Source organism: Anabrus simplex, chromosome 2, assembly GCF_040414725.1.
Source record: "Anabrus simplex isolate iqAnaSimp1 chromosome 2, ASM4041472v1, whole genome shotgun sequence".
Lineage (NCBI taxonomy): Eukaryota > Metazoa > Arthropoda > Insecta > Orthoptera > Tettigoniidae > Anabrus > Anabrus simplex.
The window spans coordinates 1,023,883,695-1,024,460,410 of NC_090266.1; the positions used below are offsets into that span (position 1 = coordinate 1,023,883,695).

A 576,716-nucleotide genomic window follows, 5' to 3' on the forward strand; every position below is an offset into this window, starting at 1 on the left:
TATTCAAAAGTACTGTAGATCAACGTATTCCTCAAAATCGTTACTGAATTAATCACGCTTGGGCCAAGATGCTGTGGTTACATATAGTTATCAGTTCATAATATTTACAAGAGAAGTAGGGGAGACTATTGTACCACGGAACACATTTTACGTTGTACTTTTATTTTTAATTCTGAGTGCTAACTTTCTTACTCTTATAAATGGTAAATATCGAGGATTCCTTCACAGTTTCCTTTTCTGTTTTACAGATCTATTACGGGAATGAAAAGTAGTTTGTAACGAGGTGCAAAGAGTTCCATGGTACAACGTGATCATGTACCATGGAACATACCCTCCTGTACCTCGGAACATACAGAATATGTATGGTAAATAACTGTAAATAAATATTTGAAATCAGTTTTACTTTCAGAAACCATTCATCATGTTCCTTGGAGCAAATGGACGTGGGCAGTCGTTGTTCATTACTTGCCTCGCTCCACTGATGTAAAACGTTTGTCCTGAAAAATTGGCAAGCGACAAATCTACAGTACGAACTGACTGTAGGAAGACTTCGGAGACGAAAATATGGTTCGGTCTAGAGACTCAAGTTTGTGGGAGGTGTGGAGGTGTGGAGGGAAAGGTGATCATTACAATGCCCAAATCAGGTAATATATCGAGAGCTTCTATACCGAGATGTATCCTGTCGTCGTCATCAACATTAGAACACATTATCACTTGGAGGGCTTTACAAATTTCATAAAATTTCTCAATAACCGTGGGAAGTTTTCCTTGTTTGACCACCCAGAGGGAGTAGCAGCACCAATTGACCCTGGCGTTGTGCCATTCAGAATTCTGGGCCTAAAATGAGCACGAGGAAAAACAAAGAGGAAACACAAACTATTCCTTTTGGACCTACTATGTTTCCTGGTGCTTGGATTTCAGATTCTCCAGTCTCGCCGCAGTTCCAAATTCGTTAAGGTGGCGTTAGTTCAAAGCGACAAACGCTTACATTTATTTCGTAAAAATTGGGCACCCTGCTTCAACTTGTAGCTTTTGAGGTTCTTATGGATAAGGTAGAATAAGTTTCATGGATCCTCTCATCCCTTCCTCTTCAGATATTTCTTGTTTATTCCATACCAAACAAAACCTTATTGCGCAACAACCTCGAAGGGCCATGGTCTCCAAGCGATCGCTGCTCAGTCCGAAGGCCTGCTGATAACGAGGTGTCGTGTGATCGTCACGACGAATCCTCTCGGCGGTTATTTCTGGCTTTCTATACCGAGCCCGCTACCTCACCGTCATATAGCTCCTCAATTGAAATCACGTATGCTCAGTGGACCCGATATAGCCCTCAGATCCAGCTAAAACTCCCTGACCTGGCCGAGTATCGAATCCGGGTAGAAACGCTACTCCTACACCACAGGGCCGGCTGTTCATTTCATAACTGAGTTAATTTCCTTCTTTGGCACGAACAAACTTGTAAGCCCTTTCTGACAAAAAACATAGTTCATTCTTGCAATTGTTTTCATTTACTTCTGTAAACAATTCTCTTCGGTCTCATATACTACCGAACTTTTCTGCTAACTAATCATGAGTTATAACAGAAAGTTACAGCTTCAGAGTTTCGAAATTTCAAGTAATGTCTTCATGCAGTAGCTAACTTCACACTGAACACTTTGTAAGCTCCTCTGATAGAAATATTTGTCACTGGAGGAGCCATAGCAGCTTCAACGGCTTTCTTCAAAACATCCAGATCATCTGGAACGCTTTGAATGCTCGACTTACATTTTTGCATATTCCATAAGGAAGGAAAACAAGAAACAACAGAGTCATATACGGTACCACGATCATTTGTCCCAAGGTACATCAGAATGCACATTCCAACAAATTTTGCATCCTAAGTTAGAGGATGATAAGAAACACGCTGCAGGTGGTTACAGTAACAAATACAATTTCTTTTATGCGTTACAAAGCATAAAATTCGAACGAAGTATTTACTTTGTATGCTAAACATTTTCTACAGTCTACAGTATCTACGCCTTTTAACAAAACAAAGAACTACCATCTGTACTACCCATTGGCATTTTTTAATAAATTAGTGGAGTTTCAGCACGCTAGACAGCAGCACAAATTTAAAACTGCCCAATGTACACTATCCTTAAGGTACAATACTCTCCCCTACTGCTACTTAGTTCATTGTGCCCTTTGAAGGTCTATTGTTAGGTTATCCTCACCTTCTACCACAGGTCTGGCGAGTAGGTGCTGTATTATTTTATATTTTCTACAGATCTGTAACCCTCTCTCGCTTTATTTCAGTGTACAAATAAATGTTGAATACTTCAGAACTGTTAGGCCCTTTGAGATAAACTGTCACTGAAGCCTACAAACTTGAACTTAAGCAATTCAAAAAATTATGAGATCACAACGGACAATTACTTATGATATGACATGTGTAATAGAACGAAATGAATTTTCTGTGCAATTTTTAGCTGTTTGTGCTTTCCGTTGTACAATCGACGGAATTTAATTCAAAAGGCGCCAACTGAAGTCCTTGTGCGCAAGGTACAATAAGCATGAGTGAGATGGAAAAACACTGAGAGGCTTGATGAAACTGTAGAATATACACACGCACACATACACACCCACACATGTTCCATCTAGCTCTAATACGACATTTATGAGTTGCAGGTGGGACATGAGCCCCGTTGTGCCTGCTCTCGTACGTAGTCCTGTACGTTGAACTTGTTCTCATCCGGATTTCCGCTTTTTCGAGACTTCAGTTCCCTGAAACATGAAACATATTTTGCATTTCAGGAAACGAAACAGAAGAACCTCATTTTTATATGTTACTCTCTAATTCTATTCCCACGTCAGTATAGTGGGCAAAAGAGCTAATAGCAAAAATCTAGTTCAAAACTTTAATAAGAGTATGGCAGGTTAAAATAACAACTGAGACAAAACTACTGTTGGAAGCAGAGAAGAACGCAAGTGCAAAAGGAAGGGAGCTAGTTCCCACTTTGAAGTTGCTATGATATTGTTGACATAGAAACATCGCTATCTACCGTTTTAATGTCTGGAGGATATTTCGCCCTCTTCACTACTTTTGTCAGACTGAACTATGAGGTCACTATTCCATAGGTTTCCGATCTTCCAAGTTCCCAGCAGTAGGCCTACTACTACATTATTTTCCTCCTGAATCAAACAAAGATGAAAACAAGAACACTAATTTTAAAAAACAAACAACTATTATTTTCAGGAAATTCTTGCGATTTAGTGACATATTCAATCCTAACTTGAACTATGAATATACATTCAGACATTAATATTTTGAAATATTCATACATTTAGTTATAATCTTGTTTCGCAAGCAGTGTACTGTGCCATTCCACTGTTCCAGAAATGTATTTCAGTCGTGTTGGGATGAACGCGATTGCCGATAACGAAATTAAACACAATGCATAAATTCAATAAAATGTCAAGGAAGTTCAGTATAACGCGAAGTCGAAATGTTCAAGATCATAATGGCAGTGGTAAAGACAAAATAAGTACTCGAATGGTTAAAACCAACACTATTAGAAACACACAAATGAAGGGGCAATCATAGGAAGCAGACGCGTTACGATCGACGGGTTAATTAAGTCTCATAAAGATATTAAAAAAGAAGTAAATCCAAGAAAGAAAGAAAGAAAGAAAGAAAGAAAGAAAGAAAGAAAGAAAGAAAGAATATTTCTAGCGTTTAGATATAAAAATAACGCAAATATAAGAAGATATCTATTACTACTTCCTGTAGAGAATATTTGTAAATTTATATCACATGATATCGTTGAGAATGATATTTCCTACATATTTAATTAATTCACATGAGGTCACATACTGATTTTAGACACACTTGAGAATCTAAATGGTAGGTTATGTTCAATGACTGATTTATGTTGGAAAATAAGTTAATATATGACATAATATTGGTCAATATTTTAAGTTCAAATGAATAGCAGCACATGTTTGCTATTGAATAAGAAACTTGTCGTTTTCCAGAAGCTTAACTTGTGATACTCCTAAAGAAGGTGTATAGATCTTGTCCTAAGAAAAACTAAAAGAATATTGACATGGACAAGAACTACGAACATAAATAATAGTAATAACTTTAACATTAATTTCCCATGCAGATATGCATTTATTTTATCGGTATCCTTTATGTATATTGTATGAAAGTAAGATAATAGTTCATTTCAATTGCGATATGTTTTTAAATATGCGACGAATATAACAGTGATCATTATCGATAATTGAAACCTTAAGATCAAGTGGTAATTAATCGATTTCTGAACTTTAACTTCATAATTTCATTTTCCTTTATCCACATTTTTATATTGTTTGAATAAATGATAGCAGTTAAGATGTATATGAGATGTTATTTATAATTTCGATAGTAATGTAAGGTAAATTAGAATCGAGGCGTTGGATTATCAATATTCCTGCAGCCCCACGATACGTCGGATGGAGACGTCCATCATGATTAACGACAGATAAAATGTTAGTTAGCGTATCGCGGTTATCTTGATCCGACGTAAAAATATATATTATGAACCCTGGAGGGACTGGTGGGTATTTCTTTTACGTGACCCAACCTGGACGCAGGAAGGGCGTAGTACGTTATATAGAAACAGAAAATGAAGTTGAATCGGATGTATAGTTGTGTTCCGATTTCATTTTTGAACAGGAGGTAATAGGAATTTTTAAAGGGGGCACACATTACTAGCCACCCATGCTGAGAACATACATGTGATCTGAACTTTGATATACGAAGAACTTCGGACGGATTGTGTTCAACTTCCATTCGTGTATCTTCGACTGGGTGCAGCTGCTAAAAAATCCACACATACAAGGGGAAACGCAATGGCCGTTCATGTGCAGTATATTATGAAGCCCTATTATTTCAGTGGTATGCAATACATATTAATTCTGGAAAACCACTTCCGCTTATATATCAGACCTTTATCTTTTATTTTCCGGCCCTTCGGTATTTTCGAATTTACACTACAGTTATCTCATTACACGCAATTTGTGGCGTTATTTTATTTTGGATTCTTAGTGATCATGAAAAGACCGGCGGATGGACGAAGCCGATATGAACTCCAGTGTTCATTGGCGTCCGTTACTTACTTCGTCTCTCGAATCATGGAGGTCACCGTCCAAAACATGATCACACGCGTGAGATGTAAGACCCCAGTAATAGTTTGCCATTCGTAATGGTTGCGGCCATTTTTACCACATGTGGCACTTCACATCACCGCAAGCTCGAGCAGGTCAGTTGATAAGTTTGATGAACGTCTGTTGAGCAAACTATATCTGAACGAAATTACTGGTACTGATAGGAGATCTCTTGAATTTGGATCATTCAATCGGCATTTTCACATTCGAACGTGCAAATATGGTTCGCAGTAGGAAGGAAATTTATGTTTAGGAACAACCCTACCTTGCTCGACAACATCCAGTATCAATACGACCCAATGGTGCAGTAAGCGCGTGAAGGTCACGCCGCATACTTTGTGTTGTATCGGTCTCCCTGTGACTTTATAGACAAGTATCGACCTGTCAATTTTTGAGCTAAATATATGTTGTACTTACTGGAGAAGACAATATGATTCCTATCGCTGCCTTCACTCAACGTGGAATGTAAACGCCGGTAAAGCATATGATCATCCGAGAGAACTTCATTTTTAGCAGACCTATTACGGGGCGAATCAAACAGTAAGTTACACTTGCAAGTTATGGCCATTTATGAAACCACCTGTATATAAGCAACACGGCTATGATAACATACAATATAAGTTCACTTTTCCACATAGTCCCCAAGAGACTCAACCAAATTTTCGATTCCGGATGCCTAGAAATCACCTCCAGCGCTATGTAACCACTTGTAGGCAGCTGCTTTCACATCTTCGTCGTTTCAGAATCGTCATCCACCGAGATCCTCAGCTTACCTAACTTATGATAATCGCATGGCGCTAAGTCTGGACTCTATGGGGGATGTCGCCATACCTCCACCTTGAATCGCTGCAGCAGTTTGGATATTTGGCGGGCCGTGAGAAGTGTGCAATAAGATCACACCGGGTCTTAATTTTCACCGCCGCTTTTCTTTAATTGCCTTACGCAACCCCTTCAACCTAGAACAGCACGAAGCCGAATTGCTTGTCGTGCCTTTCGGCATAAATTTCACGTGCACCACACTCTCCATGTTACAGAACACTATCGCCGTTACATTTCCTGCTGAAGGTTGGACCTTGGCTTTCTTTGGTGGTGGTGTGTGAACCCATTCCATCGTTGTTTTCTCTTTTTTTGGGCGATGCAATGGTGAACCCACGTTTCATCCGTTGTGATGATTCGCTGCAGAAACTCGCTGCCCTACACAGAATACTGTTAAAAAATAATTCCAGTGACGATTGGAAACGCAGGACCTTTTGAACATCGATGAGCAGGCGTGGGATCCATCCTTGACACAGTCTACAAAATCCAAGGTGCTGGTGAAAAATGGAGAACACACTGCTATACAAAATGTTCATCATGTTGGCTATTTTCTGCAGTAATATGCGCAGATGCTATCCAATTATTTCATCCACACTGTCAACTTTTGCAACGGTACTGGACGTTGCGAGCCTGCCTTCACGATATTCTTCCGTGAGATCCGTGCGTCCGGCGTCAAACTGCTTACACCATTTTACAATACCTGGGTGTCTGGGTGAGAAATTGTACGCTCACCATATACAGCAGTGATTTTAAGATGAATGTCCGTGCAATTGAGCCGTTTAGCCCATAGAAATCTGACTGTTACACGCACCTTCAATTTGGAGTGAACATCAAGTTGACGCGCCATTGAGCCTAGCCCGCTCTGAACACACTATACGACGGGATACCACACCAACCTTCCTATCGGACGTGTCAGCAGTTACTGTAGCTTGCTGCGCATTGACCACGCTCACGACACACAGCGTGCTCTCGCGGTGAGCTAGTGTAACTTACTTTTTGTTTCGCCCTCGTAGAACCGACGTCACCTTCACGTAATCGGTTGCGGACAGTCTGAGAATATCTTGCTAAATTGGTGAACTTCTTCACCTAGATTGGTCTTAAAACGGATTTTCCTCTGAGACAGCAAACAACATGTTATCCTCCTCAGGAAAAGAAATTCCCATTAAACCCGTCGATTAATGTCGACCAGTTTTCCGTGTGAATTGTCACCATTTTATCCATATCTGGCACTGTGTGGTGAAAAATAACATTGACCTTTGCTTAACAAACACTAGAACCACTGTGCTGAATGAGACTGTGTGTAGCAAGGCTTCGTGCCATAAAATGACAATATTTACCATATAACCCTGAGGTGTGTACCAAATCGATGATGTTCGACTCATTTTAACTCCATTCAATCGTTAAGCCATCAGCATGCCATTAAAGATATCTGGGTAAATATATTTTTCCCACAAACGACTCTAACAATCACCAATTTATGCTGATTGTACAGCAGTCAAACACGGACGATGTTGGATTTGCATTAAATTCATTTCCATATTAAACGTGACTCTGTGTAATGGGCAGTGGCGTACTTTGTATTAACGGTTTCTAATTATTTCTTAGAACGATTTTTATTAAGTTTAAAAAATTGCGAACATCTAAGCCAAGCCAAGTACAGCTGTCTCGGCAATCCGCTCTCACTACCGCAGTTCAGCTTCTCCAGCGAGCTAGGTTTCCTTGCCGGCGCGATAGACAGCTACCCCCAAGCGAAATTTAAGGTCGCTTGGGTGACGCATGCATTTGAAGCTTCCTTGTCCTGGGAGCGGTGCTGAGATGGACCCCAACAGCAATTAACGGCAACAAGCCAGCTAGCTTAGGTAAGGTAATGTTAGTTTTAATACCTGACACTCGAAGTCTTCAACACCACACGATAGGAACTGCAAGAAATATATCAACATCTTAACAGTATAGCCACTTGCACATCGTCTTGCTAATAAAAGTAGAGCCAGTATATGAAATCAATTGTAATATACATTGACTTAGCAAATATCATGTGATAGATACCTAATAGCGTGTGGGGCCTCCTCTGGCCCTGCGAACTGCAGTGAGACGCCGTGGAAGTGGGTCGACAAGTCCCTGGTAGTCCTCTGACGCAACTGACACCAGATCGTTTGCAGAGCGGTTGCCAATGCTGGTCTGTTCGTGGATGCAGGAGCCACGGCAAGGAGTCTGTGTTCCAGGACATCCCAGATATGGTCGAGAGGGTTCATATCGGGGCTCCTGGGTGGCCATAGCAGTCGTTAGACCTCCGCTGCATGTTCCTGGAACCATTGCCGGGCGACGTGGGAGCGATGTGACGGCGCGTTATCACATTGAAACACAGCAGAACTGTCTGGGCGCTGGAAGGCCAAAAGTGGGTGGAGATGGTCTCCGAGCAGCTCAACATACCGCGGACCATTCAAAGTCTCTTCCAGAATAACTAGGGGGCCCATTCCATACCAGGAAAATGCACCTCAGACCATAACAGAGACACCAGCGCCCTGGACCACACCTTCGAGGCAGGCGAGATCCATCGCTTGATGTGGTCTGCGCCATACACCGTGCCTCCCATCGGCATGGTGCAGTTGAAATAGTGATTCGTCCGACCATATCACGTTACGCCATTGTTCCAGTGTCCATCCCTGGTGACTGGCGACAAATGCGTGTCGTTGTGCCCAATAACGTTGGGTTAACAGTGGCACCCGTGTGCGGCGCCGGCTCCCAAACCCGATAGAACCCATGTTCCTACGGATTGTCCACTGGGAGACGTGTCTAGCACGTCCTGTGTTGAACTGAGCCGTGATATGCTGCACGGTTGCCCGTCTGTCACTATTGACAATCCGTGTCAGATGTCGCCGGTCACGGTCATCGAGGGTCACTGGACGGCCGGTCGTTCTTCTGTTGTGGACGGTGACACCCGCCTTCAACCATTCACGATACACCCTGGACACAGTTGATCGTGTGAAGCCGAATTCCCACACCAATTCCGAAATCGCACTTCCCATCCGTCGGGCACCGACCACCATACCCCGTTCGAACGGTGTCAGCTCACGACGACGTTCCATGTTACACCTGTCACATGCACAGCCACTGCTCACAAGGTCTCCTATACAACTACCGCTTGCACAGGACGCGTGTGGTGCGCAGACAACACACCTGCGCATCAGTGTTCTGCTATCCCACGACATTTGCTTAGTCAGTGTAGAAGAATATATTTTAGTTTTGGGTTTCGCCATGTACACAGTTTTTTCGAGGAATTAATCGATGGCACGTGTAAAGTATGTGTTCCGATAGCCGCAAAAAATATTTAGGTTGAACAGCATAAACACAGAGTTAAGCGCGAATGGTTGTCTGTGATGGTGGTATATACTGAATTTTTGTAGTGTTCCTCGTGGATTATAGGTGAAGGTTTCGCGAGTTCTATGGCATTCTTCATGAATATACGTGTGTAACACGTCGTGACAAATATTTTCCCCCGTTTGTCGTTGATGCACGTACACTCAGTATGCGAGTGAAACTATAACACTGCAACGACGGTAAAATACCAGTTAAATTTTGCTGATTAGCTTAGATGAGGCTTTTCAAGTAAAAACATACATAGTCAGTCCCAGTGTATTTTTGTGGAAACCATGACTGTACTCTCACGAGGCGTCACCAGATGAAACTGTAAGTACATTGTTTAAAATCTGATATAGATTTAGTTATAATGGTGTCGTCACTAACGTGAATATCAATTGGGAAGTATTTATTTATTTATTTATTTATTTATTTATTTATTTATTTATTTATTTATTTATTTATTTATTTATTTATTTATTTATTTATTTATTTATTTATTTATTTATTTACAATGGGTCTATACAGAGGTTGCCTCCACCTTGGACTCTGTGTTGTTAGTCATGAACCACACAAATATACAGTTAAAATAAACAAACAAGAAATAATAAGTGTAATACCTCCTGCCAGTAGTGCTAACCGCTGGGGCGAGGAAATTCACAATAATAATTATCGGGAATCGCGAAGCTACTCACGATGCTGAAAGGATGAACAAAATAAAATAAGGTGATAGGAATGTCTCCCGCCAGTAGTGATAACCGCTGCCGCAAGGGAATTCAAAATAATATTTATCGGGAATCGCGAGGCTACTCACGATTCTGAAAGGCTGGACAATATAAAATAAAATAAGTAGCACAACATTGTGCAAACTAGTGTCTGGTGCTTGCTCATCTGATCCCTGCATGGGGCCAGCCGACCTAGTGTTACGACATACCACTGTCACCTGACCCCGATAGAACATGCTCTTCTGCTGAGTGTCCAAACCTTTCTTCTGCTGAAACTGGTCTGTCCTCTTTACCATTTAAATTCCGTTCTGTTTTATCACTTACATCATCACTACTTACAACTAAGCAACATTCCGAACTCACTTTCTTTTCACACATATACCTCACGGCACATACGTATTTGTTCAAATTGTTTTCACTGTTCCACTGTTTTACTGTCCAAGCAATAACCCTTGGATTATCAATTTGTTTATGCAAACCTATTTTTCTCACTTGAAAAGTTCTTTCTCAATTTATCAGTTCTGGCGCACTCCCCAATTAGATGTAGATCATCCGTCTTATTTTCGCATAAGATACATAATGAAGTGTCTTTTCTCCTAATCCATCCCTTATTCTTGTGCAGCCCCATTATCCACCAAATGAATCCCCCTTTACGTCTTTTACTCCAAAATCTTATATTAATCTTAGAGACTTGGAGTGCTTTGTAAAATAAACTAAGAGAAGCTCTCTTCCCACATTCTTCTATCAACCTTTTCGTTTGAATGTCCTTAATTCCAGCTATCATAGCTCTCTGGCCCCTATTTCCTATACCCTTCCATGTCTCCATCGAAATGTAATCCAAAACTATCCTCTCCACGTAGGTTTTAATTTTCACCAACCAACTCTCTGCATACATACCCTTTTCCTGCTGCTTGAAGGCTTCCTGGACCACTAGACCACCCTTTCTACTTCTCAGTCACTTCCAATATTTCAGGATCCCACAACGCAATCTACTTATATATCTTCTCCGCATAGTAATGCAACACCCACGTACGCTGTGCATTGAGGTAGCCTCATACATATTTTGCTAAATTTATGTATGATTTGGTTTAACATGTCCCTTTTTTCCATCTCCCATATTTCTGCCCCATATAGTACCTTACTCAAAACTAACGAGTTTAAAACACTAGTCACAATATCCTATAGCTTATCCCCGGGAATTTTGATATTAAGATTTTAACCATAGAAAGTGCTGCAAACCCTCTCCACTTTGCCCTCTTGATATGATCTTCCCATCCCCCTTCTGTTTAATATCACTCCTAAGTATTCTAACTTGTCTACTTCTTCTATGCTTTCTCCCTGTAACTTCCATTTCCTTTTCGCTTTCCGCCTATTGGTCTTGCTTATAGTTAGTACCTGGGATTTGTTGCTGTTAACTCTTAATGCCCACTTCTCTGGGAACTCCGACAGCTCGTCCAAATTCTTTTGTAGACCCCCTCCTGTCAAAGCCATTAATATGACACCATCTGCGAAAATCTAACCCCAGATCTCTAGATTATTCATGACCGGTACTGCCCATTTATCTCTACCGTGCCCTTCCAGAATGTCAACAAGAATAGCAGCGGCGAAAGTTTACATCCTTGTTTTAGCCCCGTCTTGCAGTCTATGGGCTCGCTAATTAAATTGTCTTTTAGTTGATACAGCAATGAACCTTCTTGTACAAGGCCTCTATATCTCGCACCATTTTTCTTGAGACCCCCAACCTACCAATTTTTTCTACCAGTGCTTTTCTGCTAACCGTATCAAAAGCTTTTTAAAAATTAATGACCGCAAGGCACATACAGCCTCTTTCTCTACTTAAATATTTATCCAATATCACCCCGACTGTCATAATATTGTCTGTTGTTCGTCTACCTTTCCGGAATCCTCCTGGGAATATTGATTGACTTTCGGCCCAGATCGTTAACCTAGTAGCCAAAACTCCTGCATAAATCTTGTTCAGCGAGGCCAGTAACGTAATTCCTCGATAATTACTTGGTACGTTTCTGCTCCCTTTCTTTTTGTAGATTGGGCAGATGATTTCGCTTTCCTATTCTTTCGGTATGATGCCGCTATCGAAAATCCTATTGAATAATTTAACCATTCCCTCCCTCATCTGACTGTAATTCGATACTTTTTTCCAGCATAAATTATTTATGCCATTACTTTCCCCCCGCCGATTTATTCTTGAGTTTACCTATTACCTCTCGTACTTCTTCTACAGAGATCTCTTTGTCTAGTTCGTATATACTAATTTCTAAACTTCTCCATCTATTCGTCATTCCGTCTTCACACTTCCAACTATTCCTGATTCCTAACAAGCCACTGAAGTAAATTATCCATCGGTCAAAGTCGATTGCAGCTTTATCAATCCTTTCCCCTCCTTTATTAATTCTGTTTATTCTTTCCCATACTCTCTCCGCTTGGTTTAACTTACGTTACCTGTCAATCGCCTCCGTTTGTTCTATTATCCATAACTTCTTCCTCTCAGCAATTTTCCTTTTGTATTCTTTCCTTAACCTACAGAAAGATTCTCTATCCTCCATATCTTCACTCAATCTATACTTTTTAAAGCCTTCATAACTTGGCTCCTTAATATCTTGCATTCCTTGTTGTACCATTCATCTCTCCCATTCTTCCTCCCTCTCTTTCCTTGCTCCATCCGTGCCGCCCGCCTTATAGGATACTCAATTAGGTCCAATGCTCTATCTATGTTATTCTCATCTAACGCTGCTTCCCACCCACACTTTATTAACTGAAACTCCTGTTTCATAAAGTCATCCATTTCTCTATGTGTACTCTCAGTCCATATATACTTCGAATAACTCTCTTACACACTAATTAAATCCTGTCCTTTCTTCCCCTATATTCCTTTCTATCCACACCCCTATCGGTGCGTGGTGTGACTATCTAATCTATAATTTATATCCTTCTAATTTTCCCTAGAATATCTCCCGAACACAACACTAAGTCAATCACACTGGTTTGGAAGTATGTGCGAGCGTGTAGTTGAAAGTATTCTTGAAAGATCTTTATCAGGTAGACCTTTCTATGAAAAATGAAGCCTTATAAAATGGCAATGTTGACTTTAGAGAGTGTAGTGGGGCTACGATTGTTTATATTTTAAAAACATTTAGCAGTTGGGGTAATGAATATGTTAACCGCACGCCACTGGTAATGGGATGTATCGTAAGTGTAGAAATGCCGGTGTTCACACCTATACGCAACCGAGGGCACATTTAACTCCTCAGGGCATTTAGAATTTTATGTTTTATCGAGTATACTACTACATTTCAAGTTACATGACCGCAGATCTTAAAAGTACAGTCAGTCTAGATCGAATTGAGTGTAGAAGCCTCAGCGAGAAAATAATTTCGGCACCAAAAGTTGATGACTGAACCACATGGAACTGCATTCGCATAAATATCACCATATTTCTGTGAAAACGAGGAAATTAACATCTGCAGGTTATATTTTGGTGGTAAGTTCTCCTGGAACTAGCTTTTAATGAGTATGACCATGACGCCTGCAGGATTTGTTGAATTGAATAGTTTATCACCCATATTTATTTTTCCAAAAATCCAACAGAAGATGACAGGTTTCCGCCCACCGCACATTTGGCCTTAGGTCATCATTTAGAAATATTCTGACCTCTGTTTGAAGCTTGGGGAGTCGCCGGTCATCGATTCAGAACACTAGTTCGCATGGTTCTCCTACCACATCGTGGATAAAAGTAACTGCTGGAACTCAATTATTAGTTCCACTTTTACTACTACGCATGAGTGTACTTGTTCAGCTTCTCTACGAACGTTTGATATTCTCTGAAACCGAGTGCTTGTAAAGTTTAACATCCTTGAACTCTTTTGGGCATAGTGAAATGGCACCGTATCTATATATGATGCATGAATTTAAAATGGACAACTTCTAAATACAACCCGTTTTATACTGTAAATTGTAGCTGGATGTTATCCGGTGACTTCAGCAGTAACAAAATTCCATTCATCTTTATGAGTGGAAAAATCACGTAAGAACGTGTTGTTGTGAAAATAGAGCATGTGACAGTGTGTACTCTTTTCGTTTCTCACCATTCTAAACTCCAAAAGACACACATTTTAATAGTAATTTATCCGTATTAATTTTTCCGAAGAAATAAAATTACTTCGATTATCAATCCAACTGTATTTCCTGAACAAATGCATTTGGTTGTTGCCGAGAGTTGATCTCTTCTCGGGCAGCTTTCTTCAATACCTTGAGAGTCAATTTACAAAACACGATCGTGTATCAGATTTCTAATTTCTTCACCCACGGTACTGATACTTGGAATTTTGTACTATGCGAAAAGTACATCTTGAGCTTGAGAGCCATTACCCAAGTTCGAACTATACGGTCATGACTTATTCTATGCATTCTGATGTCCATATGGTGCAGAGAGACTCCACAGTTTATATACCGTTACAGCTCCTTTATTTCCCTTTTGAGAGACTTTAAGTGCCGTTTCATACTGCATTTGGGCATAAACAGTTAACACTTGATGGGTCGTAAATTGTTCATAACTGTTCTAATATTAAGGCGTTGTCTGTGACTGTCAATTGATTTTCCATGAGTGCAAAGTATCGGAAGATTAGAACTTCGTTTATCGCGTGGCTGCCTGGCCCATAACTTACATACAACTACCACACAACCTTCCGGAAAAACGAAGGAAGCCGTCTTTTTGCGGTAATGTCGTACCACTACTTTCTGTATACTCACTTCACTTTATACATTCAACTGTGTAATGCCGAAGCGTAACACACTCATCGTCACAGAAATCACTACCTTTGTCATCATTGTCAGTGTCACATGCGTTATCTTCTGCAAAGGTTCTGATTTCGTCAACAAGTACTTCGCCTTCTGATATCTATTCTGATCGATTTCCTCTAGGAAATGCATATTTTTTACATCGCACTGTCATGTGTATTGTTTTTAAATTTCCAAAATAAGAGATTGCATGTCTTCGCCAGAGAGTTTTCGTTGTAAGAGACTATCAGCAAAAGTTAAGCTGCTAACACAATTCACATCTAATGGACTCACACTCTGTCAAGTAATGTCGCAGCTAGATGGTCTACGTATAACACGAATAAATAGTAGCCGAGTAGGCGACTGATCAAGTCCGCTCAGTGATTGGAGAGGGAAACTGCACCGTTCAGAGATCCGGGGTTCAAATCTCGGCCCTAAGAGTGACTACCGTACTGTGAGTTCAGCATTGCTCCAGGCATTTCCTCACATTTGATATCCTTCCTTGCTAAGTCTATGCGCTTCCTAGTCTACCCATCAGTTCGCATCACATGCTGTAGCTACACCCGTACCGAGCAAGTGGTCGCGCGGGTTGGATCACGTAGCTATCACCTTGCATTCTTGAGATCTGTAGGGGAAGTATTGGCAACAGTCTTAACTGGCATATCCCACGTCGGGTAGCTGCCGCCATGTTGGTATCCCAGCAGATACAAGAAGTGCTCAAAATGTTCACTATGCGCCTGAATGGACGCCTGAACACGCCGCATCATTGACTGCCGGTCACTTTCGAACACTCCAGCCATTGCATATATTCAATGGTAACCTTGTTTCACAAACTGGCGAAATACTGCACTGATCGTAACGACATGCTTCACTCCAAACTTAATCCTGTTTTGAGGTGTACTACTTACTCCCCGATTTCTTCCCACACGTTTGGGAACAGCCTGTAGTGTTCAACTGGCAGGAAAGTTTTTATGTTCTCATTTCAGTAAGGCTTGTATAAGAAGGTGATGTAGAAAAAGAGCCAGGTCAGACAAAGTGACAGGTTTGATGAAATGCTTGCCTTCAAAATCATAGCAATGTATGTTCATTCTAGGTCTTAGCTGTGATGTTTATAGCTATTAGATTGCGACAAGTGAGGGACCAGAGACATATTTGTCAACAGCACGGAATACATAATATATATATATGTGTGTGTGTGTGTGTGTGTGCAAAGTCTGACTGATAACCTGAGTATATGTGGTGAGTGTATCAGTAATTAACTGGGGCTAGGATTGGCAAGAACGCTGCAATAGTTCGGTATTTGCCAAAAGTTGTTTTGGGAAATCACGGAAAACCACTTCTGATGTGATCATGAGTGGAATTTTAATCAGCCTCTCCTCTCAAATGTGTTACCCAAAATTGTGTGTATTCGATTTCTCTTCCTTAAACAGTTCGTGGAAGTGCTGGGAATGAACATCAGGACATCCGATCAGCTACTATGGTGACCCCAAGGGAAAAACAAAGAATTCCTCAGGGGAAATAATATGACACTCAGATTCTCTATAAACAATTAACATTATCGGGAGTAAACATGCGGTAATGAAGTTATTATAAATTTATGACAGACTCTGATGGAAACATGCTGTTCAACCCGTTGAACTTGGTGAATTGGACTGCGGTACATATTAGGCCAGGTTAGCTGCAAATTAAAAATGCAGAATCAAACTGTAACTAATAAAACATCATGAGTTCTTGGCCGCGATCTGTTATTTTTTTTCAAGAAGGTAATCATTTCTCATACTATGTTACCCTACATTGTCCGTTGTTCAGATCAACATTATCTTACTGGGGAAAAATATTCACCTTCAGGATATCTTATTAATTAACTAGAAAATATACACATGGTGGGATATTCAGGTATGAAAGGGTGATCGCACTTTCGTGTGTGTTCCATAATGAAGATATAAAGCCATATTAGAAAGAAATAGTATTAGGGTGGTGCCGTGATACCAATGGGTAAGAAGCGATTAACAAACAACTGATGTACTCGAGTGTGTGGGGTATGAGAATCAGAGGTAGACGTAAGACGGGAATATTAGATGCGATACTTAAGGATTTCAGGGTGAGGGATTTAGAATCAAAGAAAGCAGCAGCTCCATTTTCGAACAGTACTTAACTCATAACACTGTCGCTGAAAGGTAAAAAAGTTCTGAAATGAAAATGATTGAATGAATGAAAGACAGCAATAGTTTAAAACGATGCAGTTCATTTTGATTTTGGTTAATATAATGCAGGAGTTAACTAGATAGAGCCATGTTGTGTGCCTCTGACCACGTGTAACCCGCAGCAAGTTGTGTACCACATTATGCTATCAGCATGTGAGCTACGGGTGCGTAATGTTGCATAGAGGCCACAATATGATTGTGTGCGAATATTGGTGAAATATCGCTGCTTGGCATTAGGCACCACAACCTGGTCACATGGAGACATCAGTAAATTACAGGTTGTCTCTACCTGATCACGTGTGGACTTCAGAAAGTTACGGATTTTTAGTATTAGTTGTCACTACTTGCTCATGTATGAACTTCAGCAAATTACAGGCGCTTTGTACTAAGTATCGCTAACTGTTTACGTGGGAACTTCAGGAACTTACAGGTGCTTGGCACTAGGTTTTCACTATCTGATCGTATGTGAACTTCGGTAAGCTAGAGCTGCTTGATTCTGGGAGTCACAACCTTATTACGTGTGAACTTTAGTAAGTTGGAGGTGCTTTGTAGGTCTACTTGGCGTTGCTACCTGATCACGTGTGAGCTTCAGTAAGCTAGAGATGCTTAGTGCTAAGCGTCACTACCTGAAAATGTGTGAACTTCAGTAAGCTACAGCTGCTTGGTAATAGGCGTCACTGCCAGATCACGTGAAAAATTCAGTAATCTGCAGCTGCTTGGTAATAGGCGTCACTGCCAGATCACGTGAAAAATTCAGTAAGCTACAGATGCTTGGTAATAGGCGTAACTACCTGAAAACGTGTGAACTTCAGTAAGCTACAGATACTTAGTGCCAGGCGCCACAATTTGATCACGTGTGAACTTCAGTAAGCTACAACTGCTCAGTGCCAGGCGCCACAATGTGATCACGTGTGAACTTGAGTAAGCTACAGCTGCTCAGTGCCAGGCGCCACAATCAGATCACGTGTGAACTTCAGTAAGCTACAGCTGCTTGGTACTGGGCGCCACAATCTGATCACGTGTAAACTTCAGTAAGCTACAGCTGCTTGTTACTGGGCGCCACAATGTGATCACGGGTGAACATCAGTAAGCTACAGCTGCTCGGTACTGGGTGCCACAATCTGAACACGTGTGAACTTCAGTAAGCTACAGCTGCTTGGTACTGGGCGCCACAATCTGATCACGTGTGAACTTCAGTAAGCTACAGCCGCTTGGTACTGGACGCCACAATGTGATAACGTGTGAACTTCAGTAAGCTACAGCTGCTTGGTACTGGGCGCGACAATCTGATCACGTGTGAACATCAGTAAGCTACAGCTGCTCGGTACTGGGTGCCACAATCTGATCACGTGTGAACTTCAGTAAGCTACAGTCGCTTGGTACTGGGCGCCAGAATCTGATCATGTGTGAACTTCACTAAGCTGCAGCTGCTTGGTACTGAGCGCGACAATCTGATCACGTGTGAACTTCAATAAGCTACAGCTGCTTGGTACTGGACGTCACAATCTGATCACGTGTGAACTTCAGTAAGCTACAGCTGCTTAGTCCAAGGCGCCACAATCTGATCACGTGTGAACTTCAGTACGCTACAGCTTCTTGGTACTGGGCGCCACAATCTGATCATGTGTGAACTTCAATTCGCTGCAGCTTCTTGGTACTGGGCGCCACAATCTGATCACGTGTGAACTTCAGTAAACTACAGCTGCTCAGTGCCAAGCACCACAATCTGGTCACGTGTGAACTTCAGTAAGCTACAGCTGCTTAGTGCCAGGCGCCACAATTTGACCACGTGTGAACTTCAGTAAGCTACAGCTGATTGGTACTGGGCGCCACAATCTGATCACCTGTGAACTTCAGTACGCTACAGCTTCTTGGTACTGAGTATCACAATCTGATCACGTGTGAACTTCAGTAAGCTACAGCTTCCTGGTACTAGACGCCACAAACTGATCACGTGTGAACTTCAGTAAGCTAAAGATGCTTAGTGCAAGGCGCCACAATATGTTCACGTGTGAACTTCAGTATGCTGCAGCTTCTTGGTACTGGACGCCGCAATCTGATCACGTGTGAACTTCAGTAAGCTACAGCTGCTTAGTGCCAGGTGCCACAATCTGATCACGTGTAATCTTCAGTAAGCTATAGCAGATTAGAGCAAGGCGCCACAATCTGATCACGTGTGAACTTCAGTAAGCTACAGCTTCTTGGTACTGGACGCCACAATCTGATCACGCGTGAACTTTAGTAAGCTACAGCTGCCTGGTACTGGGCGCCACAATCTGCTCACGTGTGAACTTCAGTACGCTACAGCTTCTTGGTACTGGGCGCCACAGTCTGATCACGTGTGAACTTCAGTAAGCTACAGCTGCCTGGTGCTGGGCGCCACAATCTGATCACGTGTGAACTCCTACAGCTGCTTAGTGCCAGGTCCCACTGCCTACTACAGCCGTCTCCTTTAGAATGCCTTCATTGAAAGAACATATGGGGACACAGAGCTCTCGCTACGTTAACAAAACAAACTTTTAGCTTCTAAGAAATCCACTCTGATCTTCTTTTTTACATGTTCCATTGTCCAGACATTCTTATTTGAAATCAGCCTATATATACTAACTTATAACCTTCCAATGAATGCTGGATTAGAGTTAAAGAGAACATTGGAAGTTTCTAGTAAGTAAAGTCAATGAAATCGTGCGTCCAGTCGTCATACATCCAGTTGTCATACGTCCAAGTACGTCAGTAAGTCAAATAACTCTCTTGACTGAACAAATAACAGATAACGGATTGAAGGTACCGGTGAATTAATAAGCTCAGAACTACGAGGTATCTTATTAAATTACGGTCGGTAATTGAATGTCATGACGAGAAACATCAACGACGGAAATGTGTAGCGGAGGCCATGGAATGAGTTGGGTCAAATGGGCCAAGTTCAGTATATATAAGGTGGTCATACTTTATCTACCTAGTACGATGTAATTCAGAATCGAGACTCATTATGAGATAGTCGACTGGTACGTCAAACTATGAAGGTGACGCATTGTTAAATGAATTCGTTTGCCGATGTCAGTGATTGTAAGCGCATTCTGCATCAAAGAGGTATGTATTTAACGTCAAAAACATCTGGGAGGCTACAGAATTTGGAAGAGTCTTCAAATGCAAACCGACTTTTATTATTGCATTCTAGTATTGGATTTTGTTTCAAAAAGGAACAATGTATAGATAATTGAGAAAGGTTTCTAAAAGCTTGAGAAGTATCGCACACGTTTAGGAAAAAGTAGATAAAAGCTGACCATAATTACGAGATTACTGTACAAGTAATACGAATAACTTATTGTAAAGAGAAATTATATATCTGATTCTCTCCCAAAATATTGAGGCGAGTGTTAACTAAAATATTGTGAATGGTATTCTTGTATGCAACATTGTACTAATCTTACGTTACAAGTTTCACGTTCTACGATGTCGAGCAACACGAAAGGAATTTGTCTAAAGATGTTCAATTACCCAATTATGAGGAACTAATTCATAGGAGTGGTCCTGATGGACCTGGAGAGTGTTGAGATGGAGGCCAATGGATAAAATAAAGATCGAGAAATGAGAGGTGTCGTCTTCCCGAAGTCAACAGCGCGATAAGTACCCAAAATAAAAGTCTTACATGTATCCTGCTATGTAGTGGCTTAAGGTAGAGTAGAATAATTTCGCGGCGTCAAAAATGTGACATGTATAGACAGACAACTTAAATGCTACCTTATGGTCGTCGATCACTATTTCATAATGAGTAGGGAATGTTGATGATCTGGAAATTATGATCTACCGCATACTATATTATAGGATTCTAAGCCATCAATAGTAGATATTATGCAGGAGAATTTTAGGCATGCACGCTGCATTTATTAAGATAATATCATTGTAAACGAACCTCAGTGTGAGATTTATTGGTGAGGTGATTAATATGTGCGTAAATTAGGGTCATCTACGATCGTATTTTCATATCAGGTATTATTCGCGAATGTGATGACAATATTATCGCGTTGGTATTGATTTAATAGATATGCAAGGATGATTAATCTTCGATAAATAATGTGCCTGAGTATTTAAAAGATGAAGTTAGAATTCGTTGAACATGACATGCATGTAAGATGATGGAGGTTTTGTAACAGGATCGTCGAATAATTTGAATGATTAATGTTGTGTGGTTTGATGGAGAACAATTCATTGGGGTTACGCATTTAATAGAATGATACAGTTTTAGGAAGTCCCTGTGATATATTATTTGAAGTAAAGATTGGTGTTTCGTCATGCATATGAATTTAATGATGGCAATGAATGATGAGTACCTAGACATGGATGTGATGTTTGCGATAATGTTTTCGAGAAGTACTGAAATTGCTTGTATGATGATCGTTAAAGATGCCATAATTTGAGATTTAATATAGGTTAATTATGCACAAATATGAAAGGATGAGATAGGGTCTTCGCTAATAGATGACACCATGCAGATGTGAGCCATGTCACAAATTGGATGTATAGATATTATTTGTGAGTAGTGTGTAGATTGATCTTTTTGCTAACTAATATTCTTCTAATAGATTACAGAGTTGGTGCTTAGTGTTGAAAGTAGATTTTCAGGATTCTTTCATGGAGAATGCCAGAGGCCGCAGAATCATCGGAGATTTTAAATTATTGTTATTATTATTGGTGATGACTGTATTTTCAGGAATTTGATGTCTAGGTGCAGCTGTTGCAGGATTTCAAGGGAGGCTGATTCATTTTTATTATGCAACCTTAGAGTTTGGAAGGATCATAACCTAGTCCTATATTTCTTGATCACATGTTAATATGCGGGATAGCGTTACGAACAGGTTATTGGTGCGTTCAATTTGTTTTACTAGGTTTTAATGAATTAGATAATGATTATAAAATAACGGGGTACTGAGACATATATTTTGAGGTCAGTGAACATGAGTGTCAAGAGAACAATTTTTTAATTTTATTTTATTGACCTGAGGACTGATGAAGTGCATAATGTACTTATAATTTGGATTAATCCTTCAGGAACGTGTATGTTGGTTTTCCTTTTATTTATTGGAATTTAGGATTTATGATGCAACCAACATGTTTGATAATATGATAAAAGTTTTGATGTTGTAAAAGTTATAAACAAAAAAGTCAGGAATTTTTGGGTAGTTTGCAATCAATTATAATTCTTCAATTACTACTAGACATCCATTCGTGTTGCTTCTCCAGTTAATTTTGTAATTTATATTTCGAATATGATATTCATTAATCCTTCCAAGAAAATAATTATTTTCGAATTTTTCATTTATGGGATAAGTTTACGTTATAATGGTTTAGTTTAAGTAATTAATTCACATGCATCTTCATACGTCAGTCAGAATCTAAAAGAAATAAACGGTGCGATACTGTGACCATGCTCGACGAACTTGCACGTCCCTTGAGTGGAATCTTTTGCATCTCCGCGTTACACCAGCCGAGGCATAACATTTTCAACTGAACCCTGAAGTAGAGATGCGCGAAAGGTCACAATACATACATACATGCATACATACATACATACATACATACATACATACATACATACATACTGTAACAGGAACGCCCGTACTTCAGTATATCGGAGAGCATGAGGAACGACAAGGCGTGTACGGCCCATGCTAAGAGAGTAAGAGAGAAGGGTAGTGAAAGAAAAATTCATGATTAAGTGGATCCTTCAGTTTATTCAATAAAATAGGCAAATAATTATGTCACCTTTTATAGCTGAATTGTAGATTTGTCCCTGAGGGCGTGAAGAGGACGTTGTCCCGCGGCGGCTGCGTCGTCTTGCGGTCGGCGTCGGCGTTGTCTTCCGTCGTTGGTGTTTGTATTAGTGTTGATGACTCGAACCAGAGGCAGGAACGGGGAAATGTGGAGCTTCCACATTTGACGTCATGGGGTACTGGTGTGACACTTCCCTATGGCGAAGCACGCCGAAATAGTTCCCACAGCAGCAAGGATAAAGTTAGAGTCACAGTTCGTATTTGGAATAATACGCAAATGAAACAATCTAGGACCTTCCGAGGTGCGGTGATCAAGCACTTCATAAAGAAAATCGAGTACAGTCTCTGCACTGTACTCCACCAGCATAATACATTTGTTGAAATAAATGACAGTCCAAGTTCCAGTACGTCGTGATTTTCAGATTATCACTGGCACTTAAGATCATAATGCAACACAGTTCAACGGATAGACACAATTAATGCAAAAACACAGTTTTAAACGAATTCAAAGCTGGCACAGTTTATGTGAGAACACAGTCTTTAAATGAATTCAAGCTGGCGAGAACACAGTCTTTAAACGAATTCAAGGCTGACACAATTAATGCAAGAACACAGTTTTAAATGAATTCAAAGCTGGCACAGTTTATGTGAGAACACAGTCTTTAAATGAATTCAAGCTGGCGAGAACACAGTCTTTAAACGAATTCAAAGCTGACACAATTAATGCAAGAACACAGTTTTAAACGAATTCAAAGCTGGCACAGTTTATGTGAGAACACAGTCTTTAAATGAATTCAAGCTGGCGAGAACACAGTCTTTAAACGAATTCAAGGCTGACACAATTAATGCAAGAACACAGTTTTAAACGAATTCAAAGCTGGCACAGTTTATGTGAGAACACAGTCTTTAAATGAATTCAAGCTGGCGAGAACACAGTCTTTAAACGAATTCAAGGCTGACACAATTAATGCAAGAACACAGTTTTTAAACGAATTCAAAGCTGGCACAGTTTATGTGAGAACACAGTCTTTAAATGAATTCAAGCTGGCGAGAACACAGTCTTTAAACGAATTCAAGGCTGACACAATTAATGCAAGAACACAGTTTTAAACGAATTCAAAGCTGGCACAGTTTATGTGAGAACACAGTCTTTAAATGAATTCAAGCTGGCGAGAACACAGTCTTTAAACGAATTCAAGGCTGACACAATTAATGCAAGAACACAGTTTTAAACGAATTCAAAGCTGGCACAGTTTATGTGAGAACACAGTCTTTAAATGAATTCAAGCTGGCGAGAACACAGTCTTTAAACGAATTCAAGGCTGACACAATTAATGCAAGAACACAGTTTTAAACGAATTCAAAGCTGGCACAGTTTATGTGAGAACACAGTCTTTAAATGAATTCAAGCTGGCGAGAACACAGTCTTTAAACGAATTCAAGGTTGACACAATTAATGCAAGAACACAGTTTTAAACGAATTCAATGCTGGCACAGTTTATGTGAGAACACAGTCTTTAAATGAATTCAAGCTGGCGAGAACACCGTCTTTAAACGAATTCAAGGCTGACACAATTAATGCAAGAACACAGTTTTAAATGAATTCAAATATACAGCTGGACCGAGAGACGAATTATGCTGCGACGTGCTTACTTGCACACACTCGCTGACTCACGGCTTACTGCCGACTCACTCCACTCTCTGCCTTCAGCACACTGCCGTCGCATACCGCACACTCTCTTTCTGCTTTACTGCAGGCTCTCTGCTTACATTCTGCCTTACCCCAGGCTGGCGACTCGCTTATATTTCGTTCATGCAGCAATGGAACACGAAGGAACCTTCTGCGTGACGTCGCTTGTCCTTGGCCGGTGTTCTGGAACGTCGCGAACTTGCTCGCAGTTCCCATTATGCCTGTGCGCTCGGCGCAAGTTTTAAATGCTTACGGCCGGGTGTTAGCGAGCTTCTCTTAATAAAAGAATGAAACGTGAATGCTCGTAGGGTGTTACCGTTTCATCTCCCCCCCTGCTCGGGAAAAAGAAAATTGCTGGGCGATTTTCTTTTCGCTCATCTCCTAGTAAAGTATTTCTAAAACTTGAACAGTCTTCTCACTATAGCCAGAGGATTAATGTAAGGTGTGACGCATTTTGATATGATTCCATCATTCTCCATCTGTTTAATGATGACCCGTGCTTCTTCCAAGTACTTCATGGGTATCGGATAAGGCCGTTTCTTATAAGGTGATGTGTCAGTAACATCTAAGTGGTGCTTGAAACCCTTAATGACTCCAGGTTTCTCAGAAAATACATCTGGAAACTTCTTAAAAAGCTCTTGGATTGCCTTTATTACTTTATCATCATCGTAATCTGGGCTTTCAGCTACATTGGCGTAAAGCGTGAAGTTGTAGTGGTCCTCGTTAAACTCATCATCGATAATGGACGCCATCTGGTCCTCTACGGGTCCCACTTCCTCGGGTCGCCCCTCTTCGTGGACGCTTTCTTCGACAGGCGGAGCCTCGCTCATCTTGCCTTCTACTATGCCCACCGGGGTCTCACATTCCGGATTCTTCACGTCATTATAAGTAACCAACTGTAGCCCTACAGATTCGACGTGGAAAAATTTAATCACATTAGCGGGATAATCAATGATTCCCCCATGTTGAATGAGAAAGTCTGATCCAAGAATTAAGTCAAATTTCATTTGCGTCAAGATCAAAAATAGATGTTGGAACTTAACACCACCAATTTCTAACTCAAGAAACGCTTGGAATTTGCATTTAATAGCTTTGTCAGGAACTATGCCTTTAACCTTAACTTGAGCAACCGGCAAGATGGAGATGTAGGTCGTCTCCTGCGCCACATCTATTAATTTCTGCGAAATTAGTGAGGCTTGCGATCCCGAGTCTACAAGAGAGTGGACAATCATATTGCCTAACTTAATGATAATGATCGGTAAGCCGCGTTGTATCTGAGGCTGTCGTGGTGTTGAATCCTCATATAGTAAATCTGCATCCTCTAAATACCAATGGTTAATGAGTGCGCTACATACTACTTCTCCTCCCTCCGGGTTTTCAGGCAGTCTCTTTATTGCTTCGACAAAGTTTTTTTTTTGTACCCGTAGCTCTTGGATCCATTTCCGTTCTCTCATTTCTTCTCTGTATCTCTGCCTGGTATTCCAAAGAAGCTGCTCCAGGTAAACCATCTTCCCTGTTCTTATTCCTTACATATTCCGTAGTCTCTCTCCAACGTTTCTCTAATTCTTCCCGCTGGGAGTTCCTATTATCATTGGGTTGATTAGCTGCCTGCCTCCATGAAGGTCCAGGTTGAAACTTAGCCCTCCCTTCGTAGGGGCGATTCCTAGATCTTCTATACCGAAACGGAATATCTCGGCGAGTTTCTCTTTCTTCTCGCGGTTCTGGATTTACTTGAACTGGAGTTTTCATTTCCGTAAAGTTGGTTGTAGTTTCTTTGGTTCGACCTGCTTTTGCTGCGCTCTGAGTGTGCGCAGTATCGAGTTTCCTCAGGACATCATCGAGCTGCTCGAAGTCCTGGACGTTTGCTGCCACCAATATTTCCTGAACATTTGGTGGAAATTGCAGCGTTATGACCTGAATAAGTTCTTGCTCCGGTAAAGGAGGGTCGAAAAACTGCATCTTTTTAAGCTGAGATATGAGATAATCTGAATATCGCGAGGAATTGACGGACGTGTTATACTTTCTAGAGTATAATTGAAGTTTTATCAGGTGCTGAGCCTCAGCACTCCAAAATCGTCTAAGTAAGGCTTCCTTAAATTCTTCGTAAGTGTTAATACTGAATTTAAAAGCGGTAAACCACATTAACGCCTTGCCTTCTAACAATCGAGATGCTATTCGTAAACGACGGTCGGTCTTAACGTGATTTTCTTGAAAGAATTCTTCGAGGTTGAGGAGAAACTCCTTAGCAGTATACTCCTCCTTCCCCGAAAATTTGGCTGGTTTTTCCTCAGTTATTTTAAAAACTGTGGAAACATTCATGGATTCTCCACTAGTGTTGTGAAGGCTAGATGATGAAACATCCTGTTCGATTTGCGATACTTTGCTGTTGAGAGCTTCTATATCTCCTTGGAGTTCAAGTTTTAGGGTTTTAATTTTCCCCTGTACGGAATTCTCAATTTCCTTGACCTCCTTCTCTATGTCGGTCTTGACTTCTGCTACATCGCGACAGATACGAGTAATCTGCGTGTGAGCATTATCTAACTGAGTCTTGACACGTTTATCGGCCTCCTCTTGCTGACTTTTCAGAAGAGTAATTTCGTTTCCCAACTTCATGAAATTATTTTTAACAGATTCATGAAGTTTGTCTTGAATAGACGCGATTTTAGTTTGCGCAAGAGATAATTGAGCATGGGACTCTTGAAATTCTTCCTTTAAGCTTTCTACTTCTTTAAGGACTTCCTGAGAAGAAGACGGGAAAGCAAGTTTTAAGTCCTCCGCCACTTGTGATTTTATGTCTTGCTTAATGGTTTCTAAGTCACGTGTTAATCTCTCATTTATTTCCGTAAACTTAGAATCCATTCTTTTGTTAGATTCTTTAAATCTTTTTTCAATTTCGGCACCTGCACTATTGAGCCTACGTTCCAAATTATTATTAACTTCTGCAAATTTTTGATCAACAGATTCTGTCAATTTTACAATGTTGGCATCATTAGCTTCCCTTAGTTGAGTGATACTACGATTAGTTGCTTCATTAGCCTCCCTAAGTTGACCTATACTAGCCTTAGTGGCTTCCAGGGTCGCGTTAGATTCTTTAAGTTGAGCTCCTAAAGTATTGTTAGATTCTGCAATCCTACGCCCGAGATTAGTGTTACTTTCCGTAATCCTGTCATTTAGACTGATTTTTAAAGCCTCAATGGCAGCTAGTATATTTTCCATATTAATGTCGTTATTTTCACAAAATGCAGAAAATACAATCATTCACCTCATACGTAAAATCACCATTATTGTCCAATGGTAAAGTTCAAAATTTCACCAACACAAAATATCAAACACTTGTGCATAAAATTAAATGTCACCATTATTGTCCAATGGTAAAGTTCAAAATTTCACCAACACAAAATATCAAACACTTGTGCATAAAATTAAATATCACCATTATTGTCCAATGGTAAAGTTCAAAATTTCACCAACATAAATATCAAAATTTATATAAGCCTGTGCATGAATATTATGCCTGAAATGTTTTACATAGCAAGAGAAAGAGAAAAATAATCACTTGTGCCATAAACTTAATCAGAGTTCTGTGCCAAAAGTTTAAAATTTCGTCAAAGTCATTGAATTGAACTTCGTAAAATTTTAACATATTCACTGAACTGGAATTAACGTACGTACTATGCACTTTTATTTGAATTGGTAAGTTAAGATATCACTGATTTCAAAGTTAATTTTTATCACTTTACTCTCTTTAATCTGGCCCCAACGTCACGGGTGCCACTATTCACTACCTTCTCTCTGTAACAGGAACGCCCGTACTTCAGTATATCGGAGAGCATGAGGAACGACAAGGCGTGTACGGCCCATGCTAAGAGAGTAAGAGAGAAGGGTAGTGAAAGAAAAATTCATGATTAAGTGGATCCTTCAGTTTATTCAATAAAATAGGCAAATAATTATGTCACCTTTTATAGCTGAATTGTAGATTTGTCCCTGAGGGCGTGAAGAGGACGTTGTCCCGCGGCGGCTGCGTCGTCTTGCGGTCGGCGTCGGCGTTGTCTTCCGTCGTTGGTGTTTGTATTAGTGTTGATGACTCGAACCAGAGGCAGGAACGGGGAAATGTGGAGCTTCCACATTTGACGTCATGGGGTACTGGTGTGACACTTCCCTATGGCGAAGCACGCCGAAATAGTTCCCACAGCAGCAAGGATAAAGTTAGAGTCACAGTTCGTATTTGGAATAATACGCAAATGAAACAATCTAGGACCTTCCGAGGTGCGGTGATCAAGCACTTCATAAAGAAAATCGAGTACAGTCTCTGCACTGTACTCCACCAGCATAATACATTTGTTGAAATAAATGACAGTCCAAGTTCCAGTACGTCGTGATTTTCAGATTATCACTGGCACTTAAGATCATAATGCAACACAGTTCAACGGATAGACACAATTAATGCAAAAACACAGTTTTAAACGAATTCAAAGCTGGCACAGTTTATGTGAGAACACAGTCTTTAAATGAATTCAAGCTGGCGAGAACACAGTCTTTAAACGAATTCAAGGCTGACACAATTAATGCAAGAACACAGTTTTAAATGAATTCAAAGCTGGCACAGTTTATGTGAGAACACAGTCTTTAAATGAATTCAAGCTGGCGAGAACACAGTCTTTAAACGAATTCAAAGCTGACACAATTAATGCAAGAACACAGTTTTAAACGAATTCAAAGCTGGCACAGTTTATGTGAGAACACAGTCTTTAAATGAATTCAAGCTGGCGAGAACACAGTCTTTAAACGAATTCAAGGCTGACACAATTAATGCAAGAACACAGTTTTAAACGAATTCAAAGCTGGCACAGTTTATGTGAGAACACAGTCTTTAAATGAATTCAAGCTGGCGAGAACACAGTCTTTAAACGAATTCAAGGCTGACACAATTAATGCAAGAACACAGTTTTTAAACGAATTCAAAGCTGGCACAGTTTATGTGAGAACACAGTCTTTAAATGAATTCAAGCTGGCGAGAACACAGTCTTTAAACGAATTCAAGGCTGACACAATTAATGCAAGAACACAGTTTTAAACGAATTCAAAGCTGGCGCAGTTTATGTGAGAACACAGTCTTTAAATGAATTCAAGCTGGCGAGAACACAGTCTTTAAACGAATTCAAGGCTGACACAATTAATGCAAGAACACAGTTTTAAACGAATTCAAAGCTGGCACAGTTTATGTGAGAACACAGTCTTTAAATGAATTCAAGCTGGCGAGAACACAGTCTTTAAACGAATTCAAGGTTGACACAATTAATGCAAGAACACAGTTTTAAACGAATTCAAAGCTGGCACAGTTTATGTGAGAACACAGTCTTTAAATGAATTCAAGCTGGCGAGAACACCGTCTTTAAACGAATTCAAGGCTGACACAATTAATGCAAGAACACAGTTTTAAATGAATTCAAATATACAGCCGGACCGAGAGACGAATTATGCTGCGACGTGCTTACTTGCACACACTCGCTGACTCACGGCTTACTGCCGACTCACTCCACTCTCTGCCTTCAGCACACTGCCGTCGCATACCGCACACTCTCTTTCTGCTTTACTGCAGGCTCTCTGCTTACATTCTGCCTTACCCCAGGCTGGCGACTCGCTTATATTTCGTTCATGCAGCAATGGAACACGAAGGAACCTTCTGCGTGACGTCGCTTGTCCTTGGCCGGTGTTCTGGAACGTCGCGAACTTGCTCGCAGTTCCCATTATGCCTGTGCGCTCGGCGCAAGTTTTAAATGCTTACGGCCGGGTGTTAGCGAGCTTCTCTTAATAAAAGAATGAAACGTGAATGCTAGTAGGGTGTTACCGTTTCAATACATACATACATACATACATACATACATACATACATACATACATACATTCATACATACATACTGTACCGGGAACGCCGCTACGAGGGAAGTCCGAAGTATGTTCGTTGAACTTCGCGCGAGGAGGAAGGTAGGCAGCCCGCCGAACGCAGTGACGTACCCAGCGAGTGACGAGTGACATGGCCGCCGTAAGCCAGCTATTCGTGCCATATATGGTAATGTTCCAGCTCACCCTCAAAAGTACATTTTGAGCTACTTTATCGCTATTTTGACACTGCCATCTTAAAAACCTTTACAATGGACGTCATCTGTCAAGATTTCAAGAAAATCCACCGGGTATTATAGAAGTTATAAGGGTAGATAATACCCGGGTTCTAGACACTTCCATGCGAACGTGTATAAAAGGAGGACCGCCCGACCTACGAATTCAGTGTCTGTCACTCCGCCGTCTCTGTGACACGGGTGACAGGAGCAGTATTGTGTGTGTCGAACTTCTGGTTGACAGTCTGCGAAATCCAAGTATTGGAACTTCGGTATTTTCTCTAAGTGTTGTATCGGGACTTTATCATATTCTTGAAGTGCCTGAATGGGACTTTTTTATTTTCTGCGAGCATCGCATTGGAACTTTGTCATATTGACACATTGGAACTTTGTTATTTTTCGTGTGTCGTGATTGGACTTTGATATTTTCTTAGTGCCATATAGGAACTTCGTTATTTTTTCGGAAGCGTTTCATTGGAACTTTGTTATTTTCGCCAAGTGTCGCGATAAGAATTTATTATTTTCTTAAGGTGACATATTGGAACATTGTCATCGGAACTTTATTTTCTTCGAGTGTCGTGTTGGGACTTTAATATTTCGACACGTTGGAACTTTATTTTCTTCGAGTGTCGTGTTGGGACTTTAATATTTTTGACATATTGGAACTTTGTTATTTCTACACATTGGAACTTAATTATTTTTTGAAGTGCCACATAGGGACTTATTTTTTTTTGCTAGGGGCTTTACGTCGCACCGACACAGATAGGTCTTACGGCGACGATGGGAGAGGAAAGGCCTAGGAGTTGGAAGGAAGCGGCCGTGGCCTTAATTAAGGTACAGCCCCAGCATTTGCCTGGTGTGAAAATGGGAAACCACGGAAAACCATCTTCAGGGCAGCCGATAGTGGGATTCGAACCTACTATCTCCCGGATGCAAGCTCACAGCCGCGCGCCTCTATGCGCACGGCCAACTCGCCCGGTACTTACTTATTCGACGACGATTGAAAGGACTTTGAATTTTCACGAGTGTTGTGTACCGCATTGAACTTACGTTTCGAACTTATTCGAACTTGTATTTTTTCAATCAATTTCTGGAACATTGAAATTTTCTGAGCGTGTAGGATGAACTTGTGCCCTACCAACATAAACTTTCGTGTGAACGATATGACTTGTTTTCTCAAGTGCTTCATTGAATTTACGCCTTGTAAAGACTATGAAACTTAGGGGACATTCAACATTACGTCTAATTGTGAAATACGCAATACTTTCCAAGTGCTGCACAGGGACTTATGTTTTGATTCTTAAAGACTGTGACAATTCAGAATACGCATATCGCGTTCCCAGAAAGCCTAGAACTTTCCAGTATTTTGAGTGATCCATAATTTATGAAGTCAGACCTTTCTTTCAAATATTATTTTCTTTAATGGCTATTCACTTCGCCTATTGACGGAACAGGACAGCTTCCGAGTGCTACTTATTCAGTTCATTGCCAATGTGTTTTAAATCTTCAGAACTATGCGTTTAGGATTGCAGTGACAGTAATCCTCTAAAACATTTTGACTTACAGCGAGCTTGCATTATGAACTTGCATTTCTACCAGTACTTGTTCTTCGAGTGATTATTCCAGAACGTTTTGATTTAATATCTAGAGTGCAGTAACCATAATTAAAAGGTCATATCTGTTCAGACAATGCCATGAATGTGTGGAGTGCCGTGAAGGAAATTCAAGTGTGAATTACGTCTCGAATCGAACCCAGGAACGTGTGCCAATCTTCGAGACATTCCAGAACGTCGAGACTTCCAGAACGTCGAGACATTTCCAGAACCTCGAGACATTCCAGAACTCCTCATCCGAGCAGGTGTGGTCCCTGCCCAGTCGATATCCAGCACCATCCCAGGACTTGGAGGTACCAACCAGCCACGACACTTCCACGCTGCTGTACGAAGGTGATATGAACTTGCTTTTGATGATCAATAAACTCAATTTATCAAAAGAATCTCTAAAACTGATAACTATACCTCTCTCTGTACCAGCTCCAATGATAAAGCCACTCCCTAGGTTAAGAATCTTGCTCGTTAATTTAATATCAAGCGCCTTAAAGATTTGAACACATTTTTACGGGTACAATACATACATACATACATAATTATAGACCGTTATGCCTTTCAGCGTTCAGTCTGCAAGCCTGTGTGAATTTACTAAACGTTGACACAATCTTCTATTTGCAACTAGTGCTGTGGCTTCATTTCTTTTTTTTTTTTTTTTTTTGTTATTTGCTTTACGTCGCACCAACACAGAAAGGTCTTACGGCCACGATGGGACAGGAAAAGCCTAGGAATGGGAAGGAAGCGACCGTGGCCTTAATTAAGGTACAGCCCCAGCATTTCCCTGGTGTGCAAATGGGAAACCACGGGAAAACATCTTCAGGGCTGCCGATTGTGGGACTCGAAACCACTATCTCCCGGATGCGAGCTAACAGCTGCGCGCCCCTATCCGCACGGCCAACTCTCCCGGTTTGGCCTCATTTAGTTCTAAACTTCTTATCATTAAATCGTTAGAAACTGAATCTAACCATCGTCGTCTTGGTCTCCTTCTACTTCTCTTACCCTCTATAACAGAGTCCATTATTCTCCTAGGTAACCTATCCTCCTCCATTCGCCTCAGTGACTCCACCACTGAAGACGGTTTATGCATACATCGAGTTCATTCCTAACTTAGCCTTTATCTGCTCACTCCGATTACCCTCCTGTCAATGTTCCCATCAGTTTCTACTAGCAATCATTCTTACCACATTCATATATGTTACTTCTAACTTATGAATAAGATATCACGAGTCCACCCGGCTTTCGTTCCGTTAAGAAGCAAATTTGGTCTGAAAGCAGACCGATGTAAAGATACTTTCGTCCGGGAGCTGACTTCCTTCTTACAGAATACTGTTGACCGCAACTTTGCATTAGCTTTACTACACCTTGATTCAATCTCACTTACAACATTACCATCCTGGGAAAACACACAAACTAATTCCTTGAAATTATCTACCTGTTCCAGCTTTGTATCACCAATCTGACTTTCAATTCTGTTGAATTTCTTACCTACTGACATCAATTTACTCTTCGAAAGTCTAATTTTCATACCATACTCATTGCACCTATTTTCAAGTTCCAAGATATTAGACTGCAGGCTTTTGTCACAATCTGCCATTAAAACCAAGTCATCAGCGTAGGCCAGACTGCTTACTACATTTCCACCTAACTGAATCCCTCCCTGCCACCTTATACCTTTCAGCAAATGATCCATGTACACTACGAACAGCAAAGGTGAAAGATTACAGCCTAGTCTAACCTCTCTAAGTACCCTGAACTAAGAACTCGTTCTACCATCAATTCTCACTGAAGCCCAATTGTCAACATCAATGCGTTTGATTGATTTTAATAATCTGTTCTTAATCTCATAGTCCCCCAGAGTATGGTGAACATCTTTTCACTCGGTACGCTGGCATATGCTTTCTCTAAATCTACGAAACAAAAACACAACCGTCTATTTCTCTCGTAGCGTTTTCAATTACCTGGCGCATACTGAAAATCTGATCCTGACAGCCCCTCTGTGGTCTGAAATCACACTGGTTTTCATCCAACTTCCTCTCAACCACTGATCGCACCCTCCCTTCCAAGATGCCAGTGAATACTTCGCCTTGTATACTAATCAATGAGATACCGCAAAAGTTGTTGCAGTTCTTCCTGTTCCATTGCTTATAGATAGGAGCAATTACTGCTTTTGTTCATTCTGAAGGTACCTTACCACCACTCCATGCTATTCCTACTACTCTATAAAGCTATTCCATCCCTGCCTTCCCACTATACTTCACCATTTCAGGTTTAATTTCATCTATTCCTGCTGCTTTATGACAATGGAGTTTATTTACCATTGTTTCCACTTCCTCAAGAGTAATTTCACCAACATCAGTTTCTTCCTCCCCATGAGGTTGGTTGTTCGCAACACCACCAGGAAGATTTCCTTTTACATTGAGAAGATTCCCTGGGATTTATTATGAGTTCACCTGAATTACCCAAAACACTGTTCATTTCCCTTCTCCCTCCCTTCCTAAGATTCTTTATTACTGTCCAGATAGGTTTCTTTGCTGCTTGACCTAGCGTTTCCAGGTTATTACCAATATCTTCCCACGACTTATTTTTGGATTCAACAACTATTTGTTTCGCTCTGTTTCTTTCGTCTATGTACAATTTCCTGTCTGCATCGGCCCTTGTTTGGAGCCATTTCTGATAAGCCTTCGTTTTATGTTTACAAGCTGCTCTAACTTCATCATTTCACCAAGATGTTCGCTTTTTCCCATCTTTACACACGGTTGTTCATAGGAATTCCCTTGCTGTTTCTACTACAGCATCCCTGTAGCCACCCATTCTCATTCTATATCCTGAACCTGCTTAATGTCTACTGTTTGTAACTTCTCACTAATCATATCCATGTACTTCTGTCTAATTTCCTCGTCCTGGAAATTTTCTACCCTTTTTCGTTTGCAGACAGATTTCACTTTCTCTACCCTAGGCCTAAAGATACTTAGTTCACTAGAGATCAGATAATGGTCCGTATTATCGAAAAATCCCAGGAAAACTCGTACATTCCTAACATACTTCCTGAATTCGAAATCAGTTAAAATATAGTCTATTATGGATCTGGTACCCCTAGCCTCCCATGTGTAGCGGTGAATAGCCTTATGCTTGAAGAATGTATTCGTAACTGCTAAACCCGTATTAGCACAGAAGTCCTGCAAACGTTTCCCATTCCCATTAGCTTCCATATCTTCGCCATATTTACCAGTCACCCTTTCGTACACTTCAGTTCTATTTCCAACTCTCGCATTGAAATCGCCCATTTACACTAACCTATCCTTGCTTTTAACCGTGACTACGATGTCACTTAATGCTTCATACAACTTGTCAACTTCATCCTCATCTGCAACCTCACATGGTGAATACACTGAGACAATTCTACTCCTAATTCCTTCAACTTCCAAATCTACGCACATCATCCGCTCATCTACTTGCCTAACACAAAGTATGTTGCGTGCAATTGTATTCCTGATAAAGAGCCCTTCCCCATACTCTGCCCTTCCCTTTGTAACACCCGTCAAGTACACTTGATAATCTCCTATCTCTTCATCGTTATCTCCCCTTACCCGAATATCACTTACTCCTAGCACATGCAGATGCATCCTCTTTGCTGACTCAGCCAGTTCTACTTCTTCCATAAGCCCCGTTAATATTTATAGCTTCCTATCGAATTCCATTTTGTTCGCCAAGTTGTTTCCAAGGAGTCCCTCACCTATCGAATGGGAGTGGGACTCCGTTACTCCCATAGGTCCGAGTCTTGCTCAAATGGTTCTGAGCTCGATAAATTCATGAAGCAGGATGCTACCATTCTTACTCTTAGTCTAAGTTAGGATCTCTCCTCTAACGGGTTAGGAACCATCGGTGGATTGTGTAGTCCTAGCCGCCTGAGCACAAACAGGGCAACGACTCAAATTATGTCCGAGATGCCCACTCCCATTCCATAGCAACTGGTATCCCGACTCTCAGGTCCACTTACTAGGCCACTCGGCCGTTGCCCATGGTTCACGAACTAGGACGTGATTACTGTAACCCACACCATAAACCATCAGTCTATATCGAAATGAAATAATTAAATACGTTCTTATACGAATGCATATCTTATGAGAGAACTGGGCTACGATGTGCTTGGGTGACGATTCCGCGGGTAGTTTACTCCATACACACTCACACTGTAACATTCATTACTGTACCTGAAAACTTCTGTTTTCTCAATACGTCGCATAGTTTTGTTTTAATATATAATTACAATAATTCTTGTAAGACGTAAGCTTCTGATGACTAGGATTGTAACCTCTTAAAGTAAGAAGGGAGCACGTTTCTGTAACGACACACGGGTGCACAGCTACATGTAATAACGATGACGACCTTAATGATAACGGTTAACATGATAACAATATTAATACTAAAATAATAAACACATATTACACAACTTAATCCATAGAAAGGTATTCCTCAACTGTTATTACATAATGACTTAAAACGTATAGGACAAATTACAATTAAAATGGAAGACCTTATTCTCACTATTTTGATTACCATAGTTAATTTTCGGTATTAATATTAATGTACAAACACGATTAATTGGAACGATGGTCTTATAAAGTAGTTTCTTGTCCATCAAGAATTTCTCATAAAACTAAATAAAACTACGGTCTTGAAAATAAAACTGTCAAAAAATATCACTGAGTCACCTGACGGCTCATTTCTTTCTGGTGTCCCATTCACTTTTATGAAACTTAAAATTCTAACCACCCTAGAATAGTCGTTACGTATGTGTGTCTGTTAAGTCATCAGGACTGATCGTGCTCCTAACCCAGCAGCAACTTCGATATTGTCACAGCCATAGATGAGACTGGGACTTCAGTGGAAGCTACATTTAGCTTTGGCCTGTGCTAGGAGACAGGTGCAGAATTACTGCAGTCATCAAGAAATTGCAGTAGGCGGGGTCGGTTATGTATAGCACGAAAATTTCTTCTATCTTCAGAAACTCAGAATAAATAGACACCTTACCAACTATGAAATAGCTAAGCCATTTTTTAAATGATCTTGCTTCAAATTTGAAAACTGATCGAAGAGAAATGTCTCCTCAACAACAACTCATTTTTCCCTCTGAACAGCAGTCCACTAGGAAATTTTGTGCATTTTTATCCCCTGCAAAATACGGAACTAATCACAATCCAGTGCCCAAATATTGAGTAATATTCGACCTTGATAAAGAGTCCCTATTTAGTATAAAATGATTTGTAAGTCGCATATATGATAAAGAGTACAACAGAGTACTTTATGAAAATAAGAGAGAGTCCAATAGTTCAGGCCCTTAAAAGAGTACATCTGGTAACCATAAATATGTTGTATCATTGTACAACACAAAGGTTTGCATTCTGCATTTTCACTTGATAAGAAAGGTTTCAGAGCACACTTTGCCTTGTTGTGTATCGTACCTGGCGACTGCCATGAAGGCGAGCTCCACGTTGAGCCCCGTCTTGGCCGAAGTCTCCATGAAGGCCACATTGTATTCCCTCGCCAGACGCTCCCCATCCTCCTTACGAACCAGCCTCTCCGAGTTGCAGTCTGATTTGTTTCCTGCAAAACATAGCACGGAAAATAATCTCAGTCTGACGTATTCAAGATGGTCACAAATAATTCCTGCAAGGATAGTGCTCAAAATCTACATGGTCCGGAGACACTTGCACAAAATCCTGAGAGCGCACCTTCTAAATCTCTAGTTTAAAAAAATGCTATTTTTTTCGGGGCGTCGACCTAGAAAGATCTTTTGCCTCTAAATCTCTACTTAGTATACAATAAAGTCCTCGATCCTGTCTGTATGTCTGTGATGGCTGATCTCAAGAATCACTGGATAGATTTTGAGGCGGTTTTCATCATTCTATGCATTTCTCGAGAAATGTTTATTTACAGAAACATTCATCTATGACCAAAGGAAGCCGAGAAGTAACGATTTCAGCGAAGCAAGTCGAAAAAAAAGTCTTTCGTGCGATTTTTTTAGCTTAAGCTTGCTAAAACGTTAAAGATACAGCACATCCTCTGCTATGAGGTAAGAATTGTTCAGCACAACACTTCTACAAGAAGTCCATGAGAGCATGTATAGATTCTTTAAAATACAATTTACAGAATGTTATTTTAATCTATACATGCGGAGATGTCGCCGTTTTGACTTTTTCGCGCAATCTCCATTCTGAAATATGGAAGTGATAGTGACCAGCTTCAGAGCGACTGAATAGATTGCCAGCCAGCGTACAAGCTATCAACGTCTTCGGCCAGCATTCCTTGAACATACTGCGATACAATAATTAATATTTTTCCATTGGTTTTTCGTTGTTATATAGCGAATATAGGTACGTTACATTCGAGTAAAGTGCGTTTATCACGTAACAAACAAACTGACCAACAAAGGAATTCTCGATTGTCACAGGACAGAGAAATAATGACTTAGCAAATATAAAGCGAGTTATCTTTCTCCAAATTCACTGTCCAGGTTCAAATATACTCAGTATACACAGCAGTCGATAGTGGAGAAGTTGTTCATTACCCTAAGGAATTTCTAATTTCCTTACATCATTCCGGTTTGCCACCACACAAGCTAATTTGGAAAGTGGAGTTGCGTATTATATTGTTACGCAATCTACACCCGCCTACGCGATTGGTACTGAAAATTTTGAAAATCTGTTCGATTGAAGCTACTTTTTTTAACAGATTTGCCCTTTGATTTAAAACCAGTCCACTTCCCGGTAAGAGTCTGCTTTGGCAAGATAATAAACAAAGCACAAGGTCAGATATTTAGTGCGGCTAGAGTTGATCTCAGTGGACAACTTTATATGTTCCTTGCGCGCGTTACGTCAAAACAAAATTATGTCATGTTCATTACTTCAGAAAAGAAACGACTAACGTCATATACAAGGAAATCTTATAAGTACTCGGTTAAAAGTAGCCTATCGCCTTAAATTAATACTTACCACCACGCGAAGCGGGGGTGGGTGGCTAGTAAGTAAATAAATGAAATGAAAATCCACTGCCTGTTTCCAGTCATTCGACCGGGTCAGAAATGGAATTAATGAAGCCCCCATCTAGCGGCAAGAATAGGAATTTTGCCTTCTGCCGAAGCCTGTCGCACTCTCCTGGGGCAATAATTAATGAATGACAAATAGAATAAAATGTTATTGAAGAGTGTTGCTGGAATGAATGATGACAGGGAAAACTGGAGTACCCGGAGAAAAACCTGTCTCCAGCACAAATCTCACATGGTGCGACCGCGATATGAACCACGGAACCCAGCGGGGAGAAGCCGGCCCGCTGCCACCTGAGTGACGGAGGATCGAGTAAATAAATAAATAAATAAATAAATAAATAAATAAATAAATAAATAAATAAATAAATAATAAAGGTTAAATAAAACTACATTGATTAAATTTTAATCTACAATGACAACTCTACATGAAATTAAAATTGTATTAGTACGTAAATATTGTATTTATTTTGGTTTCAGGGAACAGGTCAAGTTTAATTCAAAATGGGTTCTTTGGAAAGAAGTCACACGCAGTTCATAGCAGATATACCATCTGTAGTATTCGGGGCTTACTGACATGTTTCTGTCGTTGAAGAATGTGTTGAAGAGCTATGTGTAAAACAGGTCCAAGGAGCGACAAAGAGGGACAATCAGCAAAATGTCACATTCAAGGCTAGCAATATCAGTTTGTATGAGAACGGACTGTCCCGGTGAGGTTACAAGGAATAATAATGGTAATTTGAAGGGAGTGTCACGTGAGTTCCGTAAGCTCCATTTCTGGCGAAAGACCTCCGATCTCTTACAAAGAAGTATTTTTTTTTTTTTGCTAGTGACTTAATGTCGCACCGACACAGACAGGTCTTGTGGCGACGATGGGATAGGAAAGGGCTAGGAGTTGGAAGGAAGGGCCGTGGCCTTAATTAAGGTACAGCCCCAGCATTTGCCTGGTGTGAAAATGGGAAACCACGGAAAACCATCTTCCAGGCTGCCGACAGTGGGATTCGAACCCACGATCTCCCGGATGCAAGCTCACAGCCGCGCGCCGCTAACCGCACGGCCAACTCGCCCGGTAAGAAGTATTCTAATGGTTTAAATCTGATCACAGACAAGTAATTTTCTCTCTCTCTCTCTCTCTCTCTCTCTCTCTCTGAACTTGCTGGTGAATTTGTGTTCTTCATTAGGGGTGAGCAATAGTTAAGAAAAAATATACAGAAGATTTTAGCTCTTAGGCTTTTTCAATCGTGAAATTAGCAGCGTTTCGCCCCAGTGTAGCAGTGAGCTCAACGCCGCGCTTTGTCCTACATAAGAGGCTTGCAGTGGTGCACTAGCCGCCAGCGTCTTGGAAAAGTGTAGCAGTCCAACTGATGAGCCCACTGCTACTCTGGGGCGAAACGCTGCTAATTTCACGATTGAAAAAGCCTAAAGTGCTTAAATGTTCTTAACATTTGCAATCGATGAAATTAAATTATGGTTTCAGTCTATGTACCTTATTTTTTATATATATGTACATTTGTTTGCTACACGGAAAAGCAAAGGATCGTGGCTATGTTTTCGGGCTTAGAGGACGTGGAGCGAAACAGATTCTTTAGTTGTTCCTCTTACGACACGAAGAGGGTACGGATAATGCATCCTGCACTCCAGCCGCTGGGAAGATAAAGAGTTCCGATAAATCAAAAACCATGATCTATATCCAACAATATGGCAGATGATCCAGTACACAAAATTCCCATGCCAGAGCCACTGATTTAGTATACCATCTTATGGTCATAAATATTGGCAACATACGCATTATGAGAATATTTCTGCTGCCTTCCGTGACGTTGCCGTGTGTAAGGGGCTTTGCTGTGACCTAGGCGAAACGCCAACCAAAGACAGTGGAAACTCGTTTAAAACACAGCACCATTTGTGCCTCCTGTACACAGGTTTTCCCAGGAGGAATGGTCAATATTCAGGAATATGGCAGGAACAATCACATGAAGCAAACATTTTTTATGTGGATATATGTCCTATGCCAAATTGTTTTCGAGGTAGAACACATTTAATGTACATTTGTTTTTAGGCTAGTGGAGCGCACGTGTGTGTCCTACCCACCCAACGTCTTTGACGTATTATTCTAGCCCAACCTACCCCGTTGCTCGGGATGTTTTCCTTCCATTAAACTAGCCGTTGAAAGCGCAGTTGTCCGTGGTGTGTTGTGAGCGAAGTAGTGCGAGGGAATGAGAGTGTATCGAGAAGAAGCATCGGTTAATTCTGTTTGGACATGCGCTGGCCACACATCTGCACTCAATAACAATATGCATATAGGTTTATGATTTCTGCAATGGTAGCGCTCCTGCTGATGTCGAGGAATATTGTCGGCGCTTTCCGACTCGTCGAATTTCCGATCGTAGAGTGTTTACTAGAGTTTTCAACACATTGCGTGAAACAGGTATTCTTCCAAGTTCCCATTTTTCTTCTCAACTTGTAGTTCAACAACCTGCGCAGGAACAGCAACACATTGTTGACATGGTGCAGCGCAGTTCTACTGCCAGCACACGGCGACTTTCTGCACGTATCGGTGTCACACGAACACGTGTATGGCGAACAATATATGCGGAAGACTTGTACCCATTTCAAAACGTCCAAGAGGTTGGGTGGGTACGACACACACGGGCGTGCCACTAGCCTAAAAACAAATGTACATGAAATGTGTTCTATCACGGAAATCGTTCGAAATAGGGCTTACTTCCATATGAAGTTTCTTGCTTCAAATGATCGTTCATGCCATATCGCTGGATACTGACCATTCCTCCTGGGAAACCATGTATAGCACACGGTAATAACGTGGGGAAGAAGATAACGAACACTGGTTGCCTGATTACCACAGTATCGATCTACGCTAAAGTCATGACACTAAATCCAGATAGATTTCAGCCCAGAAACATATCCGTATCAAAAGGAATGTTTATTATTGCTTGGGCCATTAGCCTATTCGGTGCTACATTTCATCTGGAAGGTAACTACTGCAGTGCGCTCGAATTGTCGGGAAATGTGAAGAGGGCGGTGGGGGGGGGAGGCTGCTACGGATCATCCTCACTTAGAGAATTTAGTACACCCTAATAAAAAGGTTTCAATTTGTCCCTTCCAGGAACACAACATGTATCCACTTCTGTTTTGTTGCGTAATTTACAGTTTCGGTATTTTATATGTTACCAATGCTAACACAGTACTTAACAACGATTATCGTTTCAATCAATTTTAAAAGAAGTTGAGCGCAACAACAATATGAATATGCCAACACTACTAATTACAATGAACTGCACTTGTATCGACAATGAGTTAGCAACTCTGATGTTCAACAACAGCGTACTGTAGTATCAGCAACACTGTTTAGCAGTCATCCTGTTTAATTTCCAGTGATGTAGTTGACACGTCGACTATGAGTTATAACCTTATCCATTCTTGCAACGTGTTCGTTGTGAATTTATTATTTAATTATATTTCCTATTGTTGTGACGGTTGTACCTTGTAATTCACCGTATATTTTGTAATTATATGTGTTCCGGATGTCTGGCCTCTCCGTACGTTTAAGTCGTCCGCCAACTCTACTGTGGTGCACTTAACAGCAAGTTAATGAACTTTTATCAATAAAGTCTTATTATGGCCACTGGAGTGCTCTACTTATGGCTGTACTTTGATATTAGGATAACAGAGGTCCCTCCCACGTGAGGAAGTTTATTATGTAGGACTTAGTCTCACAAGTATATATTGGTAATACTGTAAATAGTGACATCTTGTTGCCACCCCTTTCCTTATACGGAAGTAACCAATCAGCCTTGAGGATTAAGTCGTTCTAGCCTCGATCTTTCCTACTGTGCCTTTTATAAGACGAGATATTTCGGTTGAGAGGAGGTCTTGTGTTCGGTGGTAGTGCGGCTTGGGGGGGGGGGGTATCAAGACTCGGCGATATGGGATTGGATTCTAAAGGGAGACACTAAAGAAACCCATCGTCATGAAAGGTAAGGAGAGTACCTGATAATTTGGACTTAAACTTGGGGAAGGTTCCTGTGGACTTTAATTGGGGAAGATATCTTCGAGCTTGGAGTTGTGAAGAAGATGGCTAGGAACTTTATTATTTAATTCTGTATTTAGTATATGTTAAAGAAGGTCAGGGCTTCCTTTTAGCATGTGTAATGTTAGATAGGTCTTCGGATTATACCCTGATGGGTTATTAACAGTTTTCGGAGGCACGAGTGCGGTACCTTTGTTGACTTCCATTCAATTTGAATTTCGGATGACTAAAATTTAATTTTTATAACTTTTGTTTTTCCTCATTCTTTGGACTTTCTTAAGTCATCCGTTAGTATGGATTAACCACGGCTTCTACGAGCTTTGCCCACCTAGGACACTGTCTACTTTTGTAAGAAGTGCTGTACTAGCCTCCGGATTTTGCTCATTGATTAGTTTTTACCTGTGGTATTTTATTTCAACTATAATGTGGGCCTTCTTCTCCTCTTTCATTGGATATTTGATCCGTATTTAGTTTCGGCTTGGACAACAAGTGTATCCTGGACACCCTTTAGTGTTGGGTTATCATGAGCCTAGTGGCTCGGAAGATTGTTATTTATTGAGCTTCGGCACCATTTCTATTATACAGGCCGGCCTAAACTTTGGACTTCGTCACTATGATCTATGGATCGTTTAATGTTGCATAGGGAAGACATTAGATGCTATTATGTAAATATTTATATTGAATTTAAGTGCAATATTCAATGTACTGTAGGGATCGTTTAGGGAGTGTTTCGGAGTACTTTCTTACGATTTCCTGTTGAGATAATTGAAAGGGAGCCATGGGCTCTTTATGTAACTTGTAATTATATTGTGAAGTGGAAAAGGGAAAGAAAATATAAACTTTCCGACATTTCAGTTACGTGCTCTGTCTGCCCATTCAACCCTTGCGCTCCCTTTCAATAAATTACTACTGATCTGCATTTACGGCAGTCGCTCGCCCAGGTGACAGATTCTCTATCTGTTGTTTTCCTAGCCTTTTCTTAAATGATTTCAAAGACAATGGAAATTTAATTAACATCTCCCTTGGTAAGATATTCCAGTCCCTAACTTCTCTTCCTATAAACGAATGTTTGACCAAACTTTTCCTCTTGAATTCCAACTTTTTCTTCATATTGTGATCTTTCCTACTTTTGAAGACACCACTCAAATTTATTCGTCTACTAATGTCATTGCACGCCATCTCTCCACTGACAGCTCGGAACATACCACTTATTTGAGCAACTCGTCTCCTTTCACTCAAGTCTTCCCAGCCCAAACTTCGCAACAATTTTGTAACGCCACTCTTTTGTCGGATATCACCCAGAACAAATCTAGCTGCTTTTTTTTATTTTTCCAGTTCTTGAATCAAGTAATCCTGGTGAGGCTCCCATACACTGGATCCATACTCTATTTGGGGTCTTACCAGAGACTTATATAAACTCTCCTTTAAATCTTTACTACAACCCCTAAGCACCATTATAACTATGCGCGGTGATCTGTACCCTTTATTTACAATCCCATTTATGTGATTACCCCAAAGAAGATCTTTCGTTATATTAACACCTAGGTACTTACAATGATACCGAAAAGAAACTTTCACCCCAGCAACGCAGTAGTTAAAACTGAGAGGACATTTCCTGTTTGTGAAACTCACAACCTGACCTCTAACCCCGTTTATCTTCATGCCTGCTGTCCATCTCATAACATTATCGAGGTCATTTTGCAGCTTCTCATAATCTTGTAACTTATTAATTAGTCTGTACAGAGTAACATCAACCGCAAAAAGCCTTATCTCTGATTCCCCTGTTTTACTCATATCATTTATACTGTATATATATAAGAAAATAAAGCTCCAATAATACTACTTTGAGGAATTTCCCCTCTTAATTACTACAGGGGTCAGATAAAGCTTCGCCTAATCTAATTCTCTGAGATCTACTTTCTAGAAATATAGCCAGCCCTTCAGTCACTCTTTTGTCTGGTCCAATTGGACTAATTTTTACCAGTAATCTCCCATGATCCACCCTATCAAATCTCTTAGACAGGTCAATCGCGATACAGTCCATTTGACCTCCTGAATCCAAGTTATCTGCTATATCTTGCTGGAATCCTTCAAGTTGAGCTTCAGTGGAATAACCTTTCCTAAAACCGAACTGCCTTCCATCGAACCAGTTATTAATTTCGCAAACATGTCTAATATAATCAGAAAGAATACCTTCCCAAACCTTACATGCAACGAATGTCAGACTGACTGGTCTGTAATTTTCAGCTTTATGTCTGTCACCCTTTCCTTTATACACAGAGATGGAAATAGGTATTTGAAATCTCCTTTTAAAATAAAGAGGCGTGTTATTGTTTTCTTTCGACTTGAGAGAAGACTGTTTCTCACTTGTACAGTTCTATGTAGCATGGTCATCTTAGCCCCAAAAGACAATACCGCAAACATTGCTTACAAAGAGATTCTGGGATAAATGAAAATCACGTTTTTGGTGAGTTTTTATACTTTAGGAATTTTCAGATAATGTCTTAGTACAGCACCGAGGAACGATTACTTTTATCAAATTACGAAATCCACGCGAGCGAAGCCGCGAGTAACTGCTAGTAATCAAATAAGTACTTCAGATATGGCACCGTATCCCAACCTATTATCTTCAGTATATCCCCTGAAATCTTATAAATTCAGCCTCTTTTCTAGTTTTCAAATTTGTATCTTATTGTAAATGTCCTTGTTATCATAGGTAAATATTAATACTTCTTTAGTACTAGTCACCTCCTCTATCGGGACATTATCCTTGTAACCAACAGTCTTTACATACTGCTGACTGGATATTCCTGCCTTTTGAAGATCCTCACATACACACTCTCCTTGTTCATTAATGATTCCTGGAATGTCCTTCTTGGAACCTGTTTCTGCCTTAAAATACCTATACATACCCTACCATTTTTCACTAAAATTTGTATGACTGCCAATTATGCTTGTCATCATGTTATCCTTAGCTGCCTTCTTTGCTAGATTCAATTTTCTAGTAAGTTCCTTCAATTTCTCCTTACTTCCGCAGCCATTTCTATCTCTATTTCTTTCCAGTCTGCACCTCCTTCTTAATCTCTTTATTTATCTATTATAATGAGGTGGGTCTTTACCATTCCTTACCTCCCTTAAAGGTACAAACCTGTTTTCGCATTCCTCAACAATTTCTTTAAACCCATCCCATCTGTTTACATTTTTATTTACCGTTTTCCACCGATCATAGTTACGTTTTAGAAACTCCCTCATGCCTGTTTTATCAGCCATATGGTACTGCCTAATAGTCGTACTTTCAAGACCTTCCTTTATATCATACTTATTTTTAACTGCAACATAAACAGATTCGTGATCACTAATACCATCTATTATTTCGATTTCTCTATAGAGCTCATCTGGTTTTACCAGCACCACATCCAGATTATTCTTCCCTCTACTTGGTTCGATCATTTTCTGAGTCAGCTGTCCTTCCCATATTAACTTATTTGCCAATTGTAGGTCATGCTTCCTGTCGTTCACATTACCTTCCCAACTGACATTTGGTAAATTGAGATCTCCATCTACAATCATTTTCCTTCGTTTCCCACATAGCTTATTATCTTATCAAATAAATCTGAATCAACGTCTGCGCCACCGCTTCCAGGTCTGTACTCCAAAGACATCAAGTTGCCTATTATCTTTAGAAGTGAGCCTTGCACCTAGAAATTCGTGGTTGTCATCTTCAACATTTTCGTAGCTTACAAGTTCTTCTTTCACTAGAATGAATACTCCCCTCTAACCATTCCTATCCTATCTTTACAATACATGCTCCAGTTCCGTGAGAAAATTTCTGCATCCATTATATCTATTCTCAGCCATGATCCAACTCCTATTACAATATCTGGTCAGTATATATCTATTAAATTACTTAATTCTATTCCTTTCTTTACAATACTTCTACAGTTCAACACACATTTTTATGTCATGCCTACTTGACTTCCAGGTCCCTGTACCAGGACGAATAGAAATGTATAGTGTGACGACTTATGCTGGCTGATATGTTCCTTCACTACGCAACGCGGGTGTAGACAGAGAAGGATCAGCTGTCTCTGAACATGTGTTTCTAAATGGGAATTAATGTGCTTTAATTCGGAATGTATAGTTTAAATAAATTATTTGAAACCGTGTACTCATTACTCTTGTGCTTCAGCACTTTGCATTGTGTTTACTGACTGATGACTGTTTATGTGCTTAGTGTTTCATGTTTTGAAATTAATCTGTGAAAAGTACGTAGGAAGTATTTTACAGCTAATAACAACATAAGGACATTACTTCAGAAATTGGTTCGTCAGTAACATAATATCTCAAACATTTATGCTTAGTTGTGTTAACTGTTCCTTCAGTAATTCGCCACGAAAATGACTGTATATCGAACTCGGTAGCAATTATCAGTTATAACCTTTAAAAAAAGTCAACTGTTTAGTGTACATACTGCGAAATATATCACTGTAAACATATTAAACCTCTGCAGACTTGTCACATTATTGTTATAAATACGTATGTAATACACATGTAATTCCTACGTAACAACTTAATTTATTTGTTAACATGCTCAGCTTAATCATGAATCATATTAGTAACTTATTCTGGAAATGCTTACCGGGCGAGTTGGCCGTGCGGTCAGGGGCACGCGGCTGTGAGCTTGCATCCGGGAGATAGTGGGTTCGGATCTCACTGTCGGCAGCATTGAAGATGGTTTTCCGTGGTTTCCCATTTTCACACTAGGCAAATGCTGGGTCTGTATCTTAATTAAGGCCACGGTCGCTTCCTTCCAATTCCTAGGCCTTTCCTATCCCATCGTCGCCATATGACCTATCTGTGTGGGTGTAACGTCAAGCAACTAGAAAAAACTAGAAATGCTTAATTTTCTTTTTAAGACGAATTCCTGCTGGTTATCAGCACTAACTTTGTGTTATCACCAGCACTAGATCATTAAGAGCTAATATTAGAGGAGTCCAGTATGGAATAATCATGAGTGTAAGAAACACTTGATTTAGTAGATTGGCGTTGATTTGGACATCTTTTTACTATGAAGTTCCAGGATAAATAGAATGGTAGATTTGGAAAGATGTGTGGGACTGCTAAGGGGTCTAGTTTGCGTCTCTGTCCCACTTTTCCACCATTCATAATGAAACTGTCAGAGTTTTGGATAAGTTCGGCGATAAAATGCAGATCCCAGATACGACTTTTATTACTGAAAGGCAGATATTGTCATGGAGTAGCCTTCGACAAGTTGTAGAACAGATGGGGATTCTTTGGGGGTGAAAAATAAATTCATGTGACTGTTTATCGCAATCCGACTTGTAACCCGGAACACAGCAAGTTGATGGCATATTCTCATACGGTAGTAAATTGAAGCATATGCTGAAGTATACGTCCTACTTCGCAAATACTTAACATTTTCACTTTTCAGCTCACAAAACGTTACCACCATATGTTTTTCACGTATAAAACTACCGAAAAAGACCAGAAACTGTATACACACTTCTGCTTCAAGCTGACAGAAAGCGCGCCTTCTTGGACTTCATATCGAGAGCAGCGCTGCAGGTGGCGGAGAACTTGTACACCGTGTCTTTTAACATGTGATTCAGAGGGAGTTGGCATACTATTCATTTCTATTCGTCATGCCTGTACCCCTATCACTGCTCCCTAGACCATCCCGTTTCCCTGAATGTACCTCCCTACAACCCTTCTAAATAAATTTCCTGACTTATACGTACCACTGCGATTTAAGTCAAGGCCATCTGAGCGCAGATCCCTATCTCCTACCCACCGATTACTATCTAGAAATCGCACTCTCAGTTTCACATATACCAACTCCGTAGTCTCATTTAAATCCTCCATCACCTTCCAGTCAGTCCCCTCCCACACAGTATTCCACTGATAACGATCTCCGCTTCCTTAAAGTTCACCCGTGATGCATTAACCAGATCTCGTACATCCCCAATTATGTTGGTACTTATAACTACTTGCCTTACGTTGTTATTACCAACGTGAAATACTACCACCTTCTCCCTACCCTCCTCCTTCTCTTCTACTTTCCTCAACATCTGTCTCAATCTACTTCCTGCATAACACACTCTGCCCTGGTTTCCTTTTCTCCACACACTTTCCCCACATGTCTAACAGTGTGATCCCCCGTGACCAGAGCCAAAACCCTACCCGCCCCATTTGATTCTCTCCCCTCCTTGTCAGCCCTATCTTTCCTGACAGCTGCAGAAGCTACTTCCTTCTCCCTTTTCTCCCTCGTATGACCCTGTTCCACCTGTCTTTTCGTCTGACTCGTTGGCCGAATGGTCAGCGTACTGGCCTTCGGTTCAGAGGGTCCCGGGTTCGATTCCAGGCCGGGTCGGGGATTTTAACCTTCATTGGTTAATTCCAATGGCCCGGGGGCTGGGTGTTTGTGCTGTCCCCAACATCCCTGCAACTCACACACTACACATAACACTAACCTCCACCACAATAACATGCAGTTACTTACATATGGCAGATGCCGCCCACCCTCATCGGAGGGTCTGCTTTACAAGGGCTGCACTCGGCTAGAAATATCCACACGAACTTATTATACCTGTCTTTTCCTGTCATCTACTCTACATTTACCTTCCCTACCTTTTCCCTTCCCCCTACTTCCACACTTCTGAGCAACAGTTCCCTGTCCCTCATCTTCCCTCTGTTATTCTACCTGCAGTGACTCGTACCGATTTCTCACAGACAACTGTCCTGCATTCTGATCCTGAATAGAACCCTTAGCCTGCAATGCCCTTCCCCTTAAAACATTAAATCACCTGTCTTCTACATTTCTCCCCTTTCCATCCCATCTCTCTTTTACACCTACTGTATCCTGTACATTGTTTGAGGGAGGCCTACCTTCCTTCCTGACATCTGAGAGAATCATATTATCTCCCTCAAACTCTCCAACTCCTCCCTCATACTCCTGGACAAGCCCACAGTTCTTACACTTGCACTCCTTTACGAAAAAACTAAAGAAGAGGAAAAATAAAATAGCTTATTATGTGCAAAAAAATCAAAAGAAAGAAATATTGTCTAGGATGGCACACAAAGATCACACGACAATAAGGTAATTGATATAATACTACATTACAGTAATACTTAGTCTTACTATATTTTATCCTACAACGCCGTAACGCGATAAAAACTGCCGTTAATTGCTGAATACCGAAAGAAATACACATGAATTACACAATTCTAAACTGCAGTTAAACCTATCCTAATTACAACAGCAGAATTCTAGTAAGAGAGTTTCTACAGATAATTCTACAATACTGCAGAAATATTTTAAAATAATAGAATAAGCACACTAATTTCTAGTAAGATACTACAGTACACTACAATCATTTTAAACTACCGTCAGACGTATCCTAATTACAACAGGTTATTACTAAGCACAAACAGAAATTAAAATTGCAATTAAAGTTTGAAATTCCTAAGAACAACTCAAAAATTACAGAGAAAGTTAAATGCGTAGACAGATTATTATTAGTACTATTTTGTTCTACTATGTTTTAATAGATACACACGAATATAGCAGGCAAGATACTATCTAATATACCGTATCTATACCACAATTCTCAGCTGAAATGTGGTTATATGATATTTGCAGCTGGTGGATTTCTATTATTTTTCCTTACTACGCGGGATGGAGAATAAAAGTGTCCTTAAATGCTGAAAAATAAGAGGTTGTCTGCAATAACTTCTCATAAAAAAGTCTATCAAAATTACGCCGGGGACTTGAATTGCAATAGTATTGGGATATAGGAATTTGGTTATTAAATTTTACTCGATGAATAAATGAAGGTGCAAAGTTCAAAGTATGCCGGGTACTTAGAACTGAAAATTATCGGAATACAGTAACCAGCCGATTCTTGTATTTGTTTACTCAACTACCGTATACTCTTTGATCTCGTCGGAATGCAGTAAACAATCGTCAGGAGTCCAAAGAATATTGAGTAATTCTCCAGTGAAATACCGTGTATTCTTTTTAACGTCTTTCTTAAATCGAATTTTACAAGCGTATTTTGTAAATTAATTTAATACATTATTACCTTCGTGATAGTTCGAACGGTCATCTATACGAAATTCCGGGTCTGTTGGCTGCACGTGGCTGTCAGCTTTCATCCGGGAGATAGTGGGTTCGAATCCCACTGTCGGCAGCCTTGAAGATGGTTTTCCATGGTTTCCCATTTACACACAAGGCAAATCCTGGGGCTGTACCTTAATTAAGGCCACGGCCGCTTTCTTCCAACTCCCAGGCCGTTCCTATCCCATCGTCGCCATAAAACCTATCTGTGTCGGTGCGACGTGAAGCAAGTAGCAAAAAAAAAAAAAAAAAAAAAAAAAAAAAAGCTCTCTGAATGCCTTGTTAAAAATATGAAAGTGAAGATAGAACAAGGTTCTTACGTTTAGTAGGGTTATGGGCTGCAAAACATAAGTGGTTGCACAAGTAGACCTATATCTCGCTTTGGAAAGTAGGAACAACTTCGTTCATGGTCAAGCAATGATGGAGATAATATTATTATATATGAAGTTTGTAACAGAGTAAACGCCCTGGGTCGGCATAAAAATAATACAGCACATTTTGTAAACGCATTTATCGAATATGTGTTGCCCCCATCTTACAAAGAAAAAGTATATGTTAATGCCAAATGCTGATATCATGCATGATCAGAGTGAAACAAATTCTCACCATTCACAAACGAGTAATTTGAGCGCAGTTTAGATGCTGGGAGCGAAAACTTTACAAAACTTGAAGTAACAATTACTTAGGACACCATTCGTACATCTTGTATCAGAAAGATGGGCGATTTAAACTATTCAAGGATATGTGTAAAGAGGTGGAATCAGAGATAAGGCTTTTTGGAGACGATGTTATTCTGTACAGAGTAATAAATAAGTTACAAGATTGTGAATAACTGCAAGACCTCGATAATGTTGTTAGATGGACAGTAGGCAATGGTATGATGATAAATGAGGTTAAAAGTCAGGTTGTGAGTTTCACAAATAGGAAAAGTCCTCTCAGTTTTAATAACTGCGTTGATGGGGTGAAAATTCCTTTTGGGGATCATTGTAAATACCTAGTTATTAATGTAAAGAAAGATTTTCATATGATTGTAAACAAAGGGTACAGATCTCTGCGCATGGTTATGAGGGTATTGAGGGATTATAGTAAGGATGTAAAGGAGAGGGCATATAAGTCTCTGGTAAGACCCCAAATAGAGTATGGTTCCAGTGCATGGGACCCTCACCAGGATTACTTGATTCAAGAACTGGAAAAAATCCAAAGAAAAGCAGCTCGATTTGTTCTGGGCGATTTCCGAAAAAGGAGTAGCGTTAAAAACTTTTTGCAAAGTTTGGGCTGGGAAGACTTGGGAGAAAGTAGACGAGCTGCTCGACTAAGTGGTATGTTCCGAGCTGTCAGTGGATAGATGGCGTGGAAGGACATCAGTAGATGAACAAGTTTGAGTGGTGTCTTTAAAAGTAGGAAAGATCACAATATGAAGATAAAGTTGGAATTCAAGAGGACAAATTGGGGTAAATATTAGTTTATAGGAAGGGGAATTAGGGATTGGAATAACTTACCAAGTGAGATGTTCAATAAATTTCCAATTTATTTGCAATTATTTAAGAAAAGGCTAGGAAATCTGCCACCTGGGCGACTGCCCTAAATGCAGATCAGTAGTGATTGATTGATTAATTAATTAACTGATTGATTCATTCATTCATTCATTCATTCATTGATTGACAAATGGTACCGATATGGGTAAAGTATTACAGTCAGGCCATACACGTATTAATATAATTGATTTCATTGCAAAACACATGTCAGTACGCTTGGAAAGGCATATTATGCAGTTAAGAATTTCTTTCAGTAGAATTATCGATAGAAGCACCACCGTTCCTAGAAATCATGTCTCATTGCGTACACGGCTTAATCAAGGAATGTGCAATTACTTTCTTGAAATTCTAGATCTTTCATCACTCACTGGATAGTTAACTTCACAAGCTCTAATAAAACCTTTGGCTGAACATAAGATTAATGAAGATATTCTGCAAACTTAGCTGATTACTTTTGTATATGATGCTGATGCACGATTTTAAGGTGCATATAAAGGAGTCACAATTTTAAAGAATGAATTTAATCCAAATTTGGCTGTTATTCATTGTCTGAATCACAAGTCATCAGTTTATGATGTCATTGACAAAGTCTGTTCAATTGTATTTGAAGTCATAGAATCCTTGTGTACGCATTTTCTTTTAAGTCTAAAATTCAGCGTGATATCGAAGCCGTTGCTGCTGGTCGAAGTGGTCAGGTTTCGAAGATACGAAAAGTACTCAATATCAGTTGGCTTTTCCCTTGATATTCAAAAGTTTCTGCAGAAACTGTAACTTATGCAGCACTTTGGAGAGCTCTTAAGATAAAAAATAATGATACTTCATCCAGACGTAGGGCTAAACTTCAAGGCATGATCAAGGATATGACAAGGTGCGAAGGAACTGTCTCTAATTCGAGATCATTTGGATCCACTAAAGCTGTTTTCTTTATTCTTACAGTCAACAGTTAACAGTGAATTTACTGCAAACACAGATAAGTAAACAGTAATTTGAACATTGCTGGCGTTAAAATAATGTTCAGGTGTTAACCTGAAGGAAGTCGAAAAATATGAGCAAAAGAAAACATGCAAAACCATTTCCATTCCTGAAACAACCAATATATATATAAATATGATTTTTATAAGATTGCGTAAACAATTTGTATAAGGTATTATTGATAATATTAGCTCACAAGTTAATGATGCAAGTGAAATTAGTGGTGCTGCTAGAGCGTTAGATGGAACAAACTGGCATGGTGATGAGGAAATTTAAGTTATTTCTGACATGACAAAAATGACACATTATGTGTTCGCACCAGAATATAACGTCGATAAGTATGATAAAGTTGTTTGCCGTATTTTTAAACAGTTTTGTAAATCGAAATTACATTTTTAAATCTTATTGAGAGAAAAATGTCGTTAGGATCTAACATGGAGAATCAGAATCATACAGGGCTCATCCCACAGAGGCCGAGATTGGGTTCAGTATTACCTCCGCTTTGTTCAGCACAAATCTCACATGGAGTGACCGGGATTTTAACCACGGAACCCAGCTGTGAGAGCCTAGCGCGCTGCCGCCTGAGCCATAGAGGCTCAGCTCAAAGTTAACTGAATAAGTGTTGGATATCTCAAGATGTGTCCTTTTTAATCTATCCTTTCTTCTGATCAAATTTCGCCGAAATGTCTCATCTCATCAATGTGATTTAGCATCTCTTCACATGTAATTCGTTCTATATATTTCACTTTCAGACTTTTCCTATCACATTTCAATGACTGCCAATATATTTTGTTTTCAGCATTCAGTATTTTACTTTCATGGAATGCTACACCCGTTCTTCAGGAAAGCCTACCTTGCTAGAGTCCGTCATCAATCCCTACCTTACTACTAAAAAAAGCAACGCCCATCTACATTTCCTAGAACTGCATTTCCTTATCTGACATTTCCCGCAGCACCTGAATTCTACATTTGTTTTATTTAATTTAATTTTGACCTCCTGAAAAATGAATTTACACCATTCGTCTATTTCTCTAGACTGTTTATACCAATTATAGACTCTACAAGCAATAATAACTCACCTAGGAGCATGATGACTACATCGTCTTGCGAGTATTCGCGAATCTCACCAAGCCACGCACGAATGTTATCAAAACTTGTCTTGTTGGTGACATCGTACAGCAAGAGCAGAGCTGCAAGCAGAACATATGGAGTTAAAATGCATTCGAAAATACATACAGCACAAAGAAAATGAAATATGGGAAGTAGTAAAAAAATTGCATTTTTCTTTACAGTATATACTTTCCTCCTTACCCTAGCGAAGACTTGAATTAACTCTACTACTTGAAAATATACTGACTGACAGAGCAAATGCAACACCAAGGAGGAGTGGTTCGAAAGGGATGAAAGTTGGAGAAAAAACAGAGACGGCACGGACGAATAAATGATGTTTATTTCAAACCGATATGCAGGTTACACAATGCGCACGGCATCGACTCAGTAGGATGTAGGACCACCGCGAGCGGCGATGCACGCAGAAACACGTCGAGGTACAGAGTCAATAAGAGTGCGGATGGTGTCCTGAGGGATGGTTCTCCATTCTCTGACAACCATTTGCCACAGTTGGTCGTCCGTACGAGGCTGGGGCAGAGTTTGCAAACGGCGTCCAATGAGATCCCACACGTGTTCGATTGGTGAGAGATCCGGAGAGTACGCTGGCCACGGAAGCATCTGTACACCTCGTAGAGCCTGTTGGGAGATGCGAGCAGTGTGTGGGCGGGGATTATCCTGCTGAAACAGAGCATTGGGCAGCCCCTGAAGGTACGGGAGTGCCACCGGCCGCAGCACATGCTGCACGTAGCGGTGGGCATTTAACGTGCCTTGAATACGCACTAGAGGTGACGTGGAATCATACGCAATAGCGCCCCAAACCATGATGCCGCGTTGTCTAGCGGTAGGGCGCTCCACAGTTACTGCCGGATTTGACCTTTCTCCACGCCGACGCCACACTCGTCTGCGGTGACTATCACTGACAGAACAGAAGCGTGACTCATCGGAGAACACGACGTTCCGCCATTCCCTCATCCAAGTCGCTCTAGCCCGGCACCATGCCAGGCGTGCACGTCTATGCTGTGGAGTCAATGGTAGTCTTCTGAGCGGACGCCGGGAGTGCAGGCCTCCTTCAACCAATCGACGGGAAATTGTTCTGGTCGATATTGGAACAGCCAGGGTGTCTTGCACATGCTGAAGAATGGCGGTTGACGTGGCGTGCGGGGCTGCCACCGCTTGGCGGCGGATGCGCCGATCCTCGCGTGCTGACGTCACTCGGACTGCGCCTGGACCCCTCGCACGTGCCACATGTCCCTGCGCCAACCATCTTCGCCACAGGCGCTGCACCGTGGACACATCCCTATGGGTATCGGCTGCGATTTGACAAAGCGACCAACCTGCCCTTCTCAGCCCGATCACCATACCCCTCGTAAAGTCGTCTGTCTGCTGGAAATGCCTCTGTTGACGGCGGCCTGGCATTCTTAGCTATACACGTGTCCTGTGGCACACGACAACACGTTCTACAATGACTGTCGGCTGAGAAATCACGGTATGAAGTGGTCCATTCGCCCACGCCGTGTCCCATTTATCGTTCGCTACGTGCGCAGCACAGCGGCGCATTTCACATCATAAGCATACCTCAGTGACGTCAGTCTACCCTGCAATTGGCATAAAGTTCTGACCACTCCTTCTTGGTGTTGCATTTGCTCTGTCAGTCAGTGTATATTCTCTAGTTGCCCAATACTGACTTACGTAAAATTTGCGTGCATGTCCATATCTACGCTAAAACAATAAGGAAACAGCACATTGTTGCCAGAACTAATATATTTAAGAATTACGAAATACAGGTTGCATTATGTTGTTGGTAAAGAATAATTCAAAACACCTAAGCGGATCAACTTCTACCTTCGACATAGGTCCTGGTCGATATGAACTATGTTCCTTTTTCTTGGGTATTTTCCTGTGTTTGAATCAGCTGTTTTCCACATCCACCCATCCTTACCAAAGAATTTATCCACTTCACAGTCAATAAAAAGCTGTTCTAGATGTTGAGAGGCTTAAGTTGAGCCGTTTGAAGTAGTCACTTCTGTTATTCTCTTCCTAGTTCCTGTTTGAGATTTCCCTTTCGACGGCCGCTTAATTTACTGAATTCCAACAGAAGCTCGTAAATCTGTATCACAGTCGAGATTATCTTCGGAACCATCCTCACTGGGTCGTCGTCGGAGAGTCTTTGTGCTCAGATACAGTTTTTAAACGGTTGTCTTCCCCGCTCTCATCTTCATCCAGCTCGTCAAGTATACGGCAAATTAACTCCTCCTATTTCACTCTTCGTTTATCCATTGTGTCCTGGAAAGCCACATGCCTAATTACATTCAAGTAGGTGTTACATAATAGATTAATAATACGTGTTTTACGTACCAACGATAATGCGTCAGCACTAAAGAAAGGCGCAGTGACTAACCGAAAATGTACTCTCCCGGCGTTCGCTCCTCACACATGCATCTAAATGATACAGTGCCATCATCCACAGTGATCACTAGAAGCACTGTATGGAGTTGGTCTGCTGGGGTAGCGCGGGAAGGAGCAGTTCGCAGGTATATGACGCATACGCGTTACTTTTAAGAATGTACGTCCTACGTCCCACTCTGTTATATGTGTTTTGTTTATTTTCCGTAACTTTCACTTTTAGGCGTGGTTTTCATAACTCGAAAGCTGTACGTCGCTGAGGAAGCAATACCGCGTATCTGACAATGCACTTCCTACAGATTATTTTCCTTAACACTGATCGCACCTCCCCGCCAAATAATTTTCATTGTGTTCATTTACCTATGCTTATACATTATACTGTAGTAGTGCGTAAATACGTCACGCAAACACACATTCCTTCAGTACGGTACGGTAAGATTCATTGCATTTGAATGGTAGAGTACAAAACGTAATCTATAGACTCTATTCTTTGACAAAAGTACATTTAAAAAATAATGATTAATGTAGAAAAATTAGAAAAATTGATACGAGTGGTGTTGATAAAAAAGTTTTACGAAGGATTATCTGATAGATAATAGAGTATGTTTTTGATGTAAGTCTTTAAATCATTTTGGAAAAGAAATATTCAGTTAATTAAGTTATTTAAAGTGCTGATGTCATTTAACTGCAAAGTATTAATATACAGTACAAATCTAATGAAATTCGTACAGGTAATTACTACTTTCTAAGTCTCTGAACATCATTTCCTCAATGGAAATGAATGTATATTAATAAGCAAGCAAAATTATATTTGATCAGCATAAGGAGTTGATGAGCTATAAAAAGTTGAACACTAGATGTAAATTGAAATAAAATACGAATAAATACGAACAAATAGAATGTACTGTAAGACACTACTATCTCATTTAGTGAACAAAATTGTGAAGTGGTAATAATAACTCAAGACTCTGAAGACTTGTCACCTTTGACAAATATGAATTTTTGTGTGACTTTTGACACACATATAATCCAAATATGAACCCAATTGTTCCTAACATGTACAATATCAGCGGAGTTTGGATTTGTGTCCACATTTTACACGTACAACGAACGAACATAATCAGAATAATTTATATATAGCTGAGCAACTAACTGAAACTTGGTTCATAGAAAACAGGCACATATTAGGCTCCAAGAGTGAAGTCCGTTTCGGATGACATACTAAACGTAATGCCATACTGCCACCTAAGTTGCCAATTGCACCTGACTTGAATATTTTCTGTGTATCTGTATCCAACATTTCTCTTGCTTTAGAGTATGTACAATAAAATCACACATTGCAAATAATCGTAAATTACATTGATATCACTCTGTACTTTTCTTTCTTTTCAAGGATGAGGTACTCAAATCCTAAAGCAGATGTGTATCTTATGCTACAACATTGTGCAACTTTCAACAGTGTTACAACGAGAGAAGACAGAGAGACATGTTCAACCAAATTAACGAAATGCTTGATAACGTAGATGGCGCAGAAGAAACCACAACACTTGGCTACAACGACGTCTATATTCGTAATAAAGATGAGCCTGACAACTTTGGTGATTCTGATGACGATTATGATGAACAGACTCCTTCTCATCGTAAGAAGCAGTCAGCTGACAGACAGAGAATGAAGCACCTCCAAAGGTGCGAACATTTGACGACCGACCATTGATTGAGGAGTATCTGGAAAAAGTTCACATTTATAGGACATATCATGGTACATGAGTGGAAAAAGAATCTCAAAAAGCACGATCTTCTGCCAGTGCTGGATGAAGGTGTTTGTGGGCCCTGGGCTGTTTAAAAATGTGGGGCCCCTTCTTCGTAACATCACGTAAGACTAGCATACTGAAGTCGTTATAGAACTACTTGCACTTAAATTAATGAATAGGCAAGTATTGAAATAGACTACAATTTTTCTCTATTTTTCATGTTAATATTTCATAATGCCAAAACATATTTTACATTTGTCTCATCATCACTATCAAATCGACATACAAAACAGAACTTACGTTTTTTGGCACCACTAGGATATTTTCTATCCATTTTACAAAAACATTACAGTTGTAACTTACGAATGGTTCAATAATGAGAGATGAACTGGAAATTATCTTCCTGATACAAAGATATAGTATAACATGGGCATTCCACCGTGCTTCCCCTGTCCCCTCCCGCACACTTCCTAGACCTCTTCTCCACCTTCCCCCTCTGCCCGTACTTGCAACCAGCCAGATTTACATTTTCATCAACAATAACCTTTACAATAATTACAATGCGTAAGTAGCAAGGATTCGTAGACTTGATTCTAGCAGTGATGAAATACTAAAGCGGACAACTGATAAGAAGGAAGGAAGGAAGAGTGCGTGTTCAGATATTTTGCGAGCGTAAATATTCATATACATGCACGGAGGTGGAGCAGCAGGCCTTTTTATACAATTTTAGGTTCGGCCAAGGGCCGGGGCCCCTTGGCACGCGGGTCCCGGGGCTGCAGCCCCTTTAGCCCCCCTCTTAATCCGGCCTTGTCTTCTGCCATCAATCGATTTAAAGTTCTGAAAAACCGTCAAATGATTAATTGTCGTTGTGTCGACAACAACATACGAACTCTGGCTGGTTTAAAGGAATTCATTGCTGCAAACACTTTTATTCAAAACACTACATAAAGTGTAATGGCATTCAAAGTATGTAATTATATTTTATCTAGAAAAATTACGCATTGTGTGGGTAGTAAATATTCAGCTACACACATCGACCTACAAAGTAATTTTCACCCCGTAGACTTCCCTTGTGAGCCTAGTGCTGTAAGAAATGATGAGTGCAGTCAGAAAATGTGCAAATAATTTGCACGTATGCCTCTCATTTTCTCTCAAAGAACAAACGGGGAAAAATCTAATTTCTTAGGGGTGTGTATCACGCCTACTTCGGCATGAGGTTAGGCAACGAGACAAAATCATTTTATATTTCGTGCAGCTTTGAGAAAATGATACCACGTTTGGAGTATAGTTGATGAGAAGCTTAGCTCCTATATTCGAAGTTGAAGGATCGAATACTAACGCAATCAGCTAGTATTTAAGTGTGGTTAAATATGAGACATCTGTATCAGTAGATATCCTTATCATGTTATAGGACTCCATTTCAGGACAAAGCTCCGGCACACTGGTGTCTCTTAAGGTATATTGAAACTGAGGAGAGTTGCACACATACCTGTATTATTATTATTATTATTATTATTATTATTATTATTATTATTATCATCCGTGGAAAAGGGAAACAGAATTGCTGTACCTAAGCCACCCAAAATCTTGCCGTTATCGTCATCATCACCAGCAGTGAAGAGGGCCACAGAAGGAAGAAACTGGACTTGTATAACCAAGGCAAACTAAGAGACTTGGTGTGAGATATGTCCAGTTCTTTATTTCACGATTGAAGAAAGATAATTTTTCCCTCTTGGTACAAAACTCTACTATCAGAAGTGTTCCTTGTATATTTCAGTGTTATACGGATATTTTCATCAATGTAGGCAGTAAAGTCATTATCACAAAGTTCCAATTGCATATCGTGCTCCTGCATTAGAATGACAAAGTTTTAACTGAATATTTTTCCAACGTGACCCTTGGTAAAGATGTTGATTCCCACAGAGAACTTGAAATATTTGTTCCGAATGAGTAAATTTATAATACCATTATACTTGGTCCATTATTGGACATTATAAATTTTCCAGGTAATTCATTCCTGGTTGCCAGCGTTTCGTCTCAGTGTGCTAAGTTGGGCTCATCAGATGGTACATAGCACACCTACCAAGATGCATGGCTAGTGCATACCGTGGAGGCCACTGCGTAGGATACTTGGAGCCACCGGCAGTGCCAATGCACTATGAGAGTTCGTCTCATTTTCAAAAAATTGATGCCTGCCTGGCCATCAGATGATAAATGTGTTGATTCCGATAGGGAACCTGAAATATACACTGTGGAGAAACGCTGGCAACCAGGAATGAGTTAGCTGGAAAATGTATAATGTCCAATAACGGACCAACTATATTGGTATTATAAATTTACTCATTCGGAACAAATATTTCAGGTTCCCTATGGGAATCAACATCTTTATCATCTGATGGCCAGGCAGGCATCAATTTTTCAAAGTCTCATAGTGCATTGGCACTGCCGGTGGCTCCAAGTAGCCTACGCAGTGGCCTCCACGGTATGCACTAGCCATGCGTCTTGGAGTGTGTGCTATTTACCAACTGATGAGCCCAACTTAGCACACTTGGGCAAAACGCTGGCAACCAGGAATGAGTTAGTTGGAAAATTTATAACGTCCAATAACGGAACAACTATATTGGTATTAACCCTTGGTATACGAAACTCTTTAGATATTGAATTTCAGTAAAAAAAAAATTCTAAATCGAATTGCATTTACGTATAACGTATGACAGCAGAACAGTAATTCAGTACGTCGTCATTAAAATATTGGAATCAAAACTGCGTTAAAATATTCTTGGAGTTGGCTGCTCTGTTAGACAGTGTTTCCTTTGACCTGTTCACTTATAATTCATTGAAGATTGAAGAGTGTATAATTCTTTATCACTACTTGAATTACGGAGAATTTCCAGATTGAGGAGGGCTGTAAAAGAATGTGAGTCCATTTATAATTCTTTAAGGGCACTGAGGAAAACAGTTTTAAATTAGGTTTATTTCTACAGTGTAATTTATAAATAAGTGTATTTTAGGTTGTGTTAATGCACAGATTATTTAACTGGTACAATATTCACCATTCACAAGATCAATATATTGTTGCAGCACAACAATTCCGATTGTAACATCCCCCGGCTTTGAGAACAATACCATTAATGTCGCCGAAAGATCCAACCAGCATAAAGAACTTTTACGGCTAGTTGCATGCTCAGATTCATATGGTGAATCAGAAAATGAGAAAACGCCCACAAAGAAACGTCAAACCAGGACTATGCAACGTCACCCACCTCAGTGGAAAAGTAAGGTAAGGAAAGACTGTAGAAATGGAAATGGCATATGGCTTTCAATGCCGGGAGTGTCCGAGGGATGTTCGGCTCGCCAGGCGCAGGTCATTTGATTTGACTCCCGTAGGCGACCTGCGCGTCGTGATAAAGATGAAATGATGATCAAGACGACACACAAACCCAGTCCCCGTGCCAGCAGAATTAACCAATGATGGTTAAAATTCCCGACCCTGCCGGGAATCGAACCCGGGACCCCTATAACCAAAGCCAAGCACGCTAATCATTTAGCCCTGGAGACGGACAGAAAATACTGTCATTAACACAGAAAGCAGTAAGTCTCCAGAAGAGGTAAGCTAGTGAGAGAAAAAATAAAAATCTTAAAGGCTGTTCAAATGCTTTTAAGTTCCATTCTGCTTCCAACTTGCAGGAGACTTGATATCTTTAATTCTTATCAGTTAAGCCAGAAAGATAAACATTATTGTTCAGTACAAAATGCAGACGATATTGATAGTGAAAGATGTTTGAAAGATTCAGAGCCTGGCTGAGGCGGTAAAGGCGTGCTCGGTTGACCCGGAAGGATGTGGGCTCCGTTTTCCGTCAGGAAGCCGGAAAATTTATGAAACGAGTTTTCCACTTGCGGAGGTGCACATGGGCCTGAGGCTCGCTCAGCCTATACAAAAAATGAGTATCAGGTTAATCATGGGGACAATGGCACCCACTACGATAGCGGAAGCCTGTGCCTACCCCTCAAAGGACCTTCATGGACTGTACGGAGATGACTTTGCTGTTTACCTCTTCTCATCCAATTTGGCATAATGGAAGCTATTTGTATAGGCACTTAACAAAGATGGAGACGGTTCTTACTACTGTACTGGTATCTGTTCTATATTTTCTTCCCTATCATAGGCTAAGCTTAAATACGATATCCTTGTGGGATCATAGATTGGAAATCTGTTGACATTTCAGCACTTTGACATTCTGTTGACTGATAAGTCAGGTTTTATGAATGTGGGAAGTAAGTTCTTAGGAAATAAGTACTTGGACTTCAAAACATTACAAGAAATGTGCAGGAAGCTATGAGGAACCTAGGCTGTAGCGTGAACATAATGCTCTTCTTCCCACTAGCCTTGATTTTCCTTGACAACATGGGAAATTTCAGTGAAGAAGGTAGTGAAATGTTTCACCTAGTTGCCGAAGGGATGGAGGAGCGATATCAAGAGAGATGAGATGAAGTGACGAAGGTGAACACTAAAGTGGTGCCTGTTAATCTCGAAAACGACTCAAAATTAAATGAAGCGTTTCTAGCATGTAACTGTGGTTTGTTACACCTTTATACATATTTGTTTTCCTTTCCTCAGTATTTTATATCTTTTATTGCTTTTTGTTTTCGTTTCTTTCATTTGCTGCATACCTCATTCAACATTAACATGTAAATAAATATCTTTGCTTTTTCTAAGTGGTTGGTACACTCGGACTTCAGATTAATGTACCATCGCCTCTAATTAAATAAGGTCATCGGGCCGATGACCTAGATGTTAGGCCCCTTTAAACAACAAACATCATCATCATCATCATCATCAAATAAGGTCATCCACTAGAAGTAAGAGAGCTAGAAGCTTGTTGTACATCTGTAGAAGTGACTGGAATTCCACCGCTATTTATGAGCAGATCTAAATGAGAGATGTAATACCTTCCTTCGTAGGCGCGGCGAATGACCCTGAGTATGGCTTCTCTTAAGCGTTCCGTCACTAACTATAGTACCATTTCCGGACAGAACATCATTTAAAGTACCGGATCACGTAAACCAATCATACGTGTCAAAAGCCTTCTAAGGAAACACTATTTTGCTCGCCTAATATTTAGCTCTTAGATGGATTTTTCAACTGAATGATGCCGGAATCCTTTGAAAGGTTTTTCTAAATTATTTTACTACAATTTTACCGAATATTATATGAATAATTTTAAATTCTTTTAAAACTCTGTGTGAGGTTACTTTGACTGATATCCTAGCATCCTTTTTTAAACTTTCCGTTTGTTTTTATATTCTTTTCGTTGTAAATAAGTTTTTTTGCCTTGTTTATATTCAGTTATATTGCGAGAATGAAAATGTATAATTTGTTTCTCTAACTATATCCGAGTCATGAGACCAAAAACTCCAATGTCTCACATACACTCTACAAAATGTAAAACATAAACTGTTGTTCAACGTTTACCAGCCTAACGTTTTATTTCTTCGCAAGATCACGGACTTTGCTACAAGAAATCAAAATACTTCGAACTGGAAATGTTCGCTAGACTAACACGCAAGAATTACATAGCTTTTAATTTTCTGATGATAAGTTTTAAAAAGCCCGTAGGAAGTTTAGATTCCATTTTGAAACTATCACCTGCATTCACCGCAACACCTTTTCATGAGACGTGCAGGGCATGGAACAGAGTCATCTCGGTCTGGCCTGTCACGAGTTGCCCGATTATTCTTCCTCCCATAACAGTCATAATAGCAATCAAATGCACGACAGTTTCACGTCAAGTTCACGGTAGTTGAAAGGTCCGTTATGTTCCCTTCCAGCCACATGTGTTGTCCATGATGACGCTTGATCATGTTTGCAGCTTCGATGCTTTAGGAGCCTGAATGTACACGCCCACTAACTTCAGTTTCGCCAATTTACAACCACGCTTATAATATAGTCAAAATGTCGATGAGTCGTGAGAAAACTACTGGGAGGTTTCCAATAGTGTTGAATACATATATAACAGTGGAATGCATAACCTTTGGTATTATACGTAGGAGAGGGATATGTCTGTGAAATTTCCACCACAAGAACTTCATGTTGATGCTCGTGTGCTGTACGTACCGTGTGCGTCCCTGTAGTAGGCATGGGTCACGCTGCGGAAGCGCTCCTGACCCGCAGTGTCCCAAATCTGGAGTTTCACCTTGGTCTGGTCCACAGTAACAACTTTATTCTGAAACATGTCAATTACCCAGTCAGTTAGAGAACAGGCGATGTTCTGCTACCCTGGATCCAAGTTACACCATTTTCTGACCTCTAGAAAAATACCACCATATTTTATTTTTTACGAGAAATTTCTGGCATAGCGTATGGGAAAAATTAAAACTAAATCAATAAAATAAACAAAAACGAAATCACTTATAACATTTTTCACATTATATGAGGAACTGAAGGTAGTGATACAGAGTGTACAATAAATTTCATTGTTTTTATTTCTCAAAATATAGGAACGAAATCAAACTATGTTATGATTCGTAACGATTTACATGATATTAGTGAATATTAACATTTAAATGCAATGTTAAGCATAAACTAGTTTAATGAGAAGTTAGATCTTACATGTTTATCTTCTGAACAATTACAGTTATTTCCATCGTCAAGTCCACAACTTGTATGATGAAGATCGTTACGCAGTTCATCAACACATCCTTTACGGCAGGGTGTTAATGTCGGCCAACATCAACAGATATTGTCCTTGGTTCCTCCCTGTTCAGTAAGAGTACGAATAACCTGTACTTTAATTGTACTGACATACACACTTGGAACTGTTAAGGAATTTACATGTCAAGTTGGTAGACGACCGTTTAACAGATTTAAGAAAGTCAAAGATGCGAAATCCAAAAGTGTTCAACATTTTCAGATCATTTCACTTAACAAAACTATTAAAATGTGTTAATGATATCCAAACTCGATTTTACAACCACCTCATTTCATTAACTAACAAACTAACTTAAATATTTAAATTAACTGTGAATTTGTTACTGCGATTTAATTATTATATTACACTACTCGTAATGGAATATTTTATATTCTAGTACATATTTCGTAAATTTTGAACGAACGTTTGAGTGACTGCGTTGTAATCATGCTATACGTCAATTAAGGAAATATTTTAAGGTATTTTCTGTAAGTTTCGTATGAAGTAATGCTTGTAAGTAATTTTTGTCATTCATTTTTATTTCTTGTTTTATGTATTTCTGTTTTATTCCTCTTCTTTCGACATCATAAACATTGCCACTGGAATACCTCCCGATTGCGATACATATTATTATTATTATTATTATTATTATTATTATTATTATTATTATTATTACCGGCTATTGCATGCGAGGATTGGTCATGATTGTCATCCCAAGAAGAATAATTGAGTAATAGTGATGTACATTAGAGGTGAAGCACATGGAATATTCTTTAGAGCTAAAGTAAACCAGTGTTCGTCTGTTTTAATGGGAAGTTTTTGTCAAATTTGGCATGTGTTTGGAACAATTTAGATGCAATTCATTCTCAAGTTAATTTTAAAAATTATCAAAAACATGTACGGGGCTGACGTCACATAATTTTGATTATTAATCATGAATTAAGAGAAGAAACGACTGCAGTAGAAGGTTGGCGAGTGAACTTCGTGACGTGGTAATGGTAGACCAGCATTTCGTAAGACCAACTGAATGTTTGAAGGCAAATATATTATTAAATGAAATCATTTCGGACTAGTAACACATTCTAATATAATTTTCAATGCATCGAATACCTCGACAACTCAAGACTTCAGTAGATGGGAGTCAGTGATGATATGGCGCATGGCTTCTTGTGGCGGGAGTGTCCGAGGACAAGTTCGGCTCGCCAGATGCAGGTCTTTTGAATTCACGCTCGTAGATGACCTTCGCGTCGTGATGAGGATGAAATAATGATGAAGACGACACATACACCCAGTCCCCGTGCCAGCGAAATTAACCAATTACGGTTAAAATTCCTGACCCTGTCGGGGATCAAACCTGGGACTCCTGTGACCAAAGGCCAGCACGCTAACCATTTAGCCATGGAGCCCGACGTCAGTGATGATGATATGACGTGACAGTAAGTAACGGCGTGTCGCGGGTGGAACGCTTTCGAATGAGACAGAAGAAGACACATTCATTTTTGTACTAGAGACTGCTGGGGAAGCTTGAGCTCATTTGTTGTGTGACTAATACTGCCGCGTCGAGAAGGCAACAATGAATTTCTGTTTAAAATTACATATTTGAGTGAGAACTACGAGAAGTGGAATGAGAATAGACACGTGTTAGTTATCGAGTGGAGATACTGAATTGTATATCTTATGAAATAAGATTTGCGTGGATATATAGGCGAAACATTGTAATAATTGAAGAAAGGGACACGTGCAATTGTGTAGTTATACTGAATATTGATTTTAAGGAAGAAGTTGGCCAATGTAACTTGTAATGGTATAAAAATTTTATTAGATGAAGATGCAAATATGTATTGTAACAGTGAGTGGGCATACTATAAATTTATAATCGATATGGCAAGTATAAATCTGGTATATCAATGAAAGTACAGTCAGATAGATTTGATGTGTGTCTAACCTTAGTTTCAGGTGATGGATTACATGGACAATGCCATGAACCAACTACCCTGGCGTAACAGGGGTAGAGGCGACACTCCCACGTGGCGCGTCTCAGGTGGCGGATAGGCGGGTCCTAACCGGCTTGCCGGCGGACAAGAGGGAAATAAAATACCTCTCGCGCACCAAGCACACAACCCCATGTGGGTGGGGGACGTAGACGAAGAATAAACCCACGGTATACCCTGCCTGTCGTAAGAGGTGACTAAAAGGGGCGACCAAGGGATGATTATATTAGAACCATGAAACTCCTTGTGATTAATACCACCACGCGGGGAATACCATGGGTCGCTTTTCCTTGCGCGTAGTACCACTATGTTGGGTACCAAATAGGTTTGTGATTAGTAGCAAACGAGAGCGCGACGGCTTTTACAGTACCTGTGATCAGTAGCACTATATGAGCGAGCCATGGGATGATGGAACCCATGGTTCTGGCTTGCCTATGATTAGTACCCACTGTATGAGGAATACCACGGGATAGTACGAGTCCCTGTGGTTAGTACACTTATGACCGGGCGAGTTGGCCGTGCGCGTAGAGGCGCGCGGCTGTGAGCTTGCATCCGGGAGATAGTAGGTTCGAATCCCACTATCGGCAGCCCTGAAGATGGTTTTCCGTGGTTTCCCATTTTCACACCAGGCAAATGCTGGGGCTGTACCTTAATTAAGGCCACGGCCGCTTCCTTCCAACTCCTAGGCCTTTCCTATCCCATCGTCGCCATAAGACCTATCTGTGTCGGTGCGACGTAAAGCCCCTAGCAAAAAAAAAAAAAAAAAAGTACACTTATGTGATGAACACCATAGGTTTGCGCTGCCTGTCAATGGCGTCGCAATGTGCGAAACACAGTAGGTCTGTAATACATGTGCGAATTTCATTACCTGTGAGTAGTACCATAATGTGTGCAATACCGCAAGTATACGCTACTCTTGATTAGTACCGCAACATGACAAATACTATGGTTCTACTTTTCTAGCGATAAGTACCATAATGAGGAGCCTCCAGGGTTGGTTTTTCCCTCGGACTCAGTGAGAGATCCGACCTCTACCACCTCAAGGGCAGTGTCGTGAAGCGTGAGATTTTGGGTGGGGGGATACAACTGGGGAAGGATGACCAGTACATCACCCAGGCGCCTCACCTGGTATGCTGAACAAGGGCCTTGTGGTGGGAATGGGAAGATTGGAAGGGAGAGATAAGAGGGAAGGAAGTTGCAGTGGCCTTAAGTTAGGTACCATCCCGGCATTTGCCTGGAGGAGAAATGGGAAACCACGGAAGAACACTTCGAAGATGGCTGAGGTGGGAATCGAACCTACCTCTACTCAGTTGATCTTCCGAGGCTGAGTGGACCCCGTTCCACGCCTCGTACCACTTTTCAAATTTCATGGCAGAGCCGGGAATCGAACCCGGGCCTCCGGGGATGGCAGCCAATCTCTTATACCACGACACCACAGAGGCGGATGAAGTATCCTTTATTCCGCATATGTAGATATTATTTTTGAGTGAAGATCCCTTTTCTCGTGTCAATGGAAATAGTTCACTAATTAGGTCAAACTGAGCCACGATGACTACTTTGAAGGAGCCACAGGATCAACTAACTACGATACATTTAACAAGGCTTATTTCGCAGTTTCATCATGTATTAACCGATGTAATAGTTTTATGGATGCGTTATTTGTAACATTTATCTGAGATGATATGATATCAGTATGCTCATTGTAGTAACAGGGAAGTGAATCTTTGATATGATCCAACGATTGAAGTAGGTTAAACGCCTAATATCGAGTGTATCGTTGTCACAAGACTTATCTGTGTCGCTGCGACTCAAAGCAACTTCTAAGAAAATTTAAAAATACCGAGTGTATGATATATGTATTTGAGTTAAATAATTAGGGATCGTTGAACGTTAATACGTAGAACGAGGGTGTGACCTTCGGCAAGATACCATAAATTACCGTGATTTATAGGTTTGTGTATTATGACACAGTATTTTTGTTTGTCATCAGTCCATAGACTGGTTTGATGCAGCGTGCCACCCTATCCTCTGTTAACTTTTCATTTCTACATAACTGCTGCAGCCTACAAGTGCTCTAATCTGCTTGTCATATTTATACCTTGATCTACTCCTACCGTTCTTACGCCTACACTTCCTTCAAAACCAACTGAAGAAATCCTGGGTGTCTTAATGTATGCCCTATCATACTATCCCTTCTTGTCCGGCTCCATGGCTAAATGGTTAGCGTGCTGGTCTTTGGTGACAGTGATTCCGGGTTCGATTCCCGGCAGGGTCGGGTATTTTAACCATAATTGGTTAATTCCCCTGGCACGGGAACTGGGTTACGTTTCGTCTTCATCATCACTTCATTCTCATCACGACGCGCAGGTCGCCTACGGGTGTCAAATCAAAAACCTGCACCTGGCGAGCCGAAGTCCTCGGACACCTCCCGGCACTAAAAGCCATACGCTATTTCATTTCATGATCTCTTCTTGTAGTCAAATTTAGCCAAATCGATCTCATTTCAACAGTTCGATTCAGTACCTCTTCATTCGTGATTCGAACTATTCATCTCACCTTCAGCATTCTTCTGTAACACCAAGTTTCAAAACCTTCTATTCTCTTTCTTTCTGAGCTAGTTATCGTCCATGTTTCAATTCCATACTATGCCACGCTCCATACGAAAGTCTTTAAAAACATCTTTCTAATTCCTCTGTCAATGTTCGAAGTGAGCAAATTTATTTTGTTAAGAAAGGCCTTCCTTGCTTGTTCTAGTGTGCGTTTTATGTCCTCCTCACTTCTGGCATCGTTAGTTACGTTACTCTTTTCACCTCACTGGTTACTACCCAAGTAACAATATTCATCTATTTCCTAATCAATTTCCGAATATACTGTAATATTACCTGCATCACCAGACTCCGTTTGACTAAACTCCATTATTTCTGTTTTGGATGCATATACTTTCATCTTCAACTCCTTACCCAAAACTCCGTCCACACTATTCAGCAATTTCTCCAGATTTTCTGCAGTCTCAGACAAAATAACATCACAGGCAAATCTCAGAGTTTAAATTTATTTCCTCTCCTTGGACTGTGATTCCCTTTCCAAATTTCCCTTTGATTTCCTTTACTGCCTGTTCTATGTAAACATTGAAAAGAAGGGGGACACACTACCAGGCCCCGATTTCAAGTAGTTAGCGCCCTGGGCAAACAATATTTAGCCGCCCGCCCCTCTGCTTATTTTCCTGTTCCTATAGAAAATAAATGTTTACAAATTAAACATTACAGTTTTCAAGATTACAAGTTTTAAAACAGCACATTATGCAAACACAGTTAATTCTAATAATTAAACTTATCAAGCCAAATAAAGATAACAGCCAAATACGAATGAGGCTGTTTTTATTTTTGATTAAAAAGCCGTTGGGTTCAGTTTGATAGTTTGTATGTAAGTAAATAATTTTAGAAATAAGACGCATTTTCTTCATAAAATTTAAATATATAGGTTAAATTCAGGTTTTAAAGTTAGAATAGTTTAAAGTGTTTTATATAGGCTATATAGTAATGAGGTTTACTTTCTTATGATGGAGTTATAGAACGACATGTTGAGATAGTAATTTGTGTTCAATGAAGCAGTTGATGGAAGGAGAGAATCTTCGATAATGAATAGGATAAATGACGTAACAGCGTCGTATGATATGGATAAGATGATAGTAAAATCTACGTCCTGTAAGCCAAAGGGCATACACATGAATAAGATTAGGAGCCTTCCTAAGATATCAGTGGAAACATGATCATACTAGAGGACCAACGAAGGATTATATAGTTGTGTCTTAAATGAAATTCAAGTAGGAAATCAGTAAATAAATCGCCCGCCCCATATATCTACACATAGTTTTACAGGTTTATGATACGACAGCCGTGAGATTCGCTGAAGGTATTTTTTTGTAAAGCGTAGTAGTAATTATACAGTTGAGCAGAGAAATATTGATCACCTAAATGATTACATTAGTGTGGAGCCATATTTAGCGAGCCGGTAATAAATTCGGAAAGGAATCTTCAAAATAATGCGTGTCTGATAGTGCGTATTTCGTAGTTGTATTGCTCGTTTAGTGGCAAGCATTTCATGTCTTTATTTCAGAACGAGGAGCCTCCGTGGCTCAGACGGCAGCGCGTCGGCCTCTCACCGCTGGATACCGTGGTTCAAATCCCGGTCACTCCATGTGAGATTTGTGCTGGACAAAGCGGAGGCGGGACAGGTTTTTCTCCGGGTACTCCGGTTTTCCCTGTCATCTTTCATTCCAGCAACATTCTCCATTCTCATTTCATAGCATCTATCGTTCATTAATAAATCACTTTGGGAGTGGCGACCCCATCGTACTAACAGCCTATATCTGCTTCATTCATTACATCCCTGAGTCGGTCAATGACTGGAAAACAGGTTGTAGGTTTTCATTATTTCAGAAGGAGCCGAGATCTGTGTACACATGTTTCATGTGGTGGATTTTGGTTGTTTTCATTTCATTGGCGTTATAGGGTCGAGACGACGTTGATGTGTTTATAATTTTGTGTATGTCCACTCCTGATGTCTCGGAATTTAGCATGAACCGCGTTTGTTTACACTGTGATTGCCAATTCTGCTTTAAATTACGTCTTATTTTTCATTGTGAGCATATATCATTATACGTTATTACGATCGCCGAATCTACTCTACATATTCCTACCTTGTTTACTGCTGCTCGCTTCTACGTCCTTCTCGCCGCAGCATGCACCTCACTCACCTGTCGTCTACTTGACTGATTACGTCATCTTCGCTGTGCCTGTTCGCTGTGTAACCAGGTGACATTATGTTTCTAGAACTCACTGGCTTGTAGCATGCGTTCTTTTTCTGGAATCTTCCTTTCTACTATATATTGCTCTCTCCGCCTTTCCACCGTTGATTCGGGCTTCGTGGCGGAGTGTTGGACCACACACTAATACAGTGCTTATTGTAATCATGTCAAATTCATCTGGACTCTATCTACAGCGACTTGGTGAGCAAGACTTATAATATTTATCTGCATTTGGACTCATACTTTCATTCGGGCTATTGCCTGCTGTAAATACTTTCTTCTGTCGAGTGGTTATGCTTTCCTTTAAAAACCCATAACTTAGACTGCTTCTATTCACGCACTGCGCTACGGACGATTCTAAATTATTTTCAGATGTCATCCTAGATCTATGTTATTACTAAACTTCAGCAATACCCGGTGAAGAAAATCCTTTCCCCGTCCTAATACTCATCCTACTTCCCTTCCCCCTCCCTTTCATGCTTTTTCTCTTTCAGGGTTCTGTTTCGATGTATATTGTACACTTCCAATTTGTTCAACAGGCTTTCCTTTCATGTACCATTGGATAATTATTTGTAAATGTGGCACACCTTTTGGATTTTTCTTCTACTTGCAATTATTTATCTTGTTGTTAAATTATGGTTGTTAAATATATATTCTATTTCGCATTGTTATTTTGGTGATCTTCTATTGGGCCTAGCTTCTTCCTTACTGCGCGATTTTCCTTGATTTATACTATTCCTCATCATCATTTATTATTATTATTATTATTATTATTATTATTATTATTATTATTATTATTATTATTATTCTTGTACGCTGAGCTCTCTATTGTATCGCCATATATCTTTGCATATTCCTCTGCGTACTTCTGATTGTTTATCGTTACTTGTACTTTTGTCTAAACACGCTACCACCCCGACTGTTATGGTAGCGCTATATTATAGTACGATAGCAGAGGTCCTTCCCTCACTACAACGTCACTTCGGTGTGATATGAATGCAGAGGAATGGTTTTTAATAAAAGATATTTAACGAAATTTTGTGCGAATCAGAAAAAAATTATGTGCCATATTATGAAGCCAATACCGATTTGCCTAAAATAATGTGTATACTACTTGATATTTGACAATTGATATGATGTTAAATGAATGTAGGAAGTTATCTGTTTTCTTTTTATAAGGTTCCATTAGCGAGGAATATACGGTATTCAGATAGCCGTATGTTTCGTTATTCAAGACGTATTTGTTAAGGGTCGCCGCTGGCCAATCCTATTATTTGAACTTTAATTGTTTCGTCCTTTGATTGATTGAAAAGTCATAGCCCACCCACATATATGAGGGCGAATCGAAAAAATAAGTTACACTAGCTCGCCGCTAGAGCACGCTGTGTGTCGTAACCGTTGCCAATGCGGAGCAAGCTAGAGTAACTGCTGACACGTCCGATAGGAAGGTTGGTGTGGTATCGCGTCGGTGTTGTGTGTGCAGAGCGGGCTACACTCAATGGCGCATCACTGTGGATGTTCACTTCAAATAGGAGATGCGTGCAACGATCAGATTTCTATGGGCTAAACAACTCAATTGCACGGACATTTATCGTGAAATCACGGATGTATGTGGTGAACGTGCAATTACGTGCCCAGGTATTGTAAAATGGTGTAAGCAGTTTGACGCCGGATCTCACGGACGAATATCGCGGAGGCAGGCCCGCAATGTCCAGAACCGTTACAGATGTTGACCGTGTGGATGGGATGATTAGAGAGAATCGGCGCATAACACTGCAGGAAATTGCCAGCATGCTGAACATTTCGTATGGCAGTGTGTTCCCCATTATTCAACAGCACTTCGGATTTTGTAAACTGTATCAAAGATGGATCCAACGTCTGCTCACTGATGTTCACAGAGGTCGTTTCCAATCGTCACTGGCATTTTTGCAACGGTATTCTGTGGAGGGCAACAAGTTTCCGCTGCGAATCACCACAGGGGATGAAACGCGGGTCCACCACTTCACCCCCGAAACAAAGAGAACATAGATGGAATGGGTGCACACCACACCACCACCACGAAAGAAGGCCAAGGTTCAATCTTCAGCAGGAAAGGTAATGGCGACAATGTATTTTTTTACATGGAGGGTGTGGGGCACCTGGAATTTATGCCGAAAAGCATGAAAATCAGCTCGACTTCGTATTGTCAAACGTTGAGCCGGTTGCGTAAGACAAGTAAAGGAAAGCGGCGGGGAATATAGAGCGCCGGTGTGATTTTGTTGCACGATAACGCAACACCTCACATGGCCCGCCAAACGTCCGAACTGCTGCAGCGATTCAAGTGGGAGGTATGATAACAACCTCCATACAGTCCAGACTTAGCGCCATGTGATTATCATGTGTTCGGTAAGCTGAAAAAGGATGTCGGTGGACAACGATTCCGAAACGATGAAGAGATGGAAGCAGCTGTCTCCAGGTGGTTACATAGCGCTGGAGGTGATTTCTACGCATCTGGAATCGGAAACTTGGTTGACCGTTCCGAGAAATGTTTACAGTCACTTGCGGACTATGTGGAAAAGTGAGCATACATTGTATGCCGTCATAGCCGTGTTGCCTATGGGTAGATGGTGTCATAAATGGCCATAATTTGGAAGAGTAACTCACTTTTCGGTTCACCCTCGTATTTACCAGATGGATGCAATACATGGGAGAATCATTTCTCTTAATATTTATTGACTGATCTTCTCATTCAGTACTTAGTGCCGTCCTAGCCTACATGTATGCTAATTAAAAATAGATAATATCCCTTGAAATCCAACATCATGCACGTAGGGATATCATTCTCAGGATGTTCATTTGCCAGCAGTACTTATTCAACGATAGAAATCTACACCTTTGAGATTACAGTGTCAGCTCGTGACGAAGAAAAGAAGAGGACGAAGAAGAGGTCGTATTACATAGAATCATTTATTGTTAAGACACACCATTGAATTAGAACCTACGGATTCGTGTTGAGGTTGTTTCTGGAGAACCGCTGAACAGTCCAGGGCCGTTTTAATGCCATGCACGTCTGCATTAATTAGTATTCGTCGGTTACGTTATATTTAACAAGAATAACAAAACTAACTGACCTGATAAACGAGGTCAGCATTTTATTTCGTACTATGCACGTGCCAATCGATATAGTTCTCTGTTGTTTCTTGTACTGGATTTGAACTTCCAAGAACCATTTCTTGTACTGGATTTGAACTTCCAAGAGCCAAATCCCTGAACTTTGGATTAGAATTGCCCTGATCCAACCATGGGATAATTCTGTTTCCAACTCTATGCTGAACGATAATATATTAAACCCTTCATAATACAGTATCTTGTACTAGTGATCATCTTCCTAAATCCCCGTACTATAGAACACAAGTTCTTTTTCGTTAGAGTTACTTCCTGTCCGCAGATACTTACTGTTGTTCTTCATTTCCACATTACTTTTTAGCACTTTGCAGCATTAGGTTACAACCAATATTTAATCAGAGTCTTTCTAATACAAAGTTATAGGCCTCATACCTGAAACCAATCTTGTACAACGTTTCGCCTGAATTCGGAAGTTTTAAAATTTTGCCTGTCCGAAAACTCACCACTTTCCCCAAAAGCGCTTCCTGTTTAATGCCCTAAAAATTTACCAGGGCATACATCCACTCGTCACACCACACAATTCAACACTGTATTTTTGTCCTATAACTTTATGATCTCCAAACCCATTTTTCACAACGCCAAGTTAATGGCCTTAGAAACATAGAACTGCTGAATATCTGCTACTGTCCGTGCCGTTATATACTTACTTAATGGATGAAAATAAATTATTTCTTGCTCTCTACAGAAATCGGGCACAGGCTGGCACTGATGTGAGTAACCGAACTGGCTCTGTGGCTAAACCTTTTTTCTATTTGTTTTACGTCAAACTAAGCCGCACAGGTTTTAGACAACGATAGGATGAGAAAGGGATAGGACTGGGAAGGATGTGGTCGTCGCCTTCTTCAATGAGACCAAAATACGAAGAAACAACCCAGATGGCGTAATAGGCATCGTGGCCTTCAAACCTCTGACCGTTGGCTGTCCACTTTGGGGTAAAACTGCTGTTAGCATGACGCATCTTATCGTCGTTGAAATCAGTAAACAAAACAGGAGACATGGACACGCATAGAAACCTAAAAATTACAAAACGTCATTTTGGGAGTCTTCGGCCGTAAGTTTTAAATCACATATGCGAATTTTTCAAACGGCACTGTAAATTGGACATTAACATTACTAGTCACATTCGGCGATACAAGCGCTGTCGAGGAAATGAATATTCATAACGTTCTCACATTCCGCTTCATTATGGGAATAATACAGAGCGATCAGATATACTTTACTCCGACGCGCGGTGTTTATGCTATAGACGATCGCACTCGTTTGCCGCGTACAGGTCGAGGTCAGTAACAGGAAGGTAAAGCAAACAGCAGTAATATAACCATTTCAAGACGTTCATCACTTAAGAAATTATAAAAGGATGAGTTGAAACTTCTCGCCTTCATTCTCCATACATTGTTGGCATCTCGTTAGGACATAATTATTATTCACTCGCTGTAATTCACGTTGAGGTAATTTCGAGACGAATGTTATTTTTCAGTTCTTCTGTGGTGTGCGGATTCGTCTTGTACACAGCATTTTTTACCCCAGAGATAATAATTGCTGGCGGATTGATCGGAGGACCGTGGGAAACACAAAACCCCACCAGCAACTCTGTTCTGTGGAAACACATTGTGAATTTCTCTCATGGAATTATTCACAGTGTGTACAGTGGCAGAGTCCTATTGAAAAGATGCAAGATCACTGTCGGTTTATGATCTGGATTGGTACTCACATGAGTAACAAAATCAAACGTATTATTTGAAAAAATGGCCCTATGTTTCTTTCCTTACAAATAGCACACCATACACCGATGCGCCATGTACGAAGTCGAGATTTTCTAGTGGTTCAGCGTCACCCTAACATATCGAAAGTTTTCGGCGACTCAAGGATAGAAAGGCCTAGGATTGGGAAGGTAGTAGCGGTGGACTTAAAGTACAGCCCCAGCATTTTCCTGGTGTGAAAATGGGAAACTATGGAAAACCATCTTCAGGGTTGCCGACACTGGGATTCGAACCCACCTCCTCCCGAGTGTAGGCTCACGGCTACGTGACTCTAACCGTACGGCTAACTCACTCGGTGAAAAATGTCTGGTTTAACATCTCTCGAGTAACGATGGATGTGGAACTTGACCTCATCCGAGCGGAATATTAAATAACTATGGGTACACTTGTATATGATATACATTTTCCACATACCACTCTCAAAATATGGGCCTAAGTACAGGGTCACCTCGTCAAAGAGCATTATTTCATACGACTTCACCATGCAGGTTAAGGTTAGAAAGAGGGTTACCGGTAGGATAAGTCATGCAACTTAACGTGACTTCACCATGCAGGGTAAGGTTAGAAAGAAAGTTAGGATACGTCATGGAACTTAGCGTGACTTCACCATGCAGGGTAAGGTTTGATAGAGGGTTAGGATAAGTCATGGAACTTAGCGTGACTACAATATCTAGGGTAAGTTTAGAAAGAGAGTCAGGGTACGTCATGGAACTTAGCGTGACTTCACTATGCAGGGTAAGGTTAGAAAGAGAGTTAGGATACGTCATGAAAATTAGCGTGACTTCATCATGTAGGGTAAGGTTACAAAGAAAGTTAGGATACGTCATGGAACTTAGCGTGACTACACCATGCAGGCTAAGGTTATAAAGAGAGGATGCATCATGGAACTTAGCGTGACTTCACCATGCAGGGTAACGTTAGAAAGAAAGTTAGGATACGTCATGGAACTTAGCGTGACTACCATGCAGGGTAAGATTAGAAAGAGAGGATACGTCATGGAATATAGCGTGCATTCACCATGCAGCGTAAGGTTAGAAAGCGAGTTAGGATAAGTCATGGAACTTAGCGTGACTTCACCATGCAGGGTAAGGTTAGAAAGAGAGTTAGGATACGTCATGGAACATAGCGTGACTTCACCATGCAGGGTAAGGTTAGAAAGAAAGTTAGGATACGTCATGGAACTTAGCGTGATTTCACCCTGCAGGGTAAGGTTTGAGAGAGGGTTTGGATAAGTCATGGAACTTAGCGTGACTACAATATCCAGGGTAAGTTTAGAAAGAGAGTTAGGACACGCCATGGAACTTAGCGTGATTTCACTATGCAGGGTAAGGTTAGAAAGAAAGTTAGGATACGTCATGGAACTTAGCGTGACTACACCATGCAGCGTAAGGTTAGAAAGAGAGGATACATCATGGAACTTAGCATGACTTCACCATGCAGGGTAAAGTTAGAAAGAAAGTTAGGATACGTCATGGAACTTAGCGTGACTTCACCATGCATATTAAGGTTAGAAAGAAAGTTCGTGACTTCGCCGTGCAGGGTAAGGTTAGAAAGAAGGTTAGGATAAGTCATAGAACTTAGCGTGACTACACCATGCATAGTAAGGTTAGAAAGAGAGGATACGCCAAGGAAATTAGCGTGACTTCGCCATGCAGGTTAAGGTTAGAAAGGGAGTTAGGATAAGTGATGAAACTTTGCGTGACTTCACCATGCAGGGTAAGGTTAGATAGAGAGTTAGGATGCGTCATGGAACTTGGCGTGGAGTCAACGTCTCAAAGCCTGATACTGCATTGGTAGATCACACATAAGTTGTTTGAATACCGGAGTTTAATGCGCGTTTATCTCTCTTATTAGAGCCCGTAAGGAAAAAACTTGTTAGGACTAAAATGATTAGAAATTGTATGTTCATCTTCGATTGTGTAGTATTTTCGATATAACTGCTACTAACGCGATTATACGAGAATGCAATTTTTACTTTCCCGTAAATTACCATCTCAGCTAGCATGAATAAAATACCCTTTAGTGCCTTTTAGTCCTTTATCCCTTTAGTGGTCTTTAGACTTTTAGCGCACTTTAGCCCTTTACATCCTTTTAGCCATTTAGAGCTTTAGTCCTTTAGTGCCCTTTAGCCCTGTAGTGAACTTTAGTGACCTTTAGCCCATTAGTGGCCTTTTGCACTTTACTGAAAGACTTGTTATGCTCCTAAGTTTCAATGTCACCAATGTCTGTCATTCTTAGATAGCCTTTCAGGCTGATGATCATGCAGTTTTCAAGACCGAAAAGGCTAGCGCTTTGTCGCATAGGTACTCAGCATAAGTCTATATAGAATTGTTATGCTACTGTGTTATTAACGCCACCTCTGTCTGTCACTCTTAGATCGGCTCTTTGGGTTGATGACTGTGTAGTTTTCAAGGCTCAAAAGACTAGCACTCTGCCACCAGAGCTACTCAGCCTTAGTCTACTGTACATAGACTTATATGCTGCTAAGTTTCAACGTCATCTCTGTCTGTCATTCTTAGATCAGCATTTAAGGCTGATGACCATGCAGTTTATCAAGACTCAAAAGGCTAGCGCTTTGCCGCCTATGCTACTCAGCCTAAATCAGTCTACATAGACTACATATGCTGCTATGTTTCAACGTCACCTCTTTCTATTCAGCCTAAGTCAATATAGATTTGATGTGTGCTGCTATGATTTTAACGACACCTCTGTCTGTCATTCTTACGTCAGCCCTTTAGGCTGATGACTATGCAGAGATCTGAGCTAAATACCAAACAATCAACTTTGCATTTCATGCCTCAGCAAATTCTTTCAAGGTTAATAAGCCTGTTCGTAGAGTTAGTTGACCTGCTGAGAAGAGAATCTCGCACCTTCCGTGCCTCGCACAGCCTTGTCTCCTGTAAATGATTTTATGAAGTGTACCATAGCAATATCTGTTAGCAGTTCCAGATTCACTTGCATGTATGCTATGTAGCTTACCTGAAGAGCCCTAGTACAGCTCTCTGAGTTAGTACCATAAGAGCCCATGCATAACCACTGGAAGGGCAGCCGGTTACGAGGATGAGGCCACCGAATTAGCCAGTACATTTTAGCCCATAGCACGGCTCCTTAAATTTAGTCTCATAAAACCAATGTATAGCAGTTATCTGCCTCGGGAGCCCTAGCGCAGCTCTACCGAGTTACTTTCATAAGAACCCATGTATCATCCTTATCCCCTGCGCTGGACTTATGTTGGAAAGGGCAGTCGGTTAGGGGGATGAAGCTGCCGAATTAACCCAATACGCAAAGATCCCTAGCACAGCTGTCCCCGAGTTAGTGCCATATGAGCCCATGTATCACGACTAGCCCCTGTGCTGGACTGAGTTTGGGAAAGGCAGCCGGTTAGAAGGATGAGACCACCTAATACACATTAGCCCAGCTCTTTAAACTTATATTACCAATATATATCGGCTATCATGCCCCTGAAGCCCTAATGCAGCTGTCCCCGGGTTAGTCCCACAGGAGCCCATGTATACGCAAGAGCCCTTGCGCCAGTGCGTACAACTCATCACTAGTGACATCCCTTATAATGATGCCTGGTTTTCCATTTTCATACTGGGCAAATGCTGAGGCTGCACCTTAATTGAGGCCACGACCACTACCTTCCCAATCCTTGCCTTTTTCCATCCTTGCGTCACCGAAAACCTTCAGTGAGTTAGTGCGACGTTACAATAACTGTAGAAAAAATATCACGATGCCAAGAAATTTGATGAGTTGCTTGCAGACGAATACATATTGGAGAAATTCGTCCAACGGGTTAAAAATCGGAAACGTACACAACCCTGACCAGGAGGTTTTCTGTAGACGCCATTGTAGGAGTAGAGTATTGTAACATCATGTTAGATGACGTCCAACCGGTTTGCGGCATCAGAAAGATGCTCTTACATTAAGGATATTTTGTCGTATAGTGATGTGTCTGTGTTGTCTAGAGACAAGGAGACTCTGAGGGTTACCGAAAGGAAACGAAGACACGGATCATAAACGAATGCCACTCTATTGCTACTAATTAGGGGCTTCTACAAATATTTCCACATTCCTTTCGTTGCCGTAGAAGGGACATTTTTAGAAAACGGTCCGCACTCGATTATTTGTCAAGACGTTGTGTAAAATGGGTAAGTCCTTCAACCTGTTTCAACACATATTTCGTTTCTTTATTTTTTGAAGATGGAAGCCATTCTTTTCAGTATCGACTTAGTTAATATAACCTTCAAGTTTTTCAGTTTGTCGAACACAAGATACAAATTTATGAAAACACCATAAACATACATGGAAAAGAATAGTTTCTTCATAACAGAATAGCAAGATTCGTTCTTCACGAACATCTTCCTATTTTATCAAATCGCTTTTATTTCATGCGTATATATGTACAAAATTGTTTACGTTGCGTGAACTTGGCTGTGATAATGAATGGGTGATGTTGTGAACAAATGCAAAAAGATTTGATGTTTAAATGAGGTGTTCCAAACCTTAATCAATGCGATTTTTTCGGAGTTTAGAGTGTGAATATTTTCGCATTTATTAAGTGCTGAACATATCTTTTTAGAATTCAATTATTATCTTGTAAGATCTTCCTCCATCTGTCTTTAAAATTCAACCATTGGCACAAACATGTTCTTTCAGCTGGCAATCCCGTACAGGAGATTTTGGTAACTCATCTCCATTATTACAATTATTATTACTAATATCATCTCGTTTTGGCTAAGTGAGGATTGCAACAATTCGACTATTTTCGTCTTCTTACGTGTTCTTTAACGTTTGCTTACGCGTTCGGTGTATTTCCTCCCCCTCAGTCTACGTCATTCCTCCCTTTAGTTTCAATTTTTCTTGAAAATGTTAAATGATTGAAGTTAAGAGGGTTCCGCTTCTGAATATCCTTATCAGTGAAGCTCACTTCCTGCAGGTTCTTCACTTCCTCGGCTAACCAGAAACTCTGGCATGAACTCTATTGGTCTACTCTTGTTCTCTTCTACGTATATTGAAGCGTCTGAAGCTTAGAGAGTTTTTACCTTTATACACTGACTGACAGAGCAAATGCAACACCAAGAAGGAATGGTCAGAACTTTATGCCAATTGCAGGGTAGACTGACGTCACTGAGGTATGCTCATGATGTGAAATGCGCCGCTGTGCTGCGCACGTAGCGAACGATAAATGGGACACGGCGTTGGCGAATGGCCCACTTCGTACCGTGATTTCTCAGCCGACAGTCATTGTAGAACGTGTTGTCGTGTGCCACAGGACACGCGTATAGCTAAGAATGCCAGGCCGCCGTCAACGGAGGCATTTCCAGCAGACAGACGACTTTATGAGGGGTATGGTGATCGGGCTGAGAAGGGCAGGTTGGTCGCTTCGTCAAATCGCAGCCGATACCCATAGGGATGTGTCCACGGTGCAGCGCCTGTGGCGAAGATGGTTGGCGAAGGGACATGTGGCACGTGCGAGGGGTCCAGGCGCAGCCCGAGTGACGTCAGCACGCGAGGATCGGCGCATCCGCCGCCAAGCGGTGGCAGCCCCGCACGCCACGTCAACCGCCATTCTTCAGCATGTGCAAGACACCCTGGCTGTTCCAATATCGACCAGAACAATTTCCCGTCGATTGGTTGAAGGAGGCCTGCACTCCCGGCGTCCACTCAGAAGACTACCATTGACTCCACAGCATAGACGTGCACGCCTGGCATGGTGCCGGGCTAGAGCGACTTGGATGAGGGAATGGCGGAACGTCGTGTTCTCCGATGAGTCACGCTTCTGTTCTGTCAGTGATAGTCACCGCAGACGAGTGTGGCGTCGGCGTGGAGAAAGGTCAAATCCGGCAGTAACTGTGGAGCGCCCTACCGCTAGACAACGCGGCATCATGGTTTGGGGCGCTATTGCGTATGATTCCACGTCACCTCTAGTGCGTATTCAAGGCACGTTAAATGCCCACCGCTACGTGCAGCATGTGCTGCGGCCGGTGGCACTCCCGTACCTTCAGGGACTGCCCAATGCTCTGTTTCAGCAGGATAATGCCCGCCCACACACTGCTCGCATCTCCCAACAGGCTCTACGAGGTGTACAGATGCTTCCGTGGCCAGCGTACTCTCCGGATCTCTCACCAATCGAACACGTGTGGGATCTCATTGGACGCCGTTTGCAAACTCTGCCCCAGCCTCGTACGGACGACCAACTGTGGCAAATGGTTGACAGAGAATGGAGAACCATCCCTCAGGACACCATCCGCACTCTTATTGACTCTGTACCTCGACGTGTTTCTGCGTGCATCGCCGCTCGCGGTGGTCCTACATCCTACTGAGTCGATGCCGTGCGCATTGTGTAACCTGCATATCGGTTTGAAATAAACATCAATTATTCTTCCGTGCCGACTCTGTTTTTTTCCCCAACTTTCATCCCTTTCGAACCACTCCTCCTTGGTGTTGCATTTGCTCTGTCAGTCAGTGTATTTTACCGCTCACTTTACCTTGTGCACTCTCATATCCCTTTACTGATCTCAACCTAGGACAAATGACCTGAATATTAATGCCTCTAAAATTCTAATATCAGTCTGTCTGTACTCTAGGCAAATGCTGGTACTCATCACGTATGATAGATAATTAGTATTAGTCTTTAGAGAAATCGTTTGTAGACAATGTTCTTAAATAATTATTGAGATCGATGTAGGGTCTCAACCAAGACGTTTGGTAGAACTTCAAGAACTCGATATAAAGTATACATAATAAATACAAATAAATAATATAAATTCAGCTAGAGTTCCTAGGTAACAAGCTGTAACAGCCTGAGGATGAGACTAATGTATAGCAACCATCTTACCAATAGCCCTGTACCAGCTATCCTCTTGAGACAATGTATAGCGGCCATCTGGCCCTTTAGTCCCAACACCAGCTCCGCATCAGAAGCGGTTAAAGTCCGTAACCGAAACCCCGTTTCTCTATTCAGAGAAGGTTATACAGGTTAACTAATATAAGTAAAATAAATACATACATAAAAATTAATTAATATAAGTCATGTAAACTCAGCTAGAAGTCCTAGGTTACAAGTTGAAACTGCTGAGGATGAGATCAATGATTTGCAGCCATTTTACCCATTAACCCTGTACCAGCTACCCTTTAAGAGCAATGTATAGCCCCAGCACCACACTCACCGAGTCAGAGAATTTAAAACAGAAGTAGTTAAAATCCGCAACCAAGCCGGGAACCGAACCCAGTCTTCCTATTTAGAGAATGTTGGATAGGAAAAATAAAAAATTAAAATTCCATACTCGGGTACTTGTCCTGGGTAACATGTCGGGAGATCGTGAGGACAATTTGAAATTATCATATACCAGTTTGAGTAGGTGTAGAGGGAATTATGCGTACGGTGGCCATCTTGCGCAAAGGCCCGTGCACCAGATTCCCTTTTTTCTTTCTCCTGATATTATTATTGCTAATAGTAGCAGTAGTAGTAGTGGTAGTAGTAGTAATAGTTGTTGTTGGTATTGTATATGAGCGGAATACGTTACTCCTGAAATAAGAGTCAAGCAAACAAATACGAGGATTTTACAACCTACTGAGCCTCGACCACTGCAAAATCTGAAGGTCTGTAGACTACGAGATGACATGTGCTCAGTGCGACTAATGTTTTCACCATTTTTCTTGGTATTCTCGATAGAGGCCGCTGTTCCACCGTCAGATAGCTCCACAATTGCTCTTACGTAGCCTGAATGGCCCTCGGGCGAGCAATCGGATACAGGTAAAAATCCCTGACCGGAACGGGAATCGAATACTCGGCCTCCTTGTAAGTGGCAGGCTCGATACCCTTAGACCTTAGGGCGAGACCATTCCTCATGAACCTAAATGTGTTTGTAGTTTATTAAAACAAAGAAAATTAAACTAGATGTACAATTAAAAAATATATAACAAAGTTAATATTCGTTGTTCAGTATCTTGTGATGAAATTCCATTCTTAATTATAGAAAAACCTGAGGAAAAGAGACCTTTCCCAAAACCAAAGTACGAAATTCATGTATTCATGCATTCAGCGATACATAATTGCTGCTTCAACTATAAAAATAAGATTAGTTAAGTGATTTTACATGGGAAAAGGGTATGTGTCCGCATACCCGAAAATCGATTCCAACTGTAGAGATGTAGGTTCCAGATAAGAAGAGTCCGTCCCGGAATCGTATGAGCAAACACGTCTTTCCCGTGCCGGAGTCCCCCAGGAGCATCACCTAGAACAAACGACTCTCAAAAACACCATCGAACATCCACATAAGACACTAGGAAGGGAAGGCTTCTACCTGCAGTACAGTCCTTGAACATATTCACAGCGGAGGCGTTTAGTTATGCTATATTGCAGAAAGGGGTAGAAAGGAAGACAACTGATCGAATATGTAAACTTTGAAAGCCAGTGTCTTAACCTTTTCTGTGAATGTACCGCATTTGCCTTCCAGTGTTTATGGAATAACCCTACGTCAAATAGCATAATTACTGTATAATAACAAGCTAATTTAAGGTGTAAAATCCAATATTAAAATTACTATTATAAATCATTAACATTTTAAAAGTTTAGTCAACCTAATGAATACCAACATATAAAATGTGAAACTGACTAATTTATTTTATCTATAAGAAAACAGGAAAGTAATACTTTATTATAACTGAAAATTATATGTGTTTACACGCAGGCTGAGTGGACCTAGATCCAGCCATCAGATACAGGTAAAAATCCCTGTCCTGGCCGGAAATCGAACCCTAGGTGTCCTGGTAACAGACAGGCTCGATACCGTTAGACCGTAGGACGTCAATAATTTATTTTGACCGAGCGAGTTGGCCGTGCAATTAGAGTCGCGTAGCTGTGAGCTTGCATTCGGGAAATAGTGGGTTTAAATTGATGATGCTGAAGCTGCTGCTGCTGAAGCTGCTGTTGCTGCTGCTGCTGCTGATGATGATGATGATGATGATGACGTTTGTTGTTTAAACAGGCCTAACATCTAGGTCACCATCCCGGGTTAGAATTACACCGTCGGCAGCCTTGTAGATAGTTTTCCTTGCTTTTTCCAATGTCAAACCAGACAAAGTGAATTAAATTAATAGTATAAATCACATTTAATATAACAAAGTTAACTTCCGTTGTTCAGTATCTTGCGATGAAATTTCCCTTTTTAGATTAAAGGTAAACCTTAGGAATACAGAGGTTTCTCAAACCAAAGTAGGGAATTATTGATATATTTAACTATACAGAATTGCACCTTAATTAAGGTCACGACCGCTTCCTTCCCGTCCTTGCGTCGCCGAAAACCTTCAATGTGCTTGTTGTAACGAGCACTTTCCTATTTGACTGTGCACGGCCGGCTGTTGCTCCGCACATCGCCTCACTAACTCAACATGCTGCTACATGCTACTGTATTTGCTATTGCTCGTGGCTTACGTCACTCGCCAAGTCACTGTGTGTGTTGTTTCTGGAAGTTTATTATGCTTCGAGAACCTTCCTTCGCCCTATAAATTCTTCACCCCGACCGCTCGGTCTTCATGAGGACGTGCTTGACTGTCGTAGTGGAAGGACGTGTTCCTCTCACTCGCTCTCTCTCTCTCCTCGCCAGGCGACCTGTACTATCCCAGTACTAGCCAGGCAGCTGTACTTGTTGGCACACTTTTGAAAGAGCTTTGTCTGCGCTGTAGCAATTTTCAGTGCTCCCTTTCTCTTTCAGGAGATTTATTTCAGGTGGACTGCGGCGGACGACGACGAGGGCAACCAAATGGAAGGGACCACGCCCGAAGAATGTGCGAGGAAGTTCGGGCTCATGCTCCGAAACCTCTTCAGCCATGTGCCACCGGCGCCGGATAGCAACACGCAGCCGGAGACGCCGCACCCGAGCCGGAACTGCAGCAGGAAGCGCCGGAGATCGAGGTGGAGACGGAGCCGTACAGGGACGGGTGCGACCCCCCTAACGGCTTCTCCTTCTCCGACGGCTACACGGACCCGGAGTACGAGGCGCTGCTCGTATACTACAGGCCAGGGCGCCCTCTATCTTCTGAAAGGGGCATAGTCCTGGACAGAATGCGGCGCCCTCGCCACGGAGGCAGGATCTTCTCGTCGACCATGTACGCCGAGAGCTTCCTACCAGGAGGCCTCGTCATCAGGCATCACGACCAGGAGCGGATGCGCGACGCAGAGAAAGAGCTCTCCACTCTGTTCTAGGTCATCCGCATACCAGGGAGGGACGGCGTGCCAGGGATAAACGCCGGCGCCCTCGGGAAGAGGGTCGAGATGGAGACCAGGGAGGCCATCACCCAGACGCCGAGGAGGCTAAGGCACAGGGCGGTTAATACCTAGCTAGTCCAAGCCAACCACCCGGAGACCAGCGACGCCACCACGGAGGTGGAGCATGCCACCCTCCGGCGCCACAACTGCACGACTCAGGCCGAGCGGCTCGGCTCTGCGAAGTGGACGCAGGCTGCTCTTCCATGTACCACCTTCTCGAAGTGGAAGCAGACCAAGGCCTACCAGGAAGGGCCTATCATTCGGGCGCAAACCAGGAGGGCGCTCCAGACGGCGGACAGCAGCACGGCAGTCGAGGAGGACGCCCCCTGGCGTTCGGAGGCTACTACCCAGGCCCAGCCTGCTAGCGTATATGTCAAACTGCAGACATCGACGTGCGGCCCACAGGACCGGGAACGCAGACGGGTGTCAGCACCGACCGATGCCATCGCCGCCAGCCAGGAGGAGAGAGAAGATGGCGACAAAGCGTGACCACCAGCTACCCCGGGGCCACCAGGACGGGAGGAGGGCCATGAGGACGACGAGGCCTCCTCCCCTGCCGGGAAGAGACCCCCGCGAAGAAGACGCCGCCGCCGGACCAGGAGAAAGAAAAAACGCAAGCCCACCAGGACCGGACCGACCAGCCGCAACCCAGGACAGCAGTCGACCGAGGAGCCAATCAGGAGAGGACTTCAGCGGGTAACGGCAGTCAGGTGAGATCCAAACGTCCCCCTCAACAGCTCTTACAGTGTCTCCGCTGTCTGAGGTGGGGCCACCTGCAGGAGAGATGTGGGCTCTTAGTGAGGTGCAACCGTTGTGGGGGTGATCTCCACTACACGGCCTGTACAGCACTTAAAGAGGCGCCGGTGTGTGCTAACCGCGCGGGGGGCTACCTGGCCTCCCATAGCAGTTGTCCTGTCTACCGGGCTATGGCGCGCGCAGAGAGGAAGGAGGCCCGGCGTTATGACCCCCTCCCCCCCTCCAGGAGAATCCCGCTCAGGCGGGCTTGGCCTCATTTTCCGGGATCGGAGACTGGGTACGAGGGATCACAAGGAGGTGGTGCTGTGCGGCGGACCCTAGTGGCACTTAACGCATGGCTCCGCAACCGGCAAGGCCCGCGCAAGTCACGGCAGTGCCCAGACGGACTGATCCCCTAACGACTGGAATGGCTGTCGCATGGTACCTATTCTCAACTAACACAACTCTGTACTTTTCCAGCCCACATCGTTGCATGTGCTACCAAAATTTGTCAGGTTTTACATCTAGGCCCTTCCTTTTTCGACCTTCCCTGTTTCAGACTTACTTAATTCTTCTGAAACTGTCTTTCCCTTTTTTCTAGGCTAAGACTGGTAAATTCATAAGATATTTTGTTATTTTTATTGTAAAAACCGTTTATAAGTGGTCTTGAACTCTGTACATAAAATCTTATTGTAACTACCCCTTTTTTCTCCAAGTTCATCCGTCGCAATGACGTAATTTCCATTTAAATCTTGTTGTACCTTAGTTTTGACATTTGTAAGCTACTGAGTTCAGTTTTGGTTGTGTTTCAAGTAGAAGGAATACACAAATTTTGTTAAAAATCACACTTATTCTTTCTTGTAGTCTCCACGGATACCTCACTGTTCCCAGCCTGCTTCCAATTCAATTGTCGTTTGCTATCCCTTTGACTGTTCGCAGTTGGCTGCACGTGAAATCCGTTATTTACGAAACCGTTACGAATTAGTATACGAGTGACACACACCAATCCATTGCATAAACGTAACATTGTGCGACGTTAATCCACTAGAAAATAATAAATTAAGAAAATGTAAGGGTGGTTGTGAAAAGTTGATTCAATGGAAATATCGGAGCCTGTTTTGTGGGAGGTCCTACGTATCAATTTATAATATTTAGAAAACACAAAACTAATAGCTCGGCATTGAGCCGGAAGAGTGCACATGTGCAAAGCGGTAGCTGCTGGAGGAAGCATGTTGAAGCTCGTCCGCCAAGGTCGCATTCCCTCACACGCGTTCCTTTCGGTTATTCGCTTGATCATGCAGCAAAGCTTCCTAAAATTCAGATACGCTTCATCGGGCAGGGTAAATACTTTACAAGTGCCTTCAAATTCAGCGTGTGTGCGAATTATCAGTTAATTAACGTTTGACGAAGTTTTTGTTTATCTTATTTTTGTGCGTTTATTGCTTAAATGTGTGATGCTGATTATGAATATATAAGTAGCTTTTCCTAAATTCCAATATTTTGGATGTGATAATTTCAATTTTCTTAGACGCTACTAATATTTCATGCATATTTAATACATCTAGAGTCCTATAGAAGAAATCTAACTTGCAGTACCTCAAGGATTGGTGGGAATAAGTGCAAAAATATTGAATAACACTGGATCTTCATACAATAATGGTGGTATTAAAAATGCACATTAGAACGGCTTTTCCTCTTATGTTCCTTGACCCTTCTGCTCGTACTATACCCCACACACAGTCATCATAGCACAGTCCCAACGTCCCTGATACCTTCTTTCCATGCAGTGAATATCCTGGTGAAAGCGTTCACCGTGTTCTTCCCTTACAGCTCCTAAATTTGGCCTAAGGAAATCAACATGAGAAAACAAATAATGCATTTTCGCCGACATTCTACATCCAAGTACATGATAACTCTGGCATCAAATTTTCTATCTTTCATATATTTCCCACGTCTATTGTTGCCCAAAAACTGTTGCACTACCATTCTAAAAGCATCCCAACCATTTCGTTCATCAAGAGCAATTGCATGTACAAGTTCCTTTGATTTGAACATCACATGAATATGAGGTCCGGTGAAAATTCCAACTTTTACTTTTGTTTCAGATAACTTGGGGAACATTTGTCTGATGAGGCTCAGAGCCTCGTCCTTCCTATCTAAACCTTTGATGAATTGTTTAGCAAGTCCAAGTTTGATATGGAGTGGTGGTACAGAATCATCTCCCTGGGCTAAAGGGCCTCATTTCTTACGTTGCATGCACCTGGAATGAGTTCTTTTCTTGTTGGCCACATCGCAACAAAAACAAGTATTTCCGAATATTTTGTAGAAGCATGCAAAATAACCATGCCTAACCTTATATTTTGTTATTTTGCAATATTTATGGAGCAAGTTATATTGCTTCAGACGGGATGCAAGAAGTTCAGCCTTTGATTAAATTAGTTGCAACTCCCTAACAAGGTCATCCCATTTCGACTGAGTAAAGAGCTGTGGTTCCAAATTGATAGCATCACTAAAACTGAAATCACTGTCGTCGCTTAAATTCGTCTCTACGTCCTTTCCACTACTATTCTGTTTTGGCGATGATGTAACTGACAGCTCTTCACAATGTGGTTGTGGGGCAATAGATGACGGTATGCTAGCATATGGAATACTTTTTCTGCTCTTAGTACTTTTGTAATGTGTAATATCCACCATACAAAAAATCAGTTGTCGTGATGATTTGTAGGCTCTCGCCATATTCGGGGAAATGCATAAATGTTCTTGTTCCACGTAGCCAACCCTCTAAAGTAGACCGACAGCTGCTACAAGTGACATGGGGAGCTCATGCTATATGTTGGTCTTGAACATGCACACAGAAATAAGCGCGGTACGCCTCACAGAACTTTGTACCAGGCACAATTTTATGTTTCACTTGTTTAGAGCCAATGTATTGTCCATAAACATAACAAAACGTGTCTGCTGGCAATTTACTACTTCTGGATGTTGACATGTTTTTAGACAACGATCAGTGTTACTTATAACCACAGAACTGCATCTACATCTACAAACGACAGGAAGACAATTTGTGGAAAATATCGATACATATCGATATATTGCACCCTTAAGGCGAATAGCCAAATTAATAAATTAATTAAAACATCGGTTTCAATATGGGAAAACTACAGACGGCAAATTTAGTGGAGATATTTCACAAGTTAGCAACAAAGAGACCTCCCAGACAGAAGATACATCCTCTCAACTTGCTTTAAACCACGCCCCAGGGAAACCCAAGATTAATAAACAGCCTCCAATAAAATTAACATCCTAGCAAAACTTTCCCGTGAGAAAAGGGACATTGGAACGAAAGCTGCCACACCTTAAAGAGAGCCTTTGATTCGATTAGTTGCAACTCCCTAACAAGGTCATCCCATTTCAATTGAGTAAGGAGCGGTGGCTCCAAATTGTTATCATCACTAAAACTGAAATCACTGGCGTCACTTAAATTCGTCACTTACTATTCAGTCAAGATTGTGTCTAAGGTTGCGAACCGTCTGCGGAACGCGTACCAGCAAAGTTTATTTAAAATCGCCGGAGTGGTTTCGGTTGTCGCGAATATTCGCTGAGTTGTAATATGATCTGAGTGTTATAGAACTGTTAAGATGTTACGAACTGTTGTAGGTGTTTAACTGTCCGAGTATTTAGAACTGTCAGAATGTTTCTGAACTATTAGTATTACTTTCTCATCAGTCGGCATTCACTCTTTAAATTAACGGCAACACTTAGATGAACTTTGCACAGTCCAGGGAGATGATGGTGGAAAATTTATATTTGCATCAGACCGTGATCTGGGACGAAGTTTTGATAATGTGTTTATCAGAGGGAGTTGCAGATTTATAAATATCAGTTTATATGAGAGCTCAGGTGAAACTCACGAACTCACAAGGACTAAATGTGTAGGGAGTTTTATAATCAGTAAAGCCGCTGAAGTAATCCAGCGTCTGGTGTTGTTTCAATAAAGACAATAACAGTTTCTAGAGTGGAGTAATGAGCCCGGCTAACCAGTTGCACAGTTACAAGGGTAGTTTCCTGACAGCCAACTGCAGATAAAAGGGAGACATGCAGGCAAGGTTGAACCCCATTGGTTCGGTAGCACTAGGTGAATGACCACTAATCTTCTACACAAACAATGGCTAGAACTTTGAAATGAAGAGCAGAGGTGACCAGCTGACCTGGAGGCTAATTCCACGTAGCGAGTTCCTGTCATTCTGAATACAAACGGGAATCCAAGATTGAGTGTGTAAAATTTGTTTTACTGTATGAATTGTTTCTTAATTTAAGCTAGAAGAATGCGTGTGTATTAACCAATTTGCGTGTGCTCCATATAATTATACTGGATCCAATTTGTGTGTGCGACGTAGTTTATAAGTTAACCACTATGTCAACCATGGAGTAAAGCATTATGAAGCGGAGGCCGGAGGACTGCAGCTAGCGGCCGACACCAGAAAAATAATATGATGTATTTATTCCTGTTGTAGTTAAAATGACGTGAACAACGCGTTGTCCGATTAGGTTAAGGTAATATAGTTTAATTATAGGAGTGAATTCGCGAACCTAATATTGATAATAATAATGGTGAATTTTATATAATAATCATAATCCACTGTCGAGATTGGAGCAATCAGATTTAACGATCGAAATGTGAATGTTCCGAGCTCGAGTAACGAATAATAATAATAATAATAATAATAATAATAATAATAATAATAATAATAATAATAATAATAATAATAATAATAATAATAATAATAATAATTAGGAAGTAAAAGTCAATCTTAATTTGTTAAATTATACAACCCTTTACAATTGATGTAAATCGGATAAATAATTTAACACAGGGGTAAGTTAAGTCCACAATAATTGCTGAGCGATTGGAGATAATGATAATAAAAATAAACTTATTTTGTTTGATAGGAATATTGAATTCAGCTGAGGTAGCGTAGTTCATCAAGCAATAATGTATCTAAGATGTTGGAATACATAATAATAATACGATATTTTGTGGGTAACGATAATAATAACAATAATAATAATCCGAATTTCGAAGGTAAACGGATAGATTTTTTTTTATTTTGATGTAAATCGGAGTTAGAAAGCTTAAGTTTATTGACAGCCAATCATGTTTTAAATAGAGAATAATCTTACATGTTTAAGTAAGGATCCATTGCTGACATGCAGAGGCATAAATGTTGAAATGTATTTTGATCTAGAGGTCCGAAATGAAAGATGGAAAAGATGACGAGTATGAAATGGCAACCCTGAATATAATTAATAAGTAAAAGAATTGTATCTAGAGGACTACGTCGCGTATATTAAATGAATTTTGTCTTATGATTAAGAGGACGACAAAGTAAATCTGTGAAGTTATTTAGCTCAAGTGAATTAGAGCAAGTCTATGTTGAAATAATGAGAGAAATATGAGAAATGATGATGTTATTAGCTCAAATGAGGGGAGCTCGAATCTACGTTGAAATATATATATGAGAAGCAGAGGCTTGATGTGCCAGTAAATCAAGTTATTAGCTCGGGTGAATTGGAGCTCAGGTCTACGTCGATAAAAGTAATTGAAAGAAAGTTTTAAATACGCAAAATATAGCAGGGATTATGAGATACTCATAAATACTCCAATGAAGGGACCGAGATAAAACACGAAGCCGTTGAACGAGCTAGAAATAGAATAGGAGTTCCTTTTTCTGATTTGTTGAGGAAATGATTTAATTTCCAGATTAAAATTTTGTCTTATGTGTTATGAGTCGAATGAATTATTTATATTGATTGCCACCAATAGCACCTCAGCATCTGTACAAGGTAATAATAAAATCATAACCGTGTGAGTTTAAATAATCGTTGACTTAATTTGTTTTGATGTAACGTGAGGACTTGTATTATTCTGTAATAATAACTCAATTAATTAACCGTGATTAAAACCAGTTCGCGTAGAAGGTACGCGGATATCAGTTCATTTCGTTTAATTCATTATAGGCGTAGTTTAGATTCGTTTGTGTTTCTGATTTTCCTTTGTTTTTAATGAACACTATGTTCACAGTGTTATGTATTATTTGTAAATATAAATATCGAGCAGGATTGTTTATAGCTGTAGAGTTACAAGGACAACCCGTTGCTCTCTGTCTATAAATCACAGCATATTCTTTACGCTACTAAAGGCACCGCAAAAATAAACAACAAGGTCACAACTACAATTTATGTAAATTAGGCTTGAATCATGCAAATAAACCGACCCTGGATTGTATGCAAGTGTAAAATAATGCCGCAAAATCTAATTTAAGAAGGTGTAACCTGCCGCCAGTAACAATGCAATGTGTTACATATGAATTAAGTAGGTTGACGGTAACAAGTAGTAACGAATCTTAGGTGTGGAAGGCGAGTTCATTTGATTTATGACAGAACAGAGGTGTTTTCTTGTTATTTGTAATATTTTGTCCAGTAACCATCACAGTGAACAAACATAGATTGTATTATGCCTGATCAATTAATTTGTGATGTGTATTTGATTTAAGAGTAAAGACAGCCATGATAGGCAACTTTCAGCCACTTGGAGATAATAGTGTATCAAGGTTTATAACAATGACAAGAGAAGTAAGGTCTCAACTGGAGAACAGTGTGTTCATGGTATAATTTGGTTTAACATTATTTTCAAGGTAACATTTGAGTTATTTGTCCAGGCTGGAGGTCATGATTTGAGAGTATGAAGTTCTGTAACTATTAGTGTCGTGGCAGCTAAAGATTAATTATTTTGATTGGTTAATTATCCCTTTCGTGGCCAGTGGGTGATATAATTCCCACTAACTTTTTTCTGCAATTGGGCCATTGGGTGACCTGATTCCCACATTTGATTTGTGCTGCTACCTGGTGTGGACACCAGAAAATCTAGGAAAAAATTCTTCTCGGGTATATTTGCAGTTTCTAGGTTGGTGGACGTGTTTGTTTACATGTGTGCAGTGTAATGACTGCCAGAAGCGCACATTTTTTGGGAAGTGAAGTGATTTTCTGCACCAGAAAGATGGATATTAGTAATTCTAAGCTATTTACGTTATCATAAATTATTATGTAGTGCTTCAGACATAGATTGATCATATTTTTGTCTCAGTATAGGTAAATAAATAGGATTTATGTAAAGGTGAAACACAGGAACATAAGTTCTTCATATTGCCATGATTATTCATTTCCAGAATTATTTTGTTATTTTTATTTTATTTTATTTTGCTATGTTACTGAGTTATAGAAATTCCATGAAAAGTAAATTGTAATGTATTAGTAGCTTGTTTCATGACAAATAAATGTGTCCAGATTACCTTTCCAACATATAATTGTGGATCTATTATTCGTTTGGCTTTCACTTTGTACACCCCTTATTCTACCTGAAATGATGGTTACAGCAGGATTCAGTGTAAATTGGTTATACTTCGGTGTGGTATAAGATGAATGCACATATTCACATTCTATGTCCTGATTTTTGTGTGCTTGCATGTGGTTATTGGGAAGTATAGTTCCCACATTTTTGTCACTTAGGCATACTCACAGCCATTGGGATATATAGTTCCCACATTTTTTTCACAGTTCCAGTGTTTGAAAACTTTTTTTAAAAATAGCCTCTCATTCTTTGACATTCCATCACTACAAAAATATGTTTAGTTCCCAAAAATTCATTTCTTAAATAATTTGGCCACGAAAGGGTTATTTAACTTAAAATGATTTTAGATCATGTGGTAATTTCAATTTGAGACTTGAGTTTATGATATTGTGAGTCTAGCCTAGATTGCTAGGATTTTGGGGAGAAGACTTTATGGCATTAGCGTCCTTTCGACGAGTATGAATATTCTATTTTTGTTACTTAATTTGGAATTAATCCATTTGGTTGGTTGTTTAATTTAAGTGAATCCAGTTGTTTTTTAGTTAATCCCATTTAATCCAGTTCCTTTTTGTCAATTAATTTCATTTAATCCCGTTTATTGCAATTAAATTTAAATTTAAATTTTTGCTTAATTCCTTTTGCTTTCGTTACTAAATTCTATTCATTTAACTTGAATTAGACCTGGGTAACGTTATTTGTAGCTAGATTGATCCGTAGTTATTTCTTTCCATCCCCCACATCAGCCCTAGTACGAGGAAACAATGGACACACCACACCTGAGGTAAGAATCTACGTGTGCGGTGAGTATTTTTATTTTTCAGCAGCGGCCGAGGGAAGAGTCCACAAGAGGATCTCCGCCACACATGCCTTGAAAAAGGCACAATATAGAGTTCAATTTTGAAATAAATCGATTTATTGAACCATTCCAAATGTATACCAGTAATGTTGGAACATCACTTTAGAGCGATCTAGTAGTGATCATCTCAAACAACTACGATTGCAAGGAAAAGTCGTAAATTCACAATTTTACAAAAACTTAAAATACCTACTAAAAAGTATCAGCATTTGAAAAAACGAACGGCATATTCGCGCTCAGCACGTTGGCTTTATACAATAAACGAAATGAAATAAACATGAACATTTCTTCTTACGTAGTGTAATCAAATTAATCAATTGCATTGCCAACTGGAAACTTCACGCTTGAACAAAGCAGTTTTATATACGACACGTACGTAAAAATCGACTCGTGTAGGGAGGAGAGTAGACACTTCCAGATGAAATTCCCTGGTGCTCCAATTCCAGGTAGACTAACAGTTAGGCTTCTTGTAAATAATCTAAGAAAAATGGGATCGCTAAACGCTAAATTCCCAAGTCCAAATGACGAGCTCTGACGAAGGGAAAAACTGACGAAATAGCCACATCGTTCGCACGCTCTTGAAGTAAATCTCTACGTCGTGTTGCGCAAGAAATTTATGTTTCAAAACCATGAGTCCATGCGGTTACCAAATTTCATAAACTGAAACCTTATAAAGTGACTGTCGTGCATGAATTACGGCCCTGTGACGATGAAAAACGAGTGAATTTCTGTAATTAAGTTTAACAAAACCTTGTTGACGGCACTGTTGATTCACTGTTAATATATTTTTCTGATTAGGTGCAGTGTCATTTGCATGCTAACACAGCTTAACAGAACAATAAATATTGGAGCACAGAGAATTCATGAAGTTCCATTACATGACGAAAAAGTAAGCATATGGTGTGTTGTAACTGCAAGACGAAATATAGGGCCCATCTTTTGCAATGATACAGAAAACAGACACAGATACCGTACAAACATACGTGTACCGCCTTTCAAATGTAGTCAGATGATAACTGAAGCAACGGGTATTTCCAACAAGATTCTAGTACAGCCCGTACTGCCGATAATTTCATAGACGACATTCACCGTGTATGATTGTTATTTGTGGGTACAACTGTAAAAATTAAATTTAAGTTCATATGAATAATCCTCACACTATAGAGGAGCTACAGGGGAATATTACAGCAAGACTTAGGCACATTGTCGTGGAACTCATGCCTGTGAATGGAAATTTCATCAGTAATGTATGACTGCAGATGGCCATCACTTTCAGCATCACCTATAGCAAGCTTACTGTACAGAAACTGAAATTGTGCCGCAATCAAATCCGCGGATTTGGGCCCAGGAAGGCATCGTTCTACCGTCTTAGCCCGGCTCTTAAGGCCGCTACACACGACCCAATCTGCTGGGCCCGATCTGCAGGGTTCCTGCAGATTGGGTGGTGTGTAGGTTTGTTGGGACCAGATTGGCCGACAAAACTCTTGTCGGGTGGTTGGTCGGGCCGACCACACAATCTCCCAACTTACACTCCGGAAGTCGGCCGATAAGCTATCAGTTGTCTCGTCGCCACCTAGCACGTGTGACGTGTTTCAGAGGGCAGTGAACAGATTAAGTTAGATTAGTAGTTCACTATAGACAATAATATAGTTTAGATTAATTTAGTTTATAATTTTAGGTTAGTTTCTTCTCGTATTTTCTACTCATACGTAATTTCAGAAATAAATACTCTTACATTAAAGAAATATGTATTTTAATCACTTACTTTCATGTACCCCTTCAGACTATTGAAAATACCGCAACATGTTTATGGAATGATTTTACACAAAAGCTGCGGTAAAATCAAATGAAATGGCGTATGGCTTTTAGTGCCGGGAGATCCCAGGAAGGGTTCGGCTCGCTTGGTGCAGGTCTTTTGATTTGACTCCCGTAGGCGACCTGCGCGTCGTGATGAGGATGAAATGATGATGAACACAACACATACACCCATCCCCCGTGCCAGGGAAATTAACCAATGATGGTTAAAATTCCAGTCCCTGCCGGGAATCGAACCCCTGTGACGAAAGGCCAGCACGCTAAACATTTATCCATGGAGCCGGGCAAAAACTGGGGTGTCACGGCTGCACTTAATTGCAAATCTCTGTAACTCGCTCAAGTAGCTAAAAATCTTAGAGTCACGATTAATCGCTCTTGAACACTCACCCTTTCCCCCATTATAGTGTCTTGTTTCTTTATTAAAGGCGCCACCAGTTAGAGCAGGTCATTGAAAGTGTCGATATCCATTCGCAGAAAATTTCTAAAATCGAATGATTCTAGTTCTTTCATAATATTTGTATGACTAAACTTCTTTCTCTGTAATGACCACCTTTTAGCCCAATATTTTCTCTTTCGTATCGACTTCAATGACAACAAAGTCAATGCATTTCCTATTTTTTGAAATTTAGAAAATGAAGGAGCCATGATCATGCGTGTTTCCAGGCCAGAGCTAGCCAGCCAACTGCAGATCGCCAGCCTACTGCAGATCGGGCCCAGAAGATTGTGTCGTGTGGAGAGCAGCACCCGATTTTTACCACGCCAACTGCCTGCAGATCGGGCCCAGCAGATTGGGTCGTGTGTAGAGCAGCCCCCGATTTACCGCGCCAAGTAGCCTGCAGATCGGGCCCAGCAGATTGGGTCGTGTGTAAAGCAGCCCCCGATTTACCGCGCCAAGTAGCCTGCAGATCGGGCCCAGCAGATTGTGCCGTGTGGAGAGCAGCACCCGATTGTTACCACGCCAACTGCCTGCAGATCGGGCCCAGCAGATTGGGTCGTGTGTAGAGCAGCCCCCGATTTACCGCGCCAAGTAGCCTGCAGATCGGGCCCAGCAGATTGGGTCGTGTGTAGAGCAGCCCCCGATTTACCGCGCCAAGTAGCCTGCAGATCGGGCCCAGCAGATTGGGTCGTGTGTAGAGGCCTTTATAGAACGCCCATGAAAATGCACAGCCTGTTTCCAGTCATTCGACCGGGTCAGGAATGGAATGAATGAAGCCCTTATCTAGCGGCAAGGATAGGAAATCTGTCGGCTGCCGCAGCCTGTCGCACTCCTCTGGGCAATGATAAATGACTGACAGATGAAATGTTGATGGAGAGTGTTGCTGGAATGAACGATGACAGAGAAAATCGGAGTACCCGGAGAAAAACCTGTCACGCCTCCGCTTTGTCCAGCACAAATCTCACATGGAGTGACCGGGATTTGAACCACGGTATCCAGCCGTGAGAGGCCGGCGCGCTGCCACCTGAGCCACGGAGGCTTTTATAGAACTCCCATATAAATAGGAATATTACCATCACATCACCACATTACCCAGGAAAACATCTCGCAAATCCTCTTTAAGAGAAATAACTATATTTTTAAGGCAGGGTTGATTATTTATGACAGCCTTATATTGAACTGTTACTTGCCGTGAGAGACACACACACACACTGACTACTATAAAAGTTATGCTCTCTTTCTATTAAAATAAGAATTACTGTAAATTATACTCAACCGGGCGAGTTGGCCGTGCGTGTAGAGGCGCGCGGCTGTGAGCTTGCATCCGGGAGATAGTATGTTCGAATCCCACTATCGGCAGCCCTGAAAATGGTTTTCCGTGGTTTCCCATTTTCACACCAGGCAAATGCTGGAGCTTTACCTTAATTAAGGCCACGGCCGCTTCCTTCCAACTCCTAGGCCTTTCCTCTCCCATCGTCGCCATAAGACCTATCTGTGTCGGTGCGACGTAAAGCCCCTAGCAAAAAAAAATTATACTCACATAATTAAAAACCTAGCAATAATCAGATTTTACAGATTCGTCAGCTTGAATACATGATCTAGATAACTGATATTAAAGAAGAAATCGTAAAGAACTGATGACCCAAACCAGCACACAAATACACAATTATAATCGACAATGAATGGAAGTACATTACCTGGACCTAGCGAGTTGGGCGTGTGGTTAGGGGCGCCCAGCTGTGAGCTTGCATTCGGAAGGTAATGGGTTCAAACCCCACTGTTGGCAGCTCTGAAGATGGTTTTTCGTGGTTTCCCATTTCCACACCAGACAAATGTTGGGACTGTACCTTAATAGAGGCCACGGTCGCTTCCTTCCTACCCCTAATCCTTTCCTATCACTTCGTCGCCGTAAGACCTATCTGTGCAGGAGCGACGTAAAGCCATATATTTTAAAAAAACTTTTTACCTGAAACGGGCCATCACCAGTCATTTTAATGACATGTTTCACCTTTCACTTTGACTTTGCAACACACACACACAGCAGTTCTATGTAGTCAGGTTCGAACGTAAGATGGTTGTACTCTTGGTTCCACCACAGTGTCTTACTGAGTTATGTACGTCTTCTAATTATTCTTCCTTTCCTACCGCATTGTCCCACACTTGTGGGGTAAATGAAATGAAATGGCGTATGGCTTTTAGCGCCTGGAGTGTCCGAGGACAAGTTCGGCTCGCCAGATGCGGATCTTTCGATTTGAAGCCCGTAGGCGACCCGCGCGTCGTGATGAAGACGAAATGATGATAAAGACGACACATACACCCAGCCCTCGTGCCAGCGGAAATAACCAATTATGGTGAAAATTCCCAAACCTGCCGGGAATCGAACCCGGGACCCCTGTGACCAAAGGCTAGCACGCTAACCATTTAGCCATGGAGCCGGGCACTTGTGGGGTCGCGGGAGCGAACTTGCGCATCGACTCACGTGACCACTACACACACACTGAACTCTGCTCACGACTCCTAACTGACTACTCAACGCAGAACACTAAAAAAACCACTCTTCGAGGCGAGCCTGATTTTATATACCTGGTTATGAAGTTCTAGTATCTGCGAGGTACGGCCAGAATAAGAGTGTTCTAGTTTCGCCTTCCAGAAAATTCCCTGAGGCATCAGACGGAAGGGACAATAGTAGCAGTGATCTTCATGTGCCCGCAGTCCGGGTGGTTGCTCACCAAGAACTACTGAAGGGGCTTCAAGAGATCAGACAGTCGCATTACCACGTAACAAGTATAATGAGCAACGTGAAACATGGATAGATAGAGAGAAAGTTTCTCTGGTGTAATGCAGTACAAACTACAGTGTCTTTTTCTCTTTGCTATTTGCTTCACGTCGCACCGACACATATAGGTCTTATGGCGACGATGGAACAGGAAAGGCCTAGGAATGGGAAGGAAGCGGCCGTTGCCTTAATTAAGGTACAGCCCCAGCATTTGCCTGGTGTGAAACCACGGAAAACCATCTTCAGAGCTTCTGACAGTGGGGTTCGAACCCACTATCTCCCGGATGCGAGCTCACAGTTGCGCGCCCCTAACAGCACGGCCAACTTGCCCGGTAACTACAGCGTCTTACTGAGTTATCTACGTCTTCTATTTATTCTTCTTTTCGTACCGCGTTGTCCCCCACCTGTGTGCGAACTATGTCGCACATATGGGTTAGGCCAGATGCCTTTCCTGCCACCAACACTATGGAGGGATGCGTGTTTCTATGGTGATTAATCTACTTCTTCTATTTAAATTATTTAATAATATGAACGTCTACCCCTTAGTCCCGTTTCCTGATGCAGGATTGAGGATGAAGTGAGTTGAAATTATATGGCATGCTTTTTACGGCCGGATGCCTTGCCTGTCGCCAATCTCAGTTGAGGAGCTAATAAAGAGTACATGAATGATGGTAAACAAAATAGGCTAAGGAGGTTGAAGGAATCAGCTGTGGTCCATGAATAGCAACTGTCTCGGAATTTGCCCGGAAGTGAAAATAGGGAAACTACAGAAAATCATTCTCAGGTCAGACGACGGCGGGTTTCAAACACACTCGCCTCCCGAAGGCAGGACTTGGTTCATAGCCGTAGCGTGTTAAGGCGCGGCAACACCGCTCGGGCAAATAGTGCAATAATATTTTACAGAAAAATATTTAGATTTGTAATAACCAATTCTGCATATTTTTGCTCTTGTAAAATGATGCGTCTTTTCCTTGCGTTTAAAAAAATATATAATTGTTCGTGGTGTCGACCTCTGTAGATCTTTTGCCACTACTTTCATCATATGATAGGAACCTGTGTGTAAGTAGAATTGCGGAAGTGTGGAGTGTTGAATGTGAGGAAAGAAACGTTAAGGACGGTACAAACACCCAATCCCCAGGCCAGGGTTATTGATCATTTACAATTAAAAACCCCTGACCCGGCCGGGAATCGCGCCCGGTGCCACCGGGTGACAAGCGGACGCGTTGCCCCCTACACCGCGGGGCCGGACCACCGTTCTCGTGTGTTACGCTCGTCTATTGTATGGCCATGCATCTCAGAAATAATAATTAAGTTCTGATATCCAATGCAAACTAGTGCAAGAATAATTTCAGTATAGGTCTAAATAGGAAGATTAATTTAAATACGTTTCTATTATAAATGTATTGTTTACATTTTAAAGTGTATTATATCCAGGACCGAATTTAACTACTACAGCGCCTCTAGGCCCAAATAATTTTGCGCCCCCTCGTTCCTTCACCTTGATAAGCCAAAATTGTGATGATGATAATGCTTGTTGTTTAAAGGGGCCTAACATTGAGGTCATCGGCCCCTAATGGTACGAAATGAAATTACAACAAAAAATTCAAAATCATAAACTGACCAAAAGAAAAAAAATCGTCATGAAGAAGGAATGGATGGACATGTAGCAAAAACAACAACAAACGAGCAAACAAAACAATTAGTGGATTCAACTCAAAAAAGGATCATATATAATTTATTACTGACCAAGGGACCACTCATAAACCAGAATCCTGAATCGAGGATGCTTGATGTCGAAAGGGTGCAAAATCCACGTCTAAGAACCCACAGAATGGTACATGTCGCGAGTAAAGTAGAACCATGCTATTTGTCATGTTGGGGTACTAATCAAAAGTAGCGAAGACTCGCAGTGTTCCACACAAGATGGTACTAATCACAAGTATTGTACTTCGTACAGGTAACGCAGACCTATGGTGTTTCTCACACAATGGCACCACTCATAGCCAACGCAAACCGATGAGTTTCCTCACCTCGGTGTACTAGGCACGGGTGCCGGTCCCACGGTCCCCGTGGTGTTCCTCACATAGGGGGTACTAATCACAAGCAACGCAGACCCACGGTGTCGCTCACATGGGTACGACGCACGGGTACTGGAAACCCACAGGGGAACCACTCTCTGCTTCTACTAATCACAAACCTATTGTGTACCAAATATAGTGGTACTACTCGTAAGTAAAGGCGACCCATGGTGTTCCTCGCGTGATGGTACTAATCAATAGTAGTTTCATGGTTCTAATACCAGCATCCTTTGGTCGCCCCTTGTAGTCGCCTCTTATGACAGGCAGGGGATACCGCGGGTGTATTCTACATGTGCGTCCCCCACCCGCAGGGGGTAGTGTGTTTGGTCCGCGAGAGGTATTTTATTTCCCTCAAGTCCGCCGGCAAGCCGGTTAGGACTCCCCTATTCGCCACCTGGGACGCGCCACGTGGGAGTATCACCTCTCCCCCTGCTACGCCAGCGTAGCAGGTTCGTGGAGCCAAAATTGTATCTGGTATTATTTCTACATAATGAATAAAGCAATGCAGTAGAATGTCTCCAAGATAAAATACCAAACATTAATTCCACTAAATAATAATAATAATAATAATAATAATAATAATAATAATAATAATAATAATAATAATAATCAGCTGACGAAACAATTACGTCTGCTTTTTCTTTAACAAATTGGTCTACATTTTCAGTCTTACTTTACACTTTGCAATTTTAGTGGCAAACACTGCAAGATGCAACAAGCGTTTTTGGGTTTGACAAAAACGTAAATAGTGTTTGACCCTCATAAGTGCTGAGAAATTCCTTTCAGCTGACAGTGAGTAGCGGGAGTAGGTAAGTAGATTTTCAAAGCTATATACACAATGGAATATAAGTCCTGGAGGTTTCTTGCTACCTGAATTTTGTTTAGAAGTGGCAATGATGGGTTATTTTTTCCTTCTTCTAAGAGAAAGGATATCAGATAGATGCATTCTGTTATAAATGTTTCTCCGATATTTGATGGGTAAGTCTGTTCTGGTTTGTCAGTTGATTTGTGAATTTCATCAGATCAGTTCCTGAGTAGTTTGATATAAAGGATTTCTTCTTTTTCCAATATAGTCCATATAGTCCATGGTGTTGTATTAATGGTAAAAAATGGTTTGGAGCACGAAATGGAAATTATTGAGTACGATGACTTTAAATTTCTCAGAGTAGTAATTAACTATGACAACAAGAAAGTAGCTATTACAGGAGTATATCGGTCACATGAATATCACAAACAGCGGTTTCTCAGTGCGTTAGATCATTATATCCAAGATAGATGCCATGTTGAAACCGAACTGATAATAGGGGACACAAATATAGACCTTTTAAATGAACACGACTGTGACGAATATCTCAACATGGTACAAGAAAGAAATTTTCAGTCCTTAATAAACAATCCTACTAGAGTATCTGGTACAAGTAAATCCTGTATTGATCATGCTTTGATTAAAAGTAGGTTGAGAAATGACGACATTCTGTCTATCATCTCTCAAAGTAAAATTTCAGATCATTATCCTATAATAGTAAGTCTCAACATTCAAAATGCCTCGGTCCCTAATAATATACCAAATTTTCGACGTAACTGTTTTAAAATAGATCATTTTGAGCTTAAAAATCATTTAAGTAAAATAAATTGGGGAGACATCTTAAACAGCAGTGATTTAGATATCAAACTTGATAAATTCGTGAATACAATTAAAAGCTGTATGAGCCTGTCCACTGTTAAATTGAAATCAAAGGAAGTCAAAAGAACAGAATGGATTTCTTACGGTTTGGTAAAATCTATTCACACAAGAGACCGACTTTATCAACAATATTTAAAAAATAAGGATAACTTGGAAATTAAAGAACAGTACAGGAAATATAGGAACAAACTAAATGATCTAATTATGAAAACGAAAACTGAGTACTATAGGAATCTGATCAATCGCAATTCAAATAACCGGGGTAAGGTCTGGGGCATAGTCAATGAAATAACACAAAGGTCAGTTAGAAAAGAAGAGATCAAGGAAATCAGATATAAAGGTGAAATCTGGAAAGATGACATAAATATCTCTAACAAATTTAACAATTATTTCATTAACGAAACCACTGAGAAAGCAAAGCATCACAGACAGATTTCCGACCCCACATTAAATATCGCTCGCAACCCTCATACTTGCTTCCTTGCACCGGTAACAGAATACGATCTGAAGAGATGTTTGAGTGAAGTACATGAAAACAAAGCTGTAGGAATAGACAATATTTCGGCTCGAATTATTAAAGAAAATATAGAGTCATTAAAGGAACCGTTGCTGAATATTATCAATGATTCCTTCACCTTAGGTTACTTTCCAAAACAGCTTAAAACAACAATAGTAAAACCTCTTCACAAGTCTGGAAATATTTATGACATTAGAAATTACAGACCCATTTCGATAACTACAACAATATCAAAAATATTCGAGAAATGCTTAAAGAACAATATTTACCAATTTTTAGAAAAACACCAAATACTTTCGCCCAGACAGTTTGGATTCATTAAAAATCTCGGAACGACTGATGCTATATCCGCCTTAACAAATAGAATATACGAAAATCTTAATTCTTCTCTGCTCTCCACAGGGATATTTCTCGACCTTGAAAAGGCATTCGATAGTGTGTCACACCGCTTGCTCCTCCAGAAATTGGAAAAATACGGCTTTAGGGGTAATGTGCTGGATTTGCTTGAGAGTTATTTGACAGATCGAGTACAGTATGTCAAAATTAATCAACATCTAAGCACACCAATGAGGATAATAAAGGGTGTCCCACAAGGCACAGTATTAGGTCCTTTATTGTTTATTCTATTTATTAACGATCTAGAGAAAACAATAGCAAATTCCGAACATACGCACGTCGTAACATATGCAGATGATACAGTCATTTATGTTGAGGGTGATAGCTGGAATCTCGTCAGACAGAGAGCAACTCGAGCACTGCTTAAAGTTAAAGCATGGTTAGATAATAATGAATTATTTCTAAACATTAAAAAGACAAAATTTATGAATTTTTCTGTAACAGATACACGAAACGATTTTAATGAATTAATTGTACACAACATCAACTGTAAATTTAATTGTAACTGCTACAAAATTTATAAAGTAAATAATGTTAAGTATTTGGGATTATTAATTGATTCGAACATGAAATGGAAAAGTCACATTACCGATTTAAGAAAGAAAATCAGAAGAACTGTTTATATATTTCATAATTTAAAATACATATCCAGTATAAAATTGTTTAGAGAGGTTTATTACGCTTTAGTTCAGTCTATTCTTAGCTACGGAATTTTGGCATGGGGAGGAGCCTACAAAAATGTAATCAATAAAATACAGGTTGTTCAAAACCTTATATTACGAATAATGTACCAGAAAGGAAGATTATACCCAAGTAGTCAATTATATGCTGAAGCAAATATATTTAATGTAAAACAGCTCTATGCCCTTGAAATATACAAATATATTAACAAAAACAAAAATATAATTGAGAACATTAAACATGAATATTCAACACGCAGTAAGATGAACCACCGTTGTATGTTATACAAACCCAAACTTAGCATAACAAAGCGCAATTTCTTGTACTTCATTCCAAAATTCTTTAATGTCCTTCCCAGTTCTTTACAAACTACTTTATTAGGTCAGAAAATGAGTCTGAAGTGTCTTAAATCCTTTGTCAGGGATAATAAAACTGTTATGGAAGAAATAACTAAATGAGAATATCACGTCACCATATCCAATTTCTATTCAATGCTCCACCATGTGCTGTTGATCATATCCGTCATTCACTCATACGCATACTCGTATTTCAGGCATCATTTAAAATATATTTCTCACTATGTAATTAATATTTAAATTACCACACACAAGGTTTCACCTTACGTGGTATTTTACTGATACCTACTCGACTCTGATGAGGTTGGTGTGATTTTGTATAATAATAATAATAATAATAATAATAATAATAATAATAATAATAATAATAATAATTTATTTAATGTGTGCAAGAGATAGTTAGTAGTTCAATTTATTTTAAGTATTAATATGTTGATAATATGTCCTACTACTTCTGTAATATATGTGGTTTAGTTATAAGATTAATATTTCTCAAGTAATAATGTTATTAGAAGAGTTATGTATATATAAAACAGAGTCCTGTAAATATGTAAACGACATGATGAATGAATAAATACTACTACTACTACTACTCTGTAGGATACAATTTAGATCATTATTATTTTCATTTCATGGTACTGAATCAAATTTAGACACCTCATCGAAGAATCTATTGCACGTCTTAACTACTTCGGGTCTATTTTCCTCTTTTTATAATACTTGTTTAATGTTTTGAATATTCTTCTCACCAAAACTTCTATAAATATTAAATGACAATTTCATTTCATTCTGGAAGGCAAGCTTACTACTGTACCAACATCCATTTCCTCAGACTGTAACTTTACACTGGCAGCGTTGAACCCCACACTGCAGCCATAAGTATTAAGGAAGAGTTCAGTGTTTCCATTATTCATTTTTCTTCTTCTTCAGTGACTGACTCCTCATTTTCATCTTCTCTTATACATTTTAGAGCTTTAATAATGAGTAAAATAACAACTGTTTGAACACATCCATGCATCTTCTCGAGCAGATCACCTCAATCAATCAATCAATCAATCAATCAATCAATCAATCAATCAATCAATCAATCAATCAATCAATCAATCAATCAATCAATCAATCAATCAATCAATCAATCAATCAATCAATCAATCAATCCATGCTTTTGGCACTCAGTGAGTCAATATAGTGATTGGAAAATATACACCACCACCTCTCCTACCCTGCCGGCCAACATTCTAATGGTAAATACTTTTTTCGGGTCCGCCTCTGTGGTGTAGTGGTTAGTGTGATTAGCTGCCACCCCTGGAGGTCCGAGTTCGATTCCCGGCTCTATCACGAAATTTTAAAAATGGTACGAGGGCTGGAAATGGGTCCACTCAGCCTCGGGAGGTCAACTGAGTAGAGGTGGGTTCGATTCCCACCTCAGCCATCCTGGAAGTGGTTTTCCGTGGTTTCCCACTTCTCCTCCAGCAAATGCCGGGATGGTACCTAAATTAAGGCCACGGCCGCTTTCTTCCTTCTTCCTTGTCTATCCCTTCCAATCTTCCCATCCCGCCAGAAGGCCCCTATTCAGCATAGCAGGTGAGGGCGCCTGGATCAAGTACTGGTCATCCTCCCCAGTTGTATCCCACGACCCAGAGTCTGAAGCTCCAGGACACTGCCCTTGACGCAGTGGAGGTGGGATCCCTCGCTGGGTCCGAGGGAAAAGCCAACCCTGGATGGTAAACAGATTAAGAAAGAAAAGAAATTATTTTTCGATCAATGGGACTCGAACCGGCTAGCCACGGTGTCCGATCATTTATCCTGCACGTCTTAAAAGTCAAGGCCACCAGGCGAGCTATGCTTACCAATGGAGATAATGAGTTTTCATACCCTCGAATGGAAAAAAAAAGATTCATTCATGTCACGGAAAGGTAGCATTTTTCACTAAATAGTTCAAGTATGATGGTCATCATTGCATTCTTCTTGCAACTCATGTCTGGTTCCAGTTTAAGTCTCTCAAACGTTCTCGTTTTCTCAATATATCTGTGGAAAGCAACAGAAGCTAGGATGTACGGAATTTGACATCAAGCCGATAGCAACTGTATATATGTTATTTGCTTTACGTCCCACTAACTACGTTTACGTATTTCTACAATTGGCTTTACGTCTCACCGACACAGATAGGTCTTATGGCGACGATGGGGTAGGAAAGGCCTAGGAGTGGAAAGGCAGCGGCCGCGTCCTTAATTAAGGTACAGCCCCAGCATTTGCCTGGTGTCAAATGGGAAACGATGGTAAACCATCTTCAAGGCTGCCGACAGTGGCGTTCGAACGCACTATCTCCCGGAGCTCACATCTGCGCGCTCCTAACCGCACAGCCAACTCGCCCGGTATTTACGGATTTCGGATCATGCTGATAGATATAGCTGTATCATGGTGATTATACAATAACTTCGCTGATATTTCTTTTTTTAAACGTACAAAAGTCGTGGTCTTGAGACGTTCATTGTATTTTTCTTGTAAAGAAGACGTAACAATATGTAACTGGTGCCAATTTCAGCTGTTGAAACCCTCCCGTTTTCTCAGTATTAGGGTCCACCTCTATGGTGTAGTGGTTAATGTGATTAGCTGCCATCCCGGTGGACCGCGTTCGATTCCCGGCTCTGCCGTAAAATTTGAAAAGTGGTATGAGGACTGGAACGGAGTAGAGTCCACTCTGCCTCGGAAGGTCAACTGAGTAGAGGGTTTCGATTCCCACCTCAGTCATCCTCGAAGTGGTTCTTCCATTGTTTCCCCCTTCTCCTCCAGGCAAATGCTGGGATGGTTCATAACTTAGGCCACGGCCGCCTCCTTCCCTCTTCCTTACCTATCTCTTCCAATATCCCTATCCCCCACAAGTCCCCGGTTCAGCATAGCAGGTGAGGTCGCCTGGACGAGGTACCGGTCTTCCTCCCCAGTTGTATCCCCGACCAAAGGACACTGCCCTTGATAGGGTAGAGGTGGGATCCATTGCTGAGTCCGAGGAAGAAACCAAACCTGGACAGGAAATTGATTAAATAATAAATAAAATAATGACAGAATTAGGGAGTATAACATAAACCACGAGTGCGCTCTCTAAATGATCTGACATGTAAATCAAACGTCTGTGAAGCACAAAATGTACCCTGCAGTCGTGTCAAAAGAATGACATGAGCTCTAGTCTACACACATTGTGTCGCTACGGTGTGCCAGTCTTACATGTGAAAGGTTCGAGTGCAGTGTAGGGACACACTTTTATTTTTGATTTATTTAATTATTACCGTGTCTTAATGTACGTGAAATACCTTTTATGCGCATGTTCAGTGAATGAAAGTGTATGTGGCCGTATTGAGTGCCGATATACCACCAAGATCGGACGAAGACGGGATAGGTTGTTGACGGAGAACAAAACTGCACTAACATTGGTTAATTGCACCATCAAGTGTTCGAAGTGATGACCTGCTTAGTTTATGCACATCTGGGCACGCCGCTGAATGGATATTCTAGTGCGCTACAACATAATCGGTGTTATTGATTTGCAGGTTTCGGCGATGAGTTGTCGAAGGCGCTCGGGATTTTCTCGCTCCTGGGTGTAAACTGCTTGTTTAGAATGCCATCAGAGAAAGAAGTCTAATGGCGTTAAATCCTGTGACATGGTGGGCCAAAAGACAGTTCTCCTCTTCCTACCCCTTTTTTTCTTGGATTTGTCTCATTCAAATGGTTACAGACGGCTAACGTTCAATATAGTGTAGCTCCATCCTGTTTAAACCACATCGTTAAACTTTCTCCATGTGGCACATCCTCCAGCAGAAGTGGGAGTTAATGGCCTAGACTGTGTAGGTAGCGTGCGCCTATTAAATGATGCTAAAAGAAACACGGTCCAATAAGGCGATCACCCCAAGATTCCACACCATTTCCCCATTGCACACGACAGGCTGCCTGTCGCACCTAGTGGAGATGGCCAGCATTCCAATAGTGAATCGTTGTGGCGGTTGACGGTACCATTATTGTAGGATCGCGGTTCATCCGGATTTTCGACAGGAATGCTGCATCATTTTTTCACATTTCCTAACAGCCACTGACAGACAGACATTCATTCGAGTTTCAAAATCTCACCCGCGGAGCTCCTGATTTAGCTGTAGATGATAGGGATGATATTTAACGCCATCAGTATTCTTAGTATGGGAGTCTGCTTGATGTTCATCTGTTGTGCAATAGCTGACCTACACCTGTGCGGGTTATTGCGAGTTGTGCCCAGAAGTCTCCTCATTCTCACTAGAGGTTACGGTATTCTCTCGGACAGATTGTGTCTTCTGACGTACCCCTGCTGTTTGCAAACGCCTTTCGACACTGCGGGAAGCCTTTGCAGTCGGATGTCGCCTGTGCGGATACCTTTCTTGATATAGGCGAAGTGCCTGGAACGAATTCTATCTCGATTCGCCATAGATAAGTAGCATGTCCGTGGAATACATGGCGAATGACTGAAACGACTTTATTCCGACCGTACTGCAGTGCAGGGTGTGTAGCACACAGAAACAATAATAGCAGCTTTACAGTGCTTACAGTGCATTAGTACCATACGGGATAATAGCAGAGAAATATCAGCTTCACTACGATCTCGCACTTTTGTTGGGCTGCAGAACAAAATATTGGTAATGCCAGCTGATGGACATGGCGTATCACTGCAGTTCCCTAATATACAGCCGAAGTGACAGCGTCGAAAGGATACAAGGCAACATGTATCTTGAAGTGGCTTGATATGTATATTTGATAATTTAGCTCGCATCTTACTATAGAAATGATAAACCGCACAGCTCAGAGATCTGAGGTTTGGCTTAAGCGCTGATATTGAGTGTGGCTTTTCTCCGGAGTTTCCCACACTCCCTCGAGGAAAAGTTAGAACAGCACACAGCGTAGATACATGTAAGAGAGTATGATCCAAATCTGTAACATTTATTAACTAGCACCAAGTACAACAAAATTCATAGAATACAGGATCAGTCAAGCCAAGTATTATTGTAATTTACAGGAAGAAAGCACAGACCTAAGGAAAGTTTCTCATCTTATACGTAGGTCCATGATCGTTTACAGGGGAAACGTTTGTTTTCTGTTGAGCACGCTTACCGAGAGAATGAATATGAGGCTTTTGAGCGCACAGGCGTGTAGATTTCAGATTTGCGATGGTCAGGTGGCAAAAGGGGAGGGGGAGGATCCCTTTCCTCGTTCAGTAAAGGTGACGCAGGTGAAAGGACTGGGTCTCTCTCTCCTCCAAATTATAGTACTCTCTCCACTTTTATTCTTTAATACAGATAACCTTGTTAATGTCGATTTCAAACTCACACGAACTAAACGGAAAGACACTTAGAGCGGGAGAGGAGGGGGTTGGTAGCTGAGTGGTACCTTCACTGCCTTCCCACCAATGTGGCCGCGGTTTAATCCCGCCCAATACATTTGAGATGTTTTAAATGAAAAGCCTTTCCCCTGTGGTTCGGATTTCACGTACAACTGTAAAGCTTCAAGGTTGAATATTACATGTACAGTTCACAAAGGATACCGTTTTAGAGCAGACGGAGTTAACAAAGGGGACGTGGTTTCTTAAGTATGGTGATAGCGTTAATTATAAGAGCACAGGGTGACAATTCGCAAGAATAAAACTGGTTTGATGGAAGTGCCAGACATCTTTATAACAGATATTGTTTCCAGTGAAGCCGAGAAGTATTTATTAAGTCATCTATTAAACATAACGAGTGAAAGAAATGGAATTAAAAGGACTAATCCCAGTTCAGTGAAAACTGAAAAGTCAGCAATGGGAAAATGTTTAAGAAAACAAGAAAATGAGAGCTAAATAAGAGATCATTTTCTTGTCGTACACCATGGAAATAGTTTGGCCGGCCAAAAGTCTGATTCAAAAAAATTCCCAATAACAGTTGTAGTAAAATGTTAATGAAAATAGAGTGTCCAGAGTAGCTTGGTACTTCGTAAACATTTTCTTTTATCACTCGCTGTTTTTATAGCAAATCAAAGTAGTGAGGGCAAAGACTGGAAATCTTGTGTCACGTATCCCAGTTCATGCGCCCAACCACTAAAGCGTGGAGAGAATGGCCACTTCATGACGTCACCGAAGGGGAACCACTCCGGTCTACACATGCTTAGCGCAGAGTCGTAACTAACAGACATGACGAAGTAACGTGACAGTTTGGAGAATCATAATTTATATTCTATTTTGAATTGGAATATTTCTCGTCGGATATCACGTCAACATTCGGCAGTGTTTGCTGGGTTGCTTCATGTGAATTGGAATATAATCATACACCCTTCCTCTGGAAAATTAGGATCGGACTGTACTGTGATAGACATAGCCATCCCCTCACATGTAAATTATAAAATCAATAACTAAAATGCAGGAGACGTTTTAAACCACCGCATGATCAGCACGAATAAATACAGTCATTTCATGTACATCTCGAAAATTTTCGTTCATGCAGAAGCAGAAATTACTACATTTGGAAATGTATCCTACAGTTCAAGGTTTGGAACTCTCATATTTCCTTGGAGCCAGTAGGAAACTAATAGTCTTATGTCGATTATCAGTAAATGCTCAAGGTATGCGCGTGGAAAAATATTGTTCCTCCGGCGTTCGTTCTATTGTTTGTATAACGCAATAATTCATTTTAAAATATTGTTTAAACTTTTAAACTATTGTGACTAATTTCGTGGAATTTACTGGAAAACTTTTTCTAATTTTAGCTGAGCCCTCGTTCCCTTTAAAGCACACATTGCTATCTAGATGAAGAGAACACCAAATTGGGGACATAATACCTTGATTTAAGAGATCTAAGGCTTTCGCTACAGTATTAACCATGCGATGTAGGATGGTGACTGCTCACAGAACGTATTGTGTTCCAATTCTCTCCAAGGATCCCTTGAAAGAGGAATCGCGTGATAACAGAAATGACTGTATTCCCTGCCCACTTGTCAAGAGACACACAAAATTGGCGATATTCACCAACTTTCTCGGTAAATTCATCACGTGATGGTTAAAATGTTTGCTAAGACTAGCATCAGATAGTAGCATATTTTAGGAATGGACATAATGAGGCATAATACAAATATTGATGTAAATAATGACTTCTTTGTTTGCATTCAGATATGCGATTGGACCACAGGTGCAGGTGTGAAAGTTGGATAATAACGTTTGGGAAAAGAAGTGAAAGAGCAAACCTAATATATTCGAGGCTTCCTGGTCAAGTACTCACCAAACAGGGTGGCAAGGTTAAGCCTGAGATATGACTGAGAATAGAGAGCAAAAGACACACCTTGCAAGTGAGGTCGAACGTTTCTTGTGGTCGTGCGAGGTTCAAGTCCTTACTACAGGCTCCATTCCTTCTCCTATTGTCAACGGTATGGCATACGGTCCCGACCACACGTCGCACGTTCTGATGAACATCCGTCATTCCTTCAGGTCACTTGGAGGCCCTGAAAGAAAGAAGACGGGCTGCTGGTGCGAGAGTTGTCACAGTTCAAGAACATCCCTCTCAATGATACCACCATCATCTTCCGTACGTCAGTAAATGACATGGGTGTTAGCAGTATTATTAGTCACGGAAACGACAGGGTCTTCCTCAGTTATATGTGATAGATTTTACCACCACGCACAATGAGAGACATGCGGGTTAACATTGGACAATTGAAAGCATTGTATAGATGATTGAAAACCTATAGAACACCTGGAATGAACGTCACTTACTCGTGAAATCACTCTACTAAATATCTAAAATTTTGCTTAGTGTATAAATTAAGGCAACAACATAATTATCCCATTTATAATTCCTGAGATATCATCAGCAGCTCGAAAAGCTAACGCTCGTGTTCGTTTATAAAATTCTTCAAAATATGTGCATTGTTCGAATCAAAAGATAAACCATCCACAGGAAACTTCGAGAAAGAGCAAACTTTATGCCTGATGCTGTTGAATGACTAGTTCAAGATTTATTATCCGATCTGGTAATGCAGACTATTCCAAACCTAGCTACGGACACTTTTCTTCTCATATATTCAGCTTCAATTTTGACACATCCTCGCTTACATTCGGAGAATCACACGTGCATTCATTAGCTCTCAGAGGTGGATGCTTGTACTAAATCACGGGCTTATTTTCTAGGGGAAAATCTTGTACATCAAACAAATCGGTTCCTTTAAATTTCAGTCAAAAAATATATCAGAAATGATCATTTTCTCAATAAATACTAAGTTATTTAACGATATTGCTTATATTTTGGACATGTATTTTTGAACAAAATATTCTCAGTACTTATATTGCGCAATCAGAATAATTGGAATATGAAAAGCAGCAAGAGTCGATAGAGAGAGTTCAGCTGCCAGGTTTTAGGGATTCGAATTCAGACGGTTGACTGTTGCCAGCCACTCAGACGCAGTCCCTAGAAACTTTGATCCTTCCCAATGATGTTGTGCGAACACCACCAAAGCAATGATTACAATACACACAACTATGAACGTATTGCCCAAGTAACTCAAGCACTAGCAATCTGACTGCTGGAGAATTGCCCTTTTAATTACCTTAACATATTCACCTTCCTGTGCGTATGGACTGTGCGCTTGGTGGAATTAACTTATTTACATCAGGAGAATTATCTGTGCTGCGTTCGGGGAAGCAGAGAGCTTAAATCTCTCAATAGAATAAAACATTTAGTAGGAAACTGTGAAGTGAATTTTATGCTGCTGCCATGACTTTCTATCACACCGATTGATTCAAAACTTTATGGCCGAAGTTTCATTATCACAAATCATATATTTAAAAATCATATTCTTAACTCATACTAAGTTAAGGCAGAAAACTGAATCACTGCTGATCATATGATTCATAAATAGGAGATATCGAAGACATCAGCTTCTTTCTGATGAACATGACTCTACCCCACGGAGTAGTTGGATATAATACCTACCGAGCCCGATAGCTGCAGTCGCTTAAGTGCGGCCAGTATCCAGTAATCGGGAGATAGTGGGTTCGAGTCCCACTGCCGGCAGCCCTGAAGATGGTTTTCCGTGGTTTCCCATTTTCACACCAGGCAAATACCGGGACTGTGCATTAATTAAGGCCACGGCCGCTTCCTCCCAATTCCTAGGCCTCTCCTATCACATCGTCGCCATAAGACATATCTCTGTCGGTGCGACGTAAAGCAAATAGCAAAAAAAGTAGAATACCTCTGAAAACGATCGATGTAAGAAAAATTACATCTAATCTCGCATAACTCTCCAAGGGTGGCCAACGACACGTGGTACCTCGTATTCTCATGGAGAAACTACACACCTACAGTTCACTAGATCACTAGTCCAGTGATTGTTTTGCTGTAAGTTTTCGAGCTGGCTGGAGTGCACAAACGATTTGATAATTCAATTCGTGAGGGAATGGCGTGGTCAGATACACACCTTGCTTGCATGAATATTCTACTTTGGTATTATTTCCAGACAACAGACAACATTATCGTTCACACGCCATGTATTTTATCTTCAGTCACCATTCATTTCAATATCGGCTCCATTCCATTGTGTTTGAGGAGGTTATTGGAAAGGCATACTAGTGAACAGAGCTTTTCCTTTGTTTCGTGGAGCCCAAGTACTAACAAATGTCCTTGAACAGTACTTCGGGTAGTTTTCGGGGTTTACGTTAACAATTGAGTCGTAAGTTCTGTACTGACGGTTTAATGCACACATTTAAGATATCAGCATCCATTGTTGATGATCTTCCATGGTGATTCGCTCATTTAACGCTGAAATTCTCAGCTTTGGGTTTCGCAAACCATCCCTCAACTGCGATTCACCATCTACCTCATCCTCTCTCTCTAGATTACTCTCAAAGGGCAATATGGGACGCAACACGCTCCGAAATGGTGACATATTCCACGTGACTGAGTAATATTCTGGCTCTAGAATTTCTCAGGTAATATTTGCAACTATTTTATTTTGGTGCTGCAAGTCAGGCGTCTAGGTTTGATTTCTTCTCCTGAAATGTTTAAGTCACAGAAAAACATTTCCAGGCTGTAGAAATACGCATTCATTACTGCATAGTAAAGGCGTGTTTTGTCCACCCGAAAGGACGTGAGAGCGATTCTCCGTCAGGAAGTACATGGCTCTGAGGCTCACTCAGCTTACACCAAAAATGAGTACCAGAATAATTCCTGGGAGTAAGAACGGCCGGGCGTACATCTAACCACTCTACTCCCGCCAAGTGCCGAGGTTACGGATGGTCCTCCCAGGGCCTTCATGGCCTGTATGAAGATGACTTTGCATTTTTTGCTTATTTTTGCAGTATTTTTTATTTCCAAATAACCAATATATTCGTAGGAAAGTTATCATAATACCGAACATTCCGGAATATGGAATTCTATAATGATTCAAAAGTAATTTAGTTGTATATTTTAAGTGGCTTTGGCCATCATGAACAAGAGCCTTGCCCATGCAGTGTGTGTATATTCTAATGATAATCCATGTAGAGACACTGTCTGAACTAGTACATGTATTTGTAATAAACTGAGATTAAGACTGCGATTAAGGAGCACTTTGATATCTGTCTGTATTTGAAGAGGAAAACCGCGGAGAAACATTTCTTGCATATCCGAAAATGGAATGTGAACCCACCTCTCTTCTCAGTTGTTCTCTAGAGGTTAAGTGTACATTTTTTACCCTTAAATCAGGAAAAAAGTTCGGAATGGTAGAACGTGTAATCGAACACAGACACGGAGCTGTAATGCTTAGCTTGATGAGAAGTTACCACACACCCTGTTACAAGGGTTTTGATTTCTACTTGGATATTTACTCTCTGAAAAATAATTAACAATGTTACTGGTATTACGTCTCACTACTTTCACGGTCCTCAGAAAAGCCGAGTTACCGGGAATTTTGTCCCTCATGGATTATGTTACTTGCTGACGTATTTGGGTACCTTCGCTGAACCAGGGTCGAACCCTCAGTTTAGGATCAGAAAATCAGCCCTCTATCGCAAGAGCCACTCATCCCTAGAAAAAACAAATAACCTAAGGTATAATATAGTTTCAGTCTTCAACATTTTACAGTTTTATCCAGAATTGTTTTGGACGTCAAGGTGACTTTCAGTTACACCATCGCATCAAAGCTTTTTTAATATAATGAATATTGTAGAGTATGTTTAAAACGTTGAAAGACGAACGCATTGTATCAAGTTAATATGGTTTATACATTTACGGTGTTACCCAGTGCTGCACGGGAGAATTACTATGTGTATATTTTGAGATGTACATCGCGTATGATTGTAAAACAGAATATTTTCCTGATGTTAGCAGTATGTACTATTCTCCAAAGGAAAAGCTAAAGGGTAGATATTCTTTGAAAAGCATAACATATCCACTATTCTATATATCATGCTTCACCATATATAATAGGGAGTTTCAAATTATCGGTCCAAATTTGAATAACGCTCTGCCATTCCTTCAATATAGGGTAGATAAACGACCTCCAGAATGTTAAGCTGGAGATACACATATATGACCGTGATCGTCATTTTCTCCATGAACCAAACCATGCCTTCTTCAATCGTCGCCGAGCAATGAGGTTAAATCTTAACACGCGAGAGGTCGCACCCGCGGCAATTTGCCGCACTTTTAAAATATTTGTTAATAATTTAGTTGCTAGCCGCTGTAGGGCTTAGGGCGCTCGTTTCATCCCTCCCCTCCCTCTCTCCCGCCTGACGTTGTTTATCGTCAGTGTATTTCCTGCTGCGTTCCGGAGTAATTTAAGTTTTCTTTCACTCTCGCATCTGCCGCGGCAAATTGCCTTCGAGCGACCCCTCGCGTAGTGCATACTTACATGACTGTATTTCCAAGAAAGTTTCTTAAGTAAAGTTCATGAGGTTTATGGTGGCTTTCAGTGAAGTGTGGTGCTGTAGTTTCATCTTGAATTGTGACCAAATCGTTCATTGAAATGTACAAATGCAAACCTTGAGGCAATTTGCTCACGCGCGATCTCTCGCGTTCTTTAAAAACTTACGTAATTTTACCAGATTTTGCAAAAACATTTCATTAATTTTTTACATTGAGAAAATATTGTTACTGGGTAATTATGTTAGTACTAATTGAAAGGAAGTTAAACAGGGTACGTATTTATATTTTTATCAGAGCATTCACTGCAAAAGGAAAATGAACTTACCATTATCAATAAAATAAAAAGTGTATGATCATGGAAATGATCATTAAAATATTAAGCGTGAGCAATTTGCCTTCGCGCGACCTCTCGCGTTCTAAAACGGGTGCGACCTCTCGCGTGTTGATTATCAAGCAAACACGTGGCACACGTTCGGCGTTTGCAGTTGTATGCCCAGAGCAATTCAATGATGAGATCGAGGACAATCAAACGTTTTTAAACACTCAATGGTTGACCGTACCTGCTTTTACAATTCAATAGACCCAAGCCGGAAAATTAGAATACGTTATCTGGAATTTGAATTTTAACTTGGCCATGCAAGATAGATGCAATAAAATATTACCTTCATATTTCAGGGGTTAGTAGAGGGTGTTACATCCAAACTTTCTAGACAGATTCCTCACACGTAGAAGAACAAAATATGTTATATGGATATGGGTGGGTAAACGCTTTATTTCCATATCAGAACTCATTTACTACGACTCTACACAGTGCATTAATCATGGGAAATACACAGGAACAGAACGTACCAGCATAGCACATTAAACTCTTTTTTACATGACATGTTAAAAATGCCCTCCGTTAGCAATGATACACGCATCTACCCGCCGTCGCAGTGAATTCCAGATGCACTGATGTATCCCGAGAGCATTGCGCATGCATGTGTTTCTGAAACTCATCAGTGATACTGAATGCCACGTCATATGAGGTCATTCTTTCTTCTTAAGTGACTGATTACCGAGTAGTCCTGCACCAATGTCCTTTCATAATATTGATGATGATGGACGTTCACATCTCTTAATATTTCTAAATAGCACGTCTGTGAATTCCTGATGAGATCTGTATTCGATCCTCGTTCCTCTCAACAAGGAATAAATAGGAAAATAAAACATTTCTTTGTATGATAAAAGCATCGGTTTCTCAATAATATTTACTTCATTTTCAAGCCTCTCGGGCACAACTACTACTACTACTACTACTAATAATTATTTGTTTTCATTCCTCCCCTGAAGGGGGAGGCGGGCCTCTTTTACGGTGACACCGCGCCGTCTCTCTGGCCGGGAGATTTGTTACGGTCAAGGAGATGCTCGGAGAAGGCGAGACGGTTGGCGGCCGTGGTCTATTCTAGGAACTGTCCCGGCATTCGCCTTAGTGCAGGAGAATTAAAAAACCACGGAAAAACATTCTGAGGACAGCTGACGTTTGGGACCAGCCGTGAGGTCCAGCCCTGTCCCGTCTCCCTAATGCAGAGGCGTAGAGCCACGGTAGAGCGGTGGCCACCAGCCCTCTGCTCGGTTGGCCGGTCAGAGGGCAGAGCTGTTAGACCACGGACCAGCCGCGGCCACATGGGCCGAGACCCACTCGGCATCTACCGATCACTAATTCAAGAAGGGCTTTAGAAGAACATCAGTCGTCATCTTCGTAACTGTAAGACAGCTTTGCACGCATGACAATCTTAGGTCTGGTTATGGCAGCAGGTACTGTTACGCTTTCCAGCGATCATACTCTCCTAGAACGAGCTGACTAGCTCATAATGTACAACACTGTTTTACAGAGCCCAAATTGGCGGGTTCGATTCCCACTAGATCACGAGCCAATTTGAAGACCTTTGTGAAGCTCAAAGACCCACTGACCCAAAATAAAGTTTTAAGTGGACAATATATCCCATGATTGATGCTATACACTCGCAACTTGACAGCCGGTTAAAGGACATGAAGTCAGTAGTATATACACAAACGGTCATTCAACCCTTCGTTCCTTCCTTCCTTCCTTCCTTCCTTCCTTCCTTCCTTCCTTCCTTCCTTCCTTCCTTCCTTTCGACGTCTTCTACTGATGATCAACTGAATCGCAGTTAGGGGGCCTGTACTGCGACTACCGAGAAACTAGCCACGCCACTGATAAACACTATTATTATTATACTCTTTTATGTATTTCATTCCTAGAACTTAGTGCGTCCTTTAGCGTTTCATCCAGTAATATGAAATGGAATGGCGTATGGCTTTTAGTACCGGGAATGTCCGAGGATATGTTCGGCTCGCCAGGTGCAGGTCATTTGATTTGGCTTCCGTAGGCGTCTTGCGCGTTGTGCTGTGTATGAAATGATGAGTGAAGACGACACATACACCCAGCCCCCGTGCCAGCGAAATTAACCAATGATAGTTAAAATTTCCCGACCCTGTCGGGAACCGAATCCGAGACCCCTGTGACCAAAGGCCAGCATGCTAACTATTTATCCATGGGGCAGGGCGTGTCATCAGTATAAATGCTATGCGTTTAACGCCCTTTTAATGGCGGTGACCTTAAGATATGATGAAGTACGGGAATTTGTTTCTGAATGTATTAATGTGCCAGTAAATGTTTTAATAATAATAATAATAACGTTATTTTCTTTACGTCCCACTAACTAATTATACGGTTTTCGGAGACGCCGAGGTGCCGGAAGTTTGTCCCGCAGGAGTTCTTGTACGTAATAGTAAATGTACCAACATGAGGCTGACGTACTTGAGGACACTCAAATACCTCCGGACTGAGCCAAGATTGAACCTGCCAAGTTGGATTCAGAAGGCCAGCGTCTGAACCGTGTAAGCCACGCAGCCCGGCGGTAGTAAACGTTTTGACACATACAAGAGCGATTTCCAACCAGTCGTGGTGTGACGCCGGCGCACGAAGGAAGAGCTGTAGCCGATAATGCGTTTAGCCTGTAAGTATTGGTTCCACGAGTTGACCATACACTAAGGCGATACTTCCTTTTCTGTTTGGGAAGATTTGACCCCTTTTATGGATACTGAATAGTGGAGAAATATTGAGTACATTTCAAGGAAGATGAGCATGCGAAGAGACAATTCTCGTGACATGCTGATGAATACGATAAATATCAAAGAGAAGATCACGCTCGTATAATAATCAAACTTAAAAACAAATTCACAAAGAACAGAGAAGAAGAATACCATCAAGTAGTGAGTATACTGTTCGTTTAAGCTACATGATCAGTTTGCTCATTTACATACACGTTGTTCATTAATTAAATGATCTTAACTTAGGGCTGATGCCCAGGTGGCAGATTCCTTATCAGTTGTTTACCTAGCCTTTTCTTAAACAAAGATCTTCAACATTTATCGAACATTTCCCTTGATAAACTATTCCAATGCCTTACTCCGCGGCCTATAAATGAATATTTGCCCCAGTTTGTTTTTTGAATTCCAACATTATCTGCATAGTGTGATCGTTTCTAATTTCGTAAGCTCCACTCGTCTAATTATGTCATTCCACAACGTTTCTCCATTGAAAGCTCGGAACATACCATTTAGATGAGCATCTCGTCTCCTTACTTCCAAGTCTTCCGAGCCCAAAATTTGTAACATTTTCCTAACACTACTCTTTTGTCGGAAATCACCCAGAACAAATCATACTGCTTTCGTTTGGACGTTCTAATTCGGGTCTTACCGGAGAATTGCATCCTTACTACAACCCCTAAATACCTTCAGAACCATGTGAAGTTATCTATAACCATTCTTTACAGCCTCCTCAATGTGATTACCCCCAGGGAAGATCATGCTTTATATTAACACCTAGGTACTTACAGTGATCACCATGAGGTACTGTTACTGCATCAATGCAGTAATTATAACTGAAATAACGTTTCCTCTAGGTGGAACTTACAATCTGATTTTTCGTACCGTTGTCCGCTGTCCATCTCACAACATTGTCTAGGTCTTCTTGTAGTCGCTCACAATCTTGTAACTTATTTACTGCTCTGTATCGTATAACATCATCCGCGAATAGCCTTATCTGTGATTCCAGTTCTTTATTGATACCTATCATTTATATAAACTAGAAAATATAAATGCCCCATAATACTGCCCTGTTGGACCCTCCACCCCCCCCCCCTCTTAATCATTACAGGATCACATAACACTTGGCATACTTAATTATCTGAGTTCTATTTTCTAAAAATACAGGCATCCATTCAACCGCCCTTTTGTGTAGTGCAATAGCCCTTGTTTTCGTCAGTAATCTCCCGTAATCTGCCTTATCTAAAGCCTTGGATATGACAATAACGATATATATAATTTGTCCTCCTGAATCTAAAATATATGTCATATCTTGCCTGGAATCCTTCAAGGTGAGCCTCACTGGAATAACCTTTCCTAATCCCGAATTGCCTTCTATCTAACCAGTTAGAAATTTCGCAAACGTTTCTAATATAATCACAAATAATGTTTTCCCAGAGCTTACAAACAGCACATGCCAAGCTGACTGGCCTGTAATTATCCGCTTTACTCTTAACACGCTTTCCCTTTATTACCCCAACCCATTGCCTTTAATATATCTCCATAAATCGTATCAATCCCAGCTGCTTTTAGAGCTTTCAAGTATCTTCTTGTAAATATCTTTATTATCATAGGCAAATTTTAGTAACACGCCAGTATTACTCGGCTCCTCTACCGGACAGTAGCCTTATATCCACCGACCTTTACATACTGCTGACTGATTACTTCTGCCTTCTGCAAGTCCTCGCATATACACTCTCCCTCTTCATTAATGATCCTTGGAAGATCCTTCCTGGAAATATACCAGCCCTTCTGCCAATCTTAAATTTCTGGGAGTACCTTGAATAGAAACCGAGCTAATAGCGTTAACCATTATGCTACGGAGGTGGCAATAATAATAATAATAGTGTGAAGAATAAGAACCAACATTGGAAGAGGTAACTGAAGCTGCAAAGGAGATGAGAAATAATAGAGCTGTGGGAGAAGATAAGATACCAGGTGAAACATTCAAGTATAGTGGTATAGAGTTATTAAAGGAAATGCATAGATTGATAAAGAATATCTGGAGAAGCGAGGTAATGCCAACAAACTGGAACACAGCCATTATTGTACCAATATATAAAAAGGGTGACAGGACAAAGTGTAATAATCACAGAAGAATAGCGTTGCTTAATGCAGCATACAAAGTATTTGCTAGGATATTGAACAAGGGACTGCGACCATAAGCAGAAGCCACTATAGGAGAATACCAGTGTGGGTTTAGGGAGGAAAGAGCAACAACGGACCAGATGTTCACCCTCAGAATAATAATGGAGAAGTGTTACGAGTACGACGTAACGGTTCACCAACTTTATGTAGACTTCAAGGCAGCCTATGACAGTGTTAATAGAAGGGGGCTTGTTAAGGTGTTACAGGATTTGGGAATACCACCAAAGTTAGTGAGACTCATGAAAATGACTCTAAGCAACACCAGTTGCAAAATAAAAGCAAGTGGCAGATATACCAATAATTTTCCAATCAATCAAGGACTAAAACAAGGAGATTCTGTATCACCGACCCTTTCTAATCTGGTACTAGATGGAATCATGCGCAAACTGCCAGGCAAATTAGATGGCACTATATTCAACAGAACGTTCCAGAGTATGGCATTTGCAGACGATATAGCCATGCTTGGGAGGAATAGAAAGTACTTGCTAGAGAACTACACAGTTCTGAAAAGTGAAGCGGCTACACTGGGCTTGGTCATAAGTAAGGAGAAAACAAAATAAATGATCAACACCAGAAATAAAACCTGGTGGAGAGAGGGACAGAGCAGTTTGAAGGGTTTGAAAGAGTAAATCAGTTAAAGTATTTGGGAGGAATAGTTACAGAAGATAATGTAGTACCGGTAGAGATTAAGGCAAGAATAGTTTCCATAACTTGCGATCGTCAAACATCTTCTCAAGGCAGCTGAAGTTGACAGTGTGTAGAACGATTATAAAACCTATAGTTATGTATGGATCGGAAACATGGACAATTACACAGAAAATCAGAAATACTTTGGATGCATGGGAACGAAAATTGTTGAGGAAGATATATGGTACAGTATACGAGAAGGATGGCTGGAGATTAAGGACCAACAAAGAGCTGTATGAACTCTATAAGAATCCGTCAATAACTGCAGATGTAAAGATTAGAAGATTACGGTGTTTGGTACATGTGCAGCGAATGGAGGAACAGCGAGTGCCAAGGAAGGTGTTAGTCACCAAGCCTGAGGGAAGCCGCTCAGTGGGACGACCAAGATTACGATGTCTGGATGATGTAGAGGCAGACTAGGAATACGGAACTGGAGAAGGCTGGCTACTTCGTGAGACGACTGGAGGAGAAGGCCCAGGTCTTTCAAGGACTGTAGCGCCGGATAAAAAAAGTAATAGTGTGTGGCTATTGTTAGCCTGATGCTGTCCTCGTAAGGCAGACACTCTCACGAGGGCGAAAGCAAGTAAACTCCTGTCTTCGAGATGGTGATGCTTTTATTTTTGGTACACCCCCAATGGAGATGAGCCGCATGCACTTTCAAACCACATAGCCGCCCGAGAAGAACAATCATGTCTTTTCTTACATTTATTTCTAAAATTCTATTTATTTGAAGTGTTACGTTATTCATATATTGTTTGTAACTTTAAAATAGCATTCAACAGTGGAGTGATTTATGTTCATTTTAATGCAACAGAAGGAGTGCATATGATAATAAAATGTGTTTCTTATACCCCCATGCGTTCATCTTTTCTTTTAGTGACTGTACATCCCTTTCTTCCAGTCACTTGTATGCGGATGAGACACCGCGCCAGTCTGTGTCCTCACAGAACGCGCGCCTAACGCTCGCAAAGCTTCAATGCTGGGTAAAAGTGCTTTTCTCTGACAACCCTGCGTTACACTATGGGGGAGGACGATTAATAATTTATGAAGTCAACATAAATTTAATACGCAATAAACGTATTAAAGATATACCTGAATGAGTTAATTATAATAGAATATACCTCATTCTTAACACGGACGATATTATACCTACAATACGACGTGCCTGTTTTCATTTTTCCATTGCTCCGACAGGGTTTTGCGGTGCGATCTGCTCTGTAGTGCCCGGTTGCCTAGCCAGGGAGGATGAGAGCAGCAATGACTACACAGAGCATTCGGTTGGAATGACCGACCAAGAAGAAGAGCAATAAGCCTAGGAATTTCACAAGAAAAACATTATTATATTGCTTGTCCGCCTCCGTACCGTAAGAGTTAGCACTGCTAGCTGCCGTTCTGAGGGGCCTGGGTTCGATTTCCAGTAATGCCAGAAATTTAAGAATTACACGATGGTTGGTATTTGGTTCAAACGGTACATGCAACTAACTCACCTCCAGTGGGAGTGTACTTGAAAAGAGGTGCACCACTTCGGGGCCAAGACACAAATTTCATTTATTTCTGCTCTTTCTTGAGTTCACGCGTTTCTTCGTAATCTTAGACATTTATTGATTTCATTCGCCAGATAGTATTTTCTACAAAAAAATATTGTACATATTTCATTCTCATTAAAGGACACAGGAAGTACTAGGTGACATTTTTCTTTGATTCGCTCTATTATAACGGGGTTAGGTACGAGCTGAAGAGGATTGATTGAGACAGTGGTCTGCCGTATGCCAACGAAAATCGTGTGGGAGTGAGCTTGAGAAGTAATCGATTAATACCTGTCAGGAATAAGGAAGACAAAGATTTCAAGCAAACTGTTTAGTTCACTACAAAGATTGATATTATTACTTCATGGAAGAGGTATGAGACAATCTGGCGAACAGCTCCGTGCTATTACTACGAATGAAGCGGAATTCGACAATACTAGAGTGTCTATGTGAATGCGGTGTCTGTAGCGACGTTTGTCTTTGTTATTAACTGAAATTGCAATAGTGAAAGGCATGGGCATGGTCTACACACTAGGTACCAACCCTGTATTTGTTTGGTTTTGAAGTTGGTGAACTACTTACAGAATGGCCGAAATTGCTATTTTAACTGATCACTTTTCTCACTTGCTTTCCCAAGGCTGAGAGCATCCTGTTCCATACTCCCAAATTAATCGAAATTTGCGACCATGGTGGTAACCGAACTTAGGCCACCCAGCCGGGAAGCTACTATCCAAACCTTTTTTTTCCAAAAACAAATACCAGTGAAGAAAATAGTGTCAGTCCCTGCAGAAGCGATTGTTATTAGCACTACTCGCACCTCAGTCACTTTTATATTTGCAGCGCCAGAGACGAGACTTAGACAAACTTAATTTAGCCCATACCAGAAGACACAGTGCACTTTGAAAATTCTATCTCACCAGAGATGGGTTTGGGCTTCGCTTCAAATTGTAACAAGTACATATGGAACTCGTAAAAATGTACTCCAATCGAAGAATAATATAAGATGCTCATCAATAGCAGAGTATAGATTGTTTCAAACATCACGGAAAATTTACATTGTTTGAAAGCAAGGATTTTCCAAGGCACAGTATGCAAGTTTTTATGGGATTTCATTCGTAACCAAATGTTGCTAAAATATGTGTAAGTTTACCACATGAGCACTAACAGCAAATACCATGCGAGCTCCCTCATGAACTCAATGACAGGAAATAAATCACTACAGAAGGTGACACTAGCTGTGTTAGGCCATTGTTACAGCAACTATATCAGCTCGAAGTGACAGTGTGTAATTAACAAATCATAAATCACACAAAAGGTGTCATGAATATTGTTTTATCAGTGTTTCTCCCAAAACATTACCACATAGCGGTTTTCGCAGGCGCAACGTTGATACATGAACGTTTGAACTCACTACAGAGGATCATAATCACAATAAAGTTATCGTGTAACAGAACTTTGTTCAACTTCGCTGTAACTGTCCTTTGTGTTTCTAGCACAACCCGAGTCAGTATGGCCTGTTTAGTGAAGAATACTGCAATCATCCCCTTCTTCACTGACCTTGACGTTCGCACAGTCACAGGAGTACCCTCATCTTCAAACAGCCACACCTTGTCCTGGGATTTTGTTGGGACACCGTTATAATAAAGCCAAGTTTCGTCACCTGTAACGATGCTATTGACATTGCGCGAAGTCCCATTTTCAAACTGTTTTAGCATTTTTCGGCACCAGTTCACTCGATGTGCCCTTTGTTCCTCTGAAAGTGAATGGGGCACCCAAAGGGAACAAACCTTTCTAACATGGAGATGGTCGTGTAGAATTGAATGAATAGCTGGTGCATGGATGTGGAGGGTCTCTTCTACCTGCCGATATGTCAACCACCTCTCTTGTTACAACATTTTCCTACAGCTTCAATGTTTTCCTCAGTCACTGATTCAGACGGTCGCCCAGAACGAGGATCGTCTTCAACCCCAAAATTTCCCCTCTGGAACTCTTCGTACCAGCGGAAAATTGTTGTCCGATGTGGACAGTTTTTCCCCAGCACAGGAGTCATTTCCTCCAGGCACTGGTCAACAGTTAATCCACGAGCAAAATTTTAGCGGATAATTGCGCGATATTCACCTTTAGAACACACTGACATCTTAATTTGCTTTCAATCCCACTGCTTGATAACAACTAGTGTGAAGGTCGCGCCTTGCTGTCCTCTAGACCGGTTTTCACCCCTCTTTTCATCCCTCACCATAACAGGGGTGTCCAGCCAACCGTTTATGCGTATTGCAAAACTTTCATAGTGTCCTTTGTATTATTATTATTATTATTATTATTATTATTATTATTATTATTATTATTATTATTATTTACAATTGGCTATACGTCGCACCGACCCTGATAGATTTTATGGTGACTATGAAATGAAATGTCGTATGGCTTTTAGTGCCGGGATATCCCAGGACGGGTTCGGCTCGCCAGGTGCAGGTCTTTCTATTTGACTCCCGTAGGCGACCTTCGCGTCGTGATGAGGATGAAATGATGAAGACAACACATACACCCAGCCCCCGTGCCGTAGGAATTAACCAATTAAGGATAAAATCCCAGACCCGGGTGGGAATCGAACCCGGGACCCTCTGAACCGAAGGCCAGTACGCTGACCGTTCAGCCAACGAGTCGGACATGGTGATTATGAAAAATCTATACTTCTCCCCTGCCTGGTAAAAACCGGTTCTATGCATGCGAACACGACTGTGTAAGACTGAACTTGAAATATATCACCCTTAGTAAAGGAATGATAGCCTCTTATTTTCACACACCATAAAACATTCATTGTAGGCCAAATTTGAAGGGGACAATACATACAAATACATACAAAAGTAGTTAAAACCTATTGAAATAATTTAAATTTTGTGTGTGTGCGTTCCATTTAGTGCTATTTGTATATTGATGTTTAGTGCTTGTTGGTATAAATTGGGAGTAGTGTTATTTATTTGAATTTTATAACAAGTAATTCATTTGGTGTTCGGTAGATTACGTTTTCTAGGTTAAGTAGGCTAGCTAGGTTTAGGAAATACTTTAGGTAATTATATTAACTTTTAAAACAATATTTTTAGGGGCCGATGACCTCGATGTTAGGCCCCTTAAAACAACAATCATCATCATTATTATCAAAACAATATTTTTAAATATCTGTAGGTTCGTTGGTATTATACTTACAAAGGCAGATTATCGTAAGGAGTTGTAACTCATTGTAATTTCCGCCGCTACTTTTCCGATATTACGTACAGATATCCGTTCAAACTATCACGAAGGTAATTTATTACATTAAATAACACAATAAGCCTGTAAACATCGATTTAAAGAGAAGTTAAAGAGAATTCACGGTAATTTCACTGGATAATTACGGTACTTAACAGTTTTTTTGGATTGTTGACGATTGTTGCTACATGCACATGATAGTAGTGTAAATAAATACAAAGTCAGCTGATTCATTATTCCGACAAGTTGTAGTCTTAGTTCCCTGCATACTTTGTACTTTCCACCTCCGTTTATTCATCGAGTGAAAGTTAATAATCAAATTCCTATATCCCAATAATATTGCACTTCAAACCCCGGCGTGGTTTTGGCAGAAATTATAGTAGACAACCTCATATTCTCAGCATTTAAGGACACTTCTATTCTCCGTCCCGCGTAGTAGGGAAAATGATACTAATCCACCAGCGGTAAAAGTTCATATAACCACACTTCAGCTGAAAATTGTAGTGTAGATACATAGTAGTATAGATAAAGTACATTTAGATAGTGCAGTATCTTGCCTGCTATATTCGTGTGTTATCTTACATGTGTATCTATTATAGCGTAGTATTAATAATAATTTGTCTAAGCATTTAGCTTAGTTGGTAATCTTTGAGTACAGTAGTACTTCCAAATTTCATTTCTGTTTGTGCTTACTAGTGACATAAGGTACCGGTATCGTAATTAGGATACGTCTGAAAATAGTTTAAAAATTCCTGTAGTGTACTGTACAGTAGTATACGAGTAATATCCTATTAGAATTTAGTGTGCTTATTTTATTATTGTAAAATATTTGAGTAGCACTGGTGTAGTAGAGGTATCCGTAGAAACTCTTTCTAAAATTCTGTTGTTGTAATTAGGATAGGCTTAACTGCAGTTTGGAATTGTGTAGTTCTTGTGTATTACTTTCGATATTCAGTAATTAACAGCAGTTTTTATCCTGTTAGGGGTTGTAGGATAAAAAATAGAGTACGACTAAGTAATATTGTAGTGTAGTCGTATATTAATTACCTTATTGTAGTGTGATCTTTGAGTACTATCCCAGACAATATATCCTTCCGTTCATTTATTTTTTGCAAATAAGTTATTTTATTTTTATTTTCATTTTTTCCGTAAAGAATGGCTAAGGAGCGCGAGTGTACGAACTGTGGGTGTGGCGAGCCATTGAGGGGGTATGCGGGAGGAGTTGGAGAGTTTGAGGGAGATAATTAGGATTCTCACAGAAGACAGGAAGGAAGATAGGACTCCCTCAAACAATGTACAGGTTACAGTAGGTGTACAAGAGGGAGGGGAAGGAAAGGGGTGAGTTGTAGAAGAAAGGTGGTCTAATGTTCTAAGGGAAAGGAGATTGCAGGCTAAGGGCTCTATTCAGGGTCAGAATTCACGACAGGTGTCTGTGCGAAATCGGTACGAGTCACTCCAGGTAGAACAACAGAGGGAAGATAAGGGACAGGGAACTGTTGCTGAGATGTGTGGAAGTAGGAGGAAGGGAAAAGGTAGGAAAGGGAAATGTGGAGTAGAGAATAGGAAAAGACAGGTGGAACAGGGTCATGGGAAGGAGAAAAGGGAGGAGGAAGTAGCTTCTGCAGCTATCAGGAAAGATAGGGTTGACCAGGAGGGGAGGGGATCAAATGAGGTGGGTAGGGTTGAGGCTCTGGTCATGGGGGATTTCATCGTTAGACACGTGGGGAAAGTGTGTGGAGGAAAGGGAACCAGGGTAGAATGTTATCCAGGAATTAGGTTGAGGCAGATGTTGAGGAAAGTAGAAGAGAGGGAGGAGGGGAAGTAGAAGGTGGTTGTGTTTCACGTTGGTACCAACAACGTAAGGCAAGCTGATATAAGTAACAACATAGTTGCAGATGTGTGGGACCTGGTAAATGCAGCACGGATGAAGATTAAGAAAGCGGAGATTGTTATTAGGGGAATACTGTGTAGGAGAGATACTGACTGGAAGGTGATTGGGGATTTAAATGAGACTATGGAGTGGGTATGTGGGAAACTGGGAGTGAAATTTCTAGATCCTAATGGGTGGGTAGGAGATAGGGATCTGCGCTCAGATGGCCTTCACTTAAACCGCAGTGGTACGTATGTTAGGAAATTTGTTTGGAAGGGTGATAGGGAGGTACATTCAGGGAATCGGGGTGGCCCAGGGTGCGGTGATAAGGGAACAGGGAACTGGAAATCAAGTAGGGATGACATAAAATTGTTAGTGTTGAACTGTAGAAGTATTGTAAAGAAAGGAATAGAACTAAGTAATTTAATACATATATATTTACCAGATATTGTAATAGGAGTTGAATCATGGCTGAGAAATGATATAATGGATGCAGAAATTTTCTCACGGCACTGGAGTGTGTATCCTAGAGGTAGGATAGGAATGGTGGGAGGGAGAGTATTCATTCTGGTGAAGGAAGAATTTGTAAGCTACGAAAAAGTTAAAGATGAGATACATGAAATTCTAGGTGTAAGGCTCATTTCTAAAGATAATAGGCAACTTGATATATTTGGAGTGTACAGACCGAGAAAGGGTAGCACTGATGCGGATTCGGAATTATTATCGATAGGATAGTCGGCTATGTGGGAAACGACATGGAAAGAAATGTGATTGCAGCAGGAGATCTGAATTTGCCAGATGTCAATTGGGAAGGAAATGCGAACGACAGGAAGCATGACCAACAAATGGCAAATAAGTTAATATGGGAAGGACAGCTGATTCAGAAATTGATGGAACCAACCAGAGGGGAAAATATCCTGGATGCGGTGCTGATAAAACCAGATGAGCTCTATAGGGAAACTGAAGTAATAGATGGTATTAGTGATCATGAAGCTGTTTTTGTCATAGTTAAAAATAAATGTGATAGAAAGGAAGGTCTTAAAAGTAGGACTATTAGGCAGTACCATATGGCTGATAAAGCAGGCATGAGGCAGTTTCTAAAAAGTAACTATGATCGGTGGAAAACGGTAAATAAAAACGTAAACAGACTCTGGGATGGGTTTAAAGAAATTGTTGAGGAATGCGAAAACAGGTTTGTACCATTAAGGGTGGTAAGGAATGGTAAAGACCCACCTTATTATAATAGAGAAATAAAGAGACTAAGAAGGAGGTGCAGACTGGAAAGAAAATTGAGTTAGCAATGGCTGTGGAAGTAAGGAGAAACTGAAGGAACTTACAAGAAAATTTAATCTAGCAAAGAAGGCAGCTAAGGACAACATGATGGCAAGCATAATTGGCAGTCATACAAATTTTAGTGAAAAATGGAAAGTTATGTATAGGTATTTTAAGGCAGAAACAGGTTCCAAGAAGGACATTCCAGGAATAATTAATGAACAAGGAGAGAGTGTATGTGGGGATCTTCAAAAAGGCAGAAGTATTCAGTCAGCAGTATGTAAAGATTGTTGGTTACAAGGATAATGTCCAGATAGAGGAGGAGACTAAGCCCAAAGAAGTATTAAAATTTACATATTATAACAATGATATTTACAATAAGATACAAAAGTTGAAAACTAGAAAAGCAGCTGGAATTGATCAGATTTCTGGGGATATACTAAAGACAATGGGTTGGGATATAGTACCATATCTGAAGTACTTATTTGATTATTGTTTGGTCAGAGGAGCTATACCAGATGAATGGAGAGTTGCTATAGTAAGCCTTGTGTATAAAGGAAAGGGTGATAGACATAAAGCTGAAAATTACAGGCCAGGAAGTTTGACGTGCATTGTATGTAAGCTTTGAGAAGGCATTTTTTCTGATTATATTAGACTTGTTTGTGAAATTAATAACTGGTTCGATAGAAGGCAGTTCGGTTTTAGGAAAGGTTATTCCACTGAAGCTCAACTTGTAGGATTCCAGCAAGATATAGCAGATATCTTGGATTCAGGAGGTCAAATGGACTGTATCGCGATTGTCCTGTCTAAAGCTTTTGATAGGGTGGATCATGGGAGACTACTGGCAAAAATGAGTGCAATTGGACTAGACAAAAGAGTGACTGAATGGGTTGCTATATTTCTAGAAAATAGATCTCAGAGAATTAGAGTAGGTGAAGCTTTATCTGACCCTGTAATAATTAAGAGGGGAATTCCTCAAGGCAGTATTATCGGACCTTTATGTTTTCTTATATATATAAATGATATGAGTAAAGGAGTGGAATCGGAGGTAAGGCTTGTTGCGGATGATGTTATTCTCTATAGAGTAATAAATAAGTTACAAGATTGTGAGCAACTGCAGAGTGACCTCGAAAATATTGTGAGATGGACAGCAGGCAATGGTATGTTGATAAACGGGGTTAAAAGTCAGGTTGTGAGTTTCAAAAATAGGAAAAGTCCTCTCAATTTTAACTACTGTGTTGATGGGGTGAAAGTTTCTTTTGGGGATCATTGTAAGCATCTAGGTGTTAATATAAGGAAAGATCTTCATTGGGGTAATCACATAAATGGGATTTTAAATAAAGGGTACAGATTTCTGCACATGGTTATGAGGGTGTTTAGGGGTTGTAGTAAGGATATAAAGGAGAGGGCATATAAGTCTATGGTAAGACCCCAACTAGAGTATGGTTCCAGTGTATGGGACCCTCACCAGGATTACCTGATTCAAGAACTGGAGAAAATCCAAAGAAAAGCAGCTCGATTTGTTCTGGGTGATTTCCGACAAAAGAGTAGCGTTACAAAAATGTTGCAAAATTTGGATTGGGAGGAATTGAGAGAAAGAAGAAGAGCTGCTCGACTAAGTGGTATGTTCCGAGCTGTCAGCGGAGAGATGGCGTGGAATGACATTAGTAGACGAATAATTTTGAGTGGCGTTTACAAAAGTAGGAAAGATCACAATATGAAGATAAAGTTGGAATTCAAGAGAAAAAATGCGGCAAATATTCATTTGTAGGAAGGGGAGTTAGGGATTGGAATGACTTACCAAGGGAGACGTTCAATAAATTTCCAATTTCTTTGAAATCATTTAGGAAAAGGCTAGGAAAACAACAGATAGGGAATCTGCCATCTGGGCGACTGCCCTAAATGCAGATCAGGATTGATTGATTGATTGATTGATTGATTGATTGATTGATTGATTGATTGATTGATTGATTGATTGATTGATTGATTGATTGATTGATTGATTGATTGATTGATTGATTGATTGATTGATTGATTGATTGGGACAGGAAATTTCTTGGGGTGAGAATGAAGCGCCCACGTCCTTAATTAAGGTACAGCCCCAGCATTTGACTGGTGTGAAAATGGAAAGCCATAAAAAACCATCTTTAGGGCTGCCGACAGTGGGGTTCCAACCCACTATCTCAAGAATGCAAGATGACAGCTGCGCGCCCCCAACCGCACGGCCAAATCGCTCGGTCTATTATTATTATTATTATTATTATTATTATTATTCAGGTCATTGATATTTTATACCTTGTCCCGAAGAAAGGGATCTTATGACTGAAATTCTGTGTGAGAGAAGAACGCGTTTAAAGATCCGACCACTATGTTTCAGTCCAGACAACAGGGACAGGTTCATCCCGAAACTAAAAATTCCTGAGCGGCTTGCAAAGGAAAGAGGGTTATCATCTTCATAATAGCTGAAGAAGTCAGCAAAACTACAATTTCTGAGCAGCCTGCAAAGAAAAGATGGTGACCATCCTCATGACAGCTGCAGAAGTCAGCAGAACCTACAGCAGCATAGAAGAAAAGGGGACGACCATCAAAAACACTGCCAACAGAATCCACGAACCAGCCGAAGATAATGAAGAGTTAAATGTTCCGACTTGTAAAATTGAGCAAAATAATATGATCTATTGTACCTACAAGCAGAGTTTCATTTTATATACTCACAGTATACATCGTTGTTGCGTCTACAAAAACCGCTGTGCGAAATATTTCAGCTTAGAAATTTGGCCGGAAATATTCTGTCAGCTCAGTATTTCAAAGAATTCTCGCTCTTAGTGATAAATGTGTTGCGGGTCAGTATTTCTTCCTATCCATTATCACATAGCGGTTTTCGGAGGCGCAAAGGTGATATTTTCTTTTGTTTCTCTTTGTGTATATCGGTCACTCGAGAAGATGATATTTCGAGGTAAATTCCATTTTCTATTTTCAAAGAGGAGATTATACACTTTCAGAAACCGCGAAAACTACAAGACGTGTTTTCTTTAGTAAAATACTTCCCATTTGGGTATCGTCGCATATATTCCCATTGTATGGACACCACGGAACCTTGAAAAGAGTGAGAGAGGGACAGAATTGAATTAAGTTTAATGATGATTTACACGCCAGAGACTGAAAAGCCCCTTTATATAGCACTTTCACTAAATTATTACAGTATTAACGTAATTAAATATTAAACTTAAAACTTAGGTTTAAACTAGGATTGTGCTGGTACAGATACTCAATCGAGTTAAAATAAGACATAGCCAAATTACCGGTATACATTTAGTTTGAAACTAACCACTGTTAACATTATTGTCGATTACAAGAATTTTAAAATACAATAACGGCTTTTTTGAATGAGAAACGCATTTTCACGTGTTCTCAGCCCCTTGAGTACTGCTCCAGGAAGAAAGATGTTAAGGACTGCTTTTGTTGAGCGTGCTACAGTTAGTGGCATTCATGAAACGGTGAATGTGAATGTTGAAACTGACATGTAGGCAGCATAGGCGCAGTCAAATCAAACTGCCTGTACACAGTAGGGATTGAGTTAGGTGGAAATGTAGTCGGGCCTATCTGACGACTTGAGCAGATTGTGTCGAAAGCCTGCAGTGTAATACCTTGGAACTTGAAAATAGGTGCAATGAGTATGGTACGAAAATTAGTCTTTCTAAGACGTAATTGATGTCAGTAGGTAAGAAATCCAAGAGAATTGAATGTTAGATTGGGAATACAAAGCTGGAACAGGTAGATCATTTCAAGTATTTAAAATATGTGTTCTCCCAGTGTAGTAGTATTATGAGATTGACTCAAGATGCAGTAAAGCTAATGCAGTGAGCTCGCAGTTGCGATCAACAGCATTCTGTAAGAAGGAAGTCAGCTCCCGGACGAAACTATCTTCACATCGGTCTGTTTTCAGACCAAATTTGCTTTACGGGAGCGAAAGCTGGGTGGAATCAGTAAATCTTATTCACAAGCTCGAAGTAACAGACATGAAAGTAGCGAGAATGTTTGCTAGTACACACAGATGGGATCAATGGCAGGAGGGTAATCGAAATGAGGAAATAAAGGCTAAGTTAGGAATGAAGTTGATGGATGAAGCTGTACGCTTAAAACGGCTTCAGTGGTGGGGTCATGTGAGGCTAATGGAGGTTACCTAGGGTAAGACGACGATGGTTAGAGTCAGTTTTCAACGATTTAAAGATAAAAGGTATAGAACTAAACGAGGCCACAGAACTAGTTACAAATAAGGATTGTGGTAGAGATTAGTAAATTCACAGAGGCTTGCAGACTGAACGCTGAAAGGCATGACAGTCTATAATGTAGATGTACGTGATGATAATTGTAAAAATGCCAAATTCCACAGCGCATCGGCCCTGATTGCTCATGGGTCTTGGCCTTCCAAGCGACCACTGGTCAGCCCGAAAGCCTCCAGATTACGAGGTGTTGTCAGCGCTACGAATCCTCTTAGTCTTTATTCCTGTCATTCTAGACCGGGGCCGCTATCTCACTGGTATATAACTCCTCAATATTGTTCACACGAAGTCTGAGTGGATCACAAACCAGTCATCATATCCAGAAAAATATCCCTCACCTGGTCGAATATTATTATTAATAGTAATCATCATAACAGTTTTAAGATACACCAGGTTGCGGTATTCTTTTGCCACCGAATGCCACTCGGCCCCCTCCTCAACCTCCTCCGCAATGAGATTTTTAACATGTTGGAAACCAACGACACGGAGTAAGCTGAGATTGAACCCGTTGTAGCCTACTGGAAACAGGACAGCGAACAGCTGAATACGCCACAAAGTCCGGGAACACTACGAGTGAGTGCCTATGTAATGAATGATAAACCAAGATGTAAAGAAAAGTTTACCCATCACATTTTTGCAACCAATTGAACTGTTTCTGAGATTTCAGTACAATAAGAGTCAACATTTGCAGAATTCCCTACCAAGCGAAGTAGAAAGGGAAGATGTTTCTAGGATCTGCAACGTGAAAATGGAACTGTTGTCCTGAGGTTGTTTAGCACGATAACACGTGTAATTTTCAAGGTCCGAGTTATCATTTCAACACATCGTCTTTCGCAAGGTCTCAATGATAATATCAGAGCGTTGCCAAGAGGAAAGGAAAACCATTTTCAAAATCTTGATGCAGGATTACCGGCAAATAATTTTACTAGATGCAAACACGGAAAGGCGAAATCGGGCTGAATGGCTGAGCCCAAGTTGGCGAGTTCCACCCTACCTCAGTCCGGTGGTATTTGAAGGTGCTCAAATACAACAGCCTCGTGTCAGTAGACTTATCGACACGGAAAGAACTCCTTTGTGATAAAATTGAAGCACCTCGGCGTCTCCAAAAACTATGAAAGTAGTTAGTGGGACGTAAACCCAATAAAATAATAACAATTTAATCATCATCAGAATTGGAGGGTGAAAGGAGAAATTAACACAGATTTATTAAAAATGTAAATCATCCGATGTATTCTAAGTGATTACTGGGCATAGAAAATTAAAATTCTTACAATATAGCCCTATGCATCCATCTCTGACAATTTCTCAGGGCTTGAAATTTGATGGAAACTGAATGAAATGGAATCTGCATCGTAATTGGCAACCTAGAGATTTTTCAGATGTCATCAAGGACATATATTATCAAAGACAAATGGAATATAGCATTAAGGTATTGTACAGTGAAGAACATGAGACACAAAGGCAGTTCAGAATACAAGAATGGATACGTAACTTCCCCTTTTAATGGAAAAAACTAACAACTCTATCAATTCACAGGCATTAAAATAGGAGATATGACAATAACTGGTGAGGAACCTGAACCAGAAAATCGATTTACAGGCATTGTGTTAATGAAACATAATAGTAAAGTAGAAGTGAATTTAATTGTGTATTGCACAATTGAGAAACGCTTTTAAGATGAGTAAAGAGTCATTTCTCAGTTTCGTGGGTCTCCTCGCAAGGGTGGGGCTAAAGTTGCTTTCTCCAAATATTCGTTCTCAGTTGTCATACTTGTTGATGCATGAACACATATACAGGTGTCATAACTTCAACAAATGAGTACCCCCATGTGTGCGTAGCGGGAGTTAACAACTACGTTATTCGTGTTTCATGTTTTATTTGTTTTTCGGATGTTGTATTGTCGTTGTTTATTGTGTTGGGTTGTATCTCTAATTACTGCTCGTGCTCCTCACGATGAAACATAAATTAACCAAAGATTAACGATCAAAGATACTGCCACAATGCTGGCGGAAACACAATAACAATACAGAATTGGTGACAGCAGACTTTAAAGACATTTTCTGGTGTTCATCCACGGTCACATCATGCGATGGAAGATTTGAACGAAAGATTTGAGGAAAGCAGTAATGTAACGGATTTGCCTCGAAACTGATGATCACGAACTGTTAGAACGGAAGAAGATGCTCATCTCGCGGATCATAATTTGATCTTTAGTCCACGGAAGTCCGGCAGAAAGAGGTCCCTTGAACTAGAGATTAATCGTTTCACTTTAGGACTGTTTTACGATCTGCATCTGCTGAGACAATATCGACCGAAACTTTTGCAAACATTACGCGAAGATGATCTGGACAGTCGTTTAGAGTCTCCGAATGATTTCTCATTCGACGTGAAGCTAATCCTGACGGTTGCGAAACGATTCTTTGGGGCCGATGAGGCCTTATTTACGCTGAACGGTCAAGTAAAGTGACGCAATTTTGTTAACCATCCATATGAATTATCCCAGAATACATCACTCCTGGTGTGACTGGTTTTTTCTTGACATGTGGAGTAGAGATGTCATAAGACCATTTTTGGGAAGGAATGGTTCCCAGCGACAGATATCTTGAGACTTTTACAAGAGGTAGTTATTCCAGAACTTGAAAATAACCCTCGTTTTGCCGATATGCAGTTGATATCGCAAAAGGATGGAGAACCTCCTCACTTCGGTGTGTGTTTGTGTGTATTGCGAAGGACTTCTTGAATCAGCAATTACATGTGGATGAATTGGCTGCCGTGGCATAACAGAATGGCCACCCAGATCATGCGACCTAACACAGGATATCGTGAAATATGAGATTTTTCTATAACAAACCCACAGGATCCGCTTTACTTGCAACAGCTGATCCATCGTCGTCATAAGACATACTTGTGTCGGTGGGACGTTAAACAACTTGTAAAAAAAAAAAAAAAAAATCTAATCGTATTGTTGTTAGAGGGAATCAAGAAAGTTATGTTCCGTCATCTGTAAATCGGTGCCTAAACGATGTGAATAGCTTATCACAAAATAATATAAAGAAGTGAGCAATCTAAGGTTACATATATTTGAGGAAGGCAACTCTTATCCTACCCTGTAATTGGTCTACCCTAAATCCTAACTGCAACCTGCTTTTAATGAACTTCCCATAGAAATATACCAACCAGTTCTATTCGGGTGATCAATACCTCCGTATCAACTATTTCGTTATAATCTGATATTTGACTACAGATCAATGAATAAAGGCCGAGGAATAGTTTTGAAACAGTAATTATTTCCTTTCAAATCATTTTAAACTGTCACGTTCAGTCCGTTGCTGTAATACGATTATATAGCATGGTGTCCAGTTATCGTTACTTGGGGAAACCCACGAGTTCATTTATATTCGGTGGCTCTATAAGACACTTCCTACACGCATTTTTAGATCCCGCGATAATTTCGCACTGATGCAAAGGGCTGAAATGTCAAGTGTTCAAAATAGAGAGTGTGTACAGCGTCTATTTCTAACTTCAGGGTGGGTCATCACAAAAGACCGGAGGTCACATCTGCTCGCAGAGCTGAAATAATGCAAACAAAGGGCTGCTAACCTGTATTGATTTATAAACCCACAAGATGAGCTTTAACAACAGAGCCAAGAGCTACTCCACATTACAGAATGCCGTGACAAGATGCTTCTTACCTACAACATAGCATATTAAACCCTGTGGTCACTGCTGTCTCACTAAAGATAACGCAAAGGTCACTCACTCTTTTACACTCCTACTTCGGGTTGCTATTCTGGCATTGTGAATAGGATTCTTAGTTAAATTTTTGTACAATTATGTACATATGTATATAATACTGATCAAGTAAATATGAGGAATAGTATTTTGACTTGTTAATAAATCACAGTCTTCCATTACCATCTCAGGTAGCCAACATCAAAACTATCAAGTGTTTCACCTCCAACGGCTGCTGTTATGAAGCGCTTCTTCAGAGCACAGTACCTACCGGTAATTTACTACGCAGCAATTTTGTATCGACTTCCTTACTCACATTTAGTTTATGGTAAGGACACGCCCATTTATATCCTAGTCCTAAACATTTCCTATCCCATCGTCGCCGGAAACCCAAAGTGCGACATTAAACAAATAGCAAAGAAAAAATAAATTTATGACAAAATATTTTTATACAACACTCGTAAAATTGAGCGGACAAAAAACATAATTTTCCGGTTAACGAGACGAGTATGTTTATAGTTTTACATGGTTAGTTTTATAGTCATGTCCACGGGACCTTCAATTTTACGTGGAATCCGTACCACAGGGACGTGACTTCATTTCAAAAATCCCACATTCACTGATAAGCATAGGCGAGAAGCCAGCGACTCTTAGTAGGCTATCACGCCCCATTCATGCTTTTTACTGATTTATTTACGAACAACAGTTAATACATAGATAATAATTACCAATCGTTTAACAAAATGAACACACAAAAGAAAGAAAGAAAGAAAGAAAAATACAATCAAAACAATCTTTGCAACTGCCTGTTGCCTGAAGTTCGTGAACTAAATATAATATGACGCTGTTTTTACTTGCAGTATCTTGGAATAATATGTATACCTTGAAATTGACAAACAACAAATTAGTAATTGAACAATTACGAACCAGAAAGGTCAAAACACTTTTTGTTTTAAAGTTCCACACTAATTCCAAACAAATTAAGTACATTCAATAGATTCAGTGTTCCTTTCATCCATTCCTGTTTCACGTGCACACTGTATGTCGAAGCGCCCAGTTTGTAGAACCACACTGCACTAAGTTAACATAGGCCAGCTAGTTTACTGGCATATTTCCCGAGGCACTTCCTTTTCGTCGGACAAGTAAGAGCTTTCCGTATCCAGACACTCACATCCGAGAAGATATCTTCTTCACTACCAGGACTTTTAGTGTATAACACGCTGTGCTCATAACACCCTAGTAGCAGCACTACTGCACTGTTCAGTTCAGATGGCCTCAAACTGAAGGTTGGACGTATTAGCCAGTCAGATGCAATGTAGACGTCTGACTGATTTATAACGATTTGTAATAGCCCCCTAAATTTTCTCTACACCTTTCGGATGAATTCACATTGAGCAAGTCTGTGATGTACGGTATCACTACAGTTCCTACAGAACGTGCACAAATTGCTTTCATTCATATGGATGCGGTGTAGCTTACTATTCGTGGGTATTGTACCATGTATTACCCTGTACCATGTGTCCCGAGGTGTGTCGGGAACTGCACGATTCGATGCATTCCTCCAGACACGGTACCAGTTGACAATCAGCGCCGTCTTCATGATGAAATGGACTTAATGTTGTTGTCGGAGCATATGGTTGTACAACTTCTTCGTTGTTATTTCTGTAGATGTAAGGAGGTCCCGGGGAAGATAACTCAGTTCACATCTTAAGTATCTTGCATGCGGCGCGTGGTGATTGATATCATACACTGCCGATGGATTACTACTTTCACTGGGGTTGCACCATTGCTGTACGAATATTTGTGATGTGGGGTGTCCAGGTGATTACATAAGTTGCAAATTTCGTTTAAGGAAGAGCGCTTTGGTTTTTGTATGACGTCAACAAGAGCGAGGCCTCCTTCAGATCTAGCTAGTGAAAGTGTAGCTCTACTGATTCAGAATATGGCACCCTGCCATATGTACCATCCTATTGCTGAAGCTTTCCGAATGCCTATCAGTCGTGGCATAGACAAGATTTGGCTTACATATCATATTTTGCTGAGCGCATATATGTTTACATACTGTATTCTGCTCTGCAGGAGTTGTAATTTATATTTAGCTTGTTGCAGAACGTCTTTCACAGTGATAAGAGCATGGGACCAGTTAGCAATTGAGGCTTTCACGGCCGGCGTTACAATTCATGTCAGCGTTTTCCGGGCTTGTAGGCCGTGGTCCAGGAGCAAGTGAATGTCCCGACGTTTCACCGAAGACTGCGTTCGGCATTGTCAAGGGTTCCGACTGACTTCGATAGCAGCGAAGCTCTCAGTGGAATGAAGTGCTGTGTAATTCCACCTACTTATATAGTGCAGGATACGGTACGCTGCTCGCCCATTGGCCGCTATGGTGAGGGGCGGTCGCTGATCGGCTGTTCTTCGGCCAATGGTTGAAGCGTTAGGGAGCCTGATGTACACTGACCTGCCTTGGCGGAGACAGGCAGCCGATCACCCGTTGCTTTCTTCTGGTCTGCCGCGGCTATCGTGTCCTTCAGGGTTAGAGCTTTCAAGACTGGAAACCCAGTGTACATCGGGCTCCCTAACGCTTCAACCATTGGCCGAAGAACAGCCAATCTGCGACCGCCCCTCACCATAGCGGCCAATAGGCGAGCAGCGTACCGTATCCTGCACTATATAAGTAGGTGGAATTACACAGCACTTCATTACGCGGATAAAACACAGGCAATTGTTTTCACCCGGCGCCGGCCTAACCTTGATCGCCTCACTATTAATAACGTCCCCGTGTCTTGGACTAACCAAATTAAATACCTTGGCTTAATATTGGACAGAACTATGTCCTGGAGATATAATATAGAACAGGCCCGGCAGCGTGCCACGGCACGGATGAAAGCACTGAGACCTCTGCTAGGCAATAAATATATCTCTACCACCATCAAGAGAAATATTTACCTAGCATGTATTAGGCCCATCCTGCTGTATGGCTGCGAGGCCTGGGGCTATATTGCCAAGACTCCACTTTCCAAATTACAAACCTTTCAGAATAAGACACTACGAATGATGACCAGAGCACCATATCTGAAATCTAACAAGAGGATACGGGCTGAGCTTCGTATCCCCACACTTAGATCTCAGATAAATAAAATAGTGAGGATGACCAGGGCTAGGATCCTCTCGAACCTATCAGAGGACCCTGGTATTCTATTATTAAAACGGATCATGAGGACCAAGAAGCCGCGGACTCGCCTGAAGTACCGTGGCCCTTGGATCACTTATGATCTGTTTTAAAATTCGAACCTGCCAACCCTTTCGGCCTTTTCCAAATTAATACCAATGACCCACTAAATTACGTCAAAATTTTTCCCCTGTTAAGTGCCGTTTGTTAAGAAGGACCCAATTTCCTAATAAATTACTCTCTTGAGCACAAATTAGTAGCGATGAGGGGGTTTCTTCTCTGACGATAGGCCCTTGGTCTATCTGACAGATTGCTTTATCCCCCGCCAGTGTAGCGCGAACAGAGACTTCCTGCCTCATCGGCAACACCTTGGAAACAGATGAGTAGGGGGGCATTATTTTCGCCCCGGGGCTCCCATCCACTGGCCATCAACAACAACAACAAAAAAAAAAAAAAAAAAGCACTTCATTACAGCATCCAGCCATTTTATTCGAGAACAATCTGGTGATCTTTACGGACGCGCTGTTCTGTTCTCTCCTGATTTGACTTGGTGTGAGCCTTTTCTCTTAGTGGAGCAAAGTTAATTACATTACAGAATATATGGAGAAGTGCTAAAGTGGATTACAACAATCCTTTTGGCTACCTATCTGCATATCTGGTAAGTGCTATTGCCTGCTGACTTGCTTGTTGGTGTGTGCCTGCTTGTAGACTTGTAGTTGCATGATGGCTAACTCCCCGCCACCGGGAGGTGGTGGTGATGACTTTCCACCTCTTGCCGCTACGGTAAAACGAGCTAGGACTGGTAAACCAAGCATGCCGGCCTCTAACAAAGGCTCTTCCATTAATCTTCTGCCTTTTTTCACTAAAGAGAAATTGGCAGAATATTCTAGAACCGGGGACTACCCGGCTCACTTGGCTGCCATTCTGCGTAGTAGTCACCCCCTAGCGAAAAAATTTAGAGCCCAATATATCAAAGAGAAAGAAAAGCGGGCTAGTAGTAGACAACTACTACCCAAACCCCCCGTTCCCACCTCCAATTCATACAGTGTCCTGGCTTCCTTGCCCACCGAGGGCAACATGACCGCAGCCGACCTCGTCCCCCTTCCCCCCTCCACCGCTCCAGCACCTCAACCCTCTAACAGCACTGCCCCCTCTCAGCCTCCTAGGCCTGATGGGGTTGCGAGTTCGACCCCTAATCAAAATGAGACAGGGCAGGGCTCCTCACAAGGAGGCCAGGGCGAGGCCATGGATGTGGTACCTCAAAAGAAAGTCTCTGTTCCCCCTATAGTGGTGCATGATAAATCAGAATATCAGCGCCACTATAATTATTTGAGGACTCGCTGCACTGGAAATATCAGAGTCATCAACACCAGGGATGCTCTGAAATTCCATGCGGAAAATGAACAGGATTACCAACTGTTGAAACAGTATTTCGAGGAGAACAATAAGAGGTTTTACACGCACCAGCTCGCGAGTAAAAGGCTCCTCAAAGTGATCATTCGAAATATTGTTTCAACAGTAGACGTGGACTGGGTTCGAGAGGAACTCGTAGCACTCGGATATCAACCTCAGGACGTGTATCAGTACACGCGACGTGATGCCACGTCCAAGAAAGTGATACCCTTGAGTGTTATGAGTGTAACACTCCCGACGGATAAATTCTCCGAGACCATTTACTCACTCAAATATTTGTGTGGGTGTGCGGTCAAAATTGAGGCTTTTAGGGGCCGTGAAGGCCCCTCTCAATGCTATCGATGCCAGCGGTGGGGGCACACCGCTAACTACTGCAAAATGCCTAGGAGGTGTGTTAAGTGTGGTGAAAACCATGCAGCTGCTGCCTGCCCCCTAAACCCGGAGGCACCAGCTAAGTGCGCCAACTGCCAGGGCGAACACCCCGCCTCCTGGAGGGGATGCCAGCTGTTCCGGAATATAATGGAACAGAAAATGGTTAGGGAGGTCTTGAAAACCGAGAAGCGAAAGGTCCTCCCCCCCCTCCCGCGAAGTTGATCCCAACTTCTCGTACGCAGCTGCTGCTGGAGGCGCCCAGGCGGCCCCCGCCCCTGCATCGAACCCTGCCCCCTCAGAGGAAGCGTCACCCATCTCCGACTTTTCGGGCATGAGTGACATTTTGAACCTTGTGAGGCAAATTAATTTTTCTAAACTGCTACCTATTATTAAAGACACGATGACCAAACTAAGGTCATGTGAAACAATGATAGACAAGATCGGAATCCTGTTAAGTGCTGTTTTTCAGTACTTTTCAGAGCCCTAAAGAGGCTGTCATTGTTTGACTATGGACCTTAGGGTTTGTGCCTGGAATTGCAAGGGTGTTTCTGCTCAGAGATACGAACTCGAGTCGTTCATCTCTGAGCACAACATTGATATCCTCCTTCTAGGGGAAACATGGCTGAAACCCCATATGCCTTTCAAAATTAAGAACTTTGCGGTATACCGCAAAGATAGAGCTGACAGAGAGGGCGGGGGAGTGGCTGTGCTGATTAAGTCTAAGCTTACTCATCACGTCATCGACCCTCTCCCTCTTGGAGCTATTGAGTCTCTCGGTATCGAGATTAGACACGATAACTATCATTATCGAATTTTTGCGGCCTATCTCCCCCCCAAAGCTCCGCTTCACACGGCGGAGCTAGATATTTTACTTAATAATCGAAGCCATACGCCCTCTATCATCGGAGGCGACTTGAATTCCAAGCACACCGACTGGAACTCCAGGACTATAAATCCTAGGGGGAGAATACTCCAGCAACATTCACTTGATACTGACATCAGTGTATATGCCCCCACGGAGCCCACCTTCTATCCGGATAATGGTGGCTTACCTGATGTCTTAGATGTCGCAGTCACTAAGTATTACAACAGGACTATTGATTTCTTAGTCCCTGATGAATTAAATTCAGATCATAAACCCATCATCTTCAATCTTACTTGGGTTAGGCTCGAAGAGCCGTCACTTCCTGTACCTAAATTAAATCTTGACTACCACAAATTCACGTGGCATGTCAATAAAAATTTGAAAACCTTTCCGGTCACCAGCGAGAATGATGTGGACCGTGCGATTGCGCACCTTAATAATAAGGTCAGCAATGCACGGAAATACATCATTCGAGCAGCCAAAATTAATAATAATAATAATAATAATAATAATAATCGTTCTCAGCACCGTCCTGGTTCTGAGGACGATACCACACCGGATCTCCTTAAGGATTTGATCCAAATTAAAAATAGATAGAGGAAGAGATGGCAGCGATTCCGGGACCCCGCTGACCGGGCAGAATACCAGGAATTAGCCCGCGAAGTCCGCAATCGCTTGCTGGAGCGTAAGATTGAAAGATGGGAGGAATTCTGCCGACATCTTTCAGAGCATGAGTCAGAACGCGACTTTTGGCGTGTCACTCGCGGTCTGACTCGAACCCAGGAACCCCGGCGTGCCATCCACGGCCGGCACGGCCTGGTGTTCTCCCCCTATGATAAAGCTGAGGCTTTCGCGGATACTATTGAAAGCCAGTGCGTAACTCACAACTTAGCTGACGATGACGATGACGATGACGAACGACGGACCCGTGAGATACGCAGAAAAGCCTTGGCTTTCGAAAGACAATGGACACCTGACTTTAACGTACCTGACTTCCAGCCTCGCGAGGTTCGCAGGGTTATTAAAAATTTAAACGAGAAGAAGTCTCCCGGTGATGACAGGGTTACAAATAAAGAAATTAAGTCACTGCCATACAGGGCAGTAATTTTCTTAGCTACCTTTTTTTCGGCCTGTATAAAGCTGGGATACTTCCCTGACGTCTGGAAGACTGGAAAAATGATAGTCTTCCCGAAGCCAGGGAAGGATAAATTATTCCCTCAAAATTATCGTCCGATAACCCTGTTATCACATATCTCTAAGATATTCGAGAGACTTCTTCTCTCTCGCCTCAATGGATACCTAAGCACCCGCAACATACTGCGACCTGAGCAGTTTGGGTTCAGGTCCAGGCGCAGTGCCCCCCTTGCGGCGCTGCGCCTGACACAGTATGTCACAAGGTCGTTCAATATGCGCCGTAGCGTGCCAGCAGTATTTTTCGACGTAGAGAAAGCTTTCGACACTGTCTGGCACGATAATTTAATAGTGAAACTTCTGGAACTATATCAAGTTCCTACTTACCTAGTCAAAATTATTCAGTCATATTTGACTAACAGGAAATTTTATATTTCCTGTGAAGGGGAGCAATCTACCCCTCGGGCACTCAGAGCTGGAGTCCCACAGGGTGGAGTGCTGAGCCCCACTCTCTACGGCCTATATGTGAACGATCTTCCCACACGAGATGGGGTAGAGATCCAGCAGTATGCGGATGACATAGCCATTTACATCGGCATGAAACGAAATGACTATGCCGTCCGACGACTGCAACAATGGATCGATTCCTTCTGGGAGTGGTGTCTCCGGAACAAGGTGAAAATAAATGCGAACAAAACACAGGCAATTGTTTTCACCCGGCGCCGGCCTAACCTTGATCGCCTCACTATTAATAACGTCCCCGTGTCTTGGACCAACCAAATTAAATACCTTGGCTTAATATTGGACAGAACTATGTCCTGGAGATACAATATAGAACAGGCCCGGCAGCGTGCCACGGCACGGATGAAAGCACTGAGACCTCTGCTAGGCAATAAATATATCTCTACCACCATCAAGAGAAATATTTACCTAGCATGTATTAGGCCCATCCTGCTGTATGGCTGCGAGGCCTGGGGCTATATTGCCAAGACTCCACTTTCCAAATTACAAACCTTTCAGAATAAGACACTACGAATGATGACCAGAGCACCATATCTGAAATCTAACAAGAGGATACGGGCCGAGCTTCGTATCCCCACACTTAGATCTCAGATAAACAAAATAGTGAGGATGACCAGGGCTAGGATCCTCTCGAACCTATCAGAGGACCCTGGTATTCTATTATTAAAACGGATCATGAGGACCAAGAAGCCGCGGACTCGCCTGAAGTACCGTGGCCCTTGGATCACTTATGATCTGTTTTAAAATTCGAACCTGCCAACCCTTTCGGCCTTTTCTAAATTGATACCAATTTCCACTAAATTACCTCAAAATTCTTCCCCTGTTAGGTGCCGTTTGTTAAGAAGGACTCAACTTTTCTAATAAATTACCTTTTGAGCACAAAATTAGTAGTGATGAGGGGGTTTCTCTTCTGACGATAGGCCTTGGTCTATCAGACAGATTGTTTTTCCCCCGCCAGTGTAGCGAGAACAGAGACTTCCTGCCTCATCGGCAACACCTAGGAAACAGATGAGTAGGGGGGCATTATTTTCGCCCCGGGGCTCCCATCCACTGGCCATCAACAAAAAAAAAAAAAAAAGGACTTCATTACCGACCCAAGGACGAGCCGACTGCCGTAGCGGAAGGACGTGTGCCTCTCGCTCTGCTCTCTCTCTCCTTGCCAGGCGCTCTGTACTTCTCAAGTATCAGCCAGGCACTTGTACTTATTAGTACATCTTCGAAGGAGCATTTGTCTAAGCTGAGCACTTCTCAGTGCTCGCTTCTCTCTTTCAGGATTCTATTTCAGGATGACCACGGCGAACTTCAGAGACGCTTCCTATGGCATGGCGTTGGCGAAAGGAGTTATCTACAAGGGAGGTCGCTTCTACCCAACGCGGCAATGGATGGAGGACCACCCCGAACCGAAGACACCGTCCTCACCGAAGGAGCAGGACGCGTCGCAGACCGAGGTGGAGACGGAGCCGCACAGGGACGGGTGCGACCCCCCTGAAGGCTTTTTCTTCTCTGAGGGCTACACCGATCCGGAGTACGAGGCGCTGCTCGTCTACTACAGGCCAGGTCGCGCTGTTCATTCCGAACGGGCCCTAGTCCTGGACAGAGTGCGGCGCCCCCTCCAGGGAGGCAGGAGGCTACCGACGACCATGTCCGTGGAGAGCTTTCTACCAGGAGGCCTTATCATAAGGCATCACGACCAGGAGCGGATGCACGACGTGGAGATGGAGCTCTCTACTCTGTTTCAGGTCGTCCGACTACCTGGGAGGGACGGCGTGCCAGGGACGAACGCCGGCGCCCTCAGGAGGAATGCTGAGCCGGAGACCAGGGAGGCCATCACACAGACGCCGAGGAGGCTAAGGCATAGGGCGGTTAACACCGACCTAGTCCAAGCCACCCAGCCGGAGACCAGCGACGCCACTACGGAGGTGGAGCATGCCGCCCCCTGGCGTCGCAACTGTGCGACCCAGGCTGAGCGACTCGGAACTGCGAAGTGGACGCAGACAGGTCTTCCAAGGACCACCTCCACAAAGTGGTCACAGACCCAGGCTTACCAGGAAGGGCCGGTCACCCGGGCGCAATCCAGGAAGGCGCCCCTGATGGCGGATGGCAGCACAGCAGTGGAAAAGGACGCCCCATGGCGTTCGGAGGCTGCCACCCAGGCCCAGCCTGCTATCGTGTCTGTCGAGCTGCAGACCTCGATGTGCGCCCCCCAGGACCGGGAATGCAGTCGAGTGTTAGCACCGACCGACGCCGCCACCGCTAGCCAGGAGAAGGAAGAAGACGGCGACGCAGCGGAACTACCAGCTACCCCGGGGTCACCAGGCCGGGAGGAGGGCCACCAGACGAGGCCTCTTCCCCTGCCGAGAAGACACGCCCGGGAGGAAGAAGAAGAAGAAGAAGACGACGCCGGACCAGGAAGCAGAAGGCGACGCCGGCCCATCAGGAGATGGCCGCCCAGCCGCAACCCAGGACTGCTCCCAGGAGAGCAGCCGACCGAGGAGCCAACCAGGAGACGGCTTCACCGGGTAGCGGCAGTCAGGTAAGATTGAAACGTCCCCCTCAGCAGCTCTTGCAGTGTTTCCGCTGTCTGAGGTGGGGCCACCGTCAGGTCAGCTGTGGGCTCGAGGTGAGGTGCAACCGCTGTGGTGGTGACCACCACTACACGGCCTGCGCAGCACTTAGGGAGGCGCCGGTGTGCGCCAACTGCTCGGGGGGCCACCCGGCCTCCCATCGCAGTTGCCCTGTCTACCGGGCCATGGCGCGGGCAGAGAGGAAGGAGGCCCGGCGCCATGTCCCACAACAATCCAGCAGGTCCCCGCCTCGGCGGGCTTGGCCTCATTCTCCGGGATTGGAGACTGGGTACGAGGGACCTCAAGGGGGTCGGGCGGTGCGGCAGGCACTAGTGGCTATTGCCGCATGGCTCGGCAACCAGCACGGCCCGCGCTAGTCACAGCAGTGCCCAGAAGGACTGATCCCCTGAATAACTGGCATGGCGAGGAATAGGCTTATGACTGTGCATGATACCTATTCCCAACTAACACGATTACCTGGACCTCTCCAGAACCACATCCTTGCATGTGCTATCTACAAAATGTCAGGTTTTACATGTAGGCACCTTTCTATTTCTGCCTATGTGGTTTTGTCCTGACCCTTACTACCTGATTACACCACTATTGATAACCACCACCACATATGGCCTGATAGGATGCTGAGCATGGGGACAGGCAGATACTCCTGTAGTATCACACTTCCACTCCTCCCTGCTATCTCTTTCTTCTTAGAACTAATAGCATGTCGGAGGCCATGTAGATTGAGTCGATGGTCACGCGGGGGGAGCGGGCTTCGGGGGCCCCCCGAAAAAAAAAAAACAGCACTTCATTCCACTGAGAGCTTCGCTGCTATCGAAGTCAGTCGGAACCCTTGACAATGCCGAACGCAGTCTTCGGTGAAACGTCGGGACATTCACTCGCTCCTGGACCACGGCCTACAAGCCCGGAAAACGCTGACATGAAGTGAATGGGACCAGTTCTTCTGAATCATCTTCTGCACACTATTGAAAAATGTCACTCCTAATATCTTAATTTCCTCTGTTACATTCATCCAGGGCAGAAGATCTCTGTACTCTCTACTTCTGTTACTTATCAGCATGGTCTTGGTCTTCTGAAAGTTCAGAACTGCTCCAGAATAGTGACTGTAAATCTCTAGTTGCGTGAGTAGATGTTGGAAATCTGTGTTGTGGTCGAAAATTAGAGTGACATCATCAGCATAAGCAAATATATCCAAGGTTCCTGGGGAGAATGTGCGCTTTAAATTACTAATATAGGGTTCTAACGAGATAACAAACAATACCATAGATAAAGGACAACCCTGCCGAACTCCTTTCCCAATTCTGATTGCAACTGTTACGTAGCCATTCACATTAATACTGGATGTTCCACCAATCACTCTTCTCTCAATTATTGACGTAAATTGGGCGTTGAAACCCAGAGATTTAAATACCCCCAGCAGATATCTGTGATTTACTCTATCAAAAGCATGGTCAAAATCCATTGAAATGAGCTGTCTACGTTGATTTTCCGTCAATGATTTGCTTATTGTGTCTCGAATGTCACAGATGGTGTTAAGGATACTGCGTCCTTGGACTTCACCGGACTGCTGACTGAATGTTGCGTCCTCAACAAAAGCGCTAAGTCTACGTTTCAAACCTCGGGTGAGTCTCTTGTAATCGAAATTTAAAAGAGTTATGGGACGATAGCAGTAGTCTTGGGATGCGGCTTTTTTGGAACGAGAACTGTCTAGGAGTGGGAAGGAAGCGGCCGTGGCATTAATTAAGGTACACCCCCAGCATTTTTTTGGTGTGAAAATGGGGAAACCACTAAAAACAACCTTCAGGGCTGCCGACAGTGGGATTAAAACCCGGATGCAAGCTCACAGCTGCGCGCCCCTAACCGCACGGCCAACTCGCCCGGTCGTCGAGGATTTTAATCGCTTCTGATTAATTCTTCTGGCTCGGGGACTGGGTATTTGTGTCCTTCCCAACACTCTCCTCTTCATGTTCACGCAACACAACACTACACTACCAACCACCACAGAAACACGCATTAGTGATTACATCCCTCCATATGGGGTTGGCGTCAGGAAGGGCATCCGGCCATAAAACAGGGCCAACTCTACATGTGTGACGCAGTGCTCACCCGCGACCCCACAGGTGTGGGAAAAGCGGTAGGCAAATAAGAAGTTATTAGAGGTGATTGACGAACGGCGAAAATACAAGAATGCAGATAATGAGGAAGGCAGAAAAGAATTCAGGCGATCAAAGAATGAAGTAGATGAAGAGTGCAGGTCTGCTAAGGAAGAATGGCTGAAAGAGAAGTGCAAAGGTGTTGGAGGTTGTATGGTTGTAGGAAAGGTAGACGCTGCAAACAAGAAAACCAAGGAAACCTTTGGAGAAAGGAAAACTAGGTGTATAAATAATAATTCAGATGGAAAACCACTTCTAGAGAAAGAAGGCAAGGCAGAAAGATGGCAGAAACATATTACACAAATGTATCAAGGGAAATAAGTAGATGATCATGTTCTGGAACAAGAAGAGGCTCTTGACGCTGATGAAATAGGGAGACCCAATTTTGAGGTCAGAATTCCACAAAGCTTTGAGATACTTAAATGCGAACAAGGCACCTTGCATTGATGATATACCCTAAGACTTATTGACCGCTTTATGAGAAACCAGCATGACGAGGTTATTCCATTTAGTATGCAAGATGTAGTCCGCCTCTGTGGTGTAGTGGTTAGCGTAATTAACTGACACCCCCGGAGGTCCAGGTTCGATTCCCGGCTCTGCCGCGAAATTTGAAAACTGGTAAGAGGGCTGGAACGGGGTCCACTCAGCCTCGGAAGGTCAACTGAGTAGAGGTGGGTTCGATTCCCACCTCAGCCATCCTGGAGGTAGTTTTCCGTGGTTTCCCACTTCTTCTCCAGGCAAATGCCGGGATGGTACCTAACTTAAGGCTACGGCCGCTTCCTTCCCTCTTCCTTGCCTGTCCCATCCCTCCACAAGGCCGCTGTTCAGCATAGCAGGTGAGTCTGGTCATTCTCCCCAGTTGTATCCCCCGACCCAAAGTCTGAAGCTCCAGGACACTGCCCTTGAGGTAGAGGTGGGATCCCACGCTGAGTCCAAAGGAAAACCGACCTTGGAGGGTAAACAGATTAAGAAGAAGAAGATGTAAGATGTATGATAAAGAAGAAGTGCCATTCCCAAGAAATCTAATGTTGACAAGTGTGAAAAATACCGCACCATTAGTTTAATATCTCAGGCTTGCAAAAAATTTTACACATGTTCTTTTTTTGTCATTTGCTTAACGTCGCACCAACACAGATAGGTCTTATGGCGACGATGGGGCAGGAAGGGGCTAGGAGTGGTAAGGAAGCGGCCGTGACCTTAATTAAGGTACAGCGCCAGCATTTGCCTGGTGTCGAAATGGGAAACCACTGAAAACCATCTTCAGGGCTGTCGACAGTGGGGTTCAAATCCAACATATTCCTTACCGAAGAATTGAAATACATGTTGAAGCAGAGTTGGGAAAAGGTCAATTTGGCTTCAGAAGGAATGTAGGAACATGTGAAGCAATCCTGACTTTACGTCTGATCTTAGCGATTCGAATTAACAAAGACAAGCCCACATATGACATTCGTAGAACTAGAAAAGGCATTCGATTATGAGCGGAAGTTAATTTCCGCGGAAAACTTGAATATCGTGTGAAGAAGTACGTGAGCTTCCTGAAAATAGTGCCTCAACTGGCAAAGTGAAAAGTTTAAGCAGCAAAGTGAAAAGTATAAGCCATCAAATCGCTGGGGCAATGTTTACAATCAAGTAGGCCTGCTGTGCGGTGGGTGATAAACAAAACAACACTACGGTATTGCGATTAGAATGGCAGTAGTTGAACTCTCTAAACAAAGTAACATCAAACATTAACGTGCCGGTAACATGTGCAACTATTTAGGATATATGTTGATGAAAATATTAACGTTACTTCTAATAAGTTATATGAGATGGATAAACTAAACCTCATAATTTAAGATCAACGGTAGTATGTTCCCACGGGTTAAATGTAATAACTCAAAAACGTTGATTCAGTAGTTGGTAGGCCTATTGTTGAAGTAATATTATTGAAGTCAAGAACTGAAAACCTTTCTAAGTTCATACACCGGGTTATTCAGTTAAGTGGTCCACGTCATATATCCTCTGATCCGTTGAAGATATAAATATTCCGTTTCGAATGTCTTAAATTGCATAATTTTTCATTCTTTAATTTACTTTTCCAGTGTTTATAGATTCTTCCTCTTCAAATCACTTCAACAATGTTTTTGATATGTATCATACTTTTGAAGGACCCAAAATATGCAGGACTGTCACCGTCTCTGTCACCAACGTGGGCCATTTAAACTTCTCCGCACCACACCCATGCGCAGCACTTACATTATTTGACATGATTTTGCAGGAAAATTGACCGGATTTGAACTTGATGCATACAATTTGAGCTTGACGCTCTTTCAATTGTTTCTGCGTACTCCCTGTGGAACAGGCTTTCGGTATGTCTGTTTATGTTTTGAAGGGGATGTTATCAGAATTATTCTGAGAAGTATTCATTGTTTTCAATAAGTAAATTACGTGTCCGGGTATTAAAATACGCGATAGGAAAGCGAAAATGTGCTTGAAAAACAAAGAAGGGAACATTTCTTGGCAATAGACACACGTAAACTAATAATCAATGCGTAGAAGAGCCATCGGCATCACCTAACCTCAATAATGTATCTTCGAGAAAACTTTGATCTCAGTTGAAGAATGAAAATGATAGTGATGTAAATATAATCTTTGATGTAAATATTTAGTTTTGTGAGCTAACGAATCATCTTCGGTGCGAATGTGGAGGCTTTGTAAATATTACGTTAGATAAAATTGTAGGTTTAGATTGTAAAGTGAAAATAGTTTATGAGAAATGTGAAAAATTATTTTGACAACTGTGAAAATTTAGGCAAGAAGAATGATGTAAATTTTATCAATAGGCAAGTAATTCATGCTATAAGGTGTGTAGGGTAAGGTTTGATAAGTTTACATTATTTTTTGTTGACTTAACGAACTTGCCACCACCAGTTAGGAACAAACTTTTATTCTTAGGTGACGAAGAATATTTTGATGGCTACATCAGATGTTGCTAATGAATCAACAAGAAATGCTGCTGTTTAAGAAGCCGATCTTTGTGGAAGCAAATATATATATATTTCATGTGATGGGACCTGGTTGATAAGGGTACATTCATCCTTACAAGGAGTGTGTTCAGTTATCGATGTGAAGTCTGGAAAAGTGATTGATGCTGAAGTTCTGTCACTGATCTGAAAGTCTTTTGTGATGTGGATAGGTAAGACTGACACCATAGAATATTTATAGAGGAGAGGAATGCATGAATAAGAATGCACCATTAATCACACAGGGACTGCAGAAGGTATGGAGGTGGAGGGAATGAAGAAGATATTCCTTCGTTCGGTCAAACTTCGTAACCTGAGGTGTATCAATTATATAGGTGATGGGGACACCAAAAGTATCAAGGTACTCTCAGAATTGCAACCATATGGAATAAAAAGAAGTTGCATGTGTTGGCAACATTCAGAAAAGGATGGGGACACGTTTAAGAAATTTGAAGTGGCAAATGAAGGGCAAAAATTTAACAGATGGGAAGCCGCATTGCATGTATTCGATGGCGACTTTGTTCTACACCTTGGTCAAGTGCTGCAATGTCCGTAACAGCATGTCAACTCCAAACTTAATCCTGAACACTAACTATAGCCTAGGGATTCCAGCTAGTAACTAAAACAGGCTTAACTCGTAGACGGTCGACCTAGGGCACATGTTCAAAGGGACTTCTTGTGTTGTTTTGGGGTGTGCTATCCACCCCGATTACTTCCTACATGTTTGGTAACAGGGGTATAGTTCAAAAAGGGCATGATCATGTAATATAAGGTTTGACAAAATGAAACCGAGACTCTCATTGGTTTCTGTAATGGCTTATTGTTTGGAATATACAAAAAGCCAAGAGTGATGTATGGGTGATTTATCTGCCTAAATATTATAGCACCTCGCTGGTTCAAGCGGTGTCCCAGTGCTCCATTGGATGAATGATAACTCCATCGTTGGCGGTGGAACCATTCTTCAGCAGCTTCTCGAGCTCCCCATTACTTGCGAACCAGCATACCTCGATTGCTGTTTTTGTTTTCTCAGCTTGCAGTTCACTGTGCTCGAGCTGCTTTTGGCACGTCCTTGCTCATCCAAGATGAAATTCCCAGTGCCAAACGAACGGTGTACAGCGTGATAAAAACTAATTCCCTTCATACGATGGTAAATGTCGGCTCTGCTATCACTACCTGCCACTATAAACTGAACAAGCCTCGCTGGAAAATTCTGGACAAATTCATAGCAAAATAATACCTAGTCACTTTTCTTTCGCACGTACGATACAAGATTTCTTCTTGAAATATGTAGCCATCCAACGACACATGCGCAATGTTCTCTCTCTTCGAATAATGACGCTTGTAGTGTTTCATTTGGGCAACGCTTATAATCAAATTGTCTGCAGAACAAAAAACTACCAGAACTTGCACGTACTCCTCTACTTTTTTCCTTTTGCTCCTTGCCAACATCTTATTCTTATCCTGTACTGCCGCACCGTTATTCCACTCACTCACTCCTCGTTTACACTGACACGTCTGCACTGTACGCTGTCTCGATCACGACTGAAGGAGAGATTATCTTGAAAATATCAACAGAAATCAACTTTCAAAGAGTGATCGTTATTTACCTTTTAAAATGTTATATAGGTGTTTGTTAAAGGTATGAGCTACTGGTATACGTCGATGCACATTCAGTGTCACATTCGTACTATTAAAACGTCCCGTGGTTTAGCTTTCTTCATCTCTCACGTTCAGTGACTTTATATTTACCTTGAAGTCTACTAATGGAGAAGAGACCTACATTTTATACGAAATGAAAGTGGCATACTTGTATTTGCATGAGTTGTTTCACAATGCCACGAAAACTAGGATAATCGTTGTCTCAGAAACTTTGATCAGAAGAACCGGGAACAATAGTTCAAAGATTCATTTAGCACGAATTTGAACTTGATGTGGCGATTGGTTCATAAGAAAGAGCGCGTGTACTTAGGGTACGAACATGCCGAGTGGATTACTCCTCGCTCAGCGCTCATCACTCCTTTCTCTTCACACAGGAAGCTGAGAGATGCAAAACAAACCCATACATTTCAATAGTAGCGTTCATGCCGGCACTTCACTCATCCCTCTTCTCTCCGCTCCTCCCTCAAGAATCAAATCGGTTTGATTTTGGAGCGATGTGCTTCTTGAGCGCTGTTCTGTGATTGGTTGGCTCAAGGCCACGGCCGCCTACTCATAATATTATCGGCCTGCGTTCGCTGAAGGTAAAATATCCATGTTGAATATTATCTTTATACTCGGTAAATTTAATCTTTCGATGAAGTACAGATTTCTTTAGTGAAGTGGAGAATAATATTATATTACTACTGCTTACGTTATTGTAATGACCAGTTCTTCAATGCAAATATGACTGACATGATAGTTGCTGTACTTCCGTGATTTCATATTGCCTTCAGTTCCTTTCAGCAAATATTGAAATGTCTGCATTATTCTTCTTCTTTTTTTTCTACCGCCTTTTGCCACACCTTGTGGGGCCGCGGATGCGAACCGTATCTCACATGTTGACTGACCCTGTTTTACGGATGGATGCCTTTCCTGACGTCAACCCTATGTGGAGGGATGTAATTACTATTGCGTGTTTCGGTGGTACTTTGTAGTATGGTGTGTTGTCTGAGTATGAAGAGGAGAGTGATGGAACAAACGCAAATAACCAGTCCCCGAGCCAGAAGAATTTATGTCGCCATTAAAATCTCCGACCCGGCCGGGAATCGAACCTGGGATTCACTGAATCGAAGGGATCAACGTTGGCCATTCAGCCAAGGAGTCGTATACTGAAATGACATTCTTCAGTAATCGTGACATTTCTGTGGGTCTTTCTTCACTTCTTGGTATAAATGATGGAATTCACCCACTCTTATTAATTGGATGTGCGCTGTATCTTCTGTCAGAGCTTGAAATCAAGTACAGTTTGCTTGCTATCATAAGTTCATCATCACTTCTGCTACTATACTTAACTATTATGTATGCTATTTTGCTTTACGTCGCACCGACATGGATAGGTCTTATGGCGACGATGGGATAGGAGAGGCCTAGGAATGGGAAGGAAGCGGCCGTGGCCTTAATTAAGGTACAGCCCCAGCATTTGCCAGGTGTGAAAAAGGGAAACCACCGAAAACCATCTTCAGGGCTGCCGACAGTGGTATTCGAACCCACTATCTCCCGGATGCAAGCTCACAGCTGCACGCTCCTAACCGCACGGTCAACTCGCCCAGTACTATTATGTATACAAAGGAATATGAACATTTTCACGAAACAAAATTACATTTAAAGAACACAACGCTATCTTCTCGTGAATGCTGCACAATCATAACTGGATGGAAAACGTTTCCTCATTAATGAAGAAAGAGCGAGGGTCTCCTTAGGCGTGTTTTGTCGTCCGTTACTTGGTCCCGCGTACCATGCGCACCCATTCCTAATATTGTGCGTCCACTGTCACTTCACTCAGTTCAGTCTGGTTTGGTGCTGTTATCGTTTGATTTATTAAAATTTAGTTACTTCTCTTTCATTCATACTGCATCGTGCCATGCTTCTGCGCCACGCAATATCGTATTTCAAAGTGACAGCGAGTCAAGTAATTAAGAGGTTTCAAGGCATTGAAAATATTATAGGAATCCTCACCAGATGATATCAACATGCACATCAGTGAAAAGACTGTGATTTGTAGTATTAATCTCCATACGGAAACGTCGTATAATGACACATACATCCGCTAGAATTCAGCAGAAATTTAAGTCTATATGGTCTCAAGAAGAAAGAGGTCAGATTAGGACCGATTAATGCATACAAGGAAGGTATAGATCATCACCTTGAAAGATATAACATTTGCATCTCGACAACTTCAAAACTTTACAAGCTACAACAAAATGAATTTAGGCCTACAGGGGTCCATACCACTCACAGAGTTGTGTGGCATGTGAAGGAAAGGTCTGGGGCCGATGACCTTAGGTGTTAGACCCCTTAAAACAACAAGCATCATCATCATCGTCGTCACCATCATCATCATCATTATCTTCATCAATATCAACATCAAGGGAAGGTCTATAAGGCGCATGAAGGTCGGCATCAAGAGGTTAAACAATTATAAACCCATTTTTACAGAAAATAACCATGGCAAAGTCGGAAATCGAACCCTGGACCTCTGGCGTGGCAGCCAGCAGCGCCAGCTACCACTCCACGGAGTCGAACAAAACTAACAAAACATTTTTTTTTTGCCACCTTGCCTTTCTCCTTCCGTTTTTATATTCAGTTGGCATCATTAAAGTTATAACGCCGAGCTGACTGGCTCAGATGGTTGAGGCGGTGGCCTTCTGGCCCCAACTTGGCAGGTTCGATCCTAATTCAGTCCGGTGGTATTTGAAAGTGCTCAAATACGCCAGCCTCCTGTCAATAGATTTACTGGCACGTAAAAGAACTCCTACAGGACTAAATTCCGGCGCCTTGGCGTCTCCGAAAACTATAAAAAGTAGTTAGTGGGACGTAAATCAAATAACATTATTATTATAAAGTTATAACTGAAAAGTAAAGGAGAAACTACTTCGTAAACTATAAAACTCAATACACGTTACGGCGTGTCATCACCCTTGAGAGCACTGCGTCACGTACCCCAAAACTCGCTTTTTAATTAAAGGGGCCTAACATCTAGTTCATCAGCTCTATCCCAAAACTACGGACATGATGATGCTTCTTGTTTAAAGGGGCCTAACATTTAGGTCATCGGCCCCTAATGGTACGAAATGTAATGACAATTTTAAAGTTCAAAATCATCCACTGACCAGAATAAAAATGTGATGAATGAATGGATGGATATGAATTTAAAACAATCAGTGGAAACTATCATAAACAATAGTATTACTGACCAAGGGACTGCTTCTAAAGCACAATACTGAATCGAGGATGCTTGTTGTCTAAAGAGGTCCAAAATCCAGGTCAGTGGCCCCTCATAATGGTACTTATGGCTAGTAAAGTATAACCATGGTATTTGCCATGTTGCGGTACTCATCAAAAGTAGCGTAGACTCACAGTATTCCACACATTAAGGTACTACTCGCAAATATTGTACGTCGCACAGGTAACGAATACCTATGTTCTCACATAATGGCGCCACTCATAGGCAACGCAAACCCATGGTGTTCCTCGCCTAGGTGTACTAATCACGGGTGCTGGTATTCCCGTGGTGTTTCTCATATCGTGAGTACTAATCACAGGCAACGCCCAGACCCGTGGTGTTCCTCACACTGGTACAAATCACGGGTACTGGAAATCCACAGTGAACCACTCCCTGCTACTACTAGCCACAAACCTATTGTGTACCTAATATGGTGGTACTACTCGCAAATATAGGCGACCCATGGTGTTCCCCGCGTGATGGTACTAATCACAAGTAATTTAATGGTTCTAATATAATCATCCCTTGGTCACCCCTTTTAGTCGCCTCTTACGATAGGCAGGGGATACCATGGGTTTATTCTTCGTCTGCGTCCCCCACCCACAGGGGGTAAACTGCGGACAGATGCCGCACCCTGCTTTCAGGGCTGTATTGATGTAGTAATGGCGAACTCCTCATGCAGAACCTTCACAATATCCAGTGATGTAAATTAAAACTACTAAATGCAAAATAATTGAGAAAAACATAGATAACCAAACAAATTATGAAGTCCCTAAAACTTTCGCAAGGAAAATATCGTACTTACATGTTTAAAACCAGCAACACATTGAAACTACAGGAGAAATCTTGTACACAAGTGACAGAAGCCTTTACTACAGAGCTAACTCAACTACTCTCAGCACATATAGTGGCATCCAGCACTAAGCTTTCAAATTGAAGAGGGTGCGGCGCGTCACCCGGTCTTGCCATGACCTACGCGAAAGTAGCGAGAATGATTGCTGGTACAAACAGGTGGGATGAACGGCATTAGGCGCTCATACTGAGGATATAAAGGCTAAATTAGGAACGAAATCGTTGACAGAAGCTGTACAGTCGCTCAAAAAGAAAATGAGTGCATGGTATTTTATACTCCACGCATTTCATTTTCCATCATCTTTAATTATTATCAAAATATAATTCAGCTCTCATGTAAATACAGACCCTACGGATACCCACAACAAGTAGTATAATTATAGTTCTTTTTTTATACAAGCTGCTTTACGTCGCACCGACACAGGCAGGTTTTGTGGCGACGATGGGACAGGAAAGTTCTAGGAGTGGGAAGGAAGCGGCCGTGGCCTTATTTAAGGTACAGCCCCAGCATTTTCCTGGTATTAAAATATTAAACCAAGGAAAACCATATTCAGGGTTGCCGACAGTGCGGTTCGAACCCACTATCTCCCACTATCTGCCAACTTGCCCGGTCTTAGGTTCAATTGCTTCTAAGAAAACTGTACCTAAGAGGAGCTATCTTATGCACTTCCATGCGCTCATTCCTTGTTTTTCAAGGACTGTACATATGAACCGACTTCAGTGATGGGGTTATGTATGACAATTGGAGTCGGAGTCATGGAAAATGAATTAGAGGGGGACACTCGGTTTTTAATGATTTAAACTTAGGACGTGTAGAATTAGGCGGGACATCAGAGCTAGTTGCAGACATAAGATAGTGGAGTCGCTTAGTTCGTACACAGAGGCTTGCTGACTGAACTCCAAAAGAAGTAAGTCCTAATGAGGATGTTTACGCATAAGCCTGAACTGAATGAAGTAACTAGATATTTGATGTCAACTATGTGATACAGCTGACATATGAAAGGAAATAGTGGGTGGGGAGGGGAAGGGGGAGGGGTGTCTGTGGATTATGGAGATGTTGAAGGAAGGAGTAAGAATGGCTGACAACGATCGAGTAAGGGACGTTTGGTAATCTTCGAGCAGAACGTTGCATACAGTAGTTACAAGTGTGCCTTGACAGCAGATGCGTGTTGTGGACACAGCTGAGAACTCTGATGACACAGCTGAAGCATAGTAAACATATCTAAGCCGGGCTGAGTGAAACAGATGGAACCCCAAGTTGATGAGTTCGATCTCGGTGGCACTTGAATGTGCTCAAATACGCCAGTCTCGCGCTTGTAGACTTGCCGGCAAGTCAATGATCTCCTGTGAGACACCATTCCCGCACCTTGGCGTTTATGAAAATCGAAAAAATAGTTAGTGGAACGTAAAACAAATAACATTATCATTATTAAAAATATCTAAATGTAATTTCTCGGAGACATGTAAAATTCCTCTAATTAAAGAGTTACCACAATACGAGATATCTTGCACGCCTAAGGTGTAAAAGACGAGTGGCATTGTCACTGGCTTCTCACCAAGGTGGCTGCGCTTCTCATCCCGACTAATGCATGTGTGAGTTCTTGAAGTTAAAAGTCACGTCCCTTTGATTCGGATTCCACGTAAAACTTGAAGTCCTGTGGCTATGATCACAATGTCACCAGTTGCAGGGGCTCCAAGCAGTCAGTCCCTGAAGATGCTATTAGGATTGTCTCTCCCATAAAGTACCGTAGTTTAAATCTTACCTGATCTTGCACTTGCTTGGTCCTAGTAGCTCCCTCCAGTGAGCTGACAACTTTTTACCCGAATACTTACCTCCGTTCACGCCAACGTTACAATGATATGAGAAGAATTTCAGTGATTTCATTGAGATATTAGGATAAATATTCACTTGGCTCCTTAATCATGTAAGATTCGAGCATATGGTGTATTCAGTCTCAAATAGGACAAATACAAAATCAAAATGACATGAACAATGCCTAATATGTTTCGATGTAATTGATTAAGATTTTAGGCACACTACCCTAGTATCACCTACAGGCTACATTGTGTTAATAAACAACTTTTGGAAGTCCATCTCTTCGATTTCAATTTTCTTTTATAGAGGTATGCGATCTAGGGGTACCGAGACTGCTTCTTACCTGGAGGCTCCGCGTTCGATTCTCGACGAGGTTAGGAATTTTTACCTGTATCTGAGGGTTGGTTCGAAGCCCACTCAGCCTAGGTGAGAACAATTCAGGATTTATCTGAAGGCGAGATAATGGCCCCGGTTTAGAAAGCCAAGAATAACGGCCGATAGGATTCGTTACGCTGAGCACGCATCACCTCGTAACGTGCTGACCTTTGGGCTAAGCAGCGGTCCCTTAGTAGGACGAGACACATCAGAGCTCTAACCCCATGTTTATTTTTGTTATGGATGTATGAATATGAAGCATTATATTGAAATTTTCACCATTCGAAAATACTTGTATTTTATGAGACATTAGTACAAATTTAAGGAAATGTATATGAATTATGTGGACAGCCTTACAGAGAGTCTCGTGAATTGAGGGACGGACCAGTGGCTTAGGTAGTCTTGGCTCCCTGAACATGAGTGTGAAATGCGCGATGGTAGCGTGGCCATCAGGATCACACCTCACAGCAAGGACATGCAGGCGTCTTGGTTGGACAGCTCCAGATACAGTAGTACGGTAGATAAGCTTACTCTACGCCACTTGTTTGACGAGTATTGTGTTTTTCTGACAACCTGCTGTCACAGTGCGCAGGAATCGAACTAATCAGTTAAAATTCAACTAGACGACTTTTCTCTTTATTTTGAATATCCATTGGAGACATTGGTAAGTAATATCAATCTTCATTTAATCCAGTGAAGCGTGTTTCTTTACTTACTTAGTGTAGAATAGCATAGCATAATGAATGAACAACACATTGAGCGACCCATCGCTAGCAAGGTCCCTGTGATTGAATTCCCGAGCAATGCAATTAAGGTTTTCGAAATGGGATGTCACACCTCAATAGCTCGCATTTCAAGTTAAGTAAGGGGTCACATAGCTTATGGTATAAGAATAACAGTAATGGAAACTTTCAATGCTTGTTTCTTTACTTTACTTTACTTTACTTTACTTTTCGAGGAGACGATTTTCCGTGGTTTCCCAGTTTCACGCCACGCAAATATCAATGCTGTACCGTAACTAAAGCTGCGACCCCTACTTTCCGAGACCTTTCTCTCCCATTGTCACCGAAACGCTACATGACTTCGTGCGATAGCAAAAAAATTCTGATCGCTTTACGTTCCATGTTTTCTTGTAATTGTAATTTATTTATCAATAAATAGGTAGGTATTACTCAACAGCGCTTCACAACTCTTCTCTGTAATCATATTTGCTACAGAACCATGGAAATTTCAAACTGATTGTGAGCTTATTCGTTTCTTAGATCATTACGCGAGTATTTCTGTGTCCAATGTTGAGTATTGTGTAGTGGATGATAATGACGACGTTGGGAGGGAGTTTGCGCACAGCCTACTCCTGTAAATAACACCAAGGCGTCTGCTCACGGCTTAACATTCGCCATCAAGAGCGTCATATACCGTTACACAATATGAGCATTGCGGAGAGATTTAGATTGAACCCACGGCTTTTGGTACGCAATCCAGTGATTAGGAATTGTATATCACCATCTTCCCTACCTTGTCCGCCAACATTATGATTCTGAATACATCAACGGACTCGAACTTACTGAACACGGCCTGAGACCCTTAAGACTTGACCATCAACGATCGTAGTCACTTGGTGGGCGTGTCTGCCAATGTTGACAAGCGAAGAAAATATGGTATTTAAACAAATATTTTGAGGAACATTACCATTGTTGTTATTTCGTGTGGTTATTGCCAGTGTGGTGCAGCCTTTGTAAGGCAGACCCTTCGATGATGGTGGTTGGTGCCCGTCGTGTAGACGAAACAACGTTTCTCTGTGATAGTGGATAGTGTATGCATGAGTTGCAGAAATTCTGGGGACAACATAAACACCATGTCCCCAAGGGAAGAGAATCAAACGTTTAAAATTTAAATCCCTAAGAGAACTGGACTTCTAAACCTGGTAACGTACAACGGAGACTGGTAGGTGCCGCGGTAAAGATAAGCAAGGCGCAAATGCGGAGACTGGCGGAAGTTTAGCGAAACTAACAACGTTGACAGTTTAGTTGAAACATTCTGCAGTAAATTTTGATTGAGGACGGAACTCTAGGACCAATGGCCTCTGGTTTTACGTCAATATATTTTTGATAGATAAAGGTGTGAAAGTCTGTATTGGGTCATTCACAACACAACACATTATCACTGCTGTAAAATATGCACGTGCCTGAGTCTTATCAGGTCACGTCATGTCACTTGATGAGGTATTGTAAACAAGAGGGTCATCAAAGTGAAATCCAAAATCTAACTCCAGACCAAGAGAACAAAGGCTCACAAAGGCACCATTTCTCACTGAAATATAGTGTGCTCCGACCATGATAAAAGGCTAAAGCAATAAAGTTGCTCTATCATTCATCATAGTTGTTCTTGGTGTTGCTGCTGTTTAGAAAATCGTTGCCATCACACGAGTACACTCCCTGTGAGACTAGGATCTGTGAAATTTGTGAAACATGTGAAAGAAGTGCCTAGCAATTCACATGGGACATAAAACATTTCCGGGGCTTAAGCATATCACCAACACTCTTGTCCAAGCAAACCTCCCTATGATATACAGGGATTTCAAATTAAAAAGTTACTGGGCGCAGAGATCTATTCGTGAGTGAGCTTCCCCTCAACCACTCGACATAGCGAGCGGCATCTCAAGTATCAAGAAAGAACTTCTTACCTCAAAAGACGTCTATCGTTACTGCAAAAATTTCAGCTATCCATTCAGCAATTAACTATGGAATTCGTCACTGTCGTAAGATTATAATACTTACTGACTCACAATGTGCCCTTCAAAAGCTACAACATTCACGACCTGCCAACTCATCAGTATGTATTAGACATTTTGCACTTAATCCATACCGCCCAGAAAGCAGCTTAGTAAGTACATCTCTTACGGATTAAAGGCCACGCTGGCATAGCGATGAACGAGAAAGTAGACCAACTAGCGAAAGAAACCACAGCATGTGAACACTGCCTCTAAAAAAGTTACCTAAGTGCGGCCAGTATCCAGTATTCGGGAGATAGTAGGTTCGAACCCCACTGTCGGCAGCCCTGAAAATGGTTTTCCGTGGTTTCCCATTTTCACACCAGGCAAATGCTGGGGCTGTACCTTAATTAAGGCCACGGCTGCTTCCTTCCCACTCCTAGCCCTTCCCTGTCCTATCGTCGCCATAAGACCTATCTGAGTCGGTGCAACGTAAAGCAACTAGCAAAAAAAATTACCATATTCTGATTTCCTGCCCACAATCAAGCAACAGGCCTACAGGGAATGTTCTGAGTGCTGGAAAACTTCACAGCTTGCAAGAAGAAAACGCTATGCTAGAATTCAACCATCCCAAGAATGCGCCTGGGTCATGGATGCTATCCGAGTCATCTCCACAGCATCAAGGTGTTGGACACCCTTCACTGCCCAGAAGACCCAGGAGAAATAGCCGACTTGAAGCACATCCTACTGTCATGTAAGAAGTTAATTTCATACCCTACTGAAAGCTTATAATTGACATGTATTTTTTTTACATAAATGTATGACAGTTCTATGCATTGTGTAAATACCTGTCGCATACAAATTTCTTCAAAGGTCTTGCTGTGATGGTGCACTAAGTGTGTAAAGGTGACTGTGGCTAGGTGTATGCAAAGGAGAATCGACCATTACACCACCACTGACGTTCGTTGAGATGCCTAACAACAGAAAACGTCAGCGCAGCGGACTCATCCGGTAGTGCTGTGTTCACTGCTGGCAAGGAAGGGGTGCCTAAAGTAAAAATATTGACAGAATGCTGCCCTAAGGCACACCAGCATTTGCATGATAGGTGGTTGAACGTGAGTATTCAATCCGTAACTGGACGTTTTCAATGATAACACAATTATTGAGGAATACATAGTTTCCTAAGCGTATAAAGAATAACCCCCCAAACCCCATGGCACAACAGCCCTGAAGGGCCTTGGACTACCAAGCGGCCACTGCTCAGCCCGAAGCCTGCAGATTACGAGGTGTTGTGTGGTCAGCACGGCCGTTATTCTTGGCTCTCTAGATCGGGACCGCCAGCTCACCGTCAGCTAGCTCCTCAATTTGTAATCACGTAGGCTGTGTGGACCTCGAACCAGCCCTCAGGGCCAGGTAAAAATCCCTGAACTGGCCGGGAATCGAACCCTGGGCCTCCGGGTAAGAGGCAGGAAGGCTACGCCTACACCGCAGGGCCATAAAGAATAAACACATTATGAAAAAACACGTTGGAACTCTGCTGGGGAAATCATTTTAATCGCACGTCAAATGTTGAGTTTTAGTTCTTCTGATGTATGAAGCGCCTGATTGTCTTTTAGCTTTCCCCGCAAGCAAAAGATCACACGGTGTAAGACCGGGGCTTCTATGGGGTCGCAGACCTTCACTTATCACCCCGTATTAAAACACATCACTTATTGCGCTTACAGAACTAGCTGATGTGTCAGGTCTTGCCGAATCTTGCTTAGACCAAGAATAATGGAGAAATTAATGGAGTAATGAAATAGCCTTATGTCCAGCATAGGTTTTTGTAATATTTTTATGAGCAGGCATCAAATGAGCCGGTAGGTTTCTCGCTGTAGTGTTTTTGTTTGCTTTGTTTTTTATAAAGCTACTCAGCACTCATTCAGGAGCATGAAATATGTTACGACATATTTACAAATTTGACTAAAACTTATCACAATCTACAAATATTTTGAAAGGCAATAAAACCTTGGTGCTAACTAGTGCGTGTAAATGTGCGCAAAGGACTTGAGACCATTTATCGCCATTGAGGGCAAAGGCTTTCCTTTTTCCTTTTTTCTTTTTCATTTAGGGCAAACTGGCTGAAATGGTAAAAAAAATTGTTTGGTGGATACTGAAAATTGTATATCCTCTCGAGTCACAGTAGCCAGGACATTCGCAGGCAAGGTGCACAGTAAAACCCTTCGCAATATCTCGTTTGGTATCTGTGAAAGTGCCACTGATCTGAGGACAAACAATTCCAAAGGATTGCACTATAGAAATGATGCAGAAGCGCGCGGTTCAGACTGACGACCTTGTCGTATTTGCTGTGCCAGACCGTAAATCGCTGCCCGCTGCTGTGCTTCGGGGCAGGGAGGGGAAATGAAGTGTATGATAGACGGAGACAGAGACAATGCTCCAGGCTAGCGTAGAAGTTTCTTCATTCGACTCGCGTAGAACGTTCTTTGTCTCTTATAGGCAATATCCACAGGTTGTTTATTAATCAGCCGTAATTGCACTCACAGTACAAGAATACACAGTAACTAAGACACACTTTTCACTAAAGGAATGCACCCGATCATTTCTTCTTTGGTCTTATTTAACACGCGAAGATGTATCACTGCCACCACACGATTGTGAATTCCGTCACTCACAACTTTGTAACAGGATTGAAATACTGAAAAAAAACAATACCCCCAAAGGTTTGATTATAGCACATCTTCAATATTCCCCCTTCTACTTCGATCTTCACGTAACAAGAAAAGTGCATGGGGGTTAAATCGGCCGAGCTCGGAGGGCTTTTAACTGACCCACTACGACCTACCCATCTCCCTGAATAATGATCATTTACGTGTTGCTTGACAGGCGAGTGAAATGCGGCGGAGCGTCATTACGACAGAGCCACATTCGCTGCCGAATACCCCGAGGAACATCTTCCAAACAATCCAGACAATGATTCTACCAAGAAACGGTAGCTTTCCTCGCCGTTCAGGCGAGGAGGAAGGACATACGGCCCATACAAATAGTCGCCAACAATGCCGGCCGAAATATTGACACTAAGACTATGCTGAAATATGCGCACCACTGTCACATGAGGTGGTTTCTTCCACCTTCCTTCATCCAGTCGCCTCCAAACGGATGCGAAGGTTGTCGGCGATTAGGGTGCTGGACGCCATAAATCAGTGCGGCTTCTCTCACTCGTTGCCTTTTTCTGCGCTAAAGGCTAGGTACATATCAGTCACTTCTTCGCGGATGTACCGAATCGGAGCTATTCTCACCAATTTATACAGCAAACTCAGTAGCCAATATGGACAGAACAAACTGCATACTGCCTACTGGGACTGGGAAGTGACTGCGCTAAATGAACGAGAAACTTGCTCGCACCGAGCATTATCTCTGTCTCCGTCTATCATACACCTCACTTCCCTCCTTTGGAGCACAGCAATGGGCAGTGATTTGTGCTCTGGCAGAGAAAATACGGCGAGTTCGACAATTTGAATCGCGCTCCCGGAAGTAACAAAGTAGCCTCATCTCCTCGAAAAGAAAAATATTTCTCCGCCAAACCGATTGCGCCATCTTTCTTTACATAACACGAAGATCATGCGAGACTTTTTCAGTATAATTAAGATACACTTAGTATACTGTATTAATGTGTTCGGCGTTCCAACACTGCCGAAAATTGGTGCAAATATTTGCTGAGATGTGAAAGGTGGGTTGAAAGGTCTAGGCTTTTCATATGAACATATTTTCAATATTACATTCGTAAAATATCAAGAAATCAATATTGTTAAGGCCATCAACATATACAAACGCCTTCCATTCATGGCTAGTATTATTAATACTGCCTTAATGCATGTTCAGACCGAATAATCTTTGAAAGAAAATGTTCCTGATGTAAAATATCTGGTCGCGTTTAAGAGAAGAGATAGATGCCGTGAACACTATTGCAGAGAATGAATGTCCCTCTGATAAAATGTTATGTTATGATCAGGATATTACTGGCCAGTTTATAGCGTTTCTAAAGCCATTTAAGGAAGCCTTAATTTAATAATATTGAGTGTGAAGAGGAACCAACTTTAGTGCTGCATTTTGTAGCATAGTAAGAAGAAAATGAAAGGATGCCAGCCAAATTGTTTGCAGCCTAGCCAAGTTGGGCTGAGGTAGAGCTGGAGTGCAGCAGCCTGCCTGTCCTGCTGTTTACATGCGACTAGCTTGCCCATGCCTGCCCGAAGAGCAGAATCTGTACACCTCTGCTGTGAATGGCCTAAGCTGAGCCATTCTCACCCATTTATACAGCAAACTCAGTAGCCAATGTGGACAAAACAAACTGCATAATGCCTACTGGGACTGGGAAGTGACTGCGCTAAATGAACTAGAAACTTGCTCGACTTCACAATCCTCTGTTTGCAACGCACTGCACCTAGTCTAGTTCTAGAAATAAATAAAAACCTAATTTAACCTCATAACCTTGGGCTCCCTCTGCTTCTCTTCTCCTTCATGAGTGGATCCATTACTGTCCTAGATAACCTATCCTCCTATATTTACCTCACATGACCCCTACCACCGAAGCCTGTTCATATGCACAGTTTCATTCATTCAGTTCATTCTTAAATGTATTTAATTTATTTATTTATTATAAATGCTCTCCTGCTACTGGTCCCATATGTTTGTACTCGCAAGCACTCTCGCTACCCTCATTTCTGTTATTTCGAGATATCCTCATTCCACACAGATTTCACTCCCATAAAGCAAAGTCGGTCTGAAAACAGAGTGATATGCGGATAAGTTCACCTGAGAACTCACTTCATTCTTGCAGAAAACTGTTTATCGCAACTACGAGCTTATTGCGTCAAGTTTGCTACACTTTTGCTGTACTACCACCTTGGGAGAAAACACGTCGTGAGTACTTGAACTGGTCCACCTGCTTCAGTTCTGTATTCCCTACCTGACATTTAACCCATCCCTATCCCGAAAAACGTCACAGCCACATAAGTTAGCACACTAAGTAGGCCTATATGGGCTCGATGGCTATAAGTTCTCAAATTTCCACTGCTTTTACTACTTCTACTAAGACGACGACAACGAAACATCTGAAGAGTTGGACTGAGTGGCTCAAACGGTGGAGCACTGACCTTCTAATCCCAAGCTCGTGGGTTCGATCCTAGTTCAGTATTTGAAGTTGTTCATTCACGTCAACCTTCGTGTCGGTAGAACTACTGGCACGTAAAAGAACTCCCGTGAACTAAAATTGCAGCACCGCGGTGTCTCCCAAAAACCGTGAAAGTATTTAGGAGGACAAATAAATAACATTATTATATTAAACATCCGACTACATATTCTCTAATCGATAATGATACTGAGATTATTGATGAGGTATCGGACGTGAGGGCTGGGATCGCGCCGCATTATGCACTGGTTAAATGGCTGCAGAAGGCGTTCGGAGGGAAGTTGTAATGTTTAATAGAATTATGTAAAACATTCAATAGAGAACTATTTAAATTTACATACAAGCTGCATAGTGAACTATAAAATGTAGCCTATATTCCAGTGTAAGGTCATCCTTGACTACATAAATTGCCATAATACTGGATAACCTAACTGTGTAGGGAGGTATACTTTATTACTATTATTATTATTATTATTATTATTATTATTATTATTATTATTATTATTATTATTATTATTATTATTTGCTTTACTTTACATCGACGCAGACAGGTCTTATGGCGACGATGGCTTAAGAGAGGCCTAGGAGTGGGAAGGAAGCGGCCGTAGCCTTAATTAAGGTACAACCCCGGCATTTGCCTGGTGTGGAAATGAGAAACCATGAAAAATTATCTTCAGGGCTACTGACAGAGGGGTTCGAACCCACTATCTCCCGGATACAAGCACACAGCTGCGTACCCCTAACCGGAATTTGAGAACAGCAATCAATGAAAACACATGAATACAGATATAATGAGACCTTTCCTAAAATTGTTTTGCATTGATCCCTGAAAGTGAAGAATTAAAAGCTCAAATGGAGAACAGATTTTCCAAATTTTAGAATATAGGTCTATATTTAAACAAATGAACACAACTATAATTTAATAGTCATGTCATTTCTTGGTATTCCTCTTTCTGGACAAGTGTAACAGTTGCTAAGATATCATTACGTGATATACAGCGAAATAAACATAAAGGACTCCTTTCATATTGACCAAAATTACTATGGTTATTGGATGTTCAATTAGAACACGATATTCAGTCGAGTTTGAAGTATTATTTCCAGAATTATACAAAGGAAACTACATAATTTTAAAGACATAAGAAAATCTCACACGTACATGTAACTGTTTTCTTATCACAAATTTCTTTTTTATTTGTTTTACGTCATACCAACTCAGACAGGCCTTATGGCGACGATGGGATAGGACAGGGCTAGGACTGGAAAGGAAGCGTACGGGGCCTTCATTAACGTTCTGCTCCAGCATTTGTCTGGTATGAAAACGGAAGATAACGGAAGACCATCCTCAGAGCAGCAGGCAGTCTCCCGAATGAAGGCTAACAGTTACACGGTGCGAACCGCGAAGTAAACTCACATCACTATTACCTAGACAGAATTGAATAAATAACTAGTTCCTCACAAGATTCCAGATCGGGACAAATATTTTACATCAAGAAACATCTTTCCGGGGGGAGGAGAAGTCTAATTTCTCTAAGTATGCTCAAACTTCTCGTATATGTATTTCTTGCTACAAGTTGCCAAAAAATATTCAGAATGAAAATAAATCATAAGATATGCAGCTCTAAATAAGAACATGTTCTTAACAAGAATTTCCAGACACATTCTCTGCAAAATAAATATGGTCATGTACTGTATGCTAGCAGTATTAATTACAGGTGCTCACAATCGAATAAGATTCCTTAATTTATCATAATATTCCTTCCACAATTGTTTATATTAATCGTTATTGTTGATACATTTTAGTACCTGATCGCAATAATCGAATATTTATGGCGCAGTAAGTTTTTTCAAATAGAATATCACGCCCCTGTGGTACGGATTCCACGTAAAACTGGAGGTCTTGTGGCTATCATCATGATATCAATGGTCAAGTAAAACTGTTTGCTTGCTTGATCTGTTTATTAATGTGTATAAGGGCTGTCTGACAACCTGAGTTATTTCGAGAGGGAAAGCACAGGGGTGCATTTCCCATTCTGAACTAAATTCCCTAGAACTAGTAACTTTTGAATTCGTGATTTCGTAGCTTTTACGACTACACACTCCTTGTTATTTGAGGAATTGTATGTTACTTTAGCAGTGTACTTCAGCATATCTGTCGCATTATCAGTGCAACTCAAACCTCTCATCTCTGAGCGGTGGAGTTTCCCAAGCATGAGTTAACGTTCTAGATAAGTGACAAATTGTGCATTCATATGTGAAAGAGAAAATTGCCATTCCAGTCTTAACGAGCTGTTATAAATTATTCCGTACGAATTACCTTCTATGTATAAATATAAGTAAACTTAATTAAGTGCATTTGGTTTTCTATTTTGGAACATTTGTTATAAATCGCGGATTAAACGGAATACCACCATCGGATATTTCAATAAAGACTTGATTTAAGCGTATCTTATATGTTCTCCTTCAGTTTATGGCATTATTCATTTTATTTCGTAATGGCTTCTGACAGAAAAACAGGGCATAAAGCAATTAAAAACCTGAGTTTAATTAAAACCAGTATGTCTCTTGCATTTAACTAATGTTAATCAATACTTATGAATCTATACAACATTGAATTTATCATGGACATTATAGCTGAGTGACTCTGTCGCTCCTACTCACATGGCTCCTAGTGGTTCGAAACAAATAAAAGCTACCAGAATATTCCGTGACTTCTGATTTGACATTCATATTTACACAAAACTCTAAACGTCACAAAACTTGAATCAAATATAAAATGGCCAGTAGACAGCGAGCAAGTAACACGAGAAACACGTGAACTGGAATGCAGTGAGAATGTCTCTCTTTTCCAGTGAGTTAAGGTCGCACTAACATATACGGGCTTTCGGCTACGACGGGATTGAAAGGGTTAGGAGTGGACAGGTAGCGGCCGTGGCTTTAATTAAGGTACGACCCGGGCATTTGCAGACAGTCGGGCTCGAACCCACAATCTCCCAAATTCAAGCCTACAGTTACACGATTCGTACCGCATAGCCAACTAGCTGTATTCAACGAGAATTACTATTAATTTTCAATCCTTCATATTCAGGAAAAAAGGAAATGCCTAAAAATTTCAAAAAGTTCCGGGGAGCTGATGATCATGAAATGAAGAAACCAAAGTTTATGTCATTATAGAGTACGAATAGTTGATTGGATATCCGATCAAGTATATTAAAATGGCAAATGAATGCTTTACTAACTACATAATTCAATAATTCAATCGTCAATTGATGAAACAAAATACGTTAAATTTGGTGATGTTCAGTTTTTCATGGAATTTTACACCTGAGGCTTTAGTCCATCGTCTTGTGTTGAAATTAAATACACACCTGAATTAAACATTCAGGATTCTGTTTTATTCTTTTTGTTGAATGACAGAATTTATTTATATCTTCAATATACGGAATTAATAGCCAACAGCAATAAGAATATGACAGTGAATTTTATTGGTAGTCATGGAATACTAAACTGTCATAACTGATGATCTGAGTTTGTATAAAAAGATGCTGTTTCATACAAGACTGCAGAGGAACAGCGTGCTAACAAGGCTTTCTATTGCACCCAGAAGTCTGAAAGGAATCGAAGGTGACATGAAAAATGGAGAAGTGGTAACACTTCAATTCGTTGATGAGTTGATTAAAAGTATCATTCATCTAAGAAAATAAACTGAAGTGATCTTCCAGATTTGAAAGATGCTAATCCCAGCGGCTTACCCCTCTACCAGAGAGCCTATTTAGAGGTGAAATTTAGAATACGTTAAATAAGTGATCGAGAATCAACATAATTTTATAATGAGCTAGACTTCTCTTAGTCAGTGACAAACTAAATTTGTTTCCATGCCATTAAAAATTAATTTATTATGACTTCCATACCATTAAAAATAAATTTATTATTACTTGTGACATGGTAGCACTCCTCAGTTTTCTATGCTTAATGTAAAATAAAATAAAAAAACACGTAATTACTAAATATAAATTCTACACCATTGCTCATTTAATTCTGTTTGCAAATACATGAAATCTAATTGCATTTCAACTAACAAAAATGAACATTGACACTAATGACACAAATGGAGAGAATTTGGTTTTTCATTCCTTTGATAATTGCACGAAGTTGACTTATTTGGTTTCATCAATTGACGATTCAACTGTATGGGAAGGTACGCTTGTTAAATTACAGAAACGTATTGAAAGAAAACTAAGATTTACTATCAACCAAATTTTTTTACAAGGCCATCAGTTGCTGGTATACGGGGAGTAAAGGACAATGATCTTTAATTCTGTTCTCCATGTGTTCCATTACATAAGAATTAAAGCTTCGATTTCTGGTCAGTTCATAATTAATAGGAAATCCGAAGTCCTCTGTCCACCATTTGTTGGACAAGAATCAATTGAGAGGGTTATGTGGGTATGGTAATAAAATAATAAACAGCCAGGAAATTTTCGCTGACTTGTTTTCAGGGAATTCAACCGCTATCAACATGTACTCACAAGCTGTAGATCTAAAAAAGAAACCTAACTCATGTAACTTTCCCATTGATTCTCACAAGTATGTTAGCGTTATCACAACTGAGTACTAACATGCTAAACTAGACGTGCGAAGACTAAGTCCCTAAATATGTCTTATTCCATGTGATAACACTGAAAGTGGCGATCATGAATTCTTCTTTCCCCATGCGAGACCAGTGGCCATGTCCTATATCTTTCACCAGGTCCCTTCAGGTAATTGTACTCGAGTCTATCTTATCACAACGACTCTAGTAATTAGTTTCACCTTTGCCTTCTTTCTGCCTTTTTGTTCAAATCCGAAATATCACCAACGACAATAATGTTGGAGTGTAGTTGCCACATTAATTATAATCGCGTACTCTTGCTTCGAAACACATAAATATATTAATTGTTTGAGAGTCTGTAAACAGGAAAGTCTCTGTAGACTATTCTCGAAAGTGCCGGAAGTCAATGGAGAATATTCACTGAGATATTCGCATCATTTGTCGAGCCAAGTATTTCCACGCCCTTCCACCACTTGCTTAGAGCATATGGAGCCCATTTGATGCTATAGACATTGGTCGCTACTTGTAAAAATATTTATAGAAAGAAAGACGGTACAAATTAAAAGTTAAAAGGAGATCACGAATTATTACTGAATACGGTATTACACAATTGTTGATGTTAATAGTAGTACACGTAGGAGACAAACAGTATAACTTTGATGGTATTATTTTAGACATTTTAGCTAAAAATAGTTGAATCACTTGAGAAACCCCACATGTCGATTCTTGGTGGAATTATAATTTGATTTTTGCACTATGAGGCAAGAGAAAACAGAACGCGCAGAAGCGTCACATGTCCGTTCAATATTAACCATGGAATTTGCTTCTTCTTCTTCTTCTTCTTCTTCTTCTTCTTCTTCTTTTCCTACCGCTTTTCCCACGCGTGTGGGGTCGCGGGTGCGAACTGCGTCGCACATGTGGATTTGGCCCTGTTTTACGGCCGGATGCCCTTTCTGACGCAACCGTGTATGGAGGAATGTAATCACTACTGCGTGTTTCTGTGGTGGTTGGTAGTGTTGTGTGTTGTGTGAATATGAAGAGGAGAGCGTTGATACAGTACACAAATACCCAGTCCCTGAGCCAGAGGAATTAATCAGAAGCGATTAAAATCCCCGTCCCGGCCGGGAATCGAACTTGGAACCCTCTGAACTGAAGGCCAGTACGCTGACCAATCAGCCGACGAGTCTAACCATGGAATTTACATTTTGGTTTAATTTTCTTTCTTATCTGATTGTATTTCTCAGACATTGAGTGGGCACAAGTGAGGTTTATCAAATGACTGATTAAGTTTTCATACAGGTGCTTTTAAAAATTTGTGAATGTATCTGTCGACAATCCTTTCGGATCAATCAATCTCATAAATTTCTTCACCCAAGTCTACAAATATGGTAACAATTACAGAGGTGGATGATAGATGATTGCGAGAATAAAATAGAAAACCATAAGAATTCCCAACAGAATACAGTTCATGTGAGTTATGTTTGAAACCCCCTGAAAACCTAGGAAGAGTTTTGTACAATCAGATATAGATAACACTAATTCTCAAATGTTAATAACGGAAAATTATACCAGTCATTAAGCGGACAAAGTTTGCTTTTTGAATTTGAAAGAGTTCTTGTCTTACACAGTAATCTGAAATTACTCGAGACCAGATCTATATATAATGCACCGAGGAAGTGGTCGCGTGGTTTGGGTGACATAGCGATCAACTTGAATTCGGGAGATAGTGGGTTCTAACCCCACTGTCTGCAGCCCTGAAGAGGGTTTTCCGTGGTTTCCCATTTTCACACCATGCTGGCTGGTGCTGTACCGTAATTAAGGCCATGGTCGCTTTCTTCTCACGCTTAGCCCATTCCTGTTCCATCGTCGCCATAAGACCTATATGTGGGCTGTGACATAATTCAAATTGCGCATTCTATGTAATGTTACGTTACGATGAAATCGCTTTAAACGAACAGCAAATACCTTCTAGTCTGCACTGAAGTTTGCAATAAACATGAAGGATTCGTCCCTCAAGAACCCCTTCTATTTATACAGCTCTTCCTACAGAAGAGAAGTACAAGTTGCAGGTCCCTTGGAACTGCTGTACAGAAAAGTAGTTTGCAATCCGCCTTCCAGTGCACTGAAGAAGCATTTAGCAATCTTGTAGTGTCAAGTGACTCTTGATATCGAGACCTCCAGTTTTACGCGCAATACGAAACACAGGGACGCGATTTTTAATTTCAGAAATTCCACATTCAATTGTGCATTGCAATATCGTCAGTAGTTATAACTTAAGAAATCATTCAGATCACGCAGGTGGAACTATCATATGCAGGGAAGATCAATGAAATACTTTAATTTCTAACTCGTGTGTTTACTTCGAGATGTCTCGAAAATGGACTGTGTTTTGATCAAGACAAATAAATTAAATGAAATAAATACCTATTTTGATTTTCATTTTAGATGTAGCCTGTGTGAGTGGTATGTGTTCATTACCCAAAAGCTTCTTAATTCATTTAAAATCAATGATTGCAGAGAAATCGGTACAAAAAGGATACATAGCTTGTTCGAAACACTTGCCTACAAGAATATTTCTCTCCGTTTCTACACGTAATATCAAATTTAGAATAGTTAATACAACAGTCAACAGATATAGGTCGTTGCTCTTCTACGAACTCCCTGCTATCTGTAGTGCTTGTTACTATTGACTAGGCCCTTTGTTGAAGTAGAAAATATATCTTTACGGTTTCTGGAAAAACAAAACTTATACTTTAACTCCCCAAACTTCAATAGCCCTACGATGGCAAGAGCTTTTTATGTAGCAAGATTATTTGAATAGAAATTTTTTAAAGGATTTAACATACATGCCTAAAAATCAAAGGGAAAAATTCAAAAAATTAATGAAAACTCACGGTCGGCCTCGTCACACCTTTCCTCTTCTGCGACCAGAAATGAAATGTAGTGCCAACAGGTGGGCTGAGTCGTAAATACGTTGATTAAGTTGGCGACCGTAGCGCCTCTGGGGGAAAATAAACACACCACGTGACAATGGTGGCAGAGTGGGGGTGAGTCGCGCAGTCCACGCTCAACAAGCGCTTAGATAAATCCGCTTCTTTCCACATGGCTTATTGCCGCTAGGGCGACTGCTTTGATACACAGATGAAGCTGGCTTTAAGCACGGCGGTAAATTAGCCGTAAGGTCAATGACACTACTTGCAATTCAATATTACCAGCATGAGAATCTTATTTGTATCTGGTGTGAGCATGAGGTCATGTAAATCCTGTGCACGTGAAAAATACGCATCATTTGCAGTGCTATGCGCTTTATTCTGGTATTTCAAAGACATAACAGAAGATGGAAAGTTATTATTATTATTATTATTATTATTATTATTATTATTATTATTATTATTATTATTATTATTATTATTATTATTATTCCTGGCCTTTCCCCAATTACTTGGGGTCGGCACATTGTATAGATTTAATCCAGTTTTAAGGATGGATACCCTTCCTAACGCCAACCCTATGTGGAGGGTTGTATTCACAATTACGTCTTTTTGTGGTTGTTTGTAGTGTGATATGTTGTATGTAAATGAGGCTGTGTATTAATAACAACACAAATTCCCAACCTCTGAGCTAGAGAAATTAACAAAACTAAGTTAAAACCCCCGATCCGGCCAGGAATCGAACCTGCGGCCTCCGGATCAAAAGTCACTACGCTGACCATCCAATGAGCAGATTATTATTATTATTATTATTATTATTATTATTATTATTATTATTATTATTATTATTATTATTATTATTATAACCGCATCCTGATTATTTCTGTAACTTGGGAACTGAGTGTTTGTCTTAATGCACATCTCTTCATGCACTCAGAACACACCATACTACCATAGAAACACACAAAAGTGAATACCTCCCTCCATATCGGGCTGGCCTCAGGAAGGACATCCGGCAGTAAATCAAAATCAGATCCACTTGTGCAACGGAATTCACACCTGCGTCCCCACCAGGGTGTGCCAAGAAAAGAATCTAGATAACCGCACTATTATTATTATTATTTATCATTTAATGCTATGGAAGTTTTCGAACTTTTCACATCCAAGAGGGTTCCAGTTCCCCTGTTATAACCGTAGGTGGAAAGCTGTTACTTAGACACTATACAGGATTAGGCATAAGGATTATTTAACTTATTCGGAGAACCACAACTGACTAATACTGCTTACTTGTTTTAAAAACAATAATAATAAAATAAATAAATAAATAAATAAATAAATAAATAAATAAATAATAATAATAATAATAATAATAATAATAATATTAATAATAATAATAATAATAATAATAGGAAGAACAAAGAGGAGAAGAAGAATGTACTCATCGTTCTCTAAGTATCTGTTCTTGTGACAAGTTATTGTAAACTTATGACGTCATCATCCTTTGTTGTCAGAGTTTTTTTTTTTTTTTTTTTTTTTTGCAGACAGTTGCTAACTTCATAACAATATACTTGTGATTCGTGAGATTATTATTGTCTCAATATATTATTTCCTATTACATACATTGTCGTCTGAAGTGCCCAGCTTACAGTAGATCAACCTAGAATTTGAACTAAGGTAAGTTAGGTTCAATCGATGTAGAAGTCAACTAGGAACGTGTCCATCAAATTGTGCACGACTGAATGATTATTAGGAGTAAAAATGAAAACTTTTATTTAGAAACGTTCATACGACTTACTTTGAATCTTCAAAGCAACCAGCATTCATCGACGTTTACTTGTACCATGGCAGCAAACGAAGAATGAGTTACTGCACTCATTCTAAAAGTTAATTTCATGTAAATCGAAAGTGAACTCCTTCAGTGGGGTGGAACATTCAAGATAACCAGCTGTATAAACACTCCTGCATCCCAATGCTATACAAATATGGTGATCCTGACCAGTGCTGTGACATGTTTAACATTCGCTGTTCACTGTACAAGTCTGTTTTGAATATAATGTGCACTTTGTGAAATGTAACAATTATTTGCTATTGGTTTTAGTCGCACCGACACAGACAGGTCTTATGGCAGCGATAGGATAGGACTGAGGTAGGACTTAGTATCTGTAACCTTGCACTCGCGGGATTGTGGACTCAAACCCTTGAATACGGTTTCAATTGGCTTCACATTTTCACACCAGGCAATTGCTTGATCCTAGTCCCGCCCGATCCCATTGTCGTCGCAAGATCTACGAGTCGGTGCGACGTGAAACAAACAGCAAAAGAAACGAAAAGTCACTGCCGTTTACCCCCCCTCCCCCCACTCTTAATTCTTTGCTGTCCTATCTCTGTCGAACTCCTACAGTAATAGTGTTAGTGTGATGTTAAACATGTAGCGATAAAGAACTTCTACTGTACACAAAGTCGCACGTGATCGGCAGCTTCGTGCTTTGTCACCTTTACTCCCGTGAATTGTTATTACATTCTATCGTATATTCAGTGAAACCCAATGCCACTTCGGAGGAGGTCATCCTTTTCCTAATTTTTTTCTGACTCCCACCAAGCTGGCTTAAAAATTCTCCTTTCTGTTTGATTTAGTACCAAGGAATCGGCTCCGTGGCCAAATGATTAGCGCGTTGACCCTTGGTCCAGGGGATCCAGGATTCGATTCCCGGCCATGTCATTGCTTAATTCCGATGGCTCGCAGGTTTGGTTTCGCTGAAATTAAGACAGAATGTAATAACAAGTTAATTTTCGGGAGTAAAAGTAACTAATTCATCATAGGTAGTGCCCCATCTTTATAGACGCGCAGGTCGCCTATACGGCGTCATCTCAAAAGACCTGCACCAGGCCTCTACGGAGGCCACACGCATTAAAAATATACCAAGGATGACTTGATATCCCATTTCCAAGAAGTACTTTGTCTACATGAAATGTTTACTTTAAGTGATCCCTTGTTAGAATTCAAAACATCTTACTTATTTCTGACAATCAATGTGTGAAGTGCAATGTTTCATCTGCTTGGCTGGGTAATAAAACTGTTGAATGTGGTGAAAAACTTCCCGGCCGCTTCGAGCATTTTAGCAGCATCTGGTTAATACCTCTGGCTCGGGGATTGGGTATTTGTGTTTGTTTTAATACAATCTTTACATATACATACAAAATACCACACTGCCAACAACCGCAGAAAAACGCAATAGTGAATCCACGCTCTGCAGAGGTTTGGCATCAGGGAGATAAGTTTGAGTGGTGTTTGTAAAAGTAGGAGGGAATCTGCCACCTGGGCGACTGCCCTAAATGTAGATCAGCGGTGATTGATTGATTGATTGATTGATTGATTGATTGATTGATTGATTGATTGATTGATTGATTGATTGATTGATTGATTGATTGATTGATTGATTGATTGATTGATTGATTGATTGATTGATTGATTGATTGATTGATTGATTGATTGATTGATTGATTGATTGATTGATTGATTGATTGATTGATTGATTGATTGATTGATTGATCAGAGTCAAGTTTCATGTGGACCACATTTCTCACCCAGCGCACGACCAGGGTGTGGAAAACTTGGCAGAGAAAGAAAAGAAAAAGTGAAATATCTAACAACAAATATGTTTACAATATTAAACGCACTAGTGCCAACATCCAACAAGGACTGAATACTACGAAAGGGTTCTACTGAAAATATTGAGGAGTATTTCGTATTCAAAATACGATTGCACTTGGACGAGGGAGCGCTAAGTGTGTTTATCGCAGTTGACGGACAATTGCACGGCGAGCAGCGGGCACGCGAATGGACTGAAAACAGTCTTCACAGAAGTCTCGTACTACCGACAGGACAAGTTGAAATTTTGAGAGGAATTTGTGAGGGCTTCAAATGTAAAAACAGACGGACGAATTCAGAATGGAATGTGTGTTGGTCGTTCAGAGGCTAGCGACTGAGAAAGGAAGCACTGTGTCACCTATCACTGGGCGACTGGCGAGCTGTGCAGGCCACTGTACCTGGTGGCAGAGACGGGTGACAGTGCACCGGACGTAAACAAGTAGTATTTCCTTGCCATCAGATTTCGGTGCAGGTAATACCTCTTATGTGAGCATTGGCTTTTAAATTATTTCACCCGTTGTTGGATAGATCATGTGCACTTACAGTACTCCAACAGCTTAAAGGCCAAAATTTCGAAGCTTGGTACAGCCAGATGCGGAAAAAATGAACCATTCGCAACTCTAATACTGTGTTTTCGAGTAAATCAAGTTTACAAACCTGAACCGCAACATATTGAACTTTGTTTATTTTTTACATATTTTTTAAATAAAACAAATTTATTTACACGTTAATGTAGAGATATATTTTTGGGTGCACTAGTCAAATACGTTTTTTTACTTAAAGATCGCATAACTTATTAATGTTTACATACAAAGAATATATTCAGTTCATCTCAAGCACGTCTTTAAAAAATTAATGTTCACTCTTGTTCTGATGCTTACATTTGAACAATAGGGAGTCCATTCGTTTCTCCTGTGTACAAGAACTACTGCAAAATCACACTGTGAAAACAATCTATTGAGTCCATAATTCTACCTTGCTGAAATTTCAACTAAAAGATGGAGTGCATCCATATTTTATTGCAAGCTTATCTCGCGTTCCGTGGCAAGACAATTCACAGCGGGAAGCGGCCCACCAAACATTGAACGAGGTCGGAACATTTCGGAAGACCTCGGGTAATTAATAATGAAATTCCCGATCATAATCCTCATTGCGAGAGATTTAGGCATTTTCATTAACAAAGAAATAAGTAGTAAAGAATTTTTGGAAATATTTGATGAAGCTAAAGTCCACAGAGTGGAAATGTATTTAATAATGCTCGGAGAGAAGTTGACATCTATCTTGGCCGAGAGGAACACACGTGTCAAGGACATGCAGTCAAAATGCGCAGGAACCTGCGTGCACGAAATTAATTAATTACGCCCGTTAAAGAAACAGGAAAATCAGCAAACAACACCATCATGACTGGAAAAATAGGTGGAATCTCTGGGGTGAGTCTCGAAGAAATCGGTCCAGTAGTCATCGAATGGAATGATAGCACCACAGTAGATAACACCAAGCAGAGCGTCCCTAGAAAATGCATAAATACTCCCTCCTCAGGCAGGAGAGTCGGTCATCATTCAATTGTCGTGAACCTGCGTCAGGCGACGTTAAGAAGAAGACTTGAAGTGGACGAAATGGACTTGTAGAATCTCTAAAACCAGTTGGCTTGAGGGATTTTCAAGTGGTAAATGGTGAACGGAGAGCGATATTAGATATTGAAACATTGTATCAACGATATCCATCCCGGTCGGGGAAGAAAATCAAACAATTGTAGGATTCCTGAACTTCTGCTTAGGGAGATGGCGGATTCATGGATAGCTCTTGTGAATTACTGCGGACGATGTTATTTTGGTAATTGGTAAGGGAGGACTGTGGTAGTCTGGCGGAGATAAGCTTGCGTCTCACGGCCAGTCACACCTGTGAAACAGCTGGATAGGAAGGAATTGGAGATTCCCTCATACTACATTAGTTGGGTTATCGACACGGAGCGGGGCGGTTTAATTGTTGTACATGTGTACAGAATAAAATTTATTGTAAAGTGTTATATAAAAATGAATGTGTGTTGCTTTAAGACGAGTATCAGTGTATTCATAAGGTAGTATTTAAGCGAAAAATGTGTCCAGCAATCCAGAGGCTAAGTCCCGAGGTGGCTGGCGTAAAGTGAAGCCGAGATAACGCCACGCCTACGACGCAATTACAGGTCTGTCTAATTTAAATATCATGTTTTGTAGTTAGAAATGTAAATGCTTGTCCCTTTAAATTAATTAATTAATTAATTAATTAATTAATTAATCATAACATCGCGTTGTATAAGGTGGCATGTGTAAAATTTAAGTGTTGCGACGACGAGGATATGTCTTGTCGTTATTCTAGTGTGGAGGCTAATTGCCTGTTATTTATGTCAGCGCGCGAGACTTCAAAATGTGTTTACATTTCTTAAACAAATTAAAATTGAAGTTAAATATTACAAAAAAAATCAATGAAATAATGTTCGGGCCGGTAAAAGTTACAATAATGATAACGATAAAATAACCGTTATGAGTGTGATAAAATCAAATATCAACGTATCCAATAATAACAATCATACTAGTAATAATAATAATAATAATAATAATAATAATAATAATAATAATATTCGCGTAAGGATAAAATTTGAGATGATGATAAATTATGCGTTCAGCAGCAATATCAATCGAGATTAGCGGTTTTTATCGGAATCCAGTGAAATATGATAAAGATGGCATTTTGGGGAAACTTAAATTTTGTGACACCGTGTATTTGTGATGCAGAAAATCACTGTATGTTATTTTTCTCCTGTCCGACTCATTGGCTGAATGGTCAGCGTACTGGCCTTCGGTTCAGAGGGTCTCGGGTTCGATTCCCGGCAGGGTCGGGGATTTTAACCTTCATTGGTTAATTCCAGTGGCCAGGAGGCTGGGTGTTTGTGCTCTCCCCAACATCCCTGCAACTCACTCACCACACATAGCACTATCCTCCACCACAACAACACGCAGTTACCTACACATGGTAGATACCGCCCACCCGCATCGGAGGGTCTGCCTTACAAGAGCTGCACTCGACTAGAAATAGCCACACGAAATTATTATTATTATTATTATTATTATTATTATTATTATTATTATTATTTTCTCCTAAGGTCAGGAAAAATTACGAGAAGTTAATTTTGAGGTCATTATAAAGTTGTTTGTTCATGGCATCGCTTGTATTTAAAAAGTTTCAAGCAAGAAGAAAATGGATTGTAATGGAAATGGGAAGATGTTAAAGGCAGAGTAAGCCTGTATTTTATGATTGATGTAGAATAAGCAAGAAACCGAGAGTAAGAAGCCCTGTATTTCGACGGAGAGGAATTTTTGTGACATGGGTATAGGTTGAGGTGTAATACGTATTTCTGAGGCAGGCCGTATGAGAGGAAAGATGTCCTGTAGCAATCCAGAACGAAAGATTTATGCAAAGGTTGTCAAATCCAAGTGAGCGCGTTGTGACGCCTATTTTAAGTACAAGTTGATGTTCTCCCATGATTATTATTTTATGTAAAACCGTAGGTAACTGCAGTTAAGTGTAAGTGACGGTTCCATTTGATACCAGCGAAATGCATTTTTGTGACAGCCGACCTCAGGAACAAAATACATTCTGACACACGGTCAAGATAATACTTAATTATAGTAAAGTGAATTCTATTCTGTATCGTTACGAGACAAAAATATCGCTGACTGGAAACATTGCGGGTAAGAAAATTAATTTTATTAGAAAGATAGTTTAGAGCTTGCTTAGGTTGATGAAAAGTCACTTCACTGGACAGTTCACGATGATATATGTTTGGAGTGGTGACATTGCAGGTCATTTGGAGCCTCACACTCGAGTTATGTCGTGAATATCGTGATGGTAGTGATTACTGTTGTCAGTGATATTACGTAATATCAAACGAGAGTTGAGTTTATTTTTATTTAGCGAACTTCACTGCGTGTGTTGAGATTCTATTGAGGAATATATTAAATTATTCGGACATGTTTAATTTCGATTTCACGCTTTATTGTAGGAAATAGACACAGTAATATTTCCAAGTTCGAGTTCATTTTTGTAACGATTTTCACTTCAACGAGGATCAGATTTTAATATCCGGACATTGTGTTAAAGTTTAGATTTCGCCTGGCCGTATGAATGATGTGTAGATACCATAACGTTGGCTCAACGATAGATTTAGGATGCCGCGTGTGTTATATAACTTAAGGATGAGAAGACACTGTAACGTTGGCTCAACGACAGGATTAGGGTGTCGTCTGCACATAATCAAGTCATAAGTTAGACATTTTTGCGAATCGACATTAATGTTTTTGTGGATACGAGTGTGAAAGATATTAGCAGGTGATATTTAAGCGATTTTTCGGCATAATTCTTACTAGCCTTAAGTTGCTCCCATAAAAGCGTTGCATCAGTAGCGGCATGAACGTAAGGGTTGTCCCACGTGGAAACCTAGCTAATGGAGACTGATCATTACTACTTAGCCGCGCGTGTTGAAGTTCGATGAACTTTCGTTTCTATTTTCTCTTCTTTACTTTAAGATTTATTGTCCGGGGGTCTGGTATATTATGATAATGCCGTGTGTTGACGCTTAGTTGATTTATGCAGGATTTACACTACGAATGCGATTTCGATTCGTCAGTTGATTAATATATTTTATTTTCATTTTCGACTGCCGCCTCTGTGGTGTAGTGGTTAGCGTGATTAGCTGCCACCCCCGGAAGTCCGAGTTCGATTCCCGGCTCTGCCACGAAATTTGAAAAGTGGTACGAGGGCTGGAACGGGGTCCACTCAGCTTCGGGAGGTCAACTGAGTAGAGGTGGGTTCGATTCCCACCTCAGCCATCCTCAAAGTGGTTTTCCGTGGTTTCCCGCTTCACCTCCAGGCGAATGCCGGGATGGTCCCTAACTTAAGGCCACGGCCGCTTCCTTCCCTCATCCTTGCCTATCCCTTCCAATCTTCCCATCCCCCTACAAGGCCCCCGTTCACCATAGCAGGTGAGGCCGCCTGGGCGAGGTACTGGTCATACTCCCCAGTTGTATCCCACGACCAAGAGTCTGAAGCTCCAGGACACTGCCCTTGAGGCGGTAGAGGTGGGATCCTTCGCTGAGTCCGAGGGAAAAACCGAACCTGGAGGGTAAACAGATGATGATGATGATGATGATTTTCATTTTCGTTATTCACATTATTTATGTGAGACGTTGATCTACCGATCACTTGTAGTTTGGTTTAATGGGACAATTGTAGGTAGACGGATTTGTAATTGTAGTCGTAGTTACAGAAAACCGGAAAGATTTCCTGTTGTTTGTTTTATATCGTGGACTTGTATTTCAACCCATTTTAACGACGTAACGGTTTCATAACCTGAAAGTTTGTTTAGTAAAAACATTTTCAAGTGATTTATCATTTTTATTTAACTTCAGTGTTTGGCATTTCTTCTAAATGCATAATGAATAAACGTTTTCCTGCATTTCGCAGTTTTGTCCTTTCAGAACGATGTAACGTAAGATCCCATCGGAACAAATCTTTTTGGTTTCTTCTGAACATCTGTTTGCGGTGATGCATGTTTCAGCATCGGGACTCCTCTGTAACTTGTTCTAAGGGTGTCACGAGATGACAATACATGGTGGAATTTTACTTTTGCTGTTAACTTGTAATGAACAACATGTTTTCAAGTAATATTTCGCAACCTACCCAAAGCAACAGATAGTCGACTTGGTTCGATTAAGGATCTATTCGGGGGATGTTCCAATATCCGATAGGATAGTCGACTGATGGATAACGTTAATTAAATGTAAATCTGGAATTCTGCTTGTTGAAAGTCAGATTTTCCACGGATCGTGTGGGTTAACCCTCAGTTATCTTTTGGATCAATGGTGCTCGATTTTCAGGTTTTATTCTCGTTTACTGGTTTTTCCTGTCCACAAATTTTACATTGCGTTTTCATTCTTTGCAAGATAATCATGAACAATTTCAATAAAACTTTACCACTTACATTATGCATTGTGACTGCGTTGAAACAGACGGAAAATTTTCATTGAATTTTCCTGCTTATTTAATAAGTAAATTATCGTGATTTATATTGAATAAATATTTTAGTAAGCAAATTTTTGCTCCTCATTTGAAGTAGTTATGCTCTCCTCTGAACCATATCGTTTGGTCGATGAAGTGACAGAAAACAACTCGTAACGACCCCAAGATCTATGAGTACGATATTGCTCTACCGCAGCAGCCGAGGCAGACGACAAACGATGGAACGGTAAGTCAAAGGGTTCACTACACTATAACAATCCCATTTGATCTATCACTTAAAAATAAAGAACAGAAAGTCCATTCAGCTTCTCCTGTGTCCTATATTACTGTACAATTGCATCGTTAAATTAAATGAATAAATGAAGAAAAAATAGGTCCACAAACAAAAATAAAATAATATGCATGCGTGTTCTTTCATCACAAGTTAAGAACAAAAAGGTTCACTGAGTTTCACCTGCACTCCAGAACGACTATATAATGCCAGTTTTTGCCTTGACGTCTTTAGAAACTGCCTAACGCATTGTAGAAGGTAACTATCTTCGGTCTGCGCATAGTGAAGAAACTCCATTGTTAGCCATACAAGGGCCATAATTACATTTTCCGTGAGGTGAAAACAGTGTCAGTAAACTTTTGACGGTAAATGCGGATGGCATAGTAGTGGGAGAAAATTGTATAAAAGCACGCCGGGCCATTTGCAATTCCCGCATTGTGTTCGGTGAATTTGGGGTGACTGCACGTCATTCATACTAACATTATAGACTTGTTGGGGAGACTAAGTCCCGAGAAGTGAAGGTAGTTTTGGCCAAAGGTGGCAATATAACATCATCTCTAAGTGGGGATAGATTAGCAGTCAAATTAACGGTATTCCGAAATGTGGACCCGTTATGTAAACTTTTGTCCAGGCAACAGACGGTCATAATTCCGAAATCTTGTAGTTGCATTAGAAAATATCATTGTTTTACTTTATTGTGTGTGCGGATCGGTGATTTGACGAACGTGATCGGTTCGCGAGGAAGAGAACGTGTGAAGGACATTTATTTTTATATCATTATTATCAGGTGAATGATATCAAAAAATGAAAGGAATATTATGTTTTATAAAGCCACTATCTGTCGAGATGACTAGATAAGGATTGAGAGATGCTGATGGGCCTCTTATGATGTAAGGCCACGTACGAGTGTAAAAAATACTTTTATAATGTGCACTTGTTTATTTCATTATGGCACCAGTAGAGGAGCAAAGACAGTTCACACACAATTTTTATCTACGCCACTGCCACCTCTGGTAGTGTAGCAATGCCGGTTCTGACCCTAGGTCATTGACCCCTAGTATAGTAGTCGTAAATTGTCGATTTTGCGTATTTGCATAAGAGAGCAAGCCTAACCTCACAGACACGATCTTGGAGGGCCCTAACCTCAGTTTTACGACGGGATGCCCTTCTCGACGTGGACAGTCACTATCTTGGAGGGGCCTAACCTCAGTTTTACAGCTAGTTGCCCTTCCTGACGTGGACAGTCACTATCTTGGATGGGCGTAACCTTAGTTTTACAGGAAGATGCCCTTCCCGACGCGGACAGTCGCCATCCTGGAGGGACCGAACATAACTTTAACGGCTTGATGCTCTTCCCGACGCCATCTTCAGTGGTAGACGAATGGGAATTCTCGCGACGCCATCTTAAGTAGTAGGGCAATGGGGATTCGCATAAGAGAGCACATGGAGGAACCCAACTACACAGGGCCCTATATTTAAGGCGAGATGCCCTTCTCGACGTGAACAGCTCATGATGGCGGCTATACAAAGACGGCCTAGGGACGAGTGCGCAAGATGGCGGCTTTATATAGGCTCTTATGAGGCCGCCTAGAGGCGCTTGCGCAAGATGACAGATGCTCTTATCAGACGGCCCAGAGGCGCTTGCGTAAGATGGCGGCTATTCATACGCTCTCTTGAGGTTCCCTAGGGGCGCTTGCGCAAGATAGTGGCTATACATAGTTTCTTATGAGACGGCGCAGGTTCGCTTGCGCAATATGGCGTCTATACGTAGACTCTTATGAGACAGCCCAGGGGCGCTTGCTCAAGATGGCGGCTATACACAGACTCTTATTAGACGGCCCAGGGGCGCTTGCGTAAGATGGTGGGCTATACATGCGCTCTTATGAGATGACCCAGGGGCCTACTGTGCAAGATGGCGGCTATACACAGGCTCTTATGAGATGGCCTAAGGGCGCTTGAGCAAGATGGCGGCTATACACAGGCTCTTATTGCGAAAGCTGGCCCAGGGTCCTACTGCGCAAGATGGCGGCCGTACATAGGCTCTTATGAGACGGCCTGAGGGCGCATGCGCAAGATGGCAGCTATACACAGGCTCTTATGGAGAAAGCTAGCCCAGGGGCATACTGCGCAAAATGGCGGCTATACACAGGCTCTTATGAGACGGCCTAAGGGCCCTTGCGCAAGATGGCGGCTATACACAAGCTCTTATGGCGAAAGCTAGCCCAGGGGCTACTGCGCAAGATGGCGGGTATACATAAGCTCTTATGGCCTCCTCCTCCTCCCACGGGGCACAGCCGCGTTCCTCCTCCTCCTCCAACGGGGCATAAGGTGTCAGCTCATGGTTTCATGTCTCTATCCGACAAGTATAAACATGTATAACTATGACAAGGCGATCTTATGCTTAAGGCTTTTCGCGTTACGGGAGTGAGCATGTACTATTCTGTATTTAACCTGCAGCGATGACGTCATCATGGTTATGCATGTTTAGACTTGATCGTATAGTATTCTGATCTCTAGAGAGCAGCCTCAGGGGTTTACAACTTGTAACTTACGACCCATTAGTTTTACCAGCCTAACGTTTGGAAACTGAAGCGTGGGCTACTATGCATGATGGCTGCTACACTGTATTCTCATTGACTGAACACTAGAGAGCTACCTCAAGTGTTTACAACATGTAACTTATAGCCCATTAGTTTTATCGCCTAACTTTTGTGGACTGAGGCAGGGGCTTCTAGCTAAGATACCTGCTGTACATTGGTTATATTAGACTAACTTTAAAGAGCTGGGCTATCGCTCATCCTTCTAACCAGCTACCCTTCATAACTTTAGTATAGCATAAGAGCTAGTAGTGATACATGAGCTTTTTGGCGCTAACTTGGGGAGAGTTGTGCTAGGGCTTTTTACTTATTAGGCTAATGCGGGGGTTTCATCCCCCTAACCGATTGCCCTTCCTGACATCAGTCTAGCTCAGGGGCCCTTGCGTATACATCGACTCTTATGGGACTTACAATGCGGGGAGACCTGCACTAGGGCTTTCGAAGAAGGATAGTCGCTCAAAGCTAAAAGCATAATCAGAATAATAAGATGTAGATAAACATAGAATGTTGCTATAACCTAACTTTGCTATCCTGTTAGAATTGATAAAGTTCATTGAGTGTAGGATTGCAAAGTGCTGAACCGAAAAAGATATCGTGCTACACATAATAATAGGGAAAGGAACCCAGGGGTCACGTCTTATCAGAAGGGCAAAAGGGAAAAAGGACTCTACCTCCTCCTCCTCCTCCTCCTCCTCCTCCTCCTCCTCCTCCTCCTTACAGCGTTCTCCTCCTCACCACGCTCTCCTCCTCCTAGGATTAAAAGGCTAATATGCTAAAGGGTTAATGGGCTAAAGAGCTAATGGAAAAAGGGCCAATGTGCTAATGGCCTAAAGGGCTAATAGACAAAAGAGCTAAAGGGCTAAAGGACAAAAGAACAAAAGGGCAAAGAGGCTTACAAATTCGTAGTATTTAGAGTGCCTCTCCTCTCTTTATTGGGCTTCAGAACGGCTCTACATCTAGAGGAAAGGAGAATGTTGCAAAAGAGTCTTGTATCAATATAGCTACTCGATCCACTATATGCTCTTAGCAGCTGCAAACGTTTTAGGAGTAGATTAGGGTCCTTACAATATCTTACGTCTACATGGGGAAACAAAGGCTAGTTGTGAACTTTGAGTCTGAATGCAGACAGTTGATGTGTAAGGACTTGTTTTGATGTAATACGTACTTCTGCAGTAGCTTTTTCAGGTACAAAATTAACGTGTTTTGATAGCAAAGAAGCGTTGAAATCATCTTCTACTTCATCTCGTATCTCTTCTAGAGGTGTTTGCACAGTGACAGAACGTGTAGTAGGCTTAGAAAATGAAGTAAAATTATAAAGCTCTTAACGGCAAAGAAATATTGAGATTTCCTTTCTCTTCTTCTTTTCCTTTTTCTTTATTAACACTATTATCATCAGCATCCTGATCATCATCGTCATCATCTTCATCTTGCTTCTCATTTTTTCGAAATGTGCTTAGTAACAGAACTTGTAGCAGGTCTAGACAACAAGGGAAAATTAAAAATCTCTCGCGGAGGTGTACTTTTTAAAATAAATCAGTATTTGCTTGAATACGGTTGAACTCTTTATATTTTCTTCTCGAGGAAGCTACATTGCACGCGGCTTCGTGACGTTGAGCGTTTGATGCGTTCTTTAACTCTCTTTTACAATGTTTGCACAGAAAATTTTTTCTACAAGATATCTCATGACGCCTTTTGTGATAGCCTCGGGTAAATATTTTTTCACACTCTTTGCAAATGTAGCTAGAATTGGGTTGATCCATGACGGGCTTTATCTTCTGCTAACAGAATCTTCTTTAAAAGAAACAAGTTAAATCTGCTAGACACTTGCTACTCTCTACTTCCACGATGTGAACAGCTTAAGGATTAACAGTAAACTAACACAAAAGCGTAAAACCTATCTTATACACCTTGTACAGGGTAGGTGTGGAGATTAGAAGGGATGGTCAAGGAAGAGGAAAGCAGTGAGGTTGGACTCTGTCAAAATGACAGCAGTGAGGTTAGCAACGTTCTGTTGTTTAAAATTCCGCGCCTACTTGGTTAAAGGTGGCAGCTGTCATAAAAGCATGTGGATTTTAAATTGCCCGTCAGCAAGTGCATAAGGTGGCAACAGTGCGGTTTAACTCCGTCAAGATGGCAGCAGTGAGGTTAGCGACGTTAACCTGTCCAGAAAAGTGGTGTTAGGGTCCGAGAAGTTAACCGCTTCCAACTTAACAGCTGTTCAAATTCCGCGCCCACGTAGTTATGATGGTAGCATTGAGGTTGGGGAGGGAAGGTCATCTGTCCACAAAACTGGGCCAGATGAGGAGAAGGGTATCTGACTGTAAAACTAGGCCAGACAAGGAGGAGGAGATGGGATGGGCATCTATCCGAAAAACTGCGCCAGATGATGAGGAGGAGGAGAGAAGGCATCTATCCGTAAAACTGGGACAGACGATGATGATGTTGATGATGTGAGGGAAGGGCATCTATCCGTAAAACTGGGTCAGACGATGAGGGGGAAGGGAAGGCATATATCCGTAAAGTGGGAGAGAAGATGAGGAGGGGGAGGGAAGGGCATCTATCCGTAAAACTGAGGCCTGTGCTTTGTGCAGACCTCACGATGACACAGGTGGACAACTAAGTAAATGTGCGTTTTAGGAGAATGAAGAGGAGGAGTGATCATAGTTATTTGTCCGTCGGATGGAGACGTAAAGCCTTCCCCCTCCAAAATGGTGACGGGAAGGGCATCTGACCATAAAAGTAGGTCAAGATGGCGACGGTGTAGTTAGGCCCATCCGAGACGGCGTCGGGACAAGATGGTGTCCGGAAGGGCAGTAAGGTTACGCCCCAAGAAGATGGCGTTGGGAAGGGCATCTGGCAAGATGGCGTTCCATGGTTTCCCATTTACACACCGGGCAAATAAGATGGCGACGGGAAGGGCATCTGGTCGTTAAACTAGGCTCCATGAGTTGAGACCCTCCAATATGGCGTCGGGAAGGGAATCTAGCCGGAAATCTAGACCCAGTGAGGTTAGGCACGTCGAAGATGGCGTCGCGAAAGGCATGCGTGGTGAAGGACATCTTGAAAGATGGCGTCGGAAAGGGCATCTGCCTGTAAAACTAGGCCCTGTAAGGTTAGGCCCCTCCAAGATGGTGTCGGGAAGGGCATCTGGCTGTAAAACTAAGCCCTGTAAGGTTCGCCCCCTCCAAGATAGCGTCGGGAAGGGGATCTGGCAAGATGGCGTCGGGAAAGGCATTTGGAAGTAAAACTACGTCCTTGGAGTCGGGAAGGGCATCTGGCCATAAAAGTGAAGTTAGGACCCTACAAGATGGTGACTGCTGCATCGGGAAGGGCATCTGGCCGTAAAGGTGAGGTTGGACACCTCCAAAATGCCGACTGTAAGGTTAGGCTTGCTCTCCTGTGCTAAATATGACGTCAGAAAGGGCATCTCAGTATACAAGTGAGGTTAGACCCCTCCATGATGGCAACTGTGAGGTTCGGCTTGCTCTCTTACGCAATATCCACGTCGGGAAGGGAATCTGGCCGTAAAAGTGAGGTTAGGCCCCTCCAACATGGCATATGTGAGGTTAGGCTTGCTCTCTTTTGCAAAATCCGGCGAGGACAGTATGTATTTATGCTAGGGGTCAATGACCTTGCCAGGGTCAATGACCACGGGTGCTGACTCAGCACAAAAATGCTGACCCTGTGTTTTAGAATCCCCCTCGCCCTACTACTAAGGCAAGTCCGGTTTAGGAAAGGTTATTCACTCACTCTCAGTTTGTAGGATTCCATCAAGATATAGCAGAAATCTTGGATTCAGGAGGTCAAATTCACTGTATCGCGATTGACCTGTCTAAAGCAATTGATAGGGTGGATCATGGGAGACTACTGGCGAAGATGAGTGCAATTGGACTACACATAAGGGTGACTGAATGGGTTGCTGTATTTCTAGAAAATAGATCTCAGAGAATTAGAGTAAGCAAAGCTTTATCTGACCCTGTAATAATGAAGAAGGGAATTTCTCAAGGCAGTATTATTGGACCTGTATATTTTCTTGTATGTATGTTTAGTCCTCAGCCCGAAGGCTGGTTGGATTCTCAACAGCTCCGCCATCAGCTGTCATAAATGGCCTAGGCATCACTGAAGAGGTGTACTAGGGAAATGAGGAGTGAGGTAGTTTCCCGTTGCTTTCCTCACCGAGCCAGAAGTTGCTATTACATATCAGTCTGCCAAGCCCACTGAAATGCATGCACCAACTGACCCTATGAGCAACATTTTCACACCGTTCATAGCAGGGACTGGCTGCATAAGGAATAGAATTACTAGCATCACTCATACCTCAGTCACTTTCATCTTGTCAAAGCCAAGGATAAAGTTGAGACAGATCAATGAAAGTAACAATATTGCTCTAGCCCATACCAGAAGACATAGTGCACTGTAAACACTACGTCCTGTCAGCAAAGTCATTATATTTTCTTATATATATATATAAATGATATGAGTAAAGAAGTGGAATCAGAGATAAGGCTGTTTGCGAATGATGTTATTCCGTATGGAGTAATAAATAAGTTACAAGATTGTGAGCAAATGCAAAATGACCTCGATAATGTTGAGGGATGGACAGCAGGCAATTGTATAGTGATAAATGGGGTTAAAAGTCAGGTTGTGAGTTTCACAAATAGGAACAGTCCTCTCATTTTTAATTACTGCTATGATGGGGTGAAAGTTCCTTATGGTGATCACTATAAGTACCTAGGTGTTAATATAAGGAAAGATATGCATTGGGGTAATCACACAAATTGGATTGTAAATAAAGTGTTCAGACTTCTGCACTTGGTTATGAGGGCATTTAGGGGTTGTAGTAAAGATGTAAAGGAGAGGGTATACAAGTCTCTGGTATGACCCAAATAGAGTATGGTTCCAGTGTATGGGACCTTCACAGGGATTACTTGATTGAAGAACTGAAAAATCCAAAGAAAAGCAGCTCGATTTGTTCTGGATGATTTCCGACATAAGAGTAGCATTACAAATATGTTGCAAAGTTTGGGCTGGGAAGACTTGAGAGAAAGAAGACGAGCTGCTCGACTAAGTGGTATGTTCCGAACTGTCAGTGGAGAAATGGCGTGGTAGACCTTAGTAGACGAATAAGTTTGATTGTTGTCTTTAAAAAGTAGGAACGATCACAATATGAAGATATAGTTGGAATTCAGGAGGACACATTCGTTTATAGCATATGGAGTTAGGGATGTTCAATAATTTCCAGTGTCTTTGAAATCATTCAAGAATGGGCTAAGAAAACGACAGATAGGGAATCTGCCACTTGGGCGACTGCCATAAATGCAGATCAGGATGGATGGATGGATGGATGGATGGATGGATGGATGGATGGATGGATGGATGGATGGATGGATGCAGGAAATATTAGGTTAGGAAATAAAGTCTTCAAAGAAGTAGATGAATAGTGTTACTTGGGTAGTAAAATAACTAACGATGGCAGAAGTAAGGAAGACATAAAGTGCAGACTAGCACAAGCAAAGAAGGTCTGTCGTAATAAAACAAATTTGCTCACTTCGAACATTGATATACGAATTAGAAATATATTTTTGAAGACTTTCGTCCGGAGCGTGGCATGGTATGGAAGTGAAACAACATGGACGATAACTAGCTCAGAAAGAAGGACGATCGAAGCGTTTGAAATGTGGTGTTACAGATGAAGGATCAAGGTGAGGTGGACAGAACGAGTCACAAATGAAGAGATATTGAATCGAATCGGGGGGAGGAGATCAATTAGATTGAGTTTGACCAGAAGAAGAAATAGAATTATAGGACACATCCTAAGACTCCCAGGACTTGTGCAGTTGGTTTTTGAGGGAAGTGTTGTTGATAAGAACGGTCGGGGTAAACCAAGGTATGAATCTGACAAGTAGATTAGAGCATATGTAGGCTGCAGCAGTTATGTAGAAATGAAAAGTTTAGCACAGGGTAGGTTGGCGTGGAGACCTACATCAAATCAGTCAGTGGGCTGTTGACTCGAACAGCAACAACATATCCCCAACGAAATACTCCTGAGGAATGAGATCAGGTGATCGTGGTGGTCATTGCCAGGGTCCACCACAACCTATCCACCTTTCAGGATACTGTGCATCAAGATAACGGCTCGAAAGTAGTGAGGTGGTGCACCATCATGCTTGAGCCAATGTTGCAGTACCAGCTGCAAGTGTAATATCTTCTAAAATATTTTCCAGAGACTCCTTGGTCTCTAAAAACTCCAGATAATGCCTACTGGCGGGCCTAGGGGCTATAAAACAGACTCAATGATGAAGTCTCCCGGAATACCGCACCACACATTAACTCCCACTGGAGTTGCATTTGGCATACTGGAACCCATTGGGAGTTTGCTGGAGCTCAATAATGGAGATTGTGAGTGTTGACGATGGAATCATTCGAAAAGTAACATTCATCGCTCCACAGGATATTCCAGATCAAATGTGGATCTGGCTGTAATGCCGCGCCCAGTCTTCGGCAATATATTACCCTGCGATCAAAATCGTCTCCATAGAGTTGGTGATGTAGGTGCATCTTATGTCGGTACAATTTTCTCTCCTACAGGATCCTTTGCATTGACGTTCGGGATTTAATCCCGGCGTATAGCCTCCGGAGAAACCTGGTGCAAGTCTTTCGAGTTGACGCCGTATGGGCGACCTGTGCGTCTATGAGGGTGGGGCCCTGCCTAGGATGACTTCTAATGTTTAAAACAACACACATTGCCCCCGAGCCATCGGAATTAACCAATTACAGTTAAAATCCCCGAACCTACCGAGAATCAAACCCGGGACCATCAGAACCAAAGGCCAGCATACTAACCATTTAACCATGGAGCCGAACACGTTCGGGATACTCCTAGTTCATCCCTAGTTCGTCTTTGCCCTAAGTAACATTGAACATATGTACGTTGTAACAATGATGGTTTGTATATTATTATTATTATTATTATTATTATTATTATTATTATTATTATTATTATTATTATTATTATTATTATTATTTCATCACCACAGTTAGGTGAAGTTCAATTTACCGTGTGAAAGATTGCGTTGAAAGTATTGCAGTTAATTCTACACAACGTCAGCATTGTTACAGACGGTATATGCCTTGAACGATCCATTAGCTCCTAACTGCAAGTCTCTTTGGCAAAATACGTGTATATAACGCAGATGTCTGTTTGGAAACTTCGTATGCTTACCGTCTGCGAATTTTGGCTGCATTCCGACCAGATTCTCCATAGATTAAAATTATTTTTTTAATGGCGTCTGGCCTCCAAAGAGGCCGAGTGCAAGTCTTTCGAATTGATGCCCTATAGGTGACCTGCGCGTCTATGAGTATAGGGTCCTACCTTTGATGAATTGTAATGATGATGACGGCACACACACCCAACCTCCGAGCCATCGGAATTAACCAATGGAAGTTAAGATCCCCGACCCGGGCGGGAATTGATCCCAGGACACTCTGGACCAAAGGCCAGCACGCCAAACATCTAGCCATGGAGCTGGACTTTGATTAAAATGATGTCTATGTATTCGTCGTTGCTGAACACACTAGGCATTGCCTATATGTAGACAGCAAGTGCAGTGCTGCTGTACCACACACAAGCCTAGTACTACGCGAGCTAAAACGAAGCTTATTAATCCAAGGGCTTGCATTAGACGGGTAGCGCTGAGGAACTTGCTGCGAGCGACCGCCCGGTTATTATCTGTTCATATTCTGATGTAACCTGCTTGCTGGCAGTAGTGCCCCTTTGAAGATCAGTTATAACTTTTATAAGTAGAATGTACGGCGCTCGCGAGCCGCCTGGTATATTATTTACAGTATGTATATTACAAATAGCGTCCAACAGTAGGGCAGATATTTTAAGTAGATTACAGTTGTCACTCAACGGTGGACCAATAGTTAGAGGTCTATTACACTGTTGGGACATTTCTCTTTGTGTATTTTCTTATGTGCTCTTAGTATTTGGAAATGACCGGGCGAGTTGGCCGTGCGGTTAGGGGCGCGCGGCTGTGAGCTTGCTTCCGGGAGATAGTGGGTTCGTAACCCACTATCGGCAGCCCTGAAGATGGTTTTCCTGTGGTTTCCCATTTTCACACCAGGCAAATGGTGGGGCTGTACCTTAATTAAGGCCACGGCCGCTTCCTTCCAACTCCTAGGCATTTCCTATCCCATCGTCAACATAAGATCTGTCTGTGTCGGTGCGACGTAAAGCCACTAGCAAAAAGAAAGTATTTGGAAATGGAGTTTGTGATGATAAGTTTCCTATTTCTTCTTTAGTGGGGATTAAACATCTTGTCTTGATTGCTTGCTTTATGTCGCTTTTTAATGTATTCGTTGGGTAGTGTTTGATTTCTGTATTCCGTTGTTGCTAATTAATTCGTTAGTTCTTTTACGTATTCGGTTTTTCATTATGACCATTGCGTTCTCTTTATCCGCTTTTGTGACTGTTAAATTATCGCCTTTTATTTTGCTTTTAATTTATTTTTGGAACTAGCTTTGAGTGTTAACATTTGGTCGGTTTGTTGAATTTTCTAGTTTGGTTATATAATTAGTGCTTCGGTAGTTGCTACGATTTTCATCATGCTTTTATGTTGTGTGGTTATGTTGTCATATGCAGTTTCAAATTGAGTAATTATTTTATTTATATTGCTATCCGTGCAACGTTCTCTGTTTCTTTACTTGAACAAATTGTATTGGACCTGTTAACAAATCTTGGGTAGAACTCAATTTCTTTGCCGCGGTTTTTGCTGTTGTTATTGTATGTCTTAGTTTGTTTTCTGAATAGATTACTGATTTTGTTATCAATTACTGCTTGTTTTCTTGACTGCTTAATATGTTTACATAGTTATGCGAGTGATCAGTGTATGAGGTACATTGCGAAGAGTGCCAAAAAAATTACTTAGGTTTAAGTGAAGACGTAACTCTTCTTTACTAATTTCATGTTTTCTTATAAACGCGAATCTTCTTTCGTTTTGTATCCACAAATTTTGTGAGTGAGATGTTGAGATTTTACCTGATAATGTGGTCGATTTTTATTTTATGGGTACGTATTTGGGAATGATATTTAACTTTAAATTACGGTCAATTCTACCATTAATTCTTACTGCAACCTGATTATCAACATATATAGGCTACCATTTTATGTGCTGGTTATTACAGGCACGATTCCATAATTATTTCTCAATACGACCAACATCTTTCCCCTTGGCACTCTTTCATGCACCTTCTCTAGATCTAAGAAACATAAGCATAACCGTCTATTATTTTAAACTTCAGGATCTTAGACCTTTGATAAACCATATGCACATTAATTTCGGTGGACTGAACATTTGGTCAAACCGAGACAACACAGGATGACACCATCTCCCACGCAATCCATTGCACTATTTTCATGCTTTCTAATTATTATAAAGCTCGGCTGATCCTTTTGAAGAATGTTTTCAGTTGCGAATAGACATTCATTTAACGCATAATTTATGAAAACCCGATGCGTTATCGCACTCAGATGTAAATTTCAGTTGCCCGTAAGGACCCCGGGATCCCCTGGTTCGATTCCCATCAAGATCAGGGATTTTAGCTGGATCTGAGGCCTGGTCCGAGGTCCACTCAGCCTACTTATTACAATTGAGGAGCTACTGACGGTGATATAGTGGCCCCGGTCTACAAAGTCAGGAATAAGGGCCGAGAGTAATCGTCGTGTTGACCACACGACGCCTCGTAATCTGCCCGCCTTCGGGCTGAGCAGCGGTCGCTTCATAGGCCATGGCCTTTCATTCGCATACAGTAAAGTCGGTCTCGAAACACAGATGATGGTTATGCCGTGTGGCCTCCGGAGAGGTCTGGTGCATGTCATTATACTGTAGTTGACGCTTTATAGGCGCGTCTGTGTGGATGAGGCCCTAACTAAGATGAATTCTAATACTTGAGACGGCACAAACACTCAGCCCCTCGAACCATAGGAATAACTGATGAAAGTTAAAATCCCCGACCCCGCCGGTAATTGAACCCGGAACACCTTCGACCAAAGGTCAGTATGCTAACCACTTAGCCACAGAGCCGGACTACAGTAGCGTTAACAGACCAGTACTGGTAATAGCTAAATACTTACTGCCTTAAAAATACCACATATAAGCATAGGTATGAGCTACTACTGTTAACTGTATCAACGTGCATGCAGGTTGTCCAGTTGAATCTACTGAAGCAGAAGCTTCTGAACACTGAACATGCTCAGCAGTCGTAATAAGTTTATAAGATTTGGGATGGTGTACAGCCGATCGCCATTCACATAGTACCTAATTATGATCATAAATTCATGTATACTTAATAAAAGAATCCCAAAACGGAAATTGATATGCAGAACACTTACCGTAAAACCGATGCCAACTGTTGCAGAGAAGTTTCCACTTTGAAATCTCCCAGTATCGAACTGCACGAGTAAAGAAGTCTTGCCAACTCCACTGTCACCGAGAAGAATAGTCTGAAAATATGTGTACAGTTCAGTAGAATGTGACAGCAGCAACTTGTTTGCATAATGTAATAAAATATAGAGACAATATTATAAGTAAACTGGCACATTTTTATGGAGAATTATTGTGTCACTCTGATTTGCGTCCAGCGTTCACTCTTACTGTAACAAAGAAGAGATATACAGTATTACATACTGTGGGTGCCGTATATACAGAGTGTTCGGAAACGGCCATACAAGACGACCAGATCGAGCAAGTCGGCCGTGCGGTTAGGGTCACTCATCCGTGACCTATGGGATTGTATTTGGGAGATGGTAGGTTTGAACTCTACTGAAGAAGGGTTTCCGTCGTTCCCCAGTTTCACAACAGGAAAATGCTGGGGGCAGTAGTACAGTCACTTCCTTACGGCTCCTAGCACTTTCCGATTCCATCGTCACCATAGGACTTCTGTTTATGTGTGTCGGTGCGACATAAAGCATATTGTAAAAAGAAAGAACATGAATTTATTGAATACATTAGTTGAAAATATGTCAAGTGTTTCAATGCACCAGAATTGGCTGTTAAATTTGTATATCTGGCAACATCGCATCGGAAGCATGCCACTCTTGCTATGGTAGGAGGACAACAACTATGTTAGCTCAGCAATAAATAAGGCGCTGTTACTTTTCATTTGTCTCATGAGCATGTGGTCTACAGATCAAATCCTCTAAATGTGTACTTCCTTTTACTAGTTCGCAATCGTTCACTTACTCCTTATTTGTTGCTGATTTTCGCCGACTTCGTGCCAGGCCTCACCGACCGACATCGCTACCTCTCCTCAGTGCAGCACTCCATGAAGAACGGGCTGCCATTCCCAAAGCAACTTTCCAGCACCTGATTGAATGTATGCCTGCGAGAGTGGAAGCTGTCATCAAGGCTAAGGGTGGGCCAACACCATATTGAATTCCAGCATTACTGGTGGAGGGGGCCACGAACTTGTACGTCATGTTCAGCCAGGTGTCCGGATACTGTGCATCCAATACTTCAGGAGGAAAATCTACTCCCTTTCTGTTTCACAGGGGTGCTATAATTAGGGCCTGAGGATCGTCAGCTGAAGGTATAGTTCTGTGCGTGGGTTTTACAACACCGTCCACAGGACTCAAACGTTATTATATCCGTATCTGGAGTGGCCAGGCCATATTACGAATGAAGGAGTACTAAATAACCGCAATGTCCATTACTGCTCTCATGCCAACCCTCACATCAAACGTAAAAGGGCTTTCCAGCAGTGCCGTTCGGTAAGAGTGTAGGCTGGAATTTTAGAAAGTCGCGTCATAGAACCGAATTTAATTCCGGACAAGGTAAATGAACGCACTTACTATACTTTCTTGCGGAACTTTATTTCGGGACTAATAGAATGCATGCCACTTTAACCATGTCAAAGCATATGATTTCATCAAGATGGAGCAAAAAGTAATGTAGGAAGGTGTTTAGGTTTCTGTACTGTGAAGCAGTGGCAGCGCGTGACTCATCACTGGGGATTCAAAAGAAGAAAAAATTGCCCCCCCCCCCCCACCACAATCTCTCTTCTCCCCGTAACCTCCTAAAATAAGATGACAGAAGTTTTAGAAATGTGATCAAATACGAGAGAAGCAGACAATACGGTAGGCCTACATACCGAAATTTACCACATACAAAATAAGAAATGGTTCATAGTCAGCTTACCCTATGCAGACAGCTTATACGAAAAATCCATCCTGCGCTCCTCGAAGGACGCTAATTTATCTATAACTGCTTCATTGAATTCCTTTTCAATTGACAACATAGCGAGAGCATTAAGTCTATCCTCGGTCATTGTGCTGCGCTAGAAAGTCTTTATTCTCTTCAGGGGAGAGAAGCACCTTTCTGCTTCTGATGTCGCCATGGGAATAGTAATAACTATATTTAAAAGTCTTCATTGGTATTACCTTGCCGCTATTCTTTGCCTCAATGATTTTTAAGTTAAGTTTCTCTCCAAAATGTAATTATTCCATAGAAGGCAAATGAATAGATGTTTAGTAAGTATTGATATATTTGGGACAAGATATCAATTGGAATTTGGCAGTTTAATGTGACTTTTGGTAGTAATGATGCTTTTCAACACTAGCGCTAGTTACGTGCACTATTCTCTGTTGCCTAATTAAATTCTAGTAAGGGCAACAAATGGCAGGCTTACACCCCAACAACACGACTTGCGAGACACTTGAGAGAGTGGCATATTGCGCATGCGTAAAGTACAGATATCCCTTTCTGCGATATCCTGGTCTTGCCTTAGTGCTGGCCGATGTCCCCCCGCACCTCGCCACTCCCTTCGCCTAAGTACGGACGGAGAAATCACCTTTCAAGGGGGTTCATTCCAGACGAGTATCCAGCCATGGACCTTGCGCAGCTCACATGACTTAAAAGCCAGTACGAGTATATTACGGATAGAGAGGCTTAGCAAGAGCTTCGAGATTGACAAGGGAGTTATGAAAATTACGTAGTTAAGTACAATTTGATATAAACTGGAGGTTCATTGCTCCATTGCTCTATACCAGAAACCGCCACTGCTGTGAAGAAAGATACAGTAGCTCACAGCAGCGATGCTGTTCAAGCCTTTAGATAATACGTTAAAACTTATCAGCTCTGAAAAGAAAAGTCTTCTATTCATTCTTATTTTCACATCCGACGAGTGCTGCAGTTGTCTTCGTATTTGCTTTCCAGCTACACGTCTCAAGAATATCGCGAGCATATCACGTAAGTATAACATTCTGCTCTTTAAGCATACCATATCATTAGTAAAGTTTTAAACAATTGTTTTCACCACTCTCATCCCCTCTCATCCCCTCATCCGAAAGAGCTCTTCGAGACTTAATTTTAGGTAAAAGAATCAAGTCCGTACGTTAAACGATTTAAAAACTATACATAATTTTGTGTTAAGGGTGGAAGATTGTAAATATCTCGGAAACAGTGCGTCCTAGTGCCTCTCTATACGGAATGATTTCTTCCTGAACACAAACAGAGACTGGAAAACAACCGTCAAGTTAATCAGTACCCATGAACCCAAACAGGAAAGGGCATCCAACCGTAAAAATAAGCAGCATATATGATCGAAATAGGAAAGGGCAGCCGACCACATAGCTAGGCTTGGTACATAAACTCAAGCAGGGAAGGACGGACCACTATAAAACTTTCCAACATCCATGAACCCAAACAGGGAGGGGCATCCCACTGTACAACTCGGAGCCGTTATTGTACCCAAAACGGGGAACGGCAATCAGCCGTAATAAATTCCACGAACTCAAACAGTTCTCAGAAAAGGGCAGCTCACCATAAACCTGCGCTTCATTCACATTAGTCATAGCACGTATACCAGGAGGAGAAGGTAGAGGGGACAGGGGCCCAGGGGGTATAGGGTGTGACTGCCGCCTTCTTGTGCATTAGAACCCACAGTGCATTAGTCCCCGACGTGCCTTTAAGCACCAGCACCGTCTCCATCTTGGCAGGGAAATTTTATTCTCTTGCGAGGGAATTTTCGTTCCGTCTGGTTGGCATCGAGATAATTTTTTGCCGTCCGGTTGGTAGTGCTGCGCCTCCATCTTGGGGACTAGAACCGGTCTAGTACGACTACTCGTGATAAATGGAATATTCCACGAATTCACGCACAGGTATTCTTATACGTCAGTTCCAAACACTGTATATGGCCTTCTCGAGTAGCACTGCTAGTCAAACTATCAAGGATCTAACGATTGTAATCTAGATGAATTTTCTTTACTGTACATTCCATCTAACGAAACTATCGACCAAGAGTTTTTGAGGATGTCGGAGATTTGGCGGGATGTGTCTTCCAAAACACCACAAGTTTTCGGATCGTGCCAGTCATGGGGATTTATGTGGCCCCAGAGAATGTCGTAAGTTGTCTTTTAGAGTGATTTTGACGTCATCCTGTTGGAAGATTCCTTCACAATATAGTCTCAAAACCGGCAGAACGTGGACTCTTCGATGCTTTGGTGGCACTTTTAGATTATTAGAATATCTTAACTATAGAAATCTAATGACGCCTCTCAGTATGTCAGAATACATGCTGGAGTATTCTGTTCTACATGTCTACTTTGGACATGAAAACGTCCATTACTCTGGTAACTCCACGGCAGTCTATTTTCGTCTCTGAACACAATGGAACATTAGTCATTCCTCCAATTGATCTTTGGTATTTTTGGGAGTATGCCATTCGTCACTGTGTCACGCAACAAAAATACCTTTTAATCAACTATGCTCAGAACAACTCATGACATTAACACATTGAGAAAAACAAAATATAACATAACCGCACCAGCTATTGCTAACCTACAAGGTAATAAACGAACGAAAGGATAGGGTATTGACTACTGAGTTTACATTATCTATACCAAATTTAAGAACTATATTTCCTGGCAACTAGTTCCCCTATAGTCACACATTACTTTATACTTCTAAGCATACCATCCTCCCATCTGTCAAACTACTGATGGCCCAATTTGTCCCACTGTAAAGTGATAAATCTGCGTGGATCTTACAGTTTTTGTGCGGGGAGGGGCATGCAAATATATATGCTATTTTAAACAGTTCCAGGTGTGCTTAGTAGGGTACACGCCCGCGTAGGAGGAGAATACCTCTAGTCGGGTGATATCATCGTAGAGAATGATTTTCACTATGCCTGAACGATATACGCATTAATAATCATTCTTATCCGAAATATCGACAATGCGATTTAACAATGGATGGTCTCCTGTTATTGAGGATCCTTGATGTTGCCCTTAATTACAAGAAGAGATCTACGGTGACCCCATGTAATGACACTTCTAAACATCATTGAGCTTCCCCTCCGTATTGCATTCAAAGCACGCTGTATTTGAGATAATGGAACATTTCTGGATTCTCTAGAAAAATGTTGCCGACTATTGTCCGGATCAAGACATTCATTGGTAAACAAACCCTTGCCTTACATAGGTCTGTGTTGTGCAGAATTCCTGGTGTCCTGTATGAACTTCCTTTCGAGTACTTAATGATGTATAATGAAATTCTGAAGTACGTGCAACGCTTGTAATTTATCAATAGATCTAGGAAGTTAGTTCCATAACGTTCCCTTTGTGTTGTGTACAGTCAAGTAGCAAGGATTTTCGGTTCACGTCTGAGCACCATTCAAGGTAAAGGATACTCACTTGATATAACGAACTCGCATTGCCCATTAGGGAATGGATGGCATTAGCCACTAAACACTCGTATTAGCTGTTTGAAATATCAGAACAAGCGAGTGATTCTGCATCTGAGAACGTATTTGTAAATGACGTAGTACATATTAGTCAATGTACATGTCTTGTGTTATTTGCATATCCATAGAGATACAGGTCTCTATCGTCAAATGCTCGCCATTGGAATAAGTAGGGACTGGCCTTATTAGACAGTTACCTATATGCGAACATTTTATAATGATGGGAGACTTCAATACAAATCTTCTTGACTCAGAATCTTCCGAAACCACTCATCTATTGAGTACGTTCCAGGCATGCAGTAGGACGATCTTCCACTCAGCACACTAAAATTTCACGCACACTACTGGACCTAATAGTGACGAACAACCCTGACAGAGTACTACATCTGCTCTCAGACTGTCAGCCCATGACATCATCTTCATGACTTACGCACTACAATGCGCCAAACATAAACTTAAGTGCGTGACTTATAGAGACTATAGCCGTATTGCCAACGAAAAATTATTGTAGGACACCTTTTCGATGCCGTGGCATGAGTTAACTAAACCGTCGAAATGGTCACCACATTCAGTAACATGGTACTACATATTTTTGACAAACACGCCCCTCTACGAATAGAACGTGTCTGTAAAAGACTCTCTCCGTGGTTAAATGATGATATTAGAACAATGATGGCTAAGCGGGACGCACCTCATAGGAAATATGAACATTACCCGACAGAGGAAAACTTTATCTAATATAAACGACTACGTAATAAAACGACTCAGACAGTAAGAATAACTCAATTACACTATGCCCATGAATTTATAAAACCTAATGTAAGACCCACTACATTGTGATTGTCAATCTAACAATTTGGACTAAATAAATCGGACAAAGTAGACGGTTTGCAGATTTCTCTTGATGAACTGAATGATCACTTCGTATCCTCCCATGTACAATTAAACGAAGAAGCACAAGGAAATCTTTCAGTGCAAATTGCAACACACCGCTCGTAGGTAGAGACAAATGTTATTTTAGTTACATCTCACCTCTGCAAGTGAAAGCGGCTATCTTGCGAATTAAAACTAAATTCACAGGGGTGGACAATATAGATATAATAATGCTAAAGAAAACTACGGACGCAGATATTCCAGAATAAACATTCATATAAAACTTCTCCCTACAAAACAGTGTATTTCCATCTGTCCGGAAAAAGACCCTGGTACATCCTTTACCGAAGATAAAATCTTCCAGACATTATAATGTCAATAGTAGCCAAGGGATTCGAACATATTGTACATAATCAAATCATAAACTATCTCAAAGAACACAACATACTAAACTCAAGTTTCCGACGTAATCACAGTACATGTACTGCCTTACTAAACGTGATAGAGGATATAAGACAGTCCATTGATAAACGAAAAGTGACATTTCTAGTATTGTTGGACTTTAGTAGGATAAAATAGTAGGCCTACTAATAATAATCTGTCTACGCATTTAGCTTCGTTGGTAATCATTGAGTAGTTCTTGCAAAATCCAAACTTGCTATTTTCATTTTTGTTTGTGCTTAGTAGTAACACACTGTAATTAGGATACGTCTGAACGCAGTTTAAAATGATTGTAGTGTATTGTAGCACCTTATGAGAAATTAGCATGCTCATTCTATTATCGTAAAATATTCGTGTAGTATAGTAGAGGTACCTGTAGAAACCCTCTTAATAGAATTCTGTTATTGTAATTAGGACAGGCTTAAGTGCAGTTTAGAATTATGTAATTCATGTGTATTTCTTTCGGTATTCAGTATTTAAGGGCAGCTTTTATCCTGTTAGTAGTAGTAGCAGTATTGTAGTGTCTTGCGTATATTAATTCTCATTGTCGTGTACTATCCTACACAGTATTTCTTTCCTTTCATTCTTTTGCACATAATAAGTTATTTTCCTTTTATTTTCATTTTTCCGTAAGGAATGCCTAAGAAGTGCAGAAGTGCAAGTGTAGGAACTGTGGGTGTGGCCAGGTATTAAGGTGTATGAGGGAGGAGTTGGAGAGTTTGAGGGAGATAATTAGGATTCTCTCAAAAGACAAGAAGGAATGTAGGCCTCCCCCAAACAATTTTACAGGATACAGTAGGTGTAGAAGAGAGATGGGAAGGAAAGGGGGGGAATTGTAGAAGACAGGTGGTCTAATGCTGTAAGGGGAAGGGGATTGAAGGCTAAGGGCTCTATTCAGGATCAGAATTCAGGACAGGTGTCTGCGAGAAATTGGTACGAGTCACTGCAGGTAGAACAACAGAGGGAAGAAGAGGAACAGGGAACTGTTGCTGAGAAGTGCGGAAGTAGGAAGAAGAGAAAAGGTAGGAACGAGAAATGTAGAGTACAGGATAGGAAAAGACATGTAAAACAGGGTCATGGGAGGGAGAAAAGGGAGGAGGAAGTACCTTCTGCAGCTGTCAGGAAAGATAGGGCTGACCAGGAATGGGGGGGGGGTGATCAAATGGGGTAGGTAGAGTTGAAGCTGTGGTCATGGGGGATTCTATGATTAGAAATGGTGGGAAAATTTGTGGAGGAATAGGAACCAGGGTAGAGTGATATCCAGGAATTAGGTTGAGGCAGATATTGAGGAAAGTAGAAGAGAAGGAGGAGGGAAAGGAGAAAGTGGTAGTGTTTCACGTTCGTACCAACAACGTAATGCAAGCAGGTATAGGCAGTACGTTCGCAACCTTGGTGGAGTGCAGTCGCTTTCGTGCTCGCTACGTGTGACTCATCCATAGCCTGGTATTTCCGTCGTACAGCTTTCAGTGTTCGTGTAGGATATTTATCGTTCTTGAACTGCAGCTAACATTATCAACTGGACTATGAATGATCCGCCAGATACGGGGCAGATCATTAATTCTGCCCTACGGACTTGTTATGCAGATCCAGCTACAACACCTTTACGATTAAATCCTCTTGATTTTCAATCAAGTCTTCAAGATCAACAGCAACCAGCCCTCCCAGTGGAGCAACATCACACTTTACGTACTCGACATCATGAAGAGAGCAACGTCAGCATCGGCAACTTATCAACAGAACGAGTATCAAGTACAGGTACACATAGTCATAATAGTTCTAATATGAAGTACAATTTAGACCCTAAAACTAAGCGTTTTCGTGCCGATCCCAACTTACATACGGAACAGTTAATAGACATGGATACTGAGAATGAAAATGACTCTTCCGACACAACTAATGACACAAATGCATCAAACCAACTTTCTGTTAATACCCCATTAGTTGCCCCATCATCTGCTACTGGGGGTACACCGTCGTCATCCCGTCTCAGTCAAAATAATAGGTACAATAATACTGATAACGGACCGTTCCTTGTTGTTGTTGAAGGGACTACGGATAATATAGGGAACTTACATCCGATGCCAATAGGACGATTGATCTTTAGTGAAAATATAATTCCCCGTCAACAAGTTCTGGACATTAAACCTTCCGGTAAGAATAGACTTCGTATCGAGACCTTATCCGGAATAGCAGCAAACAAGCTAGTTGAATCAAACTTTTTGAAGGAAAAACACCTTGATGTCTATATTCCCAACAGTGTTGTGCACAGGCTCGGGATTATCAGAAATGTAGACACGACATTTAGTGAAGATGAAATTCTAAAGGAAATTCAGAGTGCTATTCCCATTTCCCAAGTGAAACGATTTACAAAGAAGCTTCCCAATGGAGACACGCGACCAATTCCAGTCTGCCTCATAACATTTCGTGCCCAACACCTACCTCAACATATTTATATCCTAGGAACACGGTGCGAAGTTCAACCTTACATCTTTCCAGTGATGCAATGTCACCGATGTTTAAGATATAACCATTCATTATCTCAATGCAGAGGACAGCAACGCTGCAGTAGGTGTGCGGGACCCCATGACGTAAGAACTTGTACTGACACTGCACCACCAACATGCATGTATTGCCACGGTCCACACTTAGCCACGGATAGGGAGTGTCCCGAGTACAAGAAATGGTCCGAAATCAAATACCTTATGGCTCAGAATAATGTATCTCAAGAAGTAGCAATCAAAATGTACCATAACAGAAATTATTCTACTGCTGTACTGACCCCGTCTTTCAATTGGCAAAGCAGGGAAGAATTCCTCCTCTCTCACAATCAGCGGTCCCGTCTCCAGCGGACTTTCAGCCACATCTACCACGCACGGATATCCCGCCGGCTAACATGCAGCCTTGGTATCCAGAACAGGTTTCTCAGCAAGTAAACAACTTGACCAACACGTCGTTAACCTCACAGCACCATCAACAACAAATAATGCCTCCTCAAAGACTACAAACGCCGATTAGAGTGCATCCTCGCATATCACAGCAATTGCAACGGCCCCGGAGATTTCCTCCCCCATCTACACCGCAACCAAATTATCCATCGATTCAACAACGTCAGTATATTCCCCCACATTTGCCTGTAACACCAATTTCCCACAACCCCTATCCCCCTCAACCACATAACATCATGACAACCGCCTCCCAAAAGTATGAGCATTTGATCGGAAAGATATTTAACCTTATCATGCTCCTCCTTACTCAAGCTCAATCTACAACGCCCGAGGCCTTTAACCCGGCTATAATACATAACATGATCGCAAGTATATTTACTTCAGGTAATGAATAAAATACTTCAATGGAACGCACGTTCCGTACTTGCGAATAAAGAGACCTTACGAAGAGTTTTATACACTGAAGGTATTGATTTCGCCACCTTGAGTGAAACCTGGCTTAAGAACGATTCTAATCTAACCATTCCTGGCTATCATGTCATCCGACAGGACCGAGAAGACGGATATGGAGGGGTAGCAATATTAATAAAGAATACAATTCCATACCTAGAAGCAGTTATTGATCACTCGCAGATTGCAAGTTTTCAGGCCGTTGCCGCAAGAGTTCGCATTAACAACCAAGATATTACATTGGTCTCATTATATAGCCCACCACGAACAAAAATTCAACTTCAAGAATGGTATCGGCTTACGCAACAGATAGAGCCACCTTTTCTCTTTTGTGGTGATTATAACGCACATAGCACAACATGGGGTTGCGAGATAAATGATACATATGGTGATGCTGTCTTACAAATAGTAGATGAGTTCAATTTATTTGTGTTAAACGATGGATCGGCTACCCTGTTACCAGTACCGGGACAACGTCTCTCCGCTGTCGACCTAACCATTTGTTCTTCTAATATCTCATCTGATTTTCATTGGAAAATCTTGCCGTATCCAATGGGTTCTAATCATTATGCTATCATCATTTCGCCTGTTTTACCATTTCGTCCTTCACCGGTCAAACCCACTATTAAATGGAACGTTCAAAACGCTGACTGGGTCAAATACAGAAGGGTGATAGAAGCAAATATACTCTCTGTGTTACATCAAAAAACCACGCTTGATAAATACAACGCCTTCGTACATACCATTAATTTAGCTGCCGCCATATCCATTCCTGAACGAAAACAAACCAACATCTCAAAAAGATTCCCTGCTCCATGGTGGAATTCCGAATGCAGTCGACAGATAGCTAAGAGAAATCAGGCCCTCAGCAAGTTAAAGCGAGCAACTACAATGGAAAATTTCCTCAATTACAAGAATATAGATGCAGCAGTCAAACGCTTTCTGAAAATGGTAAAGAAGAATAGCTGGCGATCTTATTGTGAAAAGCTGACCAAGGATGCACCCCTATCGCAAATATGGTCGATGGTTAACAAAATGAAGAAAAAAACGCCAACCCCTAAGGCACTTAAATGTTGGGCAGAAGAGTTTTCAGATCTTATTGCTCCACCTACGACCTCACTTCCTCCAAAACAACGTCCACCGTTCGAACTTTCCCGTCCTACGCAAGATATCCTCACATCACCTTTCACGCTACATGAATTAGAACAAGTTTTAAAAACTACTGCCATCTCTGCGCCTGGATATGACCATATACATTACTGCATGCTTTCTAACTTATCTCGCAATGCCAAGGAAATATTGCTCTTATTTTTCACATATATTTGGAATGAAACCAATTTTCCCGACGACTGGACGACGCAGATTATTGTCCCAATTTTAAAACAAGGTAAAGATCCTAACGAAGCTTCTTCTTACAGACCCATCGCTCTATCTTCATGCATAGCTAAAACTTTTGAACGGCTGTTGAAACTAAGATTGGAGTGGTGGTTAGAGTTTCACAATTTATTGCCTCAATCTCAATATGGGTTCCGGAAAAGTCGTTTTACTTACGACCATCTTACCATTCTGACTACGGACATTGAACATACATTTCTAAACCATGGTTACCTTACCGCCATATTTCTCGATATATCTGGGGCATATGACAGCGTTAGTATACAAGTACTTTCTGAAAAGCTACACGACCTTGGTCTTCCCGAAATATACGTGCGAGGTATATATAACTTATTTTTCCGGCGGACAATCTATATTCGAACCCAAGATAACACCTTGTATGGGCCCAGACTAGTAACAAAAGGACTCCCTCAGGGTGCTATACTGAGTCCTTTACTGTATGCCATCTACACTGCAGATCTCGATCACATGTTTAAACAAACAGTCAAAGTTCTTCAGTATGCAGACGACGTATGTATCTACGCATCATCGCAGTCTCTTTGGTTAACATGTTTGTGGCTAGATGATGCTGCAAGGAAACTCTACGCCTGGACATTTCAAACAGGTCTTAATTTATCCCCAACAAAATCCTCTATTATTGTCTTCACTCGAAAGCAATTCCACTCAATATCACCATCTGTACATATTGGGCCATACTCCTTCCCCTTACGGACTTCAGCCAAGCTACTAGGCTTATACCTCAATAGTAAACTTACATGGAGAACCCACGTCGAGTACCTGGTAACTAAAGTGGGCCGAACGTTAAACATAATCAGAGCATTATGTTGAGTATGGTGGGGAGCTGACCCATCTGTCCTATTACTATTATATAGATCGTTAATCCGATCTGTACTAGATTATGGCTGCATCTTTTTCGGCAACGCACCGCAGTATGTTCTTCGAAAACTAGATGTCCTGCAGTTCCGCGCACTCAGAATATCTCTCGGAGCCATGAACTCAAGTCCTACTAACGCACTACTGGTAGAGGCTAAAGAAATGCCCCTTCAGATAAGACGAGATCTGCTTGCCAACAACTTTCTTCTGCAACGCTCGTCCATAACTAGCCACCCTATAACATCTAAACTGCACCGCCTCCTTCCACTGTGTGACAGAGGAACAAACAGAAGACTACGGACACCTCTATTGGTCAAAAGTATCAAGAAATTGCAGCACATCATACCCCTTACTCTTCAAGATACAGCGCTTCCAGTATTTCGACAGAGGTATGAACTTTCAGTATTTCAACCATCCACATTTCATCTTCCAGATTTTATTATCTGCAATACCAATATCAACGAAAAAGTAACAAATTTTATCGATGCATATTGGGGCAGTTATACTCAAATATACACAGATGGGTCTAAGACCAATGAAGGAGTCGGATATGCGTAATACTGCCCTGCATTCAACACTAGCAAAATGTTCTCCCTTCCCCACGAAGCTTCAATATTCACAGCTGAAATACTTGCCATTAAATCAGCCATCACGTACGGCGTCCAGCACTTCAGCAGTATATTAATTCTCACGGACTCCAAGAGTGCACTTCAAAAACTAGAACAACCATGCAGGAACACGCGTTCGAATAAATACATCATGGACATCCTAAGTTGCATATACCAAGCTAAGGAAAACGGAAAAGAAGTTCATCTTATGTGGATCAAAGGTCACACCGGAATTATACACAATGAAACCGTAGACCAACTGGCAAAGCAGAACATTACAGAAGGCCAGTTCCAAGCACTACGCCTACCATACACGGACTTCCAAAGCCACATCAAGAAACAGGCTTACAAAGAATGGTCAAATTACTGGGCAACAACTCAACGCATCAAAGGCAAGCATTACGCCGCTATCCAGAGACACATCCCACAGAAACCATGGTTCAGTCTACTATCTCTAACTCGCCGCCATATGACATCAATTATCAGAATGCGACTTGGACATGCATCCTACCCCAGTCATCTGTTCAGACTCAAAGTTATAGACTCCCCAAATTGTACCTCTGACCCCAATCAAGAAGCAGACCTCAACCATACAATTTTAGGATGCACTAGATACAAACCACAAGTGACCAACTTATATCAAACGCTTATACAACTGAAAGTTCCACTTCCCACTTCCGTTTCGTCGTTGTTCAGCAGCTATGACATCCGTATATATCAAGCAATAGCCAAATTTTTAAGTGAAGCTAATTTAACATTGAGATTTGTTCTGTAGTCTGTAGTTAAACTGTTCTCATCCAACCAAAGTTCCTGTACCGTGGCTTTCCATCACCAATTAGTCATAATGCCATGAACGGTCCCATGTTGTAAAGATGCTGCTCTTTGACTTCGTGTTTTCTAAATGTACAGAGCTGGCAGCATGGTCTTACGGACCAAATGCCAAAATAAAAAAATAATAAATTTTTTAAAAAAAAGCAGGTATAGGTATCAACATAGTTGGGGATGTGTGGTATCTGGTAAATGCAGCACGGGTTTAAGGAAGCAGAGATTGTTATCAGTGGAATACTGTGTAGGGGGGATACTGACTGAAGGGTGATTGGGGATTTAAATAATGATTATTATTACAAATTGTTTTACGTCGCACTGACACAGATAGGTCTTATGGCGACGATGGAATAGGAAAGGTCTAGGAGTGGGAAGGAAGCGGCCATTGCCTTAATTAAGGTACAGTCCCAGCATTCGCCTAATGTGAAAATGGGAATCCACGGGAAAACCATCTTCAGGGATGCCGACAGTGGGGCTCGAACCCACTATCTCCCGGATTCAAGCTCACAGCTGCGTGTCCCTAACCGCACGGCCAACTCGCCCGGTGGATTTAAATGAGACTATATAGTGGGTATGTGGGAAACTGGGAGTGAGATTTGTAGATCCTAATGGGTGGGTAGGAGATGGAGATCTGCGCTCAGATGGCCTTCACTTAAACCGCAGTGGTACGTATAAGTAAGGAGATTGGTTTAGAAGTGTTATAGGGAAGTACATTCAGGGAAATGGGAGTGGTAATAAGGGTACAGGGATCTGGAAGTCAGTAGGGATGACATAACAATGGTAGTGCTGAACTGTTGAAGTATTGTAAAGAAAGGAATAGAATTAAGTAATTTAATAGATATGCACATACTAGATATTGTAATAGGAGTTGAATCATGGCTGAGAAATTATATAATGGATGCAGAAATTTTCTCGCGAAACTGGAGTGTGTATCATAGAGATATTATAGGAATGGTAGAGGGGGGGATATCAATTCTGGTAAAAGAAGAATTTGTAAACTACGAAAAAGATAAAGATGACAAACATGAAATTCTAGGTGTAAGGCTCATTTCTAAAGATAATAGGTAGAGCCCTGTTAGTGTCTTGGCGGATGCAAGCTGTATGGAAGTGCGGATAATTTTGCAAATAATTTCTTAATAATGAAATGTATTGATTTTCACTTATGTATACTCTTATTTTGCTTGTGGTTGGGCGACCCTTTACTTTGGTATGGGAGAATTGTGTTATATAAAGAGTCTTGAGACCATAAAGCCGTAAATCTGACCTAAGCCTAACTGGCTCCTGGCCGCAATTAATGGAAGAAAGGAAAAAGGTCAATACGTCGGTAGTTGTCGCAGAGAAATCCCTCATAAACCTGTGACTGTAGGGGTGCTCGTGTCAGTTATCAGGCCTATTGCATTATGTTAACAGATCTATCCGTTTCATTACCCTGGGTGGTGTAATATACTGTAGTTAATATTTACGATATCAGCGGATAACCATGCGCGGATGCGGATGCAAGTGCGGATGAAGGAAGTGTGGATGCGGATAATATTTTGTATATCCGCACAGGGCTCTAATAATAGCCAACTTCATATCTTTGGAGTGTACAGACCTGGAATGGATAGCGCGGACGATGATTCAGAATTATTTGATAATAAAATCAGCTATGTGGGAAATTACATGGAAAGGAATGTGATTGGAGCGGGAGATCTCAATTTACCAAATGTCAAATTGGGAAGGTAATGCGAAAGATAGGAAGCATGTCCAACAAATGGCAAAAATGTAATATGGGAAGGAAAGCTGATTCATGAATTGATGGAACCAACTAGAGGGAGGAATATTTTGGACGTGGTGCTGATAAAGCTATATGAGCTCTATAGAAAAAAAGAAGTAATAGATGGTATTAGTGATCACGAAACGATTTTTGTCGTAGTTAAAAATAAATGCGATAGAAAGGAAGGTCTTAAAATTAGGACTAGTAGGCAGTACCATATGGCTGATAAAACAGGCATGAGGAATATTTAAAAAGAAAGTATGATCTGTAGAAAACGGTAAATAGAAATGTAAACATACTCTGGGGTGGATTTATAGCAAGTGTTGAGGAATATGAAAACAGATTTGTACCTTAAAAGGTGGTAAGGAATGGTAAAGACCCCCATATTATAACAGAGAAGTAAAGAGACTAAGAAAGAGGTGTAGGTTGGAAAGAAATAGAGTTAGAAATGGGCGTGGAAGTAAGGAAAAAATGAAGGAACGTACTAGGAATTTGAATCTAGCAAAGAAGTCAGCTAAGGATAACACATGGCAAGCATAACTGGCAGTCATACAAATTTTTGTGAAAAATGGAAGCTTATGTATAGGTACTTCAAGGCAGAAACAGGTTCCAAGAAGGACATTCCAGGAATCATTAATGAACAAGGGGAGTGTGTATGCGAGGGTCCTCAAAAGGCAAAACTATTCAGTCAGCAGTATGTAAAGATTGTTGGTTACGCTATTTGCTTTGCGTCGCACCAACACAGATAGGAAAGGCATAGGAATGGGAAAGAAGTGGCCGTGGCTTTAATTAAGGTACATCCACAGTATTTGCCTGGTGTGAAAATGGGAGAAAACGTAAAACCATCTTCAGGGCTGCCGACAGTGGGTTTCGAATCCACTATCTCCCGGATGCAAGCTCACAGCTGCGCGCCCCTAACCGCAGGGCCAACTCGCCCCGTTTATTTGTTACGAGGATAATGTTCAGATAGAGGAGGTAACTAATAATAAAAAGTATTAAGATGTACTTATGATAACAAAGACATTTACAATAAGATACAAAGGTTGAAAACTAGAAAAATAGCTGGAATTGAAATGATTTCCAGTGATATAATAAAGACAATAGGTTGGGATATAGTACCATATCTGAAGTACTTATTTGATTATTGTTTGCATGAAGGAGCTATAACAAATGAATGTAGATTTGCTGTGGTATCTCCTGTGTATAAAGTAAAGGGTAATAGACATAAAGCTGAACATTACAGGCCAGTCAGTTTGACATGCATTGCATGTAAGCTTTGGGAAAGCATCCTTTCTGATTATATTAGACATGTTTGCGAAATTAATAACTGATTCGATAGAAGGCAGTCCGGGTTCAGGAAAGGTTAGTCCACTGAAGCTCATCTTGAAGGATTTCGGCAAGTTATAGCAGATATCTTGGATTCAGGAGGTCAAATGCACTATATCGTTATAGACCAATGTAAGGCATTTGATAGGGTGGATCATGGGAGACTACTGGCAAAAATGAGTGCAATTGGACTAGACAAAAGAGTCACTGAATGGGTGGCTATGTTTCTAGAACGTAGATCTGAGAGAATTAGAGTAGGCGAAGCTTAACCTGACCCTGTAATAATTAACAGGGAATTAATCAACGCAGTATTATTGGAGCTTTATGTTTTCTTATACATATAAATGGTATGAGTAAAGAAGTGGAATCAGAGATAAGGCTTTTTGCGAATGATATTATTCTCTGTAGAGTAATAAATACGTTACAAGATTGTGAGCAACTGTAAAATGATCTCGATAATGTTGTGAGATGAACAGTAGGCAATGGTATGACGATAAACGGGTTTATAAGTCCAGTTGTGATTTTCACTAATAGGAAAAGTCCTCTCAGTTTAAATTATATCGTTGATGGGGGTGAAAGTTCCTTTTGGGGATCATTTTAAGTACCTCTGTGTTAATATAAGGGAAGATTTTCATTGGGGTCATCACTTAAATGGGATTGTAAATAAAGGATTCAGATTTTTGCACACGGTTATGAGGGTATTTAGGGGTTATAGTAAGGATGTAAAGGAGAGGTAATATAATTCTCTGGTAAGATTCCAACTAGAGTATGATTCCAGTGTATGGGACCCTCACTAGGATTACTTAATTCAAGAACCGGAAAAATTCCTAAGAAAAGCAGCTGTTCATGAATGGCAGCACAACAGGTCGAATCACCAGGCGGACGTATACATCTGCAGTTAGGGTGCGTAGGATAACCACGAGAGTGCTCCTGCTTTCATAGAAAGTTGCTCCGCAGAGCAGAACTCCCGGTGTAAGTCCTGTGTGCAGACAGGTGGAATGCAGGCGCTCACCTAGCGTCCTCCTAACCAACACACGGCCATCACTGGCATCAAGCCAGAACTGGCTTTCGTTGGAAAACAGAACGAACCTCCACTCCATCCTCTAATCAGTTCTCGTTTGACACCACTGAAGTTGCAGAAGGCGGTTGCTTGGGGTAAGTGAATGCACGCCACAGGGCGTCTGGCTCGGAGCTGTTCTTCAAGTAACCGATTTCGAACAGTTCGTTGTATCACTGTGGTGCCAACTACCGCTCGAATTGCTGCTGCAGACGCAGTCCGCTGCGCCACAGCCATACCCCGAATACGGCCCTCCCTCTCGGTGGTGGCATGGCGACGTTCGGAGCACGCATGCACAGTGGAGACATTCCTGCGAAGTCGTTGTGTAATAGCGCGGAAGGAAAATCCATCTTCATGTAGCCCTATTATACTGCCTCGTTCAACCGCAGTGAGCTGTTGATACTGGCCTCTTCGTCGTCGTAAAGGCATTCTTAACCCACTTACAGTCACTCCGTCCAATCTCACAGGTAATTAACACTTTCGCACAGTACGTCGTACTATCGCTTACGGTAATTGCAACATATTGATATAGAAGCAGATTTTAGTTTTCTTAAGAAGTAAAATATTATTCTATATTTATCAATGATGTACAGTGCTAATATTATTTTAATATTTCTCTCCCCAGGTTTATATATTCAGCAGTTCATTTTATATGTTTATGTGCGAAGCGACGAAGAATAATACTTATTTCCTTGTTTGTAATGCCAAAAGTAATCCACTGTATAGAAAGGTGTGTTAAAACCAATTCTTTTCTTTTTTGTAATTTTACTTTGTATTCTTGTAACTATGTGAATCATATTATTGCTTACGATAGTTTCAAGGCAAGTAGTCATCTCCGTACGGGCCATGAAGGCCCTTGGAGGAGTGGAAGGTAAAGGCTTCCACGATCCGCAACCTCAGCACTTAATGGGGTAGAGTGGTCATCTCTACCCCCGGCCGCCTTTGCCCCCAGAAATTAACCTGGTACTCATTTTTGGTGTAGGCTGAGTGAACCTCAGGTCATATGCACCTCCGGAAGTGGAAATCTCGTTTCTTAAATTTTACAACTTCCTGACGGGGATCCGAACCCACGTTCTTCCGGGCGAACCGAGCACGCCTTTACGCCTTGGCCAGGCAGCCCCTATAGTTTCTAGGTATTGAGTATAATGTAGATTTCTTAGAATGCAAATAATTTAGTTTCCCATCTTTAACATCACTTTACAGTGCTAAAATGTATTCTATTTTAAGTCATTTTATTCATTCATACCGTACGCTCATTTTATAACCTCCAGTATACATTTGCGAAGAATAATACGTTATTTATCATCTATGGCCTATCTACGTACGTGTCCCTCGCTCCGCTGTCCCTCTCCTCGCCAGGCGATCTGTACTTCCTAAGTGCAAGCCAGGCAACTGTACTTATTAGTACTTTTCCGAAGGAGCATTTGTCAGAGCTGAATAGTTCTCAGTGCTCGCTTTCAGTTCTCTCTCAGGATATCCTTTTCAGGAGGACCAGGATGGAGGGCTACCAGTGACACCGGCCGGCTACTACAGGGGAGCCGTAGCGAGACCAAGCGGAGCTCAGCTCAGGGGTCGCCCCTGACGTCAGACTCCCGTCGTTGTTCGTGTACAACCACTGGGGGATGCGCACCAACCGACGGACCTCCTCAACGCGGCTGCCGAGTTCATGCGAGAGTAGAGCTTCGAGATCATCGGCGAGGTGATCCCTGGCTGGGCGGCCATCAACCGCCCCAAGGACGCGGCCCGCTTCAAGGCCTACGAAGAGCTGGTGTCCCAGCACTACCAGGTCGTCCGGCTACCAGGACTCAGGGAGCACCTGGACGTCTCTGGCTACCAGGAGGCAGCCACCCAGACGGAGCCACCGCCGCCAGCCAGGAGGAAGAAGACGGCGACGCAGCGGATCCACCCGCTACCCCAGGGCCGCCAGGCCGGGAGGAGGGCCACCAGGGAGAGGGCCACCCAGCCGCAATCCAGGACTGCTTCCAGGACAGAAGCCGATCGAGGAGCCAGGCAGGAGAGGACCTCACCGGGTAGCGCCAATCAGGTGAGATCGAAACGTCCCCCTCAACAGCTCTTGCAGTGTTTCCGCTGTTTGAGGTGGGGCCACCGGCAGGAGAGGTGTGGGCTCCAAGTGAGGTGCAACCGTTGTGGTGATCATCACTACACGGCCTGCGCAGCACTTAAGGAGGCCCCGGTGTGCGCCAACTACGCGGGGGGCCACCCGGCCTCCCATCGCAGTTGCCCTGTTTACCGGGCCATGGCGCGGGCAGAGAGGAAGGAGGCCCGGCGTCATGACCACCCCCTTCCAGGAGGCCCCCGCCTCGGCGGGCTTGGCCTCATTCTCCGGGATTGGAGACTGGGTACGAGGGGCCCCAAGGAGGTGGCGCTGTGCGGGGGGCCCTAGTGGTACTCGACGCATGGCTCGGCAGCCGGCAAGGCCCGCGCTAGTCACAGCAGTGCCCAGACGGACTGATCCCCTGGCAGATGGAATGGCGAGGAATAGGCTTATGACTTGTGCATGATACCTGTTCCCAACTAACACTACCACTGGACTTTTTCACCCCACATCCTTGCATGTGCTCTCACAAGATGTCAGGTTTTACATGTAGGGTATTTCTCTTTTCTGTCTATGTGATTTTTCCCTGACCCTTCAATACCATACCTTAACACTATCCAACCAACACAACCTCGCCTGGTAACGTGTCTAAAGGGCCCCATAGATGGTCCGTCTTACTGTCCGTCTTGCCTGCACAGTTCTAAGATGACAGGTAAGACGGAACACGGAAGAGGACACAGATGCTCCGTTTTGCTGTCAGACTTGCGGTCAGTTTTCACTAGACGTGCACGGATAACATGTTCGAGGAACTTCTAATTTACACCCGGGAAGCCAGATGTACAAATGTAGTGTAGGAGTGTTCATCAAATCTGTACGGAGAATCGAACTCCAGCCCCGAAGACGGCAGCCAATTGGTTAACCGTTACACCACGGAGGTGCATAATGTTAATTTTTAATCTTCACCAATAATAATAATAATAATAATAATAATAATAATAATAATAATAATAATCTTCCGCATATTTCACCCTGGCTCATTTGGATTTTTGGGTGAGAGTTTAAGGCCAGATGCCCTTCTTGACGCCATGTAGCTTTTCAGATAAAAATTCCACCCTGCAGTCACGGGGATTCAAATCCCGCACGCCTGGGTGAGAAACCAGCAGCTAAGCCACTGCGGTATCACGCCCCCAATAATAATTAAAATAATACAGCAGAATCAGATATAATCCGGACTCTCCCCATGTCTCCCGTCACACTATGTCTGGAAAGTTCTTGATCCATTAAAAACAATAGGTCCTCGTAGTACCATAAACTTGGTATATAATTATCATCTGTACCATTGCCTGACTTCTGAGACTCCTTGACTTTCTTCAGTTCTTTCCGAAAACAACTTCGAAGTGAATTAATTTCTTTTTTACCACTTGCTTCTTTCGTAGCTTCGGGATCAATTTCCGACAACTTTATGCGTAACTGTTCATACGCAACATTTCTTGTTTAATCCGTGTACTCTTTACCTTTGATTTTCCACAAGCACGGATTACGGTATAGCTGGACGAATTCCATTAGAAACGCTCGAGGCATGATTCTTAAATCCGACATTATGTCCTACGAGCGAACTGCACTGTGGGAGCAATTGGTTAAAACTGACGCTAAGTCTGAAGACCCCACACACGCTCCAACTTGCTCGCCGACTTACCTGTACACGCTCAGAAAAACCAGGCGCTGTCAGATTCACTTCGAGCCAAGCCTAAGGCGGTACAGGGATGAAAATTCTACCACACACGGTCCGTCTTACCTGTCGTCTTAGAACTGCGCAGGTAAGATGGGCGCTAAGACGGACCATCTATGGGGCCCTTATCATGGAAACAGGCATGCCGTGGTAGGGAGTTTACTCGGAAACCGGCAGATACTCCTTGTATCATTTCCCTCTCTTCCCTGCTATCTCTTTCTTCTTAGAAATAATAGCATGTCGGAGGCCATATAGATTGAGTCGATGGTCACGCGGGGGAAGCGGGCTTCGGGGGCCCCTTCGAAAAAGAAGGTAGTAAATCAGTATCTTCGTGTCGCCCCAGCCGTCTCGTGCGCGGACCAGCTGTGGGAATTTGATTCTACGTCGTTATTTTGCCCGGCGAAACGTCGATGTTCTACGCGTAAAGTACGAATACTCAGTAAATATTCTAAGTCCAAGGTGTGGACCTCTAATTCTAAATTTCAAGTGTGAGAAGAGGTGTTTAAAATATTACAATTCATTTATAGTGATTGACTAACATTTAACTGTGACACGAGTGTGATAGGATTTATCTCGTAAAAGTAACACTCTACGAACAAATATTCTCGATGAGAACACAATTCTTTTTCTGAAAGACTGTGCTTCGTAAGAAAACTTAGTTGTTCTCTTAAAAACTGTGCATTCAAATTATTGCGTTTGAATAAAGCTCCGAATGTGCACTTACAAAAGTGTGCTTTATTTTCGGAAAAACTGTGCGTTATCATATACGAATTGATTGTGCCTCAGTGTTGGAACTTCGTCTCTTGCGTTAGACTATGCCTTAACTTATCTTCATGACTATGCTCAGTGGAAGACATTGTTTATTTCCATAGGAACTGTGCTCTTTCAGACTGTGTTTCCGTACGGGAACTTAATTCCTTTTCGTATCTCTAAAGACTGTGCTAAATTAAAGAACTGTGTTTATTTCGAATGACTCTTCTCAATGAAAGCACTGTGTTAATTTGATGAGATGGTGCTTTGAAATACTGTGTGCTTTAGGGAACTTCGAAAGACGGTGTATTGAGAAAGGACTTTGCTTTCTTTCATTCGATCTTGTCTTAGCGATCGTTCTCATTTCACGAACAATGCTGTAGTATGTTAATGGGACTGTACTTCATTACAATGCTTGTCATACTTTCAAGTGTTCTACAAAACTACGTCTCAATGACATTATTTGATTCTCATTAGACTGTGCTTATAAAAAAAGAACAGTGTTAAATTCATTGCATTAACCTTGGTGATGGAGAAGGTTACGAACTGTGTTTTTCACACTACTCCATTAATTTCAATTTTTCCGACGAATGAATCGGACAGTTATTATTTCACTTTTGAACTGTGTTAATTTACCTTTCGTCGTAGATTGTAAAACTGATTTAATCTCTTCGATAAAAGCATCACTTGAAACTTAATTATGTGTGCTAAAGTTTACGAACAGTGGAACTCGTAACTCGTATGAAGAGTGTTACGCAATTATCTCCAGTACAGTGCTGTAAGGAGTGTCGTTCAGATTTTATTGACATTCTGTTCGGTATTACATGCTTCTTTAATCCCTTCTTGGAACTTAAGTGGAATTCAGTCATTAACTATACATTCCACGCTACACTTCACCTGTCATCAGACTCCTTGGTTCGAGCCTCTCTACCAGAACTTCCAGGGCCGTCGACCATCGAGGGATTACGCGGTTCCATGGTGCAGAGAGGTGTTCAATGGTGAGGAGAAGGAGCTTGTCATCACGCAACATCCTTGACACCGACGCCGTAGGGACGGCGTCCTCATTTTCCAACCTGGATTCTGTAAATTCAGCTGTCTATCTATGACAAGGGGATATGATTTGCTCGTTTCTTTTGAACAAACAAAAAGTTCAACACTATAAGATCTTATTGTGCTACCCTCTCTCAGATGTATCCTAAGCATGGACCGTGCACGCTCTGGCGTCAAACCCATGCTCTCCACTGAATTAAGTACGGGCGTCGTCGATACGGTTACAAGATGCTTTTCTTTTTAAGAAGAGGGAGCAGAATATTTCCTTTGGAGTTTGCAAGAATATAATCCATTTAATGAAATTGCCTATATTTACTTGAGTTCCAATTTTTGCTGACTGAAGTAAGCTCCTATCTATCATGTCCTCTTTACCTTCACCTACGGGTGGCATCGGGAGTGCGACTCCCTCCCGTGCTAATGTTTCCCTAGACACTGGCGAGCGTTGGAATAATCTATTTTTACCGGGCGAGTTGGCTGTGCGCGTAGAGGCGCGCGGCTGTGAGCTTGCATCCGGGAGATTGTAGGTACGAATCCCACTATCGGCAGCCCTGGAAATGGTTTTCCGTGGTTTCCCATTTTCACACCAGGCAAATGCTGGGGCTGTACCTTAATTAAGGCCACGGCCGCTTCCTTCCAACTCCTAGGCCTTTCCTATCCCATCGTCGCCATAAGACCTATCTGTGTCGGCGCGACGTAAAGCCCCTAGCAAAAAAAAAATAATAATCTACTTTTGATATTATCTGCAACACATCAAGTGAAACATAATCTCATATCTGTTAATATTGGCATAATTAACTCGTTAACAGTACTAGTGAATTCTTGAAATAGTGACAGTGTAATAATAGGCACAGGAACTATGAAGAACACCAGGAAAAATACACTGAAATGTAGCTTCCAGAGGGAATATCATCAGCTATTGAAATCCATACCTGTGTAGGCGAAATTGTACAGATAAACATAGACCAACCGGCAGCACTGCAAATAGACGCTCCATCCAACTCAGTGCTCATATATATTGTATGTATTGTACCGTATTGCACTGTAGCTGAAATGGACAGGATCTTAAATAAATACCAGGAAAATGGTTAAACCGTACCGGTAACTATAGAGGTAGTGGGAATCGAGGCAACCAACGTACGCTTCTTTAATATCCCATCGGAGCTGCCGACCGAGAGGATTAGAACAATTTTCACGAAATATGGATAAGTAAATGAAATACCGTACATAATGAAAGCCGGTCCAATTTTTACCGTCTCCCTGTTCTGTAACTGTTCGCTCTCGTCAAAAACACTTGGGGAGATGAAAGTTATTATCTTGGGACACATGAATATTAAATAAACTATTTGTGGCTTGCCCGCAAATTGCCACGCAAATAGAAACAATTAACATTCCATGGTTCCCCATTTCTCTATGTAATGTTTGGGCGCCAGTTTTAAACAAAACTGTAAACCAAAATTTATATTTACTAGCATAGAGACTTACACTTAAATCACAGGGGTAGGATTTTAAATAATTAACCATTAAGTATCGCTTAAGAAAGAAAATTAACGCAATATAAAATACAAATGAATTTATTATACAAAAAAATGAGATGAATCGGAAAAGTTCCCTTAAAGCGTGGAGGAATTTATAATTTACTGAATTTACTATTGCTTGCTTTATCTAATTGAAGCTCACCAATTGCAGCTTCCGTTGAAGTCATCTGGTTTCCGTGGTTGCTCGTTCTCTTCTTTTCGATGTAGACTTTGCTCCACGGACATCCTTCCTTCCTTCTTTGATGTGGTACGGGCTATCTGGACTAGCACTCCCTGCTTGCCTAGTCTTTAAATTAGACATTGGCCCTATACTTGTAAAAACTGATCAGCGTTGATCGTATGAGGAGAAAATTCAGAGATATGAATTTTTCCATATTAGTAGAAATCTCAAACCAACTGAGCTATACTATTTATACGGTATAGATTTGTACCAAAATTCCGTAGACTTGAACTAAACATAGTTCTTCGTCCACAATATTTACTGAAAATAACACAAGCCGTAAGCTTGTTTCGTTTCACGTAGATACGATAACATTACCGCAACTAAGTACTGTATCGAAACGACAACACATTGTACAAAAATAACTATGTCGCGGAGCGACCACACACTGTTTCAAAAATCAAATCACGTCGTTCAAAGTAGATGTTCACAGTAGAAGTAGTAGTGATGGAGTATCTGTAGTTAGGTTGTAAGGTTGTAAGGTCGTAAGGCTGTAAGGTCCCGTTCTCGTGTTGAGAATCAGTATATATCCGGGCTCACCCCCACTCTTGGTAACAGTTCAGTCTCAAAACTCATATACAACGAAGTATCTGATTCGATAGATCGAAGCATCAACTCCCCTTTTCTTCTTCCTCGACAAGTCCAGAAGGCGTGGCGATGATATAACTGACCAGCTTGCAAGCCTCGCGCACGGGTCGCTGTCATACTTGTAAAAACTGATCAGCGTTGATCGTATGAGGAGAAAATTCAGAGATATGAATTTTTCCATATTAGTAGAAATCTCAAACCAACTGAGCTATAATATATTAGTCGCCTTGGTCATAAAATAAACCCATGACGCACGCAAAATCCCAAGCTTCAAGAATAACCCTCCGTATACACAAATATGAGATGACCGGGCGAGTTGGCCGTGCGCGTAGAGGCGCGCGGCTGTGAGCTTGCATCCGGGAGATAGTCGGTTCGAATCCCACTATCGGCAGCCCTGAAGATGGTTTTCCGTGGTTTCCCATTTTCACACCAGGCAAATGCTGGGGCTGTACCTTAATTAAGGCCACGGCCGCTTCCTTCCAACTCCTAGGCCTTTCCGATCCCATCGTCGCCATAAGACCTATCTGTGTCGGTGCGACGTAAAGCCCCTAGCAAAAAAAAAAATATGAGATGAAATGAAAACAACTATGTCCCAACATATTGACCGTATTTACAACATAATGAATTCTTATCCTACATAATATAATAATTTAAATAATAAAACGAAGTTATCATATATACAATATGATTCCAAAAAGCCTTGATTACAAATGATTGACGTTGAATAATTATGTTATTACAAATAATTGCCGATGGCGGATAAACTTGATATCAAATGATATCGCGTAAAATGATATTATATTAAATTAGTAGGGCTGGAGAAGCCTGGACGGTTAAAGTTCGAACGGTATTCGACAAATTAAACCGCTTAAACCAAAGATTCCATCTTTCATAACAATTGAAGGATATAAGGCACAAGTAGTTTATGAAGGACAAGAGAAAACATGTGCCATATGCGACGCATCTGAATACCTCCGTATTGAGTGCCCTCGCCGCCTGGGAACAGCCTCGCGCCAATCAACAAACACACGTCAGCCTGCCAACACACATAGTACGCGGGGCTTTCAAATTCATTCAGAATCCTTGCTACCAACTGTCAAATCACAGAAAGTATATGACCTCAATAGACCGATAGCGAAGTCAGATCATTATTGGGCCTCAGTGATTTCCATTTGAAGAGTAGATGGGAGGAGTTCTTGTCTGTATTTATGTCAAATACACGTTAATAACTTCATGTTGAGTTCAATATTTCGTTTGGGAATGTTTAGGTTGATTCAAGGTGTTATATAAGAAGAGTAAACATTATTTTCATGGAACGATAGGACACATTTGTGGATTAGTGGAGTCTTCGTTTAGTTTGCATCCTCGGCAGTAACCACGCAGTTTATATTTTGCATACTTGATAGTAACCAACAACGTTGTAGGCAAATTGAATCTTCATAAATAACCACCACCATTGTAGGTAGAGTGGATCCTAACAAGTTGCACGTTTTAATGAAGGTCGATTTCAACAATTAATAAACAAGTTGTAATGCCAGTTGTGTAACTATCTATTTATTTATTTATTTATTTATTTATTTATTTATTTATTTATTTATTTATTTATTTATTTATTTAGATTTCAGTCATATTTAGTTGGGTATATACGCGATAGGACTGCGCCGGTCATTTTTCTTGGTAACGAATATTTTTAATTACTTATTTGAGATTTATTTATTCTAGAGAATAGTTTGTACAGTTCATGAGTTCTATGTTGCTGGTGTTTGGAGTTATATCATGAAGTACTATTTAGTGGGATAGGTCTACATGATAGGTCATGGTAGGTGCCGGAAATAGAGTTAGCTGGGACACATATTGAGAGTTAGTATTACGTAACCTATTCCAAAGTATTTATTCTCTCCACACGAAATCCAATCAAATACCGGTAATGAGTGGTTCTGACAACTAGTAAACGGTTAGTTGATTTGTTCGTCCTATTCCATGTTCTTTTAAGTGACAGCTCATCTTTGCAATGTTATGCTTATTGTTTATTGTTGGTTACGTTTATAGATAGGGGCTGCCTGGCCGAGGCGGTAAAGGCGTGCTTGATTCGCCCGGAAGGACGTGGGTTCGAATCCCCGACAGGAAGACGTAAAATTTAAGACATGAGATTTTCACTTCCGGAGGTGCATATGGCCCTGAGGTTCACTCAGCCTACACCAACGATGAGTACCAGATTAATTCCTGGGGGCAAAGGCGGCCAGGCGTAAAGCTAACCACTCTACCCCATCACGTGCCGAGGTTACGAGTAGTGCAAGCTTTTACCTTCCACCCCTCCAAGGGTCTTCATGGCCTATAAGGAGATGACTTGGCTTTGCTTTTTTAAGGTATTCTGTTGTATAGGATATCGTAGCATATTTTCGAGTGTGGTTAGGCTCAATGGTAGTGAAACCAAGTATGTGGTAGACGTATATATGTAATAAGTTATTTTATGTTGTTAATCTTTTGGTGTGACAGAAAGCTGAAACGACAAATCTTTAAATATGCATTTTCACTTAGTCCTTTCGCAACAAGTTCCTTTAAACAACCCCTCACACTCTTTTCTTTCAACTTGTATAAGTCCCATCTTCTTGCATTCCTTTCTTCAATTTCTTCAACTTCAGATGAAATTTCATGACCACCAAGTTTTGGTCAGAGTCCTGGGAACGTCTTGCAATCCAACACCTGGTTTCTGAATCTCCCATTTGATACCTTCCTGTGTCTCCAGGCTTTGTCCACGTGTACAGCCGTCTTTTGTGGTGTTTGAACCAAGTATTAGCAAGGACTAAATTATGATCAGTGCAGAATTCAACTATGCGAATTCCTCTTTCATTTCTTCGTCCCAGTTCCAATTCTCCTTCGGCATTACCTTCTCTTCTTCGGCCTTCCACTGCATTGCAGTCTCCCATCAGAATTAGATTCTCGTCTCCTTCTACATTTACATCAACTCTTCTATCTCTTCATATTGAACCGTATCACCAGTTCACGGTTCAATTAGCATCATTTTATATAACCAGTATATTCATACATAGCACCATGTAGAGCCCGAACTCCGTGCTTCAGGAGGAGGCGACCTATAGCGCAAGTTCCAGTCCGTGCGATTACTTGTGAAGACCTCGGACGGGAAGAAAGTTTTATTTCAAACTTACTTGTAAAGATCCCGGACATAGCGTCATCCAGCCAGGGAGAGAAAGAAAAGATCGCGCGAGGGTGGCAGAGAGATTTGAATTTGTCACGTGGAGCGAATAGTGCCAATTACGCGTAGCCGAATACAAGTAATTTATGCCTGACATCAAGTTATTAGATCAAGCTATTTCCACATCAGCGCCACTTACATCTTTGGACACTAAAACATGTTAATTAAATTTATGGAAGGATAATGGCACCATTGCGGTGAGAAGCAAGCAACTTTAGCGTTTCTTCACTCAAATTCAAACGACCGTTATTGACAAACGGCCAGTACACAAAGAGCGTCTGTAGAGAGAACGGGGATGTACCACCCGTGACAGAAACATACCTTTTCTATAAAGGAGAACCGGCCGAGGAGCTCTCCCTTGTGATTGACAGACCAATGCGAAGTGCGTATCGCTCGCGTGAAACCGCGAAACAACTTGCCTAAATTATAATGCCTTAAACAAAGTGATAGCAGAGTTGTTATCAGGATGTAAACTAACTCGCCCGAGCATGTACTGTGAATCGGGGAAAGTTAAACTAGATCAAGTTCGTCATTTTAGTGCGGTTCGCGGAAAGTTATCTGTCTAATGAACTTGTCATGCCGGTTTCATACCGTAATAGGCTCTACTGTGACAGGACTAATGCATAAGTAGGAGATTAACTAAACGATCTCGCCTAGGTCACAGCACTGTGCACATATACGTACGAGGCGATACGGAAGAATATTTACTTGCAAGCAGCCAGTTTCCAGGACGTGCAGAGAAGACAAGAAAGAAGCAGACGGCAGCAGTGATGGCGTTCCCATGAGTCGAGTGCCAGGCTTCCAGATTTAACGTCCACAGCTCCAGGACGGCTTAATTCTACCACGAGCCACGGATCGTGGCCCGAGGCAATGGCAGAGTATATCAGATGAGTTAAATTGCAATTTTTAAGCATGATGTACACTTATAGACTCAATTCAAGCCCTTTTTCTTTATCAATCACGTACATATTTCCTTCCGTGAGTTCAATGCCTTAAGCATAGTTATTTCAAGTGTACTTTAATTAATTTAACTTGGGGCTGACGATTCGCGCCAGCCATGTGTTTTATTAGCTTTGTTTAAGAAGGTATGAGGGTAATATTGGTTTAGTGGTTGTTATGTGTTTCTTATGTAGTTTCTTTAAGCGCCATTTTTGGGTGCTAGGATTATTGATGTAATTATCTTCAGTTAGATTCGGAGCTAAGATCACCTCTAGTGTTTCGAGGGGGGAACCGGGTATCAAATACCATGTAGTTAATGACAGGATGTGCATGAGTTGCACGAAGCAGGTTTTTCAGCTTGGAGCCAGACCAGTGAAGTAGTTTCCACCGTTGTGATGGGCAAGAATCCTTTAGAATTATATGCAACAGACCGATCCGTAGCCGAGGGTGATATGTGAACCCAGAGGGCGTAGATGCGAGGCCGGAATGAGCCCAGATATTTGTCTGCACTACTGCAACGAGATAATACTGGAATTACCCGGGTGAGGGCTTACAGTAGTTAACAGGCCGAGAGTGAGCCGAGATGTTATTGAGATTAGCCGAGAGAAGGCTTAGATAATGGGCCGAGAGCGAGCAAGGAATCGAACCTGTAAATTCGAGACGCTAGAAGCTCTAATGAGTATATGTGTGAAGTACGGGTTACTGTGAGTTCTGGCGTGATGTTTATTGTAACGCAAATGTTGGAATGCGAAGAGGGCTTATTTGTGTCGCTTTTCTGCCGATGTGGCGATTGAAGCTCGTTTTTGTAAGCCATAAGGATAAATATTCGTGAGGAACTCAGGTAGTTTCAATGTCAGCGACCCGAAACGTGGTAAATAAATGAGTGTACACACGGTACAGTTATGTTTCTGACCGAGGCAAGGGGAGGTCCGTCCGCAGTTACAGCTCCATTTCGTTACCTAATCACATTCACCGCTCAGCTGGTAATGCTAGCCTAGTCGACCGACACCTGCCATGTGTGCAGGATACAGCTGGTGATATCCCGAGTTTGCGGCTGGGATATCAGACGACGACACCAATTGTATTTATGTGTTTCTTTTTTCAGGATGTGTTTCATTGTATATTGTTTTGTTTGTGTGTGCATTTCATTTTGTTCTTTGTTATTTGTGTGCAGTGTTGTATAATGGGATTACAGCACGAGCTGGATTTGTGGTTGCGGGTTTCCGTCCTCTCCAGTTATCCGGGCGGATCCCGCGATATTAAATTCAGTGCTCTTTTGGGAGAAATGTGTCAGTCCCAAGACAGTTTTTAATTTATGTTTACAGACTGGATCGGATTTGTTAAACTGGGGCGAGATGTGCGAGTCTGTAATTGTGTGTCAGTTGCAGAGTATAGTTACTTTGAGGCTTCGTGCCACCAGCAGATTTAACTCATCTGTACACTCTGCAAAAATATGATACCACCGTAATTTCCACTTACGTTGTTTTGATTTTGGTTCGAGACCCGCGTTTCGACTCCCACTTGTGACGTCGAATTTCCTGTATACATTTTTGTAAATTTTATGAAAATGAAAATCCATAGCCAGCTTCCAGTCATTCGACCGGGTCAGGAATGGAATGGATGAAGCCCCCATCTAGCGCCGAGGATAGGAAATGTGCCGGCTCTCCTCTGGGGCAATGATTAATGAGCGACGGATGAAATGAAATGATAGTGGAGAGCGTTGCTGGAATGAAAGATGACAGGGAAAACCGGAGTACCCGCAGAAAAACCTGTCCGGCCTCCGCTTTGCCCAGCACAAATCTTACATGGAGCGGCCGGGATTTGAACCACGCTATATAGCGGTGAGAGGCCGGGGCGCTGCCGCCTGAGCCACGGAGGCGCTTTTTTTTTGCTAGGGGCTTTACGTCGCACCGACACAGATAGGTCTTATGGCGACGATGGGATAGGAAAGGCCTAGGAGTTAAAAGGAAGCGGCCGTGGCCTTAATTATGGTACAGCCCCAGCATTTGCCTGGTGTGAAAATGGGAAACCACGGAAAACCATTTTCAGGGCTGCCGATAGTGGGATTCGAACCTACTATCTCCCGGATGCGAGCTCACAGTCGCGCGCCTCTACGCGCACGGCCAACTCGCCCGGTAGGAGGCTCTTTTTGTAAATTTGATATTAATATAAATTTTTACCTTGCCAAATTATCATATTTTCTCATGCGTTTTTATAATAAATTTGGTTCTACCCTTTATTTTCACGACTTCTCACTTACGAAATATGTATTCTAGATCCTGTCCTATTTTAGATAGATTTTGCGACCCACTTTTCAACCGAACGTTCCACGCAGCTTCTCCGCTGAGCTAGGCCAAAACTTAGAGGGTAGGGTAAGGTACAACATATTCTTTGGATTTCTTCATCTGCTGTACTAGTAATCGTATAGGCCCGCACTATTATGTTGGGCATTGGCTTGGTGTCTTCCTTGACAATGATAATTCGTTTACTATGCTGGCCATAGTAGCTTACCCACTGCCCTACTTTCTTTTTCATTATTAAACCAACTCCCGCATTTCCCATGTTTGATTTTGTGTTGATAATTCTGTAGTTATCTTACCAATTATCCTGTTCTTCCTACCAACGTACTTCACTTAGAACAACTACATCTCATTTTGGTCTATCCATTTTCCTTTTCAGATTCTCTAACCTACCACAATGATTCAAACTCCTAACATTCCACGCTTCGACTCGCAGAATATTAGTATTCATCTTCCTTATCATTGCCCCCTCCTGTGTAGTCCCCATCCGAAGATACGAATCGGGAACTATTTTACCTCCGGAATATTTTATCCGGGAGGAAGCCATCATCAGTACGTTATTCATACAGAGAGAGAGCTACATATCCTCGGGAGTTAGTTACGACTGAAGTCTCCCGTTACTGTCAGCCGTGCAGCAGTATCAACAAGGCTAAGCCATGTTAAACATTATTGCATGGCCATATCAGTCAATCATCCTGACTGCCGCCCTTGTAATTTCCAAAAGGCTGCTACCCCGCTTTCGATGAACCATTCGTTAGTTTGATATCTCGACAGATACCTATCCGATGTGGTTGCACCTATGAATCGGCTATCTGCTTCATTGCGGCGCGCAAGCCTCCCCACCACGGCAAGTCATGTGGTTCACAGAGGAATAATAATAATGATGAAGAAGAAGATGAAGGAGGAGAAGAAGGAGAAAAATACCTTGTGCACGAGGTGTTCCGTCTCTTCTGAAGGTGACTCATACATGTTCAACACTTCAGCAGGAGGTTTGTAATCGCGATAGCCTGTTGGTGACGGTGTCTTCTGATGTTGCTGGTGGGCACTTCCCACCAACAGAGCATGGCTCGTGGCATCCTCTGGCGACTCAAACACATCATCACTCATACTGTCGTCGTTCGCCATCGCCTGAAACAAAATGGTAATAAGAACAGTTAATCATATAGTTTAGATCGTGAATTACAAGGGAGCATCAACACGAAGTACAACTCAATATTGGGTTTAAACTTACTCATCAATAACGAAATAAAAAGGAAGTAATCGAATCAAGTTGCAAGCATCACTGATTTGCATTTTGAGCTTTCGCCCAGGTGGCAGGTTTCCTAGCAGTTTTTCAGGAAGTATTTTCTTAAAGTTTTCAAAACACTCGAAAATGTATCGAACATTTCCTTGTCGAATTACTTCAATCGTTAATTCCTCTCCCTATAAAATAATACTTGTCCCAATTTGTCCTCTGAATTCCAATTCGAACATTATGTTATGATCTTTCCAAATGTCCAAAGCTCCAAGCTACATTTTCCACCTACTAATGTCATTCCATGCTATCTCTCCAAATACAGTTCGGAACACATCACTTAGTCGAGCAGCTCGACCCCTTGCTCCAAAGTGTTCCTAGCCCAAATGTTGCAACCATTTCGTAACACTACTCTTTTGTCGGAAAACCCCCAGAACAAGCCATGCAGTTTTTCTTTGAACAATTGCCAGTTCTTATGTCAAGCATCCTAGTGTGGGTCCCATACACCAGAACCATACTCTAATAGGTGTCTTACCAAGAGACTTGTACACCACCTCCTTTACATTCTTACTACAACCGATAAACATCCTGATAACCACATGATATATACAGGTTTATTATTTAAAAAACAAAAACCAGCCCCCTGTATTAACAGGCTGCCATAAATGGCAAGGTAATACGGATCACATGTGATGGAATAAACATAGAATGAAATAATTTCGAATGTTCTTCTCAGTAACGACATTATGCACTTAATATGTGGTGCCTTAGGAGCCTAATGGAACCTCGGAGAGCTATCGTATCTGTTCGCCTTTACGCAAAAAATATCGTATTAGGCGTTGATGTTATTATTAATGCCTAATTGTTTTTTCTATACAAGGTTTGAAAATAAGTTACGGAAATTGTAAGAGGACGTAGTATTCTGAAACAAGAAACTATCTTTAGTGTATTTGTTTTCCTTCTAGTGGAAGCTCACCAGAAAATTGACGAAGAAATGTAAGTTCAATCTTGAGCAAATTCTGTGTCAGCCTATACAGCGTATGACCGGCCAAGCTCTCTTGCTTGATAACCTTGGACGGTGCGCTACCGTAGGACACTGACGTGTCCCTCGCTCACAAACAATCTAGCTAGTAATGATGACGTATCAAAGAGCAGCATCTGATAATCATGCTCGAAAGATGTAGCGCCTTTATCCTGATTATCCTGCGCTAAGTTATCTTTAACCGACTGGCGTACTAAACTGAAATCGTAGTAGTTAAACTCCTCCCGATTTCAGGTGAGAACAATGTATTTGTTTTATGAAGCATATCGGAAAACACAGCATATTACGTCCATGTCGAAGTTCACCAATCTGCAAAATAATTACTGAAATGATATACCATCGCAATAAAAGTAAACATTGCAAGCACGTCCTGTGGTCTTGAGAGGTATGAAAGGCTCACAAGGGACCATCAATCAATGTTAAGAAAACTTGAAACCGATTTATACACCATCCGAAAGAGTATACTGAAGTATGTTAAACCCTCGAATATTATATCCTATCGTGGATACATATACGAGTTACAAGGCGGTAAATATGTTTGGGTGGTGTCATCAGTGTCCAATGGGAGTGAAGTTATTTTCAACAGCTGGCGCGATGTAAGGAGAAGTGGGCGAGAGGGTGGAGGGGGAGACAACACTGTGAGTGCAGTGAGGCATCGTGAGTTGCGTACGGGTCTTTCCGAAGTAAGCTTCAAGCTATAAAAATGAACCCTCTTAACGTAGCGAATGTGTTATATAATCCCTTTAAAGAAAAGAATTTCCAACTCTCCGTTTTAACCAAAAAAGGTGAGACAATGTTTCAGTATTTAGTAGATATATTAGAGTCTGATGCAGAAATAATATATACGCAGACTTTAGATATTAATGAATAAGAACCGGTACCTGAAACAGTGTTTGTACCCGACGAATACGAATCCCCATCAGAAGAATCTACTTCACCTTCATCAAAACAGGAATTATCAGAAGGTCCACAGAGCCCGGAAAAATATACAGTTTTGGAAGAAAAAAATAGTTCAAAAAAGTGGAAGGCAAAGCAAACATGTCCTCACTTATCACGAAACTCTATGGAAAACAGATATCCTCGATTGAAGCACGGGACGCAGTTGTACCGTTTTGGGGAAGATATTGCAAAAAACGGATTCTATTGGCATGTCATCTTCTAGTTTAACAGTCATAGATAAATATAAGCAGTTGTACGAGTTAGTGTTTACGAAATTTATGGAAGCTCTCACAAACCACTTGATAGTGCACGATATGAACTTAAAAAATGAGCCCGTGAAGAAGCCAAATCACTTGATTTACCTTTGTCAGCAAGTGCAACATGGCTATGGAATTTCAAACAGCATTTCCATATAGGATCAAGAAAAATTAAGCAGTTTGACACGCAAAAAAGAAGATGATGAAACTACTAACAACATATTGCATTCCTGGAAAGAAGAGGCAATGTTACTTATAGAGCAGTATGGTGCTGACAATGTGTGTAATGCAGATCAGTCTGGCATCAATAAAGATTCGCATTCCGGGAGAACATTTGATCGCCATGGTAATATGATAGTGTGTGGTGTTACAAAATCACAAAGCGCACAGACACATTCAACCACAATTATGCAATTGTATCATGCATGGAACGTCTCCTCCCCTGTCTGTTTATCGTACTGCAGGGATCAAACCCACCAAGTGAAGGCGTTCAGCAGGGTATGTTTAAAGACCCTAATGTAATTGTGCAGTGGTCGAAATCTGGAAAAATGACAAAAGACCTTTTCTGTATATTTCTGAGGTTGCCATTTTTTACCTCACACTGGCCCATCGAACTGTTTACTATTGGATTCCATGGCGCCTTACAAAGATTATCATTTAATACATGAAGTACTTTTATTAAATGACTATGAACCTGAGAAATTAAAAGTAAAAATCATTTCAGCAAAAACAACTTCTAAATTATAACCATTAGACAGGCATTTTTCCGAATGTTCAAAACAATCGACCGACATATCGGTGATTTCGTTGTGCTAAATAATATCGATGCTAACTTGCTATAGCGTAACAGTATTATCAAACGCATGCCATGATTTACAATCAAGAATGTTCACCGCGCTTCCATTTGTCACATAGACATGGGTGGAAATTTTCTGGCCATAATAGCACGAATGAAACTTTTGAAAATAGCACAGACTATTGTATTAGAAAAAGAGCTGGTACTTGCGGAGGACAATAATAATTGTTTGTTTTTTCTTTTTGCTATTTGTTTCACGTCGCACCGACACAGATAGGTCTTATGGCGGTGATGGGGTAGGAAAGGCCTAGGAATGGGAAGGAAGCGGCCGTGGCTTAATTAAGGCCTGGTGTCAAAATGGGAAACCATGGAAAAACATCTTCAAAGCTGCCGATAGTGGGGTTCGAACGCACTATCTCCCGGATGTAAGCTCACACCTGCGCGCTCCTAACCGCATGGCCAAATCTCCCGATGATAATAATAATTGTGATCAGCTGTCTTTACTAAAATGTAGCTGGTGCAAGAAGCTATTGTGTTTCGAACATTTTTTTCTTAATTTCCATTATCATTCACAGGAGACTGAATATTTTGAAGGAGATTAAACACGACTGCCACATTATTGATGAGTATGTAATTGTTTAATCAGTACATACTCATACATATAGTGTTTAAATGTTTATCTTGAATATTTTACCCCTAATGCGATTACAACACAACCGCAGGTTAGTATTTAATTGTGTCTTTAAAACATGCATAAATTAATTCCAAGGTTTGTGATTACTGCGTTACGATTGAAAAGAAATGAATTCGTAGTGTAACAGGCGTACAACGTTCACACGGTTCATTGCATTCACAGTGTTCTCTCTCTCTCTCCTCCGCTTCTCCTTATATCGCGCCAGCAGTTCAAATAACTTCACTCCGATTGGACACTGACCCGCACATCATTATCGCCCTGTAACTCATACATACATGCGCGATAGGACATAATATTCGAGGGTTTTACATAATTCAGTGTGCTCTTTCCGTTGGTGTATAAATCGGTTTCAAGTTTTGTTAACATTGATTGATGGCCCCTTGTAAGTTAAGAACAGAGCATCCTATGAAATAAGCTTAAAATATCTAAGTCCAGTGTAGTTCCATATAGTAGTATTATTATTATTGTGGTTTGATAGGTGATAATCAGAGATGTACACCACTGTTAATGCCAAACATCTTCTTTACGTTATTTAGATTTTCTAATGCAACAGGCTATTGTGTTTCGAACATTTTTTTCTTATTTTCCATTATCATTCACACTTTAGAATCCTTTAGAATCCTTAGGCCATTGAGGAGATATGTTTAGCAGTTATTTATGTTAATTGTTATGTATCGTGCATACTTTGATCATTAATATCTTTATTTCTTGTTTGTAGTTTGTAGTATGTTTCATCCGACGAAGGGTACAAGCGCGAAAACTTACGGAAAATGATGCTTTAAATTTCTCCTTCCCGATGCCGCGCTTGTCCACTTCTGATTATTTCTGCGTATCCCATGCATTTTCGTTGAGAATTCCGAATACTAATACTAACAATCTTCACTGCTAACGTTCTGTTACGAATTCAGTGCACTACGTCACAGGACATAAAAGATATCAACCAGTTACCCCTGAAGATTAACCAAACGGTTTAGGAAAAATAAATCACGGATCCTATCTTACAATATTGGGTTTATTATGCCCATAAATTTTCCGTAACTTATTTTCACATACTCTGTATATGGAATGTATTAATAAATTCAAACAACAGAGTACCAGTATTTGCTGATGTTCCTTGTTTGTAGTTTAAGTTTTCACTTAACGTTTTACTTAGAGTTAATATAGTTGTTTTCTTATCCGTGCTTCTGCTCGGTTATTCATGAACTAACCACCTTTCTCCTCGTAATCGTTCGGTTACTGGTACCTTTGATCATTTGATTTATATTGGTTGTCTGTTGCTTGTACTATGACGTTTCTGGTGATGTCATTCTTTTGTCATGAACTTATTTAGCTTTTATACGTTCTTTCGGATACCACTGTGTCTTTACTGTAGTCTTCATACTCGATTATATTTCTGTTTGACTTTTTCGTTTATATTATTGTCTAATATGTGTAAACTTAGTTACTACTCGAGCCCTGCCAACTGGTTTCTGTATACAAGCCAGTGCCTGAACCCTCTTGTGTCACATACGGTCACACACATCCACGCAGTGACCTCGTCACATCAGCTGGTCTTGTTACTGCCACGCTAATCGCCAAGGCTGCACCTTGCAGCTTCATTACCCAGCATGACTTCTGCCCGATCGTAAACATCTGACGTAATGTGACCTTCACAGTTCTACAGCTTTCATCACTTCTCGTCGCAACTCATGGATTCATAACCACGATCCGTCTAAAAGAGGGATACTTGCAACACAGACTTTCCGCCTGGCGCTGATATTTTACTGCGTGGTTTGAATCTGACTTCAAGATCTTCTACAAGCGAGCATGAACTTTTACCTTCAAGATTAGTCAGTGCTCCTCAAGATATTGGTGTTTTAATTTGTAGCAGCAGCATGCTTTTCCTTCGAAGAAGAAATTTAAAGCCAAAGTAAAGTAACAAGATTTCCTAATTCCAACATGAACTGGTATTTTCAGTAACTTTAGCCAGTCTAGTAGCATTCAACGTTCAAGTCTATTTTTTTCGCTACAACTTAAACTAGTGATTCAATATATTTTCAAGAAATGTCAGTGTATTTTTTTTCATTTTGGTGTTTTACAAGTAAAATCTTGGACTTGCGAATTTTCTCGCATTTTCCTGCTTCAGTTCTTCGATGAATTTACTCTTTTCTATAATAATTGTTAAATATGAAATTATTTATTGTAAAAACTATTGTTGTAATATATTATTTGAAAACTATTGGATTCCTTCACTTCAAACCCATCGCCTGGTATACTTATTATACCTTTGCCACACCTATCCCATCTTTTTAAAATAATTAGTCCTAACCTCGGACTCATCAATTTTTTCCCAGTAACTGTTTCATGAATGTTTTCCATGGGTAGCTGGAAACGCTTCCATGTGTCGGCGAAGTGTCGAGGTATGATGCCGCGTGTTCCGACCATTAGTCCAGCTACTTCAATCTGTTGAAGATAGTATTTAGATATGTAATACGGAATTGTGTGTTCGGATATCTATTTCTTTCTCTAGGTTTACCTCTTCTGGTTGGCCTTTGTGGTGTTGGAACCGCACAGTTGCGTCTATGATGAACGCCTTAGGACTATATTCTTTGGATGCTATCATGTCGGGACGACGAGAACCGCCATTCATGGCCAATCCGTGAACTTCTTTGTGGACATTAAAGGACTTCTTTATCAGTTCTTTGCTTATGAAGGATCTAATTTTATGGTGTCGAGTGTTTCGCAGGAGCTCTCCGTGTTAGCAGGATCCTAGAGCAAGAGTTCCTTTATCTCCGCAGCAGCGCCGACGGACGTTGTTGTGCAGGTATCTGCTGGGCACACAGCGCAATGCAGAAACGTTCGTCATTTTTATCACCTGTACAGTGCGTTATAAATATGTATATATATATAAAAGTACACGCAGCATGGAAAATAAAGACAAAGTGAGTAGGAGAAAAGTTTTCAACCTTAGGGAGGAACGTTGGATAGTAAGACAAGTGAAAATATTCTATCGATTAGAGCTCCGAAACTGCCTGTGATGGCTGAGGAACATACCAACAAGAGAGCACATCCAGAAACTATTCAACTTACGCTAAGGAAAAGTAACAGGCATGTTCGAATAGCTATGAAAAAACCATTTGTTAGCAAGATTAATAGGAAGAAAAAGTTGAGCTTCGTTAAGAAGTATATAGAAACATATTTTGACTTCTGGAAGATGAAAGCAAATCCAGTCCCTTCGGATCAGATGGAAATATTAATGTCTGGAGGAAGCCAAATGAGGAGCTGAAACCTACCAATCTACGTCAAAGTGTCAAACATGGTGGAGGTAGTGTAACTGTCTGGGGGTGCAGGTCAGCTAGTGGACCAGGAGAGTTGACTTTTATTGATGGGACCATGGATCAACACATGTATCTAAATATACTGAAAGAATATTTGCGAGCTAGTGCTCTAAAGCTTGGAACACTTGATCGATTTAAGTATTGCCAAGATAACGACCCGAAGCACAAAGCTCATAAAGCATGGATGTGACTGCTGTATAACTGCCCAAAAGTACTCGAAACACCTCCAAAGTCACCATACTTAAATGTGGTAGAAAATCTATGGCAACACTTGGAAGCAGTGATAAGAAAACATCAGATTTCGAACAAAGATTATCTGAAAATGGCTTTATGTGAAAAATAGAAGAAGATAAAACCATATTATTGCGAAAAGTTGGTACAATATATGCCTAACGGTTTAACAGTCGTGAAAAATTCTAAAGGGTATCCTTCAAAGTATTGACTGTTAAAAATAGTGTGTTATAAGAGATAGCTCAGGAACTACTTGAAGAGGTATGAGTTTTACTTAAACTTGATTCATGGATGTTTAAGAACAATGTATTAATTTTCTTTCTAAGGATAAGAAATAGGAGTTGATTTACTTTGCACCTTAGTAGAGAAATGTGTATTTGTTAAACAACAACCAAGACTAAGATACCGTACAGTTATATACTTTATTGTTTAATCCAGATAAACAAGATCCTCTAGTGTATGAGTTCAATGTTGACTCACTGTAAATACACAAGCATGTATTCCACTTAATTTCGGTATGAGAGGGGAAATTTCGAAACATGATCAAATATGTGGAACGGAATACAATCATGCAGACATCAGGAGCCCAGGTTTCCAAGGCTACAATTCCATAAGAAACAATACACAAATGCGTGATTTAACAGGTGTGAACTTCAACGTCTTACTCCTTACATTATTACCAAAGTGTATTGTTTCCAAAGTATGTAAAGAAACCTGATTATTAATTTTCCTAGTTAAAATAAAAAGTGGATTGTTCTATTTTGCTTTGAGACTGCTATTCGGTGTTCATAGGACTACAATTTCACTTAATTTTAGGACCGTGCTTATGCAGCTCGCGCTGTGTAAAAATTGTCATATTCTGGCCTACTATGGAAAGTGTTCAAGAAACAATGCCTTTAGGATTTAAGAGAAATTATGTTAATTGTCTAGTCATTATCGACTGCACGGAATTTAAGTTTGAACAGCCTACTCAAGTAGATCAGAGAGTGTATTTCTATTCTCAATACAAGGGTTGCTTCACTGGGAAAGTTTTAATTGAAATCACGCCTAGTGGTATGACCGCCTTTGAATCGAAAAGTTATGGTATAAGAGCTAGCGACACATTCATCAGCATAACAACCGACAATAGTTTATTAATTTCCCTTCAATCTGGCGGTGAGGTGATGGCTGACAAAGGATATTTCCTAACATCAGAAATACAACCTACGTCAGAAAAGTTCCAGGACTGAGGTCGTAAAAACAGAAAAGTTGCACTTACCAAGTAATGATCTTAGCTCCTGCCGAAGTAGTTCCCTTGGCTATCTATACATAATTGCCAGCGTTCCTGAAGGTTTCGGAAGCAAGCGAGGAAATTGTAAATTGCGATGCTTGTAAGTTCATGTATCACAGCGCATTGGATGTCTGTGATATATTGATGAAGTGTTCCTTTCAGTCGGAATTTCAATCGCGGAAACAAGATAAATCGCAAGGCGAGATGTCGGGTAAATATGGAGGATGTAGGACGACAGTGACAGAATATCTGGCCAGATACTCGGTAACAGATAAAGCAGTGTGAGGTCTTGCATCGTCATGCAGTTAAGAACCAGTCCTGCGACTACCTCGAATCAGGGCGGCGACGTTGTATTGCTTGTTGCAAACGTTTCAAGACTTCGATATAAAGAGTTCGGTTCACTGTTTCACCGGGTGGAACGTACTCATGGTGAACAAACCCTTCACTGTCAAATAATACGATCAACATTGTCTTTGTTCTTGGTTGACGTTAGGCTTTTTTCGAGGCTGGAGATCAAGGACTCCGCCATTCTGCACTTTGACACTTCATGTGGGGGCCAAACTGGCAACACCAACTTTCATCCCCAGCAATAATCTTTGTCGGAAATGTGGGATCACGTCTGGCTCTATCCAGTAGTTACGCAGAAATTCTTCACCTTTCCTGTTTCTGGTCGTCTGTTAGGGTGTGCGGAACGAGTTTTGCATTCGGTTTCTGTTTCCCTAAATCGTCGCATAAAATCTTATAACACATGTCACGATTCAAATTATGCTCTTCTGATATCTCACGCACACTTACACAACCGTCTTCTTGCAATAACTGCCTTAAACGCTCCACATTTGCATCGGAATGTGCTGTAGACGGGCGGCCAGTTCTGGGATCGTCTTGCACTGAATCTCTGCCTTCCCCAAACCTTTTGTGCTACTCGAACATACGACTTCTTGACAAGTGCATCGCCTCCATATGCTTGCTTAATCATTGTCCACGTTTCACTAGGGGTTTTCCCGGGCTTAACGCAAAACTCCTTCCCTGAGAACCATGTGACCTTGCCGCGGTGAGGAGGCTTGCGCGTCCTAATGAAACAGATAGCCGAACAGCAGGTGCAACCATATCGGATTGGTATCTGTTGAGAGACCAGACTAACGAATGGTTCATCGAAAGGAGGATAGCAGCCTTTCGAAAGCTGCAAAGGCAGCAGTCTAGATGATTGACTGATATGGTTTTGTAATAATACTCAACATGGCTTAGCTGTGTTGATACTGCTGCACGGCTAAAAGCAACGGGAAGCTACAGTCGTAACTAACTCTCGAGGACATGTAGCTGCCTCTGTATGAATGATGTACTGATGATGGCTTCCTATCGGGTAAAATATTCCGGAGGTATACTAGTCCCCCATTCGGATCTCTGACTGGGGACTACACGAGAGGGGGCGATCATCACGAAGATGGATACTGACATTCTGCGAGTCGGAGCGCGGAATGATAGAAGTTTGAATCGTTGTGGTAGGTTAGAATATCTGAAAAGGAGATAGATAGACTGAAGTTAGATGTAGTAGGTATAAGTGAAGTACGTTGGCAGGAAGAACAGGATTTTTGGTCAGGCGATTACAGAATTATCAACACTTAATCAAACCGGGGATATGCAGGAATTGGTTTAATAATGAATAAAAAATAGGGCAGCGGGTAAGCTACTACGACCAGCATAGTGAAAGAATTATTGTCGTCAAGATAGGTACTAAACCAATGCCCACCACAATAGTGCAGGCCCTTAGTTCAACGGATGATGAGGAAATCGAAAGAATATATATGAAGAGATAGAAGATCTAATACAATATGTAAAAGTTGACGAGAATCTAATTATGATAGGAGACTGGAATGCAGTGGTAGACCAAGGAAGATAAGGCAACGCAGGAGGAGAATTCGGATTGGGACAAAGAAACGAAAGAGGAAGTCGGCTGGTTGAATTCTGCACTGATCATAATTTAGTCCTTGCTAATACTTGGTTCAAACAGCACAAAAGACGGCTATATACGTGTACGAGACCTGGAGACACTGGAAGGTATCAAATAGACTTAGTTATATTTAGGCAGAGATTCTGAAACCAGGTGTTGGATTGTAAAACTTTATTAAATGAAAAGGCTGAAGGAAACACAATAGAGGAAGAGTGGATTTCTACGAAAAATGAAGTCAGTAGGGCTGCTGAAGAAATGTTAGGAAGGAAGAAAAGATCAACTAAGAATCAGTGGATAACTCAGGAGATACTACACCCGATAGATGAACGACGAAAATACAAGAATGCTAGAAATGAAGAGGGCAGAAAAGAATACATTCGATTAAGGAATGAAGTTAATAGAAAGTGCAAGGTAGCTAAGGAAGAATGGCTGAAGGAGAAGTGTAAAGATGTCGAAATTTGCGTGGTCCTACGAAAAGTAGATGCTGCATACAGGAAAATCAAGAAATCTTTTGAAGAAAGGAAATCTAGGTGTATAAATATTAAGAGTTCAGATGGAAAGCCACTTCTAGGGAAATGAAACAAAGATGAAAGATGGCAGGAACACATCCAACAGTTGTATCAAGGTGAAGATGTAGAAAATTTGGTTCTGGAACGAGAAGAGGCTGATGATGCTGATGAAATGGGAGACCCAGTTTTGAGGTCCGAGATTCACAGAGCTGTGAGAGCCCTATATATGAATAAGGCACCTGGAATTTATGACATCCCCTCTGAATTACTTACTGCCTTAGGAAAAACCAGCATGGCAAGGTTATTCCATTTAGTGTGTAAGATGTATGAGACAGGAGAAATGCCATCCGATTTTCGGCAGATTGTTGCTATACCTATTCCCAAGGAATCCAGTGCTGACCAGTGCGAAACACTACCGCACCATTAGTATAGTATCTCATGCCTGGAGAATGTTAACATGTATTATTTACAGAAGAATGGAGAGACATGCTGAAGCTGAGTTGGGAGAAGATCAATTTGGCTTCAGAAGAAATGCACGAACACGTGAAGCAATCCTGACTTTACGTCTGATCTTAGAGGATCGAATTAAGAAAGACAAGCCCAAGTACATGGCGTTCGTAGATCTAGAAAAGGCATTTGATAATGTTGATTGGACCAAACTACTTAAGATTCTGAAGATGTTTGGGATCAGATACCGAGGACGAAGAATTATCTACAATCTGTATAAAAATCAGTCTGCAGCGATTAGAATCAAGGGCTTTGAAAATGAAGCAAAAAACCAGAAAGGAGCGAGGAAATTCTGCAGTCCCCCCCCCCCGTTTACATAGAACAGGCAGTAAAGGAAATCAAAGAGGAATTTGGAAAGGGAATCGCAATCCAAGGAGAGGAAATCGAAACCTTGAGATTTGCCGATGATATTGTTATTTTATCTGAGACTGCAGAAGATCTCGTGAAGTTGCTGAATGGTATGGGCGAAGTCTTGGGTAAGGGGCACACGAAAATAATAAATAAGTCCGAAACAAAAGTAATGGAGTGCAGTCGAACGAAGGCAGGTGATGGAGGCAATATTAGATTACGAAATGAAGCATTCAAGGTGTAATCACTCTGCAGGCGTCCGTGATTAGTTGCCGGAGCTGTTCGGGGTTTTCTGGCGCTTGAGTGTAAACGACTTTCTTCAAATATCCCCACAAGAAGACTAACGGCATTAAATCCGATGATCTGGTGGGCCAGAAAACAGGGCCTCCTCGTCCTATCCATTTCCCTGTCAGTTGCTCGTTCAGACGGTTTCGAACGGGCAAAGTCGAATGTGGTGGAGCTCCATCCTGTTGCAGCCACATCATCAAGCGATCGTGCAAGGGCACATCCTCCATAAGCAGTGGGAGTTCTTTACGCAGAAAGTGCAGGTAGCGTGGGCCCGTCGTTGGTCCTCAAAAAAATAAGGTCCAATCAGGCGTTCCCCCAAGATTCCACACCAAACATTCACTCCCCCATCGTACTGATGGGCCGCATGTCGCACCCAGTGAGGGTTGTCCGGACCCCAATAGTGCATCTTGTGGCGATTGACGTTCACATTATTGTGGAAGCGCGATTCGTCTGAGAACAAGATACGCGATTCGAATGCTGTATCATGGTCTAACTTGCCTAATAGCCACCGACTGAACTCCATTCGTGCTTCAAAATTTCTCCCATGGAGCTCTTGGTGTGTAGCTCAAGATGGTATGAGTGAAATTTATGTTCATGCAGTATTCGCTAGACGGACGGCTGGCTGGTGTTCACCTGTCGTGCAATCGCCCTTGTACTGATGTGTGAATTATTACGAGCTGCCTCCAGAAAGGCCTCTACTGTTTCACCCGATGTAACGGGCCTATCGCGGACTGTTAGCTGGTTGGAAATCACGCCTGTTGTCCTTAGGGGTCTTTCAACACTGTGGTATGTCGTAGCAGCTAGGTGTCGCCTATCGGGATACCATTTCTGGTACAGACGTAGTGCCTCGCACGCGTTTTCCCTTGCTTCCCCATAAATGAGTAGCATATCAACGTATTCCTCAGTGGAAAACATATCGAATGACAGCAACGATTACAGTATATTGAGGCGCTAACCAGCGGAGTATTCGCAGGGCACAAGATGAATAACAGCGTCATTCTATTGTTTGAATGCGGCAAAAGTGGGCCTGTGTTTACGTATTCAAAAATCGACTACGACGACGACGATGATGATGATGATGATGATGATGATTGTTGTTTAAAGGGGCCTAACATTGAAGAATGAAACGAGATGGACGACATGACCTGATATGATAATTAAAATTTTAAAATGTATCCACTGACTGGAGTTAAAAAGATGGTGATGTAAAATGGTTATGAGATGAAAACAATCAGTGGATCTAATTCGCAATGCCGTATTACTAATAAAATAATAGAAAATACAGGTGACAAAGGAATAAGGCATTGCCTGGAATTCAGATATACAGAATGTTAGGAGTATACGTGCAGATATTAAGCTAGTCGGCAAAGAAAAATACATCTCAAAATATATGCTATGTACTTTTTACCTTGTCCTATTAGTTTTCCCATTACTGAGCCAAATATTTCAGGACGTAATGTGTTTCGAACGGCCGTAGCAGGATACGCCGGTTATGTCATTCTGTCCACGCATAGTGGAAGTACAATAGCAGAGTATATGGCTTGGTGAACCTATTCCTTATAGCAGGCCAACACATGTTCTCGTTCACTTCCCCTAAAGGCTTGGCAAGTAGGAGAAGTTGACTCACGTGCTAGGCCACTTGCTGTACTCGAAAATCGGTCTAGGGTACTCTGTGTGAAAAGTACACAGAATCCTTACAGTGGCGTTGAAGATCCGTACCAGCACATGCATGCGAATCAAGTGTTGTGTAGTTTTGTGTGATTTATAAGACGTCAATGGTATTACTCAGTGATCCAGGCTGACAAAATGAAAGGAAATAGTTAATCAGTAAATGAAAAATGGGTGTAACATTCCTGTGCTATTATTGCGACAGTCTACGAAGAATTTCTGACAATAGACAGTGCGAGTTGTCTATGCTTATTCATAAACTCTTGAGGTCAATGAAAGGACGGTGGACAATGAAAGAAAAGGCTATAACTATTCAGTGAAATTGTTATTAATGAGACAAATTTAAAAAACCGAAGTTGCATCCATGCGTGAACATTGCTCGAAGGAAAAAGAGCTACTGTGGAATTGCCGCCGGGCATTTGTAATAGAGGGCTCATTCTTCTTTTTCCTAATCTGTTTACTCTCCAGGGTTGATTTTCCCTGTGAATCAGCAAGGAATCCCAACTCTACCGCCTCAAGGGCAGTGTCCTGGAGCGTGAGAGATCGGGTTGGGGGATAAAACTGGGAGAATTACCAGTATCTCGTCCAGGCTGCCTCACGTGCTATGCTGAACACGGGCCTTGCGGGGGAATGGGAAGATTGGAAGGGATAGGTAAGGAAGAGGTAAGGAAGCGGTCGTGGCCTTAAGTTAGGTACCATGCCGGCATTTGCCTGGAGAATTGGGAAACTACGGGAAACCACTTTCAGGATGGCTGAGGTGGGAATCGAACCACCTCTACTCATTTGACCTCTCGAGGTTTAGCGGACCCCGTTCCAGCCCTCGTACCACTTTTCGAATTTCGTGGCAGAGCTGGAAATCGAACCCGGGCCTTCGGGGGTGGCAGCTAATCACACTAACCACTACATCACAGAGGCGGACAGAAGGCTTATTACTGGACAGTAAGTGCCGATAGGTAAAATGATGACTAATGGACCCGTTTAATTATAACTTACGTAATAATAATGTTGCTACTACTACTACCACTAATAGTAATAATAATAATAATAATAATAATAATAATAATAATAATAATAATAATAATAATGTTTTTACGTTCCACTAACTAATTTTCACGGTTTTCGGAGACGCTGAATTGCCAGAATATTTTACCGCAGTATCCTTCTTAATGCAAGTAAATCTACAGACACGAGACTGGCGTATTTGAGCACCTTCAAATACCACCGAACTGAGCCTCCATCGAACCTGCCAAGGTGGGATCAGTGCACCAGCGCTCTATCGTCCGAGCTACTCAGACCGGCATTAGAGCTTAGAGTAAGTTGGTCGTGCGGTTAGGGGCGCGCAGCTGTGAACTTGCATTCTGGTGATAGTGGGTTCGAACTCCACTGTCGGCAGCCGGGAAGACGGTTTTCCGTAGTTTCCCATTTTCACATCAGGAATATGCTGGGACTGTACCTTTATTAAAACCTCGAACTACCGGGCGAGTTGGCCGTGCGCGTAGAGGCGCGCGGCTGTGAGCTTGCATCCGGGAGATAGTAGGTTCGAATCCCACTATCGGCAGCCCTGAAGATGGTTTTCCGTGGTTTCCCATTTTCACACCAGGCAAAATGCTGGGGCTGTACCTTAATTAAGGCCACGGCCGCTTCCTTCTAACTCCTAGGCCTTTCCTATCCCATCGTCGCCATAAGACCTGTCTGTGTCGGTGCGACGTAAAGCCCCTAGCAAAAAAAAACCTCGAACTCTTCCTTTCCACTTGTATCCTTTTCTCTCCCATCGTCGCCGTAAGACCTATTTGTGTCGGTGCGACGCAAAACAATTTGTAAGTACATGTTTCGGTAATTTCGGAGACATGTCTGCAATTATAAGTTTAATAATAATTCAGACTTGTTAAAAGTTCACTATTTTGTTTAGTGTTTTCTGACAGATTACGAGCTACGAAGTTTGAGTGGGGCGATTAACTTTTATTGTCATAATAGTATTTTTTAAATTTCGTGTGGCTATTACTAGCCGAGTGCAGCCCTTGTAAGGCAGACGCTCCGATGAGGGTGGGCGGCATCTGCCATGTGTAGATAACTGCGTGTTATTGTGGTGGAGGATCGTGTTATGTGTTGTGTGTGAGTTGCAGGAGTGTTGGGGACAGCACAAATACCCAGCCCCCGGGCCAGTGGAATTAACCAATGAAGATTAAAATCCTCGACCCGGTCGGGAATCGAACCCGGGACCCTCTGAACCGATGGCCAGTACGCTGACCATTCAGCCAACGAGTCGGCCATAGTTAGTGATAATAGACTAACACACAAGCTGACAGCCGCTCGTAATCGCACGGCCAACTCGCCCGATAATAATAATAATAATAATAATAATAATAATAATAATAATAATAATAATAATAATAATAATAAAAAATATTTACGTCTACCGATCAGAAGCGGACGTATTTGAGCACCTTCAAATACCAGCGGACGGAACCAGGATCGAGCCTGCTAAGTTCATGAAACCAGTGCTTGAAACGTCTGAGCCACTCAGCCTGCAACGTTTATTTTGATACGTTTAATAGGCACTGCAAAAGCAGCAGTAAGCTAGAATGCTTTCATTTACCATTAAACATGTTCTTTTCGTTTGGAAGCACGAAAGGAGGGTACGTTTAATTTCTTTATTTTTATAACATGCCCTTATTGGTATGAAGCAAAACGTTCGATGTGCTTTGTCAATTCAGTTCCGATACTACTCACTTGGAAATCCTAACCCATGAATTATTTCGTTTTTATTTACGTACACGTCAACACGGGGTGTTTCTGCATACGGCGAGTTGGTCTCCCAAAAATCCATGATATTGAAATCACATTGTGGGAGAATATTCCACGAAAGCAGTTCGACAAAAGCACTAGACCTGTCACGTGCCGGTTCGGTTGTCTGCTGTTCCTAGCGACGGGGATGTGTTTGGACGGGTTCCCGCCCCCTACATGAAACCGGACTAGAGGTATGAGCTGTCTGTCTGACCTTCACCTGAAAAACAGCTGTCAGAGAGGCGAATTATCGTCCGTACTAGTACAGGAGTTACTTCCTAGTAGTAGCACCAGTAGTAGTAGTAGTAGTAGTAGTAGTCGTATTTGAATAATGCCAGTGTATGAATACCACGAATACCATGATATGCTGCTAGTGTATCGTGTGGTAGAACAGAACACGGGTCGCCCTCAATGAATCTATCGGGAAAGGCTTCCCACCAGACGGGTGTCGAATCCAGCAACGATGCTTGCTGTACTGCAGCGTATTCGCGATGCAGGTTGTGTTACATCACGCTTTGAAAAGCGTGAACAGCCATGTGCAATCCTAGACACGGAAGAAGACATCCTGGCAATAGTAAACGATGATCCAGGGCGCCGTACGCGAGGTTTAACACGTGCCGTTGGAGTACAAACTTAGACCATACGTAGGACATTGCATGAAGAGCGAGTGAATCCTGACCACATTCAACGAGTGCAGTGTCTTTCACAGCTGATTACCATTTTTTACGAGTTGATGTACGTCGCCACGGCACAGATGGATCTTACGGCGACGACGGGACAGGAAAGGACTAGGATCGTGAAGAAGCAACCGTGGCCTTAATTAAGGAACAGTCCCAGCATTTTCCTGGTGTGAACATGGCAAACCACGGAAAACCGTCTTTTGGGTTACCGACAGAGAGGTTCGAAACCACTATATCCCACTCATGGGGTGTGGAACATCCCCATTCAGTAGGAGAAAGCAATTTCTAGCACCGGTTCTGAATTAATACCTGGATGGGTGTAGTAGGAGGTCGGCTACGTAGACTAATCATCTTTTTATTAATGTTACATTGCTCCCGTAGTTACAGTACGTTACTGGAGCTTTCAGAGGACGTGTCGCTTCGACTACGCAGAACCACGTGAATTTTACACGATGGTGCAGACATTTTCTCAACGGTGGACAGGACGGTGTGGAACTATCAATTGGCCAGCCAGACCTCCAGAACTTATTCCAATCGATTTTCATGTCTGGGGACATGAAACACAAAGTATATCGAACTGAAGTAACCACTTCGGGTGACTTCCGTGAACGTATTGTTTAAGCAGCAGAGGATATTCTGAACAACCCTGGTGTCTTGCCTCGAATGCGTCGCAACTGGATTCGGAGAAGTGAAGCCTGCAGAGAAGCCCAGGGTGTACACTTTGAACAATTGCTACGAGTTTTACTTCGGTATGTCATATGTTGCGCTATTTCTGCAACGTAATGGCTTGGGAGTACAGTAGAGAATCGGTATAGTATTTTGAGCCTGGATAGTTATATATTCTCATAAATCCGAGCAGAGAAATTGATGTACCGGTAACAAAAATTATAAATCGAGATTTTCAGTGCACGAGTGCCTTGTACATGGCGAAAGCTGAACACAACACACGGAAGACGTGCTTGTTAAAACGCTAGACATTGACCTTGAACGCAGTTCGGCAGTTCCTCAATCCTACCCTGCACGTGGTTTAGGTTTATTACGTGTGTTCGAGCAATTTATATTTTGTTTCTTATTCACTATGAGTTAAAAGAGAAGACACTTTGCGTTTTAAGGGCCGATGACCTTAAAACAGCAACCATCATCACCATTATCACATATAAAAAATTCAATAAAATGCTTGTTTTATATTCATCACTACTGAAATAGTAACTATAAGTTAACGTTTAACTTAAGAAGGTTGCCTAGAGTGTTTTGTTAATTTACAAAAGAAAGTTTAAAATTTATTTTAGTGTAAGGCAATCTGTATGTTGTTTTCTAAACTGTTGTACTGTAATGTTTAACATAGGTACATTTTTGTACACAGGCGTTTTCGTGTACGTTCGTAAATCCGTGCTTTTCTATTCAAGATAGCCTTGTTACCGTCCACCTGGAATTACGCCCCCCTTCCCCCCTGTATGTTAGTTCATTCTTTTCTACAACCGAGTGTTACTATTGCGACTGTAGTTCCTACGACCACGCCACTCTTATGTCTGTGTCACTAATGTGCGCCTTGTTCGGCTCTGTCCTGCTTGACGATGTGGCTCTCGTTACCTTTTTCTTCCACTTCTTCTACTGCAGCCTTATGTCTTAACAAGTATACTGTATTCTACCGACATCATCTTAACACGCAGTAGCGTAATCTGCTGCGATTTGTTATTAGCATCATCGTAGTAAAATGTACGATATAGTTGTGGCGGAATCTTCTTAGATACGTTCGACATCTGTGAATTGTGTAAAATTTGATATTTCACCTTGTACTCATGAAAGCGACCGTTGGCCTTGCGTTCAGGTTAATAGCTACATGTCTCTAACGTGTAACCTTGTTTATGTTTCTCAGATTTGTTGATGTGTATGTTTGATGTTTATACACAATACGAGATTATAGCTGACTCATCCCCACGAGCTCGACCTGGTTCTCGTCTTACGCATAGTAATCTGTAGTTTTGCGACCGACGTTGCCTCACGTGACGTACATTTTATCTTGTTTCCTCTTAAACCACGCATATTTTACTATTTCTTCCACGTATTTCAGCTTTTAATGACCTGATAATAATAATAATAATAATAATAATAATAATAATAATAATAATAATAACGTTAAGTGCTTTACGTCCCACTAACTACTTCTACGGTTTTCTGAGACGCTGAAGTGCCCGAATTTAGTCCCGTAGGAGTTTTTATGTACCAGTAAATCTACCGACACGAGGCTGACGTACAGTATTTGAGCACCTTCAAATACCACCGGTCTGGGCCAGATTCGAACCTGCGAAGTTGGAGTCAAAAGGCCGGCACCTCAACCGTCTGAGCCACTCATCCCGGAAGGAGGCACGAAATGTAGGTACGTTTAATTTATTTAGTTGTATAACATGTCCATTATTCCTTTGAAACTAAACGTTCGATGTGTTTCGATAATTCAATTCCGATGCTACTCATTTGGACAGCCTATTCCATGAATGCTTTCGTTGGCGTAAGGAACTGCCTTCTTTCTTCTACCTTTACGCAATGCACAACGGGGATCGTACCGTATTTCACGTCCCGGCGCGCCTATCCCAACCAATAATTATATCACACGCTCGTACAGGTCCCGCACCGACACACGTTTTCAGGTCATTTCCACACTCACTAGACCACGGGGCTGAGGACCACAGATATCCCAATCCCCTAAAGGATATAACAGCAAATGAACCAGTATTAACGCTGAGAATTCGATACATCTTCAGGGTCCGAAACCGATGACCAGGGTTGTCTGAAACCCCTAAGACAGAGACTAAATACTAACAACAACAAAACCAGTCTGGCGAGAATGTTACGAACATGGCATACACTACTCTAGTAGCCGCCTTCAGCTGTAATCGTAGTTCAGTTGCTCTTAAACATAAAACCAGTTTGACAAGTATGTTATGTAACATCTCGTGCATTGAATAGGTAGCGTTCAGCTGTTACAGTAGTATATTTGCTCGTAAACATAAACAGAAACCAGTTTGGCACGGATGGCGCGTGACTTGCCTGTCATCAAAGGTAAGCTATTCATTTGAAGAACAAGGCATACTACCTATTCTATAAACATCGTATCTCTTTGCTCTCGAAAATAACTTCCGAGTATTACTAAAAGTTTGACATCGTTCTCTATTGCTAGAAGAAATATCTGAAGGTATACCCCTAACACCATGTATATATGTAGTTCAAGTTGAAAGTTAAAATAACACATTAAAACACGCAACACGAAGTAAAATAAAGGCAATGCGATAAAAGCGCAGTTAACACAAATACACTATGACAAAGGACATCATTACACACGATAAAAAAGACCACTATCCCTCATAAAACGCATGACGAGGTCTACGGACTGCTCGTCATCCCGCAGGATGAGGGAGATGGTACGCGGGAGGTTTAGCCTACGGCGCAGACCGACCAGGTCCACGCACTCAGTAAGGATGTGTGCCACGGTAAGATGATCGCCGCAAGTACACACCGGAGGTGGTTCTCTTTTCAATGAATGGGAGTGCGTTAGTATACCGTGGCCGATCCGAAGACGACATAATACCACTGCTTCCCTCCGAGAAGCCCGAAGGGGAGTCCTCAATACCTTCGTTGTACCTTTTATCATTCTCATCTTATTTGGCCTGCCACTCCATCTCCCAATGCGACATATCCAAATGTCTCAGCTGAGAGGGAATACCACTTGCATGAACCTTGTAAAGCAACGGGGACAGTGTTACTGCCTCCTTGGCAGCGTTATCTGCTAACTCGTTTCCCTCTACACTCATGTGGCTTGGGAGCCACAGAAATGCAATTCTGGTGCCAGCATCCGAACACCTGGCCAGCAGGTCCTGGATCCGCTGCACCAGACGGTGCCGAGGGAAACAGGTATCAATAGACTGTAGTGAGCTCAAGGAGTCAGTACACAGAAGAAAGTGTCGGCGCTCATCGGACAGTACATACCGCAGAGCTTCACGGATAGCATAGAGCTCTGCTGTGTACATACTACAGGTTTCCGGGAGAGCAAGAAGAAACCTATCAGTGTCGACAACGAACGCACAGCCCACTTTAGTGTCTGTTCTCGAGCCATGCGTGTAAACGAGGATTGAACCTGAATACCGGCCAACAACGGACAGAAAGAGCATCCGATAAATCGAAGGGTCCGTGTTTTCCTTCGGGCCAGTGTGGAGATCCAGGATTATTTCAGGACGTCATACTACCCACGTAGGTACTCCACTTGGTTGTCTGACAAGGCAAGGAACCGAAGGTACGTGAAACAATCTGTGACTGATATCCAAGCGTATTCCAACCGGCCGCGTTGCTCGAGGACAAGCAGAGTACAGCCGACGGTGTCCATTGTTGAATACGCAAGGATAGTTTGGGTGAAGTGGCATCTGTCGCAAATTTGCAGTATACGACAGAAGTAGATGCTGGCGCCTCGGGTGTAAAGGTGGCACACCAGATTCAGCGAGCAGGCTAGCTATGGGGCTTGTTCGAAAAGCTGCCGTCGCCAAACTAACCCCGCTGCGATGGATGCTGTTCAATCTCGCAAGAACGCTTGGCCTTGCTGCGCCGTACGCTGCACTGCCGTAGTCTAACCTGGATAAAATATGTGCCCTATAGAAGCGTAGGAGCACCGTGCGGTTAGCTCCACAATTAGTGCTGCTAAGAAACTTCAAAAGATTAAGCCTCTTGGTGCATTGCACTCTTAGCTGCCGCACGTGTGGCTCCCACGATAATGTACGATCGTAAAGGAGCCCAAGAAATCGGTAAGTTTCAACTACAAGAATAGCGACATTTCCTAAATAAAGCTCAGGATGTGGGTGAAGAGTACGTTGCTGACAAAAGTAGAAAAAAGAGGTCTTTGTGGTGGAAAACCGAAAGCCATGTTCGAAGGTCCACTGCTCCACACTCCTAATAGCTTGCTCTAATTGTCGCTCTGCGACTGCCATATTACGCGAGCTATAGTGCACAGCAAAATTATCAACATATAGCGTCGGTATTACTGCTGAACCAGCAGCAGCAACAATGCCGTTTATGGCAATCGCGAACAGAGTGACACTAAGAACCGATCCCTGTGGGACTCCATTTTCCTAAACGTGGTATTGCGAATATGTCCTCCCTACGCGGACACGGAATAGACGGAGGGACAAAAAAGTCGCAATAAATACCGGCAAGTTACCTCTAAATCTCCACTGACGCAGGACTGAAAGGAAACCATATCGCCATGTGGTGTCATAGGCCTTTTCTGAGTCGAAGAAAACAGTCACCAAATGCTGTTTGCGGAGAAACGCTTCCTGGATAGAACTCTCCAGGCGTACCAGGTGTTCAGTGGTCGAGCGAGCGACTGGAAAACCACACTGACACGGGCTTTCGAGCATAGTCGCACACGTAGGAGGTCCATCTCCGTGCAGCACGCACATCAAAAATTTAGAATAGGTCTACCATTAACCCTCAAAAAACAATAAAAAATAAATAGGGGACCATGGCCACATGACCCTTTTAGTCGCCTTGTACGATAGGCAGGGATTACCAGTGAATATATTCAGCCCCTCCCATCCACAGGAGGTCCAACACATGATATCCAACCGCAAGCCATGTCCGCGCCTACGTCACCCCTTTTAGTCGCCTTTTCGAAAGGCAGGAGATACCGCGGGTGTATTCTACATGTACGTCCCCCACCCGCAGGGGGTTATTCAAACATCATACCGATGCAAAAGTATTTGAACGATGCAGGATTCGAAACGCCGCTGGCACATTCAATCGATTGCTAAGCGAACACCTGACCACGCTACATTGCGAGAAACACGCTGGTAGTACGACGGGAGCAGAGTACATATGACATCCGGTTCGGTGTTTAAGACATTAATTACTGCACTGTTACCTAGTTTTATGCATTGATTACCCTCTTCGTTACACCCGGTCACAAGGCACGACACATTAACATTGTTACATGGTAAAAGGACGTTGTTACATGATTTCAAGGCGTCATGTTTTGTGAAAGAATGATATAACATTTTGCTAGGGTTTCGAATCGTGTGCAAATTGTGCTCACTGAACAATAGTACCATACCGTACGCCTGCAAGGGAATAGTACCCCTATAACCATGTGCACATTAGTTGGGCTTCAGCAAACGACATTGGAAGGGGCTGCTGAATCACACTGTAAACAGACACGTGGTTGACGAATGTCAGCACCTGCAAACACCACCGGACTAAGCCGGGATAGAACCCGTACTATCCTCTCAACTCACAATTATTATCCAGAGTTAACGGTGGAAAGTTGGGTACTGTACTTTTGCAAACATCGTCTTCGCTGTTGGTCTCACTTGTTGGTTCGATTTTACTTTCAAATGACGGTGTGAGTGGAGGAAGTATTGCATTCGTGTACAAATTCGGCATCTAGTTTTCCACATGTTTTTGTATTTCATAGCAACTAGACAACGAAAAAAGCAGGTTTCGCAACATAACTGTGATGTAAAACGTCCTTTCGAGACATTTAGACCGCTGATCTTATTTTACTTGTCTCAACAGAATGTGGATGAAAATTGCAAGATACAGGGTTGCTTCCCATACTCATTTAATTATCTTTATCCGCTTCGCAACGGTCTATTATTGATGGACGGCATATTTCCTGCACCCTGCATATACCTCAAGCTTCTGACACGACATCTCACCGAACTTCGCCATAGGTTCCAAATTCTTTTCCACCAGGAAGCTTCAAGCTTCTTCAGGAGTTCATAAAGTTGGATATTATTCGGTGCAAAGTCAGAATAACATGCCTTCCAGTGGTATCTGACACAGTACATTATCTCCAGTTCTCTTGAAATAAAAAGGTTATTGTTGCATCGTGAATGGCTGAAGGCGGGTTTGGAGGGCAATATAGCCCGGATAGGAAATATGTGCAATACGGCCAACACTGGGCCTCAGTCGGGCTTTAACGTCTTTCAGTACTCATTTAGACAGTATACTGAGTTGACATAGAGCCGCCTGGAGGAATCACATTTATGGTTAGTTCCGTAAGAATGAAAACTTACGAGGCCATGACAAATACATGACTGTGGAATATTATTGTTACATGAAAGTAAAGCAAAATTGCATGATATGTGTAGGCTTACCAAATGCATTTTCTTGCCTAAAGAACGATTGTCTTCTGCCCGAAATACAGTTTGCAAGAATTAACAATATCGATGTCTCAAGCCCGGCCATCAAATAGGCTGACAGGTACGTCTATTACTGACGTAAATATCGACCTGAAGCATGTCCCACGAATGTAAAAATGTTACATGCTGTTAACGCTTCAGTCCCATGTAATAATATATCTGAAGCTGTGGCAAATAAATGAATCATTGTTTATTAAACTACCTCTACGATCAGGCTTCATGTCGATACAGTAGTAATGAACCTAATGAACTCTTAAACCTTGCTGGAAATGTGACGGCGGTATCACTCAAACAAAAATGGTACTGGACCAAGAACATATGGACCTCTTTCCTTAACAATGTATCACTCTACGTTTTAATAGTACAGCATGGATGAATTCGGAAACAAATAATTATCAGACTCTCATTATTTAAAGGAAGTGGGAGACAAGTGTACATTTCACCCCCAAATCATCTTCACTCTATTCCTTTACAAGCAATTTCACTCATCGACATTCTCTTTATAAGAAAATTTATTTACCACAAAAAGAATGATTGACTAGGGAACACTAAGTCTTCAAGTAAAAGCATGACCGAAAGTAAGGAGTTTGGGTTTGCAAGCATAAATCTTACTTCAAAAAAATATGTTCAAATGTTATTATTTTCTGTTTTAGTTTTTGCTCTTGTTTTTTGTATTTCATTGCCAATAACTGCTTTCAGGATAAGAATAACATTTCAAAGTATGTAATAGGTTTGTTATAGCATCTAAAATAGCGCTCTAGGGCAATGTGAAAATGACGAAAGAACTCAAAACTGACTTAAGGTGTTTTGCTCGTAGAGACCCGATATTTCCATAGAGGTTTTGGCTAGTAGGTACACGGAGATTTGTTCACACTTTTCCATGAATGGAGCCCACTTCTGTGATCTTAGAACAAGTTAAATGGTAACATTCGCCATAAATTTCCCTAGACAATATTTATCACTTTCTTAACTTAACTTAACATAACTACGCAAGATTATGGTCAAAGTGTGTAATGGACAAATGTATATTTGGAAGGAAGACAAGAGTTATTTTATTACTTAAAAGCATAACACGGGACGAAGAATACAAAGACTGATTTTTCGTACACGAGTTCACTCAGTTTCTGTATTAGGAAGTTCCTTTATATTCTCGGGTCACTAATTAGCTATGTCCTTATGCCTACATGACTATTTGGCTGCCTGGAATTTTGAGGGCTTAAAGACAGATAGATAGATACCCTACTGTCGACAGCCCTGAAGATGGTTTTCCGTGGTTTCCCTGGTTCACACCGGGTAAATGCTGGGGCTGTGCCTTAATTATAATAATAATAATGTTATTTGTTTTACGTCCCACTAACTACTCTTTTACGGTTTTCGGAGACGCCGAGGTGCCGGAATTTAGTCCCGCAGGAGTTCTTTTACGTGCCAGTAAGTCTACCGACACGAGGCTGACGTATTTGAGCACCTTCAAATACCACCGGACTGAGCCAGGATCGAACCTGCCAAGTTGGGGTCAGAAGGCCAGCGCCTTAACCGTCTGAGCCACTCAGCCCGGCTGTACCTTAATTGAGGCCACGGCTGCATCCTTCCCACTTCTAAGTCCTTCCTACCCCATCGTCGCCATAAGACCTATCTGTGTCGGTGCGACGTAAAGCCAATTGTAAAAAAAGGTGGGGTGGTCCGAACAGTCAGAGGGATAATGGCATAGAATGACAATAGTAGACGAATAAGGTGAGTGGACCTTTTAAAGGTAAAAAAGGTCATAATGCGAAAATAAGATTGGACAAACTGTGGCAAATATTCATTTGTAGGCAGAGTAATTAGGGAATGAAACTGTTTATCAAGCGGAATGTTCGATAAATTTCCAAATTATTTGAAATCATTTAAGAAAACACTAGATAAGCAATTGATAAGGATTCTACCACCTGGTCGACAGTCCTAAATGCAGTTCAATAATGATGATGATAATGATGATGATTATGCCTTTGTACATTCAGGATATCAAGAACAGTGAGTTATATGATGAATATAGCCGTGGATTCTTCCCATTCTTCAATAACGGTACTAGACGAACAAATTTGAATGTCTCTGGATCCACATCTTGTTCACCAGCTTGAGTAGTTTCGTATGTCCTGCGCTGGACATTTTCAGTAGGATTGGATAGCGAATGATAACCGGGCCTGGGTTTATACTATTGCTCGTGTTTAAGGCTTTGATCAGTTCTTGAAGCGAAATGGACAAAGTAGTGAATGAAAATTATTTTTATGAGCATTGCGTGGTGCATAGCCTACATGTGCCGAAACAGGCGCCATTTTTCGCAGTGTCCTTTCTTTGATTACATCTTACATGGAGAAGTCAATTGCGTGGAGTTCTGTGACTATCGAAAACTGCAAATATTCCGCCACGACGTAGCAGGTGAAATGGGGGAGTCAAGTGAATTACAATACCGGAACCAACTCTTTGCCTTTTGCTTTCAATTGAATTTGTTGTAGGATGAGGATGTTTACCTCGGAAGCGTCCTGCTTTTAGTAACGAAGTGTCCCACGCCTGTCGTGCAACGCAGCTTGACATTCATTAACCCCCCAGGGAGTTGGTGATCGTTTGTTGTATGCAATGGTCTAATCTGTGGAAGTGTAATGCAGGCTGGTCGATTAATGGAGTTACAGAAGATTTCATAGTCACTGACAATACCACTTGCGTCGTGGAAACTCCTCCAGTATGACATTTATTGCCTCCTTGTAACTCCTCCAGTCCGTATGTCGAGTTTTCCAACCATATGTTGGATAGATGGTGGAAGGAGTGGGTCGATGGCTTGTTCGACACTAATAGTACTGGAAAGTGGTCGGATCCTTGAGTGCCCTGTAGAACCTGCCAGGAAACTCTGGTAGAAGACCCATCATTCATTAGCACTGAGTTTTCTCCGTCAGCTACCCCCACTAGATATATTACATAGGAATCTGTAGAAGGACTTCCACAATTTTAGTGGTGTGATCTGAAGTCCCCGAGGATTAGTACAGGCTGTGAATGTTGTGAAAAATGACGACGCAATTGTTGTTCAGTTACCTATGAGTTAGGAGACCGGTATACTGAAACAATAGTTAACGGTGAGCCTCTGTAATTAATTTTAATCCTACATATTTCTAACCTAAGGCCCTCTGAGGTTAAAAGTTACCTGATCATATATGATGTTCCTCTTAAGGAGAATTCTGAATCACTCCATATCCATCATCACGATCCATTCTTATAAAATTGTAGGAACTACATACATCGAAACGGAGTAATGTTGCTTGAATATCTGTAGGCTAAGTTTATGCGCTCGGACTGAGTGACAGTTCCATTGAATTATTATATTCAGGTGTGATGCGGAGTCCAAGGAATTACTGATTCAGCAGTAGTGAGATCCGGTCACCTACATGATAGGGCTCGATTACCGAGGAGGCCGTGTTTTAAGGGTCAAGATGAACTGTCCAATGTTTTCAGGCAACCGAGTTGTAGTTTTAGTCTGCGGGTTTGTTTGAGACTGTTGTGATCAAAAGTGGTGTGGAGAAGGGATGGGTCCAATAGAGTTTACAGGAGAACACTGTCCGTTGCAGTTTGTTTTCCACTGGTTGTGAACCGGAACTCTAGTCTTCGGAGTGGAAGGAAGTTTAAGTGTAAAACGAGAGGACACCTTAGAGCAGGGGTTCTCAAACTTTTCAAGTCGGGGAACACCTTTACGCCTTCGGTTTAATTGGTGAACACCATGAGAATTTCGGCTCTACCCAGCCCCCTAATTAGTATTATTTTCCTTGCCCCATAGTCCCATTTCGATTTACTGGCGGAGAGATTAGATGAAGGGATTCCAATGTGACGTTTCACAGCCGGATGCCCTTCCTGACGCCAAACTCAGAGAGGAGTGGATGAGAGTTGAGATGAAATATGAAGTGTGCTGCTGGAATGAATTTAACAGGAAGAAACCAGAGTATCCGGTGAAAATCTGCCCCACCTCCACTTTATCACAGGACAAATCTCACATGGATTGGCCTGGATTCGAACTCCGGTCCTACAGGTTAGAGGCAGCAACTAACCACTTTCGCAACGGAGGGACATTTTTATTATCAAAGTAATAATGAAAATAGTAAAGATCACTACGACACTATATGATAGAAATAATGAGTTCTATTCGAATTTACTCGATCACTGTTCATGTTTCCACAAAGATTCTGGAACGTATATTTTTCGCTAATCGACATCAATTTCTCTTTCTTGTTTAGATTTGATTCGCAGTTATTACGGTACCTTTAATCAAAATGTGAAGTTATTACTTGCGTTTGAGGGACTGTATTCCTTTACTTTTAATCATCCTTTTGAAGTTGCTTTTGACGCAACGTCTCCTTTCCACAGTTCATTCTCTACTACCTCGCCTTTCTGCTTTGCAAATATGCCTTACTCGTGTCATAATTACCTAATTTTCCTATTGGTTATCTCTAACAAAGTCGCACTGTTTCGTCAACTCCAACTTCATTTGCTATTGGCTCCGGATGACAATTTATCCTTTCGCGATCACTCTTCTTCTCCTTCCGTTCTGAATGCCCATATTGTAAAATATTATTTACGTCCTTTTTGATGATTAATTTAAATTTTTATACATATATTCCCTTAAGGCCTACGGTTGATTTTTTGTGAACTGTAATATGCTTTTCTTCTACTTCTATAGGTAATTCTAGTCTGTAATCTCTTTCAGTTCTATTTTGTGTATGTTCTTTTCCTCACCTCTTCGAACGAAGGAATTCTCTCCTCAGCTCACGACGTCTCTCTCAGCAGAACCACACTTCATAACGTCTCTCATCAGAACTAATTCATCCAGCCGTATGCGGCTTACAACGAAATTCTCCGAACATCGACACTCTACACTTCGTTTGAGGAATTTTTCCTTTACGCTCTGCAATATTCAAGGACATCTCTCTGCATCGGTTCCCCGCTTTCGAGGACATTTGGAAATCTTAAGTCATGAATTGGAAAAACTCGTCATCCAGGGTGGGGGGGGGGAGTTCGCTCTTCGGACGACTACAAGCAGTAGCAGGTTGTCATTACCGCGGGCCACGACGCGACTTTCCGTCCTTTGTTACGGAGCGAACGGACTCGAATGAGTGTCGAATCTGCGATCTCCAAGAAAGAGAGAGTTGTATTAAAAATTTAAGAGCGTGTATCTCAGCATAAGAAGTAATAGTGCTTCGAATGTTTAGTAATGAGAACAAGCGAGTGATAACTGTATTTGAATATAATTCACATAACAATACTGTACCTTTGGGAATCAATTTGGGTGCATTACATAAAATTCAGTGTAAAGCAGAACTTGAAACGGCAGTCCAGTGCTGTGTATGTAATATTGTGGAACAAAATCTCCGGTCAGGTAGGCGCCAGTACCTACAGAAACTTAGAACGCAACATGAGGGGCAGTTCTCGAAAACATTGGAAGAAAACGTCACGTAGATCACACAGTAACTTGACTTCGTAGAAAAATAGTGTTCTATTAATTTCCAGAGACCTTGCATAGACAACACCCTTAAAGTGGTAGTAGGGTCACGAGACCCAATCAGTTTAAGACACGTCAGAGTCATGGAGTAGTAGTTGGTAAGAACGCTGGTAACTTCCAGAAGGACAGACTGAATATTATAAGCGGGAGTTTCAGGACTTAGAGAGAAAACCTGGTAGCCGTGTTAGCGTTCACGTCGAGAGAAATCGAGTAGCCGTGACCGAGTTCGCACCGAGCGAAGCTCCGCAGGCGGTGTGAGAATAGTGTCCTGCATGAGAGAATAATCTGACTGGTAGGAAGTTATCCGGGAGGCAGTTCAGAGAGACAGACAAAGATTTGGCAGAAAATAATTAGAGAGTTGTTAGTGGCCACAGAGTGATAAGCGGCACTGGAGACATTTGAGTCCAGTACAAGAGCCCTTTAGTAAGCTGAACAAACACACAGTGAGATAAGACTCAAACTATGGTGCAGCTCCTCCTTCCCTAAAAGACAAGAGTTCGAGCCTGATGATCTGCGTCTTACTCCGAAAAGTAATCCAGGAGTCCAAGGCGGCAGTGGCGTCCCAAAGAGAGAAAGAGACACCCAACCGAGCTAAGTATTAAACGTATTTAAGTTCAGAGACTGAAGTGTGAGAGATTATTTCCAGATTGTTGCCAAGGGAACTGAAAATACTTTTAGCTTCAATAATTGGAATGTGAGCAGAGAGTTCCCTAAGTGCTAACCAGAGAAATACTGTTTATAAAATCTGTAAATAGACAAAGTATTTGTATACGCTAATAATTATTAATATATGGTGTCATTTCTTGGTGAAAGGTCAATCTGATTTGGCGTTCGTCGCTCCTAGAATCGAACTCAAGTCCCCAGCTTGTCCAGTCCTTAGGATCACGACAGAGTATGATACCTAATCTTATGTTACAGACGTATTTTAAACGAAAAAACATGAAGAATTTCGGTGGCAGTTACTTAATGATTTAAGGAACTTTTAAAGGATTGTACTACAATCACTTATTATGGCACTTTGCCGTTTTTAATTCTATTTATACAAATACTAATGTAATTAAGGCTATGCCTATTCATTTTATTGAGTAGTCACTACTTTTAATATTTTGCAACCTATAATACCTTTTGTATTAGATTTCTGTCTTTGCCAACATATGGCATAAATTTAATGTTAACTTTTGCAACCCAATATTGCCTTTTCTACTGTATTCTATTTCTATATTTGCTAACATATGGCTTAAATGTTATGTTAACTTTTTGCAACCCAATGTTGCCTTTTGTATTCGAATTCTCTCTTTTCCAGCATACGGCTTAATTTAATACTAACGTTTGCTACCCACTGTTGCCTTTTGAATTCAACTTCTGTCTTTGCCAACATACAGCTTAAATTTAACTGTACATTTGCAATTTAATGTTGCCTCTTTAGTCGAACTTCTGTTTTTGTAATTTTCATTAGTCAGCGTTTGGCAAATTTAAGGTTAACCTTGCAACTCAACGTCAGACTTCAGTCTTATATTTCATAAACGCTTAATCGCTGATCGGAGGCCTTCAGCTCAAGATCGAACGAATTTGCCAAGTTCTTCTTTCTAGTCAATGTATGTTCTAAATTATTTAATAAATTGTTAACTTGTTGTTATATCTGTGGTTCCAACATTCCACTAAGATTCTTCAACCTATAATCCACTACTTATTTCTCAACCAATGGATCTTCAATTCTTTAGCCTAAGGGATTTTTGCACCAAACCAATCCAAAACCCCTTCAACTATATTGCATCTCCTACAACCACATCACTCGTTTTCACTTATTTTCAATAGCAGCGTTTTCTCCACCAATTTTCATCATCCTACTGTGAATTAGTTACATATACTTGATGACGGTGGACATTTAAGTATTTACTCGATCCCCTGCATGAGCTTTTGAAGCATTGCCGGTATCTCACAGAAGGCACGCTTGCAACGTCGGTGGCAAATGTCAGTCGTTCCCTCGTCTCAACACCTCTGCTACGATACTTTAAAGATAATATTACATTTTGTATTAATAACCTATTGTTAGAGCCCTGCACGGATGCGGATATCCCCGAAATTAGTGTCTTGACGGATGCAAACTCTATAGCAGTGCGGATAATTTTGCTGATAATTTCCAAATAATGATGTTTATTGATATCCACTAAGGTATACTTTCATTTTTGTTTGTAGTTAGGTGACCCTTGACAGTGGTATGCGAGAATGTGTGCTGATATACCAGGCGGCTCGCGAGTGCCTTACTTTCTACTTACAATTGTCCCGCGTGCACTAGTGATGAATGGGGTACCTAATCGCTTCCTTTCGAAGGAGCGCTAAAACGTGCTGTATTTTGGATTTTGTGAAACAAAGGGCAGTCATTTTACTGCACACGTTCCACAGCAGGGTACATTTGTTAATACGCCAAAGATGCAGAAAAGAAAATTTAATAACTGATTAATTTATACACGTGTAGACAGTCCACTCTATAAAAAAGTTGTTTGTATGAAACAAAACAGCAGGTAGGGACCCTCTTCGGAGGCAGTCCTGCCCACGGAGTGGCGCCCCTGCGTATGTGAGTCCCAGAGCACACGGACCCGGTGTTTATCATCTGGTAAGGGTCCCAGCTCAGGGTTACGAGTGAAGACCTCAACGGCAGTGAAGGGGGAGATGAAGATCATTGGTACGGCGGTACTGGCGGAAGAGGCACCCTTGCTTTTTGGGATAGTAATAAAAAGCATTCACGAAGCTAGTCAACAGCTTCAGCAGCGGATGAGGAATTTGGATCCCAACGGTGAAGAAGGTGGAAGAACTACCTTTGAAATGTAAATCCACACATGCCTGATCCCGCAGCGGGCGGTGTTGTGGTCAGCGTCTGTATCGAGGTCAGGGTCGGCTGTTTAAGCATGCTCCAGGTCTTACCAATCTAGTTCTAATATTTGTGGGGCCTACGGGTTCCACCCTCATGTGAAATGATTCACACAATCTACCATGATGGTAAAACGCACATCGAAAACTACCCCAGCCGGTAAAATCCGGGCTCAATTAGAGTCTGGTCTAAACAGGGCATTGGATTCTGAAGGCCCCGTACTATCATGTTGGGATCAGTCGGAGGATCCCTCACTCCGCAAGATTAGGACCAAGAAAAAGCACTCCTTTGGTACAATGAATGTCAATACCCTCCTAAGAGTCGGCAAACAGATGGAACTTATCAAAGAACTGGAGAGATATCAGATCAAACTACTCGCTGTACAGGAAACAAGATTCCCATCAAATGAAGTATCTATGATGGGCAAGTACAAGATAATAACGGGACAACTAGCGATCAGGGAATATAAAATGGGTAATAAAAGAAAATCACCTTCAATTCTAGGAACAGCATTTTTTGTTCACAGTTCAATTACAGATGCAATCATTGATTTTCGATCACCTTCCCCTAGGCTTTCCATCTTAATCTAGAAGAGTGGAAACAAAGCATGTGCGATCTTCAATGGGCATGCACCTACTAATGAGGACAATAAGGAAAATCAAGATAAAGTTGAAGAATTCTGGTCTCTCCTGGAAAAAGAGTTGTTGGAAACTCCGGAATATGTGACTAAAATATTAATGGTTGATTTTAATGCTCAAGTTGGCAAGGAAAGAAAATACAGGAAAATAGTTGGCTGTTATCCTGGGCATATAAGAACCAATAGAAATGGGGAAAGGCTTATTAAAGTGTGTGAAGCATTCAACCTCAAGTTAATGTCCACCCAATTCAAGAAAGAAAGGAAGACATTAATGACATGGCGTTCACCAAATACCGAGCTCGATAGCTGCAGTCGCTTAAGTGCGGCCAGTCTCCAGTATTCGGCAGATAGTAGGTTCGAACCCCACCGTCCGCAGCCCTGAAGATGGTTTTCCGTGGTTTCCCGTTTTCACACCAATGGGATTCGAAACCACTATCTCCCGAGTGCAAGCTCACAACTGCACGCCCGTAACCCCACCCCCAGATCGCCCTGTACAATTACATAGATGTACGGCATGATTATGCAATTAATAATCATTTAGTATTTGAATACACACTAAGAAACTAGCAGACAATAAAGAGACTGCCAGACTGACGAATGCGCGCGGCAAGCGGGTGAATTATAACTCCGTGGCCACGACCTCGGCGAAAATTTGTACCCCTATTACCCTTCCTCACAGCACATGCAACGTCTCCACTACTTGCCGTAGCGCTATACAATAAAGGAAAGATTTAGCATATAAGACAACAAGGCTTGTACAAATAGCTTCTTTAAAATAATTTCTAGTTCCAGCTGGCTAAAATGGAATAAATGTCATATTTAGTCTAGAAAGTGCGGGTGGGAGCGACTGTCCCTCCTCACCCCACCCCCTAACTGCCGCTATTGTTTGTAGACACGCCAAAGATGCAGTAAATGAAATCTAATAACTTATTAATTTAGACACGTGTAGACATTCAACTCGATAAAAGAGATGATTGCATTGAACAAAAACGAATACTGTTCGGCGAAATATGTGTGTAGAAGGCGTACGTCTGTTTGGAGCTTCTGTTGCATTCCGACCAGGTTGTCCAGCTTAAAATAATGTCTATGTATTCACCGCTGCTGATCACACTAGCCATTGCCGATATGCAGACAGCAAATATAGTGCGGCTGTACCATACACCAGCCTAGAACTATGCGGTCGAAAACGATGTTTACGAATGCAAGGGATGCATTCGACCGGCAGCGCTGAGTAACATGCTGCGAGTGTGACTATGTTTCTTATCTCTTCATATTCTGACGTAACCTTCCCGCTGGCAGTAGTTCCCCTGTTAAAATCAGTTGGTAGACACCCCACACATCACTTGTGCATGCGGGACATTTATAAGTAGAAAGTACGCGGTCCGTGAGCCACCTGGTATATATATACACACTGACTACAAATGTCATGGGGTAGTCGCCTAATAGCGTGTGGGGCATTCTCTGGCCCTGCGAACTGCAGTGAGACACCGTGGAACTGAGTCGACAAGTCCCTGGTAGTCCCCTGGACGCAGCTGACACCAAATCGTTTGCAGAGCGCCACCAATGCTGGTCTGTTCGTGGGTGCAGGATCCATGGCACGGAACCTGCGTTCCAGGACATCCCAGATATGCTCGATAAGGTTCATATCGGGGCTCCTGGGTGGCCATGGCAGTCGTTGGACCTCCGCTGCATGTTCCTGGAACCATTCCCGGACGACGTGGGAGCGATGTGGTGGCGCGTTATCATCTTGAAACACCGCAGAACCGTCTGGGCGCTGGAAGGCCAAAAGTGGGTGGAGATGGTCTCCGAGCAGCTCAACATACCGCGTACCATTCAAAGTCTCTTCCAGAACAACTAGGGGGCCCATTCCATACCAGGAAAATGCACCCCAGACCATAACAGAGACACCAGCGCGCTGGACCACACCTTCGAGGCAGGCGGGATCCCTCGCTTCATGTGGTCTGTACCATACACGGTGCCTCCCATCGGCATGGTGCAGTTGAAATCGTGATTCGTCCGACCTTATCACGTTACGCCATTGTTCCAGTGTTCATCCCTGGTGACTGGCGACAAATGCGCGTCGTTGTGCCCGATGACGTTGGGTTAACAGTGGCACCCGTGTGCGGCGCCGGCTCCCATAACCCATAAAACCCATGTTCCTACGGATTGTCCACTGGGAGACGTGTCTAGCACGGCCTATGTTGAATTGAGCCGTGATTTGTTGCACGGTTGCCCGTCTGTCACTATTGACAATCCGTCTCAGCTGTCGCCGGTTACGGTCATCGAGGGTGGCTGGACGGCCGGTCGTTCGTCTGTTGTGGACGGTGACACCCACATTCAACAATTCACGATACACCCTGGACACGGTAGATCGTGTGAAGCCGAATTCCCGCACCACTTCCGAAATCGCACTTCCCATCCGTCGGGCACCGACCACCAAAACCCGCTAGAACGGTGTCAGCTCACGACGACGTTCCATGTTACACCTGTCACATGCACAGCCACTGCTCACAAGGTCTCCTATACAACTGTCGCTGGCACAGCGTGCGTGTGGTGCGCAGACAACACATCTGCGCATCAGTGCTCCGCTATCCCATGACATTTGCTCAGTTAGTGTATATTATATATATACATATATAAACTAATACTGTTCGGCGAGATATGTGCGTAGAAAGCAGAGGTCTGTTCGGAGCTTCGGCTGCATTCTGACCAGGTTCTCCATATTAAAATGATGTATGTGTATTAGTCATTGCCGATATGCAGAGAGCAAATGTCGTGTTGCTGTACCATACACCAGCCTAGTATTATGCAGTCGAAAACAAGGGGTTCCATTAGATGGGTAGCGCTGAGTAACATGCTTTGAGCGACCGTCCGGTTGTTATCTCTTCATATTCTGACGTAACCTGCCAGCTGGCAGTAGTGCCCCTGCGAAAATCAGTTACTAGACATCACATTCATCATTTGTGCTCGCGAGCCGCCTGGTATATAAAGCCTCAGCCGTAAATCTGACCTAAGCCTAACTGGCTCCTGCCAGCAATTAACGGAAGAAAGGAACAAATGTCAGTACGCCGGTATTTGTAGCAAGAGAAAATCCCTCACAAGCCTGTGACTGCAGAGGTTCTGGTGCCATGTTTCAGGCCTATTTTACTGTGTCAACAGATCCATCCATTTCGATACATTGGGTGTAATATACTGTAGTTAAATATTTACATTATCCGCGGACAACCATTTGCGGATTCGGATAGCCATTCGCGGATGCGGATGCGGGTGTAGATGAAGGAACTGCGGATGCGGAACGGATACGGATAGTACTTTGTATATCCTATTGTGGAAATGTTACATGAATAAAGCAGTCAATCACCAATTAATGAGATCCTTGAACCTGGACATTATTCATAATATCGCTGATGTCCACGGAGAAGCCGTCTATGGCTATCCGCAAACTTTCTTCCAAATGAGATTCACTTAATCGTGATCGTTTTTGCTCTTGATAAATGTCATCACAGAAAACGCGTTTCCACAGGAGTATGGCTTTCCGGAACGCTCTGCAAAACTGGAAATCGTTTTGTGTCACTTGCCCCGCAAAATAATGTGAAGTTTTCACTTTCAAATAGATGTCTGGAAGCTAGCGGAGACTGCATAACCATCAGTCCCATCGCGGCGTGAGCTAAATTACACTGTTTTATTAATTGTATGTTTCTGGGTGAGTTTATGGGAAGGTGAAATGGACGTAACACCATGCTTAATAATGGCTCAATTACTTCCAAAATACAAAACGTGCATTGAAATATTTCAATAGTTCCTGCAAAAGTCAGAACGAAAAATTTTAGTACACTCAGATTAGAGACGGTGAGACCGAGTAGCGTACAAGGAAGTTCCGGAAAATGAAATAAATCACTTTTACTCGCTGTAGAGAGCAATCTTTCTAGTTTTGAGCGAAAAGAAATAATTGGCTCTTTAAGTTCACAAACTGTACTTTCTCGTCCTTGAAGCAGTATGTTAAGTTCTTTCAGATACTGAAAGAGATCTACTTTGACAGCGAATGGTTTCAAAATCACACTCAAATAACTCTGGAAACTTTGAGATGTGATTGTTAGAAGCAATGTGGTTTAATTTCTTCAAGGAGTTCCCAGTCTCTAAAAATTGACTGCCCGTTGCTTTACCGACGAACATCTGCATGAATGATCAGTTCTGAATGAGGCTTGTGAATGAGGTGGTGATAAGTCATACAAGAATAATTTAGTAAACGCTTATACAGGGTTTGGAAACTAAGATGTTTATAAATTTAACATTGAACTGCGCTGAAATTTCAGGAACGTAGTCAAAATGACAAGCGAGATTTTCGATATGGATGAAACAATGGTAATGAATGAAGGAATGAAAACGCGCATCATTTCTTGGAAGAGTGATAAATACTTTCTATCATTCCTCTCATCATTGAAGGTGCACCATCTGTAATGACAAAGACGAGTTTTGATACGTCAATATTATTAGATATTAAGTGCAGCTCCATGGCTAAATGGTTATCGTGCTGGCTTTTGGTCGCAGGGGGCCCGGTTTCGATTTCCATTACGGTCGGGAATTTTAACAATAATTGGTTAATTTCGCTGGCACGGGGCCGAGTGTGTGTGTGTATGTTGTCTTATTCATGATTTCATCCTCATCACGACGCGCAGGTCGCCTACGGGAGTCAAATCAAAAGACCTGCACCTGGAGAGCCGAGCATGTCCACGGACACACTCAACACTAAAAGCCGTACGCCATTTCATTTTTTCATTAGATATTAAGAAATACTTGATGGAGCAATAGATGTCTTTTCCCGTAGTTGTGCTTGACAAAGGTAGCACTCTCAAAAATAAACGTGGTAGGCCTACTGTTCCTGTATCATCTATTTAACGCGCAAAAAACATTCACTGGGCTAAAGAAGAAATATCAATCGATTTATCAACTGCGAGATAGAAATAACTACACTCGGACAAATTTTGAATGGTTTTATAACTTACTCGAGCTGCGATGAGGTCAACGTGCCTGGTAGCCATATCGTTGCTAAAGGGCACTTACTTTGCTACATTTATTAAGGCAGTTCAGTATTTTTCTTGTACGCATTCAACAAGAGTCGTCACTGCTGAAACGATACTTTTTAAATCACTTTTCCAGTTGTAAATGATAATCCATGTCAGACAAATCTGTGATACACGTCCATAGACACTTCATTTGAAAGTTGTTAGATTAAAAATATCATTGTTGTCCCTTTAGCTGTAATCTTAATTCGTGAAATATTTGTGACCTCGCTTCTGTCCCTATCGGATATTCATCGGCAAAAGTTTTGCGATGAGTAACGTAGATTCTTTCATAATTGTCTTTCCTAAAACTCGGTAAGAACGCGTGACACAAAATACAAGTTACTCCTATAATACCACCGTTTTTTCAAAACCAGAAAACCGAGCTCGATAGCTGCGGTCGCTTAATTGCGGCCAGTGTCCAGTATTCGGGAGATAGTAGGTTCGAACCCCACTATCGGCAGCCCTGAAAATGGTTTTCCGTGGTTTCCCATTTTCACACCAGGCAAATGCTGGGGCTGTACCTTAATTAAGGCCACGGCCGATTCCTTCCCACTCCTAGCCCTATCCTGTCCCATCGTCGCCATAAGACCTATCTGAGTCGGTGCGACGTAAAGCAACTAGCAAAACCAGAAATTCTGCTTCCCACTCACCTTCGAAACAGTATACTTTATTTCTTTTTAGCTCTCAGATTTTACTGGAACCTTCCAATGACGAAGAACGTATCGGTTCTACACTACGTTTTCATATCACAAATTTATCCATTTACTGTTTAAAGTAATTAACTCTCCACAAGCAAAGTCGATACTGACTGGCAGTGAATCCACTTCTAGCAGCTAGTAGCCTGCTTTTATTTTCTCTGTCAATCTGTCTTCAGACAGGTATCAATTGGATATCCTCCCGCTGCTAGCAGAAAATTACCCCACCCTTACTTTAATGACCTGCACTTCTCCGAAGGCAGCGACTGAACCCAGTGGGGTGCTACTTGCCTGCTGCCATCTGTCCATCTCCATGCGGCGACTTTAATCATTCCATAAGCTCCGGGGGTGCTGCTAATTGGTGGACGGAAGCTAAATTCTCTTTTTTTCTTGCTAGTGGCTTTACGTCGCACCGACACAGATAGCTCTTATGGCGATGATGGGATAGGAAAGGGCTAGGAGTTGGAAGGAAGCGGCCGTGGCCTTAATTAAGGTACATCCCCAGAATTTGCTTGGTGTTAAAATGGGAAACCACGGAAAGCCATCTTCAGGGCTGCCGACAGTGGGATTCGAACCCACTATCCCCCGGGTGAAAGCTCACAGCTTCGTGCCCCTAACCGCACGGCCAACTCACCCGGTGAAGCTAAATTCTTGCCCTTATCCCATCCCACCTCACTGATCTCAATATAGTGCAAATGCATGGAATGCTTGAATAAGATATGCAGGTGCCCGCGAGCACCATTTTACAGAGTTAACGCGGACACTTTTTTTAAGCAGCGAACACTAGGTTGAGAATGCCTACCTTAGACGTACCAGTGAGGGTAGAGGTTACTAAATTATTAGTGGGAATTGGCGCGTATGCAGGGAAAGAATGATATGAATATTTCGTGTTGTATAACGTACTTAATGGCGGAGTGTTACCCTGCCTCACAGTATTAGCTTATCGATGGCCTGGATGTAATACCACATATCTGACAATGATCTTCCTATCCATTATTTTCCTCATGACTGGTCACGCCTCCCAGCCACACACGGATAAGCAGTCCATCAGAACCATTTTCGATGTGCTCATTTTCCTATGCTAATGCGTCGTTCGTATTCTGAATAAGATCGGTCGTGTGTACGATGAGGACCAGAGAAATAACTACCAGTGATGGGCAGTCTGAGACGAGTTCCCTAGATTTCTTGAGACTAACGCAGGCAGTATTTCTCGCGAGAAATTTCGGGAAATCTCCAGAGCGTTGTCCCCGCATTGTGTGGCGAGCAGCGTGTCGTAGGCCTACAGACAGACGGAACTGAATGTTGTTTGTGCCGGGTATGCGAATAGCAATCCATGCGCCTTCTCCATTCCGTAAATACGCGTCAACAAGCGACTAGGGCGTTCATTTCTTTTATTTCTACCGAAATCTATTTTGATGCAGTATAACATAATTATAAAGGATACGCATTCTGGCATTGTATGCAGCGGTAAGTACACGAATGAATAGGCTAAGTACAGAAACTAACGGCTTCTGTAGGTACACCTACCTGGATACTGGAGGCGTGCATTATTCGAACTCGAGACGAGGCATGATGCGCCTTGCTGCATATGCAACCACCACTGCGCATGAGTGGAACGTGTAATCTACAATGCCTGAGTTTGCCCAAATTACTTCTACAGGTAGGCGTACGTACATCGTTATCAGATCCCACATTCAATATCATGTTACCACTGCTTGTATTTAACAATATTTTGGTGAAAAAGGAAATAATTCCTTAATATGTTATAGAATATTCGCGTCATAATTAGGTACTTCGGTATATGACGGTGCAATGTGTAATTGTGTCTAATTGTATGCGACAACCTGAAGACGATTCCCGAAACGCAACGTAAGTCGTGGACTCGGGATTACTTTCAAGAGACGCCACATAGCACAGTCCGCTGTGTTGTTTGTCCCAAAGAACTGAAATACCTCTGGCATGACCCGGCACTTAAAAATTACATCTCAGCAGGGGATTCATCACTGAGAACACCTCCTGCCCGGCTTATATTACAAGAAGTTACCATGTCAACAACTGCGAAGTATCCAGTTATGTGCACATCCTGTCTACAGTTATTAACAAATTATACCGGGTTATTCAGTTAAGAAGTCCACCTCAAATAACCCGTGATCCGTTTAATATATTGACATTTTGTTTCACTTTTGTTTAGTTGAACCTGCAGTACTTAACCAGGTTGTCAATATCTATTGAGATGTGGGTAATCATTTTTTAAATAGAACTACTCTATTTTCTTCACGTAGATTTAAACTTACAGTCACTAAGAATCAGCACTGTGACTATCTTGAAAATCGGAGTAGTACTTCTCGAGAAAATAAAATGTCTTCAAACATGCTTCATTTGCTAGCCATGGGCTTTCCCGTTCGATTGAATTGCGAACGACTGTAGCCGGCGAAAAGGCGCGCTACGTATAACACATGAACCGTTGGTATGCAGTTTGCCTTCACCTTCTGTTGATAACTAGGCATTCGCTCGACGGTGCCCGTAAATACTCGATGATAAATCGAATGCTTTAACATCTTTAATACTGTCGTAGATAACAGGTGAATGAAAAAGAAATATGGGTCGTCTTCTGAGAGAAAATATCATTATCCTGAAGTAACATTAAACCATACAGGTCTGAGGGACCTGGCTGCGTGATACCTACCACCTGTTCGCTTGAGTTCGTCATACGGTTAGGGTCGCGCAACTATTAGCTTGCATTCGGGAGATGGTAGGTTCGAACTCCACTATCGCATCTATGAAGGTGGTTTCTCATTTTCAAACTCGAAAAATTGTGGACACGGTTGCATTCTCCCGAGTCCTTATTCCTTGCTATCCCTTCGTCGCCGAACACTTATTTCAGTTTGTACGAAGTTAAAATACTAGGAAAAAGTAAAACCCACACAGGGTTGACATCAGGAAAGGCATCAAGCTGTTAAACTGGGTCAAATCCACATTTGTGGCACAGATCACACACGGGTCCTCGTCAGAATGTGATAAAAACAGGAGAGAAACACGATAAACAAAAAAAGGCTATGTGTGGCGGCAGAAGTTAACATTACACCGAATGTTTGAAAGTAATGCTGGTGGAAGTGGTTACAGTTTTGATAGGAAGCACAGCTTGGAAACTACCCCCCTCTTGACCCTGATCAGCAGGGTAAACAGGAAGACGTTCGACCCTTTGAAGAATGAACAAAAGTATGAATGACCACGAAGGACGTAAAAATGAAAGAATCCTTAGGCGTCAAAAACTACATAAAAATGTTATGTGCTTTACGACTCACTAACTACTCTTACGGTTGTTCGGAGACGCCGAGGTGGCGTAATTTTGTCCCGCAGGAGTTCTTTTACGTGCCAGTAAATCTATCGACTGGGACGAGGCTGACGTATTTGAGCACCTACAAATACCACCGGACTGAGCCAGGATCGAACCTGCCAAGTTGGGGGTGAGAAAGCCAGCGCCTCAACCGTCTGAGCTACTCAGCTCGGCCAAAAACTACGTACCTGTACTGGGACTGAAATGAACAAGTGGCTGACCAAGGGAAGTAGATAGGAAGAGAGACAAATTGCATACGGTATCCATTCTTCCTTTACGTGTTACCAACGACGATGTTAAATATGTTTACTCCTACATTTAGTCATACCTAGTTTATACACCCAGTACCGGTAGCTACTAAAGGTTAAGGATCTGTATACGTCAACAGCTCGCGTGCCATATGTAGCGCGTCCTTTGGCCGGCTGTTTGGTGATTCAGTCGAACACGACACCTGGGAAAATACTGCAAGTTCAATTAATGAACCCTTGATACCATTAAAGAAAATGAAAACAGAATGTCAAATATCTTAAACGGTTCACCATTTACTTAAGATGGACGTCTTACGTGAATAACCCTGTGCGCCCAACTCCTTGGATGATTGGTCATCATTCTGGTCCCTGATTCAGTAGGGAGACTGGTTCAATTTCCTGAGGTTTCGGGGATTTTGACCTTAATTTGTCAATTCCTCTGCCTAGGGGACTGGACGTTTGTGTCTTTTTCAACAGGAGATTTTATCCTAGGTAGAGGAGCAGCAGCAGTAGTAGTAGTAGTAGTAGTAGTAGTAGTAGTAGTAGTAGTAGTAGTAGTATTTATTGAACATAATAGGCGTCCGCCCAGTTACAATGTTCCCCTCTTCCAAATTAAAAAACACTGAATATAAACAAATAAAATCAAACTAAATCTACTATGTGGCCTCTCACATATGGGCGGATAGCCAGCTCGACATGGAAGACGCCACTCCTGTATTTGCCGAATAAAAACAATAAAATCATACTAAATCTACTATGTGGCCTCTCACATGAACGGATAGCCAGTTCACATGCAAGACGCCACCCCCACATCTAACTAAATTCCGAAATACTAAAGCTACTATGTGGCCTCTCACATGGGCGCATAACCAGTCCAGATGCAAGACACCACCCCTACCTCGACACTAATTATATTCTAAATCTGACCGGCCGTGTAATCCCACCCTGGTGAGGAACAAGCCACACTCCCTGGGATGACACGACCAGCCGTGTCTCGTGGGGCCAAAAGTGTGACCTCACAGACCCTTATAGCTGACAATGCTAATTCCTCACCACTCCATCATGAAACAGCCCACATGTGAGCGGATAACCAGCTCTGCACGTGGCCCACCGCTACTCAATTCTCCTGGCGAGACAGATGACTCGGCTCATTTTTCACTGCCGCATTGACAGCTCACTTCCAACCTCCTATTCTACACATATAAACGCCTTGACAATACTAACTTAGGATAGGACAGGCCTATCCCTCCCTCTTACAGCTACGTCCTACACTCTAACATCTCACATCTTCGAACTTACTTCTTATTATTCATACAATTCAATGACACATATACCTTCACAATATAGTATATCACTACTGAAAGAAAGTCTAGCAACCTGTCTCTCCTTTCCTGATTGAAACAGCAAGACCTAGCTCCTAACATTCCTTACTCGTCACGCGCCCGGGCAGCTCAGCACTTGTCCTTGGCTGCTATTGTTGCTCGACAAGGCTGTTCCCCTGTAACGTGACCTATCCCACTATGCCACGACTTGCTGAATCAATCTTGTCATTCCTGCAGTCTGCTGAGTTTGTGCCTTCATTCCTCCTGAGTTTCAGCTTACTGTTTTCTCAACTTAAGTTTTTGATTCATGTCCAATGTCCAATTGTCTCTATCTTATTTAACCGCACCTAAAACTAGACACCGCAACTTAAAATTTAAATTTGTGTACCATTGTCTCTCTCTTATTTAACAGCACGTACATCTACACACACACACATTTTTTTCATTTAATATTGGATCGGTATTGAAGTGCGGTGAAAAACTATGTGTAAGAAAATTGAATGATATGGTAGTGAAAGAAAGTCTAGCAACCTGTCTCTCCTTTCCTGATTGAAACAGCAAGACCTAGCTCCTTACATTCCATTGTGAAGGTATATGTGTGATTGAATTGTATGAATAATAAGAAGTAAGTTCGAAGATGTGAGATGTTAGAGTGTAGGACGTAGCTGCAAGAGGGAAGGATAGGCCTGTCCTATCCCAAGTAAGTATTATCAGGGCAGTGAAAAATGAGCCGAGTGGCATAGTGGGATAGGTCAGGTTACAGGGGAACAGCCTTGTCGAGCAACAATAGCAGCCAAGGACAAGTGCTGAGCTGCCCGGGCGCGTGACGAGTAAGGAATGTAAGGAGCTAGGTCTTGCTGTTTCAGTCAGGAAAGGAGAGACAGGTTGCTAGACTTTCTGTCACTACCATATCATTCAATTTTCTTACACATAGTTTTTCACCGCACTTCAATACCGATCCAAATTACCTCCCATAAACCATTATTTAATCACCCGGCCTATAATGTTTTGCTCATCACCCAGATTGAATAACTCTCGTTGTCTTACACTCAGAAGTTTCACTCTCACTTTTCTGTTTCTTTGCACTGACCTACCAAGTGCAGGTCACCATTCATTTTCCCACATAAAATACACAAGAATTATCTTTATTCTTAATCCACCCCTTATTTTTAATCAATCCCATAAACCACCACAAACCGAGCTCGATAGCTGCAGTCGCTTAAGTGCGGCCAGTATCCAATAATCGGGAGATGCTTTCTTGTTGGATCTGTATGTAGACATTCTGAATAAAGTAGCACAGAGAGGTTTACGCCTCCCGTGGCGGCCCATCGCGCCGGCCGATAATCCGGCTAAAGCTCCCTCCCGGGAAGTGTTGTCCTCAGTACACGCGAGCCTCAACTCTATATAAGGAGGCTCGCCCCGGGAGGGGCGTCAGTCAGCTGTCGGTTCCGGGCGATGGGGCGTTCGAACCCCACTGTCGTCAGCCCTGAAGATCGTCTTCCGTGGTTTCCCATTTTCACACCATGCAAATGCTGTGGCTGTCCCTTAATTAAGGCCATGGCCTCTTCCTTCCCATTCCTAGGCCTTTTCTATCCCAACGTCGCCATAAGACATATCTGTGTCGGTGCGGCGTACAGCAAAGTAGCAAAAAACCACTACAAAAGCCCTCCTCTCTCCGATCAATCCCCGCTAATAATATTTATCCTAGCAACTTGAATTATTTTGTTAAATAAACTAAGGGAAGCTCTCTCTCTGCATTCCTCCACCTGACATTGCCTCTGTAAATCTTTAACCCCTTTAACCCTCCTCATAATTGATATCTGGCTTCTACTGCCCCTACTACACCAGACCGCCCGCCATATGTAACCCATACCCACTCTATCCACATACATTTTAATCTTCGACAGCCAGCTCCCAGCATACACACTTTTCAGTTGATGATGGTACACTGCTTGCAACACTGTACCCTATAACCCTCCCCTCTCTTTAGCCGCATCCAATAGTTAAGTACATATTCCACTTCTATGTACTCCCCGCACATTACCATCGCTCCGGCATTTGTAGTACATTGCGGTAGTCACATTAACGTCTTACTTAATTTAATGATTTGATTTAATATGTCTCTTTTTTCCTCTAGACCCCATAATTCAGCCCCATACAGTATTCTGCTTAACATATTGTCTTTAGTACCAACCTTTGAATACTACAATTTATGCCCGGGAACTTTGTCTCTAGGATATTGACGACTGAGAGAGCCGCAAATTCCTTCCATTTCGGTCTATTCATTTGACCCTCCCATCCCCAGCTTCTATGTATAAGCACCCCTAGATACTCGAACTTTTCTACTTCTTAAAGCATCTCGCCCTGGACCACCTTTTTCCTTCCTTTCCTCCTCCCCCATTCTTACGCACTACCATCACCTTCGATTGTTTACCATTAATTTTCAGACACCACTTACTAGCATATTCCGAAACCGCATCCAAACTTTTCTGCAGACCCCACCCCTGTTAGGTCAAACAAATCACATCATCGTCAAAAATCAATCCTGGGAACTCTAAATCGTTTACTACCGGCGCCGCCCAGTTGTTTTCTCCGTGGCCTTACAGTATGTCATCTATGAATACTAAAAATAGAATCGACTATAGCTTACAGCCCTTTTTTAATCCTATCTTACAATTTATCAGACTGCTTACTAAATTTTCTTCCAATGTAATGCAACAATATACATTCTCGTATATTGCCTCAATCGCTCAAATAATCTTCCTAGACACCCCTCCATTCCTAATTTTTCACGCTCTTCTACTCACTGTATCGAACGCTTTTTCAAAATCTATGGCGGCTAGATATATTTTAGCTTCTTCCCTATTCAGATATTTTTCCAGGATCATCTTCACTGTCATTATGTAATGTGTCGTCCTTCTGCCCTTCCTAAAACCACCCTGAAGGATTGACAGCACCTATTGTTCCTCCACCTAGTCTCTCAATCTATTTGCTAGTACTCCTGTAAAAAATTTTGCTCAAGGAGTCTAGTAGGGTTATACCTCTATAGTTACTCGGATGATTCTTGTCACCTTTTCTCATATAAATTGGGCATATAATCCCAGTTTTCCACTCTTTAGGGAACTTACCACCCTCAAAGATCCCATTGAATAGTGTTACTATGCCCCCTATCATCAGTCTGTGTTTACCTATTTCTTTCCAAAACACGTTGTTGATACCATTGTTTCCACCCGCCGACTTACCCTTACGTTTACCTAACACCCGTAGTACTCCCTCTTTTGAAATTTCTTTATCAAGCTCGTATATCTGTACCTCTCTATCCCTCCACAAGACCTTTTTCCCTGTATAGAATTCCATTTATCCTTTCCTCCTAATAATTCTCGGAAGTAATGCACCCATTGGTCGTAATCAGTACTCGGTTTACCAACCCTCTTAGCCCCTTCATTAATTCTATTTATTCTGACCCATACTCTCTCAGATTGATTCATCCTGCATTCCATTTTTATTGACCCTTGTTTGTTCCCTCGTCCAAAATTTCTACCTCTCAGCAATTTTAAGTTAGTATTATTTTCATAGTTTACAGAAAACTTCTCTTTCTGCACTCGTTCCGTTCTTTCTATATGCTTTTAGCGACTTCATGACGCTTCTCCTTAATTCCTTGCACTCCTTGTTGTACCAACCTCCTTCCCCTTCCGTCTTTCTTCTTTTGCCTCTGTCAATCTGTGCCACCATTTTGATTGGGTATTCAATTAATTCCAAAACTCTGTCATTATTATCGTCTCACAGTGCTTCCTCCCAACTACACCTAATTAGTTTTAATTCATTTCCTATAAGGCCATCTAATTCCTGTTTTACATTTTCTGACCATTCTTACTTAATGTACCTTCTATCCTTTCCAACACACCTCTTTTCCTCTACATATTTCACCTCTCCCTCACTCTTTTCGATCTTCAACCAGACTGGTGCATGATGAGATTCAACTCAATCTCCTATTTCGATCCTTCTAATTCTCCCTGACATCTCTTCCAATCAAATTACTAAATCAATCCCTGTGCTGTGATATATGTCAAATTCCTTCCCTATACCCTTCCCGCCAGCCATTCAGAATACAAAAATTACATGCGGCACATAATTCCAGGAGTTTTAGCCCATAACTATTTCTCTCTTTGTCTTCACTACGCCTTCCTTCCCTCATTATCATCTCATCCTCTTTATTGAATGTTGGGCACAGCTCACCTATCCTAGCGTCCAGTCACCAAATAGCAACATTCCATCTCCCTCAAATTTCCCGCCTATAATACTTGTTTCCAATAATAAATCCTCAAAAAATGTCATTTGCGCAAGGGAAGCTCTTGGGGTGACAGTATATAAAAGCCAAACATACATTTTTATCTCTCCCTTTCTCTCTCCCCATATTGAATATGGCCCAGACCGCCTCTTCCATCTCATTCTCAATGTCTTATATTAGTTCACTAATCTCTTCCTTTATTAAAAGCACTATCCCCCCCCCGACGTTCTACCATTGTTGCGCTCTTTTCTCTTGGATTTGTACTTGACCCCAAATCCCCTCCACGTAATCATCTTCCCTATTTCTAGCCACGCCTCTAGAAGCGCGACAATGTCAAAGCTTTCGACTAGCTTTGTGACCTCCTCATTGCCTAACTTGCTTACCAATCTTTCAATATATACAAACCCAATCTTCCAGTCTAGTTATGCCTTACCCTCCCTTGCATCCCCATTTCCTCCCTTATTTTTATTTCTCGTTATTATCGCCCTCTCTCCTTCTGCTTCCATTCCGTCTTTTTGGACATATTGGGGCGCCCTTTACCCTCCTTTCCCTCGGCACCTTTAGTTTTCTTACCCCACAGTTCCCTTAAGCTCAAACTTCTCCCTTTGTTCAAGGCTTATCTTCCTGTTATTTCATCACGCGTACCTTAACCTTTGCTACGCACGTGTACACTGAAAGCTTGACTTGCCGATTCTTGAGTTTCTCCCTCCACCGGTACCTGCTAACTCCCCATGTCTCTTCCTGAACTACACTGGACACTGACCCCTGCAATGCGCTCGTCTCTTACCTCGTCACTTCCCTCCGCTCGCTCTGCGACCTGTCTGTAATCTTGCCTTGTCACCATGGTTTCTTCCTGATTGAGCTTCTCATCCATCCGTTGCAGCTTCATCACAGGCCACGATCTCATCCATCTGCCGTTGGATACCACAAGCTGTTGGCCCTTGATGTGCGCCATCAGTCCTTGGTGCCTGACTTTCATTAAATGCCTCCTTAAAATTTTCAAGCACTTACTACCTTCACTCCCCATGTCACGTTTAATCCATATTTCTCACCTTGTAAATTCCCGTTTCTCACAACAATATCAGCCATCAAGGTAGATAACACCTTCACTTTAATTGGCCTATGCCCTTTTACTTTGCCCACCATTTCTGCATCATCGATGTCCACTTCACTGAAGTTAATCTTCATTTTATTCTGAATAACTTCCACCACCTTATATATTATGTCCACTTTGTTTTTTTCACACCTTCCTGCACACCGTATATAAATATACATTTCCTCATACGCTCCTGACTGCTAATTGCTTCTTCTTTCTTCATTTTCGCCACCTCCTCTTCCAGATATTTTATCTTCTCTGTCAGTAACACGATTTTTCCTCGCTGTTCTTCGTCTTGGCCAATGACTCTCCCATTTTTCCTTGATCCACCTTCTCATATCTTCAAACTCCTTAAATGGGTCCTGGATCATCTCCTTAATCTGGTCTAATGGGCAGGCTTCTTTCACTACCTCCTTAATAATTTCAATGTCATCCCAGCTAATATTGCCACTTGTATTCGGGCCGGACTTCAATTCCACGCCCCCCATAACTAGTAGCACAGTTATCACGGCTGCCACCATAACTACCTCCCCCATCTTTTCCAGATGCTCCTTACACTCTATTCTTGAAGTTGATTTCTTTTTCACTGCACTGCCATATTCCAATCGCGGCCCGATATTTCTCAACTCCAATCATTGCTCGACACTCGTCACTCAGCACGTCCGCCCCCACTGCCTGCTTTAGCTATACTTGGATCCTAGGTAGAGCCTCATCCTCACAGAAGCGCAGGTTGCCCCTATGCGTTTTCTCCAAAACCCTACGCCAAGCCTCTTCGGAGGCAATACGCCCTTAATAATACACTGACTGACAGAGCAAATGCAACACCAAGAAGGAGTGGTCAGAACTTTATGCCAATTGCAGGGTAGACTGACGTCACTGAGGTATGCTCATGATGTGAAGTGCGCCGCTGTGCTGCGCACGTAGCGAACGATAAATGGGACACGGCGTTGGCGAATGGCCCACTTCGTACCGTGATTTCTCAGCCGACGGTCATTGTAGAACGTGTTGTCGTGTGCCACAGGACACGTGTATAGCTAAGAATGCCAGGCCGCCGTCAACGGAGGCATTTTCAGCAGACAGACGACTTTACGAGGGGTATGGTGATCGGGCTGAGAAGGGCAGGTTGGTCGCTTCGTCAAATCGCAGCCGATACCCATAGGGATGTGTCCACGGTGCAGCGCCTGTGGCGAAGATGGTTGGCGCAGGGACATGTGGCACGTGCGAGGGGTCCAGGCGCAGCCCGAGTGACGTCAGCACGCGAGGATCGGCGCATCCGCCGCCAAGCGGTGGCAGCCCCGCACGCCACGTCAACCGCCATTCTTCAGCATGTGCAAGACACCCTGGCTGTTCCAATATCGACCAGAACAATTTCCCGTCGATTGGTTGAAGGAGGCCTGCACTCCTGGCGTCCGCTCAGAAGACTACCATTGACTCCACAGCATAGACGTGCACGCCTGGCATGGTGCCGGGCTAGAGCGACTTGGATGAGGGAATGGCGGAACGTCGTGTTCTCCGATGAGTCACGCTTCTGTTCTGTCAGTGATAGTCACCGCAGACGAGTGTGACGTCGGCGTGGAGAAAGGTCAAATCCGGCAGTAACTGTGGAGCGCCCTACCGCTAGACAACGCGGCATCATGGCTTGGGGCGCTATTGCGTATGATTCCACGTCACCTCTAGTGCGTATTCAAGGCACGTTAAATGCCCACCGCTACGTGCAGCATGTGCTGCGGCCGGTGGCACTCCCGTACCTTCAGGGGCTGCCCAATGCTCTGTTTCAGCAGGATAATGCCCGCCCACACACTGCTCGCATCTCCCAACAGGCTCTACGAGGTGTACAGATGCTTCCGTGGCCAGCGTACTCTCCGGATCTCTCACCAATCGAACACGTGTGGGATCTCATTGGACGCCGTTTGCAAACTCTGCCCCAGCCTCGTACGGACGACCAACTGTGGCAAATGGTTGACAGAGAATGGAGAACCATCCCTCAGGACACCATCCGCACTCTTATTTGACTCTGTACCTCGACGTGTTTCTGCGTGCATCGCCGCTCGCGGTGGTCCTACATCCTACTGAGTCGATGCCGTGCGCATTGTGTAACCTGCATATCGGTTTGAAATAAACATCAATTATTCGTCCGTGCCGTCTCTGTTTTTTCCCCAACTTTCATCCCTTTCGAACCACTCCTTCTTGGTGTTGCATTTGCTCTGTCAGTCAGTGTACTACAGTAATATGTTAATTAGACAATCGCTCGGCCTGTAGCAAAATAACAGAATACTGGGCGAATTGTCCGTGCGCTTAGGGACGCGCATCTGTTAGCTTGCATCCGGGAGATAGTGGGTTCGAGCCCCACTGTCGGCATTCCTGAAGATGGTTTCCCGTGGTTTCCATTTTTCACACCAGGAGAATGCTGGGGCTATACCTTAATTAAGGCCACGGCCGCTTCCTTCCCACTCCTAGCCTTTCCTATCCTATCGTCACCATAAGACCTATCTGGGTCGGTTGGATGTAAAGCAAATTGTAAATAACAGAATCTCGAAAGAGATATTATTACAAAGTAGTTTGTTGGTAGTGTATGCGCGCGGCCGTAGCGACTCTTATTACTGTGAGTCATGTAAGAGTTCCTAGTAGCCCAATTCAATTATGTTTTTATTAAAAGAATTTAATTGCATGTCAGTGGCGACTCATGGTCGTGTAGGTTAGTAACTCTAGTGTTGTTCTGTATGCAGTGCCGGTAGTATGCTGCAGGCAGGGGCGCTCCTACGAAGGGGGCTAAATCCCATTCCAGGACCGGATTTACATCCAGTTTGTAAATATTATAGTCCTTTATAGAAAAAAAAGTAATCAGTGAAAGTATGTTCCCTACATCTACGTACACAAATACTTAAGTGCTCAGGAATATGATCTGAAGCCCTACCCGAATGTACCCATGGCTGATGCATGTACACTGACTGACAGAGCAAATGCAACACCAAGAAGGAGTGGTTCAAAAGGGATGAAAGTTGGGGAAAAAACAGAGACGACACGGACGAATAATTGATATTTATTTCAAACCGATATGCAGGTTACACAATGCGCACGGCATCGACTCAGTAGGATGTAGGACCACCGCGAGCGGCGATGCACGCAGAAACACGTCGAGGTACAGAGTCAATAAGAGTGCGGATGGTGTCCTGAGGGATGGTTCTCCATTCTCTGTCAACCATTTGCCACAGTTGGTCGTCCGTACGAGGCTGGGGCAGAGTTTGCAAACGGCGTCCAATGAGATCCCACACGTGTTCGATTGGTGAGAGATCCGGAGAGTACGCTGGCCACGGAAGCATCTGTACACCTCGTAGAGCCTGTAAGGGAGATGCGAGCAGTGTGTGGGCGGGCATTATCCTGCTGAAACAGAGCATTGGGCAGCCCCTGAAGTTACGGGAGTGCCACCGGCCGCAGCACATGCTGCACGTAGCGGTGGGCATTTAACGTGCCTTGAATACGCACTAGAGGTGACGTGGAATCATACGCAATAGCGCCCCAAACCATGATGCCCGTTGTCTAGCGGTAGGGCGCTCCACAGTTACTGCCGGATTTGACCTTTCTCCACGCCGACGCCACACTCGTCTGCGGTGACTATCACTGACAGAACAGAAGCGTGACTCATCGGAGAACACGACGTTCCGCCATTCCCTCATCCAAGTCGCTCTAGCCCGGCACCATGCCAGGCGTGCACGTCTATGCCGTGGAGTCAATGGTAGTCTTCTGAGCGGACGTCGGGAGTGCAGGCCTCCTTCAACCAATCGACGGGAAATTGTTCTGGTCGATATTGGAACAGTCAGGGTGTCTTGCACATGCTGAAGAATGGCGGTTGACGGGGCGTGCGGGGCTGCTACCGCTTGGCGGCGGATGCGCCGATCCTCGCGTGCTGACGTCACTCGGGCTGCGCCTGGACCCCTCGCACGTGCCACATGTCCCTGCGCCAACCATCTTCGCCACAGGCGCTGCACCGTGGACACATCCCTATGGGTATCGGCTGCGATTTGACGAAGCGACCAACCTGCCCTTCTCAGCCCTATCACCATACCCCTCGTAAAGTCGTCTGTCTGCTGGAAATGCCTCCGTTGACGGCGGCCTGGCATTCTTAGCTATACACGTGTCCTGTGGCACACGACAACACGTTCTACAATGACTGTCGGCTGAGAAATCACGGTACGAAGTGGGCCATTCGCCAACGCCGTGTCCCATTTATCGTTCGCTACGTGCGCAGCACAGCGGCGCATTTCACATCATGAGCATACCTCAGTGACGTCAGTCTACCCTGCAATTGGCATAAAGTTCTGACCACTCCTTCTGGGTGTTGCATTTGCTCTGTCTGTCAGTGTAGATATAGGCGTATGGAGTGAAAGACATAACAAAATATTGACCGTCTGTTGTATTTTGTTTGTTCATTCAGAGCATAACCAGCAACAGCAACAGCTCGATCCAGCGTTGCTGCTGGTGGTGACAATGGATTTCCAACCCCCCTTCCATCGTCAACGATTCCGGATTCCGTTATTATGTAACATTTATGGATCCCAAATATAACATTCCGAGTAGGGAGAAACTTAAAGGATTTGTTGAGGGAGCGTACGAACAGGTAGAGGTACATGTTCGTAATGTAGTAGCTGCCGTAGCATATGTTCATTTGACCACCGACATGTGGACATCGATGAACGGCGAATGACCATAACAAGTCACTACATCGACAACGAATGCAGAGTCTATCGCTAGAAACATTTCGATTTCCCCAGACACACACGGTGTTGAAATTAGTGAAGCAACGAATACTGCAATTACAGACTAGGGGATAGCTGAAAACGTTGTATCAATTGTTACGGACAATGCTGCCAACATGACGGCTGCTATGCAATTGGTCCTTAGCGGAGATGAGGGTATGCAATACGGATCATGCATGGTGCACACGCTCAAGCTCTTGTGAGCAACGAAGTGTTATCAGCCGTACGGGAAAAGCGAGAAAAATAGTCTCACACTTCATATCCAGCTGCACTGCTAAGGAGAAGCTAACGGAAACTCAAAAAAATATTAAAAACCTGAACACAAGCTCATTCAGGAGGTGTAAATGCGTTGGAGCAGTACGTTTCACATGTTCAAGAGGCTACAGGAGCAAAAGGAGAGCATTGCAGCCTGTTTTACAGCTCTCCGTGCAGGCATTGAATGTCTGTCGCATTGTATGGCGTCTTCTAGATGAAGCCCTCCAACCATTACAGCCACTTGAACACATTACCACAGAGATGTCGACAGAACAGCATATTTTGATATCTTAAGTTATACCTAACAACAGGCAACTTCGTTTGGCGCTGCCAAGCGGAGGCTGGAAAACAGAGGCAGCGCGGCAATTAGGGAGCGATTTGCGGAAATCGGTAAGTATAAAGCTAGGTGACCCTGAAACCAATCTCTTATTCGCCACCGCGACCATTCTCGTCCCTCGTTTCAAAACGTTGCCATTCACGGATGAACATCACGCGACAAGTGCAGTGGAGTATTTGACGACACAGTGTACGGCTATACTGGCCAATAGATCGAGTCATGTATCGGATACCTCAAGCAGCGAGCAATGCACACCATCAGCATCTGACGTATTTTCAGTATGAGCATCATGATGCCGTAGTAGCAGCAAGAAACAGAAGCCATAGCGCTGCAGCCGATGCTGCTGTAGAGAAGCAGCGTTACCTTGGTGAGGCATATGTTCAGCGCACAGACAATCGTCTACAATACTGGTGCTGCAACCAGAGCCGATATCCAACATTGTGTGTTTTAGCCAAGAAACACCTCTCCATACCTGCTACATCAGTTCCAAGTGAACGGAATTTGTCCAACTGGTTTTCTGATTAATAAACACAGAAATAGATTGCATGGGAATCTCGTAATTAAACTTATATTTTTAATAAGAATTATGTGGCTGAGAAAGTGAAATCAACTTGCATTGTGTAAAGAAGCCCACATAATTGTTACTAATTAATCATTTATTTCAAAGAGCAGTTTGGTCGCACAATTTATTGCAGATATTTGGAGCATATACAGTATAATTTGATAAATAGTCATCAATTAAATTAATGAGAAAGTTATTTACATTCGGAGGTATATTGTACAGTAAATGTGTTAATGTTGTATTCTAACACAAATAATATTGAATGTGGTATCATGTGTGTGAAACACTTACATCGTAACTTATTTTAACTCTTCATTATTAAATGTTATTGATTCCTTCATTTCTAACTTTCACCGTGCATTTCATGACGTATGTTTACGTCTGGTTTGCAGTCAAATTTTCTGTTTGTGACTTGGTCCAAGAACCAAGCGGGGTAAACTAATAAATAATGCCTGCGTACCCAGTATTCCTCAACATAAAACTAAGGTGGCCGTAATACTTGTATTCGAGATTACCCAGTAAAGCCGTGGTTTATGTACGAGAACTCCTGGATTATAGAGGTCGTCCTAGTGTCAAATTAGGTCATGACTAGAGGCCGGGTATAGAGATACAATGGTAACGATATTCGTGATTTATTTGTGTTTTATACCAAGCGTGGTATGGTACGGCATTTCGTTTGGCCTTAGTTCTTTAGCCATAAGTTCTAAACATTCCTCGTAGTAAAAATAATAATTTCGTGTGGCTATTTCTAGCCGAGTGCAGCCCTTGTAAGGCAGACCCTCCGATGAGGGTGGGCGGCATCTGCCATGTGTAAGATAACTGCGTGTTATTGTGGTGGAGTATAGTGTTGTGTGTGGTGTGTGAGTTGCAGGGATGTTGGGGACAGCACAAACACCCAGCCCCGAGCCATTGGAATTAACCAATGAAGGTTAAAATCCCCGACCCGGCCGGGAATCGAACCCGGGTCCCTCTGTACCGAAGGCCGGTACACTGACCATTCAGCCAGCGAGTCGGACATTTCTCGTGGTTATACTGTATGATAAATGAAATGGCGTATGGCTGTAGTGCCGGGAGTGTCCGAGGACAAGTTCGGCTCGCCAGATGCAGGTCTTTTGATTTGAGGCCCGTAGGCGACCTGCTCCTACACCCAGCCCCCGTGCCAGCGAAATTAACCAATTTAGGTTAAAATTCCCGACCCTGCCGGGAATCGAACCCGGGATCCCTGAGACCAAAGGCCAGCACGCTAACCATTTAGCCATGGAGCCGGACATACTGTATATGAATTAGTCCGACTCGTTGACTGAATGGTCAGCGTACTAGCCTTCGCTTCAGATGGACCCGGGTTCGTTTCCCGGCCGGGTCGGGGATTTTAATCGCTTCTGATTAATCCTTCTGGCCCGGAGACTGGGTGTATGTGTCCGTCCCAACACTCTCCTCATCATACTCAGACGACATATCACACTACCAACCACCACAGAAACACACAATAGTGATTACATCCCTCCGTATAGGGTTGGCGTCAGGAAGGGCATCCGACCTAAAACATGGCCTAATCCACATGTGCGACGTAGTTCGCACCCGGGGCCCCACAAGTGTGAGAAAAAGCGGTAGCAAAAGAAGATACCGTATGATGAATTGCGATTCAGAACTTAGGCAGCAGGATTTTAAACAAATTTATCGACACACACGTTTCCATACGATAAAGTTATTTCACGCAATAACTGATTATGATATACTATCAAGTTTACACTCGTACTTGTTGGGACGTTGCACAGATCTCAGCACTAGAGAACCGGTCTCGAGAGCAAACCTGGGAAAAGAATTATAGCAAACTCGGGCATTTTAGATTACACGTTCCACTCATGTGTAATGATGGTTGCATACGCAGCAAGACACATTACCCCGTCTAAAATCCGAGTAATGCAACTGTACAGTTATTCACAAATTATGCAAGGTTATTCAGCTAAGATGTCAAATCAAATGAGTCGTGAACAATGTAAGATAATGACATTCTGTTTTCATTTTCGTTAATGGTATTAAGGGATTCATAGTTGAACATGCACGACTTTTTCAGGCTTTTGACAAAATTTTTCGGCACGCACGTTTCCCAATGAGAACATTATTTCACGCAATGACTGCTTATGATATACCTCAAGCTTAAACTCGTACTTACTGGGACATTGCACAGATCCCAGCACAGGAGAATCGGTCTCGAGATTCTCGCGAGAGACTCGAGATCTGTGACGTCACTCACGAGAGTCTCGAGTGAGAGCATTGCCCATCACTAATAAATACATTTTGGCGGATCTGGAGTAAGACAGTCTTTGGTTACGTGACTGTCGCCACACCTTGCCCAGCGTGATTTGCTACGACACTGTTAGTTTACGTGTCCATACTTTTTTTGACATTGGTAACAAACGGTTACAGTCTGAACGTACGGCTCTACACTAAATCGAATGTTAAAAATATATACGTAATATAGTAAAGTACAACATTCAAATACAATGCACACGAATTATCTGTCCATCTCACACGATTTTACGATGGAAGTGATGTACATCTAACATTTCCTTAACTGTCCGTTTTTATGAAAACAATTCTTTCTCCGAGAATGTCGTATCCACCTCACGAATTAGCCCTGTCTTCACCGTTAGGTAGTTCGATATGTAAAAATTAAGCGAGGGGGTTGTAACAGAGCAAGTCTGTTAGCACAGTCCGCGGAGGAAAGTTATATTTTCACTCTATCACGCCCCTTCGTAGTAATGTTTATTTCAGTTCACATGTCTGGTTCTAAGGCCGTAATGCACTTTACTAAAAACATAGGATGCAACTGGCCAATGTGTTTACTTACCTCACCATTCAAATCTGGTTTATGTTCTGCATACACAATTAGAGGACCTTCATCGTTTAGCTTATAGCAGTGTGATTCAGTAGTGATGTGCACGAATGACGCCTGGAATCGCGAGAATCAGTTCCTATGACTCCGAGGTCGCACTCAATGTCGCATGCGAGGAATCGGTTCCCGATGACGTCACCAGAGTGTGCTGAGCGTACTCACTAGAGTGATTATATGGGGAAAATTCGAACGTGTATTTACTATTTCTTTTGTATACAGTGAAATGTCTTACTGGTTGTCGTGAATGAATTATGCCACATAATAATGAAATAACAATTTATCCTGGTTGTTTGGAAATCACATTTAACATTTCGACACTGGTTGTAGCAATCGACATTGTTATTTATGCTTATACTATATTCTTCTAATCCGGTTTTAAAATATCCCTAGTATAAACGTATAAAGTCTGTGGAATTAAGTCACATTTATATAAGTACACAACATGTTTCGTAGCATACCTGTCTTCCATTATATTTAATTTGAAATGAACATTTCGTGATACTGTCCGCTCATTGGCTGAATGGTCAGCGTTGAGGCGTTCGGTTCAGATGGTAATTGGTTCGGTCCCCGACGGGGGGGTATTTTAATCACCCCTGATTAGTTCTTTTGGCCCGGGGACTGGATGTTTGTGTTTGTCTCAACATTTTCCCCTTCATATTCAGGCAATGCACTACACTACCAACTACCACAGAAACACTCAATAGTGATTACATCCCTCCATATAGGGTTGGCGTCAGGAAGGACATCCGATTGTAAAACAAGGCCAAATCAACGTGTGCGATACATTTCGCATCCGAGACCCCACAGGTGTGGGAAAAGTGGTAGAAAAAGAAGAATATTTCATACTACTCTTAGAGGTGAAGCTTCCACGGTGTGCTAAATTTATTATGAGAAACTGTCAGAATTGTCCGCCTCTCTGGTGTAGTGGTTAGTGTGATTAGCTGCAAACCCCAGAGGCCCGGGTTCGATTCCAGGCTCTGCCACGAAATTTGAATAGTGGTACGAGGGCTGGAACGGGATCCACTCAGCCTGGGGAGGTCAATTGAGAAGAGGTGGGTTCGATTCCCACCTCAGCCATCCTGGAAATGGTTTTCCGTGGTTTCCCACTTCTCCTCTAGGAAAACGCCGGGATGGTATCTAACTTAAGGCCACGGCCGCTTCCTTCCCTCTTCTTTGTCTATCCCTTCCAATCTTCCCATCCCGGCATAGCAGGTGAGGCCGCCTGGGCGAGGTACTGGTCATCCTCCTTAGTTTCACCCCCGACCCAAGGTCTCACGCTCCATAACACTGCCCTTGAGGTGGTAGAGGTGGGATCCCTCGCTGATTCCGAGGGAAAAACCGACCCTGGAGGGTAAACCGATAAAGAAGAAGAAAAATAACTGTCAGAATGACTATTTTTGTCTTCATCACTGCTTAACATTGGTTAAGGTTGTTTCTTTAGTGCAATTGTATTTTGTTGAAATAGTAGTGTTATATTATGTCATAATCCCCGTATAAGTTTTGATTTGTTTACAATCCATACAATTTGGTTAGTTTCAAACAAAGAATCATAGTTTCTGATCAAATTACAGTCGCATTAGAGTATATAACTCCAGGACACTACACTGAGAGCAGGCATGGCTTGTAAAGTGACGTGGTTTTAAACCAAAACGAACTCACATTACATAACACGTTCGTGCTGCAAACGTTTACGTATATACATCATAGATGGTGCTACTAGTTCCTCGGAATCGATTCCGGAATCCGGTACCCGATTCCCCAGGCATATGGAATCGACTCTTCGCGATTCTAGTCGCAACCCCTCACTATGATTCAGACTGAGGGCTGCTTCATACCTGTTGACTTGGAGCGAGCTGGCTTGCTCTAGACTGTGATAAAATCATTTCCACAGGTTGTACAGCAACTAAACTTGGGACTGACAGAATATGGTAGCTATTTTGATACTGCTGGGTATTTCACTGGCACCTACTGTCATCACTGATAGTTTGTTCACACTTCTTTCCTCTACATTCCAGTAGTCAGGATGTACGTCCGCGAGCTCACGTTTACATCCTGTAGACACATAAGGATTTATTTGCTCTACATCACTTACCAGCTCGGCTGTATAACACAAATTCAGTGCAATACCTATAACATTTAAATAAATTATGGTTAAATAGAGTTCTTTGGTCCCCGTCTGATCATTCCTTCATCCTCACAGAGTCCCGGGGACCCTCGTTCCCAACACTCAATGAACACTACTCCCTTATTTGACCGTGTAACTCTTATTAAACAAAGTCTCATTTAAAGAACATTTCTGTAAACCCAGTTCAACGAGGCATTGAGGGATAGCGAGCTTTAGAAAGCGTACCACCATACCGAGCGTAGCGAACACAGCATGACTTTCTCCGACCGAAGCTCGCGCGGAACTAAAAAAGGGTTAAACATTTCACTCTCAGCCATCAAGATGAATCTAGGGAGAGCACCTAAAATGTAGGCCAAGATTCCTTCATTGCCAATCCAAGCTCGAAGGTATTACAAGTAGGCTACAACAGCACCCGTCACACTCACTGGGTACATGGGACTGTTGAGAAAGGCGACTCAAGACCTTTAAATGAAGCATAAAAAATATTATGAACAACAAAAACAAAGTCATTTTATCCGAATAACGGGGAATCAGAGAAGAATTATCTCACACGTTTTAGTCGGAACGGTATCATGGAAGAGAATCGACAAACACGGCAAGGACAAAACAAGTGACGCGAATTAACGTCGTCGTACGTAATTTTAATGTATGCATAGTGTGAGGAACAATGTAAGACCTTTACATATATACAATAATCCATTCTTACAATAGACAGTTATGTTTTCAGCGACCAGTCTGTAGAACGTTTTACAGTCTCTGTTTAAAGCCTGCAGTGTGACCTAATCAAATCATAAAAAGGCCACTTTGGAATGGAAATGTACAGAACATCCTTCATATCTTACCTTCTACCGGCGAGCCCAAGTACCTTCAATGATTTTCTCCTCATCCACTACCATCATCTCCAGGAGACGAAATCATGTCTTACTCGATTTTTCATTCGTCATTACGAATACCCTACTCTCATCATCACCACTTATTCATGAATATTTCGTGTCCACCACATCTGGCTTACGAATGGTACATTCTGTGTGCATTCACCTCTCGTTTCGCACAGCTGAGCGGCCTGAACACCGAATGTTACCTGTATAATTTTACCAGGTGTGGAATACAACTTCCTTCTTATAAAATATAACAGATCGCGAGTGAGAATTTACTGAATGTGAATTTTATTTTTTACAGTTTGCCTTAAGTCGCACAGACACAGATAGGTCTTACAGCGATGATGGGATGGGGAAACTGCTAAGAATAGGAAGAAAGCGGCCATGGCATTAATTAAGGTACAGCCGCAGTATTTGCCTGGAGTGAAAATGGGAAACCACGGAAGACCATCTTAAGGGCTGCCGACATTGGGTTTTGAACCCACAATCTCCCGAAAGCAATCTCACGGTTGGGTAGAATTCCAGTCATGCTCATGCAAGTTTTATAAAGATCCCGTGTGATGACGTCGTCCGCGCAAAATAAACGTACGACAGTTGTACCGCGCCCAGATGTTGGCGATGCGAATGGTTACCTATGGTGCTTGAAACGGACTGGAATTATGCCCACAGCTGCACGACCCTAACCGTATGGCCAACTCGCTCGGTGAATATGCCATTTTACAATTTCTTGACTACATTATACTCATAGTATAAGCATCCTGGAAGTATACATAGCCTTCACACCTATTGCCGTTTCTTCTTACGTCCCTTCCCTGTAGATATAAATATTGTCCTCGACATGCCGGTTTCTTAACATATTCTGTATATTTCTGTTCAAGTATGCAGCGAGTTACACGGCAATTTTTCATCAGGTTTGATCTCAACTGGATCATAAGCGTAAGCAAAACTGCTTTCACGGGTTCATGTAACTGACTCCCACAGTGCCAATTAATGCTTTTCAATAAATAGTATTGTACCAGCTAACTTGAAGAGCATGGGCTAATGAAAGGCGTTTACAATACATGATTGGAATGGGTACGCTGAAAGGGTTTTGCTTTGAAATAAACTTTTAAATTGAACCTATTGTTTATTCAAAAAGGCAACAGTTTGCATATCACTTTTAATACAGCCGGAGTTGAAAAAGAGAAGGGTATGTCCTTGTGTTGCAGCGGACGATGTCGCTTGCCGCTGGTACTCCTTACACACACCATAGGTCAGCTCTCTGTACCATGGAACCACGTGTATTCCCACGACGACTAGAAGTTCCGGAAATTCTGGTAGATCTCAGACAGTCTGGGGGGGGGGTGAGTTCCAGGATTCATTCACTCGGTAAAATTGTGTAACTCGACTGATTTTTGGTGCAATTTGTCAACAAATTGACTGGTTTTATTTATTCCCACGAAGAGTGTAAAAAAACGTGGTTATACCGTGTATAACGGTATGAAAATCTAACACGAACATTTCTTTACTATAACTACACTGTGAGAAATAAGAGATTATTCTGCGGTTTGAATGTTAATACGATCAAAATCCGTATTCTTAAACAAAAAATCACTTGACACTGTTTCTAAATATTTCCAAGAGAAATGATTCACTCGTGCGTTTCACAGTACATAGCTCGAAGTTAGAGAACACAAATTCGAAGTTAGAGAACACTAATGTTTAGGAAGTTTCATTGCGTCCTACTATTATCTGAATTATTTGTAAGTCGGTGATACTATGTCACTAATTACACTGCAAATTGTAGTTGACAGGTTAAATACAGACGTACGGATTTAGTTCGTTCACACGCTAATGCAACATACATAAAATATGACACTTGATATTTACAAAATGTGAATTTAGTTCCGTTTACACGTTATGATTACACGATCATAATATGGGACAGATATTTATGGAGAGTGAGTAGGGTTTTTCGTTCACTGAGACCACTTTGTTACATCTAATTTAACGGATAGTCATGACCATAATGTAGAATAACTGTTAATTAGCTTTCGATCTGTATTTACGAACATTTAAGTCGTATGCACTGTTCTAAAGACTGAGTTAACATCTCCACTTGAAGATTAAAGTTCAAAGAAGGAATTTGAATTGCACCTAGAAAAATACAAGTCCGAAGATTTCAATCCGATAGTCAACTAAGTCCAATATCTAAGTTTCACTGCACAGTCCTAACAATGAATGTCATTTGAAAAGTACAAGTCCGAAGTACACTACTCTGAATACGAACTGACAGAAAAGATGTAGTCATCTTCATACGACGGAGCTTCATGGAGTTTTATAGTAGACCGCTGATACTTGTAGAATCTCGCCGCAGACAGTCCTACAGTCAGGCGGCATGGCTAGGCTGTGGAATCACACAGTGTCTGGCTAGTAGCCCTGTCTCCAATGCATACAGAATCCGCTGTTCGCGTCACGAGGTTTCTTTATAACTTCAACTTGTAATGAATGAAAACCTACAACCTGTTTTCCAGTCATTAACCGGATCAGGGATGGAATGAATGAAGCAGATATAGGCTATTAGTACGATGGGGTCGCCACTCCCAAAGTGATTTATTAATGACTGATGGATGCTATGAAATGAGAATGGAGAGTGTTGCTGGAATGAAAGATGACAGGGAAGACCGGAGTACCCGGAGAAAAACCTGTCCCGCCTCCGCTTTGTCCAACACAAATCTCACATGGAGTGACCGGGATTTGAACCACGGTATCCAGCGGTGAGAGGCCGACGCGCTGCCATCTGAGCCACGGAGGCTCACTCAACTTTTGAAAACTTCGTAAATTTTCCAATGATATACCTGAAACTTCGTAATTACGTAGATTTTAGCATTGGCTACACGGTGATGTGAGTCAAATAGGGATGTTGTTTATTTATTTACAGTGTTATTAAACATGAAAGGACCGGGCGAGTTGGCCGTGCGCGTAGAGGCGCGCGGCTGTGAGCTTGCATCCGGGAGATAGTAGGTTCGAATCCCACTATCGGCAGCCCTGAAGATGGTTTTCCGTGGTTTCCCATTTTCACACCAGGCAAATGCTGGGGCTGTACCTTAATTAAGGCCACGGCCGCTTCCTTCCAACTCCTAGGCCTTTCCTATCCCATCGTCGCCATAAGACCTATCTGTGTCGGTGCGACGTAAAACCCCTAGCAAAGAAAAAAAAACATGAAAGGAATGAAAGGTTGTATGTGACGTAACCTCTCCTTGACCGGCCAGCACCGAGCTCGCTCCAAGTTCGCCAGCTACGGTCAGCTTATTTCGCGCGCAGCGCATATTTTGAACTTGAAATACTTCGAGGTGGGCGCTATATCAGCGTTCTTATTCAGCATGTATATAAATTTAATTAGAACGACTGAATTTACTGCCTTGCCCGACCTCCTTTTTACCCACTTTCTTACCAAAGTAATCTTTTACAATAAGCATGAATACAAAAATAGTGACGAGATACACTGCCTATAGGCCGTAAAACACATTTTTGCGATTTAAAATCCCGGTCCTGTTACTTGTTGGCGTCAGGAAGGGCATCCAGCCGTAAAACTTGTTAGAAAGACTAAGCTAGGAGCGGGAAGCGGCTCAGCCACCCCCTAACATTTGCTATTTTCGGAGCTGACGACAGTAGGGTTCGAACTCCGTTATTTCGCACTTGAGTTCTGTTGGTCGAGAATGTTAGCTAGGACACAACTCAAAGGCTTGAGGGTTGCTTATCTTAATGAGTTTAGCCAGGACTCAGCTCAGAGCCTGCTTGCAACATCTTGAACCTTGAGCAGGCTATGTGCCGGGCTGTGGTTTTTTACGGCTGGAAAGCTGCGTGTAAAAGGCCTGCAATCCTTGCTGAAGTAGTCTATGTGCCGACACCGGACCGTAGTAAGCTAAATGCTGCGAAGCTGTAAGGGCATAGCTGTTGAATGCACCATGTCTGAGATGCATAAGTCCCCGGGCAAGAAATATCGTGGGTGCGGGGATGTGTTTTACAGAAACGTTGTATGAATAATTTTTAGAGTGAGCTTCAAGCAAACACATAAGCTGAAAGAGTCAGCCAGTGCACGGACACTCGCAGGAACGCGATGTATCAGCAAGTTTCGCCCGGTAAAAAGTATATCGCTTGCTCACAAACTGTACAATAAGTAACAGCAGCAGACTTAGTTTAGAGCCCTAGAAAGGCTTTAGGCCCGAAAGAGTTCTTCCCTCTTGCCGGGCCGGGCTGAGTAGCTCAGACGGTTCAGGCGTTGGCCTTCTAACATAGCAGGTTCGATCCTGGCTCAGTCCGGTGGTATTTGAAGGTGCTCGGTAGATTTACAAAGAACTCTTGAGGGACTAAATTCCGGCACCTTGGCGTCTCCGAAAACAGCAGGTTCGATCCTGGCTCAGTCCGATGGTATTTGAAGGTGCTCGGTAGATTTACAAAGAACTTCTGTGTGACTAAATTCCGGCAGCTTGGCGTCATGTGTTGTTCTTACCCGAGCTCAAAGGCCCTAAGAGGTCGCTCCAACATAACAGGCAGGGGATACCGTAGATGCTGGCTCCCTCTCTTTTTGCTCAGCTCAGTGCCCGAGGATCGCTTATCTTAATACATAAAACTCAGCTCAGCGCCCCGTCTACGCTCCCCAAGTACAGGCAGGGGATACCGTACATGTTGGCTCCATCTCTTTTTGCTCAGCTCAGTGTTCTTCCAACACATAAAACTCAGCTCAGCGCCTCGTCTACGCTCCCCAAGTACAGGCAGGGGATACCGTACATGTTGGCTCCATCTCTTTTTGCTCAGCTCAGTGTTCTTCCAACACATAAAACTCAGCTCAGCGCCTCGTCTACGCTCCCCAAGTACAGGCAGGGGATACCGTAGATGTTGGCTCCCTCTCTTTTTGCTCAGTTCAGTGTTCTTCCAACACATAAAACTCAGCTCAGCGCCCCGTTAACGCTCCTTAAGTTCAGAACCCGAGGATCGCTCCCTAACATGCGCCTCATCAGCGGTTGCCGCTGTCCTTCTTCAGGAAACAGAACTCGGAAGGCGACTTATCGGCTAAATATTCAGTCCATAAACTTAAGGGTTTGGCAGTACCCTGCACACTCTAAAGGCCTGTGATGCATAACAGTAGCAGTGCTCCGCGTGTGTGTGTGTGTGTGTGTGTGTGTGTGTGTGTGTGTGTGTGTGTGTGTGTGTGTGTGTGTGTGTGTGTGTGTGTGTGTGTGTGTGTGCAACGTGCTGAATTCCCGTACTTTGATTCAAGCTCATCATCGTCTGCCATCTAGTGGTATCTGCTAAAAAAGGTAAGTTTAATTTTTTAATATTATTATTATTATTATTATTATTATTATTATTATTATTATTATTATTATTATTATTATTATTATTATTATTATTATTGATTTTTATAATTTCTTTTTCTTTGTTTTTTAGAAAATCATCGGCTGCTAACAACATTATTCCAGTGAGCATTCTTCATCTTAAGGTAAGCCTAATCTGTTGGTTAGTGCTTAAAGCAGCTTCTACACTAGCTGATAAAGATCTGCAAGCCGCATGTATTTTAACTAGGCTAGCTATTGACGAACCGACTAACCTTCTAGCCGCCGAGTTATTGCCCTTTCATATCCTTTCATCACTATGTGCGACGCCAGTGCTAACTTTTCTAGGCTCTCTTTCAAGCTACAGACATACATTTTTTCTACATGCATCAAGAATAAATTATTGTCGTCATTCATCCGAGTCTCAGTTTGAAAGGCTTCAGCGTGCACATTTTAAGAATTATCGCTATTCATCCGAGTAACAGTTTGCAGTCTGCAACGTGTACATCTCAAGGTATGTTTCGATCTTTTTATCGATCTTATTTGGTTCTTTTTCTTTGTTTTTAAAAATTCTAAAAAATAGTATTTCGCTTTTTTTTATAGAAAAATCGGACGGATTAACCAGGCCGCTAAGGAGTCCACCGCTAAATCAGCAATTAATAATTTGGTGAAAGAATTTTTGCGTGTCTGTAAGGACTTCCAAAATTTCTACGCAGTGTGCTAACAGATTTCGAAGAACTAAATCTTGTGTTATTAGCTTTGTTGGTGCGTAATTATATCTATGAATTGGGAAACTATACATACATGTTTTTCATCGCGTATTCTAAGCGGCATTATACGATATTTATCAAATATTTTAGACTCAAAATCTTTCTTACTTTCTTGCTATAATGTTTTCGAAGAAAAACTTAGTTCGTTGCTGACTATGCATACAGCGCTTAAACTTAACGCTAGTCTTGCGTGTCCCTTCATTTTTTTCAAACATAATCAGGAAATTCATGCAACATTTTACATTTCTTCTAAAATGACGAAACTCATATGTTCAGACGATATTTCGATATGGTTTCGCAAACACATCGTCGACACATTGCTCGCTAAATTTCAAAACTTTGAAGAAGGAGCAAGTAATAAGGTACTTGAAAGTATTTTGCATCTTCTAATTAATGTGTGCGAATTCGACCCTTTCAATTCAGGTAGGCGACACATTAAACTTCCTCCAGCGATTGTAAATAAAAGAGCAGTGATCAATATTCAGAATAACGATAACTATTGCTTTTTATGGTGCATCAAGAACTTCTCAGTATAAGATTATGTTTATCCAGTTGCAGCAGTCATTATATTTTCAAGATGTTTATTTTCCTATGGATTTAGCAAACATTTCTACGTTTGAAAAAAAACCGAATTTTTCCTTTTCTGTATACGGTGTTGACGGAGACCGTATTGTAGGGCCACTTTACTCCGCTTCTTCTCCCAAACAACATCATCTTCATCTTTTATTTGTTTGCAATGAAAACACAAGCCACTACTGTTTGATATCTAATCTTCCCCGTCTGTTAAACTCTCAACTTTCATTATACAAACAAAAAAGTATATATGTGACCGATATTTGCAGTACTTTTCCACGGAAAGCATCTTAGGTACACATGTAAAAGATTGTGCAACACATCCTGCTGTAAAACTTGTTCTGCCAACCACGGAAAATGCAGAAATGAAGTTTGAGAATTATTATCGACAGGAACTTGTTCCCTTCACGGTTTATGCAGATTTTGAATGTTTTACTGTAGGCCCTACCATTCCAACGTTGCCAACCCGACATGAGCGAACCCTACACGGATTACGTGCAAACGCACACTCCGTTTTCAGTAGCTTACAAAGTCGTTTGTTCGTACGATGCATCACTATCTTCTTTTAGGATGTATCGTGGCGAAAACAGCGCAGCATGGCTGTTGAATGAATTAAAGGAGTTGCGAAACGCGTCCATACGCCTATTTCGCAACCAGTGCCCATTCAAATGAAACTAGATGAGATGAATTTGCATTATGAAACTGATGCATGTCACATCTGTAAACAGCCGATTATTTTCACCCAGATTAAGGTTAGAGATCACTGTCACTTTACTGGGAAATATCGCGGACCTGCACATGATTCATGCAATCTTTTATATCGTGTACCTAAATTTATTCCATGCTTTTTCCATAACTTGTCAGGCTACGATGGTCACTTCATTGTTCGGGAATTTGCACAACTAAATTGTACAAAGTTCACTGTGATTGCGCAAAATCATGAACGCTTTATTTCATTCAGTTATCGCGTAGGCGATATTAGCATTCGCTTTCTAGATTCCTACAAATTTATGAACTTTTCACTTGATACACTTGTAAATGGGCTTTCCAGCGACGACTTGAAGTACATTCTTGAGTATTTTCCAGATCCTGAACAATTTAAACTTTGTATAAGGAAAGGTGTTCTGCCCTATGACGATATTCAGAGCTTTCAAACATTAGAAGAAACAAAATTACCTCCTCAGTCTGCATTTACAAGTGTGTTGATTCACGCCGTCACTCAGCTAATCGTCATACGATAAGCATACGGTATCTATTTCTGATAAAGACTATTTGCATGCCTGTCATATGTGGTCAACGTTTCATCTACAGACCTTAGGAGAATATGCAGACTTGTATTTGAAGGTAGATGCACTTTTACTCTGTGATGTGTTTGTGAAGTTTCGTAAAATGTGTAACTATTTACGGATTAGACCCTTGCTATTACTATACAACACCTGGTCTGTCATGAGATGCGATGCTCAAGTGTATCGGTGTTCAACTTGATCTTCTAACGGATGTCGACATGCTTTTGTTTTTTGAACGCGGCATTTGCGCCGGACTCGTTTCGCTTGTCAACAGGCTTGCCATCGCGAATAATCCCTACCTCAACAACTATAATTCAGAGAAAGTAGATTCCTCTCTGATGTATCTCGATGTCAATCTGTATGGGTGGGCCATGTCACAGCCATTACCGTGTAAAGATTTGATGTGGCTAACAAAAACTGAAATTCAACATTTTGATGTTTTTAAGGCTGCTAAAGATCCTCATCGCGGCTACGTGCTGGAATCTTCTCTTGCATACCCTTCTCATCTGCACGATTCACATTCCGACCTTCCTTTTTGTGTTGAAAAACTGATTCCACCTAACGATACATCGAAACATACTAAACTGCTAGCCACTCTTTTTCCGAAAAAACGCTATGTTATCCACATGCAATGCCTTGTTCAATGGCTCGAATGCGGCTTACAGTTAGAGTGTATTCATTGTATCGTTGCGTTTAAGCAGGAAGCATGTCTTAAACAGTACATGGATTTAAATACTGAACATCGTCAACGTGCTACAACAACGTTTGAAAGTATGTTTTTCAAACTGACGAATAACTCGATCTATGGCAAAAGCATGGAAAATGTACGCAAACATCGGGACACTCATTTAATTAATGATTGAGAGGGTCGGTATGGCGCAGGCAAGTACATCTCAAAACTAAATTTCAAAGCCTATCATGTTATTGATCGTGATCTTATTTCTGTTGAAATGAAAAACCGGAGATCGTCTATGCGAAGCTAATTAATTTGGGAATGGCAATACTTGATTTTTCAAAATTAAAAATGTATGATTTTCCTTGTGGATTTGCAAAGCAACAGCTTTCTGATCTTACACTTTTGTATATGGATACAGAGAGTTTCATTTATCATATTCGGAAGACGGACATCTACGGTGTGATGCGAAACCATTCGCAAAACTTTTGACATTTCTTCCTTTTCACCTAGTAATCCGTTCAACATTCGGCCACAAAACAAGAAAGTTATAGGGCTTATGAAAGATGAATGCGGCATGAATATCATGACTGATTTTATTGGTTTAGCACCAAAAATGTATGCCTATGACACTCAAAATTCACAGTCTGTTAAAAAAGCAAAAGGCGTACGTTCAAGCGTCGTTAGCCGTTTACACCTTCAACACTATCGCGATGTACTCAACTCTAGAAATGCCGCTTTCTGCATGCATAAAAAGGATTCAATCACGTAAACATCATGTGTATACAATCGAACAAAATAAATGTTCATTGCTTCCTTACGATGACAAACGTGTATGGGATAGCGATTCCCTTAATAGTGTTCCATGGGGGTACAGCATCAACTAAAACTTTTATATACAAGAAGGGGAAAGGTATACGAACATTGTAAGGTAAAACTTGTACATACAAGAATTACATTGAGAAGGAAGAAGTACACGAACATCAATAAAAAAATTACTATAGCAAATGATTCAAGATAAAACTTGTACATACAAGATGTAATAAATAATGTAGAATTGGCGTATACGTTTATTTTACCTACTCCCGCTCTTTCTTCTTAAACATTTGCTTAAATACTCGGAGAAGAAGAGGCTGTATGTGAAGAAAGAAGGTGTAGAAGTAGATTCGTAAGTATGTTATCGTCTCAGAAGAGCAGCTCAGTAAGTATGTTGAGAAGATAATTTTTTTCTGAACAGTATTCGATTCTAGTCTTGCAATTCAGTGCTCTGAACATCGAAATATAGTATGTGATTTTGTGTTCTCAACGCTTGTTGTAATTCTAGTCATAATATGTTTTGTAAAGCAGCTTCGTAAGTATGTGTTCAAGTCTAAACATGCACAATGACGTCATAGCTGCAGCACGTGCACACTCTTGCCTTAGCAACGCATGTTCGATAGAGATGTGCTTTGACAAAGAAGGAAGAGCAGCGCAGTAAGTATGTTAAGAAGGATTTTTTCCTAAACAGTGTCTAATTCTAGTCTTGCAATGCAGTGTTCTACAACATCGAAGTATAGTATGCGATTTTGTGTTCTCAACACTTGTAATATTTTTTGAACAGCAGCTTCCTAAGTATGAGTACAAGTCTAAACATGCATCGCTGCAACACGTGCACACTCTTGCTTTCGCGATAGATGTTCGATAAAGCTATGCATTGACAGAGGAGGAGGAGGAGTCCATAACAGCCTCCACCATCTTGTGTAGTAGCCTCTAAGCGCAATCTCGTGTAATTAGTGTCGGGAAGGGCATCTTGTCGTAAAACTAAGGATAGTCCCTTCCATATAGTAGATCTGAGGTAAGGTTCGCGAATGCATTAAAGTTTTGCTGTTTAATGATGATAGCTAACGGATTTTTCAAATTGCCCGTCACCACGTGCTTAAGGTAGTTGTCGTAACGATAGCAGTGCGGTGCTCTGTTAATTCAAGATGGCGGATGACAGCTGTCACAAAAGCACGTGGCTTTGTTTACAAACAAGAGCACGTGGAATTTCAAATTGCCCACCACCACGTCCATAAGCATAAGGTTTAGTGCCGTGTAAAGGTAGCAGCACGGAGCTCTGTTGATTAAAGATGGACGCTGTCAGAAAGCACGTAGGTTTGTTTCCAAACAAGAGCATGTGGAATTCTTCAAATTGCCTGCTACCACATATCAAAGGTTCTGGTTTAGTGCCGTAAAGATGGCAGCACTGAGGTTTAGCCCCGTCAAGATGGCGGCACTGAGGTTAGCGATGCGTTGTTGTTTAAAGATGGCGGATGATAGCTGTCAAAAAAGCACGTAGCTTTGTTTACAAACAAGAGCACGTGGCTTTCTTTACAATCAAAAGCACGTGGTCATGACGTCAGGGTCACGTGACCGGGGTCAATGACCTCGGGTGCTGACTCAGCAAAAAATGCTGACGTCGTTTCCTGGGGTGGGAACCCCGTATCTCCCCTACTGCAAGGCTATGCGTGTGCGGAACGTTAACTACACAGGGTCTTTATATAAGAGCCATTTTTTCCTTGAAAGTTATTGCGGGCGAGGTGCAGTCTAGGTTACCATGGGACTGGATTTGCTTTAAAGTTCACTCGCCCATGAATGGTGAACAGGATGTTAGTTTATGCAAGAATCAACTTGTTCTTTACTGAAGGCCACTGTGGGTGTGGAAAAAACAAGGAGAGGTGCAGTGCAGATATCCAGATACAAGATTTGCTTAACAGCTTATTGAAGGTTATCTACCAGCGAAACGTGAACAGGATGTTCATGGCAACTGGTAATTCTGAGTGAAAGTTAACCAGCGATGACTCCACCCGACTGGTGAAGAGTGAAGGTGGTGACAGGGAGTATTTAAGGAGCAGAGCACGGCTTGCTAACCATCATCTAGTTAAAGAAAGAGAACATCTCTACCTCTTTTCTTTCTTCTTCAGTAATTGAGTTGGTGTTTATTTAATTTGTTTTAATATTTCTGAAAAAGCAATGATATTTTAAAGTAATGGATATGCTACTGAAATTGAATAAGATAGCAAAGGCACCTCAGTTTCGTAACAGAAAATTAAGCGAGTTACAAATTAACCATCCCTTTAAGGTGAAAGAATGAAAGCAGTGGAAACAAAGTTTCGAAAGGAAAATAATAGTCGATATTGAGGGTGAATATGAGGAAACCGTGAGTGGTTTCCTACCAGCTCAGTTTGCAAAACTCTCTACATAAGAATTAGTAGAAATAAACTTGTTAATAATAAATTGTAAATGACATGGAGGAGGGATATCATCAAGTGTGCTTCCTACAGCAGAATGTCGATAATTTCAACATTTATTTCAACTAAGTAAGAAAGCAGAAGTTTTTTATTCTGTCTCAGATACAACTTTTTTCCTTATTATCATAATTTTTCTGTTAAAATAAAATAGTATGTGCTGCTTCTTTTCAGATCTGTGTTGCTATGATGAAGTGGAAGAAGGTACAGATTAAGGCTGGATCCGAAAATCAGGCATATCCTATCATAGAGAGTCAACGATTAGAAATACATCGAGAGAGGAAGTCAACGCAATTGCACAGGATGAGCAACGTGAAGCAGGACAGCTGAGCGCAGAACAACGCCAAGAATTGAATGGTAATTGTATAGCATTATGGAACAGAGCGTGTGCACTCTTTAGTTTCGCAGGGTATGTGACTAACCTTAGTAAAGCATATAAAAGTCAGCAGGAGGTAACAGCTGCTGTAGTGAGATTTCTCTTAACCGAATTTTCGAGCAATGAACACTTTTTACTGTCTGTTGGTTACAAAACATTTGAAGAACTGTACAAAATTGATTTTTCCTTTTCCTCAAAAATCGACTAAAATTTCATATTACCGGAATACATTGTTAGGTAAACTTCAGGACCAGTTTCCAAGCGAAACTGTTCACTGTTCACTAGATATAGTAGGGAGTATGCTAGCTCGATGGATATACTGTGCGATGACTGATTGTATATTATTGATAAGTCGTTGCTACAGCAACTGTTGGCCTTGTCTTGAAAACGCAGGAAAGTTTAGCACCAGAACGTAATTTGTGACAAAATTTCCGTCATGGAGTTTCCTTCGAGCAAACGTAGAAAATTGGACATTAATTTACAAACGGATGAAGATGCGGGAATGTTGCAACCTCATTTTGATAGAGCGTTTGAACTCATTCGTGAGTTTATGAGAGAGGTAAATGGATCTTTATTAATTTCGCATAAGTTTGAACCTAGCGAGGAGCGAGAAGAAGCTGCTGAGCTAGAGTTGATTGAAAATCTAAACGAGTTAGAGGAATTACGTAATCATATTTTGGAAATTTATTTACACGCTCGCAGTGTTAATGGGCTAACTCTCCAGATAGGAGATCTGTCTGCTTTAGAGTGTATGCAAACTGGGGACGCCTTTCGTCTTAGAGTGTAAACACTAGCGGTAGTGAATGTTAAAAATGATTTCTTACTTCTCAAAGAGCTCCTAGATTAATCTTACGTATGGTTTAATAAATACGTGAAGAAAGCAAATAATACACAAGCATTGAAAGTAAATACTGTTCTGTGCATACAACATGTCCATCGCGATGAAATCGCAAACAATTATTTTCATACGGGGAACGCAGAGTTGACTGAATGTAGCGGTACAATGAGCATGTAACTAAACCAATTCTGAAAAAATTGACAGACTTCGAGGCTCGTGATTCGGGTTGGTCTCTGACACAAATTCGTGAATTGCGGATATACATTAATAAATATGGTGGTTTTCACGTCGGGAAGTCGCAGAGTAGTCCAACATTGTCTTCAGCAATTAGAAACAAGAAGGCACTTATTAATCTGCGGAACACACAGGATGCTTGCCTTGCATGGAGTGTGGTTGCTGGCTTAGTTACAGCTAAACTCAATATGAATCGTATTTCTTCTTATCCACATTATAATTTAATTTTAAATTTAAAGTACATACCAATCCCGATGGAAATGAGACATATTAGAAAATTTGAAGATCAAAACGAGATTTCTGTGAATGTACTTGGTGCGCAGTACTATAAAAACAACTGGGTGTGCATAGGAAAGAAATAAGATTAATAAAGAGTTTAACCTTGTTCCTTTGTACGTTTCACACAAAACTTGTGACAAGAAAGTAGATCTACTAATGTTTCAGATTGGTGACAGTGAGAAGTATCACTTCTGTTTAATTAGGAATCGTGCACGTCTTGTGCGCTCATCTCGTACGAAGTGTAAGAAAGACTTGATATATGCAGACGATGTTTATCTTACTTCTATAATAAGAAAAATTAGAATCGCACAGTAATGATTGTAAACAATTCCCGGTGGCAAGAGGTATAATGCCTTCGGATAGTGAAAGACTAGTCCACTTTACAGAGTATAAGTTTGAAGTGACAGTGTCTTTTTTGTGTATGCTGACACAGAATTCTTACTAAAACCTGTGTCTACTTGTTTTCTAACTGATAATACTCCACATTCAACCCCAATTCACGAACATCTGCCATTCAGCGTGGCTTTTTATTTACACTGTAGTATTGACAGAGATTTATGCTCTTTCAAACTCTATCGAGGTAACGGTTGTGTTAAATGGCTCGTAGGCTATATGTATAACTTAGTAGACACGCTTGCACCGTATTATCTTCAAACTAAACCGATGTTACCTCTATCTGTTGAGCATGAAAGGCGGATCACACTCGATTTAACGGATAACCTAAGCTAGTACCCATACTGTTAGATACATTAAAATCAATGTCAAACGGAGAATGCATAGTAGGTTTGTTGTTAATACTTGATATAATAACTAAGCTTTGGAGTATACTCTTGAAGAAATAGTTTCACATTATTTATAGTTAGCAAATTTTCTATTCTTGAAATGAGGTCTTCAATTTCATAAATACCTTCAGCTACACTCAAAATCATGTTCTTATTATTTAAATATATATAAAATTGATTACATTAATTACTAACATTTCGAATACTATTAGATGTTAATAGTCCGGCAAGTCCTATTTCATAGAAAGAAGCTCTATTAAAGTGAATTAGGTTGTCCAATACTACATAAATCTTCCATCCTTTACAATCGAGTGTGATTCATAAGGCATCGCGAACAATGAAAGCGCATCTTAAGCGCATGCTTTATTTATACAGTATAAAAGTAGTAAACACAGATGTCCACAAATTGATTAATTAAAAGTTGGATAAGAATGACAATTATACCGAATGTAACAGATTTTTATATATTCTAATACCTCTTTAGGGGGGCGTAATTACCAAAACTGTCGAAGTAGTAAATATTTGCACCTCGTTCACTGAACGCAACCCATTGCGAACCAGTTTTATTTATCGGTTCTAAATTCAAAATACAACTTTCATTTTTGTGAGAAATTTTCGATAACGTGTCTGGCATAAAGACACCTCTGAAGTATAGAATTTTCAGACGAAATGAGTAACGATATATATCTATGATAGCTAAAGCTCTGTTCGGCAAATCTTCCATTATCTTTTGTATGCAGGAGGAGTCCTTCCCTTTATTTCGAGTAGAAAGCCCTTTCCCACGTATTTCTTCTATCATTCGTTGTGTTGCTTCATTCGTTTTAATCCTTCCTGCATGGCTTTCGCCTTGTATACAGCCGATGTAATGCCTGCAGTTCCACTTCCTAGACCGACAAGCCCGGCGTGGCTGCAAATATGGGAAGAAGTGGAAGAAACTACCTTCCATATTACAGCATGTTGTCTTTTTATTTTAAACGTTCCCTTCGATGTTTTTATTTTCTTCTCTGCCTAACCCCCACCTACTTAAGATTTCGCTTTCATAATACCCGTAACTGCAAGCGCAGCTGCTATTTCTCGTAATGATGCATCCTGAAAGTTTACACGAGACAAAGCCTTAGAGGCTAGGATTTCATATGCTTCATTTCTTCTGTTCAGATCTTTTTATGTAGCATAAGCGATATCGTGTTCTTTACATGCCTTATCTAATAGTTTCATTCCTTCATCACCGCGCTTTAGCAGTTCTTCTAACTTTGTCCCAGGCCTACAAAATTCATACTCCGGTATGTGCATTCTATTGGCAAATTATCTATGGCTTTATTAAGAACTGCGCCTATTATTCCTCCCTTCTCTGCTCTTTTACATGACGCTGCAACAACGTTGCGTCTTCGACGCAGCACACTCAAATGAGAACTCTTGCTGGGCAGTATGTTATTATATACGATTTGAATTTCACACGATGTGCAAATGTTGCATACTAAACCACATTTGAGTTCAGATGTTTGCATACTAATATACTAGAGTTAATATTTTTCGAAGGTAAGTTAGAAATTAGAAGTGACATAAATAACATATCTTCTGCTCTCCTCCTTTAACTTCATCATGGCGCACATTACTCTTCTCTTCAATTTAAAATCTGAAGCAGATCGGATAAGGACTTTCGTTAGATGGCGTGTACCATTTATAAACCCAGTAAGTTTAGCTAAAACTGGATTATATTATGCAGGATACCTAGACACGGTTAGATGTATTTTTTGGAATCGAAATTTTTTCGTGGGGAAAAGATGATAACCCTTTAACAGAACACAGGAAATGATCACCTTCATGTCGGTGTATGAAGGGGTGTAAACTTGGCAACATACCTTTAGATCACAATAACAAAACTGCTGTTCCTGCTCTTCTTAAAACTGGGTGTAGGGTGATGTATGAACCATACTGGAACTAGATAAGACGCTACTTGTTAACGAAGAGAAACCGAAGAAAAAGGAACACAAAAAATCCCTCCAACTGTATGTTCATTTAGTAATCAACAATAACTTCGCTATCTAAAAAACTCTACGTATTGCTCCTGTGCACTCGAGAATTAAAATCATTATCAAAAGAAAGTGATGGTAAAGGCAATAAAAGAACCATTATCTCTACCTGTGACGAATCTGAACGAAACAAAAATTAATGCTGCAATAAGAAGGAAAAATGAACATAGTAAACTGTTGCCGGATACAATCCGCGGTATTATATGCGAACCATCGAATGCGGGGAAGATCAATATTATGATTAATTTTTATTGCAACCAAACAGGATACGATTTGAATATGTGTACGTTTACTCAAAACCTTTAGGGGCCGATGACCTTCGATGTTAGGCCCCTTTAAACAACAAACAGCATCATCACTAAAAATCTTTATCGCAAAAGAAATATATTGAACTAGCGAAGCATTTAAAATCCATTCAAGAAATATACAAGCGACTTTTTCTCTGACCATGAGCAAGTAATACCGCCAGAAAAATCACTAGGAAATTCTGTTTTTATTTTTGGCGATGTAGCTAGCAACAAACAGCAGCACATGAAAGACTATTTTAGTAGAGGTCACACTATATCGTAGATGATTTTACTTATGTCAAAGCTATTCTTGCATACCGAAACGTCTTATTAAAGGCAATGCTAATTTTATTATTCTGTATAAACAAGATGCAAGAAACCTTCGTCATGTTTATGATGATCACGTGAAAAGCGATATGAGTTACAACCAGTTCACTAATTAATGTTGAAATTGTTGGTCGCACTCGAAATTCAGATTTCTCTTTATCGATAGAATTAAGAAATGGTCGATATCGAAATGGATTCGATATATTTTATGAGATATAAAATACTATAGTGTATGCACTAACGAACTCATTTTTAATTTGTTGAGTACAGAAAGAACACCGCGATATCGTCAAACAACAGAACTAGAAACGTGTATGAGACGCAAACATCATGACGACATGATATTGCTACTTAATCATATGTGGATGAAAAAATGTTAAGTAATACAAATTACGTAAATTCAACATCTGATGGAAACTTAAGTAATCCAGGTAAACGGTTGAGAACGTTGCTAGTACTATAAACAGGGAAGATGCTTGTAACAAAAATTATGTGTTGGAAACCGTCAAGGACAGTATTAACAAGAAATGCGTGTCATTTTAGATCTCAAAAATGAAATACGTGACATGTGATCTAGATGAAGATTCAGTTAACTTTAAGAACAAAAGGATAAACGGAATAGCTACAGCGATAAATGGAAACGAAGCAGTTTCGCTAACAGAACACTCAGTGACAACACCAAACACAGCTGCAAATGCGAAGTTTGTACGCCGAACGTTAAGCCCGATGCGCTACGCACTATTTATTTCTCACTAGTAAACGATGCTATTTCAGCCTATTACACACACAGTAGCTTACTTAGTATGCCGCAACATCTAATTAACTATTTGCCATCACGGTTTCTCTCAACGTATGCTGCACACGACGTAGATTTTGCTTGGGAAAAGCTACCTTTCTACACTAAGTCGTTACTCGAGGTAGCCGCATGCAGACGTTGTCAACGACACTATAATCATTGAGGAGATAGTGGAGATGATTTTGACGGCCCAAATCCAATGATTAAAGAATTTGAACCCTGTAAGAAGGAATTTTGAAATGTATTTTGACCAAAAAGTAAATAAAACAATGTGAAGATCTTCATTATTAGACTACCTTAAATAATGATCCTTCCTAACTTACATGCATACAAATCCTCTCACTTTTAACTGTCTTTTTTCCGTTGACGACTTGGCGAGTCGGCCGTGCGGTTAGGACCGCGCAGCTGTGAGTTTGTATCCGAGAGATAGTGGGGTTCTAAATCCACTGTCCCCAGCCCTGAGTATGGTTTTGTTTGCTCCTCATTTTCACACCAGGAAAATGCTGGGGCTGTACCTTACTTAAGGTCACGGTCGCTTCCTTCCCACCCCTAGCCCTTTCCTGCCCCATCGTCGCTGTAAGATCTATCTGCGTCAGTACGACGTAAAAACAAATTGTAAAAATCGTTGACGATACAATTATCTAACATGAAGATTTACGGCTGGATCCCCTTCTTGAAACCAACGTGAACAATTTGAGAGCTACTCAAGATGAAATAAACACTGGAAAATGATATTAGGTAAGTGGGTAGGAAAAAACAAAAATTCTGTAAATAAGAATTGTATCAACTGACCATTCATTTACAGACAATAGAATTCATCCCCACTCGTAGAGCTGTGGTGTAGCACGGTTAGCCTGCTCGCTCCCACGTTAACCTGGAGTACAGGATACAAAACAAAACAGAGCAGATGTAGCACATTCCTTCCGCACGCCGCATGGCCATGTCACGGTGAATGCCTTTGGCGGGGAGCCCGCGCTGTGGTGGGCGCGCCTGGCGTTAGCGCGTGCGCAGAGGCAGTGGTGATCTAGACTTCTTGTACACAACCTACTTCCGTGTAAGTAACTACTGAACCAGGATACTGGATAACAACAGACAGGTAGAGCCTCCGATAAATGGAGGAGTCCGTGTTTAATCTTAGGGCAGAGTGCAGATCCAGGATGATTTCAGCTCGTTGTATTAATCACGGAGGTACCTTATCTGGTCGTCCAAGAAGACAAGGAACTCAACGTACATCAAACAATCTGTAACTGCTGTCCAAGCGTATACCAACGGCTGCGTTGCTCGTGGATAAACTGCGTACAGCCAAAGGTTTTCATTGTGTAATACGCAGGGAAAGCTTGGGTGAAGCGGCATCTGTTGCAAATTTTAAGCAGACGCCAATAGCGTTTGTTGGCGCCTCAGGTGTAGAGGCAACACACTAGATACAGCGAGCAGGATAGCAATTGAGTTCGTACGGAATGCTCCCGTTGCCAGACTAACTTCGCTGTGGTGGATGCTATTCAGTTTCACAAGGACATTTTGCCTTGGTGATCCATATGCTGCACTGCCGTAGTCTAACCTGGATAAAATATGTGCCCTATAAAAGCTTAGGTGCATCGTGTGACCTGACCACGAAGTAGTGCCGCTAGGAAAATTAAATATTCAGTTTCTTAGAGCATTTGACATTTTACTGACGCTTGTGTGGCTACAATGATCATTAATATCGATAAGGAGCCCAATAAATGGGTATGAGTTAACTACATAAATAAAGCTCAGGACGAAAGTGAAGAGTGAGCTTCTTGAAGAAGTGAACAACAGTGATCTTTGCAGTTGAAAACCGAAAGCCATGTTCTAAAATCCACTGTTCCACTCCCCAAATAGCTCGCTATAATTGTCGATCTGCGACTGCCATATATTGTTAGCTATAATGCAGAACAAAATCGTCCACATACAGGGTGTATTATATACCAAAAAAAATCAGGGATATTCTTTGTATTATGTAAAGAACGATGAATCAATCGGATTGGCGAAGAAAACGTTTCTCTTCGAGAAAATGAGGTTCATTTATTACTTCCGGGCGCCCGATTCTGACTGACGAATTTGCCGTGTTTGCTGTGCCAGAGAGCCAGCCGCTGACTGTTGCTGTGCGTCAGAGGAGGGAAGGAAGGGGAAGTGGGGTGTACTATAGGGGGAGTCAGAGGTAACGCTCAGTGCGAATGCACAAGTTTCACTTCGTTTCGCATGGTCGCCTCTGCACAAATCGAATCCTAAGTTTACAGTAGAAATTCGAGAGAATAGTTCCATTTCACTACACTAACAAAGAAATGGTTGATATGTACCTAGTCTATAGCGCAGCATATGGGAATGGGAGAGAAACTGCACGGAGTTATGGCCTTCGGTGCCCTAATCATCGCCACTCTCATCATTCAACCTTCGTCTCCATTAACAGGCGACTGCGTGAAGGAGAGAGCTTCATACCTTAGATGCACGACAGAGCGCTGTCAGCATGGAACCCAGAATTTTAGGATGCCGTTTTAGAAAAATTAAGTTATAATCCATCAACCAGTACGAGGTCTGTCGCGAGGAATGTTGACGTTTCTCACATTTCTGAAAGGGACAGGGACAAACCTGCGGATTTGAACGAGGAAGCGAATGTATACACGTGGAGCATTATCTCTGTCTTTGTCTATTATACACCACAAATCCCCTCCCTACCCTTTCCTGGCGTATGGCAAAGGCTTGTGCTCTTGCACAGCAAATACGGCGATTTCGTCAATTCGAATCTTGCACCTGGAAGCAACAAAGTAACCTCATTTTCACGAAACGAACAATGTTCTCTGCCAATCCGATAGCGCCATCATTCTTTATATAACACGAAGAACATCCCTGACTTTTTGTCCATATAATTTAGATACACCATGTATACCGACGGTACTACTGCTGAAGCAGCAGCAGCCACAATACCATTTACGGCAAACGCAAACAGAGTGACAACGAGAACCAATTCCCGTGGGACTCCACTTTTCTGAAAATGATACTACCAATATACCCTCTCTACTCGGACATGGAATAGACGGAGAGACAAAAATTTCGCAATAAAAATCGGCAGGTTACATCGTAATTTATATTGATGCAGGACTGAAATGATGCCATATCGCCATGGGCTGCCACAAGCATTCTATAAATTGAAAACAAGAGCCACCAAATGAATTTTTCGGAAAAACGCGTCCTGGATAGAATTCTCCAGACGTACCAAATGGTCAGTGTTGGAGCGGGCAGCTCAAAATCCACATTGCGTACTCGGAGAAAAGTCCTCTTTTCTCCAGACACCACACAAGACGGCGATTCACCATCCTCCCAAATAGTTAACACAGAGAGTTCGTGAGACAAATAGTTACGTAACTTCCTGCATACTTAGGATCTTTGTCAGGCTTGTCATATTCGCCATTGTGACAGATATTCACGCTCTATCCAGATTCAGTTCAACACTCCAATAAGATATAAAAGGCTATCCTAGCTGAGGTGTTTCAACGTCTGGTTATGGAAATAATATGGTCCTGGAGCCATGCCCTTGCAAAGCGCCAAGGCACTGGGGAGTTCCACTCCGTAAAGGGAACGCTATAATCCTCTAAAGCATGAATGGCTAAACATAAATGATGGCGTTTTGCCTCCCACTGCAAATCAAGGAAATCAGAATGGTAATTCCCGTGCCAGACACATCTGCGAAATGACTTCCTAAATGATTAGCCACCAAGGGTGGATCGGTCACAATACTGCCTGCAATGGAAATTCCCGGTTCTAAGGATAGTCCTTGTACACCAGAAATGCGTCGAAGTTTAATCTACACTTAAGATGACGGTGTATGTGACATCATGGACGATATACGTTTTTTCCATGAAGCTTTCTAACACTGTCGAATAAGAACTTGCTCCATAGGGCGAAGTTTCTTAAACGTTACCAAGTTGACCACTGTAGGCAGCCTACGATAGCGTTTACGAGAGCGACGACGTTCTTTTATAGCTGCTGCAATTTCTTCGTTCCACCAAGGAACGATTTTACGCCGAGGAGTCCCAGAAATGGACTTTTTAGCAGCAGCAAGAGTATCTTGTATGAAATGAGTTATATCATAGTCTACACTCCGGTTATTCTCGTCGCTAAAGACAGCTAGTGATGTGAACTTTGGCCAATCAGCACGTTTTAGAATCCATGGGGGAGGAGCTTCTATTGGATTTCTGTATCAACAAAGTGATAATAATGGGGAAATGGTTACTATCACAGAGGTCATCGTGTACATCCCACCGAAGTAGGGGAACAAGCGCACGATTGCACAGACTAGTCAATGCGGAAGAAGATACCCATCGCTACGCTGAAATGTGTTGGTTCCCCTGCATTCAAAATGCATAAATCCAGCTCTCTTTTTAACTGTTCCAACTCCCTTCCTCTGGGGCAAGTTATTTCAGAGCCCCATAAGAGGTGACGTCTGTTAAATTCACTCAATAAGAGGAAAGGAGGTGGGATCTGATCTATAAGGTCAATTACATCTTTGATATTAAGAGGCTAGCCTGGTGAGTAATAAACATTGCAAACTGTGGTTATGACAGGAAACTAAACACGTATCGTTACTGCCTCCAGCTGGGTTCTTAATGGAACCGCTTCGCTGTAGATGTAGATGTCAGAACGACTGAAAATACCAATGCCAAAGGAAATCCGGATAGCATAATCCCGTTCTGTCGACCTGGTGTGAGATTAGTTTCTTGAATTCAGACTATACTCGCCGCAAATTAACTGATTAGCTGGCGCGGCTCAGTAAGATGCCTGTCATAACCGTCAAAATTCCACTGTAACCGTAATTGTAACAATGACATAGTGTGGACTTTTTAAAGGAATTCAAGGTTATAAGTGGCGAGACACTAACATCTCCATCCGATGATGGAGATAGATGCTTGACGTGCAACACCTCGTTTGACGAGGTGATGTACGCCTTCAGCTTCTTCAACATCTTTTCGAGGGGGGTTTCCTCCTACGAGGGGAATGCACAGGTTTTACAGCAGTGGTATCTACTGGCGCTGACACAAATCCTCCAGAGCGAGTAAATGTTTTTCCATTCGCATGAGGGTTAGAAGATCGCCTGGTAAAAGAATCCACATTCCCCCCCACCCTTATTTCACTGACATCTTGGGGGTGCCGGTTTGGGTTTTCTAGACGGCACAGGCTTGTTTTTGGTCGAAGACTGGGCGTTCCCGACCTTCGAGCTTTTCGTCTATGCGGCGTTGCTCACAGGAGCAACTGCCGCCTTTAGCGCAGCAATCTTCACAGGTGTTGGTGCAACTAACGACGAACCTGGCAGATTATGTGCAATCCGGCCGAAGTCTAGTATCTACGCAGGCGCATTCATGAAATTAAACTTTCGGCACGCTTCCTGGTATGAAAGACCATCTGGTGTTGATATCCTGGATCTTCTTCTCACTGAGATAGAGCGGACATTTTCTATCTCGAGGAGAACGTAGACCAGGGCAGTTAGTGCACCTGTTCTGAGGTATGCACTCTTCCGCGCCATGATCTTCTCTTCCACATGTACCATACACAGACTGACCCGAACAACGAAATACCATGTGTCCGAACTTGACATTGATAGCACCGCATGGGAGGCGGGATGTACGGCCTTTGACGTTTGACTTTGCGTGTAATGCGCCGGATATGTATTACGCCTCGGTTATTGATGCCTTCCATCAACTTATCTTCAGTGTTCTAAATGAGGTCACGGTGGAAGGTGACTCCGCGAACTAGATTCAAGAATTTGTGTTCTCCCACTCTGATAGGGATTTCACCAAAGTGCTCGCACGTAAGCACCAGATCAACCTGAACAGCAGTGCGCGTCTTTAACAACAAACAATCATTGCGCATTTTCTTTTTTCAAGTTCGCCGTAGACACCTTCGATTTGAATACCGAAAAAATAGACTTCGCCAGTTTGAAACCTTACCCATCAGATCTTGTAGCAACCAATAACCCACTTTGTCATAGCAGGCATTGCCCGGGGCCTGATGTTGGATGACGCCTTATACGGGCTGATTGAGGCAATGAACACCAGGACTCCCTTCCCCAAATTATCCGCAATAGCTTGTACCCTATAGAGTGTAAAGCGTAATAAGTGCAGATAAACAATAAATTGATAATAATATGCTCCTCTGGCATTCGGCTGTGTGATGACCTGCCTTGTCAGGCGGATGCTACTGCCGAGTACGTGGTGCTTCCACCCGACGGGCTGAGGATACCGTCTGGGCTTTCAAGCGCAGTCGCACACGTAAGAGGCCTTTCCCCCAAGCAGCACGCATATCAAATTTTGATTCGGTCTACAATCAACCCTCAAGAAAGAATAACGAAAAAGAGGGTCCCGATGGCCACATGTCCCTTTTAGTCGCCTCCTTCGAAAGGCAGGGTTCGCCTGTGGAACAAACCCTTCCATCCATAGGGGGGTACAATTCATGGCTCCAAATCCATAATCCATTTCCGCGCCTAGGTCTCCCCTTTCAGTCGCCTCATACGACAGGCAGGCGATACCGTAGTTGTATTCTTCGTCTGCATCCCTCATTTCACAGCGAGTGGTTTTGTTGTTCATCTGAGTGTGTTTACATTCCTGTAGTTCTTATTTTATTCATGGGGCCTCTAAATATTAGTTCCTAATAAGCGTTGACCTCTAAGATCTTTTGCTACCACTTCATTCCCACCTAGACATACGTACTCCCTTCACAAAGTTGCAGGTTGTTCTGATTTGGTCTTCTTGGATTTTTTTTTCTCTCTCTTCACCTGGTAGTCCTAGAGTGGAGAGTCTGATTCTACCCAGCGCCTCACATTCGAAAAGTATGTGTTCAGCTGATTCCTCTGCTTCATTGCATTTCCTACATATGTTGTCTCTTATTACTCCAATTCTATGTAGGTGTTTCTTCAGAAGGCAGTGTCCTGTCAACAGTCCTACTACTGAGGACTCTGCTGAGTTACAACAGTTCTATAGTATGCTTCTTGTTTGGTCCTTTTATCAGTTCCTATGCAAGCCTGCGTCCTGGAGTACTTTTCCAGTTTTCCATTTGTTTCCTTTGTACTCATTTTCTTATGTAGTATCGGGCTTATCCATAGGAAATCCCGCATACAGGTTCTGGGCCTACTAAATTTGTTTCTGCCCCTTTCCTGGCCAGTTTACCTGTCTTTTCATTTCCTTCTATACCTGCATGCCCTGGTACACATATCATTTTGACAATGTACTTTGAGAGCTTCAGGAGAAGTGAGTGGCAATATCAGACAATTCTGGATATTATCTGGACTGCCTCTAGTGCCTTAATGGCCGATTGGCTGTCCGTTCCTGTAGTTACACACCTTCATAAGAAAAATTACCTTACTTCGATGCCAGAAATACTCACAACAACGCACACGGAGCTGATGATAACGAATTTTCGTGTTCCTAACTCAAGCAACGAGAATGTCAAACGATTTTTTTTTCAAAAAGCCTCAATCATGATCCCTCAATCTGGTTTTTGAACTGCATCCTTAAATTCAGTAGAAAAGTTTGAAGGCTTTAAGAAATCTCTAGCCGGAGGAAGGATAATATTTTGTTTTATTTCACTCTTCAGTGGCTTAGAAGATCGTGGCACCGAGCGAGTGGCTACGGCGTTTGGGTCACGTAGCTGTAAGACTGCTTTCTGTAGAGAGTGGATTCGAACCCCACTGTCGGCAGCCCAGAAGATGGTTTCCCGAGGTTTCCGATTCTCACACCAGGCAAATGCTGGGGCTGTACCTTAACTAAAGGCCACGGTCGCTTCTTTCCCGCTCCTAGTTCTTTCTTATACCATCGTCGCCATAAGACCTATCTGTGTCGGTGCCACGTAAAGCAAACTCTCAAGATCGTCGTCACTGAGGGACTTGTAATTTTCATGCGTAGCTCCTTAATACAACAGTTACCATCCATTTCGCTCACAGTTCAGATTCTTGCTGCATGTCCGTGTATCCGTAATGACCTATAATGGAAGCGTCCGTGGTCTTGAGAAAGGGTATCATCGTAGCAATTTCCCGGAGTGAATGCAGGAAACCACCTCAAGGATGGTGGGCTGTTTAATAATAGTTATGATTATAGCATATCGTATCCACGATTTATTTGAAATAAGAGCAAATGTTTCGTCGCAGAAGATTATCACGAATAAAACTTTCCCAGTCGCTATAAGACCTGTCTGTGGCGGTGCGACGTAAAGCAACTTGTAAAAAGAAAACCTTCCCAAGTCACACGTGACGCCCAGAGTGTCCCATACTGGTGCAGATTGGTTTGGAAACGATGCCGCCGTTTCGCAGACTTCAGCATAGCAGCTTCCTGTCCGAGAGACCCAGGTTCAACTCATGGCTCTACTAAAAATTAAAACCTTGAACCTGTTTTCCAGTCAATGACTGGGTCAGGGATGGGATAAATGAAGCCCCCAACTTGCGGCGAGGATAGGAATTGTGCCGGCTGCCGAAGCCATTCGCACTCCTCTGGAGCAATGATTAATGACTGACAGATGAAATGAAATGATAGTGGAGAGTGTTGCTGGAATGAAAGATGACAGAGAAAACCGGAGTACCCGAATAAAAACCTGTCCTGCCTCCGCTTTTTCCAGCACAAATCTCATATGGAGTGACCGGGATTTGAACCACGATATCCAGCGTTGAGAGGCCGGCGCGCTGCCGCCTGAGCCACGGAGGCTGTCATGGCTCTACTATGAATTTCAAACAGCGGGATGTTTAAAGTCACCCCAACATAGAATTTAAGACTTTAAGAATTTAAAATTTAGGGCCTAGAACGGCAGGCACTCTACCTCGAGTAAACGGATATGGATTAAATCACTCTGAATGTTTTCAATATTGTATTTATGTGGCTGCCAGACGAACGTCGTGATGATAAGTGTCATGTAGGACACTACGACCGTTTCCTTACCTTACCTTAGCTAATTACAAATAATAATAATTGTAGAGCCTCAACTACCAAGTTCCAGCTATTCTGAAGTGATGCCATCTAGGCTGCCTGCCTACCAATTTTGGCATTCCGATTTTGCTCCTGTCTAGCGATGAAAGCGGAATTCTACTAAAGAATTCCTATGGCTTAGTTTAATTTTGTCAGGTGACTCTTTAAGTGTGCCGCCAGAAATCATTAACATTCCGATAAGGACATAGAATGCCAAAATTATTGACTGTCCTTCAAAATTCGTGAGGATCGAACCCCCTGAAGTTGCGATCATGAGTCGGACACTACCACTGATCCAAAGAAGCAGCCAGTTACAAATACACACAAGAGTACAGGCCAAGGCCACCTTTATTACAAGGGCCAATAATTTCTGAACAGAGACAGCTATGCCTTGGAAATATACCTACAGTTAGTGCTTGTTCAGAAGAACAGTATTACACTGAAGAGCAATTTTGTTTTAATTATTGTCGCATCTTGTTACACTTTGATTTCGATCAATGTTGACCTCATGGCTGTTGATCACGACGAGCCAAAACCGAAGAATGAAACAAAAACAACAACAGTCCCCAAATAAGTAACTATTACTCAAGTGTGGGGAAGAGACCTTTTCTTCCGAGCGTATAGTTTCAGACGGATGTACTACAGACTGTGCTGAAAGCCTGCAATATATTCTCTTGGAGGTTGAAAAGAGGAGCGGCGAGGATGATATGCAAATTAATACTTCCGGGAATAAAGTGGTGTCAGTAGGGAAGAAACACTGAATGCAAAGTGGAGAATATGAAACTCTAACGGGTGGATTATTTAAAATAATACCTAGGATTTTTATTCTCACTGGATGGTAGTACTGTATACTGAAATGAGAGTGAATCAAGGTGCAGCGAGCTCGCAGTTACGCTCATCGGTATTCTGTAATAAAGAAGCGGGTTCTCGGAGGAAACTCTCTTTACATCGGTTTGTGTCCGGCTCCATGGGTAAATGGTGGCCGTTGGTCCAAGATGACCCGGCGTCGATTCCCTGCAGGGTCGGTGATTTAAACTTGCATTAGTTAATTCCGCTGACTTGGGGGCTGGGTGTTCGTGCCGTTCTCAGCACTGTAATTCATTTTAGGTAGGGTCCAAACTTCATAGATGCGCAGGTCGCCTATAAGGCGTCAACTAGAAAGACCTGCACCAGGCCCATCCGAAGGCCACACGACATCATCATCGATCTGTTTTCAGAGCGACTTTATTGTATGGGAATGAAAGTTGGATCTGCTTAGGATATCTCATTGAGAATTTAGAAATTAGAGATACGAAAGTAGCGAGAATGATTGTTATTATAAACAGGTAGGAACAATAGCGAATTTAGGGGATAAGGGCTATATTAGGAATAATTTCTATGGGTAAAGCTGTATATATAAACTGGCTTCGTTGGTGGGTTTATGTAAGGTGAATTGGGGAGGATAGATTACCTCGGACAATAATGAACTTACCGTGGAGGATAAGAGAAGTAGAAGAAGACCACGACGACGTTTATACTCAGTGTTTAATTATAACAGGTTTGGAACTTAAACGAAGCCACAGAGCTAGTTGCAAACACGGGATTATGGAGGCACTTAGTTGATTCACAGAGGCTCGTAGACTAACTGCTGAAAGGCATAACAGTCCATAATGAAGACATGTGTATGTATGCATGTATGTATTTATGTATTATTTTATTTGCTATTTGTTTTACATCGTATCACACAGACAGGCCTTATGGCGACGATGGAATAGGGAGGTGTTAGGACTGGAAAGGAAACTACAATCGTCTTAATTAAGATACAGCACCAGCATTTGCTTGTGTGAAAATAGAAAATCATCTTCAGGGCTGCCGACAGTGGGGTTCGAACCCACGGTCTCTCGAATGCAAGCTAACAGCTACGCGACCCCACATCGCATAGCCAACTTGCTACGTATAAAAAAGTGGTCAGCTGGAAATTCTCAGTCCCCGAGTAGAAACACGACACTGAGGAAGGAGTACAGTAGGTTTCTTGTCTATTTAATACGCGGATTTATCCACAATTTGCCAATAAGTAGTCTATTTTTGCTTTTAGAAAGAGTTTAAATGATAGCATTTCCTTCATATTGCCTCAAAATACTGCTTGTCGCCTTTCTAAAATAACAGAACTATGCAAGTGTATTGGCAGATTGTGTATTGGACAAATGCAGATGGAGGAGTAAGACAAGAAATTGATTACGAAACACCACAGCACAGGATGAGGTATACAAAGCTTAACTATGATTCTTCTGTACAATAATCCACTGTTTTTATCTTAGTGCATGCTCCAAACAGCTGCACACCAACTGATCTTTCTACGTACGCAGATAGCAGTTTTTCCAACAGTGTGTGTGTTTTCTCTAGAAATTATTTCCAATCTCATTCTCAGGGAAGTGCTTGAGTACTATCTCATTTTAAATCCACGACATCTGAAGGCTACTCGTTCTATGCTCAAATTATTATAATATACGCACATTACCACGCCAAATAGTTACAACACACACAAATAAGTATCACTTAAAATAAATGTTTCTACCTTCCTCGTCTAAAACACTGAGCAATGTACCCTGAGGTTTGAAACATATACTGCAAATTCTCAACGTCTATTTACCAAAAACATCACAGCTCAGGTTGCCATTTGTGTTTCAGAATAATTTTAATGATCCATCGCTCCAGAGACGAAAACAATTCATTGACCCTTTGAGGACGAAGGCGCAGTTGAAGACACCACGAGGTGGACGACAATGACGAGTTTGATTAAAACTTAGAACGAGGAGATGCTAATCACCTCTCATATGCTTAACAGGCGCAGTAACCCATACAGATGAGCATTGGCCTTCTCAGCCCAAGCTGGTGGGTTCGATCCCGGCTCAGTGCGGTGATACTTCAAGGTGCTAAAATATGCCCGCCTCCTGGTAGTATATTTACCAGCAGGTAAAAGACTCCTGCAGGAAAAGTAGCTGACACCTTAACAACTCATAAAAAGCATTAAAGCTGTTTGTAGACCGTAAAACCAATATTATTATTATTATTATTATTATTATTATTATTATTATTATTATTATTATTATTATTATTATTTTATTCTCACCAAGCAAAGTAGCCACGCATGTTATCGTGCTACGGCGATTGAGCGAAGCTCTGTATTTGAGAGATGAGTGGGTTCGAACTCCCAACGTCGGCTGTCCAGAGAATAGTTTTCTGTGGTTTCTTATTTTCACCTCCAGGAAAACGTCGGGAAAGTTCCTATTAATAGACCACAACCCATTCCTTCCGCCTTCCTACCCAGTTTATTTCACCCTCGTTCATTTCATCTTCATTAGCTTCTCAACTGAGATTTGCGGGGGAAAAGGCATCCGGCCGTATTTATATGCCATAAATTTCATCTCACCTCATCCTCGACCCCGTATCAGAAAATGGGACTAAGGGGACACAAATATTATTATTATTACTGTTATTATTATTATTATTATTATTATTATTATTATTATTATTATTATTATTATTATTAAGGGTGAATAGATCAGTATCTTAGATGCTGGCTTCCCACACAGAAGGTTGAAGCTCGAATCGCGGTCAATCCTGGGTTGAGATTTTCATCTCAAGAATCACGTCGCGTTAGGAAGGGAATCCGGTCTTAAACGCCTGACCAAAATCAAAATTAGTCTGGGTAGCTCCAGTAATCCCATAAATAGCTGGATGAGCTGAAGAGAAATATTACTGTTATATACATTTCACCATTGTCCTTTTCCAATGAGTGCCTTTCCCAGACGGATCGAGGACATCCTCACGTCCTGCACGACTAGTCTGGACATTGATATCGAGAGAATTGTTCCATAATATGAACGCTTACATGAGAATAATTATGTTTATTATCCTGTCGATGGCCTCCGACTATGGTACTGACGCCTTTCCAGAAGCTAAGTGTAATCATAAATGAGAGGTAAAAATAAATAAAATAAAATCATAAATGCATTAATTTGCTATATTAATTCTGTCTATTGAAATGCAATAGCACTAAGAGCACCGTAATGAACTGGTTAAGAATTTGATCATCCATGTGCGATAGAAGGGAAGAGTAGTCAGTTGTCATTGCCCTGAATTTGGAACATTCTGTGACTTATTAGGTGCTTGACATGTTCTACTATTCTCAATAATAACTGCACCCTTCTAAAAATGTACCTCTTTAGAAAACGGAAGTACTCTAGTTACGATATCGTCGTTGTGTCTCGAAATACCGTTAGTAACAATGTTAAGGGGAGAAATACTGGTCCGCAGCACATGTATCACAGAACGCACATTCGTTGACCTAAGACAGAACCTTTCTGGTCAGAGTTCTAAGCTGAAATATTATCACATAGCGGTTTCTCCAAGCCACCGTGACTCAGGCGGCAGCACGCCAGCCTCTCATCGCTGGGTTCCGTGGTTCAAATCCTGGTCACTCCATGTGAGATTTACGCTGGACAGAGAGGAGGCGGGACAGGTTTTTCTCCGGGTACTCCCTGTCATCTTTCATTCCAGAAACACTCTCCAATATCATTTCATCTCTCAGTCATTAATCATTGCTCCAGAGGAGTGCGACAGGCTTCGGCAGCCAGCACATTTCGTATCCTCGCTGCTAGATGGGGCTTCATTCATTCCATTCCTGACCCGGTCGAATGACTGGAAAGCGGCCGTGGATATTCAGAAGCGGTTTTCCTATGCTCAATGACGAAATATAAGAAAATACTTTCTCGCCAAGTGTAACACTCCACATACCTATCGGATAATACTTCAACATCTTTGTCTCAATAAAATTTGCGACGTACGAGTATAGATGCTGAAGGGCAACGGCATAACCATTTGAAACACCGGATCCCGAAAGATCTGCGAAGTTAAGCACCAGTGGGAGGAAAAGAGGAAAGCAGTTGCGAGTAAACTCCGGCTCAGAATGATGCCTGGTGAGTGGTACATGGCTCAGCTGGTGACACTGATTTGGTCAAGGTCTAGATTTGAATAAGGTGCTAGCTTTTCTTATGAATACTGAGCTCAGGATTTCTATTGAACGAAACAAAGACCTCCTTCCCGGTCTTTTCCCAATGTACTGTGGTCGGCTATGGTTGTCGATTTGGCCCATTCTACGGCCGGATGTCTTCCCCGACGCCAAAAGTATTCACTATTACGTGTTTCTGTGGTGGTTGGGAGTGTAAATGTAGAGAGCGTATTAGTTGAACACAAATATCCAGTCCCCGAGTCAAAGGATTAACGACACGCAGTTAAAATCCCTGAACCCGCCGGGAATATTCAGCCGAGGAGCTAGATGTAAATTAAAAAACATATTTCATACAACAATGCCTATTTTTCAGTCTCAAATATAGTACAATTCTTTGTAGAGTAGGGTTGTATAAAGTCTTGCTTGTCTTTAATAAATATACATATCACTATAGATATATCGTAGCAACATTAGCCGGTACACCGTGAGTACATACGGCTGATTGTCATGATACTCCGAACCTATAAAATGAAATAACAAGAATACTTATGTTATAGGAAAGCCGCACTCAACTTCGTTGCTATGATGTGTCCAGTATACTGGACATTTAAGCATGTCACTTCACCTCTCTCTCCATTTTAGCGCACTTTATATATATAGGACGTAACTGATATACTGTACATTGGTATTTAGGGCTTGGGACATATTCAGCCATCAGTCATAGTAGTTACGAATGCAGAAATGTTCTTATAGCATGGGTTCTTATTGTGGACTTTTACTAGACATACTCATGACAACGGCAGTGTTAAGTAACTCAGGACTTAAAATGAAGCCTACCGGGCGAGTTTGCCGTGCAGCTAGCGACGCACGGCTGTGTGCTTTCATCCGGGCGATAGTGGGTTCGAATCCCACTGTCGGCAGCCCTGAAGATGGTTTCCCGTGGTTTCCCATTTTCACACCAGGCAAATGCTGGGGTTGTAACTTAATTGAGGCCACGACCGCTTCCTTCCAACTCCTAGGCCTTTCCTATCCCATCGTCGCCATAAAACTTATCTGTGTCGGTGCGACGTAAAGCCATTACCAAAAGAAAAAAATGAAGCATGCACTCAGCATTTCCTAGAGTGACTAAGGAGTTACACACTCTTCATAGCTCTTGTCAGCGCGGCCTTGGTTCTCTTCATGGTGCCGCTTTCATTACCTTCTTGTAACGTAAAGTGCAGATTACCATGTACAACTACTAATGTGGCTTAAAGTTAACCGAAAGAATCCTAGGAAGGTGTATCCCGAAATAAGAAGTATGCCTAGACTATATCTTTACAGCTTGGTGGTGGCCGTTGGATCTGTACCATGTGATGGTCGTGTTTTGGCTTAAGGACTGAATAATATTCCTGCACTGAACAGTAGTCAATACTACTGCTCAGGTGATAGGACGAACAAGATTTTACATTCACTACCCCACAGCGTCTGAACAAAACAAATACCGAGCCTTAACCACAATTTAACACGTACCGGTATTAATGATTAAATTCTGAAGTCGTTGACTGTGTTTGTAACAATCGCATTTAAACGCTTGAATTGGGACATGAAGGTCACTACAGTTAATCTTTCAAGTACCGGTACCAACTACACCAAACGACACTTTCAGAACACTATTTCACCTAGAAGATGATGTAGTCCTATACTGGCCCTTTATAGTATGGATCATGATGCTACAATTGTTCGTTATGCTAATAAATGTAGCAGACAGACTCATTTACCCAATAAACAAGGTAGTATAGTAAAATATTACCTTTGATCAGTGGGTGCTCTTAGTTAGCAGGGTTGAGCAGACTTCCCATCAAATCTATGGAACAAAGCATGGCACCAACACGAACTAGAAACCCGCTGTTAGTATGTTAGTCCGTTGGTTCATATCGGAGACTGAACTGGAACTAGCGGGTGTCTGGTAGGGGGCGATATGATACGCGTGCGCGGAACTCACGTTGTCCATTCCACGTCGTGCATACAAACATCAGAGTAAGTACTTCTTGCGGGACACTTTCTCAGCGATAACACATTTATTATAATTAGTCTGTGCTTCGTGCTACCTCAGATCATATTTCAGACATAAAAACAAATGGCAGTAAAAATATGTATTTTATATTGAAAAACATTGTTAATTATGCACCAGTGTTATTTCCTAAATGTAGGGTGTTATGTGAATGTACTAGGTGGAAAGTAGGCGGACAACGCCCGGCGGGCTTTAAGAATCAATCGTTGGTCTCAACTTTATCCACCCACGCGCTCAACCCTTCCTCCCCTTCGCCCTGACGTAGGTGGACTCGCCCGTTAAGAGAATCGATGCCCTAGGTATGCTCACGCGGTACATCGATGAACCAATGACCTATATACGATTACATCTTCTTTAATAAGAACACACGGCCCGGATTGGGGCCTTTTCTTTCAAGCAACAAAAATCAATTTCTATATGTCAGTTGCAATCCACCCTGCTAATGGAAAGGACTATTTAACTCTGTTGTCTGAGGAGCTCTAACCTTCTGACTTAGCAGTCGTAAGTCATATTCCAGAACAGGACCGAAAGCTCCTTCATTCGGAGACCCGAGGTTCGAGTGACTGCACTGTAGGTGGTGTCCTAAGAGTTATTTTTTTCTTTTTTATTACGATATGCTTTACGTCACACCGACGCAGTTAGGTCTTATGGCGACGATGAGATAGGAAATGGCTAGAAGTGGGAACGAAAAAGTCGTGGCCTTAATTAAGGTAGCCCCAGGACATGCGTGGTGTGAAAACTGATTCTGGATGCCAGTCAATATACTGGAGTATTTAAAACAAAATTTGCCTAAAGTTACTCTCCTTAAATTAAATTCAAATGAAATGACCTACGGCCATTAATTTTAACCACATTTTATTTAATAAAGTTATAAATGATGCATTTGATAAGAGTTTACTAGTTGTATAACAACAACAATTTACTCTATGGAATAGGAGGAAATCTTCGTAATAAATTGTTATACCACTAAGTTAGCTGTCAATAAGGAAACCATTAAATTTATATCTTGTGGTAGATTTTACTAGATAGTAATAAAATACGCAATTCAAAACAAAACTGAATCATAATCTCATTCAATGTTCGTAACACCAAAGTATTAATGAATAATGATAAAATTCTTCTAAATTATTTAGTATTCTTCATCTGAAGTTCATTCTCAGTCTTCCATGAAGTCTGCATGACTGTGAAGCCGTTAGATATTAGTACCGACCGCCCTCGTACTCTGCACGATTTTCACCGAAACGCCTGTGAAGAATAGGACAAACTGGACCAAGACAACCGAGCAAGTGGCCGTGCGGTTATGGTCGCGCAGCTGTGAGCTTGTATTCGGGGGATAATGGGTTCGAACCCTGCTGTCGGCAGCCCTGAAGATGGTTTTCCGTGGTTTCTCATTTTCACACCAGGAAAATGCTGGGGCTGTACCTTAAATAAGGCCAAGGCCTCTTCCTTTCCACTCCCAGCCTTTTCCTATACCATCGTTGCCATAAGACCTATCTGTGTCGGTGTGACGTAAAGCAAATCGTAAAAAAGTAGACCAAGACTGGAAGGTTGATGTCGTGGGTGGGATGCCACGACCTATTTCAGCCGGTATCCGAGCAAGGTGATGTGCTACCCCGTATTAATGTTTGTCGTGGTTGATGTGCGAACTTCCCATGCGAAACAAAGGTTTCTTCTTGTACAGAAATGCCATTTTTTTGGTTTGGTGAACAGAAATTATTGCAAATGTATGTGCCTTCGTGAATCAAGGCCATGTTTTCTTTCTGTGGCGTAAAAATACATAATACCCAGGTGATGCAAAACTACCCTTGATGTGCATAATAGTCTGTTTCCGCCCATTGGCTTCCCTTGTCATTTTCGTAATGGCATATTAAACCAATTTTAGAAATATATTTCCTGCGTAGAGATTAATAATTCAAATTGTAATGTATTGGGGCCCACTTCTTTCTTTTTCGGTTAAATTGTGACATTCTTAGATGTGGCCCCAAGTAGATATTATGTGGCACGTATTGTACCCTTGGAATGTTCCCTTCTTGCATGAATTCGGTGGGTCTTCTGATTCTGACTCGGTGCTGCTCAAGTACCTATCGCTTCCTCTCTTATCCTAACAACGGGCTAGCTGTTAAAAAATACCAGACATACATTGCTAAAAGTGGACTTACTAACTGAAAAGCGAAATAAAATAAAATTTAATAAAAAATTAGAAAACTACGTAAACCAAAATTATTATGAAAATTAAACAAGAAAATTACATTAATTGTGGTATTGAATAAGGATGAGATTACAATATATGAACTGAAGTAAACTGTATCTGAACAAACCTGACTGAATGATCGGTTGATTAATTAATTAATATGGAATTAAATTAAACTTGGACCAAGTTAATAAAAAAAGTAATTAAAGTAAGTTATAAAAATAAAACTTGGTAAACTGCCAAAACTCTGTATAAATTATTGTGAGAAAGCACGCGCACGATTTGTATGAATTTTACGGAACTAATACCTGAAATGTGTTCATGGTACACTGCTGTGGCATTGTTTTTGATATCGAATACGGGACTTCTGCGTAGCTTAACTATCTGCAGTTCTGGTGGCTTAAATTTCCTTCATAAATTATTATTCGAGAGTTGTTATTCATACAGCCTGAAACATGAGCATTCTGTCAAGTACACTGGTTAATTTCTGCAATGATTACACTCTCTTTTGCAGTCCTGCTTGCACAAATTCATTATATTTGCCTTCAAAATATTGTTCACGTTGTTTTGGTATGTTAAGGCTATTCGCCTTTAATCAAAATAGGGTCTACTATCATCGGAATAGATATTAGCTACATTATATTTAGTTAGTTTACTTATTAATTGTATATTACTCTTAACACAATTTCAACCATTAGAACTTCATCACTTGAACATATCAAATTAACATAAAACATCTTACAACGATGGGGATAGACATCACCATTCAAGCATAAAGTAGATTAATAAAACTGACAGTAAAAGAAATTCCGCGTAATTAATCAAAACCCATGATCGTTATCAATTCACATAAAATTTCATAACTGAGCTCGATAGCTGCAGTCGCTTAAGTGCGGCCAGTATCCAGTATTCGGAAGATAGTAGGCTCGAACCCCACTGTCGGCAGCCCTGGAAATGGTTTTCCGTGGTTTCCCATTTACACACCAGGCCACGGCCGCTTCCTTCCCACTCATAGCCCTTTCCTGTCCCATCGTCGCCGTAAGACCTATCTGTGTCGGTACGACGTAAAACAAGTAGCAAAAAATATTTCATAATACGGTAGCATAAATCTCGACAATATTACTACGAAAAAACATACTTATTATTAATACTAAAACGGTTATCAACTAGCCTACATTTAATTACATTAACATAGTTTAAGTATAGAACGTACTGATCGATGTCAGCCAGCTGTACCCTGCATAATGTGGAAATTTATCCCATCATGGTAGCTGATGAATTCGGATTGATCCCAAGGAAACACAGTAGGGAACGCATTTCTTCAGATACACAAAAAAGACACAAAAATATAACACACTAATTACACACTGATTAATCTCTCACATATTAATTATCACACAGTATGTATTTTTTTATAAATGATCAGTATTTCACCCCGTGGCACTCGTATGACGCAAGGATTTGTTGGCAGACACAAACTGTATTGGGATTGTCTCGGTATTTATGATCGTTCTACCTTCTTAGTCGTACTTCGCCACTGGGTCAGTGTACCTCGTTCAAATTTACCGCCATCTGTGCTAAATAGTTGAAACATTCTTAGCCTGTATTCTTTTCAATACTTCGGCTACCACTATTGAAACATGTAATCATCTGTTCACCTGTCACTTCATAAAGTCAAAAAGATGATGTTAATCCGTCTTAAAACCTCATTCTCTCACTATTTGGCATTCACTAATAAAAGTGCTTGTCCGTCGTCCGCTTGTTCCGGCACGAATCCTACTGCTAGTTTGTTTCGTCTCATGTCCCGTTGTCGAAACAAAGGTACACACACTGTTAATTGTTTCACATAATGAAATAATTTTTTTACCGAATTCATCTTGAGATTGATAGGACTGGCACGATTGATGAAAAAAGGGGAAATTCAGCTAGAGAGGTAATTGTAATAACTTGCCAGATCTCTCCAAAGCTATGATTTTGAGAATCTGGGGATTAGTCAGAAACGGAATCGGAGTCTCAAAGAGGCAATGTAGTGCATCTGCGACAGAGTTGTCAGTACCTCAGAAAAATTTTAGTGAGAACATGGATCGTGACAAACTTCATATAAAACGGCCTGTACGGTCCATTATAGCGCATTATTCAGGAACCAAGACAAGACAAGAAATAATATGACCAAAGGACTTAATGCAGGCTTGAGCCAAGGAGATTGTTTTCTGATTGACAGTAAATCCTGCCTGGCATGATCTAGTTAAAAGGTGTTATAAATTGTAAATGTGAGATTAAAAATCAGTATTATAGATTAAAATGTCAATCATATATAAATAGTCTATATGAATTTATACTTGATATCGGAAAACAGGGAATCTACCAATATTTATATGATATTGGATCCAAAATGTAGGCCGAATGGAACTTTCGTGAATTAGTACAATCCACTGGGGTGATAAAGGTAGATTACTGCTTGCCGGATCTAAAGGAATTTGATAATATTCTGAATTTTAGTCAAGAACGAAAAAGTATTTTGCTTTAGAAAAATTCAAAGGGATTTATTAAGACCTCAATTGCAGATCCCCCCATATTTTGGTCCCTGTACTATTTCAAACAAGTATTTCAAACCTATTCGCAGAGCTTCTCTCAGAGTTCTATATTAAAGCTCATGATCCGCTCATATTATCATTGTTTCCACATTGGGGCACATTTAGGTTTCGACAAGACATTTTCACGCATAGCCTCCGTTTTCTTTTGGCCTCAGATGGGAAAGGCCATGCGTTACTTTGTATTAGCTTGTGGAGCTTGTCAGAAGTCTAAAAACCGTCATGCTCGTCCATAGGATCATTACTCCAGTACCCTTCCCACTTACCCTACGGAATATTTTTATCTTGATATCTTAGGTTCCATTGTCCCGTACTCTAAAGCAACAATGTATTATTTCATTACTCGATGGTTTTTCTAAATTCTTATTTTCCCTCTTTGCGTACAATTTCATCCAGTATTATTAATAAAGTGCACTCAAACCACGTTTTTCCTCTAACCGGTTTGCCTACCAAATTGTCTCCGACAATGCATCTACTTTTTTCTTCGAAATCCTTTTTGATTTTTCTTTTCAGTTGGACACAAATCACATTTCTACCACCCCCTTCCATCCACATAGCAAAAAAGTGGAAAGGTGTGAGAGGGAATTAAAGACAACTTCACCCATTTTTAATAAAACTTATCACAAAGCCTGGAATAGACATCTGTCTCCTCTAACTATTGCCCTTGACTCTTCTAACAACTCCACTTCCATGACCTCGGCCAAATTTTTTTAGGTCAGGAACTCTTCTTACCTTAAAATGGAATCTTCATGATCTTCTATAAGCTGTGTTGGACCAAATATTGTTAACCATTTTCCCTCCCTTTTCCTTTCCCGACCTATCTTCCTTTTCTGTTTCGTATATTTCGTTGTATTGGCTGGACGTTATCCTGCGTTTTGATTATTTCATTTACAGTTTCTTTCTCGCCTCTTCTCCTTCCTGGGGCCGATGACCTAGATGTTAGACCCCTTTAAACAACAAGCATCATCATCATCTGCTTCCGGCTGCTTTCTGACCTCTCCGTGGTGCTATTCCTCCGGATTGGCGCCTCCGGTGGAATCGACTCCAACATCTCTCTCTCTCTCTCTCTCTCTCTCTCTCTCTCTCTTCACTTCGTGCTGGGCCTTGAATTTCCAGCTTCTAGGACACTCCCAACGTGGGACATCCTTCAAGACAAAAAATATCCTGTCAGATTCTTTCCTCGAGGAGGAGCGGGTGCTGTACTGTTCACTTACGTCCGCTATTCGCCTGACCGGGCGAGTTGGCCGTGCGCGTAGAGGCGTGCGGCTGTGAGCTTGCATCCGGGAGATAGTAGGTTCGAATCCCACTATCGGCAGCCCTGAAAATGGTTTTCCGTGGTTTCCCATTTTCACACCAGGCAAATGCTGGGGCTGTACCTTAATTAAGGCCACGGCCGCTTCCTTCCAACTCCTAGGCCTTTCCTATCCCATCGTCGCCATAAGACCTATCTGTGTCGGTGCGACGTAAAGCCCCTAGCAAAAAAAGCTATTCGCCTGCAGCTAGTGTCCACTTATCTACAATAATCAGTCTCATACCATTCGAAACTGTTCCCGTTAACGCCTGCATTATAACTACGTACAATGCTCCGGCCTTTCCTCTTCACATTGGTGCTTGCTTCGCGCATGATGTGCGTATCTACGGCATTTCCATTCTTTCTAGACTATACGATCGCTTCGCCTCACAACCAGCATAAAAGGAACAGTGATGTGTCGATCAAGGTTCACGATTCCCCCATAGTGCCATTCCAGGAAGGAGGGTTCGTCCTTAGCAGCTGGCCTGCGTTCCTCTGTAAGCATGCTATGCTATGCTATACTATGCTATGCTATGCTATGCTATGCTATGCTATGTCTTAGACTTTTGACTGTTTTGGAAATTGCAAATTTTCTTCTCAAGCCGGCTCAGTATTCGCTTAAACTTAAAGTGCCAGAATGCGGTCGGAACTGTGATAAGCATAGGACAAATCTGATTCACAATTCCGCTTCTCGCAGGAAGTGTTCATGGGTGAAAAAGAAAACAGACATCGCTGCCATCACAGAACTGATGACTGTAGTACCGCGTGGTGGGTTGATCTGGCTAGTGCGATGTCTGTAAGGATCTCCATGTACTCTAGATGTGGAACATTTCTACTTAACGCCGATATCTCTTTGGAGCGCTTTATTTAATAGCTTTATAACTTGTGATAGGATACAAGTTAAGGGTTAAAGTCTCTTCTATTGTGGTCTGTAATTTTTCTCTTGAGATATGTGTACGCTTACTTAAACTTGGCTAGTGTATTATTATTATTATTATTATTATTATTATTATTATTATTATTATTATTATTATTATTTACTGTATATTTAATAATAACTCCATGAATTCCAGTCCTTTTGGAAATTTAAGTATTACCGGTAGTGATTATGGGAATCATGGAAACACTGAAATCGTGAGAATCCCAACCCATTCGCTCCCATTTTCTAACTTTGAAAATTTGCGAAATATATATTTGTACTTGTCTGCCGTGCCATACTTCCTTTTTGAATTTTTAATGTTGAAAGACCTTCGTAGCTCATTTTGGTGTTCTTGTAAGAATCTCACTCTACCGAATTTCTCTCATTGAGAAATGTTACTACTACGATCAAGTGACATTTAATTTCTGTTAATTATTTGTATTTTTGTAGATTACTTTAAATATACGTTAATAATGCTGACCTTTGAGGCTCTATTCTTGTCTCAAGCACTTCCCGTCCATGTTCCTTAATTACGAATATCTGCAGGAGTTCAGCCAGTCATCCAGTTATTTATTTATTTCTTAAAACAAGATGATTGTTTTTTAACTTCAAGTGGATCTTAGAGATTGTGCCTGCCCTGCGCGGCTTACGGCTCTGCTGATTTTATCCCTTAGCGGCGTCATTGGTCCTTGCCTTACACACGCCAAAGGTTTATCAGAACAACATTCGAGAGACTAGCTGGTCGCTGGTTATTCTAGTTGAGTTTGTGTACTCCTGTAACAGAGCATTCTTATCTCAGGCACTTTCGGAACATACGTACTTCGTTACTTACTCAGGCACGTGTATGACGGTTCTTATGCCCATCCAAACTCCCCTCCCACGTTATAGGTTACAACCCTCTAATAGAGAGCCGTGAGGAGGCTGAAAAAAATGGTGAAATATACAGAAGCACCCAATAACCTAGCGAAGGGAATCTCCCATTCGAGGTAAAGAATACCTTGACCTAGCCGGGAGTCGAATCCAAGGGCCTTGTGTCTAAAGGTCAGCATGCTAATCACTCGGCTGCCGAGGTGGACATTCCAGTCCTTCAATATAGGAGGTAGCCACTAACTTGGGTGTAGTTGAAGAAAGGAAGAATTTTTGAGTAGGAATCTGTGAAGGAAGAGGCCGATGCCTTAAAGGAATGTACTATTTACCACATTTCAGCTTGATTGACAAAAGGCTGGAATAATTCGATGAAATTTGCAAGGACACACTGAGGTGTTACAGATAAAAATCGAATCACTCCATATCTTCTCTTGGTACTTACCGTTAACAAAGAATATCGTTGCCTACTCAAAGAGATAGCCAGAGGTCACTCAAACGTGAACTATTCCGAATTGCAACGCGGAATCTTCATGAAAATTAATACACCGACCATTCTTCCTCAATCAATCAATCAATCAATCAATCAATCAATCAAACAACCTCCCTATCAGTTGTTTACCTATTATTTTCTTAAATTATTTCAAGGAGGTTGGAAATTTCTTGAATATCTCCCTATTAAATTAATCCTATCCCTAATTCCTCTTCCTATAAACTAACATTTGCTGGAATTTGTCCTCTTAAATTCCAACTTATCTTCATACTAGCTGATGTACCCGTGCTTCGCTACGGAATTCTACACTGTACACAGAATTCTAGGTTAGGTAGTGTACACGCTGTGAGCAAGAATGTATTAATTTGCATAGCTCTTAGCGTTACCCTAGAAACGCGAGTGGGAATTCATCAAACGTATTTTTTATATGAAGACTGGGTTAGGAAATTTTCATTGTAATGGTACGCCCACTTGCCTACCATCAGTCACAATCAGGTTGGGGAGTTTTCATTATAATGGCAGACACTCACTCTTCATCTGCCTTTTTACATCCTCAGAAAGACTGTCTTAGTGCTTTTCCCAACTGAAATGCACATAGATTATTACAATGACGTCAGTAGGAATGGCGCGAGTAAAAGCAATGCTTTCATTTGAAATACTCGATCAAATTAAAAACCACACATTTTCTCACTTTTAACGAACATTACTACGCTGCTGAAGGGGGGGGGGTCGAATAGTGGAGAGTCCCAGGGCAAAATCTATGCCCTTTTACTAATATGTTTCCTGGGAGTACCCGATGAGTCGGAAAGTCTCAATTCACTACACTGGCGGCGGAAAAATTTATTTGACTTGGAAGCAATTTTTTCCTCCAAGCCAGAGGAGAAAACCCCTCTTCTCTGATAATTTGGAATAAAATGAATGTAAAATTTAATGAAGATGAATAAGCTCTTTTTAAGAAACGGCTTTTTTCAGGGTTGAATTTTGAGTTATTGAGTGAATTGTGGTGGTATAATTTGGAATATGCCTAAACTGTAATTCTAGACCAGGATATACTACTACTACTACTACTACTACTACTACTACCAAGTGAGCATCTGCCTTAAGTGTGCACACTGCTCATTCAAAACAGCGCATCAGAGTAGGGATCGAATAGCTGGAATACGATGATGTACCAGTGTGTTACGTACCAGCAGTATCAGTATGAACGAGAGGAATGACATGCTAAAGAAGAAAGTTTTCTAACTCCCCAGCTATTTCCCGCCAGTATTCAGGCAGACTGTTATACTTGGTACGCAGCAATAATTCCATTTATCGGAGTTGAGCGGCAGCATAAGAGACAAAGAACATCACAAAAAATCAATTGTCATAGTAATGTTATTGTTGATTAATGTTAAGCGCTTTCGATATTGTAGGCCTTCACATTTAGTTTCATTCCGACTCTGAAATACCACTCTTATCGTAGTCTGTACGGTAAAAGTGAATAAAACATAAATCATCGGAAATTGTATTCTCTATAACTTTGGTTATGTAGTACTTTTCGATTGGACAATAACATAGGTATTTAAAAATTAAATTTTAGGCGCCTTCAAACTACAATTTCATCCAGGGTGAATAAAATTGTTTATAGCTTAGACTGTAGTTTCTTATTCCCCTACTCTATATAGGCCTACTCTATAATTCCGTTAACCCATTTTCTTATGGCTCGTCGTTGATATGGAGTTAACAACAAAAGTACAAATTCATGAATGTCTGTGTTATCATAGCCGGTACGGTAAAAATGTATAAGACATAAATGATTGGAAATTTAATTCTATATAACTTTAGTTAAGTAGTATTTATCGATAGGACCACTAATAATATAAATATTTGAGAATTAAATTTTAGGCCTTCCCCTGAACTACCATTTTACTCAGCGAGAATAAAATGATTTATAACTTAGATTGTAGTGGCTCATTCCCCGACTTTACATACCGATTTTCATTCAATTCTCTTCAGCCATTTTCTCGTGATACGTGTACATACAGACAGACAGACAGACAGACAGACAGACAGACAGACAGACAGACAGACAGACAGACAGACATTACGGAAAAGTAAAAAATGCATTTTCTTGTTACTGTGGACATGACTATACAGAAATACTATTATTTTCAAATTCTGAACAATGTACAGACAAAATTCTTATTTTATATATATATATATATATAGTGACCTTCTCTATTTTTAAGAACACTACACAGCCTTATTCTTCTACTAATGTAATTCCCCTAGCGAAGGGAATCTACCATTCGAGGTAAAGATAGCTCGACCTAGCCTGGAGTCGAATCCAAGACCTTGTGTCCGAAGGCCAAAATGCTAACCACTCGGCTACCGAGGCGGACATCCCATTCCTCCAATATATGATGTGGAAACACAGACGATAGGTCCTTTTTATAACATCCACAATTTTAATGTCCATTTTATTAATATCCATTATATACGCGTCCATTACACTATGTCCATGGTATATGTCCATTGAAGTATATGTCCACTTTATTTTAGTCCAATTGCATAAATTTTGTGTCCACTATATGCTTGTATAGTACATTTTGTCCATTGTCCGTCTATTTCCTACTCAGTCTCTTCTGCCTGTTCATCTTCATACACCTTCAGATGATAATTAATAGCCTTGAGGTAAGTTCTGTTGTGTCCTTCTTCGTTGTAGTGGTTGTAATTCCGAACAATCTCTTCTATTCGACTTAAATGTTGTAGGTACGATCTCTTAATAGTGTGTCACACATTCAAATGCCCACAAGCAATCGGATTATTATAATTTCATTATTCCTTTGGTCTTTCTTGATAAATTCCATGAATTTCCAGACCGATTCCTAATGCGTGACGATGTCTTTCTGAAAGCGGTTGAGCCATCCCTCGACTACATTAGTTGTTCGATGTTGTTCTGCCAGAACCTGATTATGTTCCATATTTCAGGTGTGAATCTAGATGGCATTGCTCTTCTTCCTCGAGCAGGTGTTCCTCGGATGTAAGTTATTTCCTTGTACAATTCTAAATCCATTACGACAGGCTCAACATTATCTACATGGTTATCAAAAACAGCCTTCAACATCTTCCAGTGGTACAAAAGGAATTGACATTAGTCGACGAATGTCATTTCCTATACGGTTATCTTGTCAACCAAACCATGCTAACAACATTTCTCCAGATATACCGAGAAAAGTGAAAAAGACACCCTTTGATGGCAGCACGAGGAAACTCAGCTGATGCAGCATTTATTGCAACCAACTCAAATTCCATAACAATCGAAGATGATGCTAAATTCAGGTTACTTTCTCCAGTTTTCAATTTAAGGTTGTGTCCGACTCGTTGGCTGAATGGACAGCGTACTGGCCTTCGGTTCAGAGGGTCCCGGGTTCGATTCCCGGCCGGGTCGGGGATTTTAATCTTCATTGGTTAATTCCAATGGCCGGGTACTGGGTGTTTGTGCTGTCCCCAACATCCCTGCAACTCACACACCACACATAACACTATCCTCCGCGACAATAACACGCAGTTACCTACACATGGCAGGTGCCGCCCACCCTCATCGGAGGGTCTGCCTTACAAGGGCTGCACTCGGCTAGAAATAGCCACACGAAATTATAATTTAAGGTTGTGAAATTTAATTCGGTAACATGTTCATATTTTGTTGTGCAGAGACAATAAACTAAGGGAAACACTTGTCCTACAATACCATGAATTGTGAATAATTTATTTTTAAAATGGCTGGACCAGACTTAAAAGTACCTTCAGCATAGATGATGTCACTTGCAGTTAGATGAAAAAGTGCTTCATCTGTAAAGAATATTACAACTCTACGTGAATCATTTAATCCGGAATCGAACTGTAAAAATCGTGCTCTCCGAAAATGTTATCATGCGGTTCTAACAACATACAATCATGTAAATCTCATCGGAAGAATGGACGTCTAACATTCTGTTTCCTACCATTGCCATTCTATCGGACAATAACACACCGCCTCTTCATCTTCTATTTCAGATAATTCTTGAATAATAATACATTGAGGTGGTCCGTTCGGGTGACTTTAAGCCGTGAGTTTCAATCGAACGACCATTTCCTGAACACGATTCTCGGACGGATTTGCGATATGCGTATGATTGAAAACCTACAACCTGTTTTCCAGTCATTGACCGGGTCAGGGATGTGATGAATGAAGCAGATATAGGCTGTTAGTACGATGGGGTCGCCACTCCCAAAGTTATATATTAACGACTGATAAATGCTATGAAATGAGAATGAAGAGTGTTGCTGGAATGAAAGATGACAGGGAAAACCGGAGTACCCGGAGAAAAACCTGTCCCGCCTCCGCTTTGTCCAGCACAAATCTCACATGGAGTGAGCGGGATTTGAACCACGGTATCCAGCGGTGAGAGGCCGACGCGCTGCCGTCCGAGCTACGGAGGCTCCTATGCGTATGATTACATTCTTTAAAGATGTATATGCCATTCTCCACATTTCTGTTTGTACAACGTCTTGCATTACACACATCTCCAGTATTTCTTTTCCCCAATACTGCTGTATGAATGAGGATAACAAAAACTTGTATACAATAGCAAGGTTTTCCTCTTCTAGACTGGTTCAGTTTTACTTCATCCATAGAGGAAAGTTGGTAGCCGTTTCCATAGTTTCGATGAACATTGAAACATGAAGCTAAGAATACTGCTCATGCAGTATTAAATCAAAGTGGGCATTAAAAAATGGGCACAAATGAAAGTCGACTTAAATAAAAGTGGTCATAAATGAAAGTGGAGATAAGATTCATAGACCAAGAAAAATGGACCCACGTAAAATGTGGGCATAAACGAAAGAGTACAAAACTATTAGAAGACATAAGTCATATGGACATGGTTTCAATGGATTTGGAAGCATGAGGTGGCTACTAACTTGGGTATACCGAGCTCGATAGCTGCAGTCGCGGCCAATATCCAGTATTCGGGATATAGTGGGTTCGAACCCCACTGTCGGCAGCCCTGAAGATGGTTTTCCGTGGTTCCCCACGGCTGCTTCCTTCCCGCTCCTAGCCCTTTCCTGTCCTATCGTAGCCATAAGACCTACCTGTCTCGGTGCGACGTAAAGTAACTTGTAAATAAAGAAACTAACTTGGGTCTAGTTGAAGAAATGAGGACTCCACTGACAGCTCGGAACATACTGCTCAGTAGAGCAGCTCCTCTCCTTACTCTCAAGTCTTTCCAGCCCAAAGTTTGCAACATTTTCATAACACTACTACTTCGTTGGAAATCATCCAGAACAAATCTTACTGCATTTCTCTGAATTTTTTCCAGTTCTCCAATCAAGTAATCCTGGTGAGGGTCCAATACACTGGAACCACACTCTAATTGAATGATGAATTTGCAAAACTACTTAAGTCCGCATTTGGGGGATTTTGAGTTAAGAGTATGGTGATGACTCAGTGTCCAAGACGCACTTTTTGGTAGCAAAATAACAAGCAAAATAACATTAGTCCATAGCTTTTGTACACTGTATCTTGATAGTAGAATATTTGCTTCAGGGGAAAAACAACTTTAGTCCTGGACTTACGTTGTTTTGCCCTGTCAAGTATTTTGTTCCATGCTAAGTTGGAATGTATTTTGTTTTTATGTTTCGTTGGTAACCCTCCAGTAAAGGAAATACTTCCAACAACAAAGTGTGTGCCAGCAGTGTTGTTGATAAATATGACATTCATAATATAAACCAGAGAAAAAGAGGCGTGAAAAGGACTGCACAATATAAAAGTTCAATCATAAAACATGCGAAAGTGAAAGGTTTGGAACATAAAAACCATGCTAATAAGATGATACCAGATAGACATACTGGCCCAGAATGTGGATAAGTAAATAACTTTTTATTTTCTTATTTTCAGTTATTATTGTGTACATTGTAGCATTGTTATTGTCAATATTATTAAAGCGTCAATGCATTTAATTATATTGGATACTTAGTGCTGTAGTATGGACAGTTGTTTACGTGGTAATTTGCTGAATATGATTTTAAATAATTTAAGTAATCTATAGAAATGGTTCTTTCTGTCCGTTTTAGGTACAAGAAAAAGCGTTTCCAGTTCGTTAGTGAGAATGTATTATTGGAAGCAGTCAACTACATGAATCACTTTGATACCAAGAATGAACAGTACATATTTTTACAGAGACAAATTGCAAGTAAACCTGTGCAGAGACGAAGAGGTAAGAAGGAGGAGCTTTTCTTAGTGTTTACTGTGTTACTGAGTCAAGAGTGAAGCGCCTATGCAATCTGCTGTTAATCGCCAAGTCGCCGGAAGATCAAAGAGGTAAACACACAGCTTTATCTAATCGGATTGGGGATGTAGCATTACATCCTTGGAGTAAAATCCAGCTAAAAAAGGTATACCACAAAGCGCAAGATTAAGGAAGGCCCAGTATTTCCTAAAAGAGTTAAAAGGAGATGACCTGCAATTATATTAGCAGCTAAGCGAATAGCTAATGTGCCTGGGCGAATAATATTTCTAATAGTTTCAATACAAACCATGAAAGGTATAAGGATAGGAGGTGTTCCCTGAGGGAACACTTACTGCTGTTCATGCCCATATTTCCTCGTTTCCAACCAAACAAACTCACTATGGAAACACTGATATAAATTACTTGAACAATGAGCTTACCGAAAAAAGGTGCATGAAATGTTTCTTGGTTAGTACCCTACCAGTAATATCTCCTATCATTATTATCATAATTATTTCAAGACACATTTCACTTTAAGATTTGGAAGGCCCAGTGTAGACACATGCATTACATGTGAAGAACAGGGCACCAAAATAAGAAGCAGTGCACTTAATGATTATGCCAAACGTGTAGCAGCTGCCGAACTTCTTTTACATAAACGCCGAAGCAAGAAGTTTTACAAATTGTTACAAGTTGCGACCAAGATACGTATTGAAAGAGAGGATTTTCTTGCTCCTACGTTCGACTACATGCAAAATGTATGTTTACCTAAAATACCAGTCCAAGACATGTATTACTATCGCCAACTAACCATCCCCGTTTGATTTTTGTACACAATCTGAAGACTAGTGATGTGTCCTTCTGCATCTACCATGAAGGACAAGCAAAAGAAATGTCCAAATGCGGTATGCAGTTTTCTTCTGCACTACTTCAATAACTTTGTTCCATCAAATATTCAAGAAGTTTGGTTGTTTAGCGGTGGTTGTCCCGGGCAAAATCAGAATAACACATTTGTCAGATTTTTAATGGCAATGACTGACAGGAAGAAGTTTTCCAAATTAGGCTTGTTTCCTATCCGAGATCGTTCTTTCTTGCTGTCAGGTAGGGATTTTGCTGTGGTAAAAAGAAATTTGAGACGTATGGACAGAATTTACACAACAAAGGAAGTGTGTGAACTCTAGTTGGGTCTAGTGCAAAGGGAAACATTACAGTAACAATTGTGGATAGTAATTATGTGTATGATTTTAACAACTGGTGGCCAACAATTTACAAGACAAAATGCAAATTCTGTGGAAAAAAGTTCTAAGGATATCCCTAGGGACAAAACAGTATCCTTCTCTTTGTCAACTTTCATGGAGTTCTGTTTTTCTGCAGACCAATTTGGGATTGTCATCACAAAACCTTTCATGGAGGGATAAGTTGAACATACCTTCATCCTTGGGCCAACCTATGAACACTCGCTACAGGTTCCTTCCAGAAAAGCTTATCCTAGTGACTTGTGTGCAATCAATGAAACTAAAATACAGGACGTTCGCAAAATGCTAAAGTACATTCCTGAAGATGATCATGTACGCACATTTTATGCACAAATAGTGAGTTGGGAAATTAAAAAGTGAAAGAAGACAACTTTCGTAAAGAATATTGTTTCTAAAATGATTGTATGCGTTAAATTAAGATGTACACTGACTGACAGAGCAAATGCAACACCAAGAAGGAGTGGTTCGAAAGGGATGAAAGTTGGGGAAAAAACAGAGACGGCACGGACGAATAATTGATGTTTATTTCAAACCGATATGCAGGTTACACAATGCGCACGGCATCGACTCAGTAGGATGTAGGACCACCGCGAGCGGCGATGCACGCAGAAACACGTCGAGGTACAGAGTCAATAAGAGTGCGGATGGTGTCCTGAGGGATGGTTCTCCATTCTCTGTCAACCATTTGCCACAGTTGGTCGTCCGTACGAGGCTGGGGCAGAGTTTGCAAACGGCGTCCAATGAGATCCCACACGTGTTCGATTGGTGAGAGATCCGGAGAGTACGCTGGCCACGGAAGCATCTGTACACCTCGTAGAGTCTGTTGGGAGATGCGAGCAGTGTGTGGGCGGGCATTATCCTGCTGAAACAGAGCATTGGGCAGCCCCTGAAGGTACGGGAGTGCCACCGGCCGCAGCACATGCTGCACGTAGCGGTGGGCATTTAACGTGCCTTGAATACGCACTAGAGGTGACGTGGAATCATACGCAATAGCGCCCCAAACCATGATGCCGCGTTGTTTAGCGGTAGGGCGCTCCACAGTTACTGCCGGATTTGACCTTTCTCCACGCCGACGCCACACTCGTCTGCGGTGACTATCACTGACAGAACAGAAGCGTGACTCATCGGAGAACACGACGTTCCGCCATTCCCTCATCCAAGTCGCTCTAGCCCGGCACCATGCCAGGCGTGCACGTCTATGCTGTGGAGTCAAGGGTAGTCTTCTGAGCGGACGCCGGAAGTGCAGGCCTTCTTCAACCAATCGACGGGAAATTGTTCTGGTCGATATTGGAACAGCCAGGGTGTCTTGCACATGCTGAAGAATGGCGGTTGACGTGGCGTGCGGGGCTGCCACCGCTTGGCGGCGGATGCGCCGATCCTCGCGTGCTGACGTCACTCGGGCTGCGCCTGGACCCCTCGCACGTGCCACATGTCCCTGCGCCAACCATCTTCGCCACAGGCGCTGCACCGTGGACACATCCCTATGCGTATCGGCTGCGATTTGACGAAGCGACCAACCTGCCCTTCTCAGCCCGATCACCATACCCCTCGTAAAGTCGTCTGTCTGCTGGAAATGCCTCCGTTGACGGCGGCCTGGCATTCTTAGCTATACACGTGTCCTGTGGCACACGACAACACGTTCTACAATGACTGTCGGCTGAGAAATCACGGTACGAAATGGGCCATTCGCCAACGCCGTGTCCCATTTATCGTTCGCTACGTGCGCAGCACAGCGGCGCATTTCACATCATGAACATACCTCAGTGACGTCAGTCTACCCTGCACTTGGCATAAAGTTCTGACCACTCCTTCTTGGTGTTGCATTTGCTCTGTCAGTCAGTGTATGTGTGAAAACATGCTTTGCTAAAGTTTCATTCTGAAATAGTTTATAAAATGCTTTGTTTGTTAAATTAAGCTTTCTACATGATAATAAAACTTTGTTAAAGTTTGATTTTGAGATATTGATTATTGCTTTTGTGCGTTAAATTAAGATTAAGTGATACATTGTCAAAATTACATTTACTTGTGTATACTTTTTAAGTTAATTTGCAAAACAACGTAAGTCCTCGTATTATTTGAGGACTTTAGGGCCTAAGGATGGGTACAATACTCTTTATGTTAGTGATTAACCTATTTCTCTTGCATAAATCTTCAAAATAAAGTGGAATAGTTTAGCAATATATAGTTCAGTTGGACCACAGACAGTTATTTTTAATTCCTGAAAAATTAACTTTTCGGACTTATGACGTTTTGCAAGTTCACCATTAAATTCTGGTTTTACCAGTGACTTATATGGCCTATCCTTTACCTCCTTACTACAAGCTCTAAATACCCACTTAGCCACATAAAGAAAGCTGTAACCTTTATATACAGTTCCATTTGTGTGATTACCCCAGTGAAGATTGGTCCTTATATTAACACCTAGGTACCCTATGAGGTACTTTCACCCCATCAACACGGTTATTAAAAATGAGAGGACTTTTCCTCCTGGTGAAACTCAAAATCTTACTTTTCACCCCGTTTACCATCATACTATTGTCTGCCGCCCATTTCACAGCATTGTCGAGGTTTCTTGCAGTCGCTCACAATCCGGTAACTGTAGTGGTTAGTGACATTTTACTCTGACAGGGCTGTGCCGCCATCCCTTTCCCCTTCCCAATCGATCCATTTTTTACTGACTAGCACCACGATAATTTTAAATGAATAATAATAACAATAACGATAATAATAATAATAATAATAATAATAATAATAATAATAATAATAATAATAATAATAATAAATTAATAATAATAATCATCATCATCATCAGGTGACACTGGCTGAATGGAAATCTGCTTGCACTACAACATGAATTAATTAACTACACTACAATGGCATTTATGCGCACACATTAACAGACTAACAGCTAATGCAATCCCGACTATTAATGACACTGCACTCTTTCACAGATCACAATCACAAGTGACAATAACTATGTTCATGAAAACAAATAAACAGTGCACTCCCGAATTTATCTCTCCTTACTCAAATTTCAGAGCATGAAAACGTATTTAGCAATTTGACCACCCTACAAATAGTGTCGACACGTTATGGTTACATTTTGAATGTTTATTGTAGCTTCTTTATAGAACTATTGTTAAAATAGTCAGTATAATGGAATTCACTGTTTTTTAAAATGTTTTGGAATTAATCTCTAACAAGAATTAATGTAAAACCTGGAAGTAAAAGCCTAGGTACATTGTAAAGTGGTTGGCGCTGTTGCTGAGGAATCCGCCGTTCAGCGCTTATGCCCGCCTGCACTATTTCCCCTGACAAGCCCATATTGTCCTTCCAGGCTCCTCCCACACCCCGCACACTTCCTAAGTCTAAAGACCTACTGAGGGCTCCGCAGGACATACCATACACCCGCCTACAATCCTCCTTCCCCTGACAAGCCCATATTGTCCTTCCAGGCTCCTACCACACCCCGCACACTTCCTAAGTCTAAGGACCTACTGAGGGCTCTGCAGGACATACCATACACCCGCCTACAATCTTCCTTCCCCTGACAAGCCCATATTGTCCTTCCAGGCTCCTACCACACCCCGCACACTTCCTAAGTCTAAGGACCTACTGAGGGCTCTGCAGGACATACCATACACCCGCCTACAATCTTCCTTCCCCTGACAAGCCCATATTGTCCTTCCAGGCTCCTACCACACCCCGCACACTTCCTAAGTCTAAGGACCTACTGAGGGCTCTCCTGCCACGGTCCGAGCCCCTCAAGCCTAAAGAGAAAAGATCGTGCTTGCTGGACAGCAGCCACGGTCTGAAAGACTTTGCCATTTCTTTGAAAATAGAAAAGCAAAATGTTTACAGCCGAAATAATAAAGATAACATTGTATAACTGAATAGCACAACACATAAGTTTGACTTAGCTACATTTTTTCGTCTCGTTATGTAATAAATTGCAGAGTGAAACAACGTTAAATATTTTTGAAAAGGCAGCGGGGCGGTGCCCAAAAGTCCTTCATTCACGGACCGCCATTGACCGCCACGGTACGAGACTATGAACACCGGATTTATTAGGTAATGAAATCCCATAAATTAATTTGGGACCTAAATTGATAAAAATCATGTGACCTAGTTATTATGTAACAATATGGCATCATAACCATGTCTTATAATTAAGAAATCAGGGGAGAACTTATATCACGATATAATTTTGTATAATTCATAAATGTTGGTGGAAGCCTGTGTGAAGATTGTGTAACTTGGGAAAGCAGTGACTAAATCAGGAGAGACGGTTCAAATCAGGTGGAAAAACCTGCAAATGTTGCATTACATAGTTCAGAAACCCGGGTAGCAGTCGGAACGCGTAAGTTGAAGACCATAACTCATCATCACTGTCAAACAATCCAGCGACGCTAAGCGCATTTGTGTCCACTTTTCAGTGACCAGTCAGAACACTGGTAATAATTAAAGCTTGGTTGTAAGAGGCTAGTATATAAGTCGTGTAGAGAGTGGCTACCAGTCGACGTTTCGGGTGCCACCACCACGTGGCCATAATAACGTAAAACCAGGTTCAAGCAGGAAGAGAAGTCATTCTACTTATGCTGACATTATTATTCTGAGAGATTACTGTGAAAAGGTTATTATTCGGAGACTGTTCTTCTGTGAAATTATTATGAGACTCTTCGTCTGAGATCTAAAGATACATCTTCGGTTTGATGAAATGTCGTGCTGTCTGACAGAAAATGTTATTTTATATTTGACTAGCTGATGCACCCGTGCTTCGCTACGGGATTCTACATAGTATAAAGAATTCTAGGTTGGGTAGTGTACATGTTGTGAGCAAGATTATCTTAATTTTTTTAGCTCTTAACGTTACTCTAGAAACACGACGGCAAGTCAGCAAACATATTTTCTCAAATGAAGACTGAGGGAATTTTCACTGTAATGGTAGACCGAATTTTATACCATCAGTCACAATCAGGTTGGGATATTTTCATTATAATGCCCTTTTACGTCCTCAGAAAGACTGTCTTAGTGGTTTTCCCAACTGAAATGAACATACAATGACGCCAATAGGAATGGCGCGATTAAAAGCGATGCTTTCATATTACGAAATACTCGTTCAAATGAAACACCACACAATTCCTTACTTTTAATGAACAGGACTACGCTGCCTATCTAACAGTCCAAAGTTCCAGACCTGGAATGACCAAACCGCGGACAGCGGTGATCCGTGAACACTCTTCGGCTTCTTCGGCGGAGAGAGGGTTGAATAGTGGAGACTCACAGGGCAAAAGCTTTGCCCAATTAATATTCTGTTTCCTAGGAGTACCCGATGTGTCAGAAAATATAAATTTACTACACTGGTGGCGGAAATATTTATCTGACTTGAAGGCAAATTTTTCCTCCAGGCCAGAAGAGAAACCCCCTCTTCACTGCTAGTTTGGAATAAATTGAATATAGAATTTAATAAAAGTGAAGAGAAAGAAGCTTTTCTTAAGAAACGGCTCTTTACAGAGTTGAATTTTGAGTTATTTAGTGAATACTGTGGTGCTATAATTTGGAAAAGGCCTAAATTGTTATTCTAGACCAGGCCATACTACTACTACTACTATTACTACTACTACTACTACTGCTACTACTACTACTACTACTACTACCACCACTAAGTGAGGCTCTGCCTTAAGTATGCACACTGCTCATTCAAAACAGCGCGCAGAGTAGGGATCCAATATCTGAAATACTATGATGATCTAGTGTTACGTACCAGCTGTATCAGAAAATGCATGAACCAGAGGAATGACTTGCTAAAGAAGAAAGTTTTCTAACTCCCCGCCTATTTCCCGCCAATATTCAGTCAGGCTGTTATACTCGGTACGCAGCAGTAATCCGATCTATCGGAGTTGAGAGGCAGCATAAGAGACAAAGAACATCACAATAAACAATGGTCAATGTAATGTTATTGTTAATCAATGTTATGCACTTTTGATATTATAGGCCTTCACATTTCGTTTTCTTCCGACTCTGATATACCACTCTTATCATAGTCGGTACGGTAAAACTGAATAAAAGATAAATGATCGGAAATTGTATTCTCTATAACTTTTTAATATAGTAATTTTCGATAGGACCAATAACATTGGTATTTAAAAATTACATTTTATTCACCTCCCCCTAAACTACAATTTCATTCAGGATGAATAAAATTGTTTATAGCTTAGACTGTAGTTTCTTATTCCCCGATGATATATTCCGATTTTCATTCAATTCTGTTGACCCATTTTCTCGTGGCTCGGCGTTGATATGGACTTAGCAACAAAAATACAAATTCATGAATACCTGTGTTATCATAGCCGGTAAGGTAAAAATGTATAAGACATAAATGGTCGGAAATTTAATTCTCTATAACTTTGGTTATGTAGTATTTATCGATACAACTAATAATATAAATATTTGAGTATTACATTTATGCCTTCCCCTAAACTACCATTTTACTCAGCGTAAATAAAATTACTTATGGCTTAAATTGTAGTGGCTCATTCTCCGACTTTGCAAACCAATTTTCAATGAAATAAGACCACTAATAACGCAAATATTTAAAAATTAAATTTTAGGCCTTCCCCTAAACTACCATTTCACTCAGTGTGAATAAAATTATTCTTAGACTAGATTGTAGCTACGTACTCTTCGACCCTGCATACCAATTTTTATGAAGATAGGACTACTAAAAACAAAAATATTTGAAAATTAAATTTTAGGCCCTCCACTAAACTACCATTTCTATTAGCGTGAATAAAATTATTTATAGTCTAGATTGTAGCGACTTATTCCCCGACTTTGTATACCGATTTTCAATAAATTCTCTTTAGCCGTTTTCTAGTGATGCGTGTACATACATACAGACAGACAGACAGACAGACAGACAGACAGACAGACAGACAGACAGACAGACAGAAATTGCGGAAAAGTAAAAAGTGCATTTTCTGGTTACTGTGGATATGACCGATACAGAAATACCATTCTTTTCAAATTCTCAGCAATGTACAGACAAAACTCTTATTTTATATATATAGATTACATTTCAGGCCTTCCCCTAAACTACCATTTCACTCAGTGCGAATAACATTATTGATAGCCTAGATTATAGCAACCTATTCCCCGATTTTGCATACCAATTTTCGTGAAGATACGACCACTAATAAAATAAATATTTGACAATTAAATTTTAGGCCTTCCCCTAAACTACCATTTTTCTTAGCGTGGATAGCCTATATTGTAGCGAATTATTTCCCATCTTTGTCTAGCGATTTTCATTAAGCACGACCACTAATAACATAAATATTTGAGAATTAAATTTCAGGCCTTCCCCTAAACTACCATTTCACTCAGCGTGATTAAAATAATTTATAGCCTAGATTGTAGCGGTTCATCACCCGACTTTACATTCCGATTTTCATTAAATTCTCTTCAGCCGTTTTCTCGTGATGCGTGTACATACATACATACATACAGACAGACAGACAGACAGAAATTACGGAAAAGTAAAAAATGCATTTTCTTGTTACTGTGGACATGACCGATACAGAAATACCATTCTTTTCAAATTCTCAGCAATGTACAGACAAAACTCTTATTTTACATATATAGATTAAGACATCATGATATATTGTGTGTTAAAACTGTGGACGTCGTAATGCTATTTTGCTTTACGTCGTACAGACACAGATAGGTCTTATGGCGACGATGGGACAGGAATGGCCTAGGATTGGGAAGGAAGTGATCGTGGCCTTAATTAAGGTACAGCCCCAGCATTTACCTGGTGTGAAAATGGGAAACCAGGGAAAACAATATTCAGCGCTGCCGACAGTGGGGTACGAACCCCCTATCCCCCGAATGCGAGCTCACAGCTGCGCGCCCCTGACCGCACGGCCAACTCGCCCGGTGACATTGTAATGAAACGTAAGTGAATTAACTTTTCTCACTTGTATTACGTGAATGTCCAATTTGGCATTCATTGTCGAAGAGTTGTGCTGTGTGGCAGCGTGGGTTAGTATAGCCCAGTGATGTGTGAATCCTATTGTGTGATGTCTGGGAGCTGGGGAGAGATTGGTTGATTAACTCCAGCTGCTACTGCGGTGAGTCTCCGTGGCTCAGACGACAGCGCGCCGGGATTTCACAGCTAGGTTACGTGGTTCAATTCCCGGTCGGTCCAGTTGTGATTTTCGCTGGACAAAGCGGAGACGGGACAGGTTTTTTTTCTCCTGGTACTCCGGTTTTCCCTGTCATCTGTCATTCCAGCAACATTCTCCAGTATCATTTCATTTCATCTGTCAGTCATTAATCATTGCCCCAGAGGAGTGCGAAAGGCTTCGGCAGCCAGAACAATTCCTGTTCTCGCCGCTAGATGGTGTCTTCATCCATTCCATTCCTGACCCGGTCGAATGACTGGAAACAGGCTATGGATATTTATTTTCATTTTCAGATGCTGGTGGCGAGCAACGAGATCCTGGGCGTAAGAGTGAAGCATACGTGTTACAATTTTAGGTTAGGGATCACACTGAGTAAATAAGTGTGATAAAACTAGGAGGCAGGTGGTGGTATCTCGTCCTTATAAACTAGGTATCTTTGGTTAGTAATATGCGTGAGTGCTCTATAAGGAATATTCTTCGGAGGTATGTAAATAAGAAGTGAAATGTTTATGACTGCATGTGTTATGTGTGTTATACAGTATGTAACAGTTATTCTCACAGGAAATTAATAAAATTTGTGAGAAGGAAGTTCTCTGATGTTTTTGTAATTGGGGAGAAGTTATGAACTAGTAGTTAATTATTATTTTGTATTAAATTCATATTTTTGTTTACAGTAGTATTTTCTTCTGGCATGTTACCTTTATTTAATTTCAAGGACTTAGTATGTGTCAGGTAAGAGTAGGAAGCAAATTTGGAGACTCGTCAGCATATGATCAACGCCGTGGGAAGTAGAAGATAACTAATGCTACGCAAATTTGTTTATATCTTTATTTATTTCTGTATTTACATTACTACTATGGAGCCCAATTTCAGTTTGAAGTTCTATTCTAGTGAGTGTATTTTATAGTACGGTGGGGTAATTATCATGTGCGCTCCTGCAAATACTTGATATTTTACTTCCGTCTATTAATTCCCATAAGGTGGATAACAATTGATGCAGTCGCTTAAGTGCGGCCAGTATCCAGTATTCGGGAGATAGTAGGTTCGGACCCCACTGTCGGCAGCCCTGAAGATGGTTTTCCGTAGTTTCCCATTTTCACACCAAGCAAATGCTGAGGCTGTAATTTAATTAAGGCCACGGCCGTTTCCTTCCCAGTCCTAGCCCTTTCCTGTCCCATCGTCGCCATTATACATATCTGTGTCGGTGCGACGTAAAGCCAATTGCAAAGAAAAAAGATAACAATTGTTGTTCATCGACTGGTAATGTATTACACTTTAAGACCGAGAGAGGCACGTGTAGACATGGAATTTTAAAAACCTATTAGGGAAGTTACAAATGACCACCAATGTGCGGCAATAAATTTGAAGTCTAGGAAAGTTACAAAATAATGACACGTCAACTTGTGGCTGAAATGAGGTCGAAATTTGCACAGTGTAACTAGGTACACTTGTGTTGAAGTATTTAAAGGTTATGAGCAGTTGCAGTGAACCTGATAGTTTGAAATTAAGTGGTGGAAGTATACAGCGAAGAGTAATGTTGTCAAATAAGTATAAAATATCAACAAGTGAAAGCTTAAACACAAGTGTACAAAATACAGATAGTGATCAGAGTGAAGTATTTATGGAAACTGTTCCTGAATCTGAAGTGATGGCAGGAGAACAGGGAACTAATAGGCAGGTGGAGAATATGTCTCCCAGGACAGTCTTCTTCTTCCTTCTTTTCCTACCACTTTTTCCCACTCCTGTGGGGTCCCGGGTGCGAACTGCGTCGCATATGTGGATTTGGCCCTGTTTTGCGGCCGGATGCCCTTCCTGACGCCAACCCTATATGGAGGGATGTAATCACTATTGCGTGTACTTGGTAGTGTGGTAAGTTGTCTGAATATGAGGAGGAGAGACGGACACAAACACCCAGTCCCCGAGCCAGAAGAATTAATCAGAAGCGATTAAAATCCACGACCCGGGCGGGAATCGAACCCGGGACACTCTGAACCGAAGGCCAGTACGCTGACCATTCACCTAACGAGTCAGGACAGTGTATGGTATTATTGTAGGAGAAGATAAGGGAAAGTGTAGTGGGGAAAATCGATGTAGTATGGAGGGTTGGAGATGTTATGAAACTGCTATTAAAAGAGATGATGAAAATTAAGAATCAGGGGAATAACTTTAGGGAGGATATCCGTAATCAAGGGAAAGAACAAAGGGAAAATGTCAAGGAATTATGCAGTCGGTAGGAAGAATTAAGTAAAAATATTGAGAATTGACTCTGACCACTACCTTGTGGTAGCAACTATTAGAAGCCGCATATCTAATGCAAGAAAGGTACATGGATCCAATGCAAGAGAGTTCAACAGTGCTCGGCTGAAGGAGCCTGAAACTGCTTTGAGATACGCTAGCTTGCTTTACGAGGCCCTGACCGATTTGCTTAATAGTGAGAGTGTTGATGAAATCTGGAAGAATCTTAAAGACGCACTATTAAAAACTACAAATGAAGTTTTAGGAAGGGAAGATAAAGTTTGGCAAAACAATTGGTTTGCAAAATGGGGAGATAGATGGGAGATTTTTTGACTAAAAGTAAGGAATTGAAGGCTCACAATGTGTGAATGGAAGAAAGATTGGGTAGCATGGAGGAGAAGGTAGAAAAATAGTGGACATAGAATTAAATCAAGAGGTGTTAGAAGAGAAAATAGAACTACGGTCTAATCAGTTTCAAGAGAAAAGTTTGGAAATGAAAACCGTAATTGAACAGAAAGTATGGAATGTTAAAGCTGTTATAGATGGGAAATCGAAAGCTGTTAAGTCAAGCATGACTGAAAGAATTTAAAAAAGTATGCACTAGGAGACGCCGTGGCCCCTGGGCATCGGGTACACTGCATGTACACGGCTAAGTCATGTAAGGGCGAAAAAGCGAGTTCCTGACGGTTCGAAATGGGAACCCACCACCGACGGGAGACAACCCCGAAGAAAATATCGGCCCTCCAGGATAGCTGTGGGTTTGCGTTGGGCTGACAACCCAATCTGTAAAAAAATTGTTACGAAATCTGAAGAAGAAATAGCCGGCCTGACCTTTTCACGGCGACCTCGCAAACGTGTAAAGGACTTGAGAACTGGGTCATGGATTTTTGAACTCTTTACCAAGCTGAAAACCTAAGAAAGTTGTTCGATCAGCTGGATGAGTATCGATCAGATATTACTGCTATTCAAGAAGTAAGATGGATTGGTGAAGGAGTGATACAGAGAAAGAATCGCGTGGTATTCTATAGTTGCCACACGAAGGATCACATACTTGCTACTGGTTTTATTGTCAATAAGCAGATAAAACATCTTATCGTGGATTTTCGGGCAAAATCGCATAGATTGTGCAGACTTAGAATTAGAGGTAAGTTCTTCAATTACAGTCTTATCTGTGCACATGCTCCAACTGAAGAGAAGAGCTACGAGGATAAAATTCATTTTACGATGAATTAGATGAAAATTATACGAGTGCCCAGAGCAGACTGTAAAATAATCTTTGGGGATTTGAATGCAAAGATAGGAAAGGAAGACGAGTACACACCTTGTATTAGAAAATACAACTTGCATGACATTTCTTTTTTTTTTTTTTTTTGCTAGGGGCTTTACGTCGCACCGACACAGATAGGTCTTATGGCGACGATGGGATAGGAAAGGCCTAGGAGTTGGAAGGAAGCGGCCGTGGCCTTAATTAAGGTACAGCCCCAGCATTTGCCTGGTGTGAAAATGGGAAACCACGGAAAGCCATCTTCAGGGCTGCCGATAGTGGAATTCGAACCTACTATCTCCGGGATGCAAGCTCACAGCCGCGCGCCTCTACACGCACGGCCAACTCGCCCGGTCATGACATTTCTAATGATAATAGAATCAGGCTTATATATTTTGCATCTTCGAAAAATGTGGTAGTGGGAAGTAAAATTTTGAATCACCAGATGAAAGCACTTTGAACCAAATTGACCACCTCCTAAAAGATGCAAGACACTTATCTAGCTTGATAGATGTTAGAAGTTATAGGGGGGGGGGGGGCAATATTGACTCTGACCACTACCTTGTGGTAGCAACTATTAGAAGCTGAATACCTAATGCAAGAAAGGTACATCGATCCAATGCAAGAAAGTTCAACAGTGCTCGGCTAAAGGAGCCCGAAACTGCTTTGAGATATGCTAGCTTGCTTAATGAGGCCCTGACCGGTTGCTTAATATTGTGAGTATTGATGAAATCTGGAAGAATCTTAAAGAAACACTATTAAAAACTGCAAATGGAGTTTTAGGAAGGGGAGAGAAAGTTTGGCAAAACAATTGGTTTGATGAAAAGTGTGCACGAGCAACAACCTTAAAAAATGAAGCATACAAGGGAATGCAACAGACTAACCACACCCGAAAAGCAGTGGAAGAGTATAGAACTTCCAGAAGAAAAGAAATGAGAATGCACAAGAAGAAAAAGGGACGGTATGAGAGTAAAGAATTGGAAGATATGGAACGGTAATAATAATAATGGAGTATGGCCTCCGGAGAGGCCTAGTGGAGGTCTTTTTCTAGTAGACGGCCTATTAGGCGACCTGCATGTCTCTAGAGATGAGGGCCCTACCTAGGATGATTTCTAATGTTGAATACGCCATCGGAATTAACCAATTAAGGTTAAAAACTCCGACCTGGCCGGGAATCGAACCCGGGACCCTCTGAACCAAAGGCCAGTACGCTGTCCATTCAGCCAACGCGTCGGACAACGGAAAGGTTAAAAGGGATGAACGTTGTGAAAACTTTATATCAGAAGTTAAATAAAAGAGGTAAGGGTTTTCAGCTTGGAACAAATTTGTGTAGAGATAAAGATGGCATGATTTTGCACAGTGAGGAAGCAATACTAGAAAGATAGGTCCAATACTTTGATGAATTGTTGAATGAAAGTTCAGCTGATGACCAAGGAACCTTACCTCCTGTAAATACAAGAAAACCAGATATACAAGTAGCGATACCTACTACTGATGAAGTTGAGCTTGCCATTAAAAAGTTAAAGAATAACAAAGCCCCGGGAATGAATTTAATACGAATGGCGTACTATATTGTTTTACACTTTATTTTTTCTATCCAAATGAAGTACATTGCACATCACTTGTTACGTCCACCTTCTCAGCATAATCTCCTTGTAACTGTATGCACTTTTGCCATCGATGTGTCAGCCTCTCCTGACCTTCCTGTAACCATTCATTCGGAATTCTGCGTTCCCATGCCTTGACAGCTGTGTCCAGTTCTGCAAAATCCGCAAAAGACGACCACGCAGTGGTTTCTTCATGTTCCCAAACAGGTGATAATCACTTGGTGCCAAGTCGGGAGAGTATGGTGGGTGTGGCAACACCGTGAATACCATTTGATCAATGTCATCGATTGTTGTTTCGTTTGTGGCTCATGGTAATGGAGTCATGTCTCATCACCAGTCACAAGCCTAGCCATGAATTCGGCTGGATCTTGATCATGGCGTTTCAAAAGTTCTGTGCACACGTCCACACGCCTCTGCTTTTCGTCTGGCACCCACGTGGATGACACCTTCCCCAACTGTAAGTGTCCGTGCACGATCCGCTGCAGGGTGTTTCGGCTAATTCCCGTGGCTGCCTCCATTTTCGTAATGCATTTGTTTCTTTGGATGGCCTGTTCGACCCGGGGAATGTTGGCTGGTGTTGACACTGTCACACTAATTCCAAAACTGGTTCCCTTGTCCACCGACGTGCGCCCTATTTACCAACCTTCCACCCAGTTGTAAACTGTTATCCGTGACGACGCATGTTCTCCACAGACTACTATCAAGCCCCGATGTACACTGACTGACAGAGCAAATGCAACACCAAGAAGGAGTGGTCAGAACTTTATGCCAATTGCAGGGTAGACTGACGTCACTGAGGTATGCTCATGATGTGAAATGCGCCGCTGTGCTGCGCACGTAGCGAACGATAAATGGGACACGGCGTTGGCGAATGGCCCACTTCGTACCGTGATTTCTCAGCGGACAGTCATTGTAAAACGTGTTGTCGTGTGCCACAGGACACGTGTATAGCTAAGAATGCCAGGCCGCCGTCAACGGAGGCATTTCCAGCAGACAGACGACTTTACGAGGGGTATGGTGATCGGGCTGAGAAGGGCAGGTTGGTCGCTTCGTCAAATCGCAGCCGATACCCATAGGGATGTGTCCACGGTGCAGCGCCTGTGGCGAAAATGGTTGGCGCAGGGACATGTGGCACGTGCGAGGGGTCCAGGCGCAGCCCGAGTGACGTCAGCACGCGAGGATCGGCGCATCCGCCGCCAAGCGGTGGCAGCCCCGCACGCCACGTCAACCGCCATTCTTCAGCATGTGCAAGACACCCTGGCTGTTCCAATATCGACCAGAACAATTTCCCGTCGATTGGTTGACGGAGGCCTGCACTCCCGGCGTCCGCTCAGAAGACTACCATTGACTCCACAGCATAGACGTGCACGCCTGGCATGGTGCCGGGCTAGAGCGACTTGGATGAGGGAATGGCGGAACGTCGTGTTCTCCGATGAGTCACGCTTCTGTTCTGTCAGTGATAGTCACCGCAGACGAGTGTGGCGTCGGCGTGGAGAAAGGTCAAATCCGGCAGTAACTGTGGAGCGCCCTACCGCTAGACAACGCGGCATCATGGTTTGGGGCGCTATTGCGTATGATTCCACGTCACCTCTAGTGCGTATTCAAGGAACGTTAAATGCCCACCGCTACATGCAGCATGTGCTGCGGCCGGTGGCACACCCGTACCTTCAGGGGCTGCCCAATGCTCTGTTTCAGCAGGATAATGCTCGCCCACACACTGCTCGCATCTCCCAACAGGCTCTACGAGGTGTACAGATGCTTCCGTGGCCAGCGTACTCTCCGGATCTCTCACCAATCGAACACGTGTGGGATATCATTGGACGCCGTTTGCAAACTCTGCCCCAGCCTCGTACGGACGACCATCTGTGGCAAATGGTTGACAGAGAATGGAGAACCATCCCTCAGGACACCATCCGCACTCTTATTGACTCTGTACCTCGACGTGTTTCTGCGTGCATCGCCGCTCGCGGTGGTCCTACATCCTACTGAGTCGATGCCGTGCGCATTGTGTAACTTGCATATCGGTTTGAAATAAACATCAATTATTCGTCCGTGCCGTCTCTGTTTTTTCCCCAACTTTCATCCCTTTCGAACCACTCCTTCTTGGTGTTGCATTTGCTCTGTCAGTCAGTGTATTTCTGCAGTGGTCACGCCTTCTTTCCATAGGAACCAAGTCGTATGGCGCTGTCCCTGACGGTTGCTTTCCATGTTGTCTGCTCCTACGCTGACAGTGCTATTATGAAATGGCTATGACGAGTCCATTCGTTGACCCCTGTGTGCGTGCTCCAACCGAACGGTGGAACAAGACACTAGTTACACGTCATCACCTTCAAAAGTGAAATGTGAACCATACCCGGATGTACAAAAAATAAAGTGTAAAACAATATAGTACTCCCCTCGTACAATCAGAGCTTGTGAAAAATGCTGGAAAAAAATTTGTTAAACACTTTTACAAACTAGTGGTCAAGATATGGGTAGCTGAAACAATCCCTGATGAACGGAATGTAGGTATCACCTGCCCGATACATAAAAAAGCTGATATCATGATGTATTCTAACTATAGAGGTATCTGCGTATTATCCATCGCTTATAAAAATATTTTCCAATATTCTCTTTAGCAGATTGGTGCCTTACGTGGAAAATGCTGTTAGTGACTATCACAGCAGATTTTGCCAAGGAAAATCTACTATTGATCAGGTCTTCACAATCCGCCAGATACTTGAAAAATGTAAAGAATTTGGAATTGATACACACCATCTCTTCATTTACTTCAGCCTATGACAGCACTGATAAAAGTAATTCTATGTAGCAATGGAAGAGTTCGAGATCCCTAAGAAATTGGCCGCCCTTGTGAAAGCTACTATGGAAAATACTCGGAATCAAATTAAGATCCAGAATATGTTGTCAAGAGCTGTAACGACGAAGGTCGCAGTTGGGCAAGGAGATTCATTATCATGCCTTTTGTTCAATATAGCTTTGGAAAAAGTTGTTAGAGATGCGAGTATCAACATAAGGGAAACCATCTCATATAAAACAGTTCAAATTTTGGCATATGCAGATGATATTGATTTATTCGCAAGAACACCAAGAGCATTGAAAGAAGCCTTCACAAGCCTCGAAAAAGCAGCAAGAAGGATGAATTTATAGACTAATGAAGAAAAAACTAAGTACATGCCCGTAACCAAGAAAGACTACCCTAGTGGATCTACATTCGTAGAAATTGGCTCGTATAAGTTTGATATTGTGAGTAGCTTTATCTGCCTCGGATCAGAAGTTAATTCCAAGAACAATGTTAGGTCTGAAATCCAAAAACGTGTTCTGTTTGCTAACAAGTGCTATCATGACCTCAGAAAACATCTGAAGTCTGAGCTGCCGTTCAGGAAAACTAAAGTCCTGATGTATAAAATTTTAGTAAATCCTGTATTAACAAATGGTGCTGAGACCTGAACACACTCAAAATCTGATGAAAGATAGCTCGGTATATTTTAAAGAAGGATTTTGAGGCAAATGTTTGAGTAGTGGAAGAAAATGATGTCTGGAGAAGAAGATATAATCATGAATTGTATAATTTACATAACGAACCAAACATTGTTAACAGAATAAAGATCAGAAGGTTGGAGTGGGTACGACATGTGCTGCGTGCTAATGACAGAATGATAAAGAAGATATTTTATGCAGTGCCAGAAGGAATCAGGAAATTTGGCAGTCCAGTGTTAAGGTGGGAAGAAGGGGTGAGAGAGAATGAAATGATAAATGGAATCAAGAATTGGAGGAGCTCTGCACTTAACAGGAAGGAACGGGAAAAACTTCCTCAGAAGCCCAATTCCCACAAAGGGCTGTTGCGCCAGTGATGCTAATGATGATGATGGACTACGAAATCAGGAAACCAAATATAGAACTGATAAGTTAGAGAGGGAATTTGTGAAATAAAAAACAGGAAGGTGTAACCTTATGGACTTTGCTCAGCAAATCGAAGTTGTGAAACAGATAGAACTAATCAAATGTAATAATACATCATATGATCCAATGGAGTTTTTGAAGACTGTCAGGCAACGTTTTTAAAGAAGATGGGTGGAAGGGACCGTAGAGTGGTCAGTAGTGGAGACTGAGGTGTCTAATGCTTTGTTATGCAAATCTTTGCCGGTGTAGGTAATTATTAGGAGCGCGACCATACAAAGAGGTACATATGTGAACGTGGTTTATACATAGTACCTTAATTCACAAGTTAGGTTTGACAGTCACATCGTTGATTGCGTTAGTCAACCAGCGGTAAAACTCATCCTTCCTAAAGATGATGGGGCCAAGGTGAAATTTCGAAATAACCACCGGAATGATCCGGTTCCGTTTGTGTTTTATGCTGATTTTAATTCTCTAACACTTCCTGTCTAACAGCATCAGTCAGATCCATCCCGCCCGTATACAGACCTCGTTTAAAAACACACACATTTTTCTGTTGCTTTCCATGTTGTTTGTAGTTATGACACCTCACATTCATTTTTGAAGATCTTCCGTGGGCCAAATTGTACCGCGTAGCTGCTAAAGAAACTACACGATCTGGTCAACAGTCTTCATAGAATTTTAGAAACTCCAATTCCTATTCAAATGGCATTAGATGACTTAGTTGTTCATGATGAAACAGACCACTGTCACATCTGCAAGCAACTAATTACGCTTATGCAGATAAAAGTTAGAGATTACTGTCATTTTACAGATCGTTACAGAGGACCAGCTCACCAGTCGTGTAGTAGTTCCTATCGAGCAAAATTCATTCCATACTTTTTACAACATCTCCAGTTATGACTCTCACTTTATTATATGGAAGTTTGCACATCTACTAAACAGTCAATTTAAAATTATCGCTCAAATCAAGAACAATTCATTTCTTTTATGCGACGTGTGTTTGACATTATCATACGCTTTCTAGACTCATATAAATGCATGAGTTTTTCTCTTGATACACCCGTAAATAGTCTTCCTAGAGACGATTTACATTTTAACCGTCAGTATTTCCCAGATCCTGATCAATTCCAGATCTGTATTCGGAAAGTTGTATTTCCTTACAGTTAGGCAAACAGCTGGTCGAGAATAGATGAAAATAAATGACCTCCCCAGTCTTTGGATTCAAGTGTCTTGAATGAAAGCAGCACTCAATTGTATATGAACGATATCCCACTCAGTCTGAATTTTCGAGTGTCACACATACAAGTGTTATTTCAGACAAAGAGTACTCCTATGCTTGTGACGTATGGAGCAAGTTCGGATTAAAATCGCTAAGGGAGAATGCCGACCTGTATTTAAAAGTAGGCACGCTTCAACTCGTAAAGTTATTTGATAAATGTCGAAAAATATACGTAGCTATTTACGGTTTAGATCCATGTTATAACTACAAAAGACCAGGCCTTTCGTGGGACGCAATCAAGAAGATAACAGGAGTTGAACTAGGTCTTCTCACAGACGCAGACATGCTCTTGTTCTTTGAACGTGTCATTCGAGGGTACTAGTCTCTCTCATCAACAGACATGCTACGGCTAATAATCCGTACCTAGATAACTACGATCCGGACAGAACCGATTCTTACTTAATGTACTATGATGTAAATTACTTGTACGGGTATGCTATGTCTCAACCTTTAATATACAAACATTTTGTCTGGCTGTCGAAGGAGGAGATTGAGCGTTTTGACGTTCATACAGCAACAGAAGATCCTAATCATGGATATGTCATAGAATCTGAAATAGCATATGCCTCTAAACTGCATGATGCTCATTTCGACTTTCATTTTTGTGTTGAGCGAATGATTTCCCCTAACAGTAAATCTACGCACACAAAAAACTACCACCGGGCGAGTTGGCCGTGCGCGTTGAGGCGCGCGGCTGTGAGCTTGCATCCGGGAGATAGTAGGTTCGAATCCCACTATCGGCAGACCTGAAGATGGTTTTCCGTGGTTTCCCATTTTCACACCAGGCAAATGCTGAGGCTGTACCTTAATTAAGGCCACGGCCGCTTCCTTCCAACTCCTAGGCCTTTCCTATCCCATCGTCGCCGTAAGACCTATCTGTGTCGGAGCGACGTAAAGCCCCTAGCAAAAAAACTACTAGCTATCTTGTATCCTAAGAAACGACATGTTTTTCACATTCAAAGTTTGATTCAGTGTTTAACCTTAACCTACAGTCTACAATTAGTGCACATTCACCGCGTCATTAGATTTACGCAACAAACATGGCTTAAGCCCTATATAGATTTAAATACAGAGCACAGTCATCAAGCTAATACCACCTTTGAGGTTAACTTATTTCAAGCTTATGAATAACTGCGTCAATGGTATAAGCATGGAAAATGTCCGCAGCATCGTGGTACATGTTTAGTTAATCAGTGGGAAGGTCGATATAGCGTACATCACTACAAACGAAATTTTCAAACTTGCAAAGTCATTGATCGTGATCTCTTCACTGTTGAAATAGGAAAAACAGGGCTAGTTTATGGTATCAAGGGTTATAAATTTCATTTTTTGTTTATCCGTATTGAACTGAGATCACATATAATTTATTCTTATAAATGTTTTCCACCTATTCAATAAATTATTTTGCAGTGCATATATTTACATTACATCAAGTCACTTGGAACTACCTTCGACCCCACTCGGGGTCATCATTAGCCATAATCAAATAAATACACATTTTTGATTTCCTAAAACAATGCGTTTCACTCGAGTTAACACCCAACTTTCTAAAAAGCAACAAAAGAAACATCGGATTTCACCCCAAACTATTAGAACTCAAAACAAAACAAACAACATTTGGTTGAGAGACGAAATTAGTTTCTTATATAAGAAAAATATTTTTGTTAAATCGTAAGTTATACGATACTCACCTTGCGGCGACTAAATGACTTTCAAATGCACAATGAAACCATTTTAATAACCAAGTGGAGAACAAATTATTTTACGAACTCTCCACAAAACAACAAAAGCTGGAGGAAAAACTGGATAATTTGAAAACACTAAACTTTACAATAATCAAACTAGAAACAATGACATAATTACGGATAATTGCAAGCAATTTCACCCACCTGTCGCAAATCTATCGAAAATACCCTTAAGTGAAGATGAACACGCAATTCTAGCCAAAGAACCTAAATACAACTGGACCAATTTCAACATACTCAGCATTACCACTACCATAGTTACAGAATCAGAGCTAGCCGTTAACAAAAATGCCAAAAATACGCAAGATGAACTAAAAATAGATGTAAAAAGAAAATTGAAGAACATCCTTTTCCGAAATAATCTAACCGATCCCACTAATGATATTCACAATAAGGAATTGATAGGAACAAAAAAAGAAGATCAAAGATAACGAATTCATCGTCACCAAGGCCGAAAAAGGCACTAAAACAGTGCTTATAGATAAAAAAGAATATATTAGCAAAACAAAAAGAATTCTTTAATGACAGCTCTTTCTCCGTAATCAAAAAAGACCCCACCCAAAAGATTCACAGACTTCTTAAACAAACTCTTAAGAACACTTCCTTTTTATTCACCGACCAAGAAAAATCTAAACTCACAAGTATGAACCCAGGCCTCCCTACAATTAAAGCTCTTTCTAAAATACACAATGCCGGCGTTCCCATTCGCCCAATCATTAATTACAGACCAAGCCCCTTGTACAAAATATCAAAGTTTATCCAAAGTTTTTAAGAAAGACTATCAATTTTTATCCAAAAGATCTATTAAAAATACACCTTAGCTAATAGACAAGCTAAATAATTTCAACTATCAACCTGATTACACCATTCATTCCTTCGACATCGTGAATATGTACCCAAGCATACAAGTATCCAAACTAATTCCCATAATTGAGAATAATGTAAACAAATACAGCCACTTGAGTAAATTAGAGATACAAGATTTCATAACAGTTTTAAGTCTAGTCGTTAACAATAACTTTTTTTATCTTTGATGGTGTCATATACCAATAGGATGGCTTGGCCATGGGCTCGGGTATTTTAGCAGAAATTTACTTAGATTTCTTCGAATACAACAAAATTGCAATAAATTCAACAACATCCACTTCTGGGCTAGGTATGTTGACGATGTATTCGTAATCATGGACGAAAAATCAGTTAACGCCACCACCCTCCTTAGATTCAACAATATCGACCATCACATTAAATTCACACCAGAAACTAAAATAGACCACAAAATAAACTTTCTAGATTTAACTATCACCACTCAGATTCTTTAACTTATAAAATATTCAGGAAACCAACTCAAACCGTTTCCACTATTCGCCAAGACTAAATACACCCTCAGTCCCACAAACGACCGACATACAACAGCTTAGTTCACCGGGCTTTCAACATACCTATAACCAAGAAGGATTTTTAAAATTAATTGAACACAATCCGTGGCATCGCAAAATTTAACGGGTTTAACAGTGATTTTGTAGAAAGGATTATCAATAAACACAAACATCGTCTCATAACTATACTCAAGAAAGAAGTATCTAAACCCCTTACATTTTCCACCTTCACATTTAACAATGAAATTTACAGGGTTACCAATACTTTTAAGAAACAAGGTGCTAAAATAGCTTTCAAAACCAACAATAAAAACATGAACATTTTACACAACACGTCACATATCAATAAGACTAACAGATTCATAAAATCGGGAGTCTATAGGATCAAATGCAACACCTGTAATATTTCGTACGTGGGACAGACAGGGAGAAATTTCAATATAAGATACCATGAACACACCAACGCCATAAGATATAATAAATTTTCAGCTATCGGCCAACACATGCTGAGCAGGATATGGACATTCTTGAAATAACAAATAAGGGTCCTTTACTTAACATAATGGAAAACTGCTATATACACCTAGATGAGTATTTTAGTGCCAATTATAATCTCAACGAAATCTCGGAGAAATCCAACAACTTATTTGACCCGCGTATTACTATTCCTAGAAATAATAATCCAGCTAACCACAAATCGATTCTAAGTTTAATTAAAGGTACTTTTCCAAAACAATTACCCCTACTCCCACACACTTCAGCCCCACCTTAAGGTAACTTCTCCTCTCTCTTCCCTCCCTTCCCACGCCACATCCACCCGGTCCAACCCGCTTTTCGCCGCCCCCTTCCGCACAATTCCATTCAATACACACATTTTCATACACCAGTTGCACACTGCTAGCTACGCTTCACATACTGCCCCGCAAGGTGAGTATACTTCAATTCTTTTTTTCATCTCTTCTTTTTCCAAGCTTTGCGTTAATCCTGGTTTTCTCTTATTTCAATAGGTCCTAATTGTTCCGCAATGGACTGGGATTTTCATCTATTCAAACCACCTCGCGCAGAGTGTTTTTACAATCTTAGAAGATATTTCATTGACATGTACATATTAGTCCGCACAATTGCATTACTTAATCGTTGCAAGCCATATCAACATTATTAGGACTCTAATGAAAGACATTCTGCACTTTCTGTTACTAATAGTTGAATTATACCCAATGAAACATATCCATTAGTTGAAACAGTGTATAATTGAGCCACAACATAGATTGTAATACCTACAGAATTTACTAGGGAGAATCACTTGTATACTATTTGTACTTCGACATTTTAGCATAATTTATTGTAATTACTTTAGGACTTTTATCCTAATGTGCACATTTATTGCTACATAACAAAATTTTAACATCTGTAGCATACCCAGAACCATAGCGCTTGGTCCAATTCAACTACTCATCAAGACATATACTATAATTGTTCATACAATTCATATCATTAGTTTTATGCTGCACATTAATAGAATACGTACTGTTTTAAGATATTTCGACTAAATGTGTATTATTTGATTATGGCTGATGATGACCCCGAGTAGGGTCGAAACTAGTTCCAAGCGGCTTAATGTAATGCAAATATATGCATTGCAAAAAGAATGTATTGAATAGGTGGAAAATGTATAAGAATAAATTATATGTATGGTATGGTATGCTATGATATGCTAAGGTATGGTATGGTATTGTATGGTATGGTATGGTTATTCACGATTACCTAAAATTAAAAGTGTAAGACTTATATTACGGATCTACAAAAAACTTTGATGTCTCGCTGCTATACATGGACACAAACAGCTGTATTTATTGCATTCACAATACCAACGATTACGATATGATCCTTAATTATTCTGAGCATTTTGACACGTCTTCGTATAGTCCTCACAATGAATTTCACATTCAACCCCTTAATAAAAAAGTAATATGACTTACTGTACGAAAGATGAATGTGGTACTAATCTTATTGTTGAGTTTATTGGCTTAGCTCCAAAAATGTATACCTAACAAAGAGCTAAATCCCATTCTGTAAAGAAAACAAAGGGTGTACGTTCTAGTGTCGTTGAGCATTTACGGTTTGATCATTATCATAGAGTTCTCTACAGTAAGAAAGAAGCTTTCTGTAAGCAAATGCGAATAATGTCCCACTCTCATCAGGTGTTCACTGTTGAACATATGAAACGCTCCGTGGTTGCATTTTATGATAGCGTCATTGGTCTGCTGATAGTTTTACAAGTTTGTCATGGGGTTATGTTAGTACCTAGTGTATTTGTACTTTACTATTGTAAATTAACATCTCTGAAAGCTTGTATGTATCATCCTCTTGTAATCCTTTTATGTACAGTAGATTACTGCTATAAAATCCTGTATCAATTTTGTAGTAATATAGATAAACGAAACCTATATTGTTTTATTTCCTACTTTCCTGACTACTTTTTAGGATTTAGCATATGCTTAGGTATATCAAGTAAAAACTACATTATATTTCACAACCCATATTTATTTCTGCATGTGTGAATAAGGTAAACGAAGTTTAAGTCCGTTTAACCTCCCTCACTTTAATTTTCTCCGCTGTCGTCCTCCTCTACTCCTGATACCTCCTCCTACAATCAGTTTCCCTTTCATTGCACCAGCGACTACCAGCGCCGCTATCTTCTCTGCAACCGAAACATTAGGTAACGTTACATGCTGCATAGCTTTACGAAGCAGCATTGCATCAGCTACACGCCTCAGTTCATGTTTGTTGCCACGTTTACTAGCACGATAAGCCAAGTTTTGCTCTTTGCAAGCAGCGTCTAATACATTACCAGGATCACCACTCGCCAAGTGAACGTCAAGTCGGGTCCCAGGACCACAGTGCTATTAAGATGGTAAATGAAGCTCAAAAGGAAAAATCAATCATTCTATTGATGAGTCTACGCCCAGCATGCTTCTTCACCTTTTCACAGTTTGTCCAGCACTCCTCCTTGTCCTCTTCAACACTTGCTTGTTCACACTTTTCTTCTTCTCTTCACAACCATGATAAGTGTTCACAAACGAGGTCGACTAACTTTGATTTCCACGATACAGTTTAATAAGTCGACATGTACGACATTGTCTCACGGAAGGTAACTTGGTTAGACTCACTTAACGATGATGCTCGTAAAAACTGCAAGGTTGAAGCTCCGACAAAACAGGATCTCGTGCCCACACAAGCGGAAAATTCTCCCAGTTCTCCTCTACAGTGTTTGCAGCTACGTAAAATAGAAATGCTTTATGTAAAGCATTCAACTCGTCCTCGGTAAATGTATGAATTGTTTTGCACACAAAGGACTTAACGATTGCTTTTTAAGTTGCGTTTGCGTTACACCCGCTGTGAGGCAAAGAACATACTGTTTTACACAGAGTGTCTTCACTGCACAGGTTTACCTTCCTTACTGCCGACAGCTGCACTCGATCAGTGTAATTTACACACGTCCTAGCATAACCAATCAATACATAGAGGAAATTTCCTAATCATCCGTATGTCGTGTTCGCTTCTTTGAAGAAGAGTGTGTAATGACCGACAACCTAATTCATGCAGATCGAAAAGTTCACAAGTTGGTGATAAGTACTTGCGGAACCAATCTCCCTTCTCACAGCCTTTAACAAACACTAAATCCGCTCCAGACAATTAAGTATTTATGATCATACTAGTGGACCGTGCGCTGCTCCACAGCATTCCTTATAAATAGGTCAGATAACTCATCTTGGTATGACTGTCGTAATCATATTGTTTTTCCTGCCCATTCCAATAATGCTATGGACATTTAATACCGATAATATACTTTTTATGAATTTTCCAAAAATAAAAAATGTGTTTATTTTTAAAGAAGATTCCAAATACCAATTTTAACGTCTGTAACGTCTTCAGCTGTACGATCCCGCCCGTATGTGTGTTTTACCCTACAGTTTGCTTTCCCAAACAGAAACTCATAATATGTTTACCATACCGATTGCGAACGAACTTTGACTTAAACGGCATTCAGATTGTCACAGTTCATCTCAGCAACCCCAAAGACTATAAATTCGTCACTAATATCGCCATTTTCGGATAATTAATTGTCATCCCCTTCATTTAGGGGTGCTAGGGGTTTCTTGCCCCTACAGTAATTTTTCCAGATAAAAGCAGAAATAAGTTTTAAGGAACAAATCATAATCTTCACATACTTTTGGGTAGGCAACCCACTGATCGGACTTGTCTTGCGGTTTGCTTATCTTCCCCTACTTTATTTTTCACCCTTTAGTGCCGAACTACCAATGAGATTTCGTTCAAACCACTTCATAATCCCTCTCAGATGTAATAAGAACAAACTGTGAAAATTTCAGTAAAATCGGTCCAGTAGTTTTTGAGTCTATTAGCTTCAAACATACCAAAATCCTATTTTATATATATATATATATATAGATAGATAGATAGATAGATATATCTATAAATGAATAAGGAATACCTTCTTCCTTCCACCGCAGTCCCAGGTTCTCTTTAATCAATCGCGTCTGCCGTTTATCCTCATTTGTTTGCAGATAGTACGGAAACGGAGCATCAAAGAAAAACCAACGACTTTTGGTGTCTACAACGTTGTGCAATCCTACACAGCTACTTCCTTAAACAAAAATTTGTTCCCATACACTTCGAAGCCTTGGACAGCAACATTCAATGTTCTTGGCACGATGAAGTAAAAGCGCACCAATCTCTAGCACAGTATTTAGTCAACTAAGTCATACTATAAGTATACTTGTATCATATTTAGAACTCAAGTCCAACACACTTCCATGTACGGGTTCGAGTATTATTTTCTGTTATTACACTCATCTCTATTAGCGCACTCTATCTAGTTGAGGTAAAACCAGTCGCCAAAGCCCTTAGCGAGAAACAAGGCAATAGCTTGGCGAGAGCCGACAGCCAGCACTCACATTAGTAAACAAGTCCACATACGGCTTCAACTCAAAATAGCTCGTTAGCGGGAACCGACAGCCAACGCCATAGAGAACACATTCCCCACTCCTCTATTATCAGATAAACAACATCAACGGTCCTTTTGCAAAGCGCAAACGAAGAACCACGCCTCCATCCTCAGCATTCCCGGTTAAATTTTACCGCGGTGCCCTCCCATTGGCTATCTCATTTGCTCTGGAAACCGAATGACCTTGAAATTGGCCTCATTTTCTTGTAGTCCAACTACTTTTCTACAAGGAAATCCATGCTTCTTGTGTATATCACTGCTTTCGCCGGCATCCAAATGGTGAAAAGATAAACAGCAACTTGCTTATGTACCTAAACGAAACAGTTGTAATTAATAGTGGCAAATTTGAACATCGAGTACTGTTAATAGGTTCGGTTAGATTGACCTTAGGTAAACGAATGAGGACCGCAAAATAACGCCTTGTGGGGAGAGGGGTGAAAATATACTTCAAGCGGCCCAAATTGCACCTATTTTTAAGTTCATGACATTAGATTACAGACTTACAGCACAGTCTGCCATTAACACCAAATCGTCGGTATAGCCCAAACTGCTTACTACATTCCCACTTAACTGATTCCTCCCTGCCAGTTTACACCGTTCAGTAGATCATCCACGTAAACTATGAACAATAAACGTGGAAGATTACAGCCTTGTCTAACCCCTGTAAATACACTGACTGACAGAGCAAATGCAACACCAAGAACGAGTGGTTCGAAAGGGATGAAAGTTGGGGAAAAACAGAGACGGCACGGACGAATAATTGATGTTTATTTCGAACCGATATGCAGGTTACACAATGCGCACGGCATCGACTCAGTAGGATGTAGGACCACCGCGAGCGGCGATGCACGCAGAAACACGTCGAGGTACAGAGTCAATAAGAGTGCGGATGGTGTCCTGAGGGATGGTTCTCCATTCTCTGTCAACCATTTGCCACAGTTGGTCGTCCGTACGAGGCTGGGGCAGAGTTTGCAAACGGCGTCCAATGAGATCCCACACGTGTTCGATTGGTGAGAGATCCGGAGAGTACGCTGGCCACGGAAGCATCTGTACACCTCGTAGAGCCTGTTGGGAGATGCGAGCAGTGTGTGGGCGGGCATTATCCTGCTGAAACAGAGCATTGGGCAGCCCTTGAAGGTACGGGAGTGCCACCGGCCGCAGCACATGCTGCACGTAGCGGTGGGCATTTAACGTGCCTTGAATACGCACTAGAGGTGACGTGGAATCATACGCAATAGCGCCCCAAACCATGATGCCGCGTTGTCTAGCGGTAGGGCGCTCCACAGTTACTGCCGGATTTGACCCTTCTCCACGCCGACGCCACACTCGTCTGCGGTGACTATCACTGACAGAACAGAAGCGTGACTCATCGGAGAACACGACGTTCCGCCATTCCCTCATCCAAGTCGCTCTAGCCCGGCACCATGCCAGGCGTGCACGTCTATGCTGTGGAGTCAATGGTAGTCTTCTGAGCGGACGCCGGGAGTGCAGGCCTCCTTCAACCAATCGACGGGAAATTGTTCTGGTCGATATTGGAACAGCCAGGGTGTCTTGCACATGCTGAAGAATGGCGGTTGACGTGGCGTGCGGGGCTGCCACCGCTTGGCGGCGGATGCGCCGATCCTCGCGTGCTGACGTCACTCGGGCTGCGCCTGGACCCCTCGCACGTGCCACATGTCCCTGCGCCAACCATCTTCGCCACAGGCGTTGCACCGTGGACACATCCCTATGGGTATCGGCTGCGATTTGACGAAGCGACCAACCTGCCCTTCTCAGCCCGATCACCATACCCCTCGTAAAGTCGTCTGTCTGCTGGAAATGCCTCCGTTGACGGCGGCCTGGCATTCTTAGCTGTACACGTGTCCTGTGGCACACGACAACACGTTCTACAATGACTGTTTGCTGAGAAATCACGGTACGAAGTGGGCCATTCTCCAACGCCGTGTCCCGTTTATCGTTCGCTACGTGCGCAGCACAGCGGAGCATTTCACATCATGAGCATACCTCAGTGACGTCAGTCTACCCTGCAATTGGCATAAAGTTCTGAGCACTCCTTCTTGGTGTTGCATTTGCTCTGTTAGTCAGTGTACATTGAAACAAGAACTCATTATACGACCAATTCTCACTGTAGCCCAATTGTCAACATAAATGCCTTTAATTGCTCTTAATAATCTACCTTTAATCACATAATCTCCCTTATAATTCTAACATTTTCCCTCGGTGCTCTTTCACATGCCTTCCCCAGATCTACGAAACATTTCTCTCGTAGCATTTTACAGTTACCTGGCACATACTGAAAATCTAATCCTGATACACCCTCTGTGGTCTGAAACCACACTGGTTTTTATCCAACTTATTTTCAACCACTGATCGCACAAAGATCACGTATACTTTCCTATTCATCTCAATTCTTCTCTCCAGAATTAAACGTAATGCCAGAATTGCTTCCCTAGTACCCCTCCCTGATCGAAATCCAAACTGGGCATTATCGATATAAACCTCATTCGCGAAAGGAATAAGGAGAGGAGAGTGGGGAATAAAGAACGGTACAAAGAAATTAGAAATCAGATCACAACAAAGTGTCGCGAAACAAAGGAGAACTGGATGAAGGGGACAAGCGAGATTATGGAAAAGGATATGATAAGAGGACAGGTGGTAAAGGCATATTTCAGTATCAGAACCCTAAAACACAAACCAAAAACCAAAAGCTCTATAGTCAGAGATAAAATGGGAAACCTCCTGTTCAACACCGAAGAAATCTGTGAAAGTTGGAAAGAATACATTGAAGATCTGTACCAAGGAAACGATGTAAATAATTCAACCAGCTACATTGAAAAAGAACACGAGATAGACGAATGTAGAAAGGGTCCCTCAATCACATCTTCAGAGTTTAATGCAGCACTACACAGTCTCCAGGAAAAGAAAGCACCCGGTCCAGATAACATTCCAGAAGAACTTCTGAAAGACTTGGATGACGGTATGAAACGTTACCTTTTTCAGCTGGTGTCAGATTGGTATGAGAATGGCATAGTTCCACCTGACTTTAGTAAAACCAGAACTGTTGCAATACCAAAAAAGAGGAATGCCACGGACTGTTCAGATTATCGAACTGTCACTCTCCTGTCTCATGCTTCAAAAATACTGCTCAATATCATCAAGAATAGAATGAAAGGGAAGTTAGAACACTATATCGATAATGACCAGTTTGGATTTCGATCAGGGAGGGGTACTAGGGAAGCAATTCTGGCATTACGTTTAATTCTGGAAAGAATAATTGAGATGAATAGGAATGTATACGTGACCTTTGTCGACTTAGAGAAAGTTTTTGATCGAGTAGACTGGGAACAACTTTTCCTTACCATGAAAAAAGCAAGAATTGATTGGAAGGATAGACGCCTCATACTAAATTTATACAGAATGCAGAACACTGATTTAGAAATCAGTGGGACAAAGAAAAATGCCAAAATAAGAAGAGGACTTAGGCAAGGATGTCCACTGACACCTTATCTCTTCAATATGTTCATCGAAGAAGCCATCGCAGTCATGAAGGAGAAAACAACGGGGATCAAAATTAATGGCAAAGAAGTACACTCTATAAGATTTGCTGATGATATTGTCATACTAGTAGAAATAGATAAAAGTATGCAGAGAATGATCAACATATTAGCAGAAACTTTAGGCAAATGGAACCTCAAAATTAATACAAGGGAAACAAAAACCATGACAATATGTAAAGACAGGAAAACACCTATAACACACTTCAAAATTGGCCCTGATAAAATAGAACAAGTGAAACAGTTTTGCTACTTAGACACTCTGATCACGAGTGGTAATCGGAGCATATCAGAAGTCACGAAGAGGATAGCCATGGCAAAGAGATCATTCCAAGATAAAAAGCATCTGCTGGCCAACAAACATATAGATATTCAAACTCGGAAGGCCTTTGCAAAAACCTTTGTATGGAGCGTGCTTCTGTATGGTTGCGAAAGCTGGACGTTAGGAATGCAAGAAAAGAAAAAACTAGAGGCAATTGAAATGTGGATCTGGAGAAGAATGCAGAGGATAAGTTGGACTGAATTGAAGAGCAGTACCGAAGTCCTTAGAGAGACAGGAGAAGAACGGAATCTGATAACTGAAATTGAAAAACGGAAAATAAAATTTATTGGTCACATTCTGCGACATGAGGAGTTCCTTTGTAATATCATAGAAGGAAGAATTGCTGGAAAAAGAGGAAGAGGACGACCCAGAGTGTCTTACTTCAAGAACCTGCTTCTGAGGATGAAGTGCAAGACCTACGCGGAGTTGAAAAGACTGGCTCAAGATAGACAACTGTGACTGCAGCGACAAGGCTTAGCCTTTAGAATATGATGATGATGATCGCACCCTCCCTTCCAGTGAACACCTTGCCTGGTTCTTATAGTGATAAGTGAAATATTTCGATAGTTGTAGCAATTTTTTTCTGTTCCCTTGCTTATAGATGGGTGCAATAACTGTGTTGGTCCAGTCAGGAGGTATCTTACTAACATTCCATGCTAACCTTTGGTCCTTAACCCGTTAGAGGAGATATTCTCACTGGGACTATGTGTAAGTAGGGTGGCATCTTTGTTGAATGGTAAAGTGGGGGAAGCTTTTATACTCAAAAGGAAGGTGTATCGGAAATGGCTTCAAATCAATAAAAAATACCAGGCAAATAGTACGCTTAAGCTTTTCAGCTATGAAACCACACCGGTAAGTATAGAGGTAGCGGGAATCGAAGCAACCAAAACACGTTTGTTTAATATCCCACCGGTGCTGCCAAACGAGAGTATTTGGGCAAATTTCACGAAATATGGAGAAGTTCATGAAATCCATACTCTAATGAAAACTGGTGCAAATTTGACCGCCTCCCTGCTTCAAACGGTATTATGCGAATTAATATAAAACGTAAATAACAGATTCCACCTTTCATAACAATTGAAGGATATAAGGTACAAGTCGCTTATGAAGGACAAGAGAAAACATGTGCCATATGCAAAGCATCCGGCCACCTCCGTAATTGACTGTCTTCGCCGACTGGGAACCGTCTCGTGCCAACCAACAACTAGTCGTCAGTATATAAAAAAGCCTACCGATACATCTAGTACGCCGGACTTTCAAATTAATTTAGAGTCCTCACTACCAACTGTTAAATCACAGAAGGTATATGACCTCCATAGACCGAACATGGAATTGGAACAACAGAGTACGGATAGTCTGCCTATAGATCAACAGACTACAGGAAAATAGGATGAGTCACACACTGTGAGTGCAGCGCAACCAGTTCCAACACCTCTCCATACAAACAAACAAACAAAAAAATAATGCTCAAGTTAATTAAAATAAAAATAAAAGTTAATTAAAATAAAATTAACTATTAAATCTCCTTTTATGCAAAATGAAGGAACAGGATATACAAGGTGTTCAGGCAAGAACACGTACCCCGCCATTAGAGGAAGATGAAAGAACATCCTTGTATCACTTAGGGGAAGAAAAAGAACAAAGTAGGAAAAATTGCATCGCCAACTTACAAATAACAAACGGTTGTATTACGGAAATACAAATATACTCAAAGAATCAACATCTCACTTTGAAACAAGCTTCGCCGAAGATTGTGCACCACCCATCCAACACGTAATTAATTTCTCCAACACATTAGGCAATAACTGACACTGGTTAAAAAGAGACATCACAAGGGAAGAAGTAAGTTACTATAAGCCATCCATGATGCAAAGCGTAACAAATTATCAGGGCTTGAGTATGTCTTTTGAATTTTATTAACACCACTGGCATTTCATTTAAGATGACATCCTAATGTTATTCCAAGAAATGTTCACCTGTCAAAACCACCAAAACTGCCTAGCCGAAGGATTAATGGTTTTTATAACAGTAACTTAGGACACCAAAAACATTTTCAGACTACCGCCCACTAGTATTCAGCAACACGGAGTACAAGCTGTTTGCAAAGGTTCTCTCCAGACGCATAAAGATAATTGAGAAGTGTCTGTTCAAAAGCTGCTAATGTCCCTTCCAAAAAGTAAATCAGTATTTCGTCCTCATGCAATACAGTAGTTATGGTAAATATTATCGACTACCATGAGCAATCCAGACGAGAAAGATGTAATTCCTTAAAAGTTGTACCAAACCCGACCATGGGTACGATTCGTGTGCCGTTTATTTTTCATTTCTTGCGCTCTTCCCACAACTTTCTTAAAGTAGAAATAGCCCTTTTTGAACAGACACTCCTCAATTCTCCATACAGTAAAAAGAAATGAGCAACTTCTCATATCATATACCTCTAATATCACTCACGCAATAACTAACTTGTGTAATTTCGTAACGCGCACATCCGAATAGCCTAACAACGCCACTGCACTCGTTAGCATTGACTTCCAGTAGGCATTTGATCGTGTGAGGATCCCATATCTGTGGTCTGTGATGAGACCTTTCGCCATCCCAGACTCAGTCATTAATACGACACAAAACACCTACAAAAATGCAACGACACGAATAAAAATCAAAGGCTTACTTCTCCAAGGCGATGCGAATTCTGAAATCGATTCGATAAGGATGTACAATCTCCTCGATCCTACTCGCCATAAGCATGAAACCGTTCTTCAGGCAACTGGCCACAACACTCCCAGGAACCCAGTTAAACAATTCAACCCTGCAAATACAAGTATATACTATGGCGTTAAAATCTTAAGTCACCCAGACCAACTCAATGATTTGAGGTCCGTGCTTCAACGTTACCAGTACGGTACTACTGACGAGCACAGATTAATGTACAGAAATTGACAGTTCTACCATTTGGAGTTTGGCCCACCCGGACATCTTGGATACTATCTATAACAGTTAAGATCATGGGTATAATGTTTTCTACGAGTTAAACCGAAATGATTAACGGTGACTGGAATAGAGTACTTGGTACAGTCACAAAGTCAATAATCAGCCAAATCTAAGAAATCTTAGTATAGTACCAAAAATATGGGCTATCTACTCATTTATACTAAGCAAATTTGGGTATATAGCACAAATCTCACCTCCTTCATTAATAACGATAAAGAAGATAAATCTGTACATTGGATACTATTTATGGCATAGACAGATGATCAGAATTGCAGAAAGCAGCATTATAGGAACATTAAACCAGGAGGACTAGGGCTGGTAACAGTCGAAGCTAAATAACCTGCGCTGATGGCTCGGAATACAATCAAATATAATCAACAGCCACCACAGAGAAGGAGATACTTATGCCACAACTGCAATGAACAAAATAAGTTAATACGCCATACAGGACTAAGGACAGCTTGCTGCAACATACCACACCCCACTAAAATGAATATTGGCAATGATAACTGTACTCGCACCGGACTTGAAAAATGCAGGCGCTTACATCACAAAGATGCTAATATAAAGTAGCGGCGACTGATGTCCCTCGCCCTCCCCTCCCCCATTTTGTGGAGAAAACATTACATTTGTATTCCGTTTTAGCCGGCTAAAGCAAGGAATTATAGGAATTATTAAACAAAGAAATTTCTACACAAGCCCTGTTGTCTTACCAGCTAATTCTTTCCTTTATTTTCTTTAGTTATAATAAAATTATTAGCGGAAATACCCACAAAATGTCGTTCGTCGCGACTGACCGATTAATATAGAGCCACACCAAGTAGTGGAGAGTTTGCATGTGTTGTGGGGAAGGGTAGCACGGGTATATTTTTTTGCCAAAGTAATAGACACTGATTATGATTCATCCGCTTGCCGCGCGCATTCCTCAGTCTGGCAGCCTTTTTAGTGTCTGTTAGTTTCTTAGTGTGTAGTCAAATACAAAATGATTTTAATTGTAGCCTATAATCACGCCGTACTTATATTTCATTGTAATATTTGTGTAATATTGTTCCTTCGGTGAAAGTTTTGTTGTATAGCATTGAATCAAAATTTCAGAAAACTATTATTACCGTGCATAACTTGGCAAACTGTCAACCATTACCTCTCTGTCGTAATTCACTCAGAGATTATCAAATAACTTACCATATTGTCGGTTTTTTAGTTTTGATGTATATACACCCCGCCCACTATAACCCACAAACCCGGGTACTTCATGTTGTCTGTATTAAATCAGTAAATCAATCATTCTCTACTGGTCTGCATTTAGGGCAGTAACCCGGGTGGCAGATTCCCTGCCTGTTGTTTTCCTAGCCTTTTCTTAAACGATTACAAAGAAATAGGCAAGTTATTGAACATCTCACTTGGTAAGTTATTCCAATCCTTAACTATAAACGAATATATGCCTCAGTTTGTCCTCTTGACTTCCAATTTAATCTTCATATTGTGATCGATCTCACTTTTAAAGACACCACTCAAACTTATTCCTCTAATAATGCTATTCCACGCCATCTCTCCACTGATAGATCGAAATATACCACCTAGTTGAGCAGCTCGTCTCCTTTCTTCCAAGTCTTCCCAACACAAACTTTGCAACATTTTTATAACGCTACTCTTTTGTCGGAAATTACCCAGAATAAATCGAGCTGCTTTTCTTTGGAGTTTTTTCAGTTCTTGAATCAAATAATCCTGATGAGGGTCCCATACATTGGAACCATACTCTATTTGGGGTCTTACCAGACTCTTATATGCATCTCCTTCACATCCTTACTACAACCCCTAAACACCCTCATAACCATGTGCAGAGATCTGTGCCCTTTATTTTCAATGAAATTTATGTGATTACCCCAACGAAGATCTTACTTTACCGTATGTTAACACCTTGGTACTTACAGAGATCCCCATTAAGAACATTCACCCCCATCAACTCAGTAATTAAATCTGAGAGGATTTTTCGTATTTGTGAACTCACAACCTGACTTTTAACTCCGTTTATTAGCACACCATTGCCTGCTGTCCATCTCACATTATCCACGTCATTTTGCAGTTGCTCACAATGTTGTAAATTATTTATTACTCTATACAGAATAACATCATCCGCAAAAAGCCTTATCTCTGATTACACTTCTCTACTCATATATGTATATAAGAAAACATAAAGGTCCAATAATACTGCCTTGAGAGATTCCCCCTCTTAATTATTACAGGGTCAGATAAAGCTTCGCCTACTCCAATTTTCTGAGATATATTTTCTAGAAATATAGCAACCCATTCAGTCACTCTTTTGTCCAGTCCAATTGCACTCATTTTTGCCAGGAGTCTCCCATGATCCGCCCTATCAAATGCCTTCGACAGGTCAATCGCGATACCGTCCATTTGATATCCTGAATCCAAGATATCTGCTATAACTAGACCCGAACTGAATTCTATCGAACCAGTTATTAATTTTGCAAACATGTCTAATATAATCCGGAAAAAAGCTAACCCAAATCTTACACACAATGCATGTCAAACTGACTGGCCTGTAACTTTCAGCATTATGTCTATCACCATTTCCTTTATACACAGGGACTACTATAGAAACTCTCCATTCATTTTGTAGCTCCTTCATGCAAACAATAATCTAATAAGTACCGGTACTTTAGATATGGTACTATATCCCAATACATTGTCTTTAGTATATCCCCAGAAATCTTATCAATTCCAGCCACTGTTCTAGTTTTCAAATTCTGTATCTTATTGTAAATGTCGTTGTTTTCAAAGGTAAATTTTAATTAGTCATTGGACATTATCGTTGTAACCAACAAGCTTTGCATACTGTTGTCCGAATACTTCTGCCTTTTGAAGATCCTCACATACACACTTCCCTCGTTCATTAAATATTCCTGGAATGTCCTTCTTGGAACCTGTTTCTGCCTTAAAGTACCTATACATACCCTTCCATCTTTCACTAAAATTTGTTTGACTGCCTATTATGCTTGCCATCATGTTTTCCTTAGCTGCCTTCTTTGCTAGATTCAATTTTCCAGTGCGTTCCTTCAATTTCACCTTATTCCAGAGCCATTTCTAGCTCTATTTCTTGCCAATCTGCACCTACTTCTTAGTCTCTTTACTTCTCTGTTATAATAAAGTGGGTCTTCACCAATCCTTACCACTTTCAAAGGTGCAAACCTGTCTTCACATTCCTCAACAATTACCTACTTTAAATCCATCCCAGAGTATGTTTACATTTTTATTTACCGTTTTCCACCGATCATAGTTACTTTTCTAAACTCCCTCATGCCCGCTTTTTATCAGATTTTATAGTCGTACTTTTAAGACCTTCCTTTCTCTCGCATTTATTTTTAACTACGACAAAAACAGCTTCGTGATCATTAATACCATCTATTACTTCGGTTTATCTATAGAGCTCATCTGCTTTAACCAGCACTACGTCCATAATATTCTTCCCACAATTTGGTTCCATCACTTTCTGAATCAGCTGTCTTTCCCATATTAACTTATTTACCCATCTCTACCCCCCTCCCACTTCTAATCCCAATCGCCGCTACTGTGAACTTGGGCCCTACATACACACATAATGCTAAGGAACAATAAACTCCCTTCAATACAAGATAAGCTCCCAGACCGTCGAGGGAATATAGTTTGGGGAAACATAGCCAACAAGTGGCTACCGTAGAAATGTAAGGAGACATAATATCTTTATATAAATTATGCTACACCAACGAAAGAAAGGTTATTCCGACACAACCTCACAAAATCCAATCAGTGTGGATAATGTCAGCAGATAGATCATTTAAGGCACAGGATTACAAAATATACCGGAGAAAGTAAATGGCAATCACTGTGGCAATCTACATATATAAAATAACTTGTCCTGACTGACTGACTGACTGACTGACTGACTGACTGACTGACTGACTGACTGACTGACTGACTGACTGACTGACTGACTGACTGACTGACTGACTCATCATCGCCGAGCCAAAACTACTAGACATAAAGAAATGAAATTTTGGGGATACATTCATATTAAGATGTAGGTGCTCGCTAAGAGAGGATTTTTGTATATTCCGTCGCTAAGGGGGTGAAAAGGGGGTGAAATTTTAAAATGAGTGTATCTATATCTCAAAACTTTGAAAGTTTACAGATGTAAAAATTGGTATCTAGAATCTTCTTTAAAAATAAGGAAACACGTATTCTTTGTTTTCAGAAAATCCCAATAGGAGGGGTGAAAAAGGGTGAAAAGGGTGAAAAAGGGGTGAATGCCTTTAATCAGGATACCGGTACTTATATCTCAGAAACTGAAGATATTACAGACCTGAAAATTTGTACTTTTGATCCCTTTCAAAAATTAAGAAACACGTATTTTTTGTTTTTGTAAAATCCAATTAATGGGAGGGTGAAAACGGGGGTGAATTTTTGAAATGAGCGTATCTATATCTCAAAACTTTGAAAGTTTACAGATGTAAAAACTGGTATTTAGAGTCTTCATTAAAAATAAAGAAACACGTATTATTTTGTTTTCGGAAAATCCCAATGGGAGGGGTGAAAAGGAGGTTGAATGCCTTTAATGAGGATATTTATATCTCAGAAACTGAAGATATTACAGACCTGAAAATTGGTGTTTGATATCTCCTTTAAAAATAATGAAACACATTTTGTTTTTGTTTTTGGAAAATCCAATTAATGGGGGGTGAAAAGGGGGTGAATTTTAAAAATGAGTGTATCTACATCTTAAAACTTTAAAAGTTTACAGATGTAAAAATTGGTATTAGAATCTCCTTTAAAAATAAGGAAACGCGTATTTTTTGTTTTCGGAAAATCCCAATAGGAGGGGTGAAATAGGGATAGAATGCCTTTAATGAGGATACTTAAATCTCAGAAACTGAAGATATTACAGTCCTGAAAATTGGTATTTGGGATCTCCTTTAAAATGAAGAAACATTTTTTTCTTTTGGAAAATCCAAATAGTGGGGGGGGGGGTGAAAAGGGGGTTGATTTTGAAAATGAATATATCTACATCTCAAAACTTTAAAAGTTTGCACATGTAAAAACTGATATTTAGAATATAATTTAAAAATAAAGGAACAGGTATTTTTTGTTTGTTTTCTATAAATCCCAATAGGAGGGGTGTAAAAGGGTGAATGATGGGTTGAATGCCTCTAATGAGGATCAGTGGTAGAGTGTCGGCCTCCGGATCCCAAGATAGCGGGTTCAAACCCGGCAGAGGGAGTCGTATTTTTGAAGGGCGGAAAAAAAATCCATTCGACACTCCATCTCGTACGATGTCGGCATGTAAAAGATCTCTGACGGCACATTTGGTTTCCACCCGACAAAATTCATTAAATCCCAGCCATAGACGCCCAAGAGAGTTTCGGTTTACTTGGTCTGCCATCTAGTGGGCCTAGAGTAAAACGGAACGTCGAAATTGACGAGCAGACAGCCAGATGGCGTCAAATTGAAATGTCTGCACACGGTAGCTGAGGCCATACGATTATTATCATTATTATTATTATTATTATTATTATTATTATTATTATTATTATTATTATTATTATTAATGAGGATACATATATCTCAGAAACTGAAGTTATTCAGAACTGAAATTTTTTATATGGGATCTCCTTTAAAAATAAAGAAACACGTATTTTTTTGTTTTTGGAAAATCCATTTAATGGCGGTTAAACAGGAGTGACAAATTGGGGTGAATATTGTGAAAGACTATATCTACAGAATATCTGAGAAACGTAGAATGTTACAGATGTAAAAAGTGGTATTTGGAATCTCCTGTAAATGTAAAGAAACATAGGTGATTTGTTTTTTGGAAACTCCTCTTAAGGGGAACTAAAAAGGGGGTGAAATTTTAAAATTTGAATTTATACAGTATATCTCAAAAAACTTAATATGTTACAGAAGTGAAAATGGTATTTTATCTCTATTAAAAATAAAGAAAGGTGTATTTTTAGTTTTTGGAAATACCACTTAGGTGAAAGGGGCGGGGGGGTAAAAGTGACTGAAAATGTTGAACTCTTTTAATTAAGCTACTGTTATTTCAAAAATGAAGATGTTACAGACGTGAAATTTGATATTTAGAATCTGCTTTAAAAGTAAAGAAACGCCTATTCTCTGAAAATCCAATGAATGGGGGGGGGGAGGTAAATGAAATGGCGTATGGCTTTTAGTGCCGGGAGTGTCCGAGGACATGTTCGGCTCGCCAGATGCAGGTCTTTTCATTTGACACCCGTAGGCGACCTGCGCGTCGTGATGAGGATGAAATGATGATGAAGACGACACATACACCCAGGCCCCGTGCCAGCGAAATTAACCAATTATGGTTAAAATTCCCGACCCTGCCGGGAATCGAACCCGGGACCCCTGTGACCAAAGGCCAGCACGCTAACCATTTAGCCATGGAGCCGGACTTCGGGGGGGGGGGGGGGAATAAACTTAACGGCGGTGGGGTGTAAAAGGAGGTGAGATCAATTGATTTTACTGTTCATAATGTATTTATAAGGAGCCCCCGTTGCTCAGGCGGCAGCGCGCCGGCCTCTCACAGCTGGGTTCCGTGGTTCAAATCCTGGTCTCTCCAAGTGAAATTCGTGCTGGACAAAACGGAGGCGGGACAGGTTTTTCTGAGGATACTCCGGTTTTCCCTGTCATCGTTCATTCCAGCAACACTGTCCAATATAATTTCATTTCATTTGTCATTCATTAATCATTGCCCCAGAGGAGTGCGACAGGTTTCGGCAGCCGGCACAATTCCTATTGTCGCCGCTAGATGGGGGCCTTATTCATTCCATTCCTGACCCTGTCGAATGACTGGAAACAGGCTGTAGATTTTCGATGTACTTATTCTGATCATAAACCGATCATTTTTAATCTTTCCTGGGTTCCTTTTCAAGAGCCATCTTTTCCTTCGGAGAACGTTCTTAGATTACAGTAGATTCTCCTGGCATATAAATAAAAATTTAAACACCTTTGAAATAAACGATAGGAATGAGATTGACCGTCCAATTTTTCACCTCTATAATAAGGTCAATAATGCACGGAAGTATGTTATTCGTATCGTCAGAAATCCCGCACACTTGCCTACGCGCGACAATGGTGCTGGTCACATTCTCAACAATAACAATGGCAGCAGATGTAGGCCTAATTTACCGCCAAGTAGCGGTCTTGCACCTTGCTGTGGGGTCCAGAACATATAATAATAATAATAATAATAATAATAATAAAATAATAATAATAATAATAATAATAATAATAATAATAATAATAATAATAATCCCGTGTGGGGATTTACCGGTTACCTCCATCGGGCGCGTCCCATTGGAATTGGGGAAGCTCGCTGGCTCTGCCGCCAGCTGAGTCAGAGGGTAGTAGGGAAATAAAATACCACCGTGAAGAAAAACTGGTCCCTTGCCAGGGTTACGGCGAAGACTGGTAAATGACCAGAAGCCAGAAAACATCTTGAGGCAACCTCTAGGGCTAACAACCCTAGTTGTAAAAGGATGGGTACCCGTCCAAAGCAAAGTCAAGTCAAAAAGCATGATGGCACAACATTTCAAGAAACATACCCCAGGGGGTAAATCTTCGGATAAATCCCTCGTCGTGAACGCCACGGCACACGAGTCTCGTTCGGATTCTGGGGGAGACTCGACATCATGCAAGAGACGAGTCGGAGCGTCTCGGTGTACCCCGAAGAGTCAAAAACTCAGGCCAAAATCTAAAACCTTTCTAGCAACTTTCAACATAAATTCACTTACACAAACTGGCAAGCTGAAAACCCTCACCAAAGCTCTTCACGAAAATCAGATATCCATAATGGCCCTACAGGAAACAAGGTACCCAGATGAAGAGATTTTTGAATCCGAAGGCTACCGATTTTTCAAGAGCAAAGCGCAAAGAGGAATCCTCAATGGAGCTGTGATGCTTGGAACCGCGTTTGCTGTTAGAACCAAGATCCTTAAATCGGTTGCAAATTTCGAACCTGTGAATGACAGATTGTCTATACTCACAATTAAATGCGCGAACAAAACCTACGCCCTAGTTAACGCACATGCTCCTACAAACGATAAGAACAAGTCTGATCCAGACGAAGTTGATAATTTCTGGGACCTACTGGAAGAAAAAATTAAACAAAATCCCCAAACACCATGTCAAGCTTCTTTTGGGTGACTTCAATGCCCAACTAGGTCGTGAACAGAAGTACAAGAGAGTTATAGGAAATTACCCTGCTCACAAAAGAACCAATCCCAACGGCAAAAGACTGGTGTCCATTTGCGAAAATCACAACCTCCAGGTCATGTCGACCCACTTTCGCCATCTACCCAGAAAGCAAATGACTTGGCGTTCTCCCGTCCAAGCTCTCGGAGAGTTCCAAATTGATCATGTTGCAATCTCCAGGAGAAACAGCCCTGAGATTATGAATGTCAAGGAAAAGAAAGGCATCAATGTGGCCTCAGATCATTATATGGTCTCTTATCAAATTCAAACCAATTCCCGCAAACACAACGAAGACAACCAAACAGATCACACGCTTCGACAACGATAAACTTCGGCAAAGGGTCGAGGAGTTCCAGGAGAAGGCTAGACCAAATGACACTGACTTTAACACCGCCAAAAGTCTCCTTGTTGAGGCCACCAAAGACGTTGCAGAAATCAAGAGAGCCAAAAAGCATGCCTGGTGGAATGGTACCTGCGAATCAGTCCTCCAAGAAAGACTCAATGCGTGGAAACAGTACTACTCTACGAAATCAGAAAATGATTGGGAAACCTACAAAACCCAATGTGCCCAAGCAGCTAGAGTGTTCAGAACTGAGAAACGTAAATACGAAAAATCTCTCATTGAAAAGATAGAACAAAACTTTAGGAAGAATGAAAGCAGAGAGTACTACAGAGCCTTCAAACGCAAACTCTCTGGCTATAAACCACCATCTCTATGCTTTGAGCGAAAGGACGGCACACTGGCGACATCAAATGAAGAAAATTGCAGCATTCTGGCAGATTACTTCAAGAATTTACTTAATTGCTCTAAACCGCAAAGCCCCATTGAGACCAAGGAACCCTTACTCAGGTACTCAGATTCCAGACCACCCGACAGAGATGAAATCAAGCACCACATTGCCCGTCTCAAAAATAACAAAGCGCCGGGGGAAGACTCAGTAGTAGCAGAACTATGGAAATATGCCCCAGAGGAATCACTTGATATCTTGCAAAAGCAAATAGAAGAAATTTGGAACAAGGAGACCCTACTCGAAGATTGGAAAATAGCTTTGATCCATCCATTACACAAAAAAGGCAGCATGAAGAACATCAACAACTACAGAGGAATATCTTTGCTACCCGTGACTTACAAAATTCTATCACTTGCCATCCTGGAGCGTTTGGAAGCACAAGTCGAACATCAAATAGGTGAATACCAAGGAGGGTTCAGAAAAGGTCGCTCAACAGCTGAACAGATCCAAAATCTCAAAACAATCATCAGATATTGTACACTAAGGTCCAAGCAGTATGTGTCTGTCTTTGTGGACTTTAAGAAAGCGTACGACTCCATTGACCGGGAAGTCCTGCTAAACATCTTAAATGAATTTGGAGTTGATTTGAAACTGCTGGCATTAATTAGAGCCACCCTGACCGATACAAAATCCAAGGTGAAGTTCCACGGATGTCTCTCGCATTCCTTTGACATCAAAACAGGAGTCCGACAAGGTGATGGGCTATCCCCGATACTCTTCAACTGTGTTCTTGAAAAGATCATCAGAACCTGGTGGGTGAGATTACAGGAAACCAACTACAGTCCATTGAGAATAGGAACCAAATCCAAGGGGATCGCAACAGACTGCTTAGCATTTGCCGATGATATTGCTGTTCTCTCAAACGACATAGAAACCGCTAGAGCTCAAGTTGAAATTTTAAAGGAAATTGCCGAACAAACTGGTTTGCAGATATCGTTTGAGAAAACAGAAGTAATGACTAACATCAAATAGGCTCCACCAAAACTCCATACAAAATACGGGGACATCACCCGAGTAGACAAATTCAAATACCTGGGTGAGATCATCATGAAAAATGGACTGGACAAAGAAGCACTTCAGGAGCGAGTACGCAAACTGGAAATAGCCTACCAAACATCCCGCACAATCTACAACAAAAAATGCCTTTCCAAAAACACCAAGATACGTCACTATGAAACAGTTCTGAAGCCAGTAGTTCTATATGCAGCCGAAACCCTGTCTCTAAATGCCAACAAAGGACTCCTTGAAGAACTGGAGAAAAGAGAACGCAAAATTGTGAGAGGAATCTTGGGATCAAAGTACAGAAATGGAATCCATCAAAAGAGATCCAACAAGGAAGTCTACAGCAAAATAGAGAAAATTACCGACACAATCAGAAAAAGACGGGCACGATTTTACGGTCATCTGAAAAGAATGGACGGAAGAAAGTTAACTAAAGAAATCTTTCACTTTTTTTATTCAAACCCCAAAACCACAATTCCCTGGTTTAGAAATACCAAAGAAGACCTGCAAATGCTACATATCTCAGCTGAAGACGCCCTTAACAGAGATCTCTTCCGCAAGAAAATATTGACGAACGGGCTAAACCGAGACGAGCAGCCGAAGAGAAGACACGGTGCCCCTTGGACAGAGGAGCGTAAGCAGGCCCACTCACAAAGAATGAGAGAAATTTGGGCTCTAAAGAAGGCCAAGTTCAGTGTCAAATGCAACAAGACTTAACGTGGTCCTTGATGGCCCCAGCGAATTATATAATAATAATAATAATAATAATAATAATAATAATAATAATAATAATAATAATAATAATAATAATAATAATGTTCTGGACGTCGTCAAATGTGCGGACCGAGCTGGAAACGGATCCTGGACGGGTAATGACTAAGAATACAGTCCAGCCGCGGGTTCAGTATCGCCAAGGCACCCAAGACGACACCTACGCTGGATCTCCTGAAGGATTTGATCCATATTAAAAATGCTTATAGGAAAAGATGGCAAGGATTTAGGGACCCATCTGACCGGGTGGAATACCTGGACCTAGCCCGGGAAGTACGAAGTCGATTGCTGGAAAGAAAGATTGAAAAATGGGAGGAAACTTGCCGTAATCTATTACAAAACGAGTCAGATCACGAATTTTGGCGGATTCTCTCAGAAAACGAGTCAGATCGCACATTTCGGCGGATTATATAGGCCTATAAAACAATAAGCATTCAATTCTTAAATTTCAGTTTAATACCGTAGCGAAGCATGGGTATCTTGCTAGTCATAAATAAAATTCTGCCAATACCACTACAACCCACAACAGAAGATCGAATCCTTAACTTGGATTATGTCTTCATCCCGAATGCAGTCAACAACATATTTCTATCATTGTCCGCAGCAAAAATTCATTGCATACAACGGGATCACAAACACCTCCATAGCTCAGCGTACACAACCTCCACCATCACGTGCATGAAGAACGGCGGTCTTACAGGGAGAAAAACAAAATCACAACTGGCTATATACCTGGGTGGTTCACCAGACTCTTATTTTTTTTTTTCGGAGGTAGGTAACCCAACTAATGCGTATATCATAGTCATCCGAAAAACATTAGTACCTGCTTCTTTATGGCCTTAGTACAACTATTCCGCTTATATAATGTTCGCGAATATGGTAGAAATCATTAGTGGCAGTGTTATTTCTATCACTTAAATTAACGTGTAAAACGATCACAGCTGCGAATAACACTATCTTACGTTTGGACGGGAAGTGTCCGTAAGGACTACAACATGTTAATTATGCAATAGGTGGCTAAAGCACATGTCACTGTTGTTGCCTCAACCAAGGTGTCTGGCAGTAGGTTCGATTCACTGGATGGCAAAATTTTTTCCGATTAACGCCTATTACCGTGACTGTAATATGGGCGCATATCATCCTGTTCCGAAGAGTGAATTGTTATTTGGTCCTGAAGACGACCGTTTTTATTAGATGTCACGTAACCACTACGACATGATTGTCTGTAGGTAGGAAGTAGGGTATCGGTACCCTGCGTATTCAGTGTAACAAGTCGTCGCCATAAGACCTATTTGTGTCGGTGCGACGTAAAGCCAATTCTAAAAAAAGTGTAACAAACCAAACCCCATGGCCCGAAGGCCCGCAGATTACGAGGTGTCGTATGGTCAGCACGACGAATCCTCTCGGCCGTTATTCTTGGCTTTCTAGACCGGGGCCGCTATCTCACCGTCAGATAGCTCCTCAATTCTAATCACGTAGGCTGAGTGGACCTCGAACCAGCCCTCAAGTCAAGGTAAAAATCCCTGACCTGGCCGGCAACCGAACCCGGGGCCTCCGGGTAAGAGGCAGGCACGCTACCCCTACACCAGGGGGCCGGCTAAAAAAGTGTAACAAGTGTTCGAAATGTTGACCACCTTGGTTTATGCAGATTTCAGCACGACGTTATTAAGACATTCTTGGACGTTGTAACATATCAGGTGTAACAGTTTGGCATGTTTCGGTGATCCTTGGCCGAAGGTGACCAGGACCTTCAAGCTCCTGCGCATACACTACCTGCTTTAAGTGATCCCACAGGCAGATGTCAAGCGGCGTTAGATTGGGTGATCTGGCAGGCCAGTGAATGGGTCCTCCCTTTCTTATCCATTTATTTGGATATGAAGTACGAAAATGGTTCCGCACAATACAGATTCGTGAGGTGTGGCCTCGTCCTGTTGAAACCGCATTCATAATTAATCACGCAGTGGCACATTCTCCAGAAACTGCGGGAGTTCATTTTGAAGAAAATGAAGTTAACGTGCTCCCGTTAGACGACCGTCGAAGAAATATGGTCCAATGAGACAGTCACCCAAGTTCGCACACCAGACATTTACACCCCACTGCACTTGAAATAGGCCCTGTCTTACCCAGTGAGGATTCTCCGCGCTCCAATAGTGCATATTGTGCCGATTCACGACGCCATTATTGTGAAATCGTGATTCGTATGTAAACAGGACACATGAAAAAAAGGCTGAATTATTGGTCACACTTGTAATGCCCATTGAAAAAAATGTTACTCTAGCATCAAAATCACGTCGTGGAGCTGCTGGTGGAACTGCAGTTGCTGTGGGCGAAATTTATTGTTACGCAGTATACTCATGACTGATGAACGGCTGATGTTGGTCTGTTGTGCAAGTGCCCGTATACTAATATGAGAATTTTTCTGGACAGCGTCTAAAACAGTATCTTCATTTGGAGCAGACGTTATAGGAACATCTCTAAAGGAGATGTCCCAGTTGACCGCAGTCTTCGTTCAAGGTTTCAGAATGTATTGGTAGTCGGTAGTCCTCTGTCAGGAAAACGCTCGTGACAGAGACGTTGCAAACGGACTGCGTTTTGCCTTGTTTGTCCATAAATGAGCAACATATCAACGTACTCGTCACTGGAATACATCGTGAGTGAATGAATACTTGCTTGATGTGACCTGGTAAGTGTGCATAAACAGTGTGTCCCCGTTAAAATGGGTCACGATCTGGTGGTCTAAAATTAAAATTAAAATTAAAATTAAAAACGTGCAAAAGGTTAGAATCGAACCACTACATTACCGGTATTCAGACACTTTGTGTAACCGGTCTTTAACTGACTCAGTCACAAATACAGCGCGCAAGACGGTCGCTAGAAAATTACTACTTAAGTATGGGGAATTCACAAGGAAAGTTAATACCTGTGTAAAAGTCTTCAATCATGCTTTCTAGTGTTCATTGAACTTTTTACCATCCCGGAGCACGTGGCATACATTTTAATTGGGAACATGCATCATTTTCAAAAATATTTTTTTTTTGAAAAGTACACCAATGAAATAGTACGTAAACGTATTACATTGTGGTATGTTGCCTTGTTTTCTACCATTAAAAAAATATTTAATAGTGCCTTTCCGCAAGGCGAGTGAAACGGCCTCTGACGTAAGCGGCGCGCTGTGACGTCACGATCCAGTACCGCATGGAGCTCTACCAGCCGTTGTGCATCAGCCGTTGCTAAAAGCCGATTGTTTATTATTCATGATCGCGAATAACTTCGAAATGACAGAAGAAAGGTTCAAAACAGCACAGTCAGATAATCTACCATGTGTAGATGTCATCATTCTTGAAAAATGTGACTTTTGTGGCCGCAGAAATTCGCGGATAACAAGCAAGTTTGTAAGTGGCGTCTTTTATATACGTGCAATGTACTGTAACCCATAGTATTAGGATAACAACGAACCTGGATAGATATCACATCACTTTCAACATTTCCTTCTAAACTGATTCCCCTATTAAAAAATAACATTACATTTTCGGGCTTTCAGCATTAGTAAAGTAAGAAATCGGATTTCAGCACTAACATAAACATATAGGTAGCATTAGTGGTTAATGTGTGCCACTCCCGGAGGCCCGGTTTCGATTCCCGGCTCTGCCATGAAAGTTGAAAACAAATAGTACGAGGGCTGGAACGGGGTCTACTCAACCTCGGGAGGTCAACTGAGTAGAAGGGTTTCGAATCCCACCTCAGCCATCCTCGAAGTGGTTTTTCGTATTTTCCTACTTCTCCTCCAGGTACCTAAGGCCACGACCGTTTCCTTCCCTCTTCCTTGTCTATCCCTTCCGATCCTCCCATCCTCCAACAAGGCCCCTGTTGAGCATAACAGGTGAGGCCGCCTGGGCGAGGTAATGGCCCTCCTCACCAGTTTCATCACCATACTCGAAGTCTCATGTTCCAGGACACTGCCCTTGAAGTGGTAGAGGTGAAATCCCTCGCTGAGTCCGAGAGAAAACCAACCCTGAAGGATAAACTGATTAAGAAAGAAAGAAAGAAGGAAAGAAAGAAAGATCATAGTAGTATAGGGCTATAATCTATCATTCCCAAAAAAATATATATTTATGGCTGGGACAACTGGCCTACCCACTTACGGGGCCCATGAAAGAGAATTAAATATCTTTGTGGAGGGAAAAAGTTAAACATGATAAAGATAAATATGACTTCATCTAGTTTTCACAAGTCGGGCTGAGTGGTTCAGACTGTTGAGGTGCTGGCCTTCTGACCCCAACTTGGCAGGTTCGATCCTGGTTCAGTCCGGTGGTAGTTGAAGGTGCTCAAATACGTCAGCCTCGTGTCGGTAGATTTACTGGCACGTAAAATAACTCCTGCAGGACTAAATTCCTGCACATCGGCGTCTCCGAAAATCGTAGAAGTAGTTAGCGGGGCGTGAAGCCAGTAACATTAATTACATTTGGCTTTTAACAAGCTAAGCATATCAGCAAAGAAAAGTGTCCTGGTGACATTTTAGTCGCTCAATACAGGAATGTCTTTGGGTGCTGTGACTTTTACTTTTTTTTTTTTTTTTTTTTTTTTGCTGTTTGCTTTACGTCACACCGTCATATATAGGTCTTATGGCGACGATGGGACAGGAAAGGCCTAGGAATGGGAACAAAGCGGCCGTGGCCTTAGGTACAGCCTCAGCATTTGCCTGGTGTGAAAATGAGAAACCACGGAAAACCATCTTCAGGGCTGCCGGCAGTGGGGTTCAAAACCCACTATCTCCCGAATGCGAGCTCACAGCTGCGCGCTCCTAACCGCACGGCCAACTCGCGCGGTATTTTTACCCTTCGGTTTATTGACTTGGCTTGTATAACCTAAAACTTTGGCTAAGTTGGATAATATTTTAAACACCTACATCACTATTTTCACCTGTGTGCAATTATGTTATTTATTTTATTAATATTATGATAATTATTATAATTGAGCATTGTTAACTTATAAGACCCCAACAGACAAGCATTGGTTTTGTGTAGAGTTATACATTTGTTAAATTCACGTTGTTTCCTTTCACGATGTACACGCCTATTCTTTGTTACATTATAGAGTATTTAGATATAGCCTAAATTTCTTTACCAATTAAGCTCTTCAATAAAGACATACATAACTGTCCCATGCCAAGATATATTGGTAGAATTAGAGCTGTCAAAATGGTTCATAACCCCTTTGATTTATTATCTTGACATGGAACACCCAAAACATAGGTTAGGTTTGTAGAATACTTTAATAATCAGCATTATTTAATGCACTGTTTATTACTTTCATATTCCAAGATGTAATTGAAGCATATAAATAAAGCATCATACATTAAAATTTAAAGTTTTACCACTAGAACAGCTGACATGGAAAAGTGATTTGAAAATTCAAACAAATTCATCTTACGTTAAAATCTTCAAAAAAAATAAACTGTAGACTTTTCCGACATATCACCAGCATTTCTCCAACTCGCCAAAATCCATTTCTCCCTAGTTTTAGCGTCTTTGGGACGTTTATAAACAATTTGTTTGGTATGGTATGCGATGTGCTATTGCACATCGGAACTCTACACCATTTATAAGTTTTCTGCCTCACTGTCTGCGCAGGATTCATTTTAAGTCTAAAATATACCACTCGGATTATTATCCAATGTATAGACCTCGAATTTAACCATACTAGACACTAACGTAAAGCAGAAATACGCGAAGTGTATCCTGCTTCTCACAGCACACTATGTGTTATTTCGTCTGCTAATTCAGTCAACCTGTACGATGACGTCAGGCCAATGAGATCGCGTACTTGCTTGACGTGACATTTTCGTAGATTTTTATCATGTTTGGAGTTATTATTTGTACATTCTGATCACATTTTTGAATTCTGCATGCAATTTTGAATCAGATTAGCATATTTTTAATTAAAACCCCGGATCATGCAAGTTCCCTATTGTGCCGTACATTCTCCCTAAATTAGCAACAGTTCAACGTACTCTTCATAGGAATACATCGTGAGGAAATGAATAAGTGCGTTGGACTCGGGAAGTTGTGGATTCGAATCCTATGCTGGCCGTCCTGAAAATGGTTTTCCTCGGTTTCCCATTTTCACCACCAGGCAAATACCGGGGCGGTATTTGATAAAAGACCAAGGACGATTACCTTTTTTTCTTCTGCTTTCCGTTAGACTTTACTCCTGCTGCTACTGTCCAGCTCGCTACTGAACATAGCTACTGTCTTTTGTCACTCCCAATACTCGTGCTTCAAACACTATCATACGAATTTCCGGTGCGTTATTCTTTTGTTAACTAGATCAAACATCGCGTGTTATTGTTTTAGGTTAGTATTTTTATCTATACACTACACTCTCCGGTATTTATCTCATTTTCTTCCTCAATCCTTGAAAGTTTACCCTCCTATTAGTTTGTTTTTATCCCCTCATAAATCTGTCCTACATGTTTGTCTATCCCAATTGTAGACCCGGTCGTGTTTGAGTAGTAAAAAGGCGCCAAGATGGGTCACTTCGGCGTGAAGATTGGCACTCTTGTGTCCTTGTGCTTTTTCCTATGTCTCCCTCCCCTTTTTACTTATTTGCTTACTCCACAAGACCACCCTCCTTACCACATAGTTGTACTCATTCAACAGTCTCATGAGCGATCCCCTCTACACCTGGCACCCTACCTTCAAAAACTTTTCGTTTCATACGGGAATTTGTGTGACATGTCCACAGCTCGATCATATTTACAGGTGATTGATGTTTTTGACCTCTTCTTACTTCTCTTATCTACTTTCGATCGCTATGTTTCCGGTTTCCATTATGAACTCAGTGCAAGATTTTTTCGTGTGTGAACTGTGAATACCTAGACTGATTTCAAGGATATCAGTTTTAAACCCCTCCATTAGTATGTGCAAACTTCACTTATCCTATGCTTTCGAGACTCTACCTTGCGTGTGATTTGTTTTATTATTCGCATAGTGGCTGGACGACAGTAAAAGAGTCCATAAGCATCAAGAAAGAAGAAAGAAGAAGACGATTACCTTCCCAATCCTTCCCCCACCCATCCCTAGGGGAAATACGACAAATCAGAGCGCACCCCTTAAAACCAATATCAAAAGAATATTAATGTTCTTCTTCTTCTTCTCCTTCTTAATCTGTTTACCCTCCAGGGTCGGTTTTTCCCTCAGACTCAGCGAGGGATCCCACCTCTACCACCTCAAGGGCAGTGTCCTGGAGTTTCAGACTTTGGGTCGGGGGATACAACTGGGGAGAATGACCAGTAACTCGCCCAGGCGGCCTCACCTGCTATGCTGAACAGGGGCCTGGTGGAGGGATGGGAATATTGGATGGGACAGGCAAGGAAGAGGGAAGGAAGCGGCCGTGGCCTTAAGTTCCCGGCATTTGCCTGGAAGAGAAGTGGAAAACCACGGAAAACCACTTCCAGGATGGCTGAGGTGGGAATCGAACCCACCTCTACTCAGTTGAGCTCCCGAGGTTGACTGGACCCCGTTCCAGCCCTCGTACCACTGTTTAAATTTCGTGGCAGAGCCGGGAATCGAACCCGGACCTCCGGGGGTGGCAGCTAATCACGCTAACCAGTACACCACAGAGGCGGAAGAATATTCATTATTATTGTATCCCCGCTAAAATGGAGCACCTCTGTCATTGAAAAAAAAATTGCACGACGCTGGTTTCCATCCACTATGTTGCCGATACTCACACACCTTGCTTTCCAGCCCTTAACCGATTTAGCTACGAACTCAATATACAAGACGCGTGCTAGAAGCTTAATACTTAACTTCTCACGTCGAAAGTTAATAACGGTGTTAAAAGTCTTCAATGATGGTTCTTTCTTTCTTTCTTTCTTTCTTTCTTTCTTTCTTTCTTTCTTAATCTGCTTACCCTCCAGGGTTGGCTTTTCCCTCGGCCTCAGCGAGGGATCCCACCCCTACCACCTCATGGGCAGTATCCTGGAGCGTGAGACATTGGGTCGGGGGATACAACTGGGGAGGATGACCAGTACCTCGCCCAGGTGGCCTCACCTGCTATGCTGAACAGAGGGATTGTGGGGGGATGCGAAGACTGAAAGGGATAGATAAGGAAGAGGGAAGGAAGTGGCCGTGGCCTTAAGTTAGGTACCATCCCGGCATTTGTCTGGTGGAGAAGTAGGAAACCACGGAAAACCACTTCCAGGATGGCTGAGGTGGGAATCGAACCCACCTCTACTCAGTTGAGCTCCCGAGGCTGAGTGGACCCGTTCTAGCCCTCGTACCACTTTTCAAATTTCGTGGCAGAGCCGGGAATCGAACCGGGGGCTCCGGGGGTGGCAGCTAATCACACTAACCACTACACCACAGAGGCGGACAATGATGGTTTTCTTAACATTTTTACGTTCCAGAGCACGTGACACCTATTAATTCGATCGCATTACTGGTACTGTGTTATTTCAAAGCGCAATAAATCATATGTTTGCAGAATGGTCCTTAGTATTTGGTGCAGAATTGCGCATAGTAGTTTTTCCTTTGCGAGGTCCACGAATCAATTTAAAGTATGGCGTATGGCTTTTAGTGCCGTGAGTGAGGACAAGTTCGGCTCGCCAGATGCAGGTCATTTGATTTGACTTCCGTAGGCGACCTGCGCGTCGTGTTGAGGATGGCCCCCGTGCCAGCGAAATTATCCAATTATGGTGAAAATTTCCGACCCTGCCTGCCAGCACGCTAACCATTTAGCCATGGAGCCGGACAATTTACAGTGATGACAAGAGTTGCGGAGAGCCTTATCGACCATAAGGAGAAATTTCAAGTTATTTGGTGTTCATAAAACTAAATTATAAGGATCTTTAGATTATACGCGGACCGGGCGAGTTGGTCGTGCTGTTAGGGGCGCGCAGCTGTGAGCTCGCATCCGGCAGATAGTGGGTTCGAATCCCACTGTCGGCAGCCCCGAAGATGGTTTTCCGTGGTTTCCCATTTTCACACCAGGCAAATGCTGGGGCTGTACCTTACTAAAGGCCACGGCCGCTTCCTTCCTATTCCTAGGCCTTTCCTGTCCCATCGTCACCATAAGATCCATCTGTGTCGGTGCGACGTAAAGCAAATAGCAAAAAAAAAAAAAAAAAAAAAAAGAGATTATACGCGTTATATGAGTTGCCTGTCTGCGAAAAAATAAGGTGCTGGTGAACCACCCGGTATATTTTTAAGGACAATTCTTTCATTTTTTTAATTTCTTAATCTGTTTACCCTCCAGGGTCGGTTTTTTTCCCTCGGACTCAGCGAGGGATCCCTTCTCTACCACCTCAAGGACAGTGGCCTGGAGCGCGAGACATTGGGTCGGGGATACAACTGAGGAGGAGGACCAGTATCTCGCCCGGGCTACCTCACCTGCATTTTCATCTACTAGGGGACTAGGTATTAGAGTTCGTGTTAATACACATTTCTTCAACTGCATACACTAGGCTACCAATCAAAGCTAAGGCACCCATTAGTAAATAGACCACCGGGCGAGTTGGCCGTGCGCGTAGAGGCGCGCGGCTGTGAGCTTGCATCCGGGAGATAGTAGGTTCGAATCCCACTATCGGCAGCCCTGAAGATGGTTTTCCGTGGTTTCCCATTTTCACACCAGGCAAATGCTGGGGCTGTACCTTAAACAAGGCCACGGCCGCTTCCTTCCAACTCCTAGGCCTTTCCTATCCCATCGTCGCCATAAGACCTATCTGTGTCGGTGCGACGTAAAGCCCCTAGCAAAAAAAAAAAAAAAAGTAAATAGACCTACCGAGCTCGATAGCTGCAGTCACTTAAGTGCGGCCAGTATCCAGTATTCGGGAGATAGTGGGTTCGAACCCCTCTGTCGGCAGCCCTGAAGATGGTTTTCCGTGGTTTCCCATTTTCACACCAGGCAAATGCTGGGGCTGTACCTTAATTAAAGCCACAGCCGCTTCCTTCCCACTCCTAGCCCCTCCCTGTCCCATCGTCGCCATAAGACCTATCTGTGTCGGTGCGACGTAAAGCAACTAGCAAAAAAAAAAAAAAAAAAGTAAATAGACCCTTCGCTGCATCCCTCCGCATAGGGTTGGCGTCAGAACGGGTACCCGGCCATAAAACTGGACTAAATCGGAACTAAGTGCCCAACCCAACAAGTTCGGGAAAAGCGCTAGGAAGAAGATCGTCCCAGCGGTCTTCGGAGATATCAAGGTGCCCGAGGTGTTTCCTTCAAGTTCCTGTGAATCTTCTGACATACGTAACAATCAACCGTACCGAGATTCGATCCCCAGTCCTCAGGCACTGAAGGCGGGCGTCTAGTTATTTAATAATTGCGTTACACAGGCAGCCTTCCTTTCATTCTTTAAAGACTTGGGAATACAGATTTTGGTTTACGTCGCACTGTAACGGCACTTACGGTGACAATAGGATAGGAAAGAGCTAGTACTGGGAAGGAAGCAGCCATGGCCTGAATTAAGCCCCCCCCCCCCCAGCATTTGTCTGGTGTGAAAATAGGAAACCATGGAAAACCACATTTAGGGCTGCCGACAGTGGCGTTCGTACCCACAATCCCCCGAATGCAACCTTGATAGCTACATCACTCAAACCGCGTAGCGACTCGCTCAGTGGAATATAGAAATGAAACTAAATGGAAAAGAATATAGGTAACCACAGTAACCAACAAATCTCGGCGTGAAAAAAGTTCTATAACGCAAAAAATATTATCCAGGATACGCTTTCCATGACTGATCTATTTTAAATTAGCGGAACACCATATTACTGGTAACAATGGGCACTGGTCTGCAGAGAGGGAGAATGGGGAGAATCTTCTGAGAACGCAGTGCGCAAGTTGCATTGTCCATTTGTTTATTTTTTTTTTAAATGGTACAGAGCATACGAGAGCAACGCAGCAGAAATTGGACTGGTCTTTTCAGCGGGGGGGTAGAAGGAGAAATCACGCTGGCAGGCAGGCAGCGGAGGGAAGAACTACGCTCTAGAACTCCAGAAAGCCGCTCTGTGCCAGTGCGAATCTGACGTTGTGAGGGTGCATTTGTGAATTATTTCCCGACGTGTTCAATACTGCCGTCGCGGAAGTAATCGAAATCAACTGACATTCTGACAGTTTTTTTAGTACGTTCCGGCTTATTATTTTCTGTACAATTCGTGTGAGTTTCATTCTGTTATTTCGTATCTGACTATGGAATTAGCCATGGGAGATCGTGTTTATGCTGCTGAACGCATTATGAAGAAGAGAGTGAGGCGGGTAAGTGAGATTTTTGTTTTTGAGGTTATACGAGTGTAACATTTATTTGTACGACTTCCGTCTCAAAATTATGTTACAGCTGAAGGGAAATTGCTAATTTTGGCAAGATCACATACCGTATTTAAGAAATGTGTTGACAGCTTCTGTGTCATGACAAATATTAGTCCTTAGAGAGGAGCTTTCTTCAGAACACTCCTCACGGTGTAATTCATCGCAAATTTGCATCACAACCATTGTTTGAGAAAGTGAATGATATTATTTTTGTGGATTTTTCTTTCTTCAATGTTCTTTATCCGTAGTTTTTCCTGTTATTCCGAACGTTCTTTGAATTGCCACCTCTTCTTGATGTACATGAATAAATATAGCACAAATCATGCAACCAATTCGAGTCCTGTCAGCTGTTTGGCAAATATTGATGCACTGTTCATAATACACGTCAATACACGATCAGCTGATCGATGGTTTGGGAGCGAGCCGGCATAGTCAGTCTGCCCTTTAATGTCAGTAAGCATGCCGTGAACTGCGTATGTCACATTATAATTACCAGTACCTGCGCATTTCTGCAGCAGAACACTGGTATTCTCCACGAAGTATTTGTATCGAAGAAAATCATGGTAATAAATAGACTGAGCAGCTTCCATTACTACTAATGTACATTTATCGTGTACATTAAACCTCTCGGGAAATGTTGAAACATCGCATGCTACATTAATGCAACATTACACAACATGACCTGCCTCAACACCGACCATTACGACAAGTGTTGCATAGAACTTGCAACTGATTAAAGTTCGAAGCAGAGTGTTGCTCAATATGACGCAACTTATATGTTTATGTGTAAGATTTGTTGATAATGGAGAAGAGTATTAGGCACTGCTCTGTATTTTATGAGATGGGTACATTTTACGTGGCACCCGTGATATTCGCAGAATGTAATTGTGCTTCCCCTACAAGGTTTTTAAAAATGTATATACCTATGTAACTAATCGGTTTTGTTAACTAAATGGATGAAAAGTATTTGTGACAGGATACTGTATTTCCTTTGCATTCGAAAACTTAGATAGTACAAGGTATTGGGGCCGGTATTACCAGTACCCATACCCCCAGTATTGTTTTATATTGCTGTACCTTGTACTGATAGGCCAAATCTCATATTGTACAGTAAGTCATTCAAATCTGTCAGACATGAATAAACAGCATTTAGGGCTGTCGGCCAGGTCGCAGATTCCCTATCAAATTTTATTTTTCTTAAACGTTTTCAAAGAACTTGGAAGTTTATCCAAATCGTAAAATCAGCAAATATCTCCTTCTTTTCCTACCACTTTTTCCCACACCTATGGGGTCGTGGGTGCTAACTGCGTCGCACGTGTGAATTTGGCCCTGTTTTACGGCCGGATGCCCTTCCTGACGTCAACCCTATATGGAGGGATGTAATCACTATTGTGTGTGTCTGTGGTGGTTGCTAGTATGGTATGTTGTCTGAATATGAAGAGGAGAGTGTTGGGACGGACACGAACACCCAGTCCCCGAGCCAGAAGAATTAATGAAAAGCGATTAAAATCCCCGACCCGGTCGGGAATCAAACCCGAGACCCTCTGAACCGAAGGCCAGTATGCTGACCATTCAGCCAACGAGTCAGACAAAAATCAGCAAATATGATTCTAATAATTATACACAACTGTGCAACACCCAACATGTCCAAGCTTTCATCAAACGTAAGTGATAAATATTCACATGACTGTAAATCACAATGAACTAAAATTCCAAATCAGAAATTTGTTTAATCCATCTAGCAGCAATTTGGTGAGGCAACTTAATATTTCTGATGGAAGAAATGAATTCAGATTTACCTTTGTGACCTTTAAACAGACATCCAATGCCACTGATCATTGTTTCTCTAACTATGCCATCAGGCATAAATGATCCACTTGATGGGAGTAACGCCAGACAGACTGACTCATTCTCTGCAGATAAGCAGTTAGTAATTCTGGATAAACACATACAGGTAACAATCATTCCACTTGGTGCAACTTTCCTTGTTAGATGAATACTTTTTTTTTTTTTCGAAGGAATAAGTTCACCAAACATTTTTGTGAGCGAATTTTACTCTATAACATTGATATTGACCTCCATCAACCTTCATGCACTTGTCAACAATCAGTTTAGTACCCCCGTATTCAATAACGTGATTAATCATGCCTGGAAGAAAGCTACATTTCCAGTTGAATGTGATGGGTTTCATGCTCCTGATACTCCAGATCTGGGACACTGAAGATCTGAGTTACTTAACTCCCAACTGCACAGATGCATCATTCATCCAGTGTGCTTATTGTCATTTACATTTGTGCTTAACATATTTCTACATCTAGACCAATAAAAGTGTTTCAGTACATGTATGTCCTGCTAAAATTAGTAGAATAACCATTTTTAGCCAAGTTTCCTGTCATATTCATTACCATACCATTGTATATCTAGGCATATAAACATATATAATTACCACTATGTGCAGCTAAAATTGGTTCAAGTAAGCCTTGATTACTGCTGAACTTTCCATCGTGTTTGATTATGTGCCATTATCAGATGCGCACTTCGTGAATATTCCTCATTAGTCTTCTTGCCTTTGAAAATGTGGATGCTGTGGTCACATACGACCTGGTGTGTGTAAATACATTGGACAGAGGTATCCACAGCAACTAGAATGGCAGGTCACATCAGTGTTGCCCAATCTTGGATCAGACAACAGTGTTCAAATATAATTTCATTGAATAACACATCACTGAAATGTTGCACTATCATAATAGCATGTTGAATTGCATGGTCAGAAACTATCTTTCAGTAGAACTAGGATAATGCAAATAAAACTTTCAGGTTGCTAGTTCACTACATGCCCCATAGAGTACATAAAGTTCTTCCACATTTGTGTCTTCAGATTCATTTAGAAGCATAACTGTCTGACATTTGTTGAACTCTATAACTCTGTTGCAATCCAGGTTTCTTTTAATTATACTATTCTTGATAATTTTCTACCACCTTAGTCTGAGTGTCCATCTTGCCCTCCTGTCTCCATTGTCCACTTTGGTATCCTTCGATCTTGCATCCTCTGTACATGTCCAGACCATCTAAGTTCATTTTTCTCTATTCTGTCATAAAGCTTTTCCACTCTGATTTCCTTCCTAACATCCTATTTTGTCTTTCCTATCATACTTCTTAAAAATTTAATTTCTCTGGCCTGGATTTTATTTGTCTGTCTTTTTTGTTGTCTGTCTCTGTTGTATATGTTGGTATCAGGAAGTTGAATATGTTATATATCACCTCTCTACATTTCATTGGTACTTCCTTACTCCACACCTGGTTTCTCACACTCTGGTAGAATACAGGTCTTATTCCTCAATAAAGACTACCGGTACCACATAGATAATGACTCTTCACAAAGTGAGTGCACTTAACCATGATTTCGATTCACTGTAATATTGCTGGGAACCAAATATGGAGATTCGCATTATGGCAGGGAAGGATTGTTTCTGTAACTATTATCAAAGAGCTTCCTCGAAAGTGCTTTATGATCTATTTCAGTAGTCTTTTTAGGAGAAATATATTGATATAACATTTCCTTATTATCAGCTAGTTACACGCCCCAGCTTCGCATGGAAGCAGTAATGAATGTAAGGTAAGGCTACTTTTAACTGAGGACTTATACGATTTCCTTGCATGTAACCTTAGTCGTTTTTCCTCCAGTAGTGTGCACGAAAAGATTTAATTTTGATCTAACATGCAAAAGGGACACACAAAGCTCTCCATGAGAAAAACATTCTTCAATGAGATCAACTCCAGCCACGCTAAGTGTCTGACCCTATGCTTTGTTTGTCATGCCAAAGCCGATTCTTACCAGGAAGAGGACTTTTCTGAAATCTGAAGGAATCATAGGAATTCTTGGTATTAAGTCCATTTCTTCTTTGCCACAGCCAGTTAAAATATTAGCTTCAACCAAACAGTTCTTCAAAGTTTTCACTATAAACGTGCACCATTGCATAACTTTGGCAGGGATTATGTAACAGTATAATAAACACTCCCCCTTAAAAATCCGCTTGTGTGGTGACAAACCAGAAGGATGTAAAGAATTTAGAAATTCTGTAGGATAATGAGCATCTTCTTTACTATCGACTACTGCACCTACCGAGTAATATACTTGAACCTGGGCAGTGTTTTTGGAGAAAGATTACTCCCTTTTTCTTTGTGAAGTCATTCTTTCTCTGTCCTATGACAATTGAGAATCTCTTTGATCAGTTTCATTGTTATGTGATGATCGCATCTTTTATAATGAAGTGTTTCTATCTCAGCATGATGGTTTATCATAGATTTTAGGTAGGTATCAAAAACTCACTGGAAAATTTTTAATTATTGTATTTTAGCATGTGCAATGAAATATTCACAGATGAAATTGAAAAAAGCTGAGGTGCATGAAATTAATAGCTAAACTCCAAACACATCTCCCCTATGCCCCAGTCTCAACTTGACTGTGTAGCCTGTGCAAGGATATGTTCACAGACAGAATTAAAAGAGGCTGAGGTGCATCAAATTACCAGGGAATCTCCAAACACATCCTTCCTCCCCCAGCATCAACTCTGCTGTGTAGCGTTGGGAATAAAGAAAAGCCGAGATCCATCAAGTTACCGCAGAAATTCCAAACAGACTATGGAACAAAATGTTCACAGATGGAATACAGAAACCATCTTCAGGGCTCCTGACAATAGCAAAAACTCGCAGCACATCCACTCTTCTCTCAAGTCCTAACTTGATTGTTAGCTGCCGGCCAAAGCCAGAGAGAGGTTCGTGCGCTGGCTCGCAATCTACTTACTCGCTCTGAAGCTAGTCATTTACATTTACATATTTCAGAATGGAGATTGAGCAATAAATTGTAAATGAAAATATATTGTGGGCTATAAAAAAAAAATGAAAACAACAATATCTCCAAAAGTATAGATGAAAATTACACACTGTAAATAACATGTTAATCTACATTATTTACTTGAGGTGATTCAACAATTTATTTTGATAAAGATGAAATGATTCATTTTTAAAAGTTGTTTTTAATTTTGACATTTTATGTATATGATGTTTGCTGACACGTTTTTTGTTAGCGGTTTTAATGTCACACTAATACAGCAAAGGTTTTTGGTGATTGAAGGGTGAGAAAGAGCTAGGATTGGGAAGTTAGTGGCCATGGCCTTAATTAATATACAGCGTTTGATGGTGTGAAAATGGGAAACCATGGAAAACCATCAGGGTTTCTCACAGTGGGATTAGAACCCACTATCTCCTGAATATGAGCTCACAGCTGCACGACCGTAACTGCACAGCCAACTTGCTTGGTTCACGGAATTTTTCTTAGAAATTATGCAGATCAATTCTTACCCTTGTAGTATAGATGTAGCTTTAACGGTTTAGCCAGTGTAAGCTAAAAAGATGCACGGATGACTGTTGTTTCTTCGATTTGCTTCACTAAAATAATTGCATTTCCACATTTCAAAATGTGGATGTGGCGTTCTGGGACTTTACATGAAACATGAGTCCAAGTATCAGTGTGAAATGGGTTAGGAAAAGGATCCAAAACCAAACCAAACCCCATGGCACTACAGCTCTTGAAGGGCCTTGGCCTACCAAGCGACTGCTGCTCAGCCCGAAGGCCTGCAGATTACAAGATGTCGTGTGGTCAGCACGACGAATCTTCTCGGCCATTATTCTTGGCTTTCTAGACTGGGGCCGCTATTTCACCATCAGATAGCTCCTCAATTCTAATCGCGTAGGCTGAGTGGACCTTGAATCAACCCTCAGGTCCAGGTAAAAATCCCTGACCTGACCGGGAATCGAACCCGGGGCCTCCTGATAAAAAGCAGGCACGCTACCCCTACACCACGGGGCCGGCTAGAAAAAGGATACTCGGGTATAATTAATTACAAGCTGTATAAGAGGTCTCGGTTACCATTAGTCCCAAGTAAATATGTTGTAACTTAACCATTATAACAGTTATTTGTATTGAAAAGTTGGACCCTTTAAGTTACTTCTCTTACAGATAGGTCTTACAGCGAGGATGGGACAGGAAAGGGCAAGGAGTGTGAAAGAAGCGGCCGTGGCCTTAATTAAGGTACAGCCTCAGCATTTTCCTCGTGTAAAAATGGAAAACCACAGAAAACCATCTTCAGGGCTGCTTACAGTGGGATTTAACCCACTATCTCCCGGATGCAAACTCACAGCTGCGCACCAGTAACCGCACGACCAGCTCGCCTGGTTTGTCCATTTTTCTTAGTCCACTTATCTTTGTCCACTTCTGATATTCAATTACATTTTTCTCTTCACTCCTTTTAACAAAAATGCAGATTATTATTGTAGTTTGTAAAGAACTATCAGTTATGCTGTAATATGGGTACCACAGTTGTGCACTTCACTATTTTAAGGGCAAGTCTAAATTGATATAACAACTACATATATTATTTTCACTCTTACAATAAGAATGTGAGCAAGTCATATTGGCGATGTGAGAAGCATAACATTTGTGATGCTCACGTGTCAAAATCAAGACACACATACACAAGAACCTCGTTTATCCAGATTAAGTGGGACTGGAACTGATCTGGATTATTGAAAATCCGGATAATCTGGAAAAAACTAAAAAAACCAAATACAGTACATGTTATATAATCTATTAACATAAGTTGTACAGTAATACCTTTTTTCAATTGTACAAAAAATATAAGAACACTTTTCTTACATTTACAACTGTTTAATGAACTAAAATAATGTGCGAGTTTTTTCTGTTTTACATTATTTTGTATAGCATTTGCATGCAGCACGATCACAAAGACGTTTTACTAACATAAGTTCTGCCGGTGTGGTTTCAGTCTGGGATTCTAAATAGGCCATCAGTTTGTCAAGTTGCATTGTTGCCTTGCCATGAGTCATTGTTTCTTTTGATGGAGCACCGGTTTCATTTTCGAATTCACCATCACTTTTGTCATTACCTGCTGAGGAACAAGAGGCAATAATTTATTCATATGTCATTATGCCGTAGCCTGAATTACAGTCATTTTTCAACCAGTCATTTAAGTCCTTCACATCTACGTCCAAGCATCTGGAAATGCGTGCAAATGTGTCAAGAAATTCAGAAGAGTCCACAGTTTACCATTCTCAATTCCAGGCGAATGCCAGGACGGTACCTTTGATAGACCATGGCCGAATTACTTCCAGTTCCTGTCCTTAGCTATCCTTGACGGAAAAGACGTTCAAGAAGAGTCGATCCTGTAAAAGAAATACTGCACAAGTAAAATTACATTTTTATTTTTTTTGATCTGGATAAACCAGAGATCCGGATTAATGAGGGCTGGATAAACGAGGTTCTTGTGTAATGGTATCCAGATATTAAAGAAAGGGGTGGAGTATACACAAGTTGGAAACAGAGGTGAAGTTACTGCATAAAATGTTAGTGTTGTAATTAAAAGAAGAGCTGACTAATACACAAATCAACCTCCAGCCAGCATAATTAACCCTCGAGTCTCCCTCCCCCATGAGGTCGGCGAATGCCGCTCCACAGCCAGCGGAGGTGGCATCGTCGATCAAGGCTGGGAATTCACCTCCCAGCCTGTCTAAACAGGATAAAAAGGAGGAGAATAAGGATGCCTTTACCATGCACTTCCCCATCCAGAGGGTCTGTAACAGCACCAGCAGATACTCTTGCAGGAAAACCTGTGCACTTCCCTTGGAGGAAACTCCATCCCCAAAAAAAAGTTCAAGAAGCTCAAGGTGTACATCATCTCATCTTGTTTAGATTCAAAAGTATTTTGCCACTTAAACCTAAAACTCCTTTAAAAATCCACACTATGGCACTGTTGTCACAGTGGAATTGTAACTGTTATAACAGGCATCTTACTGAACTGTGCAACCTAATCAGTCAGTTCGCAGCGAGTATAATCTGTATTTAAGAAACAAATCTCAGACCAGGTCATCATACAGTCTTGAGAAATTTTAGACAATACTCAACAGAACAGGATTATGTTAACTGGGCTTCTGGTGGTGTTGGTAATTTCCCTCGTTCTGATATCTACAATAACGCAGTAAGAACCTATCTAGAGGCAGTAGTGGTATGTGTTTTGTTGCTTGTCATAATTACAGTTTGCAATGTTTATTTCCCACCAGGCCAGCCTCTTAATATCAATGAAGTATTTGATCTAATAGATCAGCTCCCACCACTTTTCCTCTTATTAGGTAAATTTAATGCCCATTATCAATTGTGGGGACCCTCTGAAATGCATTGCACCATAGGAAGGGAGTTGGAACATTTAATAGAAGAGCTGTATTTTTGCATTTTGAATATGGGGGAACCAGCATATTTCAGTGTAGCACATGGTACCTTCTCCCGCATTGACATTAGCCTGCGCAGCCATGCGCTCGTTCCACTGCTTTGGTGGAATGTACGTGATGACCTATGTGACAGTGACAATTTGCCCATTATTCTTACTTTGTTGAAACAGAAATCCAACTAGGCTCCTCCCTGCGGACTTCTTAAACGTGCTGATTAAAGTTCACATCACTAGCGGTCTTCTATGATGCAAATAGTAGGAGCATAGATGTTATAACTTATATCATACAAATTCTTGTTGCTACTGAGGAGACCATTCCATCTTTTTCTGGGACTCCTTGATGAAAACTCATTCCTTGGTAGAATGAAGAAATTGCAACCGGGCGAGTTGGCTGCGAGCTTGCATCCGGGAGATAGTAGGTTCGAATCCCACTATCGGCAGCCCTGAAAATGGTTTTCCGTGGTTTCCCATTTTCACACCAGGCAAATGCTGGGGCTGTACCTTAATTAAGGCCACGGCCGCTTCCTTCCAACTCCTAGGCCTTTCCTATCCCATCGTCGCCATAAGACCTATCTGTGTCAGTGCGACGTAAAGCCCCTAGCAAAAAAAAAAAAAAAAAAAGAAATTGCAGCAGCTATAAAAGAACGTTGTTATGCCCATAAATGATGATGATGATGATGATGATGATGATGATGATGCTTGTTGTTTAAAGGGGCCTAACATTGAGGTCATCGGCCCTACCCCATAAATGCTGTCATAGGCAACCTACTGAGGCAACTTTGTAACATTTAAAAAGCTCTGCACTAAGGAACTAGTTCTTATTCAACAGAGTAAGAAAGCTTCATGGGAAAGATATGTCATCCATACACCGTTATCTCAAGTGTGGATTAAACTTCAATGCATTTCGGGTCTACAAGGACCAGCCTTAGTACCGGGAATTTCCATTGCAGACAATATTGTGACTGATCCACCCTTGGTGGTTAATCGTCTGGGAAGTCAGTTTGCAGATGGGTCTGTTTCCGGGAATTACCATCCTGATTTCTTTGCTTTGCAGCGGGAGGCAGAATACCATCATCTATGTTTAGCCATTCACGTTTCAAAGGATTATAATGTGCCCTTTACAGAGTGGGAACTCCGCAGTGCCGTGGCGCTTTGCAAGGGCACAGCTCCCGGACCAGATAATGTACATAACCACATGGTGAAACGCCTCAGCGAGGATAGCCTATTATATGGAATATGGATGGAGGTGAGTTTCTGTCACAGTGGTGAGCCTGACGAATCTGACAAAGATCCTAAGTAGTCAGGAACTTACAGACCTATTTCTCACCAACTGTCTATGTAAACTACGTATTTGACTTGTGTGGTGTTTGGGAAGACAATCATTCATGTACCATTCAGCATTGACTGTACAACGTGAGTCCAGGGTCACAGAGGTGAGATGCCCTATTTTCATTTTTTTTTTTTTAAGTTGCCAACATCTTCTTCCCAGAGCTCTGACTTCGTTAAACTTTTGTGGGTGGTTCCTCCCCTGGAAAGCACAAGACTGTCTCTTTGTTTCAGGGTCATAATGGTAGACCCTTGTTTCATCTCCTGTGATGATATTGTAGGTGTCTTGGGACTGCCCGTTATTGAATTTTTCTAGCATGAAATGACACCAGTCCACTTTTGCCTCCTTTTGGCTTTCTGTCAGGGAATATGGCACTCAGTGGGCACATCTCTTGACAAGGCCTAAATAATTGTGAACGATGGTCTGCGCTACTGTTGACCCAATAGTTAGGGTCCGTTCAATGTCACAAAATGTAAGATATGGATCTTCTTTGATCATTTTCCTCACAGCATCAATGTTTTCCTGAATCTCAGCTGTTGCTGGGCGACCGGGACAAGGTTCATTTTCAATTAACTGCCGACCCCTTGAAGACTCGCCAAACGAATTTCCAACTGTGGCCCGGGGAGAGGAAGCCTTGCCAAAAACATGCAGCAAAGAAGAATGGCATTCTTCGGCTCTTAAATTCTTTTTATAATCATAAAAATCATTGCACGAAAATCGTGGAGCGACAGATTCATCTTGCACCATGTCTGACTTAGCACCGCATATGCTTTCTTCCCACACTGTAGATGAACCTCCACTGGGAGGGTTTGCACGTGCATGTTCCAAGGTCGAGAAACGTCGCTCTTTCAACTAACAATGTTTGAAGTCATGCTTTGGGTATGTGCTCCCTTCAGTGAGCAGAATTACAGCCAGTGTCATAAGTTATAACAGTATTTATGATAAGACTAAGTAGTATGATCCAGACTACATTTGTTTGTTTTTAGTTGTTGTTGTTGTTGTTGTTGTGGTCATCGTCGTCGCAATTGTATACATCATTATAAAGAATAATTAAATACAGTAGAGGACCGTTATAACACAGTTGTTCGGGGACATCCTTTGTTCCCACATTATAACTTAACTGCGGCATATTAGAAGGAGGATAATAAAAAATACAACATACTACTATAATAAATTTATCTCTAGCTGCCCATTCTTTGCACGATCAATTACTTTAAATTTATCACTCACAGAATTTCCTTTTTCTGTGACATCACACACGTGCAGTGAATTCTGAATTTAACATAGTGTGAAACAACACTGGACTATTTCCTACGCTTGTTGACAGGAGGGGAGGTGGAGTAAGGGTTTCCATTCTGTTGGCTGGTTCCAAGAACACCACTGCTTGCCTTGGCAAGAATTCTTAGAAATGAAAATAGCTTAAGAATTGTTTGTTTCCGGTTGCTTCTGTGATATCCCAGGAATGCAGTCCTACAACCCCCAATGCTAAGACTGTAATGGGTACTCTCCTCTATTGTTTTCTGTTGGCTGTGACCTTGAAAGGATGGAAGAATTGCTGAACTACAATGTTAGCATGATCGTCATAGTTGTAAAATGACAGTACATCAAATAAATTTTTTTTTTTTTTTGCTAGGGGCTTTACGTCGCACCGACACAGATAGGTCTTATGGCGACGATGGGATAGGAAAGGCCTAGGAGTTGGAAGGAAGCGGCCTGGTGTGAAAATGGGAAACCACGGAAAACCATCTTCAGGGCTGCCGATAGTGGGATTCGAACCTACTATCTCCCGGATGCAAGCTCACAGCCGCGCGCCTCTACGCGCACGGCCAACTCGCCCAGTCATCAAATAAATAAGATGTTTTACTGACCACCATAGCTCAGGGTATTAATGCACTGTCTGGATCTACTGTATGTGTAGCTGAACTGTGGAGAAATTGTATTCTAACCACATGTTGGCTGTCTTGAAAGTGGTGTTCTGTGGTTTTTCATTTTTAAGCAGACTAATTTACCAACTTTTGAGAATAAGAATTTTACTAATAAATTAATACTGTATATTTTCTTCACCTCGTTAAATATGAATCCACGGTATATAGGAATGTGTTTTGTTGAGTTTCTACTGCGAATATATGTACACCAAGTGAGCTGGCTACGCAGTGCGGGTCGCATAGCTGTAAGCTTGCATTCAGGAGATAGGAGGTTCAGCCCCCACTCGGCAGCCCGGAATGTGGCTTTCAATTTTCACACCAGCTAAATGCTGGGGCTGTAGCTTAATTAAGGCCTCAGTTGCTTCCATCCCATTCCTAGCCCTTCCTGTCCCATTATCGCCATAAGACCTGTGTGACTTGGTGTGACGTAAAAGTAAAAATATACAAAATAAGTTTACAGATACAGGGTAAAAGTATATGGAAAGAGAAAGATGTTCCCATTTAAGTTGCAGGACTCGATTCTTGCATTGGCCTCCTCTTCCACTTTATATGGAACCTGTAGCTCACCAGAAAATCTTCTTTTGGGGCATTAATTTAGTCTGGACGGACTGCATCACAGCCACATAGATTGTCCCTGCAGAAACCCAGCTTCTGCTATAGATGCTTGCACATTCCTTGATCAGTGTGATAGTGGTGTAGCTGTACCTATATCTGTCTCGGTAGATGGAATCCAGGCACTTAGGTAAATGGATTGCTGATTGTTTCTTGGTAATGTGGATTTGCTTTCAGCCATTCTTGTTCATATTCCACTTTCTTGGTTGAACCCACTTACCAGCAGTTGTGTTGCTCCCTGATATGCACTCTGGACCTAAACCACTTCACAGGTAAAGACTGAAAGTCTGCATGCAGAGGGATGGAATCATCTCTCCACTCTTTCAGAGGTGCTGTTTGCCCGTGTAGGTGAGAACAACAGATATTCAAAAGAACTGGAAGTCAATTCAGTGGATGGAATTGCTGATGGTACAATTTCAAGAAGGCAGACTGGCAAAAATTCACCACAGTGATTGATGAGAGGATTAAAACAATTGATCCCTCTCCAGAGGCATATGAAGAGTTCTTGGAAGTTGTCCAGTATTGCTTCAGAAAAGCTTTTCCTAGAGGATGAAGGACTAGTTACATTCAAAGTCTTACCTCTGAAACATCCACTTTGCTAGAATATCAAGGCCTTTTCAAAAAAGATCCTTTCAGTGACGAAACTATCCACAGCGGACAGCGTGTTATTTCCACCATTTCAGAATCCAAACATAACCAATAGATTAAATTAATGGAAGAGCTCGATATGGTAAGAAACAGTTACAACATGTGGAGGTTACTTAGACACCTCAGTGATGATACAACTAAGACCTTAGTACCTAGCAACGTTTCTGCAAATCAAATAACTAATAGAACAGTAAATCAAATAAAGCTGGGAGAGGATCAAAACGAAAAGAAGAAAAGCCGACTAATCAGGAAAACAGCATTCTCTCTAACCGGTTTGCTATGGAAGATCTACATAGAGCGCTGAATAAATGTTAAAATGGTAAGGTGGCAGGTCTTGATGATATTTGTATTGAGCAACTCAAAAGATTTGGTCCTGTCAGTAAGCAATGGCTCTTGGACTTATTCAACAACTGCATCAAATGTTGTAAAATTCCAAAACTGTGGAGAAAAGCAAGAGTTACAGCAATACTTAAACCTGGCAAAAACGCAAGTGATCCGAAGAACTACTGACCAATCTCTTTGTTGTGCCATTTATACAAAATCGCAGAAAGAATGATTTTGGACAGACTATCTGAAGTGATAGACCCATTACTCATACCAGAACAAGCTGGCTTTCGACCAGGGAGAAATTGTATGTCCCAAGTACTGCACCTCACACAATATATATTGTAGACGGCTATGAAAACTAAGTCACTGGAGTAGTTTTTGTTTATTTGACATTAGCCTACAATACAGTTAATCACCATTTATTGCTTCATAAAGTGCACAGTATAACTAAGGACTATAAACTCACCCAAATGATTGAGTGCTTTCTACAGAACAGAAGGTTTTTTGTTGAATTCCAAGACCAGAGGAGTAGATGGAGGAACTTAAAGAATGACCTTCCACAAGGGAGTGTGCTAGCTTCTATACTTTTCAACATCTACACCAATGATCAGCCTTGCCCACAAGGGACAAAGAGCTTTATTTATGTAGTGATGTCACTCTGGCAGCTCAAGAGGAAATGTTTGAACTTGCTGAAGAGAAGCTCTCCCATGCTCTACAAATTCTAAGTGGTTATTACCAAGAGAACCAACTAAAGCCAAACCCATCAAAAACACAAGTCTGTGCCTTCCACCTAAAAAATCGATAGACAGCGAGAAAATTGCAAGTGATTTGGGAAGGTAAAATTTTAGAGCACTGCTTCACTCCCCAATATCTAGGAGTAACTCTTGACTGAGCACTAACCTATAGAACACACTGTCTGAACACCAAAAGGAAGGTATTTGTATGGAACTATATTATCTGGAAATTATCGGGTTCAACCTGGGGGACGCATCCTCTCCTTTTAAGAACCTCAGCAATAGCCCTCCGTTATTCAGCAGCAGAATACGCCTGCCCTGTCTGTTGTAGATGTAGTCATGCTAATCAAGTAAATGTCACCTTAAATGAGACCTGCAGACCCATTACAGGATGTTTGAGATCTACACCACTTGATGAAGTTTATTGTCTAGCAGGTATCCCACCTCCAGATATTCGCCGTGAGTATGCATCCAGACAGGAGAAATCTAAAACACTGAAGCTGACCACCCATACTTTATATGGGTACCAACCAGCAACCCATCAGCTCATGTGAAGGGAAAGCTTTCTCCATACAACTGAAAGCCTCACTGAACCACCATCAAACTTCAGAGTGAATTCATGGCGTTCCAGATCCAGCCACCTTGCAGGATGGATGACTCCTCCTGAATGACTTCCTTCAGGCCACAAGGAAAGCTGGTCAACATGGAAGACACTCAACAGGTTGCATTCAGTTGGAATAACAAAGACCAAAATGAGAAAGTGGGGTTTTGTCTGTGACTCCACTCTATGTGAATGTGGTGAAGAACAGACAATGAACCATCTTCTTGTTTGTAACTTGTGTCCAACTACTTGCTCTCTCCAGAATGTGATCGACGCTACCAAGGAAGCATGTGAATTAGCCGCATATTGGTCACACCACATTTAATTAAATTTGTATTTATGTAGAGCTTAATCACATCATTACCTGCCATTATCAGAAATGATTAATGGTTATAGTACCAGATTTGTTATTGTCCTGATATTATTGAAAGTTATAATGTATGTTTCTGACTCGATTAAATAAATAAATACATCTGATTGTGCCAGTGATGTCATCATAGTTACATTTAATTGAACATCAACCTTACTGGTATGACTGCTGCCAAGTGAACAGGTGAATAATACTCTGCTGTGGAATAAACAAGAAAAAGGGTTGTTCCATGAAGCACAATGTATCTGCTCCTCACGTTGTACCTGCAAGTTTCTTGATGGGGTTTAGTCATGACTCTCCTTTCCATCCAGTGATTGTTAGGTCATTTTGGAATGTTAGGGCTCTGTCCAGGGTAACACCTGGACATTTTGGTGTGTAATTAAAATTCACAGTGCCAAGAGATCCAAATTTTGGTGCAGTCTTGTATGATGAATGGTACTAAAGGCTGGTTGTACATGTTACTGCTGCAGCTGTGAGTTAATTGAGAGCCACCTTATACAATTATCAGCTGCTCAGCTGACACTTGCTTTTTATACACTTGAATCAGTCATTTAAGAAAGAGCACATGTCCAGAAATGTAACTTTTCAGGAGGAGCAAAATATAAAAAAAAACATTTAAAAGCTAGTTTTGCTATTTATGTTAAATGTATGTGTTTTGATGGTTAATGTTGATGGTTGTGGCTAGGTTACTTGATAAAATGTGGAGTAAAAATGAAGGACTTTATGGAAATTGGAAGATAAATATAATGGAGATGTGCCCTTTCTATAATGATGGCTGAATTAAAATCAGTTTTGCAGCAAAACCACATTGTTTACTCAGATAAGTTTGACACACTGTGTCGCTCTACAATAGTAATCATTTGAATTATGACAGTCAATTGAAATCTTTGTCAATCACACGAACAGTTGGCCATGCAAGTTTTTCGATGAATCAGACTTTGTACTCTCTGGAATGTACACTTCTAGACTCTATTGGTCATTCATTTTATTCCCATTAATAGGAATTGGTTCATCGTAGGCTAGTTCGTTAGGAAGCTGAACGTTGCTGTCTAGTTTTGAATCAGAGGAGTGTTCAATAAGGCCGTTGATGATCTGTTTTGTCCGTACGGTTCCTGGATCTTTGGGAGAGTAATGGAAGTGTATGAATGATGCTGGCTGGAAATGAATTTTCAAGTTGGTAGGCACACCCCTTCCTCGAGATTCATCTGACAATCTTCCCCCTCCTATAAGATTTTGGCCACCATGCAGTAAAGTTCAGAATATCTCTAGTCTCTAGCAGAATGATGCTGAACTTGTCATGACATTTAAGTGCCCATAAGATGATTTCAAAATATTGCTTTACATCATAAATTCACTCAATTTGTTTTACAGATCTTTTAATGATAGCAAAATCTCTGTCACAGACATTAAATGAGTTCCCTCACAAAGGGAAGTAATGGTGAATGATTTCAAATTGTTTCTTGTCATTGAGTGCTGCACATAATCAGATGCTGTATGGTTTCTGTTCTGCCCACCAGCTCCATCAGAGAACAATTGAAGTTCCTTTACACTCTTTGTACATATTTTTTTAATTATAGTCCAACTAAAAATTGCACACTTCATTGGCACCTTCACGAGCTTTACTTCATGGTAAACATAAAGCAGTGACAAAGTTGTTTGCATATTGTGAATGCCAAACACGTTCACCCACAGTTGTCCCATGTAGAATATGTCTTGCACTAGTATTTTTTGCAGGGGGAAGTTCTGACAATAATGAAAACTAAAGTCCTAGTATTTCTGGATTACTCTTGCATTCTAATGCAGTTTTCTTCATTAGGTACTGAAAAATATTTCTTGCTTTTGCATTTATGCACTTCTAGTTCAGCATCAGTAGCTTTCCTGGCATTTAAGTTTTTTTTTAAAAAAAGCTTGATTCTCATGGCCAACTCCTCACACTTAAGGCATGTGTCAATTGGAGGCGGGCCAAATGACAGATTAAAATTATGCTTGAAATACTTAACATAGAACTTGTAAGTTATGTTACTAGTCCGATATTTCTCTTTGAAAAGGTCATTCATCTTCTGACAGCTTAAATCGGACGAAAGAAGTCTGTACTCTCGCAATGAATAATGTGAAGACATTAAGGGGAATTAAGCTATATGGTCATTAAGCACTTGCACCAAATCTTCACTATGAACTGTTTTTATTTCCTTTGCTTCTGTTATCTTTTTGAGGTTTCCCCGGAAGAAGTAAACTCTGGAGCCTCTGCAGGCGTTTGGTACTGACATCACCAAACAAACTCATAAAAGCCACATTACAAACTTGCACCCACTGTAAACTGACAAAGACATTGTACTTAAACACTTTGTAGCTTACTGATTGTGGGGTTGCAGGTAGGTCTTCTATGTTTTATATGCTCATATTCAAGAAGGCTCGATAAATATGTCTTGTTCTTTTTTACTGTTTCAGTTCACTGTAAAGTTTTATTATCTTCATCTGCTCATTTTCACCTATTTTCTCAAAATACTTCTTGATACACTTGAAAAATAAATTACCAATTATGTAGCCTATCTTGTTTTACAAAGAGACACAGGCCAAGGCCAACACACACATAAAAATTAAGCTAGGCTTTGTATTGATCAACTGTGGTAATTAAGAGACATAATTTTGACATCAGTTGTGATTAGAACCTTACAAATGCAATATTATCAACAAGCAAAGTAGCATTAAATATAAAAGTGTTGTCAAAATAAAAGCTTATAAATGTATTTCAGTATTAACTTGATATCAAACATGACAGAAAATGGCCTATTGTATAAGCTGCAACTACTCATCGTGTATAGTTGAAATATTAGCTACCTCTAATCCTTCCTTGCTTTATCGTATTACATTTGTAATCTTGCTCATTTCTTACACCCTTCTTATGGCTTTTACAGCTGCCAGAACACTCAGAAACTGCATTAACCGATGGTGTAATCTTGGTAATCGTAGTTACCAAACAAGTGAAGGCATACTCAGCTGTTTGGCCAAAGAGCAGGCAGCTGTTCCTTCCTGTAAGCAGAGAAGTCATTCAAGAAAGGGCACTTACTCCAGGGACATGTGCCCTTTCCTAAGCAACTTCCCAACCACCCACAAATCAGCATGTTACTGATTGGATAAGTGTTGTTTCTTTTGTGAAAAGATGCACCAGGACAACAAGAATGTTAATCTACATTTTTTTTTAATTGACAATTTGGACATGTGCCCTTTCTTAAGACTGATTCAATTGAAAGCAGAGTTTTTGTAGTGCTGTAATAAATTTGTTAAAGGGCGACATGGTTCAAATTAAGTAGAGCTCCTGCTCCATTCAGCAAAGTACATTCACATAAAATTTGTGCATGTTAATGGAGTTGATACGTGTAGTTCAGTGATGGTTCATCATCACCATCATTTTACAGTTCCAGTTTCCCAGGTACTGTTGGCGAGCGTCTTCCATTCTGTCGTATTGAGATATGTTCTGTTGTTAATGACGTCCTCCGGTGTCCTTCCCCAATCTGCAATGTCCATCTTTATGATGTCCATCCAGTGGGTTCTTGGTCTTCCCACCATCCGTTCCCTTGCCACATGTCTCTCCAAGTTAACATATGCTGTCCTTGTTGGCTCCATCCTCATTACATGCCGAAACCACCTCAGTCTGGACATGCTGACCCAATCTAACAATGATGTAACAATCCCAGCTTCCTTCCTAACCACATCATTCCTCAACTTGTCCAGTTTGGCTTTTTGAATTGTGGACCTAAGGAACTTCATCTCGGATGCCTGCAACCTTGATGAGTCTCTTAATAAGGGTGCAGGTTTCAATACCATAGGTTAAGATCGGTATGAAGTACTGATTGAACATCACCAGCTTTGATTTTGTTGGTACTTAGGGATCCCAGAGGAGTGTTCATACTAGCTGGTAAAACTGAGAGCTCTGTTGCACTCTATTTGCCACCTCCTTTGTGGCTAGTGTATCTCAAGATATTACACTGCCAAGATATGTAAAGCTTTCCACACTTTCTAGTGGATGGTTTCCCAGCACGATATTCACTGGTTGTCCCTCTCTGTTTATTGCCATCACTACTGTTTTGAGTTTGCTTATCTCAGTGATGGTTAAGAATACAAATTATCAGAGTTATACTCCCAGTATATAATATACTACTAAATTCCAACAGGAAAGAACAGTAAGAATGCAAACATACAATAACAATTCTTATGGAACAATTATCCTTTTAAAACATGGAATGGAATGGCGTATGGCTTTTAGTGCCGGGAGTGTCCGAGGACATGTTCGGCTCGCCAGATGCAGGTCTTTTGATTTGACACCCGTAGGTGACCCGCGCGTCGTGATGAGGATGAAATGATGATGAAGACGACACATACACCCAGCCCCCGTGCCAGCGAAATTAACCAATTAAGGTTAAAATTCCCGACCCTGCCAGGAATCGAACCCGGGACCCCTGTGACCAAAGGCCAGCACGCTAACTATTGTAACTATTCTATTTTAAAACATATCTGTGCCTCATGCACACTGGTGTTTCATGTGCCTCTGTGCATTGGGCTACTTCATTCAGTCAACAATATTTTATACCCTTTCTTAGCAAACGTTTGTGCTCTTCAGAAGAAAGGAAATGGAGATCCTGTCTGATAGAATTTCTCTATAATTAAATGTAGCTTATGCAGTTTCTTATGTATTTTGTTTTCTTCTTTTGCAGGGACGTGTGGAATATTTTGTCAAATGGAAAGGTTGGAGTCGGAAGTAAGTCTGATAATAATTTTAACATTGTTGTATTTGGTATTTGTAGTTTAAAATGTGGAATGCTGTTGAAGATTGTGTTTTTACAGGCATAGTACATGGGAACCTGATGAAAACATTTTGGATAGAAGACTCATAGATATTTTTGAACAAAGTCAACGTGGGGACCCAACGTCTCATAAACGTGGACCAGGGCGAAAAAGGGACACAGCCCGCTACCAGGTAGGCTAACATTTATATTGTTAAGTTTTTGTTATTTATTTGATCTGGTACAGTGAAAGTATTGTTCTCATTGTTATAATTCATCACGTTTACCTTCCATATTATGTATGTTGTAATAATCTTGCATGTGATAAATATGTTCAAGTATAGAAACTTTTGTTTTAATTTTATGTTGGATGTTAATATTAATACCCATGGATCCTGACTGGCTGTGGTGGTGATTCTGACTAATCAAGTATACAGTAAGGGAGGGGACATCAATGGAAAGAGTTTTATCCTATTAAGGGCCGGTTTGACCATTTGCTGGTAAAATGGCTGGCAGCTACGCAGGAGGTAAAGTACCTGGGGGTGTAAATCAGCTGGTACTTCGGCTTGCGTGCAACCACCTCCGCGCATGCGCTAGGTAGCTACCCGGAACTAGAGTTATGGACAATGATTTATGTTAAGCTTTCGTGAGGTTAATCTATGAGCTTCAAAATCAATACCTATTTGGAATTAAAATCTAGAGATTACATTTTCTAATGCCAGTTATAACCTGTCATGTAACGCAGAGTTTTGGAAAATATTCTCGTAGTAGATAGGTCAAGTCGCTCGCTCCGTAATAGAAGGTATGCAGGTTCTCTTAGTCTTTCTAATTTACATTTTAAAATGTATTTTCGTTCCCTGCCATTGTTCTTAACTCTCTTTTACGCGCTTCCATGTACGTATATACACATTTTCCTTATGGACTTATTGCCTTTGAGCATTCTATCTGCAGGCTTCTGTGAATTGATCAAGTATCTCCACGATCCTCTATTTGTAACTAGCTCTGTGACCTCGTTTAGTTCCACATGCTTCCATTTATTCATAATGCATTTCATTCTAATGTTTAATTTTATGAAGATAAAGTTGGAAGATACTGTAAATGTAAAGAACTAATCGGGGTAAATATCCATTCGTCCGAAGAGGAATTAGGGAATGGAATAGTTCCCAATTTCTTTGAAATTGTTTACGAGAAGACTAGGTAAATAACTGATAGTGAATCTGCTACCTGGGCGACAATCCTATATGCTTTACTACTATAATGAAATGATGATTGGAATTAATAATAAGATCATTTTCTATAAGTAGCACACACATACAACATTTTCCTAGTAAACATAATATTGTGATTAAACATTTCAATGAACTATATTATTAACAAAAGAACATATGAAAGGAGGCATACGGATGAATGCAACACTAATAATGAAAATAAAGAATATTCGGCATAATGAAGACTCGAACCCACGTACCTCATATTATGAAGCGAGCACGTTAACCATTACACTACAAGAACACTTGGGGTAATAGAAATACATATAGTAACTTATACCTAATGTCTGAAAACTGAAAAATTAAAATTAGAAAATTAAAGGCCGTTTGAGATGATTTCCAAATAGGTTTTGATTTTATATACTTAGTAGAGTTTATTTGCAAAAGCTTGACTTATAAAATGTGTCTCCGACGCTGTCGATGCGAGAGGCTGGTGTGACCATTGCTACTCAAGGGATGCATTAATGTTTAAAATCCTGCAATATAATATCAATCACTGTTATGGCATCATGTTTTTATCAAGCTAATTTAAGCTGTATGTCACCAGAAATACAGCTAATAATGTTCAGCTCTCAAAACTTGCCCGGCAGGTAAAGTCTTATCAGGCCCTCAAAGTGGTCGATAAATTACGCGCGGCGGGTAACTACGATTTATACTGCCGATAGCGCTACCTGGTAGTGGTCAAACGGAAATATCCTTTTACGCGGAGGGCAAGTTATGCGCTACATTACCTGTAGGTGGTAGAACTGACCCTGAACCTCTTATATTATCTTATTGATTCAGTAAAACTCTGCTTAACTGAACTAAAGGGGGCAGAACTATTTTGGATAATACATTTTTTGAATAAACAGTGGGAACTATTGGAGCGAAATGGATAAATATTCTACTCCTATGAGCATGCAGTATTGTTTAAATTCAAAATAGACTTTATTTAAATATATAAAGTACAGTATTCAGTCAAGAGCTGTGGCAGATTCTCTATCAATTGTTTACCTAGTCTTTTCTTAAATGATTTCAAAGAACTTGGAAATTTATCAAACATTTCCCTAAGTCCTCTTTCTATAAATGAATATGTTTCCTCTTGATTTCCAACTTCTTTATCTTCATATTATGGTCTTTCCTAGATAATAGATACACTACTTCATAAAATCAGAAATGTTTTTTGAACTTCCTTCTTGCAGTGCTTGCGAGCAGCTATATCATGCCATGACCTGATGAGCATTCTATCGGCTGGTGTGAATTCTCTGCTTTGTTTGGCAAACCAGAAGTATTCATAGTTTGGTGTTTGAAAACATTCAACAAGTGTTCCTGAAATTTTGGCTTCACTTTTTACCCAGACAGATACTGTTGAGATACTGACAGCATAATCTGCTGCTATGTTTTGTAACAGTCTCCCTTTTCTACCTCCACGAACCTGCTACGCAGGCGTAGCAGGGGGAGAGGTGATACTCCCACGTGGCGCGTCCCAGGTGGCGGATAGGGGGGTCCTAACCGGCTTGCCGGCGGACTTGAGGGAAATAAATACCTCTCGCGGACCAAACACACACCCCCTGTGGGTGGGGGAGGCTGACGAATAATACACCCACGGTATCCCCTGCCTGTCGTGAGAGGCGACTAAAAGGGGCGACCAAGGGATGAATGAATTAGAACCATGCAACTACTTTCGATTCGTACCATCATGCGGGGAACACCATGGGTTGCATGTACTTGCGAGTAGTATCACTAATATGGTACTAAATATGTTTGTGATTCGTTGCAGTAAAAAGCCTGGCCTGGTGGATTCCAGTACCCGTGCGTTGTACCCATGTGGGCAACACCGCGGGTCTGGGCGTAGCCTGTGAGTTGTACCACTATATGAGCGACACCGTGGGTCTGCGTTGCCTGTGATTAGTACTCACTATGTGCGGAACACCACGGGGCCCTTAGGACCGGCACCCGTGACTAGTACCCTAGGTGAGGAAACTCATCGGTTTGCGTTGGCTGTAGGTGACGCCATTGTGTGCGAAACACCATAGGTCTGCGTTACCTGTACGAAGTACAATACTTGTGAGTAGTACTATCTTTTGTGGAACACCGTGAGTCTTCGCTACTTCTGATTAATACCCCAACATGACACATACCATGGTTCTATTTTACTCGCGACATGTACCATTCTGTGGGGCCTTAGACGTGGATTTTGCACCCCCTTTAGACACCAAGCATCATTGTGCTTTATAAGTGGTACCTTGGTCGGTAATACTGTTATTTTCGTTCTCTATTGAATCCGATCCACTGGTTTTTGTTTTTGTTTGTTTTGTGTTTTGTTGGGTTCCTGTCCATCCATTCATTCTTCATGACATTTTTTATTTTTATTTTGGTCAGTGGATGCCTTTGTAATTTTTGTTCTTTCATTTCGTACCATTAGGGGCCGATGACCTTCGCTGTTAGGCCCCTTAAAACAACAAGCATCATCATCAACCTTTTCTACCTGTCTAATTGCTCCAATTTCTATTCACTTCTTATCACAACATGTTTCCTTTTCACTGACATAATATTAAAAAGACATGCTCAAAGCACTTATACTGATCAGTGTCAAGGTAAAATACAGTAATATATTAAAGGACCTCTTGAAAATTATTTTTATGAACTCAAGGGGACAGGGGATTTAGAGGGAGCTCATTTTGGTTTCCAGGGTATAATGGGAAAACGGCAGTGCATAAATTTGTGAAATCTGTATTTAAATTCAAGATTAAATGTGGAAGAAACTAAGTCGCAAATTATTTTTATGAAATTTAGGGTGCAGGATTTTTTGAGAAGTTTTTATAGCAACAAGAGTAAACTACTGCACGTACAAAACTTCAATATTTAAGTTAAAGGCAAACTGGGAGAGAAAATAAACAGATCATATTTATAGGCTCGGAGGTGGGGGATGCAGTTCATTGCATTTAATAACACCGTGTACCACTGTGCCATCATGTTGCCCCATGAAAAGAATCATATAAATTAAAGGTGCTTATGAAAAAACTGGAAAAAACCAAATTGCACTTAAGAAACAACACCTAAATAACAAAACCAGACTCGGTTAAAAATCATAGCAAACTGATGTCACGTTGTGATATATTGTTGCACAGCACAGCATTAAAATCTTCGGTAACAACTGCTGTATACTACAAGAATATTAGAACATACACACAAATAAATATGACTTCTCATCAACAGTGATAAGCTACCAGCGATACACAGCATAATGGATTCCCACAGGTGTGCTAGGTACCAACTGATGAGCCCACCCTAGCACACGGGGGCGAAACGCTGGCAACCAGGAATGAGTTAGCTGGAAAATTTATAATGTACAAAAACGGACCATTTATATTGGTATTATAAATTACTCATTTGGAACAAATATTTCAGATTCCCTGTGGGAATCAACATCTGTATTATCTGATGGCCAAGCAGGCATCAATTTTTGATAATGAGACAAATTCTCTCATAGTGCATTGGCACTGCCAGTGGCTACAATTAGCCTATGCAGTGGCCTTCACGGTATGCACTAGCCAGCGTCTTGGTAGGTGTGCTAGGTACCAACTGATGAGCCCAGCCTAGCACTCGGGCGAAACGCTGGCAACCAGGAATGAGTTAACTGGAAAATTTATAATGTCCAATAACGGACCATTTATATTGGTATTACATACCACTTAGTCGAGCAGCTCGTCTTCTTTCTCCCAAGTCTTCCCAGCCCAAACTTTGCAACATTTTTTAACGCTACTCTTTTGTTGGAAATCACCAAAAATAAATCAAGCTGCTTTTCTTTCCAGTTCATGAATCGAGTAATCTTGATGAGGGTCCCATACACTGGAACCATACTCTAGTTGAGGTCTTACCAGAGACTTATATGCCTTCTCCTTTGCATCTTTACTACAACCCCTAAACACCCTTGTATCCATGTGCAGAGATCTGTACCCTTTATCTATAATCCCATTTATGTGATTACCCCAATGAAGATCTTTCCTTATATTAACACCTAGATACTTACAATGATCCCTAAAAGGAACCTCCACCCCATCAACGCAGTAATTAAAACTGAGAGGGATTTTCCTATTTGTCTTATTTTTCCTATTTGCTATTTCCTTCTCAGTGTCCTCTCCTTGGATGATATTTATGGATCTATTTAGAAAACCAAATTAACTTTTCTGTTCATCTGTCATTTGAAGTATAGCTGAAGATATATATTTTGCTAATGGATCCCTGTTCTCTGGATATGAATTTTACGACTTTCTTAGCTTAGATATACATGCAGTTGAGTACATGGAATCTTGCTGATATAGAAATAGTGCTTTATGTTGGTGAGGGAATATTACAGCACCTTTTCCCCACCTGCGGCGATCTCCTTATCTGGTGTTGTCAGTTCCTTTGTGTTGATTGGCAGCCTAATCTAGCCCTAAGTTCAGTTTATCGAGGTGAAGACAGCTAAATGATTAACTTACAAGGCAATCCATTTCAACCACTAACTCTTAGAGGGTGGAATTTAATATATTAAATCCCATAACGGGTTGCTCGCGAGTGGAGTTTAATATATTAAATGGTCAGAGATCCAGCGTCACTGCTGCACTTAGTAATGAAAAACACAACAGATGGCAGTGAACAACACTTACAGGTCTGGCTGAAAGGGGAATCCTCAAATAGTTACGTTATCTCCCTGCTGGCTTTTTACAAGCTGTAAGAGGCTATCATGTTCAGTCAAGCATGCGTCACGAGTTTTGAAACCAGCTTTTTTGTGGTTTATATAGCTATTTTGTGACATGCTTAGTAAGAAGAGAGTCGGTAAGCAATAGATTGCTTCAAGTTTGGACTTGAAGGATGTTGATGAAAGTGATTTTTTCATATGAAGTGTCCGAAGACGGAAATTTAAGTAGTGAGTCCTCTCAGTGCAAGAGCGACTCAAGTGCCCCAGAGAATGAAACAGCTGACGAAAGGACTGACATGAGTAACTTAGACGTGGGACCTTCAAGTACCATTAAGATGTATAATATTAATCAAGGACCAATTTTACATTCATGTTTTGATATGGCAACTGAGCCTACAGAGTACTTTTCACTTTTTTTATACCAAAATTTTGATATAATTCACCAGGAAGCAGTAATTCAAGGATACAAATGGAAACGACTGGCAACACCTCCAACTAGAAGATGTAGAATCAAAGATTGCTAATCTCCAACACTATCTGATATAAGGGCTCTGACTGGCATAATAACTTGTGTGTGGAATGACTCTTGTGCCCTTTTTGCACTAACATGCTGCCGCAAAAATTTTTGATAATATCCTATGGACTTCTGCGCTGGAGTACATCCAATATTCAAGGTAAGTAATCATTTAATTTGCCATAACTTCAGTCCACATACAGACATAAAACGCTTCTGCCCACGTAGGGCTGAGATTCACTTTTTCTCTACTCCTCCTCTGTCACTTTTTACCTAGAGCAGACCTTTCTTCATAGGTTAGCATTTTTTTTTTAATGCCAGAATTTATTTCAAACCAATAAGGGATTGGCTTGTTACAGGGCTGGTGTGGCCAGCAAATGTTAAAGCTGGTTCTGACAACATTTGATAAGAAAAAACATTATTGGAAACAACAACAACAGTCCGGCCCCGCGCTGTAGGGGGGCAGCACGTCCGCCTGTGACCCGGCGGCCCCAAGTTCAATTCTGGGCTGGGTCAGGGTTTTTTGATTGTAAATGATTAATATCCCTGGCCTGGGGACTGGGTGTTTGTGTCATCCTTAACATTCCTTTCCTCACATTCAACATTCTACACTTCCTCCATTCCAATTACATGCAGGTTCATGTCACATGGTGCAAGTATGGGCAAAAGATCTCCATAGGTCGACGCCCCGAACAAATAGCATTTTTTTTAAAGCTGCTGCTACTGCTGCTGCCGCTGCTACTACTGCTACTACTACTACTACTACTACTACTACTACTACTACTACTACTACTACTTGACTGTGGGTAGCTTTGACATTTGTAACATTGACAGCATAAAATATGCTACATACAAAATTAATTAATAAAATCATATGAACTTAGCATCATTTGACATTAAATTGTTGCATCATTTTGTTCTTAACTATCAGATGGAAGTTATATCAGACAAGTTGAACATGCAAGGTTGTAGTACAGATAATGGAGACACATTTTTCTCCTTATAAGCAAATGATATCATCTGAAACAAAATTAATATATGAATTAACGAATGTATTAGTTACATCACCAAATCAGGAAGATTTGCTGCTGCTGTCACCACATGCATACCTCTCCATAGTAGTCATCTTCAATACTGTTTATCATGTTTGAGATTTCAGTTTTCTTGAAATTGATTTCAATACAGAATTCTGCACAAACATCTTCTGGTAAAACCTCATCCCATCCTATTTTCCTTTCCCATGTCTTCTGTAGAATGAGTTTGGGAATAAGGGTTACTGGGGCTCAAAATCCATCAAATATTTTCTGCACACTGGATAGTACCAGCCTTTGGGTTACTAAACCTGTAGTTGTGCTGAATTTGCATCCAAGTTCATCTGCGTCACAATACCATTGAAGTCCTAAGACATATTCAGTTGTACCAACACTGCAATCGAAGGAGTTCACCTATCCTCTCAAATTGAAACCTGCTGATGACATCAACTCTTGTGCCTTTAATGTAAATGTAATGTAATCTCTTCTTTTGGTACACCTCCAGTAAGACAGTTGTCCACATAAAATGCTTGTTTCATTTTATCAGCTACTTCCTTCAAATGAGTTAGGGCATCATCCATAAGGTGGTTCAGTACTGAAACTGATAAGAAGGGACTAGAACAGATGCCAAAAACCACCCTGCAATGTCTAAAAATGGTGACCTTTCAATTATCCCACCAAAGGAAATGAAGCATCTTCAGGATCAAATATAATCTGCAGGAAGGCCTACTTTGTATTAGCAATTAGACCTATAAGGTAGGATCAGAAATTGAGGAGTATGGATGGAACAAGGTCAGTGAGGTTTGGTCCAGGTTCGAGGCACTTATTCAGGGAATTACTATTTCTGTCCTTGTTGGAAGCATCAAACACTGGACTGATCTTTGTAGTGCCACGATCTTTCAGCACAGGTCTGTGAGGCAGATAATGCATAGGTCCATCCGAAACCTCATTTTCTATGCCTTCAACAATCCCCTCGTTAACCCATTCTTGAAACATTTCTCCATATCCTGAAATTTCTACATTCCTCATAACTTTCTTGAAGTGCTCAACAATTATTTCTGTAATTTCATGGTTTGTTTCCAAAAAGTACAGGATAGTTTAACAATGTAGCAGCCAGATGCCGCTTCTCTCATCACAACTCTCTTTCTTTTTGATCTGTTTGCCAGAATCTTTTATACCCATACCTTCAATTTCCCACCACCACCCTTGTTGATTGGGTCTGTGCAAGTAGAGTGTAAGACAAAACAGTTGGTGAGGTGATCTCAGAAGGGCCCATAAGTGTCCACCCTAAACAAGTTCTCACTGCCACAAGATTCTTATACACATGTACAAAGACTGGCGTGATTATCTGAGCCCAGACATCAGCTCCTAACAATAACTGTACATCACTAGCACTGTCATAATCATATTGTCTAACATCACTAAGTTCAATTGCCTTGTTCTTAAGCAAATTAAACAAGTCAGCATCAACTAGGGGAGCACTACCACAAAAACAATCAGAGCCTAGAACTGTAACCTCGTATCTGTTTCCTTCATTCATGCCCAACAGAGTTATCTGATAGGACTTCTTCATTCATACCCAACAGAGTTATCTGATAGGACTCAAAGCAAACAGGTGCTGTTTTACTACCTCCAAATAATTCTTGACTTAGGGTTACCTTTCCTGTTTGTTCCAACTCTTATTTCTTAGCACAGTACTTCTTTATGAAGCTTTTCTGCAATCCACTGTCACAAAGAACTCACACTCAGTGTTTGGATCCACCAACAATTACTTTAACAAGTAAGGTCTGCAGATTGGTCGCTTGTCCTTCATTACTATCTGTTATCATGCTAACTGTATTTGAAACTGAATCACCTTTAGGTTCATGTGAGGCTGTCTTCACATACATCAAAGCATAATGTTTCCCCTCTGCAAAGTGGGCACTTCACAAACATCTTACACTTAGCATTGACATGTCTCTGTCGTAGATACATAAATCAAGCTCCCTTTTTCTTTAACATTCCTGGGCATTCTTCTAGAGAACAATCGATAGCTACAGCACAGTCTTGAGAAGGATATGTGGTTCTGATACAAAATACACAGGCTATTTCTCTGTTGTTCTTGTTTCCCTTACTAACTGAAACTTCCTCTACTGAAATTAAAACAGTCACTGAAGGTACTTCCCTCATCTTAATCTTGGTTTTATCGTCCTGCTTAACTCAATCTACCTTCTCATTAGCTTCAAAAGAACCTTGCCTTAGCTTAAGTCGTTCTTCATCTTCGACCTCAGTCTTTAAACAGGCTAACAATTCTGTCAAGCAACAGTTGGGTTCCTTGGTAGGCATTTCTTTTGATACACGATACCTGTCCCAAGTTTTAAACATAACCTTTGGTAAGGCACTCTCCACAAGGGGAAAAAGCATCGCAGCATTATACTCCTTTTTCACTCCTGATGAATCAAGCGCTCTCGCCTGTCCTTCCAGACTGTCATACAGTTGTGCTATGGATCATAAATTATCTTTCATTATCACCAAGGATAGAAGTTCCCTAACAGTGTTCAATAAGTAACTCATCCTTCCCATACATATACCGTAAAGCGGGGTAACTTCGGCCATACAGGGTAACTTCGGCCACTGACGAATAGCAACACTTATTTTCTCCTGCCTCCTAAACTGAAAAAGATAAACCACTTGCAACAACTGAAATGCACGTACGATAGAATGCTCTATCAACACTCGGTAGTCCAAAAAACATTGGTGGGCTCATTTTTGAGTCAATCCATTTTTTTCGCAGCCCCGACTATTGTCTTGTCTGGTAACAGCAGAAAACAAACTGTTCTCTAGCCCCAGCATTCGATTCTCCATTCCAGTGGTTTATGGGGTCCAAATGTAAGTACGTCTGGTAACTGATCAATCTAATTTGATGCATTTTATTCAAATAGGTTTTCCAGGGAATAGTTTTGTGATGAAAGTTGTCCACTTCCGGGGTAACTTCGGCCATGCCAAGAACGTACAGGAAAACATTACGCGGCCGCGAGTTTTGTAATTACGAGCCTGTTTACTTCAAGAATGCTTTAGAAGAGATTAATAAAGCCACAATAACAATAAACGGAGAAGTTTATCCCGACAGGGAGGAGAAAGACGGTTCCTATTTTCAATGATAAATAGACGGAAATCAGTTGACATGGACGAGGCGCAATTAAGAACTTGATTTACGACCCAGATATTTTCTAATTTAGAAGACAGTGTATTATGAGAACAGTCTATAAGATTGCTTCTTTTCCGATCCCCTTTTCCCTCCATACTATTGAGCTTTTGTGATTTTCGTACTTTTTATTTATTATCTTTTGTACCATTACAAATAATTACGCAATGCAACACGTAATTTGTAATATCATACAATGCTTGTATGCTTAGGCTAAACAAAATAGTTTCTTCTTTGTGAAAAATGTGAATTTGATCACTATACTTCTGTTTCACCACAAATCATTTTAATTTGTTTGTAATTGTTGATACTGGGCTTTTTGCAGGTTTTTAAAAAACATTCACAGTGGCTGAAGTAACACTACATCAAAGAAAACTTTGTTTTAAGAGATATTTTTATGGCGGCCGAAGTTACCCCAAAACTCCGGCCACTCTTTCGATAATTATAATTCATTACTGAATAACAATTTGAATTATGTTCATATTTAGAAATGAAGAACAAACATGGCAGATCTTATATTATATTTTTCAGAAAATTAGAGGGAATATTTCACATTTTAATTTAAAAAATATACGAGAAAGTGGCCGAAGTTACCCCGTTTTACGGTACTTCAACAAATCTACAGCCTTTTTATAGTTTTCTTTGGAAGGAGGAAAGCTTCTACCAGTTTCTGAGCAGGTGAACCAGGTTTCATACACTGAATCAGAAAAACAAATTTGTTTTCATCTTTAAGGCTGCAATCTTCATGCATTTTAGTAAATTGCACCCGAAACCAAATCCAACCTTTCACGTTCCAGTCAAACCTTTTGAGCTTTAGTCTTAATAATCTGTGATTGGAAGAAGGTGAACAGTTACTATTGACTTCAGAAACAGGTTGATCTACAACTTGTAAGGCCTGCACCTTTTCTCTAACCTTAAACAATTTCAGTTCGTATTCACTGCATTTGTTGATCTCTGTTTCAAACATGATATTTCTCTACAGCAGTTCATTGTAGACTTCATCATCAATATGTTTTAACTTCTTGTATCTTTCTACAAGTGAAGTATACCTGCTACGAATTTCCAGTTGGTCGTTATTGGCAATATTCAACAGTTCTTCAAGCTTGTTCACTTCGCTAGTAAACACGCCTTGTAATACTCGGCGTTCGGTCATTGTTGTTCCAATTTAACTTGATATTGAAATTGTCAGTTGTCCTGCAATAACAAATCATTTACTTTAGCTTAATCACAATTTTATTCACGCACATAACACCCACTTCAAAACTACAGCCAAGGAAACTATATAACAAAATGGAACAAAACTGTCTTTCTTCTGCCGGAAATTGATTAATCGAATAAGATATAACTTACGTTCTCCACACTGGTGTTTGAGTTGAGAAGGATATTGCATGTAAATATCTAGAGGGACATTGTGTATTGCTAACTGTGTATACTCTAGGGTTAGTTCATTATATTGGGAAGTTAGTTATGTTTGGTTATTTTAGTTATGTTTAGTTAGAGTTGATTACGGTCAGTCCATTATATTAGGTTGTTGGTTAGTGCATGTCTAGTTATGTTTAGTTAGTTGTGTTTAGTTATGCATAGTTCATTGTATTGTTATATCTGTGATAATGGTTAGTTAACTGTATTAGGAAATTAATTAATATTGCTAATTATTGTTAAGTTGTGCTAGTTAAGGGCTATTGTTCTATGTTAAATGCCTACAAAAATAATCATTTATGTTAGAGTATCGTGTTCGCAGTTCAGTCCAGGTGTAGATAGAATTGTTACTAGCCCAAGTCAAGGCTTGGAAGTAGAGGCCTCGCCCACACATGCTAGAGAGGCATCCATGGTTCCTCCACATGGGTGATACGGTGGTTCAGGTGAAGTGGGGCTGGTGCTTGGGGTGAAGGCTCACTGCGGGGTGCTGGAACCAACACATCACTTTGCTCTACGTAGCCTGGACAAGCCGTGGGTTGGAAAAGGGGCGATCCCAACCAAGGGGGAAAGTCATGGCTGTGAACTCAGTCATGATAATGCCAAGTGGAGACCATGTGAGTAGGCCTACTGAAGGGGGAACGAACCTGTCTAGGTTCGGGCCAGGGACGGACTGCTAGATGGATGACTGAGGGGCGAGGTCTCTGCTACGGAGAGCCTGAATTGCGGGAGGACAATGTCTGGCTGTATGCCTCACCACAGATGGTGAGAACAATGCTCAGGACCCTAGAAGGGGCAAAAACCCTATGATTGATTGAAATATGGATGCTTATAAAGAACCAATTTCAAAAAATTCGACATCAAGGGAAGCCAAGGAAGCTCCAGTAGAGCAGATCCAGGAGCAAGCCCAAGATGAAAAAATGGAGACAGAAGTCCCAATTGGACAGGCTGTTGCCAACTCAAAACAACAAATGGCAACAGAAGCTCCAGGAGAGCAGACTGCTGTCAGAATCAATCAGCACGATACCAAACTTCTAACAGCAGAGTGAAGAGTGCTGAATGCCACTTCAATGGATAAGACAGGAAGGAGAGCCGTTTTAGCCCTTGGTGAAAGAGACTTTGAAGAGCTCAAAAAGATAAGCCTTAAGGCCAAGCTTGGACTTGGGCAGATCAAGTTTCAAGTCATCAGGGGAGAAACGAAACCCAATGTTGATAAAGGTGGAGCTGGAGGTCCTTCGGGCCAATCTTCAGCATAAAAAAGCAGCTGTGGCCAATTTCGTCCAGAAGTTTGAGTCCAAGGCTATTGACGTGGCCCTTACTCAAGAGCCATGGGCAGTCAAGGGCAGAGTAGCAGGATTGATGAAATCTGGAGGTAAACTGATGTACGAAACAACATCGGAAATACCCAGAACATGTCTTCTTGTGAACAGGAAATTAAAATGTCTTATGTTGCAGGAACACTGTTTACAAGACTTAACCATGGCCAGGATTAAACTTGGTTAATTGGGAGAGACCCAGAGAAATAACCATAGGCTCTGCATACCTTCCATATGACTCAACTAATCTGCCCCCTTCAGAAGAAGTTGAGAACCTAATTTGCAATGCAAAGAGGAAAGGTGAACACCTAGTCCTTGGAGCAGATGCAAATTCACACCATACGGCATGGGGCAGCACAAACTGCAATGCAAGAGGTGAGTCTTTACTGAACCTAGGAAACAAGCCTACATTTATAAATAAAAATCGTAGGGAGGTAATAGACATTACACTAAGCATTACACATATTGCAAATTTTATTAAAGACTGGAAGGTGCTGGAGGAACCATCATTGGCAGACCACCAGCACATCCAATTTGCAATAGATGTGAGACTTTGTGGAATTAAGATGTACAGAGATCCAAAAAGAACTAACTGGGACAGATACAGAGAAGTTCTAAGGAAGGCTGTACAAAAAATTCCAACTAATGTGAGAGGACAGAAAGAATTGGATGAGGCAGTGGAACTATTAGAAGAGGCCATTATAGACTCATTCCATGTAAACTGTCCTCTCAAAGAAAAGAAAAACACCAAAAAGGTAAGGTGGTGGAACAACAAACTAGCCACAATAAAAAAAATAGGTTAGTATGTTGTATAGAACATCATCTAGAAATGGTATGTGGGATGTATCTAGAGATACGGAAAGAAAAAAGAAAATCTTGGAAATTGTTCTGTGAAAAAGTGGAATCACACACTGAAACAGTAAGGCTCCAGAAGGTTCTGAAAGCAACCCATATAAATGAAGTAGGGGGACACTGGAGAAAACAGATGGGTCATTTACTCAGGCGGGGAGGGACACGCTGGAGATAGTAATGGCATGTCACTTTCCTGAGGCTGAGGAGATGACAGAAGAAGAAACAGTTAGAACAGAGACTGAAGCTCGAAGAGTAGACTGGAACTGTGCCAACAGAATAATAAAACACAACCATGTAAAATGGGCAGTTGACACGCTTCATTCTATAAAGGCTTCAAGGCCAGATGAGATACTTCCGATACTCCTACAGGAAGGACGGGAGATACTCGTCAATGCTCTGGCGGACCTTTTCAGAGCTAGTCTAGCTTTAGGGTATGTGCCAAAATCATGGTCTGAAACTAAAGCAGTATTCATACCTAAGCCTGAAAGGGCAAATTATGCCCAAGCCAAAGCATACAGACCATTATGTTTAACCTCCTCCATGCTGAAAGCAATGGAGAAAATACTGGACAACTATATCAGAAGAACGATGAAACTGAACTCAACGTTACATGAAAATCGATTTGCATATAGACCTGGCAGATCCACTGAAGTAGCACTCCACAAGTTGATTTGTAAACTAGAGGAAGGCCTAGAATATAAAGAAATTGCACTGGCGGCATTTCTAGATATAAAAGGAGCATTCAGCAATACAACCTATGACTCTGTGATCAAAGCATTGGAAAAGAGCAAGGTGAGTAAAACCGTCATCAAATGGATTAAATCCATGTTAGACGGCAGGAAGATAAAAGCAACCCTGTTTGAAGAAACGCTGACGGTTAGGGCCACCCGAGGCTGTGCTCAAGGAGGAGTACTTTCTCCTCTGCTGTGGAACCTCATGGTGAACAAAATCATAGTTATGCTCAACGAACAGGGTTTTTGTACACAAAGGATACGCAGATGACCTAGTGATTGTGGTACGAGGTAAGGTGATGAGTGTTATCCAGGTCCTCAGGCAAAGATCACTTAATCTTGTGGAGAACTGGTGTCGGGAAGAACCAAACAAGATAACTCTGGTCCCTTTTATAAGAAGGAGGAAATTAGAGGGAAAGAGATCACTGAAGCTCTTTGGGCAAGAGATAGATATATATATGCACCTAGGTGTAGTGTTATATAAAAACCTAACCTGGAATCTTCATATAGAAAGGAACATAACCCGGGCCAAGAACTTGCTGTATGCATGTAAGAGAACCGTCGGGAAGACATAGGGCCTAAGACCATCAGTGGTAATGTGGATATATACAATGATCATTAGACCATTGATGGCCTATGCTGCAATCATCCGGTGCCAGAAAGTAAGCCAAGGAAAAGTCAGTAGTTTGGATAGCCTACAGAGAATGGCATGCATAGCCATAACTGGAGCTATGAGAACTGCACCGACAGAAGCGTTGAATACTTTACGAGACCTCCCATCACTAGGCATTTTTATAAAAGGACAGGCTAGAATGAGTTCACATAGATTGGCACAATCAGAGTGCTGGAATGCACAAAGACCCAATTTAGGACACTGTAAAATTAACAGAGTAATAACAGAGGAAGAACTACACATGCCTTCTGATCATATGATACCAAAGTACAACTTTGAAAAATCATTTGAGACCCAGATAGTGAAAAAAGACTGGGATATCAACAAATGGAATACTGAGAAAGAAGATAAAGTGTGGTGGACTGATGGCTCAAAGACTGGGGATGGCACAGGAGGAGGGATCAATGGGAGAAGACTTGAGAGATCAATTCAGATGAGCCTGGGCAAACACACTACAGTCTTTCAAGTGGAAGTGATAGCTATCACAACATGTCGTGAAGAAAAGCTGAAAATGAACTATAGGAGTAAAAACATTTTTATGGATAGCCGAGCGGCCATTAAGGCACTAGAAGCTGTCCGGATAATATCCAGAATTGTCTGGTATTGCCTTTCACTTCTCCTGAAGCTCTCAAAGTACAACAGTGTCAAAATAATTTGGGTACCAGGGCATGCAGGTATAGAAGGAAACGAAAAGGCAGATAAACTGGCCAGGAAAGGGGCAGAAACACATTTTGTAGGCCCAGAACCTGTATGCGGGATTTCCTATGGACAAGCCCGACACTACATAGGAAAATGGGTACAAAAGAAACAATTGGAGAACTGGAAAAATACTCCAGGATGCAGGCTTGCAAAGAAACTGATGAAAGGACCAAACAAGATACTAAAGAACTGTTGAAACTCAGCAGAGAAAATATAAGATGGGTAGTAGGACTGTTGACAGGTTACTGCCATCTGAAAAACCACCTACATAGAATTGGAGTAATAAGAGACAATATATGTAGGAAATGTAATGAAGCAGAGGAATCAGCTGAACACATACTTTTTGAATGTGAGGCGCTGGGTAGAATCAGACTCTCCACTCTAGCACTACCAGGTGGAGAGAGATATATATATATATATATATATATATTGATTTTCCAAGAAGACCCAATAACAGCAACCTGCAGCTTTGTGAAGGGAGCAGGTATATCTAGGTGGGAATGAAGGAAAAACATGGTAGCAAAAGATCTTAGAGGTCGACGCTAATTAGGAACTAATATTTAGAGGCCCCATGAAGAAAAAAAAAGAAGAAGATGTAGATAGAAGCCCAGCTAGGATAATAGTTAATTTCTTAATTTTTTGGTTTTTTGGTTTTATTTTTTTATTTTGTTTTTAGATGCAAAAGGACTGTATGTGGGAATTCCTGTGCTTTTCTTTTTGGGCTAAATTTTGAAATATTGAATTTTTTTTTTACCTTATCCTGTGATACAACTGGGCCCCTCTGAAGCAAGGCTAACTTTTATTGGAGCAAAGTTAAGAATAAAAATGTTATTGGCTTTAAGTCCCACTAACTACATTTTTATGGTTTTCGGAGACACCAAGGTACTGGAATTTAGTCCCTCAGGAGTTCTTTTATGTGCCAGGAAATCTACCAACACGAGGCTGACATATTTGAGCACTATCAGATACCACTGGACCTAGCCAGGATTGAACCTGTCAAGTTGGGGTCAGAAGGTCAGCGCCTCAACCATCTGAGTCACTCAGCCTGGTGCAAATTTAAGCTCATTTGGAGCAACGTATTTATCCAGTCTTCTGGTAGGACATAATATGTTGTCATCAAGTAATAGTCATAGTTTCTTCTCTAATGTCAAGGCATTCCTTTAGTGCAAGGAGTGTGAATATACTCCATAACTGGGAGTAAAGTATTCAAACCCTTTCATCTCTAACACAGTTGTTTGGATCAAACCCCACTTCTCCCATGTGGCCTGTGTCAGGAAACTGTCGCTGTTGCTGGTGTCATTGTGTTTCAGTCCCTGGGAGCAGTACAATCCTGCCAAATGAGAAAACCCTTCCGTGTAGATGAGCAGTCTTGGTGTTGGAGTGAGAGTGAAACTGAAAAATTGTTGGCGCATTGGTACCGGGTGAGTTAGCCATGTGGTTAGGGGCATGCAGCTGTGAACTCGCATCTGGGAGATAGTGGGTTCGAATCCCACTGTCGGCAGCCCTGAAGATGGTTTTCCGTGGTTTCCCATTTTCACACCAGGCAAATGCTGGAGCTGTACCTTAATTAAGGCCACGGCTGCTTCCTTCTCATCACTAGGTCTTTCCTGTCCCGTCGTCGCCATAAGACCTGTCTGTGATGGTGCGACGTTAAGCAAAAAAAGTAAAAAAAATGGAGCATTGGTGGCGGTGGCCAATCCATCATTCTCTCTTTTTGTTCCATCTCAGGAAGACTGTGCATCACAAGAAGCATCAAGCCTATAGTGTAATCATCCCCTCCTCATTTTTCTTTTATGACGATCTTTTTACTTCTTACATAACCGTGTGTAATACATTTTTTCGAGGCAGGGCTCAGTTTTGTGGGGAAGAGGATGTACCAGTTTATAAAATGCACATGCACATAAAAGGCCAATTCCTGGCATCGCGTGTTTACATTTGTACATTTCTGAGATTTATGCATAATAACGTCTAGATGAAACTTAACAACCTCCACAAATTTCATTGTTGTAAACCTGATGTATGCAATTTTATTAAATTTTAAACGTAGCAATCGGTGTTTACATGGAACAGACTTTTGACTTTACATACCTTTATGTCTTTTTCTAAATTCTGCGAATTGTGGCAACTATTATTGATAATGTCAAGATATTGTTTACAAGAAGGACAAAGGTACATTTTGCACAAAAAAAAAAAAAATGTGTAAGTTGCGTAATATCTGCGTAATATAGTTAAAGGAAATCATTGCACGTTTACTTGACAGCGTCCCGGGATTACACATGCAAATCAGTGCTCTGTCGACATGGCATGAGGGGCTAATAAATCTTAAAACTCCGCATCAAATACGATCACTGAATGACAAAATGTATATTTAATATCGCAGTAAGTAATAATAAAGAAGGGGTGTGATGGCGCAGCGGTTAAGCTGCTTGGAACCATCAAGACAGACTGGGTTCTAGTCCCGATTAATGCATGTGTGATTTTCGAGGTGAAAGTCATGTCCGGTGGTTCGGATTTCGCGTAAAAAATGAGGTCCCGTGGCTTATGATACTGAGGTTATCGGTTACATAAAACTACAAGCTTCATTCCTCCTCCTCATAATAATAATAATAATAATAATAATAATAATAATAATAATAATAATAATAATAATAATAATAATAATGAGGTATATAACTACAGATACTGGTACTGACATGTGGCCTACTTAATAGTATTTTTATGAATTGTCACACATTTATCTAACACTGATAACAGTGAATGGCCAGGCTGAGTGGCTCAGACTGTTAAGGTGCTGGCCTTCTAACCCCAACTTGGCAGGTTTGATCCTGGCTCAGTCCGGTGGTATTTGAAGGTGCTCAAATACGACAGCCCCGTGTCGGTAGATTTACTGGCACGTAAAAGAACTCCTGTGGGACTAAATTCACGCACCTCGGCGTCTCCGAAGACCTTAAAAATGTAGTTAGTGGGACGTAAAACAAATAACATTATTATTATTATTATTATTATTATTATTATTATTATTATTATTATTATTATTATTATTATTATTATTATTATGATAACAGTGAATGTAAAATGAACTAAAATATTTAAAAACAACTGAACATTCAATGCTTAAGTAGCCTACAGTTTGAATGAAAGCTTGGTCTGAAAAAAAAAAGCTCATTCTGCTTCTGGTATAGACTCATCAAAATACCATTTCCCACAAGTAAAACGAGTCACTGGGTAGTTTTCTTTTGATTTCAGTTACATTTAAAAAGCACTCTTCTTTCGTTGGTGGTTCACAAAACAGTTCAGCTTCACCGTTGCACTTACAAAAATTGGTTACAAAATAAATACCACGATTACTTTCATCCACTTCAAAAGCCGTATCACGGGGGTGGATTTTTGTCATCTGCTTCAATCTTGTAGTCTGTATTTGGAGAGAGTGTGGTAGTAGTTTCAGAATAATATTTTCTTGCCTGAACTATATATTTTTGAATGGTTCCACATAATGAATATCATCTGTTCCTGGTAGTGCACAGAAATGTACTTTGGTCGAAGTTTACAAAAAGAAGACCGACCGATTGCGTGATGTGGGTATTCTTCTTTAAACACTTTGTATGTGTCTTGCATTGTGACGTACATGACTCGTTTGTTTTCTAAAATTTTTCTCCAGAACTGTCCGTTACAGAGATAAAACCTCTTGCTCGAGGACATGGCCAACTGAACCAACTAATATCATCTGGATTGAGAAATATAAGAACGTTTTGATTTGGAAGTGAAGACTTCCTGTGCTTGCCGGAGGTAGATGAACTTACACCATATTTTACACTCAGCACAGAAACAACTTGCCGTTTCTTCTGCAGACTCACTGGTAAAGCTTGCTCCGAACGCTTTACAGCTTTCCCCAATGTTTGTTTGCATTTATAACCAGAGGTCGGCATACTCGGCTCTGCAGTCGATGTTGATGGTTTGTTGGACTTGAACAGGAAGTAACTGTTGGTAAGCCCTGAAGTGTTTTCTGAGCTCTGTGTTTCTTCACCGATTCTCGTACCTGTTGGCGGCGTACGAGTAACTGGGCAGGTGTCGTCTTTCTTCTCACGATACCGTTTAGAACGTTTCATGTGAGTAAACGGTATTACTAAATATCACCTCGGTAGTGTGAACACAGATTGCTATTCTGAAATACGTCCTTTACAAGTGAGTGTGACGCAGAACTGTATCCTGTCGGCAGAGTGTTGCGGCAGCGGGGAACGTCCCGGTCGCCTGCTAGCAAGAACACTGTAAACATGTGACGTATTTTACTACCAGCTTCGTGTGAATCCATTTGAAATATTAAACAAATGATATAGCAGCTTGTAACGGTGTGCAGTGTTGATTTTGCATACTAAGTTTTATTCAAAAATTTTTTTTTTTGCTAGGGGCTTTACGTCGCACCGACACAGATAGGTCTTATGGCGACGATGGGATAGGAAAGGCCTAGGAGTTGGAAGGAAGCGGCCGTGGCCTTAATTAAGGTACAGCCCCAGCATTTGCCTGGTGTGAAAATGGGAAACCACGGAAAACCATCTTCGGGGCTGCCGATAGTGGGATTCGAACCTACTATCTCCCGGATGCAAGCTCACAGCCGCGCGCCTCTACGCGCACGGCCAACTCGCCCGGTTTTATTCAAATTAAGCCACGCACTTTTCATCTACTGAAACTTTTATACCTTTTTCGTCGTGTGTTTACACGGCCTGCAGCAACAAATTCATTGCTTTATTACATCTTATATAAACTGTTAATATCCGTGGTTTCCCATTTTCACACCAGGCAAATGCTGGGGCTGTACCTTAATTAAGGCCACGGCCGCTTCCTTCCAACTCCTAAGCCTTTCCTATCCCATCGTCGCCATAAGACCTATCTGTGTCGGTGCGACGTAAAGCCGCTAGCAAAAAAAACTGTTAATAACCTAAATAAGTACTTTACTGCAAAGAGAAAGAGCATTAGAATTAACATTTACTATAATTATTTTCATAACTTTTCATCATAATAAACAGGAATTCCTAAAACTAGGTAATGAAAAACAAATTAATTTAGCCTCCACATAAAGGTTCAGTTAAGCACACAATTAAAAACTGAAAGACATCAATAAATTAATACATATCATAAAATTAATAAAACTTCATATTTTACCTATCATAAAAACAAATTGTTGAGTTTTATTTTAAACTTTACTGTTTCCTACTTGGATGGACTATTCTTGGAATCAGCCAAAAGTATATTTGGGGTTGTGTGTTTAAAGGGGGAAGCTTTGTTCTGCAGTTTTTTTATTATTATTATTATTATTATTATTATTATTATTATTATTAAGAAACAATCTTTGTTCAGCACAGTAAAATATAAAATAGAGAGGAGAACGGTTTGGGCTCCTTGTGGTAGGACTGTTTATTTCATTCTCATGTCTCGCTGGCATGAGAACACTTGTTTCTGGGTGTTCTGGTTTGTATTTGGAGGGTGTGAGAAATATTCCACCCTCGTGTAAGAAGACTGCTCTTGTTAAAATTCTGCACGTGATTGGTCGTATGGTTCCTTTGTTTTGGAATGGTGCCGCGTGTAAACTGGGGGGTTTATCCTAAGGCAGGAGTTAGCATCTTTGATTCTGATCTTGGTTCTTTTCTCAGTCAGTGCGGACGTTGTTCGTTTAAGCTCTCGTTCCAAAGGGGAGTTCAGCCTGATGGGGATAAGGTACATTTTCTTTTTGTTATTATGTCTTAAATGAACTTGTTTCATTTGCAGGAGTTGCTTAGGGCAGTCTCGCATATTCAATGATTCAATTTAGTCAAAGTAGCGCTTTCCAGCGCTGTGATGCATTTTTATTTGGGGGCAGGCAACTCTACCGCAGTATAAAAGTAATGTCATTGTGTTTTCCTTTGTTTGCCTGTTTCTGGTAGAATGGAGCTGGCCCACTGAACTAAAGGAATCTTCAATTCCAAAATAGGTTTACAATTGAATATGCTGCTGCCTCACAGTACATATCCATTATATGGAAGCCATTTCATGGTCATGTCTTTGGAATCTCCTTGATGCCCACTAGCTTACTTGTGTTTCCTAAGTTGCTAGTGTTTAACATTTGGTTCTAAAGTTTTAAATTCCTTTGATATCACTTTTAAACCTGACGACATTTATTTGGTGCACAGAACATCACCCGGGTTCTGAGGGCAGGAGCATGAACCCAAGTGACTGTGTGCACTCCCAGTGGAATAGTTCATTTAAGAATTTTGTATGTCGTGAATTTGTGTATTTTAACAGTAGATATAATTTCCAGCATCAACTATACCTATTAATGTCTTTGGGCTATCTCCTTTTTAATCCATTTTGAAATTTAAGTTGATTATGCTTAATAAATGCTATTTCAAGGAACATGATTGCCTGAGTTCAAGAATTTAAGTGCCTCCAGGTTATGCTCCTGGCTGGGTTGTCCAACATGGTCCACATCCTGTTGCTCATCTGTTCATATTACCTTTAGCCGTCCTTGTTAAGTGTATTTTGTTTCTCTTCCTCTTGTGTATGTTATTATTTGGGCAGCATAGCAACCTTCGCATATGTTTCTGTGCCATTGGAAAATTTGCTGTTCCTGTCCAACTTCAGAGAAATTTTCAAACATTGGGGTGAAAAATTTGCTGAAGTGTCTTTTATTTGTAGAAAAACCAAGCAAGTGGTTGTGCAGTTTGGGTCACTGTCAGCTTGCATTTGGAAGATAGTGGGTTCAAACTCCACTGTCGGCAGCCTTGGTTTCCCGTTTTCATACCAGGCTGGACCTTATTTAAGGCCACTGTCACTTCCTTCCCATTCCTAGCCCTTTCCTATTCCATCGTCAGATCTATTTGTATCGGTCTGTTGTAAAGCAAACTGAAAAAATAAAATAAAAATTAAGGTCTGTTTCTTTTGTATATTCAAGTGACCTTCATTCTTGTTTTCTGACTGGGTCTTGAGTTAAATGAGTATCTTTCTCTGGAGAGGAAAACTCTGCACTCAGTTAAATTAGGCTATTGCTGGGCTTCTTCATAAACAATAGGAACTGAAACTGAGTACAGAGCTGAGAGATATAAGTGCTGATCTATTGAAACCCTTCTCAGAATTACACTGTAATAAACAGGAATGACATGACTATCAAAGCAATGAAGCATTTAGATATTTTTTCCATTGTGTAATAAAAATAAAATGAACATTTTCGAGATCTTCTTTTTCTACCATTTTCCCACAGCTGTGGGGTCACGGGTGCGAACTGTGTTGCATATATGTATTTGGCCCTGTTTTACGGCCAACCTGATGCCAATCCTATATGGAGGGATGTAATCACTATTGTGCGTTTCTGTAGTGGTTGGTGGTTGGTAGTATAGTGTGTTGTCTGAATATGAAGTGGAAAGTGTTGGGACAAACACAAACACCCAGTCCCAGGGCCAGAAGAATTAATCAAAGGCGATTAAAATCCCCGAACCGCCCAGGAATCGAACCCGGGACCCTCTGAACCCAAGGCCTCAATGCTGACCATTCAACCAATAAGTCAGACTGAACTTTTTCACGATTATCTCAATAATATTGTGTACAACACACATTATTTGCATAACATCCATAGGTTGTGTGAAAATAAATCTCATTAAATTTTCTGTCTCCATGGATAACTGAAATATGGTCCCCAGAATTCACCTTCATTTGACTTAGAAAGCAATATGAGACATGGGTTTTCTAGAACCCCGAGGCAAGGTGAAGCCAAAGTTCAAATCGTGATCTGTAACCATCTCTTTTCAGTTTCAACCCTGTTAATTTATAACTAATAGGTTCTTAGGCATTCTATACTAGAGTGGAGAGCAGTGAGGACTTCATTAAGATAACTTCCAAAATTCAACTTCTTAAGGATTTAAATAGAAATAAACATAAATGTTTATACATTTCAAAATATATTTGAATGTGATTTGATTGAATCTGATGATGTTCTTTCAGGAACAAAATATGTCATTCTATTTTAATTAAGTTGTTTCTTTTTAGGTATCATTCTGTTACCATATGTTTTATTTTTTCAGATATTTTATAAATTTACTTATTCAGAATTAATTTTGGCAGATGGAAGTTACAAAGTTCAAATCATCAACGGATCAAATCAGGGTGTGATAATGAGGCTTTTGGGCTTTGCCGTGTCAAGAAAACAAGGAAAAAACTTTTACATTTTGCAGGAACTTTATTTGCTCTGCATCTTGAGTCTGTCCACGAGGAAGACTTCCCTAATAAAGATGGTTTGAATTTGAGAATACTTTACCATTGGTCTATTGCAGGTGGTACTCTTGTTCGTCACCAGATGGTTCAATGTGCGCTAGCCTTCCGAAAGGGAAGTGATAACGCCATCTTAGCTCCAGTTAAGATGTTTCTTGTTCAATACGTATGTGCATTGTGAAATAGACAGCAAGGTTATCAGATGAATCAAAGATGATGAGGGAGTAATGTGGTAGAAGAAATAAGTAAAATGAAGTGCAAGAAAAGAAAGAGTGTCAAGGACATAAAATATAGAATAGAAATTAACATGAAGAGAAAAGTGTGTGAAAGGGAAAAGGAAGAGAAAAAGAGAAAAAATGTGTAATAGGAAGTGATACTCTAATTCGTCACCAGATGGCTCGCTGTACTCTGGCACAGCTCTAGCATTCCAAGTGGCAGCTTATCACTAATGGCTAAATTCAAACCTTCATTATTGGAGAAGTCTTCCTTGTAAACAGTCAAGATTTCCTTCTGAAGACGCGGAGCAAAGTTCTCTTCAAAACGTAAAGAATTTCGCCTTATTTTCTTGACGTGGCATAAGCCCAAAAAGCTTACATGATGTTTACAATTACACGCCATGAAAGCGTGTATGGGAAGCTGTGGAAATATGTAGAAATCCTAACAATTTCAACAGGTACATTGGCTATCAATTAAGTAATATGTGGTTGCCAGATATTAAGGATTTAGGTACCAGTAGATAGTTTTCTGCCCTGTCCTTTCACTATTGTTATTTTGTTTCGATGTTTTCCAAATTTGTACGTTCCTCATCACCAGATGTTTCATTCAAGCCTTGTGGTATTGTCATACTTTCATACATATGTACACCTGCTAAGCCCCTTCCCAGACTGACTCTGATGGCACCGTCAGCTGCCACCTGGAATGCTAACGCTGTGCCAGCATATGGCGAGCCATCTTGTGACAAATGAATTTATCACTTCCTATTACTAATCACTAAATTCAAACCTTCATTATTGGAGAAGTCTTCCTCGCGAACAGTCAAGATTTTCTTCGGAAGACGCAGAGCAAAGTTCTCTGCAAACCTTAAAGAATTTCACCTAATTTTCTGGACATGGCATAAGCCCAAAAAGCCTAGCATGTCTACAAATATGGGCCGTGAAAGCATCAATGGTAACATTATAAAACTTGTTTTATAATGATGTAATATACTGTTAAACATCTGAAATCTGTCAGATATAGCAATCGTCATTCATTTATGTCTTCATAGAGGTGAATGGAAGTGTCTCAAGTTTTGCACTGCTGCTAGTGAAGCCTAAAACTTTAGTCATAACTTTTCTATAACTACTGAGCAAGTTTTCCATGCAGTTAAGGTAGCGTAGCTGTGAGCTTGCATTCAGGAGATAGTGGATTCGAATCCCACCATCAGCAGCCCTGAAGATGGTTTTCTGTGGTTTCCCAGTTTCACACCAAGCAAATGGGGGCTTTACCTTAATTAAGGCCACGGTCACTACCTTCCCAATCCTAGCCTTTTCCCATCCTTACATTGCCAGAAGCCTTCGATATGTTGGTGCAATGTTCAACCACTAGCAAAAAAAATATTTCAGGAATTAATGAAACAAACACATCACCATCGGTTTACAGTTTGTTTTCAGGGATTATGTAAACAAACGCATCACCATTGGTTTACAGTTCCAATTTTCCGCGCACTGTTGGTAAGCCTCTTCCACTGTCCTCTATTCATGAGTGTGTTGTTTTTTTATGACATCATCAGGATCATTCCAGCTGTCAGGCTTTGCCATATGCATCCAGCAGGTTCTAGGTTATCCAACCAGGTGTTTTCCTTCTACCTCTCTTTCCAGGTGCACTCAGGCTACTCTTATAGGTTCCAGCCTCATCGCGTGACCAAACCACAGGAGTCTGGAAGTTCTGGCTTTTGTCTAGTAGAGATGTCATAATCTCAGCTTCCTGCCTTACCACCTCATTTCATAACTTAAATTTCCCATTCTACTCCTGTCATCCCAAAGAAGGATCCTTAGTTGTTGGTAGAAGAGGGAACTCTTTTGCACTCCGTTGATGATCTGTCTGCCGTCTCTGGAAACTACACTGCCAAAGTAGGTGAAACTGTCCACACTCTTCAGCTGGGGGACTGCTGGATTTATGCTTGTTTGTCAGCCATCTTTGTTCACCATCTTCACCACTGCCTTAGTCTCACTGATCTTGAGGTTGAACTCTTGGAACTTGGCCTTCCACGTGTTGAGTCTTGCCTGCATCTCATCTTTAATTTCTCCCCAAATCATGACATCTTCAGCAAAGGTAACTGCATTGAGTTTGCCCAATGATTCTTTAATGATCTTCATTATATCATCTGTATTCATGATAAACAGCAGTGGGGACAGTTCACTGCCATGCTGAACTCCATTCTTGGCCATATACCATGATAAGTCCCCTTCTCCAACTCACACATACAATAGCTAGTACGGTCCTTGTAAAACATTTGGACTTCCTTTACAAGTCCTTGAGGAATCTTCCTCTTTCTCAGGCACTGTCAAATTTTTCTCACTTGTGACATCGTTGTATGTCTTTTCAGTATCCAGGAATATGGTGAACAGGTTCTTGTCTTGCTCCCATTGCTTTACCATCAACATTCTGGCACTGAAGGTAAAAGATATACAGTTGACCTGTTACCCCTGAAGCCAAACTGCTCCTCATCCAACACTGGTTCTGTGATGGTTCACTACCTCTGCTGTATGATTTTCTCGAGAACTTACAGCCCTCATGACAGGAGAGTAATCCCTCTATAGTTAGTTGATTTCCTTTTCTTGACCAGAGGATTGTTGTTGCTGTTGTTCTTGTTGTGTGTGACGGTGAGGAATGTTCAAACTTATGTGTTTCTCGTATGCTGAGCTTGGCTGCAATTACTTTTTAGAGTAACAAAAAATATGTTAGGGTTGAACACATTCCTTAACTTAAAAATGTATTATCTCCTCAACCGATCGCCATAGATAACAGTTCGTAAGCTTAAAATGTTTTGTTATACTTCCTCTACATCTTCACATAATGTTTCTACCTTTCATCTGTATATTTGCTAAAATATAGGGGGTGGGAATGCTTAGAAAATAACCCATTTTATATTTATTCTTAGTTTATAGTTACCGAGCTCGATAGTTGCAGTCGCTTAAGTGCGGCCAGTATCCAGTAATCGGGAGATAGTGGGTTCGAGCCCCACTGTCGGCAGCCCTGAAGATGGTTTTCCGTGGTTTCCCATTTTCACACCAGGCAAGTGCTGGGGCTGTACCTTAATTAAGGCCACGGCCGCTTCCTTCCCATTCCTAGGCCTTTTCTATAACCATCGTCGCCGTAAGACCTATCTGTGTCGGTGCGACATAAAGCAAATAGCAAAAAATAATAATAATAAAAAATAAAATGTATAGGTTATTTTATGCCTCAATCGCCTACCTCCACCTCAACCTCAACCCCCACCTCAACATCTGCCTCCACCTCTGCCTCACCTTCCAACTCTATCTCAACTTACACCTCCACTTCAACTTCCACCTGCATCTCTACCTCAACTTCTGCCTCCATTTCAGCTTCTCGTCGCCAAAAGACCTATCCATGTCGGTGCGACGTAAAGCAAATAATAATAATAATAATAATAATAATAATAATAATAATAATAATAATAATAATAATAATAATAATAATAATAATAATAATAATAATAATAATAAAAATAAATAAATAAATAAATAAATAAATAAATAAATAAATAAATAAATAAATAAACATTTCAGCTTCCACCTCTACCTTCACCTCAACTTCTACCTGCACCTCCACCTTTACCTCCACCTCTACTGGGCTTCGACTCTCAGTCAGATCGAGGAGTAAAGTTTTTAATTATACATAAAGTGACCAAGCAAGCTTTATTGGTCCCCTATGAGCCCATAGCAACTGCAACTCCCAGCATGATGTTAAAACTCAAAAATGTTTTTAAAATATCGAACACTGTCACCCACAAGCACTCAAAAGAAACTCCTATTCAGTGTCTTATAGAACCCAAGAAAGTCCGATCATGCCCAAAAGAAGTCCTATAATACCCCAAAGGAAGTCCTATAATGTACAAAACAAGTCCCAAAAGAAGACCTATAACACCTAAAACAGATCCCATAATGCCCATAAGGTACCTTTTGGCACCCAAACAACATCCCATAATGCTGAAACTAGATCCTACAAGTCTGCAAGATTAGCCTGGAGTGTCAAACTCAAAGTACCAAGTTGTGAGCCCCTCAGTTAGCTCTCAAGAGTTAGCCACCCATAACAGTAATGTATATGCATTAGCCATATACTGCCTCCCTAGTTCAACAAGAACCATGTATAGTTGCCATCTTGTTCCTAATTCTAAGCTCAGCTCCAAGTCCATGGGTTCGCCTTCCAACATTATTGCTCTATAAGCAATGCCTATGTATTAGGCTTTACACCACCTCCCTAGTCCCATATGAACCATATGTAGTTGCCATCTTGTTCAGAATTCCGAGCTCAGCTCTGAAGCCCTGAGGTCGCCCTCCAACATTATTGCTCTATAAGGAATGCATACATTTAAGCCCATACATCACCTCTCTAGTCCCATACGAACCATGTATAGTAGTCATCTTCTTTAAAATACCAAGCTCAGCTCTGAAGCCCTGAGGTTGCCCTCCAAAGTTATTCCTATATAAGCAATGCATATGCATTAAACCTTTTCTTTAAACACACTACTACAGTTACTGCAGTACCCGAGATATTCAAACAAATTATACATACATATAATTACTCAGGGCTGATGACCACGCTGTTACACAAAGCTCTGAATAAAATCAACAACACCAAGCTGGATAGCTGTAGTCGCTTAAGCGCGGCCAGTATGCAGTATTCGGGAGATAGTGGGTTCGAACCCCACTGTCACCAGCCCTAAAGATGGTTTCCTGTGGTTCCCCATTTTCACACCAGGCAAATGCTGGGGCTGTACCTTAATTAAGGCCACGGCCACTTCATTCCCACTCCTAGCCCTTTCCTGTCCCATCGTCGCCATAAGACCTATCTGTGTCGGTGTGACATAAAACAAGTTGTAAAAAAATCAACAACTTAAAAGAACAGTTCATTAATATGAGAGTATGAAACATTCAATATAGGTAATATATAGCAACCATCATGCCTAGTACCCCTTGCACCAGAAGCCTACAAGCTAGTGTAGGGAAGGGCAGCCAGTTAAGAAGAAGCTGCCGGACTGTCACCATTTGCCCTAATGTATAGCAGTCATCCTGCAAGTAAGACAGTTAAGGTAAATCTGGAGTCTTATAGGCATTGAAATTGGGTTTGTAAGGTTAACACTCAGTTTGCCTCATTGGCAAGCCTGCACACGTAGCCACCTAGTTTTAACATTACCCGCCAGAACGCAGCACACGCCCCCACGTGGTGCAGCAGTTGTCACTTAAAGCTACGCCCACTTTTCAAATCGCCCACACTTTTTGACTTCATCAGTCACATAACTGGCAACAGCCAATCATCACTTGATCCAGTATTCCCTTATGCTACCTATTGCCTTCTCTATCTACAAAACATAAATATTCCTCTTGTAGCTATGAGAGAAATAGAAATTGTGCAAAAATGAGATGAACCTCCACTAACGGTTCCTAAACTAAGTCTGTATTCCAAGAAGGTACTGTTCTGCATTTGGTGGGAATGGAATGGAATGGAATGGAATGGAATGGAATGGAATGGAATGGAATGGAATGGAATGGAATTCTACACTAAGAATTCCTTCCTAATTGTGACACCATCAATTCAAATAAATATTTAACTTGACTATCTGTAGGATGCCATTGAAGAGAAAAGGCCAGTGCTTCGAAACACTGGTTTTCCAGATCCTTACAAAATTTCCAGAATTTTTAACGCCTCGCTTCCTCAGTTGACTGCAGGAACACAGTCAAACAGTTTGCCAAACAGAAACCTGTAACATTTTGGGGAAATTAAAATCTAAATATAACAGTAGAAAATATTGTGCTTTTTTTTACATAATGCTAACACATCAAAGGTTTTCAGTGACACAGCAGTGGGAAAATATTAGGATAGGGAAGGTAGCAGCAATGGCCTAAATGGTGAAAATATGTGAAAGTGGGAAACTACAGAAAACTATTTTCAGGGCTGCTGATGGTGAGATTTGTACCCACCAATATTGTGCAAAATAAAGCTTATGTAGTGAAACAGGCCACAACTTCATTTAATTTGTTCTTTTAATCTGTTTTCCTGGTACTGTAATATTGATGATAAAGCAGAATGTGGTTAAAGTAATGTCAATTTAAACAACGTTTTCTCTACCATTGGTGTGCATTGGGGTATTTAGACTTTCCAGGCAGAATACTTGTACGCTAAATGATCAAATGGAACAAGCTTATTTCCCCTCTCATTACATGAATTATTAAGCTCCACACAATGTTATGTACTAAGTCTAGGTTAACATGCTGTGTATTTACATAGTTATATGTTGTGACTGCCAGCATGATGTTGGGAATCCTGCCCTGCCCTGTCCTGTTGGCTCAGTTTAATTCCTGGTCTTGTCAGATGGAATTTATATTTTAGCATGAGAGTTGAAATTGGGTGCGCTGATCCTAGTGAGGCAATGTAGTAGAGAGGAGGCTTAAAAACCCATCCATTAAAGGACTGATAATCACATTGTTTTGGCCCTTAAGTCAAAAGTCACCAAGCAAGTTAGCGATGTGGTTAGGGTCACATAGCTGTGAACTTACATTCGGGAGATAATGGGTTCGAATCCCACTTTCAGTATCCCTAAAGATTGTTTTCCGAAGTTTCCCATTTTCGCACTGGAAAAATTTTGGGGCTATACCATGGTCACATCCTTTCCATTCCTAGCCCTTTCCTATCTCATCATCGCCGTAAGACCCATCCGTGTCAGTGCAGCATAAAGCAAAATTGTAAGGACAATGGTCACCACCACATCATTATTCTCACTGCCATCCTTTAAAGTCATTTTTTCTGCAGTGTGTCATTTCAACTCCAGACCATTGATAGGATGGAACCCAACATCTAGGCATGGCCATTTCCTTCCCAATCCTAGTCCCAGTGACTTACAAATATATCTACCAGTACAGCTCCGCATCATATCAGACTTTATGTAGCCCAAGTGCATAGGGCCACTGGCCACAATGTCTCGAGCCTTTAAAATGAAGCAACAAGCATGACAAAGTAAAAATATGCTATAATGTATTTTGTGGTATATGTTCACAGAATTCTATAAATACAAATTTGTTTTCACTACATTTATAACCATGGTAGGGATTTTTATTATTATTATTGTGCCTGGCTTGTGTTTCCAATTCGCATGCATCTCCACTGCAACAGCTTGTTATTATTTTCTTCACTGGTCCAAATAATATAGCACTCATCTTGCTGATAATTGTTTTCCATCCATAATTCCCCCATAAAAATGTGAAATACCGATTTACCTGAAATTCTTAAGTTTCAAGAATTTCAGGCACCATACCTTTATTCGGCATTCCTCCACCACTTGATTGTGTATGTTTTGAATAATTTTTGGTGTAGTGGCAGATTGTGGTTGCCCACTACATAAATAATCTTTCTGATTTGCACAGCCATGTTTTAACTCGAAGATCCATTTGGAAGCTAAACAAGTAGCAAGTTTTTACTTGAACGTGATTGTCAATGTTGTGATCATAGCCACAGGACCTCCATTATGTAGAATCTGAACCACAGGGGCACAAATTTTCATTTTAAAATACCCGCGTGCTTTGGCTGGAATTGAAACACAGCCACCATGGTAAGAAGCCAGTGACGGTGCCACTCAGTCTTCACGCTCCTTCCACTTGGAAATGGTTGAAAATGGTGGAACAGAATCCCCCAAAATATTCTACATGTTAGTATGGATTTCTGTGACCATTGTCATCTTTTTTTTTTAAATACATATTTTACTACTGCATGATGTTCAGTGTTGCCATCATTCCAGCTTGCATACACCTCTCTACAACAACTATACCAATAGCAGTTTTTCACTGATCCAGATAATGTTGCACAGTTGTTCCTACAAGTTGAAGCCGGATTTGGTAAATTGAACAGATCAGTTTGGAACTACCTATTGCTCCAGTCTATGGGTCATTCCTAGAACTTTTCAAATTGCTCTGATACATAATACCTATATGTGTCATAAGACAGCAATCAATATTTTTGGAACTGTGGGCAGTAACAGGCCTTCAATTATGAATGGTGACAGTCAGAGACCATCTGAGAGTCGAGGCTCATCCGTTATATTTTATCCAAATAGTTTTTATTGTAAAACATGAAATAGCACAGAATGATGTGCCATGCAGTTAGGGGCGTGCAGCCATGAGCTTGCATTTGGGAGATAGTGGGTTCATACCCCACTGCCGGCAGCCCTGAAGATGGTTTTCTGTTGTTTCCCATTTTTACACCAGACAAATCTGGAGCTGTACCTTAATAAAAGCCACAGCCACTTCCTTCCCTCTCCTAGCCCTTTCCTATCCCATTGTCACCATAAGACCTATCTGTGTTGGAAGCAGATTATAACCTAAAATAGCTAAATATTGCAATTTTTAAATATTATAAATGCACAAGTGAGATACACTGCAATGCACTGGACTGTCATATTTTACCCTATACCTGTTGCTTGATTACGTAGTGTACATCTGTACTGATAGTGATTTACCCAATGTCAAGATCAATTTCCTACTGAAGCCTGCAATTTTTTGTCATGATTCCTTATACCTCATAGTGAGTGTAAGTGTTTGTGAATTTCCTTACTGTGTTTTTTCATTTTAAAGTAATTCTATATTGTAATGAGTACTACATTAGCTGCTTCTGTGGATCAGTGGTATAGTGTGTCGGTCTCCGGATCCACGAGATAGAGGTTGTCGGATTTTTGAAGATGAGAAAAAGTCTCTTCAACACTCCATATCGTACGAAGACGGCATGTAAAAGATCTCTGGTGTCACATTTCGTGTTCGCCTGACAAAATTCCTTAAAACTCGGCCATAGATGCCCAAGAGATATTCAGTTTTCTCTGCCATCTAGTAGGCGTAGAGTAAAACGGAACATTGGAATTGACAAGCAGACAGCCAGATAGGCATCAAACTAAAATGTTTGCATACGGTAGCTGAGGCCATACGATTGTTATTACTATATTAAATACCTTGGCTGCCTGTAGAAGAAACCTGAAATTGGAAAGAGGGATGTTGATATTGGGTAAAAATTTGAGTCTGAAGAAGAAGAAAAAGAAGAAGAGTCCTTGTGGGAATCCTGTACAAATCAATTTAGTTTAAGATTTTAATTCAGAGAATTAACAGTAAGTGAGGCTCCTTCCTCTGAGTGCAAATCTTTATTGATACTGACTTTTATGGGAAAAAATGCAGAAAAAAGAAACCCTTCTTTCTTGGAAGAATTATCGTTTACTGAGCCTTCAACGCCATACAGTGTTATGCATACAGAAGATACTTCGTTGTTGCAAGCAGTGGTAGGCTGCTCTTGTAGGGTCATCATGCGTAATGAGCCTGATGATTGGTTTTTACCCAGCCTGTCATAAAGATATAACAAGTTCAGTTTTCCAAGGTCCAGTCCAACTTGATAAATTAACTGACCACTTGAATATAAATAACGGACTTTGTCTTTATTTCATTACACTAGAGTTCCGAGCAATAACTTCAGTTAGGTATTGGTTAGTATACTCAAAGAAAAGTGAAATTACTGGGCAAGTGGCTGCATGTTTTGGGTCACATAGCTATCAGCTTGCATTCGGGAGATAGTGGGTTCGAACCCCATTCTTGGCAACCCTGAAGGTGTTTCCCATTTTCACATCAGGCAACTGTACTTACATTAAGGCCACGGTCCCTTCCTTCCAACTTGTAGCCCTTTCCTATCCCATCATCTCCGTAAGGCCTATCTGCGTCAGTGCGAGGTAAAGCAAATTGTAAAAAAAAAAAAAAAAAAAAAAATTGTTTTCTCTCTCTCTTTTTTTTTGCTGTCTCTTCTCACCATCCAACACCTCTTTGTTTACAGGTAGTGGTGTAAGCAACTGGAAAAATCTTGGTTCTTACCTAAAATCTCTTGAAAACACTGGATATGGATAGCATTATTTACCCCTTAAATGGGTATGACATCTTTAGACATTTTCACTACAGACTTCTTTGGTGAGTACGATGACATAAGTTGATCTCCACATTTACAGCGGATTTGTTGTGGGGGCACACAAGATTGTCATAGTGCCAACCTTTAAGTTCATATTTTCTTCAGAAGATGACTTTTATATCGATAACTTATAGAAGTCTTAGTCTTTTATAATGTTACTATCATGGCATTCTAGACAAAACTTCCTGGCAGATACCTACTCTTAGGAAGATAGTTTTCAAATATGACAATATTAAACTGAATATCTGATTATTTTGATAGTTTAGAGAAGATGATGATGACAACAATAACCTTTTGTTTGGCCTTTTGTTTCCCATAAATTTTAAGACATGCAGAAATGCCATATTTTCATCCAGAAAAGGGGCTCTTTAACCCTTCATTGAGGGTTTACCCAGTAGATGGAGGTGATTCATGTGTGAGCATGGCAGCGATCTCTCTAAAAATTCACTGTTACAACAGTTTACTTAAGATTATTTTCAAGTGTTTACAGTAGAGACTCATTGAATTTGTATTTACCTGAAAGTCTACTAAAGGAAAAGAAACCTTCCACATTTTATATGGAATGAAAGTGACATTCTTGCATTTGCATGGGTTGTTTAACATTGCAATGAAAACTAGGGTAATCGTTGACTCAGAAACTTTGTGCAGAAGAACCAGGAACAATAGTTCAAAGATTCATTTGACCTAAATCCAAGGTTAATAGGATGATGAGTTCACGAAAAAGAGGGACTGTTTGCACAAGAGTTTAAGACTGGAAGTGTTTCGCCAAACCTTCCAACAAATTTTGCAATGCAAAACTTAGTGGCAAAATGGCACGAAACAGGCTCTGTTGCAAATAAAAACCATAACTATCTGAAAAAAGTTACACCAGGAAACATTGCTCGAGTGAAAGAAGCCTGGAATGAAGTCCAACAAAATCTCAATGCTATTTATCTGTGCAAGAGTCCGGCTCCATGGCTAAATGGTTAGCGTTCTGGCCTTTGGTCACAGGGGCCCCGGGTTCAATTCCCGGCTGGGTAGGGAATTTTAACCATCATTGGTTATTTTCGCTGGTACGGGGGCTGGGTGTATGTGTCGTCTTCATCATCATCTCATCCCCATCATGACGCGCAGGTCGCCTACGGACGTCAAATCAAGAGACCTGCACCTGGCGAGCCGAACTTGTCCTCGGACACTCCCAGCACTAAAAGCTATACTACGCCACTTCATTTCATATCTGTACAAGTAAGAATTCATTCACAGTAGAAGAAGAGCAAGTGTTTAATGTTACATGAGTGGACCATTTTATTAGTTTAAGATCTCTGAAGATGAAAAAATAGACATTATGTAATAGCTATATTTCAGTTGTTTTTGAGTAACATTATAGTAATTGAGCAGCTGTTTATTTTAATTTTAATCAAGTCATTGAAATTGTGAAATACTTTCACTGAAGAAAAGAATGATATGTTCTCAAAACATGTATGATTAATTAACATATATTAAATAGTTTTTTTTATTTTTTATTGACAAGGTGGATTCTTTTATCTCCTGTTTTTCCAGTGTAGTAGGTTTATCACTGTAAGTAGTCAACACGGACTAATATAGACCATTAACATTGTCAAGTTTATATATTAGAGGGGCATTGTATCAAAACATTATCAAATAGGAGCTGCATCTATATCTTTACAAACGTCTTGTTGTGCATGCGTTAAAGCATTTAGACGAACCTCCACATGTTGAGTATGCGTACACGTGCAGACATGTGACAGCAACTGATTGATGTATCGAAATCACGGTTTCCAGCATTTCCACTAGGGTCAATTCCACATCAGTTGTATAAATATTTTCTGGGCCAGTTTTATTTTTTCCACCTGGTAGTTTTTTTCAGTTCTTTGACATCATTCTGCTTTCCTGCTTCATATACAGTCCTGCGAAGGATTCTGCACAAGTTTTCTATAGGGTTAAGGTCTGGAGGAATGGCTGGCCACTCCAGTGTGTTAACTGAATTGTAATATCATCAGAGACTTTCTCAGTTGCTGTCTCTAAAAACACATCTGTATTTTTCCTTAAGTCGTGCCAATAGTATAACCAATCATCTGGACCATCCACATTGAATTTCTTTTCATCACTGAAGACCACACATTTCCATTCTTTCTTTCAAGTCACATGCTCTCTAGCCCACTTAACTCTTTTCCTTACGTGTTACCATCGTAACTTACAAGGCTGCTTCTTTTTTTTTTTTCCCTTGTATTTCAAAATATTGTTTCGACTGACCTTCCTGGATAATGGTGGGATTTTGGGTGTGGTTGTTCCAGCGTTGTTCCACCAACTAAATTTTCTAGTAACTTTGTCTTTTTTGTCTAGATGTCAGTTTCTATGGCCTTCCAGGCAACATCCCCCTCCCCCTCATACCTTTCTTTAACTTCAGGAAATTGTTTGCTGCACTAGGTGATTTGACATTTCTCCTTGCTACTACCCACAAAGATATAATCCCTCTTTTTTATAGGCTGTAATCAGTCCCTACTCAAGGAAGAACAGTTGTGAGTTCCATCTATTCAGTTTTAGCCTACCCCTTCCTCCCCCACACACACGTGCGCGTAGCTCATGTTATAACCGTATTCAAGAAGGAATTGAAATAGGAGCAGTATTCCCAAGAAAGAAAAGGGGTTATCTTATCATTTTGCAACAGCACTTGGCACTGTAAGTACACACATTCTGTCATTGAAGTTTGCCAGTAACAAATAATGTTGCATTGTTAGATGCACTTCTGAATGATTAGCTGTTGAGAGTGCTCTTGTATCATCATAGTGACAAAGTAGTTAAAACCTAATGAAATTGATTAAATTTGTGAGTGTGGTAAAAATGAAATGGCGTATGGCTTTTAGTGTCGGGAGTGTCCGAGGACAAGTTTGGCTCGCCAGATGCAGGGGTTTTGGTTAGACGCCCGTAGGTGACCTGCGCTTCATGAGGAGGATGAAATGATGATGAAGACGACACATACGCCCAGCCACCATGCCAGCGAAATTAACCAACTATGGTTAAGATTCCCGACCCTGCCAGGAATCGAACCCGGGACCCCTATGACCAAAGACCAGCACGCTAACCATTTAGCCATGGAGCTGGACTGTGAGTTTGGTGTATTGTGTTTATTGGTACAAATTAAGAGTAGTGACGTTTATTTAAATTTTATATCAAGTAGTTCAGTTGGTGTTCGGTAGATTATGCATTCTGGTTAATTAGGCTATAAGTGTATTTTGTTTCAAATTTAGGTTGGGGGAAATAGGAATTTTTTTTTTTTTTTTTTTTTTTTTTTTTTTTTTTTTTTTTTTTTTTTTTTTAAATTTAAATATCTAAGGTTTGTAGGTATAATACTTACAAAGATAGGTTATTATAAGGAGTTGTAACTTGTGCAGCTTTAACATTTGTGCAGGCATCAGACATGGTATTTTGTATAGATGTGCATTCAAATTATCACAAAAGTAATAATTTATGTAATTAAATACCACAATACACTGTAAACTTTGATTTTAAAAAGAATTTCAAGAGATTATACGGTATTTCACTGGAGAATTATTTAACAGTCTTTGAAATTTTGACGATTGTTTGCTGCATACTGAGGAGAACAAAGAATATAGGATAGTTGAGAGGAGAAAAATAATAATCGGCTAATTACTGTATTAGAATAATAACAGTAAGTTATTTATTAAATTGACCACCTAATCAATACAATAAGTCATTTTCTTGGATGATTTACATTGAACTATTAACTAAAAATGGTACATGTTTTGCCTAGTACGAAGGCATCATCAGCTATTGTCTTAACCTCGGAATAAAAATAAGCACTTGATTAACATATAATAAGATGAAATTAATTTTTTTTTTAACTTGAAGAGACTTAAACTAAAATTAACATTAAAAATAACAATGTTGGTTTAAAAAATTTTTTACAATGTGAAGAATTACAAAGGTGAAAGTATTAAAATTATTGACATTAAAAGGTTGCTATTACAAGTAAAATGGACAAAGCAACAGACTGTAATGAAAGTAGTAAGATTGCTATAAAATTAAGTTGAGCGATTGGCAGTTACAATTAGACTCTGACGAGAATGACGATCAGTCATATTTATTCAAAAAGTAATATTGAGAAAATAATGTTGAAGGTTAGTCAAGAGGTCACTATATTCCTTTCTAGGAGACAAAAGACGAAAGTCATAGGCATATGGTAGAAATGTAGAACACATTGATGAGAAGATAAAAAGTTGTAGATTAAAGGTTGGACCTCTGTGGACCATCTCAATTTGAAGCGATGTTAAAATGTTGTCTAGAATATGAGTTTATTGACAGTTGAATCTGTGAAAGGAAACCAGAAACAAGGTATTAATTGTGTTAAAAGGTTTTTAAAATGTTTAGTGGAGATCGTGTATACTTACCATTTGACGGACCAAAAATTATATTTATTACATGTAATAATTACTGTAATCCGATTACTTGTGGTTCCAAGTTTCCAGCATACATTGTACTTTTCACCTTTCATTACTCATCGAGTAAAAATATCTCCGATGTAGTTTTGACATAAGATTTTGAGAAACTATTGTCAACATCCTCTTTTTCAGCATTTAAGGACAGTTTTTGTCTATGTCCCACATAGTAGGAAAAATAATAGTACCATAATTTACCAGCTGTAATAACCACATATCTATTATTTACGTAAATTTGTTGAAATTAGTAAAGTTTAGAATTTTATTGTACTGTAGTTATTACATATGGTAATATCTTCATTACGTTCTTTACAGTTGTATAATTCTTGTACATTTCTTTTGATAGTACTGTAATTGATGCTAGCACATAGTAGTGTAGTTACATTATCAGAAATTATCGTGCTTACTGTATCGTTGCATAATATGTGTTAGTAGGGTTAAAATCTCTTACGTTAGCGTGTAGGTAGGAAAAGAATAAAATCTCGACTAAATACTAAGTATGATATACTAACAATTTGTTGGTTATTTTGATCCACCTTTTCAATACAAATTACAGTTTGTGTTGCTAAGTAGTAATGTTACAACACTAATTTACCGGGACATGTTTCGCTTTTATTCATAAGCATCATCAGCCTATACTATTGCCTCAAGGTTTGTCATTTTTGGGTTGTTGTTACAAATTTCATTACATTGAATGTAAATCTGATTTCAGTGATAACAATATTTAAAACAAGAATAATATACACATTAAAAATTATGACAATATGATTTGAAATGTTAAAATGGATTAACTCTTAATTCTAAAACACATTGACGTCCAAAACACAGTTTTTAATTTGGCTTAAAATAGTTTGCAGTGTTAAAATAAAATTGATTCAACTATAATTTGGCATTAAAATTTGAGTCATAAATATAAATATAAATATTGGATGTTAATATATAGGAGCCATAGTTTCTGAAGTGCGTTGGTTTCTAGATTACAGTAACATTTCAGTATTGAGAATTATAGTTAAGAATTGTGCTCTCTAAATAATGTTATTTAAAAAGACTGTAATTTTGCATCATGCGTGATTAGTCATGATGATAATCTAGAATTGATGTCTTGAGTTCGTTGGAAAATGGCTTCTAGATTTGATGAGGCTTGCTGCTGCAGTTTGGCTATTTGATCAGAGGAAGTATTGACAATTTAATTCTTGTTTGTAGCGACCAGACTCTCCGTTGGAAGTTGATTGTTTTGATGTAAGTTATGGTTAAAAAGGGCTTCAATCCAAATTTTGAGTACTGGTATCTGATTGTTTCTTTCGATTTATGGAATGGAAGAAGCTTCTGGAACAAATGGAAATGAACTTAAGTAATATTGTGTGTGTGTGTTGTGCTTATAATGTGAGTGTTGATGTTGCATTATTACTTACCCCTTTGTCTGCTGCTACAGAATCTTGTGGGCCTTATTGTGTTACTGTGACTATTGTCTGTTGTGGCTCTACTCCTTGTGTTGTATGTATGAAAGAGCTGTTGTGAAGGGCGGGTAGCGGGTTGAGGGGAAGAAATGTTGGGCGGGGCGTTTGCTATTGACGTGCTACATGGTAGGGAATTCTTATTTGTTGTCAAGGTGGGGGTAGAGGACGATCCTGCAGGCGGGGCGTTAAGCTTTGGCGTGTTATGTGGAGGGGGACTTTTTTGCGTTGCCGAAATGGTTTCAGTTGTGAGTGTATTTAGATTGAATATTTTAAAGAATTTGCTTTTTTCTGATTTGAGATTTTGTAATAATGTTGGTAACTGCTCTATTAACGGACTTTTTATTTTGACCGCATCATTCAAGTTTTTTCCTTTATTGAAGTATTGATCCAAATAAATAAATAAATATGTTTTCGAATTCTGTCATTAGCTTCCCCTTTTCGATTCTTTTGATTATTGTAAGGTCTTTATCTATTGAGGTGTAATGATGGCCAGTTTCTTTCATATGATTACTCATTGCGGAGTATTTATTGTGTTTTAAGGCATTAAAGTGTTCCATGTATCTGGTTAGGAAACTGCGTCCAGTTTGGCCAGCATATGAAGATTTACACTGTGCGCATGTTAGTCTGTATATTCCGGAGCCTTGAAATTTGTTATTGTAGGCATTTACTGTGTTATGGTTAAAAAATAAGTTTTTGTTAGTGTTATATGTTTTAAAGGCTATTTGCATATCTCGTTTTTTGAGTGGGTTTGCTATTTGGTGAATCTTTGAACTGGTGTAAGTGAAGGTTGCGTATTTGGATTTTTTAGTCTTTTCCGGTGTGAGGTTTGTGGCTATTTTGAGCTTTACTTTGTTGATGATTCGATTTACTATGTCTGCTTTATATCCATTGGCTAGTGCTAGTTCTTTTATAAAATTTATTTCTTTTGTAAAATTCGTGGATGATAAGGGTATTTTGTAGGCTCTGTAGACCATACTGAAAAAGGTTGCTTGTTTGTGGGATTTGGGGTGGAGTGAGTCATTTCTTATTGTTATTGGCGTGTGTGTTGGTTTTCTGTATATCTGATAATCAAATTTGGATTTTAAGCGTGTTACAGTAACATCTAAATAATTCAATGAGTTGTTTTTTTCGTCTTCTTTGGTAAATTTTACGTATCTATCGATGTTGTTTAAAAATTCAAGGATTTTTTTCGCTGTTATTTTTTCGGTTGTCTGTTATTACAAATGTATCATCAACAAATCTCAGCCAAAGACAGATTCCTTCTATGTTTGGTTTAATTATGCTATGTTCTATGTTATCCATATAAATATCCGCTAATATTCCCGAGCTGGGGTCACCCACGGCTAAACTTAATTGGTGGTAAATTTTATTGCTAAAGGTGAAATAGTTATTATTTAGTACGAATTTAAGTAGTATAATAAATTCATCTACTTCTAGCTTACTTAAGTTGCTATATTTGGAAAGGTTTAAGTTAATAATTTCGATTGTTTCTTTAATGGGGATATTTGAATACATATTGGAAATGTCAAACGAGCTCATTCTATGGTGGGGTTGTAAGTTGAAGTTTTTTAATCTTTCGCAAAATTCAATTGAGTTTTTAATTGAGGAGTTACTCTGGAACTTATAATGCTTTTTGAGGAATTGATGTATAAATTTTGATATTTTATATGTTGGGCTATTTCTGCTGTTTATAATTGGTCGAATGGGTGTATTGTTTTTGTGTACTTTAGGTAGTGCCTTAGCCTTGGGTAATGTTAGGTTCATGTTGACCATTTTTTGTTGTTCTTGCTCGTTAAATAAACAAATTGAATTTTTAAGGATTGTTTTTAGATTCCTTTGAATTCTAGAGATCGGGTCTTTATTTACTATAGTGTAGGATTCATTAGAAAAGAATTCTTCGGTTTTTTTGATGTAGTCACTTTTATTTACTAGGACTATTGTTTCACCTTTATCTGCCTTAGTCACGATAATGTCGTTATCTTTTATTTTTGTCTTTAAATCTTTTATTTGTTTTAGGAGGGTCTGGTCGGAATTAGTATTCATTTCTTTTACTAAATTTGGGAGTTTCTTTTTTACTTCATATTTAATGTCATTTTGTATTTCTGCCGGCAGTTTCCCTATATTTGCTTCAGATTCCGCTATTGTGATAGTTAATTCTTCCATTTTTGGATTGAAGCCCCTTTTAACCATAACTTACATCAAAACAATCAACTTCCAACGGAGAGTCTGGTCGCTACAAACAAGAATTAAATTGTCAATACTTCCTCTGATCAAATAGCCAAACTGCAGCAGCAAGCCTCATCAAATCTAGAAGCCATTTTCCAACGAACTCAAGACTTCAATTCTAGATTATCATCATGACTAATCACGCATGATGCAAAATTACAGTCTTTTTAAATAACATTATTTAGAGAGCACAATTCTTAACTATAATTCTCAATACTGAAATGTTACTGTAATCTAGAAACCAACACACTTCAGAAACTATGGCTCCTATATATTAACATCCAATATTTATATTTATATTTATGACTCAAATTTTAATGCCAAATTATAGTTGAATCAATTTTATTTTAACATTGCAAACAACTTTTAGCCAAATTAAAAACTGTGTTTTGGACGTCAATGTGTTTTAGAATTAAGAGTTAATCCATTTTAATATTTCAAATCATATTGTCATAATTTTTAATGTGTATATTATTCTTGTTTTAAATATTGTTATCACTGAAATCAGATTTACATTCAGTGTAATGAAATTTGTAACAACAACCCAAAAATGACAAACCTTGAGGCAATAGTATAGGCTGATGATGCTTATGAATAAAAGCGAAACATGTCCCGGTAAATTAGTGTTGTAACATTACAACTTAGCAACACAAACTGTAATTTGTATTGAAAAAGTGGATCGAAATAACCAACAAATTGTTAGTATATCATAGCATAGTTCAATACGGGTCTAATAATGAGATTAGTTACATGTAATAAATACTAAGTACCGGTGTTTTAATTTTAACTCCAGTTCTATTGTTACCTTTAACCTGTTATAATTAGGACACGCCTAAGTGCAGTTGAGAAATGTAGTGTAGATATTATATTAGATTGTATCTTGCCTGAAATACTGTATTTGTGTGTTATCATTTTGTACGGTAACACTTTTGATATTTCACCATTTAACTAAATTCCAGTTTTCATTTCTATTAGAGTATAGTAGAGTAAAATAATAATAATAATAATAATAATAATAATAATAATAATAATAATAATAATAATCTGCCTACACATTTAGCTTTGTTGTATAATCCTCGAGTAGTTCTTGAGAATTTCACATTTTAATTGCAATTATAATTTCCATTTTTGCATATAGTAATAACCTCTTGTCATTCTTATACATCTGATTACAGTTTAAAATTATTGTAGTGTAGTTATTTCATTAGAAATTAGCATGCTTATTTTATTATTGTGAAATATTTGTGTAGTAGAAGAAGTATCTCTCTAGAAACTTAGTTCTTGCTAGAATTTTGTTGTTGTAATTAGGGTAGGCCTAACTGCACTTTTGAATTGTGTAATTCTTGTGAATTCTGTTCGCTGTTCAGCAATTAATGGCAGTTTTCATTCTGTTAGGGCATTGCAGTATGGAAATATAATATAATTAAGTGGCTCTGCAGTGTAGTTAGTATATTAATTACCTTATTGTTGTGTGATCTTTGTGTACTATCCTAGACAATATTTCTTTCCTTTAATTTTTTTTTGCACAGAATAAGTTATTTTATCTCTGCTTTTTTCATTATTCCATAAAGAATGACTAATGAATGCAGGTGTAGGAACTGTGGGTGTAGCCAGGCTTTAAGGAGTATGGGTGGTGGAGTTGGAGAGTTTGAGGGAGTTAATTAGGATTTTTTCAGAGGACAAAAAGGAAGGTAGGCCTCCCTCAAACAGAGTATGGGATACAGTAAGTGTACAAGAGGGATGGCAAGGAGAGGGGGAATTGTAAAAGACACGTGGTCTAGTGTTTTGAGGGGAAGGAAATTGCAGGTTAAGGGCTCTGTTCAGGACCAGTGTCAGTAAGAAATCAGGTACGAGTCACTGCTGGTAGAACAGTGTGGGAAGATGAGAAACAGGGAACTGTTGCTGAGGAGTGTGAAAGTAGGAGGAAAGGAAAAGGTAGGAAAGGGAAATGTAGATTAGCAAATATGAAAAGAAAGGTGGAACAGGGTCATGGGAGGGATAAAAAGGAGGAGGAAGTAGCTTCTGCAGCCATTGGGAAAGATAGGGGAGACTGGGAGAGGTAGGGATGAAATGAGGTGAGTAGGGTTGAGGCTCTGATTATGGGGGATTCCATTGTTAGACATGTGGGGAATGTATGTGGAGGAAAGGGAACCAGGGTAGATTCTTATCCAGGAATTAGGTTAAGGAAGATGTTGAGGGAAGCAGAAAAGGAGAAGGTGGTAGTATTTCAAGTTGGTACCAACAACTTAAGGCAAGCAGGTATAAATACCAACATAGTTGGAGATGTGTGGGATCAGCTGAATGCAGCTCAGGTGAAGTTTAAGGAAGCTGAAATTGTTATCAGTGGAATACTGTGCAGGAGGGATGTCTGTCTGTTAGGTCATCAGCTCAGAGGCTGGTTGGATCCTCAAATAGCACCACCAAAGGTTATGCGGTTATAAGGAAACCCCCAAAACCAATGGCAGCACCAAAATGAGGCCTACTAGGCAAGATGAGAAGTGAGGTAGTTTGCCATTGCTCTCCTCATTGGGTCAGAAAGTACTATTGCAGCACGACTGACCCTATGAGCAGCACCTTTCATAACACTCAGATACACTAGTCGTGCTCTGAATGTCATTACTGAGCACTACCCATACCCCATCAACTTCCATATTGTCACAGTCATGGATGAGACTGGGACTTCGGTGGAAGCTACACTTTACTCTGGCCTGTGTCAAGGAGGGATACTGACTGGAAATTGATCAGGGATTTAAATGAGACTATGTGGGAAACTGGGAGTGAGATTTCTAGATCCTAATGGGTGGGTAGGAGATAGGAATCTTGTGCTCATATGGCCTTCATTTGAACCACAGTGGTACGTATAAGTTAGGAAGTTTGTTTAGAAGGGTTATAAGGGAGGTACATTCAGGGAAATGGAATAGACTAGAGAGCGTTGATAAGGATATAGGGATCTGGAAGTCAAGCAGGGATGACATAAAAATGTTAATGTTGAACTGTAGAAGTATTGTAAAGAAAGGAATGCAATTAATTTAATAGATATATACTTACCAGATACGGTATTGTAATAGGAATTGAATCATGGTTGAGAAATGATATAATGGATGCAGAAATTTTCTCACATAACTGGAGTATTTATCCTAGTGATAGGATAGGAGTGGTAGGAGAGGGAATATTTATTCTGGTGAAAGAAGAATGTGCATGCTATGGAAAATGTTAATGACAAATATGAAATTCTAGATGTGAGGCTCACATGCTGAACATAAGCACTCCAATTTTCTACACTGTCACTTTCAAACCCTTTCTGAATGAGCTTCTCCATGTTCTTTGTTTTGAAAGTAGCATTGTTCATCCTAATGTGATGTTTCACCTCAGCCCACACAAGTTCGATCGGATTTAACTCGCAGTGGTAAGGTGGCAATCAAACAAATGTGTGTTCCATTTCCTTAACCATTTCGTCAATGACATATGCATCATATTTGTGTTCTTCTTTACTGATGATGTTCATCAGATCAGTCTTCAGTAAGTCCTCACTGTGTGCAATACCATGTGATTGCAGCCACTCCCACAAACGCTCTTTCTTCCCTGACTTAGTTGGTAATTTCTCCTTTCGGCTGTGGTAGGAAGCATTCTCAGTGACTTCTACAGATTGAGGTGGGAGATTTGCAAGAATCTGTTCTTTAAAATACTTCTCAAATTAATCACCATCCATTTCATCATGGGCATCAGCAAAAAATACAAGCTATACATTCGGCACAAATCCGCGCTCATTACCTGCATCATGTACTAACGCAAGTCGTGGCCCACAATCTGTAGGTGCCCTCAAACCACTGGAAAGTCCCGCAAAAAATGCCTGCTGCAGACTGTTTATGGATTTGTCAACTCACGCCTTTTGCGCTGTTATGCCAGTATTAACAAATGATTCATCTGTATAAACAATGTTTCTATTTTCATTTCAGAATTTCTTCGTTTGTGATAATACCTGTGGTGTCAAGACACAGTATTGTCTCTTTCAATCAACATGGCTTTGTTTCTCCTCCATTTGTAAATAAAATCCATTTCTTTAAGAAGGGCGTGGAGTGTTGATCTTTTAAAATCTGGGAGAACTGGATCTCTGTTGGCAGCCAGTTATTTAATGTTGGTGGTCCATTATTAATGAAAAACTCGTCCACTTTCTGCCCAACTGCTCTCCGTACAAAGTCATTGTATTTCAAAACCCTGCAGCTTGTTGATTTTGGCATTCTCTTCTTACCTGGAGACAAAAAAAGGCCCTTGGTAGCCTTGGCATGAACTATTAAACAACATGGTTCTTGAAATGCTGCATGCTTCAGCAGTTTCCCTCACAGTCCACTCGACGCTTCTCTCCTGATTTTTGGTCTTTATATAATTGGAGACATTATAAACTATCTGTCATTCTGTGTGCCTTAAAATTTCCCCTGGTCTATGTTTTGCAAATGGAACATCAGCAATAACTTTAATGCCACTTACTTATACCTAAGTCACTATTATTTTTCTATTACACAAAATGATCCCTACACTCCAACTATTTCAAATATCTTGGAGAGATCTGGACTCGTGTGTTCAGTGGAGCCCTAATCCACGTACCACAGCGCATGCGCTGTTCCATCCAGTAGGCTGCCACTGCTGTCAGTTAAATTGCAATATCACATTACATATCAAGAATGTATGAATTACATATCACTAAATGAATGCCAAGGATCATGTACTCTCCACCCAGGATCATTACCCTGTTAAATAAGACAGCGAAAATCCAGTTTTAAAGACTTCAAAGTCACCAAGTCTGGGGGAGTCCGCTAAATGAAAAAGCCCATAAGAGCCCATAGTACACACCTGTGGATGCACAATAACAAATAATTGGCAGCTTGACATTTTGGGAGTTTACAGACATGGAAAGGGTGGCACAGACGCTGATTTGGACCTACCTGATAAGACTATGTGGGGAACGATTTGGAAGGGAACAGGATTGTAATAGGTGATCTCAGTTTACCAAATGTCAATTGGGAAGGTAATGCGAATGAAAGGAAACATGATCAACAAATGGCAAATGAGTTAATATCTGGGAAGGACAGCTGAACCAGAAAGTGATGGAACCAACTAGAGGGAAGAATATTCTGGACATGTTGTTGGTATAACCAGACGAGTTCTATAGAGAAACTGAAGTAATACATGGTATTCGTCATCATGAAGCTGTTTGTGTCATTGTTGAAAATAAATGTGATAGAAACGAATGTCATAAAAGTAGGAGTATAAGGCAGTTGCATATAGCTGATAGGACAGGCATGAGGGAGTTTTTAAAAAGTAATTATGATTAGTGGAACACAGTAAATAAAAATGTAAACAGAGTATGAGATGGGTTTAAAGCAGTTGTTGAGGAATGTGAAAACAGGTTTGTACCTTTAAAGGTGGTAAGGAATGGTAAAGACCTGCTATATTATAGCAGAGAAGTAAAGAGATTAAGTAGGAGTTGCAGGTTGGAAAGAATTGGATTTAGAAATGGTTGTGGAAGTAAGGAGAAATTGAAGGAACTTACTAGGAAATTGAATCTGATGAGGAATTTGGCTAAGGATAACATGAAGACAAGCATAATTGGGATTCATACAAATTTTAGTGAAAAATGAAAGGGTATGTATAGGTACTTTAAGACAGAAACGGGTTCCAAGAAGGACATTCCAGGGATCATTAATGAACAAGGGGAGTGTGTATGCGAGTATCTTCAAAAAGCAGAAGTATTCATTCAGCAGTATGTAAAGATTGTTGGTTATAAGGATAATGTCCAGACAGAGAAGGTGATTAATACTAATGAAGTATTGAAATTTGCCTATGTTTACATAAACATTGACAATAACATACAAAAGTTGAAAACTAGAAAAGCAGGTGGAATTGATAGGATTTCTGGAGATATACTAAAGACAATGGGTTGGGATATAGTACCATATCTGAAGTACTTATTTGATTACTGTTTGTGTGAAAGAGCTATACCAAATAAATGGAGAGTTCCTATAGTAGCCCCTGTGTATAAAGGAAAGGGTGATAAACATGAAGCCAAAAATTACAGCCCATTCAGCTTGACTATATTAGACATGTTTGCAAAATTAACAACTAGCTCGATAGAAGGCAGTTCAGGTTTAGGAAGGTTATTCCACTGAAGCTCAACTTGTAGGATTCCAGCAAGTTGCAGTAGATATATTTGATTCAGGGGGTCAGGTGGACTGTGTCAGGATTGACCTATCTAAGGCAATTGATAGGGTACATTATGCGAGACTACTGGAAAAAGTGAGTGCAATTGGACTAGACAAAAGAGTGACTGAATAGGTGGCTATATTTCTAGAAAAGAGGATTCAGATAATTAGAGTAGGTGAAGTTTTATCTCATTCTGTAATCACTAAGACGGGAATTCCTCAAGGCGGTATTATTGGACCTTAGTTTTCTTATATATTTAAATAATATCACTAAAGAAGTGGAATCAGAGATAAGGTATTTTGCAGATGATAATTCTGTATAAGGTAAAAAATAAGTTGCAAGATTGTGAGCAACTGCAAAAAAGACCTTGACAGTGTTGTGAGATGAACAGCAAGCAATGGCATGATGCTAAACAGGGATAAAATGCAGGTTGTGTGTTTCACTAATAGGAAAAGTCCTCTCAATTTTAATTACTGTGTTGATGGGATGAAAAGTCCTCATGGGGATCACTGAAAATACCTAGGTGTTAATATAAGGAATGATTGTAATTGGGGTAAATAATCACATAAATGGATTATAAATAAAGGGTACACATTTCTGCACAGGGTTATGAGGGAATTTAAAGATTTTAGTAAGGATGTAAGGATGAGGGCATACAAGTCTCTGGTAAGACTCCAACTGGATAATGATTCCATTGTATGAGGCCCTCATCAGGATTACTTGATTCGAGAACTGGAAAAAATCCCAAGAAAAGGGGCTCAATTTGTTCTGGCTGATTTCCGACAAAATAGTAGCGTTACGAAAATGTTGGAAAGTTTGGGCCAGGAAGAGTTGGGAGAAAGGAGATGAGCTGTTTGACTAAGTGGTACGTTCCAAGCTGTCAGTGGAGAGATGGCGTGGAATGTGACATTGGTAGACGAATAAGTTTGATTGGTGTTTTTAAAAATAGGAAAGATCACAATATGAAGATAAAGGTGAAATTTAAGAGGACAGATTGGGGCAAATATTTGCGTATAGGAAGGGGAGTTAGTGATTGGAATAATTTACAGAGTAAGACATTCAATAAATTTCCAAATCCTTTGTAATTATTTAAGAAAAACTAGGTAAACAACAGATAGGGAATCTGCCACCACAGTCATCATCATCATCGGTTTGCCCTTCCAGCGAGCCGGGTAGGGTGTTTGAAAACGAGCGTCTTCCAAAGTTGCCTATTCAAAAACATTTCGTTGTCCAAGACAGATTCCCAATTTCATCCTCTTCTCTCCACGTCTTCCCTCAGTTGGTCCATCCATCTTCTTCTTGGTCTTCCAACTGGTCTTCTACCTGTTATTCTCTTTTCCAAATAAGCACATGGTAACCTTGTGCTATTCATTCGTTTAACATGCCCAAACAGTTTAAGTCTAGAGGACCTAAGTCTTTCCTCCATCGATTCATTTAGACCTAGGTTAGATCGGATCTCATCATTTTTCACATGATCAAGTCGGGTCTTTTGGAGGGCAGTTCTAAGAAATTTCATTTCACAGGCTTGAATCCTACTATAATCCTTTGATGTTAGTGTGCAGGTTTCCAGAGAATATGTAAGGATAGGAATGAAATATGACTTGTACAGGGTCATTTTTGTTCTTTGTGGGACTTTCTGATCCCATAGTAGGTGTCTAACGATGCTGTAAAAGTTAGAGCCTTTGGTTACTCTGTTTGTTATTTCTCTCTCAGCTCTGTTATTACTAGCGATTACGCTTCCTAAATAACTGAATTGGTGTACTACTTCAACTTGGTGGTCCTGTATTTTTATGTTGCATTCTGTATAATGTCTGCTGATTTTTAATGCTACTGTTTTTGATGGGTTCAATTTCATTCCATAGTCATCAAACTTCTTACACCATGCATTCAGATTATTTTGCACTCCCTCCTCTGTTTCATCCCATATTGCCACATCGTCTGCAAACACCAGAGCCTGAAGATCTTTATTACCTTTTCCTTTTAGTTCCTTTAAAATGGTATCCATAACTGCTATGAATAGAAGTGGTGACAAGGCACTTCCCTGTTGTACTCGTTTGGTTGTATTGAACCATTCAGAGTGACCAACTCCAATTCTGACACAGCTTTTACAATTACTATATAGCATTTGGATCTTCCTAATAAGGTACTCCGGTACACCAAGTTTTCTAAGACTTTTCCAAATAGTTGATCTAGGAACATTATCATACGCCTTTTCAAGGTCCATAAACACAATAATTAGGTCTTTTCCTCTTTCCCAGTGTTTCTCTGCCAACATCCTCAAAGCAAATATCAGATCTGTTGTGCTTCTTCCAGTCCTAAAACCATCTTCTACAGTGACTGTCCTAAATGCAGATTAGTGGTGATTGATTGAATGTGGCAATGCTATATGTCTTGTAAATGTTGTGAATTTCTGTTTATGTTGCATAACCGGTTTCATGCTAGGATTATTTACCTGTTCAGTACACCACGATAACATAGTGGTCTTACCAATAATCCAACACATCCTATTTTTAGAAATGATTCTTGCCATCACCAGTACCTAGCCACCTTAGCTAGGTCTTTGAGACCATAGAGAAAGTTTGGAAGGAGGAAACAGCAGTAATTTTCTGGGTCTTATAAAATGGTTAACCAAATTTGATTTCACCATGAATGATCTTTTACAGGACCTAAGTAGGGGAGAACTACCTCCATAATATCTGTCTAGGTAAAAGAAACCATCTGTAATGTTATTGTTTTGCTTATGATTATTACTTGCTTTTTGTTGCCTTAACCTCAATACAGAAAATTACGGCTGTATAGCTCTTAGATTGTATTTGGGAAATCGTGCGTTCGAACCCCACTGTCAGCAGGCCTGAAGATGGTTTTCCGTGGTTTCCTAAGGCCACAGTTGCTTCCCCAGTCCCTGTCCTATCCCATCGGTGCCATAAGACCTGTCCGAGTTACTCTGATGTAAAACCAATAGCAAAAAAATATTGAAAATGTTAGTTTTATTATGATACAGAAATAAAAATAAAGAAGTTTAGAAGAAAGAATGTATAATACCAAAACGGAAGAAGGATGTTAGTTTACCACAGTCTCAGGTCCAGATTCCGGAGATACTGTACTTGCTCAGGAATGGCTTTCAAAAAGTCAACATTCACTCCTAGATATGCTCTTCTTTCACATCCACAGATAATATATTTATTCTCTGTTTTACTGATTCACTGTAGTGACTGATGTTTGGTCATATACCCCACTTGTGCAGCATGACTCCCAAACTGCCATGCCTGGCCCTCACCCTGGTGAAAGCAACCCAAACCTAGCAGGGCTGGTCAGATTTTTTCTATGGATGGTTAATATTGATCAGAAGCCTCTACTCCTTGCGTGCACAGTTCAGGCATTCTGTTATCCACATAATTGCTGCATTGAAACTGCATTCTAAAAGGAACTGTGCCATTTTAACCAGAACTTACCTAGATTTGAGACATTTAGAGATGTCAATGATTTGCTATTAATTTAAATATCTGACCTAACATCTTAGTTTTCCCAAATGATACAAAATGGTTCACAAATATTGATATAAAAATAGAAGTATTTTTAGAGCAAAATTATCCTTGCAATCTTGAGCAAACTTGAAGAACAGACTTCTTAAGTGCTACATCATCATCATCATCATCATCATCATCATCATCATCATCATTCATCGACGACTCTCTACTCCAGCAGGCTGGGTGTGGGAATGAACAGGCCTCTTGATTTTTTTCTCATCAGGGTGAACTCCCTTAACCTTTAGCAGTCACCTACTTGATCTACAAAGCAGAATGCCTCATCCACCAACTGCACCGTTCCGAAGGGTTTCCTTCTCCTCTGAAGCTGCCATTAAGGACTTAATCGTAACCTTGGTAAAGAGCCTCTATAACATGCTACCAGCTGAGAAAACTAAACCAAGGTTTCTTAAAGAGGTGCTAAACTCAACCTTTGTCCTGACTTGTGACAGGCAGAACCTGACCACTGGGCCTGGGTTAGCAGTTTTTCACATTGCAATGTACACCATATAAATGATACCTTAACCCTCTTAGAGCCAGGAGCCAATCTGGTTCACTGCTGACCATCAGCTGGAAGAGGCCAGAGCTCCACCTCTACTCTACTACTCTAAAGTGCCAGGCCGTCTTCAGTGGAAATACATGTATTTTAAAACTTGTGTATATCTACCGGTGTATAACAAATATCGCCATGAAATTTTCTACATATTGACTTCATAGAATAAACAACTGATTTAGAGTGATATAAAGAGTCTAAAATGTTTTATTGTTGATTTATAGTTGTTGATAACGTTTGTTTTTAGGAAGAGAGAAACATTTTTGCAATTTCTTTCTCAATATCTACTTTGAAAAAATAATTTATGATACAAAAGAATGTACGTAATTATGTATAATGTATTTATAAGTACAATTCTATAGAATAACAAATTTGAACGAGAAAAATAAAAACATAAAAAATAATAATTCAAACATATGTCACTAGTAAAAACAAGACAATTTTACTCACCAATAAAATTTGCGTATATATATCGATGTATGGCAGATACTGACAAGAAATTTTCTACGTGTGGACAACATAGTATAAAAATAATTCTGAATTATTAAAAAAGTAAAAAAATAATAGTTGATGTTATAGGTTTTGTTTTCAGCAAAATCATTTTCTCGTTTTTGGCTTTAGTACCTATTTGAAAAAGAATTTTACAAAACAACAGAATATACGTAATTAAGAAATCTGTGGCGCTAAAACCCTGATTTGCTTTGGCATACCAAGTGACCGCTGCTCAGTTCAGAGACCTGCAGCTTACGAGGTGAGGCATGGTCAGTGAGACGGATCCTCTCGGTCATTATTCTTGGTTTTCTAGACTAGGGTAGCCCTCTCACCCTCGGATATCTCCTCAATTGCAATCACTTAGGGTCACTTAGATTGAGTGAACCTCAACTCAAACCAACCCTCAGGACCAGGCGAAAATTCTTGACCTGGGCGGGAATCGAACCCATGACCTCCGGGTGAGAGGCAGGTACGCTGCACTTGGCCTGCAGGGACCAGCATTTACGTAATGATAGAGGACTGTATGTGACTATAAGATTTAGCAGAGAGAAAGTGAAAAGTAAATTGAAGTATGATATGGGGGGAGAATCAGACGGAGGGGCATGTTTAGGTCCAAGAAGTTCCTTGAAGGAGACAGGAGGTTGAGGAATGTTGTTGGGTTCATTGGGACAAATTTCCACAAAATGTTCTCCAGAGACATCATAATCATCTTCGTTATCACTAGTTTCATCTACCACCATATTCAGAGTAGCTTTAATGCCATTAAAAACAATTAAACGTCTCTTCTTTAGCTGCGGTGATTCCGCGGGCATGTCCGGTATAATTTTGTTGCTACTCTCTAAACTAAATTCACTATCGCTATCCGAAAAAAATCATCCGCGTTAACTTCGCATTGTTCCAAATACTGCATTAATTTATTGTCGTCATTACCTGCTGAAAAAAATATCACGTGAACAACTTGCCATTTTGCTGTCACAAATCCACTCACTGCAAGGAGCAGTCTCTTACTGACTGGTTAGCAGTATTTGTAAACGCAGGAAACGACTCTTGTGAAAGCTATAACAACCTCTTAGAACTGCCAAAGTAAGGTCAGGCACACAATAACATGTAGCCCCTTTACTACAGATTGTAACAAAGGTATGCACGTCACTATAGGTTGCCTCAAAATTATGTATATCACAGAATTTTAAGCCAGCCGATGTAATCTGTTCTGGCAACTTCCAACTGGATTTTTAAAGGCCGATCAGTTCGGCTTTGGCAATTTAAAGGACAGATGCTCGCACTAGCGCCTGGCACCAAGAGAGTTATAGCCTCTAATAACTGCACACGACCTAACTATAGCACACTGATCTTTAGCTCTCCGTATTCATTGTCTTACTATACACTGACAATTACAGATAGCGTAGCCCGATCTCTAAATGAAAATAATTTATTTAGCCTGTATAGAATATCACAAAAAATCTTGTATTCACTCTATCACGAGAGGAGTACTGATCACCCATACTTTATGTAGGTATCACACACACCTATCACACAATGACTGTAGAAAGGAACACTTAGTCTGCACTGTGACGTGAACCACATAAACCATGACATAGAATAAGATGACTAGTGGAGTTTACTATGGAAAGGAAACGCCCCTCCCACTTTGACATATTCGGTCCGCTAATAGTCATCTTCCATAGTCAAATGGATGCTCGACTTGTATGTAGCTCTTTACACCCTCTATCTACTGAACTATTTTCATTGAAATTGGATCGCAGGCTTCATGATAATTACGAATGTGTCCTTTGGATTTTAGGCATGATGGGGACTCCCTGCTCTGCGTTAAGAAAACCCCCACAGGCCATTTGGTATTTATCACTGCGATGCTGTCTTAAGTGGCGTCATTAAGTATGCGTCGAGAAGTAAATCGTATTTTTACATCATTAAATACTGCAAATTATGCGGAGTTCTTTGATCCCTTTTATGTAGTTTTCCTGGGCTTGTGTCGAATTATTATTAGTGAGCCTGCAAAATCTGGGGGGATGGAAGGAAATAGGCAAGGAAGTGATGGTAATATACAGTTCTTAAGTTAAAACTCTATAGATTAACCACGCCTTCTGACACAGGCAACATTTTAAGCCTAGTGTCATATCGCTAGCTCTCTTGCACTACAGAGAGGGTAATACCAAGGTCACGCTGTACTCAGAGCTTCTATCCCTCCTTACGCGTAATTAGGGCTCCTGCCTCCGAACTCGCGCAGCGTCGTTCATATCCTGGACAGGGCATAAAATGCTATTTGCAACTTAATACTTCATAAACTGATGTGGAAAATGGTACATATATCTTACTGGGCTTCCCGACACGTGTAGTGACATGGTATTGAACGGTTTCATCTTCCCCCCCAGTTCACCTAAGAAAAATCACAAAACTAGGGATCTTTCTTATCATGATATAATGTGAACCTTTCCTCCAGATTTTCTAAAACTAGGACAGCCTTTCTCAAAGTATAGCATTCTCACGGTTCAACTTGTCCCTAACCATCAAAGCCTGTGGACATTCCTGCATCAGTGCTTCCCGTTTTTCTGCACATTCCTCACATTCATCATCATCCGCAAGGACACCATCGGCCTCAGTCTGATGAGAATCTTTGTCAATCCATATCTGATTGATGCTGTTGTCCTCTTCTTGCAACTCGGGATGTGTTGTTACATTTGGTACTTAATTGGCTGGATACTCAAGAATGTTCTCTTTTTTCTTTCTTATCAGTGTAATATGATAATGACATGTACTTAATTCTATATCTTCTCAAACTATCAAACTTAATTAAACTATCTTAATCCTGTATGTACACAATATACAGTCCAACTCGGTTCATGGTTCACCGTTGAGTCTATTGGTCCTCCATTTGTCTTATAAGACCATGGTTTACAACATGACATTTTAAATTGGTATCCCTATGTCTACCTTCGTGACAATAGGGTTCAAAACCTTTCCCTTTCTTTGTCCGCTTTCTGCTTCCCACTATGGTACTTGTCCTCCTGATTCCATGTCTTGTCTGGAACACTGGAACTTCAATTTACATACAATCTTTTTAAATTATTATTCCACCTATTCAATACAATTGATTTTGTGTTGTTTGAAATTCATTTTGCTACAAAACTGCATTAAAAGGGACACGTTTCGCTTTTTTCCGAGCATCCACAGCCTTTGTAACTTATCTCGAGGTTAAGACCTGTCATTGTTAATTTGCTTGTAACTAATTTGTACTTAATTATGATTCTAAAAACTAAGTGTTAAAGTACGTGAACATAGGCATTTGTAAACACAATGGACAGTTTAACAATTTACAATGACAGTGCTAAAATTGGTATAGACATTGATTCTAATGGCACAGTAATGAGATTTGGCTAAAATTCTCAAGTTCTTTGTTTTTTTTAAAACAATTGTTAGTTGACTTATTATATTGTATACATTAAAATTTGAGTCATAAAGCCTGTTAAAACTCAATAGTATCTAAAGCTTAAAGTCTTAATATGCGTGTCAAAGAGGTTGGAAATATTCTGCATTATGTATTGATTTGAGGCATGCTTCTGTAATTTATTAATTGTAAATGGTAAAATGCAACTTGGTAGTTTCCTCGAACTGGTCTTGATTTGATGAGCAGACTTTACATTGGAAGCAGTTCGTTTCTATGAGAGCTTGGTCAAAAGGGACGTCAATCTGAAAATCTTGTAGTGTTGATATATTATCCTCTTTTGCAATCTTTAAGTGATGGTGCGTCTGTAACAAAGGAAATTACGTGATAATGTTGTGTATGTTATTCTGCTTTCACAGTGATCGTATTGGTGTGCGTCACTTACCCCTTTGACTGCTACTATAATGCCTCACGGTGCTTGTTACATCATGGTGACTGCTTGCTTTCGTGTTTCTACTTTTTGTGTTGTACGTCTGAAGAAGCTGTTGTGAATGGCGAGTAGGGGACTTAGAGGAAGAAACAGTAGGCAGGGCACTTTAGTTTTCATGTCTTCCACATTCTCAGACATATTCACCAGCTGAACTTCAACCCTTTTTATTTTTGCCCTTTGGGATATTCATCCTCTCTTCATCCTGCTCCACTCGACTACTCAATTACACCTCTACTTGGTCTAGTTGTTTGAGGACACCATCTATTTTATCCATTAAATCCCTCCTATGTGTGTCTAAGAGAGCTATACATTCTGCAGCCTGGGTCTTACGCAACGCTTCCTGCTCGTCTAAACATTTAGTGAGATACCCTACATGTGCAGTATGTTGATCAAGATGCTTATCTAATTTGTCATACTGATCCTCATCATCTTTATCTAATTGATCTAGACGTTCTTTAGTGTCTTTATCTCACTGATTGAAACGTTCCTAAGTGTCTTTATCTGCTTGATCGAAACGTTCCTTAGTGTCTTTATCTAACTGATCTAAACGGTCCCTATTATCACCATAAGACCTACCTGTATTGGTGCAACATAAAACAAATAGCAAAAAAAAAAAGATCTCCTCTTGCTTATTGAAATGCTTATTCAAAAGTTCCGGCTGCTTTTCACTTTGTTCCTTCATAAGGTCCTTATATTCGGCCATCATTTCCCTTAACACTTCCACATCCATACTAACAATGTTTGAGAAATCGGGTACCCCCAGAATCAAGCAAGGTTACAACTACTCTCAAAATCACGACTATTTTCTATACTTTATTTAGGCATGCTCCTAAAAAAAATATACCCACAAAAAATCTAATTCAGCTTCAAAATAGCTGTTGAATGCCTCCTAATAATTATTGAAAGATCCTCTCAGTGCATATATAAACTATACACCATTAACAGTGTGATATATCCATTAATAGCTTTCATTTAGCCCTTCATAAATTAAACTGTGACCTAAAATGGGCTTGATATTAACGTATACCGGAAACATGGTATATTTAATAAACAATGGATGTCATCAGCTTTGAGATTTGCAAGATGCTTTAGCAGACAAGTGCCCATCTCTAAATTGGCAACATTGCATTGCACTGGCAGCATTTCTAGATATAGAAGGAGCCTTCAGCAATACAACCTATGACTCTATGATCAAAGCATTGGAAAAGAGCAAGGTGAGTAAAACCGTCATCAAATGGATTAAATCCATGTTAGACGGAAGGAAGATAAAAGCAACCCTGTTTGAAGAAACGCTGATGGTTAGGGCCACCCGAGGCTGTGCTCAGGGAGGAGTTCTTTCGCCTCTGCTGTGGAACGTCGTGGTGAACAACATCATAGCTATGCTCAACGAACAGGGTTTCTATACACAAGGATACACAGATGACCTAGTGATTGTGGTACGAGGTTAGGTGATGATTGTTATCCCAGACCTCATGCAGAGATCACTCAACCTTGTGGAGAACTGGTGTCGGGAAGAACAACTATCAGTCAACCCGAACAAGATAACTCTGGTCCCTTTTACAAAAAGGAGAAAATTAGAGGGAAAGAGATCACTAAAGCTCTTTGGGCAAGATATATATATATAGGCCTATATACAGTATATGGAAGAACAGGCACTGCACCTAGGTGTAATGTTAGATAAAATCTAACCTGGAATCCACATATAGAAAGGAGCATAACGCGGGCCAAGTACTTGCTGTATGCATGTAAAAGAGCCATTGGGAAGACATAGGACCTAAGACCATCAGTGGTAATGTGGATATACACAATGGTCACTAGACCGTTGATGGCCTATGCTGCAATCATCTGGTGTTGGAAAGTAAGTCAAGGAAAAGTCGGCAGTAGTTTGGATAGCCTACAGAGAATGGCATGCATAGCTGTAACTGGGGCTATGGGAACTATGCCGACAGAAGCCTTGAATACTTTACGAGACCTCCCATCACTAGGCAATTTTTATAAAAGGACAGGCTAGAATGAGTTCACATAGATTGGCACAATCAGAGTGCTGGAATGCACAAAGACCCAATCTAGGACACTGTAAAATTAACAGAGTAATAACAGAGGAAGTTCTACACCTGCCTTCTGATCATATGATACCAAAGTACAACTTTCAAAAACCATTTGAGACCCAGATAATAAAAAAGAAGACTGGGATATCAACAAATGGAATACTGTAAAAGATGATATAGTGTGGTGGACTGATGGCTCAAAGACTGTGGATGGCACAGGAATTTCACAATTCCATAATTTCTGGGGTCCGCTATAATTCGAGTGCCTGTTGTGTACATTTCCACCTGAGAGGTCAATCCAGATGAGCCTGGGCAGACATACTACAGTCTTTCAAGCTGAAATTATAGCTATCACAACATGTCTTGAAGTAAATCTGAAAAAGAACTATAAGAATAAGAATATTTTCATTTTTACGGACAGCCAAGCGGCCATTAAGGCACTAGAGGGAGTCCGGATAATATCCAGAATTGTCTGGTATTGCCACTCACTTCTCCTTAAGGTCTCAAAGTACAACATTGTCAAAATACAGGGTGTTTCAAAAAGAATATACGTATTACAAAGTATTATTTTGGCCAAACTATCGATCGCTGCGCCTCGGCTCTGCTATTGGAGAAACGAATACATAATCTAGTTTCTATTAATAGCTGCTAGATGTCGGTTGTCTTCTGTTGTGCTTGGTAACCGTCATATGTTTAAAATGGCTACTCCGCAGCAGAAATCGTTTTGTGTTCTCGAGTTTGCAAAGTGCAATTCCTTGATTACAGTGCAAAGACGTTTCAGGTTGAGGTACCAAATTGATCCTCCGAATGGGTGGAACATTTGCAGATGGTATCGACAGTTTGTAGATACAGGATGTGTATGTAAAGGAAAGAGTCCTGGCTGCCATCGTGTTCCTGAAGAAAATGTTGCACGAATTGAAACTGCTTTCCAACGTAGTCCTTCAAAATCAACTCCTCGTGCCAGTCGGGAGTTACAACTGCCTACAACAATAATTTGGTGTGTTTTGAGACATCGGTTGGTTATGAAGCTGTACAAGTTACAGCTGTTACAAGCTCTGCATCCTGATGACAAATGCAAACATGTGGCATTTTGTAAAGAGATTCTTAATGCTATTGACAATGATAACACTTTTGCACAATGCATCGTGTTCAGTGATGAAGCGACTTTCCATGTTAGTGGTCAGCTGAACAAACACAATGTTCAAATTTGGGGCCTACAGAACCCACATGCAGTCATTGAACCTGCGTGCGTGTTTTGCTATGGACAAGCCCGACACTAGATAGGAAAATGGGTACAAAAGAAACAAATGGAAAACTGGAAAAGTACTCCAGGATGCAGGCTTGCAAAGGAACTTTTAAAAGGACCAAACAAGAAGCATATAAAGAACTGTTGAAACTCAGCAGAGAAAATATAAGATGGGTAGTAGGACTGTTGACAGGAGATACTGCCATCTGAAAAAACACCTACATAGAATTGGAGTAATAAGAGACAACATATGTAGGAAATGCAATGAAGCAGAGGAATCAGCTGAACACATACTTTTCTAATGTGAGGCGCTGGGTAGAATCAGATTCTTCACTCTAGGACTACCAGGTGAAGAGAGAGAAAAAATCCAAGAAGACTCAATAAGAACAACCTGCAGCTTTGTGAAGGGAGCAGGTATATCTAGGTGGGAATGAAGGAAAAACATTGTAGCAAAAGATCTTAGAGGTCGACGCTAATTAGTAACTAATATCTAGAGGCCCAAGAAGAAGAAGAAGAAGAAGAAGAAGAAGAAGACGAAGAAGAAGAAGAAGAAGAAGAAGAAGAAGAAGAAGAAGAATATTGCGTTGTTTACCATACAACAGTTAAGAGTGTCTGGATGAGGCTTCCCCTCTTATCTACGATATCTAATTTCATGAACAATAGGACACATCCCTTAAACTACCAAGGTTTGCTACCTCTAGCTGAGACCCTCAACTGGTAAAATTTGAAGAATTTTCCCAGTCACTTTATCCTCCTCATTGGGAGAATCATTTCACTGTCTCCCTGGAATTTCACAATTCCATAATTTCTCGGGTCCGCTATAATTCGAGTGCCTGTTGTGTACATTTCCACTTAAACTGGATACACAACCTTTCCATTCTTATCCACACTATATGACTTGAATTATTCCATCTATGTCACTCATATCAACATCATCACGGGTGAGATAATTATCTTTTGTTGTGGCTTAACCACATCATCTGACATCTTCATTTATCATATGCTGTACTTACAGGCGTTGATTCCCTGTGTCTGTATTCGTCCATCCTAACAAAGCTATAATATTCAGCAGTAAATTCAATATCTCCATCTGCTCGATTTCAACCATACCGATTCAGTAATACTACCTAAACTTATCAGGCATCCAATGACAATATTTAGCCTCTAAATTGCAAGGGTGTTTCATCGTGAGTGAGGACATAAATATTTACTATCCAAGATTAAAGTACAACAATGTAAATGCATCTTCCGAATAGATATACAGTACGTCTTCAAATAAATAACCTAACTGATGTTATTCCCAGTAAGCATGATTGGATTATAGATATGATATAGGCTTTTCGGCCTTATGCCATGTCAAGAAAATAAGGTGAAATTCCTTACGTTTTGCAGAGAACTTTGCTCTGCGTCTTCAGAAGAAAATCTTGACTGTTCACGAGTAAGACTTCTCATTGAGAATTTTCTTGACATGGCATAAGCCCAAAAGCCTATATCATGTCTATAAGTATGGGCCATGAAAGCATCAATGGCAGCATGATTGAATTCTTGGTTTATCAGATAATTTAAACCCAAGCAACCACAAGCCACGGCTTATCTGCCTTAACTCCGTATTATATTACAAATGTTTCTAAAGCACCTCTTAAAATATAATAGCGAAAATTTGTAATTCATTATGTACAAAACAAAAATATTTGAGGTTGCAGGCTTAACTCTTCATTGTATCTGGTCAAGATACATAAACGCAATGAACAGAAATAACTTATTTCTTACATTGTAAATTGAAAATTACGTGTATTTCTACCCTCTTTCTTTCATTATTTTCTGCCACCATTTCAAACTCGGGCATCACCGCAGTGATAGAGAGTAACTGGGAGAACTTCGCCCAACCTTCACGGCCTATGACGTAACCACAACATCACTGTGGCTGAATAGCATACGCTCATTGCCTGCCCACTTACAGTGCTGTGTGCCTGCGGAACAAAATGCCCAGCGTGTGCACCTCTGATCTATATCCTTCTTGGGCATCAACACATGCGTGTACTCCTGCATTCAGACAATCGCCCTCCGGTTAACTCACTGGCACTGTAGCCTTCCGTCGGCCCCCATCCCACAATCTCAGCCTTCATTGTCACAGTATTCTTGCTAGTATTGAATAGTATCTAATGTTATCTTAACTCTTATTAATGTACAGTGGTAAAATCATCCTGTGACTCATTTCTTCAATCAATCAATCAATACTGGTCCACATTTAGGGCAGTCGCTGAGGTGGCAGATTCCCTATCTGTTGTCTCCCTAGCCTTTTCTTTTCTTCACCTATTACTCTGCGATATATCTATGATGTCTGACAGAATGTGTCGGCTATTAATCCATCATGTTCTATATCTGTTCATACATTGTTTTATCCCCCTCCCTCTTAGGTAATCCTCTCATGACACTGCTGGAGATGTTAAAAACAGTGTTACATTCTAAGGGCTGCAGGTTTGCTTATCTGTAGTTCTGCTATAAATAAACACGTCTCGGTGATCCACATTGACACACTTCCAATGGCACTTTAGCTCTAATTTTTGCTGTGGTAGTTGTACAATCTTCCACTGATGCCCTTTCAGTGCATCGATCTTGACGAGCTTCTGGATTACGTGGCTGTCCAGGGATTAATTTACAAAAATGAAAATATTAATTTGACCACATTTTTCAATATTGATGTGTAATCCATGCATTGCAACCAACACATGCAATCTCCAAAGGACCATCCAGCCTGTCAAAGCCACACTATTCAACCTTTTGTAAATGGATGTAGTTGCATGAAAAAAGTATATTCTTGTCCCTGTGGCATGGCACCTGATTACACTGACCTAATTGAAAACATATGTTCCGGTCTGAAGCTCGGACACAAATATCACCTTCGAATGGTACTGCGACAAGTAACAAGCTATGGCCTCGAAAAGTGAATTATTATTATTATTATTATTATTATTATTATTATTATTATTATTATTATTTGTTTTTCATCCTCTGAGTGGAAAATGTATTGTCCACATTGCTCAGATTGATGACAACTCCCAGGTAATAATGAATATGCATTTCCGCAACTGAAAGCCAGCCCTGTGGTGTGGGAGGCCCGGTTTCAATTCCCAGCCAATGCAGGCACAACTGACAGATGTTTCATGAGTAGTTGTCAGTATACGCTTCTCGTTTGTCATTTGTGTCATCGTTTTCTTAATAGATAGATAGATTAAGTTGTGCGCTGTTTAGCTTTATTACAAAAATAACAACTTTAATTGTTTTTGTAATGAAAGAGTACAATCAGACCTTTGATATCATCCGTGTTTCCCTCTGTTGTCAACTTCAGAACTTATAGCGCTTTAAAGTTGAGACTAACAATTTTCATAATCTAAATTCAAACAATTAGTTATGCTATGTGTTGCGATTGTCGAGATGTCTGAATATAATTCCAACATAAATGGTCTGTTATTGGAAATGATAAATTTTCCAGCTAACTCATTCTTGGTGGCCAGCGTTCCACCCTAGTGTGCCAATTTGGGCTCATCAGTGGTAACTAGCACACCTACCAAGGCGCATGGCTAATGCATATTGTGCTGGCATCATCATCATCATTGTCATCATCATCAGAAGTTTCCATTCTCCACCCTGAAGGGGTGGGATGGGCCACCTACAGGGTTACACCCTCTCTCTGGCCGAGAGATGCGGGTGGGTTTGGGGAGGTGTGAGGGAAGAAGGAGGTGGGTAAAGGATGTGAAGAATTGGCACTTACAACCAACGATGAACACAATAAAAGTGGCAGCATTGGTGACTGTACAGTACGTGGAAGATGGAGCTTATTTGTTAAGCTGGGATACCTATGGGTGGGTTTAGACAAGGGTTTCCAGATATGTGAAGCTGAAAAGAGAATTTAATCCAGAATAAGTGGTTGAGAAGTGGAGGTTGAAAATTTGATTTGCCGTGGCTTGTAAGTTATGAAGGTCAAAAGATATGTTGTAGGGATGAATACTGAGTAATGAAATGGTTAAGAAACTGACATGATCTTTGATTGTAGATGGTGAGAAAAGAGAACGGGTGGGTGATGTGGGCTTGTCAGTGTTTCTCTTTTTCTTTTTCTCTCTTTTTTTTTTCTGTTTGTTTTATGTAGCACCGACACAGATAGGTCTTATGGCGACCATGGGAAAAGAAAGGCCTAGGAATTGGAAGGAAGCAGCCGTGACCTTAATTAAGGTACAGCCCCGGCATTTGCCTGGTGTGAAAATGGGAAACCACGGAAAACCATCTTCAGGGCTGCCGACAGTGGGGCTCAAACCCACTATCTCCCGATTACTAGATACTGGCCGCACTCAAGCGACTGCAGCTATCGAGCTCGGTAGGGAGACTTCTGTAGCAACACGAGTATACTGGATGGGTACCCCCACAGGTATGACACAGGGGAGTTGATGTGTGTTGGGACATTGGGATGTAGAATGTTGTTCACTGCAGTGGCCGCAGATGGGATTTTTAGCTGTGCCATCAGTGGTGGGGTGATTTTTATAGATGAGGCATCTGGCCAATGCGCTGTTAACGTCTTCGGGCGATAGTAGAAGAATCCGTATCATATAGGTGGGGCCCGTTACGTTCTTGATCCGGAGTATCTTATTAACAGGGATGCCTTCTGTGTTGAGCTCTGCAATGATAGTGTCGTCATTACTGGAGGGGGGGTCTACACCTCATATAACACAGCTGAGAAAGCTACAGCATGGAAGAGGAGATGGAGATTTAATAGGTGGAGGTAGAAGAGGTTGGAAGGCGGTGCTTGATCCTAGGTTGTGAGATCCTATTACAGCGGTGAGCAGATGAGCAGCAGCAGCGTCTCCATTGACCTGGTTGATGACCCTTGTAGCAGTTCTTCGGATATCTGCGACATCCTTCCTGCACATGTTGAATCTGAGTAGAGAGGAGATTATGGCGTGCAGGGACTGGAAGTCGGGGGAGGAGTGGGAGATTAAAACAGAATTTGTGCCTGCTGGAGTAGGTTGGAGGAAACTGAAGTGGTTGATACCACCTTCAAAAGATGGCAGAAGAAGCTGGAAGTGAGTTAGTGACTGTCGTACTAAATCACTTAGAGAAAGTGAAACAAGCGTTAAACTCGAGAAGCAACATGGACAGAACATTGAAGGAAGAGGCAATAAAATCGGTGAGTGAGATGAAGATCTATTAAATTGAATTAGCGGCATGTTTTCGGGCTTGGAACTCACAATAAAGGAAGTTATAACAATGGAAGACAGAAGCACTCCACGCTTGTATAGCGAACAACTAGTGCATTCTCTCGGTGGACAGAGGAGCTATCACTCCCAGGCAAACCCACTATTCAGCCCCTCTGCGACACCTAGCGACCCTATCCACCAAGCATCTGCTTCCCTCATCATAAAACCGGTTGACCCAAGCATGAATGGACATGAAAAATAAAACAGCTGATTAAGGAATCCGTAGACCCCAAGGCACTGAAAGTTGGTATTCACAGGATGAAAAATTTAGCGAACAATAAGCTGCTACTAAACTGCAACAATAATTCGGATTGTGAAGTTTTAGAAATGGAATTTTAAAAATTAAGTACAGTTTCTGTAGAACACTCGAAGAAGAAACTTCCAACAGTACTCCTAAAATTCGTCCCCAATAACATAGGCGACTCCGAAATAAAAGACATTACTCAGCAGAACAACTTGACTCACCTTAAAGAACCAACACTGAAAACAAGATTTACGAAAGCAAAATTTGACGACTCCGGGTATATTGTTGCTGAAGTGAGCCCGGATTTAAGGAGAAAATTGATTGCACTCCAAAGAATCAAACTAATCTGGACCATGTGCAAAGTTGAAGACTTCATAATAGTCACTAGATGCTTTAAATGCTTAGGATTTGGACACACTTCTAAATTCTGCTCCAACCAGCAAAAGTGTTCAAAATGTGCTGGTGACCATCACTGGAAAGACTGTGATAACCCACGAATTCAACGCTGTGCTAACTGCGTCAGAGCCAATTCATTCGTACAAAACAACAGCAAGAAGCTTGATGTAAACCACAGTGCCTTTAACCAAGAATGACCCAGAATTCAAAGAATAAAGTCAATAATTAGCAGCAAGACCGACTTCTAACATGGATACTCTTGTATGTGCACAATTAAATACTCATCACTGCAAAGCTGCTATGGCGCATTTATCATTATTTTTAAATCACAACAATGTTGACATATTATTCAACCAGGAACCCTATTGTTATAATGGATTGTTATAATGGAATACCCTGCTTTATTCCTTCAAACTACACATACTACTACATCACGTCTAATAACGAACCTAGGGCCTGCATTCTCTTCAAAAGCAACATTTCGCATAATTTTATTCTACTTCACAGTTTCTCCACTGCTGATAATGTTATCATTGCTTTGTCAGGCAATGAAGATATTTTCATAGCCAGTTCATATCTGCCTCCATATGATACACTACAGCAAGATCTCGCACCCATACAAGTCTTCCTGAACTCCATGTACCCATCTAACTTCATCTGGAGTATAAACTCCAACTCCAATCACAGACACTAGGGGCAGAATACTTGTGGAATTTCTTTCTGCGAACAGTCTGATCACAGTAAATGAAAAGGATGGTCCCACATTCTCTGGTGCTCAGGGGGATAGCTGGATTGATATTACTGTCACATCTACCAACTTAGCCCACAGAATTCTGAACTGGCACGTCAGTGAAGAAGACACTCCATCGGATCATAACCTTATTTCCTTTGAATTATCTATTCACACCTCCTCTAGAAACTTAATTCGTCAAGTCAGCAACTCTACTAGACAATTCGCCACGCAAGTAGGAAACTGGAAATTATTCCAACATAAAATCAGTCAAATCGGCAATCTACGGATGATGCAATTAATTAATGTTAACACAAGAACGCACCTGGAAGACACTCTAGCATCCATATGTCAACATCTTAATGAAATATATAAAATCTGTTTCCCACCTTTCTTACCAACAAATAATTTCAAGCCTTGGTGGTCTCCCTAGTTAAATGTCCTCAGGAAACAAGTTAATGCAGCAAAAAGAAGACTGAAGAAAAGTAGAAACCCAACACTTAAAATTATCTATGAATATAAATTCGAAACCCTCAGAAACCAATACAAATTCGAGTTAATTAAAACAAAACGTGAATCCTGGAAACAATTCTGTACAGAGAACATCAAAGAATCTCCTTGGAAAATTTACAAGGGTAGTAAAACAGGTTTTACCAAACGTATGCCTTCAACTACTTTAACCCTAACAGATGGATCCTCAACCTCGTCAGAGATACACACAGCAAAGGCACTGCTCGAAAAATTCTTTCCGGATGATGTCTCGGATTCTGATAATGATGAACAACAGAACATCAGATTGATAAACTCGAACTTCAGGGCCTCTAACACACAACCGAAACTCTAATTTGCAGACCATGAAGTAGACAATATTATAACCAAAATTAACGACAAAAAGTGCCCAGAACCTGATGTAATTGATGGAGCAATAGTTAAAAGTATACACAATACCCTACCAAACTTTTGGAAAACTATTTTCAATAATTGCTTGCATTTCGGATGCTTCCCTAAAATATGGAAAAACGCCAACGTAATAGCAATTCCTAAAGGAGACAGGAGAAAACTGCAGTCAGTAGCAGGATACCGAGGGATCAGCTTACTATCAATCCCTGGTAAATGTCTGGAAAAACTATCTATGGACAGGTTAAACTACTTTCTTCAAGCCAATGGGCAGGTACTATCACAACAATAGGGATTCACAGCAGGAAGATCCACTACAGATGCAATAAAAGCAGTGTCAGATTTTGTTCCCCAGTGTAAAAGACTTGGACTGAAAAGCTGTCTTCTTGCTCTAGATTTTGCAGGTGCTTTCGACAATGCCTGGCACCCTAGTATTCTAGCTCGCTTACAGGAACAAAGCTGCTCGATAGCTGCAGTTGCTTAAGTGCGGCCAGTATCCAGTAATCGGGAGATAGTGGGTTCGAGCCCCACTGTCGGCAGCCCTGAAGATGGTTTTCTGTGGTTTCCCATTTTCATACCAGGCAAATGCCGGGGCTGTACCTTAATTAAGGCCACGGCCGCTTCCTTCCACTTCCTAGGCCTTTCCTACCCCATCGTCTCCATAAGACATATTTGTGTCGGTGCGACGTAAAGCAAATAGCTAGCAAACATTTTTAACGTCATTAAGGACTTCTTACAAGATCGCACAGCCCACTTCACCCTGGGAAAGACTTCAACCTCAAAAGCCATCACCAAAGGATGCCCCCAAGGTTCGGTCGCTGGTCCCACTCTATGGAACGTCATCATTAGCGGCTTAATCGCACAGCTATCAAATGAGCCCGATCTGGATATAGTTGTTTATGCTGATGATGTTATGCTCATGTTCAGAGGTCCTTCTCATTCTCATATCCTCTCCACGCTTCAGACAGCCCTAGAAATCATGTGGGATTGTTGCGAAAAACACAAACTTGAAAAATCTAAGGAAAATTCAGCACTAAAGCCAATGCATATCAGGAAGAAGGAAGAATATACCAGTCATCCTTCAGTTACAGCTGTGTCAAAAATGACGTATTTGGGAGTAATGCTGGACAACAAAATGGACTGGTACCCGCACATGCAATACCTGGACATTAAAATAATGCAAATCCGGAACAACTTAGTCAGATGTTCGAAAGCGACTTGGGGCATGTCTTATCATAATTTGATGACGATATATAATCATTCTATTCTACCCATCATATTGTATGCCGCAGAGAAGTATGGAGCATCTCCATATCAAAAAGAGCCAAATTGAAATTGCTACAAATACAAAGATATTTTCTGGTATTTGCAACAAAGGCATACAGAACAGTCTCAAACAATGCTTTGCAAGCTATAGCCTGCACAGTGCCCATAGATGCAGTCATTCTTTTTCATAACGACATCAAAGCCATCTCCAGTGGTCAACCCACAAACGCAGTAGTTCCTTCACTGAAAGAAACTGAAATTCAAACAAGATCAAGAAGAAACCATCCTAGAGAGAATTGTATAAACATAAATACTTCAGGAGCTGTAGATAAAGCAGACGTTCTTATCTTCACAAACAGATTGAAAACACAAAACCATGTCGGAGCAGGGATGGTAGTCGAGAAAAACTCGAAGGAAATCTTCATTAAAATAAGAAGGTTAGATATTAATTGCTCAGTATTCCAAGCCGGACTAATGGGCATCATATGGCTGTGGAATGGATAGAGGTACATAAAAACTATACTTACTTACGCTATTCATGTTGACTCAAAAGCTGCAATTTTTGCCGTAGCTAATAAGAAAACTACCCATCCTCTCACCACTCAAATCAGAGACAAACTTACTGCCCTCAACAAAACGAACAAGATTACCCTTTACTGGATTAAAGGACACACAGGACTTCGGGGGAACGAGAGAGCTGACTATCTTGCCAGGATTGCTGCCAGCTATAAATCTACAATAGACTACAAATCACCACCTCTTAAATATGCCAAACAAGTACTAACTGAATACTATACAACAATTTGGAACTCCATATATACCAGCTCCAAAGATTCCTTCTTACAGAATTGTTCATTCCTAATATACCACTCAGATTGTCCTCATCTATCTGGCCCAACTTCATAACCACCCAGTTTATTACAAATCATGGTCGCTTTAAATCCTATCTCCATAAAATGAACATAATGGATTCACCACTCTGTAGCTGCCCGGAAAAATCTCCACAGGCTGCTTGACACCTGTTGACTGAATGCACCACGTACTCAAGAGAACGACCAGCTGTGCTACGATCAACTCCACTGCCAACGATTTTGAAATACCACTGGAACACTGTTGAAGTAACAGAATTCCTCAAGAAAATCTTCCATTCACTTCAATAGTTTATCCATATCTTATCATAACTGTAAATATCCCGTGATAAACCTGTAGGTGAAACACGGGTTGTAAATATATTAGCTAAATAAAAAAATTTAAAAAGTGGTTGATAGGACATCTAGTGCCTGATATAGCAGAAAATGCAAACTGGGAAGGTGTGGTGGTGCTGGTGGTGTCAACAATTGGAGGGTCATTCTGCATGGTGACGTCCAAGGAGTGTAGCGGGTGACTTATCAGGGCTGTCGGAGGTGCTGATTCCGGGTGAGCTACCTGGCGCTGTGAAACTTGTTCCTCTTCTGGAGTAGATCGTGGAGCTAGCCTCATGAATTGAAACTTAAGTCTCGAGTTATCTCCTTTTGGAGCTGGTGTTGTTGGAAGGAATCTGGCTTGGTAATTAGGTGCTGCATAACTGGACATTACAGCCGAATGGTATGCAACTGCAGCTGATTAGCTGAATTCATTGATGGTGGTGCTAGTCATGGCTGTTATTGTAGCCACACAATAAGGCAGATAAGGAAACATGGTGGCTATTGATGTCCCTGTAGAATGGATGGAGATCACAGCAGAATAATCCACCGGAGCTGGGGTAGTCATTGGCACGTCCTGAGGTGTTACCTACCAAATTTGGTTTCGTCCACCTGTTCAGATCACCTTTTCAATAGGTAATTCTCTACATGCCTGACTTGTGGTGTTGAAAATTGTTGGACGACGAAAGATGTAGTGGAGGCTATCTATCTATCTATCTATCTATCTATCTATCTGTCTATAAATATTTTCATTCCCCACCCTGAAGGAATGGGGTGGGCCACCTAGAGGGTTACGCCCTCTCTTTGGCCAAGAGATGCGAGCGGGTTGAAAAGGAAGTGAAGGATTAAGGAGAGGGATAAAGGATGTAAAGTGAAGGAGGTGGGAGGGGGGTTTCAGCCTATGGGTGAATTGCTTTATTGCATCAATTCGTTTACATTAGTAAGTACTATAAACAAAAAAGATTACAACAGTAGAATTTCTTCACCACTTCAACTTTTGTTTTTGTTGGCATTTTGTAAAACTTATAAAAAGACGTTTTTGTATTTCTTTCATACATTTTTTCATAGTGACACTATAAGATGTGTACAATTTACAGGGGTGACATGATTATGTATGATGGAAACAGAGGTTTTGATATATACATCATTAATGCAGCATTTGATTTTTCTGAAGTTTCCAGCTTCTATATCAGTGTTGATGCTTGTTGTTTTAAGAGGCCTAACATCAAAGGTCATCGGCCCCTATATCAGTGTAGTCACATAGTTATACTATTTCAGATTTCTTGAAATAATACAGGAGTTCCTTCACCTGAGTTGACACCAGTACGTAATTAAGTATCTTAGGGAGGAGTGTGAAGGTGGACTATATATAAAGTACATCACTATATATAAAATTTGTAGGTTCTATGAGGAACTAAACCAGTGTCTTGAGTGGAGTGAAGGTGAAGTGCGTGTTCAGACCTGAGTGGGAGGTTTGGTAATGGAAGTTTAAAGTTTGATTGGCAGATGCTTGGAGCTGTTCGAGGATGAAGGTATATTGAAAGGGGTGGATATTTAGTAGGGTTCTGGTTCTGTAAGGCACGTGCCAGTGGGGGAATCAATCGTACGGATGGAGGCTATGAGATCCTGTCTGTTGGTGGGAGCGGATGGGCAGGCCTTACATTTGCAAGAATATGTGGGGTGAGTGTCCCCACAGATATGACATTTGGGGGAATTTGAAGATGAGGGCATTTAGAGATGTGATGAGATTGGGAACAGTGAGCGCAGGAAGGTTGTGCAGTGGTGCATCACACCCTGGGGTGCTGATTGTAAACGAAACACTTCTCACAATGGACGGGCTGAGGGGGGAGGACTTAAGAGATTTCCACCCTATGACGACGCCAAAAAATAGAAACTCCACTGTGATGACGCGATCTATGTCCTCAATAGTGGGCAGGAGGATGCGGACCATAAAGGTGGGCCCGGAGGAATTAAAGGAAAGAAGCTCATTGAGAATATCGTCATCGGAGATGGCTGGGTCCACCCCACAGATCACGCAGCTGAAGAAGCTGTGATGGCGGGGTTGGGGGTGATGCATTAAAAGTTGGGGTGGAGAGGGTTTTAAAAGGTACTGATGACCCTAATTGAACTGCACCTATCGTTTGAGTGAGTCTCTGAGCGGCAGCTTCTCCATTGAGTTTGATGAGCATCTCTGTAGAAGTAGGTCGAATGTCAGCTATATCTTCACGTCTCATATTGAAGTAGAGTAAGGTTTTGAATATATGGGCCGGAGAACAGAAATCTGGGGTGGTATTGAGCAGAATAAACATATGAGTGTTAGTAGGGGTGGCTGAAGTGAGCGGAGGTTGGTGATGGGTCGGCGAGTTCCATAGGTGAGGAGGTCATGTGGGTCCTGGAGAGGTAGTTGATTTTCACTGTTCATAGAAATTGGTTGCACCCCAGTAATGGGGTCAGGAGGGAGTGATGGTGGAGCCACAGCATAACAGTGGGGAGCTGGTTCCTCTTCATCAGGGAGTAGTGAAGCTGTGCGCTTCGACTGTGTTCAAGCGTCGCCCCGCTGGAGAGTCGGGTTCACTGGTAGGAACCGGGCCTGGTAGTTTGGAGCAACATGTGAAGACAGGATAGCCATTTGATATGCAATGGTAGCTAGCTCTTCAGCTGATTGGACTGTGCTTGAAGTGGTGGTAGTCAGTGTGGTGGTTACGGTGGGTTGCAGGATGTTGCTAGAAGTTCACTGCACTGCTCGAGATCTTGGTCTTATGAAGGGATCTGCCAAGTACTTAGGTCTAGATTCCGTGAAAAGAACATGTTGGCACCAGAGATGACGTAGTATTGGTACAGACAGTTTGAAGAAGAATTCTTACCTTTATTTTCTGACAAAGGAACTTGGTTTTACTGCAACAATATTCCAGAGGTTATGCTGAAACTAGGAGTACCACATCATGACTCCACCCACTGGAGACATTTTAGTGAAGCCTCCAAGCATAGATTGAAGTGTGTTCTTCATAATGAAAATGAACTTGCATCAGTTCCAGTAGCTCATCCAGTTATTATGCAAGAAACATATGAAAAACTTGATGATGTGTAAAAATGGCAAGTGTGTAGTGACTTTAAAGTGATACGTATTCTGATAGGTCTACAAGCCGGTTCAACAAAACATCCCTGTTTTCTGTGCGGCTGGGTCAGTCGAGCAGGGTCACAACACTAGTTTCAAAAGGAATTGTCATCCCAGGCACCAGTAATGCCGAAATCAAAGAGTGTAACTTCATAGGTCTAGATGTCATTTCTTTCTAATACTGATTTTGAAGACACTATGTGCACAGCCGATCACTTGGCATGGAAAACATTCTGTGATGTAGTCAAAAACTTTCTTGGCAATACAAAGGATCCAGACTACAAACAAATGGTGGACAGAATGCTTGTTTCATTCCAAGATTTAGGCAGTAATATCAGCTTAAAGGTATACATGTTACAGTCCCATCTGGATTATCTCCCTGAGAACCCAGGAATGTTGAGAAAAGAGCAAGGAGAAAGATTTCACCAGGATCTAAAGGAAATTGAATGCAAATATCAAGGGAAATGGATCCAAAACATGTTGGCAGATTACTGCTGATTACTGAAGAGAGACAATTCAACTATTTAACTACACCTCACAAAAGAAAAGCAACAAAACAAATTTTCTTGAAATATGTCAAGTTATACAATTGAAACCATGGACTTGTTATTCTACAACATGTCACCAGGCTTATGAATGATAAATTTCTGACCATTTGGTTCTATGTAAACAGTTGTTATAATCATAAATATAAGTGTAATATAAATGTGTTCAGATAAATAAAAATAACAAGAAAATCAGTATTTCTTACATGTGATAATAAAGTGTATTAACCCTTTAAATGCACTAGAGTCTTGTATATTCTTTTCAATTTTGCGAAGAAACCTGAGGTGATACAGATGAACTGACTTCCATTCTGGATTCAGCATACCTGAAATATAAAAGATCACTATTTGAACATTATGCAATGATCAGAATCTTTAAATTTGCAGGCTGGTGTAACAATTCGCCTTTTAATTCCGTTAGGTCGACACTGCCATCAGCATCCATCTTGGTTTTGAACTTTGCATGCTTTCATAAATGCACTTCAAATTACACCTCTTTTCTCCATTAACTTCTCCCCGTTAAGTAGTCCTGTCATAGTTGCTAAAATGTTACATCTAATAATGAACTGAAGAAATGGACACTTAGCTATGCACTTATGGAAAGCAGGAATGAACATTTTTGTTTCATAACCATTTTAATAACACTTTCATCATGGCTTCTTGTCAAAAGAACACACATCACTTTTATCCCGTTCAAATAAATGTAACAATGACTGCTATACACCCAGATGGCCTGCAGATACTGGAGTTAAACTTAGTCTCATGATGCCCTTAGCCGTATTTCTTGACTTTCCATATAGGGTCTGCTGCCTCTCACATCTGACATCTCTCAGTTCATCTGACAAACCTGAGTTAACCCTGTTCCAGTCCTCAGTCCAGAACAGGAAAGTGTTACGACAAACTTGTCCACAAGGTACCGTATGTGTAATAGCCAACATGCATTTACTGCTTCTCATTTCTCTTGCAATGATCTTTATATAGAGTATTAAGAATTTGAGGTTTTCAAACTAAAATTTTTATTCCAAAAAAGTAAAGTTGTCATCTTCAAATGATGATGTGAAAGAGAAGGGGAATTATATATATGTGATGACAATTGCTTATTTGAAAGAAGAATTTAAGAAAAAAGGCAGTAAAATAAGCAGAAAGAAGCAAGCAGAGTTGATAGCATGTGAATTATAAAATGTAGCAAAATTTTTAGTGATCTTGTTTGATACTGAATTTGATAGGCACAAACAGACTTTTGAAAACTCAGTCTGAATTTTATTAATTCTTTATTTTAAGGTTATAACCGTACGTAAAGAAAGCACGTAATTGGTAGGGTTACACCCACACTTATCTTAAGTTCTTCCTGCGAATCACATGCAATCACTGCTTCCATTAGTGCTCCTGGTTAGAGAACTGGGAGTGTGAGTAAGTTACAGTTGACATTTACTTTGGGACATTAGAAGGCAGCAATAGTCAGGCATTGCAAGTTTTCTCCTTTCAGACATGTTAACATCATTTAAAAAATGCACCCACGTGGAGTCAGAAGTGGTCATTTCTAACATTTTTAGATCCCATGATTTAAATCCGATCCCAACAGAATGAACAGTACTTTTCACAACAAAAGTGCTGCAGTTTTATATAAAAACTTTTTGCCCGAATTAATATTTGTCGATGTAATGTAACCACACCAGTTTGAAACAGAAACCAATTTTGATAAGCATTGTGATATTCAGACATGATATAGATACTGGTTCCCATAGGGAACCTGAAATATTTGTCCTGAATGAGTAAATTCATAATTCCAATATAAATGGTCTGTTATTGGAAATGAAAAATTATAAGCTGCTAGTTACCAACTAATGAGCCCAAATTGGCACACTGGAGCGAAACGCTGGCAACCAAGAAGTTAGCTGGAAAATGTATAATTTCCAATAATGGACCATTTATATTGGAATTATGAATTTACTCATTCAGGACAAATATTTCAGGTTCCTTATAGGAACCAGTATCTGTATCATCTGATGGCCTAGCAGGCATCAATTTTTGTGAAAGAGACCAAGTCCCTCATAGTGCACTGGCAATGGCTGTGGCTTCAAGTAGCCTATGCAGTGGACTCCACGACATCCTTCTTCGTACAGTCCAATGAAACCCATACACCAAAATCAGGCACAGCATTTTATAGATGCTTGAAAACATGTTCGTGACAGGTGAGCGGAGTGGTATTCGTGGGGTTTTACCCCTCGACTTTTGATTTTCTGTAGTGGTACCGAGTGGTGGTTCGGCGATTTATAGTATTTCTCCGGACTTCTTGAGCTAAGTCATTCAACGCACTGCTTTAAAAGTTCGGTTCTTTCCTAGTAACTTCTGGTGAGGAATCACAGTCAAAGTTAGCACCGGCCATTTCTACGTCATCTTCAGAAGAGGAGCCATCATTGAATTGTCTGGGCACTGCAGTTCTGGTACATCAGGGTCATGAGAAATGGATAGAATTGCAGATGAAATATTGCTTCAATACACAATCTTACTTTGGTTCCTGCTCTTAAAACCCTTCACATTCACCAAACAGAAGCAGCATAAAGAACTGTGGTCTGTAGCTTTTCACCACACCATTGGTATTCTGAATGGCAGCGCTGTTTTTGCACCATTTACCCACTGTCATAATTGCCCTACACAGGTCCTACAAACTTCATGAGGTGCCCACGGCTTATCTTGTTCTCCCAGTTTGATGCCAAAGTACGCACAGTAGGCATTTCTAACAAACTCCATTTCATTTCACCACTGTTTTATCGGCATGAAACTTTCACACACATAGCAAAATATATTTGGACTGTTCATGCAGCCACAGTATGACATGTAGATACAGTATAAGTTCAATATAAATATTAACACAGTACATTACATAGAAGACACTACCTATTCTCATTTGCAGACGAAGTATGACCCAGATTGAAGAGCAGAAAGCACTGCAACAGAATGGTGCTAATCAGCAAAACCTGCTGTGTTGTACAGTGTTTCAATTCTAAGCTGTGAGTGATTATTCAGGGTTGCAACATGGCTGGAGCTCACATTAATAAATTCAGAAAACTTATTCAAGGCAACATTTCTCCTAACAAAGTAACGTACGCATTGGTGTATGTGTGTAAAAGAAGAAATATCAGATTTTTGAAGAAGTAAAATTGGATTTTTAAAGAAATGTGATGCGGGAAAAATAATGCTGGATCCTGTTTCAGGAAGCAAAAGCCATCCTAAAAAGCTGTACAGGATGGCGGCAAAGAAACCATCGCAGGACAGCATTATTAATTGAAAGAAAGGCAGAGCATTTACTTATTTTGGATGAGGCAATATTTACTGTTATGTTGGAGGCTGAACAAGATAGAACCTGGAATGTGAAATAACTTCAAGGGACGAATATCAAATAATATTTCATAATGTTAAAATTAACCTAGCAACAAATGTTTGAAAGGACAGACCATAATTTTTCTAGTCAAACAATGTACGGAGCAGCTCGAGAAGTAGTAGTATTGAGATTTAAGTTACCCAAGCTAGAATTAAAGAAATTTGGTAGAGATTTGTTAGAATGTCTATGTTATTGGAGATGCTTTTCAAAAATAGATATTGATCCTCACATTGCCCCAGAGGATAAGTTCCAGTATTTGATTCAGTCTACCACAGAAGGCTCTAGATCAGGGACATTTGTTGAAATCTATCTTCCAGTGGCAGAAAATTACCCAAATTGAGGGCCTCAAGGACAGTTTTGGGCAGCAAGACATGTTAGTGGAAGTCTATGTTCATGAACTACTTAGTCAACTAAGCAGGAATTCATATTGGGCAATAGTTTGGGTAAATGTGCTGTATCATTAAGCAGGGTTTGTTTTTCTTATTCACTTTATTTTCTTTGAATGATTTGAAATTATTTTTTAGCATCTCAGTATCAGAAAAGCAACTAAGAAGGGAAATGACAGAGTCTCTAAATATGATATATTTTGAATTTAGTGTTGTTGTATGTACTGTAAATTTGATTACTTTCTTGGTAAATAAATAGTTAGTCCTCTTGAAAACATTTCAGTATTTGTAGGATGAATGGGAAGAATGATTCAGATAATTTATTTTGTTTCTCCTAATAAATAAACTTTGTATGGAACATTGCATATGTGCTTTGTTTTTTGTGGATAAAAGAAGTGTTACTTTTGCCTTCTTTAAAGCAGTTTCTTGCTGTCATCATTTTCAGCCTGTTGTATCTACCGATGAAGATGAACACTCATCTAGGGCAGTGCAGCTGCCTGAAGCTGATAGTCAAATTATAACAGATGTTCCCATTGTAAGTATGATTAATGATTTTAGAAACAACTCCATTATTCTATTTCTAACACTGTTTTGAACAAATGATGTATTTTTCCTGTTAAATTAACATACTTGATGCTGCTTGACATATCAGAATTCTTAATTTTGCATGCATTATTCCAGTAAAGATACAGTGGAACATTGATATTTTGAATCACCTCGGAAGCTAAATTTTATTTCAAGTTATCGAAATTTCGAGATATAGAGAATACCATTTTTGAGCATATCTAGTACATAATTGAATCATATATACCTGCGGGCTTATAATAAATACAGTATATTTTACAGTATTCAAAACTATGCTAACAAACTCGTACTTTACAGCTTCACTTTAATTATGACCCTTATCAAAGTAACTTTTAGAAAATAGAATACAGTACGTATAGTAGTGAAACAAGAAACATACCTCCATTAACACCTTTGGAAAGAATTCGTTATTATCTTCTGTTTTTTTACTGTTAACCTTCTTTTCTTCCATGTACTTTTCAACAACATTTATTGGTGTTAGAAACACTGTCATTTATATTAGACTGACTGTATGTACGTTCAAAACCACACAGCCAAGATTTGTAAATGGAGCTTGTCATCCACGACTTCCGGGGTTGCTTTCGTACGTGACCGGTAATGAATTCACACCCAAAAAACAACGAAGCTTCGCCGATTTTTCGATCACTAGAAGTTTGTTTTTCGGTTCCCCTCATATTAGCTTCCAGCAACACTGTAACCCTTTCTTTACTTGTTAATTGTTCCTAACAAACTACAAATGCTGTATTGCACAGGCAATGTTGTACAAAATTCATGTTGCTGAGTATTTTTTGCTTCAAGGGAGAAAACGTTTGCTTCGAGAAATCGAGAAATTCGTATAACTGAATTTAGAGTAATAGAGAAATAAATGCACATGAAGAATAGGACAAACGGCCGGGAAATTGAAGTTATTTAGAGTTCCTGAAAATTTGAGTAATGAAGGTTCGAGATATCGAGGTTCGACTCTACTTAGAGAATAATAGCATGTATACAATGTAGGCTATTATGCCCTGTTGCATTCAGTGGACTAGCATGTGTAAACAAAGAAAATAGCCTCATCTGTTACACCCCCTCTTACCATGAATTTAAGAAATGGAAAGGAACAAATGACCTGTCATTGTGTTTATCCTATACCAGTAATGTGTTGGTTTCAATGTTTCTGTCTTTCAATATATGGCTTGATTTACCATGAATTTAGCTACCTTGACTTGCACATAAGTCCACTGACCGAGTTGGCTGTGGGGTATGGGCTACATAGGTATAAGCTTGCATTTAGGAGACAGTAGTGCAATCCCTGCCATCAGCAGCCCTGAAGATGGTTTTCCATAATCTCCCATTTTAACACCAGGAAAATGCTGGAACAGTACCTCAATTAAGGTCACAGCTGCTTTCTTCCCAGTCCTGGGCCATTCCTATCATATGGTTGCCAAAAGCCTATCTGAGTTGAGTGTGACTTTAAACCACTAGCACCAACCTTGATAGCTGCAGTCACTTAATTGCAGCCAGTATCCAGTATTCAGGAGATAGTGGGTTTGAGCCCCAATGTCGGCAGCCCTCAAGATGGTTTTCCATGGTTTCCCCATTTTCACACCAGGCATATGCTGGGGTTGTACCTTAATTAAGGCCATGGCCGCTTCCTTCCCACTACTAGCCCTTTCCAATCCGCTCATCGCCATAAGACCTATCTGTGTCGGTGTGACGTAAAGCAACTTGCAAAAAAAAAAAAAAAAACCACCAGCAAACAAAAGCACATGAGCCCATTAATCTCTTGTCTTCTGTTTACATGTTGTAAGCCTACCATCTAAGCTGATTCATATGTGCAGCTCCATTTGATATATTCCTCCGTAATTTTATTCTTATTTCTTGATTACCAAGTACTCTTTGTAGCATGTTTCCATCTGTTTTGCCAGCAATTATGTTTGGTTTTTTTTTTTTTTCTTTTTTTTTTTTGCGTGTTACATAATGTTTTTCCTCCTATAAAGTGAAGTCTGTGGAATACTGAATACTGTAATAATTTGTTAGTCTAACTTCTTTCATACAAAATAATTTGAATAACAACTGAACGTACTTTATTTACTACCCCCTGCGGGTGTGGGCTGCACATGTAGAATACACCCGCGGTATCCCCTGCCTGTTGTAAGAGGCGACTAAAAGGGTCCCAAGGGGCTCTCAACTTGGGAGTGTGAATTGGCGACCATGGGGCCCTTAGCTGAGTCTTGGCATTGCTTCCACTTACTTGTGCCAGGGTTCTCACTTTCATCTATCCTGTCCGACCTCCCTTGGTCAACTGTTGTTCTTTTCCGACCCTGACGGTATTAGAGCATTCGAGGCCTAGGGAGTCTTTCATTTTCACGGCCTTCGCGGCCCTTGCCCTTCTTCGTCCGGTACTTCATCTTTCGAAGTAACGGATCCCTTCTTTATTCTTATTTTCTCTCTCTCTTTACCCCCTGTGGGTGGGGGATGCAGACGAATAATCCACCCACGGTATCCCCTGCCTGTCGTGAGAGGCGACTAAAAGGGATGATTGAATTAGAACCATGAAACTACTTTTGATTCGTACCATCATGCGGGGAACACCATAGGTTGCCTGTACTTGTGAGTAGTACCATTATATTAGGTACGAAATAGGTCTGTGATTAGTAGCAGCAGAGAGCGGTTCACGTGTGGGTTTCCAGTACCCGTGCGTCGTACCCATGTGAGCAACACCGCGGGTCTGGGCGTTGCCCGTGAGTTGTACCACTATATGAGCGACACCGTGGGTCTGCATTGCCTGTGATTAGTACCCACCATGTGAGGAACACCACGGGGCCTGTGGGACCGGCACTCGTGACTAGTACACCTAGATGAGGAAACTCATCGGTTTGCGTTGGCTATGAGTGGCGCCATTGTGTGAGAAACACCATAGGTCTGCGTTACCTGTACGAAGTACAATACTTGTGAGTAGTACCATCTTGTGTGGAACACTGTGAGTCTTCGCTACTTTTGATTAGTACCCCAACATGACAAATACTATAGTTCTACTTTACTCGCGACATGTACCATTCTGTGGGGCCTTAGACGTGGATTTTGCACCCCTTTAGGCATCAAGCATCATCGTGCTTTATGAGTGGTCCCTTGGTTAGTAATAACTTTATTTCTGATCTTTTTTTGAGTCTGATCCACAGTTTTTGTTTTGTTTTGTTTTGTTTTGTTTTGTTTTTTTTTTGTTTTTTTTTTGTTTGGTTCATGTCCATCCATTCATTCTTCATGACATTTTTTTTATTTATTTTGGTCAGTGGATTAATTTGAACTTTTTATTATTTCATTTCGTACCATTAGGGGCCGATGACCTCGATGTTAGGCCCCTTTAAACAACAAGCATCTTCATCATAATCATCACGTTCTTTACTTGACACTAACAAAGTCAAGCCATCTCAGTATAGGCCATGAAGTCCTACAGAGGAATGGAAGGTAAAGGCTTCCACTATTCGTAACCTAAGCACTAAATGGGATAGAGGGTAAGTTCTATGCTTGGCTGCCTTTGCCATCAAGAATTAACCTGGTACTCATGTTTAGTGTAGACTAACCTCAAGGAACCTCTTCAGAATTAGAAATCTTGTTTCTAAATTTTTCGGCTTCGTGATGGGAAATCGAACCCACGTCCTACTGGTTGTACCAAGCATGCCTCTACTTGAACGTTGATTCCATTTGATTCACTCAACTACTATCCCAAGAGAGTACATTGTCTAAGTAGTTGCTTGAAAAGCTTCCTCCATCTGCTTCAATTTGGGGTCTTTTACCCTTCATAAATTATTCTTACATCTTTTCTCTGCCATAATATTGTGGAACCTCCTGTGAATCTAGGAACAATGAGAACAGCAGGTAGTTGGGAATGGAAGGATGAGTACATCAGCATACTGTTTTCAACATACATACATACATACATACATACATAAGGAAAGTTTTCGTCACCCCTGTGTGTCATTTAATTGTGTTGCTATCTTGGCCTGTCCTATGTAGACTGGAAAGAAACCCTTTGGATGTTTGTAAACATACAACTGCAACCCCCAGGCAGAACTGCACATTGAAGTGGGACGCAGTATTTCATTTGAATTGTAGCATTAGTGTGGAAGCATTGGAGGTGTGTTCTAAGCAGATTAGGAAGCGTCTGGGATGTGAATGTGTATAGATAATTAAGTTATGTCAAGAAGTATGGTCAGCAAGAGCATTTGCTCAACATATGTGCCGTAATCAGTGTGATGTAGTTTAAACATGGAAGCAGCACAGGGAGACAGGAACTGTTGATGACTTGCCTTGCACTAGTCATCCAAGGGTTACGACTGCAGTCAATGACTGTTATCTTAGAATTTTAGCTTGGAGAAACACTGAATTCAATGCCACCATGCTGAATAATGATATTCATGCAGGCTTAAATCACCAACTTCAAACTCAAACTGTGAGAAACAGGTTTCATGAGGTGCAACTTCACTCATTGCCCATGGTGAGACCCAGCTCTCAAACCTGGACATCATGAGGTGCAGCTCCGATGAGCCCAACATTATGCTGAATGGTCTCTTCAGAATTAGCATGAAGTTCTTTTATACTGACCAGATGTCGTGGATTCGGCGGGACAGTTCCGCTTTTAGGCATTCTGTCCCGCTGTCCTCTCAAAAAATCTGGGGACGCTTAAATGTCCCGCTTTGCAGATTGACAATTTTAAACATCGCATTTCAGTAGAAACTGGTAATAAGTCGTTTATCTATATCGATTCATTATTCACAATATCGATACTTGAAATTTTCGTTCAGACTTCACAATAGTTCCTGCTTCCTGGCTTGATGTGGTGTGGTTTGGAACGTTTGGTTTCTTTTCTGTGATTGCACAATGCCTAAACGCAAATGCATATTTAATACGGATTTGCAAAATAAATTTCCATTTATTAAGAAAACAATATCAGACAGTGATGTTTGATGTCAGTCTTGTGGGGCGGCATTTAGTATTGCACATGGCAGTGAACATGATATAACCGAACATTTGCAATCTACCAAACATAAATCTGCTGAAAGTACTGCAAGTTCAAGCAAAGCATTGATGAGTTTTTTCAAGAGTGCAACACCTACGTCCAAGGACTTGGAAATCGCAGCTGCTGAAGGAGCCTGGGTTTACCATACAGCTAAAGAAAATCAAAGCTTTCGCTCATGTGACTGCGCTTCAAAACTTCTGCAAACATATTTTGAGCCCAAATTCAGATGTAGACGGACAAAATGTGAATGTGTAATTACTAAAGTGTTTACCCCTTTATCTGAACAACAAGTCAAACAACAACTCGGACAGGCACATTGCTTTACACTGCTAATGGATGCCTCGAACAATTTTAAAGTGTTCCCAGTTGTTGTTCACTTTTATGACCCCTATGATGGTGTTTAAGTGAAACTGCTGGATCTTCAATCTCAACCCGGTGAAACATCAGACATTGTTGTGAAATACTTGGAAGAAGTGCTGGTAAAAAATGATATTGCAAGTAAAATCATCGGGTTTTGTGGTGATAATACAAACAATAATTTTGGAGGGTCAGCAAGGAAAGGACTTAACAATACTTTCAGGAAACTGAACAGTTTTTTGGGTAGGGACTTAATTGGTATAGGATGTGGTGCTCATATTATACATAATGTAATACAGTCTTCTTGTAATTGTTTACCTATTGATGTAGAACATAATTGTTAAGGTGTACTCTCACTTTTATATCTACACAGTCAGAGTTGAACAATTGAAAGAGTTCTGTGATTTTGTGGAAATTGAGTATAAACAAGTCCTTGGGTATGGCAAAACAAGGTGGTTAGCACTCATGCTGGCAGTGAAGAGAATGCTTGACATGTACCAAGGACTGAAATCATACTTCTTAAGTCAAACAAAATGTCTGGTTTCCTTGAGATGTTTCTTTGAAGATCCTATTTCAGAGGTGTGGTTAAATTTTGTCTTCACACAAGCCAGTTCTTCCACAAAGTAGTATTGAAAATGAAGGTGAGCTAATTTCTGCAACAGAGGTTATGGAAGCCGTCAGTGAGCTAAAAGACAATCTTTCAGATAAGTGGTCTCACAAGTTTTTACCACATAAGGTAAGAGTTATTGTTGGTGCACTTGAAGATGAAGGATTAGCAAGTAGGAAGAATGTTGAAGAAGTGGCAGGAACTTTTTATTGAGACCTCCATAGAATATTAGACCAATGGTCTGGTCATTTTAAAGACATGAACAGTTTCCAATGGGCATCACTAAAAACTGTTCCTGACTGGTCTGATGTGGAAAAATGTTGTGATTTTGTGGCGAGTAAAGGATTTTTTTTACAGTGGGAATGACTCAAAACTATTGGATCAATTTTTCTGCTTAACCAAATATGCCACTGCAGAGAAAATATTCAATTGTAATGATGCAGAAGTTTCAGTAGACAAAAAGGTGGACGGAGGTTTTTCTTCACTTCAAGGAAAACAATATAAGACACAGTCAACTCTCAATAGTGGCACAGTATATTTTTTTCTCTTCCCGGAACTAACTCTTCAGTTGAAATAGTTTTCTCTCAAATGAACAAACTGTGGACATCTGAAAAATCTCACCTGAAACTTTCTACTTTTAAGGCTTTGTTAATGATCAAGTTTAACTTTTTGCAGAATTGTTTGGAGTTTCATAAGTTTTTGAAATCGTCACCACAGTTGTTATAGCTAATTAAATCCTCCGAGAAGTACGAGTAACACTGGAATGTATTGTATTACTATAATTTTATCTTAAAATGTGTAGTGGAGAAATATTGCAATACCAACATTAATGTGTAAAAAACAGCTGTGTCAAAATTTGTCCTCTCGTTTGTGTAGGGTGTTAGTGTGTCCTGCTTTGAGCCATGGAAAAAATGGTCAGTTTATCTCTTCACCGATGAGTATCAGATATGCCTTGCTCATGACAATTGTCAGCATTATGTTTGGAGGCACTCTGGTCAGGTTTCACTTCATGTCTAAGACACACTGTACAGCATGTGCAGCAAAGTGGTTGTTCCCTGATATTTTGGAGTGCCATTATGTGGGGCACCATACCCCACTCCCCGTACGATATAGGAACAACATCCTGCTGTCTGTAGTAACACCATATTGCCAGCATTTTGGAAGAGAATTTGTCTTTGTGCACGGTAATGAGCACATTCATCATGCGGTTCTCATTACTGACTTCCTTCGTATCACAATATTGTTTAACTAGGGTGGCTGTTATGTTACACACACATAAATTGTATCAAAAATGCTTGGGATAAATTAAAGAATGATGTCATGATCCATCAACCACTGTACAAGTTCTATCCCGAATGACCATTGAGTGGGACAATTTGGAGCACCATTCATTATTACCTTGAAGAACTAGTGGACAGTATGCCAAGACAAATTCAGGCATGCATCATTTCCAAGGGGGCATGTTACATAGTATTAAATGTACCGTTGTGTGGTCTATTCAGTAACTCAAATTGAGACAGCAAAAGTGTATTGTAGAGGCAACTCATAGTTCACTTCATAATTCACTAACTGGTCAAGTCATCTTGATATGCCGGGCTGAGTGGCTCAGACGGTTGAGGCGCTGGCCTTCTGACCCCAACATGGCAGGTTCGATCCTGGCTCAGTCCGGTGGTATTTGAAGGTGCTCAAATACGTCAGCCTCGTGTCGGTAGATTTACTGGCACGTAAAAGAACACCTACGGGACTAAATTCCGGCACCTCGGCGTCTCCGAAAACCGTAAAAAGTAGTTAGTGGGACGTAAAGCAAATAACATTATTATCATCTTGATATTTCTTAGCAATTTGATGCCTAACTAATTAGCTCTTACGGAGTGAGTTCGCCATGCAATTAGGGGCATGCAGCTGTGAGCTTGCATTCCTCACACACAGTGCGTGTGGACATGCGCTCCGCGCGCAGCGCGCGCGCACACCCTCAAAAGTTCTGGTCCAGGTAGAAGTATTCCTTTATCATTGGAGGGATGTTAGCTTGGGTAATGGGTATTTTTCTTCTCTCTTGATGTAGAAGGTCAAGAAAACTTATTATATTGTCTGTAAAAATATATACTTGTATGTAAACATAGAGATTAGGAATATTCTGCCAGGCTGATTAGCTCAGATGGTAGAGTGTTGATCTTCTGAGCTCACATTTGTGGGATGGATCCCGGCTCAGTTCAGTGGTATTTGAAGATGCTCTGTTACCTCATTCTCATGTTAGTAGATTCATTGGCATGTAAAATAGAACTCCTGCAGGATAAAAGTCCAGGACCTCGGCATCTCCAAAAACCACAAAGGTAGTTTTTGGGTTGTAAAAGCCAATAACATTATTAGGAGTATTCTTTGAGTTGTATCCTATTAATTGTATATCACAGGTCACTTAACTGAATCTGAAGACTTTACTTGATGATGGATGTTTTACTGTTGATATTACAACTTTAACAGATTTATAAAAGATCTGTGATTTAACCACTTGCAAAATTTGTACTGTACTAATAAGATATTGGATCAGCTGACTGAACTAGCGCTATTTTCCTTAAAAACTGAAAGTTGCTGTTTATGGGAAACATGTCATAATTATCATATTTCCATTAAGTACCACAGAAGGTAAGGCAGTACTTATGCTAGAAAATTATGAATAGCTAAGAAGCCATACTAAATCTTAAGAATGAAAATATCATCTTCCTATCTTGTGATAGGTTGCACCAGGATCTGCCTATAATCTTAAATTAAACAAATTTAGGCTATATATGCATATATTGAATGTGTGAGTAATCATAATAAGGATTGATATACAAGAATAGAAAATGTCCCAGGTATTACATTATAGGTGTTGCTGTATGTTTATTATGACTTGAACTTCAGAAATCATGGTGACAATAAAGATGGCTCTCATTATTTGATAATAAGATTAAGTATGGCTTATTAGTGAAATGAGACAAATCTTTAATCTGTGGTGACTTGAACATAGTTTTTGGTCTATGTATTATAAACCTTTTTATTGTGTAAATTCTTTTAACCATTCATCTTATTAAATGAGCCCAATGTCTTGTTAAAAGCATTCATTAGATAATACTTCAGATGTATTTCCATTCGTGAATGATTCTCTGAGAAATCCACCACATCTAGCAAAAATTAAATTAGAAAGTTCTTAAACATTGTCATGGAAATGGGAATAAATACACTGTGGTTGTGGTTAGAATGCTCATTTTTTATATGAATGTAAGTTGACAATGATGGTGGTGGTGTTGTTTATAGTGCAAGTTAATATGCTAACATCGTGAAACTGCAGAAGGTACTGAAGTATGAGAGTACAATCAATACAGGGTCTCCCTTATAAACACAGACTGAACACATGGTGTTTGTACTCTGCGCTACAGCAGCTACCTCAGCCCATCTTACGTTGCGCACAGCCACCCTTTTAATTAAATTAATAAACTTCATTGTTTGTCCGTACTGAACCAAGATTACGACTTTTATTATAATTTGGGTCCACCTTATTCAATACATAAAAAATTGAATAAAAATTGAATAATTGAATAAAAATGTATTGAACAAGGTGGACCCAAATTATAATAAAAGTTGCACCCTGCTTTAAGCGTGTATACAATCTTATATGAAATCTTACCTTATAACATATGCTGGAAATGTCATCCTTCATAATGAGGGACCTCATAAACACCATTAAGAGTTTCTGCACACCAATAGCGACAGTTATGACTGTTCACATGACCATTAAGATGAAATCAGGCCTGATCCGAAAAGAACACAAGCTGTGGTTCAATGATACAAGATACCACTCGCAATGTCTCACTCTTGTAGCTGGATCAGCAGGTTTTAAACAATGGGCCCGTGTAAACCTGTACGGTTTGATGTGTAACAGCTTTGTAGCTCTCTATGCAGAAGAAACAGAAACCCCTAATTGTTGCGCTAATTTTTTGTGTGATTTATTTGGTGACCGTTCAAGAATCGCACCAATGTCATCTAGCTTTTCTTCTGTTAAAACTGTTTGTGCGCACGTATGTTTTTCATTGAACACTGAACCAGTATTTTCAAATTTATTTACAATTACGTGAATCTGTACTAATGAAGGTGGTACTTACCAGGAAATGCTGAACAAATGCATCGCATCTCCATCAAGCCGACTCATACTTAACATAACTTTTACATACGAAAATACGGTGTGCAATGATAACTGTCTCACCTTGTTAACAGCTGAGATTCGGACTGGCTACTGACGCTAGGTCGAACACATGCATGCTCCTTGCAAGGTCAAGAATTATGTGTGTTCCTCCCGTACAGCTACTTAGGTCTCGGAAAGCAGAAATGCCACTGAGCGGTCTGGGTTTATAAGAGACCGTGTATAAAAGAAGTTATCATGATCAACACAGATAGTGTCAGTAAATGAGGACCTGGAGAAGTGAATGAATCTGTTATGTTAATGAGGAAAATAGATTGTGCCTTAGAGTCCTACATATTGATGGTCATTTTGTGTCTATTACAAACCTGATGAGTGAAACAAATCATCGTGAATCTATCATCAAATTCCTTGGCATAATGACATGGGGCACCATAACTTATAATTCCTGTCATGCATTGATGATTCACAGAAAGGACCTTATTCAGCACCAAGAGCATTTGAAATAATTTACAGTCCTTTTTTTTCTGCCATTTCAGAGATGTGAGAATGGTGATTTCTTTAAAGGGAACAGCTGAACATCACAAACCTCTTTCCCATCAAGAATATATAGAGCTGAATTTAGCATAAGCTTGTTGAGTCTCCATTTTCCTTGACCTAAGTCATTTGTATCACCAGATGGAATGACATGAAAGAATATTATTCATGACAACATTCTTTGATCATTTCTTTGCAGGAGTGCAGGTCTGCATTGTTTGTTGAAGAAATCATATTACTCACTGATGTGGGGTTTTAGACACTGTATATTTCCATTATAGTTGCTAGATCTGATGTACCGTGCAACGTACTGGCTGTGGTTTTGTACATTCAATTTTCCAGCATATGATTGGATATCCTCCTTAGCATCTCTTTATGAGACTACAAATTTTGTAAATAAATATTTGAATATAAAATTTATTCACTGAATTTAATGCCTAACTTTCCTTCTCTGTTGCAGGAACATCTGAGTAATCTCACCCGTCATTTGGAAGATGTTCTGGAAAGCTCATCTACTACCTTGCCTGAGCAAGACAGTCAAGGTGAATATTATTCCATGGATATTTGAAATAGGTAGTTGTTGTAACTACCAACTGTGGGAATAACCATAATGGTGTTAATTGATGTAGTGTGGTCTATGGTAAGATTGTGGCTCCTTTAATCACTGGGATGCGATAGCCGAGTGGCATTGTTATTGGCTTTTCGCAAGGTGGCAGATGTTCGAATCCCAGCCAAAGCATGTAGGATATTTGAAACACAATCACATCCCTGTGGTTCGGATTTTGTGCAAATCTAGAAGTTTTATGGCTATGATCATGATGTCAACAGTTAAATAAAACTACAAGCTTGCTTTTGCTTTATACCCTTAAGTCTTAAGACTGATCACTTCTCATGACCGCAGTGATCTTAAATTGAGGATTAGGTATAACGTTAATTCACTGTCTTTCTGTAGATAGACAGAATTACCTACTGTGATTTTCCTTTATACTTTTCTCTTCCCAGCATCGTCTGCTTGCAGAAGTAATTTTGTTTTAAGATGCAATGTTTTTCAAGAACATAATATGTTGTAAATTGTGTTACTGAATTTAGACTTTCAGGAACATTGAACTAGACTGCAATTAAGAAAAGATTTTCCTGAGACTTGGCAACTAATATGTTGTTCTGCTAAGAAATGGATACATTTCTTAAACCAGTTCCTCCATGCCAGTCACTTTTCCTTGTGCCGTGCCACAGTTTGACCTAGTCCTTGGCTCTGCAAGATGAGCACATCTAACCTCTGCTTCAAGAGCACTAAAACACTGCACTGGCAATGCTAGCAGAAGTATTACCAACTTCTACAGTTATATGACTAGACATGCTCAGAAAACAAATGTACCCACTATCATATACTGTATGTTGCTGTTTGTAAGAGTGCAAATGTATACTACCCAAGAAACCAAACTGGGAGTTGCACAGATTTCAGATATTGATATGTGAACATTTATGTTTCCTTCACTGTATACATAGTGTAAAAATAAGGTGTGACACATTTCTCACACATACTGTAGAAGAAGAAAATATGTTATAAGGAAACGCTTTATCTCCATGTTAGAAATAATTTTCAAGAACTGTACATAGTATGTCAATAATGGGAAATACACAGAAACAGAATGTACCAGCATGCCGCCTGCTGTCACAGGGATACGTCAGCGCATCCAGGATTCAATTGGGCAGCGGTTTGATGAATGTATCAATAATAACGGAGGGTCTTATGTGGTATGCTGGTATGTTCTGTTTATGTTTATGGACATTCGTCCAGAAATGCTTTATATCCATATTAGAACTCATTTTCTATAACTCTGCACAGTACATTAACTCCTTGTGGTCTAACTGCGAGCATAGCTCACAGCGGCCGAAATTACGCTCAGGCCTCGCTGCGGGCATAGCCCGTAGTAAGGTTTTACAATTCACTAAAAATCAAGAATGAGCTATGCACGCATTCTGGTGGTTAGATCATGTTTCTTCATGTATTAGTTACAAGAGTATTTAATCAGAAGGCAGTATTATATGTCTAAGTCAGAGAATTTACGATATTTTCGATGAACATGCATCACGAGATGTTGTCACTCAGTGAGCACTAAGACATGGCTTCTCGTGGCAAACATGTGCTTGACGAAAGTGATATTTTCGATATTTTATGATATATTATAAGTTTATGAGCAAATGAACATATTATTGACATATGAATTTGAAACAACTTCTTACATTTCATTATGACTGGAGTTCGTTTTACGGCCTAGCGCATGTTCCCGCATATTTCATATTTGCATGAATACGTAAGATTGTCTACATATTAGTAAATTTGTCTGTTTAGAAGACTGTATTTTCTCTCTTTCCCAGAAGTCTTTTGTGGTGAATGGAACAATAATTTTACATTTGAGTAACTTTTGACAAAATTCATCAATTAAAATAAAATTTCATAATAGCTCCCATTTTCATTATTGTAACTTAATTATTACTGTTATTGAAAAATTATTTTATATCATATTCATTATTGTTGTTGTTTTGTAATTGCAATGCACATTTTATATTAGCAAAATTGGGTAAATATAACAGTATTTCAGAAAAGTGTACTTGCTTAGTTATCAGTCAGTCCTTTTTTTCCATTCGAAAAACATGGTGTAATATATAAACAATTTTAAAATCTCAAGTGGTAGTTGACATAATACAAATAGTGTTTTTCTAAACAAGATGCTCAAAAAAGCAGAAAGAAAAAAGAATCATGTAAATATCTCTTACAGGTACAGAGATATAATGTTTTAAAAATACATTAAAATGCTCAGTCCAGAACGTTTGTAAGGGATATTAAGGCCCAGACTGGAATGGGTTAATGTGTCCTGAAAGTTTGGCCATACCTCATAATTACATGCTTTATACAGCCAGTATTTTATGTGTTACAGTAAGCATCTTATATGCCAATTGTTGAAATATCTTATAATATTCTATTTGATTTCTTATAATGTAATGGAGGAAAGTCCTTGAAAAGTTAAAAATGACAGTAGAATAAAAATTGTAAAACTTTTGTTTTCATAACATTGCTGTTGACTCTTAACAGCAATTGTCATTCACCAGTCTCTCTCGTCTAGTTATTATATGTTAATATTATGTGTAATATCTTAGCCTAGGATTATATTCATGTCAATATATAATTCAGTAACTTCAGTGTTCAGTCCAGTCTTGCTGTGAAGTTAGAAGGCAGGCTTGAATACACTAATTTCCTATTAAATTTAAATTCACCGGGCGAGTTGGCCATGCGGTTAGGAGCGCTTGGCTGTGAGCTTGCATCTGGGAGATAGTGGGTTCGAATCCCACTGCCGGCAGCCCTGAAGATAGTTTTCCATGGTTTCCCATTTTCACACCAGACAAATGCTTACTTTAATTCAGGCCACGGTTGCTTCCTTCCGACTCCTAGGCCTTTCCTATCCCATTGTCGCCATAAGACCTATCTATGTCGGTGCAACATAAAGCCACTAGCAAAAAATAAAAAAAATTAAATTAAATTCTTCAATTTTGACATCTGTTACATAGTTGTGATAACATTTACAACAAATTGCACCAATTTCATTGCTGTTTTCTCAATATTGTACATACAATCCGGTCAAAATTTCAGAATGTTATTCATAATAATAATGTTATCATTTCAATGTCCCACTAACTACTTTTATGGTTTTTGGAGTCGCCAAAATGCTAGAATTTAGTCCCATATGAGTTCTTTTACGTGCCAGTAAATCTATCAACACGGGGCTGATGTATTTGAGCACCTTCAAATACCACCGGTCTGATCCAGGATCGAACCTGCCAACTTGGGCTCAGAAAGTCAGCGCCTCAGCCCAGCATAATATTCATAAATCATTGTTATAACATATGAGAATCATATGATCTAGACTCAAATTGTATGCAATGTGTGCAATAATATGTGCACCTTACTAATTTAAAAAATTAATTTTCTTTTGCAAAATGCCCCTTGAACTATAAAGTGGTTCTGAGCTGATAATACTCAGGAATATGTAATGTATTTGCAGTTTCTGCTGATGGGTCTGGCTCCACTCCACCACCTCCAGACTTGGTTGCTCTGTTGCCAGATGCTGCAGATGCTGAGAACAGTAGTAGTAGCAGTAGTGAAGATCGAGTTGTTGTGAACCGCCGAGATATGGCAGGCACCAAGCGTAAGGCAGAAGTTCTGTCAAAAGAGTCAGGGAAGATTGGCGTAACGATCACTACTAGTAGTCCTATGCCAATTAAGTTGCCTCGTTTAGTTCCCATGAAGACCATACCCTTGCCCACATACAATGTAAGTATAGGTATGTTTGTGAAGATTTGTGTTTTATTGAGAAAATTAATACTCTTAATGCTTAACTGTGGAATTCTTCCGTCTATTTCCTATTATTATACTCTCTGTTTCTGTGAATCTTGTACATTATAATGGTTGAACATAATTGTATATCATCAGAAACCTTTGCTGCAATTCTGGTGAATTTAAACTTGTGCAAGAATTCTATTTTTAAATCATGATCATCATAATCATCATCATCATCATAATCATCATCATCATAATCATCATCATCATCATCTCAGAGAGGTCTTTGATAGAGTTTTTATTCAGCAGCCATCAGGAACACCCCCTGATTGTTAATTATTGTGCTGGGTCTTGTAATTGCATTTCACTCTTTCTAAGAGAGTTTCTTCACTAATATTGACCATTGAATATTTGAGGATCATTTGCAGTGATTACTCAGATTTGCAAAGATTTTTCTACATGTGATATTTTATGTAATATTGATCAAATAAAGTGGTTTCTGGTGGGCGTTTCTTGTAAGTCCTAGTTCTGCAACCATGGACAGCAGCTGAGTAGCATTGTAAGTGGTCCTATGAGTTGGGATTCTAATTCTGAGTTGAGCTTCTTGTGCATTGATGGCTAGGACTAATTAGTCCGCAAACAATTCCTAAACTATTAGAGGTAAAAACATACGACTGTGTATAAGTAAGGCTAACAACTACTTAAGAAATATTCACCAAAACAGACTAACAGTGAATTTTAGCAAGTGTTGAACCTGTTAGAGTGATGAAGTCCTCTTCCTTTTGACAGACGTGAGACTGTTTGGTAATGACTTGGCAAATAAACTGGAATTCAGCGAGGTAGTATTACAGTGGGATGTCAGGATCCTTAAAACTAAAATCTCTACTCAGAGAGGTAGCATATTTTTTTTACTGTAGACTAAATTTATTGAACTACTATTTACAAGTTAACTCCCATGTAAGTTTTCCACTTAACATGGTATTTACTCACAAATGTAAAACCCCACAACCTTCTGGCACATCAAACTCCTGCCCTCCAACTGGCTTCTCATAGTGCAGTTTTGTTTGAGAACAGTTCACTTCACATATCATGTTATTAAGACAGTTATGATTCACTATAATACTCGTTCATGCACTGACTTGAATGAGTCGCCAGGATTTGCAAACCATCTTGTAACTCACTGGCAATTGAACCAAGACTGACTGATTGTATTTGGCTTCGCTCTTTATATAGCCCAATGGAAGATTCTCATAGTTTCCCTATCCAGATCCTGTAGGGTGTCTCCTCCATTGTTAATCAGCTCGTAACTTCTTCTAAGGAGCTTCCTTATCATGAGCCTTGACATTTCACCGACACTATTGTTTTGTTCACTGCTGGACTGCCAAAATTGTAGCCTTGCTGGCTCAACCTGCATTCTTGGCCTTCATTGTCACTGAATCAGTATCAAAGGATTCCATTGAAAGAAAAATGAGAGAATTAGTGCCAACAAACAAAGTCGCAAGTGCCGATTCGCAACACGTCCATCCGTGGGAAATTATGGAGTGAGCGCATCGAACGGGATTCAACCCGTGACCTCACAGTCAGAATCCCTAATAATCATGAGTAATTTAGGTGTAACATATAAAGAGAAGATAAAGAAGAAACAGTGGAAGTGAGTGATTAATAGTAAATATCAGTACAGTGAATAAGTGCAGAATTACAATTATAATTAAGCGCATTCTTAAAGCTAGTCTCAACTTGGAACATTTAGTGAGCCAGAGAGTGAAGCAATCTTGAGCAATCAAGATATTTGTCAGGGAATGAAGTAAACAGACCAGAAGGTCATGGTTTGAGACTCAAATTGGGTGGACCAGTGAAAAACAAGCGTGTTGTTGGTCACGTAGGAAGGTGCCCTGTAAACTAAGAACACACGTAATGGTGCAACGATTCCTTCTAGGAAGATTCTGTGGAAGGTCACCAGTCACATGTATATACAGGAGACGGGTGGGACCACACTTGAGGTAACCAATAGGAAACCAACAGATCAGTGCTGTTAAAGAACATTGTAGTAGGAGATGATTTATTCTAGAAACTCAGAGAAGTGATAAGAGAGAGTGACAAGGGAGACTCGTGGTAATTCTGGTCAGTCTGAAAGGAGCAGTCTCTCGGGAAGGGACAGTCACTAGGTCACTTGGCAGAGAGCAGTCACTCTGTAGAAAATAGTCAGTGAAGATAGCAGTTTGGGAAGTTATTTAGATTAGGCAGTAGTTGAGCCTGCCAATCAGTAGAACTGGTTAGCTGTGTCCCACATGTTAAGGCACAAAGACAGTGCGTAGAGAACTCGCTGAGTGTTTGAGGAGACTGTAGCTTCAGTTCATGTTCACCTAAGGAGTTCTGTGTTAGAGTCTTGAAACTGTCAAGGAAGAATCCAGAGGAGCCCTACAGCGAGGAATCAAGAGAGAAGCAAGAAGAAGCAAGCTTCCAAATCTGAGAAGTGTATCAACTAGTTAAGAGACTTTAAAGACTGAAGACCGAGCTCGATAGCTGCAGTCACTTAAGTGCGGCCAGTATCCAGTATTCGGGAGATAGTAGGTTCGAACCCCACTGTCGGCAGCCCTGAAAGTGGTTTTCCGTGGTTTCCCATTTTCACACCAGGCAAATGCGGGGACTGTACCTTAATTAAGGCCACGACCACTTCCTTCCCACTCCTAGCCCTTTCCTGTCCCATCGTCGCCGTAAGACCTATCTGTGTTGGTGAGACGTAAAACAACTAGCAAAAAAAAAGACTGAAGAGAATTTATAAGTGTTGTATAGATAAACATAGAAGTGTGTATATTTTCTAAAGAAGTCAGAGACTGGCAAACTGATTAATTAAAATCAATGTTGAGAGGAGAATAATTGCAGGTGTGCTGTAAGTGTTCAAGTACAGTAAATGGTAAATTTGACAATCTGTTTAGAATAAATTAGAGTAAGAATTTCATGGTGTCAGAAAGTATTTTCAATCAAGGTCAGTCTGATATTTGAACCCTAATGCCCAGCCTGTCCATTCCCTAGGATACGACAACAGAATGTGGCTATAAAGGTTTGGAATTACATTATTTAGATAAGGAAAATGAGGTAGGAGAGAGTAAGATGTTCTTAACTGGTGTCAAAATTTTTCTGTGATTCTTTGTCACTACATAATTTCTCTAGGCAGGTGAGTTAGTTGTGTAGATTTAATCATTTCAGGAATTAGTACTAGAACATACAAGCAAGGGATGAGAAAACATTTAAAAAACAGAAAGAAAGGAATGCCCTTGAAGTGAATGAAATATGCCTGGATATGATGTAAACTGCAATGGAAGTGAATTCACAGGGATTGTACAGATTGATGTACAGTAAGTGGTGTGGAACAAGAGTAATATCCTCAAGGTTTGGAAACATTGGTAAGATAGTACTACTTTTCAAGTACCTAACATCAGGCATTAAAGATAGGAAGCTAGAAAGGAGGATAGAAACACACAAAAGGATAAGCACAATAATAGATTAGTGTGGCTGGAGGTAGCATCAGAAAGGAAAGGCATGGACAGACTTGAAAGTAGGACAAACATCACATCTTTACATACGTACTCCTGTCTTCATAGATGGGCTCTAATATTCAAGAAAAATGGCATTGCCATTGAAACAAGATATGTGAGAAAATCACAACACTGGAATCGCTACTGCTATCTTCCCTCTCCTTTCCCATCATTGCCAAAAACCTTCAGATGTTAGTACACTATTAAACCATTCAAAATGAATGGAAATCGTGTAAAAAAATTAGAAAGTTGTTTCATCTGGGAAATGTTCAAAAGCAAGGGAAGTTCCCTCCCTCCTCTGTTGTTCATAATGTTGGTGAATGAAATAATGCAGCAGTTTGTATAGAACATTTGGGAAATGAAAATGATGTTTTTTGGATGATGACTTGCTGGTGTAGGAAAATGAGACAGAACTACAGGAGTGGCTAGATGTATGAGAGGTGGTTATCTTATAGTATGAAGTAGTGTATAAAGAAAGTGCAAATTAATAATAATAATAATAATAATAATAATAATAGATGTGACATGTGCTGCCTTCTTCAAGTAAATTTTGGATCATTTAAAATCGTATTAAATTTTATCTTCAAAATTTGTGGGACGCCCTGTACCGCATGTGTCGATTTTTCTGGGACTTGCACAAGATACAAGCTTCGGGAAGTTTCCAAGGAAAAGACAACAAGCATCAAATTAAAAATTTCAATGTGATTGGTTTAAATTAATCAAAAGGTAACTCCTGTGCGGTCATTGGTCATTAATTTTGCTGTGCCATTTCCTGTTACACCACCCAGCGCGGGCTACCTTTCGGAAGCGCATCACAGGGTGATTTAATTCTGTCTTCAGCATTATGTAGAGCGGACAGAGCTCTGCCTTCTCTTGGGATAAGCAAATCTTAAATTTCGTAGTGTAACTTTATTTTATTTTATTTCAAGTTTTAATTTGTCACAGGAGTGTACCCGTCAGTCCTTCTTTCAGAAATCAATTGTAATTTATGATGGTGTAAAGACATCTTACATCCTCTTCACATTGGCACGAGGCAAGCTTTTTTTTTACGTCGTACCAACCCAGAGAGGTCTTATGGCGTTGATGGGATAGGAAAGGCCTAGGAGTAGGAAGAAAGCAGCAGTGACCTTAATTAAGGTACAGCCCCCAGTATTTGCCTGGTGTGAAAAATGGGAAACCACAGAAAACCATTTTCAGGGCTGGCGACAGTGGGGTTTGAACCCACTATCTCCCGGATGCAAGCTCACATCTGCACGTTCCTAACCACAAGGCCAACTCGCCTGTTAAGCGTTTTTTTCTAACAATTTTGTAATTTAAGTTAAATTTCTCACTAAGTTTGGCCTCAGAAAATCTGCTTCATTTGGAATTATTTTCCTTTGACCTGTTTTTTGTGTGTGAAGGTGGTTGCTTCACATTACAAGTATTTTCCATGAAGACTAGTATCGGTAAGATTGTGATAATGCAACTTCATATTATCTGGGTTTGTATTTCTATTTTGTGTTTATGCTACTGGTAGTGTTCCTTATTTCCTTTTCTTTGATGTTTTTTGATAATAAATAGGTATTAACTAAATTATTGTTTGTTGAAGTTTCAGCCATAAAAGTCCTTCAATCCACAACCTTGTAGGGTTCCTTCTACTGTCCACATCTTGCCATTAGTTTCCATGTATTTTACCTCGTTTAATTTTGATTTTATGATATGGTTTTAACGATTCTAAATTTTATGTTCATGTTTCAAAACCCTCTTTTATACCGCTAATTGTTATATTAAGTGCTAAACCGCCGCTATAATAATAATAATAATAATAATAATAATAATAATAATAATAATAATAATAATAATAATAATAATTAATCTGTAAAGAAGAACTGGGGTACTGCTTGGTAGAAGGAATAGGATATTTTTAGTTCTTGAGAAGAATGTTTGAAGAAATGGAGCAAAATTTATGGAAAGAAATAAAAAGGGAAAGTGTAGATGATGATGATGATGATGATGATTGTTGTTTAAAGGGGGCGAACATCTAGGTCATAGGCTCTAGAAAGTGTACAGATTGAGTTTCTGAGAACATAAAGAGGACTGGTTCAGAAAAAAAAAAAGGGAATGTGTATGACTATAGTAAAGGAATTGTCCACAAGATTTACTCGAGACAGTTTTGATGAATGTCTCAAAGACATCAGATGATATAGATGTTGATTCCCATAGGAAATCTGAAATATTTGTCCCGAATGAGTAAATTTATAATACCAATTATATTGGTATTATAAATTTTTGGTAAAGAGACAAAAGTCTCTCATAGTGCATTGGCACTGCTAGTGGCTCCAAGTAGCCTACGCAGTGGCCTCCATGGTATGCACTAGCCAGCATCTCCGGTAGGTCTGCTAGGTACCAACTGATGAGCCCAACCTAGCACACGAGAGCGAAACACTGGCAACCAGGAATGAGTTAGCTGGAAAATTTATAATGTCCAATAATGGACCATTTATATTGGTATCAAAGACATCAGTAATGAAGAAGAGAGATAACAGTAGATTAGAAGCAGAGCAGTTGAAGTTTCATTGTGTGGTATTGGATGGAGTGAAGATTGGGAAAGTTTGTTTGATACTGATATGTAACAGGGAACTTCCACAGAATAGGATTGATTAACCACTGTTACAAACCATGGAAATTTGAAGAGATTATTGTGGAAGAGAATACCATAGCACAGAATGTGTATGTCAGTACCAGAACTGTACTATGGATGAGTTGTGATTTTATCATCAGTCACCTGATGGTAGAGAGCTGGGAGAAGGACTTGGGAGCAATATTCACTGTGCAATATATCCAAGAGAATGCTGTTTAGAGATGACTCCATCATGGTTTGGGATCAACTTTGAGGTGTGAATGGAGTTGTCATCATTAATGCTATTACTCTAAATGTACACCAATACATTGAGGAGGTTTTAACAGAGCATGGAATCCTCCTTGCTACATGTGTCGGCAAAATCTTCAGGCTAGTGCACGACAATGTCCGCCCCCTATGTCACTTGTCGTGGGTTGGAGTTTTTTTTGGCCAGCACATAGCCCAAAGCTCAGTCCCCATGAACACCTATGGGATATGCTTGCATAAAATATCAGACATCAAAAGTTTGATACCCTCAATGAAATGAGACTTGCACTGTTGGAGGAGTGAATGCGTATCTCTCAGAAAACAATCCAGGAACTTGTGGGTAGCATGCCTTGGTACATGGAGTCTGTCATCATTGGCATGGCTGGAAATGCACAATACTAGTGTGAGGAAAGTGGTCAGTGAGGGCTGAGTGACTCAGATGGTTAAGAAACTGGCTTTCTGAGTCAGGTTCAATCCTGGCTCAGTCCGGTGATGTGACATCAGCCCTGTGTTGGTACGTAAAAACTCCTGCCAAAATTATATCACCTCGGCATCTCCAAAAACCATAAAAGTAGTTATTGAGATGTAAACCATTATTATTATTATTATTATTATTATTATTATTATTATTATTATTATTATTTGAAGTCCAGTGTTTGGTTCCTTTTTGACAGCAAGAGAACGTTCAGTCTCAAAATCATTAATTAAGTTAGGCCAGTTTCCCTTTAATTCTACTCAGTGAAATTGCAACAATTTATTACTTTAGGTTGTGAAGTATTGTAAAAAAAAAAAAAAAAAAAGAACTAAACACTGGACTTCAACAATGAAGATAATGCGCACAGGGCACAATCAGTATAATATACTATTGTAACTATTTGATGATACTAATAAATAGTCATAAATGATCATAAAGAAAATTACTAAAATATAATATAAAATACTTTAAAATAAATTAAATTAATAAAAACAGTTAACCGAAACGTCCGTAGTATGGGCGCCAGAGTTCACCAGAATGGATCCCTCGAATTTTGATAGAGCATGATAAACTTTATATCCCAGGGCATGTACATAATGCTGCGTACTGGTACATCTGCTGCAGGCCTTACCTAACCTCCTGAAAATGACTAAATAGGTAGGAAATGCACCTAGGTTCATCAATAACTCCACTGATTCTAAAATAGCTATGTAACTATATTCTTAACAAAATCCATGCATGAGCACCTCATCAACACAAAAATTATACATATAATACACACATAAAATATTGCTGGAACACTCCATATTTACAACAACAATAAAAATAGTGGGAAAACGAAAGCGAGAACTAAACTACCATTTGTAGATAGTCCGATGAACAATGTACATATGTGTACTGTAGATAAATACCCTTCACTGTCTCTGTATCAATACTACTTGCCAATTCTCATAATCAGCACTTCTAACATCCCACAGATACTGTACCTCGTAATATTGTGTTCACAGACTTTAACACTTGTTGTAAAGATATATACATTTAAGTAACACACGCTTATCGATCCTGAACATAAATTACGGAAAGTCTGAGATAGCTTTCACCAACAGATAATGCCAGGTCGCCACAAGTGCTACAATACTTAATGTGCAAGCACTCCACAATCAGCCACTTTCCACGAACATAACAAGACTACGCTCCACGAACTTTTGAAGTCCAGTCCATAGCAGCCGTGTCACTCCAGTACCGTGTATCAGCACCACTTCCTTCCCGTACAGTGTATCAGTTGTGGTTCTCTTCCGTAGTGATTAACCTTTATAGACATCAGCATTCCCCTTCCTCTCACATGATATGTCTTGATTGGTCCTTGCCAGCCAATCATGAGTGATGCTCATGTCAAGACCATGCCCTGAACTACTTCTTGCTCCCAAGACAATAACAAACTCTGGGGCATATTACATGAGTCTTCAAACTTTCCTAGTACCACAACAAGCTCATCTCCTCAGACTGGGATATCTACATGACTCATAGAACTTCCCGACAACAAGTACATCTCAACAAACACTGGGATGTCCGCATGAGTCATACAAATTACCAGAGTCCAATATAGCAATGTTTTCCCACTCGTGCAAAACAAATTACTCATACCTACATATGTGGATATCTCCCAGCTTACAAATATAAATGACAAAATATACAAATGAAATACAGATAATAATAATAATAATAATAATAATAATAATAGTAATAATAAATCGAATACTGACAATAATATCTCTAACTTCTACATACAGTGCGAGGGTGTAATATATGTACTATCACACTGTGTAATCAATTAAAAAACATGGTTTTAGACCAAAAAAATTTAATTGAAATGATCCACTTCCACTTTCTTGGTCAGTCTGTTTATTAAGTTTTGGGCTCCTATTGCACCCTTCACTGTAAAGGAAAACCTTATTTCTCAGACCTGTGTTATTTGAATGATAGATTGTTAAATGCTACAGCTTGTTTAATCAAATGACTGCACATATGCAAGTGATAATTTCCTTTGAGTCATGTATAAGTTTGGTAAAAAATTAATTCAGACTTAGTTGCTACTATGGTAAGGCAAAATGTTATAAAATAAAATGCTTCATTAGAATTTGGATGGCTGACCTTCCAACTGTTGTCATATGGATAATCATAGTATTGATGTTTCACAGCCACAACCTATCCTCTGTCAACATCCATCATTGACCAGCTGTAGAGAATCTTTGGAAGGTGCTCAGCCATCTACAGAATTAGCAGCATTTCCTCCACCTGCTCTCACTCCAAGAAATCCCCGCACTGTGAATGGTGCAAAGAAACAGGCTACAGGACCAGCACTGGCCTTAGTCACTGGCCACTTGTCACAAGAACAGGTAATAATTGTTGTACCGAGCTCGATAGCTGCATTCGCTTAAATGCAGCCAGTATCCAGTATTCGGGAGATAGTAGGTCATTCAAAAGTCATTCAAAAAAAAAGAATAAGAAGAAGTAGAGAGAGAATAAGCATGCTCTTGATAACTGTTTGGCCAAATCCCAATGGCGGGCTTACATAAGAACCTTTACAGCAGTGTCGGCAATTATAAATATGTATTCCAAATAGAAAGACCTGCACCAGGAGAGCCAAACGTGTCCACGGACACTCCTGGCACTAAATAAAATAAAATGAGGTTATTCTACTCATTCCTTTGAGTTTTGACTCTGGGTTTGAGAATTGAGCAGGAAACGAAGTAAAAATATACCCTGAAACTTAACTGCACTCTTTATAATTGAAAACAAATAGTAATACGTACCTGCCAACTTTTACGGTTTATCCATAAAATTGCCAGAAATTGCAACATTTTATGGTTTTATGGATGGACGGTATAGTTTTATGACTTTGCGGACAAAAATTTCAAACGTTAACATTCGATAATCACCTCACTTCTGTACAATCGATTGTGTGCGTTGGTCGAAGGCAAGTCCATGATAGTCAATAACTCATTTTAATATATGATTGGTACTTTTAACCGTGTGATATTTGTGTCATCATTGGAATTGAATTTAAAGCCGGGATAACAGTTCTTCCATGTGAAGCTTAGGTGTCAACAGCCTTTGCTCTGCAAATTCTTTGTTCTGCTCTTTTCGCTTGTTATGATCTAACCCATATTCTTTGTTCACGAAGTTGGCGTTTCTTGAATATTTTGGCCTTGTAAGGTTATGACATATTTTAATGAAGTGTTTGAGTTTTTGTGTTATAACTTCGTGCTTCGCAGTTTCCTGTATTCCTTGGACTAACTACATTCATTCCACATGTGTGTTTTTGCCATGAGCATGTTCTTTGTTCACGAGGTTGGCGTCGTGTTCATTTAATGGTTTAAGACTTTGTGTGCTTTGACATGTTTTAATGAAGTGTTTTGACTGGCTTGAGTGTTTTATGTTATAATTTTATGTGACGTTCAGTGATCCAGGTTCCTTTCGATGTTTCAGTAGATTACATACAATTTACGAAATATTCGTTTAATGTTAACCTAGTCAATACTTAGAATACCACATTCTGTGGTTAAATAATTATAAAAAATAGAAAGATCCTGAACATGTTTCGCCCTTCTTAATGGGCATCATCAGCACAATGGATAACCTTAAAACAAATAATTACAATTAAGACTGTTTACAATTATTGGTTATATAAAATTGCAATGAGACATTGTGATGTTAAAAGTTATTTTCAATATCATGATTAAAAAGTTTGACGTGAATGTTACAAACACAAGTTAAAACTATTGTAGTACAATTTTACAATATTGTCTAAAATATATATATTTATATTGGTGAGAAGTTTTTTAATTGGCATTCGTCTGGAATTGAAATGGATCCTCTTCTTTTAACTTGATTTGAAGAATAAAATATGTATAAAACATATGTTCCTATTATAGAAAATTAGATCAGGAATGAACATTTGGTGTTTCTTCTTGATTTAAATTGGTTTCAACACATTCAGGTGAGAATACGTTAAAATGGAATATACGTTGAAAATTTTTCCGATGTACTAGTTGGAATATTTATCACTATAACAGTAGTCTTCCCATTTGTGTGTAAATCTCAATGGTTATAATGTTGTTAAATCAAATGCCGTAGAGTGTCTATCTTGTTCTGTTATTAGCGTTAGTCTGGACTAACTAATATATATAGCTCATAACACTAGTTTTATCACTTTATAAGAAGATATTGTTCAAGGACTCAACAATTAATGTGTACTCAATTAAGGCTGATGATGACCCCAAGTAGGGTCGAAATTAGTCTCTGGTAACACATTGCGATGTAAATATTTGCATTGCAAGTAATGTAAAGTATTGAATAGAAGGAATAAACAATTTTTTTGAAATCAAATTAGATGTAATCTCAGTTCAATACGGAACCGAAAATGGAATTTATAACCCTTGATCCTTTCACACTCCCCACTCATGTGAATTTTCCAAAAACAAACAGTTCCTGTTTCTTTACTTCCAAATACCAATTATCACAACTGTAACATCTTGAGTTTTTGAGATATATGTATCCCCATCAAAGTAATTCAACTCCTTTTTCACCCCCCCTTCCTTTCCCCTTAAGTTGATCCCCCCCCAATGCATGTTCCTTTATTTTTCAAGCAGATTCCAAATACCAGTTTTCACATTTGTAACATCTTGAGATTTTTTTTTGTATATACATTCTTGTACAAATAATTCGACTAATTTTTCAATTCTTTCACCCTGCCCACATTAAGTGTTGTTTCTGAAAACCAAAGAATACGTGTTTCCTTATATTTAAAGGAGATTCCAAATACCAATTTACATGCCTGCAATATGTTAAGTTTTTGAAATATACTGTAGATATGCTAATTATAAAAATTCACCCCCTTTTTCAGTTCCCCTTCAGTGGATTTTCCAAAAAAAAAAAAAAAAAAAAAAATCTTTACTTTTACAGGAAATTCCAAATACCAGTTTTCAAATCTGTAATATGTTACGTGTCTTGGGATAATTTGCAGATATAGTCCTTTTAAAAATTCACCCCGTTTGTCACTCCTGTTCATCGGATTATCCAAAAAACACAAAAAAATGTGTTTCTTCATTTTCAAAGGAAATTCCAAATTTCAATCTGTAACATCTTCAGTTTTTGAGATATGTCACCTCATAAAAGGTGTTCAACACATTTTCCCCCCTTTTTCACCCCTTAATGGGAATTTCTGAAAACAAAAAAACACGTGTTTCCTTATTTTTAAAGGAGATTCCAAATACCAATTTTTACATCTGTAAACTTTTAGGTTTTTGAGATATAGATATCCTCATTTTTAAAATCTTATGTCCAGTAGTTTGACTCGGCGATCATGAATCAGTCAGTCAGTCAGTCTGTCAGTCAGGACATGTTATTCTATATATATACCAGCAAGATACCCGTGCTTCGCTATGGTATTATACTGAAATTTATAATTGATTACTTAACATTTTAAATACAATCCGCCAAAATTCGCAATCTGACGGCAAAATTCCGACCATTTTTTAATCTTTCTTTCCAGCAATCGATTTCGTACTTCCTGGGCTAGCTCCAGGTGTTCCGCCCGGTCGGTTGGGCCCCTAAAACTTCGCCATTTTTTTCCTACGAGCGTTTTTAATATGGATAAAATCCTTGAGGAGATCCGGCGTGGTGTTATCTTGGATGCCTTGGCGGTACTGAACCCATGGCCAGACTGCATTTGTAGTCATTACCTGGCCAGAACCCGTTTGCAGCGCAGTCCGCACATTTTGACGACGGTCCAGAACATTATTATTATTATTATTAGGGTGGGTGCTAATAGTTGAATTTAGGTTATTGTTATTGTTATTGTTATTATTATTATTGATGTTCTGGACCGCGCAGCAAGATACAAGACCACTACTTGGCGGTAAATTACATCTGCTGCCATTGCTGACAATGTGACCAGCACCATTGTCGCGCGTAGGCAAGTGCGCGGGATTTCTGGTGATACTAGTTATACACTTCCGTGCATTATTGACCTTATTATAGAGGTGAACAATTGCACGGTCAATATCATTCCTATCGTTTATTTCAAATGTGTTCAAATTTTTATGTATATGCCAGGAAAATCTACTGTAATTTAACTTTAAGTCCTCCAAAGGAAAAGATGGCTCTTGAAAACAAACCCAGGAAAGATTGAAAATGATCGGTTTATGATCAGAACATCATGAACAGTAAAATCAATTGCTCTCAACTCCTTTTCACCCCACCGCCGTTATGTTGATCCCCCCCCCCCCCAAAAAAAAAGAAGGCGTGTTTCTTTATGTTCATAGTAGATTCCAAATGCCAATGTTAACTTCTGTTACCTTCAGTTTTGAGATATAAGTATCCCCATAAGAAAAATTCACTTGCGGTCAGTATCCAGTATTTGGGAGATAGTAGGTTCAAACCCCACTGTCGGCAGCCCTGAAGATGGTTTTCCGTGGTTTCCCATTTTCACACCAGGCAAATGCTGGGTCTGTACCTTAATTAAGGCCACGGCCGCTTCCTTCCCACTCCCAGCCCTTCCCTGTCCCATCGTCGCCATAAGACCTATCTGTGTCGGTGCGACGTAAAGCAAATAGCAAAAAAAAAAATTATCTTTTTATCACTTCCTTTCACACTCCCCCCCCCCCCAAGTGAATTTTCTGCAAAAATAAATACTTGTTTCTTTAATAGTAAAGGATCTTCTAAATACCAATTATCGCGATTCTAACATCTTCAGATTTGAGATTTGTCTTTTCATAAAAGGAATTCAACTCCTTTTTACCCCCCTCCTGGATGATTTCCCCCAAAAAACGTGTTTTTATTTGTTTTTAAAGAAGATCCAAATACCAATTTTCACATCTGTAACATCTTCAATTTTTGAGATATCAATATCCTAATTAAAAGAATTCAACCCTATTTTCAGTCACTTTAACCCCCACCCAAGTGGTTTTTCTGAAAACAAAAACGCACCTTTCTTTATTTTTAATAGAGATAAAAAATACTATTTTTCACTTCTGTAACATGCTAAAGTTTTTGCGATATACTGTAGACATGCTCATTTTAGAATTTCACCCCCTTTTTAGTTCCCCTTAAGTGGAGTTTCTGAAAACAAATCACCTGTGTTTCCTTACTTTTACAGGAGATTCCAAATACCAATTTTTATGTCTGTAACATTTTACATTTCTGAGATATACTGTAGATATATAGTCTTTCTAAAAATTCACCCCAATTTTTCACTCCTGTTTAAACCCCATTAATTGGATTTTCCAAAAACAAAAATATGTGTTTCTTTATTTTTTAAAGAGATACCAAATACCAATTTTTAGGTCTGCAATATCTTCAGTTTCCGAGATATAAGTATCCTTATTAAAGGCATTCAACCCTTTTCTCACCCTTTTTCACCCCTCCTATTGGGATTTTCCGAAAACAAAAAAACACGTGTTTCTTTATTTTTAAAGGAGATTCCAAATACCAATTTTTACATCTGTAAACTTTTAGGTTTTTGAGATATAGATGCACTCATTTTTAATATTCACTCCCCTTTTCACCCCCTTAGCGACAGAATATCCAAAAATCCTCCCTTAGTGAGCACCTACATTATAATATAAATGTATCCTCAAAATTGCATTTCTTTATGTCCAGTAGTTTTGGCTCGGCGATGATGAGTCAGTCAGTCAGTCAGTCAGTCAGTCAGTGAGGACATGTTCTTTTATATATATATATATATATATATATACTAGCAAGATACCCGTGCTTCGCTACGGTATCATACTGAAATTTATAATTGAATGCTTATTGTTTTAGATATATCATCCGCCGAAATTCGCGATCTGACTCGTTTTCTGCGAGAATCCACCAAAATTCCCGATCTGACTCGTTTTCTATTAGATTACGGCACGTTTCCTCCCATTTTTCAATCTTCTTTTCCAGCAATCGATTTCGTACTTCCCGGGCTAGGCTCAGGTATTCCTCCCGGTCAGTTGAGTCAGTAAATCTTTGCCACCTTTTCCTATAATCATTTTTAATATGGATAAAATCCTTCAGGAGATCCGGTGTGGTGTCATATTGGGTGCCTTGGCGGCACTGAACCCGCGGCCGGACTGCATTCTTAGTCATTACCCGTCCAGGAGCCATTTCAAGCGCGGTCCGCACATTTGACGACGGTCCAGAACATTATTATTATTATTATTATTATTATTATGTGTTGCTGGAATGAATGATGACAGGGAAAACCGGAGTTTCCGGAGAAAAACCTGTCCCGCCTCCGGTTTGTCCAGCACGAATGTCACATGGAGTGACCGGGATTTGAACCACGGAACCCAGCTGTGAGAGGCCGGCGCGCTGCCGCCTGAGCAACGGAGGATCCTTATAAGTACATTAAGAACAGTAAAATCAATTGGTCTCACCTCCTTTTACACCCCACCGCCGTTAAGTTCATTTACCGCCACACCCCCCCAAAGTCAAAAGAACGCGTGTTTCTTTATGTTTAAAGGAGATTTCCAAACACCAGTGTTCACGTCTATTACCTTCAGTTTTGAGATATAAGTATCCCCATAAAAAAAATTAATTTTTTCACTTCATTTCACACTACTCCCCCCCCCCCCAAGTGAGTTTTCCCGCAAAGAATACTTGTTTCTTTAATAGTAAAGGATCTTCTAAATACCAATTATCACGACTCGAACTTCTTCAGTTTTTGATTTGTGTGTCCTTATGAAAGGAATTCAACTCCTTCACACTCCCGCCCCCCAAGATTGTTTCCCCCCCAAAACGCGCTTTTCTTTGTTTTTAAAGGAGATCCAAATACGAATTTTCACGTCTGTAACAACTTTAGTTTTTATTAGATGTATGTATTCTCATACAATTAAGTCAATTAATTTTTCAATTCTTTCACCCCCCCCCCCCACCCTCTTCATTGGATTTTCCGAGAATACGTGTTTCTTTACTTTTAAAGCAGATTGCAAATATCAAATTTCACGTCTGTAACATCTTCATTTTTGAGATATCAGTAGCCTAATTAAAAGAATTCAGCCGGGCTGAGTGGCTCAGACGGTTGAGTTGCTGGCCTTCTGACCCCAAATTGGCAGGTTCGATCCTGGCTCAGTCCGGTGGTATTTGAAGGTGCTCAAATACGTCAGCCTCGTGTCGGTAGATTTACTGGTACGTAAAAGAATTCCTGCGGGACGAAATTCCGGCGTCTCCGAAAACCGTAAAATAGTAGTTAGTGGGACGTAAAACAAATAACATTATTATTATTATTATTATTATTATTATTATTATTATTAAAATAATTCAACACCATTTTCAGTCACATTTACACCCCCCCCTCCACCCAAGTGGTATTTCCGAAAACTAAAAATACACGTTTCTTTATGTTTAATAGAGATTAAAGAATGCAATTTTTCAGTTCTGTAACATGTTAAGTTTTTTTAGATATACTGTAAAAATTCTCATTTTAAAATTCACCCCTTTTGAATTCCCCTTAAGTGGAGTTTCCAAAAACAAATCACCTATGTGTCTTTATATTTACAGGGGATTCTAAACACCCACTTTTTACGTCTTTAAACATTTTATGTTTCCAAGATATTCTGTAGATATAGTCTTTCAAAAAATTCACCCCAATTTGTCAGTCCTGTTTAACCGCCATTAATTGGATTTTCCGAAAACTAAAAAATACGTTTTTCTTTATTTTTAAAGGAGATTCCATATACAAATCTTCAGTTCTGTAATATATTCCGTTTCTGAGATATATGTATCCTCATTAAAGGCATTCAACCCATTTTTCACCCTTTTAAACCCTTCCTATTGGGATTTACCGGAAACAATAAAATACGTGTTCCTTTATTTTTAGAGGAGATTCTAACTACCAATTTTTACATCTGTAAATTTTAAAGTTTTAAGATGTAGACACACTCATTTTAAAAAATTCACCCCCCCCCCCCTTTTCACCCCCAATATTTGGATTTTCCAAAAACGAAAAAATACGTGTTTCTTTACTTTTAAAGTAGATCCCAAATACCAATTTTCAGGTCTGTAATATCTTCAGGTTCTGAAATATAAGCAGCCTCATTAAAGGCATTCAACCCATTATTCACCCTTTTCCACCCTTCCTATTGGGATTTTCCGAAAACAAAATATACATGTTTCTTAATTTTTAAAGGAGATTCTAAATACCAATTTTCACATCTATAACCTTTAAAAGTTATGAGATATAGATACACTCATTTTAAAATATTACCCCCTTTTCACCTCCCCCCTTAATTGGATTTTCCAGAAACGAAAAAAGTACGTGTTTCTTTATTTTTAAAGGAGATCCCAAACACCAATTTTCAGGTCTGTAATATCTTCAGTTTCTGAGATATAAGTACCGGTATCCTGATAGATAGATAGATAGATAGATAGATAGATAGATAGATAGACTAGCAGTTACCCGCGGCTTCGCTCGTGTGGATTTCGTAAAATGAGGAAAGTGATCGTTCCTCGGTACTGTACTAAGACATTATCTGAAAATCCCTGAAGTATAAACACTCACTGAAAAATTGAGTTTCATTTACCCTGAAAGCTCTTTGTAAACCATGTTTGTGTTACTGCCTTTTAGGGCTAAGATGGCCATGCAACATAGAACAGTACATGTGAGAAACAGTCTTCTCTCAAATTGAAAAAAAAAGTTTATTTTTAAAGGAGATTCCAAATATCTATTTCCATGTTGCAACATCTCCAGTTTTTGAGATAGGCTGTAAGAATCCCCATAAAAAGAATTCAACCCCTTTATCAGTCCTTCCCATTTTCCAAAAACAAGCAAATACATGTTCCTCCACTTTTAAATGAGATTATAAATACCAATTTTCGCATCTGTAACATTTTCAGTTTTTGAGATATAAGCATCCTCATAAAAAAAATCACTTCTTTTCACCCCCCCCCCCCCCCCTCCCCTCGTTAAGTGCCTTTTCCAAAAACAAAAAATACGAAATACATGTTCCTGTATTTTTAAAGGACTTTCCAAATACCAAGTTTCATGTCTTTAACATCTTCAGTTTTTGAGATATAAGTTTCCTCATAAATAGAATTCAACTTCTTCTTTTCTTTTTTCCAACCCTCTCCCTTTAAGTGAACTTTCCAAAAACAAAAAAATGTGTGTTTTCCTTTTCTTATTTTCATCGCTCCCCCCCCCCCCCTTTTAAGTCGATTTTCCGAAAACAAAAAATACGTGTTTATTTTTAAAGGAGTTTCATGTCCGTAACATCTTTAGCCTTTAGAGATATAAGTATCCTCATACAAATAATTCAGTGACTTTTTCTGTTATTTCCCCTCGCTAAGTGGATTTCTGAAAACAATAGAAGACATGTTTCTTCATTTTTAAAGGAGATTTCAGATACCAATTTTCACATCTGTAACATCTTTAGTTTTGGAGACATAAGTATCCTCACAAAAAGAATTCAGCTACTTTTTCACCCCAGCCTCAGTTTTTGAGATATAAGTATCCACATAAAAAGAATTCAACTTTTTCACTTCCTTTCACCCTCCCCCCTTAAGTGAATATTCCGGAAACAAAAAATACGTGTTTATTTGTAAAGGAGCTTCAAAATACCAATTATCACGACTGTAACATCTTCAGTTTTTAAGATGTGTGTCCTCATAAAAGGAATTCAACTCCTTTTCGCCCCCTCCCCCAAGTTTACTTCCCCCTAAAATGCACATTTCATAATTTTAAAGGAGATTCCAAATAACAATTTTTACGTCTGTATCAACTTTAGTTTTCATAAGATATAAGCATCCTCATAGAAATAATTCAATTAATTTTTCAATTCTTTCTCCCCCCTTAATTGGATTTTCCAAAATCAGAGGAATATGTGTTACTTTACTTTTAAAGGGGATTCCAAATACCAATGTTCACATCTGCAACATCTTTAGTTTTTGAGATATAAGTAGTCTCATACAAATAATTTAACTAATTTTTTTAATTTTTTAGCCCCGCCTGAGTGGACTTTCCAAAAAAAATGCGCTTCTTTATTTGTAAAGGACATTCCATTCACCAATTTTTACATCTGTAACATCTTCAGTTTTTGATATATCATTATCCTAATAAAAGGAATTCAACCCACTTTTCAGTCCTTCTATCCGTCGTCCCCCCCCCCCCCCCCGCACCTCACAAGTGGTTTTTCCAAAAACAAGAAAATACATGTTTCTAATTTTTGAAAGAGATTAAAAATACCAATTTTCACTTCTGTAACATGTTCTTGAGATATACTGTAGATATGCTCATTTTAAAACTTCACCCCCTTTTTTAGTTCCCCTTAAGTGGATTTTCAAAAAAAAATTATCTATGTCTCTTTACTTTTACAGGAGATTCCAAATACCAGTTTTTACGTCTGTAATATGTTCCATTTCTGAGATATACTCTAGATATAGTCCTTCTAAAAATTCACCACCTTCCTGTTCACCCCCCATTAATTGGATTTTCCCAAAACCAAAAAATATGTTTATTTTCAAAGGAGATTCCAAATACCAATTTTCAATTCTGTAACATCTTCAGTTTTTGAGATATAAGTATCCTCATAAAAGGTATTTAAACCACATTTCACCTTTCTTCACCCTCCTTCATTGGATTTTCTGAGAATACGCGTTTCTTTATTTTCAAAGATCACAAATACCAATTTTTACATCTGTAAACTTTTTAAGTTTTCGAGATACAGATATACCCATTTAAAAATTTCACCCCCTTTTTCATCCCTTTAGCGATGGAATATCCAAAAACCCTCCTTAGTGAGCACCTACACTCTAATATAAATGTATCCCCGAAATTTCATTACATTATGTCCAGTAGTTTAGGCTCGGCAATGATGAATCAGTCAGTCAGTCTGTCAGTCAGTCAGGACATGTTATTTTATATATATATAGATTATATCAAAACTTAATACATTACAGACATGAAAATTGATATTTTTAATCTCTTGTAAAAATAAAAGTAACACGTATTTGTTTGTTTTCACAAAAAAAAAACACTTTGGTTAGAGGGGTGTAAAAAGGACCGGAAAAGGGGTTGAAATATTTTAATGTGGATACCTATATCTCAAAAACTGAAGATATTACAGACATGAAAATTGGTATTTGGAAACTCATTTAAAAATAAAGAAATGTGTATTTTTTTGTTTTTAGAAAATATACTTAAGGGGTGGTGAATAGAAGTGACAAAGGGGGTGAATATTTGAAATGAGTATATCTCAAAAACGAAACATAATACAGGAGTGAAAATTGGTATTTTAACCTCTTTTAAACATAAAGTAACACATACGGTACATTTTTGTTTTCAGAAAAGTCACTTGGGGGGGTTAAAAAGGACTGAAAGAGGGGTTGAATTATTTTTATTAGGATGCTGGTATCTCAAAATCTGAAGATATTTGACATGGAAGTTGGTTTTTGGAATCTCCTTTAAAAATTAGAAAAGGTGTATTTTTTTTGTTTTCATAAAATCCACTTGAAGAGGTTGTAAAATGACTGAAAATGGGTTGAATTCTTTTTATGAGAATTCTCATATCTCAAACTGATGATGTTACAGACATGAAAATTTGTATTTGGAATCTTCTTTAAAAATAAAGAAACACACATTCTTTTGTTTTATGAAAATCCTATTAAGGGTGGGTAAATGAATTGAAAAATGAGTTAAATTCTTTGTATGAGGATACTGATATCACAAAAAATGGAGGATGTTACAGATGTGAAAATTGGTATCTGGGATCTCCTTTAAAAATAAACACGCATTTTTTGTTGCGGGGGAGGGAAAATAAACTTAGGGGGTGTAGAAGGAGTTGAATTCTTTCTTTGAGGATACAAACAAGAAGTGGACTTAAAACAATACACCCCTAAGGGGTTTTGACTGGGGAATGAGGAATGATGACAGAAATACTTATACGTTTATATGAAACCGTTTGAATTACGAAGTTAAAATGTCAAATGATTTCCTAGGTGCTAAACAAGAGAAGGTTTGAAACAAATTTAACCCCTCAGAGAGTTAAATAGGGGTCAGGGTCGGAAGAAAGTATATATTAATTCCTTCCTCCGAAACGGTTTGACGTACGAAGACAAAATTCCAAATAGCGGTATATATTTTTAATCCTAGGTGTGAAATAGGAAATATTTTACCCCGTGTGGGTGGGGGACGCAAACGAAGAATAGACCCATGGTATTCCCTGCCTGTAATAAGAGGCGACTAAAAGGGGCAACCAAGGGATGATTGCATTAGAACCATGAAACTCCGTGTGATTAGTACCACCACGCGAGGAACACCATGGATCGCTTTTATTGCGCGTAGTACCACTATGTTAGGTACCAAATAGGTTTGTGATTAGTTGCAAAAGGGTGCATTGCCGGCCATTACAGTACCCGTGATTAGTAGCACTGTATGAGCGACACCATGGTTCTGGCTTGCCTATGATTAATACCCACTATATGAGGAACTCCACGGGATAGCGCGAGTCCCTGTGGTTAGTACACTTATGTGATGAACACCATAGGTTTGCATTGCCTGTAAATGGTGCCGCAATGTGCAAAACACCATAGGTCTGTATTCCATGTGCGAATTTCATTACCTTTGAGTAGTACCATAATGTGTGTAATACCGTGAGTCTACGCTACTTTTGATAAGTACCGCAACATGACAAATACCATGGTTCTACTTTCCTAGCAATAACTACCATTATGAGGGGCTGATGACTTGGATTTTGGACCCCTTTCGACTATAAGCTTCATAGATTCGGTATCGTGCTAAAGAAGCAGTCCCTTGGTCAGTAATACTATTGTTTTACACCAGCTTCTGTGCATGTGGGGCACTGTGGGTCGGTTCCACTGATTGTTTTAAATTCATATCCATCCATTTATTCTTCATCACGTTTTAAATTCTGATCAGTGGAGGGTTTTGGACTTTTTATTTGTCATTTCATTCCGTCTCATTTCGTACCTTTAGGGGTCAATGACCTAGATGTTAGGCCCCTTTAAACAAGCATCATCATCATCAGGACATATTTTTAAATGTTCCACTGCTAAAGTGTCAAATGAGGCTAGCTCCATAAACTAAATTATTCATCCCGCCAAAACTGTTTAGCATACAAACTTGTAATTTTATGAGAAGGGTCTTCGTTTATGTCCTAGGTGTAAAGTACCATGTACTTCAAAACATTTCTCCCCTAAGAGGTATAGATGCTAGTTGACTCAAAAACACAATATCCATTCTTCTGAAACCATTTCAGGCACAAACATAACTTTTTTTTTATGAAGGGTTGTCCTTTATATCCTAGATTTTAATAAATATTTCAAAACATTCATCCCTTAAAAAGTATTCATTCCTCCATTACTGTTCGACATACAAAATAAAAATTTCACAGTTGGTCTCTTCTACGTCCTATATGGAAAATCAGATATGGTTTAAAACATTCAAATTTTTCCGTACGGGGTTCAAGTGAGTGGTAGATTATAAAATAATCATTCCCCCAAAACCGTTTGACATACGAACTGAGGATGTATTTTACAGGCTTAGCTGACAGTGGACTCTCCAAAATATAAAACTTTGAATAATAGCTTTAATTTTAAAGCCATAGCGAAGCATGGGTATCTTGCTAGTCATTCTATATAAACTGAAGTTTGTAAACATAAATCTAACCAAACATCTAAACTCATATTTACATTTCTTTATTTTTTGGAAATCTGTAGAAAGACTTTGATGCACATGGCCCTCTGTAATTATTTCAAATGCATATAGCACAAATACTGCCTATCCTGGTCATATTTTTTTAAACAATTAAATATTATTTACATTTGTCACTGAATTACTTCACAGCTGTTGATGCCCAGTTTTACGTCTGCACTGTGAGCTTCCAGAGTGAGCCACAGTCGCTGTCACAAGTTTTCACGCCTACTTTCCACTATTATCTTTATAACCTGTTAGTTATTAAAGTCACTGTTGTGACTCATAAGGTCAATGGCAGCAAGCACAGGAGCAAGGACATGTTTGTTTGGTTCAGACAAATATAATTTTGTTTTAATTTTGACAAATATGGCACTAACTGAAATTAGTAATAAAAAAATACATTAGTCACCTGAGTTGTTGTCTTTTTCATAAAAGGAAAGTCTCTGTTTTGTTGGTTGTATATTTTAAAGGAATTTGATAGTTAAAAATGGCTCGCATGATCGGACAAGATTAAGAGGAGATTTTGATTTGTATGAAAGGTCTTACAACTTTAGCAATAAGTTAATAGACAATTTTTGTAATAAAATATACAAATAAGATATTTGAATTACTGCTTTTAAATTTAAATAATGTTTTTCTTTCTTAGGTGTAAATAAGAATTTAAGGAAAGGAGAAGTTTTCAAGAACAGAGCAGACAGCATTTCAAATTCTAGTATATAGTAACTAACCTAATAGGTTTTATTCATTTTATGATTTGAAATTATTCTGTTTTTAAAGTTTTTATTAAATGACATAGTATGTATAAGTGAACAGTTTAGACACAAAAGAGATATTTTAACGATTTCAAGATTTATGTATAATTTATTTCGTTGATGACTGTATTGTACAAATGCGTCAAGTCCAAGGATTTTTGTTTGATGTTTTGCACCGCTGAGGAACAGAGCAGTTGAGCTCTTGAAACATGTACGGGAGGTAATTATAATAAAATGTGAAATATTGACAAGGCAGAAAAGTGTTTCATAGAAATTGAATGTAAGTCAATACGGACAAGATTGAACCATCGTGGTTAAAATAATCAATTCCGACATTACTGACATTCAAGCCACTATGACACAAGAGTTGAACAACATCCCAAACAAGGACTTTTCATACAGTTTCACATGGTTGTATGAATGTTCTTTACATTGCATTCAAGTGGGGAAGACTATGTAGAACACCTGAAGCATTAAAACTGCCACCTTAAATTTTCTCTATTTTTATTAATTCAGTCAGAAAATTTTATGGATGGACGATGTACTCTTAACATCTTACAAATAAACATAACTTAATCTGGGCAAATGTGACAAATTTTCTTAAGCACTGTTTTACTGAAATTTCTTCCAACTGCTAAAAGCATGTCCTTTCAAAATCCAAGAAAATGCATACTGGGAAATAAAATGTCTGGATATTTAAGTAGACCTTGTGCTAACCAGTGTCACTTCAGTTGTTCAGATAATTAAATCACTGCAAATGCGTACATTTTAAATTGAGGTTAGTGAATTTCATATTATCACTGATTAGGAAAATGACCTTTTATGTACAGCTTACGCAAGTTAATAATTTTGGTGCAAGAACACCTACTCATTGATGTGACGGTCTGTTAAACAGCGACAACGTTCAGCCACTACTTTCCAGCCCTTGGAAAAAAAATACACATTGACTTGAAACTTCAGTTTCTAGAATAGGCAATTATCATCGAACAGCAACAAGAGTAAGCTGAATTTTTGCTGATTGTCCCTCCAAGATGAACAAGGATTGCTTGTCCGATTGATTATTTCCTCATCCAAATGGTCCTCGATCAATTTGTGGCTGACTGAGCAGAAGGCTTCTGACGAGCATTCTTCGGAGACTTGAGGGCATCCCAAAGAAAAGCCTGTGATGTCTTCTCATTTGGTTTCTCACTTGATTCTGAGATATTATGCACTTTATAAAACTTAATTCAATCAATCACTACTGATCTGCATTTAGGGCAGTCGCCCAGTTAGCAGATTCCCTATCTGTTGTTTTCCTAGCCTAGAAATATTGTGAAGAATATGTCAAATTTATAAATAATTAAATGATAAAAATATAAGCCTTATACTAATCTGTACACTCTTGTTGATTCTTTCTAAGTAATGTTGCTAATTGTGAAAAGAAATTCATTACCTTAAAATTAATTAATACCAGCCTTTGTTGAATTGGTAATTTTTTAATATTTGTCCAATTCCTTTTTAAGTTTTAGAGAAATTACACTCTGTTCCTACTCATTTAATACCACTGGAATCAAGAACCATTGCCAGAGCACATTCCTCATCTAATAAATAAAATTCTAGAGGGGTCTGCTGTCTGTAATGTTATTTATTTAGCCAAATTTTGATATACAAAGGTAATCCCAAAAATGAGGTCTCCTATTTTTTGTATAAATACAGAGACCTGTTTATTTCTGCAGTGGTTTATATCATTTTATAGCTTGAACATTTAGCTATTTTTCTGCATAATCACCATTTCGGTCGAAGCATTTTTGTAGACGCTGTGACAGTTTTTGTATGCCCATGTCCACACCAGCTCGCCGCCATGCTGTTCAGAAAGTTGTGAACCTCATCTTTCACCTCGTCGTCGGTGCTGAATCGCTTTCCAGCCAAATGTTCTTTCAAATTAGGGAACAAGTGATTGTCACTGAGTGCAAAGTCGGGACTATAGGGTGGGTGGGTGATGATGTTCCACTGAAACTGTTGCAGGAGAGCAACGGTTTGCCAGGTGACGTGCAGGCAACTGTTGTCATGGAGAATGTTTATGCCCTTGCTCAACATTCCTCTTCTCCGGTTCTGAATTGCCCGTCTGGATTTTTTCAGGGTCTCAGTACCTGTTAGCGTCAATCATGGTCCCAGCGGGCATAAAGTCGACCAGCAATACCCCATTTCGATCCCAAAACACAGTTGTCATGACTTTATCGGCAGACTGTGTTTGCTTCAATTTCCGCGGCTTTTAAAGATAAAAATTTCATTATTCTGTATTGAAAGTATTAACGTTAAAAATTAAATAATTGAAAGAGATTCAACCTATTCAATACATAGGAAAGAAATGTAGGGATTACATTTTTATTTAATAGTAAAAATAAATGGGACCGGTTTCGACCCTAGTCCAGGTCATCGTCAGCCGTGAAAACATGTAAAACAATGCATATGAAAAAGAAAAGGAAAAAGATTAATTAAACTCTGGATCGGTATAAGATGAAACAGTACGTAATATTAAGAATGGTAGTATGGCACACGCAATGATAGGCGAAGTCTCACAATGTTTATGAATATTGGAGAACAGTCAAAAGGGTCAGTTTCCACACTCTGTCAGGCACAAAGTCACTACACTATCAAATAATATATGAAGATCATAAATAACTTGAAGTCGCAGACGAATAAATTTGTAGAAGCAATTATTTATGATCTTCGCCTACAGCTGAATAGATCTCAACCAAACTCAATATTTAGAGTGTACTCATCCAGAATTAGGTTTTGACATGCTTATCATTCAAAAATTACAGAATAGACTGTGGGGTTTGTAGGAAGACTAAGAGTTTTTTCAGTTTTCTCTTACACTATTGATTATAGGTCAACCAAACTTCATATTTAGAATCTACTCATTCAGGACCAGGGTTTTATATGCATATCATTTTAAAATCTCTGAACAGACTTCTTCAATTTTCTCTTACATTATTGATTATATTTTGACCAAATTGCATATTGAGAGTTTACTTATCCAGGAGCTGGTTCTAATATGCATATTATTTAAAAACCACTTAACAGAAGACCAGAAGAGTTCTTTTCAGTTTTCTCTTGCACTATTGACTATATCTCTACCAAACTTTATATTTAAAATCTAATCATCCAGGAGCAAGTTTAGCTATGCATACCATTTAAAAATCACTGAATAGACTGGGGGTTTATCAGAAGACAAGACGTTTATTTTCAATTTTCTCTCACCCTATTGAGTATATATAAAATCTGTGAACTATATACAAAACGCCCCTTCATTTTAAGTAATTTTTGTTATGAACATAATTTTGCTTAATCTTCAAATGACGGAGAAAAATACTATTTTCTACAGGCTTCATGCTCTGCAGCCAGTGACGGACACCCTCGCACACCTTCAGTTATTTTGAAGGATCCATAACAGGAGGAAATCAGTGGATTTATAATATTTCTCTCGGCTTGAAAATTAACCCCACCTAATGTATCTGAACACCAAGGAAACATGAGGTAGAACCTGGGGCCGATGAACTTAGATGTTAGGCCCCTTTAAACAACAAGCATCATCATCATCATCATCATCATCATCATCATCGAGGTAGAACCTTTCCTTTGGTGTCTGTCTGTCTATTCCTGAAAGCCTGGTGGACTTATTTCAACCAAACTATTTGAAATCTACTCGCTCCAGATTGTGTTATCAGGTGCATATGATATCATGGTAACCACATAGAGTTGGTATTTATAGGAAGATTATTCTCAAATATTTTCATTGACATTACGTCTTTCAAAAGACTGTGTATAATGAACGGTTAAGAATATGTTATTTCCATTCTTTTATGGCATGTAAATATTTATCTACGACTGATAATAATGCAGATGGTTATAAAAAAATGGATTTCTATTCCAAAGCCCGTGTGGCGTGTCGTGCACATCACTTCAAGGTGGGTAACGGGAAAAACTAAAGAGCCATTTTACTCTTTTCACTAGGGTAGATATTAAGTGAGGTATCATCACCATCAGAGGGACATGCAAGTGGTCAGAGATACAATATGCAACCTGAGAATCATGGAGAATTTCGCACAACTTCGGACCAGGAACTGTACTGTACAATCAATTCAGAAATCGTTCTCATTCTCTCTCGAATTTGTTCAGCTTCATCATATTTTTGTTACTGCCCTGGGCTGTCATAGGAAAATGTCATTTTAACATGTTGCATTAAACGTGTGAATAGAGCCATGTTACTTTGCATAAATTCCTGAAGGAAACACGTAATCCAATGCAAATTCTCATGCGAAGAATGAGTACATATGCTAGTTCTTATTATGAGTGATTGTGCATGCCTTGATTTGTTTCTGTTTAACAAGAAAGTAATGTATAATGGTATCACTAGTTACTAATAAAATTCAGTGGAAAATGTGATTTAATTGATTTATGCAAGGCTCTCGCAAACATTGTTTTTCTTCTTGATCAGATTTTATAAACTGTTCAAGGGTTGATTCTATTGCATGAATTAAAGGTAGTACTGTTGAAAGCCTAGATCAGGGCCTCTCAGACGTCCAAAATCTCACGCGTGCAAACTGAGGCGCAGAGTTCCTGTGCACAGTGCATCGGTCCCACTCGGCTCAGACCAACACTTCATCTCTGGGCTACTTGGCTCGGATTTGGGGCGGTACAGAGCAAGTGAGGAAGAGAGAGAAGGGCGGAGCAAGTGAGACAGGCGTGGGGAAAGACAGAGACAGCGCTATTGCTCCAAATCGAGGAGTGGGGAGTTTGCACTCTGGTCAACCTAGCAAAGTAGTCTTTTGCACCGTGCACAGTGCAATGCACTGGTGCATGCACCCTGAGAGGGCCTGGCCTAGATAGAGTCACTGGAGGATGCAGTGGTTTCAAGAGATTTATGTAACATTCAGCCAGGACCCATTCCTCTGAAGTTAGAACTTTAGTTATAGTTTTTTTGCTGACCAGCTCTGCCAAAATTGCTTGTTCCTGTTCAACAAACCTTCTGAGCTTATTTCACAATCTTGGATTAATTCTAATGGCTTCTTTAAAAACTTTCTTGAATGGTGTGCAACCTACGTTGAGCTGATGTTCTATGTTTGTAGTGCCATACAAGACTCTAAACTTTGAGAAGTGTTTGTCACATTCCAGGAAGTCCTTTCTGAGTATGCTTTAATGCTGGTTAAAAAGTATGGGCAAAATATATCAAATTCTTGAAATTATTCTGTAGAAATTCATTTCACTTAGAATAATTTTGCTTTGTCTGTAAACACAAGAAATTGGGATAAGGCCATTTTCCATTTTGAAAGCATATAGACAGTTTTTTCTGAAATTTATTTTGCAGTATGTTCTACTGAAAAGGACTGTCCCTAAACAAAAAAAATGTTTCATTTCAGATTCATTATCCATATAATGTATTGTTAAAGCAATAAATGGATCGTTTACCTTTGACGTCCATAAATCTGTAGTAATGGACAAAAGGGTTAGCCCATTTTCAGTGTCAGTTTGCAGTGGGTTTGGGATTTTTAATTTTACATTTTCATAAATTCTGGAATAACTCACTGTGAAAATCTTCTAGAAGGAATGTTTTATTTGGGTTGGAGATGATTAATTATTATTGAAAACGCACACATGCCATGCAGAATACCATTACATTACATACGCATTACTTTTCTTTGCTATAAGCTACGACAGATTTCTGTCTATTCCTGCATTTTACAATATGGTATCTATCACAGAATTCCAAGCACAACTAACACACACATTCATCATTTGGTTCGTGAAATAATTTGTTACAGCACACCTTGTGGTGGAAACCATGGATCGCCAACCTCGCATATCATGATTAGCTTCCATCCAGGTCCTGTCTTGCATAGCAGATGTTGCATAGAAGTCCTCCGGTATATTGTTTTTCTTTTCATGCAGATCTTGTATAAGCTGTTTGAAGCTGGTACTAGCTGGAAGTATGAGCTCGCATCTCAGATCCTCTACTAAGAAGGTCTCCCTGGTAAGCTCATACACTAGCCTCGATCTTGCATTCTGCGGGACTCCTAAAATTCTCTTCAGGTATCTAGCCTTTACTCGCTCCAATTCTTCCAGCTGTTTGTATGTGAGGTATTCTCCCACTAATTCTAGGCCATACGTCAGAACAGGTAGTATCTTTAACCTAAACAGGTCCATAGCTGTGCTAATCGAAAGTTGTGTGATGTTTCTGATTTCATTCATAGCCCTAGTGGCCGCCACTGCTCTAGATCTTGTATGTAAACTGAAACTCTTTCCCGTTGTTTGGATTGTGATACTTAGATATTTAAAATTGTTAGCCCTCTTGAGTAGTTTGCCATTGCATTTGATGTTCTCTGCTTCAGTGAGTCTTCCTCCTTTCCTAAATACTACCAATTCCGTCTTCTCTTCGTTTATCTGGATGTTGTTTCTCTCCGCCCATTCACATAGTGTGTTTAGCGATACTTGCAGTTTATCTATATCTGTCGCTGCAATGGTCATGTCGTCAGCGTATACGTATGTGCTTGTTCCTGCCATTCCTTTCGTGACATCGTTTGTGAGAACATTAAACAGGATAGGGCTGAGTGGATCGCCTTGGAGGACACCGTTCGTCTGGGACAGCCAGTCAGATATGCCTATTCCATCATCTATCTGTATGGTTTTTTTTTTTGCCAGTGTATTCGATATCATGGTCGTTGTGCTCATTCTTCCAGTTAGTTCCTCCAGTTTATCTATTAATACCTTTCTGTTGACCATATCGAAGGCTTTTGAGTAATCAACAAAAACCACATAAAGTTTTCCTTTTGGTCTTTCTATCGTCTGTTTTATTTGTTCCAATAGGTTTTCTACTGCCAGAGTCGTGGACCTTCCCTTTCTAAAACCAAACTGTTCCTCTGGTAGAAGGGGTTCTAGCTTCTCTGCCAGCCTTTTGGCAAGGATTCCTGTTAGGAGTTTCAGTAATGTAGATTCCAACGCTATTCCTCTATACGCGTTTGGGTTCTCTGTGTCTCCTTTTCCCTTGTATAATAGCTTGATTGTTGACTTTCTCCATTCGTCTGGTATACTTCCTAATTCTAAACATTTATTTAGAAGGGAGGTACATATCGGTAGGTATTCTTGTGCTGTTTGCTTTAAGTGTTCACTTCTTATTCCATCTACTCCTGGTACTCTGTTATTCCTCATTTTCTGTATCGCTTTCGCAATTTCATCCGTGGTGAAGATCTCGTCAGCTTGTGGAGTCTTAATCATGGGTCTTGTTTCTTTTGAGCAAATTACTATTCTTATATGATCTATCCATGTTTCCATAGGTATGTTGGGCTGTATTTTCTGCCCTTTTGGCCTCAGAGCTCAGTAGGGGTCTTCTTCTGCCTCCTCTGCCATTTTCTTATGTTCTTCTTCCAGGTGTTGCTTTTTCTTCTTTTGTTATTAGGTCCTTGTATTTCATTCTCTCGTTGGTATTCTTCGGTGGTTGTGCTTGCCATTTGTCCTCTAGTTTTATGTAGTGTTTTCAGTGTCAATTTTCTTTGTTCATAACATTCTCGGTCGAACCATGGCCTCGCCTTCCTATTTGAATCTTGTGTGGTGGCCCCACTTATTATAGTTGATTTCAGCCATGTAGCGGCCTCATCAATATTTCCTGCTCTTATTGCTCTTTCAACCTTACCTTTTTCTTTCATTTTCCCTTTAATTTTTTCCATGTCCAGGATCTTGCCAAATGTTATATTTCGTCTTTCTTCTAATTTGCTACTTCTACAGTTTTCTATATTTAATTGTACTGGAATGTGTTTACGGATGACTGCTGCTTCTTTTTTCACTGTGGTGGCAAGGTTTTTTGATCTAAAGCCCTTTGTGATTATTAGGTCTATTGTGCTAGCTTCGTTATGCCCTATGTATGTCCAGTCCTCCTGTCTGTTGTGTATTGTAAAGCCTTCGTTTGTTAGATATTCCATTACTTCTTTGCATTTTCTATCTTGCCTATTTATTGCACAATTCAGATCTCCCCCAATGATTATCTTATCCATACTTCTACTGTGATCCAAGGCCATCCCTAGTTTATCTATTATGTCTGTCGCGGTGTGATCTGGATTAAAATAGACTGCTACTACAACTCCAATTCTTGTCCTGACAACCAGCATGTTTTCTTCTCTTAATAGTAGTTTGAAGGGGGCCAGTTGTGGTTTGATGATGCATAGCACACCACCCGCTGGTCTTCCTCTTGATTAATCAAGTCAACAAATCTCTCTTCTACTAAACTATGGGGATGAAGGCTTGAAGCTATCCAGTCTCCTGTCATGTTCCTTACATGTTGTGCATTTTTATCTTTATCATTCTGTTTACTGGACAAACCTGTCATTTCACCTAAGTTTACGCTGTTTGCAGGGAAGCCTCAGTGATTTTTTTTTAAATAGGACAATTATTCGTCTTGTATTTAATAAATAATATCTGCTCTTAATCATATTCCAAAAATATTGTGGTGCTTAAGCTGTAAATGCTGCCTCAACAATTTAATATTGCCAGTCAGTGTTTTTAATGTTTTTAAGCTAGAGTTACAAACATTCTCTGTGCTATTATTTTTTTGTGGAATATTTCCAAATAACACTGTTGTGGGTTATATAAATGGTTTGCTGAGGTTGAGGCATGTTACTTCACTAGTTTTATTTGGCCCCTTGTTTGCCTGGTTCCAGCTCCTACATCCCACAACCAGAATTTTGTCTCCCAGTTTTGTTCAAAGTCCAACAACTTTTTGAAAAAGTATGTTGTTCATTCACACACACTACACAAAAACATCAAATCAGACACTCAATAACTCGTTTAAAAATCAATGAGGTTATGCACAACTGCACTAGGACTTTCAGTTTTTTTAAGATGACATAAGGGTATTTCATCTTAATTTTGCATTTTGGGGTTTCTCACTCATAGAAATTAAAAGTCCCACCTATTCCTTCTTTGTCAATCACCCACCAACCAATGAGGTGATCAATGGTAGTAATACAGAACAGGTGCATCTGCCATCTCCATACACAGTATTGGTCATGATCAATATTGTTTGTATCGATTACTGTTTATCATATTTGTAACGTTGCAAAAAAACTCTACTCAAACTTGAGCCTTAAAAAAAAAAAAAAAAAAAAAAAAAAAAAAGCTTGACAAAACCTTGAAAATTGAGCTCTCACCTAGCTCTCAAGTATTATGGGTATTATTATAGACAAAATCTTCAGTATCATTTCCATCATTTCTGAGTGATATTAGCATCTCACGAACTGACAGTTTTAAAACTGAAAGTCACACGTGAGTGGTTTGGACTCCCCATAGCGCAGTATTGTAGGGCTTGGCTTCCAACTTAAAATAGTCATAAATAGTCACATCAACTTTTCTTCCCTTCTTCATTACTGAACAAATTCAGTGTCAAGATTTGGAAACAGCTTGGCTTCATGGTTTTCTTTCTAGGTCATCTGATGTAATTTCTGCTGCAAACATTTCTCCAGTGGCTATTACTGTCTTATATAAGAATAGGTAGATGAAGTTTCTGAACATTTAACAAAGAGTTGTAATTGTTATTAGTGATTTTCATACTTAACAAACTGCAAAATTCTACAAAATGTCTTGCAGACTTATACCATACAGTGAAACCTGCCAAAACAGCCACCTTCACTTAGCGGTCACCTCTATAAATGGCTGTTTTTCTCTGGAACCGACTCATTTTCCCACAAAATCTGTGTTAATATCCCCTCTGTTAAGCAGTCATTTCCCATGGCAGTCAGTGACCGGTCATAACTTCTCTGAATACTTTGTCCATCCCTGAGATAGTCACATAGCAATAAGGTCTACCTTTTTCACATCTGGCCGTCTCAATAGTACTGTAGTTTCTCTTTCCTGTGGTACAATAAATATAGCACATTTTAAAGTTGCACCAACACAGATAAGGCTTATGGTGACGATGGGATAGGAAACAACGAATGGGAAGGAAGCGCCCGAGGCCTTAATTGAGGTATAGCCCCAGCATTTGCCTGGTGTGAAAATGGGGAAACCACGGAAAACCATCTTCAGGGTTGCCGACAGTGGGGTTCGAACCCACTATCACCCGAATACAAGCTCACAGCTGTGCGACCCTAACTGCGTGGCCAACTCATTTGGTTATCGCACTTCTTCCTTATCCTCTCTTCTCCATAGCCTACTAGTAAACGAAGTTGTAAATTACTCATGACAGTGAATGGGACCGTGTGATTGAGCAAGCCAACAATACGTGAACTCATTTTAAAATGTAGCTGGTTGGAATGAGGTTTGAATGAAGTGCACTACTGTTACGTTTATTGGAGATACAGTGAGAATAGAGCCTGATTTGGCATTGTAATTGATTTTTTGTTCCAGACTACTAGCATTGCAGCAGCAGCAGCTCCAGAGAGCAGTGATACCAGCAATACTGAGGCAACTTCAGAGAGATGCCATAGTGCTAGTGATGGGATCAACATGGTAAATGGCCACAGTATACTGAATACATTAGATGTAGATCAGCTTCCTCCACGACTTGTTCCTCAGATTCTTATGAGTCCAAGCTCAGAATACTGGCATGCACAAAATCCAGTGGCTGACCAAGTCTTTATTACTGATGTTACAGTTAACCTAAAGACGGTTACAATTAGAGAATGCAAAACAGAGAAGGGATTTTTCCGTGATCGTGATCATTCCAAACCCAGTGACATTAAATGAATTTTTATGTGGGAACAGTATTTGGTGGCTGCTGGCAGCCTCCAGTTTTTTAATTATAATTGAGTATGTACCACGATTCATGTAAATACATGTGTATATTTTGTAAGTACAAATAAAGAGCTTTGTGCAGCTTTCTGTGAAAACTGGGTTTATTTCTTTTTATAGCTTTCTTTGAAAACTGGGTGGATTTTTACTCTTCCTGTTGTTAAAAATGGATTGTTTTAAAGTCTTATTTGCCTGACTTCAAGACTTCTTTATGCTCCTATCTTTTGAAATGTTGGTTTTTATTGCATTTCTGTTACCAATGTACATTAAAATTTCATTCACTTCGTTCATCTCAGTTGAGCCCATTGTTTCCTTATGGTTATCATAGTTCCTTCTTGCTCGAATGGTGCAGAATCAACATCCGACTCTGCCACAAATTTAAGACATTTAAGGTACCGTACTTGAAAAGTGTGAATGTGGCCACAGGTGATATAATGTAGACCCAATTTTGCCCTCAATTGCAAAGCTGTGGACTGTTCAAACACCACTGACACTTTGATGATCAAACAGACTTCTCACACACTTTTGGTACATCAGCTGTTGATCCCTCACTTGTAATTACAAAACAACCTGTCAGTTGACATTTTCTGTAATCATTTTAAAACTTGAAGGATTAAGCTTTTGGCTTGTCCCAGCTTCAGATGTCTTTTTCCTAGGATATTTCATGTCTGTCTTTCCGTTTGGGGCGGCGCAGATGTCGCGCATGTAATTGAATCATTTATAACATTTTTGTTTTCAAAGATGTGGCAATGTTCCTCCAACAAATATTAAATATACACTTTAGGGATGTATTCACAATACTTGTGAAAAAATACATCTTTCAAATGACCACTATTATTTGCTTTCTCACAAAAAAGGAGCTCTCAGAGCATTTTCTTAATACTGTCAAAAGTACTGCATCATTTTCCTCTGAACTGTTGTTGAGCACCTCAGTGATTCCTGGATTGTTTATTTAAACTTTTTTTTAAGGTATCCAAGAAGAAAAAACCCAGGGCTGTCAGTTGTAGAGATAAGGCAGAATAATAGACTGTTGATTTTCAAAGTGAAATTCTGTAAGTTTCATGCCCTGTTTGGTACAGAAACAGCTTTTCCATAGTTACTTTACCAGTGTTTTTAAGAAGACTGCAAAAGGAAACTGGAATGTCATAGTAAAGAAAAAATATGAGGTATTTCAACCCCCTGTGCCACTCTGTAGAAAGGCAAGTTTTATGAGTCTTGACCTATCCATTCTTAAATTCTCTCCAATACATTCTACCATCATCAGTTAAGAGTTTTTACTTAGCACTCTAAGCCATGGGCGCTCATACCCGGGGGTAAGGTGGGGACAAAGCCCCCTCCTCCCCCTAGCTCGCAGGGAAAGGAAAAAATCTAATACAGTCAGCTGTTTTTCTTTCAAAAAAATTATTTAAAAAACGGTATTACGTAGAAGTGGTAGGGGATACCGTGTGTGAAATTCTACCGTGGAATACAAGTTGTCATTCATCTCCTAAATATTAAAAATACTACATACCCCCAGCTCTAGCCCCCCCCTACACACTATCCTATGGGCGCCCATGCTCTCAGCTGCTCTCAGGTATCTTCATTATGAAGATGAACTTGGTCCAACTTTTCATTGATCTTAATCATATCTGCAACTGTAACCAGGTATAATCTTCGGACATGAGTGCCTAGATTTCAGTACCGGTACCATTCTATGAGGTGAAAAGTCCCATTACCTTTAAGAATTTTATCCAAGTTTCTATTCTGTTCCTCTCTCCAATGTGATATATTTGTGTGAATTTGAATGTATGCATGTCCTTCCTTTCATCATATGTGAGCACAAAATTTAGGTAAGTACAGAATTACTTCTTCAGATAATAATTGTTTTGAAATTTATGTATATGCTGATAAATTATATGTACGGAAAATTTCTGAAACACCCCTAACTCTAGAAAGCCTGAAGTTTGTCCATTGGACTAATTTCAGTTCTAGGTTGTGAACTGAACTGAGTAAAAAGACTATTCCTTCACAAAAGTTTAAGTATTCTTCAACAAATAGAAAATGTTCTTAATGTTTCCTCAGGGATTTTCTAATAATGAATGTGTTTGATAAAAACCAACATAATAATTGTAGCACCTGACACAAATCTGTTGGATACTAAGCTACCGTCAACGGGGGTAACTTAGAACAGCCGGCTAACTGGGGACAGTTTTCAGCAATGCTTTAAAGTGAGCAGTGTGGCAACCATGGTTGTGTAACGTGGAGTATTACAAGTCTTGCGCGCGTAGAAGACACTCTCCAAATTTACTTGAAATTTTGATAACCCGGACATAAATGTAAGTGCTTTTTACAATGTCATTAGTGTAACTACACTTTAGTTGTAAAAATTTGACCATAAAACCTTTCATTACTGACACCAGGCTATTCATAATTTGTTTTCTGTCGCGTAGTGGTGCATAGCCTTACTTTCCCGCCAAAACATAACACTATTTCCTTAACCGTGGTTGCCCCTGTAGTAGCTCTCTAGTTAGGTCTGTACGAATAGAGTATAGCAGCTACCTTGCCTAGCAGTCCTTACCCCAGTTCTCGAAAGTTAGCCTGATGAAACTAATAGATCATACGTTACAAGTTTTGAGGCCCCCCACCCCTGTGGTAGCCTATTCAGAGAAAGTTAACTATAATTAATGCCAAACTCAGCTCGAGGTCCTCTAGCCACTAAACCACGATCGGAAGTTAAGAGCCCCCTGGTACCCCTTTTAGTCGTTTCATACGTCAGTATTCCATCAGGTTGTTTTAAATATTCTAGATTTTTGTAATTCCTGGCTGGGTCAGGGATTTTATTAGATACAAGGCTCCTTGGCTGTATGATTAGCTTACTGACCATAGGTTTACAAGGCCTTGGGTTTGATTCCGGGCGGGTCGTGATTTTAACTGTGTATGATTAAGTTTTCTGGCTTGGGAACTTAAGGGTTTTCATCTTAATAAACTTCTCTTTATCTACATAAACAAGGGCTTGGGTTCGATTTTCGGCTAGGTCGTGATTTTAACTGCGCATGATTAGGTTTTCTGGCTTGGGAACGAAGTGTTTTTTGTCGTGTTGATCCAAATATATTGAGAAAAACGTCAAAAACAAGAAGAAGAATAAATAACTTGTCCTGTATTCTAAATTCTGTGTTTGAAACCATTGTGATGCCTTCTCTTAATAATTATATACTGCTTTGACAGCATCAGCCCCGCCTGGTGGCCATGATCATTAAGGTGTTGGTCTAAAAGGTCTGACATCGAGGTTAGCCGGTTCGAGTCCTGTTTGTCGAAAAAATGTTGGTCGGTAGGGTAGGGGAGGTGGTGGTATACAATTTCTGATCACTAGACTGTGTGCCAAAAGCCTGGATGAAATTCAAAACCTCTCTGCAATGCTCATATGGAGTGAGGGAATATGACGCTGTTGATAGCGATTCGTCTGTCGGATGGGGACAGCTTAACACACAGCATGCCTGGACTCGGCTAAAAACTTGGAGTTTGCTAACCCAGGCTCTCTCAAGTCAGGTGTCCCTTTTAGTAGCCTCTTTTGAGAGTATTCCATAAGATGTCATCCTATTGTCTCAGGGTTTTAGAGGTCGTAGCGTGCAGCCCTATAGCTCATAAGTTACAAGTTGTGAGCCCCTGAGGGAGCCCTCTAGTTAAGTCTTAAACGAATAGAGTATAGCAGCCATCTTGCATAGTAGCCCTTGTCTTGAAAGTTAGGCTGATAAAACTAATAGGTCATAAGTTACAAGTTGTAAGCCTCTGAGGAAGCCCTCTAGTTAAGTCTAAACAAATAGAATATAATAGCAGCTATCTTGCATAGTAGCGCTTGCCTCAGTTCTCAAATGTTAGGCTGATAAAACTAATACCTCATAAGTTACAAGGTGAAAGCCCCTGTGGTAGCTCTCTTCGTTAGGCTTATTCCAGACTCAGCTATAGATCCCTTTGTGTTAACAGATGCAGAGTTGTGTTCAAATTCGAAGAGTCGGAGCCTGCTCGAGTCAGATATTTTATTGATATTAATTTGTAACCACATGCAATCTCCCTCTTCAGACTGTTATACTGACAGCTGTGTACAAGGATGTTGCTTACATAGCATAACCAGGTACACCATCAGCAGATTCCTGAAGCCTCATGGCTATGAGTAAAACATTGTTCTCGGGTCAGAAGAGTTAAAATCTACTACCCAGCTAAACACTCAATTCCATATTCAGAGAAAGTTAAACAACTATAATTAATGCTAGACTGCTCGAGGTCCCCTAGCCATTAAACCATGCTCGTCGCCAATGCAGACACAACAACAGCACAGATTGCTCGACTCCTACCTAAGGCAAGGGTGCCCCCTAGTGGAGCTTCACTCTGATAGGCTTCTACCTGGGGCAAGGGGTGTCCCTGGAGGAGCTTTACTCTTCTAGGCCTCTACCTGAGGCAAGTGGTGTCCCTAGAGGAGCTTTACTCTGCTCGACCCCATCACCTCGGAATGAAGTGTCCTACAAGAGTTGGCCAAGTGAGGTTAGACAGACAACAGCTTGGAACACATAAGCACCGGGCGAGTTGGCCGTGCGTCTAGAGGCGCGCGGCTGTGAGCTTGCATCTGGGAGATAGTAGGTTCGAATCCCACTATCGGCAGCCCTGAAAATGGTTTTCCGTGGTTTCCCATTTTCACACCAGGCAAATGCTGGGGCTGTACCTTAATTAAGGCCACGGCCGCTTCCTTCCAACTCCTAGGCCTTTCCTATCCCATCGTCGCCATAAGACCTATCTGTGTTGGTGCGACGTAAAGCCCCTAGCAAAAAAAAAAAAAAAGAAACACATAATCCCTAGACTCGGCTAAAGGCCCGAGTTCACTAACTCATGCTCTTTCCAGTCGGGTGTCCCTTTTAGTAGCCTCTTTCGACAGTATTCCATAAGATGACATCCTATTGTCTCAGGGTGTCAGAGGTCGTAGTGTTTGGCCCTATATCTTGATTATAATAATTATTTGCCAGTACAGACACAACAACAGCACAGCTTGCTCGGCTCTTACCTAAGGGAAGAGTGCCTCTGGTGGAGTTTTACTCTGCTAGACCCAGTGGTTTAGTTGGACCGGAACGCCGTTCCGGAAAATATTTTGCCGCTTTAGAATGACGTAACATTTTTACATTCAATATCTTATGATCTATACATAGTGCTGAAACGTCATGGGTGTACAATGAGATCTACGCCGAAAAGATAATAGGCTGCTGGTTGCAAGATCAAGCGGACTTATTTTCATAAGCAGCGTTGGACCCCCTGTGCATATATTTAACCCACAACCATATGTCAAGTCATGGCTACGAAAGGGGAAACGTTCAGCTGATGAAACAACTTGTCGGAAACATAAGGCCGCTGATTTTGACACCTAATAAGAGTCCATTTGGAAATTGCTGAATTAATGAAGTGAGTTCCTGTAAATATTTTGTTCCAACTACATCACTGGCTAGACCCCTAGGGCAAGGGCAAGGGTACACTAGAGCTGTAGTAACATCACCGCTAACAATTTTGACCTGTAACTTTAAACCTAGAGTTCTCTCAAGTCAGGTATCTTACGTCATAACACATTGTCGGCATTCCTTCACTACACCAGATCGGAAAATACAGCTAAGCTCGCAAAGTCATTCTTTTTCTGCTGAGATATACACGTCTCCACATTTACTGTAGTCGATACACCTTCATCGTACACACATTTCAATCAGGGCGAGGTTATTTGAATTGCACTTCGACTCTCTTGTTTTGAGTTTATGTCAACTCCACGTTCGAATCCTTAGGAGTGGCATTTACTCTGTTCAACCACACCTCGGTACGAAGTGCCCCACAAGAGTTCGTCAAGGAGGTTAGATAGATGGCAGCTTAGCACACATCATGCCTAGTCTCAGCTAAAGACCCCGAGTACGCTAACCCATGCTCTCTCAAGTCAGGTGTCCCTCTTAGTAGCCTCTTTCGATAGTATTCCATAAGATGACATCCTATTGTCTCAGTGTCAGAGGTCGTAGCGCGTGGTTAGAGGTAGTTTGCGCGTGGCGGTCATCTTGCCCCTGCGCAAGCTCCGGCTATTTTTCCCTACTTCATGTCACGAGTTACTTATTTCGACATAAAAGACCATGGGCGCCCGCAGGATCTTTTCCAGGGGGGGGGGGGCAAATTAACAATTTTCTTGAATATAAAAACCAATATAACGTCAGCAACATTAAATTGTTTACAGAAACTTCCTGTTATAACATATGCTAGATGACTGTCAGTAATTTCAGTTTATGAAGTAATCTGGTATGATATTAAACAATTGAACATCAACATCTTTAGAATTCCAGGAGGGGGGGGCAAGTGCCCCCCCTTGCGGGCGCCCATGTAAAACACCTACAAGTTTTATAAAAACATATTGCAAAATGTGTAAATATCAATAATTATTGTAATATATATTTTAGTTAGTGTTTTAGTTTATTGGTGTGTGGGGATGAATACATTTTAAACAGATTTTGTTATTCTTAAAATTCATTTCTAAAACCCTCCATCTATTTTCGCAATTGGCAGCATTTACGTCAAGTTTGTCTTTTAAATTTAACTCTTCGGAAATAACTTCCCACATCTTCTTAACATTTCTGATCTTAAGGCTTCCCACTTCTCCCTTATGTTTTTTGTACGAATCAAGCAATAACTTGGTGTTATTGCTCCACTTCACACACTATGAAACGTTTTCATCCAGATTTATCTCATGTGCTTCTACAGACGGATTAACTGCAGGGCTGTCTGCTCCATGAAATACAAGGAAGTTGCTCAAGTAACCTACAAAATATGTAAAATTACATGAATATAAGTCCATTTCTGTATTTATGTCTAAGCATATATATTTCAGACATTCAAACTAATACTATTTAGTCATTCACGTTATCTTACCGTGTTCATCCATTTTAAGGCTTGAAGTTGAGAATCAAATCCGAATTAATTCGTTCAGTTCAGAGCAAAGAGAATTTCTTCTTTTCTTTCTTGATATTTGGTTGGGCTCTGTATGTAACTAACACCCAGTTCCAATACTTTGTAAATGAAACACTGTCGAACACTCAGAAACATTTAGTTATGGTGACTAAGAAATACTTTATCTCACAGTACAAAGATCACTGGTATGGGTGAACATCTACATCTTGTGGGTGTAAGTGTAATAGACATAGGAGTAAGCACGGGGACACAAGGTACTATATCTTCACGCCGAAGTGACCCATCTTGGCGTCTTCTACTTTGACATACGGAACGGGTCTACAATTGGGAAGGACAAAGGATAGAACACAACAACTAAAGGATCTAGTATTAAGGATGGAATAACACAAATAGAGGGTTAGAATGTAGATATCGCGCAAAGTGTAATGAAAGCTTACCAATGACATGTGATATGACTAACGACGTGTTACCGTAAACCGTACCTATCAAAGAGCATCTGACCTACCAATGAGAATTTACCTACTGAATCTGGATCTTTTTAACAAAAGAACAACGCATTAACATATGTGCTAGAGGCGACAAAAGACAATAGTAACGCGAACATTGTGCTCATTTTCTGCTAGAGTTGTATAATAACAAAAATTAAACAAAACCTAAGTAGGCATAGTCGGGAGTGTTATGAAGACTATGTAAGTGACACAACTATTAATGAAACGTGAATCTTATGGTATGTTTATAATATGATGTCCGTGTCATCTAAATATTTGTTTAATATGTATATTATATCCGGTGACGGATTGTAAACAAGACAAGCAACACTTGTTGGAAGCGGTATTCGTAAACAGAGTAGACTTGCAATTAATCGTGTTCGAGCCTGAGTATATAACGGACACTGGAGAATGAGGTGATTTGCATCCGCCTCGTTTGAACCACACTGACATGTCGGTTGGCTGACAATATTGAAACGGTACTTTAACATGGGCGTTAGCGAATGGTTGAAACGTAGCCTAATAATAGTTATTATATGACGCCGTGTGTAAGTTGATCGTTGATACCAGTGTTGGATTGGCAGAGAGGGTTGGATACTGTAATAGAATTTCCCGTTTATTCTTGCAGTGTCATTCCAGAACTGTTGCCATGTTGCTTTTTGATGTTGCTTTAGTAGTGGAATTAGATCGGTAACTGGAGTCATAAATGTCATTGGAGGGGTGTTGAGCAGTGATGCTTGTTTGGCAGCTTTATCCGCTTTTTCATTACCGGGAATATTTTTATGAGCTGGAATCCATATAATTGTAATCTGAGTACCAGTAGTACGTAGGTCATATAATAGTTGCTTAACATTATAAACATACCAGTTCATCGTGAATTTAGAAGACTGGATCGACTGTAATGCTGATAGAGAATCTGTGAAGATATTAGCGTTCGGGATTGCTTCGTTTTTTATATACAGGAGTGTTTGTCTGATCGCTATAAGTTCTGCAGTAAAGATAGAGAAATCCGGGTGGAGTTTATATAGCTCAATGTGTTGTATTCGTTCATAATAAAGTGCTGCTCCTACCCCGCATGAATTCCGAGATCCATCGGTATAGAAATTATGTCCAATGTTAGAGTATGTTAAACGAAGTTTTTTCGAGGGTGTTGAAAACATAGAGGTTTTATACTGTAGGAATGCAAAAGTAGTAGTTGTAGCTTGGATAGCATCTGTGTAGTATTGTACTACCTCATACGGTACCGTATAATGGGGAAGTTTGGCGCACCTTATGATATTGGTTGTTAATGTCGATACATATTGGAATACGGTTATTAGAGCAGGGGTTCTTTTGTCTCTGATATTATATGAATTGTATCTTTCATGTAGTAGTTGGAGTTTCGGTACAATAGGATGAGAAACTGTTATGAAACGTCGTATGAGGTACTTGGAAGTAAGGAACTGCCGACGTATATGGAGTGGTGGTTCTCCCGTTTCCACTTGTAGAGCATTCGTGGGTGTAGATTTTAATGCACCAAAACAAATACGTAATGCGCGGTGTTGTATAGTATTTAGCTTATTCAGTGTTGCGGGATTAGCAATATCAATGATATGAGCGCAATAATTTAATCTGGAGCGAATTGTAGCACAGTATACTGTCTTGGCTGTTGTAGGGTCTGCCCCCCATGATCGTCTTGTTATAGCTTTGAGTAGTTTTGTATAATTATCCGCCATATTTCTGAGGTACTGGATATGTCTAGTAAAGGTTAGTTTATTATCTAGGATGATGCCGAGATATTTATGATATGTATGTATCGGTATCTCATAGGAAGCCACTTTTAATGGTTCAGTGTTGTAGACCCGTTTCTGCGTAAAAATGAGTGTTGAACACTTAGTTGGAGATATTGATAAACCATGGTCACTTAACCAGTTCTGTACTTCAAGCATGACTTTAGTAATAGTATTACGGGCACCATTAATATCCTTCCCTGATGTATATATGACTATATCATCAGCATAGAGTAAGATACGTGCATGTTGGAGTACAAGCTGTTCGAGGTTTGAGAGATATAAGGCAAATAATATGCCACTAAAAATATCGCCCTGTGGAAGTCCATCTGTAGCCTGACGTGAAATAGGTGGTGCATCAGGGTGTTTTATTATAAGCTTTCGATATGTATGGAGGTTTCGGAGTAGTGTGATGAACGGAGTAGGAAGTCCTTTGGATGATAATGCGGCCCATAACATATGCAATGGGACTGAGTCAAACGCTCCCCGTATGTCCAGAAAGATGGCAATTGTGTGATATTTTCTTGTTTTAGCAAGTAATATGTCAGTTATTAGTATATTAATGGCATCTTGTGAACTGCGACCTTTAAAATAGGCATATTGGCATTTGGGAACCAAGTCATAGTATTCTAGGTACCATAAAAAACGTTGTAGTAGTAGTTTTAAAAATGCTTTGCGTATACAAGAGGCTAATACAATTCCACGAATATGTTTATGATTATTCAACGGTAGCCGAGGTTTTGGAATAGGTATTAAGAAAAATTTATTCCAGTCGTCCGGAGGGGTAGAGGTTTGTAGTATGTGATTGTAGTGATTAACAAGGGCTTGCAATGCCGGGTTGGGGAGTGCTTTTATCATTGTGTAAGTAATGTAGTCCGGACCAGGTGTGGATGTGTTACATTTTTGTAGCGTTGCTGTGAGTTCACGTAGGGTGATGTTCTGTAGCAAAACTGAAGACGATAGTGGAGAATCGTTACAATTAGGGACGAACTGTGGGACCACCGTATTGGGAGTTAATGAATAAAGGAATTGTTCCAAAATATCTGTCTGAATTAAAGGTCTAGTAATTTGTGTGGAGACACGTGCTAGTGCCCTAACCGCGTTCCATAATCTGGTTACGGATATATATTTATGGAAAGAATTAATAAAGACTTTCCAAGCTGTGCGCCTTTTTTGATGAAATATGCGACGTATTGTAGCAGTATGGCGTTTCAGGCGAATATAATTCACTAAGTTTAGTGTTTTCCGATAGATTTTAAAAAGGCGTTTCCTTTTAAGAATGAGGTGGTGACATTCATCATCCCACCATCTGAGGCCACCAATATTGTGGGAGTGTGCATTGGGTGTTCGGTTAAATGGGTGATAACAGTCGAGATATTGATATATAATGTGATAGAGCTTATTGTAATTAAACTCATCGACTGTATATTTTTCAACCTGTTTTAGTATAAATACCTTGAACGTCTCGGGATCAAACTTATGTAAAGAGCGTGTTGTACTCATTACTTGATTGGACCATGGGGGTTTCATTATAGATCCAGAACCATGAGTTATAAATATTGGATAATGATCACTGCTATGTGTATCACACAATGTACGCCAAGTAGTTGTGGATGCTATAGTATAACTGCATAATGAAATATCCACTGCACTTGGAGGTGCTCCAGGGGAAGTTAGTCTGGTCGGTGACACATAATTGAGAATTACTAGATTACTTCGCTGTATTGCGTTTAAGAAGTTATTTCCCCTAGGTGTGTCCACTTGGGAACCCCAATGGGTATGGTGAATATTCATGTCCCCTAAAATAAGTAGCTGGTTTTGGGCATGGAATTGTTGAAAAAATTGTTGCCATTGTCTATATGATATATATTGGTCAGGTGGGCAATATATATTTATGACATGTATATTATTAATTATTATACCAAGTACATATACGTTAGGTATTTGACATTGGGGATGAAATAGCTGATAGGTGAATGATTGATGTATTAAAAACGCTACTCCATCATACCCCGGGCCATCTATGCGTTCAATTTGATAATAAGGTATAGAAAAAACACTATCGGGCGCAAGCTATGTTTCTTGTAAGAGTACTATATCCGGTGATGTTTCTTTTATTAATATTCTCAATTCATGGTATTTATTCCGAATACTTCTAGTATTTCATTGAATTATCTTCATTGTCTTTAGAGAATAGGGACTGTAGGCTGTCGCAGAATTGTCCAATCATGGAAACACCTAGGCAATACAACACGTGGACCGAAACATCTGGGTTGCGTTCACAAAATACTACTCTATCCGTTCATAAAAGTAAAGAGTCAACTCTACAAAGCGTTCAGAAAATGCTTTCGAGTTAACTTAGAGTATACTCTTTTTACTATGCGTAAATAGGTGGGTAGATTTAACTCGACATGCGCAGTAATGCATTCATTGGTGGCGGTGAGAAATATTAACTGCGGCTATATTGACATGGCAATGAATTCAAATTATTTTCAGTTGTTGACAAAGAAGGGCGTTATGTATTGAATAAAGAAGGGGATATTTTCGTTTAAAACAGGAAAAATAGGCACCGTGCCAATTTTAATAATCGGCGGAAATAACATGATTGAATTTTTGTAAGAAAACCCATGTTATGAATGAGCAGCTGATTTATTAACCTCAACATTATGAGATTTCCTTGGGTAAATGCAACGTAACTTTTTAATATTTTAGATGACCACCTGAATGAGACCATTTAATTATACGATCTGAAATACCACACAGTGCATTTATAATTCTCACGAAACCGATATGTACGAATCAGGTGCTAAGAGCCAAATTACAACCAGAATTTTTTTTTCGTGGGTCTTGCAATGGCCTTCCTCGTTCCCCGATTTTGGATTCTAAAAGTTTAGGGCCAATGACTCTGAGTACACGTTCAAATGCTGATCCGGCAATCGGAAATGTTGTTTAAATTCAGTTTCGTCGTAGTTGTTAACAACATAATCTTTACAGTTAGTTGTCCTAAATGGCCTATCGTGCATCAGTGCGGAGCCGATGTATTGGTATTCATCATCAATGTAATCAGATTGTTCCTACGAGGTAAAGAATAACGGATACTGTTTTAAGGCACAACTTGGCGAGGAAAGTAGTAATAACTCATATAGCACGCTGCTATGAAGAAACTCGCCTAGAAATTAGACATTAAATTCCTCGCAAATGAGGTTATGGTAAAACAAATAACCTTCCTTAATTGATTAGCCATATTCTGTTACTCTGTATTCACTCGAAGCGTTCACGAAATACCGTTACTCAGTTAACTTTACCAGTTACTCCGCGATACTCTACTCTACTCCAACTCTACTCGGAGTCGTATTTTGTGAACGCAACCCTGATGTCTCCAACCACCACTTCCGTTCGTAGAGGAAATCAGCTCGTCACGTTTCAAACGTGTTGCCAACCACGCATGCGCATATGTTGATAAGTCGAACTATCACGGATTCACTCTGCGAACAAAGTTATACCAAGACCTTAACCGACCTATCGATACTGTCCATAATGGCGGCAGCTGGAGTGCTAGCATGCGTTCGTTTTGATTTGTGTAAGCCGTGTTGTTACCAATATTTACGGAAATTTGAATATTATTAATCGTACATTATATTTATTTATGGTCTTAAGAAGATTACAGATCCTTTTTCAGTGCCGTAAGAAGCTGTTTGTCCTCAAAGACCTTATTTATTCCAACAATGTCGGTGGTTCCAGTGCCGCGCAAACTTCCAAAGTTAAAACTAATGATGCCTATCCTAGCATTTACCCTATCAGCCAACGTACCTTACTACAAAGAAAATTAAATCAGTCCCAGAAAGATCCGGAAAATCATGACCAAGATTTGTGATTTAGAGACTAAATTAATCCTAAACGGCGGAGCAAGAATGATGTAACTTAATTAATTTTCAACGTTTTACAGTGAACATGAGTAAACTAAACCTAACCCCATTCCCGTGAGTTAACGTGAGGATTATGTTCTTTTTTATATAAAATACAATTATGCCATCAATTCTGTCAACCTTCTTCTTCTTCCCCTTCTGACCGGGTGAGCAGACTAGTATTATACATTATGTTTTCAATACTTGCCTTTTCCTTGCCTTGAGAGGCTTTACTACTATTTGATTCTGAACTCTAGCCCCTTCAGGACTCTACGTCAAATACAATTATTGGTGCACAAATTTTCATTCCGAGACTTCTTCTTCGAGAAGAGGGAGTGGTGGACTGCCAACCTTATCAGTGACTTTGAACTTTGCGTGTGGTGTAATCACGTCATTATATCCAACTGGGACTTGCAGCCTGATCCCTACTTAAATTTTCATCCTCCTTGTTTCGCTTCTTAACATGTTTTCCCTTTCTCGTGTTTTCACTTGTCCTTTCCCTTTTTCATTCTTTCTACCTTTTATTGTGTAGATTTTGAAAACAAATCACTGTGAAATTGTGGTCTGCGAATCGAATAGTGTAATTTCTCTGAAATGTTCTGTTATTTTTCTTATTTGAAGCAAGCCTGGTTGACCTTGGGGGATTAGACATTGTTTTTACTTGCACTTATATGAATTTCCGGAATGTTCCATTCTATTTGTGAAAGATTGAGTATGTCTTATCAAACTTTTGATACTTTAGTCTGAATGACTCCAATTTATGTAAAAACCTGTCCACATCTAGTCCTTGGAAATTTAACTGGACAACTATTATCTTAAATTTTCAGTACCTGTGTAAGCCAAAGATATCTATTTTTACTCGTTGTTGCATAATGCTTCTTGTTTCCATTCTGTTGTCGTTACAATACATCTGTTATTGAAAACCTGTTATTTTGGGAGTTCTCATTTTTTCATTCCCTTTCATTATACTACGTGTACTTACTACGAAAATCCTCTGGGAATATAGGGCCCAAATATTATTTGTACGCTACTCAGTTGAGGTCTTGCTATCTTACCTTTACTGCTCATGATCGTTCGGTCTCGATAACTCGACGCCACAAATATCTTATACCACGCTTCCCTTCGCTCTGGCACTATTAACACGCTTTAGTGTATGTCACCCTTTCCCTTTTTTCGTAGGAATAGCTATTTGTTTTCGACCTTATAAATACAAGGATCGCCACAGTAGCCAATTCACTCGGTATTTGTGTGTTGGAGTAGCATTAACACATAATGTTACTTAAACTTTACATTATAAAATATGTTTATTATTACTCTACAGCTACACATCTCTAACCGCGTATCCAATTCGCTCGGTTAGTAAATACTTAGCAAATGCTAGGAATGTATCGATTATTATTTTCGCCACTGCAGTTAATGTGAATATCTATCATCGCTAACCCCCGACGCGCTAAAGTACAGAGCCCATCCTTAATGCCTTTTAGTCGACGCTTACAACAGGTGTTTAGAACGCTGATTGTTTGACTGTAACATTTTGAGCTTTGAAGAAAACAATAATCACTACCATCATTAATAGTAGATAGACGAAATCTCGAATGATTTACTCCCGATAACCAGGGTAGGAATCGGACCCAGCCTCACGAACTAGCATATAGTAAATACCAAGCAAATGCTAGAACTACATCGATTATTATTTTCGCCACTCCAGTTAATGTGAATACCTATTATCGCTAACCCCCAGACGCACTAAAGTACAGAGCCTCTCCTGGATGCCTTTTAGTCGACAATTACAACAGGTGTTCAAAACAATGAATGTATTATTTTAAGACAAGAAAATAATAATCACTACCATCATTAATAGCAGATAGATGTAAGTTCGAAGGATTTACATCCGATAACTTGGTAGGAGTCGAACCCAGCCTTACGAAAATACCAAGCAAATGCTAGGACTGTATCGATTATTATTTTCAACGCTGCATTTGATGTGAATATCTATTATCGTTAACCCCCGACTTGCCTGCCTGTAAGGTATCACGAACTAGCCCATAGTAAATACCAAGCAAATACTAGGACTGTATGTTACAGCACGCGACAATATTGTTCCGTCTTAATAATAATAATAATAATAATAATAATAATAATAATAATAATAATAATGTTATTGGCTTTTCATCCCACTAACTGTTTTTACGGATGCCGAGGTAGCAAAAATACAAAACAAGTACTAGGACAATATGACACATCACGCAACAATATTGATTCCGTTTTCTTGGTAAAATGATTAACGATGTTACGGACCTATCTCTTTCGACTACCGTATTACAAAGCTACTAAGCTAAAATGACAATCACAGATCTTAAACACTCTTTGAAGAAAACACATACAGATATACCATCTTCTAACGTAGTGAAGATATGAATGGAAAAATTACACACACGTTTTCAGTTTTCTGTACGTATTTTAATTCTGTACGTTCACTTTTTGTACTTACCTTATTGGATTTACTTAGGAATTAAAATAATAAATGTAATCTATGCATTTAGATAGTCTTGTGTGTGTATGCGTGTCCTAACAAGTGAATGTGTGTGGCTATCTGCGAGCTGGCACACGTATCTCGCAACAGGAAACGGTGTCAATTTTCTGCTTACGCACTTGTCCCACTAACACCGTTGACTGTAGAGCACATATGAAGAGCGCATTAAAATATTAGAAACAGGAATTATAAAATAATGTTCTACCGGTGTTGAGATTATTATTATAACCTAGAGGGCCTGCAGGACAAAATCCTTTTACCACAATGTTATCTGTCTACAAATTAGCATAGTCGATCCTGGATTATTCAAAATGTATTTTTCTACTTTGACGGCCTAGGGAGTAATGCGCAATAAGGCGACTATCAGCAGCCCATTCCTGGCCAGGCCAACAGATTCCTTCCCATTCCTAGACCTTACCTGTTCCGTCGTCGCCGTAAGACCTATCTGTGTCGGTGCGAAGTAAAGCAAATAGCAATATATTGTATCCGTCCAAATGGTATTTTACTGGACTTGGAGAGGATAGTTCAATTCTCGTAATGTAACATGGGTCTACGCGCGAACGAGCATCAGCTGCTCACCTGGCTGTTCCGCTGCGGGCGAGGAGACTGTGTCAGGCGGTCAAGGACATCATACGTCATAAGGTTTACGTCACATAGCGAGCGCCGGAGACGAAGGGGTGTGAGAATCCAGAAAAATCTGCTCCAAATTTGGAATAACGTATCACGTCGCAGAATAGTTGTCGACCAATGAGAATTAGTGAAGCTGTTCTATAGTCAGAGAATCATTCTGGAAGGAAGACGAACAGTGTGTTTTTAGTAAGGTTGAGGGACAAATGGAGTACGATAGCCACTGCTAAATCTGTTGAAGAAATTAGTTGACTATGAGATGGTACTGTACGACGATTATGGTATTCAAGTGTGCTTATTTAATTTTCCGTTCAGGCGGATCAGTTTATTGCGATATCTCATTGCAGTACATTTGCCTGGGTGAAAGTTTCCAAACCACGAACAGTCACTACAGGACGTTACGCCGAGTTTTGCCGTAGAAGCTTATGGAAGTTTCTATTAGGTATTACGAGGGAAGATAAGCATTGAAACGGAAACTTTGAGAGTAAAGCTTTCTGCAGGGTTGAACCACATTGTACATCATTGCGCCAGTTAAGTATTGTAAGGCGAACTGTTCGTCTACAACGAGTGTGGATCAAATTTTAATATAACGTTTTAGTTTCAGCAACATCGACGAAGGCCAGTCGTCATCATGGACCGACCGAGAAGGAAATTCTGGGGAACTCTAAAACACCGCTGGAGTGATTCTACGCTATTTGACTGCTCAGGAATCCTGATGTGTTAAGCCGACGTGTGTGTTAGTCAGCACGATGAATTTGTTCATCTACAATCCGCCCTAATCCAGAGGAGGAACCTACATCTACACCTACATTCCAGACGCCGCAGATTTACATCGGAATAATAAGTACCCTTGTCACATTTTCCTCTCTTTCGGTAGATTGCTAGTTGGATTGTATTCTTAAATAATGAAACGTAGATTAGTTAGAGATGTAGTATTTAAAGTTATGGTGATGGTAGAGTAGTCACTGAGTTATTGGTTCATTGATATAATTTTGTCGATTTCTTGGAGTATTGCTGTGTGGATTCAGTGATTGACAACCCCAGTTGTTAGTGAATTTCACGAGGCTGGGTGAAATTAAGGTCTTAGAAATGGATTACGGGCGAGTGAAGGCTAATAATAATTGTTCCGGGGTATCTGTGGAACACAGAGCTGAAAGAAGGTGGGTCTTGAATGGGTCTAACTACAATGTCAAGAACTGAATTAAAACTGTAACGAAAGTTAAATTTCTTTCATAAAAAACAAACTTAACACATTTTCACAAGGGAAAATAGCAATCAAGTACAATGCCAATCTTTAAACCAGATTAGAAAAAAATCCAAGATTCAGAACCTTAACACTTCGGGATTTAAGCCCCTAGTTTTACAATTTTACAAATGGACGAAGAATTATTTAGTTAAGGGCAAAAATCCCCTAATTCAAGAGCAGTTGCTCTCTAAATCATAATATCCAGCCTCCCAGAGGCACACTTTACAATTACAAAACTTGAAAAAGGGCTAACAGGCTCTCAGGTCTCCAAGCCTACTCAAGTCAACATCAACTTACAATCACTGGCCTCTCAAGGCACAACTTACAATTTGAAAATGATGTATACAGGAGTATTTAATACCCAAGCTACGGGGCCTTCATGAAAAAGGAACAGGTTAAATAACTGGCAAAAATACAAAATGAATGGATCCGAACTGCGCACCCAGATAATGAAAACTTAGAAACCTACAGGGCTCTAGGCCGATGAAACAGGGGCTATTCCCAAACTACTGAGGTGACTCGTATAGAAATTGCTTTAACACATTACAATTACAAAACGTAGTCACCTCAAACCAAGATGAATGGGAGCTCGAGAGGGTACTTCACTCTCTATCCCCGGTTTACAGTTAAAGATTTTACGACGTTTTTCATTTTAGAAAATTTGGTTACATAGTTAATGATTCGGACCTTTCCCTCGGATTAAACTGCAAAGGTAGCAAGAAAGAATAAAGTTATGTGCCCAGTACCTTGTAGATGTTCTAGCTGCCGACGAAACAGGCCACACGCCTCCTGCTTAAACACACACTCTCTGAAAGACGACGATCAATTGGCCAAGAATTGTGAAAAGCCGCAGTTTATAAACCCTCGGGGAAGGTTCGAGTTCATTCAAGATTAATCAGGACACACCCTCTTCATTTTATTGGTTAAATTCAAAAGTAACACTCAAAATCGAACAAGAAGCCTGTGATAGGTTGGAAATTAATTACAGAAATTTTTCATTGGCCAGATTAATAACTGGCGGAAAGCAAAAGGAAATAGTGCCAACCCAAAAATAAATGAACATTTTATCAGTTACAAAAACCTAGAAATACAAAACTTCTTTAAATTATAACTTCTTACACCACGCACCAGGGTGTATCATCATAGTTTTTGTAGTGTCATCTATGGAAGAAAGTCCAAACTTCTTGATTAATGGCAGACAAAACCAGGAGAAATTCACTCAGTTTAGGAAACTTCACAATAACAAAATTACTCAATATTTTAGAGGTGACATCTTCTGACTAAAGTTCCAAGTTGCTGTAGTTTCAGTTTCATTGTTTGACCAATAGAAGAATTCATTTAGGCGCTGATTTTGAATGCGCGGCGTTGAGGTGTACCTCCCGGTACAATAATAATAATAATAATAATAATAATAATAATAATAATAATAATAATAATAATAATAATAATAATAATAATAATAATAAGGATGATGTGTGACTTCATTAAAAATCATGACAATATTAATAAGTTATCGGATTATATTAAAGCAATGATTTAATCGAAGCATTGGTAGAGAATGACTTGTGAAGTAATTCTGACCTTCGAAGGGAAGGTGCTAGCTGTGGACAGTAGGCAGCTCATCGAGATGGTGCGTTTAGGAATAATAATCATGGATGATAATAATGAGTCGGACAAATTAAAATTTGTTGTTGAGAGTTAAATGTGAGCGACGATTGTGATGATTAATTTTCATGATAATAATAGACAAAATGATGGCCGCTACGGTACACGTTAGTCGTAAGGATATTGTGATTTATTGTGATATGGTTAATTAATCGGGGAATAATAATAAATATTGGCTCAACAACTTATATTGCGTAAAGTAAAGATTCAATAATTTCTTCCATGAGGTTATATGAGTGCATTCTTCGATGTATCCCTAACTGATGGTGGTGATGAATGTTTCCTTTTTTATAAGTCCTAGTTTGGTCATTCATCGCACGTCATGGTGATTCATTGTTCTTATATGCAAATAATGTGAGGGTCTTCAACCTAATTCTGAAGGGAGATATAATAATAATAATAATAATAATAATAATAATAATAATAATAATAATAATAATAATAATAATAATAATAATAATAATAATACTCTTGATACTATGATAAAAACCGTTGATAAATAATTGGGGGATATTGTATAACTGCGTGACAGCTTATCCATGTGATTCAACAGTGACATTTCTTTTGATGATTTCTCATGTGTTTTATTGTCATGTGGAGTTTTGTTTCCGTTTGTCGCGCATTTCACGCGACTTGCGCGATACTCTGCTATCTATCCATAGTAAAATTAGTAAGTGAATGATTGTTTTAAATTTTCAAAAAAGAATACAGTCGACGTAATCTGAGGAGGAGGGAAAACTTGCCAAAGAATTTTCCAATGAAATATTAAAATTATTTTCCAATGTAATTGTAAAGAATTTACCAAGTAAATGTTAAAGGATATTCTTATGATAATGTTCAAAGATTTTCCAAGTATTGGTAAGCGAATTTCCTAAGTATTGGTGAAAGAATTTCCTAATGGAAATGTTGCAAGAATTTTCCAAAAATTTGTAAAATAAATTTCCAGAAAATCAATCAATAGGATTTTCCAAAGCGTCATGGTGAATTAGAGAATTAATTGATGGGTTTTGCCCAGAACTTGTATAAAGGAACATAAAATTTGTAAAGAACTAATTCATCAAGGGAATATTGTATAATTTAATGACCTAATGAAGCAATATTGGTCATAATGACATTGTCACTAACATTATGATTGGTTCAATGTTACAGTTCCGCAAATCGACGATTTTGACCAGAAGCATGGTTTCGGACAAGGTGGTTAAATAAAGATGGGTTGTAACGAATGGATCTCATAAGCATGCAGTGTACATATGTTTACATTACAGATCAGAAGCAGTCAATTTGAGTTGTAATAATGTAAATTGTCTTTTTTCTTTCCTGATCTGCATGTCCAGAATGTTATTCATTTAATAAATGTTATTGCTATTTTGTTCCGATTTCTATTATAATGCTGTGTCACCTATCCAGTCACCTAGAGCCATGCAAATTAAAAATTTCTTAATGTCTGTCCCGAAACAGTAAAGTTGGCCCCGGGAACGTTCCACCCTTTGGGACTCTCGCTTCGGCGACTGAGCGACCCCGGAATAAAGGGACAATATATATATTGCACCCATAAGCTCATTGGCCTAATGCTAGCGGCTTTACGTCGCACCGACACAGATAGGTCTTATGGCGACGATGGGATAGGAAAGGCCTAGGAGTAGGAAGGAAGCGGCCGTGGCCTTAATTAAGGTACAGCCCCAGCATTTGCCTGGTGTGAAAATGGGAAACCACGGAAAACCATCTTCAGGGCTGCCGATAGTGGGATTCGAACCTACTATCTCCCGGATGCAAGTTCACAGCCGCGCGCCTCTACGCGCTCGGCCAACTCGCCCGGTCATTGGCCTAATGGACGCATTAAGTAAATTATTGAAATTCATATGTGTGAATACTGCAGAAAGCAGGGAAGGGCTGGCAGTTTCACAAAGCACTACGCAGGCACCACACTGGCTGAAAAATATCCCCTGAAATCACTTTAAGTCACGTACAGGAAATAGGGTGGCTAAAAGCTTTCTCCAATAAATGTTTATGATACCGCCGAATATCGGACTTTCTACAAGTTTTCTCACGGGAAACCGCAGTAAGGAATGCGGCGCACCTAAATTGTGTGACAACGACAGAACGAATACCTGTCACCCCTTGGCAAAAATGGCTTCACCCACGCCAATGTGCGGCGGTAAAATTCTAGCCAATCAGAAATTCCGAAATTAAACTGTCCTACACCAGCGGGAATATTTATACAGTATTTCGCGATTTGGGGTCGGAAGAAGTAGAGAAATACTGCGTCCTGATCAGCAAATAATATTTGAGGAATTATTTACGCGAATACGTGATTATAAATTCCATAAATAATAAGTTTTCAACATGTTGTGGAAGAGTGTTTTCGTCCGGGAAGCTGAGTGTCATGGCGGGAAGGTGCCGTGCTGCGAGTGTAAATAGGCCCTCTGACGCATTTCAATTCATAAAATAATCTACGATCATTTCTGATAGCGCAGTGCGACATGCGAATCAAACCAAATTTCGGAATATCTGGAGTGCATTTTCTGAACATTTAACCTACGCACAAGTGAAAAGTGATCCAAGGTGCAATATCACTACGCCACATCCCCTCCAGTGGGACTACTTTGAGGCGGGGGCTTGTGAATTTACAAAACCGACAGCGACAGTGTGCCGATACACCAGTCTTAGTTGAAATTTTGGTGTGTACAGGCGACTCTTCAGAAGGAGCAGCGCTAAATGACGGCCATAGCTTTGAGTGAGTAAAGTCTTTGATCAGACAATGTACAGTTAGGGAGAACTTTTATAATAACATCAGGTAATAGGACACATTCAAACACTTATTACAGTAGTAATGACGATGATGTTTATTTTTTATAAAACACTTCCTAAATGAACACTTAATGTGGTGAGCATGGCGGAGAATGCAGATGAACAATGGGACATTTCAGAACAATGTGGTTGTATAACATTTCCTTAGCTCACACGTAACTTGTGCACTAGTATTTGGATGGAGAAATTATTATTTTTGGATGACTATATTTGAATAGAATTTCTCTGTGACTTACATGGGAGCATTGCAATCAAATTTCCGCAGTCTATGAAAATTACTGTTACATTGGAGACATTGGGACCGAGCATTAGTTGTGTTAATTACAGGGAGGATCTTGTTTACTACTGGGATATAACGGGACCAGGACTGTACGTCCACTTTCCACGTCCGAGTGAGGTGAATGACTACTAAATCCCTTGTATAAACAAACTGTAAGGGGCAAGCTTGGGAGACAGGTCGTGAAGGACACCAGGCCAGGTAGTTTTGTTCCTGACTATGAACAACAACTCAACGGGCACTAATTCATATGCTGTGTAATTTATATTTTACTATAATTGCTAAGAGTGCGTGTGTTGCGATAAATCTTACGTGTGCTACGCAAATATTAAACATGGATCCTGATCGTGTGCAAGAAGTGTTATATATTCTCAACAAGATGTGGAAGATGGAGTAGATTAATGGAACGGGGGCTAAGGAGGATCCAACCTGCCACCCAACACTAAGGTAATGAACATGTTATAATTGTGCAATATGTAATTGAGGACGACATTAACAATTCGTGGTCAAATTTTAGGTCTGTAAATTCATGTATCCTTGTATATAAAAATTTCACGTACTGGATGGTGTAGATATGTTTTAGCCGTCGTCTTGCAGTAAAAGTTAGGAAGGAGATCAGGACAATTACATCTGACGACTCGGGATGTAAATGCCATGGTGTCAACATAATAATAACAATAATAATAATCACCACAATAATAATAATAATAATAATAATAATAATAAAAATAATCTGATAATATTCGTATTTTCTCTTGAATTTTTCTCGCACGTTTTATCTGAATCACTTTGACAGGTGTTTATTTGTTTTTGACGAAATATTGAATCCTAATTTTCTGTAGATATTTCATGCCCAGTGTAAATTTCGGATTTTAATGTAACAATAATAATAATAATAATAATAATAATAATAATAAAATGTGTAATGGTGATATTTTGATTCTCGTGGATGTTGCCGAGCTATTTTTTATTTTATCTAGACACGATTACGGCACATCCAATTTTATTTATTCAGTGATCACATTTTAGATGACTGTTTTCTTTGGATTTTATATCCTTATTTTTGGTGGTGTAGTGTTAATACGCGATTTTATTTTCTTTGGGTGTACGCGAAATCGTGTTTTTCAGTAGTCGTGTATTTGACAGGCAATGTTGTTGTTACCGTCATAACTAAAGAGGGAAACATTGCCGGTCAGCTCTGATAATTCATGGCAGCATGTGAATGTGAGATGAAAGATCAAAGTATGTGAACAAAGAGGTAGTAATGTCCCTGAAGATAATAATCAACGAAATGGAGAATGGAGGCTGGTAACTAATAGAGTTAAATCTACGACGACATATATGATAATTGTAAGTGGAAGGCTTATATATTCAACTACTTTCCAGGGACGACGTAACACTCGGAAATATGCAAATCAGAGGCCGAGTTAAGACATGTAACAGAGCGAGCCAGCAATGTGTAATTTTGAAAGTAATTTGTGATCATGATGGTATGTAATTTTCTTAGTCATTATTCCTTAAAGTTGGGAAATATCATGTCCAGACATTTACGTCTGTTGGCAAGAGCTTGCCGCCAAATCCACCTCAGTTGGTACTTGAATTTCAGTTTGACAGTGATGTTATGCACTTTTGATTTCGCGTGTTTTATTTAATTTTTCATAGGTAGTGATCACGCTTATTTTGAGATTTTCTTTCCTGTTCTTTTCATTTCCTTTTGGGATGTTTTTGTCACTGTTTTTTTATTGTGAGACTGAAGGTACGTGAATATTGTGTGTGGTTACATGATTTTAATAATATAGGTGTAGTTAGGTCATTTTTGAATGTATTTCTTTGGGAGGACAGTTGCTTCTCCAGTACCGTGTATATTTTTTAATACTAATTTCAAGTGTTAGGTTAGTAAGATCACGGAGTATTCATTAGTCAGAATCAAATTAAATATTTATGCTCAAAGGCATCGTAATCACTAAGATTTTGGACCCCACTACAATTTAATTAAGGAGATGAACCGATTTTTAATAAGAAGTTATGTGATAAGTGCCGCAAATTTATGTAAATAAGATGGAACCTGCCTCCATCAACAACGATATCATGCAATTTTGGTTATTCTCAATTCAAATGCAGACAGCGGCAAGCAAGCTAAAATTAATGTTGTAAAAGGGTCGAGTTCATTGGATAAAGGTAAAACTGAGGCATTTGGCCTAATTTATTTATTTTAAGTGTCCAGACCATCACAGCTAATAATGAGTAAATTGACAAAATAACTGAGTGTTCATTATCAATGTTTGATGTGGTAAATTTTCTTTGTTCAGCCACCAGCTATTTATGTGATGGCAAATTTATACGAGTAATAATGAGAATACCGTGTTCATGGAATTTCTTTTTTGTTATCCATGTTTATTTTACATAATTGTGGTTTTACAACTGGGTCGTTGTCTAATTAACAGGTATTTGGAATCAAAAGAAACTTAGGATACCCACAAATGAAATCAGTGTAATTAATTCATCAATTAATAAATAATTTATGCAAGTCAAGTTTATTTAAAATGCCGGTTTAAATGTAATCCAAGAGGTGTTATTCATGAAAGCTGAATCTTGGTTGATCACTGGTCTGTTGTTGTTGTGTCATGGACATTGAAGACACGAGTTCGATGGTGATGATCATTTATTTTAATTTTGTTGACCTTATGTCAGATTCACTAAGGCAGATGCTTGTTTTTTGTTAAGAAGACTCGAATTGTTTTATTTCCAATAATTTTATTTCATTTTATTTTAACATCACTTCATTTAAATTTTCATTTCATTACTTATTTTGCAGACTTTCTTAATAAATTATTTTAATTATTTCAATTTAATTCAGTCTCGTGGGTACCGTTATTAGGTAGTTATTTGACCCCCGTCTTTCACTCCCTCAACCCGGATCATGTGGCCCGACAACTCCGAGGAAGATAAAGGACGTAACCACACCCAGGAAGATGAGAGTCCATGTGAGCGGTAGGTATTATTTGGTGTCTTTATTTACGGGAGCAGCCGGCGCAACAATCAAGCAAGGTGAATACCGCAACGTCTGCCTACAAAAGGGCACAATATATGTATAATGTTTTATGGAATTAATGTATGTTCAATTTACTGAATTACTATGACATACAGAACCGAGAAATAATAATAATAATAATAATAATAATGATAATAATAATATGCCCACTGCTCTTCTCTGCACGCATTCTTTTCTGGAATTTAGTCGACCCTCCATATGTTCTTTTACATGTTAATAAATTATCTGTTACGAAACGGACAAATTTGCAAACCTTCAAATACTACCGAGCTGAGTCCCTTAAAAGGCAGCCACTCCGATGAGAGTGGGCTGGCCCATCACCTTGGTAAATGAACAGCGTTGGAGTCCTCAGCTCAGTGTTTCTCCAGGTTCAAACCTATGGCAGGATGACGGTCAAAATTCGAACTCGGAACCAATTTAGGACCAAAGCTGCACAGCTGCGCGCTACTAACCGCACGGCCAACTCGCCGTTATCTTATCTAAGAGCCTCCGTAGCACAGGCGGCAGCGCACCGGCCTCTGACCGCTGGGCTCCCTGGTTCAGGTTTTTCTTCGGGTACTAAAAACCAATTATCACTGCAATTGACGAGTTAGCATGACGTAGACCTCGGAGGTTACACAGACAGCCTCCTGTCAATGATTACAGCGTTGT

The 576,716-nt window shown here is 40.6% G+C and overlaps 2 protein-coding genes and 1 long non-coding RNA gene across 4 annotated transcripts; 1 reads left to right on the plus strand and 2 right to left on the minus strand.

The window, feature by feature from the left end:
* Positions 1 to 2,269: 2,269 nt before the first annotated feature.
* Positions 2,270 to 331,569, minus strand: LOC136864649 (ras-related protein Rab-37). 2 transcript variants are annotated; one of them, XM_068226376.1, is made up of 8 exons: positions 331,454 to 331,569; positions 236,237 to 236,440; positions 203,035 to 203,145; positions 85,813 to 85,923; positions 65,387 to 65,495; positions 55,087 to 55,197; positions 37,733 to 37,874; positions 2,270 to 2,763 (listed from the first exon to the last, which is right to left on the minus strand). In XM_068226376.1, the coding sequence occupies exons 2-8, from the start codon at positions 236,435 to 236,437 to the stop codon at positions 2,655 to 2,657; spliced, it is 894 nt and encodes a 297-aa protein (XP_068082477.1). In that variant the 5' UTR covers positions 236,438 to 236,440; positions 331,454 to 331,569; the 3' UTR covers positions 2,270 to 2,654. The 2 variants fall into 2 exon arrangements, with proteins under 2 accessions (XP_068082477.1, XP_066998021.1); XM_067141920.2 differs by lacking the exons at positions 203,035 to 203,145; positions 236,237 to 236,440; positions 331,454 to 331,569 and adding exons at positions 115,014 to 115,173; positions 180,035 to 180,084.
* A 71,249-nt stretch (positions 331,570 to 402,818) lies between these two features.
* Positions 402,819 to 550,707, plus strand: LOC136863255 (polycomb group protein Pc). The gene is made up of 8 exons (XM_067139638.2): positions 402,819 to 403,128; positions 422,736 to 422,779; positions 422,866 to 422,998; positions 501,514 to 501,603; positions 512,785 to 512,866; positions 516,386 to 516,654; positions 525,736 to 525,933; positions 550,361 to 550,707. Exons 1-8 carry the CDS (start codon positions 403,063 to 403,065, stop codon positions 550,697 to 550,699), a joined length of 1,221 nt encoding a protein of 406 aa, XP_066995739.2. The 5' UTR covers positions 402,819 to 403,062; the 3' UTR covers positions 550,700 to 550,707.
* Positions 550,708 to 557,439: 6,732 nt separating this feature from the next.
* On the minus strand, positions 557,440 to 557,893 carry LOC136863256 (uncharacterized). The gene is made up of 2 exons (XR_010859183.2): positions 557,657 to 557,893; positions 557,440 to 557,545 (listed from the first exon to the last, which is right to left on the minus strand). It is a non-coding gene; the product is annotated as an uncharacterized lncRNA (long non-coding RNA).
* Between the last annotated feature and the right edge of the window lie 18,823 nt (positions 557,894 to 576,716).

What these genes read in the sequence shown, in the direction of transcription:
- LOC136863255 (XM_067139638.2), top strand. Translation starts at nt 403,063, where the DNA reads ATGGAATTAGCCATGGGAGATCGTGTTTATGCTGCTGAACGCATTATG. An exon ending in TGAAGAAGAGAGTGAGGCGG is followed by an intron (nt 403,129 to 422,735) that starts GTAAGTGAGATT and finishes CTTCTTTTGCAG; the next exon opens with GGACGTGTGGAATATTTTGT. An exon ending in GCCTGAGCAAGACAGTCAAG is followed by an intron (nt 512,867 to 516,385) that starts GTGAATATTATT and finishes ATGTATTTGCAG; the next exon opens with TTTCTGCTGATGGGTCTGGC.
- LOC136864649 (XM_068226376.1), bottom strand. Translation starts at nt 236,437, where the DNA reads ATGGCGAACGACGACAGTATGAGTGATGATGTGTTTGAGTCGCCAGAG. An exon ending in CAGTTGGAATCGATTTTCGG is followed by an intron (nt 65,496 to 85,812) that starts GTATGCGGACAC and finishes GACATGTTTCAG; the next exon opens with AATAAAGTTGTTACTGTGGA. An exon ending in TGTAGTCATCATGCTCCTAG is followed by an intron (nt 37,875 to 55,086) that starts GTGAGTTATTAT and finishes TATGTTTTGCAG; the next exon opens with GAAACAAATCAGACTGCAAC.